The sequence below is a fragment of the Canis lupus genome, chromosome 11, assembly GCF_048164855.1.
Source record: "Canis lupus baileyi chromosome 11, mCanLup2.hap1, whole genome shotgun sequence".
Lineage (NCBI taxonomy): Eukaryota > Metazoa > Chordata > Mammalia > Carnivora > Canidae > Canis > Canis lupus.
This window is the reverse complement of record NC_132848.1, coordinates 44,322,971-44,792,653: the sequence shown is the minus strand read 5'-3', so window position 1 is coordinate 44,792,653 and position 469,683 is coordinate 44,322,971. Positions and strand designations below refer to the sequence as shown.

Here is a 469,683-nt window from a genome sequence, read left to right as displayed (position 1 = left end):
AAGAGTTGCACACCCAACTGACTGAGCTACCTGGGCGCCCCTGCAGTGATTTTTAAATGATGCAAAGGAAGACCCTGTAGCAGCAACAGCTAGCTGCTTTCTGAAAATCTTCCTCTCCTTCTTGTAATGGAACCCAGATTTTCACTAGGGCACATTACCACCTATCTGAAAGGCTATATTTTCCTCAGACTCCCTTGAAGCTACATTTAGCCATGTGATTAAATTTTGACAAATGAAATGTAAACAAAATTTTTATGCCAATTTCAAGATCTCTTTTTTCCTATTTATGTTAATTATATTTTAAGTCATTTTAATTCCAGTTAGTTAACATACAGTATAATATTAGTTTCAGCTGTACAACATAGTAATTCAACACTTCCATACATCACCTTGTGCTCATCACAAGTGCCCTCCTTAGTCCTCATCACCTATTTCACCCATCGTCCCACCCACCTCCTCTTTGGTAACCATCAGTTTGTTCTTTTTAGTCCAGAGTCTCATTCTTGATTTCTCTCTCTCTCTCTCTTATTTTTTTCTTTGTTGTATGTTTTGTTTCTTAAATTCTACATGTGAGTGAAATCATATATTTGTCTTTCTCTGACATTTCATTTAGCATAACACTCTCTAGCTCCATCCATGTCATTGTAAATGGCAAAGTTTCATTCTTTTTTCTGTCTGAATAATATTCCAGTGTGTGTGTGTGTGTGTGTGTGTGTGTGTGTGTGTGTATTCCTTATCCATTCATCAATTAATGGACACCTGGGTAGAAAATTTATTTTAGGAAATAATAGCTGAAAAATTACCTAATCTGGGGAAGAAAACAGATCCAGGAGGCACAAAGAACTCCCATCAAAATCAACGAAAGCAGACCCATACCAAGACATATTATTATTAAACTTGCAAAATATAGTGATAAAGGAAAAATTTCAAGATCTTCTTAAAGGAGAAATTTCAAAAAATTTCAAGAAATCATGAAATTTCAAGATTTCCTTAAAGGGAATGAGCATTCCCTTCTCCACTCTTGCCTAGCTGCTACCTGGAATAAAGATGTGATCATTGAAGTTTTAGCAGCCTTTCTAGACCATGAAGATAGACATCAAACTTTGAAAATAATTGACTGATGATCTGGAGGTAGCCTGGTTTCTGAGGACTTAGTGAAACTCTCATGCCAACCTTGGACATGCCATGTCCAGCCTTTTTTTCATATTAGATGACAATAAACTTCTGTAATTGTTGTAGCCATTATTATTTGATATTTCTAAAAGGACAGCACCCAGCCAGGAATGATGCCTATATTACACCTTTAGACCTTTTCTCTTTGACTTAAGAATCATGTTTTTAATAAATGCACTACAGAGGCTTGTGATCAAGTCTGGAAGGTTCCCTGCAACCTGAAGTATGTGTAAATGAGGGAAAAAAATTCTCAGATGGCAGAAGAAAGAGACATACATTATGACAGGCTGACATCTATTCTTTTTCTAACAACATGGTATTTCATTTATTTTCTTTTTTTACTTTCTTTTTTATTTTTATTTTAAATTCAATTAACCAACATATAGTTATATATTTAATATATTATAATATATATTGTATGTATATAACATTAGTTTCAGATATAGAGTTCAGTAATTCATCAGTTGCATATAACACTCAGTGCTTATCACATCATGTGCCCTCTTTAATGCCTGTCACCCAGTTACCCCCTCCCCCCCAATCCACCTCCCCTCCAGCAACCCTCAGTTTCTTTCCAAATAGTTAAGAGTCTTTCATGGTTTATCTCCCTCTCTGACTTCTTCTCATTCAGTTTTCCCTTCCCTTCCCCTATGATCCTCTGCACTGTTTCTTATTATCTTATATGAGTGAAATCATGTAATTGTCTTTCTCTGATTGACTTATTTCACTCAGCATAATATCCTCAGTTCCATCTGCATCGATATAAATGGTAAGATCTCATCCTTTCTGATGGCTGAATAATAGTCCATTAATATATATATATATATATATATATATATATGGTATATATATGTGTGTGTGTATTTATATTTATACACACCACATCTTCTTTATCCATTCATACATCATTGGACATCTCAGCTCCTTCCACAGTTTGGCTATTGTGGACATTGCTGCTATGAACATTGGGGTGCAGGTACCCCTTCAGAGCACTACATTTATATCTTTGGAGTAAATACCCAGTAGTGCAATAGCTGGGTCATAGGGTAGTTCTATTATCTAGCTTCTTGAGGAACCTCCACACTATTTTCCAGAGTACCTATACCAGCTTGCATTCCCACCACCAGTGTAAGAAGGTTCCCCTTTCTGCACATCTTCACCTACATTAGTTGTTTCCAGACTTGTTAATTTTAGCCATTCTGACCAGTGTGAGGTGGTATCTCATTGTGGTTTTGGTTTGTATTTCCCTGATGCTGAGTGATGTTGAACATTTTTTTATGTATCTATTGGCCACCTGTGACATCTAACTATTGCTGTAAATGTCATCCTGTTATGCTTAGGGCACAATCCTCCTTCACCAGAACCACAAAGCTCTACATGATCAGCTCCCTGCCTTTCTCCAGTATCCTCTTATTGTTCACATGACTCCTGCCACATTAGTTCCCTTGCACATGTTCCCTCTCTCTCTCTCTCTCTCTCTCTCTCTCACACACACACACACACACACACACACACACGCATAATGCTTCAAACCCAATCCCACCTCAGGACCTTTGCACTGGGTATCCCAAAGCCTGGAGTGCTCTTAGAGCCATCAGATCTTCACATGACTGGCTCCTCCTTGTCATTCAGACTTCAGCTTTACATGTCACCTTCTTAGAAAGGGCTTCCTTGATGTGTAAAATAGCCCTACATGATATTTTCTAATTTATGTACTTATTTATTGTTTACCCATCACACTAACTGAACAGAATTTTGACAAGTCACTTTATTTACAGTATTCACCATTGTATCCAAGAACCTCGAACAATGCACATGCCTATTTGTTGACCACTTGTTGACTGAGCAATACTGAACATGAAGGGCCTTCTCCCTGGAGCAGCTGCTGCTCTGCTTTTGCTCATCCCTACTTGGCTTTCTGTTTTAACACATCCTTTTCTACATCTCAAAAAAAGTACTTTGTGCCAAATGGAGCAATTTCTTTTAGGCCTAATTTGCATAAACCAATCATTCTGTAAAACCTGTATCTAGACACTAGCTTATATAGTACTTTGAACTGTCATAAATTATTTAAACGGCAATAATAATCCATTTATAAGATTCTTTCTTGAGACTAGTTTTTAAAGAGTGGGGGATAGATAGAATATGAGAGCCTTGGTTATCTAAGGGGAAGTAGCACCACCAAGGGGAGAAAATACACAGAAAGAGGAGACTGAGGTACGTAAAGTTTCACTTAGAACCTACGGCTTCACATAGTCTATTAGCTGAGGTAAAGTTTCAGGAGTATAGGACAGAGATCCCAAATATAGTGGCCTAAATAAATCTGATTTGATTGATAATTCTGCTTTGCCAAGGCATGGGCGACCCAGCCTCCTTCTACATTGTTGTTCTGCTATCCCTAGCACATTGCCCTCACTGCTAGGGTCCATGATGACTCATCACCAATTCAGCCCCTGGGAAGATGAAGAGGGTAGGCCAGAGGGCACTCCCTGCAAAATGCTCACACTACCTCCACTGACATCCCATTGGCCAGAACCTGGTCACGTGGCCATCCCCTGTTGCAAAGGAGGCTGGGAAGCTAATCTCTTTTTTTGAACAGCTGTAAGCCAGACACAAATCAGGGGTTCTACTAAAATAGAGGGAGGAAAGGAATACTGAGGGATTACTGGCAGCTCAGCCCCACACAGTATGTCTTGGTTGGAAGGATTTTTATGAACAGCCCACATAAGCAGGCTTATAAAAATGGCACATAAAATAAACCCATTCACATTTTTCTACCAGTCCATGCTTTCCTGGGAAATCCAAGTGTGGCAAAATAAAGAAAAGCTAACTGCTTTTCCACTCCCCCAGCTCCTTACTGTTCACATTGGCCAAGTAATGGAGCAGCACATTGTCAGGCTTTCCCCAGGTATTTCTGGATATAGATGACCAGGTATGGCAATTTGAATGTCCATTCATCCACAAATCCTAAAGTTATAGGTGAATGGAGAAGCATGAATTAATGATCTAATGTTTTATTTTCAATACAGTATGAAAGTTTAAAATTAATATAAATATTAATCACATGTGTGTTTTAAATGGTTAAATAAGATAGACATCTTCCCCGTTTTCATCTGATCCCGGAGCAGCAGCACCACATGGCTGGTTGGCCCCTTCCTCGTTCTAGGCTGGAATGTTAAGTTTCTTTCAGATACATCCATATATTTTCTTCTTCTCTGTTTTTAGAGCACAGTAAGGATAAAAGCTGCTTCAGGGGTGCCTCAGGTCTGTGTGGCTCCAGCCTGGGAGCAAAAAGGCAGCTAAGTGAGGATGTGAAGGTCGAGGGGGAGCCCAGGAACAAACACTGCCATCATGTTAAATGATCCTTCTTCCTTCCTTGGGTTGTCAGCTGGAACAGCCTTGGTGCCTGTAAGCAACCACACTGGATCCAGTCATGCCTCACACATTTTTAATAAATGCTGAAAATCTCTCCCAGAGCTTAATTCAGGTCAAAATGTGTTTGCTTCCATCTACCATAAGGGGACCAGACTGGGGCTCAGTTTCCTGGCCAAAAATGTATTTTTCTTTGAGTTGTTACTTGACTCCCTTAATCTGCAAGACACATTCCACCTTTGTAGAACTCAGGATAAAGAAGGGGATCACTTGAGGCTCCTGAAAACTGAAAACTGAAAAGCCTTTGCTGGGACTCACTAGACCCAACAAGCAGATGGTTAAGCAGCTGTCAAAATCAGCGTCAACTGGAACGCAATGATCTCTTTTTTCTTTTCATCCTCACATTCGTTAGGCAGCTATTCTGTGCCAGGCACTATGCCAAGCACTGCTGAGACCACAGAGCACTGACAGACCCAATCTTGCCCTCAAGAAGCTTAATAATAGGTTTTCAAAGTCAAACACTACCCACCTCCACTCCCATTCAATTCAAATTTGACTGAATTGAGACTAACCCCTTTGTTCTTGGTTATAACCCAGCCCCACAGGTCTGTGAAACTGGCTGCTCTGTTCCTTGACCCCCAAAATGGTTGTCCTCCAAATAGCCCAGAACTGAGAAGTTTCCCAAGATGCAAGGCTTTTAGCCCTCAAAGCAGAACGACCAGGCAAACCAGCTGTGTTGGTCACCCTAGTTCAAAATGAAACTTCACTTATAAGGAAGGAAAGTAGAACTATAGAAACTCAAAGCAGCTTCTTACCTGGCCTACCATACAATTCACACAAATATGACTTTCCTCCCACCATAGCTGTGTTCACACACAGACATAATAGAATGCAATTTTGTAAGCTGTAGTCCAGATAAAGTAGGCTTCTGGTGATGGCTCTAGACTGACCACTTTCCCACTACTGGTCTAGCACGCAGTATGTCCTGGTGGCCTGACCCACATGCCCCTACCCCCAGTTCCCCTCAATGTTACTTCTGTCCACCCTCCACACCCACATTTTAGTCCCAGGGCTGTGAGATCATTCCAGACCTCCAGAGAGTTGTTTAAATGGTGTCCTCTGCCTGTCCTGCCAGCTTTTTTTCAGACATTTCATTTCTGTTCCTGCCTTTCCCACCTCATCTGCTTCCATCACTATATCCACTGCCCCTGGGAGACACTAGGGGGCAGTGGTTAAGAGCACAGGGTGTAGGAGTTAGATTCTTGGAGTTTTCTATATTGCTTCTTTCCAGTGGGCAGTTGGGCAAATTAGGTTCTTCAGGCCTCAATTTCCTCATCTGGAAAATGAGAATAATGACATCTATCTAACAGGTGAGAACGATCCATCTACATAGAGAGTGACACAGGTAATCAATCCCTTAACTGGTGTCAACACTCTAGTATATCCATCCATTCGTTTACAAGCCTTTATCCTTTTGTTCTTATATCCTTAGTGCCTGGCACTGAGATGTTTGTTGAATGAATGAAGTGTGCTAAAAAGATGAGGGTTTGAGTTCTTCTAGAATTGGCTATTGAGAACATTCTCTTGGTAACTTAGGGAATCTGTAGAAGTGAACAGGTTGTGCCCTTTTCAGCTCAGAGGGGTGAGTGACAAGGACATTCTCATGCTCTCTACATCTAAAAATGAAAAGCAGTTTGGAGCATGCATAACAAAGCTCTTCAAAATAGTCACTTCAGCAGTTGTACTTCTAGGAATTTACCCCAAGGAAATTATCAGAGATTTATACAAACATTTACACAAGTTTTAATCACAGGTTGTTAATAACAGTGTTGCTAATCAGAGTGAGAATTACAAATAGCCTAACTACCCATAGTGGTTGGTAGTTAAGTAAATACGCCCATGAAGAGGAGCTATATAGTAGAGTGATTGAGAACCCAGGTCCTGAAGCCAGACTGCTTGGGCTCCCTTCTGGTCCTGCTACTTACCAGCTTTGCTATCCTGAGTATGTAATTAACATTTCTGTGCCATACATCCTCATCTGTAAAGTGGGGCTAAAATGCGGAATATAGGTCTGGTATGTATTAGGTCTTTTTTTATTAAGATTTTATTTATTTATTCATGACACAGCTCTCTGTGTGAGAGAGGGAGAGGGAGAGACACAGGCAGAGGGAGAAGCAGGCTCCATGCAGGGAGCCCGACATGGGCCTCCATCCCGGGTCTCCAGGATCATGCCCTGGGCTGAAGGCAGCTCTAAACCACTGAGCCACCCAGGCTGTCCTGTATTAGGTCTTTGATTCAGGTTAACTCCATGATTATTTTTCTACTATGGAAATTCATATTTTAGAAGCTTCATGACGTAAGAAAATTTTCACAAATACACAATTTTTCTAAAACAGAATACAAAAGAAAATATTAAGCATAACCCAAATTTAAATTCTAGACTGTAGCTTTTAGAACCAGGATAATATATATGGTAACCAACAACAGTTATCTCTGGGCTACAGAGTTATAAGTAACTTTTTCTTTTCTTTTACTGCTTTTCTGTGTTTTCTGCTTTCTGCAATAAATAGTTTCTGGCCACATTCATACTAAAATTATGAGGTGGGTAGCATAGTGACCCTCAGGAAACCTTGAGCTAGGGAAGAGTACCTAAGTCCTAGTTCATGCTCCATCAGCCAAACCAAGCACCAGAGTATTACTGCAAATGCTCAGAAAATGTAACTCACTAGGAACACACCCTTTACAAGTAGGCCAATATCCATGCTAAATCTAAAGAGATGACTGCCTAGTAAAATGTAAGATGTAAATAGGAACCAGAGTCACCTAACATAAAAGACAAAATGTCCAGAATATGATAGAATTATCACCCATCATATCAAGAACCAGTAAAATCTCAACTTGAGAAAGAAAAGACAATGATCTGGTGCCAACCTCAAGATGAATCAGATGTTGGAATTATCTGACAAAAATGTTAAAGCAGCCTTCATAAAAATGCTTCAACAACCAATTACAAACTTTCTGGAAACAAATGGAAAAAACTTAAAAGCTCCAGGGAGAAAAAGCTGTTAAAAAATAACCAATGGAGATTATGCTACAGGAAAATACAGTAACAGATATAAAAAACTTTCTAGGTGGCCTCAAGAAGAGAGTGGAGGGGATGGCAGATTAAATCAGTGAACTTGAGGACCAATCAATAGAATTCATTAAGCTGAACAACAGAGACAACACTGAAGAAAACATACATGAAAGAGCCTAAGGGAGATGTAGAGTAGTAACAAAATATCCAACATTTGTATCACTGGACCCCCAGAAGGAAAAAAGAAATTGAATGGGAGAAAGAATGTTCAAAGGAGTAATAGCTAAAAACTTCCCAAATTTGTTGAAAGACATTAACTGACAGATTCAAGAAGCTGAGACATCTCAAAGTAGGATAAATCTAAAGAAATCCATGCCAAGACACATGACAATTTAATTGCTGAAAAGTAAAGAGAAATTAAAACATCTTGAAAGCAGCTAGAGAGAAATGACAGATTACTTACTGGAGAGCACCAGTTTGAATTTTGTATCGAACTGTGGAGGCCAGAAGGGAATGTCACAACATTTTCCAAGTGCTGAAAGGGAAAAGCTATCAATCATGAATTTCATATCTGGTAAAACTATCCTTCAGTAAGTTTAGTAAGAAAGAGGAAATAAAGACGTTCTCAAAGGAAAACGAAGAGTATCTGTCATTAGCACTCCTACACTTTAAGATTGAATAAAGGAAGTTCTGCAAACAAAATGATAAAAGGAATCCTAGCACATTAAGATGGGGGAAAGAATGATGGAAATCACATAAATATGGGTATATGCTGGGGATCCCTGGCTGGCGCAGTGGTTTATCGCCTGCCTTTGGCCCAGGGCACGATCCTGGAGACCCGGGATCGAATCCCACGTCAGGCTCCCGGTGCATGGAGCCTGCTTCCCCCTCTGTCTGTCTCTGCCTCTCTCTCTCTCTCTCTCTCTCTCTCTCTCTCTGTGTGACTATCATAAAAAAAATATGGGTATATGCTATATGCAATAAGCTATCCTCCTTATGAGTTTATAAATCATATCTGATGATTGAAACAAAAATAACATTTGATGCTCAAGACAATGATATTTAAAAGTGCAGAAGGTAAAAAAAAAAAAAAAAAGTGCAGAAGGTGGGGCAGCCCTGGTGGTTCAGTGGTTTAGCTCCACCTTTGGCCCAGGGCATGATCCTGGAGACCCGGGATCGAGTCCCACTTCGGGTTCCCTGCGTGGAGCCTGCTTCTCCCTCTGCCTGTGTCTCTGTCTCTCTCTCTCTCTCTTTCTGTGTGTGTGTGTGTCTCTCAGAATAAATAATAAAATCTTAAAAAAAACTGCAAAAGGTAAAAGGAGTCTAAAAGGGAGTAAGATTTCCTCATTTCACCTGAAGTGGGTAAATGTTAGTACAATAACCACAGAGACCACTATGAAAACAATACAAAGAGATACACTAAAAAATGCAATAAACCCAAATCAACATAGAATCTGTAAAAAAACATTCAAGTGATCAAACATAGAATCCATTAAAAATCCTAGTGATGACAGGAAAGAAAGAAAAAACAGAGGAACAAGAACCAGAGAAAATAAATAGAAAACAAATAATAAAATGGCAGAGTTAAGTGCTAACATGTCAATGATTAGCTAAAATGTAAATAATCTAAATGTACTGATCAAGACAGATTGGCAAAGTGGACAAAAAGTCATGACTCAATTATGTACAGCTGATAAGAAATTCACTTTAAATTCAGCATAGGAGGAAACAAAGTTGAGAGTATGGAAGGAACTTGCTTTGAGTCACACAGCCAGTTGGTGGCAGAGTAGGGAGTAGGATCTGGGTCTCTTTGCCTCAACCCCCTACCCCAGCTCAAAGCCCCTGATCAGTTCACCCTTTTGTCTGTTTTGTTTTGTTTTGTTTTGTTTTGTTTTGTTTTTGAGAGAGAGAGAGAGTGCATAAGCAGGAGCAGGGAACAGGCAGAAGGTGAGGGAGAGAGAGAATCTTAAGCAGACTCCACAACCATGTGGAGCTTGACTCAGGTCTCTTTCTCATGACCCTGAGATCATGACTGAGACAAAATCAAGAATCTGACACTTAACTGACTGAGCACTCAGGTGCCTCCACCTTGTCAATTCTTGAGGCACACTTCCCTGGAATATATAGCATGGGTGGGGCATGGGAGGTGGTCCTTTACCTTTAATGAGAATTGAAGTAGAGGAATGTCATGCATGAGTAACCTGACTGTAGCTCTCTGGGATCATCCTGGAGGTATCATATTGGTGTTGGATTCATACCCTCCTTTAGCCCCTAAGTCTGCCTCTATAATCCCTAGATCACTTTAAGGGTGATGCTCCTAAGGTGATAGTCTCCAAATCGAAGCAGATGGCCATCTTTCTGACTGCTAAAATTGCACCTCATTGTGTGATGTTGACAAGGTGTCACCACCACCTCTCATACAGGTTGCAGGGAAGATGTGGAATTCCAATTTCCTGGTCTTGCCCTCCCTGTATGGTTACAGGGAGAGTCTTGCCAAGGAGAAGAACTGGAGATGAAAGAGCTATTTTTAGGAGAAAGTTGTAGGCAGCCAGCAAGTATGAGGTTTACAGAAGCTTCCAGGTGAATAATCACATGCCTAAAAGTGTAGGCAGTGGACCTAGTAGGTGGCAGCTTCTTAAGATACTGCAGGCTAAGAAAGTGGAAAAGAACTTTCTGGAGTTTCTTGGAAACTTAGCAGCTTCCAGGTGATCTCCTAAGAAGCTCTGGCTCCAAAGCTGCAGTCTGAGACCTTTGAGAGTAGTTTTTCTGTCCTCTTCTAACTCTTCCACTGATTGTAAAAGCCCCAATTCTGTGCTAAAACTCTTCATTTTTGCATCTGTGACTTCTGCTTTTCTGAACTATGGACTACTGGTTCCATTCACTAAGTGTTTCTTTATTTCTTCCTTTTTGACTCAAGGAAGTATTCCATAGCCATGCAATATGTGTTGTTCATTCAAATGTAAGGAAAAGTGATATGGACCCTCTAAGAAGAAGCTTTAAGAAGCACTGCACCATTCACCATGTTCCTTTCCCTGTGCATGCCCTGATGGAGTCTGTGTCATCCACACCTCCACCACTGACAATCATTGGATATGCAGCACAAGTCAGAAGTAAATGTGATATATCACTGAGGTGTGACCACAACATAACCTTACCTCTCCTTATTGATATAGAAACAATAAAAATAGAGATAAGCTTAGACCATAGTGCAGACATTTCACTTCACTGTATGGCTATTTGAATATGGCATATCATTTCAAACTACAGCTTGAATGAAAAAATTAAAAGGGAGTCTACATCTGGTAAAAACAACAGCAACCGAAACAAAAACACAGTTTCTCAACTGTCTACATTTGAAAGATTGGAAGTTTCAGATTTGTGAACCTTTTTCCTCCATTCATTCAAAAAGTATTTCTTATGTGACACTTGTAAGTCAAGTAGAAGGGTAGATGCAAGGAATAGAAAGATGAATAAGATATAGCTCCTATTCTTAAAGGCCTTGTTATCCAGCTCTGCAGATGATGTACAATCAAGTCAAAGACAATTTGATTAACATGGAAGGAAAAATACTCATTCATTTCTCTGACATCTGTTATACACTAGCTCTATGTGAGCCATTTTATGTACTTTATCTCATTTAATCCTCACCATAGCCCCATTAGTTGGGGTTATGATCTCAGTATTAGACTTGAGGAAATCAAGGCTGAGAGAGGGTAAGCAACTCATCTAAAATTACCCAGTTAGTAAGTGTTAAATTCAAGCACAGATGCCTAAGCTCTTTTCAACACTCATGGCATGGTAAGTGTTAGAACAGAGACATGGCCGTGGTACCAAAGAAGCCAAGAATGGATATATTGCTATTCTCCTGTATTTTGGGGAATGTCAGATCAGAACGCTCTTCCCTCAAACTAGCTACAAATAGTCTTGGTACAAGAGAAAACCTTTTCTCCTTAGGATTCCCAGAGGTTCCCAACCCTTCAAGGATGAGTACCTGGGATACTAGTTCCTCCCCCAGGGCCATGTGTGTCTAGCAGGAAGGAAGGATGTAGAGAGTGGTCCATACTCCTGAGCAAGTACAAAGAACATCTTGTCTGCATTATGCTTACTAATGCTCCAAGGCAGTCAGGGCAGGGTTATCCTCATTTGCAGCCAAGGAGAGTTTGCATAAGTTCAGTTAAATGACTTGCCCCTGCACCTCTGCCCCCAGGCTTAAACCAGAAACTGCTAAATATAAAGTTTCCATCGTGGTATATACAAAGTACAGAGGGTCCTTTGCTGGGCTTCTGTGTTTTCTTGGATCCTTCAGGCATTATCTGTTGGTATTTAGCTAAAGAATCAGAAATGGGCATCATTTTCACCAGAGAGAGGGCCACAAGACTCATGGCTTCCCATTTTCAAGTCCTTGGGATAAATTAGTGAGTTGTAATGCCCACGTGTTGCATGGTCCAGATGAACGATGGCAGCCTCCAAAACTCTTTTAAGGCCAAAAGGAGGGGGAAGCTTGTGCTGTGGAAAAACCTACTTATGCCTATATTGTAAGCAACTTTCAGGGTCCTTTGCAATGAAAATAGTCTTTCAGATATTTGGGATATGATTGTTGCAGCATGATTCCAATGTCAGTAGATTTGCTTAGCAATGCTATCATATTTGCTTTTCTTTTCTGTTTGTCAAGAAGCTGAAGAGGAGGAGAGTTCTCCTCTACTGACCTAGGGATTTCTCCAGAGATAGTTTGGCAGCCCCTTTTATTAAAGGTTGTTAACTGATTTTAAAACAAAACGAAACAAATAAAAAATAAAACCTAGGTTGTTAACATTTGGTAATCCCAAGTCTCCAATCCCAAGAGTAGCCTCCATTTATTTTTCTTGTTCTGGTCTTATGATTTTTCTATTTTTACTATGCCCTGTGAAAATAAAACACACTGGAGCTTTAACAAGACATCAGTTTCCAGTATATAGTAATGGTGTGAAGTTTTACTTCATGGTTCTTTGTATTTTCTCTTGGTTTTCCTAATATCTCTTACAGCACCATATGGGCTGCATTTATCACCTTTTCTATCTGTTGTCTCTGATATTTTAATTCATAATCAGCAAGCTCTGCAAAAAGAAAAAAAATGTCAATTTATAAAAGTTGTTTTATCCAAGTCTATTTTAATTTAGTTAAGTATCATCCTTTCCAGTTTTCTCAGATATTCTCATCTAGGAATTATAAGAAAGGGCTAAATGGAGTATAATTTTATATTTGTGAGTACATACCATGTGCTAGGCACTATAGCAATAAAGATGCTTTCAATTGCAATAATAGAAAACTCAACTCTAAATGGCATAAACAATAAAGAATGCTTACTATCTCCAATCATAGAAGTCCTAAAGTAGGATACTTGAAGTTAGCCAATTTAAGGATTCAATGACATCAAAGCTATCCTCCCTCTTTCCCATCCTCCCCACCCCCCTTGCAGTCATAATATAATGGGCTTGTTCTCAAGAGGGCAACACCCAATAGAAAAAGAGATTGACTCTTCCTTTGAAGCTGTTCTTATGAACAAGGAAGCCTCTCCAACAATATCCCAAGCAGATATTCCCTAATATCACATCAGCCACAATTCACTTCCAAGCCTACACCCATCACCAGCAAGAGTGGGACTAGCCACTTAGCCTGGGGTGGTCCTGGCCTCCTAAAGTCAAAAGATTAGCAGCTGAATCAGGAGAAAGAGAAATATATGTGAAGGAACAATCTGGAAGGACTGCTATACAACCTATTTCACTTTGTCCCCACAATAATCCTATGAGCTAGCTATCATCATCCCCAGTATACAGATGGGAAACTGAAGCCTAGGAATTTCAAATTCTTTGCCTGATTATCCATACATAGAATATAATGGACCCAGTGAGCAAGAATTTTCCTCCCAGTGAATTCAAACTCAGTTGGAACCATTTCACATTCCAATTTAGGGTGACAATGATTCTCTGTTTTGGATAAGACAAATTTAGGTTCTACAGGTAGAAAGCTTACAGTGCAAAACCCAAAACCTACAGAACTTTTGGGTTGAGAGGATTTTTCATATCCCATCTACAGGGTTCAAATAAGTGGTTTTGACCATCCACCCTGTGTGAACCACCACCTTGAAAGCTGCTAGATACGCCAAGATGAATAAGATGTTGCCTCCACCAGCAGGACTCACGGCCTAATAGGAAGGAGAAAAGTATACAAATAACAATGCCATATGATAGAATTATGGTGAGTGCCAAGAGAGAAGTACCCAAAGCATTAAGGGAGTGTTCAAAAAAATTGAAAAAGGAAAGAAGGAAGAAATATCAACCATAAAAGATTGTCATGAAAAAGGTTGGGTTCTAGCAAGGTGCCTTATAGAAAGTGTTCCAACAAGGGTAGGTGGAAGAGAAGTGGATCACAGGATGGCGCCCTGTGCTGGATCAGTAAACTGCAGGCCATGTGGACAAAACATCAGGAAGTTATATTTGATTGGAAGATAGGAAACAAGTTACTTTTTAAAGCAAGCTTGATCTTGAATCAAAGAGGTTTTTTGTTTGTTTACAGTGTTTTAAAAAATGATAGTTTTTGATCAGGTGTGGCATGATCAAAATTGCATTTTATAAAGACTAATTTGGCAATAGTGTACATAGGATGTTTTGTGTATCTGTAGGGATGCTTGGTGTGCAAGCAATAGAAAACCAAACTCAATATGACCTTTCAACAAGGAAATTTGTTATCTCATTTAAAAGATGCCTAGAAAGTTTGGCTGTTCCAGGATTGGTTATTTTAGCAGCTTTCCAGCCAGCTGCTCTCCCATTCTCAGGATACCAACACTGTACCCAGGCAGGGTAGCTCTCCTTGAGAAAGGGGCTGCACCCATTCACAATCATATATAATAACATCCAGAGGAAGAAGAGACAATCCCTTCTTGCTGTTCCTCTCAGGAAAGAAGGAACCACTCTCTGAAGTCTTTCTCTTTCATCTCCTGATATGGAAAATGGGACCACCATGACTGGTTTTACCCAATTATTAAATACTGCTGGGACATAAGGAAAGATATCTCCCCAACACAATTAGGAATTTGTAAATACGGATGAAGGGAGGAATGGATGCTAGGGAGACAATAAATAGGGCCTAAAACATGTTCCATAGGGAGGAATCTGAAGCAAAAGACCAGCTGGAAGGCTATGGCCCCATTCTAACTAGAAATAATAACTGCTTAAACTGAAAGTCCTTTTGTTCTTGTATGACATATGATCCCTGGATTTATCATATTCTCTGCTAGATCATCTTCAGAGATAGAGACCTCTCAACCTCCCAAGGCTATCACATTCCATTATTTAACAACCATTGGTGTTGAGCCAAAACTCCTGGCTCTTTTTCACAGGAATGGTTTCCAAGTCAAGAATTCCCCTTATTGTATTTATGCAACTGAGGTTTTTTTTTTTTTTTATCTTAAATGATCTTTACTTCTGTCTTCATAAAATGTAGTATCATTGGTTTCAGTACAACATTCCAGCCTGATCTTTCAACAACTACTCCATTGTGTATAGGAATTGCAGTAGGCACTAGGGATAGACAGATAACTAAGGAGCTCACAGCCTAGTGGGGAAGTGGGTATAGGACAAGTAATTACACACCTACTATGACAACGCAATGATATGAAGCAGGGTTACACAAACTGGAGACTCTAGGCCTCCTACCTCAGAATCCTATGGGCATTTGTTAAAATCACATATTCTTGCCTTTCCCAGTGTACTAGGCGTGGAATCTAGACAGGCAGTATTTAAAACAGCATTCTGATTGATTCTTATGCATGTTATGCTGGATACCTACTAAGAGATTGCTTGAACAAAGAGACACAAAGGGAGGATGTGAATGTCTGGGACTCTTTGAATAGTGAGTCTGTCCTCCAATCATGACTCATCTTTCCTGGCTTATGAAATTTGCAAAAAGAGTAAACAAACTTTCACACCATGTCTCAAGTCCCCAAGGAGAGCGTTGACTAGGACAGACCTGCAGTGAGCCCCTCAGGATGTCACAGAGCCATAAATCAACGCTCTAGTAGAGTGGTCCAAGCGGCAGCAAATGCACCTAACTGTATGATTATTCAGACTGCAGTTTACCATGTTATTGTGAAAGGAGCCACAGGAAAGAGTGTTAGCTATCTGAAGCCAAGACTGATGTCCCATCACTTTTTGTGCCTCAGACACTCTGCTTTTGATTCTATGAAAAAGAACCTTCTTTTGGATTTTCCCTGACCCTCCTTGACACTTCTTGGTTAAGTAGAGACTCTGACTAATACCAGAAAACTAATTTCTTTGGCCTTCACATTGGATATTGGGCTGGGGAGATGAAAATCCAGTATTTGGGCTAATAAAAAATCTACTGTTTGAACTAAAGAGAAACAATATTGCTACTATCCTGGTCCATCTGGCATCTGTCACCCGTACAGCCACGTCACCTCCTAACATCTGTCCACCCTCACCCCTATCATCAATTATCTGTCAGTGGTCAGAAATGGCTCAGTGTGAAGGCCCCCAATAACTTTCCATTGCAAGCATAAAAAAAGTCAGACCTATGAGATACCTTCAGGGTTCATCTGGCCTCTATTCATTCTCTCACCTCATTTCCAACCACTCTCCCCCTCAGTCACTAAGCTCTAGCCACACTGACCTCTCTACACTTTCATCTCAGGGCCTTTGCACTCTCTACTGCCCTACTCAGAACACACTCCCCCAGATCTTGGCATGGCTGGCTGCCTCCTTCTCATTGCTCATGGCTCAGTTCTCACCTCCTTGGCATTCCCAGATCCCCTAGCTCTGACAGCACCTGGCATATAGGAAGCCTGCAGTATGCATGCTGAATAAATGAGTGTAAGAATTACTATATAAGCACAGGTATGTTTGGAGACATATGGTAATCCTTTCTAGAGTTTTTTAAAAAGATGACTTGCTGTTGATATATGAGTAGAGGAGCCATATACTTTCCTCTTCATACCTAGTTATTCAAGAGTGAAAGGAAGATATCTTTATGCCAGGCCACAGCAATAAACCAGGACTGTCCCAAGCAAATGGAGATATATGGCCACCCTAAATTATAGATAATTATGAGTACAAACAGTACCTTTCTTCCCTACTAGATGATAAACCACATGAGGGCCAGGGGTAAGCACAGTGTGTGGCACATGAAAAGTACACAAGAAATATGTTGAATGAATTGAATGAACAAATTAATGTATGAATGAATAGAGTATTATGCAATCTTAAAAGGAAGGAAATTCTGACACATGCTACAACTTGGATGAACATTGCAGATATTACATTAAGTGAAATACCTCGAATACAAAAGGACAAATACTGTATGATTCCACTTACATGAGGAACCTAGAGTAGTCAAAACCATAGAGACAGAGAGTAGAAGAGCGGGGTTGGGGTAGGGTGGGGGGTAATTATTGTTTAATAGTTACAGAGCTTCATGTTAGAAGACAGAACAAGTTGTGGAAATGAATAGCCCTGATGGTTGTACAACAACGTGTGTGCATTTGCCACCACTGAATTGTATGCTCAAAAACAGGTTAAAGTGGTAAATTTCACATTAGGTACATTTTACTACAATTAAAAAAAAAAGAGGGAAAATGTACTTCGTGTTGGCTGCCTTCCCTAGTTCACTCCCTCCCCACAGAAAGTTTACACTTAAACCCTAGTCTCAGTGCCTGCTTTCCAGGGAAGCCAACCTATGACAAGGCTCATAAACTACAGAGCTTGGATGTGAATCCTAAACTTTAAACCCAAGTCTTCAGTCACCAAACTCCATGCTCTCCCCTGTACAGCATCAATAAAATAAGCTTTATCAACTACAAGTCAGCATTTGAAGATTTTTTTCCCTTGGCAGCCCTTATTCTTTGCAGCCCCCTTGACAAATTGTAAAATGTATCTCTTTGTGTAGTAGAAAATAAAGAAAAACATACACGTTTTATTACTAGAACCTAGTTTGCAACCACAGAGTTCCATGTGACCCTTTGTCTGTAGCTGGCTACTCTTCCTGAAATATGCTAGGAAGAAAAGGATGTTTATTTATTTATTTTATTGGAGTTCAATTCACCAACATATAGCATAACACCCAGTGCTCATCCCGTCAGGTGCCCCCCTCAGTGCCCGTCACCCAGTCACCCCCATCCCTTGCCCACCTCCCCTTCTACTACCCCTTGTTCGTTTCCCAGAGTTAGGAGTCTCTCATGTTCTGTCTCCCTTTCTGATATTTCCCACTCATTTTTTCTCCTTTCCCCTTTATTCCCTTTCACTTTTTTTTATATTCCCCAAATGAATGAGACCATATAATGTTTGTCCTTCTCCGATTGACTTATTTCACTCAGCATAATACCCTCCAGTTGCATCCACGTCAAAGCAAATGGTGGGTATTTGTCGTTTCTAATGGCTGAGTAATATTCCATTGTATACATAAACCACATCTTCTTTATCCATTCATCAAGAAAAGGATGTTTAAAAAGGTTCAGAGAGAAGAATTTTATCCAAGCTATATGTGGATTTTGAACTTTGTTTCTTAAATTTATTTCAGAAGCATTTAAATTCTAAGCATTGCAAAACTATCTCCAGGCTTCCTTGAGAGAAACATAATATCTGTTACTTTCTCCCCAGAGATGAGGCAGTCCCTTGGCCATTTCTACCTTTATACCTTCTGATATAAACCAAAAAAAGCCTGGAGAAAAAATATCACTCATTCAGTCTCATGGGTTCTGACTGAGAACAGCAATGTGCAAGCACACCTTCTTTATTATCCTTGGAATCCTCTACAGATCACCTATTTTGAGATTTTAAATCTGTGGTCTTCAAATCACGAGTACCAACTCATGAGTAAATCATCATATCATTTTTTTTAGTGAAATGGAAGAAAATAGAATGGGAAGCATCAGGGTATACAGTGCTGTAACATATGATGAAACTTGCCTCATTTACGTATGCATTGTAATTGGACCGTTATAAAATCTATTTCTTATTGTAGGTTTTGAGAGGGAAAGGAATTGAAAGTCACTGTTAAAAAGTAAAAAAGTAAAAGTAAAAGTAAAAAAATCTTTCTACATCATTTACTCTGAGTATCAAGTATTTTCACGTATCTCTGGATCCCCTCACTTTCTCCTCAGCTTGTTGGCCCTACATTGCCATCATTTCTTTCCAAAAAGAGTGTAACTGTGCTCCAGCTGCCCTTCCCAGCCTTCCTAGATTGTGTCCACTTCCAAAACAATGAGTCATTGACTCAAAAAGCAGCCTATTATTTCAGCCATGCATATAAACAAACACCACTACCAACACCCAGCTCACTGGTTCAGTGTTTTCATCTTTCAGGCATTTGTTTGGCAAGATGTTGATATAGCCACCAATCCCTGCCACCAAATAAATGAACTGAGAGGTCAAATTACATATGCCATCAACCATAATATATTAAATGAACCATCATATAGAGATGAGTCTCCTCACCTCTCAGAAAAAGTTCATTTCCATATAAGTGTGGAATAAAACACAAGCACTTAGGGAGCCATAACCCAGAGAATTGGGACAAATTTTGAGGTCAGCCTCTTGCAATGCCATTTCTTTGAAAGATGAGCTTTTGAGAATCATTCTTTCTACAAGGGGTCACGTGGCACTTAGCAACCCCCTTGGCCATCCTCTCCCATCTAACCCCTCAGCCCCTGCAAACCCCACTTCTTCTCTAGGTTAAAATAACCACTCGTACTGAGTGGTGTCTGCTCCCTACAAAGTAAAGTGAACATGAAGTTGCTCAGTGTCATTTCAGCAATTTGGGCCTGACTTCAGCCTAGCCTGTGTGTCAACACTGACTGAATCAACCAGCTAACAGGTGCATCTGTTTTAACTCCAGGCATTGTGGTCACAGTCATCAGTGCAGTACAATTCCAAAGAGAATTAGGGTGGGGATTGAGGGATGGGATGCTGTTCCATCATTCTTAAGACTACTATAGCACTCTTTGTAATGTTATCATTATTGGACATGTCACATTCCCTCTACTATCTTTGAACTCCTTGAAGTTTACTTTACTCCTTTTACTTTAGCAACTGGTACATTTAGCAGGTGAGCATTCTGCTTGGCAGTGAATATCCTATCATTCCCTTGATCCTGAGAAGATTGAGGCCCTCTACTATAGATTCTTGCAGCTTCCTTCCTTTCTACCTCAAAAGACATCCATATCTCTACCACTGTCACCTTGTCACCTTGACAACCACCTGCATTTCATGGCTTTAAGTGCCCATCTTTCCTTCCCTTGACTGCATTCTCAAAAATCAGACATATCCTACAAACTATTTCCAGTAGTCTCTGCGCAATGCTCTTCTGACTGAACCTCCTGATGTTATTTTAACATCACTGTACACTCCTCCCACTTAAAACTCCAGCTTCTTGTCTCTGAAGCACTTGGCTTTCTGGATTCTCTTCCTCCCTCTAGAAATGCTTCTTTTCCCTTCCCTGGCTCTTTCTCTGCCTTTGCCTAGGATATTGCCATTTCTCACATTCTCTTCTAGACACTGTTTACCCCCCATACTCATTTCATAATTTCATTCATTCCCATAGTCTAGAACAAAGGTCAAGAGACTATATCCCGAGGCACCTGGGAGGCTTAGTGATTGAGCATCTGCCTTTGGCTCAGGGCATGATCCCAGGATCCTGGAATCGAGTCCAACATCAGGCTCCCCACAGGGAGGCTGCTTTTCCCTCTGCCTATGTCTCTGCCTCTCTCTGTGTGTCTCTCATGAATAAATAAATAAAATCTTTTAAAAAAAGAGAGAGAGAGAGAGAGAGAGAAAGACTACATCACTCTGGCCAAATTTTACCCTCTCTTAAATTCCCTCAACTCCTACTCCAACTCCAGTTTTTAAAATAAAGTCTTATTGGAACATAGCCACATCTTACCCATTTACATGTTGTCTAAGCTATTTCTGCATTACAATGGCAGAGCTGCTACAGTGACCCTATGGTCTACAAGCCTAAAATATTTACTCTCTGGCCCTTTAAAGTAAAACCTTGCCAGCCCTAGACGCTGAACCATGTCCAAATCCACTTTGTTCACTGGTCTTTACTCATGCTCTCCAGACTCCTATTTCAATTGCCTGCTGAACCCTTCCATGGTATTCCCACTAACATCTCTAATCCAAGTCCCACACTCTTCCTCATCAAACCCATTTCTGCACTAATTTGTTCCAATTGGTGGCCTCATCCAGGACTTACCTGTGGTGAAACTGAACCTTTGTAGCCGATTTATGGCCTTGGGGCTACGGAGCTATGAAGACCTCCCAAGTTAAGTTTCAATAGTATCGATCATGGGCATTGAATTGGTTTTACATTTAAAAATCAGTATGACACTCAGCATAATACACTCCAGTTCTATCCAAGTTGAAGCAAATGCTGGGTATTCGTCATTTCTAATGGCTGAGTAATATTCCATTGTATACATAGACCATGTCTTCTTTATCCATTCATCTTTCAATGGAGATAAGTCAATCAGAGAAGAACAATCATTATATGGACTCATTCATTCGGGGAATATAAAAAGTAGTGAAAGGGATTAAAGGGGAAAGGAGAAAAAATGAGTGGGAAATATCAGAGAGGGTGACGGAACTTGAGAGACTCCTAACTCTGGGAAACGAACAAGGGGTAGTGGAAGGGGGAGGTGGGCGGGGGGATGGAGTGACTGGGTGACGGGCACTGAGGGGGGGCACTTGATGGGATGAGCACTAGGTGTTATACTGTATGTTGGCAAATCGAACTCCAATAAAAAAATATACAAAAAAAAAAGAAAAAAAAGAAAAATCAGTATGACATTAGCAAAACAACCCCCCCAAGCAACAACAACAACAAAAACAACAAAAAACACTTGAATTCAGTTCCCTTTTCCTTTCAAATCTGGCTCTCAATTATAGTGCTGGCATACTCACTTTAATGTGGTGTCTCATCTCCATGACAATAGAGGAGGCAAAATTCCATAAACATGACACTCTGTTCTCTCCATTGACCCAAACGCAATCAGTCATTCTGCCAACATTTAAGTGCTACTTTCCTAACTTCTGTTTAAGTAGCTGTAAGACTGAATTAGATATTAGTGAAGAAAATATAAAGACCAATATGTAAACAGTATCACAGTCAATTTTGTTGTATATTTCACTTTTTCCATCCCCCAGCCCCCCACAAGAATACCCTTCTCAATTTATAACTGCTGAAGTTATTGGAACAGAATAGAAATGTTTGGCCTATTAAATTCTGCAAACATACCAAGTGAACCTACCAAGATCTCCTTGGCAGTGTTCGGAGTCCTCTGTAAAAACTCTTTGAACTTTGCTGGCTCTTTAGCAAAAAGGATGTAGAAGACTTTGTAAGCATTAGCAAAGACAAAGAGAAACAGTTGCTTGCTGTTTGATTTGTCCTTTCATCTGTCAGATTCCTGGGCATCTGCTATTTGTCAGACATGTGTGCTGGGTGCTGGGGATGCCAAACGAATGACACCATGGAGCCTCCCCACACCTTTAAAAGTGTGTTAGAGGGCTCAATGAGTCTGCTCACTTTGTCAAATGTATGGGGCCACAGAGCAAGTGATTCATAATATTTAAGGAATGTGTCAAGGTAGGAATGACATTCCCTGGATACAATCTCCCATCAGTTACAGAAGGAAGGAGGTGACTTTTTAAATGCGCGAGGTAGGACATATGCTACATTATTTCTCAGTCTATAGAGTATAGGCTGGATAAAATCCCAAGTCTTGTCAAAGAATGATAATATTCAAGAAAGGGGTTTAATAATCAGATTTCCACACACAGGGACTATATCATCTATATTATACTATGGCAACAGTCTTTAGCTCCAACAAGCTCTAGTTTATATTTGAATGGTTGTAGTTTCAAAAATGGTCATAGTTTCAAAGCACTATAAAATATGTCATATCTTTTTTTGAGAGAGAGAGAGAGAGAGCATGTGAGCTGAGTGGGGACAGGCAGAGAGAAAAGGAAAAAGAGAATCTTTTTTTTTTTTTTTTAAGATTTTATTTGTTCATGAGAGACACAGAGAAGAGAGGCAGAGACAGGCAAAGAGAGAAAAGCAGACTCCCTGTAGGGAGCCTGACCTGGAAAGAGTCGTCCCAGGACCCCAGGATCATGACCTGAGCCAAAGGCAGACACTCAGCCACTGAGCCACCCAGGCATCCCAGAAAGAAAGAATCTTAAGGAGGCTCCACACCCAGCACAGAGCCTGACATGGGGCTCCATCTTACCACCCTGAGATCATGAGCTGAGCTGAAATCAAGAGCTGGATGCTTAACTGACTCAGCCACCCAGATGCCCCTGTCATATCTTTCTTCCATTCAGTAAAGCTGTGGACCATGTATTTTCATCTCCATTGTGTAGCTAACTAAACTAGCCACTGGGAATTTTAAATGAATAGGAGTATACCTCTGCCCCTGTGTCCATAAACCTTGTAACCTGAATTCTCCAAGGCGCCACAGAGTTTATGAGTGAGCAGGGAGCTGCAGTCCTCATTTCTGGCCCAAGGTGCTGCTGGATTATTCTAGAGTCAGCACTTTCTCTCTGACTTTTAAACTTTGAGAGAAGTACACTAAAAAGTAAACAAAAGAGACCTCTTGATCCTATAGGAAACTCATTCTCTGTTGCTGGTCAGCGGGTGCTAGAAGGCAGAAGAGAATGGAAAGGAAATAATAGAAGAGTTAAGCAGCCACCAAAGCTCCAGCATTGGGCTCCTTCAGGGAAGAGAGCTTCAGAAGAGGCTGATGTTTGCACCTCAGCACATCTTGGCCAGAGAACAATGGGCAGGAAGCCCTTCAGCTCATAACTCAGGCACAGGCTGGGGACTATGCAGGCAGCTCCCAACAGCCTTACTCTTGGCTTCCTAGTCCCTCTCTCCCCAAAGGCAGTCCATTCTTTGGCCTTTTTAACCTTACCCCAATTTAACATGCTGTCCCAGAATCCAACCCCCTACTTCCCTACATAGAACAATCGGAGGACCCTCCAACCACAAAGCTCAGTGAGGACCCAGCAGCCCTGCCTATCTGACTGCGGCCAATGTCCACCCAAGGTTGAACACACCAGGGTCAGTTGCCCAGCCATCTTTCTTGGCTAAATTGGCTGACCCACACACTAAACTGGGAACTTTCCTGAAAGTGGAAAACCACTTCATCAAAGATAAATGACAAAGAACCTTGTCTTTGTGGTGCAGACCTCTGCCAGAAGAGAAAGAGCAAGCAGTGATGAACGTCTCCCATGGGCAGCCTATTGGCCAGCACTGTGGATGGGTCTCTTGGATTTTCCATGCATACAAATAAGAAGCCTGCTCAATGAACTGGTCACTTAAGTAGGTTTTTCTGTCTGTGGGGTTCAGTTTAAAACACCAACAAAGCCATCTTCAGAAAAGGTTCTCTTGTATTTATCTTTTCCAATTCACTTAAATTAATTAATCTGCAATTGTCCTCACAGCTGTGTGATGGGGGAGAGTTTCTAAGAATTGAGTTTCTTCTAAGAACATGAGCTTGCTTGCTTATTTGACTTGCCAAATGCAGCAAGGGAGTATTTTCTCTACACTTTCCCAAGATATATTACAGGGCTAGTAATTTATTCTCTGTTAAATTAGGCATCTCTAACTTGAGAAAGTTGTTACAAAATGAATAGAAGAGAGAAGCTTGTGATCATACTCTGTGACCAGAGTTCATTTGAATTGTTTGAAACTTTTAACAAGATCCACCAGAATTTTAAAAATAGGAATAAGCGAATGATAGAGATGGAACAGGAGATGATTCTGCTCCCAAAAGAGTGTTTTGTTTTTTTTTTCCCATTTTCAGGGACAATCAGTAAATGGATTCCACCTTACAACACTCCACCAGGCAGAGTCAAGTTCACTAATTCACATGGAAGGAGAAAATAAGAAGGTAAGGTCCTGGCTGAACCAATGCCAAGCCACATTATCAATGGTTCTGTAAGACTGGAGCTGTTGTGTCAAGTCCCCTCCACAGAGGAAAGTAGTTAAGAGCAGGGGCCCCAGAGCCAGGCTGACAGGATTCAAGTCCCAGTTCCACTATTTAACTCACCTCTTTGTAATTCAGTTTCCTCCTTGGAAAATTAAGATAGTAATGGTATCCCTCCCAAGATTATTGTAAAGACCTCTTGAGTTAATATATGTGAAGCTGTTAGAAAATGGCCAGTAAACCATGTATGTATTTGCTAGTAGTCTATGTACATAGTAACAGAATAAGATAATCAAGTATCTGCTAAGAAGGGGTATTCTGAGCCTCTTGTGCATGTCCATGCAGACATGACACTGCTATTTTAGAGTTTTAGTTATTTTCTTTTTAGTATTTAGAAACAATTTTATTTTTTAAAGAAGAATAGTCATTGAATTGGTTTGGGTATAAATTTACTTTATTAATTCTGTCCCTTCATAAAAAGTATGAGGAATTTTCAAAAGGTTTAAATCATCTGGGTCTAAATAATAGAAGATTTTTAGGTTCCTATTTTACCTAATTTTTCTATTTTATTTGGTTTACATGTGAGAAAATATTTTGAAGCATATACTCCACAAATTAGTATCAAATCTGGGATCTTTTTACACGGCATAGCTTATTGATTTTATTTTCATTAGAACAGCATATCGGTCCACTAAAGAAAATGTAGAAAACTCAGATAAGTAGGTAATAGAAAAGAAAAAAAATAAGCTTTAGTACCAGCTCCCAAAACAATTACCATAAATATTATATCTCCTGCCAATATTTTTCCATATATAGAATTGATAACTTTTATTGTTTTTACACAAGAATTATAGTAAATGTAAGATTTATCATCTTCCTGTTTTTCTTTAACCTTAGAGCATAGCATTTTTGCATACCAGTACCTTGCTTCAAATCCTGTCTCATAACTCAGGATTTAGTGGTGTCTGTTCTATTTCTGCACAGAGACCTCATCTTTCCTTTAGTCATGAACAGGCAGCCCAGCTCCATCCTCTAGGTGTGTATAGGGGGAAACATGCAGCCTTAGGTATAATAAAACTAGCTTAATAAAATGTTATCTTTAGAGTTCTCAGCACCATAATGCATTTATTAACATCTCAATATATGAGTTCAATTATAAACACTCATGCTGTTTTTAACCAACTGTGATAGTACTAATGTCCCAAGTGGGTCAATCCCAATGGAGGATTATATTGATTAGCTCTGACTGCCATAGCAAAGTACCACAAACTAAATGACTTAAAACAATAGAAATTTATTTCCTCACAGTTCTGGAGGCTAGAAGTCCAAGACCAACATGTCAGCAGGTTTGATTTCTCCTGAGGCCTCTCTCTTTGGGCTTGTAGATGGCTATCTTCTCCCTGAGTCTTCACATGGTCTTTCTTCTGGGTGTGACTGTATCCTGATCTCCTTTCTTTATTAAAAACAAACAAAAACCAGTCATATTGAATTAGGGCCCATCTTATGATATTATTTTAACCTAATTACCTTTTTAAAGACCCTATCTCCAAATAGTCACATTCTAAAGTACTGGGGGTTAGAAGTTCACCATATGAATTTGCAGGAGGAACACAATTCCACCTATAACAAGGATCTATTAGATCACACTATTGCAACTATGTGTTTGTTTTAACAGAGGCATACATTGCTTTTTAGTGATATCAAGTGAGATCTAGAACAACTGAGAGCTGAGACTGTGTCTTAAGTAACTTTTGGCTGCTAAGATCTCACCACAGTGTTTGGCACTTAATAGGTAACAAAAGGGAGAAGTAAAGTGGGGAAGAAATTAAGTGCACAGACTAAACACTTTATCAGTCTGCTCAGGCCTTCAAAGAGGAGGGAAGCTAAAATTCCATTTATTTATTTTCTAATTCAGCACCTAACTTTATCCCCAGCTAGAAAATGAACAGTGACTTATTCATCCAGAGTTAGGGTGAACTAAAACATATTAGATCTTTTTTCAGTTTGAGAGACTATTTACTCTCTTTATATGTACATTCAAAGACATTTTCTTACATGAGCTTAGTTTTTACAAAAAGCAGGGAAGGAAGGAGGGAAGGAAGGAAGGAAGGAAGGAAGGAAGGAAGGAAGGAAGGAAGGAAAAAGGAAAAAACCCAAAAGAGTCATTTTCTTTTATAGGATTCCCCCCACACACTCTTGTGACTGTTAAGAGTGTAAGTATAAGGTTCACACATATTATTCCATTTAATTCCACCAATAGCCTAGTTGGATAAATGTTATTCTCAACATTTTGCCCTAGAGGAGCCAAGGTTCAAAGAGGTGAAGGTATTTGAACAAATCTCACAATTATTAGTGGCAGAATCAGATCTGAACTTTCATCTTCCAAACCCAAGTCCAATACTAATTCACCTCTATTCTTGGTACTCTACCCCAAGTAGAGATTCACATGTTGGGTTCCCTTACATCATACCTTGAAGAACAGTAGGAAGTTGGGGAAGAATACTAAAATACAGGATATGAGAATTGGGCCCTACATCAAATTAACTATGTTACTCTGAACACATTAATTTCCTGTTATCCTGAGTTCTCATCTGAAAGAGGATGTGTTGCACAATGCTATTTTTAAAGTCGCATTAGTTATGTAAAATCATATGATGGGCAAAAAGGGATTTTGCATAGTGCTGGTGGAGTAGTACCCTGAAATATGCTTGATAATTCTTTCAATTAACTTCCAACAGATGTGTGGGCCTTTTGCTATCTTTGATGTGGCTATCACCACATCAAAGATAAGCTTTGCCTATTTCATATTTTTGCCTCCATTCTTATGGATCTTTGTGAAGGAACTTGATATAGACTTTGAATGGACCTGCCTGTAGTTTTAAAGAATTCTCTCCACTATTAATTTAACAAACACTTATTGCACACCTGCTATAGGCCCATACTGGACCAAATAGGGAATATAAAATCATAGTTGAAAAATTATTCTAGCCTTTAAACCTTGCCATTTAGTAGAGAAATAGAAACAGCTATGTAAAGAAATAACAGATAATCTTGACTTCTGGAATGTCAAACTGAGGAACTCAGTAAATGTGCATATCCATCAAAACAACTCAAATACTCTTCAAAGTGGTTAAAATAAACTATTTTAGAACTATAAACATAAACCAAAGGCTCAGGATGCCTGGGTGGCTCAGAGGTTAAGTGTCTGCCTTTGATCCTGGAGTCCCAGGACTGAGTCCCACATCAGGCTCCCTGCATAAAGCCTGCTTCTCCATCTGCCTCTGCCTCTGCCTCTCTCTGTGTTTTTCATGAATAAATGAATAAAATATTTAAAAAAATATTTTTAAAAACCCAAAGGCTTAGAACAACCTGGGAAGCATTCGTTCAGGAAAAAAAACCCTGATGAACTTCAGTAAGAACAGCACAGTGTGTTGTTGACCTATTCCCATTCTTTCCTTGACCTGCTCCCATCCTTCCTGCCCCAGCTCTGTGATGACCCTAAAAACTAGCAGCCTCACAACTTCAGGGGCTGTGAAAACCAGCAGCCTTGTAGCTACCAGAAGGAGCAGACTATGTTTGGAGCATGTCAAAAGTTTCATTCTTAGAGCATTGTCACTATTTGATCTCTTTCAGTGTTCTTGGAAGAAACTCATTTATAGTGGTTGTTTTTTCATTATCTGACATATTATACACTTTGGTCTGTGGTAAAAGCATTTGTTGAAAATAATCAGCAGCAATTGTTTAACATTGCAGCTGCCTGAGGCTTCTAAACCATTTGTAGCAAATAAGAGCTGGGTAAAAATTTAAAAGGAAGATCTGGAGCAGGATGTCTTAGAGGGGGTTGAAAAGTTGTGAGAGGTATGAGGCATTCTATCCTTGGAGATCTAGAAGCCTGCACACATACCTGGGTCTGTGTACATGACAAGGGAAGACCTGCATTGGTCCCATTCTCTCAGCACTGGGTGACCTATAGGTCTTACACAGAAGGAAGTAAAGAGTAAGGCAGTGTATTAAACAATATGAATATTAAAGGCATGCCCCATCGCACACACAGCCTCTTAGTAAAGTGTAGAAAACATAATAGTTCAAAGCACTTAAGGGAATTTCCCATCAATCTTTGGCTGACCATGAAGGTAAGCAAGCAGAGACTTCAGTGACCAGACACTAGAGAGAATACAGACTTTAAATAATTATTCTAAGAAAGTCACTACAAATATAAACAGTAACAACAACTGCAAACAATATCAACAACGATAATAAAACCTAGGAAGGGGAGTAACCTGATTTCCAGAGTCATCATGTTGTATTATCTAAAATGTCCAGTTTTTCAATGAAAGATTATAAAACATAAAAGGAGATAGAATATGGACTGTGCATGGGGTGGAGGGTAGGGGTGAAGAAGTCAATAGAAGTGGACCCTGAAGAGACCCAGATGTTGCATTTGCTAGTCAAAGACTTTAAATTAGCTATTATAAATATGTTCAAGAACTAAATGAAACATGTCTAAAGAATTAAGGGAAAGCAAGACAATTATGTTTTACCAAATAAAGAACAGCAATAAAGGGATAGAAATTATTCTAATTCTGGAGTTCAAAAGTACAATAATTGGAAATGTCAAATTCACTAGAGGGGTTCAACAACACATTTGAGTTGACAGAAGAAAGAATCAGTGAACTTGAATAAAGGTCAACTGAAATTATCCAGTCAGAAAGAAAAAATAATGAAGAAAAATTAGCACAGCCTCAAAAACATATGACGCCCCATTAAGTACTTTCATATATGTATAATGAGAGACCTAAAAGAGAGAGAGAGAAAAAAGAAACAGAATACTTGAAGAAATAATGGCCTAAAACTTCCTAAATATGATGAAGACACGAATCTGTTCAAGCAAGAAGCTCAATGAACTCCAACAAAACAAAGTCAAAAAGATCCACATCTAGACACATTATAATCATACCACTGAAAGACAGAGAATCTTGAAAATAGCAAGGAAAAAGTGATTAATCATGAGGACAAGAGATCCTCAATAAGATTAATAGCTAACTTCTCATTGGAGACCATGGAAGCCTAAAGCAGTTAGATGACATATTCAAAATGCTGAGGATGGGGAGGAAGGAGGAGAACTGTGAGTCAAGAATTCTGTATTTGGCAAAACTATCCTTTAAAAATAAAAAAGAAGCTAAGAAACTCCAAAATGAACAAAAGCAGAGAAATTCATTGCTAGCAGACCTGCCCTGTAAGAAATAGTAAAGAGAGTCCTTCAGGCTGAAATAAAGCATAGTAGCTGGTTATTTGAATCCACACAAAGATATAAGGAACTGCAAGGTAAATATAAAAGAGAGAATGAAGTATTTTGTATCTCTTTTCTCCTCTTATCTGATTTTAAAAACAGCTCCATAAAATAATAATTACAAAACTGTGTTGGTGGGGCACTTGGGTGGCTCAGTCAGTTAAGTGTCTGCTTTCAGCTCAGGTTATAATCCTGGACTCTGGGGATCAAGCCCCACATCGGGCTCCCTACTCGGTAGGGAGTCTGCTTCTCCCTCTCCCTGTGCTCCTTCTTTCTCTCTCTCTCTGTCTCTGCCTCTCTCTCTCTCTCTCTCTCTGTCTCCCACTCACTCTGTCTCTCAAATACATAAATGAAAGGTTTTAAAAATCTTTTATAAAATAAAAAAGCCAAAACTGTGTTGATGAGCTTAAAATACATAAACATGTAATGTGTATGGCAATAATACCACAGAAGATGAGGAATAGAATGGAGCAAAACTTCTGGATACTATTAAGATTAAGTTAATAGTAATATGAACTAGATTATTTTTTAAGTTAAGATGCTAATTCTAATGCTCTGGGCAACAATTAAGAAAATAACCTAACAAAGATTATCAGAAACAGTAAGTGAACTAAAATGGTATACTAGAAAATATATAACTATTTAACACAAAAGAAGGCAGAAATAGAATAATAGAGGAAACAAGGCATTAGAAATAAAACACATATCAAATGATAGCTGCAAATCCCTCTTATCAGTAATTACAGTACATTTAAATATCTTTTTAAAAAGGCAGATTGGGAGAATGGATAAAATAACAGGGTACAACTATGCCCTGTTTATAAGAGACACACTTTAGATTCAAAGACACAATTAGATTAAAGTAAATGGATAGAACACATGCAAATAGTAACCAAAAAGATATGAAAAAGGTGGGTTGGAAGCACTAATACTAGGTAAAATAGACCTTAAGACAAAAATTGTTATTAAAGACAAAGAGGGACATTATAAAATGATAAATTGTCAATTCATTAGGAAGATTATAAGTAATTATAAACGTATATACACCTAAGAACAGAAAGGAAGAGACTGCAACAAATGATAATTGAGAGAGACTCCACTTTCAGTCATGAATACAGCAATTAGCCAGAGGTACACAACAAAATAGAAGACATGAAGAACACAATAAACCTACTAGACCGAACAGATATCTATAGAGCAATTTAAAGTATACATGGGACATTCTCCAAAATGTACCATATTCTAGGCTGTAAAACAATCCCCAAAAACTTATAAAGACTGAAATGTATATTCTCCCATGGTGAATTTTATGCATCAACTTGACAGAGCTAGGTGATGCTCACCAATAGCCTATAAAACATTATTTCTGAATATGTCTGTAAAGGTGTTTCCAGAAGAGATCAGCATCAGCAGACTGAGTAAAGAAGATCACTTTCATCAATGTGGGTGGTATAATCTGACCCTAATCCATTGAGGGTCAGAATTAGAACAAAAAGGTGAAGGAAAGGCACATTCTCTCTTTTTTTCCTTCTTCAACAGGGGTTTGTCCATTTTCTCTTGCTTGCAGACATTGGAGCTCCTGGTTCTCAGGCCTTTAGACTTGAACTGAATCATATCACCAGCTTTCCTGGTTCTCCAGCTTGCAGATCACATATTGTGGCATATCTCAGCCTCCATAATTGCATGACCCAGCTCCCATAACAAATCTCTTATTTATCTATTATATCTATGTATTGATCTACCTATTTAGATATATCCTTCTCAGGAGAACCCTGACTAATGTGCACTGTAATGGAATTAAATTATAAATAAGTAACAAAAGGAAATTTGGGAAATTCACAAATAATGTGGAAATCAAGCATACTCCTATATATATTCCCAAGAGGAATGTAAACGTAAAGCCACACAAAAATTATATATGAATGTTCACAGCTATATTATTTATAATAGCTAAAAAGGTGAATCATCTTTAGCCAACAACAATAGCCTGATGTTCATCAACTAATAAATGGATAAGTAAAATACGTATATCCATACAATGGAATGTGATTCAACAATAGAAAAGAATGAAGTACTAATCCATGCTACAGCACATATGATCCTTGAAAACATCATGCTAGGTGAAAGAAACCAGACACAAAAGACCACATTAAAAGACTCCATACATATGAAATATCTAGAATAAGCAGACCTATAGGGAAAGAAAGCAAATCAGTGGCTGTCTAGGACTGGGGATGGGGAAACGGGGAATGACTGCTAATGGGTGTGAAGTTTTTTTGTTTGGGGGTGGATATAATAAATATATTCTATAATTGTGGTGATGGTTTCCCAGCTTTGTGACTATACTGAAAGCCATGGACTTATATTATACCTTAAATGGGTGAATTTATGACATAAAATTACATTTCAATAAAGCTGCTAATAAGAGAAGGAAACAAGACCAGCAGGCTCTGTGATAAGAATGAAAAGGTGAGGAGAAGCTAGAGACAATATTTGACTTTCTTCACAATTTTGCCTTGGGCCAGCCTGGCTTGGAATTCTATGTCAACTGTCTCTCTGCCCTCATATCTACATCATGTCATCCCCATCCTGGGTGGGGGTGGGGGGGAGACTTCTTTCCTTTTCCAGAGGAAAAAAAGGAACTTCTCTCCTTTTCCAGAGGAAAAGAGAAGTAGTTGAGGTTAGAGCTGGTTGGAAACCAGCAGGAAAGGCATTCCAGGCAAAGAAAGGAGCCATATTGATCAGTGGATGGAGCCAGGAGTAGAGTGTGTCTGAGAGAAGGAAGAAAGATGGAGGTATGGCCAGGAGCAGGAAGAGGAGAACTTGCAGAGAAAAGGAGCCCTGGAGGCCCCCTGAGATGTGCTGAGGAGACACCGTTGTATCCTGGTTTCCAGGCAGTCAGCACTGGGTCTTAACAAGAGCATCAGATCTGGTTTTTGAAAGCTCATCTGGGCTTCAGCATAGCTGACAGAGCAGAAGGGTGGAGGGGTGGAGAGACAGGAATAAGGGAGTCTTGCTAGAAGCCAGATGCAATGGCCCAGGAGGAGAGAAAGTGGCTGGTCTATCCTAACGAAAAGGCAGCATGAGAAAAATTCATTCTTTTAATACAGGCATCCATGTATAATCTAAAAGACTGGGGCTCTGGCTGTCAAAAGGTGGTGTTCAATCCTGTTACCCAAAGAGTGCATTATTCCTCTGATAAAAAGATTCGAGAGTGGAAGCTGTAATAGGAACATAACGAGCTGAGAGAGAATGCACTTCTCCAAATCCCCTGAGTCATATTTCACTGGATACATTTAAAAGTTCTATCATTAAAAGAAGTTTAAATTCTGTGATGGAAAGAAATGTCATTTTCATCACTGCTTTAATGGAAAGGCTCATCTTAGAGGTGGGGAGATGCTCAGACAAATGGAGGAAGGAGCCTTGGCATCTATAATTAGGGGGGTGGGGATGAATTCCTACAGGCCTGACAGCTCTAGAAGGCTATGGTGTGTGTTCCTGTGGAACTGCTTCATTTCTTTTGCATTTGCTACATGTTAAGTAGATCATGGACACTTGGCAGTGAATTAAGTAGCATTGTGAGAATTAATGAACTTCCGTTGGTCAAACAGATAGTATTGGGGTCAAAAAATAAAGACATTATCATCCTTTATGAAAGAGTTCCAGAGAAATTGTAAATTCACTCTCAAGGGCCTCAGTGGGAATTAACAGAAGCACTCCACCTGAAGTTAAACACAAAGATGGAGTTCTGATGACTTTGAAAAAAGGCAATCAGCTGTCAGGAAACAAATACTGCTAAATGGACTGTATGCTTTCTTTCCAGGTGAGGTCGCAGGACACTGGAAGTTGAAGCATTGGGAACTATGATTTCCCTATAAGAATCCTTCCAAAGAGGATCATCCATCGTAACCACATTTTTATTTGTTATGGCCAGAAACAGAGAGCCATTAGAATGACTTGAAGAAATAGAGGAGTTATGAAAATATCATAATACCATCTAAACTATTTTAAGATGCTTGCCATGTGCCAGAAACTGTGTGAAGCCCTGTAGGACACCATTAAGGCCTTACAATGATGCCAAGAAGTTGACAGCATTACTCTATCCCACAGCTGGGGAGATTAAAGTTCAGAGAGGTTAAGGGGCTTGCCTCATCACTTTGACTCATCCCTGCCTGCCCTCACCCAGAATCACTACAGCCCCACTGCTAGCCCGCCCTGTCTCTTAGGGCCCAATTCCAAATTGCTATGAAGAGAATCTTCTAGGTCCAGCTCATCTCATCCTTTCAAGCCAGGATCACAGGTCAGAACCCCCTGGCCAGTCAGTGCTAATCTGCCCTTGTGGCAACTGCTCTAGTCCAGTCAGTGAGGCCAAAGTGGGGCCCCATGGAGCAGAACGTTGCCACCTAAGCAGCCACAGCAAGGCAGGGAGCCACAGTGGGGTAGGACAGACACCCCGTAAAGCAGAGAGTGGGCAGGGCAAGCAGAGATTAGCTTCTGGGGAGCACACCTGAAGGGCGGAGCATTCCTCATCAGGACCTACTTGGCAGATCCAGGCTCCTCCTCAAGAAGGCACAAGGACTGAGAAACCGCATGATCTGTTGATGAGCCAGTGGCCCAATGACCCAGGAACAGGGCTATTGAGGAGAATCATCACCAGTCCTTTAACCCAAACTCAGCAACTCCATTCTGTTACATCTTTTCCTCCATTTACTCAGACCTACAACTGCAAGTCTCCGTCCTGGGCCTCCAAGGCTAATCATGTCTATTTTTCAATTCTTCCCAATAAGTATCTCTGGATTCCATACTTAATCACGAATCCAGGTCTGTATCTCAAGCTGCATCCCTTGAACGTAGAGTGTAGAATAGTACCACAGCCATCGCAACAAATACAGAGCTATGAGGAAGGACTATTAGAACCCCCTTATTGCAGATAAGGAAACTGAGGCCATGAGAGGTGAGGGAGCTTGTCCAAGTCACAGTTCAGTAGCAGTAGACCAGCCCTCCCAGCAGATGCTCCTGTGCTCTCAAACACCCACCTGAGAGCTTACTGTGCACAAGTGCTTGGTAGAGTGAGGGACATGGTAGATGAGGCCCTGTCCCCATAGTAAGAGACACAGAGATAAAGTTCTAATTACAAATTGTATGGAACAGGGGTTCACCAAGCAGGCCTGAGGTTGCTCTGCATGGAAAGCCCACTTGCAAGCTTGGGCCTTGGCTGACCTTTGAGGTCTCGGCTCCAGGAGTATCCCTAGTCAACAGTTAGCTGCTAAGGGTGGCTCCCTATACATCCTCTGTTTGTGCAAACAATGCAGTTTATGCACCTGCTTTCCTCCTGGGGGTCTGGAATTTTAGTAGGTGCTAGGCAGAGGATGGACATGTGATCAGGCCTCAGAAAAAATCTTGGGTGCCGAGCCTGTAATGGATTTCCCTGGGCAGAAGCATTACACACATATTGCTGCATTTTTGCTGCTAGGGGAGGTTGTGCTCCGTGTGGCCCTCATCGGAGGGAGAGAGTGTGAGGAAGCCTACATAGAGGCTCCTCCAGATTGTGCTTGTGCCTTCTCCCCTATGAACCAGGTGTGTATCCTTACTCTGTCACTGTTATAAGTCTTAGCCATGGGCACAACTACGTGGTAGGTCCTGTGGGTTCTTTTAGCAAATCTCCAAATGTAGGGAGAGCCAACACACAATCTATGACACCTGCTATGAAGACAGAACACAGGTGACCTGGGAGACAGCACAGCCCAGTTGATATGGGGGCTCTGGAAAGACACCCCCACCCCCACCCCATGGGTGTTCTCTTTCAGCAGGCAAAGAGCAGGAGGAACGAGCTCCAGACAGAGGAGGAGGGGCTGAACAAGGTCCACCACGGTGCAGCCCCGTGAACCAGGAGGGCTGGTGAGATCAGAGCCACAGAGACTGCTGGAGTGGCCCTTGGGTCCAGGTGCTAGACTCCATGCCAGGCCTGCTGGCAAGTGACTGACTGCCAGATGTTAGCAGGTGAGACACACAATCAAGTCCTTTTTTTCAAAGATCATTCTGGCTGCCACGTGGACAATAGATCATTAAATTTAAGTGGTGGAAGCAGGGAGAGCAGCCAGGAGGCCACTCACCATCCTGGTGACACAGGATGACTCGTAGCCAGGGACTGAAGATGGGCTCAAGGAGCATTTTACAACAGTTGTGGCCCGCTCCCTGTCTCCCCAATACCCTGCACTTAGCCCAGGCCAGGTCCCTGCCTGCCTGAGACCTCGTGTTGAGTCCCCACCCCCCAACAATCCCCTCGGCTTTCGTAACCTGCCAGCACGTGATACAAGGTTACTGGCTGTTGCTTTTCAAAAGTATTGTCCTTTATTCTGACATTTTGTTCTTTCTATAGTTTTTTGAAGGGTGTTACAATATCTTTTCATTATAAAAGCACAAGAGTAATTGATGGGAATAGTGTGTGAGAGTGTGCGCACATGCACAGATACACATGCACATCCTTCCATGGCAAAATAAAGTTGGTAGCCTGCTTTCATTCCTTCCCATCTTAGCCATACTGTAAGAAAAGAAATGGTCTGTGAAATCCAGAGGTCTCTGGTGACCACTTCATTGGGGGCCAAGTCCAAACAGCCCTGCAGGGGGCTCTCCACAACCTATCCCAAACCCACATTTACCTTCCAGCTCCTGTCTTCCTGCTCCCTGCCCTCCATTCCAGCTCCCCAAGGCTGTCCCACCAACCCCTCCTTGCCAGGCTGCCTGAGCCCTCAGCAATCTCCCTCTCCTACCTCCTTCCTCTGACGGATGCCCTACTCCTCCCATTGGACCTTTTTTTTTTTTATTGGAGTTCAGTTTGCCAACATTTAGCATAACACCCAGTGCTCATCCCACCAAGTGCCCCCCTCAGTGCCCATCACCCAGTCACCTCCACCCTCCCCCCCACCCCACCCCACCCCACCCCCCCCCACCCCACCCCCCCCCGTCCACCTCCCTTTCCATTGGGCCGGTTTAACCTGTCCTGCATTTCTACCTGCTGGGAAACCTCGAACCCTCCCCTCCTCAAGGCTGGGACCCCGACTCTCTGCCCGGCCCTCAGCGTGAGCTGAGACATGCCTGGGCCTGGCCGGGCGGATCGCAGGGGGTGGGCGGCCTCGGACCCCTCTCTGCTGGCTCTGCCTCATGCTGTCTGGGTTGTAGTTGTCTTGCGCTCGGTTAAAGCCAGGAGAAGCAACGAATTCAAGGCTTTAAAAGCAGTATTCCCAGGCTTTGAACGGTAAGGCAAGCAGTAATCACTCCCCTTTGTTATCTGAGTGCATGATCCTAGAACCAAGAGGCCCCTCGCAGAATTACAGGGAAGTCGGTGCACAGCAATGAGGAGAGGATACCACGGACCGACTCTACCTCTCACCGAGCTCTCAGAACACAGCTGCAATGATTCTAGGCCAGTAGAAATAGTTCTTTGACATAACTGTAGTTATGCAAGCTATAATAATGATACATTTCCTTAAAAACTCAGATTTCAGGGTATAAATAGATTGCTTTCAGGGGATTAGAAAAAAGCTTCCCACATAGGGAGTACCTGCTCCCCAAAGTATATCTTGGGAGCTCCAATCTTCTCAAGTGCTACGTCATTGTCCTAAGCAAAAAGTTGTAAAAGGTTGGGGGGATGGGCAAAATAGGGGTAGGAGATTAAGAGGTACAAGCTTCCCGTCGTAAAATAAAGTCACAGGGATGATAAGTAGAGCATAGGGAATATAGTCGATAACGTAATAACACTGTCTGGGGACAGATGGTGACTGCACTTACCGCGATGAGCATTGTGTAATGTTGTGTATGCTGTACACCTGAAACTAACGTAACCTTGTACGCCGACTGTACTTCAGTAAAAATAAATAAATAAGCGAATAATCGAGCCATCAACAAGCCAGCGCCAGGTTGTATGCTGCAGAAATATGGATTGACTTGTAGTTGAGGAGAGAATAAAATAATAGTAAACCATGTAAAACTAAATATTCTTAAATTGTTCTACAGAACTGATGAGGGAGGAAGATATTGCCTTGTAAAAAGAATTTCCATCTAAATAGGAACCACAGGATAGAAAATGAAGAAGTTCATGGGGCATTTGGGTGGGTCAGTCATGTAGGCCTCCAACTCTTGATTTCAGCTCAGGTCATGATCTCAGGGTCATGGGATGGAGCCCCTCATTGGGCTCCCTGTTCAGCAGGAAGCCTCCTTCTCCCCCTCCCTCTGCCCTTCTGCCTGCTGGTGCTCTCTCTCTCTCTCTCACTCACTCTACACTCTGTCTCAAATAAATAAAATATTTTCTAAAAAGTTATGCCAAAATCCACACAAAACAAATGTGCAATTAAATGGATTAACAGAGGATGAACACCTGGAAACAACCTTCACCCTACTCCCTTCCCATCTCCCCACCCTGGGGAGGGGGTAACTCTCTCTAGAAACACAGGCCTCTTTCCTCATTCTGCTCTCTGCCTCAGACCCTGCAGCCAGCCTTGAGCCTGTTGTTTCCACCTCCCACGACCACCCTCTAGTGAATGCTCAGCCCCTCAGGCCTTCAAGCTCTCCTCATTATTGAGCCCTGCAGGCTGCTCAGGGGGGCTCCAGGGCCATGTCTCCCACCTGGATTCAGCCAGTGGGAGACGGGGAGAGGAGAGCAGGGACATGTCTTGGGCATAGTTAGGGGTCAGTGGCAGTAGCCATTTCTTCCATGCTCTTGCTCCCTGAGAACGGGCCTGCTGGGCCCCCAGACTCAGTGATACCACCTTCTCCTTTCCCTCTTCATATGGCTTCCCACCTCCCAACCCGGTTTGCCTCCTCAGCTCCTCTTTGGCTCCTGTAATCGATCTCAGCACCCACCCCACTCTCTGTTGCTGATGGATACGATGGACCCGCACCTCTGCCCGCTCTTGGCCTCAAGGGTTGCTTCACTCCCGCCTCTCAAGCAGAGGTAGGTAAACATCCATCTGGTTTGACTGGGACAATGATACTTTGTACACTGGCCCTGAATACTTATTCACAGAAGCCTCATCATCCTCAAAATTATCCTGGTAATTGATGTGCACTTCATTTTCCATATAGCAGCCAGAGGGATCCTTTAAAAATACAAACCAGGTCATGCCACGGCCCCCTGCTCAGAAGCCTCCAAAACACACCCATTAGGATAGCTGCTATTAAACACAGACACAGACACAGACACACACACACACACATACACACAAAAGGAAAGTAACAAGTGTTGGTGAGTATGTGGTAGAGAGTAGAATGGTGGTTGCCAAGGGCTGGGAGAGAGGGGAGTCAGGGTGCAATGGGTACAGTTCCAGTTTTGCAAGATGAAAGAGTTCTGGAAATGGATGGCGGTGATGGTTGCATAACAATGTGAATGCACCTAATGCCACTGTCTTAAATTTGACTAAAATGGTACATTTTATTATGTGTATATTTCATCACAATAATAATAGAAAAAAACTTTCAAAAGGCTTTCATCAAAAATTAAAGAAAATCCAAGAGCAAAACTGAGGCCTGGAGGGCTTGCCTAGCCAAGCATAGTCCTACCCACCCCTCCTGCTGTAGGCCATCCTCATGTCGGTCTCCTCTTCCTGGATCTCACACCTATCACATCTTTCCTCACATCTCTCAGTCTCTGCAGAGACATAGCCTCCTCAGAGAGGCCTTCCTGAATCATCCTCCCCTCTTTCTTGCTTCATTTTTTTCTGAGTTGTATAAGATAAATGATAGGTGTTAAAGGAGTTTAGGGATAGGTGTTGTGGTCAAGGGCAGCTGAGCCTGTCATGGGGATCTCCCCACACATCTCCAGGGTGATCTGGTGGAAAGAAAGAATGAGAGTCAGAGGGAGCAGCTGGGAGGCTGTGGGGCATGTGGTCACTGACCTGCCTCAGTTGAGACTAAAAAAATCACTTAGAACATAACAGACACCACTCTATGGTTTGTCCATCTGGCTTCATGATCTGGTTTCTCCATATAGCCTGCCACAACCTGCTAAATAAACAGCTTTAAGTCCTATAGCCAAAAATGTCCCCCCCTCCTCCCAGTGAGCATGTGTACCCTTATAGGCTCGATTCTTGGAGGAAGGAAAGGGAGAGGGAGAGAAACCGATATCCTAATAAGAAGAGGTCTGGGACATAGACCCAGGAAAGGTTGGAAGGATCTGGATCACAAGGAGCCCATGGCAGCTCTTCAGGAAGCCATGATTTCTGGCAGAAGTGAACATCTGTTCACTACCATTCTCTCTCACACTGGAGTATTGCCATGAGACCACGTACCCTCATTGTCAAGGTCAGGCCAGCCATACCCTCTGAGCTACTCAACTCCGAGGACAATAGGTTTTGATCATCCCCCAACTGACATCTATCAATGTGGTCCTCTGGAGTCAGCCTCCCTTCAGATCTAATGACTAATTTGAACCACAAAGAAAATAAGAGGGGAACCTCGTATTGAGCCAGGTGATGTTTGCTTAACATCCAGAGGTACAAACAGCTCGACTACCAAACACTGAAAAGCAGGCTGAAAAAGAACAATCACAACCACTGCTGCTAAGCCTTCCATTGTGTGCCAGCCACTTTATATCCAGGTTCTCTAAATTGTGTGAAACCTTGGGATGTGAGGATCATCGATGCTTCTTTACAGATGAAGATACCGAGGCTCCCAGGGGCTCATGATCCCGCTTGATTTCTTTCTCCAGGGCCTTTTTTCCTTGCTCTTGCTCATCTACTGGTCTCATGATAAAGGCCACTCTATTAAATCACGTGCCCAACCTGTGGGTTAATCATATCCACTAAAGCCCCAGCGTTGAATATAAAGAGTGACACCCTCCACCCTGCTGCTTTAGAAATACAGATGTTGAGTGTGCTTGGCTGGCATAATCTTGTCAGGTTATTCAGAAACTATTCTGCGTGTCCTCTTGATGTCTGTTTTTGCTTACAAACTGCATACAGTCATTAGGACAAATTATTTTACGGCCCTTGTAAGTAAATGACATATTCCCAGTAATGAGAAGTAATCTGCTGTCATCACTACAATGCAGCGCTCCTCCCTGTGATCTTGGTCCCTTCTTCCTGTCTTAAACTGTTCAGCTATAGAAAGATTCTTCTTCAGCTTCAAAAACAAAAAAATCAAGTTGATATTTTGCCGAATTTGAATAGCAACCAGAAAAGAAGGTCAAGTTTTAAAAGAAGCAACACGGGAGGGGATTGTAATTAAATCTGCTCTGGGCTGGGTACAGATGATTCATTTCAAGTACATAGCATTCTGGAAAGCACGTGACCAAAGGTATTTTTCTAAATAACCTCAAGTGCTAGTCGAGTTATTCTTTAAATTGCATGCCAGCGACATCTCCTAACTGGTATTTCACTTGGCAGGCGTTGAGCCACCGCCACAGCCTGGATTTTCCTGCAGGCAGAGCCCGACCTTGTTTTGACAGTCATTTCTGCTGCTTTCTGCTTCTGCCTGGAAGGATCACATAGTTGCAGAGGTCTGGGGAGGGATGCGCTTCATGGGTTCCAAACTGTCAAAGGTACTGCTTGGGTACAGGGTTCTCTGTGGCCCAAGAAGCTGGCCCAGGGCCCTTGCGGTGAACATTGCAAAGCTTTAGGTTTTCTCCAAACAGTGGCATCAGTGAAATTACATCTCTTCCAGGAAGCTTCCATCAAAACAATTAGGAGGCCCCCAGGCCGCTGTCTTCTGGAAACCTCACTCCAATAACAACAGTTTGCCACCCACCCCACCACTTCCAACATCTAAATAGTTCCCAAAGCTGCAGTCAGTTAAGCACACTGTGACTCTGCTCTTGGGAGAGGCTAGGTCCTGGCATGATGATGTGACCCAAGCTCAGCCCATTAGAGCCCTTTCAAAGCCAGGCTCTCTATCTTGTGATCCACATAAATTGGGAAGCTCACCTCAAGAAGACAGAGAGAATTGATAAAATTTGTAAAGAGGAGGAAGACTCAGGTCAACTCAAGAGAGAGTTCTGATGGTGTTCTGGTCCCCGGTCTCAATTTTCCTTGAAACCCAGCTACCCTTAAATCCTGCAAGACATCAGAATAGCCTTAAAATTAATTTCTAGGAGCCTGGGTGATTCAGTTGATTAAGCATCTGCCTTCAGCCCAACTCCTGATCTCGGGGTCCTGGGATCAAGCCCTAGTCAGGCTACCTGCTCTGGGAGGAGTCTGCTTCTCCCTCTCCCTCTGCCCCTCATCCCTGCTCATGCTTGCGCTCTCTCTCTCTCTCTCTCTCACTGTCTCCCCCTCCTTGATCAAATAAATAAATACATAATCTGAAAAAAATTTAATTTCCTTTGCCTTCAGACTAGTTCAAGTGGGGCTTCTGTCACATACAACCAATGTCACCTGACTCCCTTCACTCACTGTGAGGTATGGAATCTCTGTAACTGCATTTGGTCTACCTGGATCAGCATCTTGTTTACAGGTGGGCTCACTTTAAGAATGCTTGATTTATTAGAATGCAAGTAATGAAGTCTGAAAAATTAGTAAGTATTAATACCCCTAAAAGAATTACAAAATTTATAAAAACTTACTTGAAGGGATTCTTTCTTTAAAAAAAAAAAAGTTTTTATTTATTTATTTGAGAGCAAGCACGAGAGAGCATGAGCAGAGGAGAGAGAGAGAGGGAGAAGCAGACTCCCTGCTGAGCAGGGAGCCCAATCCCAAGACCTTGCGACCATGACCTGAGCCAAAGGCAGACACTTAACCAACTGAGCTACCCAGGCACCTTGGAAAGGATTCTTTTGATTGCAGTTTGCCTACTGCATTAAAAACATCCTTCTGGAAACAAAGTGTCCATCAAAAGGACTAGCAAAATAAGTGTTGATGCACCATATGTGTTAGTTTGTAGGGCCACCATAATAAAATACCATAGTCGAGGTATTCTTAAATAATAGAAATTTATTGTATCATGGTTCTGGAGGCTAGAAGTTCAAGATGAAAGTATTGGCAGGGTTGTTTCTTTCTGAGAGCCACAGGGGAAGGAATTCTTTTAGGCCTGTTCTTGGTTTATAAATGGTCATCTTCTCCCTATACCTCTGAATAACATCCTTCCTCCATGTGTGTCTGTCTCTATGTTCAGTCCTTTTACCAGGACAACAGTTATTTTTGTCCCTAATGATCTCATTTTTACTCCATTATCTCTATAAAGCCCCCATCTCCAAATAAGGTTACATTCTGAAGAAGAACTAGAGGTTAGGACTCCAACCTATTTTTTTGTGTGTTATGGGAGGAGAGGACATAATTCAACCCATAAGCCCACACAATGGAATACTACATAGGCAGGACAAAGAAGGAGGTGTGCCTGCATGTTCCAAGAGTAGAAATCTCCACATGTTATATGAAAAAGCCAGTCTTTACATCTGTATATTCTGATGCCCCTGTGAACTATGCATGTGTGTGAGTGTGTACGCATTGATGTGAACAGTTACATACATAGAGGTGTTATCTTTAATTTATGGAAGACATCAAGAAAAGTTCATGAAGGTTACTGTTTTGAAGAGAGATGTGAAAAAAGGAGAAAGACTCTCACTTTCCATTTGTGCTTTAGGGACTATTTCTGTATTGTCTGAATCTCATGTATGTATAAATACATAAATATGTTTGTGTAAACATATATGTATCTGTATATATGTATACATATATACACACTGTATATATACACCATATATATATACACACTTCCTTTCTTTCTTATACTTTTCTGTATTCTGTTAACCATGTAAGCTATTTCTTGTCTTAAAGATATAAGTTGATTTATACCCAAGTTCTTAGGAATAGGTTTTATATGACAAACACGACCTACATTCTGTGTATCTGTGTGTACTTTTAAGCTCTTAAAAGGTTATGTTTGTTCTTACCCACATTTGTGGTGCTTTGCACAATTGGCTGGGAAATCAAATGTTTTGGAGGCAGAGGTGGAGAGAGTGATGGTGATGATGATGGAGAAGAAAACAAGGTTGGTCATGGCTTGGAGGTTGGCTAGAACCTCTTCCCTGGATAATGAAAGGCTTTTGCTTATATACCAGAGAGTCATCAGGCAAGACCTTGGACACACCGTGGACTTTTACTGCATTCTGTTACCTGTGGTGGTTTTGTAGGTCCAAGAAAAAATGTCCTTGGAAGGAATGAGAAAGTTGGGATCCACTGCCCTACTTTTGCTTTTAGAGCCCTCTCTTTTGACCAGTTTTTAAAAACCCCACTTCCAGAAGAAAAGTAAGCCCTAAGGTTAAATATAAATAATGCCCTTCTCCCTTGTGCACCTAGAATGGTCCTAGATAGGTACTGCTCTTGAGAACACTGAAGAAATAGGCACTCCCCTTGTGTTCTGTAGGGCTTAATTCTCTTGTAGAACTTGGTTGAAATTCTCTTGCAGAACTCTGCTGCCTCCTCTCAGTGACCCCACCCCACATAATTACATATCTTCTACTTCTAAGAAGGAGCCAGGACTCACTGTGGCCAATATAACAAATAACAGCCAGGCCAGACCATCTGGAGACTTCCAGCCTCATCCAGAAGGTAGGTAGGTACCGCCTGGCACATCAGTTCTGGGACCTAGAATCTAGCCTCTGCTGCCCCAAATGGTAGCCATATGGCTATTTGCACTTAAATTTAAATAAAATTTAAAATCAGTTTCTGAGTCACCCTAGCACGTTTCAAGTTTTGGGTAGTCACCATACTGAACAGCACAGACTGGAAAACATTTCTATCATCAAAGGAAAGCACAGTGGTTGTCATATGGGCCCAGAAATATACCTGGAGGAGGTCCTTGCTCCAAACTCCTCCAGTCCATACAGGGAATACCTGAGAACATGTAAGTGCACACCATGAGATGAGAGCTACACACAACCTATTCAGAAATAAAGCAAACAAGTAGTTCAACAAGTTTTGAAGCTCTAACAAGACCTTTTTTGGTGAAACATAAAATACTTTGGAAGACACGAGTAGAAGGCAAAGATATTCATTCACTCACTGATTCACTCATTCATTCATTTGTTCATTTTTGGAGTTCGGTTGCAAAGGGTTGAGTTAATTATATTCCTCAGTTCATGGAGCATTGCCACCACTGCCTAGATGAGGTGCCACTCTTGTTTATCTTATTAATTCTCTTTCATCACTTTTCCACTAACCTTACATGACCATTCTATTTAAAATGTGTGCATTCTGTGGAGTGCCTGGTAGGTGCAGTCAGTTGAGCATGTGACTCTTGATCTCAGAGTTGTAAGTTCAAGCCCCATGTTGGGTGTAAGATTATGTAAAAATAAAATATTTTTTAAAAAATGTGCATACTTTGTTTGCAGGGGCACCTGAAGGCCAGGCATATTTTGTGTGTTTTGTGTGCATGTGTTCTATGATGGTGTTGTTTCTCTCATTCCGTTTGTTTTTTCACTCATCACTCTATGGTAGAAGATATGTATGGACAGGCCAGTGAAGAACAGAACTTCCCTGAGGATGCAAGGGTGAGTCTGAGAGCAGAAGCAGGTGCCTGAGCTCCACTTCTTTCCATGGTTCTCTTCCACCTGGGACCTAGCCTCCCAGGCACACAACACAAGTGCTCACCTGTCTATGAACATGCGTGGGTTGTTGGGCCAGTGATGATTTAGGTCAGGTTATCGTGTAGCTTTTATCAACCCCCCTTCCCATTTTGGTATTGCTGGTTTCCTCATCTTGGTTTTTTTCCTTCCTGAAGAGAATTGTCCAGGAGTCCCCCAAGCCTGTCCCATGCTATGCCTGTCCCATCCCAGGTTCAGGAACAATCCTCCTAATCCTGCTCTGATTCTGTGACCCAGGCTTTGGAATGGAGTTACTGATTTATATAAGTGGTCAAGCTCCCTGCTTCTGCCACTGACTGGCTCCACTGCAGTCAACTGAATTACTGTTTACCAACATTAGGTGTCCCTACCTGAGAGAAGGTGATATTTCCCTGCTCTGTTGGGCTCAGGCCCTGCTGTGTAACAGTGGCCGGTGAAATGTGAGCAAAAGTGGCATATGTTACTTTGGAGCACAAGCTGTAAAAGCCACCATGCTCTTTGCCAGGTAGTCCTTTTTCCTCTGCTTTGATCTCAGAGTAAAGATGACACAGTAGAGCCACTGCCAACACATGATGGACATGCCACTTGGGTGGAAAATAGACGTTTGTTATTGTAAGGTACTGAGGTTCAGGGCTGTTTGTTACTGCAGCATATCCTTGTCTAGCCTGACTGGTACAACTTCCAAGTCTGAGTTCTTACCTTCACAGCCATGCAAGTGCTATTGCTGCTGCTATTGCTAATAGGTAATGTTCACCGAGCACCTGTTATGCCCCTTATATCAGACTAGGCTCGGCTCTTTGCACACATTGTCATGTTCAGTGCCAGCTCATATTTTATGACCACTTCACAAGTGAGCAAATGAAATATCAGTTTGCTTAAGTAAATTGCCCAAGGTCACAAACATAGCAGAACTGGTTTTGAACATAGATCTGACTCTAGAGCCCATGTTCTTAAAACTATAAGTTATGCTACTCAAATTTCTTTCAAGACTGACAACATATCTTTCTTTCACCAGTTTTCACCATCATCCCAAGGCATCTGATTCACACCTCCTAGCAGCAGCCATGCCTGGGGACCAACCCCTCTTCCAACCCTGCTTTCAGACAACTGTGGGATAGGATACTAGGACTCTTCGGCTCTGCCACCCTGTCCTCCCTGTCATTTCTGCATCTAGGTCTCTCCTCAAGCCCTGTCTTTTCCTGCACTTGCACAACTTCAGCTGGGTTGTCCGGCCGCTGACCAACACCAGCCTTCACACTGCCCCAACTTGTTTCTCTCCCCCAGCTCTCCTTCCTCAACCATCTCCTACATGCGAATAGTTTCCATATTCTGTTCTGTGCTAAGCCCACCTCTTTTCTCTGTGTAGAGTGTCACAGAAATTCCACGAGATTCCATTATTTCAACTATTGTTTCCATGTGAATGCCTCCTAAACTGGCATTCCACCCTGACCTCACTCCTAAGCCCCAGTTTTGCTTTGCTGCCTCCTGGAGTCATTTTTCTGGAGGCATAAGATCAGTATGTCCAAAAGGAAGCTCACACCATACACCCACTCCCTCTCCACTCCTGTCGTCTTCGGTTCTAGTAAGGTTTCTGCATTGTCTCCATTATTGTTCATTCATTTGCCAAGCATCTACTGAGCACGCACATTCTCTGAGCCCAGGGAGAGGCTCTCCTTGGTCCCTCTCCCGTCCCTCACAGCCTGCCTGCCACCAGGTCCTGCTGCATCCAGCCACTGCCTTCAGACCACACCTCCTAATCTTTGATCATTCTGTTCTTTTAAAAGGAATGCTGTCCACATGTGCAAACAAAATAATTTCGGCTCCCCCTTTCAAAAAGTAAAATCTGAAGTCAGAAGCACAAGTCTCTGCTGAAGAAAGAAATTAACTTTAAATTAAAGGGAAATCAGGGATCCCTGGGTGGCGCAGCGGTTTAGCGCCTGCCTTTGGCCCAGGGCGCGATCCTGGAGACCCGGGATCGAATCCCACATCGGGCTCCCGGTGCATGGAGCCTGCTTCTCCCACTGCCTATGTCTCTGCCTCTCTCTCTCTGTGACTATCATAAGTAAATAAAAATTAAAAAAAAAAAAGAAACTCAAATAGGAAAAAAAAAGGGAAATCATGAGATAAGTCACTTAAACTGAAAGGCGTCTTATTTGTTTGGATGCGGTGCTCTAAAGTTTCTTTAGCTTACTTTTGAGGAAGTCGTATGTACAACCTAGTGATTCACAGAGCTTTGTTTAGCCAAGTAAGCAATTTGAAACAGAGGACTTCAGATCAGATTAAATGCTCTATTCACCATCATGAGTGACAGATTTTCTTCTGTTGTATATTTTTCCCCACTCAACATCAAGTGATAAGGACTATCTCACTAGCAAACTGTTCTTTATGACCCCATGTTTACCTGCCTGAATCAGAAATCCTATTGCTATAGGTGTAAAAATTCATGAGACATGTTTTAGTTAACCATGAAAAGTCATAAAAGGCAATTTACTAATTTTTTTCTCTTCCCCTATACCTGAACTTAAAACAAACCTACTGCATATTTTTTTTCTTTTTCTTGCCTAGGGCTAATACCGTTATCCTTTTGTTTGCTAAAATCTTCAATTTGATTTCCAACATTTGAAACTGCCCCTTTGCTCTCTTCACTGTGCTTGGGCACAACTAAAAGCCCCCTTGCTGTTGTCATGGGCAGAATGGTGTCCCCTAAAAAGATATGTGGAAGCACTAACTCCCAGTACCTGTGAATGTGACCTCATTTGGGAGGGTCATTGCAGTTGTAATCAAGTTAAAATGAAGTCATGCTGGATTAGGATGGGCCTAATCCAGAGACTGGTGTCTTTATGCAAGAAGAGAGTGATTTGGACACAGAGACACTGGAGAAAATGCCAGAAGACAGCAGAGGCAGAGATTGAGCCGATGCTTCTACAAACAAAAGAGCTCCAAGGATTGCTGGCAGCCACCAGAAGCTGGAAGGAGCAAGGAAGGATCCTCTGCAAGTGTATCAGAGGGAACATGGCCCTGTTGACACCTCAGTTGTGGACCTTGGGCCCCCAGAACTGTGAGAGAACCAGTCTGCTGTTTTCAGCTCCCTTCCCCCACCTCCCTTGTGCTAATTTACTATAACAGCTCTGGGAAACTCACACCGGTAGTTGATTAACTAATACACTAACCTAATGTGCCACACAAAGGGTTCTTAGACACTTCCACCCACCCTGCCCCAGCTCTCCAAATCCCACCTGACTTTCCAGACTCCGCATAAGACCTGCCTGTCTCCTGGCAGTCGCCCAAGTTTGCTTTGCGTTCTGGGCAATCAGGGATTTGTCAACTTGAGTCATTTCCCCAGATGCCTCAAACAGATGAGAACGGTGATCCTCTGTTTCTGCCACCTTTCCTGGGCAGTGGGAAAAGATACACCCTCCTCCTGACCGCCACCCGGGGGTGGGGACCACGCCCCAGGGCCAGCAAGCAGCATTTTGCACCGGGCCGAGCTGTCCGGTGGCCTTCCTTTTGACCGGCTTCCCCGGGGGGCCTCGGAGCCTGCGGTTCTAGTGTCCATCGCTCCCGTGGAACAATGCCATGGCCTCCTCAGGAGCAGAGAGGAGCGGGGTGGAGTGGAGGGTCAGGGGAGAATCCTTGCAGAAGGGTAGGGGAATGTGGCATGGGGGAGCCAGCCACTGCTGGGCACACCTCCCTCGGGGCACAGCACGGTGGGCCAGGATGTCAGGGTGATGACTGAGGGACAGGGAACCCTTGGTAATGGTCGGGGGGAAACATTCTGCATCTCACACTGTGTTCACTGTTTTTCTCTCACTTGCATTAATACAATCCACTCCTGGCCTGCAACCATCATTATTGAAATACAGAGTGCTGGGATGCAGAGCAGAGGAGAGAGAAGGAGTCCGAGTCTAAGTACTCTGAGCTTTAGAGATTGTCGCTTGAAAATGATCATCGACCTGCTTTCTGCCTCCCGAAACTGTGCGGGCGAAACCAGACACCACAGGTGAAAAACGCTTCGTAGGTGTAGGATGCTCTACGCAGGTTCGCGGTTATTTATGATCAGTGTTGCCATCCATCTGTTAATTAGCTGAAGCTCCTCAAAAGCAGGAATAGTTTGCTAGGGGCGCAGTGCAGGGCCTGGCATTCATACGGAGGATGCTGCACAAATGAGTGAATTTGGCTCAAGGATCAACTTCTCCAACTCCCATCACACAGCCTCTCACCATGCCCCCCAGCTGAACCTTCTCTTTCTGCACTTGGCCCCTCTCCTAGGAGCTTGGCCCTTCTCGGGAGCCTTTGTCCTAGCTAACGTCCGGCCCTCTGAGGACAGCAATACAGGATGTAGATCCACCCAGGGCCACCCACCCGCTAGCAGACCTTGGGCAAACCTCACTGTCCTCTTCTTCATTTTATTCACCCATTTCATGAGGGGACAGGCAGGAATCCCAGCCCAGGTTGAGGGCTGGCGTAGGCAATGTCAGGGAATATTCATTCTCCCAGACAGATGCTTCATAGCGTCTGACCTCGTCGTGGGCCAATCAGTGTTTGCAAGTTCCCTGGAGCGTCGACTCTCTATAGGCATCTTGCCAATTGGCCCCATGTGGCAAATAAAAAGCATGTGTGCAATCCTGGCCTGATTCTTCCAGCTACCCTGGCTTTGTTAAGGTAGAACAATGGAATAACAATGCCAAGTTGTAAGATCTCAATTGAAAAATGCAACATCTTACCAGCCACGCACTGTAGTTGAATTAACGCATATGAATTTATGTAAAAATGTATAAAATCTGCATGATCCCTTCCCACAGGTGCGCACACACATGTACATATATCCCTCACCTCACCTCCATTCACTCTTGTTCATATCTTTGTGCCAGGAGAATTGGATACGTGGGAAGAGAACCTCCAACTCAAGAGTCACAAGACCAGAGTTGGGCTCTGTGCTGCTCTGCTCCTTTAAACATGTCACTCTACCTCTCTGGGCTTCAGTTTCCACCTATAAAGTCCATCTATAAACCTATGAATTTCCATCTATATGTTGACAGTAATCAGATCTAACTCACAGGATGGTTATATATGTATTACAGATGCAAAAGCGTAGTAAAAATATATCACCACTATCATTTGTCTCTTTTAAACATATTCATAATTCTTTAAAACCTGGTGATTTTTTTAAACCCTGTTGATTTTTATGAAAATAAAGATAAGTAAAGAAACCATGGAAAATAAGTAAAGAAACCATGAAAGGAAGAGCTATACCATCACAATATGGCTCTCTCAAGCTCTACATGGAAACAAACAAGACGATCTCGTATGTTCTACTTGAGACCCTGAGGCGGCACAAACAAGGCTCCAGCTTGGAGGAGCAGCAGCTGCTACCTCCCCAGAGCCAAGACCACACAGAGGAAGACCTGGGCACAGGGAAGGAGGAGAAAATGAAGAGAAGGGCACTCCAGAAGCCTCCAGATTCCTTGGGAAGGGGAGAAAGGCCCTCTCCAGACAGAAGACTCTACGGCCGAGCTGTCCTCTACCTCCCTGCAGCACTGCTTGTGAGGTCGGCCTGCAAGGACACTGGGTGGCTAGGGAGGCGCTGGGCTGGTTAGACTCCTTCAGGCTGCCGTGACCACTGACCGATCTCGGCTTCTCCACCAACCAGTTTATACTGAGCTCTCCAAACGAGGGTCTATGTGCTGCCAAACGGAGCTGAAAGTTGTTTCATTTGGCTCATCCCCCCCTTCCCGCCCACCCGCCCCACTGTATTCTGGTCTGTTTCACAAGTGGTAGCTACTCAACCTCCATCCCTACCCTATTCTAACGCGTCTCCCTGCAGGGAAGGAGCTGGAAAGCAACAGTTTACATATCCCACGCTCGTTGGCAGCCGGGCTTCGGGGTGAGACTTGGTACCTCCACATCAGATGGGGGCGCAGGCACTCGGATTCTGAATGGAGGTACGCGGAGAGAAGGTACACCCACTTGCAAGTACCAGGCGAGGCAAAGGTGGCCTGGCTCTGGCTGAGGCAGCATCTCCCTGGCCAGGAGAAAGGCATCCGCCTCCTCGGCAGCCCGACACTGCGGTGTGATTTTGGACATTCTTCCTGGGAGATTATTGTGTAGCCTTTCTGCGTCTGTCCCCAAATTCTGAAGGCAAGTTTTATCCCTATGTAAATATTGTTCTGCTTCAACGGAGTAGGTTCTGTTATCTAGAGAGAGCCTGGACCAAGGCAGTCAGTCACATTTTGCTGTTCCCTGAGATAAAACACACCCTTCGGCGTGCCAGGGAAGTTCTTGCTTAGAGAACCATCCTAGGAATGTTTCCGTGAAAGCGATTTTCTTATAACCTGGCATCAGCAGGTTGATACATTGACATGTCTAGTGCCCAATGTAAATAAATATAACCAAACCCTAAAAAAAAAAAAATTTAAAAAGCATCATTTTGCCTCAGCCCTCAAGCCCTCCAGAGTTTAACTGGTGGAGACAAATAGGGAAGCAAAGATCACCAAAGGGAAGGGTTGCACAAAAGTGACATCTGAAAAGGCAGGTTTTCATTTACCTTTTACCTTAGGTAGTCATCCAGGCTCTGACACATGTATCGTCACTGCCTTTTACAAATGAAAACTCACAATCCTAATGGGGAGGAGGTTGCAAATCATTTCAGGCATTCATGTCAAACATCATCCGCATTTGGGTTGTTTCCAGAGCTAATACCGTTCTTAGGATCATCTGTATTATTTCTATTAGGTCCATAAATATAACTCCTCCTATGAATACCACCCACGGGAGGGGAAAAAAAACAAGTGATACTAAATAATTTTGGTAAGATTCTTCTTTGATATTTTTAGGAAAAGACATTTTGAATTTTTAAGTTGTGTGAGACAGCCTGTTGTCGGGCAGGGAAGAGAGCCTGTTTGCATGAGAGTCATCTCTGCATGGAAAACAGGGTTTCTATCCCGGGCCTGGCTGCATCTACCCTGGCAACGCTGACGCACAGAATGTTATTGGAATTGGAAAAGGTAACTTGGGGAAACTCAGTGCTGGCGTCTCTGAACCACGAGAATGACAGGCCCATTGGGTGCCCTTGCATCCATGTCCTCGGCTCCCCAGGAACCCAAAGCCGCATTCGAAGAGACGAGGTAACCATGGGGTTGGGCACAGAGACATGTCTTTTCAATATGAATAAAGAGGAAAGAAATAATGGCTTCCTCTCTGAAAACTTAACTGGTCTTATGGATTGAAAACTGGACCAAATTCTGCTGACCGTTAGGAATTTCGTCTTAAAAATTGCCAAGCCACTAACAATCATAACAGAAAATTACCATATGGAAAAGTTATCAACATGTCCTTTTTGGAAGCAGAAAATCACTGCAATGTTTTTAAGTATCAAAAAAAAAAAAACCCATTCAACATGTTTCTGGGCATTTTTCCTCCCATTGGGGTGAGAACAGCATTCCCATTAACAGCAGAGTGAACTATTCATGTTCTCAGAAGTGGCAATGGGCTAATTGCAGATGAAGGACATAAATTCTGCTCAAGAGCCCAGGCACGGCTCCCACGCCCACGCAGCGGCCCGCTCCTTTGGTTCAGGCACTCGGATGGAAGCATTACTTTTTTATTCCGGAAGCCCTGGTGGGTAGTCCAGGCCCCACACACGAAGGGTCTGGATAACTATTATTTTCCAGCACTTACTGCAACCTTCTCCTCGATCCAACTGTGAGGGAGTGGGAGGTGCAGGCAGTTGTAGGGTGTGTGTCAGGATTTGAGTCGAACTTTATTTATTTGTTTTAATTGGCCTTTTTCTCCTCTTTCTATGGCTACAGCACCCTGCAGGTTGCTTTGATCTATCTTTGCAGCTATCATAGATTGAGAGTCAAAGTGTGCTACTGAGGGATGTCAGTCAGAAGAGCGATGCTGGCTGTGATGACAGGCCAGCTGATGAAGGCACAGCCCCCGGGCCCCACCCTCTACGCAGAATCCCAGCGAACAGGTGGGTGTTCCAGCATCTCTGTGGGGATGTGGCCGTGACAGCCAGGGGCCGCAGCTCTGCACCTCTTGTTCCTGCATGAGTCCCCATTTCAGTTGTGTGGAAATGAACGTGTGCAAGATCCCCCTGTTCTTCCCCCCTCGGGGCTACAAATATATCTGGGAGAGAGGGGTGTGGGGCAGATCTGGAGGCCAAAGCCACAGTGGGGGTCCAAGCGGAAAAGCTCTTCCACTGGTAGCTCAGAGCAGACAGCAGATAACTGATGTCTGCTGGCAAAGTCCTGCCCCAAAAGTGAGTGTCTCAACCCCAGGTACCAGCTGGGGGCTGCTGTGCTGGGAGCCAAGAACAAAGCCTGAACAAGAACACCACTTCCCGGGGCCAGGAAATCCTGTCTTCCCTGCAGCCCACACAAACTTCTGCCGTTCTAGGTCAGTGATTCCTTAACCGTAGTGCTCAAGGATTCTCTGAGCTTGAAACGGGCAGCTCTTGCCCTTTATTTCTTTCTGGTGAGAATTCAGCATCTATTTTATGGGGGGACAAAAGGAGAAAGGGGGAGAGGAGGGGTAGGAAGAAGAAAGAAAAAGAGAAAAAAAAAGGAAGAAGAAAGAAATGAAATGAAATGCAAACATTTGCTGCTGTTATAGGAATATTAAACATACGTCCCCAGGATGAAACCACTGTCTTCTGGGATAAGAGCCAGAAGTCATTCCCTTCTCAGAGCTCTTCTTGACACCTCATTCCAGAGAAACATCCAACCCTACTCCCTGCTTCCCCTAGCCACTAGCACCTGTCCCCTGCTTCATCACAGGTTGAGTCCCCTGCGCACTTTAGCTGTGGACCAGCAGTGACTCCTCTAGTCCCGTCACTTCCGAGCAGATGGAAGAATTCACATCTCTCTGCCCACAGCAATCCAAGGAGACTGCCACAAAGAAATCAAGGAAACTAAAAGACAGTGTTCAGCATTGATTTTAAAAATATGTGTGCAACACCCACTAGGATGGCTATTATTAAAAACAACAACAACAAGTGTTGATGAGGATGTGGAGAAATGAGAGCCCTTGCACATGGCTGGTGGGAATGTAAAATGGTACAGCCTCTGTGGAAAACAGGATGGCAGCTCCTCAAAAAACTAACCTTAGCATTGCCAGATGATCCAGCGATCCCACTTTGGGGTTTGTACTCAAAAGAAGGGAAAACAAGGTCACAAAGAGATACTTGTACATCTGGGTTCATAGCAGCATTCTTCACAACAGCCAAAAGGTGAAAGCAACCCAAGTGTCCATTGATGGATGAATGGATAAGTAAAATATAGTCTATCCATACAATGGAATATTATTCAGCTCTAAAAAGGAAAGAATTTTGGACACATGCTACAACTTGGATGAACCATGAAGACATTATGATAAGTGAAATAAGCCAGCCACAAGAGGATGAATACTGTGTGATTTCACTTATACAAGACAGCTAAGATTGTCAGATAGACCGGTGGATACCAGGAGCCAGGGGGAGGGAGGGAGAAGGAGTTGTTCAATGACGACAGAGTTTCAGTTCGGGAAGATGGAAAGCGTTCTGGAGCTAGATGGTGGTGATGGTTGCACATTAATGCCACTGAACTGTACACTTAAAAATGGTTAAATTGGTATGCTCTGTGTTATGCATGTTTTACCATAATAAGAAAATATGTATAAATGGATATATGCAACTGCTTGAAGCCCTTTGCATTTGGATTTGGGTGGTGAGAAATCTTTAGCTGGGTCACTGAGCAGGAGGAATGGAAGAAAGCAGGAAACCAGAGGCCTGACAACCAGCCCAGGGGGCCACCCCCCACAGACAGAGCATAAAGGAAGAATTTCCCCACCCTCTCTTTATAGACTCAGGGAAGTTAAGTCACTACCCAGATGAGCCAGGTACTAAGTGATGATATGGTGACAATAGGACCTGAAGCCAGGCTGGCTTGCTTCTAAAGCTCTTGATCCTGCCATAGGCTATACTTGTCCCCTCCTGCAAAATAGATCACCTCTTCTGAATCTTCTTGCAAAAAGTACCCCGTCTTCGACATTTGCATCATCTCCCTAAGGGCTTCCTGAGTTCAACTGCATTTTTACTGAATCAGTAGTCTGTGTGACTACAGGCCCCAAGCTGTGCAGTGCACAACCTGCACAGCTGAATGCCAGACCTTTTGTTAACATTGTACGATACTTAAGAAAAGTAATAGAATAGTTCAGCAACATGTTAACAGGATTCCTTTACTGCAGAAACTTCTCTGGTAGAAAACAGGACCTGTTTTAAATGGCTTAGACTTAGGACAGGCAAGCTTGGATGACAAGGGTCAGGAGGAAGGTTTGAGGAGATGCCCGAACAAGCAATGCCACTGTGCATGTCTACACAGATGTGCTGCACAGTAATGGAATGCTCCTTGGCATCCATGCATACATTTAGATTTGGCATGAAATGCTTCAAGTGGCCTCTTGTGCCCCTTTGTCCTACTCACACCCTCCATTTGCTTTTCTTTTACTCAATAATAAAAGCAGAATTTAAGTGCTGCTTCAGGGATGTGTGACTGCATTCATTGGATCTCAACACAATCTCCAAAAATTCACAATCTGCCTCTATCCAAATCCTAGCATTAGCAAATCTGCACCTGGATGGCCTCCACGATGCCAAATGACCCTAGCAGTGACCTCTGTGGAATCAGACATGAAAGGGACATTGGACCACAGCTCCTCTTAAAAGGATAATGAACCTCCCTGGAGACAAATAAAGGAATAGATGTCATGCAGAGGTTCATGGGCTGGAAGGATCAGGTGGGCTGATGCTCTCAACGCCGCCCCCCCCCCCCAACTACAGGGGCCTGAGAGGAGAAAGGAGTGAGCAGTCTGGGGTAGGGAAGTTGTCCCTGGGGGAATCAGGGAGCAGAACTTAAAAGGGGTGGGAGGGGGCAGTGGAGACTAAGCCAGGCAGACCTCATGATCCCTCCCGGTCTACTGAGTACGTAGTGGATGACACTGAGAGTATCACTTAGCCTCCCTGAGCCAGTTTCCTCATTAAAAAAAAATGGAGCAATATGTGCCTTTGGAGGTTGTTCAGTGAGCATTCAGTGAAAATGTACGTAATCCCAGCACATCATAAGAACTCAGTAGTTCCTAAAACGAGCTCCAGGTCTCCTTCACTCAGACAATAATCATGTGTGCAGTACTCAGGTCTGTGTACTGAGTACTGTGCTACAGAGGGAGTATAGCCCGCTATGCGTCTGCCCCCGAGAATGCTGGAAGAGCGTGTTTAAACTGAACAAACCCTAGAATCCTAGCTCAGTGTCTGGGATATAAAATGTAAGCTCTGGTCCACTCAGAAGGCCCTGGAGAACACTGACTATTTCCCTCATCTTCCAACAGGGCATTGACTTATACACAAAGTGTCCTTTCTAACTGGTTCAGGAAAGCTAAAATGGTCAATACTTTTTTTTTTTTTAAAGGAAGTTGTTAAATAAAATGTTTCACTTCGAGACATAGTATAGCTTACAACCCAAAGCACATGAGGTTTAATTTAAGACCAGACATTTAAGTAGAAGGTACAGCAGGGAAAGGCTGTGAATTTTGCATGTGTTGGATGCCACTCTCCCACTGCTTAAGTTAGGACTCAGGAAGTTCCCTTTGCCAAGTAGGCAAATGGGGTATATGAGGCTGGAGTCACCCACCAGGGGGCCAGTGGCTGATGGGGTGGACTGGACTCAGAGTCATGAGGCTGTGTGGTAGTCACAGGGGGAGATGTGAGGTCCAAGCCCTGCAAGCAGAGTTGGTTTCTGTTCCTACATCCAAAATAACCTTACATTGATACACCAGCTTTAAGGTATGTATGATGCCATATAAATTGAAGAAAGAATACATTCAATTATACAATTATATGTAGAAAATGATGCATCCATAAAATATACATATGCATATACAGATATGTATGTGTATAGAGAGAGACAGAGGCATAACAGTGAGGAAGGAAAGATCACTTCTGGCAGAAGGATGCTGGGGCAACTTCTTGAGAGTGGTAACATATGAGCAAGGCTCTGCGGGGGTTGGGGGAGAGGATTTCAGCAGACAGAGCTGGAAGGGAAAAGCAAAAGCAAAAATTTGATGTTGGGATAGTGTAAGTCCCATACAAGGAATGCACGGTAGGAGTCAAGGAAAATAGACCAGAAAGCTAGGTTATGGTCAGATTAAGATGGATCCTGAGAATGCCAAGGAGTGTGAATTTGGTTTGGTGACCACTGGAAAAGCTCCTAAGTTGAGACCAGGGTAGTTATAGAGTCAGAGCCAAGGGATAGCATAGCTACCGGCAGGGTTTCTAATCACTCTCAGGGAGTCATGGGGGAGCAGCAGGGCTGTGAAGGGGCAGTCAGGAGGCTCAGGATGGTGGCCATTTACCAGTCAGCACAGAAACATTTTAGTATGTCAACCACTGGTGTGGCTATACCAGTAGTGTACACTGGCTTAGTATCAGGCCTGTCAAGGGGCTCTCTAAACCCACTGCCTTGGGCATATGTTTCAATTTCCCCAAGATGACCTGTTTCATTAATGCATGGAAGCCTTTCTTTCCAGGCCCTTGGGTTTCATCTTCCTTTGTTCAACTCCCTTGTGAAATCCACTTAATGAAGTTCATAGCAGGGAGTTGTGAAGTCCTTCCTTACATTGCAACTCTGCGTTCTTTTGCTTCCACAGTTCATATCCTGTGGTTAGGTATGGCCAGTTAGAATGCTAGTGACCATCTCTAGTTACGGCTGAACTGCAGAAGAGAGAGACCATGGAATGGGAAGGAAGGGATGAGTGCAAGCAACATTAGGAAGCAAGGATCCAATAGGATTCAGTCACTGAATGACAAGGGAAGATGAGATAGAGAGAGTTCAGAGTTCAGCTATTAAGCTCAGGTAACTGGAAGAAAAGTAGCAGCATTAATAGGATTAGGAAAGATGGGAGAATGAGCTGGGGTGAGGGAAAAGGGAGGAGGGATTATATTTGATTTAATTTAAATCAAATTAGTTTTAAACAAGTTAAGTTGGAGGCATCCAAATGGAAATACCAGCAGGCAGTTGGGAATGTGGAAGAGAGGTGGGAGAAGCTGTCAGAACCAGAGATAAAGATTTGAAAGACGTTGGAATGAAAACCAAAGGACTAGATTTGTGCAGGAAAGAAGGAGCCAAGCAAGAGGCTGAAGATAGTATCTGGGGGACCTGCTCACTTAGGACATAGCAGGAAGGAGTGAAGGAAGAAGGAAAGGGGAAGGGTATGGTAAGGAGAGGAGGTAGGTCAGGGCCTTGGCATGATGGAAGCATGATGCTGAATGAATGAATGAGGCTCCAAAAGGGAAGAACTGGGCAGATATAATACTGTTAGTGGGGGTTTTTTTTCTCATTTTTTTGTTGATGTCACCCGGGCATAACCGACATATAATTAACCCATCCGTAGTACACTATTCAATGGTTTCTAGTGTGTTCCCAGAGTTATACAGTCATCACTACAACCAATTTTAGAGCATTTTCATCACTCCAAAAAACCCTGTACTCTATCCATCACATCCAAACCACCATGCTCCCCATTGTAGGCAACTATAATCTACTTTCTGGGCTTCATATCTTCAGTTACTGGTCTTTTTTGACTGCCTTCTTTCATTCACATGATGCTTTCAAAGTTCAACCATGTGGTAGCATGTAGCAGCACTTCATTCCTTGTTATGGCCAAATAATATTCCATAGTGTGAATATGCCCATTTTGTGTAGTCCATTCATCAGTTGATGGACATTGGTGTTGTTCCCGATTTTGGCTCTCATGAATCATGCCACTATAAACATTCACATACAAGCTTTTGTGTGCACATTTGCTTTCATTTCTCTTGGATATATACTTAGCAGTGGAATTGCTGGATCGAATGCTAACTCTATTTTTTACTTTTATAAGGAACTGCTGGTCTGTTTTCCAAAGTGACTGCATCATTTTACATTCCCACCCACCAGCAGTATATGAGGGTTCCAATTTCTCCACATCCTCACCAACACTTGTTATTTTCATTTTTTTGTCTTGCTTTTTTTTTTTTTTTTTTTAACTCTAGCCAGCCTAGTGAACGTGGTAAGACATCTCGTGGTGGCTTTAATTTGCATTTTCTTAATGACTCCTTATGTTAAGTATCTTTTTGTGTGCTTTTTGGTCATGCATATATCTTCTTTGGGGAAGAATCTATTCAGATCCTTTGCCTATTTTAAAAAGATTTTATTTATTTATCTATTTATTTATTTATTTGAGATTGAGAGAGCACAAACAGGGGGAGTGACAAAGGAAGATGGGAAGCAGGCTCTCAGCTGAGCAGGGAGCCTGAGGCAGGGCTCCATCCCAGGACTCTGGCATCATGACCTGAGCCAAAGGCAGATGCTTAACTGAGTAAGCCACCCGGGGTGCCCCTCCTTTGCCTTTTTAAAAAAATTGGTTTACTTGTCTTCTATTATTGAGTTGTAAGAATTCTTTATATACTCCAGATAGAAGTCCCTTACCAAATATAGGACTTGCAAATATTTTCCCCCATTCTGTGGGGTGTGTTTTCACTTTTTTGAAAGTGTCATCACAAATTTTTACTTTTGATGAAGTCCAGTTGATCTATTTCCCCCCTTTGGTTGCTTGTGCTTTTGGTGTCATATTTAAGAACCATTTGCCAAATCCAAGGTCATGATGATTTACCCCTGTTTTCTTCTAAGAATTTTATAGTTTTAACTTTTACCTTTATGCATTTGATCCATTTTAAGTTAATATTTTATATAGTGTGAGGTAGGGGTCCAACTTCATCTTTTGGTGTGTCTCAGTACCATCTGCTGAAAAGGCTGTTCTTTCCTTCACTGAATTGTCTTGGCATCCTCCTTAAAATCAGTTGACCATAGATGTGAGAGTTTATTTATAAGCTCTCATTTCTATTTTCTTAATGTTTTATGCTTGTCATCCATGTACTATTCTAATATTTGTATTTTTATGTTAGAGTACAAATGACCTGTTGACCAAGGTCAGTGTCATTTTCCTTAGACTACTAGCTACCCGGCAAACAATGCTGACCAAACCCACCTTGTGGCCTTTTAACTTAATGTCCATCTCTGCCAGCTTCCTCTTATGTGAAGGCCACAGTTAGGCCAACTGGCTCCCCACACAGCTGAAATCACCAGATTTTGGCTCAGTGCTATCATTTGCCCTTGGCCAACGTAGACTCTGATGAAGAGAGAAATGAGAACAAGTTAAAAGATAGGATGATAATATTTTATAGCGGTTCATTTCCATGGAGCAGGGCAAGTGGGGAGTAGGGGAGAGAGATGGAGAGCAAGAGAGAGGAAAAAGGACTAGAAGGCACTGAGAAGATGAGAAGGAATAAAAGGACAATGGGGAGAAGAATTGAGGAAGGTAGCTTATCAAAGTTCTTATCAATCACTTGTCTGAGTGTGCCCACATGTCAGCATCAGTGTGAGGTAGTCAAGGTGCAGACTTGGGCAGCAGAAAGATTAACGTCTCAAGAAAAAAAAGAAAAAGAAAGACTCATGTCTCCATCCTTACTCTGCTCCCTGCTAGCAGTGAGAGCTGTACAAGTACTTTAACACCATTAGGCCCCCATTCCAAGATCTGTCTGTCGAAGGGGATAGTAGGAAACTGCCTTTGGAGGGAGCCTGCAAAGATAAAACAAATTCCTGCATGCTTGCTCTTAGCCTAGGACCTGGCACAGGAGGAGCAATAGCATTAGCTCAAATCATATGAAAGTTGAAGTACCTCCAACCTACCTCATCACCAACTGTCTAAATCAGTGGTTTTCAAACATAAGTATATTAGAATCTCCTGAAAGGCCTGTTAACAGGTTGCTAGTGCTCATCTCTAGAGTTTCTGATTCAGCAGGTCTGGGTGGGGCTTGACAATTTCCAGTTCTAAGAGGTATCCAGGTGATGCCAATGCTGAGGCCTGAGGAACACACACTGAAAACCACTGGTCTGAATTTTTGAGGGTCAAGAAAACAAAATGCCACCCATTGGCATCTATAATTCTCAAGTGAAAAGGCTTTAAAAAAAAGGCCCTGGTAATCAGTCCCAGACATAGACCCTGTGAACCATTTGAACCTCACTAATATCATCAAAAGGAAAAGTGACTTTAATTACAAATTTCTGGAATGTAAGAATACAGTCAAGCCCAGTTGCTATTATGAAAGAATCTCTTTCACTTGAAGGATAACCCCTCATTTGCTTCGAAAGGAAGAATGCTGCAGTGATAAGTAGCAGCACATGTGTGCTAAAAACATCAAGACAAGTTGTCTGGATTATAGAATCACGTTCACTGTCAATGAAAGTGATACCCTGGAGCCATTGAGAAAAGCTTCTTTATCACCCAAACCTCACAACAAAGCATGCTAATAAAATAATGCTTGCCGATATGGGAAATGCGTAGTCTGTTGCCTTCTTGGGAGGAGCTATAAATAGCTCCTTGGAAAATGTTTTTCCATAATTAGCTTTTCACTTCAAGTGAACTATGTGTGATGAATTTCATATCACTAAATGTTCTTCCTGGGCAAAGTACACAGTAGGTTATGCATTTGCTAGTCTAGAAACAACTAATCAAATAGCATTTGAGCAGAAGTCCGAGAGCTCAAAAAAAAAAAAAAAAAAAGAGAGAGAGAATTGGAAACCACTTTGGGGATGCCTATTTGGGGTCCATGTGCTCTTACTAACAGACACATGTAGACACAGTAAATTGCCTCTTCTTAGCTGTTACAGGGGACATGAGCTGAGAACAGCCAAAGACAATGGCCACTTGTGTGTCACCCCAGCTGTCTTTCTGCCCTGTGCTAGAAGCATGCTTCTCGCATTCACTGGAGAGGCGCATGTCTCAACAGCTTGCCTCCTGTGCCTTCGTGAATGCAGCTAGGAGCAAACACCTTACAGAGCTGACGTGATTTCTTCTACACTGTATGTGTTTTCACAATGACTCGAAAATTGCTTTCAAATCCTCTCAACTAATTGCAGGAGCTGAAAAAACCCCTCCCATCTTTCTGGCAAATTTACAGCTCACCCACATTTGCATCCCTGGAACCTTCCCCTCCACCCCCAGCTCCCAGAGCCCCGTACACAAAAGACTTCCATTCCAGTTTTCTAGTGCAGGGAGTGCACAACACCAGTGTTTCTTCCACATTCCACAGGCTCACCCAAGATGGCTGTTAGTTTAAGGTGGAGTGGTTTGAATACTTCCTTGGAGCACTCACAATCTGAGCTGAGTATTGCCCCCCCCCAAAAAAATAATCTGGTTCCAATGAGAAAGACTAACACCCCCAGCTACTACATTAACCAGAAGCGTGACCAGAGATATGAGCTTCCTCCCTGGGTGGAAGGTGGGGGGGTGCTGCACTGGTCCCACTCTCATGGGCCAAGAAGGGGGGCATGACCAGCGCCCAGACTTTCCTTTTCTCTGCAGGAGCTGGTTCCCTTTCCCAACCCTGTAGCCTAGAGCTGGTTTGAACATAACATATATTTACAAAAGGACACTCCCATCCCACTATCACTAAAGTCCAAACAGTGCCCTTGGCGGGATGCCAATAAGCCAATAACACGCATATTGACCCACTGACTTTATTTCCTTCTATGAATTGTCAGGACCAAGCATTGCTCTTTTGCCAACTCCAATTCTTCATCCTGGAGTGCTATTTCGAGCACTTGGAAGATAGCCACCTCAGAACGGAATAAAGATATTAGTAACTGGGGTACTGAGAGGGCCAGAGAAAATGGAGACAAGAAGTATGAGGACATGGCAGGCCATATGCTTTAGCATCAGTTCTTATCCAGCAAGAGCACAGGAAAGTGAAGGATGCCTCCCATGCCTCTGCTGCCTCCAATAGCTTTGTGTCAGCATCAGGCACAGCTGAGGGCTGGAGTGGGCGGGAGGGAGCATGGACTTGGCAGTCTTTGAGGATCAGACCCTGCTCTGCCATGTATTTGCCAAGTGACTGAGGGCACCTTGAGCCTCCCTCAATCAGATTCCCTGTTACCTGGAAATCATAAATCTTTTTTTTTTTTTTTTTTTTTTTTTTACAGGGCGGTACAAAGATGAGATGAGGTAATGCAAATAGCTGGCACGTAAATATTAGATGAATGTTACCTTCTAGTACTGCAAACATGATTTACTAAAATACCATTTTTTAAAAAAAAAAAAAACCTCTTATGCAGACAATGGAATGTTATTCAGTGCTAAAAAGAGATGAGCTATGGAGCCATAAAAAGACATGGAGGAAACTCAACTGCTTCTTACTAAGTGAAAGAAGCCAATCTGAAAGGCTGCCTACTATGTGACTATATGACATTCTGGAAAAGGCAAAACTATGGAGACAGTAAGGAGATCAGTAACTGGCAGGGGTCAGTGGGGAGGATGAATAGGTGGAGTATAGAGGATTTTTAGGGCAGTGGAAAATACTCTGTATGATACCTAATGGTAGATGCAGGTCCTTATGCACTGTCCAAACCCACTGACTGCACAACACCAAGAGTGAACCCTAATGTAAATTACGGGCTTTGGGTGATAATGTCTGTAATGTGTCAGTGGAGGTTCATTGATTGTAACAAATGTCCTACTCTGTTGGGGAATGTTGATGGTCTGGGAGGCTGGGGAGAGGGAATCAGGGAATATATGCCAACTTGGTACTTCCTGACCTATTTTCTTGTGAACATAAAACTGCTCTAAAAAATAAAGATTTTTTTTTTTTAAGATTCTCTTTAGAAGACAAAGAAATAGGACCTAAAATCAAAATTCAATATTAGAGGAGATGTACATAAAGGGCCTTCCTCAGGGAGCTTAAAGGAAAGATTATTCTCAAGTGCCCATATCGCCAATAGTCTTATCACATCTGTTTCAGATGTGTGTGTGTGTGTGTGTGTGTGTGTGTTGCGTGTGTTTTGATGCATGCACATTCACATGTATTATTTTCTCCTGTGGTTCCAGAAGCAATGCTACTAACTGGTGGGAACTGGCTGAGGCTTTGGGGCTTTGTCACCTCCAGACTGCTCCAGCCCACACTTCCTCCCCAGGTCCTCCACACCAATTTTGTAAGGAAATCTTACTTCATTCTTTGGTTTTCCAACCACATGATCTAATAGGCACAGGTGCCAAGTCTTCACCCTACCAGGCGGGCTACACAAGGCGTTGATTGTCTCCTGGTAACATCCTCAGGCCTGCAAGGGAGCCTGCCACAGTGAACAAATCACTGCAAATCACCACCCTGCACTTTCACCCTGTGGAACTTCTGCAGAAACAAAGTGTTCAAATTCCAACCTGATATTTCAATCACAAGGTGGATATTCTGGAATCTTCCTTCTATAGGCGGCCATTAGTCCTGGACTCTGAGTCATTTGGTCTCTGGTTACCAGGCTCTGAGGCCTCTTCTTCATCTTTATACTGACCCCTCTTGCCCTTCTGTCTCAGTTGCAACGGTTCTCTTCCCTAATATTTTCACCCTACTTAATGGTGCCTGCCTGGTCTTGTGTTTTCTTTCTTTCTTTCTTTTCTTTTCTTTTTTTTTTTTTTTTGAAGATTTTCTTTACTTATTTATGAGAGACACACAGAGAGAGGTAGAGAGATAGGCAGAGGGAGAAGCAGGCTCCCCATGGGGAGCCTGATGTGGGACTCGATCCCAGGACCTGGGGATCATGACCTGAGCCAAAGGCAGATGCTCAACCACTGAGCCACCCAGGTGCCCCTCTTTTTCTTTTCATTGGAAAGTGAAAACTGCTACTTAGAGTTAAAAATCCATAAAGGAGCTTCTGGACACCCCTTTAAAAAAGAAAGCAGGCCCTCTATCCTATGATTATTCAGAAAAACTGTGATGATGTCATCTGGCATAGAATTGTTCTTGTTGTCTATCCTAAAGTTTCTATTTCATTTACTGACTATACATACCTAATATGGGCCCCACGCCTTGAGCTAGTGCTGTAATAATTGGAATAGCCCACACATTCTTGCCTGTATGTAGCACCACATATGGACACCTATAGTGTATGTATTTTGAGACTTTAATTGGCTAAATGTTTTAAATTAGGGTAGGCCACAGATTCAACTTTTGTGATGGAAAAGAACTCCCAGTTAGGTTGCAAAACTGAATTGTTTCGTTGCTCTTCGAAGATCGGTATAATTGCAATTTAAAATTTTGATCTTCCTCTCCATAAATTTTGATTCTTTAAAAAATATCTGAGGTTCCTGGATACACCATTGCAGCATTCAATGAGTAAAGCCAAGTTCTTTTAAAGTACTGACTACACGAAACTTGAGAATTTCCCCAAATTGGCAATGTAATTTTGAAATGGTTCTTTGCCCATGCTGCCCATTTCAAATATTGTGGAGATTATGATCTAGTTTGACTTTGTTATCTAGTTGATGAAAAACTCTAGCATCAATGTCATCTCCTTCAAGAAGCCCATCCTGATTCCTTCCTTTGAACCCGCATGGCATTTTTGTCTTTTGCCACTAGCCCTATTTGGCCACATTTTATCCTTGCCTCTACCCTGTAAATCCTTCTTGTACTGAAACTACCATAAACTTTCCCTTGATCCCTCACAGGCCAAGCCCAGCCTGACTCATGAAAGCCGTCAACAAATGCCAATAAAAGGAGCTGAACTGTCAAATGCATGGAAGGAACAGAAGGTAAATTTTCCACTTTGACTCTCTACATTTTGGAGGGCACATTCTTCTGAGGACCCCACCTCCCCGAGTCCTGATTGGATTCCATGCTGCAGACTCCACTTCCCATTCTGGTCAGACAGATGTCCTACCCAGTAGGATTAACACTAGGAGATGAGATGGAGTCTGGAATGAGTGCAACAACCATATATATATACAACCATATATACATATATCTACATCATCTCCATTATCAAAAGACAGAGACCACACATTTGGTAGGATATCCTCTGAGCAACAGGTAAAAACAGTAGCAAAAACATTTGTTGCTCTGCAGAACTACTTAATGCATTATTACCGTAGGTCACTACAAAAAGATCACTTAAGAATTGTTCAACTAGTTCCCAAAAGGGAGGAGGAGGGAGTTGGGATCTCTTTTAAAGCAAGAAAGGAAGGGAGGTGGCTTTAAAGTCCACACTGAATCAGGTTAAAAGCACGTAACTTTATTCTTTAGTAGATATTGGGACCATGCTTTAAGAGCAGGGCAAAGCCTTCTTGCCTGAAGAAAAACAAAGCCAATAAATAAATAAATAATTAAAGTAACTCTTTTTTTTTTCCCTCTTGGAAAGGGAGGGACTTCAGAACCATCACGTGCCAAATGCCTCCTCCTCCTTGAAAAGCCCTCCAAGTCAGAAAAGCAAGCCTAAGAATAACGGCTTCTCTTAGGATGCTCAAAGTTCCTTGCAGCTGATTATTTTTCAGGAGGAGAATTAGACAAAAATAATACAAGTGGGAAATAAAGAGAATGACCTACTTTAGTGGGGGGGGGGGGAAGGAGCTCCGTGTGAGCGTTTTGATCTAATTGACGGTGTGGGGTTGCATGCCCAAATAAGGCGCTGTTGGTCGGGTCTGCGCGGGAAGAAGGCCTATCTTGAACTCGAGCGGGGAGAGGATAAAGCGAGGGCCCTGGAACTGAGTGGGCAGCGAACCCCAGCACACTGGCCCGGCTGGTGTTCGGGGGAAGTGCCCTAAGAGATTCCTTCTGGCCACAAAACCAAGTACGATGGCCAAGGACTGGCGGGGGCGCCTTCCTTTCCAGGGCTACTTGCTGGAATGTGCGAGGGACCGAGGGTCGTCTGAAACGGCTGCCGGGTGCTCAGCCCTGCGCCAGGCGCTGTACTAGGGGGATGTCAGGGAAAGGGTGACCTCCCGGGGGCGGGGCAGGGGCCCGCTCCCCTCCTCTGGGCCTCCCTCCGGGCGCCTCCACGCGGTGGCGGGAGGCCTGCGAGCCCAGGGCGTCCCGGTCACCGCGTCGGGCCTCGGCGGGCCCCGGGCCCTTCCCCCCGCGCTGTCTCGGGGCCCCGCCGACTGCCAGGCCGCGGCCCGCGGCCCCCGGGGACGGTTTCGGTGCTTGTGTCTCCGTTCGGCGTCGGTTGCGGGAGCCTCACTGAAAGCCTCCCTGTTTGCTCGCGCGCGCGCCGCTCCAGCTTCTCCTTTTCTTGGATTCTCGCCTGTCTCCTCCCACAGAGGGAAAAAAAAAAAAAAAGGTCACGTATGTTTGGAAAAATATGTAGGTCAGTGGAACATTTCCTGCACTGGTGCAAAAGGAGAGGAGGGCAGCGGGGGAGGGGAGGGAGAGGCCGCGCGGAGCTCCGAGGGCGCGCTCCCGGCCGCAGCCCCCACCCGCGCGCTGCTGCCCGGGGGGCGGGGGGCGGGGGGCGCTCAGCCGCAGCCTCTCCATCCTTGACCCATTTTCCCGGCCGGCTACGTTCTCCTCGGAAGCAGCGCGGATTATTCCTCCCCAGCAGCGCTCTCCCGCTTCTCCCCAACCCCAGGGGCCCGGCCGCCCCCGCTCCTCGGGCATCTCGGGGGTCGCAGCGCGGAGACGCGCCTGTGCCGGGGCTCGGAGTCCGCGCGCAGACCTGCCCTGCCGGGACGGCGTGGAGGGGACCGCCGTCGTGTGCTCCCCCCCTCCCCGCACGGGGCCGCGGGGTGGCAGCGGGCCCGGCGAGGGTCTGTCCCGGCCGCCCCCGGCGACAACTTGAACGGGACTTCGGCCGGCGGCCCCGCGCCCGCCCGCGGCCGCTCCCGGCCAGTTCACCTCCAAGCACGCACACCCGCCGCCCGCGCCCGCCGCCCGCCGCCCGCCGCCCGCGCCAGCCCGACCCCGCGCCCCCGGCCGGGCCCCGACCCCGCGCCCCCCGCGGCCCGGCAGAGGCGCCGGCCGCCGCGCCGCCCAGGGGAGCCGGGGGTCCGGGGGCCGCAGCGTGCGAGTCCCAGGCCGGGGCGGGCCGAGGCCCCGCGTGCGCCCGGGAGAGACCCGGCAGCAGGAGCGGAGGGAAGGAGGAGGAGGCGAGGGAGGAGGAGGCGGCGGCGGGAGGCGGGAGGCGGGAGGAGGGCGGGGGAGGAGGAAGAGGCGGCGGCGGCTCTCCCCACCGGCTCTGCGTGCGGAAGAGTTTGCCGCGCGAGCAGCCGGCCTCCCGCAGGAGCCGAGGGACCCGCGCGCCGGCGGCCGGGCAGCAGCGGCCGCGCAGCTCCGAGACCCGCGGCCGCGGTGGCGGCGGCGGCGGCGGCGGCGGCAGCGAGAGCAGCGCCTCCCGCCGCCGCCCGGGAGGAGCTCGCCGCGCCCGCTCGCCGCCTCGGCTCCCAGCGGCGGCGGCGGCGGCGGCGGCGGCGGGAGGCGCGTCTCCCCGGCCCAGTCCGCGCCCGGCCCCGCGGGGTCGCCCCGGCCAGCTCCGAGGTAAGGGGCCGCGCCCGGGGACGCGGGGGGCCCGCGGCGGGAGTCCGCGCGCGCGGGTTCGCGGGACCCGGTCACCTGCCAGCCGGCGCGGCGGACGCGCGGGGCCGCGGGGGGGGGGGGGGCGCTCAGGCGCGGGGCTGCGCGGCGCGGGGGTCGGGGGCGCGGGATGGGGTCCCCCCGCCCCCCGGGGCCCGCCGCCCGGCACGCCGCGGCGGGCAGGACTGCAGGGGCGGCCGGGCTGGTGTGCTCCGTGTGCGTCGCGCCGTAGGCAGCGGAGGACGAGGCACCCCGAACCTCAGCCTTTGGGGGAGCTCAGAGGGTGCCGTCGGGGTGGATAGAGGCCAAGCCGAGGTAGCAGCCTGGAGGGCCGCCCGTGCCCCCCGCCCCCCCCGAGCCCCACCGCTCGCCCTCTCGAAGAGGGGGAGCGGGGAAGCCCCGGAGAGTGCGGCGTGCGCGCCCCGGGCCCGCGATCCCCCGGGTCCCTGGGTCGGATTCGGCTCCGGGCCCGACCGGGAACCCAGCCTGCCCCCTGCACGTTTGGAGAACGCGTAGCCCGGCTCCTCGCTTCGCCTCGCCGCCGCTCCCCAGCTTGGATGCCAGCGCGCTGTTTTGATAGGAGGCGTGCCCCCTCCCCGGGGCCGCCGAGGAGCCCTACCTTTGACCTCTCCGTGGAGCTGCGCGGGGTCCTTCAGCAGGGGGAGCGGGGACAGGTGCCAGGGAGCTAAATTAAAAACCCCGCTCCTCTGCCTGCCGCTCCTTGACTGCTCAAGGTAAGAAAGTTTGTTTTCAGCCCTGTGATTCATAAATAATTAGTAACCAGCTTTGGAGATTAAGCAAGATGGAAACCTTAAAAATACACACACACTTCCAGAAAGTCTAAAAACTACCATGATTGTATCCGGGAGGCTTTAGTTCAAAAAGTTTAGAGCCCTGGGATTCAACAGGTGTTCAGAAGGGGTCCAAGAGGGGAGAGCTCTACGTGTTTGTCTTCAGTACCTGCTGCTTTGGTATAGTGCCCCAAATTCATTAAATTGGTTGGCCTGTTTCTTTACAGGTAAAATATTGAGTAGCTGTTAACATAATCAGCAGAGAGGAACTGGTCATTTGTGATCATTTAGAAACCAAACCTTCTTTTCCTTAATAGGAGGGTTTTCCCTGTTTGGACTTTCCAGATGATTGGCTCAAAAGCAGTTCCTGGCAAGATGTAGCCCTGTCCACGCCTCTGTCCTAAGACTAACTTAGTACCTGACCAGTGAATTGAACAACTGATTATGGCTTGCATGAAAGCAGAGATGCCCTTCTTGGGTGGGAAGTGCCAGTTCAAAATTCAAGGGCAAGTACTAGGTCTTTCTGTCACAAAGATTTCCTTAAAGAGAAAGCTTAGCAAAAATAATCCCAAAATGTATTTTAAAATAGCCCCCAAATAAATATAGCGTTTAAAGGTGTTGTTCTGACTAGGGCCACTATTTTTTGCAAAAGCAGAAAATAAATTTTTAAAATCTGTGTTACATTACACAGCTAAGCCAGGACCCATAGAAGTATTGGCATTTCTCAGCAGTCTTCTTAAACACTTAGTTAGAAATAAAGTGTGCAACATAAAGACATTCAATAGTTGTCTTCCATCTCCCAGAGCGATGCGGGAGTGTGGCTTAGAAGAATTGTAAATGTGCTGCTTTTAGCCATTTTCGTCTTGGAAATCGATGCTTCTATTTATTTGCTGATCTGTCCCACTGTGTGCAACAGCAGAATTGGTTATATCCTTACTACTCCCCAGAGTGACTCCTGCGGAGGTGAGAGAAGGGACTTCATTCTGGAGGAAATACGTTATTAATAAAACGTTGCCCCCCAAAGAGTTTAACGTGCCAAGAAAAGAACCAAGTGTGGCTTTATTAATTAGTGTGATGAAAAAAATTCCCTGATATGATGAGAGTGTTCAGATGGTGACAAAGAATTCATCTCTGGGTAGAAAATAATGATTGTTTTTAAGCACATTTGGTTCTTTTAGGAGTTTGGGTCCTTTGTCAACTATTTCTGGCTGCCTAATAATGAAAATGATAAAAGTAATGAAAATGTTAAAAAAAAAAACAATGACCCACATCATGTGATGCATGCCATTATTAAGTTGAATTTATCGTATTTTTTAAACTATCTTAACTCTTGGTAGTCTTTATAGCTGGCTCTTCACCCTGCCACTTGTTTCAAGTTACAAATTAGTGATTTGTTCAGATTAAAATAACACTATATGCATATCTTTTTGATATGATCACCTGTATATGTTCATTTTTTTGAAGTCTTGCTTTTGAACCTTAAGAACCTGAAGAGCTAAAGTCCTTTTTCTTAACTGTTATTACTGCTATGTATCTTGTCCTTCACTTGAAAAGTCAGTTTCTCCATTGTGATCGGGACACTGATTGTCCCATGCGGATCCCATGTAAGCGGTGACATCTCTTTCCCAAGAGAGGTCAAATTACAAGGTGTTGAAAATAGCCCAGTGACTCAGTATTCTTGGCTGCTTTACGCCGATGGATTAATTGGCTGCATCATAGAAGCATCTAATTGAGTTTCACATTTAAATAGTGGAAATGATATTTGATGCATTATTTGCTTACACAAATGTTTCATTAGCATGTTCCTGATCATCATTCTATTTGTAGCAAAGATGGGAGGTCAGGGACTGCCACGTTCATATTCCCCACCGCATCTCAGCCCTGTGAGGCCTTGTTCATAATAGATGCTCAACAAAGAGTGTAGGAAGTGAGCGGAGTTGTCGATGAGAGTTATCCAGAGGTTAGAAATTCGTGAATGCTAATGGAGTACTTAACTATGAGTAACTCAAGTTTAAATCTGATGATGGTGAATAATACCTTACAGCACTAAGTAAGGACTTACTGAATGTGAACACTTATTAAAAAGAATTTCTAAATGCAGGCATTAGCTAAGGCACTACTGAATTTGCTCGCTGAATTCTTGGACATTGGCGACCACTTGGCATTGTAAGCGAAGTCATCTTCTCGGCAAATTGCCTCCAAGATCACTTGAACTTCTATGGATCATAAAACAATGTGTGGTTTCCATCTGATGATGCAGAATAGAAAGGAGAGAGCTTAGCTTCTCCTTTCTGGTGGTGTGAAAAAAAGTGTATTAAAGAAGGTGAAGGTGCCAAAGATTGTGTCTCAAACTTCACAGTGCGTGTGATTTCCTGGGGACCTTCCTAAATGCACAGGCTTACTCAGCACATCTGGGTTGGGAGCCAATATTCTGCATTTCTCACAAGCTCCTGATGCTGTGAAACGCCAGCAAAGTTCTGGAATACACTTCATTCCGTTTAGCCTTTGTTTACTGAGCACCTACTACATGATAGGGCCAGGTAATAGGAAAATAAAGAACATGGATCCTCTCTGCCCTTAAGGAGCGGACAAGATACGGACGAGAGAGAGAGAGAGAGAGAGAGAGAGAGAGAGAGACTTTCTAGTATGAAAATGAGTTCCTGGACCAGAGAAGGGCCCAGGAAAGGAGATTTTCTGGTAGGGCTTCCACATTGCTGACCTTGACCTCTAGCTAGTCTCCTTTGAATGGAAAGCTTTGTGATTTTGCAGAATGTAAAACGTGGATATTGAAATCAGACAGACCCGACGTAGCAACTGGCACCCTGCTCGGCTACTGTGTGACTTGGAGCAACTTTTTTCATCTCTTTGAGCCTCAGTGCCCTGGTCAGAAAAATAGTGGGAATGCTGCTTACCTGGTCAAGGTGGGAGGATTCCCAGTAAAGGACACATGTTAAGCTTAACAAAAGTGATTGTTTTTATTACTGTCGATGGGAAAGAGGGGGCTGGTAGGCAAGAGAAAGAAGAGGTTCCTAAAATATTTTTCCATGTAGCTCACCAATTAGACACTCGATTTGGCTCACCAACAAAACCAAGGTGCGCAGTAGAGAACCAGGCTGGGGCTGGAGGGTGAGCAGCTGCATAAGTTAATCAGATGCAAGACGGAATTATCCAGAGCATGCACATCTCCACCCTTCTCCTGCAGTGCCCTGGCTTCTGTTCAGCCATGGTGATAACCCTTCAAGCGGCATATTTACCTGAGGCTGTTCCTGGTGCTTAGCCTGTAGTTTCCACAGTTCAAAACCAACTGGTGTTCGTGCAGTCAGTCACTCCTTAAAAATATGGTTCAGAGGGAAGGGCAAGTACTTTCCTCTCTGAGGGGCCTTGGTGCATTCCGTGGCAAGGCACTTTTAAGGAAGGATTGAACCATCAGTGAGTCTTTTCTAGGAGTTACCTGAAATTAGTGCTGGATGTCAGAAATCATCAGGCAGGCGTTTTATACTTGATGCTCTGAGAAGATCTCTATCGCTCTGATCTTCAGAGGGGTCATCTGGGTGACACAAAATACTCCAACATTGCTCTACTTTCATATATATATATGAAATATATATGAAATTCCATTTATTATTTGCAGAGGAGACTTTACTGCCACCATTCCCGCTCCGTGCCTCCCTGCCTAAAATAAACCTTGAAAACCAAGTTGTCAGAGAATGCCAATGGGCGTTTTATGTGTGGGGGAAAGAAAAGTAGAGGAAAGATTGGAGCCAAGGAAGCCCTTGGGGGGGGGGTGGAGGGGTAACAAGGGAGAGAAAAGAGGGCAGCAAGCATCCAGAATAGAGGTCAGAGCAGCGGCAGGGCCAGAGGGTGGGAGGTGGGAGCCAGGGACCCAACTTTGTGGACTGCTGCCTTGTGGAAGGCCATAGAGGATTTTGTTCCTGGGTCTTTGAGGGTTAGCCAGACTTCCAGTAGGCACAAGCCTAAAGGAAGGCAAGTGACAGAGCTGAGAAGCCTCATTCTTCCCTCTTCTGAACCAAAAATGGCACTGCACAATTTCACAAAGGGTATTTGGGCCCCTTGAAAGTCAAACTATGGGAGAACAGGAGAATATATTTTAAACTATTATTTTTCTGTTACAAAAGTATATTTAATTATTGGAAAACATAGAACAAAATGAAGAACATAAAGATTACCTGCAATCTCGAGGTGTATTTCCTTTTAGTCTTTTTTCTATGCATTACATATCTGTTTAATGTTAGATCTAAAAAATCTCAAGTGCCTGGCTGGCTGTCAGTTAGGTGTCTGACTTCTGCTCAGGTCATGATTTCAGGGGATCTAGCCCCCAAGTCTGCCTCCTGCTCAGTGGGGAGTCTGCTCATCCCTCTCCCCCTTCCCAGTACCTCTCCTTCCCCACCCCCAAAGCGAATGCTCACTGTCTCTCAAATATTTTAAAAATATGATCTTGTAAAAAAAAATATACATGATCTTGTAAATAATCAAATATCTAGGCTATCTCTAGTAAAAAGATGCCCCTTGCAGCCTGTGCCCTGGTTGTGCCTGGCAGAAACCTGGTTTTGCTCCAGAGTCTACCGGGTTCCCACCTGTCTCAGGGCTAAATCCTGATTGGCCAAAGCTACCATGGCGGGCCAACTGTCCTCACCAGTGATGGCTCAGAGTGAGCATATGGACTTCGTCCTGACCAATAAAGCATGATGGTGGGCCACTGGGAAGCTTCTCGGGCCCTTCAAATGAGGCAAGGTGGGGGAGGCAGCCTTCTTCTCCTGGCAGTGCAGTACCTGCACGTGGGCAGCAGTCAGCCCCCAGAGCAGGCGAGGCCGGGTCCCAGCTGACCTGCCAAAGAATGTAAAGGTGAAGAATTGGCCCCCACAGTGCTCTTGACCTTCTGAATTAGGCAACAAGGAGTCTCTGCTTTGGGGTGTTTGGAAGATCCTGAAACTTTCCTGACCACTTAAAGCAGGTCAAGTTAGGTTTCTGTTAGTTGTAGCCAAAGGCATCCTAAGTGACATACCCCATAGCTCTCCACGCTTCTCAGGAGATGAACCATCAGGGAGTAGTCTGCTAGTCATTTTCCCGTGCACTCATATATATACCCATATATGTAGAGTTTTTTTATAAACAGAACTTACTCCATGCATTTTACATGGGACTTTTTTGGGGTGTCATTTCTTACAGCCACTTTATTCTTTTTAAAGGCTACATAGTCGTACTCAGAAGTACAATTTATTTAACCCATTGTTAAACATTTATTGTGCTGTTTCCACTTCCTTCCTATTCTAGTCCATGTCTTAACTTCCTTGTCTATATATTTTCAGGTACAGGCCAAGTTTTTCTAAGTCAAGCATGAGTAGGAGGAAATTCCTGAGTAAAGGGGCACACCTGTTGGTTGGCTAGATGTCACCAAATGGATGACTCTGATCGCAGTGTCCATGCCCCTTCCCACCTGCCCACCCATGTCTGAACCAGCACCATGAATTACCAGTCTCTTGAATCTCTTCTGTGTTTTCACATGCCTGACGTCATACCATTTGTACTCTTCCATTCTGGTTGTGTTTGCCTTACTCTAAACATAGGCATTGCCCTGTGTCATTAAACATTCCATGTAAACATAATTTTAATGGCTACATGATAGTTCATAATCATTTCTGGAGTGTGCCAGTGGTTTGTGAGGACACAAGAGAGAATAATTGAAATTGAGGCTCTCTGTGAAAACTGGGTAGACATCATCAACCTTGGAGTCATCTTGAAAGAGTCCTGAAAATGGTATTAGGAGACATACCCCTTCAGTGATCTGTTTTCAAGAAAACTCTGAGGACATGGCCTTCCAAACCCTCTCACCCAGTCAGATGGCAGGCTGCCCCAAGCATTTCTAAGAAGCTTTACTCTTTCTGGGATCTGTAGGGTTTATACCTTGACAGACATTCAGTCTCTGAATATACAGGAATCACTTAAATATTTTGTGAGAGGTACCAGGATAGCTCAGTCAGTTAAGCGTCCAACTCTTAGTTTCAGCTCAGGTTGTGATCTCAGGGTCATGAGATCGAGCCCTGCTCAGGCTCCACACTTAGCACAGGATCTGCTTGAGATTCTCTCTCCCTCTTCCTCTGTCTATGCCCCTCTTGCTCATGCTCTCTCTCTCTAAAATAAACAAATCTTTAAAAAAAAACAAATATTTTTTCATTGCCTGACACATAGCTGAAATGTAAGTTTGTTGTAGTCTTTCTAATTTTCCAGGCCTGCCAGAGAAGACAGGAAAGGAAATGGGATACGTGAAACTCATAAAAGATCTTCATCACATTTTTTTTTTCTCTCCTTAATTCAGAGAAGAAAATCTAACATCTCTAAGAAGTTCCCTGGGAATGGGATAATTCCATTTCCAGTCTGGGGCCTGATCATTAGTCCTCTCTGTGGGCCTGCAGTCCTTTTCGGGTAGTTTCACTAATAGCCCATCGCAGTGAGATTCAGATTTGTTGTCAGTGGGTAGAAAAGTCCAGTATTTTTTCGATTTCAGAGTGATATAGCTTCACTTTTCCCCTGTTCTGTTGTGCAAAGTTAAGAGCTCTTTAGAAATAGCACGATAGGTATACATATGGCAGAGTGATGCTCAGCCTGCCTGTTGACAGCCGTGGGGGGTGGCTGGAGAAGTGTTTCTGAGGAGGTGGGTGGAGGACAGGGAGGAGCCCATCCAAATTGCGCCTTTGCCACATCAACACTTTCCTTTGTGCCGTCTATGAAAGACGCGGCCTGCGGTGCAGTCGTTGCCGAAGATGCCTGTTTTCTGAAGATCATGACCTAATGAAACTGAGGAGAATTGTAAAACCCCGGTTTTGCTGTGTGCTGGGGGTTGGAGTGGGGGCAGGCGTGTCATGTGGAACGTTACCGAGAACGGGACCACCTCAAGATCCAGAACAGAGATCACTGCTGAGCTCACCAAGGCTTTCGTGGTCAGGGAGGATTTGATTTTTCTGGCTTCTCCTCCCTTCCCCTTCACAGCGATTGTCGGAGGGAGAGATGCCTGCACAGCAGATTTGCATGGCAGTTTTGAAGAGGTTTTATGATCTCTCAAGTTAGAGAACTTGTTTCTATTTCTAATCCTGTGTAGCCCTTGGCTGATGATCATCTCTTGGATTTATGGCTCAGGACAAACGGGTTTCATTTGAGGTAAGAAAGCTGCTTGTTTGGGAGCTGCTTCTGGGACTTTCCCATGCGCTTACACTCTCGGCCTCTGACTCTCAGCTCCCTATCCTGAGTGGTCAGGTGGCTGCAGTCCACCTGGTCCTGGGATGACAGGAGCACTTGTCACACTTGTCGCAGAAGTGCTTCTGGAATTGACAGCCTACTCCCACACATGAGGTTTACCAACCAGAGGAGCTGGAACTCGGTGTCTGCGGGTGGCAGGGAGAGACACAGCTCATAAAAAACCCTCCACCTTAGACTTTTCTTCTTTACTTTCATCACCGCCACTTTTGGAAAGGTGTCTGGGGAAGCACAGAACCCCTTGATTTAGAGTTCTACGGGGCCTTGATGAACACAGCCCTCTCCCTTACTTTATACATCCCGTTCTTCCACCTTCTTTGCTGTCATTAACCACCACCCCCGCCAAGTGAGCCAACTCTTAGCTCCTGGCACCCTGCGTCCCCCACTTGATCTCGAATGAGCCATGGGGTATGCCTTGACAGGGCCCCAGCTGCCACTCTGTGTCGGTCCGGTCTTGGACATGGACACCAGAATCTCTGCCCTTGTTCACATGTATGTGTCACTCTCACAGCCAAGCCCAGGCTCAGGCTGTGTCCGTGAGCACCCCTGTATCCCTGGCACCCCATGGGGGCAGGCGCATAAGTGCAAAACCTGCTGTGGAAGGGATGATGCAGGAACCTGTACCTGCTCCCTGCTGCCACACAACAGATGTGACCCCCTCAACAGTGTCTAAGGAAACATGATGGCACCCGGCTCCCTCCTCAGGGCCTCAGAGCAACGTGTGTCTGCCTCCCCACCTGAGGACTGCTCCTCAGTGATCTTGGCCTCCGAGTTCTTTAAAAACCTGTTCCAGACACTCACCTGGGAGGTTTCCTGGCACTTGCTCCTCCTCAGCCAGGGCCTGCTGCGGTGGCCACACAACTCTAGGGGTGCCATCCATCCCCCCCCCCCCCAAATCCATGTGCTGTGAAAGCAGCCAAGCTCAGCAGCCAGGTGCCTGGCTCTACTTTGTGCCACATGCGTTTGGATTCAGGCTGTTTGGTGTATGTGGAGTTATGCAGCAGGGAGAGTCACAGACTCTTCCAACTGTCCGGTGGGTTTCTTCTCTCTTTTATCTCCCGGGGACCGGGCGAGTGGCATTCTCTAAGCACACAATGGGACTGTTGTAGCTAACCCGCTCCGGAGACCTGCGGTGGCCCCTTACTGGCAAAGACCCGGGAAATAGTGGGGGTGCCTAACGAAAGAGACATCATGCTTAAATTTTTAAAAGAAGAACGGTTCCTTTTGTGTTCCCAGTTTCTGTGAAGTTGTGCTGTGTTTGCAGGAGTTAGCTGCTCCGCACGGGCAGCCGTTTAACCCCCTGCACAAGATCTCCTGTTTCTGCCTTGCCGTGTGTCTAAGTATGTTGCTCTGTTAGGCCGCGGAGTCGCATTTCTCGGTTTGTGCTGCTGGGGCTGGTATCATTAGGATGAACTTACTTGGGGCTATGTTTGTGTTTTCTAGCAGCTCGGGTTTGGCGGCTCTTGTGTATACTGGAGCCTGTTTATATGAGATAGCTGTAAAAACACTCCGCCGCTTCCTCCGGTAGGGCAGCGTCGCCCTATGACCTGACTTTAAATCATAGTATGTGATGTGCCAGCAAGCATTTTAAATGGTTTGATGAAGACAGCTTGTGGCCTGTAGTAGGAAGCCCTGGCACCCTGACATGGTCGCCATGGCCAAGTGACCTTGGCAAGTCACAGACACCCCAAAACTGAGTCTCTTCAACTATAAAAGAGAGGTATTAATACTAAGCAATGAAAATTGAGAGGAGAGACTGTCCCTTACAATGAAAAGTACTGCCACTATTTTTATCACTCACTGCTGGGACTAGCTCATCCTCAGACTCCCCACACAGCCACCATTTCCACCAGTAAATGCCAGCCTCAAGGTGATTTCTTTTTGAATGAAGTACCTGCTTTTTTCTGACAAAGTGCATGCTAGCAATTAAAGACACAATATATCCCAGCATTCTCTTGAAAGCTAACGTCATGGGAAAAAGTGAAATACTCAAACTATAGAAGCCAAACCCTTACAATGTCTTGGCCGATGCTTGGGGTTGCACACTTTGCTTTCAAAAGCTTTTGCCATTTACGGGAACAAAGTAGCCTGATAACCTTTTGTGTCTGAAAATTCAATCTAAATCTAATAGACTCCAGTTATTCCCATGGATTCTGAAATTTTATGGGATGTATGGGGCGTCTCACTGTGATAAGTGTGACATGTGCTATTTCTTTTTTTTTTTTTTTACATGTGCTATTTCTTACGACTTCTTGTTTTTTCTAAAGAGGGTTGGCCTACGGAATTAGGGCTCAGCTCTGACCACCCTGGAAGGATCCTGTCACTTTGCTCCTACATCACAGTCCCCTAAGGAGCAAGAAACACCCGACTTTCAGTGGAAATAGGAGTTTATTCTTTGAATTGCACATACACACACACACACACACACACACACACACACCCTGATTCTGGTTAATAAGTTGCTTTTGCGATAGAAGGAAAGGACATGCAATGGACTGTATATTTGTGTCCTCTTAAAAATCATATGTTGAAACCCTAATCCCAATGTGATGGTATTAGGAGATTGGGCCTTTGGGAGGTGATTAGGTCATGAGGGTGGAGTCCTCATGAATGGGAGTCGTGTCCTTACAGGAAGAGGTTGGAGAGCTAGCTAGCCCTGTCTCTGCCATGTGAGGACACAAGAGGAGGCCCCCATCTGCAACCAGGAGGAAGATCCTCACGAGAACTGACAGTGCTGGCACCCTGTTCTTGGACTTCCAGCCTCCAGAACTGGGGGAAATAAATGTCTGTTGTTGAAGCCACTCAGTCTGTGGTAATTTGTTACAGTAGCCAGAACAGAGGAAGATGGGACCTCAGTGATCACCCGGGACGGCATGGCTCATGTTTTCCAGATGAAAATGAGAGGTTCTGAGAGCCAAGGGGCCTCTCCCCACTCCCAGAACCCGCAGGTCCTGCAGCCAGGCAGGACTGGGGCCCATTCCCGAAGGTTCAGGGCTTTTCTTTCTCTGCTGAGACCTGAGCATGTTGCCTCTCAGGCTGCAATCCAGCCACTCTGCAAGAATGAGGCTCCCCCTGGCCTCAGCCAGCGCACTCACCACCCAGAAATCCTGGGAGGGAACACTGTGGTCCAAACGGCCAGCTACCCCCTCGCATACACCATTGTCTTATCTCGCTGCGTGTGCTGCTCAGCTGCTCTTGGACATGAGCACAATAAGATAAGGAAGCCAGCGCCCTGGGGCAGCCAGGAACAGGGAGAAACAAGCACAAGGCTGGACACAGACTGTCCACTTTCACTTCTGGAACCCACTCACTCTTGTAGGCACTGACATCCGACTTCCAGATAAACAGAATGAAAGCACAGAACTCACTCATGTCTGTGATGAAGAATGAAATGCCTGCGTATTTGAACAGCTTCTGGTGGGGCTTCTCATGCGTGGGGGCAGGGGCCACGGTGGGACTTCCCCACATGTCTGTTGTCCTCTAGCTTTGTCACTGCCATCACTCCTTGGCCATCCCGTTGTCATTTTTCCATAATAAATTAGGGCACAGGAAACATCTTTAGGTCTAGGGGTCAAGGAGGGGCTGCACTCACCTGGCACTGTCAGGCACCTTAGCTCATTTGATTCGACAGCAACCTCCTGAGGGAGCATTTTGGTTCCCATTTTACGTACAAGATTCCAAGGCTCAGAGACATTAAGGGACATGCATGGGGACACTCCGAGCAAGAACTTGATGAATGTAGCCCTTTAAAGAAGGACCAAAAATAGAACAGCTAGTTTTTGTTTACTTTTTCTGAAACGCCGCTTCCAAGAAGATAGGATGTGTATAAAGCAGAGTGAGCATCTGAACATGACTTCTGTAGCTTCTGCGCCGTCTCGAGCTGAGGTTACTGTGCGGGGCCTGGGTTCGTGCTGGGGTGAGAAAGCGGCCCCGATTTGGTGTCTGTTTTTAACCCAGCCCTCAGGAGGAGGAGGCTGCATGTCAAAGGCCGCAAGAGAGGCAAGCTGGCAGGAAAATCATTTTTAGGGCAAAATCATGATTCTGTTCCTTGCCGTCTTTTAGTAGCTAACCTGCTTTTCAAAATTATTTCTTTAGCTGTAATAAGGACTGTTAAATCAGGACACTCCTTACGTCTCTCCTCATTTTCTCTATAGTCAGATATATCTTTCTTCAGCTGAGAGCACCAGAGAAGTCAGCGGGGGGGGGGGGGGGGGGGGTGCCACGTAGCACCACACTTGTGAAATACTGGTTCACCTGAGTGTCGTCAGCCCCTGAGACCTACAAAACCAGCAGCTGACTAGTTTCTGGAGAAGCCTCCCAGAAGTCAGCCAGGGTTCATTCACCTCAAGTGTGTTGTCCCACCTCCTTCCCCTCCACACACAAGTGCAAACGTCAGCACTCAGTATACATCAAGGAAAACACGTGCAGGCAAGGTCTTGAAGAGTTTTGAATCACGGGGTTTGACCCTGGGGAGGTGTGTGCCAAGTGGCCCCCCTCCCTCCACCAGCTTGGGGCCTCTGTGGGCCGAGCTGCTGGGCTGTCTTGGGGGTGAAGCCTCGAGGGGCCCTGTTAGATCACTTGTGTCTTTGTCCCACTGCTCCCACCTCTGATGGAAACAGAAGCAGAACCCCAAATGAACATCAGCAAGACGATGTGATCTGCCCGGTGGCTGGCAGACACAGGCACACACACACACACACACACACACACACGAAATCAGATTTGTTCTAGCACATGGCTCAGGTTGGTACCACACCCACACCAAAGAGGTAGGATTAGCCATCCAGCACCTTCTCAGAATGAGTGTTACACTGACCCAATACATCTTTTTTTTTTTTTTTTCTGTAGAATCCTTGAATAATGCCTCTCTTAATTATTCTGGGCTGCATATTGTTTCAAAGAGTTCTAAACATGAACTGATTTCAGGACAGTTTTCCAGCTATGGCGACTTATATTTGTGCCTTGGACAACGATGATGGGGGATGATGGGGTTGGGATTGCTCGTTTTTTTGTGGCCGACCATGAATTTCTATGGGCAGGAATTAACTATGATTCAAGGGGCACTTGAATTCTGATTATGCAGATAGGCTGTCCCAGGTTAATTCCTTTCTTGTTCCGGTCCGCACACCGCAGAATTAGCATGTTTTCCTGGTTCTTCAGGCTTGCATTTTGCTCCTAGCATGAAAGCGTGCCCCCAGGCCACAGGAGTAGTGCCAGGGTTTGGGAGGAATGGTACTGCCCAACTTTCTCAGATGGGGAGAAGTGTGGTTGGAAATATGGAAGAACTTTGGAAAGAATATGAGAGGAGGTCTATAAATCGTGAAATGTGGTGCTCCTCTTAGTTCTGGGGCAGATTTTTCAGGAGCCAGAATTAAAACCAACAGTTCCTTTGAGGACCTTAGTGCAGTTTTATTGGTGGTGCCACTTGTATTGCTAATTTTAATAAATTATGATGCTCGCAGACACCAGAGTCATTCAGCTAGTCCCTATCCTTCCAGAACTTATTACTGTTCAGGGCAAACCTCATATCCCAAGATTTTTTCTAATCAACATAGAAGCCTGAATTAACTTGAATTCAGGCAGAGTAGATCATTGATTCTGATAGCTTGGGCCCATAGTGGATCTATTTTATATTCTGTCTAAAAGGCTGTCAAATGCCATATTTTACCAAAGTCCTGTTCTTTTTATTATACCTAACTACGGATTGCCATTCTTAAGATAAAAAATTTACATTTTCCTTTTGCAGTTTCCTCTTTTGATAACTATCAAGAAACTTCTGGGGAATATTTGGGGTTAGCTTCCAATCTGATTAAAGACAGATCTTCAGCTTTGATTCTTAGGCCGAGTCTCCCCAGGATGTGTCCCCCGTAGGAGAGTCAATGCTGTGGAGCTGGAAGAGAGCTCAGAGGTCAGGCCACCAGAGCCATCATTTCACAGAAGGGGAAACTGAGGCTTGCTGGAGGCAGAGCTGGGCAGAGAAACATGTCTTCAGCCTCCCAGCACGAGGTTATCATACACCTTTCCCCATGCCTCCCCTTACCTGTCTTTTGATGTAGGTGCTGATCATTTTACAAACAGGAGCAGGACTGTAGTTGTGAATTAAAGGACAAATACTGTGTATTTCAAGTCCCCAGATGGCCACCATTGGCTTAGCTTATTTTTATGATTCCCATAAGGTGGAACAATAAACATTGAAAATTTGCTTTTCCTGATCATATGCACTGATTTCACTTCTTTTCCTTGAAGATGAATTTGCATAGTCAGTGGGTTGAGATGGAGAGACCAGTGGCACCAGGACCGAGGGACCCCTGGTCTAGCCCCTTTCAGCCACGACAAAGTGCCTCATCTCTCTGCGTCCCCTAGGAAATTGAGAATATGAGACCCGCCTTCCAAAAGGCATTTGTGTTAAGATCAAATGAGATAATTGAGGGTGAACATATTCTGAAAATTATTAGTGCCTATAAGAAGTGCAAGGGGACAAGTGACAAATGACAGTCTGATTCCATTGTAGTTTTAAAAATGGATAAATGAAAGGACTGATCTGTCAAATCGGGGCCTGGAGTTCAGCTCCTGCTCTACTCCTTCCCAACTGTGGAGCTTAGGAAAGTTGCTGAAACCTGGGACCTCCCCGTCCTCCGCTGTCAGCCAGGGGTCCCTGCTGCTTCGTGCTGCTGCCCTGAGAATTCACCGACAGTGCACGCAAAGCCCCTAAGATTGTGCCTGATACTCAGTAAGCAAGCAGGGTCTGTTCCTTATCACGGTTAGGTTTTCTACCATGAACGTTTATATTCCTGCCAATTATACCCAAGAAAATTGTGGAGAAAGTGTTAAAAGTTAAGAGAAGGAAAGCAAATACATCCCTGGGTGGCTGGGATGGTGCTGTGGGGCTGCGTAGGGGGATGGCCAGCACTAGTGACCAGCTGCTACGTCCATTGATTGAGGGTTAGAACGTTCCATAGCCAGGCTGATCCTGCAGAAACACAGACACACACACATACACACAGTTAAGCCCCAGATGCCAGGGAGACTGGAGTGCCCTCTGCTTAGGTCTACTGTCCAAAGAGAGAAAGCCTAGGCCTTGGACACCTGTCTAGGTTGTAAAAACCCAGACACATGGGACTCTCTGACTCTTGGAGCAATTTTACGTTCAAAAAGATCAAGGTTAGAAGCCAGGGTCCTTTCCGTCCCATTTCCAAGGAGCAAAAGTCGCTCTTCCTCCTTTCTGGATGAAGAGAGAGAGATACAGCTACTCCTGTCCTGTGCATAAGCAGAGAAAATCCTTTGTTTTCCATCCCTCATCTTCGAGGTGTAGGGAGCGCTCATGTAGAAAGTCCCCATAGGCTTTCATCACCTTGCCCCAGGTCTGGGTGTGGGGGCCGATGGGGCAGCGTCACTGGCTGTTGGTCTGGTGTGAGTGCCAGTAACAGAGCTGCCTCGTGTTTTTGCAGCATTCACATGCGTAAAGTACATAACCGTGCAAGCAGGCAACATCCGGACCCTGCATGGTTTGACAAACCGGCCATGTAGCTGAGCACATCACAGTGCCCAGAGAAACCCATGTCCCATCTCTGTGACAAGGAACAAGGGAGCAAGGTTGACGACACAGCCCATGAGGGACATTGGCAGGACCAGGAAGCTCCAGGCAGCCTCATCCAGTGCTCCTTCTTTTAGCAAAGACCCCCCAAACATGAATAAACAGCTAATTTTTTACAAATTGTAGCTGGATCCTTTTATAGAAGAGTACACTCCTAATGAAAGGACTCTGTCCCAAGCTGTTCCTGAAAGAAATGGAGAATGTTGGCGTCTCCTGGCATTTCCGCTTCTGATCAGCCTCATCTGAGAATTTAATCCATTTTCTGATCAAAGTCCAAAGTCTCTGTTTTGCTCGAGCTTTAATCATTGGCTGTAAAGACTCCCTGCTATTGCACACACATATTAAAATCAGGTTACAGCCAAACAGTGATTTGGTTCTGAGGGCTGGGGGGTTGGGTAAGGAATACACATCTAAATAGGCAATGGGTACTCCCAGGTCTCAGGTAAAAGTTAACAATGTTTTCAGCATATTGGGAATATTTTATCCTATATGCTGAATTTTCTGTAGGCTGAATGCTATATGTGAATTGTTGAAATGGCCCTGACCTGTGTTTTCTGTTATTTTTTTAACACTTAAGCAAAAGAAGAAAAATAACTTAAATTCAAATGCTTTCCAAACTCCAGTATGAACTTTCACTTCTTTTTGATTAAAAAAAAAAAAGTTTCCATTTCCTTTAAGGAAGTAGATGATATTTGTGAGGCTGACTGAAGGATCTCTTTATAAGGGAAGTAAGTGAGGTTTTGAAAAGGACTTATGTATGAAGGAAGCCTGCTCAGGACTTCACCTGTAAGTGAATCGTTCAGAGGGATTAAAAGATGAGAAGATGCTGGGTGACATCCCATACTAGAACTAAGGAATTCCAGGCCTTGTGTGCCCCCTGTGCCCCGCACACCCCCATGTGCCGGATGCCACTGAGGGCCGGATGCCAGGGGAGGGAGCTGGTGCTTAGAGGGGCCGCAGGGCCTTTTGCCTGGGATGTTTGGGACTCAGGAGCTCAGAGCAGCCACCATTTGGATGATTCTCCTTAACCATGTATTTCATACTCAGAGCACCAATTTTCAGAAAATGAGAAGGATACATAAACATAAGGATACATACATAGGGATACATAAACTCTACCGAAAAGTTCACGTTTCTTTTCTCCCAGCCATGCAGAGGATCCTGTGATTATGAAGTGATTTCCACATAATTCCCCTTTGGCTCTACAGGCGTAGAAGGTGTAGAGTATAAGACTGACATGCATGGGCTGAGGGTGCCTTTTGAAACAATCCTTAATAATATATTGCCTCTCCATTGAGCTGTTAGATTGATGAGTATAGGGGAACTTTCGGCTGTTCCAGATCCAGATCAGTGAGTATTCACTATTGATGCTGTCCAGGCAAGTCATGTATGCTAATTGAAAGTAAGAAGAATGCTTTGTAATTGTAAATGCACAATGTAATTGTGCACATTGGTCTTGTGTAGGTCTACCTTTTCCCAGAGCAGTGGTTGATTCTTTCAACAAAGATAATTTTCTAAAGATTTTATTTATTTATGAGAGAGAGACAGAGAGAGAGAGAGAGAGAGTGCAGAGACACAGGCAGAGGGAGAAGCAGGCTCCATGCAGGGAGCCTGATGTGGGACTCGATCCCGGGACCCCAGAATCATGCCCTGGGCCAAAGGCAGATGCTCAACCACTGGGCCACACAGGCGTCCCCAAAGGTAATTTTCTTCAGACCTCTCTAGCTCAGGAAGGAGATAGAGGCAAGGATGAGGAAGGCATGAGCAACACAGGACTGTGGAAATAAATGAAGGCCAGCCAGAAGAGAACCAGTAAAGGCTATTTATGCAGAGCTGACTGTAGCGAGGGAGTCGGCCATCATCTCTTGCGTTTTGGCGGAGGCTCAGAGGCAAGCAGAGGAGAGGTGAAGCTGTACAGTGGAAGGGGAGAGGCCCCCAGTGTGCCCTGACTGGAGACTGTCGGCATGGGGAAGTTGGAGGTGGGCTCAAGAACGAGGAGCATCTGTGATCGGTTAAGGGCATATGCTCGGCTTTCTCTAGTAGTTCCTAAGTTAGTAGTGGGGGGGTGTTGGAAATTAGGGACGTTATCCATTTTTACTCAAGTCCTGGCCATTTGGGGCTGATTGTTACCAAGGTTGTTGGTTGGCATTTTGGATTCTTGCCAGTGGTGGTGGCCTGACTTCCTGCAGGCATGAGATAGCAGGCTGGCTTCCTGGGCTGGTTACTGTAGATAGCACTTGGCTTCCCGGCCAGGTTGCACTCAGAGTTCTGTATCTGCATATTCTCTGGCCACTGCTTGTTTGTACATTTAGTGTCTCAGTACCAACATAGCGCTGGCCGAGAATAAACAACAGACTCAGCACCTGTCAGCCTGGGAGCTACTCAGGCTGTGTTGCTCCCCATCAGGTGGCGGGCATTGAGAGTGCTCCGGTGGTCGCTGGCAGGGCCCACCCTACCACCGTCTGTTTTCAGCTGCACACTTGGTCATGAGGCGCACAGGCACTGTGCACACTGTGCACTGTGCAGCATTTGCGTGCAGAGAGCTCCTGATGCCTTCCTCCAACTTGGCCTTCACATTAGTGAACTACTGGTCTGAGGGGCGTACTGTTTTATTGGGCAGGGAAGCCCATCCTGGGTTTTAGTCCCATTTTTGGTAGTGACTGGCTGTCTTCATCGCCCAAGGTCTTCCTGACAGTGGAAGGTTCTCATCCGTCTCATGTCGCCCCTGCTCCCTGCCTTGACGTGGCAGAGGGTTTCCTGGCCAGGAATGGAAGATTTCCCAATTGCTCTGAAATTTCTGTGGTAATGTCCTTCTTCAGTCATTTTCTTGACACCCACCGGAAGTTTGATGTCACAGCCTCCCTGCCCTGGGCACTGTGTCTGGTGTGAGGCGGTGTTTGTGGCAGCCTGGTGCCCATCACTGTGGTCCTGGCAGCTCCCTAGGGGTTCTTCTGAAGGTGGTCCCCACCCCCGCTGCGCCCTAGTTTATTATTTATGTGTCTATTGTGCGTTTAACATCATTGATAGAGGAGACACTGGAATCTTTTATTTTTCTAGAATTCAAGAAAAAAGTTTTCAGAGTTTAAACATTAAGTTTTACACAAAACGTGTCTAAAGTATCTAAGTTTATAAATAAACTCTAAAAATATTATGTAGGGTTTTGAAAGACATCTGCAAGTTTTGAAGAGGGGATGGTTTTAAACAGGCATTTCTTCTCTTGCCTTTGTGTGTGTTTGCACTTTTAAATTAAATGACATCCTCTGAGTGTAGGAGTTAAGTCAAAGCTGTCAAGATTTTTTTTTTCCATCCTAATAACAACCCTTGTGCCATTGACTACCAAGAATAACAATGAGCCTTTTTTTAAGCTAAAAAAGAGTATTTATTTTCGTCACTGAAAGAACAATTATTCGTGTCCTTACGGTTTTTAAGGTATTTTTATGAATTCTAAGAATAAGCCAGTTTGAAGTTCAACTACACAAAATAAAAATGCCTCATTACTGAGCTTTCCACCTGAAGTATTTGGGTTGGTGGGTCTTGGCCTTTCAATGATAACAGATAATATTTAGTGATGACTTTTGTGTGTCTTATGCTGTTGGAAATGCAGTAACTATATTAACCCATTTACTTGTCACATTATCCTCACTTTATAGCTTGCACACTGAGGCCTAAAAAGTTTTAACCCCTTGCTCAAGGCCGCACAGCCATGATTTGGACCTGGATCATCAGATAGCCACCTTTGGCCTATATTGACTCTAGAAGGTTCCACTTGCATACTGGTTGAGGCATTCAGTTTCTCTCTTATTTCCTCCTAAAACACATGCTTGGAAAGAATGAGAAACATTTACTATATGTTTTTATCTCAGAACCCTTCAGGCTTCTGGAGTATAACATACAATGATGATCATAAGGCTCTTCCCCAGACCGTGGCCTAAGCTGTTGCGGATAAGGCCAGCCACTGCTGCTGATCTGCTCTGCATAGTGCTAACTCGAGAAAAGACAAGAGGAAAAATAGGAGGAGGACGGTGGTAAAAGTAATTTATGATTATCTTCTGATCTTGTTTTTTTTTTTTTTAATCTTTTGGTTAAATCTGTTTTTAGCGGACTTACTTTTTTTTTTATTGCAGTAAAATATTTAACACCGCTGAGCTGTCCACTTAAAGATGGTTAAAATGGTCAGGTTTATGTTATGTGAATTTTACCGATCAATCGATAGGAAGAAAAAAATTTTTATTTTTATTTATTTATTTATTTTTAAGATTTTATTTATTTATTCATAGAGACACAGAGAGAAAGAGAGAGAGGTAGAGACAGAGACAGAGGGAGAAGCAGGCTCCATGCAGGGAGCCCAACATGGGACTCCATCCCGGGTCTCCAGGATCATACCCCGGGCTGCAGGCGGCATTAAACTGCTGTACCACCAAGGCTGCCCGAAAAAAATTTTTAAATCCAAGGAGCTGATGGGCAACTCCACAGCAAGGCATGAGGCCCATAGGATGCGCGGGTCTCATTGGCAGGAACAGAGTGAGACTTTCCCTAACGTGTTCACATTCTGCATTGATCTCACAAGGAATCAGAAGGCCTCAGCAGGATATGAATGAAGACCTTCAGAAAGAAGCCAAGAATAGTGTGGAAGTGCCTCCTTTTGGTGCAAGTAGTGGCTGATTTCGTGACTTCAAGGACCACTTTGGTTCCTGCTGTGTTTGGGGAGTGACAACTGTAGATGAAAACTCTGTGAGGATAGGCCCTCCTGTGCTGGAGAGGAGAAAACACAGGATTGATGAAGAAGGGGGTCCCTGACGCATATTTTTAAGTTTGACGGCTCTAGTCTCTTTTAGAAGTGAGTGTCCTCAAGGACTTCCCTCTGCAAGGAGGAAGCACAAACCCAGGGAAAAAGTTGCACAGCACTGATAGCTGAGATGCATGACTAGGCCCAGGAAGATTTAGCCGGGTTCATGTTTTTAGGAGGATTATCATGGATCTTGCAAGAATCCTGGTGACAAAGTCCTGTGGGTTCTTGGATCCCAATTTTTCCCCCCACAAGCCCTGTCTTTTTAGGGCTGTAGTTTTTAAGGATCTTCAAATGTTCTAGAAGAAATACCTGCATCAAGGGGCGCCTGAGTGGCTCATTTGATTAAGCATCTGCCTTCAGCTCAGGTCATGATTCCAAGGTCCTGGGATGGAGTCCTGCATCGGGCTCCCTGCTGAGCGGGAAGTCTGCTTCTCGCTCTCCTTTTGCCTGCAGCCCCTCCTGCTGCTGTGCATGCTCTAGCTTTCTCTCTCCCTCCCTCCCTCCCTGTCTGTCTCTCTCTCACATAAATAAATAAAATATTTAAAAAGAAGAAGAAGAAGAAAGAAATGCCTGCATCATGCTTAGGAGGTAATGCCCTGAGGAGTTCTTATAGCAACCGGGACAGGTCAATATCTGGATCAGAACATGAGTTTTTGCCACTCTGGGCTCCAAGGGAACTCAAAACGGATTTAAAGAAGGAAGAGACAGTCAAAAGGGAATTCGCAGAACCTCAAAAGCCCTGCACAATTTGGCATAGAGCTCAGCCCAACCACCATAACGTGGTCACCTCTATGTCTAAAGCCTAGACTCTTTCTCAGAAGCATCCTATTGAATGACAGGAAGAGAGACACATGTCATCACAGGTGGAAAAGTGATGCTTCTGCTTCCATGTGTGGGTGTTTAAGAGGTTACCTGCATGATCAGAAACTACGGAGCTGGAGATACCTAAAGAGGACATTTCTCTCTAGTCAGAATACACAGATCTAGAGCTGGAAATTATTTTAGATTTGACATTTACGTTGTCAAGAAACTTTCCCATATGTCCAACAAGACTTTCCGTTTAACTTCAGACTGGTAAAAATAGTTCTATTTGAGGGAAAAGCTCCTGTTGTTACTGTCTGTCCCGAACTGCCCTGACACTTGTTCTCTGCCTTGAGCTGCTTTGCCATGAGTCCCCAACCCCCTGGCATGGGGTCCAGCCCGTGTATGGCCAAGACACTTAAGTACACAGGGCCCACTGTGGCGTGTCACCTGACAGCGTTGTCTGTACTGCAGTCTCAGGAGCACGGGATTCTTGTATGAATCTAAGTGTAACCTGAGTTGAGAGACTCAGTGGAGAGAGGAAGGTAGTCTGTTTCCTTCTCCAAGTACTGTTCCTTGAGCAAGATGCACTTTTTCCAAACAATTCTAGAAGCATTTATTTTAGCCAATGTGGCAGCTCAGCTTAAGGCCAGCTCTCCTTCCTCTGGTTTAGATGGTAGTTGGGTATGGGAATGAAAGTGGTTAGGAGACCCTAAAAAAACTATCACTTCCTTGCTTAATTATGACCACTTATCAATCCTGGAAAGGAAAGGATGGTGGACACTGGCAAAGGAGAAGGAACACAGTTGCCAGTGGAGACCAGGTATGAATCCCAGCTCTGTTGCCCATTAGCTACAGGAATTTGGGCACCTGGTTTCATGACTCTTAGTTTCAGTTTGTTTCCTCACAGGAGATTGAACTATGGATGTTCCCTAAGATCCCTTCAACTTAGAATTTCTGCCTTGATTGTACTCAAATCACAACATTGTTATAAAATTGCTAGAAACGTGACTTTATCGTATTTACAAAAAGGAATAATGCATTTCCTAATCATCAGTAGGAAGAAATTAAAATTGTTGAATTCTTTTTTTAAAAGACTTTATTTATTTGAGAGACAGCGTGAGCAGGGGGGCAGAGGCAGAGGGAGAAGTAGACTTCCCACTGATCAGGGAGCCCAATGCAGGGCTTGATCCCAGGACCCTGAGATCATGACTTGGGCCAAAGGCAGACATTTAACCAACAGAGCCACCCAAATGCCCCTAAAATTTTTGAATTTTTAACTTTGCTGTAAAGCTACATTGTGGACGTTTTCAGGTAGCAGAAGTTTTCTCAAAGCTAAAGTTGGTGACAGAGATTTTGAAAAGCTGGAGAGAGGTAGGAGGGAAGGAGAAGAAAGAACATGGCATAGATCTGTCCCCAAGGCCCCACTATCTGTAAGAATTTGATGTAAGCTAAAAGAGGCCCCAAAAGTTGCTGACAGAGGGAGACATTATACTGTAGTGTTGGGGAAGAGTTGTAGTGTAGTTAGCCATTTTGAAAAATAAAATCTAAAATTTTACATCTTCACTCGATCCTAGAAAGCCAACTCAAATTCCAGATAGATTTAACAGTGATTTCTTTTAAAGTAGAAAATAGAGAAAGAAACATTTGTGAAACTTTACTCTTAAGAATTTTCTGTAGAAGAACAAAAGTTGCAAAAGAAAACACTGACAGATTTGACGTAAACTTCTGTGCTTCATAAAAAGGCAATCAAAATGTAAAGACTCTCCACCTGGAGAGGATATTTGCTGAAAAGAATCAAATCTTCAATGTAAGGAGAACTCTAGAAATGGTCTTTATAACTAAGGCTCTAATCCAGAATTTCTCCAATTCTGGCCCAAGAATCACTTGCATCAGAATTAGTTAAAAAGGTAGATCCCCATCCTTCACATTTCTACCAATTCTTCAGCACACTGATGGCTGGGATCCATTGACCCACTCTGGCAGAGAGCATTCCTTCCTGTAAAGGCGCAAAAGAGAAATGACATACAGTTAACAGGAAAAATGATTGGTCTCCTGAGAAGTTGAGGAGATGCAAATACACATGATGAAATCATTTTTCATTAATCAAGTTATCAAAAAAAATCTTAAATGGTAACTCCTAGGGATGTGAAACGTGCTTTCCATGGCATTTATGGTGGTATGTATGAGGAAAGCCTTTTGTAGTAGATGTCAAGAGCCCTTGACATCTTCATTCTCAGAGCCCCATAATTCTACTTTCAGGAACTCTCCTATAGGAATAAGCCCAACTGCTAACCACAGTGTTTGTATTAGCAAAAAGTTGGAAACAGCAGTGTCTGAAATGCTTGATGTGGTCAAATAAACCCTGAGCAGCCACTGGCTGGAATAATCTATAGCTCTTAAAAGTGTTATTTCTAGAGACTACAGAGTAACACAGGAAAATGCATATAACATTGATTGAAAGAAGGGCCATGCAGAGTTGTATCCACAGCATGACTTCAACTACATATAACGCACCGTACTTAGGAAAGGGAACACAAAGTGTAAGGGATGGTTGTCTTGGGTCATGAATCCATGGAAGATTTTAAAGGTTTTTATTTAAAAATTTTTTTAACTTATCTGGGTCCTTCAGGTTTTTGAATGACTAAGTATTCTAATTTATATCGGGGAGGTGGGAACATACTCAAAAATGATCTTCAGTGAGGGAAAAGAAAAGAAAATGATGTCCTGCTGCAGGTAGGCTCTGGGGGAGGAGACTCAGGGAGTCCTGCATTATGTCCGGTGGTGCTGGCTAGGTGGGTCTGGTTGTGCTTCCAATTTTGAAGAATTGGGCAGGGTGGATAATTTGCCTTGGGTTCCTCAGCAGGGAAGAATTTTTGGAAACCCTGGGAATGAGTACCCTGGCCATTTTGAGGCAAGAATTTTCCCCATGGGACTCTACCCAGCTGTCTTAGAGCAGGGCCTAATTTGACCAATGTTTGCAACTTCAGCTGACCTAGGGTGACCCATTTAGACCCACAAACCTGTCCTCTTGCTGGAATAGGGAAGAAGGGACAGTGTGATGGGACAGTTTGAAGAGGGTACCCAAACTGGCATGGCTGCAGAGAGATGGGAAAGGCTGCTCCCTACCTGAGGGCTCCGCACTCTTCTTGGCAGTGGAAGGAGGATAATGAGCAAAAGACAGGAACAAATCTCTGTGGTCTGCACTCTCCAGAAGCGTCAGACCTGGTGGGTTTGCATTAGTTTCCTGGCAAGGGAGTTAGTTAGTTAGTGGGTAAAAAAAAAAAAAGAAACCACTACTGTCTCAATATGAATTTCACTCATTATTTTTCCATATCACTTAAAACATTAAGCACACTGAAGCATTAATTAGCACGCTGAACTTCCTAAGAGGAGCAAGAATCATTTGAGCTGTGAATTTTAATTACCTATCTTGTAAACTCCTTCGAGGTAAAGAAGCCCTGTCTACTTCCCCACAGACTTTCAAGGGGACTCCTTCAGATTTCATAAGACTATCCATTAGGACTACAGTGGGCATTCTCTCTCTCTCTCTCTCTCTCTCAAATAAATAATTTTTTTTAAAAAAAAGTGAGGAGGGGGATAGCATCTGGGTGACTCAGTCGGTTAAGCATCTGCTTTCCGCTCAGCTCATGATCCCAGTGTCCTGGGATTGAGCCCCACATCAGGCTCCCTGTCCAGCCAGGAGCCTGGTTCTCCCTCTCCCCACTTGTGCTTTCTCTCACTAGCTCTCACTCTCTCTCAAATAAATAAATAAAATCTTAAAAAAAAAATATGACAGTGAGTACATTGTTGTGGGAATATACCAATCTACAGGCACCTGAAGGGACCGCTTTCAGTGTCTGTCTAGAACTTGCTCAGGCGAAACCAAGACCGAAGCTTGGGGCAGAATTGATTAAGTACTTCACTTAATGATGAATCTTCAGTTTTTGTTTTTTTACAAAATTACATAGGATGTTAATTTAAGTTTACATTTATCAGCATTCTCTCAGTCCATCATTCTCTCTGATGGGGTCTGGGATGGGTTCAGCTTTATTTACAGTCTTCCAAGGGGGTGCTCACCAGGGCCCTAGGTAGCCCTGTCCTAGGTAAACATGTGCACTGTCATGCTGGGAAGATCCGTGCAGATTCCACACATATACAGAGGCCATGATTGTCATCTTGGCGTTTATGACCTCAGGCCTGGAACAGTGTCCTTTTGTGCTTGGTTGCTTCTAAAAGGTCAGTGCTTCAGAATAGGTCTTTCATACATTTCAGAAGGAGGCCAGGGAGACCCTGTAGTGCCAAGACAAACTTGTAGCACCATTCTGCTTCTCCAGGCAAGATGCATGAAAGGGGAAATGGAGTAAGACAGTAGACACATGAGGAGAACAAAAGGGGAACCACAGGCTCCAGCAGCAAGGTGGGGCAGCTCACCTTTCTGGCACACATCCGTCCCCCAGATGGTGGGGTGAGGGCAAAGATCTGAAAAGCAAGTGGTGACCTGAGGAGGGAGCAAGAGCTAACACAGCACTGAAGAAATTTAAAAGCTGCAAGCCCTGCCTTTTGAGGATGGCCAGGGGGCCCTCTGCGGCCTGGTAGGCCTTCTCGGAGACAGCCCTGAGGCATGTCATGGGAGAGCGTGGCAGCGGGCTAGGCTTGTGGCTTGGACGAAATCATGACTCTGTCTAACACAACTCGGATTAGCCTAAGCAAATCAGAGAACATACTGGGAGAATATTGAATAGATGCGGCATCCACGGAGGAGGGATCCACACCAGGGCCTCAGGGCTTGGGGCTAGGGTTTTCCTTGGCTGCTGCATGGCCCCATCCTGAGATAAGCTCTCCCTGTGATGGGAAGAGCCCCCAGATCATACCCTGACACCCCGAGGGGAAAGAGAAAGCCTTTTTCCCTGGCCTCTCTAAAGCAGTCCTACGGCAGGATTCTGACTGGCCTTAGTTGATCACTGCTGTCCTCTTGGGCTACTGCAGTGGCATGAATAATGTTTGGGAGGCCAGAGTCACATGCTCACGCTGGGAGTCAGGTGACAGGCACTACGAGTGACAGCCCTGTTAATGTGACAGGAACCCAAAGGAAAGAAGAATAGGCTAGAATAACTGAAGCCCACAAAGAGGTGCATTGCAGACCTACTGCTGCCTTGATGAAGCTCATTGTGAGGACGTTCACTGTCAGTGCTTCCAGACCTGTGCCAACGGGGTATGGCCAAGAGCCGTGGCGGCCAAGAGCCTGAAACGTGTGGAGTCCAAAAGAGGTGTGCTGTAACTGGACTTCAAGATGTAATAGAAAAAAAAAAAGAATGTAAATTATCCTACGAATAATTTTTAAAACTGTATTACATGTTGAAATGATCATATTTTGTATACATCCATTTCGACCACATATATTGTCAAAATTACCTTTATCATTTTACCTTCTTTTTAAAGATTTTATTTATTCATGAGAGACACACACAGAGGGGGGGAGGGGGCAGAGACACAGGCAGAGGGAGAAGCAGGATCCATGCAGGGAACCTGACGTGGGACTTGATCCCGGGTCTCCAGGATCATGCCTTGGGCTGAAGGCGGCGGTAAACCGCTGAGCCACCCAGGCGTCCCCATTTTACCTTTTTTAAAGTGACTTCTAGACATTTAAAATTACATATGCAGCTCACATTTTATTTCTCTTGATGGTACAGTTGTAAACTGGGTTCATATTTCTATCTTGGGGGTATTCACATAGCAAAATACCAGTTGATCCTTAAGTTTACTAAGCCAATGGATCATGTAGTTTTATTTTCCTTGAAACTGTCTCCTGAAACTTCATTGTGTGTTCCTTGTTTGAATGTAGGGGGACTTTAGGGAGTAAGTCATTATTTTCCCTTTGTGATTTTGAGACAGAAATCTAGTTCGTGGTGACTGGGTGATGGGCACAAAGGAGGGCACTCAATGTGCTGAGCACTGGGTCTTATATGTTGGCAAATTGAATTTAAATTAAAAAAAAAAACTAGCTCATCTAAAAAGGCCTAGTCTTGGGGAGCCTGCGTGATTCAGTCAGTTAAGCATCTGACTCTTGGTTTCGGATCAGGTTATGATCTCATGGGTCATGATCTTAATGGTCAGGACATCCAGCAGCATGAGCCCCATGTGGGGTTCTGTGGGGTTCCATGCTCTGCAGGGAGTCTACCTGAGATGCTCTCCCTCTGCCCCTCCCTCTACTCGCACATGTATGCACGCTCTCTCTTTCTTAAAATAATCTTAAAAAGAAAATCACTAGCATTCTGAGTTACTTTGTTTTAGCTTACAAATTATTTCTGTACCTCCTTTGTTGACTCATCAAGCATTTAGTCTGCAATCCAGATGTGAGAAAATGTTTCAGAGCTTAATCAAAGTGGGAGCTCTTTGCCCACCTATGGGTCCCATGCTTGCCTCCCTCCATCCTTCCATTCTTCCATCCCTCCATTCAACAAGTGGTTACAGCCTCTCGTATGTGCTATGCACTGGGCTGGGGGGTCCTGGGAATGAAGCAGTGAGCCAGCCAGGCTGTTCCCCAAACTGGTGGACCTGGCAGTCAGTAGCACCAGCTTCCGCTTGCCTGCACATCTGGTGAATCCGTGGGTCTAAACCAATTTCCCCCAAAACTCTTGCAGGAAAAGCACAAGGCCTAGTATGGAGAGTCTCGGGATAATTCAGCTTGAATGGAGAAGGTGAGGACACCAGCAGGGTCCCCTCTCAAAGGGCTCTCTGAAAACCCCTGTTAAATCACCCTCCTCTCTCCAAACATGCTTTAGTTATTATGTCTTCCAGTAATACATTTTGATTAGCTGGATTACAGCTAAGATCCCTACTTAATCAAGCAAAATTAAGGAGCTTTTCCTGAAATTGACATATTGAGAGAAATACATCCAAAACCAAACCAAAAGAAAACAACAACAACAACAACAACAAAAAAGTGGGTCCAGCTCTATCTGGCTCCTCAGGAATGCTTTCTCTAGGTCAGGCATTAGGCTTCAGGTAAATCTCCCCATGACATGCAAATACCCAGTAAAAATGAGGCAAGACTGGAAATTAGTTCATTTGGTTGGGTGATGAGAATGGTTTCATTAAGCTGTTGCCCACTTACGTGAGCAAAAGCTCCCAACGCTGTCTGCCCTTAATGGAACTAAATTAGTGAAGACTTGAGGTGTAGGAGAAAACAAAGAAAGAAAACATTTCCCCTCTCTTCTCCTTCAAGACCATGTGAAATTGACCTTTTAAAACTCCATGTTTTTGAGAGGAAAAAATTAAAAATAATAACGCTCAGCAGAATTGAAACCACTTAGCATGCTCTGAGTACAGCTCAGTGTGGTTCCTACTTGCTCAACAGCTAGGAAATCAGAAGCTACAAAGAGAAAATGTATATGTGTGATGTTCAGAATCATAAATAATATGAATCAAAAGGAAGCCTCCATGTGGTCAGGGGAGGACCGAGCCCTAAGGAGAGGGAGACATTCTGTCCGGCGGTTGGACGATTGAACCCTCCCCTTTTTGGTTTAGTTATAAATCATTAAAAATTTCAAAGTGGGCAGTAAGAAGATGCCTGGTTGCAGATCAGAGCCAGTGCTAGAGAGTTATGGGGTGCATTGTTGCTGGACTTACGGTGACCTGGGTGAAAAGGACGGGGTCATTCCTGGAAGTCCCCTTGAGCTTCTGCTCATTGGAGACATTCGCTAAGCCTGACCGTATACTAAGTGGCAGAGACCTAGAGATGAAAAGCTCGGCCTGTCTTCCCAACAAACTGGCTGATGAGAGAGGCAGCCAGAGGGCCATCACTTGGTGTGACAGCTGCCCTGGGATGCGGCCAGTGGGCTTCCTGGCCCCATGCTTGCCAAGGTAAGACAGGCCAGAGCAGGCCACGGGGGTAAGTTGGTAAACTGCAGGCAGAGGTTCCTGGGCTTTAGTTTCAGGGCGGGTTCTAGTATTGGGAGCCCGCTGCCTCCCCGGTGGAAGCTGGCCAAGTCAGATATGATCATGTGCTCTTGAGTGCCCGGGTTGGAGGCCACTCAAATGTTCCTGGCACCTGATGTCTGCTACAGGTGGGACATGCTTCACTCTGCAATGTGTTTTTCCTTCAGTATTTTCCAGGTTTCTTTACTTTGTGCCACTGAAACAACCACTCGTGCATATTTTATTATCTATAACATGTGGTCTCCCTTACACCTTTTATTTATTTATTTTTTTTTGAGAACCCAAGCTGCCTTCCCTCTCTGTGTTAAAGTATAAGCATGTTGCCCTAGTGCAGTCTATTTAGCTGTTGGCGGTTACAGGTGAACTGGAAAGCTGGTTCTGAAATGTCCTTCCCTTTAGGAATCTGGAAGGAAAAGTTGGTACTCAAAGGAGGAAATGATGCCATTTTTAAGGACATGTGACTTGTTCAGTGTTAATATGTTGGCACAGTGGGCCTAGAAAGAGGTGGGTGTTAGGTTACCTCCAGCTTGCCTCCAATCGAGGTTTTTTTTGCAACCGACAGTACTTGTCACCATAAAAGCCACAGATCCCCTGACTCAGCCTCTGGGTCAGTGCTGTCCACATTTAAAGACTGTGACCTAGGGACACCTAGGTGGCTCAGTGGTTGAGTGTCTGCCTTTGGCCCAGGTCGTGATCCCGGCGGCCCTGAGATCTAGTCTCACATTGGGCTCCCCACAGGGAGGCTTCTTCTCCCTCTGCCTGTGTCTCTGCCTCTCTCTGTGTGTCTCTTATAAATAATTTTTTTTTAAAAAAGACTGCAGCCTAGGGAAAGCGAGACCTAGAGAACACAATTTGCCAGGTATTAAGCAGTAGCATAGCAGTGGTTAGACTTGAACGTGGATCTTGTGTTCACTGAATATGGTCTTTCTCCCTTTTGTCCTCTGCTTTGTACCTTTAAAGACTGCAGAGAAAAACACACAACTTCCACGATGCTCTCCTGCTTGTATTGATTACTTTAATTTCCTCTCTGAGCTAAGCAGGCTCTGTCAAACCAAAGTGTAGTTATGTGGGTATCTATTCCCGGTTCTTTGCATCTTCCCTTTCTTTACAGAAAAGGCTGGATGGAGGCTGTAGGGGGGATGGAAGAGTCAGGTGTGCTGGTCAAGGAGCAGTTGGGGAGAAGGTGGTGGGGAGCCCCCAAGATTGCACATAAAAATTAATTACAGAAAAAGACATAATTCACAGCAGAGCTCACAGAAGGTCCCAGGGTGACTATTATGTGAAATTAATTAGTACTTATTTAACTTTTTTTAATCACCTTGGAGCTATGAAAATCATCCTAATTACCTCCGTCACTTGTTTTAAGTCATTACAGGTCATTATTTTACATGTCAGCGCGCTCATTCGGTCCTGTGCGTGTGGATATGAATATCGCAGCCCCTTCACCTCTGTGGTAGTTTCTTGGCATGGTGACATGTTCAGAAGAAGGAAATAAGGTTGGCAAAATCAAGGTCTCCTGGAAAGGAAGATGTTGGAGTGAAATAGTTGTCAGTTAGGCTGAGACCAGCTCACCAGGGATGGTTGCTTTTTTTTTTTTTAAGATTTTATTTATTTATTCATGAGAGACACAGAGAGAGGCAGAGACATAGGCAGAGGGAGAAGCAGGCTCCCTGAGGGGAGGACTCCAGGATCAACGCCCTGAGCTGAAGGCAGATGCTCAACCACTGAGCCACCTAAGTGTCCCCGATGTTGCTTTTTAGTAGCATTTGTCCTCAGGATAACAGGAAGACAATGAAGGTGTGTCTATTTAACCTTTTTATTCTAAGCATTTCAAACTTGGAGAAAAGTTGCGAGAACAGTACAGCAGTACAGTACAGCTTTTGTATACCCTTCGCTAAGAATTCCCGTTCATATTTTATCACCCTTGCCTCATCACACTCTATTTATATCCGTATTACTATTTATTTTATTTTTATTACTATTTACTATTTTTATTACTATTTACTATTTTATTTTATTTTATTAATGCATTTGAAGATAAGTTGCTGATCTGGTGCTGAAGGACCCTTTCCTGTATATCCAGGCTGGACAGTCATCAAAATCAGGCAGTTAACCTTGGTGCAGGCTTTCCTTCTAATCCTCAGGGCCCTTTAAAATGTTGCAGATTTTCCCTCTAATGTCCCTGATGAGTCTAGAGTCTAGTTGTCTCTCCCATCCGGGACAGTTCCTCCTTTTTCATGACCTAGACATTGTGGAAGATCACATGCCTTTTACTTTATAGAATGACCCTTCATTGGGGTTTGCTGATATCTGCTAATGATTAGATTCAGATTGTGTAGCTTTGGCAGGAATACACCGTGATGTAACATATCAAGACCATGCTGTTGATGAGTCCTATTACTAATGATGTTAACTTTGACCACTTGGTTAAAGCAGTGTTGCCAGCTTTCTCCACTGAACTGTTCTTTTCCTCTTAATAAGTATTAAAAGATATTTTGAGGCAAGATAAGTATATTGTTTCTCATCAAGCATTCACTCACTAGTAGATGCTCACTCACTAGATGCTTCTCGCTTAAAATAGTCATTACTCTGGTGGTAGCCAAATGCTAAGGTTGGAGTTCCTTCATCCCTTACACATGTATTAGTTGGCCATCTACTTGAAGGAGGAGCTTTCCTTCTCCTTCCTTCCTTCCTTCCTTCCTTCCTTCCTTCCTTCCTTCCTTCCTTCGGATCAGTTTGAGTCACAGATTCCTCATTTATTCCATAGGTTATAATTATATTTTTGGCACTCAGACTGACCCAAGAGCCCCTTTGAGCTGGTTTTTGACATGTTCCCATTACTCTTTGACCACATGTTACTTCTGTCACAATACTTTCTGTCCAGGCTCGTCCTGTCCTTTCCCTGCTCCAGCCCTGGAATCAGAGCAGTAGATAAAAGAGCCCTGAGCTGGAGAGTAGCCTGATCTGATTGACATTTTAAAAATATTTCTGTGGCTGCCCTTGAGAGCATTGAAGGGAGAGGCAAGAGCTGAGTCAGGGAGGCCGTTTCCCATCCCATGCAGATGAGAGGTGAGGGTGCATTGAAGGTGGATTTTGAAGCTGGAGCTGAGTGTAATGTTGGGATGTAGGGGGGCTGAGAGGGAGAATGGAGGTGTCCTTTCCTTATTTTAATAAGGAAGGCAGGGGAGGGGATGAGCAGCCCTTGGCAGGATAATCACAAGGTCCAGTTTGGGTCTGTGAATTCGGGAGTTCTGGGTCAGCCCAGCAGCAAAGACAGGTAGACACAGGAGTCTGGAACTCGGAGCGAAGTCTGGCTGGAGATCCCTGAGAATTATGAGGTTGCACCACACATTGGAGGGCCTCTTCTACAGGTTTTGAATCCAGCCCTATGGCTAAAATAGCTTGTTCTGCTTACTTGCATCCTGCCTTGTTTTCATTTTGCAGCTCTTGGCAAGCACTTGGCATTTTCACACATATTTCAAAGCTTCGGGGCAAGTTTTCTGAACTGGCCCTTGGTCCATTATCAAGAAGGAGGCATGTAAACAGATTTCCTCTCTGTAGTGCCCCACAACCACCCAGCCCCAGTAGACCGGGGAAGGTGTCAGCAGTAATTGCCACACATTTTTTGGGTTAAGGGATTTGTCCTACACTACGCATATGTTAAGAAAAGAAGAAAGAATATGTGTGTCTTTACATGTACATATACATGTGTGTAGATATATGTATATAGTACTTAAAATGTCTGCTGTTAAAAAATACATTATCACAACGTTAAGATTGACAAGGGATTTTTGAAAACAGAATGTAGATAAAAAATACATGATAAGGAGAACGTAGTCCTGGCATTGCCACAGCCCATCAGATGGGTAAAAGGAACAGATTAGAAGAACACATACCAACCAAGGACGGCCAGTCAGAACTGCTGCCAAGTAGATGCTTGCACACAAACGCACAGTGCTTTTGTCACCCAAGACTTGCTCCTCAGACAGACCATAAACAAGGGATCTGGCTTTTGTGCGTTAAGTTCAAACATCTTAGTAGATATGGATGTCGTTTGTTTTGACATTTTTGCTAATGCTTTTGGAGTTATTTTTGCCTCTAAATCAAAAACAGCTGCTTTTACTGATGTTAATGGGGCTGCTTTTAACTTTTGCTTTTGTCTGAAAAGCCAAGTTGGGAGCTTTCAGTGCCTCTGCCTTTCATTTTGATTTTAAATCTAGGACTGGCACTAACCATGACCTGGCATTGGGGGGTGGAGGGGGGAAGAAAGCCAAAGCCATGCCTGGTGGTGCTGTCCGAGGGGCGTATGCAACACATGGCGGTGGAGGGGCCATGGTGATGTAGTGTTCACCTCACCAACTACTGTCCTGATGCTTCCCTTATTATAACCTTCTTGGATCCTTGGTAGACTAGAGGAGGAGGCTTTAGGGTTCGCTTTCCTCCAATTTTTTACAGTTCCCATAGGCATATTTTTCCATTTTGGTTTTTGATTTTTTTTTAAAAGGTGTTTTTATGTAGTCAGTTTGGCTGGGAGATCTATGGAGAAAGGTACAGACAGTGCTCAACTCATTTTTTTTTCTTTATTGAAGTAGAGTTGACATACAATGTTATATTGGTTTTGGGTATGTAATACAGCGATTGGACACTTCTATACATTACTCAGTGTTCACCAGGATAAGTGTGGTTACCATCTGCCACCAGACAATGTTATTACAATATTATCAACTATATTATCTGTGTTACTTTTCATCTCCATGACTTACCTATCTTAGCACTGGAAATTTGTACCTCTTAAACCCCTTCATCTATTTGGTCCATTCTCCTACACACTCCCTTCTGGCAACCACTAGTTTGTTCCTTGTATTAATGATTTCTGTTTGCTTTTTCTTTGTTAGTTTTGTTTTTTTAGATTTTACATATAAGTGAAATATGGCAGTCATTTTTGTCTAACATTTCATTTAGCATAATATCCTCTAGTTCCATCCATGTTGTCAAAGATGGCCAGGTCTCATTCTTTTTATGGCAAAGTAATATTCCATTGCACATGTGTGTGTGTGTGTGTGTGTGTGTGTGTGTGTGTGTGTATACCACATCTTCTTTATCCATTCATCTATCAAAGGACACTTGGGTTCCTGTCATATCTTGGCTATTGTAAATAGTGCTGCAGTAAACATAGGGGTGCATATATCCTTTTGAATTAGTATTTTTGTTTGCTTTGGGCAGATACCCAGTAGTAGAAGTACTAGTCATATAGTATTTCTATTTTAAAATTTTTTTTTTTATGTTAGGCACACAGTGAGAGAGAGAGAGAGAGGCAGAGACACAGGCAGAGGGAGAAGCAGGCTCCATGCACCGGGAGCCCGACGTGGGAATCGATCCCGGGTCTCCAGGATCGCGCCCTGGGCCAAAGGCAGGCGCCAAACCGCTGCACCACCCAGGGATCCCTATTTTAAATTTTTTGAGGAAACTCCATACTGTTTTCCATAGTGGCCATACCAATTTACATTCTCACCAATAGTGCGTGAAGGAAAAAAATAGTGCATGAGGGTTCCTCTTTCTCCACATCTTTGCTAACTGTTGTTATTTCTTACCTTTTTGGAACTATTCTTTACAGGGCATACCCATGCACAGATCCCATTTTGTGTCCTCACCATCCTAAAAATGGCAGCTGTATGGGACTCATGAGACTCTCTCCTTACACTACCTTTCATTAGCATTAGTAACAGCTGCTTGTGGAGTTGTTAGTAAAGTGGCGTCATGGGGTCACAAAGGAGTAAGCCCAGCCTTGTTTTGGGGTGGCATCCTCTCCAATAAAGAAGAATGTGTGTTCACATCTCTGTCGGGGACCGTAGCTCATGCAGAGCAGTGTAAAAATAGCAGCCAGAGGTCTGTCTAATAATGCCTCCGAAAGCCTACCTTGAAAAAATGTCGCCCAAAACAAGAGAGAGAGCAGAAAGGCTAGTTTGGAGCTAGTAAACACTCACCACAGTGAACGTTTATCCCACGTGTTTGAGTGCCACACATAGGCAATGCAATTTTGCTGGTCAGTCACACTAGTTTTATGCAAGCAGAACTGACCACAGCTGCCAGACTGGGCTCTCTTTTCCACATTTGGTTGGTCGATTGGTTGATTGGTTGGTGGTTGGATGAGAGGCCCATGTGGTTACCCACCAACCCCTTCCTGCATTACTGATTGTGTCTTAGGGAGAGACTCTGGTAGGTAGACAGAAGCTCTTATCAATGTTGTGCTGCCTGAGGGCCCACACACCTATATTCCCTGTTCAGCGGGTTGTTCACCTTTTTCAATGTCCTCAAGGGGTGTGAGCCCAGCAGTAAGCTTCGAATGGGGGAAATATATCTGATGGGTCAGAATTGCATGTGAAGGACTTTAAATAGCTTTTCTTTCCCCTCCTAGTCTAAACACAGGAACGGGAAATTGTGGACACCAGAGAGTTGCATATTTAAATACAGCTGGACTATTTTTGCACAATGGTGAAGAAATGGTTTTTCGTGCAAATGTTTTATATCTTTGCCATTTTGACCATTCTTATTTTATCTCTTCCATCTGTGAGCTCTAATAGCTCCTATTATGTATATAATTCATATAGAGCTCCCTAGACTTCACTTTGGAGTGTGATTATTGCTGTACATTTCTCCCTTATACACTATATGCTCCCTGAAGGCAAGCTTTGGACCTAAAGCACATCTTAATTTTTCCACACTGCCTAACCTGAGCTGACCACGATTTACCACTGAAGAATTCCATGAAATGAATGAACGAAAACATTTCTACATCAACTTTGGTCTGTTGTGAAAATGGTATAGTGAGATGTCAAGATGGGATATGTATTGCATCTTGAAATATCAGAAGCTAGATGCTTAGTGGGAATTCAGTTGACATAGAGTATTACGATTTAGCGTTATATTTCTTTGGAAGTTATGAATAATTCAGAGCACATAGGGGATACCTTTTATCTTTTCTGGCTTGGTGATTTTTGTGTAGTTATTGTGCTTAATAAAATATGAAAAAGAGGACAGAGGGCTCATCTGAATGTCAGCTCAACATTCTGTGGTTATTGTTTTAGTAACTAGTAAGTTACCTTAAATCCTAGGCCCATTAGGCCATTGTGGTAAAATATTAGGAGTATATCTAAACTGCTTATAAAATTCTTTGATGTTTTCTAAAATATTGTGGTATAATAATAAGATAACAGAATAAGATTTTCTGTTTCCTAAGAAGATATAAATAAAACCTCTACAGCACATAATGATGATGAGTTGGAAGTTAAGCTCCCCTCTGATCAACCAATGATTCCCTGGAACAAATAACTCCAGGAGAACCCAGCTTTAGAACACACGTGGGAAATGTCTGGCTTTAAAATTATGGAGCCATTTGTGAGGCATAAGGCAAATGACATTGAAATATGGTTGCTGGGGCACCTGGGTGGCTCAGTGGTTGAGCATCTGCCTTTGGCTTAGGTCATGATCCCTGGGTCCTGGGATCGAGCCCCATGTCGGGCTCGCTGTTCAGTGGAGAGCCTGCTTCTCCCTCTTCCTCTGCCTGCCACTCCTCTTGCTTGTGCTCTCTCTCTCTCTCTCTGTGTCAAATAAATACATACATACATACATATATAAACAAACAAATAAAATCTTAAAAAAATTTTTTTAGTTTTCAAAAAAAAAAAAAAGAAAAATGGTTGCCAAGTCATTTATACTTGTTTGCACATCTATTCAGCAAAAAAAAAAAATGGGGCACAGCACTCCCTTATTTTTTAAAGTGACCATGAAGTGTTTCAGGGCTTGTCCCCAAGGATTTATGGTAAAAATATGGAACGGTAGTTCGCAAACTTTATGATCTCAGGATCCCTTTACATTCTTAAAAACTAGTGAGAATTGCAGAATTTTTGTTTACATGGCTTGTATTTATGGATATTTACCACTGTAGAAATTAAAACCGAGGAAAATTTAAAATAGTTATTAGTTCACTTGAAAATAACAGCAATAAACACATTGCATTATACCCTAAAAACAGTTACCTGTGTTTCCCCAAACAATACAACTTAGTGAGAAGAGTGGCATTGTTTGAACTTTTGCAATTCTCTTTAATGTCTGGCTGAATAGAAGGCAGATAAAACATTTTAGCATTGCCTAGGAAACTCCACTGTATATTCTTGAGAAAATGAGATTTTAGAAAAGACAAATAACATCTTAGTATTACTGTGAAAATAATTTTGGCTCTGTGGACTGGCTGACAAGGTTATGAGCACCCCTGGGGTCATCAGGCCACATTTTGAAAACCGCTAATACAGACTAATTAGTTGAATCAGGATATTCTTGGACATAAGAACCCTGAACCCAACTAAGAATCTATTCTCTGTGCCAGGACATTGGCAGTCCCTGGTGAAGAAGTGTGTTTTCTGTCTGTCCAAGCTGACAGGATCCTTTGGACAGACTTTCAACCTTCCCTCTGTATTAGGGACAAAACCTGGCCTCCTGTCTGCCTGGAGTATCTTAAGAAGGCTCCACTTACCTGCTGTTGTGTTCACACATACTTTCTTCTATACTTTCCTCCCCTTGCCGTGCTTTGGGAAGCTCACCTGATTCACCTGGTTCCGTGACCACTGCCTACTGACATGTTCTGCTTTGAATGACACCTTGGCTCAACCTGGGTAACCTGGTACACTGATCAGTACCATGACACTAAAATAAGAAGGCAAGCTCTAGGACAAACAGGACCCTAGTAAAACCCAATCTGTTGACACCGTGTCAGAGAAGAATTTAGGAAAGGGGGATTTCCTAGTACTTTGTGCTATTGACTGAATCCTCAACCCAAAAGCAGGAGGTCATGCTTCCAGTAAACTTAGAAACAGAAGCTGCTCTGTCTGGGAAGGACAACTGCTGACTCTGGAGACTCCTGCTTAGACCAAGACTAGGTAAGTTCTAGAAACCAGACCTGGAGCAGTGCTACAGAAGGAGACCTTGAGCTGTCTCTAGTTAACACTCAACATTCTAAGTGCTTGCCTAGATGTGACCCTAATTTCAGCTTATTCCTGCCTCTTCACTGACTGCCTCCAGCCTGTGACACAACCCCCAACCTGACTCCCTGGTGTAGTCCTCCACCTCCTCATTGGTGTTCATATTCAGCTCTTCCCCTTATGAATGGACAGTTTCCTTCCTCTTTGCCTGGCACTGATCTCTGCTGTGTAACCACAAATTCACCTGGAGACTAGCTGTGCCATTAGGGCTGAAACATTGGAACTAGAGTGAACAGTGTGACAAAGAGGTTGGGACCAGAAGGAAGAGAGAACAGTTGATCAGTACAAAGGACTCCTGGCCATCTTCTGCCTTTCTTCTTGGACACTCCTGACATAGTTTGTCAAGAGCAGGCCACTCATGAGTCACTTGTTTACTGTGGAATATCATTCCCCTCCCTATAAGAAAACTACCAGGGAAGTAGAACTGAGTTGATTTTCCTTTTATCCGGCCCCCTTCTGCTTTTCCCAGCAGGCTTTATCCCTATCAGCAGGCCCAGATATTTCCATCAAGGCATCTCTTTGTCAGCAGTTTCAGATAGAGTTAACCTGGCATGTCAAGGTTAACACAGATGCTGTGTGCTTTCTTTCTGAAATATCATGTCCCAGCCTGAATGAGGATGGTTAGGGGACTCTACCAAACAGAATATACACTACAAAATATTCAGAATTATTACAATGCCACAAATAAAGGCAAGAGAACATCTTATAGCAGTGTATCATCTTTGTTTATTTATGTATCCCATCATTTACAAATATTTATTGAGCGTTGTTATGTGCCAGACATTGATTGCTACAGCTGTAAACAAAACGAAACAAAAGATTCTTACTCTTGTTATACTTACATTCTACCCAGTAACAGTCATCATTTGTCCAAAATTTTGGAAGAAATAAATCTTTTCTCTAGATTCTCAGTGGTCATACAGGTTGATGGAGTTTCTTGTTTTCTGTTGGGGAGATGTCCAGGAAGTTGAAGTGAATGAGGAAATAGTGCTTGTTCTCCTTGGTGACATAAGGCACACCAGTCTAAAGGCAAATCATTTACAGATTATTTTGTAATCAATGTAATACCTGGTCAGTTAACAGTTGGATTTGAAATGGTTGTTCCAATCTTTTGTTAGGAGCACTGAAAAATAGCGTACTCTGACCTAAAATAACAACTTCTTAGTAAATATTTGCTTGCTGTGTGCTTGAAAAGATTGTTTATTCTTCCGTTATTGGTTGCAATATTCCGTATATGTTCATTATACTGTGCTGTTCAATTTTATATTCCATAACTAATTGTTGTGTTGCCTAATATTTCATTTATGAAGTAAGATTTTTCAGAAATTTCTGATTGTGAAAGACGAGCTGTTGGTTTCCCTTCATTGTTCAGGACATTTCTTGCTCTATATATTTTGAGGCTGTATTGTTAAGCGCATACAAGTTTAAGATTATGTTCTCTTGCAGGTGAACTGAAACTTTTATCCACATTTTGTGACCCTCTCTTATTTCTAGTTATGCTTATTGCCTTAAAATCTACCTGTGTGACATTAATAGAGGTACACCTGATTTCTTTTTTTTTTTTAAGATTTTATTTATTTATTCATGAGAGACAGAGACAGAGAGAGAGAGGCAGAGACACAGGCAGAGAGAGAAGCAGGCTCCGTGCAGGGAGCCTGATGCAGGACTTGATCCCAGGACTCCAGGATCATGCCCTGGGCTGAAGGCAGGCGCTGAACCACTGAGCCACCCAGGGATTCCCCACCAGATTGTTAGTATTCAGCTGGTATTTGCTTTTCCTCCTTTGACTTTTAAGTTTTCTGTTCTTACATTTTAGATATGTCTCTTATAAACATAATTTGCTAGATTTTTAAATATTACATCTGATCATTTTTTTAAAACTGGAGAGATTAGTCCATACATTTATTATGGTTACTGTAATACTCTAATTTATTTTTAATCATTTTATATTATACTTGGTATTTGTCCTACTTTTTTGTTCCTTTTTTTCTGCCTTTCTGCCTTTCTTTGGATTCTTCTTTTTCTCTTGCTTATATTTTCCCCAAATCTGAATTTACATTTTTTTTCAAAGATTGTTTTATGTACTTCTACACCCAGTGTGGGGCTCAAAATCACAACCCCAAGATCAAGAGTTGCCTGCTCTATAGACTGAACCAGCCAGGCGCCTCTGAATTTATTATAATCATTATGCCTCTTGATTACCCTAGTATTTTAACATGAATATGTAACAGAGTTCTATAGTAATATTTTTCTTCTTCTCCCAAAACTCAGGGAACTTAAAATGATTTATTACTTACATACTATCATTAACTAGTCTTTTAGTTCTATCTTTTTTGCACCCTCAATTAGTCATTAGTATTGTTTTGTAAAGTGCAGTATCTATTTTACCATATCTTCTCAGAACTCCCATCTGGAATAATTTCCCTTTGTCTGAATGATATCATTTAGAATTTAGTTTAGTGGGAGTTTGTTAATAGGAATTCCTTTTCTTCCTTCATCTGAAATATCTCTATCTTAATTCTTAAAAGATATTCTTATGGGGTATATCATTCTAGGATGATGGTTAAATTCCCTCAGGACATTGAAGTTATTATTTTCCTGTCATCTGGCTTCCATTGTTATGTTTGCAAAGTCTGGAGCTAATCCAGTTGCTGTTCTTTTTTTTAGGTGATCAATATTTTCTCTGTCTGGGTGTATTTAAGATTATCTCTTTGTTGGGGTACCTGGCTGGCTCAGTTAGTGGAGCATGCAACTCTTGGGTTGTGAGTTTGAACTCCATGTTGGATGTAGAGATTACTTTTTAAAAATCATCTCTTTTTCTTTGATAATCCCCAATTTTATAGCAATTGTCTGTAGGAGTGGATACATTTTTATTTATTCTGCTTGCGGTTGTTGGGCTTCCTGAATTTAAAGATTCATATTTCTCATAAACTTTGGAAATTTTTCTTTTGAATATTTCCTATTCCCCATTCTCTTCAGTATCTCTTACTGGGACTCCAGTTTGATATGTATTAGATCTCTGTTAGACTATACTCTGTCCTCTGTGTCTCTCACAGTCCCTTACTTATATTTTCTATCTTCTTGTCTATTTTGCAATCTGGGTAATTCTTCAAGTCTTCTTAAACTTTACTGATTCTTGCTTTACTTGTGTCTCACCTTAATTTTAACAAATCTATTCAGTTTTAAAATTTAACTGATTATATGCTTGTTTCCTTTGTCAAAATGTCAAAATTGGTCTTTAAAAAAACAATTCCTTGTTAATTTGAAGCACCTTATTTATATCTTTAAACATATTAAACATACTTATTTTATGATTTATGTGTGATATTTCCAGTATCTGAAATCACTGTGAATCTGATTTCTCTCTATATTGCTTCTGCTAGATCTTGTTCATAGTGTCCTTTTTTGCACATTTTGTGAATTCTGACTGGGCTTCTATTCCTTGGAACTTGATCTGTAAAGATTTTTGAAGCCTGGATTAAGGTTACTTTCCTCTAAGTAGGATTGGTATTTTCTGCTGTGTACCTTAGTACTCTCAACCTGAAATCATTTTAAATTCTCTCTCATTCTCTCTCAAACCACACAGGTAGAATTTGGGCCTGAAATCTGTGTGAAGACCATCTTGTGGTTTTGACTATATGGGGGAGACAGTTTTTCTCCTTGGGTCGAAAAAGTCACATTCCTTCCTGTTGCTTCTGTGTGAGCAGGTTTGCCTCTTAGTCCCATTTCCACTGAACATAGCCCTCCTTTGAGATCTCAGCTTTATGAAAGGGTCCCCAATGGGACTCCCCATGAGGGACAAGGTTTATCTCTTCTTTCCACCTCTTCCCACACAGCATCCTATCAAAGTTTAGAGTCACCAGAGTTCGCCTCCTAGGAAAATCCAGCCTCATCTTGCTTACTCTTAGGACCTCTACTTCCACTCTGTGTTTGGCCTTTGCAAACTAACCAGCTCAGGAGCAATTCAAGTGTTTTCTATTCTTTTATCTTTCACTTTTAGTTGACTTCCTTAGGAGGTTGTCTAGGGTATCTGGAAGTAGAACCAGATGCAGTTAATTAAATGGTCTGTAGGCTAGAACATTTGACGGCCAATGGACCTCATTTTATTTCTAGCAGATGCCACCATCTCTGTTCAGCTCCTCAACCAAGGATAGTATGGATAGGCCTCATCTTCTTCCTTGTCCTTTGTGGTCCACAAACACCCCCAACTAGCACTATCATGTGAAGGGCTATACAGATTCCAACAAGTGTCGTTGTGGCAAAAGCTGATGTTTCAGATGTCTCCAGGTGACAATTCTCATGAGGAATTGGCCCTTCCCCTTTTTGCCTTTGAATTGAGCTGTGTGGCCTTTAGTGGCACCTTGGACTTTCTAAGAGTCACATCCTGTATCATTCAGGCCTGAGGTCAATGACTCTTGAACTCTCTTCCAGCAACCATCTCCCTGCTATGTCTGGGTATCCTACCACATTGCCTCAAGCATCCTGTTGCCTCCTCTCAGCACCGTGCTCTAAGGCAGGGACCAGCAAACTACAGCCTGTGGGTTACATCTCACCCATGGCCTGTTTCTGTAAATAAAGTTTTATTAGAACACAGCCATGCCCATTTGTATTTCTTTGGCTTTTTTTATGTCATGATAACCTACCCACAAAACTGAAAATATTTACCATCTGGCCCTTTCAACGGTTTTTCAGCTCTGTTCTGTGGCCCTACACTAGGCTGCTCACCCCTACTTTGACTCTTCCATACAATATTCTATATCCATATGTTCCCCCCTCATTAACCGCACTCATAACCTTACCAGCTCTGGCCTTGCTTCACTGACAGTTCCTTTCTTTCCTCAGCCTGGTTAGCATTTGCTCTTTGAAACATAAAAATGTATCTATGGATATTTTTTTTAATTTTTTATTTATTTATGATAGTCACAGAGAGAGAGAGAAAGAGAGAGAGGCAGAGACATAGGCAGAGGGAGAAGCAGGCTCCATGCACTGGGAGCCCGACGTGGGATTCGATCCCAGGTCTCCAGGATCACGCCCTGGGTCAAAGGCAGGTAACAAACCGCTGCGCCACCCAGGGATCCCTATCTATGGATATTTAAAGAGAATTAATAACTTGTCCTAAGAAACCCTCACTTGGGATCCCTGGGTGGCGCAGTGGTTTAGCGCCTGCCTTTGGCCCAGGGCGCGATCCTGGAGACCCGGGATCGAATCCCACGTCAGGCTCCCGGTGCATGGAGTCTGCTTCTCCCTCTGCCTGTGTCTCTGCCTCTCTCTCTCTCTCTGTGACTATCATAAATAAATAAAAATTAAAAAAAAAAAAAAAAAAGAAACCCTCACTTAATTAAGTTAGACACTTAGTCCCTGCTTTATTAGGAACCTTCCTCCACTCTGGAGTAGGTCTTCAATGCCAGACTTTTGGGGGGAAGACAGGTATCTTGCCTCATCCATTTACATGTTCACTGCAAATACACATTTCAAGAAGCAGACATAGTTTTGGAAATAAAACAACAAACATTTAAAACCACATTTTAGTGAAGTTAAATAGCATTTAATGGCATCAGAGTTCTCCTTCTAAAGCAATATCTTGAACAGTGAAGAATTAATTTCTACTCAACATGGTCACCACCAAGCATGTCTGTCTTGCAAAAGAGGTTCATCAATATGCTTTCTCTAGCTGAAGGACCATGGCCTCATGGTCAGGAGTGTGGACTGTGGAGCTAGACTGCTTAGGTGGCATTCCACACTCTCCCACTAACTAACTGGTGATCCTGGGAAAGTCACTTGGTTTTCCCACACCTTGGTTTCCCCATCTGGATAAATAGGCCATTGGGTTACTAACATAATACCATGAGATAAAATATTTTAAAGTACTTAGAACAATGCCTGGAGCCTAAGAAGCCTTCACATTATTTAATCTTTTGACCTTATTTCCTCATCTGTAAAATGGAAACCAAAATAACAAACTTTTATTTTGTGTGAGGAGTAACCACAATAGATTTAAAGCACCAAAACAGGACACACCATAGAAGCTTAAAAAAATGGTAGATAGATGCCATTTTCTGGGGGTTCATTAACATTTAGTACATATTTCCCTTTCCCTGATGAGGCTATCTATAAATTCCTTTTTTAAATGAAATGGTTTCTGGAAATCTCTAGAACCTAGTGGCCATCCAGGATGGTGGGCCTTCAATGACTGTTTTAGGCTTGTTCTGCTGCTAAACACTTGATGAGAACCCAGAGAGGCTTGTGAGTATTCTCTTGTCTAGCAACTCTACTTAACCTAATACTCAACCACCACTTCCAGGAAGCCTTCCCTAATCCCTAATCTCTACCACCTTGGTACTTCTATGGCTCCCTATAAGAACTATCTGTCTACTGAGACAGGGAAGGAGTTATTCATCTGCATATCTGTTTTGACTGACAGGTTATATTCCATTAGGTTCTAAAGACCTACTGGATCAGTGCATAAAAAAATTAATAAACAGATGCATTTACAATCTCTTTGAACACACACAATAAAGATATCTATCTTAAGAATTTTGCAGTATGGTTCATTTTCTCAACACAATATTAAATCCCATAAGAGTACTGCATAAATATATCCCCCCTTTTTTTAAACATGTCTCCAAATTGCAGAGTTAATGGAAACATGCGCACAAAATAACACCCGCGATATATGCCAGCTCAGCTATGTTGTCCTTTAAGAACTCTATCTTCTCCTATTCTTTATATTTTGTTCAAACACCATTTTGCTTTTGAATGCCATCTCTAAAAATATTTTAGAATTATGATACAATAAGATGTTTAATATAATAATTCAGTGGATATTTGTTTGATGAGTGGATTTGGTCTACATAATAAGCAAGGCTGCCGGACCTATGCAATAGAGTGCAAATTAGCTCAGAAACCTCCCCCAGGGCAGCCCAGGTGGCTCAGCGGTTTAGCTCTGCCTTCAGTCCAGGGAGTGATCCTGGGGACCTGGGATCGAGTCCCACGTCAAGCTCCCTGCACGGAGCCTGCTTCTCCCTCTGCCTGTCTATCTGTCTTTCTCTCTCCCATGAATAATAATAATAATAATAATAATAATAATAATATCTTAAAGAAGGCCTTAAAGGCAGGTAATGGCTATTTGCAATGAATCTGAAAAATGGAAGAGGCTTCTGGTGGCTTTTTTTCAGAGGGCAGTTTTAAATACATAATCGACTCTCAATTGTCAAGCAAGAAGAGACGAATCATGGAATAAGACCCACCAGTGGAATTAACGAAGATTAATTATATTTGAATTTGCAATGTACTCAGCAACCTGCATTGCCTTGCACAGGCCAGAGGTATGGTCTCTGCTTCAGCAGAGAAACTCAGAATTCTTCGACAGTAATTATGATCTTAAAAGAAAAAAAAAAAGAAGGAAGACATGGGTTTTCCGCAAGCTTTCTTGCAGCCCTGAGCTATGATCAGGGCAGGACATGATGGGAACTCAAGTGCTCTTCACCACAGGGTTTCTCCTGTCTTCTGATGTGGGGTGCTGGGATGCCGGGTTTCAAGCCATAACTCGGAGAAGGGAAGGTGGGCCCTTGCGACCATGTTGTGGACCTCCCAATAGATCATTTGTCTATTAGATTTGCACGTATTGAAAATGAGTGTGGGATCCTAGCCTTTTCAGCAAGTTGAAGGGATTTTTTTCGGCGTTTTTGGAATCAAAAGCTTAAGGACATGTGCTGTATACATAACTAGAATATTACTCAGCCATCAAAAGGAAGAAATTTCTGACACACGCTACAACACGGATGAAACTTGAAGATAGTATGCTAAGTAAAGGAAGCCAGACTCAAAAGGACAAATATTACACGATGTCCACTGATATAAGGTCCTGAAGTTGGTCATTCATAGAGACAGAAGGTAGAATTGTGGTTGCCAGGGGCCAGGTGGAGGGGAGATAATATTTAATAGGCAGAGGGTTTCAGTTTGAGAAGATGGAAAAGTTCTGGAGATAGATAGTGGTAATGGTTGCACAACATTGAAAATGTCCTTAAGGCCAGTGAACTGTTCATTAAAGATGATTAAGATGGTAAAATATTTTGGTGGTAATGTATATTTTACCACAACTTAAAAAAAAAAAAAAAAGCTTAAGCACATGCATGACAGTAGGGGATCATGCAGATGTAATTGTGAAACCTTATTATGTGGGTTCTCGGGGGTGGGGGAACAGGACAGCCCCTTCCCTGAGGTCAGACAGGCTCAGACCCTGGTGGATCCTGGAAGCAGACAGCTGGTTGAGACTTGAAGCAGGCAGGGCTGCTTTCTGCTGGTTTTGCAGACTGGAGGTCATTTAACTCTGGCATTTTTAAAAATTCCTTTTTAATTTTTATTTATTTTGAGAGAGAGAGAGAGAGAGCACATGAGCAGGGTTGGTTGTGGGGGAGAAGAGGAGCAAAGAGGAGAGAGAATCTCAAGCAGACTCCCCACTGAGCACGGACCCCCCCCCCCAACATGGGGCTCCATCTCGCAACCCTGGGATCATGACCTGAGCTGAAATCAGGAGTCAGACGCTTAATTGCCTGAGCCACCCAGGCGCCCCTACTTTGGCACTTTTAACACAGATTTAAAGCTTATGAAATCTGCCAGTGGGCCTGGTCTCAAGGCCCAGATTAAGCAGCATGTACTTTTTTACTTAAATGCAGAACAATAGCAGACAGCATAAAAGCTTTCCCAGGGCTGTTTCTCCCCTGAAGTAACAAAAAGGAAGATGGATGGGGGAAAGCTCCCACATGGAATCAGATACCACAGAAAGCACATTTCAAACCGCGTGATGTGAGCGCACAGGGAAATGGAGTCAGGTGAAAACCGTGTAAAGGGCAGAGAGTTCTGAAGTAAGGGTTCTTATGCTATTTTTAGTATCAAAAATGCTGTGAGTCCTGTTACTCCATTACACTCCAGCGAATCAAATTATTTGCCTTTCTCTACATTTACCACTACTAATTGTTGTGTCTGATTAAATCAGAGCAGGCCTGCCTGTGAGGCAGTGGGCATCAGTGGACGACCCTACTGTGGGGTTAAATAGGCACCCCCCCCCCCTCGTTCTTTTATACCTCCCGCAGCCCTGGCATTCAGAGCGACACACTGGAGTGACAAATGCATTTCAGCATTTCTCCAGGGTAGACAGGACAGTTGCACATGTCGAACCGGAGCACTTGGCGGTGCTGTTTTGAGGGACCAGATGCATTGCACGGAGCAGTGCAACCATGGCTTGGCCCCCAGGCCTGCGGTGAGGGGCACCTTCCATTCCTCTCCAGATGCATTCAGTGTGGTCTCAGTGCTGCCCTCACGTCTACTAGGCCCCCCAAGAGAACATGAAATCGGGTGTCAGTCTCTTGCTTCTGGACCTGGCCTTCCCAACGAGGCTGTGTGTCACAATCTCTGAGGGGCCCAGGGGTCTGTATTTTAGTGGCCCTCCAACTAATTCTGCGGCCCAGCCAGATTTGAGAAGCACAGCCTTAACCAGTTATTTTCCATCAGTGGTAGCGAAAAAAGAGCTCAAATGTGAGCCTGATGCATGGTGAGTGGAGAGGGAGGAAGCTCGAAGCTGGACTGCTGTCACTGTTAGCAGTCGTTGTGTGCGTGCTGGCACCAGTAGCCCTGGTCTTTTAGGAAAGCTGCACCTCACTAAAATCCATTTCTCTGGCTATTTCATCTCTGGCTATTTTTTGCCTGGAAAAACAGAGCAAAAAAGGGTCACAGAGCATTGCATGCTGAGCTCTTAAGAAGGCAGAGAGTCCAGTGGGCCCCTCACCTGCCCTGACTCTTACCCGAGACGTGCAGGTGGAGGTAGTCCCTTCCTCTCAGGTCCTCAGGGGAGAAGTGCTGTGAAGAGTGGGAACTGTAGCAGCCTGAGAGGCAGGTGACCCCGGTGACCAGAGAAAGGACAGACAAAGGAGAGAAAGCTGATGGAAGAACCAAAGAGGTCTGGTGTTCCAGGGGCACTTGACTGTACACTGTCCACTCATCAGAAGTCCTGTCCCTGGACCTCACTGATCATGCTCATCAGGGTGAGTCTGAGCCATCAGGAAGAGGTCATGTTCACTCTGTTTAGGCCGTCAGGGAGGTGCTAGATCCAAATAAGAGTAGCTTGATCCAAAATGGGTAAAATAAAATAAGAAAACTCTCTGGAACAGTTTGTTTCTGGGAAGAATTTGCTTTCCTACAGGGCTGAGTACTTAAGGACTGGCCCAACAACATGTCTGGTGTTCACCAGCCTCCCCTTCCCTTAGTTGGGCTCTGCAGCAACCCCCACCAGGCTTCCTTGGGGACTCTTTCATTTGAGAATGCCTGTGAGTATTGTCACACCCGTTTTATGCAGCCCTACACACTCATTTTCTGATACTTTTGCATCCTGCAATTATCATCCCAACCTTCAGTGGCAAATTAAATATGACACAAGTCTTGGTTTAAGCAGCTCTTCCTGACATACTTTCTTAGGGAGCCCCATCAGTTTGCTATGCAGCTTTATCTTCAACTAATGAACTCTTTTGATTTCATTCCATGAAGCACCTTGTAAGAACCATACAAGACCAGGGATGAAGAAAACTAAAATTCTTATATGCATGGCTGACACAAAGTGGAATATATTAAAAACTCTTAGCAGACTAATGATTTCAGTATTTATAAATTCCTTGTACTATAGCCAAACCAAGAATACTGTGTGCTTGTAGGCCCTCTGGACTCTTCCATTAATTGCAAGAAGTGATGAGAAATCAGAGTTACCCAATGTCCATGAAAGGTTCTTTGGCAGCAGCTGAGCTGGGCTGCCTATGGCAGAAGACTGCCTCCAGGAACTGGGTCAGTGCATGTGGTCAGGCAAGGGTCAGTGGCCACCTGGCTCCAGCCCCCAGGGTAGGCTGGACAGGAGGAAGAGGAATCTAGAAGAGTGTTCCAGGAGCTCAGTAAAGAGATCTGAGCAAAGGAGATGGGATTCCCTGATCTCCATGTCTCATCAAGAAGGCTACAGGCCAAGAGGAGACAGGATCACCCCTAACAGAATGGGCATACTTTGGAATAGCTGAGAACCTGGAAAGCCAGCAGGTCATCTTTCCAATGTTGGATAAAAGCATGAGAACATTCCGCAGCAACAAGCTAGAGAAAAACAGCTACCTGTAAAACTGAAGGAAGAAGAAAGGCATAGAGTATTTTGGCTGCCTTGTTTGTTCTTTAAAACAAAAGATGAGGGGATCTTCAGTGGCTCAGTCAGTTAAGTGCCTTCAGCTCAGGTCAGGATCTCATGGTCCTGGGATCGAGCCCCGCGTCTGGCTGCCTACTCCACAGGGAGTCTGCTGCTGCCTCACCCTTCTCCTTCTCCCCACTTGTGTGCATGCTCTATCTCTCAGATAAATAAATAAAATATTTTTATCTTTCGATGGACACCGAGGCTCCTCCACAGTTTGGCTATTGTGGACATTGCTGCTAGAAACATCGGGGTGCAGGTGGCCCAGAGTTTCATTGCATCTGAATCTTTGGGGTAAATCCCCAGCAGTGCAATTGCTGGGTGGTAGGGCAGGTCTATTTTTAACTCTTTGAGGGAATAGAGGGGAAGGGAGAAGAAATGGGTAGGAAATATCAGAAAGGGAGACAGAACATGAAGACTCCTAACTCTAGGAAAAAAATTAGGGGTGGGGGTGACTGGGTGGCGGGCACTAAGGGGGGCACTTGACGGGATGAGCGCTGGGTGTTATTCTGTATGTGGGCAAATTGAACACCCATAAAAAATAAATTTATTATTAAAAAAAAGAACAAATATACTGAAAAAAATAAAAATAAAAACTGTTAATGAAAATGAGGAAAATTTTTTAAAAAATAAAATATTTTTAAAATAAATAAACAAATCAAAAGATAGCTTTAGCCTCATCTGCAATGGCCTTGTGTGGTCATTAGGCCCAATAAGAATATTCACTCTCAGTTATCTGCCAACAAAATCAAGGTCAATTCCCTGTTTTCTTTGCAAGAAAAGTTGGCTAATTTTGTTGATGTTGATTTTGTAGATTCTCGTTGATACCCAGCTGCAAGGGAGTGATGTTTACTTGTTTGAAATTTATCTAAGTTCAAATAATATAACCTAGGCTTTAAATGTTACCACTGATTTTTTTAAGCTATCTGTAAATTATTTAGGGCAAAATGCCTTCTAAATCTTTTCATGAAAGTGAAGTGGAAACTATCTCTGGGGCACATATTGGTAGATATGAATAATTTGCTTCACATAATATTTAAATATTCAAGACTCAGTGGATCACATTTTCCCTTTTCTTCCAAATGTCTTAGATTTAAAGGTGACCCACTGGAAGGATTCGACCTCAAATCCGAGGCTGTAATTATGTTCTTGGAATCAGCTTTCTCTGACTCTCTTCTCTCCCAAATTCAGTATGGCCTGGCTACAGTGAGCACCTACCTCTAGAAATGCAGGACCCACACGAAAAAGAACAAGACTGTCATGCTTCATGTGACGTTGAACGCTTTGCAAAAAGCATTTATATTTTTTAGGTTAAAAATAATCATAAATACAGAGCAAGGTGTGTGCTACTACAGCAGCTTAGGAAGAGAGGCCACAGACCATATGCCTGAGTGAACCACTGGCCACCTGTGCTCACCAGGTCTAGTCTGGCCACAGCAGGCACACCCCGCTCACTTCCAAAGACGACGTTTCAAGGAGGCTCCTTAATGATCAAGTGGAGGGAGCAACTGAGGATATTTGGCCTTAAAAAGACATGTCTTTGGGGGGGACAAGATCACCTTTCTCTGATACTTGAGAGCTGATTTCATCCCTACATTGGCTTTAATAAAAAGAAAAAAAATTTTTTTAATTTTTATTTATGATAGTCACAGAGAGAGAGAGAGAGAGGCAGAGACACAGGCAGAGGGAGAAGCAGGCTCCATGCACCGGGAGCCTGACGTGGGATTCGATCCCGGGTCTCCAGGATCGCGCCCTGGGCTAAAGGCAGGCACTAAACCACTGCGCCACCCAGGGATCCCCGAAAAAATTTTTAACGGAAAGTAACAAGACTATGGAGAGATTGGAACTCTCGTATATTGTAAACTGATACAGCTGCTGTGGAAAAGTCTGGTGGTTCCTCAAACAGTTAGATGTGGAGTTAGCATATGACCCAGCAACTCCTCACCCAGGAGAAATGAAAACATGTGTCCAGCATTGTTCACAACAGCCAAAAGGTGGAAGCAGCTGAAGTGTCCATGAATGGAAGAATGAATCAACAAAATGCGGTGGAGCATAAAATGGAATAGTATGAACCCTTAAAAGGGAAGGGAACTCTGAAACATGCCCGCATGAACGAGCCTTGAAAACATTTCATCTATGGGAGAAGCCTGAGACCAAAGGTCACGTGTTGCAGGATTCCATTTATATCATTTATCCAGAACAGGCAATCCATCGAGATGGAAAGGGGATTGAGCGGAATGGAGAGCGATGAGTTAGTGGGTACCAGGGATTTCTCCAAGGTGATGGAAAAGTTTTGAATCTAGAGACAGGTGGTGGTTGCACAACCTTGCGAATGCAGTTAGCACCACTGAATTGTACACTTTAAAATGGTTAATTACATGTCCAGTGAATTGCACTTCAATTTTTAGAACTATCAATAATCTAATAGGTTTTTAAAATATTTTATTTATTTGAGAGCACTAGCGGGAGCAGCGGGAAGGGGCGGCGCTGAGCAGGGAGCCTGATGCAGGGCTCGATCCCAGGACCCCGAGATCATGACCTGAGCCAAAGGCAGGTGTTTAACTGACTGAGCCACCCAGGTGCCCCTAAAAATTGCAATAATCTAATCTGAGCGCTGTCATTTTGGACAGCCCCTGGACACAGCAAGAAGAAATGAATAGAAGCCTCAGGTGGGGATGGGGGGGAAAGTGGTATTTTGGCTCAGTAGGAATAATTTTCTAATGAGTTCAACTAACAGGAAGTAGAAGAGACTGCTGGAGACAGTGGCATGTCCCCTTCCCCCTCTGCATGGAGGAGACTTGGCCAGCACTGGATGGGGTGTCGTGGGTGGCATACAAGCCTATGGCAGTGCTTCTCCACCCTGGGTACCTCCAGAAAAAGGCTCCTGGGGGTCCATCTGCCTCAGATGGAAGTGGTGCCTCTGGTATCCCCCCCGCCAGCCCTGCTCCCCAACAGGCACTTCTGCCTATGACAGTGGTGCCCTGCATGCCCCACCATCCTCACTGCCCGGTGTGAACAGTGCACCCACAGCTTCCGAGTCTCCTGGGTGCTGGTTAGCAATGCAGGATCTCAGCCCCTCCCCAGACCTACCAGATCAGAATCCACCCTTTAGCAAGATCTCAGGGTGACTCATACATTTGAGGGTGCCAAACATGGCTGTAGACCTTGATTTACAAAACACTTTGAACTGCTTCTTTCATTCTATCTCCTGAACAATTGGGAGTCACTACCAGGGCAGGTGACACATTGTCGCTGTTTGCCAGGAAAGGAAGTTGAGGCCCAGAAGGCTTCACTCCAGATACGGCTGGCAGTGCCAGTCTCGGGGTGCCTAATCCAGGGCCCCCTCCACCGGGCCCTGGAGGCTGTTTCCTTCATGTCTGACTGCCTCCCCACCTCCCTCCTGCCTTGCATACAGCCCAGGTGGAGTCAGTATTCGATATGCTGAGGCGGGAGAGACGAAGGATGGTGGAAATGCAGGGGCCCCTTTGCTGTAGCAAATTCTCAGTTGCCAGACGCACCTGAGCTTCCCCGGGCACGCTTTTGTTTCCTGATCTCACTTCAGATTCTACACGGTGTTCTATGTTGTGATTGTGGAAACCCCACGGAAGAAGGTACTGGGGAGTGTGGGAAGGAGGTTGAATATACATGGTGGCTCCCCCGAGGTCAGGAAGGGTGGAGGCAGCACAGGGATGCACAAGGGAAGGAGGCCTTGGATGGGGGGCTGGAAGAGCCTGTTGTTTCTGGGGAGCAAAGGGACAGGTCCAGCAGGCCGCCGTCTAAGTACCAATACTCCTGGTTTGGGAAGTATTGTTACTAGCATGACCAGCCAACACCAATGAAACATTTTTTAGGCTGTGTGACCTTCTTAACCTTTCTCTGCTCTGGATTCTTCATTAGTAAAGTGGGGAGCTGTCCTGTGGAGCCCAAAATGGAAGAGAAGAACTCTCCCACAGCCTGGGTGATGGGCCAGCAGAGTGCCCCGGGTCTCTTTCCTGCAGGACCTCACTGAAAATCTCTATGGCCCTACAGGGCCATACCTTTCACATAGTGAAATGTGAGAGGAAAGTATGGCTGGTAGAGGGAAGGTCTGGGAGAGAGCCGTGCTGGCCACTGAGGGCACCATGCTTCTCCTATATGTGCCTTACACTTAAAGTGCTTTGCCCCAAACATGTGAATTTGCAGCAGGGCTTATTTGCCAGGTTACCCTTTGGAAGTCTACAGGCCCTGGGTGTTGCAATGCTTGGTAAAACCAGGAGCTGGAAGATCAATCAATAGAATAAGCAGTAAAGAACAGGCAGGGTCTGAAATCTCGGAATCCTGGCTTTCTCCTCCCCATCTTGGTGGCATCCAGGATCAACAAGCAGGGACAGAATGGGGTCTCATTTGTCCACTGCTGGGAGGTGTGGGTATAGGGTACTTCTCCAGGCTGAATCTACTGGTGGGGGGGACCGGAGATAGCGGAAGACCCATCCCCGGCCTTGGGGTTTATGCTGGGTGGTTCCTCACTGCTCAATGCCCTTACTGCCATTTGCTGGCCCCTTTAGAAAGAAATTTTATTTTGCAATAATTATAGATTCAAAGGAAGTTGCAAAGCAGACTGTATTCCATGAACCCAGTTCCCCCAGTGCTTACATCTTAGCACCAGGAAGTTGATACTGGTACAATAAGTGTGTATAGTGCTGTCATTTTACCACACGTATAGCATTTTGTGACCAGCATCACCTGTTCCCTTGAATTTTTTTTTAAATAGCTCTGAGATCCTCACCAGTTCCATCAGGGCTGATTCCCTGGTGCTTCCCTGATGTCAGCAAGGAGCTACCGTGCATCTCAAATGGTTGACATGTATGCTAGAGCTGTGTGACAAAGTGACCCTCTATCTCGCCTGTACGAAGTCTCACACACGCACACAGACTCTCAGACTTTCTCTCTGGAAACTTTGAAGTGTTGAGCACACAGTTCCTATGGCCCATTCCCTCCTGGCTGGGAAACGGGAGGAGCCTGTTCTGTTACCTGAATTCCTTTTTAAAGGAGGAATCAGCGTGAAGTCAGACCATCTTGGAGTAGAAGTTGCTTTCATCTGTAACAAAAAGAAACCGAGCTAAGCAATGGGCCATGGCTCGGAGTCATGAGTGCCCTATACTTGCAAGCATAGATATGCATCCTGCAGGACACCACAGTCAACAGTGGACTGGAATCAAAACAATTAGAAGAAGAATTTGCATCCAGAATCCACAGCACAGACAATCCACAAGTATTGTCATTTTACTTCTTTATTATTAACTTTTGGAATAGAAGGGTTAATTTTTTTTTTTTTTATAACTGACCCCAGTCCAAAAAAAACAAAGGACTGCTGGGGTCCATCAGGACTGGATGTTGTCATCACTGACTGTGTTTATGCCAGGCCATCAGCAAACTTGGTCATGGGCAGTGCCAAGCAAGGTCCTACAGGGTCAAGAAGGGTTCATATTCTAGTCATCCCCAGCTGAGAACATCAGCACCTGACAGAGTCTGGAAGTCATGTCTCTGCAGAGAGGCAGGTCAGAGCCACACACAGTAGCAGCATCAACCTGAACTTCAGGTAGCCACAAGTTCTAGGACATTAAGGAATTAGGTACCCATGGTTAAGATAGCACAAATGGCCCTGATTCGTCACCATGGCACAGTCACAGATGGACAATGCTGTGTTGTAACCAGGGTTTCTCCTCCAATGGGTTCTTGTCACCTTTCTTCACCCTGCCTCCCTATACATGTATGGACACCTGTGCAGGTGGTTCTCACCTAGAAAAGAAGATGGGCTAAGGTGACCATATCTGAATAGTTGTAAGATCTCATTTTTATATGACATTTCATCATTCACAATGTTATTTCTTATTTTAACCAAAGGAAGAAGCCACAGTCCCAAAACAATAGGTGATTCTCAAAGTCACCCAGCTGGCCAGTGACAGAGTGAACGCTGCAGTTCACATCTTCGGATTGCACCTTCCCACTGATCAGGCCCCATCACACAGAGCAGTCTTCCTGTCTCACCCCTGGAGGGTGATGTGCAGCCCTGAGGCATTTTGTGAATTTGTGGAAAGAAGAGCATCTCCTAGCACGGGGAGCCCAACTCTGGCCTCCTAACTCATCATCCTGACCCTTACAAGTCCCCCAAGGGCAGGGCAGGTGCTTGAGAGAACTTGATCCTGGTTCTGAATTCTGGTTTCCAAACCTAGATCTGTGGCTACAGCTCCATGGGTCATTATTCAAGCTGCTTGCTTGTACCTGAAACCACTCTATTTTTCAGTGTTTTAAAGTTTCTATGAAGCTGTTCTTCCTGAATTAAATTCTTTTCCTTTGTCTAAACCCAAGTCACACTCGCAGTCTTTTTGTGGCTATACAAGGGCACGTAGGAATTTAGCAGAAAGTAAACCAAGATAAGAGACAACACAAGAGGACACCTCTAATGTGGAGGAGTTCTCCTTGCCCTTGGGATTCTTGGTCCCATAGAGGTGTAAATCTTACACCTGTGTTGACATCTTACCATGTTGCCATGCAACAACATATGGGAATGTCGTGTGCGTGAACATGCACACATGTGTGCACGCACACACACATACACACATGCATTGTTAAAACCTCACTTGTGATCATGGCTAAGAAAGGCTGTAGTGTTGTTAATTTAATTTTTTATAACCTCCAAATATTTGCAAACTTAGGGCCAGAGACAAACCTCTCTCTCCCCAGAGGGAGCCGACCCAGTGTCATTCTTTTATTTTATTTTTATTTTTATTTTTTAGTGTCATTCTTACATAGTTGTGAACTTGGCTTCTACTCTGGAGCAAGGCATAATAAACACTTTCAACCATGTGAAGAAGAAAAAATCTCAAGTGAATAATGAGAGCATAGGTAAAGAAGAGAGAAAATATTTCTAGGAGAAAGATGGAGGACTTAATACTTCTTATTGCCATTTTATTTTTAAATCATATATATTTAATTTTATGTATATACATATACATATCATACATGTGACAAAGGGCTTGACTTTACTTAATGAAAAGTGGTCTAAGATCCTTTTATCTTTTTATTCTTAATGAAGGAAGGAATGAATTGCAATGAATATACATTGCTTCTCCCTCAAAAAACAATGATAAAATTTGTAAATGTTTTCATTCAAACTAGACATCTCTCTTTGTTTTATTTATTTGTCTGTTGGCTTCCTTTTGCTTCAAACAAGTTTGCAGAAATGAAATTTATGTGTTTACGTTCACAACATCCAAAAATGTTAGTGTGACCTTGGAATGATTATTTAGTTTTGTTCTAAAGAATCTGGTAACTTTTTCTTAGACTCAAAAATTTAGCATAGTCTGGGGATTGAAAACTGCACGATTTAATTTAGGTAAAGATAAGAATGTAACACCACTAAATATATAAAATTACTTAGTTATCTAAGCAAGTAAATCAGACATGCTTTGAGATGCTGTGGCTGCCTTGAATTAATAATGCATTGAAGAGTAGATTTGACTAATGTGCACTCAACATATTTTAACATTTCACTTTCAACCTTGTTAAATGTGGCTAAAAATGTAAAATTAATTATTTAAAACCGTAGAAGGAATCCAACCTTTCCCCAATTTTACCCCAAATTACAAAGTTTAAAAAAAAAATTGCAGTTAGTTGTGGCCTAATGGAAAGCAGGTGTATGATACTCTGTTAAGCAGACTAATTGGTGGTGATGAGCTTTGCATTGCAGAAGGATCATTAGTGAGGGTGGGATGCTGCACTCCTCCAGCGCGTGGGCCCTGAGCCACTCACACATTTAAAGTATGATTCAGTTCACAGAAATGTTGTTTATCACCAGCTCTTCAGGAAAATACTGTTATGCAAGCTGAAGTCCCTTAGTACAGGAACCTTTTGGATTGCAAGGGACGTTTAAAAGGACTTGCTTTGTGGGTTTCCTGGTAGCTGGTAAATACCTTTGCAATTTAAAAATAAAGCTAATTGATGTCCATAATTAGTATCTGTTATTTAAATGCAGAATAGCACCTTTTGAATGGCTTCTAGGATTGACAGAAATAACAACCACCCGAGCTAACATTCCCTGAGCCCACATTTGAAGTGTTTTACAGGTACTGTGTCCTTAGGTCTCAGCGGCTCTGGGAAGGTGAGAGACCCGGGCAGAGAGAGGTCTAGTAACTCGCCTGAGGTCACTCAGCTGGTGAAATAGCAAAGCTGCATTTTGAATGCAGGATCTTCCTGCACTGTTGTTGCCTCTTTGCCAGTGGATCCTCATCTCTGGTTTTGGCTCCCAGGGCACAGCTCCGTGCTAAGTGAATGTGTGAATGAAGCCTTGAGGGCCAGGAGGAGGAATAAAGGAAGGAAGGTCTGACTTGCAAAGGCTGAGGGATGCTCTTGCTGCTTTTTTGTTCTTGAAAATGCTAAAAAGAACATTTTTCAGATAAGGTTGTTTCTGAAAGAGGATGGGTGAACATTCCCAAAGCCGTGCGTTTTTAGATCTGAATGTTTCTAAAAGGTTTATTGACAACAGCCTGCGATACCTTTGTCACAGAACTTAAATAAAGGGGCACCTGGGTGGCTCAGTGGTTGAGCGACTGCCTTTGGCTCAAAGTCGTGATCCGGGGGGCCTGGGATTGAGTCCCGCATCGGGCTTTCCGCAGGGCGCCTGCTTCTCTCTCTGCCTGTGTGTCTCTCTCTGTCTCTCATGAACAAATAAATAAAATTATTTTTAAAAGAACTGAAATAAAGAGGAAACAATGTTGAGCATTTTAGAAAAAAAGCCCTTTAAAAATCATACATATCTGCATTACAGATTGTCCCCCTGCGGCCTCGCCTGGGACATAACGCCTCTGCTCTGTTGAGAAACTTCTCTGGGATCACGCCCTGTCCCCCATCACCCCCTGCTCCGGGGGCACCAGTGAGCTATTTGAGGTTTGAGCTAGGGGTCCTGTCCCTCCTGGGAGTCCCAGGTAGCAGGACCTGGCCCCCTGGGGACCCTGCATCATCCTCTAGGTTGGTGCTAGGCCCTCCTAAGAAAACCAGATTTCAGACATCAGCTCCTGGAAGTAGGTTAGATCACTTGGGCCTCGGGGGAATTTCCCTCCTAGTCGTACCTGGTGCTTTGTCCAGCTTCTGAGCCCAAGAGGCCCAGGGGGTAGTTTTTCTGTCTGGACAGCTGGAGGCTGGACCAAACATGGGGAAAATAGGAACAGTACAGCGCCTCCCCTCCAGGATGAGGTCCTGGGCCTACCGGTCCTGGCCTCACTCACCCACATCTGCTTGTGCCCCCAGCAAGCATCCTGTGATCACGGGGAGCCATGGACGTGTTGGGGGAAGAGACGTCAGGTGGAGAAAGCCCCTGGGCCAGGTGGCAGCGCCACCATTGTCCACAATGTTCTCGAGAATTGTCAGGGCAGGGCACCTGTGCAGGTGAAACAGCTTATTTCCCCGCAATAAAGACATGAATTGATTTGTCTTTGAAGGCAGGTAAGTGCCAGTGGGTGTCAGTCCACACTGTTCTTTTTTATGCAGCTTTTTTTTTTTTTTTTAAGAACCAATTCTCCAGCTTTCTTTGAATTTTCCTCATTACCTGGGTCCCCTGGCTGCCCCCTGGAGGCTGGCCTGAGCCACCCAGCCTGGGCTGTGGGCCGGCACGCCCCTCTCTCCTAGGACAGCACATCAGTAGCTCATCACTGTGCTCAGTGCTGCTGAGCTGACCTACTTTTCCTGTTTGCCCACAGCAGGCTAAGCCTGTTTAGTGTTGTCCAGAGGGGCTGGGCCGAGCAAGGAGCTTTCTGAGTCGTACAGATGGCAGTCTTCTGGGTGAACGTGGTTTAATCTGTTTGCCCTGTTTTCCATTAGTCTAAAGGGTTAGGGCCCAGCACCTAAGGTGACACGGGGACAGGGTCCAAGTGCAGGGCATCCTGTGTCCCAATTCAGCCTGTCTCCTGGAGATCCTGCGGCATGGTGAATTATTGCTGGGAACCAAGGCTTCTCTCCAAACTTTAAAAACAGATTTCTAAATGGAAGCTCTTTGGCCATGTACTTCCTTACTGGGAACGTGTACTGAGCCCCAGGAACCTCTGCTTCTGAGATGTAGAGGGGATGGGAACTATGCTTGCCCTCCTCAAGGGGGAGGAATCTTCTAGTGTGTTGGGGAGGTGTGGGAGGCAGGGGTGACCAGCTAAGGCCAAGGCACCACAGAAATAAACAGAGCTTATGATGAGGTGAGGATGGCAGAGGTGGGGATGGGAGTGGGACCTTGGATGGGACCAGAGCTCCAGAGCTGGAGGGATGAAGAAGATGGTGTTGCCAATGTAGATGTCAGGGGATGGGGATGGAGGAGGGGGCAATGTGACTGGGGTAGCAGCTCGTCAATCCAGGGCTGAGCATGGCTGACATGCTCAGGAATGTGGAGTGTGCCCTGTGAGCCCCTCTGAGCTACTGGTGCACAATCTCCCCAAAACGCACACATACATTTACTGCTTTTATTCTTTGCTGAGATATTGCTGCATTGCTATTTGTGGGCGTAGGATAGTGTCTGTTAGAGTTGTTCAGGGAAAAAAATCGTGGGATCAGATAGGCATGATTAAATAAGCTGACATATGAGAAAGCCAGAAGCTAGCGCTTTATCTTTTTCTCTAACTCCTGTATTTGTGCATAGCAAAATGCCTCACGGAAGGTGTCCTGGGCCTGCCCTTCCTAACAGCAAAGCCCTGATGGAACCGTCCTCACCGTGGGGCTTGTGTCTGAAACTCTCCTGGACACTCCGAAGCCACCATCTCCCAGGGGAGAGTCGGGCCAGTGGGCAAATTGTGCATTTCCTGGGGTCACTTCATTAGATATGCATAAGAGGCAAGAACTCAGTCTTTGTTTTAAAAAAGAAAAAATAGACTTCTCCTGCTTTCTCTTGCAGTTTCTTCAGTGTTATCAGGCCAGATGGGAGGAGAGAGATATTCCAAAATACCTTTAATTTACAACATGAATATCTGAATGTACAAAATGGGGAAACCAGAGATTTCTAGTCCTGCCAGGGCAAAACCCAATTGGCCTTTGAATGGCATGAAAGTCAGGCCTTTTTGGACCAGCTGACAGCTTTCCGCTTGCTTGGTGAACAAGACTGTCGCAGGCAGTGATTGTCCCACCGCCGGCCAAGGTCTTCCTGGGGGAAGTGCTTTGAGTCCCCTCTCTCAGGTGGGTTGGGGGCTTCCTGGTCTGTGCTTGTGCCTCCTCTTCCTGTGTAGGGAAGACCTCCCAAAGGAGGCAGGCCTTTCTTCAGACTCTGCACATTCCAGGTGCTGTGTGGTTCTGGAAGAGAAGATGGAAGGTGGGCATCTAGTTAGAGGGGGAAGGATCTAGTCTATGTTGGAAATCGCCCTCCAACCAAAGCTGGTGGGGCATCCAGAAATGGGACTGTTTCTACAGAACATTCCTGTAGCGGCTGCCTTGTCTCATGGATGGTAGCTTGTGCACTGGAGCCCCCCCCCCCATCCGTCTGCCCTCCCTAGTCAGGACTGCTTTCCACTGGGGGGCGGGGGCTGGACCTCCCCTTGGGATGCCCCCTTGCCAGGCCCCTGATGACATCAGAGACTGTGGCTCATCTGTGCGCTGCCTGCCCGCAGAGGCACACGCAGGGCACGGCACCCATGAGAGGAGCAGGGACCTCGAGCGGGCAGAGAGACCCCGCCCGAGACACAAGGCCACCCTCTGCTCAGACAGCTCTGGGTGTCAGTGGTCAAGGCCTGTTTCTCGACCCTGGGCATCAGATACCACCAGACTCATGTCAGGGGGCGGGGGGCAGGCCTGTCCAGGCGACTTGGATGGACCTGGCAATGCTCCTCACGCCAGAGGAAGGCCCCCCAGGCCAGCACCCGCCTCCCCTGGGTTGGGGGGATTACCTCAGCCCAGCTGGACCACAGAGAGCCAACGGCAGGAACTGCAGCGCTCTGGCTTCACGGATACCTGTGAAGAGTGAACACGGTCAGCACAGTCAGCAGAGGGTCTCACAGCACAGAGGGTGCCCCCAGGGCCTCTGGCAGCCCTCGAGCTGGCCCGGGCCCCGCGGCCCCAGCACGGGGGGTGCCATCAGCCCCTGGCTCTCCGCAGCCAGCAGACTGAAGCAGTCTATGTTCTTATTCACCATTATTTGAAGCCCTGATATGAAACCCCAAATCTCCCAGCCCGGATGTCCAAAACAAGCCTGACTCTTCCTATTTCGAGGACTTCTATTTCTTTGGCTCTCCTTGCAAGCTGGAGCACAATGAGGATGAGTATCCCCAGGCCAGAAGGAGCGTTAGGACTGGTTACGTGCTGGGGAGCTGCTGGCTGGAGCAGAGTTTCATGGATTCATTTTGGTTTGTCTGTGGCAGCTGATGAGCGGTTCTCAACAAAGGCTTTCACTGACTCAGCTCTGGGCATGACTCATAAATCTCCTCTTCCCCTCTTGCTGATTTTTATAGGGATCTATTGTCCACACCCTGACCACACACTGTCCCCCCTCCATCACATTTTCTAATTGACTCAGGTTTTCACTGTGAAGCCTAAACTCTATAAAGGGGCCCTCCGAAGGGAATCTTGAGAGCTTGGAACATAACAAAGGTTGCCAAGAATAATATGCCATGTGAGGCTGACCCTAACCTCCAGGTATCGAGACGATTTTTATTTTGGAAGCTCTTTGCTGACCAAACGATGTCATTGTCTATTTAATAACGAAGTTTCTAACTTTCTCTAGCCCCTCCTTCATTGCTATGGCCCTGTTCCCCTGAATAATGAATCATCAGACCCTTGCAAGGGGGACTCATGATTGTAACCGGCAGATAGAGCCTCAGTGCTGACCATTGGAGGAGCTTCTGGTATGATTTTCGTGCATTCATGGCAGGTCGCTGAGGTGGGGGGCTCATCTTGGTGATTTCTGGGAACTGGGCCCAGTGAAGCCCCCAGCAAGGCTCAGGAGGCCTTGCTGCCAGGGTGCCAGGGGGTGGGGACTTGCCAGAGTGGCCAGGGTGAAGGAAGGACCTGTCCACCTTGCATTTCCCAAGTCGAAGGATGTGCCAGGATGTGGCGAGCATTTCTCAGTTGGAGGGGAATTGGGACTGCAGGAGCGGGCGGCGCTCGCATTTTCACTGCCCGTTTCCTTTAGAAAAGCTATTTTTTTCCCCCAGCAAATGATTCATTGCAACCAAAACAACATTCCCGGGAGAGGAAGAATTAAAATGTGGAAGTCATTTCCTAGCCTCCCCCAAAGGACAAAGGGACAGCAGTAAGCATGGCAGTTCATCAGTGGCTATTTTACAAAGCCTTTCTGTTTCTTAAGTATAATGAGGAAAAATCGTTATCAAGTTCTCACGTACAAGATAAAGATGCTAATCCCAAACGACATGAGGTCCCCTCACCAGGGGCTGACTGGGAAGACAGGAAAGAACCCCCATCGAGGGGAAATGCATGTGCTTGCTGTTGCCCCTTTTGATTTCAACAAATTCTTGGTTTTAATGCTTTCTCTTTGTGATGAGCTAAATTCACCAGCTTTGGTCAGTATGGTGGAGAGAAATACTAGGATTCTCCAGCTAACGTGGGTCCAAGATTCAAGCCATTTCTCAGCCGGTTTGTAAGTGTCATGATTTCATTTTGTAAAAACAATGGCCTGGCCACCCAACAGGCTTATAATAGTCACTTGGAAGAAAATTCAAGATGATATGGAATTGGCTGTACAAAAAGTTAAAAAGTGGGGATCCCTGGGTGGCTCAGCGGTTTAGCTCCTGCCTTCAGCCCAGGGCCTGATCCTGGGGTCCCAGGATCAAGTCCCACATCGGGCTCCCGGCATGGAGCCTGGTTATCCCTCTGCCTGTGTCCCTGCCTCTCTCTCTCTCTATGCCTATCATGAATAAATAAATAAAAATCTTTTTAAAAAAAAAAAAAAGGTTAAAAAGTAAAAGACCCTGAAAAGGAAGGCTGAGTAGTGATTCTTTCTGGCTCCCAGCCTGTTTCTGCAAATAAAGTTTTATTGGAACACAACCACACCCATTCATTTACATATCGTCTATAACAGCAGAGTTGAGTAGCTGCAGCAGAGACGGGTTGGTCTGCCTCTAAAATATTTACTAGGCAGCTCTTTACAGAAAGAGCACTGCCAACCCTTGTGTTAGTAGAATAACATACTTCCCATGTATATTGCATGAAGCCTTCTCTGGAGACCCAGTCCTTGGGGGTGTCTCTGTCACCCTCTAAGGGTGACATCATATACCCTCTAAGGGTATATGATTCCTTTGTCTCCTGTCTCACTGCTGACACACGGTGGGACCCGGGGCAGACGTGCCATGAGAAAACAGGCTGCCGTTTGCTGATCCCTGTTCACCAAGGGCCAGAGTTGCAGTCCGTTGTATAGCAGTAAGTGGCTGTGAGAAAGAATGTTCCAGAACCCTTAGGGTAGAAATTTCACCAAGGTAATGAAAATGTCACTTGCACACTTCACTTCTGTTCTCTGGTTCGATTAAGGTCAATAGCTATTTCTTGAGGACATCCTCGGGCATTCTGTTTGTTCCATTCCCTTCTCTCCCTCCCACCCAGCCTGACAACAACCTAAGTCTCTGCCGAGTTACACTGGACGGCTGGGACAGGCTCACCACTCCAGGCAGTGTGTGTGCACGTCTGTCTTTCTGCCGTGCCTACACACACACAATGACTGGTAGACACAAGAACAATAATCCCACTCTGCTCAGACATTTTATTTTATTTTTTTTTAAGATTCTTATTTATTTATGAGAGAGAGACAGAGAGAGAGAGAGGCAGAGACACAGGCAGAGAGAGAAGCAGGCTCCATGCCGGGAGCCCGACGCAGGACTCGATCCCAGGATGTCCATGATCGTGCCCTGGGCCAAAGGCAGGTGCTAAACCGCTGAGCCACCCAGGGATCCCCTGCTCGAAGACATGTTATAGGCTTAAGTACCAGTTTCTACGGCTAGCTGCTGAGCTGGTTATCATTACTGATAGTGTGATTAACAGTAGCCAGACATTTCTGAGGACTTATGTGTGCCCAGGGCCTGTGCTGGGGGTTTCTACAAAGGGCAGAAGCAGGGTTTCAGCCTGGGCCTGACAAGTGCAGGCCTCTGCTGCCTTTGCCCCTTCCCGGAGCTCCGAGACCCGGTGTGTCCCACTAGCCTGCCTGCTGTGGCAGCGGGTGTGGCTCTCGGCTCCGTCCCTGGAGGCTTCCCGAGCCCAGCCAGGGCTCACTGGCCTCGCGTGCTTACATCCTCCAGCTGGGCTGCTTCCTGGGTCCAGCCCAAGCTGCTTTACCCACCCCATCCTGCATGTTGGTCTCCACAGTCCTGCTTACCGGCAGCCACAGGTGGTCTCCGGAGGTGCGACAGGGGCACCCATCCATGGGTGCCTCTTGGTTGGCAAAATAGTCTCCCCATCAATACAGCCCTTCCTTTCTCTGGTCAGGAGCACCTCTCAGAAATGTTAGGCCTGTGTGGCCCCATTCACCCTGCAGTGACCTTCGTGCTGTGCAGAGAGCATGTTCACGGAACAGTAAGGCAGAGAAGAAGAAAGGATAGTCCTGGAGTCAGCTGCCTTAGCAGGGGCTCAGGCCCCCAGTGGGAACGTAAAGGCTAGGACAGTTAGGGGAGGCCAGCGTGTGATGGAGAGAACCCCCCTGGAGGCCTGAGCTGCTGGCAGCACGCTGGGCCCTGCCTGCACACATGCCTGCTGACATCCTTCTCCTTTATGGCCCACGTCATCTCTGCCTGGTGGATGCCAGCCCCACTTTAGCAATGAGGGAAACAGAAACTCATGGAGTTTAGGGACTTGATCAAGGTCATAGAGTAAGTGGGTTGGAATTGAAATTTAAATCAGCCTGACTCTGATGTGGGAACCTCACACGTGCGCAGCAGGCTGTGGGTGAAGTGCCTGAGTCTGCTCCAAGAAGACAGCCCGGGGTTGGCTCTCCCGCAGGCCCTGTGTCCACGGGCAGGCTGCTCAGTCCTCCTGGGAGATGCTTCCGGGTACGACAGGGACGTAACCAGAGCCAGCCCATTCTACACATAGAACCGGATGGGGGTAAAATAAGATGATGGTGTTTCAGAATTTTGCCATGGCTGAGGGTTGGTGAGGGAGCCACCTGCCCCTCCTGAAGAGTCAGAGGGGCTTTTCCTTTACACAGAATAGTTTTGTTTTAATTCTTAGTCCTGAGGACATAGGTGCACCTTTAAAGGTACTTCGTGAGTACTGTTATTCTGGGTTAACCAAGATCATTGAGAGATTTGTGGGAGTCAGTGTTCTGCGGTCCCACCAGAGCTCAGGTAGGGCTTTGGCTCTGGCCCTGACCTTCCTTTCAACCCTGTCTGCCTGTCTGTCCCTCCCTTCCTTCTCTCCTTCATTCCTCCGATACTTACTGAGCACTCACTATGGGTAAGTCGCAGGGCTGGGCATCCTGGCAAGGTGTAAAGGTGCATTTTATCTCGTCCTTGCCATCAGTGAAGATAACCTGATTTTGAGTGTCTGCTGCGGGCCAGGCTAGGTACTCTCCCCTGTGCCAATGCAATTCTTTCGAGAATTGCCGCTGTCCTCTGAGGAACTCTCTGTCGCCTCTCTGATCAGAACCTCCAGTGCCTTCCCATTCACTCAGAGCAAAAGCCAAACTTTGTCCAGTCTCCCTGGTATGTATTCCCGTGGCTCCTTCCCTCAGGTCATATCTCAAACATGGTCTTACTAGGGAGACCTTCTGTGACCCCCTAAAATAGCAAAAGAGTAAGACTCCAGCCAGCCCAGTACAGCACTCCCTACCCCTGCCCCCACCCTGCATCAACTCTCCTTTATTTTTCTCCACAGAAGTTATAAGCAGTTGACAATGTTTGCTTATTTATTTGCTTGTGACTTGCCCCCACTCCCCTACCCAACACCCACCCTCTAAGCACCATGAGAGCAGGGGCTTTGCAGGTTGCCCTAGCACTCAGGGAATACCCATTGAATCACTGAACATCATGTTAGTGCTTCAAGGAAGCCACTCCGTTACCTCTTCACAGAGAGAAGCCGAGTACATGGATCAGAGACCTCAACATGGTTACGACTCAGTTTTTCCCAAATTAGATTCTACACAATCTAGATTCAACACAATCCCAATCAAGGTTGCAGCAGGCATTTTTATAGAAATTGACAATGTAAATTCCAAAATTTGCAAGGAAATGCAAAGACCTAGAATAGCCAAGAATCTTAAATAAGAAGCACAAAATTGGAAAGCTCACACTACATTGCTACCAAGAATCTCTATAAAGCCAGAGGAGTTGAGATAGTGTGGAACTGACATAAAGATAGACAAATCCAAGGTGCCACAGAGTTAGGAAACAGAATAAGTTTCCCTAAACAGCAGGTTAGCTGTCTTCAGATAATATGCTCAATATGTTTCCAGGTGAAGTGCCTCTAAGTTTGAAGCAATGGCTCTGATTGTCAATCTGATAAAAGCTCAATAATTATGTATCCAACTCTAAAAACAGAGAAGATAGCATATTCATTGTACTTTTTTGAGATTGATAATTGGATCTACCACTTTAAATTTAGCAATTCTTCATTTGGAAAAGGACTATCTGAAAATTGAAGAAAAATATTGCACATGCCATGTGTAAATGTAACTAACATGCAGTTTAAAGACAAGTTTAAGGTACCTGGGTGGCTCATTCGGTTGAGCATCTGCCTTCACCTCAGGTCATGATCTCAGGATCCTGGGATCGAGCCCCACATCAGGCTCCCTGATCAGTGACGAGTCTGTTTCTCCTTCTGCCCCTCCCCCCACTCATGTTTTCAATCTCTCTCTCTCTTTCTCAAATAAATATTAAAAAAAATAATAAAGCTAAGTTTGGCACTACCTTAGCCAGGTAGTTAAGGCCAATGTCATAGGGATAGATGCTGTTAACACCCTTGACATGATGTGATAAGAATGGCACTTTACCCCTTGTAGGCTTCCTCTAAAAACCCATATGCTCAATCTGACCATGAGAAAAAACATCAGACAAACCCAAATTGAGGGACATTCTACAAATCCTAAACAAGGAGAGTCTGAGAAACTCTCACATCTATGAGATGCCTAAGGAGACACGATGACTAAGTGTAATGTGGTACCCTAGATGAGATCTTGGGACAGAAAAAGGACATTAGGTAGAAACTAATAAATATTAATAAAGTGTGGACTTTATTTAATGATGTGTCAATGATGTTCATTAATTGTGACAAATGTACCATACTAATGTGAGGTGTTCATAATAAGGGATACTGGGTGCAGGATATGTAGGAACTCTCTGTAGTGCCTTTGCATTTTCTGTAAATGCAAAATAATTCTAAAAAGTAAAGTTTATTTCAAAAAAATATTTATCCTGTATATCTGCATGCTGCCGAGACCCTGTAGATAGATGGACCTGAATAAAGATTCTGTAAATATATATATAGGATCACAGGAGACATCTGACAAAAATGCCAATGCAATTCAACAGGGAAAGAAATGTCTTTTCAATAAATGACCCTGAAGTAACTGAATGTCCAGATTGGAACAAGGAAAAAAAAAAAAAGATCCTTGACCATTGTTTTACACCAGACATAAAATTTAATTTGCGATGGACTATAGATCTAAATGTAAAAGCTAAAATAATAAAGCTTTTAGAAGGAAACAGGAGAATTCTTCATGACACTGAGGTGGCAGAGATTTCTGAGGACACAAAATCACTAACCATGAAATTAAAAATTTATAAACTGGACTTTATCTGTTCACCAAGAGATACCATCAAGAAAGTGCAAAGGCCAGCCACAGACTGGGAGAAAATGTTCACAAATTGATCTCTAGATCTGGCAAAGTTCCGTGGGCAGAAGAGAGAAACCTCTACAAACCAGTACAAGGAAGACAAATGGCCCAATTTTTAAAGAAAAAAGAAAGAAAAATAATGGGCAAAAAACTTGGACATCTCACTGAAGAAGCTATCTTGGTGGTCAATAAGCACATGAAAAGATACTCAGTGTCATCAATCATGAGGGAAATGCAAATTAAAATCCCAGTGAGATCCCACAACACACCCGCTAGAATGACTAAAAGTAAGAAACCAATACCAAGTGTTGGCAAGAATGTGGAACCGCGGGAACTCTCACATGCTCCTGGTGCAAATGTAAAATTGTGCGGTCACTTTGGAAAACAGTTGGCAGTTTTTGATAAACTAAGCATATGGCCACCCTATAATATAGCAATTATACTCCTACCTGGGTATAAACACCCAAGAGAATGAGCACTTATTTCCACCAAAAGACTTGGGTCTAACTTACACTGGTGATGTTAATTTTGACCCCTAGGGAAGGTAGTGTCTGCCAACCGCCCCCAGTTATAAAGTTACCATTCTTCTTTGTAGTTAATAAATATATTGAAGGAGATACTTTATGCAGATATCCTGAGTCTTCTCAAACTTTTGCATATTAATTTCAACATCCATCAATGGATCTTGCCTGCAAAAATTATTACTATGGGGTACTGATGTGATTTTCTATTTCCTATATTCCTTTTACCTTTATGAATTGGAGTTGTTCTGTAAGGGAGATCTGTCCCCCTCCCCAACTGCCCATTGATTTATCCGGTTAATGATTTGTATCCTTATGGACTCAAGAAGTTTCTTCTGTAGGTTACAGTCTATCATTACCGACTTTGTGACTTAAATAGTTCCAAGGATCTTCTCTGCTAGTCTCTCTTTCCTCAGCCTCTCATCACGATTGTGTTATTATTTCTTGAGTGTTTAGTTCCTAGATGCAGATGCTTATACTTCAAATTTGGGGAAATGTAAAAGGTTTTGAAAGGTTCCAAATAGTTTGTGTTCCAGAAAATCCAAGAAACCCAGAACTGGAGGAGTTCTCATAAATGAACATTACTGAGTATCCTTCCTGTTCCACTTCACACCTTTCCACCCTCCTCTGTACCCGGGGCTCCCCCATACGGATGACATCATGGGCCCCCTGCCTCACCCTTCTGGGTGGTGTATCCAATAGGCGACACCAGCGGGACAGGATGGGCAGAGAGTGAGGTGAGGTATTTATTCCCTTGACTCCCCTCTTAAAAGGTTTCTTCAGGCTGGCTGCATCCTTCCACCAAATGCCCCCTACCCTATAGGACACACTCCTTCCAGATTTGGGAAACTATTTCCTTCTGATCCCTTCACTCTCAGGGGGGTTAACAGCTCGTCTGATACTAACCCTAGGTAACCACACCATCCCTCCTGGTTCCCCTAAACCCCACCCACACCTTTCTGTCGAAGTCCTGTCTCCTGTTGGGACTTTGACTAATAGATCTCATAAATGTCTAATGCACTTAGAATATGTGGTTGTCCAGAGTGAAGATTCTATAGTATCCCTCCATTATTCACTCTGGGGGTTAATCACATCAGCAGTTATCTTCTCACCTCCATACAGAATCTTCTCTGCCTTCACTTAAGCTCCATGTTCTCTTCCCTGGTTCTGTGTGATCATGAAAAAAAATTTTTTTTGCTCAAAATCCTACGCAATTGAGAGGAATAGGTGCCGCCTCTTAAACTTGTCTACTGTTCCTTTAACCAGACCTCACAGGAAAGATTTTCTCCCCTTTCTTTTGTGCTTTTGGGCCCTAATTTCTCCACATCATGAAATAAAAGGATGGCTCAAAAATGAGGGTAGGGGGTTACAGCCATGTTCCTCGCAGCACTACTGGTGGTAGTCAAAAGGTGGAAGCCACTCAGTGCATGGACAGATGACGGGATAAATAAAAAGTGGTATAAACACACAATGGAAGGTTATTCAGTCTTTTTTTTTAAAGATTTATTTATTTTATTTATTTATGATAGACAGAGAGAGAGAGAGGCAGAGACACAGGAGGAGGGAGAAGCAGGCTCCACTCCGGGAGCCCGACACGGGACTCGATCCCGGGACTCCAGAGTCACGCCCTGGGCCAAAGGCAGGCACTAAACCGCTGAGCCACCCAGGGATCCCCAAGATTATTCAGTCTTAAAAAGGAAGAAAATCCCCATACATGCTATGATGTGATAAATCTTAAGGACGTTATGCTAAAAGTGAAATCAGCTTGCCACAAAAGGACAACAGTAGTTGTCCTGTATGATTCCACCTGTGTGACAAATGTAGAATAGTCAAATCCATAGAGACAGAGAGAGTGGTGATGGCAAAGTCTAGGGGAGAGGGAATGGGGAGTCAGTGAAGGATGGACACAGAGTTGCAGTTTTGCAAGAAGAAAAGAGTCCCTCAGATGGTGGTGATGGTTGCACAAGAGCAATGCACTTAACGCTGTTGAACTGTCCACTTAAAAGTGATACATTTTATGTAATGTGTATTTCACCACAGTTGTTTTAGTATTAAAAAAAAAAAAAGAGGGAGGAGCCTGTGGGTGGCTCTGAGGTCATCATCTCAGGGTCCTGGGATTGAGCCCTACTTTGGGCTCCCTGCTCAGCAGAGAGTGTGCTTCTCCCTCTCCCTCTGCCTCTTTCCCCCTCCTTATGCTTGCTCGCTCACTCTCTCTCTCTCTCTCAAATAAATAAAATCTTAAAAAAAAAAAGGCCCATGAGGAGGGCATGGGAGACAATAGGCTCAGTGACAAGACAGTAAGGATCTGAGTGTGGAGCCCCTGTGGCAGGTACTCCTGGGGAACTTGGCTTAGGTGTCTTCTCATCACACACCTGCCATTGAGCAGAATGGTGTAGACAGGGGTCAGGTGACAGGAATCAGGCACGGGAACGGGAGGGATAGGGAAGAAGAGGAAGTGGGTATAGGTCATCAAGGTTTCATGGATTCAGGAAATGTTTAAGGACAAATATAAGACAGAGAAGACGTGGCTGATAAAGAACAGCTATTAGTCACTTGTAAGTTTTCATTTATGACTAAGCAATCCCAGTAATCCCAGTAATTGCAGGATTCCAGAACCTCAGGAAAGCAGAGTGAAGCCTGCATCCCTCCCTCAAACATGCTCTTCCCGGGGGCACCTGGCGAAGGCCTTGGCTCGGCTGGGTGCTCGCTCACGTCCTGCCCACATGGGCAGCCAGCACGTCCCTGGGAGCACAGATCTGGGGTCGTGCATCACTAAAGAAGGTGACACCACTTTTTTCGCATCTTAAAACTGAACAGATTCCACCTGGAAAGCATTAAGCACAGGCCTGTGTACAGATGAATTAAAACCCCATTTTAATTACGCTGCAAACCTCAACTCGGGACGGCCATGCCTCCCGAACCTATCACTAAAGCGAGGCTGTGGGTGACTGAATGGAGCAGGGTGTGCGCACGCTGAGTGTGCGCGTGTGGAGCTGCAGAATTCTCCCTCCCTGTCGGGCTCCCACCCATCCCTGTGCACCTGTCGGACCCACATCACAAAACCAGTTGATCTTAGACAGATCCGTGTGCCCCATTAAAAAGTATCTGCTACTTGAAGTTTCGAGGGTGTTGGTGCGGTCGCAGAGTGTCGGTTTGGGCCTCCTGACTTCAGACCCTCTGGGAAGAGGAGTGTGTGGGCACTGGTGACTCAGCTCTTCTGGGGTCCCCACCCTGATCCCACTCACTCTGCCCCCTCGGCCACCACGGCCTTCACCTCCAGTTCCCCCCGCAGGCTCTGGCCTCGTGGGCCACCCTCAGAGTGTTTCTGCTCCCAGGGCTGCCTGGAGGGGGCGCACCCCAGACACGCGGGACTGTGGGACACGTGTGAATGAAATAAGGAGTCAGAGCCATGGCTCTGAGGCGTGAAGACACAGGCCTACGTGTGGCAGAGGAACCCACATCTGTGGGCCTTAAGACATCCAGCCAGCCGCCCCGGAGAGTACAGGCTCTGGGCAGTGAGGGAGTCTCTGATGCCTTTGGGCTGCGAGAACATTCCTGGATTGTTACTTAATTTTTCGCATTTGTGTGCCTTGACTGTCTAGGGAAGTGTAAATGCCTTGAAGGACTATGGGTTGTCATATTTTGGGGCCCCGTTTCTTCCTGGCTGCATGTAAGCGGGGTTTGTGTATTTGAGTGAACAGATGTATAAATGCGGTCCTTCGTAATGTCATAGGCACCTTGCAGGTTAAGGTCTGAGATAAACAGACACTTCACTGAGCTGGATCTAGACAACAGTTGTCCAAGTGTGATCTGGGGATCCCTGGGGGGGGGGGTCCAGGAGGTCAAAACAACTTTCCTAATATTAACACATTCTTTGCCTTTTTTATTCTCGTGAATATAGTGAACTTTTCTAGAAGCTCCTTGATATCTGATGATTATATGGCCCTGATACCTAATGGAATGAAGGCTCGCATATTTAAGATTTCTCACTTTAACCCACATACACAAGAACTCTTTGGTGTCCTCAGTAATTTTTGAGAGTGTAAAGGGTTTTACTGGAACCAGAAAGTTTGAGAACCTCTAGGCTAAGGCTGGGGCGGGGGAGGGGGGGCGTTAGATAGGACCAAAATGATGACACCTTGGTAGACCTAAGAAAGGTCTAGAAGCAGACAGTAATCCTCTGTTCTCTTTTGCAGGAAAAACTGCATAGAAAATCTAATGGATGAAGATGAGAAAGACAGGGCAAAGAGGTAAGAAGGAGCGGCTTTCCTGCCTCAGTGTGTTCCATGTGGTCTGCCAGGGTCAAATGTGCTTGTCCTCAGCGTGGATGAGAACACCAGCAAGACAGGCCATTGGGGGACATGCTTTTGGTATCCACCATCCTTGAAATATAGCAGTGCTCTACTAAAAAAAAAAAAATAATGTAGACCAGCTCCCTCAATTTTCTTCCTTATCCTGAAATTCCTCATTGTTCGGGACTTGCCAAGTGGCTTATATTTTTCACATGTTTGTATATTAACCTTGGTAACCTGGGTCTCCTTTCAGAGGCCACTGAAGTTTACTGCTTTTCCAGCACAGGGACTGCTTGGTAAGGCAGCCTGACTGGAGCCAGGCATGACTGGTTTCAAATCCCAGCCCCACTGTGGCAGCTGCCTGGCTTTGGACAATAATAGGAATCCTCTTTCCCATACGTCGAACACATAGTAATCATCCCTGTGCGATAAGCACTTCCATGTATCCTGCCTCAGTTTCTTCATCTGTACTTGGAGATCCCACCCCTTACGCCATTGTGGTGTTGGCCAGAAATACTAGCTCGGTAGCTGGCGTGTCAGAGCTGTTTAACCCAATCCTTGCTTATTCCTTCACTGGGCACCTACTGAATACCTACTGTTTTTAAAGTGGAGTCATGAAGTTGATAGTTTGAAGGTAAAGAGCCGTGGAATATTATCAACATCACACAATTCGCCCCTGTGGGCAGTTCCTGTGCTAGGCTTCAGGGAAATAAAGGTGACATGAGGAGGACACAGGTGAAGGGAGGTGGTTGGTAAGTGACTACAGACCATCAGGCTGCAGGTGACAGGCCCAGCAACAGAGTGTGCTCTCTGGGGAAAGCCTTCACTCACAGGCCCAAGGATGAGCCTTCTTCCTCCATATGATCTCTGTCTGCTTCTGCCACTGTGTGTGTGTGTGTGTGTGTGTGTGTGTGTGTGTGTGTGTGGCAGGACCCTCAGTCCTCTGCAACGGGCCCTCAGACAGCTGCAGAACTGAAGGGTTTGCTCACTTCCCTTCACAGCACCTACTGCCTGGTTCACTTACAGAATCATCCACTTGCAAATGGAGGAGCCCTCAGAGGTCCCCCAGTTCGGTGTCTGCCTTTCATGTCACCTGTTGAGGGGAAAGGGTGGCAGGCATGAGAACAAATCCCCAGCCACTCCAGGCCTGCTGGATGTAAATCTGTGGGGCACAGCAGGAGTCTGAACTGCTTGTTAACTCCCCAAGTATTTCCTTAAAGAAAAGTCAGGGAGCAGGGTAGACGGCCAGAGGTGTGGGTGAAACAGGTCAGCCAGGAGTGAGGGTTGTTAACACTGGAGGGTCAGCACTGGGGGTTCATCAGACGCTTATCTCTACCTGTCCATGTTTAAAAATTTTCTCAGGGCCTGGGTGATGCCATCGGTTGAGCATCTGACTCTTCGTTTTGGCTCAGGTCATGATCTCAGGGCCATGAGATCGAGCCCCGCGTGGGGCTCTGGGCTCAGTATGGAGTCTGCTTGAGATTCTCTCTCCCTCTCCCTCTCCCTTTCCCTCTGCACTTCCCCACAAAAAGAAAAGAATTTTCTCTGATAAAAATCTAAATAGACAACAATTCAAATAACACCCCCAATTTATTTGGAAGTAACATGCCCTTCTCTTGGCAGTGGGAAACTGCCACCGCCCACAGTGGTGCTCTCAGACCTTAAACCACAACCTCTAAGGGTTGCAAAATCCACCTGGTCCCAAGTAACAAGTGGATGAACAAGACTAGCCCAGACCAGACGAGGTTGGAATCTTCCTGCCCTCTCTCATGGGCAGGCGGACTTCCAGTTCTTTCCTCTGGGTGTTTGGCCTCTTGGTCTCCTCACAGGTAGCTGTGGAGTGGGTGCAGGGGCAACACCAGCCCAGTTGCAGCTCGTGAATTCCAACAGACCCTCCCCACTGTCAGCTTCCACTTCCTCACCTGTAACACCACACAGTCATTTCTGTCCTGTCCTCCTCCATGGTTATTTTGGGAATCAGCCACAAAATACACAAAGAAGCTCCTGTGTGTGTGTGTGTGTGTGTGTGTGTATGTGTTAATTGTTACATGTATGTAAAAATGTAGGACACAGGGCCCTGGATGGTTCAGTTGGTTAAGTGTCTGCCTTCAGCTCAGGTCGTGATCCCAGGGTCTAGGGATTGAGCCCTGCGTTGGGCTCCCCGCTCAGCAGGGAGTCTGCTTCTCCCTCCCCCCCCCCCCCCCCGCTCATGATCTCCTTCTCTCACACACACTCTCTCTCTCTCAAATAAATAAAATCTTAAAAAAAAAAAAAAAAGGAAAATGCAAGACACTAATACATTGACAGGGTATTCTCATTCTCAGCAACATGAAAAGGTCAGCGGCGGTGGCCGGCAGCCACGGAGTGCTTCCTCTGAGCCCTAATCCTTTGATGCTATGTTCTTTTCTCTGCATTATCACATATCATCCCAACATCCCTCTGAAGTGTGTTTCACTATTATTCCCATTCTACAGATGAGGAGAGGAAGGCTTAGTAACTCATCAAACATCATAAAGCTCTAACAAGTGGCAGGAGTGGAAGTTAAATAAAGGCTTCCTGACCTCAGACTCTGTGCTTACTCCCAGATCACGGCACACCCCTTCACGTAGGGACTGACCAGTCACTCTGGCAAGCCCAGGTGGACAGCTGTATTGTGCTGTGATTTTGGAGTCAGTGGGAGTCTGCTGCTACCATCCTCATCTTCAGGTCACCTCTCAGCCCCCCAGTCCTAGCCCTGCCTCTACTGCACTGCTTACCTCGAAATCCAGAGGAGATGAAATGCTACAACACTCAGGGGTCACCAGATAGAGACATCCCAACAAAACCTCTTCTAAAAGTTCTTAGAAATAAATCAGATCGTACCCAGTTTCTTTCCATTCATTCCCACCCCTGTTTGCTCTGAGCTGTGGGTACCCACAGCCCCACATTGCCTGTTCGGGATGTGTGCCCACATCTGGGATAGTGAGGCTGCTGGCCAGCCTTCACCCCCTCTTGACCTCAGATGGGGAAATAGGTCTAGAATGTTTGGTAATACCCAGATCTGTTGCCAGAATACCAGCAATAATGCAGTAGCCTTCATAACACTTGGGGAGAAACCAGGACAAAATGACCCACTATCCTAAGATTATATCCTTTTTGAAGCCTCTAACTCTAGCAGGTTTGGTAGCAGCATGGGAGGCCCTTCCCCTAATCCCACCTAGAGGCCTGATAGGAATAGTTTTCACTCACATGATGGTCTTTTTTTTTTTTTTTTTTGATGAGATTAGAAATGCTCGGCTTCAGCTCAAAAACCCTCATTGTCTCCAGAAAACACGCGCTGTGTTGGGCAAGGTTTCCAAAGCTTTAGGGAATTCATGGTTTGTTTGGATTGTTTGATCGAGTATTCTGAACCAGGACACAGTTCCACTTCTGTGAATTTCCGTGTAAATCCAGTGAGTATTGAGTGCCCATTGTGTGTCAGGACTATTTGCTGTTTTCTTTGGGGAAGATGCAAAAAACATGGTCCTTGAACTCAAAAAAGGAAACAGTTTGAAGGAGAGACATTTGGAATCCCTAGATAATGAGGTTCACAGCTGACCATTTTGGGGTCCAGTCATACATACACATGTATTTCTAATTCTGGCGTGACATAGTTTTGGTGTGTGTGTGTGTGGGGGGGTCATCCAGGAAGCGGTGCAGTGGGCAGGAAGTACATAGCTTAGAATGAGACAGGCCTGGCTTAGACTCCTGACACTTACACTTTCTGTCCTCAGATGAGCTACTGCACTTCTCTTAGCTGCAGTTTCTTCCTCTGCCAAATGGGGGTGAAAATAGTAGCAACTTCTTTGTAGGGTTATGGCTGGAACTAAATGCAGCTGTTTGTAAGCCCCCAGCACACTGCAGAGAACACAGCAACACCAAGGTGCCTGGAGCACTCGCTGTGAGCCTGCAGCATTTTACATGCATGAACTCTGTGATCCTCACAGCAGCTCTGCAACCTAGGGAAGCAGAGAGAGTTTTTTTGTTTGTTTTTTTTTTTAAGATTTTATTTACTAAAAGAAAAAAAAAGATAAAGAATAAAAAAAGATTTTATTTACTTATCCATGAGAGACAGAGAGAGAGGCAGAGACATAGGCAGAGGGAGAAGCAGGCTCCATGCAGGGAGCCCGATGTGGGACTTGATCCCAGGACCCCTGGATCAGACCTGAGCCAAAGGCAGACGCTCAACCACTGAGCCACCCAGGTGCCCCTAAAGTTGGACTTCAGCGGGAATTCCAGCACTACAACCGAGAAGCCTATACGTGTATGAACCTTTGAGAAAGCAAGCGTTGCAAAAGGAAAAGCTTTAGCCATTGGGAGGCTGTTCCTTTCTCCTGGTTCCCCCAGGGGTAGTTTATCAATGTGGACCAATGACTGAGACCATTCACTCGCCCTCCCATCAATATTTGTTAACTAAGTCAGTATTAAGCAAGTGGAAGAGAAAGAGGAGGGTACATAGCATTACTGTGCCCTCAGAGGGCTTTGGGCAAGTTAGAGAGGCATTCTGGAAAACCAGCATAAAGGAGGAAGCACATCCTGCAGGGTCTGTGTTGAGCAGAGCTGGGATGCTGATCAGGATTCATAAGCTCTATTTTTCAGCCACATGCTCTTTGGTGGAGAGAAATATGGTGAAGAGGAGGAGACTGACCTCATCTTATTATTTCATTTCTCTGGTTGTAAATTCTGTAGGTCTGAAAGGAAAAGCTGGTCCGATCCATTGAGGAGGACTCCAGCTCCGTGCACACTCCCTGATGCCCCTGGGTGCGGGCTCGGTGCCGAACGAGAAGGCTGGCCTTGGTCTTGATATGTCGATGTTTCCAGCTAGAGCCGATAGTGCTAATTCTGCTGGGATTTTCTTTCATAGGCTCTTGACTGGGAGTTATGCACATCATTGTAAGCCCCGACGCAGGGAAAATATGGCAGTAAAAAAACGTTGAGACTTCCTTTCTGCTTGTTTTATTTGGTGATTAAGGCAGCAGCAGGCATTAGGAGAGCATAGAGGTATCAGGACACACGATTCATTTATATTACCCCGTAATTTCCAGATGAGTGAATCTGTATTCCAAACAAAGGGAAAAAGTAGAACCGTACTCGCAAGCAGAATGCTAATTCTTACTGTGGCCCAGTAAACAGCAGAATGGAAAAGAGGCCTCCCTCCCTTCGAGGCTCTTGGCTTCTACCCTGGTGGGGTACTTTGGTCGGCTAAGAATTGTCAGAAGGAGAATTGTGTGCCTGGTAGGCTTAGAAACTTGGGAAAGTCTTAGCTCAGGGACACCCAGAGAAGTCTGGAACCTCTCTGGGAGCATCTGAGGCGAAGAGGAATTCACCAAAAGCCCTTTCAGTAATTTCACTAAATTTTGAAAAAGGAAGGTCAGAAGTCCACCATTTTGAAAAAGCTTCTTTTCTGCAGGAAAAGCTAAATATCCCTTTGAGAATTTCAGTGACAAGTTGCTAAGGCTTGCGCTCCCGTGAAATTCTCCCTGTGTGACTGTTAAGTAAGGCTCACTAGAAAATGAGGCCAGCTTCCCATTTGGCCTGGACATTTTCTGATAACTCTGGTTAAGAGTAAAGATGTCCCGGTTACATCTCAGAAGAAAAGAATACCACTGGCCGAGCTCAGCCATCCCACAAACGCTTCGCCAAGTCTCTGCATCAGAAAACATACTCCAAAATTCTCTGTGAGATGAGGGCAGCACCAGCCTGACCCATCTGGCTCCACGGGGGGTGGCTTTTCTCTCCACACACCCAGGTGGCATTCTCTCCTTGAATCGAGCTCCTGAGCTCAGAGGTGTCTCTAGCCCCCACCATCTGGGTATGCAGGAGGCTGCCCGGCTTATGGACATGAGGAGGTGTACACCTGCCTGGGCACAGCAGGGGACAGCTGATCTTAAATGGACCTTGCTTTATGCCTTAAAGGGAAAAATCTGAGGAAATGCCCCCCCAAAACAAGTTTGGGCCATGCTCTTTACTTTTTCTCCCTTTCAGAGAGTTTCAGGGCTCCTTAGCACATTAAAAGTGCTAAGATGGCGATTAGCAAATAACCCAAAATCTGTTCCATTTTATGGAACTGTGAATTTAGAAAATTATCTGGGGAAAAAAAAACAAAATCAGTAACAACGAAAAATAACCTTCTCTGGCCATAGTCCTTCTTTTTTCTCTAAGTAACTCTTCACAACTTTCCATGAAGACCTTTTGCCCAATACTATCTTATATCAACTTTATTTGCATCATTTTTGTGCATTTTCTTACATATGAAAAAGCACCAAAATGACGTTTGAAAAATACAGAAAGGTATAAAGAAATCAACAAAGCTCATTTATAATCATCACTACCTAGATGTAGGCACTGTTCATATTTTGACATATTTCCCATCTCATTTTTCTACCACACCCATCAAACTTTAACAGGAATACTCCCACAGGGTCCCTGTTAATGTGGCTGACCAGACTCCAATTTATTCCTCATGGAAGTTCACCTTTCACGGATGGGACTGTCTTAATGTGGAAGATATTTAAAATTTATGTCATGCCCGTGAGCGTTGCCTTGTTAGAGTTGCCTCTCTGGATGTCGACAGTGAGCACCTACTTGATCTCTTTCAATTCTACAGGAAACTCTGAGTTCCTTTGTCAACCACTCCATCTGTTGCAGGTACCCTGAAGACTTTTGTGAAAATTTCACAAGAAGTGTAAGACCTAATCCTGATAAGCACTCTCAGACAGGTTCATTTTGCCCGGTTTATAAGACTCAGGTTTGAGAGGCCTGGTCTGCATGCTGATCGGTTTCTGTCCCATCCTATAATGTGGAACTAGTTAGCCGGGTTTAGACACACCAGAATTTCTGCTCTAGAAGAAATCTTGGGCATCACTGAGTCTTTGCCGTAGGCACTAACTCTCCTGGGTTGTCTGTTGCTGTGTAACGAGCCTCTCCAAAATGTACAGGATAAAAATGACATCATTCATTTGCCCGTGGATCTTCAACTTGGGTGGGGCCTGACAGGGAATGCCTGTCCCTGTTCCCTGTGGTCTCAGCGAGAGCAGCTCAAAGATGGTGGCCTGGGTGGGGGCACCTGGGTGACTCAGTCAGCTGAGCATCCACTCTTTCTGCTGGGGCTCTGATCACATGGGTCATCAGATCAAGCGTGCCTTGGGCTCTGCGCTCAGCAAGGAGTCTGCTTGAGATTCTGTCCCCCTACCCCTTCCCCCACACGCATGAACACACGTGCTCTCTTTCTCTAAGATAAATAAATCTTTAAAAAAAATGGTGGGCTGGAACCACCTGAAGACATGCTTTCTCCCATTAGTGGCTAGTGGTTGATGGAGGCTGTCAGGGAGACTGTGGCTTTCCACATGGAGGTGTGGTGGCGACCTCACAACACGTGACTGGGTTCCAGGGCAAACATTCATGGGCGAGAGAGCCAGAGGGGAGCTGCATTGTCCTCTTACTACCTGGCATTGGAAGTCAAGCAGTTCCTTGTGCTGCATTCTATCCCCCAGATGCAAGTCACCAAGGCCAGCCAACCCATACTCAAGGAGGCCGGGGGGTGGGAGGTGGGGGTGGGGAACTCATCTTTCAATGGGGGGAGTTTCGGAAAAATTTTAATTCTCTGGTTTGAAATCACCATGTCAATGTCCTCACTGTTTTATTAGAGGAAACAGGCCTGTGGAGGTTGGTGTACTTGCCTATTCTCTCCTGGCATAGGTAGCAGAACCAATATGAGAACTTCTGGAAATTTGTCTAATGCCCCTTAAGCTAAGCTGTATCATCCTGATTCTCTGCTACCCCAACCACTCTTCTTCCAGTGGTGACTGTAAGTGTGAAAGTAACATGCCTCATGAAATGCCTTTAGCTCCTCACCGTGGAGACTCTCTGTAGGAAGAAGTTACTCTACATAGAACTGAATACTTACAGACCTATTGTTATACCTATTACTCAAAAATTTGGCTGCTCTAGGTAGCAAGGGCAGCCCACTAGTGCTTCTATCACCAGTTCTAGCCACTGGTTTTCAATTCTGTTGGTTAGCTTTTGATTTTTTCAGCTTTTACTCCATTTGGCCAACTAAAGGCGATTCAGAGAACATCTTCTGTTTTCCCTCATCAGCATGTTCCATCTACTCAGTTAACAAAACTAGACTTCTTGGGGCCAGTTTAAAAGATGGCAACCTCAGAATTCAACATCAGGTAGAGATCCTGGTGTGGAAGTGTGTCAGATGTTATGGGTAGCATCTCACTGGATGCTTGAGGGGCTTACACAGAAGGCACCACCAGCCCAACCTGTCTGCACATAAAGTAGATTTTTTTAAAAGATTTTATTTGTTTATTCATGAGAAGGAGGCAAAGACATAAGCAGGGGGAGAAGCAAATACTCCTCAGGGAGCCTGATATGGGACTTGAACCCAGAACCCCGGGATCATGATCTGAGCCAAAGGCAGGTGCTCAACCACTGAGCCACCCAGGTGCCCCTGCACATGAAGTAGATTAAAAGTAGATTAAAAGAGTCCACTCATGATGATAGTAATTTTTTCCTCTTTTCACTGACTTTATTTTTATTCCTGATCTAGTTCACAGATCAGGAGTTCTGATACAGTGATTTTTCATTTCTTCCATTTGGGAAACAGGATTTTTGGTGACATAAAATTCACCTGCATCACTGTTGTGTGCCTTTGTGAATTTACAGAGGACTGAGGACACAAACCTACAGGAACACATCTACATTCACTTGCATGCTCAAATTCCCCATTCTGGCCATGAGGCCTCTCCTAGGAGGATGCAAGATCAATGTCTTCTTTCCTGGTCTGTGCCATAAGCTTCTCAGAAAGACCTGCTCCCCATCCAGCTACAGCTCTCCCTCATCAGTAGCTAAGTGTAAAGCCCAGTCTTGCACACTCAGTATGCCTACCTGTGATCATCTCCTCACCAAGAAGGACGGGAGAGAAGCATTGAGCATAGTTTATATAATATGCCTCATGAAATCCCCCAACAGAAGGGCCTTCAAAATTCCACCTATAGGAGAAATGAAAGAGGGGTGTGTTTGTGTGTACCTGTGTACATATGTGTGTTCCTCTTCTGCAAGACTTGACTTTGAAACCATGGTCCTCTCCCACACCCTTTCTGCAGTGTCTCCTTCCTTGAGTTCTCTTGATAAGCAGGGTCACCTCATAAGAATGCCAGCTGCGGAACTAAATCTCACTTAGATTCTAAACTACAAGTACAATATTCCTGTGGAATTCCAGGGCTCTGGGAGCCTACACCTCTGCCCCTCACCGCATGTGCCTCAGCTAGGCAATATGGGTCCCCAAGTTACCCTCAATGGGCAGGAAGAGTAGTTTTATTGGTTTAGTAAATTCTATGTTGAGATGCGCTATAGTTTCCTTTTGATACTTCTTTAATGCTAGCTCATTAAAGTGATACAGTCATGCCAAAGGAAGGAGGACCTGCCTAATTCATCTGTAATCCTCCTTGTTTCCCAAGAGCCACCCAGAAAAATGCTTCCCTAAGAATCTATCATTAACTATTGTCTAGCTCTCCCCTATATACTTCCCTGTATAAGGGATCCTGCCATCAGGGCTTCAGAATTTATGTTCCTACTTTTTGATTCCTATGGGTCTTTTACATACTCACTAAACAAGGTATGAAAAGATATACTGATGTTCTGGAATTGGGTAAGATGGAGTCAGCCTACTCCATCCTGTCCACCACACTGAATAGAGTTATAAAACCTGGGCAAATTATATGTAATAGCTATTTGAGAACCCTGGAGAGTATATAGTAGGAGGCAGACTAGAAAAGCATCAGAATTTGAAGTACCACTGAACTGGTATTTTCTTCCTTCCAGTAATCCCTAACCTAGACTCAATGCAGCTGAAACCACAAGTAGAAATCTGTGCTGAATGAGAGAGGACCCAGAGAAGCCCTCTAGTCCTGCATGGGGAGTAAGAGCAGGGTCTCTAATGCTCAGATTGAACAAGGGGAAATCTGCCCTCTTTTGTTCTTTTCTTCATGTCCTTGTATACTGTAAGCAATCATGTGATAGCAGGAGCAACAGCAACAGGGATCCATACGAAACTTGAAATGTTGAGGGAAAGGAACTTATCTCTCTGAATGGAGGAACTATTGTTCTAAGAGGGTGGGATGAAATTCATGCTTCTTTCTTCCTCTCTATCTTTCTACTACATGGCCCCAAATGAAGGTGCAGATGTAAAAAGTGTGAGGCAAAGCAGAATAAAACCAAGAACCAGCTTTCTGGCCAGAGGAACAAAAATGGGGCATGGAAACCAGAAAGTACTAGGCAGAGATCTGAGAGGAAGGAGCTCAGGAAAGAGACCAAATAAAGAAGGTTATGAGATCCTGAGCCCACCACCAAACTGAATATGCATGAATCTGACCTTAAATTGCATCCCATAGACTTTCAGATCTGAACTGTGGGGTAAACCACCACCCAAGATCCAAGACCAGCCACATGGGACAAATCTAAGTAGCACCATGGATTTCTTATCAGAAACCATGGAAGCTGGGATGCCTGGGTGGCTCAGCGGTTCAGCATCTGCCTTTGGCATGATCCCGGGATGCCAGGATCAAGTCCCACATCGAGCTTCCTGCATGGAGCCAGTTTCTCCCTCTGCCTCTCTCTCTGTGTGCCTCTTACGAATAAATAAATAAATCTTAAAAAAAAAAATCTTGGAAGCCATCTGGTGATGACACAGCATCTTTTTAAAGTTGAAAGAAAAGAACCATTAGCCCAGAATTCTAGATTCAGTAAAAATACCCATCAGAAATGAAGGTAAGTGAAGACATTCTCAAATGAAAAAAACAACAACAAAACAAACAAAAAACCTAAGAAAGTTTTTTTATCAGTAGACCTGCTCTGAAAGAATTGCTAAAGGAAGTTTTTCTAACAGAAAGGAAATGATACCAGATGGAAACTTGAGATAAGAGATATAATGGAAGAGTAACAGAAATGGTAAATATCTGGCTACATAGAATAGATAGTCTGACATTTGGGAAAAAATAACATAAGCTTATCTGATTCAGTGTGTGTAGATGTAGTGCGTAAGATAACTGCAACATAAAGGGAGAGAGAATATAGGGAATTAAATGGAATAAAGTTTCTACATCCCACTTGAAATGATAAAATATTCTAAGTTTTTATATTATAACCCATTGAGTAATTACTAAGCACTATACAAGGTACTGTAGTAAATAAAAACACAATTGATAAATTAAAATGGAATGCCAAAAAATGTTTTGACAACCCAAAAGAAGGCAAGATAGAAGAAATAGGAACAACAAAAAGAATAAAAAAAAAAACCCAGATGGTACAATGATACACCTAAACCTAAACATATAATTACATTAAATGTAAGCATTCTAAATATGCCAACTAAAAGCAATTGTTGGAATGAATTTTTTTAAAGATTTATTTATTTAATTTATTTATGATAGACATAGAGAGAGAGAGAGAGGCAGAAGGAGGAGGGAGAAGCAGGCTCCATGCCGGGAGCCCGACATGGGACTCGATTTCCAGACTCCAGGATCGCGCCCTGGGCCAAAGGCAGGCACTAAACCACTGAGCCACCCAGGGATCCCCTGAATGAATTTTTTTAATGACTTAACCATATGCTGTTCACAAAGTATTCACTTAAAATATGATAAGTAGGCTCAAAGTAAAATTGAGGGTGATGACATACCACACAAACAGTAATGAAAAGAAAGCCAGAGTAACTATATTAATACAAAATAAGGTAGATTTCAGAGCAAAGAAGATTACCAGAAATAAAGAATGACATTATATAATAATAATGAGTCAATTTACCAAGAACACATAACAATTCTAAATGTGTATACACCTAACAACAGAACTTCAGAATGCATGAAGCACAACCTAAAGAACTGCAATGAGTCTTTAATATGCTTATCACAGTAATAGAACTAGTCAGATAGAAATTTAGCAAGGATATAGAAGAACTGAAAAAACCATCAACCAACAGGATCTGCTGGACATTTATAGAACACTCCGCCCAACAATGGCAGAATGCACACTGTTTTCAAGGACCCATTGAACATTCACTAACCAAATCCTGCTTCATAAAATAAATATAAAGAAATATAACTGAACTGAAATTAAATTGCAAACAGAAAAATGGCAGGAACAATGTCTCTAAAACTGGAAATTAACAGTATGGCTTCTAAGTAATTCAAAGGCTTTTTGTTTTGTTTTGCTTTGTTTTGTTTTTAAGTCTTTTTTTAATATTTTATTTTTTTTAATTTTTATTTATTTATGATAGTCACACAGAGAGAGAGAGAGAGAGAGAGAGAGAGGCAGAGACACAGGCAGAGGGAGAAGCAAGCTCCATGTACCGGGAGCCCGACGTGGGATTCGATCCTGGGTCTCCAGGATCGCGCCCTGGGCCAAAGGCAGGTGCCAAACCGCTGTGCCACCCAGGGATCCCTAATTCAAAGGTTAAAGAGGAAGTCTCATGGAATTTTAGAAAATATTTTGAACTGAACAAAAATTAAAATACAACATATCAAAATTTGTGGGTTGTAGCTAAAGCAGTGCTTAGTGGGAAATCTACAACATTAAATGGGTACACTGGGGAAAAAAAGGTCTCAAATCAATATCTAAGCCTTCACCTGAAGAAACTATAAACTGTAGAGCAAAATAAATTCAAAGCAAATAGAAGAATGAAAATATTAAGAGCATAAATCTATAAGAGTGAAAACAGAAAAATTATAATGAAAAACCAAAACATGATTTTTTTTAAAATCAATAAAATTGGTAAGCCTTTTGCAAGAATGACCCAAAAAAATACATAAATTACCAATAGCAGGAATAAAAAGGGAAGTATTATTACACACCCTTCACACATTAAAGGACCATAAAGGAATACTCTAAACAATTGTATCCACATAAATTTGACAACCTAGATGAGAGGTACCAATTACTCAAAAAACGTAAGGTACCAAAACTCCTGCAAGATGAACTAGAAAGCCTGAAGTGTCCTATAACTAATAAGGAAATTGAATTTATAGTTTAAAATCTTCTGAAAAAAAAATCTCAGACCCAAATGGTTCCACTGATGAATTCTGCCAAACATTAAAAGAAAAAATATCACCAATTCTATACAGTCCTTCCCAGAAAATTAAGAGGAGGAAACACTTCCCAACTTATTTTCTGAGGCCAGCATTACCCAGAAAATACACAGTACAAGAAATGAAAATATATACATATGTCATATATACCTATGTGGAAAATACATCAAAACCCCTGAAGTTTTTATCCAGGGGTTGTAAGGGTGTTCAGCATTCAAAAACCAGTCATTGTAATCCATCAAGGTAGCAGGATAAAGAAGAAAAACCAAAATCACATGGTCATATTCAAGGAAGCAGAAAAGGTGTTTGACAGAGTTCAACTTATATGTTTGATATAAACTCTCAGCAAACTAGGAATTGGAGAGAATTTCCTTAAATTGGTAAAGGGTATCTATAGAGGAATCCCTGGGTGGCTCAGCAGTTTAGTGCCGCCTGCAGCCCAGGGCATGATCCTGGAGACCAGGGATCGAGTCCCATCAGGCTCCTTGCCTGGAGCCTGCTTCTCCCTTTGCCTGTGTCTCTGCCTCTCTCTCTCTCTCTCTCTCTCTCTCTCTCTCATGAATAAACAAATAAAATATTTTTTAAAAAGGGGTATCTATATAAAACCTATAGCTGATATACTTACTGACAAAAGACTGTTTTCCCTTCTAAGATGGGAAATAAGACAAAGGTATCTGCTGTCATCACTCTGTTCAATGTCATACTGCATGTCTTAGCCAGAGCAATAGGAGTAAAAGAAACCAAATGCATGTTGATTGGAAAAAAGGAAATAATGATTCCCTTATTAACAGATGACATGTTTGTATATATAGGCCCTCCCAAGACACTTAGCAAAACAAACAACTAAAAACTCCTGTAACTAACAAGTGAATTTAACAAGGTCACAGGATACACGGTCAACACACAAATCAATCATCTTTCTGTAGGCTAATGTGAACTATTAGAAACTGATATTAAAAGTGCAATGCCACTTTTATAATCAATCCAAAAGAATGAAATACTTAGGTATAAATCTAATAAGACATGTGAGACACCTACTAGAAAATTGCAAAATAGTAGAAATCAGTGATAACCTAAATAAATGGAAAGATTGTGTTTATGATTGGAAGACTCAACAGAATAAAGATATCAAATTTCCCCCAAATTGGCCCATAGATTTAAAGCAATTCCAATCAAAATCCCAGCAGAACTCTGTAGGAATAGACAAGTTGGTGGTAAATGTAATGGAAAGGCAGAGAAACTAGAATAGTCAAAAATAATTTTGAAAAAGAAGAATAAAGTTGGAGGGATCACATTATCCAATTTTAAGACTTATTATAAAGCTACATGGTACTGGTGGAGGAATAGATCCGCTGGTCAATGAGACAAAATAGAAAATAGAGAACCAGAAACTGACCCACCTAAATATGACCAACTCATTCTTTACAAAGGTAATCCCATGTAGAGATGCCTTTTCCTTAGTGATATTGCAAAAATTGGACAACCCTATACAAACAAACTTCAACCTAAACCTTACTTATTATAAAAATAACTAACTCAAAGTGGATCATGAAATGTAAAATGTGTAGAACTCCTGGAAGAAAACACAGGAGAAAATTGTGGCCTGTGATTGGGCAGAGGATTCCCAGACCTGACACCAAAAGCACAATCCACAAAAGAAAAAAATTGCTAACTTGGACTTCATCACAATGAGAAACTTTGACCCTGTGAAAGACACTATTAAGAGAATAGAAAGGCGAGCTGTGAGAAAATACTGACAAATCATATGTCAGACAAAGGATTTGTGTCAGAATATGTAAAGGATGCTCAACACTCAACAGTAAGGGAACAAAACCACAACTTCAAAATGGGCAAAAGACATGAACAGATGCTTCACCAAAGAAGATCTACAGATGGCAAAAAAAGAACATCATTAGCCATTAGATAAATGCAAATTTAAGCCCCAGTGAGATAATACTGCACATCTCTTAGATTAGCTAAAATGAAAAGTACTGACAATATTAACTCCCCTTGAGGAGAAAGAACATCTGGATCGCTCCTACATGGCTGGTGAGGGGGTAGGATGGTAAAGCCACTCTGGAAAACAGTTTGGCAGTTTCTTATGAAGCTAAACATACATTTTCCATATGACCCAGGTTACTCATTTCAGAGAGCTGAAAACTTGTGCTTACACACAAAAAAACTTGTACACAAATGTCTACAACAGGTCTCTTCATGACTGCAAAAAAAAAAAAAAAAAGGAAAACTTGAAATTTCTTCACAGATAATTGGATAAACCAGCTGTGGGACATCCATACGATAGAAAACCAGTGCTCAGCACTAAGACAGGGAGGGTACTGATAGGCACAGCGACCTGAATGAGTCTCAAAGGCCTTCTGTGGGTAGAAGAAATCAGGCTTGGGGGTTATGTGCTGTGCGATTGTGTTTATATGACATTCTCCAAAAGGGAGGGCACAGTGATGGAGAACAGGTGGGGGTTGCCAGGGGCTACAGGTGTGGAGAGAATGAAGAAGATTTTTAGAGGGAATTCTTCTGTCTCTTAGTTGTGATCATGGTTACATGAATTTCCTCATGTGTGAAAATTTCTAGAACTGTGCCCCGAAGAAAAAGTCAAGTTTACTGTGTGTTCATTTTGAGAGTAAAAATTTTAAAGGTCTATATTGTCAGCATTACTTGTCCTTTGACCAATGAAATTCAAGTGAGGCTCCTTTGCCTCTGATTCCCAACTTTCTCTCCTGTGCTCCTCACAATGAGTTTGGTTAGTACTGAGCTGAGGAGCACAGCCCGTAGCCATGCAGGGCACTGTGGTCCTGTGCCCGACCACCCTCCCCCCTCCTTCCAGTCTCTGCTCACTTCCCCCTGCGTTGGGTCCCTCTCTTCTTTTTCCTGAAGTCCTTACCCTTTCCCTCCCTGAGACTGCCCATCAGCAGTCTGGATTCATCCGAAAGCCATGACCAGACCACCTGTACTGGCATTTGAGACTCTCTTCTTCTTGTCCTCTCTCTCTCACCTTACTTTCCCGCATGTCCCCAGCTGTCCTGTCACACCTGACCACTCGGCTCTTCCTTGGCTGATTCCCCCCGCCACTTGCCCACCCACCCCTCCAGGCCACCTTGCCTCAGCCCCTTCCCTGAAGGCTTCCTGGACTACCTCGCATGGTTGATCTCCTCCCCTTGTGAACTCTCCAGCAATTTGTCTCAACTTGTCGCCTAACCCTTATCACATTGCACCTGATGTAGAAATTGCATTTCTTCCTCTAAACCCTAAGCTTCTTTTTTTTTTTTTTTTAAGATTTTATTTATTTATTCATGAGAGAGGGGCAGAGACACAGGCTTCCCTGCGGGGAGCCTGATGCGGAACTCGATCCCAGGACCCCAGGATCACACCCTGAGCCGAAGGCAGACGCTCAACTACTGAGTCACCCAGGTGTCCCTAACTCTAAGCTTCTTTTTAGTTGGCCTTTTTTAGTTGATTTTCTGCAGTATTTTTCCCTGAGCACAAATACCATCATCCTGTTAGCATGCAATGCCATTTTTTTTCTGCAGAATGTGTTCAGTTTCTATGCTGTCACCTCAAGCAGCCCGATTTGTCATTCTTAGTCCTGTGTTCCCAGAGCGCTGGTGCACAGCTCCATAACAGATACCTCATGATGGTTCTGAGGGAGCTGCAGGAGACAGGAGAGCACACTGCTTCCCAGTACAGGTGCCCACGCCAGCCTGCTCTACCACTTCCCAGTCATTTGACTTCAGGGAGTCATACATCTCAGTGCCTCAGCTGCTTCATCTGTGAAATGGGAATAGTAGTATCTTAAAGGGTCATTGTGAAGATTAAAGTAATTAATATATATATATAACATTTACAATAGTGCCTGTTACATAGTAAGTACCAGGCAAATGTTATCTCCGTGACCAATGTCCCTTGAGGAACACTCGAAAAGATCCCCTGGGGCTTTTCAGCCCTGCATTCAAAACCAAAGGGTCAAGCTTGTATCAATCTGTATTTAAAACATACACACAAACACAGACACACAGACATAGACACCCCTTCCCTCCCAGCCCTCCTCTCGTTCTCTCTGCCTCCCCCGTCTCTTCAATTCAATAAGAAGACAAACAACGCAGTTGAAAAATGGGCAGAAGATTGGAGTAGACATTTTACAAAAGAAAATATATGAAATAGTAGTAAACATGTGAAGGGGTGTCCAACATCATTAATCATCAGAAAGAGGCAAATTGAAACCACAATGAGGAAACATCGCAGTGCCTAAAGTGAGAAGAGACTGATGGTACCACATGTTGACAAGCATGTGGAGCAACACAAACCCTCATAGGTGGCCGGTGGACATGCAGACAAGGGACAGCCACCTGGCATAACAGCATGGCAGTATCTAACCGCGGTGAACATATACTTAGAGTATGAGTCAGCAATTTCACGCCTGTGTATTTGCCCAAGAGAAATGTGTTCCTGTGTCTACCCAAAGACACGGATGTGAATACTCAGAGCAGCATTATTCTCAATACCCCTGCACTGGAAACAACCCAGGGAACACTAGTCAGCCGTCAAAAGGGATCTTAATACATGCAACAATGTGGATGCATCTCCAAAACTTAATCCAATGTACGTTAAAGACTATATGCTGTCCGATTTTATTTATATGAAATTCTAAAAATGTCAAAACTACAGTGACAGCGGATCATTGGCTTCCTGTGGCTGTCATTGACGGTTGATCAACAGCAAAGATGCAGGAGACTACCTTTCAGGATGAGGGAACTGTTTCATCTCTGGGTGTGGTGGTGGTGACACAATTACCAAAATCCATCAAACTGCACACTTAAAATGGATGAACTTGCCCAAATGTAAATAGTGATGTAACAGAAAAATCAAAACCAGAGGCTGATTAAGTATCTTTCAGCTGGTTGTCCCAGTGCCTTCCGTGTGGTGTCTCTCGGCCTGCCAAGATGACCTCCTCATTGGAAATAAGGTCATTCGAGGCTCATTTTCTTTCTCTTGCCTCAGAGCTGCAGATCCAGCTGACATTGACCGATTTCCAGTGGGCACCATAGTGTGTCCCAGGCGGAGGCTGATGGAAACAAGCTTGTGTTTCTGTCACTAATGATATGAGCCTTCATCGTATCCTCTGCCAGGCCATGTTGGTTGTCATTACACCCATTGAAGAAGAGAACAGAGTAATAATGAGCTGGGTGTTATCGGCTCACAAATAATTTATAATGGGCAAACTAGGACAGGAACAGAGCTTTTTTTGGCTAAGGAGGCTGCATGTCACTCTTTAAAATCTAGGCCAAAAAATTATTTATAATGCATAGACAGTCACTCAGAAAGTTAAAAGGTTCCTTTCTTCTCTCCTGTGTGTTTGAACATGATGCTTTTTACCCTCGACTCACAAAAGGCACCTTAGCATCTTCCTTGGACACCTGCATTTCAGTCCATGACTCTGAGAGCACGTATATGAGGGTGATTACTTGGCTAGGAATGAGGCCCTTGTAGAAACCCCTTAAGGGTGTCAGGTCCTCGGGGGTGCCTGGATGGCTCAATGGTTGAGCGTCTGCCTTCGGCTCAGGTTGTGATTCTGGGGTCCTGGGATCAAGTCCCACATCAGGCTCCCCACAGGGAGCCTGCTTCTCCCTCTGCCTGTGTCTCTGCCTCACTCTCCGTGTCTCTTATGAATAAATAAATAAAATCTTTTTTTAAAAGGGTGTCAGGTCCTCCCCCAAATCCAAGAAGGTTAGAAATGAGCAGAAAGTCAGGGAAAGGAAGAGATCTTGACTGTGGGGAGTGACCACACACTTGAGGTAAGCTTTGAAGAATTGCCTTGGGTATTATCAGGAAGGAGCCCAAACCGAGATATAATCAGCAAAGGATGGCTCTTCAACAAGTGTGTTGAAATAAAGGCAGGTCATGTGTCCTTAGGCAAGGCAAGCAAAGTGGTTATGGCCACTGTGGCATCTAAGAAGAGAGTATTTGCATTGTGACCCTTGTTTGCAGGGGCTGTTTGGGGAAGCAGAATCCTTATTGACACCAATACCTGTAGATATGGATACCTACCCCAAGGGAGGTGAAGCCCTCTGAGTTATCTTAAGCCACCAGCACCCTGTCCTGACTACACGTTGGCCAATAGCCTCCTGATAAGTGATTGGCTGCCCCAGCCACCTTGATGCTAGGCCCCAGGGTACCTAGAGCAGCAGGTAGACCACATTCAATGGGCCCCACAGCTGTGGCTCCTGCTCTCTCAATGAGCTGATGTGGAAAAAGTCCATCCTGCGTGAAATGAGAAAGGTGAGTCAGCTCATGATCACTTTTGACTAAGATGACTGTTGATAAGGATGCCTGGGTGGCTCAGTGGTTGAGCATCTGCCTTGGGCTCAGGTTGTGATCCCGGGGTCCCAGGATCGAGTCCCGCATTGGGCTCCCCACAGGGAGCCTGCTTCTCTGCCTCTCTCTGTGTGTCTCTCATGAATAAATAAATAAAATCTTTAAAAATAAAAGATGACTGTTGATAAGGGGCTGGTCCCTCGGAGCTCAGAGCCAGCCCCCAGGGTCTGTGGTGTGTCATTAAAGATCAAGACCTCTAGAGTGGTGCTGCTTCCCAGAGCTCCTCAGGCTGAGGGCAGGCTTCCTGCTATGCCTGCCCCTTGTTGGGCTATCTAGTAGAGCGGCCTGTGTAGCCGTGTGCTCCTGTTCTGGTTCCCAAGGATCCCAGGCTTCCTCAGAGGTCTCCTCCCCGCAAGCCAAGCAGCTCTACTTCGAGCTCTGTATAGATGTGCGGTGTAGTGTGTCATATTTTAAATAGACTTTACTTTTTTTAGAGTACTTGTAGGTTTACAGAAAAACAGCAGAAGGTACAGATATTTCCCCATCTATCCCCTGTCCCTATGTATGGATGGCCTCCCTATTATTAACAATGAACCTACATCAACACATCATCATCACCCAGAGTCCAGTTTATGTTAGCACTCACTCTTGGTGTAAATCTATAGGTTTGGACAAATGTAAAATGATGTGAACCCACCAATATAATATAAAGAGGAGTATCACTGCCCTAAAAATCCTCTGTACCCCACCTATTCATCCATCCCCACTTCAGTCCCTGGCAGCCACTGATCTTTTCACTGTCTCCATAGTTTCGCCTTTTCCAGAATGTCATATAGTTGGAATCATGCAGTATGTAGCCTTTTCAGATTGGCTTCTTCCACTTAGTAATATGCATTTAAGGCTCCTCTATGTCATCTTTAAAATGGTTCATCTGCTCTTAGCAGCTTGACAACCATACGCCTCCCCTGTCATACGTTGGCCCTGGGTCGAGCACGGCTTGCAGACGGTTTTTTATCGGGTGTGCCTTGTCTTCCCAGAGGATGATGAGCTCTGGGGCGGGGGCCAGGACATATGCCCTGTGTGGCACTGGCTCTCTGCCAGACACTCCAGGTACCTGGTTTCCCCTTGTAACTTGATACCAAGGGCTGGGCGCTCTGGGTTGGAGGGGACGTGGTTAGAGCCTAAGGAAGGGCTATCAGAGCAAAGCCCTCTGGGCTGCAGCCATGTACACAGCATGTCATTTGCTCTCTGAAGGTTAAAGCTCCATAAAGTCAGAGTGAGCAGCATCTGGCAATGGAGCTAATCTGTGTAAGATTTTGCATCTGAGTCAGAACTTACTTATTAACACTGTCTGTCTTTGTGGCCAAGAGTCTAGCAAAACATTTTTCTGTCCCCATTATTCAACTCTGAAATGTGGTGAATGTTACTTTCCCTGAAAGAGTTCTGATAAGATGATCACGACAGAGCACAGTCTGATAGCAAATACTTCCATTTCACAAAAAGCCTTTATGAAGTGGAATATTCTAGTAACCTGTGTGTTCCGTGTTTACAGAGCTTCTCGAAACAAGTCTGAGAAGAAGCGTCGGGACCAGTTCAATGTTCTCATCAAAGAGCTTAGCTCCATGCTCCCTGGCAACACTCGGAAAATGGACAAAACCACCGTGCTGGAAAAGGTCATTGGATTTTTGCAGAAACACAATGGTAAAGGTTATGCTTCTCTCCATTTTTATTCCATTCCTGTCCTTTCATTTGGTGATGACATCATCAAGCTGGTCCTATGCTTGGTTCTCTCTTTCCAGCAAAGCCTGATTTCCTCAGTCACAGGCATTTTCTTGCAAAGACACTCCACCCTCTTTAATAGCCCACCTCCAGCAGGTTTGGGAGAGGACATTCACTTCCCAAATTGCTTTATTAGCCAGAGGAGAGAATCCAGAGAATCCTCACAGGTAGCACCCAGCATAAGTGGAGTGGCATTAACAGTGGGAGTGTCTTGATTAAAAGTGTCTACAGCAAGCATTTTTCATGCAGCTTTGAAGAGATGCAAGGCCCAAGAATTCATTTTCCACTGGACTGAAGTGGGCTGGTTTCTCCAACCACCTCCACAATGGCCTCTGAACTCCTTGGCTTTCTGAGCTCCACCATAGAAAAATTAAATTGAAAATCAATCATCTACTTACTGTCAAATCCATTTTTTTATTGAGATATCAGTCGTGTGCCATAAAATTCACCATTTTAAAGTTTAAACTCAGTGGTTTTAGTATATCCAAAAGGCTGTGCCACGGTTAACACTAATTTTATCATCCCATAAATCAGTCACTCTCCATTTCCCCTCCGTCCAAATCCTGACAACTACTCAACTGCTCTCTGTCCCTCTCTATTTCCTATTCTAGGCATTTCATACAACTGGAACCATCCAATATATGACCTTTTGTTTCTGGCTTCTTTCACTTAACATTCGTATTTTAGCAAGTACCTGTATTTCACTCCACTTTATGGCCAAATAATACCTATTGTATAGATATATTTTGCTTATCCATGTATCAGTTGATTCTCTTGGGTTGTTTCCACTCTTCAGCTGTTATGAATAATGCTACTAGGGACCTTCATGTACAGTTTTTTGCATGGATATATATTTTCAGATCTCTTGGATATATATCTAGGATAAGAATTGCTTGGTCCACAATGGTAACTCACGTTCAACATCTTGAGGAACTGCCAAACTGGTTTCCACAGTGGTTGGACAATTTTAGACTCCCAGCAGCAGTGTATGAGGGTTTCAATTTCTCTACATCCCCACCAACACTTGTTATTGTCTGGTTGTGGGTGTGTGAGTGAGTGAGTGAGTGTGTGTGTGTGTGTGTGTGTGTGGTGTTTATTATAGCCTTCCTAGAGAGTAGGAAGCAATATCTCATTATAGTTTTGATTTGCATTTCCCTAAAGATTAATGATGTTCAGCTTTTCATGAACTTATTGGCCATTTGTATATCTTCCTTAGAGAAATGTCTATTCAAATCTTTTGTCCATTGTTTAATTGGATTATTTATGTTTTGTTGTTGAGTTCCTTACATATTCTGGATATTAGACCCTCATCAGATATATCATTTGCAAATATTTCCCAGACTGTGGATCGCCTTTCACTTTTTTACTGATGTCCTTTGACACAAGTTTCTAAGTCTGAAGACCAGTTCTCTTTTTTTGTTATCGTTGGTTGTTTGTGTCTTAGGTTCTTATCTAAGAAACCATTGTCTAATCTAAGGATATGGACATTTACATCACCTGTTTTTCTTTTAGAGTTTTATAGTTTTTAAAAAGAGTTTTATAGTTTTAAGCCATATATTAAGCATCAAGCATACAAGCTACAGGGTGAGCATTTAGGTATTTAATCCATTTTGTTTTTTTGTACATGGAGTAAGATAGAGTTGAAATTCATCATTTTGCATGTGGATATCCAGTTACCCCAGCATTCCTTTCCTTTTTATTTTTTAAAAATTTTTTTATTTATTTATGATAGTCACAGAGAGAGAGAGAGAGAGAGAGGCGGAGACATAGGCAGAGGGAGAAGCAGGCTCCATGCACTGGGAGCCCGATGTGGGATTCGATCCCGGGTCTCCAGGATCGCACCCTGGGCCAAAGGCAGGCGCCAAACCACTGCGCCACCCAGGGATCCCCATTCCTTTCCTTTTTAAAAAAAACTTTTGAATACTTAGAGAAAATATATAAATAATAACTGTACAATTAAATTACTTGTCATACTATATATTAGTAAACACAGTTCAGAAACCAATGCCGGGTCAATAAATATAAGCTTTCCCAATAGATGCTCCTTCCTTCTATCTACTTCTGCTTTCCCCAGAAGTAATCTCTATTTTGACTTCTAATACTAGAGGTTGGTTGTTGGGACCTTATTCAGATGGAATGATATGTTATGAACATGATGCTTATGAGGTTAATCTGTGTTCTTCCAGTGTTGTGGCTGGTTTGTTTTTGTTGGTATATAGTATTTCATTATATGAAGTTACCACTTGAGTCTATCCTTGAGCTTATGTCTTTCTCAAATAACCCTCTCTCCCTTTTACCTTTTTCCCTCAAACCCTTTTACCTCTTAGCATTGACCACCCTGCCCCACTGCTCACTTATGGATGGTACAAAAAAATTGAAGCAGAGTTAAGAGCGTTCAGGAGATATTAACAAGCAAGAAGAGCAGAATTCTTTTTTTCCTTAACTATGACACCAAACATAATAAAGTCAGAAGTGTCAGGTTATTGAGGAGATAATTACGATTCTTCTGTGCTTACAGTGATGCTTCTCTTTCACGGAACGTTTTCCTAGACAAGATGATTTCATGGAAGAGGGCACAGCTAGGACATTAGAAAGTTTCATTATTCTTGTTATTCTTTTATTATTTCTTTAATAATTGTATATACCTATTAAAAAGATGACAGTAATGATATATCCTCCTTTTTTCCCCAAAGCTGTCCAGAGGAGTGTAAAGAATATGTTAATTGCTTTTGTTAAAAGTCAGGGAAGAACAATCAAGCAAGATTGGAGTAAAGTGTTGCAGCAGTATTCAATTGCCACAATAATTTAATCAGAATGATTATATTTCCTAAATAATGATTTAGCTAAGTGAAATAGCAGGTTGGTTCGATTACCAAGATATTTTGTACAAATTACTCAAACTAGGTCAGTGCCACTGAGAAGCAGGACAGCTGTTAAATAGGACAGCTGGGATCAAGTTCATCAGTGTGACATTTATGCTGGGCTCTGTCCACTGCAGAATTACAGAATTGTCAAATTGGGACCTGGAAAGGATCACTCAGCAGAAATGCAGCCTCCCAACACCAGGAGCGCCTGTCTCCATCTCACCTTTTTTTTTTTTTTTTTTTTTTATAAGACTAAGGCCTACTTTGCACAGCTCCCTTAAACCCAAGCCTGATCACCTCTGGATATCACTCACCCTCTGTGATTTTATATCCCAAAGAAAGCAGAAAATTCGTGGCAGATTTTATGGAGAAATACCAAAATTTGGATTACATTTTTTTTAAATATGTAACTTTAGTTATAATCCAAATGGACATGAACTCCATAGGCATCCACAGTAGGGCAGAGAACAGCATTATTATTCAGGGCTCACCATGAGCCAGAGAGGCATTGTTCTAAGGACTCTTGTATAATAACACATGTGAGCTGCATAGCAGCTCCCCTTCGTTTCATTTCACAAATGAGACAACCAAGGCACAGAGATATTAGGCCACTCACCCGAGTCACACAGCCAGGGTGGTGAATCTATATGAGGCAGTTTGCCTCCAGATCCCAAGTTTTAATACTATACCATACTGGTTTTCCACAAGGCACAATTCATGGGGCTCTTATGGATGTTTGTGCTCTAGCTGCCCGTTAGTGTAGCCATTTAGACTACTGGTTCTCAACCTTGGCTGCCCATTAGAATCACCTGAGGAGCTTTTAAATACATATAACTGGGTCACACCTCAGAGACCAATAAATCAGAATACCTAGGGGTGGAACCCCAGTGGTGAGCTGGAGCTGGCTCATCTTGGCTTGCAAAAGATGATTGTTAAATTTTCAGGAGTTTTGCAAGCCAGATGACAGCTTACAATCAGCCACTGTGGGAGTATTTCCCACCATAGAAATGGGAAAGCACTATAAATCAAGGTGCTTTTGTTTTGTTTTGTTTTTGGTAGGGATGGAGAGCCTTTTACTGGCACACTACTGGGAGAGGTACAAGCGTCTGTATTTTTAAAGCTCTCCAGATGATTCCAGTGTGCAGCCAGGGTTAAGAACTGTGAATTTAGACATATTTTCTGCCTTCATGATACAGGAAGACCACATGATAAGAAAAGATGATTAGTTCCGGATAGGCATTGTAATTATTTATAATAACTCTTTCCTCTAATCTCTCAAGCATCCCAATTTTCCCAGCTTGGGAGATAAACCTTGACCTTGGAATGCATACCTATTCTTTTTGAAGTAATCCAAATCAAAATGAGAACCTGACCATGGTCTTTTATAGAAAAATTCTATGTCATCAGTATCTGTTATAAGAGAGAAATCCCTAAATTATGTAAATAACAAGGTGTATTGTACATTCTTATCCACACCCATTTAAATGTTACTTCTACAGGGCCAGGCTGATCTGCAAACTTTCTTCTTCTTGTGTGAATCTCAAGTGGATTTAATGTGATTTTTTGCCAGCAGCATTCATGCCCCTTCAGTCTGTCTGCCTTAGTGGATAGGGGATGGGGTCATGTGGAGAAGCTCCAATACAAAGCGAAGTATCTGTTGGACAGGGTGACCCAGCTTGGTAGAGAGTTTCTGCCCCATTTTCCAGACTTTCCTTTGACCACATATAGCCCAAAGACATACTCCTCCTTGTTCACAAACACCAGGAATGATTGGGAGGTGAGCACTCTAGGGCACAACTGCAACTTACACTACAGTAGAATTTTGGAATTCAGCTATTAATTGTAATGTTTTCCTTCAAAAAAAAAATGCTTCTAGGTGGTTTCACTTCCCTTACTAGTTAGAAACTACTTCACCACATCTCTTTGCTGACCCGGCCCTATCACCTGTCGCTTGTGATATTAGTCACATCAAATGCCAGTGGAGAGATCCCTGGGTGGCGCAGCGGTTTGGCGCCTGCCTTTGGCCCAGGGCGCGATCCTGGAGACCCGGGATCGAATCCCACGTCGGGCTCCCGGTGCATGGAGCCTGTTTCTCCCTCTGCCTATGTCTCTGCCTCTCTCTCTCTCTGTGACTATCATAAATAAAAAAATTTAAGAAAATGCCAGTGGAGATATGATTATAACACTAAACTTTATTTCCCAGTTGAACATTTTTTTACTTAAGACATTTTATCTAATATATATATATATATAATATTAATGTGCTGTGAAGTGAGCCTTCACTTCCAAGGACTACTATCAAATCGTTGAAATACAAAACGAATGAAATGGCTGCTCTCAATATCATTATGCTGGTGTTTATAAAGAATCTAAGTCATACTAAATGATCTAAAAGTTACTTACAGAAAAGAAATGGGCCTTTTATTTTCCTTTACCATTAAGTTGAATGGACCACTATCTAAATCAACTTTGGACTGTGAGGAGACTCTTCTCCTGGACAACTCATCTACAGCTTGATCCTAATGATCAAAAGAACAGTACACATGAGTTTGTGTGTTGGGGGAAGGGGGAGAAGATTTATGGCATTAATTTATTAACATGGTCTTGCTAGATCTCTTTTCTAAGTGATCAGACTGCAGCAACCATTTGAGGAAATGAGAGTTTCACCCTCTCTTGCCTCAGCTGGCACCTCAGAATCAACGCTGGCCCAGAATTGTGTATAGCACCCTGCCTCTGCTTCCCAGGATGCATTTCACCTTGTACAGCCTCTGGCCACAGTGGCAGGAACATCTTGTTCTTTCAGAATCTGGGAGGAAGAAACCATCCCAGTAGCACCAAGAAGATAATCCCTAAAGAAACCTCTCACTAGATCCAGTGGAGCAAAATGCTGGTTAAGATGGAGGATAAGCTGAAGGAAAAAAATATATCCAACACAGCATTTGAGCTATCTGTAAGAATCTTATCAGAGACATTTTAGTAATAATGCAAAATACACTTTCAAAAATGTGAAAGAACTAGCGTATTTAAGGAGTCCTGTGTATTCCAACAACTATTGAATTTACGAACATGAATAACATCTTCCGTACAAGATAGTTACAGAAACAAGCAAACTATAGACCAATCCAGAAAAGTCTTGGGAAGAATAAATTCTGACTTTAAAAGCAACTAAGTAACATGTTATTTGTCTAACACATTGTACATCAGTACCTGGAAATACTGAAAAATACTTTATATTCTGCATAGACACAGTCGGTTATTTACTACAAGCCGAAGATGTGTCTGGAATTTTGAAAATCCCGGATCTCTTAAGTGTTTTGCTTTGCCTTGACCAAGAAGAGGCAGCTTAGGACTGTGTCCTACCATCCGGGTCTTTGTTCCCATTGCCTTGCTAGATGGCAACTGCCGATGGTGGGCTTGGAGGCATAGAAATTCAACGGCATTGTGCCACCTGCTACTGGCAGGCACTATGGCCACACAGAGGGTGGAGCACTCTTCTCCTGAAGCCTCATTAAAAGGGTGTGGAAACATCCAGAGACGCCTTTAAGCCCATTACATCCAAAGTTCCTAGTCCTTAGAAATCAGGGTAACATATTTCCTTATACTGGCTTCTTTAAACAACACAGGAGTTTACACAAAATTACATAGAAATACATGTGCTTCATTTGTGTTCTTTTTCGTTTGTGAATTCTAAGTCCAAGGTGCCTTTGAGTATAAAAGTTTATTTATGTTTTTTTTTTTTTTTTTGTAGAAGTCTCAGCGCAAACGGAAATCTGTGATATTCAACAGGACTGGAAGCCTTCATTCCTCAGTAATGAAGAATTCACCCAGCTGATGTTGGAGGTGAAATGCACTTTCAGATTAGCTTAATTGGTTGCAAATCAAAATGTGGCTGCTTGTTCCAGATACGATAAGACCCTGTGCCCCGAGTAAACAAATTTTCTGGACCCTGGAAAGAGGTCTTGAAACAGACACCCCTTGAAGCTCTGCATGCTGTTGCTTATTTTTTGGCTACTGAATTTGGCAGTATAAGCAAGAATCCCCAAACCGAATGGGAGTGTGTGCTGTGGCTGTCGTGACGCCAGGGTGAGCCCATTCTTGGTCTCCCAACTAGAGGACACCCAGTGGGGCACCCGGGAGGGACAGGTGCAGGTAGGTAGAAGGAGGGGAAGGAGGGAGGAAAAATTATGTCTCTGCACTGCCTTTTTGGCTCAGAGTCTCCTCTTTGGAATGCAATGATTCTATGACTCTGTGTTTCCCCTTAGTAGAACACATTTTGAAAACAAAAGCCTTCTTTTAAAGTTAGGCTTTTAACTCGAGCTCCTATTATATCAACATAGCATGTGGGTGTCTACCGTAAGTGACCCTGTGCCTCCCCGCCCAGCACACGCCCTTTCTGGGCTGGGAAAGATGCTCACGTTTCTTCCTCTAGAAAGTTAGGTGCCCACACCCATCTGTGGGGCTCTATTTGTGGAAATCTGGCCGAGTTGGGCCAGTGGCCTTCTTCGGTATCCTGTGTTTACATTTGGGCGAAACCCATCTGTACGGATGAGGGTGAGTCTCTGCAAAAACATGTGGCGGCGTGCTCTGACTTCACAACTAGGATTAGGCTGGGAGTGTATGGACATGAGAGTGGAGGGAGAGAAGTTTCCAGATGTGGCACGTCTGGGCCCTTGACTTAGAAGAGGAAACCGGGACAAATGAGTTCAGTGAAAGGAAGTTAGACGCTGGCTGCTTGTCAGTGGTTCCTGGCAGGGTTTTTGGAGAGTGGCTTCTTTCTATACTCATCTTAGGTGCCTGTATAAGACTGATGTAAACTTTAATTTACATACATTAACTATGCAGAAAACAGAAAGTACTGGAGTAAGAAAATGCCAGAATGAAGATGTCCAAATATTATGAAATATAAGCGCATTAATGAACATTTGCATAAAATGAAAGATACTTAAATCTACATGTGAACTATATTTAAAGAAAATACAGAACTTTCTCCAGAAGCAATGCATTTTAAGTATGTTAAATTTAGACCAGCTTGTGAAATATAATGTTGAATTAATGCATCATTATGCTACTTTACATAAACCATTTTATCTTTTAATTCTTAGGGACAGTAGTTAAAACGCATAACCCTATAGCATCCAGCCTCTTTTTAAAAGCCTGTAGCATATCCTTCTTTTTTATTCCCCCTACTGAGTTTCAAGATATCAAAAATGTTTGAGGAAACAAGACTTTTATAAAGTTAAAAATGGATACATGTTTGGGCTGAAAGGCAGGCCTGAGATTCAGGAGACTGGAATTTCTAGAAAAAGAAGAGTTTAGATTTCTCTGTGTATTCTTTATGCACTTTCCCCTGCTCCCAGTATAGACTCCTTGAAGTGAATCTGAAGGAATCATGCCCAATGAGTGAATTAAGCCTGAAATTAAGCCTGTACAACAGCAGGCCTTCTGGGCAAATTGCAGCTTTGAGGAGCCTGGAAAACCCCACAACGAGTACTTCTGATTTATCTGTTTCAAGCTTCTGTTCCAACCTGTTGCTCTTCAGTAGACACAGCCCTGGTGATAAGTAACTAACTGCACCTCCAGTGTCTTCTCCCAGATGGCCCGGGCCCTTCAAGGCCCCCACAGGATGATGTTGTCATCATTTGCCACAAGGCAACTTCTTACTCGTGTGTTTCATCTTCCAGCTCTGCAGCCTCTCTCTCCCTTTCCAGAGCCATTTCAGGGACTGTGAGGAATTCAGAGGCCATGTCTTGGCAACCATGAGGTTCTCTTTTTAAACCAGGACAAGAACCCATCAGGCCCCTGGGTGCTGAACCACTGGTGCCCTCTGCATGTGAATCCCTTCTCCTTCCCTCTTCTCTCAGAAAGTCCCCAGCCCAGAGTTCAGGAGGACACACACGGTCTTGGGGTTTGAAAGAACAGAAATGACTTGGCTGCAGACCAGCCAGGCAGGTACAGGGCCAGTGGCAGAGATGATGGCTACAAACCTCTGAACAAGTTTGCTCAGACAAAGGGGAAGCTCTTGTTGACTGGCCGTTAGGAAGCTTGTAGCATTTCTTCTGAAGTATATTCCAAAAAGCTACAGCCATCCTTTCTCTTAGCCCAAAGGTTGTTCCTCAGGAGCACAAGAAGCATCAGCATCAGGAATTGGCAGAAAGGCCTGTTTTCATTTCTTTCTGGTGTGTGGTGGGTATAAAATTGGAGCTGTTATGGCATTTTTGGTGTCCCCAAAGCTGCCGTCACTTAGAGACTTTACATTGAGTCCCTCAGATGGTGCCGATGGGACCCTCTAAAACCCCAGCGAGTGTGCTTGGAGCAGTGACTCAGCGCCGCTCTCCTGCATTTAATGGGAAACGCCGATAAGCTGTTGAAAGTTATCTTCCATCTATAAATACCTTCAGCTCTTTGACACCCACATGCTTTACAAATCCAAGAGGGGCTCACTGAGCAAAAAGATCATTTATACTCCCTTTTCCCAGTGTTCTGTCCTGGTTTTTCCAGAAGTCCAGCTGACATCCCTAAACACACACACACACACACACACACACACACACACAGCTCTTAAAATTTACCTCCAGGAGTGCCGCAAATGTGACGGAAAAAAACAATTAGGGAAAGAAACAAAAGGTACCAAGGTGTACCTCTGTGTTCATCATAATCCATAAATCTCATTCAAGAGTTCTCAACCTCAGCCCTATTGACACCTCGGACCTCATCATTCTTTATAGGGGGGGTTCCTGTGCATTGTAGGATGCTTCAAAGCATTCTACACCCACTACATGCCAACAGCACCCACCCCAGTAGCGACCACCAAAAAGTCTGCTGGCATCATTAGGTGTCCCCTGATGAGGTAGGAGGGCGCAAAACTACCCCCAGTTGAAAACCACTGATGTAACCCAAAAGGGTGAGGTACACTTAAGAAATATGCTTTAATATGCTTTAAATGCTGCAATAGGTAAGCATAAAATAATAAATGACCCTAGTGTTCGTTTTCCTGGTAAAGAGAGCTCCTCCCATTCTGGCTCTGTGCTCTTCCTGCGCAATCAGTGGACTGTTTCCGGTTCCTGTTGCAGTGCACTTAGCTGCACCCTCCTAACTAAAAGAATTAGTGCCCCTTTGGCCATGCAGACCTCCAGTGACAACCTGGGAGGATCTAGCTGAGTGCATACAAAACGTTTCTAAGCACTTATTTCAGTGCGGCTTTTTTTTTCTTTAAAGCAGAAATATTCTCACATTCGAAGATGATATTTCAAAGATACATACAGTGAGAGTAATAGGTTTACAGTAACTGTCCACCTGAGCATATTACTCCCTCGGAGATTCCTGTTCCAGTGGGTTGGGCTTGTTTTCATCTTTGCCATCTATTGCAAGGACCCGCATAGCCTGTTGCCAGGATGACCCCATTCAGGGCTGAATTGCATCATCTGAATTTTAGAAATCGACTTTCAAATGTGTCTTATGGAAGCATCGTGAGCAACCAATAAGGAATCTAAAAACAAACCAGTGAAAGTGTGAGAAAACAGGGACAGCCTACATCCTTTCTTTCTGTCAGAAGCACCTAGAAATATTACTCAGCCATTAGAAACGACAAATACCCAGCATTTGCTTCGACGTGGATGGAACTGGAGGGCATTATGCTGAGTGAAGTAAGTCAGTCGGAGAAGGACAAACATTATATGTTCTCATTCATTTGGGGAATAAGGAAAATAGTGAAAGGGAATAAAGGAGAAAGGAGAAAAAATGAGTGGGAAATACCAGAAAGGAAGACAGAACATGAGAGACTCCTAACTCTGGGAAATGAACAAGGGGTGGTGGAAGGGAGGTGGCAGGGGGTGAGGGTGACTGGGTGATGGGCACTGAGGGGGGCACTTGATGGGATGAGCACTGGGTGTTATGCTATATGTTGGCAAATTGAACTCCAAAAATAAATAAATAAATAAAATTTTAAAAAAGAGGCACCTAGAGCAACGTGCCTCACAGTAGACCTTCAGTAAGTAACGTGAATGTTTTTACAAAACAGCTCCTTCAGGAGGTCTTCCTCCTGTGGCGATGAGGGTAGGCAGAGGCTGACCCTGACTGACTGTTGTTAATGTACCTGTTAGGTTCTGTATCTTCTGATAAATGTTTACTGCTGAACTCAAAGTGATATTGGGAGCCAGGGGATGGGAACCATAAAATATCACTGACATCTTTTTGATGGGAATTGTGATATTTCTGATTCAGCCTAATGGGATGCTTATCATTAAAACTACTTAGGTCATTTCCGTGGCTAAATGGAGTTTCAGGATACCAAGAGGTCAGATTTTCCAGGGAGCCCTTTAGTGCTTCGGCAAGCACTCTGCCTGGGCGACACAAATTCTGTGTACGAAACCGTCCTGTGTGCAGTCGAAAAGTGCAGTGAGGTTCTCTGTGGAAATATTCTAAGAGTTACAAAATAAAGTCAGTTTCATAAGAGGGGATCTTTTGCTTCAGTGACACTCTCCTCCATAAAGGCACCACTAAGGAGCCTTCCACTGTTGGATTCTCTGCAGGCCCTGGACGGCTTCATCATCGCAGTGACGACCGACGGCAGCATCCTCTATGTTTCTGACAGTATCACGCCTCTCCTTGGGCATTTACCGGTAAGTCTCTGCTTCTGCTGGCCCTTGCCAGTGTGCATCACCATCTCACCTTGAGAACCACTCAGATCCTAGATCAGGGAGGGTGTAGGTCTGAGGGGGTCGGTGTGTAAGAAGGGTGCAGGAGTGTCCTCCACAAGGCCGAGGCCAGGGTCCCCAAGCCTTCTAGAGGAAGGGCAGGTGCAGGAATACGCTGTTCTGGAACAAGCAAGGCACCAAGATCTCGACATGCCTAGATCCGGCAGGGGGACGTGGGTGCAGGTCCTTACCCTCTGTGCCCTAGAAGCTGACGAGAGAGTCCTGGCACAGTTAGTAGATCGTAGAGCCTGTACAGAGGTGGATGGATATCCTGCAAAGGGAAAAGCCAGCCTCCTGGGTCAGCCGAGAGCCGGTGGAGGAATGTGCAGCAGGTGGCTGAAGTTGGGATGTGGTTTGGGGATCCCTGGGGACATGTCTGAGATTGCAAGTAGGTGGTGACACTTAATTGTAATAAAGGATCTGTGCCAGGGGTGATAGGAGTGTGGGGGTGCAGAGGAGAGTTGAAATGCTCTGGGGAAATATGGATAGACCAGGGAGACCTTGAGGAATGAAGAAGTTGTGGGCAGGAGGACAAGCTCTGCCATCCCAGGGGAGACAGGTAGAGGCTCAGAGGCGGGGTGGGTGCTACTTGACAAAGGGCCTCCTAGATGCTCCTCCCTCCCCTTCTTCCTCGTTCTTTCCCTATCTTCCTCCTCTCTGCCTCTCCTCCTCCCTCCCACACTTCCTCCTCTCTGCATAAGCCTTGTTGGCACCCTGGTCACCCCCAGTCAGGAGGAACTGGCTCACTGAGCAGTACCTGGCTGCTGAAGGAAGGTGGGGAGTCCACCTCTGGAGATCCCTCAAAGGGGTTTGGCCAGCCTTCCATTTCATGGCACACTATTATTTATTCCTACAGAGCGTGACCTTGAATGTCAGCTCTACCAGGAGCATCCAGATGGGGATTAAACCTCCTCTCTCTCTCTCTCTCTCTCTCTCTCTCTCCTCTGTCCTCCCCAGAAGCTCCACCAAACCACTTAGCCCCTCCGCTCCCCACTCCCAGCACATCGGTGGATAGGTAGCCGGCGGATGTAATAGGAAGGGCAACCTTATTCCTGGTTCCTGTATGAAGGAAATCCTGGGCCTGGAAGATGCAGGAGGACCATGGCCTCCTCTCTGTAGCCACCCTGCTGGGGAGCAGCATGGCCTTGCTCCATGAGCAGCTGGCCTTCCTTGGGGTGATGAGCCCAGTTTGCTATTGGCCCAGGATTCCACATTGTCCTGGGGTATGCTTTTCCCCAGAAGCTACTCCCCATTGCATCGTTTCTGCAGATCATGCTGTGTAGAGATCAGAGCCACTGTCCACAATTTTCCTTTGCTGGTCACTGTGTGGTGTAGCCCAGAAAAGCAGTCTTTACCTTGCTAGGCAGATGCCTTAGCGTTACCCCCGTTATCTATCCAACCTTTGTTTTCAGCTCACTCCCTGCACTGTCTCCAAGGTGCATTAGATTTGGGACATTCTCTCTCTTCCTGAAGCTGTCAGAGAGGCTTGTTCTCAGCCCCAAGGAGGCAGGGAGCCCCGGTTTTGCCTCGGTTTTTTTGAGGCCAGAATAGTGATGAGGCTGATACAAGGAACACAGAAGTGACCCCATCGAATCAGCCTGGCTTTCTCGGGCTAACTTGAGGTGGGTAAGGAAGGAAAAAGTGATGGGGTACTTCTTTGGAGGAGTTTGTGTTTTGTCTTGAATGGACAGGACTGGGCCACGACAGGCGCTGATTGAAAGCAATGACACGGAGCCTCATTAATGACCTGGGAATGAGATGCAAGAGCCCAGAGCTGTTTGAGTAAACAGGATTTACACTGTTCTGCTTTATGCTCTTGTAATTATCTGGTGACCCAGTTGCTATACATGGCAGAGGGGACTTAAAAAGTGAGTCGGGAATTCTGATTTGAAATTACAGAGCAATTTAGGACCACCTTTATGAATTATTTTCTAACTCTGGAAGGATCAGAAATTATCCTGCCTCTAGCTTATCAATGCTAGACCCATGTGAGTCCTGAGTGCCTTTATGTAGACCCACACCTAGACACACGTAGAGTCAGCCTTTAAGCTCCCCAGTGGAGGTGAGCCCAGGATGGACAATCCCCAAATTCAACTTCTGCTTACTTCTACCTCATATTATCTGGTTTTTACCAAGAGCGCCACCTTCTCTTCCTTTCTTGCTTAGCATTCACTGGCATCTTTGCTCTCATATATGGGCAAGGGCAATTAAGGATGGAAACTTCCCTGGTATCCATCAGTAACCAGCTGGTTGAGCAGAGGAGCCCATCTGGGAGTTAATACCTCTATCACCTCTACTTTACAAAGGAGGAGACCCAAGGTGGCCTAGCCAGTGAGGGGCAGAGCTTAAACCAGGTGCAACTGCTTGCAGAGCCCAAGCTTCTTACCACTCTGCTTTGGTGTCTTCCTGATGCCAAGGATTTAGGTTGCTATTCAGGAATTCTCCTCTTGGTTTAATTCACTTGTATTTGAACTTCTTTATTACTCAGCATGAGCCCAGGACTTGTCCATGGATGATGTAGCCATTTAAAAGTCCCATGTGAGATTATTCTTCCTTAAGGGTTTGCAATTTTGTTCAGAGATTTCACCTGTCAAACCATTAGAGACTAATAGGAAAATAGCTCAACATTTATTGAGCACTTACAATGTACCAAGCACCATGAAGGGTCCCTTACATGAGTTCATGTGTGTAAAGTACTTAGAATAGTACCTGGCACAGAACTAGAAGAATATCACATTTGCTGTCCTTATGCTGGAGAATTATAATTCTTAGGAAGAGAAGATGGAGAACTGAAAGGTGGTGATCAGTCTTCTTGGGACAGATGGCCATTGAAGGAAGGCACGTCCAATGGAGATGCAGTATGGGCAGAGGGCAGGAGGCTATGGGCCCCAGCAGCGGTTCCCCCTGTTGGTATCATAGGCTGGCCTGCCAGGGGTTGGGTCCCACTGCCCCTTGAGTGGCCTGGTACTGGAGTCCCATCGTTGATTAGGAAGGTTGGGAGATAAAAAGCGGCAAGAATTCCTTTCTTTTTTTGAGATTGTCAGTCTTACTGTCTCTCTGTTTCCTTCCACCTACTAGAAACTCAGACATGGCAAAAGCTCACATGATACATTTTTGTACAGCAACTTTCTGATGAAATATTCTAGAAGTTTCTTTACCAATTTGATAGAAAAAAGAAAATAGCTCAAAGCAGGAAATGATTCTAAAACAAAGTCAAAGCTTTCCTGTGGTGGTGACACCAGCACATTTCGGTGTCTGGAATTAACACAGGCAGCCAAAGAAGAAATGTGGGTGTAGCGGATGAGCATGCAGATGGAAAACCAAGGGCTAAAGGGAGCTTCTGGGATGAAAACCTTCCAGAAAAGATCTAAGGGACTAAGTCACATGCTTCCAAGGGACTTGGGAAAAAATATGGCTGAGGCAGAACCAAATGAGAGACCCAAAGTAGGCATAAACTGTATTTCCTTTTTGGACTTTTGTTTGAGTTTCTAAAGAATCTAACTTCCCAGATCACTGTTTTAATTTGTTAATGGTTGCGGGGTTTGCTTAATATACTGTGCCATTCTAAGCCCGTACCCAAAGTAGAAGTCCTAGCTCAGGCCATGAGCACAGACTCAATGTGCCCAAGTGTTTACTGAATGAGTGGCTGAGTTCATAAATGGAGCTGCTACCTCGAGAGCAATTGCAAACAGCTTGGCAGGAGTGGAAAGTGCCTCAAAAGTGAGGAATATGGGCATGGACAGGACCATTTCCCCAAAGGAAAATAATCTAAGGCACAAGTGATTATAAAGATAGAGAAATCTACAGACCAAAAAAATAATTCCAGGGAATGCTGGTTCTCCCAGCGAAAGCTCCAGCAAGCAGTGCAAGATGAAAGTGGAATAAAGGGCCAAGTCCCCATGGCAAGGGTCACAGCAGGGAGAGGAGGTCACCAGAAAGGAAAGATAGAGCCCACACAACACAGCAGCAAGTCCACGAAACACCTTCCAGAGAACGCCGCTCTGCCCTTCCTTCCCCACTCTGCCCTCACCTGCCAGAAGAGCCCACCTGACCTGGGGCATCTGGTCAGAGGTGGCTCTGGGTGGGGGCCGAGCTGAGGGTCGCACGGTCTAGGAGGGGTGTGGCTGCATGCAGCTTGGAGTTGGCCACAGGTTAAAGGGGTCCGGGTCACCAGTTAGATTTCCTTTTTATTTCAATGTGCCTTTTGATTTTTATAAAGCATGCATATAAAAGTGTATAAAAAGCATACATACAGTGTTTAAATTAATAATAAACTGAGCACAAACGTACAGCTGGCTCTCACGGAGGTGAAGAAACAGAACAGGGCCAGGACTGTAGACGCTCCTGTCTGTTCTTTTCCCATCACACCCCACCTTCCAGCCAGAGAGGACCATTTTCCTGGCTTTTGAGATCATTGCGTCCTTGTTTTCCTTTGTAGTTCTACCAACATTTGATTCGTTGCTCAGCCCTATAATTTAGTATTCCCTTCTGGTAAACTAACGAAAATAGAGTCATTTAGGAAATGGACTCCTTTTGCTCGACATTGGAAGATCCATCCATCTCACACTGTTAGCAGTGACTAGCACAGGTTGATTTCACTGCTGCCTCATATTCCACTGGGGGGATGTGCTAAAATTTCTGCATCCGTTCTAGATTGGAACTCTTGGAACGGGCTTTTGTGGATGTGCTGCATGTGTTTCCTGATGAACATTTCGCAAGCATCCGGAAGAGAACTCTGTAGAACGGCCAGATTGTAGAGTAGGTCCCGCCTCACGGGCACCAGGTGACACCAGGTTGTTCACAGTGGTTGCACCAGTTAACCCTCCACCAACCGAGCTGAGAGTTCCAGGCGCTTCATGTCACAGAGTGAGGATTGCCAGGCCTCTTAGTGTTGGTCAGTTTAGTGCGTGAAGGCACCGCGCAGTGTTAACTTGCTTTTCTCCCAATTGCTAATGCGATTGAGCGTCTTTGCCTAAGCTTGTTAGCCATTTGGATTTCCTCTTTTGTGAACACAGGGCTTGTTCGGGTATTTTGCCATTTACTACTGGACTGTCTGGCTTGTTTCTTGTAACTTGTAGGCATTCTTCCCACGTTCTTGACCCTAGTCCTCTGTCGGGTACTATTTGAATTGCCTCCTGCTCACTCACTCTGCCTTAGGGATACAGGTTCGGCTAAAGGCACAGCACCCAACACCAGACACATGAGCTCGACAGCCTGGCAGACGAGGATGCAGGGCCACCCGAGGCTGCACCCTGGAACAGAGTGAACCAGCAGGGGCTGTGAGAAGCAGGCTTCATAGTAACAAGAGGGTGGGGATCCCCCTGCTCCCCACGGGGGTGAGATTGGCTTATTTGGATAATTCTGCAGGCTGGCAGGGAGCTAAACCCACTACTCAGGGATGAGCAGGAACTGTGCCCGTCGCCCTCCATAAGGGATTGTTCAGCTAAGGGACCTCATCCACGGGGGCAGAGTGTGAAGGAGAACTTTCAGTTGGGCCCGTTGAGGCCTTCCCGATTTTGCTGGGTGACAAGGCAGCATTTAATACTGAGCCTTAATTTTGGAACCTACACCATGATTTATGCGTTACAAATATATTCTCTCGTTTTATGGCTCACCTCTCCCTCTCTAGGTTCTTTTCATGAACAGAGACTCTTTAGAGTTGGCACTTTTGATATTCCTAACCAATTCTTCACTACTCCAAGGTCAAAGCCACTCCCTGTACTGTCTTCTGAAAGCATTAGTGTCGGACCATCAGTTTGATTCTGAATCTAAACTGCATTAAAGCATATCAGGTACGCCTCCGACTTCCTGTCCCTGTAGGGACACCGAGGCCCTGACTGCTCCCCCGAGCCCACTCCTGCCTCTTCTCGGTCTGACGCTTCTCCAGGACTTCTCACTGTGGCCAACGCAGCTCCGGCCAGAACTGCCAGGGCCCGTTCGGGGTGTTACAGACAGAGTGTCCCCCCCAGCCTACTTCCAGCTCAGCCGGGCGGCTTCTGTGTGCTCTTGTGGAGGCTCACTTAACTCCGCTGGGTACCACTGAACGGGTGCTGCTGGCTCCTCGGGAGACAGGACAATGCCTTGCTGTGTCCCAAGGCACTCCAGATCATCCCCGGGGTCCCCAGGGGCGCAAGAAGAAACAGGGGAGATGTGTGGTTTGGAACTAGGACAGGCCTTCACAGTGGAAGTATCCTTGGTAAAGAGTCTTGAGAAAGCAAGCAAGGACACATCAGTAAGTTGGGGCGGAGGAGCGTCTGTCTCCAACAGGTAGATGATGTTCCCGACCCTGAGGTTCAGCCGGGGAGACGGCTGTGGATGGCACGCCCGCCCCCCTGTCTCTCTAATTGCTGTCATTTTAATAAACAGAGCGCAGCTCATTCAAGGGACCGTTCGGTTGCAGATGTAATTTACTCCTCTGGAAGCACAGGGTTTACATTTCCAAACTATCATTGTTTGTGTTGGTTGTCGACACATGGAAATGGCATAATAGTAATATAATAGGGAACACATAGGGAGTGCTTGCGGGTGCCAAGCACGGCTCTGAGCCCTTGCCGGGCGGTAACTCATAATCCTCACCCGCCCCCCACCCCCACCCCAACCAGCCTCCATCCGGGCTCCTTTATGCGGTGCAGAACCCAGAGCCCGGGCCGCCCCATCACCCTGCTCTCTGCTCTACTCACGTCAGGGGACGGGGGCTTCCAACTCACTCCCCGGGAAGAGGCCATGGAGTGCCTTAGTCATCCTTCTCTTGTATCTGCAGTGTCTTTAAGAAGAAGGGCGACTGTCATCTGTGAGCATTAGTCATCAGCTAAACAACTAAAGGGAATGAGCTTAAAATAAAACCAAGAACATCAGAAGGAGCTTGGAGAGAGCCCGAAGGAGAAAATGCTAGCACAGGCCAGTGAGGGCTTGGCACAGTCTTCGCCAGCGGAGGTCAAGCCCGGGTGCACTGGAGCTGGGAGGCCCTCCTTTCCGTCCTCCTGTCCTTCCTGTGGCGGCCCCTTCTGCAAGGGGGAGGGGGCTCGTCTGGTTCCGTGGGCCTCTTCCCAGGGTGAAGGCGGCGGCCCTCAGTGGATGTCGGGGGGGACCGTGTTGTCGGTGACCTGTTTGGAGCCTCCGTGCGCATCCCATCTCCCTTCCCCCCTGCACGGTGCCTGCACAGACTGGCCATCTGGAGCCTGGTGGTGGCCTGGGCTCCGGCCCTCGTCAGGCCGGGAAGCACAAGCACAGTCCTGCCCTCCCGACCCCTCCGGCCCCAGCGGGCCCGGCCCCCGACCCCACCCCAGGCACACAGGACAAGGCACTTGCTCCTCTGTGGCCTTCTGAGTTCTCGCCTCATTGCCCTTTGCAGCACCTGCCTCCATCGCTCCCTTCCTCCCCTGTGATGCTTCTGTGCGCCTGTCTAGAGTAGCCCGCCAGACTACCCTGCCTAGAGTACCCCACCTAGACTACCCTGCCTACAGTACCCTCCCTAGAGAACCTGCCTCTAGTACCCTCCCTAGAGAACCCTGCCTACAATACCCCGCCTAGACTACCCTGCCTACAGTACCCCGCCTAGACTACCCTGCCTACAGTACCCTGCCGAGACTATCCTGCCTACAGTACCCTGCCTAGAGTACCCTGGCTGCCCTGTAGCCACCATCTTGCCCCTCAGAGCCTGCTCAAGGACCCTCCCTGTAGGACTCATTCCCTGGAGCCTCTCTGTCCTCGTGTTTGGATTCGGTACAGCATGCTGTGTTCTAGGGGTGCCTTGTTCTTAGTCCTGTTGCAGTGTTTCCCATCCCCTTCTTTCAGCTAGTTGATGCATTTTTCTCAAAGGCCAAAGCACCACGCGATGATGGCAGGCACACGGGTGAAGAAGGCTGTGCGTAAATGAACAAGAACTTTTGTTTGAGAACTTTTGTAAATGGTTCCTAAACACCTGATCACACTGAGTGTTCATTGAGTGATTGCTGTGTGCCCTTTAGCCAGAAGCTCATGCCACCCTCACAGCTTCCTCTTCTTTTGGTTGAGGTAAAGCACAGTCCTGAGGGGACAGAGCTTTTGGTCCTGACCTCCGGGGCTGTCTCCCCTTGCTGTGACACAGGCAGTCCCGTCTGGGCAGACCTGCCTTCCACCAGCAGTTACAGGATGGCAGGACCAGTGCAGCAGGGGGCTTCAGAGCCACACTCGTGGGTGCTTTCTCAGAGGCAGTGCCTTCAAAGCAGGGACCTGAAGGATATATAGGGGTCAGCAGAACACGAAGAGAGGTGTGCATTGTCCTGCAGCCAGGGGAAGGCCCAGAAGGAAAAGCAAACCTGGCAAACTGGAGAAGAGGAAGTTTGGAGGGTGGGTAGTGTGGAGCCTCAGAAGTGAATTGGGAGGTTCAGGCTTTGTCCTGGGAGCATTTGGCAGCCAACAGACAGTTTTGTTTTTTTGAAGTAAGATCTACACCCAACATGGAGCTCGAGCTCACGACCCTGGAGATGGGGAGTCACATACACGATGGACTGAGCCAGCCAGGCACTTCCACCAATAGACAGTTTTAAGCAAGGTGGTGACCTGACCTGCTACAAGGCTCCTTCTGGCTGCTGGTGGAGAATAGGTTGGACAGGGACAAAAGTTGACATGGGAAGACCCATTTGGTCAAGTCATTTCCCAGACAAGAGATAATGGTGCTCCAGACTGGAGGTTGAGGCCACGGAAATAAAGAGAAGCGAGAGGATCTGAGAGACTTTGAGGGAGCGGTGTGTCACAGCACTTGGACATTGTTTGGATGTGAAGATGAGGGCAGGAGGGGGAGAAGCTGAGGATGCCACCAGGGTGTCTGGTATGGACAAGTGACCAGTTGGCAATATAGTAGGTAGGATCATGGAGCATAGGGAAGGAGGAAGTATGAGTGCAAAAGAATGATGTTGGGAATGCATATCAATCTCTGGTCCCCAAGGGGCACACAACAGAGAGTTGTCTGGATATATGAATTTTAAGAGTGTATAAGATCACATAAGAGTGTTTAAAAATATAGGAAAAGATGAGGTTATCGAGGGAGACTGAGGAAGCAAGACATATCCCCATCTTTCTCTGTCTCCTCTGTCAACTCCCAACTGCACTGGTGAATATGGGAGCCACTAGCCACAAGTGGCTTTTTAAATTCCAATTAAAATACAATTTAAATGAAATACAATTTCAAAATTCAGTCTTCAGGGGCACCTGGGTGGCTCAGTCAGTTGAGTGTCTGACTCTTGGTTTCAGCTCAGGTCATAATCTCAGGGTCATGAGATCAAGCCCCACATTGGGCTCCCAGCTAGGTTTGGAGCCTGCTTGGGATTCTCTCTCCCTCTCCCTCTGCCCTTCTTCCTGCCATACATGTGCGCTCTCTCTCTCTCTCTCTCTCAGAAATAAAAATATAAAAAATAAATTTAATTTTAAAAAGTCAGTCTTCAGTCATACCAACCACATTTCAATGCTCATAGCCATGTGGCTGCTGGCTTTTATAAGGGACAGAGCACATTATAGATCATTTCCATCATCACAGACAGTTCTGTTGGACAGTGCTGTGTCTAGATTCAGTGTTGTATTTTGCATCCACAGTGCCCAGGCACTCAGAAAAAAAAGTACAGCTCCTTTGGGGAGAATTCTAAGAAATAAACAGGTGTGTGTTTGCTGGCCTAACAGCCAGAAAAGGAACCCTTTGCGTTCCTCAGGGCCCTTCACATGAACAAGTGGGCCTGACTAGGGCCCCTCACTGTCCCGGCCCAAACGCAGGGGTGTTGGCAGGTGGGGGTCCTCTGGGAGGCATTAGGACTCTCACCATGGTTGTCTGACTTAACTCTTAAACTTCTTTTTGGGGCCCATGGGCAATACTGTAGCACATTTGCACTGAAGCAAGTAAAACATTTTAGATTATAATTCAGGATTACAGAGTGATAGATTTGAGTGTCTTCACAGGAAAATGGATCTTCAACTTTTCATATCAGACACCAGTTCTAAATTGTCTTCAATGTTCAGTTTGGGCTTTTGCTTTTGTTTTTCATCCTCGTTGAGTATGTACCTTTGTTCTTTATTTTCTTTTTCAGTCAGATGTCATGGATCAGAATTTGTTAAATTTCCTTCCAGAACAAGAACATTCAGAAGTGTATAAAATGCTTTCTTCCCATATGCTTGTGACAGATTCCCCCTCCCCAGAATACTTAAAATGTAAGTTTAACTTTACTGGTTTTACAAGATATAAGAATTTTACTTTTGAAAGGAGGTTAGAATGAATTAAGAAGGGAGGACTAATTTTAAGAACAATTTTCCTTGCGACTCAGAATATTTCCAAGATCCTTAGAGGTATATTTTAAATTTAAAGCTAAAACTGGAGTTTGGAATATGTATGACATTTAACTTCTCTGTGGAAAATTTGAAAGCACAGCGCTTAAGAATAAGAATTTGTTTTTGCATGTAACACAAGAAGTTCTTTTTTTTTTTTAGACATGAGACAGTCTTTTGGTAACAAACAATGCAAAAATCAGTGCCCAGTCTGCTTATTTTAGAGGACACTGTAATGCCAGATTTGTATGATAACCAAGTAACCAACTGAAAACTGAATAATTAGGTCAAAACTCCAAATTCTCTTCTCCTGAGGCTGTCATCTGGTTATTTATATACGTTTGCAGTTTTTATGGCATTGTAAAGTTTTCCTCAAAATTGGCACCCTGGATGGAAGGCCAGCCTTGGTGGCTGCTGAACCGTGTGTCCCTTAATGAAGCACATATGTTGACGGAGGTAGTATGAGTGCCTTGCACTTACTTGTCCAGGCTTTGGTTCATCTTCCATGAATAATTTGTCCTGTTGTACATCTGATTTTACTTCAAAGCAACGTGAAAAGATTAAATTAAAGAGAGCAGCTCTATATGAGCAGCTTTATTTTAATACACCATATGAAAACAACCGGAACTAATCAATGCCGACATAACCAACCACAGACATCTGTGAGCAAATTAAGACTAATTGGGCCCAAGTACAGAATGCACAATATCTACATAAACTATGGGGGGAAACCCCCTGTTCTGCAGAGGTTATAAAATCACGTCCAAAAGTCAGTCGTAATGAGAGAAATATCCTGGCCATGTGTAGACGAAAGCCCAGGAGTTACACAAAGACACAACTTGTTTAGTCTAGAATCTATGTTATATTCACGTTCCTTTTCTCTTTTTCCTTTAACGGCCCAGCTGACAACGATTTAGAGTTTTATTGCCATCTTCTCAGAGGCAGCTTGAACCCAAAGGAATTTCCAACTTATGAATACATAAAATTTGTAGGAAATTTTCGCTCTTACAACAATGGTAAGCTTTAATTGTCATATAATTGCGACAGTGTCTTTTATCATGCAAACGTGCACATGGGGGCATAAGAATCACTGAGGGAGGAGGAGTGAGAATCTGTGCTTTTCATATTTGCATTTAGATTTTCATGTTCCCAAGATGTGTTTTGTGCTCATAAATGTTATCTCCCGTTCAAGAAGAACACACTCCCACACTTGTTTACGCCGGGGCACTAAGTCCCACTGAAATGCACTTTATTCATTTATTTATTTTCAGGCTGATGGAATAGTTCTGTACTGTAAGGAACAACTTACAGTTAATAAAGAACAGGCTCAGCCTACACACAGCCGAACAGGGCTTCATTGTGACATGAAGATGCATATAACCTTGGTTTCTGCATCTTTATTCTCCTTTTTACACTACTGCTGTGAGCATGCTTTCATGAGTCTGGTATGCAGGTCTTTTGCTGCCTCTGACCCTAATGCACAGGAAAGGGCCATTTTATGATGAGCCAGCAATCCACATTGGTGAATTATCAAGCAGATTAGCCAGGCAGTAAAATCTTACTCTCGGAAATTACCCAGATAACTAATAGTCCAAACCCTGGCTGCACCTCTAAACTAGACCTACACCCTCAGTTTCACTTTTGACCTGGGGGAAATGGGAATGCAAGCCTGATGCCCGACATTCAGCAGTCTGAGCCCCCGCACCCAGCCCCACCGGGAAGCCCAGCACAGGCCTGTGTTTGGTTTGCTCCACACTTCAAACCTCAACACAAAACAAATCACTTTGGATGATCTAACATTTCATAAAACCACAAAGATGCGGAAAGAAAATGGAAGGAAGTGTTGACAGGGATGGCAGAAAGAGAGGAAGAAAGGAGAACTATACCAAAGGAAAACCAACAGGGGAAGATAAGGTACCAGGGAGTTGATGGCAGCCCGGGCTTGGGCAGCCCCAAATGGAGTCCATTACCCCACCAAATTAGTCCCAGAGTCTCCATTAGAACTGGCCAACATAATGGCCCCAAGTCCTAATGCTGAGGCTACCCGGGATCTTCCCTTCACCCTAAGACGATCCTCTGTTGTATGTTAGCAAGCAACATACATAAAAGCATGTAAATATACATGCTTTTATTCAGAAGGCTCCAAGTAGATGCTAAGCATGTTGGTCCTGCCAATGTGATTTTCAAGCCTTGTTCAGGGTTTATGCCTGGATGATGGACTCCATGGCCAAGTTGGGGCCCTCTGGGAACCTACCCAAACAGGGTTCAGTGTTCCTGAGTGGTTGGAAGTGAAGAGAAGTCAGCTTTCACCAGTGGGGCCCTAAATCTGGACTACAAGGGAAAAGCCAAAGCCAGACCATGCCTAACCTGACTCATCTGAAAGATTTTCCTAAACCTCATGAGATAAGCGTTTCATGAACCACATACCTAAGCAAATGGTAGCTGGTCCGTCTACCTAGTTAAAGAAACTAACGTAAGAGGCACCTCGTAGAGCACCCAACATGATGCCAGCCCTGGAGCAGAGTACACTGGGTGAGGTAGTTTGTTAAAATGCAGATTCCAGTTCAGGAGATCTGAGGGTGGGGCTGGGATTGTGCAATTAGAAAAGCACCTTGGGGTTTTGATGAAAAGGGGTCATGGACTTTGAGAAACACTGCCCTATTGTAATACTAAATGCCATTCCATAGGAATTCTAATGGTACTCCTCCCACTGATGGCACTCCTTCCAACAGCTTCATCCTTGAATCAGTAGAAGCAGTGGTTTGGAATTTGCTTAAAATGTGCGCTGTGGCCGTCGTGCCAGCTGTCAGAATAGCAGAACATCCCTTGTGGCTGTGAGCGAGGAAGGGAAAGGCACCCTGGCCCCCAGAGTGCCAAGACTGTGGGAATTATGGAACACTGCTCCCACGTGTCCCCATGACAACAGCACTCCACTTAATTAAGGAACCGACATGTGATTGGCTGGTGAGCAGCAGTCGCATCCTTTGTTAATTTACATTTCCACAACTCTCCCTTAAGCTGCTGCTGAATATCACTTTGAAGCTTCCTGTCACTTCTCACATTTTAGAGGGTTTCAAGGAAAGAGGCAGGCTTCATTGTGAATACCTGGGTTTTTGGTTTTTGTTGTTGTTGTTGTTGTTTTTTTTAACTAGCAGAGCTTTATCTTCACTCCAAGTTGAGACCTTGTTTGTTTGCCTGAAAGAATGTGTGGAAATTATGTGTGATTTTTTTTTTTTGAAACTGTTACTGCTATAAACACACAGCACTGAAAGTGGAAAATTTAAAACCAAGAGTGCCAGAGTGTCTTTCCAGAGCCTGTTGAACAAACCAAAGTTAGGGGGCTTTCTTGAGACAAGAGTCCCCAAATATAATTTTGGAAAACTGAAATATAAGTCTCACTTGAATGAAAATAGACAACAAATGTCAGAAACGAATGAATTTCTAAGATGGAGCCCTGTGAAATCACCCAGGTTCAATCATTTTTGACCTCTAAAATATGGTTTCACATACTTTAGGAAATACTTCAAATTTGATTTTGTAGGTTTAGTTCTCAATAAACATTAAGCAATGGGTTAATAAAAATAGCGCACCTTAGGAGGACTTCCTAAATCCCAGGGCCTGGGCTCTGTCTTTGCGTTGATAATCTCATTGAATCCTCCCACCAACCTTATAAGTGGTACTGTTGGCATTGTCCCATCTAAACAAAGGAGGAAGCTGATGCTTGTGAGAATCTGAGCTGCACACATGGGAAATGGGGAACTTACACTCATGCCTGTTATAACCCTGAGCTCCGACCCTTAACCCCAGTGCTTTGCTGCCTCCCACAAATCTATGTTGAAATTAAACATGTAGATGCAGCACACGGGCCTGCCCTGCCACCTGGCATGCTGTTGGTCAGGATATCCTTACCTATGCACATCAGATGTCCTGCAGCCATGTACCAAGCTGTTTTAAAGGTACCCAAGCTTTATTTTAAATCAAATATGGTGAGACAGACAGACATGGAAATGACTGTCAGGAAAGAAGAGGCTTATACTCATAGATCTCTCAAAACAGGCACAGCACACCATGGAGGCCACATGGGAAAGCACTGGGGAGAGATCAGGAGGCAGGGTGAATGGGAGAAGACATGGGCAAGAGCCTCTTGTGTGATTTCTGTGGAAAAGAATGAGCAAGGCATTGGAAATAAACAGGCTTCAGTCTGACTGGTTTGAATAATTTTAGTGGGCCCTTGGGTAGAGGGGCTGTCTCTAGTTGTCAGATACATGGGTGATTGGGGCAAGTAGCTGGTAGCCCAGAGTGTGAGAGACCCATGAGGAGATGATAGGAGTGTGGGTTCTAGAGGGGTTGATTTGCCTATGAAAGGTGCTCTGGAAGGTGAGTCATTGACTGTTTCTAGGGATTGGCCAACTCTGAAAGGAGCAGTTCCTCTAGAGTCAGCAAGGCCCCAAATGTCAAAGTATCAAATACAGAAACAAGATAATGTGGTTTGTACACAAGCCACTCCATGCAACTTCCCTGAGTTCCCAGGCATGGCATACATTTGAAAGCAATATGTAAAAAAAAAAAAAAAAAAAGAAAAGAAAAAAAAGAAAGCAATATGTAAAGTATAGAAGAAAACGGACTATGAACATTGGTTTGATTTTAATAGAATACCTGCTCACTTGAAAGAACTATAGAACTATGTATGAAACCCTACTCTAGCCCACTATCAGGAAAAGTTCTATCATTTCTGTAGAGCTCTTTAGGGAGTGTGGCCTGGTTCATTCTTAGTTGATGTCAGGAAGATACAAGGCTCTCATCTTTGTAAATAATGGAGTGGAAAGGACAGTGACCCTTACTCATCTGTGAGCTTATTGCACCCCTTCCTGGGCCTATGCAGTCCTTACCTGGTACATAAATAAGGCTCAACACAAGTATGTTGACCTAGACTGAGGCTTAGTCATCCTGGCCCTACATGTACAGGTGCTAGGGGACAGAAGCAGGATTCAGACCCAAATTTTGACTCACAAGGAAATCAGGGTTCTTCCTGAGAACTGATAATAGAGCTCTCCTTGACTGACCTCAAAGCCCACCTGGAAATAGAGTAGTGGCTTCTAGAAGGGCCCCCACTACTTCTTGAGCCTTTAATCCAAAATGAAGATGAAATCCACTTTGGTACATGCCAGGTAAAGTGGCACGCGTGTAACTTCCAGTGGTTTGTGAATTGTCTGCACTGGAAGGCCCAAGCAACCCTGTGTGGTCAGTGTGTGGTCATCTTTGGCCTCCACTTGCCCCCCCCCCAATTCTTTGTCCCCTACCCCCATTGAGTTCCTTAATTGCCTGGGCTCCCTGGGTACTCCCTCCCCAGTGACTCAGGCGCCCCCACTAGGACTGTTCCTGACGCACTCTCTTCCCTGCCTCTTGTTCCTTTGATCAACCAGCTTGCCTTAAGGCTGCTGGAAGCACGAGCTGCCACTCAAAAACCACATCTATAGGAACCTTTGGGCCTAAAACCAAAGGGCAAAAAGGAAAACGTGTAGGTTCCAGGGCAGGAAGACAGGTGACACTGATCCAGAGAGAGATTTTGGTGACCCTTAAATCACATAGACAAAGACGCCATCTGCTTGCCTGCTAACCCAAATAACTGCTTAGAATATGTCTGGCTCTGTCACCGGGATGAGTAGACCCAGTTTGGAATTCGAAGTGTGGAGAGGAATAAAAGCACTTTGCCCCTTTTCCCTTGTTAACGAGATTAAACTCTAATTGGACATTTCTAGACTCCCCAGCCAATTGTGTCACCTTACCCCTTTACCTCCAAACCTCTCCATTCATCGTGGCTGTGCAGACATGGCCACTGTTGCCCCAAGTACGTCAACAAAATGGAACTTCCCCTGCTTCAATATTTGCACATCTTGGTCACTCCTTAGGGCTTCATCATTTGCTACAGATGTTCAAGGGAGAGGAGACAGAAGACAGGATTTCACATCTTTCACCTAGATTTTTTAATAAACGTGAAGAAGTATGTGTCAGGAAATGGGACAAGAAAACAGCTTTCCTAGAACTGTTTCACTTTAGGACAGTTTCTAACCAAGTCCATGGAAAGCTTCCTGAAGGAATCTGAGCTGAAATACAGAACTACATGTCTCCTCCTCTTCCCATAAAAAAAGCCTACTCTCTGATCTTGGTCATGTGCCCTGGAGATTCAGAGAGGATTCCTGGTGGGAGCAGCCCCTGGTCTACCTCTACTCGGCACGTCATTTCCAGAATAGGGGTGAAATGACCTGACTTTATTCAGAGCTATATGTGTCTCAGAACCGATTTTTTTAAAACCCCTTGGACAAACACACAGTTCCAAATTTTTCCTTCTCCAGTTATATAGAGGAGCCCCTGGGTTCCTCTCTCAACCTCCACCCATGGTCCCATCCCACCCCACCCCACCCCCACTTTTCTGGGAAAGGAACTGGCCAGATGAGTTTCAAAGGCATAATGAACAGGCTTTGCTTTCAGGGGTCCTAACAAACAGGTTGCAGGTCCTGAAGCATAAGTTCATGCCAGGAAGAAGGCAATCCTCTATTTAAGCCCTTGTTCCTCCCCCAGACTTGGATTTAAATGTGCATCTGACTGAAATCCAGAAAGCAGTATTTCAAAAGTTGCTGGTGTGGTTCCAAATAGGTCACCCTCAGCAAACATTCCACTCTGGGCTTTCCAGAAACCACACACCAGAGTATAAAAGTCTCCCTGCCCTCATTTTACCTATCTGCCTCTAACCACACAACCAGATTTGAAATACTGGCAGAAAGGGAGGCTTTTCAGCTTACGACACTGGATTCCGTATGTTCCGTGGGATTTCTGTAGGTTGCCTCGTTTTATGGCTTTGGGGGTTTTGTTTTTTGTTCTCCAGAGCTGAATTGAGATTTCTCAGTTAGGGGAGCAAATCCACGCCCGCCAGACCTCACTGAGAATGGAGACGTTGAGTTTAGCACAGGAAGGACAGCTTCGGGGAAGGAATGTCCCCTTCCGCCCGTGCACAGGCCCCCAGGAGCAAGAAGCAGAGTGTCCCCTCCACCCCGACGAGGAAGTGCCACATCCCTCTCTGGCAGCGGGCATTGCTGCCAAATTAGATTGCAGAGGAATTAAGATCGCAATAAAGAACAAATTGCTACCCAAGGGCATCGTCCTGCCTGAGCATCTAGAGTCCACACCGAAATGGAGCAGTGAGGAATGGTCACACATTTATCAGACACGTCCTCCTGCCCGTTTCAGCCTGCGAGCAGGGCCCTTCTGTAGAGGTTGTGCAGTAATTGTGATAAAACTGTGCACAAGACGTCCACTTGGAGGACAGGGGGTGGCAGCCTGTAGGAAGTTCACTTCCCTGAGCCTACGAATCATCTGGCCCTGTCCACACCAACCATCTGGCGGATATCTTGTCAACACCATTACAACCTCCTGGCCCCCCAAAATACTCATTTTAATTAACGCCAAGGGGAAGAAGAAATATTTAAGCGAGACATAGATTTTCCGGGCTGAGTCATTTTTTCAATCCAGCAAACTGCAAACCCTTAGCTTTTCCGTGTGGCTCTCAGCTTCTCTCCAAGCTCGTTCTTTCTTTCCGATGCCAAACAGGACCGGCAGAAAGAAACCCAAAAACCCGGCGGGATTATTTCTCGGCGGGCTGTTCTAAGAACCCGGTAACCCGGCGGTTCAGAACCCATCAGGTGGCGCGGATCGTGCTGTGCAGAGACAAGAGAAGCTCCTGAACAGAGGGCTTAATGAGCGGGAGGTGACTTCTCGTGAATGTGCAGGAAATGATTTTTTTCCTTCACAGCCCAATGCTCTAGCCCAGACGTTTTGGATATTTATCATAAATGGGATTTAAGAATGTTTTTCTTCCCTTAGCAAGCCTCCTCCCTGATGGTTGCACGTCTTCCTGGACACCTTTCGGCTTTGAATTTGCATTTGTTCCAGGAAGTGCTGAGAAAGCTATTTGTCACTCCCCGTGTGCACGATTCGTGTGTTTTCCTACAGCTGTTGCAACTAATTTATCATAAGCAGGCCATCTCTGATCAGAATGCTTAATTGTTTAGGCCTGATGACTGCACCAGTACTGAGGCACAGTCGGTACCTCTCTTTCCTTTTGTTTCTGCGCCTTTGCTGTGAGCCACGTTCACTACCCCACCTCGCTGCTTCTCTGTCCTTTCCTACCTCTTTGCAAACACATCTCACACCACCCGAGGCCTCCCGGCCCCCTCGGTCAGCCTATGTTCTTATGACTGACTCGGGAGGTCACTTTTGTCATCAGACAGACTTGGAAGCCGACCCCAGGGGCCAAGCGAGACAGACTTTAATCACTCCTGTTCTCTCGAGAACCTCGGGGCCCTCTCATGTTCCTGTTCGGAATCCCTAGAGTGCCAGCCCGAGGCAAAATTCTTCCAGGGTCTCTAAAATTAGAGGCTGTGATGAAAGGTTCAGGAGCAAAAAGGGGCTCCCTCACCCCGATCCTTTTAGTAGGAAGACCAAAAGCAGACCATCGTCTCGCAGCTTTCCAAGCTTGAGGCTCACCTGTGCTGTTCTCACAGAGTGGTGACTGCTGCTGATGATTTGCAGCAGACCCTGCCCAGGTCCTTCTGACCTGGGTAAATGCACTGATAGGGCGGTGAGCAAGCCCAAGTGCCAGTGGGACCCCGGGCCATGCTCCCTGGGCACCTTCCCACAGTGAGCCAGTCGCCAGCAGCACCAGGCTGGGCCGCAGAAGGGGAGCCACCTGGGGTCCCATGGCCTGTGTGTTAGGCGGGATCAGAAGGTGACTTCCCCAGCCGGGTCTTAAGCTGTGGTTTGGATGTGCAGTGGAAGGTCATCTCGCCAGAGGCACATTCAGCAAACACACATTGAGCACCTGCTGTGTGCAAGACGCCTGCTCAGAGCGGGAGACAAAGAACTAGACCTAGTTCCTGCCATGGGGAAACCTATCTCTTTAGCTTGGGGCAGGCGGAAGATCAATTTCAAGTAAGATGACCCTAGGAGCAAAAAAATGTAGCAAGAAATCATTGCTTTTATCTGTGGCATGCGTGCTGTGCGTGTGTGAGTGTCTTGGAGTGGTGGAAGAAAGGAGAAGTCTGAAAGACTGAAGTCTGAAAGGCAGAGACCTGATAAATAGGGCTGTGCCGGCATCGACCGATTAATCCTTCCAAGAGGCTCGGGAAGCCAGCTGTAATTAGATATGTTTTTTCTATTACTTAAATTGAAACAACTAATTAAATCCTTAATTAATGTTTTTTAACTACCTTGGGATAAGAAGTGCCAGAGAAGTTATTCTAAGTGCTAAATATTACCATGAAGTCCCAGGGAGCAGGTTGCTCCTGTGTTGACTCTGGAATCTGCTAGGAGGTTCCTGCTGTGAATAAAAGTCATTTGAAACAGAGTCGGCAAAATGTTTCAAGTATCTTCTTCCCCTTGACTTCCCCCAAGGTTTTCCCCTTGGCCTGTGTTAAAACTTTCATCCTTGATTTACCATCACCTTTGATCAAGCCCTCCGCTGCTTCTGGTCTGGGGGGAGAGGGCTCATTTAGAAGAGGAGCTTGCCTGGTTCTGGAGCCCTCTGTAAAGTATGTAGCTTCTCTAGTGCAGGCTGTAAGCAATAATGAAATTTCCCCCGTGGGGAGCATTTTCATCTTTAAAACCTTAGCAGCTCTAAAAGGACTGATAAAACTGCATTGGGAGGCAGCCAGGCCAGCAGTAAGCTCTGCAGAACATTCACTTAATTTCCATGGTCTCTGCCCCTTGAAGAAATTGTTAGGGGCTGGGGTTTCCCTGCCCTGTGCTCCTTCTGTCCCTCTGCCTTCCTCATGGTAAATCACTGATGAAGGCACTTATTGACAGAGACCATGGGTCATTCCAGCAAGGCGCACGGTTTAGAGACAAATGAGAGAGACTGTCTTAAAATTCCCCAGAAATCCTCGGAAGTTTGCTTAGAAGGCCTAGAAAAGAGTAGGGAGGATTTTATTAGGTCTTTATCCGGCAGGTGATGTCTCTTGGATTCAAGCTGAGAGGATATTTCACATCTGGGAAATTTGTTAATATCTTTTTTTTATTATGCAGATGTTCACATCTGCAGACCCCTCCCCACCGTGGGATTGCTTTCGTTTCCCCTGGTGAGTGCCTTGGCTCACCCCACTCATTAATCTGCAGTTGTCTAAGCCAGCTAATGACAGATGTAAAGTCTCTAGGGACCACTATTTCCTACTTTGCCCCCTTTATATTCATGTTTGGAAACATTTATATTAATATTTATGTGAATGCATTCGGAGAATATGCTTGGTAAAATGAATTTATTCATGTAAGTGGATAGAAGACCACATTATAGAATCACTTAGAAACCTACGAACATATAAAACAAAAATTATTGGAAAGCTAAAATCCAAAGAAAGTCTTGCAGATTTCATTTTAGAATGCATTTCATTTTCTGTTGCTTTATATGTGCTCAAATTGGAAAAGACAACTATGTTTAAATCTACAAGTTCAGAAATGTATTTAGAATTCAGGATCTAGTTCAGGATATAATCAACTACATTTGAAAAAGGAAGAGGTAGTATAGATTATCTAGCATAATGATCCTCCACGCCGGCTGCACGGTAGTAAATGTGGGGAGCTTTTAAAAGTGCCAGTGCCTGCGCTTCACACCCAGAGTTCCTGAGTTAGCTGATCTGGGAACGGGGTCTGGGCAGCCGGGAGGCCACGTAACAGTCCCAGGGAATCTGGTGTGTAGCCAAGTTCGAGAATTCCACATACAGGGTCCATTGACTTTTCTCATACTTAACAGGGTTCTTTTTCCCACTGAGCACGCTCCATCTAAAATAGCAGAATTGGTCTTTGGCCCAAAAGGTAAAGCAGGTCACCACAGTTCACCGTGAAGCCAAGTCTGTAGCTCCCGGGGAAGAGGGCGGCTGAGACCAGCTGGCACCTCCCTAGAGGGAGCACGAGCCTTGAACAATCCTCTGTCTGCCCCATGAGAACTCCAAGCTTGGAGTCGGAAGACCTGGGCAGAGTCCTTGCTCCGTTGTTACTTCTCCGAGTGACCGTGGTTAATGCACGTGGCCCTTCTGGGCCTCAGCTGCCTCACCTGTAGCATGAGGAAAGTCATGGCTTCCCAGACTTCCCAGGGAGAATAATAAGGCACTTGTGAACAGGCCTGTCCCCTGGGCGGAGCTACAGAACGAGCAAGTTTGTGGTGGACACTCTGTGCCTCTGGGGATCACCCCGGGATCCCAGGGGCCACCCTGGATCACATTGGCCAAGCCCAACATCAGCCTGGCTCCTGATGTGGAGTTTCAGGGTGGAAGCCCTTGAATCCCAGGTGTGCTGTGCCAGGACCAGGGGCGGGCAGGGGGGTCAGCAAACACCAGGGGCCCATCAAATCAGAAACTACGCCTGACTGTGGAACCCACCCTGGGGTGAGAATGCAGGCCCTTCCTGCAGAGCCAGGTGCCTTCTATTCCCAGCACAACAGTCTAAGTGGCCGTAGGGCTGCTGGAAACGAGAGGCGGGGTGGTCTGTCGGCTACTCAGATTCCAGCTCTGTTCAGCTATGTTACCCCAGCAGCCCTGGCCCCCCACTTCCTGCAGGTACTAGCACCACCCTGACCCAGGTGTCCCGTGGCACGAATCAAGTGAGTGAATGTTCTTGAAGCCCTGAGCACGGTGCTGGCTGAGAGATGCCAGGTAGGGGTCAGCTGCTGTGCCACACAGGGCTAACCTGTCCGTCTGTCCCCTCCCGCCCCAGTGCCTAGCCCCTCTTGTAATGGCTTTGACAGCACCCTTTCAAGACCCTGCCGGGTGCCGCTAGGAAAGGAGGTCTGCTTCATCGCCACCGTTCGTCTGGCAACGCCACAATTCTTAAAGGCAAGTATCTGGGGGAGAATTTATCATGTGGCACTAGTACAACTGAGTCACGCTTAGTTACAGTGAATTAAGCATCTTCGTGGAAAAGAATAAGATTGCAATGACGTCGTCACTGACTTTGAAAAGTTGAAATGTCTGGTTCCATACCTGTGACAGCCATACATGCCCCTGGCCCCACCTCTGGTTTCCTTCCAGCTATTTTGCTGGAAGGCAATGTCAGCTGCCACTCAGCCTGCAGAAATGCTCATCTGCAGCTCTGTAGACCCTCCTACCTTTCACACCAACCCTAATACCACTCAGGGCAGGCCGAGGTGAGGACCAAGCGTCAAAACCAAGGGTTTGTCCGCATTCTCTCATCCGTGATTGCTTTAACATCCGTGGCATGAATGTTGAGTTAAATTAGTCATTCAAGTTCAGATGAAAAGCCTTTTTCCACATGTTTACCACACTTGTAGATAATGGGAAGGGAGTGGTGTGACATTTTGGCTCTTAGGTATTTTTCCCCAGCTCGTGAAATAAATTTAGTATCAGCTAATACTGAAATTAGCTACAGATGATGAGTTTCAGTCCAACACAACTTGGAGACTGGCTGTAAATGATTTTAACTTCTGTTATCCCTCTACCATGAGTTCTTGAACAAACCTAGGGTGAGCATCTGGCACCCCGAGCAACATTTTTTTTCCCCTTCTAATACAGGAAATGTGCATAGTTGACGAACCCTTAGAGGAATTCACTTCAAGGCATAGCTTGGAATGGAAATTTTTATTTCTGGATCACAGGTTTGTGAAAAGAAAAACATATTTGGGTTGGGTCCTTTTCAAGTGTTTGTTTGCATGAGCCAGGCTCTCCTTGGGAGAGAAAAGTCGGGCCTGGTCCCTTCGAGGAGAGGGCTTTCTGGCAGCAGGAAAAATCGTTCCTAGCCAAGAGTGAGGTGGCTTCCCTTCAACTGCAAGTTGTCCATGGATATGTTCTTTGTTTGGGTCAGAGCATCTCAGGAGAGCCAGGTGCCACAGCCCGGGGACGTCTTTGGGAGATCCACACCCCCACCACTTCGGGACCCTCTCCAGTTCCCAGGAAGGCAGGAGCAGATGGGAGAGAAACTTTTCATCTTAATTTCTCTCAACACCCTTTTGTCCCTTTCATTCGATCTTCTTTCTTCTATAACATTTTTCACAGTTGTAGGATGAGAAATCTCCCCTCACCACCCTCTAATTTTTTTATTACGCTTTGGCGTTGGACTGACCCAGTCTATAGCTACTTTTAATTGTTCAGTCATGATAAAGTTTATTATTATTTAACCCAGGTGATGTCAGTAAAACCGAGTATCTAAATGCCAAAAAGCTTGAGCACTTTGGAAGACACAGCCTCTCTGGTTTGAACCATTGCGAAACCATCTTCCTGTCCTCCTTCTTGAGAAATGAGGCCTCTGTGTTGATTGTTAAGTGTGCCAACTGTACCCCCTCTGTATTGAGGTGCTGCCGCGGTGAGTCCGGGTGGGTACTCGCTCTCTGATGAACTATCCCCATTGTTTGGCAGAGCCCCTCCGATCATAGGATACCTGCCTTTTGAAGTTTTGGGGACCTCGGGCTATGACTACTACCACATCGATGATCTGGAGCTCCTGGCCAGGTGCCACCAGCACTGTGAGTATCGCACACCCAGCCCCAGGCCTAAAGGCCTCCAGTAGCCTCCACAGGAGCCCCGACAGCAGCGCCCTGGGGCCCTGGAAGTCTGCTTATTATCTGGTTTCTTTTGGAGGAGGAAGACTGTTTTCTCTGAAATGATGTAGGAGCGTGGTGGAGGTGCTTATGTGGTTTGCCCCTGGGTTGTGCTTTCACCAGGAATTGACTTTGCTCTGCCTCCTCCCACCCCCCAGCACCTTCCAGCACCTTCCAGCACCCCTCAGATATGCAAGCTATTTTAATCCTACTTAAGAAAATAAGATGATGATGGTCGTTTTTTTTAAGTTAATGCTATACATTTCAAATACTGAATTTACATCACTGCTTTTTGTCAACCGACCTATATTGGTCACCAAGCTAGAGGGCAGAGAGCTAGGCCCAGGACATAACGATGATCAGAATCTCCTTGCTGTTCTGCAGGAGCAAGGTCTAATGGAAAAGCAGAAATAGGTGACACTATAGGATGCTGTCCCTACATTGGAAGGGATGTGCTCAGGTTACTGGGGGGCTTGCCTTGCTGGGGGAGGGGATCAGGGGAGGCTCTCTGCTGCGGAAGATAAGGGGAAGGGCACCTAGGTGGCTCAGTGGTTGAGCGTCTGCCTTGGGCTCAGGTTGTGATCCCGGGCTCAGGTCCCAGGATTGAGTCCCCAGGGAGCCTGCCTCTTCCTCTGCCTGTGTCTCTGCCTCTCTCTGTGTCTCTTGTGAATAAATAAAATATTAAAAGAGAGAGAAAGAGAGAGATAAGGGGAGCTAGACTCATGATGTGGGAGGGAGGGATAATTAGCATATCTGGGTTCTCACTTAGCAAGAGGAGTCAAGAATTAACCACTTACAGCTGTATTTTCAGTGCCAAGTCCTAGCTTTAAACAGGAACTTTTGTAGTCATACTGACTTATGGATCCTGACACATGAATTGACCACTAACACTGTATTTTGAGAGACGTGCCATCTGTCGTGCCCTTGAGAACTTTCTCTTCTCTGCTCTTCTCCTCAACGGAAGACAAGGCTCGAGTTCCATCAGGATCCCCTGTTAGAATCTGAGGCAAATCTTTAAAACTTGAACCCCTTGCTCCACAAAGGGTGGTCCTCGAGCAGCAGCAGAGTCATCACAAGGGATGGGTTAGCCTTGTAGGCTCTCGGGCCTCTCCACCAGGCCTGCAGGATCAGAATAGCCATTTTGACAAGCTCCTCAAGTGACTGGTGGGCACCAGGAAAGTTTGAGAAGCAGGGTTACCTCAAGCCTCGGCTGCGTCTGACCCTTCTGAGGGAGCAAGTCCATCCTGGTTGTAGAATTACCTTCATCTTCTGAAGGACTTGCCCCAGGGCTCAGGCTTGATCTTCTCACTCTGGAGCTCGGCTTCCCACCTCTTCAGAGATCGCCTTCTCTGAGGCAGTGGCTCCCTTTGTAGCTGTAGTTTTCTAGCTGTGATATCTGTTAACTGTTTGCAGAAAGAGGTGCTAACCTCCAGCCACCAGGGCAATGAAACCCAAATTGTCCTCCCCTAAACCCACAGTCCCTCCCAGCCTCCCGCCCTCCAACAGCCCTGGGGTGGTGAGGCCTGAGGTGGAAGGCAGCTGGAGCTGACTCCCGCATTCAGGGCTGTGTACACTCAGCATGAATTGCTGACAGCCGCACAATCCCTCCAGAGGTTGCAGGCTGTCAGGTCTATTTGGGGCCTAGCTCTCCCAGTATCTGGATTGTTTCTTCCATCCTTGGCTCCTGCAGCAACAAAGACAGGTCCACCTGCGGTGGACAAACCTGTCCCCCTTTGTCACTAAACTCCAGTTAAGGAATCTGCCCTTGTCTGGGGCTCTTTTGAGCCTTTGAGCATCTGGGGAAGCATGCAGGTGGTTCTCCCATGATTTAAGAATTCAGTATTATTTACCAGGATCCTGAGAGTCACTTAAAATACAGCATACCTGGGGAAATCAACAATGTTGGGCACTGGGTGTGTGTGTGTGTGTGTGTGTGTGTGTGTTTAAGATTTTATTTATTTATTCATGAGAGACACACAGAGAGAGAGGCAGAGACATGGGCAGAGGGAGAAGCAGGCTCCCTGCGCAGAGCCCAACGCAGAACTCGATTCTAGGACCCCGGGATCACGACCTGAGCCAAAGCAGGCGCTCAACCACTGAGCCACCCAGGCGTCCTGGGCACTGTGTTTTCAAAGGCTTATATTTTTCACAGTAATTTCTGGGGGGAAGATCATTTTCATATCAATGTTTGCTATATGCAGACTCCGTTTTCTGCTAACAGTGATGCAGTTTGGTAAAGGGAAGTCCTGTTGCTACCGGTTTCTGACCAAGGGCCAGCAGTGGATCTGGCTGCAGACGCACTACTACATCACTTACCACCAGTGGAACTCCAAGCCCGAGTTCATCGTGTGCACACACTCGGTTGTCAGGTGAGGGCTGGGGCAGGGAGGGTGGGCAAGGAGCCACTCAGATGGAGCCCCCACTACCTTGGTACTCTCAGCTGCTGAAGAGCAAGCAAGCCCTGGGCTCGAATTTTTCAGCGGGCCCGAGCTGTACCCTGCAGGTCACAGAGTAGTCTCCAGAGCTCAGCTTCCTTCCAGGTACACAATCATATCTGCTCCCCCTGCCCGGTGGTGGACTGAGGACTCAGGCCCCTCCACAAACTTCATGCCCACTTTCAGGCTGCCAACATGTGACTTAGTGATTTACTGCTTCCCTAACCTCCTTCCACATTTCCCCCTCATCTCCATTCATCCCCCAGCCTTCCCTTGTCACTGTTTTGAGAAGAAAATTGAGGGGCTCCTGGGTGGTTCAGTGGATTAAGTGTCTGCGTTCAGCTCAGGTCATGATCCCAGGATCCTCAGATGAGCCCTGTATTGGGCTCCCTGCTCAGCAGAGAGTCTGCTTCTCCCTCTCCCTCTGCTTCTCCCCCATGCTTGTGCTCTCACTCACTCTCTCTCTCTCCCTCTCCTCCACCCTCCCTTTCTCCCTCCCTCCCTAAGACTTTATTTTCTTCTCTCTCTCAAATAAATGAAATCTTAAAAAGAGAGAGAAGAAAATTAAAATTTTACCTCTAAATAACTCACAGACCTAGTCCCCTTTATTTTTAATACATTAAAAACCCCTGCTGGCAACTGAGGCAGTGTTGGGAATAGAGCCTGGCTGTGAGTGGGAGAGGGTTCCAAGCAGTTCCCAGTGGCCTTAGGGAGCCCCCAGCTCAGAGGGGATAAGCAGAGCTTCCCGGGGAAGCTGCATACCCAGCATTTCCTAGATGCGGGCTGTGTAAGGTCACAGTTCCAAAGGTAGAGAAGAAATGTCATTCATGGGGTTTTTAACCCGACTGCAGAGATTTTAAGGACATCAATCAGTTTGAAACTGGTCTGGAGAAGTAGAACTTGTGAGCAGAGCAAAGAAAGAAAGGTTATATATAGTGTAGGCATGTATGTATATATGACAGCTAATAGGTGGGTAGATATATATGTACACATAGATGCTATACATACTGCATTTTATATGTATATACATAAAAGATAGATGATAGATAATAAGTAGGTAGGTGGGTAGATAAATGGAGAGATACCATGCATACGTACATGCACACACACATGCATTTATGCAGTCCACAAGCAAATCTCTCTTGTTTCAGTAAGTGGGGAGAAATGCTGGTCTTTCTTGCCAGTGACCCTGACCATCACACTGCATGCCACTCTCAGGGACTTGATCTTGGCTGCTCACCACCCCCTGGCACTTCAGCAGCCAGTGGTTTCCGATGACAGGCCTGTCCACCTACTGCCACCCAGCCTGGGCCTTTGCCACCAGGGAAGGCTGGACGTCATCAACATTTTGGTCTTCAGACTCTGCCCTTGACCCTGCTCTTTCTCTCAATCCTCTACCTCCCAAATCTTGGGAATCTACTCTCAGAGAAAGTAGGAAGTAAACTAGTGAGTAAATAAGGTAACAAGCATTCCAGGGGCCCAAGAGCCACTGTCAATTCCCAAAGGCCCTCGCCCAGCCTCTACCTCCACTCATGAAACAGAGGCCACAGCTGGGGCCCTGCAGCCATCACCACACTGAATGGATTTACCCACGCTGTTTTCAAAGTGGGTCCACAGACTAATCAGTACTCTGGGTCTGGATCTAGATTTGTTTGAGAGATAATGTTCAAAGGTTATAATTACTAGAAAAGTCATGTGTCACTTCCCTATGCACAGTCCAGACTGAGTAGGTTTTAAGAAAAGCTTCTGATCATTCAAAGGCCGAGGCTTATCCTGTAGATGAAAATATGTTTCTAAAGACAATTATGTTTGGAAGTCTCAGGGCATGGGGAGAAGCTAAGTAAAGGAGAAAGGGAATAAAAACATCCTGGAAAGGAAAATATTTTGAATATCACATTAGAAGTCACTCTGGTGGAATTTGGGCAGAGAATGAAACTCCTTCCTCAAACCAGTGATCAGACGAGCCTCCTTCGGGGTGACGCTTCTGGGGTGGGTGTCACGTGGGGTACCTCGATGTATCACACAAGCCCTCTTTGCTGTTGCCATCTGGAATGCCCCACCTCCAGCTGTGGTCTCTTGATTTCCTGATCAGTTATGCAGATGTCCGGGTAGAAAGGAGGCAGGAGCTGGCTTTGGAAGACCCGCCCCCTGAGGCTGTCCACGCTTCGGCACTAAAGGTATGCTGATCCCCACCAGCTGGCCAAAGGCAAAGTTTGCCTAAGTAAGCTCTTCCATGAGTTGTTATAATAAAAGTAGTAATATTTGTATTTGCTACACTCCCAGTACCATTCAGTACGTTTCCTGGGTGCTCACTTGTTTACCATCGTGACATTCCTGTGAGGCAGGCACTGTTATTTTCCTCACCCTTCAGAGGAGGCAGCACAGAAGCACACAGAGGATTTAACTTGCATACCCGAGGGTCCTGAGGGTTAGAACTCACAGAGCTGTATAGGAAACGGACTCCAGGGACGCCTGGGTGGCTCGTGGTTGAGCGTCTGCCTTCGTCTCAGGGCATGATCCCCAGGTCCTGGGATCAAGTCCTGCATCGGGCTCCCCACAGGGAGTCTGCTTCTGCCTCTGCCTATGTCTCTGCCTCTCTGTGTCTCTCACGAGTAAATTAATAAATAATCTTGAAAGAAGGAAAGAAAGAGAAAGAAAGAAAGAAAGAAAGAAAGAAAGAAAGAAAGAAAGAAAAGAAAGAAAAGAAAGAAAAAGAAAAGAAAGAAAGAAAGAAAGAGAAAGAAACGAACAAGTGAGCCTCTGGACTCAAAGCATGATTTAGCAACTTCCTATCCTTATGAAAGTGGCTATAATGAGTCCACTTGGTATCTCTCCCAAAGATGAAAAGCTAGGGGCTTATTCCTTCATCCCATCGAGGTGTGGAATAATTTGGGTGCCCCTGTCCTTCTCTTGGCCTAAGTGCTGACGTACTGCCTCCAGGACCCAGGCCTCCCATGAGGAGACTGCCCATCATACACCCCCCATATTGTCAGTCACAAGCTGCACGTTCTACGTCTGTGTCTGAAGGTCACAGCCATGGTGGAACCAGCTTTGTGTCAGGGAGCTCTGCTAGTGAGGGATGTTTCCCTTCACAAAGCCTTACCTCCGACCCTCCTCTGCACTCAGCTCTCAGATCCCCTCTAGCCAGGCTTTCCCCATCTCTGTCCTGGTGTGTCAGACAACTGGAGGGAAACGTGCAAGCAGACCAGAGCCCTGTTCCTCAAAGGTCACTCTTCCAGCAGACAGATATGTTGGGAGAAAAAGAAAGAAAGTAAGGAAGGGAGGGAGCATTGTATTTCTTCAAAGCCAAGAAGCTATCCATTGTAAGATCCATCATTATTTATCTCCCACTAAGAAAGAGAAGATGCTGTCGCCAATCTGTGAAATAAGGGTTTCCTTTCATCAGTTGGAAGACACATCCCAATTTCTGATATGTCAGAAAACATAGGGGAAAGCGTCTCTTATATTGGCGAAATGCGGTTCAAGTTCCAGGCTGCCCAGGGACCTAGAATCCAGACACTTTGGCCAGAAGCTGCCGCAGCAGCAGTAATACAATGACAGCATCTCTGGTCCATGAGAGTTGAGTTGGAAGGAAGGAGTAATCCCCCATAAGGCCCAGAGAGCAGCCAGTGTCTTTGGCGAGCCTCCCCTGCTGGCATGCTACGTGGCCGTGTGTTCCATGGTGATCCATCACCAGCGCACTGGTACGACACACCTGTCATTGTTTATGGGAGTGTTTATTGCTCAGCTCTGTCATATAATGCATCGTGTATCATGTCCGAGAACAGAACTAAGCTGTCCATAGGCAGGTGTTAGACACACCATACACCACGGCTCGCGAACAGGCATAGTGTGCATCATCCAGTCAGAAATCTGTTCTGGAGGTTTCTGATCCTAGAACCCAGTGGAACTTCTCATAAACATGCACATGTGTGTAAACACACAAATACAATCTCAGCCTGCCCCCTTTTAAAGGAAAAGCTCTGGAACAATGCCTTTCAAACTATTAGTGCTAATGGACAATTTGTTTAATTTCAAATCTGTCACTGACCGATGGTTTTGTGAAATGCAAGTTCCCATGCTTGAGTGTGATGTGCAGCTATGTCAGATGGCTATAGAAGTTTCTCAGAGCTTACTCTCATTGCCTGCACATATTTCTCTGCTGACCAGGTGTGAGCGATTTGCAAACAGCCATGGGCCAAGGACCCCACTCTGAAAGGTGTATCTAGGGGAGACTCTGACCAAGCAGCAGAGCCTCACAGTTGACATTTAGCACACCAAATCCAGGCACATCCTGTGATTCTGTTTTGCACAAAGGACCATAGGTCACATATCAGTCATTTCAGCCCTTCTCAGGCACATACACAGCATCCACCCTCCGGGGGAGTCATGACTCAAAAGACAGAATAGCTATATAGACTCACACCCAGAGATTTAAGACCAATACCATGGGACATAGAACCTAGTGGATGCCAGAAACATCACCATCCTCCTATGACTGGATAGGAGCGTGGCTTGGGAAAGCAAACATTATGTTTCTTCTTTAGCTTAAAAATTATCCTAACCCCTGTTTTCTTACACTTATGACACTAAGGAGTGCAGGATGGAAGGACCTCAGTGTTGGGAGGTCACAGTTGTTTTCTCATCACACAATACTTGAAGCAGGGGCATCCTGGGATCCGGGATCAGTTAGGATCCAGGAACCAGTGGACAAGAGATCATTGACCCTTTGCCTATTCTCCACTCCAGGGCCCTGAGGCTGCAGAGGAGAAGCAGTGGGGAGACCGTGGTGGGAGGTGCTCTGAAGGGTCCAAAGGCATCTGTTTCATTGGAGTGTTAACAATCCAGCACACTAGCACCCCCATTTCTAGAACTTGCCTCTTCTCTCCTTCTGGGAAAGCCAGGATTCTGGGCAATAAGGTGACAGTTTTAAGGAAAAAATAAATTGCAGCATCAGTTACGAAAATCTACAAAATCCAAGTCCAAGGTGAGGAAGCATAACAGATACTGCTTGTATAAGGCCACAAACCTCTCAAAGATGCCTGGATTACATATATATACATATATCCTACCCAGATATGTCAGGATTTATTTCCAAATAGTTCTGATCTTTCTCCCTACACCCTCCAAATTTTCCCTCCTAGCTAGAGAAGAGCTAAAGTCACATAATTCATTCCCATCCTCTCGATGCTGAAATATGGATTGCATGTGTGTGTGTGCACGCGTGCGTGCATGCATGTCTGTTTCAGGACAAGGGCTCCAGCCTGGACCCTACGCAGCACTTTAATGCACTTGACGCTGGCACCTTGGGCCTTAACACCAATCACTCACCATCGGTGTCCTCTAGAAGCTCCCACAAATCCTCGCACACGGCCATGTCAGAGCCCGCCTGTGAGTATGCCGCCACGGATGGCAAGGGGGTGGGCGCCCCATGGGGGGCCAGGGCCCAGGGGCCCAGGCCTGAGCAGAGGGGGGCGGTCCCTGCCCACGGGGTGAAGCTGCCTTGCCGTCGGTACTCTTTCTTGCTTCCTTTCCTGCTGGCTTCCTGCCTTCCACCTCTCCGTGTGCTGGAGCCGCAGAAAGCAGGTGACACGCAGACCAGCTAGTCTGGCCGGGTTTGGGTGACTCCGGTAAGGTGTGAGGTCAGGCAGTTGGTTGAACCGGGCGGTCATGCAGCTTGGGGATGGTTTGCTGGCGTCTCCCCGCTCCCAGGTGAGGTTGGAGGCTGACAGAACTTCTGTGCCTCTCACTCGGCTTCCGTTCATGCTGGCCTTCTTTTGTCAACCAGGCCCTTGTTACGTGGACACCATAGTCATTGTTCCCTTCTTTGGATAGGAAAGCCGTTTAGTATGTGTGAATCAGGAAGGTGATCGGTTGCTTTCTTCCAGCCACCCCGAGCAAGCTGATGGCAGAGGCCAGCACCACGGCTTTGCCGAGATCGGCTGCGCTGCCCCAAGAGCTCCCCGTGCCAGGGCTCAGCCAGGCAGCCACCATGCCGGTACGTGTGTGACTTTAAACTTCTCGGCCGGGGGTGCCACAGCGTGGTGGGGCTGGCCAGGCCACAGGACAGCGTGCTGCGTCTTCCCAGAGAACCAGTTGTACGTAGAGATTGAGAGTGTAGGGTGGCAGGCAGGGGTGGGAAGCTAGGTAATTTAAGTGGCCACCAATCTGAAACATTTTTGCTCCAAAATTAACATGAATGCTATACTCAAAGAATGCAAAATCCAAAAGAGTTTTAAAGATTCAGCTGGAAACCTCAAACCAGGGATCACCCCCACCTCACCTCGGAGTCTCTGAGGATACACAGGATCCTTCCATTTGGGCTCCTGTTTCACTCCAGTGAAAATGTTTGAGATGTCTGTGTCAACAAAACAATACGTCTGCATATATCAGGCATTCCCCTGATACACACCAGACCTCTCCAGAAGGTCAGGGAAGGAGTGGCCTTCTAGAAAGCTTGTTGGCTATATGAAAAATCACTGATGTACAGTTCTCCAGGTATCTCTTGCCTCATAAGGGGTCACCCCAAACTTAGTGGTGTAAAGCAACAGTCCTTTCTCACGTTCATGGGATCCAAACAGAGTGCAGTGGGGCTGACTCCTCTCTGCTGCCTGGTGTCGGAGGCCTTGCCAGCCCGGCCTGGGGAATCCACATCCCAGGTGGATCCGCACTCACCTCTGCCACCTGGGCTGGGCTGGGCCTGCTGAAGGCCACTAGGCCACCCACCCTCGACTCACACGGGCCTCTCCACACCTGGGAGCTGAGCTTCTCCCAGCACGGCGACTGGGTTCCAAGAAGAAATGTCTGGAGAGGGGGCTTTCCAGGAAGGCCAAGCAGAAGCTGCATGGCTTTCTATGACCTAGCCTCGGATGTCCCACCGTGTCACCTCTGCCATTCGTCTTGGGCAGAGCGGCCACAGCTCACTCACAGAGATGGGCCTAGACCTCCACCTCGGGATGGGAGAAGTGTGAAGAATTTCAGGGCCTGCATCCAGGTAGTCGCCAAATACTTTACATCCATCCCTCGCTGGCATTTCGGAGATGGGGGTGGACGTGCCACCTTCCTGCTTGCTGTCTCCCTGAAAGTTATGCACTTGAAAAGCTTGGGTGACATGTTTTATTTTCAAAACAAGCACGACAAAGGCCACTTTCTTTCTCCCCTACCACCTTTCAACAGGCTCATGAACCATGAACCCCATTCTTCTGGCAGTTAGCTGTCCAATAAAACTACCTTCTGCCACTGATGGAAGCCCGGTCCTGGTCCCTGCCCGCTGTGGGGACGCAATCGGGAGAATCTGAAGCAGGCTCTGGGTGTCCCTGTGCCTGGGGTTGCTCACTCAAAATTAGGCCTCCTGCTGTCACTTCCTCCCAATGTTGTCCAGGGTAACACTTCCCATTTGGGCTGCTTTCTGGGGTCCCTAGCGCCCGAGGACAGTTTGGAAACAACTTCAGAAGAATCCTTTGATTCTGCTTTTAAAACTCTCACTAGTCCATGAAGCTAAGTGTTTTACCTCTCGGGTCTACACTTTGTCTCGCCACCATCCCCCTGCCCTGTCCCGAGTGATCAAGAAACAAGGTCTGTGACTTAGCTGACCTCCCAGGAGTGTCTTGACTGGATTCCAGGCAGGGTCTGGTGAAGTTGCACCAGTGTTCACCGCCTGGAGGAATTCATGGACATATATATATGCATGGCACTAATGCATGTCCGTCTGCATTAGTGTTGAGCAGAAAGCGTCGGGACCACACGCAAAGCCAACACCGGTTATTAGCGCAACCCCATTCATACTGCTCAATGACACTGCTAAGAATGTATCAGTTTGGGAGAAGAGCTGCCAAATCCACCAAGAATGGCATCTAGGACAGAAGGCAAAGGAGGGGGAGTGGAGCAGAGCTGCCAAGCATGATGAGGAGGCATCACGGACCCCGAGGGACCCTAGAATCTTACTCAAGAGCACGCTGCACCCTTCACCAGCCATGTGTCAGCTCTGACTCGGTGTCCTGCAAGGGCAGCAGCATAGCCCACCTTCTAGAAGTGAGCTCTTCACTCTAGCACAGGAGGGCCTCCTTTAAGCCAGAGAACCCAGCTGACCAAGGACGCCCGCATACCTCTGGAATGGCCCAGAAGTTTATGTGTTAATAGAGGCCCCCTCTCTTCCCCAGGCACCCCTGCCGGCCCCATCATCCTGTAACCTTACACAGCAGCTCCTGCCTCAGACCATCCTGCAGAGCTCCCCTGCCCCCATGACACAGGTGAGTCTGGGACCCAGGAAAAGAGAAACCTGGTGGCAGCACTTCCCCACGATGTAATGCCTGCCTGGTACCCTCTGAATGTGGGGATGCATTGGTGCCTAAGTAAAGGTACTAAACCAAGATCCCAAAACAGGGAACGTTTCTCCCAAGGTGCCAGTAGGACACGTCAAGCTATGAATTCTCTCCTATACGTATGCATCTGGCCACTGTCCTTTTCTTAATCTTCATTCATCTCTGTCACTCTTCCATGTTCCTCTTACTTTCTATGACTCCAGATTGGTTGTGTTATTTTAGGAAAATTTAAATTAGGCCAAATGTCATAGGGAGACTGCAAAATTGTAAGAGCTGTTGAGTCCAGAACTATAAATACCACATTTGGGTGTTTTTTTGTTTTTTGTTTTTTTTTTAAGGATCATGGCTTTGCTGACTAATTGCTTCTTATTTCAGCAACATTTAGTGAGTTGCTACTCGTATCAGGCAGTGAGCGAGTGTGGGGGGCACCGAGTGATTGGAGCACAGTCCTTGCTTTTAGTAGGGCAGGATTCAAGGGAGGGGCAGGCATAGAAAGGGACCGACCTCCATGGCGGGGCATGTGTGTTTCTTTCAGAACCTGTAAGAAAATACCCCCCCACACACACCCCTGGAGGTAATGCCTAAGCTGGGCCTGGAAAAATGGGTAGGAGGTTGCCAAGTGGAGGGTCCACAGGGAAGAGGGCGCAGGTATGGGCTTCAGCAGGGAGCTTTGACAGTATGTGCCATGCTTGAGGCCTGGCAAGTGGCTGAATGAAACAGTGGTCATTCCTTCTGTGGCTGAGTAGGGCAGTGGAGCTGATTGGCATTATACTCCACTGAGGCCAGCCTCTGCTTTTAATCCCTTCATGGGCTTTTTAGCTTGGTTCTCCTCTCTGGCCCCAAGGGGGTCACAGGTAGCCTTTCACCAACACATGCCCCTGGCTGAGCTCTTGCCGAAGCGTGGACTCGGTGCAAACCTGTCACCACTGATGAAAACTCTTCCACAACATACGTCCCATTAACAGTGGTCTCGAATGCCTTCCTAGAATAAGGACACCTGCTAGCACATGCTCCTCGCTACAGTTAGGCTAGAAGGATATAAAAATTACTCATCCAGAGTCAACTAATTAAAATCGTCTATATTCATCCTCATTAGGAAAAAAAAATTCTCCTCGAATTTCCAAGGCACATTTGGTATGAAATTAGTAACTTTTTCAATCCAAAGGCACATAAAAGGAGAGTCCCTCTAACTTCTAGGTCTTGCATAGTAGCAGAATTTCTTTGTTTTATAATGCATAACGATGTGATTAAGGACTTCTTCAAGTTCTGATTTTGCATGTGTCAAACACCATTTTGATTAACAATGAGAGTTCTTAGTCTGTTAGGCATATTACAATTAATAATGACCACATTCCTGAAGATGTTCTTGCATAATGCTGACCTTTCAAGTCAGTCAGTTTTTTTCATACCTGCTCCGTGCAAAACAAGGGACACTCATTTTCTCTCTTCCTGTTCACCCATGTTATCACCCTAGCCCCCTATCACAAAAAGGGGGAAGAAATAAAATCCAAAATCTGAGAAATGGTTCCCTGGGTAGCTGGTGGTTTTGCTTCACACGGTTTTTCTAAAATGTCTGTAAATTAGAATAAATGTCTTTATCAAAAAGCCCATGATCAGGAATCGAACAAGAGACTCATGCCTGGGTGTCCTGTAATGCCTTGAGAAAATCAGAATAATGCTGGAAGTGACTAACACTTATGAAACACAGTGCCGGCCCCTCCCTGACTGCCCGGCCTCTCCCGTTTCCCTTTGGAGCCACCTGGGCAGCCCAGAGCCCCCTCTCTACCGGGTGAGCCAGACGTAGCTCCTGACTTTGTAGAACCCACTGCGGAAACTTCTGTGTTGTGTGTGTACGTGCGTGTGTTCAATCTCCTACCTGCTAGAACTCATTTTCGTTCTCAATCGAATTCTCTTTCAAACTCCCAGCTCAGTGTTTTGATTACTTACATTCTGCTGAGGGATTTTTGTGATACAGTCTGGCATAGCACAGGTATTTTTAAACTCGTGTTTAACAGCAGAACTTTTTCTTCTAAATGAAGGCTGAAGCCAGAGCTGCTCTGATTGAGGTGGATTTGGGAGGCAGGGGAGGTGCTGCTGGCAAAACCTCTTGGCCTCGCCTCACTCCTGAGACTCTGGATTCACATTTTGGCCCCTAGCACCTTCTAACTCTGTGATCTCAAGTGAGTCACATGCGTGACATGGCGTGTGATGTGAAGAATTAATGTCCTGCCACTGCTGGCCTGGGGCAGTGACTGGCAGGTGTGGGTCTCCGTAAATGGCAGCACCCACCTTTATTATCTGTACTGGCTCTTTTTATTATTATTTCGCCGCTGTGGTGAGTTACTCCATCCTTCGGTGTATCCCAGCTGTATCTGAAATTCTCCCAGCCGCCTTGCTCTTCCGTGTATGGGAGGGCAGAGGGCAGGGGAAGAGTCTCTGGAAGGGTTTGCAAAAGATGATGGGCAAGAAATGGAAAAGGGAGATTGTTGGGATAGAGATTGAGGGGAATAAAGGGTTTTTTTTTTTTAAAGGAAGAGGAGAAGAGGGCGGGGGGAGAGGGAGGAAGGGAGGGAAGGCCCAGGCCAGCAAACACAAGAAACAGGAATTATTGAGTGCCCCCAGAGAGCCCAGAACAGAGTGCTGACCTCACCTGCCATGACCTGCCATTCACGTTTCCTGCAAGGAAACACCTTATGTCAAGGTGGACAGGTAACATGGGGCAGAGATCACCTGTAGAATCTTCCTAAAGCCATCGTCCATCCCAGGAGAGTGGTGAGAGACAGAAAAGGAAACTTGGCACTCTCCCGCAAAGCAGTCATCCTGTCCCTCCCCTAAGGTCACCCTCTGCCAGTGTTACCCTCAGGACAAATGTCAGGTGATAGTACTTAGTTCTTTTGTGCACAGACTTCTAAGAAGGTCACAGCAGCAGCCGAGCCTGGGGGCAGTGAGGGTGGGTGGTAAGGCCTCCATGGCTCCCCGCCAGTTAGGAGAGCAGGGCCCCAGTGAAATGTCAGAATCAAGTTCATTCGTGAATTGTTACAGAAGAGCCCTGCCTGCCAGGATCAGATTCAGGATAATGATATCCTGTGATATCCCAGATTGCCTGTGAACTGTCACCTGCTCTCCGATGTACTGCTTTTGACATTTGTCTCCAAAACCATTTGTCTGGCTAAGCAAATTTGGAATGGCATTTGGTGAGCCCTGCTTACAAAATCACATCCCGATTCTGTGGCCCTCCCGGACTGCCGTGCATGCAGTACGTTAGACCTGCAGTTCCAGTGGGCCTCAGGAAAGCCCCCACGGGGACCCCTGGAATGCCTGGCATCCACCCAAAGCCCTCATGCACTGCTGAGCTCCCCAGCGGTGAGTCACTCAGTAGGGACACCAGAAAGGGTGGATAAGGGAGCGGAAATGAAAGTGGGCAGGGCTGCTCAGAACAGCAGCAACATCTGTCTGCGAGGCTGAAATCACTCTTTCATCTGGTTGTATGTTTTGACTCCACCTTCAAGTTCTCAGCACAGTTCAGCATGTTCCAGACCATCAAAGACCAGCTGGAGCAGCGGACACGGATCCTGCAAGCCAACATCCGGTGGCAGCAGGAAGAGCTCCACAAGATCCAGGAGCAGCTCTGCTTGGTCCAGGATTCCAACATGCAGGTGATGCCCCTTCCTGGGCCAGGGGCATGCCATGGTCTCTGTCCTCCCCGCCACCCTGTGTCACATTTGTCCATCCTTCCTGGAGGGAGCAGGACTCCCGCCAGAGTCCCCCTGTACTGCCTTAATGAGTCCTGCTTACTAAGCATATTGAAATCTCCAACACTAAGTACAAGGACTGAATCCCACCTCCTGCATCCCCAACTCCTGGCCAAACATGCACATCACATGACACCCTCCCCATTTACCCCTCTCTCTGTTGGGCACATAATGTCTACACATCCCCTGCGTTTTCATTCATGAGTGGTGGTTGATTGTCTTGCACTACTGCTGGCCTCCCTCCTGCGGGCTTATAAACTCCTAGCGCCTGTATAACTGCCCCACTGCTGGTGGGGGACGTGGACGCAACCGTGCTGTTGCCTCTCATCCAAAGCATTCATGCAGGCAGATATGGGAAATGATGAGATCTGCACCCTGCACCGAGGGGGACAGCAGAGGGAGCCTGGGGGCTGGCAGTCAGCACCCTGACATCTCCGGGCCACCCCATTTGTGGCAGGCTGGTTGTGGCACTCTGCATGGTCTGACAACCGCAGCTTTTAACCATGACACCCTGCCCTGAGTGTCGCTTCTCTGAATCCTTTTGGAAGATTGCCTTTGGAAGGAAAGCTGTGTGTGTGTGTGTATATATATATATATATTAGTTCTCTTTCAAGGATAAATGATTTTTAACAAATTTCACTTGTATCAGTCCAAGACTGTTCTTCCCAAGCGCACTCTTTTGACCCAGGCTCTAATGGTGAGTGTAATTCCAGCTCTCCTTGGAGTCCACCTCAGAGCTCTAGGCATTTGCACCCTCCTTAGGGGAGCAGAAGGAAGCAGGAGAGCCCCTTGGGCCATAGGGCTGGAGCCCCGGGGGCCACGGGCAGCCCCCGAGCGGGCGCAGCAGCCGGCAGGTGCGCGCTGAGCTAACGAGTGATGGGGCTGCATTGCTGGGCAGCGGGAGGCACCTGCTGCCTGCCCTCCCGCCTCCAGGGCACCCCCCCCAGGTGCTGCCCCTGCTCACCCCCCACCCCCCTTCAGAGGGCCCGCCCACAGCTGGCCGCACCCACAGGGGACCCGGGAGAGGACCACAGTGTTTACAGGAAAAGAAATGGAGTCATCGTGGTGTCAAAGTCCCCTTTTACTTATTCCTTCCCAGCTGTAATATTTTCTCACTGATCCAGGGCCCGATTGGCAGAACTTGCCTGACTCCAATTACTTGAATGGAATTTTTACACTAACAGGAAGGGGGAAATTGAGCCAGAAACTGCTAAAAGCAAGGTAGGCGTATGAACATCCTCCTCAGAGCCCGGGCTTTTCTATTTCCTGCCTTTTCCACATTCAAGCTGAATTCTAAAATAACAGGCAGCACAAGGTTATCTCTTTCACTCCTTTTTATGAAGAAGTCTTATTTTTTTTCCCTCGTGACCAATGCATTCTGTTTCCCCCCGAAGTATATATTCCAACAGGGCACCTGAGTTTTGTAAGGGTTGATGTGGAAATCAAAACCTCCAGTGTGTTCCTTCCCTGTTTTCGTTCTTGTGACCTTATCTTTGCAGTGGGATTTTCCAAAGAACATGGAAATCCACAGATAGTCCAACCAGAGAATGGTTCCTCCAGCAGTCTGCCTTCTTATAGTTTTACAAGTTTACAGATTTAAAGAAATACATTCCAAAATGTTTAACTAAAATGCAATACTCGTTTTTTTTTTTTTTAAAAAAAAAAACTGCATGGTTTAAGCGTAAAGAACAAGCAAAAATTACTCCACCCCTTCCCCCAGAAAGGTAGGAGTGGGGAGGAGAGATTAAATAAGAATGGCAAAACGTTGATAATTGTTGAAACCTAATGATAATATGTGGGGTTTAATTATGCCTCTATTTTGTGTATTTCTAAGATGTCCCGTGATAAGTAAGTATTGGTAAAAGTAGATTAGAATAATGAAAAACCACATGTGAGGATAAGATTGGTTTATTCATAAAAATTAGAAGCTTTTTTTTTTTCCTCTAATAACTTTTTCTCTTTAAATGTGGAAACTGTTTTTCTCAAACTTTGTATGATGTTGACCCCGGTGACTTTTAAGAAGTCATGTTCCTAAGCCATAAAATCCTACATTATTGTGGATAAATCAGAGGCATGGATACGCACAGCAGCAAACCAGGATTGCCCCCCACAAAATCCTTTACCCAAATGTTGGTGGACTTTCCTACTTGACTTCAGTGCCCTGGAACTTTCATTGAGCCTATGTGTGCATGTGATGCTTGCTGAGTACGACTGGAGGAGAAATATAAAGAAGGGGTTATGAGGGAGAAGTCCTCTAGGCTGTTGGTGTTTGCTCCTTGGTGGAGTCATGAAGGGAGCCACTTGGGAGAGCTGTTCTGGGGAAAGGCTGTTGTCACCCCCTGCAGTCCAGAGAAGGATGCCACTTGCTCTCTTTTTGAGAGTATGTGCGCCCTCTACTGGCTACTCAAAGAAATGCCCGGAAGGGCACCTGTAGCAACAGCATTTGAGTTCCTTTATTAGTTTCCTTTTTTTTTTTTAAAGATTTTATTAATTTATTCATGAGAGACGCAGAGGGAGAGGCAGAGACACAGGCAGAGCGAGGAGAAGCAGGCTCCCTTCAGGGTAGCCTGATGCAGGCTTGATCCCAGGACCCTGGGATCACGACCTGAGCCAAAGGCTCAACCGCTGAGCCCCCCAGGTGCCCCTTGATTACTTCTTTCAATCATCCATCTTTCTCTCCTTTCTTCCATCAATCCATCCATCCATCTATTCACCCATCATTCCTTCTTTCCACCTATCCACCTATGCATCCATCCGTCCTTCCATCCATCTGTCCTTCCATCCATCCTTCCGTCCATGCACCCACCCACCCTTCCTTCTGTCCCTTCATCCATCCCTCCACTGGCAGACACCCATTATGTATCCAGCTCTTGGCTAGGCACTGTGGGAATACAGAGATAGGCAGCAAAGGTAGAGGATGCCTTCTACCCTCAGAAGGCACACATCAGTGAGACAAAGTAGCAAACCCAGCAGTCTCTGACATAACATGAGCAGAAATAATTTGCCCTTCTCTGAGCAAAAGTGTCATTTATTTATTCATTCATTCATTCATTCATTCATTTAATTCATTTATCTCTTAGACATTTTTTCTATGCCCTAAGAGGCAAGGGAACGAAGAGCTCCTTTTTTCATTTTAAATATCGTCATTAACATTGATTGAGCCCTATGTCTCAGAATAAATCTCATTTAATCCTTTAAGAGATATGTGTTGTTGATGTCAGTGTTTTATTAATGAGGAAACTAAAGCTTTGAAAAGCCATGAAAATTGCCCAAGGTCACACCAGTAGCACATGGTGGGGTTGGCATCTGAACTAAGCTGTGTTTGAAGCTACGTTATACTGCCTGTCATAAATAAAGGTTGCATTTACTTGAAATCTAATCAGAAGGTAAATTGTACCCTACCAGAAAAATGTATGTTATGTAATTTGAGTGTTGAGTTTTTGCTGAAGTGGTGAAATGTAGGTCACCATGTGTGTTATAAATAAGCCATATTATAATAGGTAGCTGGGAACCCATAAAGTGTCAATCCCCCAACAGAATCTGTGATGATGGATACCCAGAAAATTCTCCTTAACTTCTAAAGTGACAAAGAGCTCTCACGCAAAACTTCTCTGATGGAGGTGGGGGGGGGTGTGACTGGACAGGAGGGAGATCTGGGGGTGGGGGAGGTGGTGGGAAGGGCACCAGGTGGGAACCTGGTCCAAGTCAGCCCCCACCCACCTCGGGCCTCTGGGAGGCAGCTCAACCTCACCCATGAGGCACACGCTTGAAGTGACTGATCCTGAAGAGCTCCTGCAAGTGTCTGCTTGGTGTGGTTCTACCCCTGCCTTTCCATGATCACTCTGTCACTCGGAGGTGTCAGCATGTCCGTTCTGTGCTGGTTTGGAAGTGGTACTGAGCTGAGTACGGGAAGGGGGGTTAAAACCCCAGATGCTGGAAGGAAGAGGGCCTCCCTCCTGAAGAGCTCAAAGCACCAGGCCTAGAAGGCCTAGATTCTTGCTGCTTGGCAAGAATCCAATATATTAGATAATGTTAGTTTTCAATGCCCACAGGACCTTTGGTTGAAAGAGCTGATCTTAGGTTTAAATTATGATAAAAAGTATTAAAGTTGTTCTTCTTAAGCCTTTAGAGTCAATTTACAGATTACATTTTATTTACAAATCTACTAATTTGGCCTAAAAGTAACAGTGCTTTTACTTTTTTATTTATGTTCCGTTAATTTATAAATTTAACAGATTGTAAATAATCAGCATTATCTACAAAAGCCATTAATCTGCAAGTTCATTATATCTAAATCCTTCAAACATTTCATGTGCCTAACATGGCAGACATGTAAACTTAAGAAGTGAAATCTTTGTAAGCACTTAACCAATTTCTTTAAACCAAATACACCGGGGATGCCTGGGTGGCTCAGTGGGTGAGCATCTGCCTTTGGCTCAGGGCGTGATCCTGGGGTCCTGGGATCAAATCCTGCATCAGGCTCCCCTCGGGGAGTCTGCTTCTCCCTCTGCCTGTGTCTCTGCTTCAGTGTGTGTGTGTTTCTCATGAATAAATAAATAAAAATCTTAAAAAATCAAATACACCAAACTTACAAATGAAGTAGATCAAGATTCTCATAAACCCTCATTCTATAAACTTGATCAAATTCTCTTAAGCCTTTCAAATGAAGATTGCCAGGCTGATGTATCACATCTGCCTTCCTGGGGATGCAGAGTCACCCAATTAATGGGAGTCACCTAATTAACCGGGTTGAAGATACCAACCACAATGTGGGTTCACACCTGGGTCAGTGGCCTGGTCCTGCTGCCAGGATGGTGCAGCCTGTGGCACAGGTTAGCCCACCCTCTGCCACCATGCATTCCATTCACGGGATATTTCTCTCTCCTTGTAAGGAACTGATAAGCCAGCCCAGACTCTATGCAAGTATGTCAAGTTTTTTATAAGTCATCCGGGTCTAAGCATCTCTCATACTATTAAACCTCCATCACTGGCCTGTAACATTCTTGATGCCAGGGTCAGTGTCCTGCCAACCCACTGCTCCATCTCCAGGGCCCTTGCCCTGTGCTTGTAGCATCACAGCACCTCATGTCCCCATGTTGAGTGAATGACTTCTTCCCAGGCAGGTCAGAGAGCAAGAAAGCTGACCTCTTGCCGTGGATAGAGAATATGAAGAAGGTGCAGACACTTTGAGGTGCAAAGGCAAACCCCTGAAAGTGAGGGGAGGTGATCCCCACCTTAAAGGCACTCCTGTTCTGCTTCCAGATGTTTCTGCAGCAGCCAGCTGGCTCCCTGAGCTTCAGCAGCGCCCCGCGGCCCGAGGCTCCACAGCAACTCCAGCAGAGGTCGGCCCCCAGCTCCCAGTCCCAGCTCGTGGCCAGCCCTCAACTTCCAGGGCAGATGGCCTCTGCCCAGGTGGCCAACCAGCACCTGCTCAGAGAATCCAGTGTGATATCAACCCAGGTGAGTGTGCTCGCCTTCACACACAGACCCCGGGCACTGGAGTCCTGCAGTCTCCCTGAACCGGACACCTACCGAGCCATCCCTCTGGGACCAGGGCTGGATTATGGTGGGGAAGGGTTTTCCTTCCCTTATTCTAAGTCACTTCAAAGCCCCACGTTGTACTAGTTTCCTCCTGTGTCTTGTTAATATGTTAAAATACCTCAAAGGTATCCTGCCCCTGAAACATTCAGCTTTGATCCTGACCAGGCTTGGAGGGAGATGTGGACACCCAGACACTCACACTGACAGCCATATATCCCCATGTGTGTCCTCAGGCCTCATCTGCTCCTGGTTTTAACCAGTGTGAGAACACAGGCTATCCACTTCTGCTCACTGCCCCTTCCCTGGGGCCAGCATGCCCCTCCCAGTCCCCCAGATTCCCCCCAAGCCATATTCCCTCATAGCCATTACCACGTCCTACGAGCCACCAGTTACCTGGCAATCTGACAGTCACTGGTCAATAAATGGCACTTGAATGGAATTCAGAAGTCCTAAGCTCCTGCTTCTGGAAGATCAAAGGTTGGAAGGCAAGATATGGCCTCTCCTGAAGCCTCCTACTGGCATATGTAACCATGGGTTCACCATCCCCCAGGGGAACAGAGATGAAGAAGGCCGGTCTTGACTCCAAGGAGCGTCTAGTCCCACAGGGCCACTGGGCGTGTAAATAGATAATGTACAACGAAATGCAGAAAAAGTACACATTTCAGAGTTTGGCCCATCTTCACCCAGACTTAAGGGTTTTTTTCTTTAAAACGCAGCCTTTTGCTTCTAAAGGTCAAGAGAAAAATTAATGAGGATAGCCAAAAAGAATCTGGGAAAGAAAAAGCTGAGGCAGGACCTACACTAACATTGAAAGATTCCATAGACGCTCAGAGAGTTAACACACCATGGCACCGTCGTATGAATGGACAGTCAGCGAAACAGTGGAAAACCCAAGAAGCAAAAGTCCAAGCCCGTGCCCTCATTCGTTTATGATTTCACTCAACAAGTATTTGTTGAATGCTCACCGCATGCTAGTAGCACTAAGTTCTAAGCACTGAGGGACAGCAGTGAACAAAAGAGAAAAGGAGAAAAAAGAAAAAAGGCATCTCTGATCCAAGTCAGGAGAGAGAGAGAGGCAAACGAGTGAAGATGACCACCTGCCAAATGGTGATGCAGGGACACTGGTCAAGGTGGGGGATGGGCTGGAGTTTTAAATAGGTGGCCTTCAAAGAAAGAAAGAAAGAAAGAAAGAAAGAAAGAAAGAAAGAAAGAAAGAAAGAAAGAAAGAAAGAATAAAGTGGCCTTCTCTTTGAGAAGGTAATATTTGAGCAAGGACCTGAGGGGATGAGAGAATGAACCATACTGGTATTAGGGGGAAGAGCATTCCATGTGGAGGGATCAGCCAGTGCAAAGGCCCCGAGGCAAGTGTAGTCCTGGTGACTTGGAGAGAAACAGCAAGGAGGTCCACGTGTCTGGAGTGGAACTGGTGAAGCAGAAGGTAGTTGAGCTCAATGCACATTGCCCTTGCCTGCTGAGAGCCTGACACTGTTCTGGGCCCACGGGATTTAAAGAATCCTTGAGGTGCTTATGATCCAATGGAAAACAGTCACAAGGGGATCCCTGGGTGGCTCAGCGGTTTAGCGCCTGCCTTCAGCCCAGGGCGTGATCCTGGAGTCCCGGGATCGAGTCCCACAACGGGCTCCCCGCATGGGGCCTGCTTCTCCCTCTGCCTATGTCTCTGCCTCTCTCTGTGCATCTGTCATGAATAAATAAATAAAATCTTAAAAAAAAAGAAAAAGAAAGAAAGAAGAAAGAAAAAAAGAAAACAGTCACAAGATCAGAAGAGTTTTTAAAAAGGTGTGTTTTAAGTTAGAGGAAGGGCTAAGGTGGGTAGAAGAATGGGCTTCTGGGGAGGGTTCCTGGAGAGGTGAGTCCAGAGCGGAGTCGAAATTTTACCTTTCTCATTAACCCCATTGCTCCAGGGCCCGCGGCCAATGAGAAGCTCACAGATGATGCAGGGCAGCGGCCACTCGGTGAGCACCCTGGCGCCCCAGTTCAGCAGCGCCGCGGCCGCGCTCCCGCCGGCTCTGAGCCTGACCACGCTTGCTTCTGCCTCCCAGGACGGCAGCCAGTGCCAGCCCAGCCCAGACTTCAGCCACGATCGGCAGCTCAGGTACAGAGAGGCCCTTGTCTAAAAGGCGGCCGGGGGGCGGCTTCGCGGTGACCACTGGGCCTCCCCGCTGCTGAGGGTGGAGGCAGAGCTCAGGGATCCCAGCCAACAAAGTGGCGAGAGGTGGGGGCTCGGAGGGCCGCCCCCCCGCCCTCTGGGAGCAGAGCGGGTGCGGCGGGGACGGGCAGCCAGGCGCCCCCAGGGGCCGGCAGGTGCTGCCCTGGGCGGGCTACGGTTGGCGCTGATTCAAGTTTCCCGTTTATCTCCCCGCTGCTGCAAGGCTGCTGCTGAGCCAGCCCATCCAGCCCATGATGCCTGGGTCCTGTGACGCGAGGCAGCCCTCAGAGGTCAGCAGGACTGGACGGCAAGTCAAGTAGGTGGCCCCGGGTGGAGGGAGGAGGCAGAGAGCCGCACTGAGCGCGCTCGGGCTGGCGGGGCGCCCATCGCCCGGACCCGCGGCGCTTCTGGTGCGCGGCGCGCTAAAGGCAAGGTCAAAGTGTGCCCACGCCCTTTGCAAGGACACCCCCGGAGCTCTTCTTCCCCCTCCCACTGGAGAAGACCGCACTGTGTGTCAGCCGTCCATGCTTAGAACAGGAGCTGGAGGGAGCAGTTCAGTACATCCCCCGCCGTCCTCTGCAGACGTCTTAGGGGTCCTTCCTCCTTGGTGATACCCCAGGTAAACGGAGCCTGGTCCCCTTCCCCAGGGCCCTCCCGTGGCTCCATCTGAGAGCTGGCTGGCTCTGTGGTTCTGGCGCCGAGCCACCGAGTGTGACCCCCTGCACATGTGGGTCCTCCTCTCCTCCCCGACATGTGACCTTCTCCTTTCCCCGGACTCTTGGCCGCTTGCAGCCCCCACGTCCAGAAGCAGCTTTGCTCCCCTATTACTTTCATTACTCGGCACAACCAGTGCTGGAAGATACAGGAGCGAATACTAGAGAAGCTACTGGAAGATAGTTCCTGGCTCTTTGACGTGAGGCCGAAGTAGAGCTGTCTCACCGACGTCTTTCTTGTATAAACACCGGTTGAGCGCGTGTCAGAAGTTCGCTGGGACAGTGGCACCTAATGAGGCCCGGCACGCCCCTGTGCAGAGGCCTTGCAGCCACCCCCGGGACAGGCCCCTAGACGCACTTCCTCCTGGGTCCGCCTTCAACCAGCAAAAATAGAAGCAGCAGATGGTCACTGAGGGGCCGGGGCCTGTACCTGTAGCATTTAATTTAACCCCGATGAAAACCCCGTGGGGGCGACAGGGAATGTGCGCTTTGGGAGGCCGCCTAGCAATCTCTGATGGTGCTCTCCGTTACACAAAGAACCTGGTTACGTCTTTGCCAGAGATGCTTCAAATGCAGTGAACTAGGCAAAAAAAAAAAAAAAAAAAAAAGGAATTCTTTGCTCTGGAACTCTAACTGCCATTGTTGGTCAACCCAACAATTTCTACCCTCCCTATCTCCTCTGCCGTCTCTTGGAGAGATGACCTAGTGCCCCATCTTGTTACAAATGGCACAGAGAGAAATGACATTTCCAAAGGTATAACGCAAAATGGACTTCTCTATAGTGTCTTGAAACATCTGTTCCTAGTCTGCACTCCTCCAGAGCTTTCCTGAATGGCCTTCCTCTGCCTCTCGTTCATGGCCCATGATCATCAACACCTCTGTTCTTTTTTAATTTGCTTAATTGTGGTAAAATATGTACGTAACAGAGATTTTACCATTTTAACCATCTTCATGTGTACAGGTCGGTGGCATTCGCCATCACCGCTGTCTTCATCTTCTGAAGCTGAAACCCTGAACCGCACGCATTACACGCTAACGCCCCGTTCCCTCTACCCTCCAGCCCCACGGTCTGCTTTCTCTTATGAATCCGACTCCTCTAAGAATCTCATCTAAGAGGAGTCTCGCAGTATTTGTCCTTTGGGATTGGCTTACTCCACTCGGTGTAATGTCCTCAAGGTTCATCCATGCTCTAGCGTGTGTCAGAATTGACTTCCTTTTTAAGACTGAATAATATTCCATCAGAGGTATATACCATATTTTGCTTATCCATTCACCCACCGTTGGATACTTGGGTTGCTTCTACTTTTTGGCTATTGTGAAGGATGTTGCTAGGAACAAGGGGTGTACAAATACCTGCTTGAGTCCCTGCTTTCATCTTCTCTGGGGTATATACCCAGAAGTGGAATTGCTGGATCGTATGGTAATTCTATGCTTCATTTTTTGAGGGACTGCCATCCTGTTTTCCATAGTGGCTGCACCATTTTACATTTCTTTTTTTTTTCTTTACGTATTTTTTAGAGAGAGAGCACGAGGTGGGGAGGGGCCAAGAGACAGGGACAGAGAGAGAATTCCAAGCAGGCTCCATGCTCAGCACAGAGCCCGACTTGGGGCTCCATCTCACAACCCTGAGATCATGACCTGAGCTGAGATCAACAATCAGATGCTCAACCAACTGAGCCACTCAGGTGCCCCCCATTTTACATTTTTATCAGTTTACAAAGGTTGCAATTTCTCCACATCCTCATCGATACTTATTATTTTGTTTTTGTTTTCTCATGATAGCCATTGTAATGGCTATGAAGTAATAGTTCATTTTGATTTTGATTTGCAGTTCCCTAATGTCTAAAGATGTTAAGCATCTTTTTCTTTTTGGCTCCTTGGCCATTGATATCTTTTTTTTTTTTTTTTTGAAAGAAATGTTCAAACCTTTTGCCCATCTTTTTTTTTTTTTTTAATTTTATTTATTCATGAGAGGCAGAGACATAGGCAGTGAGAGAAGTAGGCTCCCGGCGAGAAGCCTGATGCAGGACTCGATCCCAGGATCACAACCTAAGCCAAAGGCAGACACTCCACTGCTGAGCCAACCAGGCACCCCTGCCCATTTTTTAAATCAGGCTACTTTATTGTTGTTTTTTAGTTGTAGGATTTTTTTTTTGAAAATTCTGCATAGCAATCCCTTGTTAGATACATGATTCACAAATATTTTTCATAGGTGGCCTTCTCAATCCCTGGATCGTGTCCTTTGATGCACCAAGGATTTTGATTTTGATAAAGTCCAGTCTATCTGTGTGTCCTTTTGTTGCCTGTGCTGTTGGTGTCACATCAACACCTCTTTCTTAAAAGTGTTTTCTCTTTCCCCCATGTGACCAAACAGGTATCCACAGAGCCAAGCCGTGTTTCAAAACACAGACATGCGCACCACCAGCAGCAGCACCTCACCCCCCGTCCTGCTGATGGGACAGGCAGTGCCCCAGCCCAGCTTCCCCACCTCCCGGCAGTCACCCCTGCAGCCCGCACAGGCCCAGCAGCAGCCACAGCACTTCCTGCAGGTGGGTGCCACCACACACACACACACACACACACACACACACACACACACACACGCTCGGGCACAGGGCCCACGCCACAGCTCAGGCCTGACCGGCCTTTCTTTCCCCCTGGCTTTCAGAGTGGTTCTAATCCTTGGTTCTGAAAGAAGCTCCAGACAGAGTTGCATTTGAATCTTTCTAATTTATGAAGTTTATAATACTTACAGTTTCCAAAGCCTAGGTATATTTGGTATGAGAAATTTAGACCCAGCTATTATGCCTCATATGGTTATGTGCTCAAAAGATCCAGCTTTAAAAAGTAATTTTTTTTATGGTGTCCATATTTTTGAGAGCAAATATCAGACACCAATCACGGTCTTTGTCAGATTCTGTGTAGGTGTGTTTATACACAAAGTCTTATACAAATGCAAATTAAATCATGTTTAGTTAAAGATTCATTGAACTTGCTTGATAAATACAATAACGTGGCACAAAGGCGGGACTTCCCAGGAAAATGTGGCGCACGTTTACAAGTGGTGACTATTTCCTTTAAGGAAGTGCCAAATAAGTTAGAAGGAGACAGGGTGAGAGTCAGGGGCTCGCGTTCAGATACAACAGAAGTGTCTGCTCAGGCTCTGGCCTTCCCTCCAACATATACCAGGAGCACCCCTTCCTGCTCCAGCCCTGACCCTGTCTTTTGCACATCCCCCCTGGTCTCCTGTCCCTACCACAGGGCTGAGCAGGCTTTTCCTTCACTCTGCCTACCCTGCTAGGGCACCATCAAAGCCACAGGAGAGTGTTGCGACTGAGACATTTTAAGGACAGTGGGATAAAGATGAAAAGAGTCATCTTTGAAGGTCTTGAATGCAATTTAATTCCAAAGATGCTAACCCATCTGTGATACACTTTTCAAAATTCCATGGCCTCGGGCATAGTGGCAGTCAACTCAAGACATCAGCTTTGCATATCTTGTCATTTTGCAGGACTCAAGTGATTTCATATGGGCGCAGGTGAAGTGAGAAGGCAGGGATGGCCTGGGCAGACTTAGAGGTCTCCTGAGCCTTTCTTCAGCCCTGGCAACAAACGTGTACAGGGACCTGTTCCTCCAAGACATGGGGCTCAGAATACACAGAGCATTTGGGCCTTCTCGCTGGCCTCAGGGGGCAGTGTGGGGAAATAGCGGCTGGGCTCTGGGTTAGTGCCAAGTGAAAGCACTGAGGCTGGCAGCCTTTGTAGGGGAAAGTCCCGGGGTCACCTGCTGCAGAGCCAAAGCCCTGTGGATGAAGTAAATGGAGAGGAAGGGACAGTGCTCCAGCAAGAGTGGAGGGGCAGGTGTGCCTGGGGTGCACTGGGTGGTTTGGATGGGGGAGAGTCCATGGATGGGAATACTGGGAGATGGGACTGAAGCTCCAAAGTTAGGGTGTGACCAAGTGAAGTTTCTGAACTTCAAATTAGTATGTCCCCCCTGTAGATGCTGGCCAATGGTCATATTTGAGAGTAGTTACAGAATCAGGGACAGTGGTGAAAAGTATGCAGACTGCATGTGTGTTGGGTGTCTGGCCTGTCAATTATCTGCATGTGGTCTCAGGGTCCCACATCCCAAAATATACAGGCATGCATAGATTATGGGACCCCTTTAGGAAGCCACGCCCCAAAGCCTGGTCCCTGGCCCACTGGCCCAAAGGAACCCCCAGCACTGGCAGAGAGCTTGGCTTCCGAATTCACAGCCATCTGGCAGGGCTTCGGGCTCCTTTGTTCCCCACGCACCCACCCCCAAGGTCCTGCCACCAGGAGACACTCCCCTCCCCAAGCCATGGAGGGGAGGCCCACAGCCTTTATCTTTTCTTTCCAGGTACAGGCACCAAGCTCTCTGCACAGTGAGCAGCAGGACTCGCTCCTTCTCTCCACCTACTCGCAGCAGCCAGGGACCCTGGGCTACCCCCCACCCCCGCAGCCCCCACGCCCTCCCCGAAGGGTCAGCGGCCTCTCCGAGTCCTCGGGCCTCCAGCAGCCACCCCGGTAGTGCCCTGGCGCCTCAGCCCAGGCACAATCAGCTTTAACCAATGGACGGACCATGGGGGTGGCCAGAGGAATCGGGGAGAGGAGTTCAAACCCTCGGCTTTTGTGCACACTGCATACATTTCAGAACTCCTGGAAGCTAACCGTCTCCAGAGAGCAGTGGCTGGCATGTGGAAAGTGATCAGGATACTGGCAGTGTTTCCCTTGCCTCTGTTTCTCGGGCACACTCTACAGCCAGACTCGGACAGGAACCGAGGGCCCCACGTAAGTGTCGTTACTCAGTTTACTCAGCAGATGGCACGTCTCGCTGCGTCCCTCCCGAGAGCGCACGGGTCCCTCTAGCCGGCTGTGGTCTGTCCACACCTGCTAGCTGCTGGCCTTCACTCTCTTGATCCTCTTTCCTTGGCATTCGAGAAGCACTGGGTCAGAGATCTGTTGAAGAGAGAGAATAAAAAGATTATTTTTCATTATTTTTAAATGGCTGTTTTTGTTTTAATTTGCACAGCTGCACAGAGGAAATAACTTAGGCACTTTCAGGTTTTAAAAATAATAAGGTCTCGTGACTTCACTTGGAGACAGCGGGGAACAAAAAGAGCCCACCAATCTGATGGCAGAGCCGGTCAGCAAGAACCAGGCCGCAGACCCCCGCCCTCTGGCCTGAAACCTAATGGAAGGCGGCCCTTCCTGGTGATTAGTGTTTCCCCCAAACATAACACTGGACTGTTCCTGTTTACTTCGTTGATTGCGACTGCAGAGGCGGCCTCAAAGCAAAGCACAATCACAGCAGCTGATATTCTGGAATTCTGTTGAGACAGAACGGGAGGAACAGGTGTCGCGAGCCAGGCAGGCCCGTTGGAACTCCAGGTCCCCAAGGAAACCCCAGCAGGCGCCGGCCCCTGAGTCAGAATGCTGCATCTTTCTACAGATCTTTCATGAGGAGACCGAGGATTGGATTGTCCTTTTCAAAATGCACTTTGCTTTTTTTGTATGTTTTGTTATGTTGAGATGTTTCTAAAGAAGAGATTTTATGTAATTAAAAGACGAAGTGTAGTGAATTGTACAGCTGTTGTAATAATGACCTATTTCTATATAAAATAAAATTGTATGGATTATGTGTAAATTATTTTGTATCTGAGACACCAATTCCTTTCCCAGATATAAAAGTATAAAAGTTTTCTCGTGTTTTTCTGTGAGTGGACATTTTGTAATAAATTAACAAATTTGTACGATTTCCTCTGGAGGCAGTTTCTGTCCCTTGTTATATATGCATGCATATATCTTTTCTTCATTTTTTTTTTTTAATTTCAAGACGTTTCTAAGGATAGTTGAAGGTACAGAAAAGGTGGAAACCAGCAATGAACAAACCAGGTAATGGCCTTAGGTTTTTTGAGCTGCAACATGTACACCAGCCCTGACCTGCATGATTAAAAGTTGCGCCAGAGAAAAGCAGTAGTTCACTGTGAAGATGACAGCACAACAAACAGAAACAGAAGCAGCTCCTGGAAACATCCCAGCCTGGTAGACATAGGGAGTCTGTGGAGATGACGGAGACCTTCTGCATCAAAGCAGTCCCAGCCCATAATTAAAGTCACCCGGGCTGGAGTTCATGGGCTCCAGCTGCCAAGCAAGCACGTAGAGATCAGTGATGCATGTGGGGCGTGTATGTGTATGGGGGGGGGGGTATACACACATGCTGATGGGGGCAGATATAACAGCAGCATCTAGGAGGTTTCTGCCAACTATAGACATGCCCCCTACTTTCCCACGAGTCTTCATCACCATGATGTGAGGATGCCCTGGCAGTGATGGAGAATCACTGAGATGGTGGTGCTCAGCACAGCCTTGCCACAAATGTTGGTCCAAGAGAACAAAGTTCTTTTCCTCGTTCCATCGCGGTAGCTCTGTGCTTCTACCTGCTTCCCTGTGAAGTTCTATGACAAGGATCACTCTTGGATGGCATGAGAGGCTATACATACAATATCATCAAAAAGGAGTTTGTTTCACACACTTGTATTCCAGAAAAAAGGTAAGTCTAAATGTTTTGCATGCATTTGGACCATTTATTCTTTAAAGGAACCAGAAATGAACCCTCTGTTTATTTATTCATGTATTTATTTATTTAAGAGAGGGAGAGGAAAGGGGTGCAGAGAGGGTGAAAGAGAATCCCAAGCAGGCTCCACACCCAGCACAGAGCCCAAGTCCGACTCAATCCCACAACCCTGAGATCATACCTGAGCCAAATTCAAGAGCTGGATGCTTAACCAACTGAGCCACCCAGGCAGCCCATTGACCCCTCTTATAAAACAAAAGGTCTGGAGGTGCCTGGCAAACTCAGTCAGTGGAGCATGTGACTCTTGCTCTTTAGGTCATAAGTTCACACCCCGTGTTAGGCATGGAACTTACTTAAAAGGAAATTGAAATAAAAATGTAGAGGCTGCTTTTAGGCAAACAGTCTTGAGCAGTGGAATGTAGAAAGGGCGCATAGTGACCTCCTGGCTGAATACAGGCCCATCAGGTGACCCACCTCAAAATATCCAAAGGCCCTAATTAACCAATGGGCTACTTACCAAAAAAGGAAAATTTTCATACATCACCATACCTCCTCCCCTTCTCTCTAGAAACAGCCTCCACGCAATACCTCATTGCAGACAGCCTCGCCTTTGCTGTCCTCCCCGTTGCTCCCTTGCCATTTATTCAATAAACTTCTCTTTTGTTCTTAGGCGAATCCATGCCTCTGGCTTCCACAGATCATCGCCCCACATTTGGGGGCTCTGATCCAATCAGGAGACACCACCACATTTAGACACCACAAAAGAATCTGTGTGAAACTCGATTAAAATAGTAACTGTTTTGTAAATTCAAAGGTTTAGAAATTTGATCTTTCTGTAATTGTATTTTAATTGGCTGTTAGAATCCTCCTAAGTGAAACAAGATTTTTGATGGAAACAGCATATTCATTGTCCTAGAATTTTCTAGCTGGAAGCCATCGAAAGAGGGTGGAGTATAGCATGCTACTAAATTTAATTCAGCATTGCTTAAATCTTAGACATGTTCAGAATCTGGATAAACTCAGAAAACTCTTTATTGTGCAACATTTCTTTAAACCCACATAACAGCAGGGGAAGTTTAATTCCTAAGCTTTTGATTCATTTAATTCGCTCACTAAAAGGTTGTTTTGCAATCCTTTTTTGTTTCCAGAAAAACCATGACCTTTTTCTTTGGAAAACTGTAAAGTCTTGGCTCATGAGAAGCAGCTGAAATGCACCTTGGAATATACGAGTTTTGGAATGCTGCTACTGGACACATCTTCCTTTAGCACCTGCCTTCTGCACCACCACACCCCCTTCATCTTAAAATCTTCCAGTGGCTTTTCTTAGGACCAGCTTAGTCCAGCACAAATCTGACCCAAGGGACCCTCCAGCACTTTAGGGTTTGTGCCCCCTCGAGACTGGGGTCTTCTTCCTTGCTGCCCCCAGAGGAAGCATTCAGATCCTGTCTCTTTTTAAGGTAAAAAGACATGGGACAGAAGTGCAGCTAACAAATACTGGTGACTTAAAAAGAACACAAAGTTCATCTTAAAGGTGGTCTCTGGGAGGCCAGCAGTGACTGGCCTGACCCGGGAGGCTTGGCTGGGAAGAAGCTGGAAGAGCTTGCAAGGCTAGACTAAAACAGGAGAGCCCTAGCCAGGCTGATGATAACCGGTCCTTCAAACCAAATGGTTTTTATTATTTGTCTGTTCCACTTTTACTTAAAGCAGCACAGCCGAGAGGGACGTTTTGTCGATTCCCACTGGAGGGGTCATTTGCTTGAAATTTCACAACTTTTGAGATACAAGAAGATCCTAAATGTTTCGGAGAAAATAAGATCACAAAGGATGACACATAACACTCAGTAACCACACTGAAAGAAGATAATGGAGAAAGCCTTCAAAACGCTTCGGAGAAATTATTTTCAACCTGAAATTCCACACAGGTCAAAGTATTAATAAAATTTGAGGGTTGACAACTCTCAACTTCCCTGTCTTATGCCACTAAATGGTGTGCTCCTGGGAAGTAAGGGAGTTCATCAAGAATAAAGAAGACACGGGTCCATGAGAAGACAAGTGACCGTCTTACAATCCCTGGGTTGGTGACAACCAGTTATTAGGTCTCTCGGAAGCTCTATAATGATCCCTCTGGGCACGTCCTCAGGGGTCCATGTCACCTCTCACATGGGATCTAAGCTACTTGTCCAACCCAACTGCCAAGTGCTTCCTGAGATCCCTTGCCTTTTGTTCCCTCCCTACGTCTTCTCCCAGCCTTCATGCCCCAAGCAACAGCATGGGGGAAAGCCGCCATCCCATACTCCCTTACTCTGCCCTCATCTGCTTGCTTCCCGCTCCCCATCGCTCCAGTAGTCAAAGTTGCTAAAATCACTGATCCTCTCCTGTTTGGAGAACCTAGTGGGTACATCTCAGTTTTTGCTTTACTTGAATTCTGCAGCATTTAAAAAAAAAAAAGATTTCATTTATTCACGAGAGACAGAGAGAGAGGCAGAGGGAGAAGCTGGAAGGCCCGATGTGAGTCTGCAGAGGCAGACGCTCCGCCGCTGAGCCACCCAGCCCTCCCCCAACTCTGCAGCATTTAGAACTTGTTGACCACTCTGGCTTCCTTCTTTCTTAGAATATTTTCAAATAAAGTCCTTTGCTGCTGCTCTAATGACAGGTTGCTAGTGTCTTCCACCCCTGCCCCCACACCTCTCAATTGTAGTGAGTCCACGCTGGTCTTCTCTCGCCAAATCCTCGTGATTTTTACCTCCTTGCATCTATAAAACCCTTTTGCTTCTTTCTAATCCCGCTGCAACTGCCTTAGTTCGGGCCCTCCCGATCTTTCTACTAGTTTCCACCGCTACTATCTTGGCCCCCTGCTCTTCCTCTATTCTCCACAGTGTAGCTGAATTCTAAAACAAATCGGATCACGGCAGTGCCCTCCGGCTAATTTCAAGGATTCATCACTCTCACACTGCAGCTCTCGGCCTGGGAGGCCCTAGGACGCCGTCCCGCTTCAGGCCGTCCGCCGGCCTGGCCGCACCAGCCCTCCGCCCACCCTTCGGCGCAGCGCAAGCCCCCCGGCTCCCGCCCCCGCCCCCGCCCCCGCCGTGCCCGGGCCGGACGCGACCCTCGGGAGGCTCCACGGTCCAGGGCGGCGAGCGCTCGGGCAGCGGCGCATCCCCGCTCGGCGCGGGCACCACGAGGCCGCAGGTGTCTCCGACTTCCGTGGGGCCGCCGGGCAGCCGCGGCTGGGCGCGCCGCTTCAGCGGACGGTGGCCAATCGCTGAGAGAACAGGACAAACAAACAAGCGCCTTCTCCCCGGGCCCCGTTCCATCCGGCAGGGGGCCTGGCTCTTAATTCCTCCGAAGGTCTAGGGCAGGAGGCGAGAGACGCGGCCGCGCCCTCGCAGCTCGGAGGCGGGAACTAGGCGGCTAGAAGCCGGGGCCGAGAGCGCGGCGGAAGTGCGCAGCCGCGGCCCCGCCCCGGCCCCGCCCCCGAAGGGCGCTCGCTTTCCCCCGGGCGCGCGCCGCTGACGTCACAGCCCGGCCTCTCTCCGCTTTCCAGCGCCTCCAGGCGACCCGGAAGTTGTACTTGCGACGCCGCTTCCCCTCTCCCACAGTACCCCGCGCCCTTCCTTTCCAACTAGGGCCCTGCAGAGTGAGTATGGGCGCTGGGTCCCGGCCTCGGGAATCTGGTTCCATCCTCGCTCCGCGTTGTGCTGATCGGGGCAGCGAGCCTTCTCGTGGGCCGGCCCGGGACTCCGCGTTCCGGGGGCACGGGAATGCGCGCCGTTTAGGGCCTCCCGGAGCCTGGGAGGGAGACTGGCCGGGTTTAGGGGAGCCGAGCTGCCGGGGTTTCCGGGGCGGGAGCACTGAGGGGCGCGGAGGCTTTGGCCGCGGGGTAGCCTGCTTGGCTTTGCCCAGCCCTGGGGCTTCAGGTGCCGGGCCGAGCCCTCCGCCCCCGGAAGCGGCCCGAGGGTGGCCGCGTGAGGCCAGGCTCGGGAGGAGGGAGGACTTGGCCCGTGTCGGGCTCCCTCCGCTTGAGCTTCTTGTCGCTCGGTTTAGATGGCTCCCGCAAAGAAGGGTGGCGAGAAGAAGAAGGGCCGTTCTGCCATCAACGAGGTAGTGACCAGAGAATACACCATCAACATTCACAAACGTATCCATGGAGTGTGAGTATCCCCGCGGGCGGCCGGGTGCCGAACTCCGGGCTGTCGAGTGGTTCAAGGGCTAGGTGGTCTGGAAATTAGTCATTTCGTCTTCAGAAGCCCGGATCTGTATTCCATGGCCCCTGTGTAAGGCTTATAAGGTTTAAAGTATAACCCTCGGAGGTGAGTGGCTGGAAAAATGAGATTGATGAATGGCTTTGGGGAGAGCCAAGTGAGCCAAGGGAACTCGGTGGGGATAAAAACCATTTCACTCTGCTTTGCAATTGAGTCAGCCCGGGCGGGCTGAAGGGTAAAAGGTGTGTGTAGGAAGGAAAGCAAGCTTTTAAAAATGTCTCTTGGCTCCAGTAAAGCTAATCAGTTAGCTGAAAACTGTCTCCAGCTCAAGGTGTGAACACTTGGAAGAGATTACGTACCAATAGTGGTTGAGGGATGACACCAGAAGTGAGACTTAAAAAAAAAAAAAAAGGAGAATGTACCCGTGGAGTCACGGGCGTGTTTGTGTGAAGGACACGTGGCTGTTGTGGATGTGTGATGTACAAGAACATTGGGAATGGTTTTGAATGTTGTAGTTCTTGGGGTTATTTGTCTAGGGTTTGGTTTTTAGTTCTTAATCTGAATGTATTTTTCCCTCTTACTGCTGAGAATGGAGACCAAATCTTTTTCTTGAATACTGTTAATAAGAGTATTTTTTAAAAGAGATAATGTTTGTTAACTTTACAGTCTACATCTAGAAGCCAGCCTGTTTCCTCCCCCGACCCCCAACTGGTACATACGTAATTTTCCTCTTTGGCTTCATCACATCCTTGTAAGGAGAGAGAACGTAATGGTAAAGCTAAAAGAATGATTATTTCGGTTCAGTATCCATGGATTCAATTTGGAAAAACTTTTTCAAGTAGTTCTGCCAAGGTTCTAAACCAGATAATGATCCTCAAGTCTCAACTTGGACCTTCAGTAAATTTTCTTCGATTCTAAAGTTGACAAGATGTTTCAGTGGGCAGAAGACAGCAGAAGCAAATATAGAACTGAAATAAGTTGACTGTTTCTAGAGTTTCAGGCATTGAGATGACATTTTCACACTGATCTTTAAATAGAAAACAAAATGAAAAAAGCTGGAAGGTTGCTTGGCTTCTAAGTATTGTCTGCTTTCCGTGCTGTAGAGTCTGTCACCAATATTTCTCAAAGTAAAAATAAGACAGTGTTCTTCCATGGAGCCTGTTAATGCCTAAACACTAGCAGTCTAGCGCATCAGCTGGTCAGGCTAAAAATAGAACTTTAAAATCAAGACCAAATTTTAATTGAACCTCCTATAGACTTTGCATGGAGCCCCTTGTTTTGCTGCCTCCTGAATGTCCTGCTCTTGAGGACCAAGTGTCTAAAGTCAGAATTTTCGATATTAAGCTCCTCCAATTTAATAGAGGAAAGTGGTAGCTAAATTCTTGGACTGAGTCCAGTCCATGCCTTTTGGAAAAAACACCACCTTGTTAACTGGTTAAAGTAAAGACCCACACGAATTCTGGTCCCCTTAACCACCATTCTCTAAAATAGAGTATGACCGGCAACCTAGAAACCAGTAACCTGGAACCAGACTGGTTTAACTTTGCACCCTGGAAGTCCTGGACCAGGGCTGAGGGTGGCTGTGAGTAGATCTGTATGCTGGTGAAGAACTTTCGGGAAGGCCTAAGTGTATGGAAACAACTCTGGATTCTGGCTAATAGCACCTTCAAACTGTCAGTGGATAGAAGTGAAGTCCCCAGCATTGGACATTCTGTCCAAAGCCTCCTCAGCTAGAGAATCCAATAGAAATTGGCCCAGAGAAAAGTAATGAGACCTAGTCAGTTGGTAACCCTGCTTTCCATTTCCCAATTTTGTACGTATATACATCAAAGTTCATGTTTCTGTCTCCCTTTTTTAACTTTAAATTTGGGTAACTGAATGCACAACCTACTAATAGTAAATGCACATTCAGGTAAGGAATACCCTGTTGCTGTTCTTACATTGGATAGATTTTGAAATAGCAGTGGACTTAAAAGATGATGTGACAGGTGGGGAGGAGCGCTTGTAAACACTTGGAAATTTCTTTTTTCTTCTGGGAGGTCTGTATCAGAAAATGCTGGCAGTTCAGAAGTAAATGACCAAAACCACAAATCTCTCCTTATAGGATACCGGCACTCGTGTTCTAAGAGGATGTCCTCTCAGTTCTTGAGCAGCATCCAGTTCAGAATCAAAGTGACTTCTCTTGCTGGCATTCCATTTGAGGCCAGTCAGACCTCCTCTGCGTGGGGAGACCCTGATACCTGATGTAATGCAATACCGGGGGCCTGCAAGTCAGTAGAGACCCAGAAAGGAATTGGAAGAGTTGAAGAGATTTTTATTCTTTATTAGAGATTTTTTTGTTCTTTATTACCCTGGAATTCCAAGCCATGCCTTCTAAGCTTTTTAGTTGAGAGGAGATGATTACAGTTGAAGCAGACTGACATCTGTCTTTGAATATTCCTTTATTACTTGCCTGAAGTACACTTTTTTCACTGGTGATTGATGTGGTTACATTAATAATATGAATTCTTAAGGAAGAATGTTTATTTGGTTTGACAAATGGAATACAGTACTTCTTGGTTTTTTCATCTACTCTTTAAATCTGGACTCTTGGGATAGTCACTGTTCCAGAATTAATAGTGGGAGCCACTACAGAAAGATTGTGCATAAGTGGGGTTATTGCCATGCCATGGATTTCTCGTGTGATCTGTGATGCCATTGCAGTAATCTCTGAGTCTCTTTGAAGGCACTGTTTTGTTTTTTAAGATGTTATTTATTTGAGAGAGAGAAGGGAGGTGGGGAACAGACTTCCTGCTAAGCAGGGAGCCCAATGTGGGGATCATGATCTGAGCTGAAAGGCAGAGGCGACACTTAACCAACTAAGCCACCAGGCACCCGAAGGTAATGTTACCTCAGGAAAACTAATTTTATGAGGGATTTAAATGTGTAGTGGTACCCACATTGGGCCTGGTACTTCAGCACTGCATTCTCGCCAAGTGTGGGCCATGTTTGATGTCTCACCTGAGGTCTCTGAGATGACCTCTGGGTCAAAAATCCAGCCTTTGTGCATTAATGCTGTTTGGGAGTAACCACGTTTCCTTTCCTGATTTTGGGAGCATATCAAGCACTTAACTGTATTTGGCACATTCCTGGGCTCTTCAGATTGATCAGGAAATCGGGAGACCTATCTTCCTAGTTTACTTAGTAAAGGAATTTAGATACAAAGTGGTAAAAAGTGTCAAGTGTAAAGTCAGTCACTGGGTGGAAGGGCATGCTGTTTTAAAGACCACAGGTGGGACGCCTGGGTGGCTCAGGGGTTGAGTCGCCTGCCTTTGGCTCCGGGTGTGATTGCCAGGTCCTGGGATCAAGTACCACATCGGGCTTCCTGCATGGAGCCTACTTCTCTCTCTGCCTATGACTGCCTCTCTGTGTGTGTCTCATGAATAAATTAAAAATCTTAAAAAAAAGAAAAAGAAAGACCACACAGGTGATGGGACATTGAAAAGTGTAGGTGTGAAACAAGTTTTTCAGGCAATTTGTGCTTTGTTATAAAACCCCCAAATGAAGACCTGAATCTTGGCCAGTTCTCAGTCCTTCTTTGATATGTAACAATTGACAGTTAATTGTTCATTTTTCTTTGGAAATGTTTTCTATCATTCATTTAACGTTGAAGACCTGCAGGACTGTCTGTCTTCCGTCTATGCCTGGTAATAGCAATAGATCTTAAGGCCTCAAGCATCCAGCTACTATTATTTGTTTAGGCATCTCAGACTAAACATGGACACCAACCATACTTCTAGCTTTCGCTTCACCCCTAACTTTCCCATTTCTCATGTGGCTTTCCCTGTTTAAGTCATTGTCAAGTGAGCATGTTCTGTTGACTCTGCCTTCCACAGTCTGACCAATTGCACTGGTCCCAGCACCACTCTCTCACTTGATGGTTACAGGTAGCAGCAATCCCTGCTCCTTCCTTTACCCCCATGCACCTGGTCTGTTCTCAAACCCTCCGTCAGCATCCCATCTTTTTCAGATTAGAAGCCCAACTTCTTGGGCTGTGCCTTGGTGGCTCAGTGGTTTGAGAGTCTGTTTTTAGCTCAGGTCATAATCCCAGGGTCTTGGGATCGAGTCCTGCATCAGGCTCTGCACAGGGGGCAGAGCCTTCTCTGACCTCTGCCTATGTCTCTGCCTCTCCTGTGTGTCTCTCATGAATAAATAAATAAATAAAAATCTTCTTTAAAAAAAAAAAAAAGCGGGGGCAGGGCAGCCCAGGTGGCTCAGCGGTTTAGCGCTGCCTTCGGCCCAGGGCCTGATCCTGGAGACCTGGGATCAAGTCCCACATCAGGTTCCTTGCATGGAGCCTGCTTCTCCCTCTGCCTGTGTCTCTGCCTCTCATGAATAAATAAATAAAATCTTAAAATCTTAAAAAAAAAAAAAAAAAAAAAAAAAAACAGCAGCAGCCACTGCCCACCCTCTTGCTCTGATTCCACATGAGCTGGCCACTTTCTTAATCATACCAGGCATGTACCTTATTCAGGGTAGCTGGTTTTACTTTTTTTCCTTCTGCCTGAGTGCTTTTTTTCAGATAACGAAATGGCTGCTTTCGTGATCTACAAACATGATTCCCAGTATCTTCTTAGCCATCTTTCTTTCTTTCTTTTTTTTTTTTTTTTTTTTTTTACAGTTTTTATTTATTCATGAGACACACAGGCAGACACCTCACCAGAGGGAGAAGCAGGCTCCACGCGGGGAGCCCGATGCAAGACTTGGTCCCTGGACCCCAGGATCATGACCTGAGCCAAAGACAGACACTCAACCACTGAACCACCCAGGCATCCTTATTCTTGGCCATCTTATTTAAATCTACATTTCCTTTCCCAGTGTTCCTTCTCTCTTCCCAGCTTTATTTTTCTCTATAGTATCGGATACTCTCTCCCGTACTCCCATGTATCACCTACGTAACCTGCCTGAATAACAGGATTTTGTCTGTTGTACCTACTGCTATTTCAGGCACCTTTTATTTCTAGGTTGTGAAGTGAATTGAACTGAGCTTGCTTGATAGGTTCTAGAAATAGCAAGGGGGCTGGTGAGGGTAGAGCAAAGGGAACGGGATACAGTAAAAAGAGGCAGAGTGGGGTGGGAAGGCAGTCATTTGTAAGTATGTGAAGTCACTAAAGGTTTTAGAGCAGAATTAAGTCACTCTAGCATGCTGTGTGTTAACTTTTATTGGATTTCATAAAATTCACTCCATCTTAACAAAAGTGGAGCACCTATTATGTGCCAGTCCCTGCACTGGATTACAGAGGTGAATAGTTGACCTGGCCCGTTCTTAGTCTTGGGTGGTGGGCAACTTTTTACACCTGGGTCTCCACCCCTGCCGTGCCCCGCCCCAGAAATGGCCTTCACTTATCCAAATGCTTAACCATTTCATTTCAGCCTGTACTAAAGTTTTGCTTTTTCATGTTTTTAACTAAAAAAAAAAAGAAATTCAAATGAATTTATATACCTTCATGTAAGCAACAGGTTAATAGTATTTAACTCAGAGTTGGAACAGATATGAGTTAATGACCATGCCTGATACATGCCAGGAACTCCGCAGAATTAATCGTTGTCAATAGAAAATGTGTACAATTTTAGGTCTACCCTTTTTCTTTAAGCCAAGACCAAATTAATAGCGAACGTTTGAATTAGTACTGATCTCCAAAAACCTGCTGTGCTTAAGATAGGCCAATCTAGGGATCCCTGGGTGGCGCAGCGGTTTGGCGCCTGCCCTTGGCCCAGGGCGTGATCCTGGAGACCCGGGATCGAATCCCACATCAGGCTCCCGGTGCATGGAGCCTGCTTCTCCCTCTGCCTGTGTCTCTGCCTCTCTCTCTCTCTCTGTGACTGTCATAAATAAATAAATAAATAAAGGCCAATCTATATTTGATCTGAAGACATATTTATAGTGTGTATATTTTCTAGTCAAGCATATCCTATCATTAGGATCATATACAGAGCTCTTATCCCACATTACTGAAAGTGGAGTGTATTTTCTGTGTCCCCAATATTCATACTAGTTGCTGGGCATTACACAATGGGGGAAAGAGGAATAGAATATTCCTTCCTTAGGGTTTGGTTTAGATTTTGTTCTGTGAAAATAGGATAGCGTGTTATACATTTCACTTAACTCTGTGCTTATTTAATTCATTTATTTACTTTGACTCTCAGGGGTTTCAAGAAGCGTGCCCCTCGGGCACTCAAAGAGATCCGGAAATTTGCCATGAAGGAGATGGGAACTCCAGATGTGCGCATTGACACCAGGCTCAACAAAGCTGTCTGGGCCAAAGGAATAAGGTGCTAAAGTTACTTATGCTATAAACTTTTTTTTATAAAACTTTTATAATTACACTAGCTTAACCAACTCTGCACCGTCTGTGTGAGTTCGGTAATTAGCTAACGCGTATGGAAGGAATTCCTTAAAATGTGGTAATTACTCAAAGGGTGGGATGGCATTTGCAGGGAAGTCCTTTGTGGATTTGAATGGAGACCTAGATGATGGATCCAGCACTGTGAGGGTTGGGTAAGAGCATTGCATGAAGAGAGAACAAATCTGGGTATGAGGGGATCCCTGGGTGGCGCAGCGGTTTGGCGCCTGCCTTTGGCCCAGGGCGCGATCCTGGAGACCTGGGATCGAATCCCATGTCAGGCTCCCGGTGCATGGAGCCTGCTTCTCCCTCTGCCTGTGTCTCTGCCTCTGTGTGTGTGTGTGTGTGTGTGTGTGTGACTATCATAAATAAATAAAAATTTAAAAAAAAATCTGGGTATGAGCTGGGAACAGGTTGGTGAAGGTGGAGTAGAATAAGTACCTTGAACAGTGAATGAGAACAGAGGGTTAGGAAGGGGATAGACCGTATGGTATCTTGTAGATCATGGCGAAGAGGCTGAATTTATCTCCAGACGTAATGGGAAATCATTGGCACAGTGGTTTTCAAGAGTAGGCAGTTTTACCCAACCTCCCCAGGGTGGGGGTGGGGGGAGCGTTTTTGATGTCACTGCTGGGGGTTGCCACAGGTCAAAGGCTCTGCTGCACATCCCACAGCGCACAAGGCAGCACCCCTACAACACTTATCCAGCCCAGTTGTCAATAGTGTCAAGGTTGAAAAGCCCTGCTTATAAGCAGGAGGATAAGTTTTGCTGTGGAGGATGGTGTATGATTCCTGGAATAGACCTAGGTAATGAGGATGCTGGAGCAGGGGGAGGAGGCTGTCTGCATCTGGTATTTCAGCCCTGCAGTGCTGGCATTGAGCATTCTGATAGAGGAGATATATCTGATAAAGGAGTGGCCAACAAGATTCCTTAAGAGGGTAAGCGGGGGCAGGGAGTGTTGTCACAAAAGCCAAGAGGAGTGCTGAATTTTGGAATGCTTTGTGTCCTCAGACCAATAAAAGGAGATAGGCAACTGTAATGTTGCTGTGCTTGGGTGAGAGGAGAGGCTTATGTGCATGAAGTAGAGAAACTGAAGAGGCACTAGTCTTCTGTGTTCAACATAGCCTGCAGAGTGATGTTTCTGCAAATTTACATTGAACAGACAAATCCTATAACCGAGATGTAGGTGTTGGTAATAGGAGGCAAAAGACCTAGCTAGCATATTTGGGGCCGTGTTTCTGTGTTGGTTGAGTATCCGTGGTTGCGGCCTGCTGAGACATACACAGCCTGAGATTGTAGCATTTAATGCCCACCTCTGGGTATGTATATGTTCCAGGAAACTGATAAGTACCTGTCGTGCCTGATCAGAATCAAATAAAGGACAAAGCATATTACAGATATGGGGATAGGAGGTGTCCATACTGTTGGTGGCTATTTTCTTGATAGGAGGCTTTGGCTTTAGCAGCACGTTTATATTTTTCTTAGGAATGTTCCATACCGTATCCGTGTGCGGTTGTCCAGAAAACGTAACGAGGATGAAGATTCACCAAACAAGCTCTACACGCTGGTTACCTACGTACCTGTCACCACTTTCAAAAGTAAGTTTTACTCCATCCTACAAAGCTATTGGGAGTAGAAAAGCATCCTTAGCCTCTTTTAGAACTTGAATTCCTCTATCCCAGCAAATACTTAGATGCCCAGCATCCTTATAATTGGAAAAGGTAACGGACATAGTAAACCTTTGTGTCATGGTGTGGGAAAATGGAGGAAGATACAAAACAGGTCCCTATCTCATTGTAAAAAGGTCATGGGATACTAGCCTAAACCCTTCCAGTAAAGGTATTTGGAATGCTAAGTATGAGGTGTATGGAGGTTGACTGGCTGTCCCTTCTTTTGCAGATCTACAGACTGTTAATGTGGATGAGAACTAATCGCTGATTGTCAAATAAAGGTATAAAACTGCTCCATGTTTTGGGTTTCCTTTTCTAGTAATTTACAGTTGACTCCCAATAGCATGAAGGTTAGAAGTCCTGATTCCTACAGCCTCAACTATCCAAAACTTAATAGCCTGACCCATAAAGTAAGCTAGAGAAGAAATGTTATTGAATCACCTTGCTCTTATAAAAAAAAAAAAAAAAAATCCACATGTAAGTGGACCTATGCAGTACAAGAGTCAATTATAATCTTTATGCAGTTCCCAATTATATAGGATCTTTTGGAGAGCTTCTCCTAAATGGCATGCCTGTGCCCCTTCTCCCCAGCCCTTAGGGTTTCTGAGTATTTGGGTAGAATCTAAGCAGGTTCTTCTAAAGGTGATTTGGAAGTACAGCCTGGCCTGGGAAAAAACCTTTTAGGTATCTGGGATGTTGGAAGTATACTGTTAATTCTAAGGAACATTTTTCTGGAGACTAGCATATAGAACTCAATTGCCATCAGCCACTTTTCACATTGAACAAAATATAAATGATGCGATTGATAGATTTAATGAAATAAATACAGTAGTACGTCTTAAGCTTCTGTTTATATCTGTAATGTTTGTCAAAAGGTATAGAATAGCCTAATGACTGGTTTTGGTAATCAGATTATCAGTTTACATGGAACTGAAGCTCAGATTTAAAAAACTAAATTCAGGCTGAAAGCAAGGTGTCACAGCAACTAGATTTATCAATGTTTATGCCCCTGACATACTGAATGTTGCTATAAAGAAGTCCCTCTTTTTGAAGCCCTAGGGGTGATGGTAGTAGTACACAGCACAGTGGGGGTTGAGGACCACCTACTATATATTGCACTATTCGCTGAGAACATACGGGGGAAGGGGGTAGTGGTAAGAGATACCTTTAGACACAAGTAAGTATAAGCTATAAACAAGGACCAAGTCAATACAAAAATTTCTTATTAAAAAACTTGGAGGCCAACATTGAAAGCATGGTTTGTACACAACATTTTTGGAAGAACAAAGTGAATACAACCAAATATATTAAAATGGTTTCAATTACCAGCATTGAAACAAAATTAGTGCAAAAAAAGCCAAATACAATTGCACAGATAGTGGCTCTTGGATCTTGAAAGTGAACTTGACTTGTGACCTCTCCCATTATCCAAGTGAAAAAGGAGAGCTTCGGCTTTTGTCTGTGGTTGAATATGATACATTGGCTCTTCTGTTCCATCTGAGACAAAATCATACTAGCATCATAGCAGAAGTGCCCTGAAATTTCAGCAAATCTGATAAAAGTGAGATTGCAAGTCACAGCATCAAGGAAACTAATGTATGGATACCCTAGAGCACTGGTGATATCCAACTATTCTCTTCAAGAATAAATAGAAATGCTTGAGGGTTGCATCAATTCCCCTGGCCACAGCTGTGGCTATCAGGTTGCTTACCCAGATACTCAGCTTATAAAATAGACTCAAAATGAATTAGACTAAAATCTGGATTTTAGGGTTGACGACCCACAAAACTGGTCCGTGCTTTGGTATGGCAGACTGCTCCACAAACTGCTCTCTTGCTACAGGTTACTCAACTGGAGTTCAGGCTGTGATGGGCGGCTCATTTCAAAAGTTTTGAGACTGTACTGATTGATCTTGGCATTTTCAAGTTTGGATTTAATGTCCAGTGGCTTTTCAAAAAAGTTTACTAATGACTGTTCAGTCAGAAGTGAAGCTAAAATATGTTCAAGGGAGACAGTCCAGTCCCCTTCTGCCTCTTGAGGAAATGTCTGGGGATCTTGGGTAATTTTCCCAGGGTTGTTGTCTGCAAAAACAGAGTCCTGCTCTGGAGAAAGAGCTGAAGCCCGCAGCTCCTCTCCACATTCCTGGGAGCAGCTTCCAGAGCTGCTACTTCGCTGCCCCACTTCCCCAATCTGCAGCAGCAGAGTGGTTACTGTGGCGATGGCTTGATACAAATCATTTTCTTCTGGATCTTCATGGAACATACTATACAAAGTTTTACAGAACTGGATAAATTCTCTCTGGAATTAAAAGAAGTATACATAAAGCATAACCAGGATGGAAGTATACTGCATTTTTTTTAAACTTAATACTAAGTTCTTAGAGAAGACCACATAGTACTCGGAAGCAAATTATAAAAAAAGGTAATTTGCCCTTCTACTCTGAGAACGTAGTACTAGCTAGTTACTCCAGAGAATGTCACCACACACTTAGAAGTGTGCAGTTTGTCAACACAGCTATTCGGAAAGGTGCACCCTAGAGCACATACACACCCTTTTAATCTAGCAGATCAACTTGTAGAAATGGATCCAAAAGCTATTGAGATTTGTTTATAATGTTTCATCTAGAATTTACAATAGAAAAAAAGAAACAGCTTATGATTAAACAAAATTATGGTTTGTTCATCTGATGAAATACAACAAGTAACTTAAACGCTGTAAAATAAAATGGATACCTGATTTTTCAAATTATATCCACACTGCTGCTCAAATGGAGAATCCATATGTAATCTGATGAAAGACACTTCCAGTGAGGTTTATCTACATGATCACTCTAGGAACAGGGACGTGGTTGAGAAGTAATGTGGGAGAGCTGTCCCTGATTTTGAAGTATATGAAAGCAAGGTGTAAAGACAGCCTCCTTTGTTTTATAGTTAAAATTGATGTCACATATATCAGAATGTCAGTACTGGCAGCTCTGGGTGATGAGATTTGACTTTTTTTAATTGAGGTATAATTGACCAACAGCATTGATATGTAACTATATTCAAGAGATAGAATGAAAATTTGAAAGCCAACTCCTCAACAAAGTAGAGCAACACTTTTGAAGTATTTCAGAAAGTGTGAATCCCACATATTCCGTAATCAAAAAAAGACCAAGAAACACCATGCTAAATTCCTCTCTTGAAGGCTCACAGTACACATCAGAACCAAAAATAAAATGCCTTAATAATAAAGGAACTCAAAGCCTACATTTCCCAAACTTTGGGAGGAATCTTTTTTCAAATAAAAAACTAACCCCATCGTGGCACTTCAGTGTATTCTAGATACTGCCCAAAAGTTTTGAAGAGCCCTATCAGTACTGTATATTATATAGCCAGTGTAATCTTTAAGAAACCAAAAAGAAAACAGTAATCCCTTCTAAGTGCCCCCTACCTCACCCCAAGTGCTGTAACTCTAGGAAACAAATCTTATTGGCAACCTAGGTGAATGAGCAGGACATAAAAACTTGAAAAATATGTGGCACAGCCTCCTGTTGTGAAGAGTTTAGAATATCTAGTGTATCTGGATGGATCACAATTTAAATATTTCCCTTTTAATCACAATGTTCAGCTCCTGGAAGTTACCAGATCCTTTGATTTAGCTTTGGAGATTGAGAAGCCCCAGCTTAACTCTACACATCATTTGGCAAAACAGTTAACTGCACAGAATAAGATCCATACCTGGCTCATTTTGGGCAACTCTTTCTCAGTTTTATCTTTGTCTTTGGTTAAATCCTTAATCATCTGCTTTAGCTGTTTCTGATAATCAATTGCATCACCTGGAGACAGGAAATAATACATATTTGAGGCTAAAATTCAGTGAAAGCAAAAAGGAACATCTGTAGAACTGGGTGGTGAGGAAGGAATTCCACCAAGCAAATTCCACACACAAACTGAAAACAGATTACCCTGGAGAGTTTGTTCTGTAACTGACCACAAATGGAGCGTGGTGGCTGGGTGCTTCTTGCTACAAGAGAATCCCTGAAACCTTAGCCAAGAGGAGTAAACATGGTGGTAGGGTCAAGGGGCAGTCACCCTGTACCTGCAACTTGAAAGGTTTTTAGCATCTGAAAGCAGCGAGCCGTTGATTCACCAGAGGGAGGGACTAGGTTAACTTCACTTCCAAGAGCTATGAAATCCTGCTAGAAGATAATGAAAAGAGGTACCTACCATTTGACTTCCCAAAAACCAGGGGTCTTGACGTTGACAACAGTGGATTCTTTAATGGTGACTGGCTATCTCGATCATTTTCAGTGAGTGCTTAAAAAAAAAAAAAAGAACAAATTATTCCATCTTAACCCAAGCTGACAGTAATTTAGCTTTTTATGTAAGAAAGGACTAAAGGCTAAGCCAGCAGCCTGTGAACGGCAGAGTGCAGGGACTGTGAACCCAGGTGAACACCAAGCACTACCTGGATACAAAGAGTAAAAGAAAATATCTTACCAGGTAATGCCTTTTTCCTGATTTATGTAGGCAGTGTTTTAATTAATGGATACAAATTCATAGGATGTTGCTGATACTGATCTGGAAAAATGTATGTAGTAAAATCCTTTTCTAAAACTTAAAATACATGTATGTATATACATATAAATTCTAGAAATGTATAAGTTTCTGGATTGGGGATTATTTTCAACCTCAATGGCAATTTTTTTCCTATGGTGAGCACATACTGCTATACTTTCTAAATTTCTAACAAAAATTGAAGAAAACTACTGAGCCCAAAGCATTTTATCATTACAAGTTTTCTGGAGTATACAAAAATACAGTCATACCAGAACCTTTATTTTATTGCTGAAAATATAAAATGGCAGAGCCCCTTTGAAAAACAGTCTGGCAATTCGTCAAAAAGTTAAACACAGGGATCCCTGGGTGGCGCAGCGGTTTGGCGTCTGCCTTTGGCCCAGGGCGCGATCCTGGAGACCCGGGATCGAATCCCACATCGGGCTCCCGGTGCATGGAGCCTGCTTCTCCCTCTGCCTGTGTCTCTGTGCCTCTCTCTCTCTCTGTGACTATCATAAATAAATTAAAAAAAAAAAAAAAAAAAAGTTAAACACAGTTACAATCCACTCTTACGAAAGGAAAGGAAAACATACCCACTCAAACTTGTACACAAGCATTGTTCATGAGAGCCAAGAAGAAGTGGTAACCCAAGTGTTCAACTGATGAATGGATTAGGCCATACCCATCAAATGGACTGTCAAATTCAGTTATAAAAGGAATACAAATACGCCTAAGACATGCCACACATGGATGACCCCTGAGCATGAGGAAAGCAGCAAGACACAAAATGTACATTTCATCATTCCATTTATATGAAATATCCAAAGTAGGCCATTCTATAAAGACAGAAAACAGGGCAAAATGAATGGATTGGGAGCAAAAGCCAAAGGGTATGGACCTTTTTAGGGTGATGAAAATTTCTAAAATTGTAATGGCTGTGTAATTGGAGATTTTAAAAATCATGGGATTGTTTTACATACATTTTAAATGAATGTACTAGGATACGTGAAGTGTATATCAAAAAGCTCTTACAAATAACAATTACAAAGGATTATGGACACAAGATCTTAAATATTTGCTAGTAAACCACTCAGAGGATAAATTAAAGGCAAAGGCAAAACTCAGTTGTAATCCAACAAACATCCCCAAGGTGGCACCAAAGCTTTGATAAGCTATCCTCCTTCCTACTTAGGAGAATGGTTTCCCGTGTTTAGGGGGTAGGAATTGTTTGGGGTTTTTCTGTAACTGATACTGTCATTTTTCCCACATTGTACAAAAATTCTACAGTGGCACATGTGAGCATCCACTCATTGAATAGGAGGAAATTTATAAACCCTGGATGGTCCTTGGGGCAGTCATAATGGAACAGATTTTTTAGGTAATAGCTGCTACATGTTAAGAAAATACTGGGTCCCTATGCCTCAGAGAGATGAAATGTATACACGGGTCACTAACAAAATGCTCTAACAGAAGAACCAGTACAACCAAATGTCATGGGAGCATAGAGAAGAATGGTTAATTCAAAGGAAAGGCACGTGTCCAGAAAGGAGACAGGTCAAAAATCAACAGTGACAAGGAGCTAGAAAGGCCAACCAACCACACAGCAGCATACTTTCCAACTTTTTTGCAATCTGGCATGCAAAAACCACCACCCAGACTGGATACTAGGGGACAGTGAAAGAGGCTTGGAGCTCATTGAAAAAACTCATTCAGAATGTTACCAGATATTTATGGTCAGAAATATAAGATACAATGCATTAAGAGAAAGAAAATGTTATTTATAGGCAACCTTTTAATGTACTTTTCGACCTTTCTAAATGAGGTATCTGAACTTTCATAAATGTAACTTTTTACATTCTGATAGATGTATAATTTGTAATTCGACTACAAATGAATTAAGAGACATTTCTATTAAGTTTTCATTGTGTCTCACTTTGAGTACTGCACAAGTTAACATCTCTTGAAGGACTTATATTTGCTATCTCAAACTTGTTTTAATGTGGTATCACTTCATCGCTTCAATAAATGCCACCAACAGGAAAGTCTCTTCTCTATTCAAGGGCTTTGATTAGTTGGTGTGCATAGGTTTCATTCTCTATCATCACCACCACCACTGCTATCTTTGTCACTCTCTAAATGGGATTCTCGTGGAGAGGAAAAGCCAGTTCTGGGTCTTATCTCTGGTAGAAGAGTATACACACTGCTTTCAACACAATTTGGCCTTCAGATACAGATGAGACACTATAGTCATCAAAATAATACCATTCATTCTATTTTTTCTTGCAAAAGCAGAATAGTGCCTTCCTACCCTTCCACAGTGGTTGAAACCAATCAAATTACAGTATTTAGGTTAATAGGAATTCAATATATCCAAATTTTTTATAGGAAAACCAACTAAAAGTATCCAACTTGAGTCTCTGATATCTACTCTAAGAAAATCACTTGAGATGTAACAAGTACTGGATGCGGGGGCGGGGATCAAATCCATTTTCCTGGTGGCTTCTTAGCAATTTGGGTAATACCAGGGATCTTCAACACTCAGCTCTTCTAAAATGTTCAGTGCAATATTACAATTTCACAGAAGTCTTTGGGAGGTGTGTAGTATTCTACACTTCTCATATTTTTCAAAATCCTCTTTTGCATCTTCAACTCCAATCTGAAGAACAGATCTGTCTAGCTTAAGTTGTCCATCACCGAAGTGAATGTGCCTGGTATAATTTCTGATGTAGCTGATATCAGCACTTTCTAAGTGTTAAACTAGAATGTAATCTTATCATTTTCATGTGTCCTGTGAAAAGCTGACCTTTGTAAGCTTCCTTGGCATGTCATCCATTATCAGAATCATTATCTCCTCCAACTGACTTTCCATTCTCTGAGAGAAGTACTTGATCTTGGCTAGATTCATCATATTCATCATTTGGTTCATTTGTTCCCAGTGCACTTGGTGAACCTTATTCATATATGCCATTTGAACCATTTCCATTAATCTGGTCCTTAAAGCAACATAGGCATCCTTTAGTTTCTTGGATTCTAGTAGATATTTTGACATGTTGGCACATTCTCAAAAGCAGGAGATGATAGAGTGTATCTTCAGTATTGTTTCTTAGTATAATTATAAGAAACAGCTAACCAAAAAGTGAAGAACCAATATCGTGAGTATAACCTGAGTGCCACACGGTGGTCGTCACATGTTGAGTATCTTTGTTCCTCTTGGTGTTAATTTCAAACACATAACATCCCATTTCATAATACTGATAAGGTTTTCATCCAGGGTGATTATTCTGTGAAATCTATGCTTGCATAAAACCACTCCTGTCATCTGATCTGCCAGTACTCTTGACAAAGGAGACAGTGTCATGCAAAGATTCTTGTGTATTTCCAATTGGACTGCATACGTTTAGAAAGTGGACCCGTTCTAAGTAAACAAATTTCAAAAGTACATTCTTTTATCATAAGTGATGAAATATTTTGTCAAGTAACAAAACGGATCAAATGATACCGAAATCTTATAATACTCAGGACTTAATACTAGTTTTCATACTATTATTTATATTGAAATGTCTCTGTAATTCCTGATTAGGACTTTTAAATAACGACCTCTTCAAAACAAGCTGTCACTATTAGTGAGAACTGTTTGGGACAAAAGGTTGAAGCAAGTGTCATTACCAAGAATTTGAATGGCTCAAATTTTTCTTTAATTTTACTTAAAGCATGCGTAATCAAACAGCTTCTCCCTTACTGACAAATGTAAAGTTGAATTTTTTTGGCTACATTGATTGGATTTTTTTTTTTTTTTTAAGATTTTATTTATTTATTCATGAGAGACACAGGCACAGAGAGAGAGGCAGAGACACAGGCAGAGAGAGAACAGGCTTCATGCAGGGAGCCCAATGTGTGACTCGATCCCAGGTCTCCAGGATCATGCCCTGGGCTGAAGGCAGGCACCAAACCGTGAGCCACCCAGGCATCCTGGATTTTTATTCTAAGTAATTTTTTTTACATCAAGTATTTCAAAATAACCAAGCTTTTCCTCTTTTGTACACAGATACTCCTATATTTGTCCATAGTTACACTTCAGGATTCAAATTCTAATACTGGCTAAATATCACTGATAATGTATTTATAACCTCATTCTTGGTTGAATTTTTTGTTTGAATCCATACTTTGTTAGCACATGTTTATGTATTTTCATGTGTCCTTTCAATTTTCAGTTAAGTCCATTCAGGTTTTCAACATGAAATCCTTTTGAAAATAACTATTTTTAAGCAAATGGCAAAACTGGAATTATCTGTAAGATTTTTCCTTTTAATTCCACTTCTTGACAAAACTCCAACTTTAAACAGCAATGCACTTTGGTGTGTATAAGGCTTCAAAAAGAAACCTATTTCTTCACATAAAGAACAGAAGACTGGAATAGCTCAAATTTTCTGAGATTCAACACTTTAAGATCATTCATTGTGGATCCAGACCAGCAGGACCCCCTGTGGAGAGCTGCTCTGAGTATTCCTACATCTGAGCATTTCTGGGAGGAGCTGGTGACATAAAGCTCCAGTCTCGGTATGCTCTTTTACAGAAAGCCTCCAGTGCCCAATCTGCTCATTTACCATTTCTAATACAGAGCTCTCGGTAGCTTGCTCTGGTGCTTCTTTCTAATGAATCTAATGTTCTTCCAGGAAATTGTCTTCTGGAAGTCCAATTAATATAATTAACTGAGCAAAATGGCCAATATCTGTAGATTTATCCATCTGCAGTGAAAACTCCTGATTTAATAATCTTCTGGAATACTACTCATCCCTACGTCACCTGATATGGCATCAAGTCATCTGGACTATTTTTCTATTTCCTCTGCTAAACAAACACTCTTGCAATCACTATGGAGCCAATAAAGAGAGCTCTTTCGGAACTGTGAGGCCCTGGGCTTAGCAGTTCCTTGCTTCCTGAGCTGCATCAGATACCTTTGTAAGCAAGCTACAAAAGCCCTTTGCCTCCCATAATACCCTTGCAGAGTTCCAAGCGCTCTGCACAAGGTGGATGTTTGAGGTCAGGTGCTGTTGTGCTTTGTTTGGTACCGTGTCTCCCTCATCTGGCAAATGAGACATTACTCTTTGCACATACAGATCCAAACTTGTAATCTTCAGTATACTTCCTAATTAGCCAGTTCGATTTTTTTCCCCTCACTAGTGTGTTTGACCCACCTTTGCTCAAAAAGTTATTATGATGAGCAGTAAATACTTATTAGAGAGCTATAGGTATTGTGAGTCTTCATGACCTTAGCAAACTAATGTCTAAATTAATGTCTAATGTCTAATGCAGGTTTCACATCTGCATTAAGACTTTTTCTTCCTTTAACTGCATCAGAAATTCATATGTTAAATATAGGTAAGCAAAATGATAGATCAAATCTTAATTTCCACTTAACTTAAAATTTTAAATTTGGAGCCATAAAACAGAAGTATCATAATTCCATAAGCTCAAACAAGTTTTCTTTTTTAAAGATTTTATTGATTTATTTATGAGAGACACAGGGAACCAGAGACATAGACAGAGGGAGAAGCAGGCTGCTTGCGGGGAGCCCAATGTGGGACTTGATCCCAGGACCCCCAGATCAGGACCTGAGCCAAAGGCAGATGCTCAACCACTAAGCCACCCAGGCACCCTCAAAAAGTTTTTTAAAAATTAATTTTCTGGGGGCTCCCTGGGTGGCTCAGTGGTTCAGCACCTGCCATTGACCCAGGGCAGGATCCTGGAGTCCCGGGATCGAGTCCGGCGTCAGGCTCCTGGCATGGAACCTGCTTCTCCCTCTGCCTGTGTCTCTGCCTCTCTCTCTCTCTCTCTCTCTCTCTCATGAATAAATAAATAAAATCTTTAAAAAAAATCAAAAATTAATTTTCTGAAGCAATGAAGGTCTACAGATGTCTTTTAATGAACTAGTTAAAACATCTTTTAGAAATAAACTTGTAATTTGGAAACAATGCAATATTAAGTTAGATCAAGAATCAAATATCAATCTCAAGTGGTAATATCAAAAGCCAGTAAGTTTCAAGAAATATTACACTACAATCAAGTGGGATTTATTCCCAGGATTCAAGGCTGGTTTAATATTCCCAAATCTATTGATATGTCACATCAGTAAGGATAAAAACCACATGATCATTTCAACAGACGGAGAGAAGGCATTTGACAAAGTACAACATCCATTCACATTATAAACTCCCAACAAAGTAGGTCTAGAGGGAACATACTTAAACATAATAAAAGCCTTATATGAAAACCCATAGCTAACATCATACCCAATAGGGAAAAACTGAGAGCTTTTCCCCTAAAGTGAAGAACAAGACAAGGATGACTACTCACCACTTTTATTCAACATACTACTGATTGCTTCACAGCAATAAGAAAACAAAAAGAAATAAAAGGCATCCATATCAATAAAGAATAATTGAAACTTTCATTATTTGCAGGTGACATCCTACTATATAGACACCAAAGACTACTAGAACTGATAAATGAATTGTGCAGTTGTAAAATACAAAATCAGTGCACAAAAATCTTTAGCATCCCTATACACTAATGATGAAGCAGCAGAGAGTGAAATTAAGAAAACAGTCGCATTTACAATTGCACCAAAAATAAGATACCTAGGAAGAAATTTAACCAAGGAGGCAGAAGGCCTCTATTCTGATAACTATAAAACATTGAAATTCAAGACGACACCAAGAGAAATGGAAAAACACTTCATGCTCATTGGTTAGAAGAGTAAGCATTGGTAAAATGCCCAGACATCCACAGATCTAATGCAATCCCTATCAAAATACCAACATTTTTCACAGAACTGGAACAAACAATCCTAAAATTTATATGAAACTACAAAAGACCCTGAATAGCCAAAGGAGTCTTGAAAAAGAAAAAACTGGAGGTATCACAATTCTAGATTTCAAGTTATACTACAAAGCTGTAGTAATCAAAATATGGTACTAGCACAAAAGTAGACACATAGATCAGTGGAATAAAATAGAAAACCCAGAAATAAACCCAGAATTATATGGTCAATCTTCAACAAGAGAGAAAAGGATATCCAATAGGAAAAAGACCTCTTCAATAAATTGTGTTCGGAAAACTGGACCACTTTTCTTTCACCATACGCACACAAAAAAACTCAAAAATGGATTAATGACCTAAATGTGAGGCCTGAAGCCACAAATATCATTGAAAGGAGCACAGGCAATAATTTCTCTGAGATTAATCATAGCAACATTTTTCTAGATATGTCTCCTCAGACAAGGGAAACAAAAGCAGAAACAAACAATTGGGACTACATCAAAATAAAAAACTTCTATATAGAGAAGAAAAAATCAGCAAAACTAAAAAGCAGTCTGAAATGGGAGAAGATAATTGCAAATGACATCTGATAAAGGGTTAGAATCCAAAATATATAAAGAACTTAAACTCAACATCCAAAAAAAAAATAATAATCCAATTAAAAATGGGCAGAAGACATGAACAGACATTTCTCCAAAGATTTCCAGATGGCCCACAGATATATCAAAAGATGGTCAACATCCCTCATCATCAGGGAAATGTATATCATCAACACCAGAGTGAGTTATCACCTCAAACCTGTCAGAATAGCTAAAATCAACAACACAAGAAACAACAAATGTTCACAAGGATATGGAGAAAAAGGAAACCTGGTACACTGTTGGTGGTAATGCAAACTGATGCAGCCACTGTACAAAACAGTATGGAGGTTCCTCAAAAAATTAAAAATAGAACTACCCTATGATCCAGTAATCGCACTGCTGGGTATTTACCCCCAAAATACAAAAACACTAATTCAAGGGGATACATGCACCCTATGTTTACTACAACATTATTCATAATGGCCAAACTATAGAAGCAGCCCAAGTGTGCATCAACTAATGAATGGATAAAGAAGATGTAGTATACACACACATACAATGGGATATTAGTCATAAGAATGAGATCTTGCCATTAGTAACAACATGGCTGGAGCTAGAGAGTATAATGCTGAGTGGAGTAAGTCAGAGAAAGAAAAATACCATATGCTTTCACTCATACGTGAAATTTAAGAAACAAAAGAAATGAGCAAAGGAAAAAAACAAACCAAGAAACAGACTCTCAACTATAGAGAACAAACTGGTGGTTACCAGAGGGAAGGGGGGATGAGTGAAATAGGTGATGGGGATTAAGAGTACACTTAATGAGAAACACTGAGTAATGTATGGAATTGTTGAATCACTGTTGCACATGTGAAACTAATGTAACACTGTATGAAAATATGTAAAAAATAAGAACTCCATCTTTTCCATCTTTGCAATTTTTCTATAAATCTAAAATTAACCCAAAATCAAATGTTTATTTAAAAATCAAGAGGAGAGGGTGCCTGGGTGGCTCAGTTGGTTAAGCATCTGCTTTCAGCTCAGGTCATGATCTTAGGGTCCTGGGATACAGCTCCATGTCTGGCTCCCTGCTCAGTGGGGAATCTGCTTCTCCCTCTCCCTCTGCCCTTCCCCACCGCTCATGTGCACACGCTCTCTCTCTCTCTCTCAATAAGTCTCTCAAATAAATAATAAAATCGATATGAAATAATTGAATGAAATAAAATCAATCATGTTCCGTTCAGTAATACTAGATATAGATGATGATTGTGAAGGGAGACAACAATGACAGCAAAGGAATAATTATGCATATCTTCTGTTAGTAGGAAAACATTTGTGAAAAATAAAGGCAAACTAAAGACTAAAACTCACTAATTTAAATTGGCACAAAAGGCAAAGAACTTCACTGATGCTAAGTCATTTGCAGGAAAGTAATAGCCTGTGGGAAGGTGGGGCAAGGTGGCTGCTACAGAATGCTCCCTGGGGACACTGCAGAATAAATGCCAGCTCAATTCAGAAGGTGTACCCAGAAAGCCACAAATGATGTCCAACTTTTTTAAAGATTTTATTTATTTATTCATGAGAGACAGAGAGAGAGAGAGAGAGGCAGAGACACAGACAGAGGGAGAAGCAGGCTCCATTCAGAGAGCCCAATGTGGGACTCGATCCCGGGACTCCAGGATCATGCCCTGGGTGTGAAAGCAGACACTCAACCGCTGAGCCACCCAGGTGTCCCAATGTCCAACTTTTATAGAGCTGTTGGTTATAACAACCACCAGGATCTCAGGGCCCTAAAAACTTCTTTCCAGGGCACCTGGGTGGCTCAGTGGTTGAGCATCTGCCTCAGGCTCAGGTTGTGATCCCAGGGTCCTGGGATCAAGTCCTGCATCAGCCTCCCCATGGGGAGCCTGCTTCTCCCTCTGCCCATGTCTCTGCCTCTCTCTGTGCATCTCTCATGAATAAATAAATAAAATCTAAACAAGAAAAAAATTCAAAAACAACTTCCTTCCTAGTCTCCCTCATTTGGAAGTTTTGTCAGCAGTTCCATCCAACACCAGAACCATGGCACTGGGGATCAGAGACCATTTTGGATTACTAACCCACCTTTATGACTTTCAAAGATCCAAGGACTACCTTAAGATTAATGCCAAGTATAACCTCCTAGGTTTCAAAATAGATTTCTTCGTTCCTGGGTACCACTGCTTAAACTTCAGGGAAGCATCATCTTACATGCTGGATAAATGAAATGGCCCTTCAAAAGAGTAGGTTTAAATAACCATCTATTAAGGCAACCAGAGTCTGCTTCCCCACACATCCCACAGGCCGGTGGTTCTCAAACTGTGGTCCTTAGAACCAGTGATCCAGAAACTCTGGAACGGCACACCCAGGAGCCTGGTTTTAACAAGCCTTCCAGACAATTCTGATGCATGCTCAAGTTTGGCAATCATTGCCACAGGCCATACGGTACAGTACTGAAAATTTGTTACCAGCACCCCCAAACCAGAAATATCCGTTGACGTTAAGTCTAAATGAAATTTAAAAACAGAAGAACTTCAGAGTAGTGCACAAGGCTTACTGGGTCAAAGCAGAACAGAATTGCCATTTTCTTCATAGATTTTCTTACCTGGAGGGATATGAAGTCTGTATAACAGTTTGATTTTCTCATTCATTTCTCCATTATACATCACATCTACAAAAATAAAAAGAATGAGAATATACCAAATGGTCAAAGTATATTTGCAGTGACACAAACTCACTGTGGGGAGAGAAGTTAGTGCAGGCAATACTTTTACCCAGTAATTTACCTGCCCCTACCCCCAGACACATTGTGTTTGAAATGAAAATGTAAAGGGTCACTCTTGAGCTGCAAGATAACCTCGTGAATCATTACTAGCCTCGTGCCTTCTGAAAGACTTTAATTGCACGTGCAAGAGTTAGGAACACGTCTCCTGACAGGCCACAGCATACCCTGAGCGCCCAAGGAAAACCAGAGCAACAACCCTGTGTAGGCTGAGAGCTTTGGCCCATCTCACCCTCCTTCAAAAGGCATAAAAGTAGTCCTGAGAGGAGCCCGCAGAGGGGTTTTTAAAATCTCAAAATTGGGGCAGCCCCGGTGTCGCAGTGGTTTAGCACCACCTGCAGCCTGAGGCGCGATCCTGGAGACCCGGGATCGAGTCCCACGTCAGGCTTCCTGTATGGAGCCTGCTTCTCTCTCTGCCTGTGTTTCTGCCTCTCTCTCTCTCTGTGTGTCTCTATGAATAAACAATCTTTAAAAAAAATTAAATCTCAAAATTGGGTCAGGCCAGTCCCAAATATGTTTCCATTGTGTGGCTCTGCCTTCCACCGCCCACCTGTCTCATGTTCACAGACTCCCCGTCCCAAATAAAGTCACTGCAGAGGAGACCCACAGAGTCATACCGAGACAGCTCACAAATGATTTGAATTCAATCAGGTGGTCCATGTTGTCATCCAGGAGCCTGAAAGTCCTTTCAGCCAGGATCTCTGTGTGGGCCCCACATGTCCACGGTGAGACAAGCTGAAATAAGTGTGCAAACTGCCGGGCGTCTATGCGGTACTGCTCCGCGTAGGGCCTGCTGGGGTCATGGCGTGGGACCATGGGCCTGGGCTGCTCCCAGTAACAGCTCATCATGTGTTCTCTCTTAAAAGGAGAGGGAGGGAGGGATCTGTGAAAGATGCTGGCACCTGTGGGGGGCTGCACGCTTACAAGCAAGGTTATGTTGGCCTCCTTTTAGGACGACTCACTTGACCTCGTACAATATGTATTTGAATAAGCAATTTATAACATGAACAAATGAAAAAAATTAAAGTACTTACAATCTCATTACTCTAACCAGACACGTAAAAGACTTCCCATGTTATCTTGTGCTTCTTGCCCAATAAATACTTTTGACCTCTTTTTCTACACTTTTTTATTGTAGCAAACTGTACCTAACAAAGCCTACCATTTTAAGCATTTTTCAATGTGCAGTTCAGCTATCATAGTTTTAATTCTAGGAGACTTAACTTTTATTCTATTTTCTCATCAAATCCCATCTGAAAATGGGAAAGTGCTAGACAGATCTACAGAATACAGAAGAAACCAGTAGCACCGGTTGCCTGTGGGGAGGGAAAGTAGAGGTGGGAACTCACAGGTAGGACCAAGTCTTTTTACTGCAATACTTTCTTAGAGGTTTTGAATTCTGAACCACATGAATATATTAACAATTTAAAAAAAAAAACTGGAAGTAAAAAAAGAGAAAGGCAGAGATTTCAAGTCTCGTGAATACCCTGACAACTTGAGCAATCAAAACTGGCCCTGTCACTAAGGTTCGCCTCTGTAGGACACATCTCTTACACGTGCCCTAAATCATCTCTTGGGACATCTCAACTCACTGAAATAGTTTCCCAATGACTGCAGGCTTCTACACAATTCCAGTGTCCTCCACTCATATGGGTGGCACGGAAACAAGTCCGGATGCTGAAATATGTAAGCACAGATCCTTGGAGGAAAACCAAAATGCCATTTATAATTTTACTGTCCTATTTGTTGGCAGGCAGGTTCTTCAAAGAGCCTTCGCAGAATTGTGAAAAATAGCACAAGAACTTTTCAGTGTGAAATAAAGGTCTAACGAATTTCCATTTCTAAAAAGCCAAGATGCACTATGAAATTCCATTGTATCTTTGCACATCCTGTGATGCTAAAGACCCACAGAATCCGAAGAAAACTTATAATAAATAAGCCAAAGACTGATACAACCAGTTTACACAAAATTCTACGGAAAAACAAAAAAAAAAAAAAAAAAAAGACCATGGATATAAGCAAGTGATACAAAGAAGTACACAATTAGCTGTACAGTCTTCCACCCTGCTAATGGATAAACAAATTTGGATTAAAATAAAATGCACATTTCTACAAGACTAGCAAAATTGTAAAAGACGCATAGGTACTGGGTGGGTGTGGAGTGTAGGAAATTAGCACTCTTAGACTCATCAGTGGAACTGAAATTTGAAACTCAAACACATTTTAGCAATATAGGCTACAGTGTAGTCTGTGCATACCTAAGGAACCCATCCTACAGAAACTGCAGCACGGGTGTCCAGGTAAAGGCACCTCGGCACAGCACAGTTTATAAAGCAGCAGCAAACTGGAAACACAAATCTGTCTCAATAGGTAAATGGTTAAGTAAATTACAGTTCAGCCCTACAATGAAACTATACAGCTGTTTGGTTTTTTTTTAAAGATTTATTTATTTATTTATTCATTCATTCATTCATTCATTCATTCATGATAGACAGAGAGAGAGAGAGAGAGAGAGAGAGAGGCAGAGACACAGGCAAAGGGCAGGCTCCACACCAGGAGCCCGACGTGGGACTCGACCCTGGGACTCTAGGACCGCATCCTGGGCCAAAGGCAGGCGCTAAACTGCTAAGCCACACAGGGATCCCCTGTACAGCTGTTTTTTCCTCTGTTATGGGAGGGGGTGGGGAGTGTGTGTCTAAGAGAGACAGTATAAAAGGAAAAAATCAGGAAAGATAGTCACCAATTTGTTAATACAAATTACCAGTACAAGGGTAAGACTGTGGGTGCAGAGAGGATGAGAGCCTTTCATTGTTTGCTTAAGTTTCTTCTTTTGGGGCACCCAGGTGGCCCAGTGGATGAGTGTCTGCCTTTGGCTCAGGTCCTGGGACTGAGTCCTGCATCGGGCTCCCTGCAGGAAGCCTGCTTCTCCCTCTGCCTATGTCTCTGCCTCTCTCTGTGTCTTTCATGAATAAATGAAATCTTAAGTTTTTTTTAAATGGTAAGAATAGGTATATTTTGTGATTCTTAATTAAAATTTGAAAAAACCTTAATGAGAACATAGAAGCAAGTAAAATATCATTAAAGAGACTAAATGCTCTCTAGGGCCTGATAATTTGCCAAAAGTGAATGAATTTAACTGATCATTAATAATAGCACATTTATGGAAGACATAAGTAACTTGTAGATCTTCAGCATTTTCAGAAGTATTCTATGATGCCGAGTATGTATTATTACTGTTCACACCTTACTAAGATGAATGATGCTGTTTTCTATTTGAGAGAACAGGAGACAGACGTCACAAATCCAAATTTATGTAATTTGAAAGATTGCTTGACAACACGGATGGACCAGGAGGGCACTATTGCTCCATGAAAAGTCACACAAGAAAAAAGACAAATGCTGGGGCACCTGGGTGGCTCAGTCAATTAAGCGTCTGCCTTTGGCTCAGGTCATGATCCCAAGGTCCTGGGATCAAGTCCTGTATCAGACTCCCCGCTCTCTGGGGAGTCCCTTCTCCCTCTGCCCCTCCTCCTGCTTGTACTCTCTCTGTGTCTCTCTCCCCCCCTCTCAGATAAATAAATCTTAAAAAAAAAAAAAAAAGGACAAAAACTGTATGATCTCATTTATATGTGGAATCTAAAAACAAAACAAAACCCCAAAAGAGATCAGCCTTGTGGCTCCCAAAGGCTGGGGCAAGGACGGGGAAACTGGATGAGGTGGCCAGAAGGTACAAACTTCCAGTTATAATCAGCCCTGGGGCAGTAATGTACAACATGACGAGTATAGTTAGTTAACCATTATGTGATGTATTTTTTTTTTAGATTTTATTTATTTACTCATGAGAGACACACAGAGAGAGAGGCAGAGACACAGGCAGAGGCATGAAGCAGGCTCCATGCAGGGAGCCCAATGTGGGACTCGATCCAGGACTCCAGGATCATGCCCTGGGCCGAAGGTCGATGCTCAACCGCTGAGCCACCCCAGCATCCCCGCTATGTGATGTATTTGAGAGCTGCTAAGAGAGTGGATTGAAATTCTCATCGCGAGGAAAAAAAAATTTTTCTTTGTAGCTATAGGAGATGGATGCTAATTAAACTTACTGTACTAATCATGACAATAAATGTAAGTCACGTTGTAGGCTTTAAACCTTCACAGTGCTGTACGTCAGTTATACCAGAAAAGCCGAAAGGAAAAAATTGCATTCAAGCATTAAAAAATTACTATAAATTACCAAAAAAAAAATAGATTTTATTAAAGACCAACCACATTGTTCATCCTGAATAGGAAAGACTATGTAACGAAGACAGAGCTAGTTCTTGTTAACACAGAGTGATCATACCTGTTCATTGCAGTGAAGTTAAGGAACAGAATCCTTACTAATATTTATAAAACAATGGCAGGGTATCTCTGTGACCCTTTCCCTGGAAAAAAAAAAAGAGGGGGGTGGGCAGCCCAGGTGGTTCAGCGGTTTAGCGCCGCCTTCAGCCCAGGGTGTGATCCTGGAGTCCCGGGATCAAGTCCCGTATCAGGCTCTTCTGCATGTGTCTCTCTGCCTCTCTCTCTCTCTCTCTCTCTCTCTCTCTCTTTCTCTCCCTCATGAATAAATAAATAAAATCTTAAAAAAAAATGAAATCCTGATTGAAAAAAACAGAAGTGAGGGTGTGTAGGTGGTTCAGTGGTTCAAACATCCAACTCCTGGTTTTGGCTCAGGTCATGATCTCAGGGTCGTGAGATCAAGCCCCACACTCAGCATGGAACCTGCTTGAGATTCTTTCCCTCTCCCTCTCCCGTTCTGTTCTGTTCCTCCCCCCTACTCACACTTGTTCCATCTCTCTCAAATAAATAAAATATTAAAAAAAAAAAAAGACGAGGAGTGTGTGTAAACCCAACTAGAGAGCGTTCATTATACCCCACAATCCTGAGGCAAGTATTACAATGCATGGAGTCAGACTATGAAAGCAAAGGAAATTCAGAGCAGACCAAGAGGATGGAGAGAAGGGAGAGTCTGACAGGCCTCTCACATAGGGCAGGTGTGGACTCTGGGCCTGGAAGGAAAGTACCAGAGTGAGTACATACAGCGGGCTCTTCGGGTTGTATAATGGAATCAGACACCATGATTGTGATGCTGTTTTACTGGAATTTCCTTTGGAAGTGTATCTTTAAAATGATAATTGTATTTATAGTTTTTAAGCTTCTATTTATAGTTAGTCCTACATAAATAAGAGAGTTGTAAAGCTAACTACAAATAAAATTTTATTAAGTATGATGATACGGTTCCTAGGAACCGTATCATTCCTAGGAAAGACGGAAATAGGAAAATAGTTAGCTCTGACTATCTTCCTTAAATACTCTTTGTATTAAAGATGAACATGGTTAGTACTTAATGAATTTTATTTTTATTAGTTTAAAGCAATCTTTTAAATTCTATAAATTCAGATTTGTGACTTATTCTCTCAAACTGAGAACAGTAAGCCCTAAATAAATGAAATACTTTTCATGCTGAACACATCTGTCTACTTGTCTTTATGTTTGTAATACTCCCCATTTTTCCTCCTTGAAAGTCAAAGAGTGGTGGGGGTTTGCGACACCAGTAACCTTTGACTTCTTATTTTCTCTTCGTGCAACAGAGGGAAACTACCAAAGCCAAGAGGTGTTTCAGAAGACACAGGACTAATCAGTCCTCAACATACATCCTGCTTATTGGGCACGAGGGGTGCCAGGACTCTACTAAAGCCAATGGCCATTTCAGTGACTTCAGGGGGAAATGTGCCACGACAGATGCACGCCAGGGTCAGACAACCTCTGGTGCTCTGCTTAGAAGTCCTGGAAGTGCTGTTTATTACTAGTTCCCACAGTTTGGCAGTCTGAGTTCAGAAGGGACAGCAGCTCAGAGTCCTCACCAGGAAGAGCTCTAGAAGCCAGACTCTGGACTTGCTTTCTGCAACTGTTCCTTCCACTCTTCACTGCCAGGGTATCAGGAGTGGGTCAGTGTGCCTGCCTCCCTTCCCCATTTTCATGTTTCAAGCAAGGATAGTCCTAGCAGGGCACTTGAGAATTTTCTTTGCTGGGTAATGTAAGTAGCAAGACCTGGGAATCCACCTAAATATCCAAATATGAGAAATATGGGTTAGTATATTTAGTATTACCAATATGATAGCTTATAAGGTTATTTTAAAATGAGTCAGACCACGTGGCAGCATGGAAAAGTATTGATAAGAACGTTGAGGGAAAACAGAAGATAAAATAGCACATGTACCAGCCAAATATAAAAACACGTCTAAAAAAAAAAAAAAAAAACACGTCTACATGTATTATGAGTGGGATGACGAGTCATCCATCACCAAGTAGAGGAGGTGGGAACATCGGTAATGGTTGGTGTTGCACCTGCGAGGGCCTGAAGATCGGGTTGGCAGCACCGAGGGCCCTCAGCAGAGCACAGCTCTGGTGTGTGAGCTCCCACCGCCGCCGCCACCCAACAGGTGCAAGGCTGACCCATCCAGCCTTCTCCCGCCCCGGCAGGCTGACCACACGGGCTCAGGCCTGTCACTCCCTCCTCTTCCCAGAGTTTCCTACCTTGAACAGGTCATAGAGTTCCTCCAGGTCTTCAGGAAGGATGGAGACTTCCGGAATAACAACGCGGAGCTTGAGGAAAAAACGAACAGCAGTGGAGTGAATTCTCCGCCTGCACCAGGGAGGATCAGAGGGCACGGGGGAGCTGTTCCTGCTCGTCGGGGACACCAAGCGCGGAGTCCTGTCTACCAGAGCAGTCTGTTCCTTTCTGACGCCACCACCACATTAGGGATACTTTCTCAAGACCCTCAGCCATTCCAATCCACAGATCACCTCAGGACAGACGTGTAAGCCCTGATGGAAGTCAAACTCTAGCCAAGACGCAGCTTGGCAGGAAGTTCCTCCTGAACAACCACTATTACTGCAGGCCTTCTGTGCTATGCATTTTCTGTATCATACCCTCATGTAATCCCACATGCTGGGTATTAGCATCCTCATTTTACAACTGGGGAAACTGAGGCTCACAGTGGCTACATTGTTCACAATCTGTCTGACTCTAAAACCCCTGTTTCTACACCAGGTCTCCCTAATTCAATGCAGGACGGGGGTAGGCATTCTTTATTTTTTAAAAAATTTATTTATTTTTAGTAATCTTTATACCCAATGTGGGGCTCAAACTTAGGACCCGAAGGATCAGGATCAGGAGTCACATGCTCTTCTCACGGAACTAACCAGACACCCTAAAAGTTGACATTCTTACAAGACCAACAGGAACAGAGCCCAGGTTAGTACCGGACTGCCATTCTGACAAGCCACGACTCACCACGTTCTGCTTTGTGGTGTCTTCATGGCCCTGGAGAACCCTGATCCTGTGCTTACAGCGCAGGTGCTCAATCTGTTCCACAGACTGGTCTCCAAACTTCTGCAGAGAAACAAGGAGTCACTCGGGCACAGAATCCCTTTTTGCATACAGAGGAAAGAAGTAGCAGGAGGGAACCTCCCTCAAAATCCATCTGTGAACAAGTTTCCAAGAGGTTGAGGGTGGGATGGGGCCGGGCCCAGTTACCTCATAGGAGTCCCGGATCAGGTCGGCAATGTCAGTCACAGGGTAGGGCTCCTGGTCATCAGAGAAGAAGGCATGATGGCTGCCGACTGGGGGTCCGGGGCTGTCTTCATTCTTAATGTGATCTAGAAACCTGAGCGTACAACCCACCACTGAAGTGCTGGTTTCCCCTCACCTGAGCACCCACCACACCCACTACCTTCACAGGGGCCATGGGACACATCAGAGCACTTTCGACACAGCTCATTTGTCTCCAAACACTGGGAGGAGGTCAAGATGGCAACCACTGTGGTCCTTTAGAGAAAAGGAGACATCCCTAAAGCCAGACTTGTTGATCTGGGGTCCATGGGTAGCTCTGCAGGGATCTGGGACTCTCTGCTGAAGTAAAGTTCTGTGCATATGTGCCATGGTAAGCTTCCACCATATTCCAGAAGGGAAACTTCCATCTGTCTTTCAACTTGCCCTCAACTCCAAGAGCTGAGGCCTCATGGGGCTTTTCTGTGACGGCAACACACCAGTCCCTACACAGTAAGTATCTGAAACCTCCAGCTGGCCACCTGAGACCACCATTTCCCAGTGCCTGCCCGCCCCACTCAAGGCCACCATGAGTGTGTATCTCCTCACAGAAAAGCACAGACAAACTGCTCTCCCCCTGTATCCTCTCTCACTTGCTGGGGAGGAGCCGGGAACACGGCGCTCTTCACCACACACGCAGGCAACACCGCCACCTGCCTGGCTGGCTCTGGGGGGACCACGACATGACAAGTGGCCCAGTGAAAGGGAAAACTGCACAGTGACAGGCCTGCTGGGCACCTGCTGCTGCGTCTACCTGTTGTCTATTTTGCAAAGCCCACGATGGCCCTCCTCACCTCCCCCTTTCATGAGCCCACCTGCTGAGGACCATGAGGGCCTGGCCATCGTCCTTGCTGCTGCACAGGCCCTGGGCGTTGGCTTCCAGCACGGCCAGCCCTAGCTGGAAAATGGCTTTGATTCCATCGTAGAAGAAGCAATCCACAACGCTCACCGCGCTCTCCAGAGGCATAATGCTGAGGAACAGAGTCAGGAACCAGGAGAGAGAGATGGACGCGAGGGCTGAGAGGTCGTTCATGTGCTCTGCCAGCTCGGGGAGGTGCTCCTTGATGAGCTCCTCAAAGACCGACTGGTCCACCTGGGCCCCTGGAAAATACAGGCCACGGAGACTTGGTTGGGGAGGGATTCAAGCTTTCTAAAGTTAGCCTGAAACTGAAACTGAGGTGAATAGAACAATGAACAAGGAGTTCAGAAGAGGACTCGCACTAAACTTATGTTTGACACTGACTAGAGTAATTCAGGGGGGAAAGGATACTATTTTCAAAAATTAATTCTTAGTCGGGGCACCTGGGTAGTTCAGTGGTTGAACATCTGCCTTCAGCTTGGGGCGTGCGGGATGGAGTTCCACATCGGGCTCCCCCACAGCTTCTCCCTCCACCTATGTCTCTGCCTCTCTCTGTGTCTCTCTCATGAATAAATAAATAAAATCTTTAAAAAAAAATGCTCAAATGAACACCTGAGTGGGGGCAGGGGAAACCTCAAGTCCTACTTCACATCATATAAGGAAATGCATTTGAAGTGTGTCATAGGCCTAAATATAAAAGCTAATACTACAAAGCTTCTACAGAAAAATACAGAAGACAAAATTTCTTAGGACACAAAAAGCACTAGCCACAGCAAAAATTATAAATTGGACTTCATGAAAATCAAAGACTGGTATTCACCAAAAAACATTAATAAAATAATAATGCAAACTTCACACTCAGAAAATACAAAGGTCTTGTATTCAAAATAACAGCCCATGCAACTTAGTGGTCAGTAACCAATTTTTTCTTCAAATAGGCAAAAGATGTGAACAGCCACATCAAAAGAGACAATAAACAAAGGGGCCAAGAAGCACAGAAACATATAATCAATATCACTAATCAAATAAATGCCAGTTAAAATCACCATGATAGATCCCTCCCTACCCACCAGAATGGCAAAAATTAAAAAGACCATTCTGAAGGCAAACAGAGACGTGCAGCAGCTAGATCTCCTACATCGCTGGCATGAGATCTGTGCCTGCACTATGCCTGCTTTGAAAAACTGATAGTTTCTTATAAAGTCAAATCCATCTCTCCTATGACCTAGTGATTCTACTCCTGGGTACTCAAGAAAACAGATAATCTTTATTCAGAGAGACTTACACAGGAATGTGTTCTGCAACTTCACTTATAATAAGACACTGGCAACAACGCAACCTCTACCAACAATAGGTGGTCGGATAAACACATCGTAGTATGAGGGTTCGGTGAAGAAGGAGCCAAGAACTGACACACCAGCAACCTCATGTGGGGCGCAGGAAGCCAGACACAAGAGTATGATCTCGATGATTACATGGATACCAAGCTCAAGAACGGGCCACGCTACCCTGTGCTGATAGAAATCAGTACAGGGGGTTGCCTGTGGCAGGGAAAGGGGCAGAAGGGATCTCTGGGGGTCATGGCAGTGCTCCACCCCGTGTTGGGGTGGTGGTCACACAGGTGGACATGGTACCATGGACATTCTGCCGGTCACAGGGGACTGTGAGGTGTCCCAATTGATGGTGGCCTTGGCAACCTGCATCATGAGCCTGAGGCTCCGATGATTCCGTGCTACTACGGTGGGCAAGGTTAAACTGCCTCCCACAGCATAAAGCTGAAAGGGAAGCAGGCTCATCACTCAGGCACATGGAGGGAACCAGGGAAGACAGTCTCAAGCATACCAAAAGGCCACCGAAAGGCCACCAAAGGCACCAAGTGACCGCATCCTTCCCAGCCACCCCCCCTTACTCCCAGTGGTCATCACACTCCCTCAGCTCTTTGGAACCCAGTCTTCAGAAGGGTGTTCTTCCTACCTTGCCCTACCTCCAGTCCTTTGTCAAATTCCGTCTCAAATTGGTTCTTTTGTTTCTGTTCCCACTGCTAATTTTAGGCCATCTCCAGGAAGGAGTCTTTCTGTCTTCCTGGAAGGAGTCTTTCTGCCAAGCAATCTTTCTGTCATTTTGTCCACTAGGAGGTGCTCAGCCCCAGGGATAAGGCAAATTCAAATCAGCCACAAACAGAACAGGGCACCAGATGGTACCTGAGTGCTGTGGGGTCACAGGTGCGCCCAGAGCCCGAGAGCCACACATGCGCCTTCTCACTTATCAACATGTGCAAGGGGAAGTGGGGGTTCCCAGGTCTGCCCTTCAGGTCCAGCCTTAAGGGTCGCCGGCACTGCTCTCGAGGGAAAGGGGACATCTGTCTGCATGAGCCCCTTGGGTACTGAGGGCAAGACCATCCTCCCTTTCTAGGCCACAGTATCAGTGAAAAACTGCTCTGGTTTTCACCGTCCAACCTGTTTCTTGAAACTAAAATTTTTCTTTTCAGGTGACCTTGCTCCACCATTTTGGCAGAACAGTGCAGAGAGAATCATACCAGTTAGTTTTGCAAATTCAAGAGCCACACAGGGTTTATAGAGACCAGCAGAGTGCACGGGGGTTGATTTCTTAACAAGGACTAATGACAAAGGTCTTTGCCCGGGTTCTGTTCCTGTTCCCCAAGCACAGAAGCGGGAGAAGAGGAGGAAGAAAGCAGTTTACCAATGACTCGGTGGTTGAAATAGTCTGGGAGCATCCGCTCACACACAGCGACGAGCAACCAGAAGGCCTCCTCCTCCTTGGCGTACAGCAGCAAAACAGACGTCAGGATGTTCATGGACTGCACAGGGATCACAGAGGAGGGGCTGGTTAGTGATCAGACCATGTAGACCACACAGACGTTAAAAACCACATGAGCCAAGTGGTCCACGAAGTCAAGACTGTAGATGAGAGACCCAGTCGAGCCCAGCCACACATGTTTATCAACATGGTCCCCACGAGACACCCAGGCTGAGCGACCAGCCACCGTTCCGTCACTGTCCCCATCTAGTAATGCTGGGCTTAGCTGTGGTGCATGTCTCAGGCTCGGGTAAATCCAACTACTCTGTGTGGATGTTCACACACACACACACACACACACACACACACACAAACACAGAACATTCACACATTGATTTTGCTTATTCACAGGAAAACAAAGTTCAAGATCTTCTATTTTCGAGCATCAGAAACTTCTCTACCCCAGTCTTGTGCTGGGGTGGGGGCAGGGGTGTTTAATTTACCGGGTTTTATTTTGCGTGTGTTTATCACATCCCTGAGTAAACTTCCCGAGTAAACTCAACAACTGCTCAGACAACGTCTTCCCTCCACTTGTGCTTCCTGAAGGAAAGGGATTGGCCCCAAACATCTTTTTTTCCTCCCCAAATAGCACTGATATTTTTTAAATAATCCCTGTAACGTCTGCAGAGATCTAGAAAGATAAAGCTCCACAGAAGCATTACCAGTGCTGTCGTACAGTGGAGGCGTGGTGGGACAGTGAAGACAATCCATCCTGCCGTGGACAGCGACTCATCACGTGCACTGCTCTTTTTGGGCACTGAGCAAAGTTTCTAATCTCAAGTAATCGGCCTGTTTGACTACAGGAAGAGGACTCCTTTGGCCTTATTCAATACATTCTTTAAGGGAAGAGACAAAGCGCAGAGCCTTCACACAACAGTTCTCGGTACCAGACGGCCAAGCACAACAGACAGAACCCGAAGCCTGCATGATCAACACGACACATGGACTCAAAGATTTCTGCTCCTCACTGCAAGCCTCACCTGGCAGTACCCAATCTTGGGGTTCCGGTGGGCATAGGCCGTCAGGACTCTCCTCAAAGCAGCAATTCCTGTTTCATTTTGGAAAGCGGGGTGCTCCGGTAAGGAACGGTGCAGATCCCGTTCTATCTCCTCGGTCACCAGGCAACATTTTCCCATGGACTCCTCCACCAGATTACCATAGTAACCGGGATGCGAGGCGAGATCGGTGACGGCATCTAAGATAATTTAAAAGTAATTTTTTAAGGGGGCGGATCAGCAGGAGAGAGTCAACATGGGAAAGGCACTTTTCCTGCCGGAAGCCCTCAATGGGGTCTTGTTACTTGAGGGACATAAAATATTTTGGGACCACACACAACCAAAAGGACTTCATTTCCACCAAAAAGAAAAAGAAAAAAGAAAAAACATGGCTTTTCTAAGAATAACCTTATAGAGTGAGAGAAACAGCTCATACCACAAATTGTTGTATTAATATGCTTTCAGTAAGCTGCATTCGCTAGTAACAGGAAGAGTGGCGATGTGTGTATACATGTACACATAATTTTCATATATCACTTCAACAGGAAATTAATGAACGTATATATGCAAAACAGAGCAGAAGGTACACCTATGTATAGTAACTAAGTATCGAGAAGCCAACAAGCACCAAGAAGCCAACAAGCTGCCAACAGGAAACTCTGAGGCCGGATCCGGATATGCAGGTGGACCAAGCACAGCCTACCCAGGCCCCTGACAGGCAGGGGACATCAGGAGTGAGGTGTCAATAGCACGAGAGGATCCCCTTCCCTCATCAGCCAGCACCAGGGCCCCTGTGGTTCTAGCCGGTGTCCCTGCGGGGGCGCTGGTGGCAGGCGGGGCTCCAGGATTGAGGCCAGCCCCACGCAGGGATGTCCCAGGCAAACAGGGCAAGCAGAAAGGGCCAGCTCTGCCTTTAATCGCTAGTGAAGGCTTTTAAATTGCAGATTGGGTTTAGGGTACTGCCCTCAACTCAACCATCAGCTGCTGTGACTCCCTGTCATGTCCCATCAACAATCACCCTGGCATCCCCACTCCCACCCCCGTATGCACCGCTTAATAGTAACAGCTGTCACTCACCACGCACAGCAATCTTTTCTGTCAACACTATCACTTGAAAGATAGCCCTTTATGAACTACCTTTTTTTTTTCTTAATACAGTGTGTGTGTGTGTGTGTGTGTGTGTGTTCATTAGAGAGGCCGACTACAAACCAGTGCCATTACCAAGTGTCACTTGTTAGGTGTGTAAGGCAGGTCATGTTACTTTCTTCTCTTGTTCCTATTTTCAATTGTGAGAAGAAATTGTTCTCATTAAAAACAAAAAATCCAGAAGACGTTTTAATTTTAAAAAGGCCCATCTTGCTGAAGAAACAAGCCAAGAGGCAGGGGGACACAGCATATGAAACAGGTGAGCGGTGGTAGGCCCACCAGTGAATCCCAACCAAGTACACACCAGCAAGGAGGTGGGAAAGCAGGAAACATTCATCTGGGCTCCCTGGGCCAGGGAGGAGATGGGCTGGCTGGAAGAGGGAAGAGATGACTGGGGTGAAGTTCCAGCATAAGCAGACGTGAAGGAGGAACATAAGAAGTGTGCAGGGAGAAGACAGGCACCCAGGCTAGGCCTCCAGGGCACTCGTGTTGACCTGAGCAAAGCAGGGACACCGGGGGAAAGCAGACCTCCTTGCCATGCCTCCAGCGGCACCCTGACGGGATCAGCAAGGTCACACCACTGGACGACAGGGCCCTTCCCCTCCTGCCCTCGAGGCTCCACCTCTTCAACTAGCCAGATGAAACGTCCACCCTCACTGCGGAGCCGTTGCTCGGCACGGCTCTAGAGATGTCGGTCCCTGTCTCTGCCCACCCTCCAGTGCCCTGATGAGGGACTCCCAGACATCACCAAAGAGCAGCAGCACAGCAGAGGGACAGTCCCAGGGCCTGAGGCCAGACAAAGTCATCACTGACTGGATCAGGTGGCAGAGGAGGAGAAAGGACAGAAATCTCTGCAATTGTGCCTCCCGGGACGCTGAGCATCTTCCAGAGAGGACTGATGGATAGAAAGTATACTGAGGGATTTATTTCAACGCCACTGTGAGTGAACAACATGCAGAGGTGTTTGTTTAGTCTAGTTCAGAGTGTATATCCTAGGAAGACACTTCACTCCTAGGAGGTTCTTTACAGGGTTCTCAAGACTACGTACAGACTCCAAGTGGTTTCTAAAGGAGAAGCGATCACATTGGCCAGGGCACACTGACTGAGGACACCGCAGCCCAGAGGCCTCAGGCACCTGGACCCTGGTCCCCTGGCTAACATGGTGAGGGTTCAGCTCAAGTTCTCGGCTGGGAACATTGCAAGAAGAACCCAAAGACAGAGGACTTGTCTGCACGTACACGTTGTTCAGATCTGGGCCCCTGTTCCTATGTCTGCTCCAGAAATGACAGGTGGCCTAAAAATACCAGAAATGCTTACCTGAGAAAAGCAGCCAGAGTTTGCCACGTAAAGATTCAGGAATGCCCATTGCTACAAGCTTCCGGATCTTCTCTGTGCGGAACATACACACAGTCCTGCCATATTCCACAAAGTGGTCGTTCCACAGGCTTATTTTTATCTGTTCCCTGGACTGGAAATGGAAATCTCATTAATGTACCGGCGCCTCCACTATAGCCCGTCCACAATCCACAGCAGAGGGACGCTGCCTCTGCGGGCAGAGGAACCAACAGTGACAGGCACCCAGTTCAGCAAATATTTTGAAAATACTTCCAGGCACAGAGGATGTAAAGATGAATAACAGAGCGCCAGCCCTTCTAGAGTTCAGAGCCCAGCAGGACCGTCTACACAAATATAAAGCCATTTCCTTGGTAGGGTGATAGTAAGAGTGTATTTGTCCGAATACTCAAGCCCAGAGCAGAGAGGAGGATGGGGTGGGAGTGGGGGAGGTTAGGAAAAGCTCCTCAGGATATGGACGCGAAGGCACCTGTTGCAACACAGGTGAGCTCAGAGGGCAAACAAGGGCAAGGGCAAGGGTGGGGGATCATGATTTGCCCTGAGCTCCAGGATAGCCAGAGGGAAAACTGAAACCTGGGGAAAAAAAAAAAAATCGCAGTTCTTGTTATCAGAAATGACAGATACCATTTCTCTAGGTAATTAAAAATCCTTTAAAAGTATCCCTAGATGATAGGAGTTCATAGTACCTTTTGAGCAAGATGTTTAATACACTTTTCATTATCTGCATTCTCCAGTAATGCGAGAAGCTTACACATATATTCATATTCTCACAGGTTTAGTCAAGAGTTCATTGAGCTTCTCTGTGTAAATCCTATCAGAAGGTTCTGTCTTGAATGAATAAAGCTAACAATCAATTAATTATACAGCAGCCATTAGGCCACAAGACACAGCTTGGGATAGTTATGCCCAAGGACACCCCTGGCACGCATGACCCCAATTCAGCCTCCCTCCAGCCTGTCTTTTCAGAGTACGATTTCTAGCCTACTATACATGACCGTTCCCTCAGAGTCTCCCTACAAAGAGGACGAGGGTAAGCAGATGTAACAGAAATATCTTTAGTCCAGTAAAACTACAGCACAGGAGACCTTTTGTTCCAGGAGAGAAACAGGCAATACTGTAAAAGAAGCCTCTACAGACACCCCTGGGTAAGAAGAGAAACACCACAAGAACCCACAAAGGACAGCACTGATGGCTCTCCAGGTCACATGGCCAAGAGCTGTGTCACAGAGCCACTTGGGGCAGGTAGGAAAGCCATGTCCTTGGTCATGCAACCACATCTTCCACATACCCATATGTGCCCAGACAATTGGCGTCCGCTGATTCCTTCCACTGCTGCCAATGAGGAGGAGGGAGGGGGCACCAGGCACTGGGGCTGCCCAGCATCCGGCACCACACCTGCTCTTCCGAGGTCTGCCGGGTTGGCACTAGCCAGTGTGCAGCCCGCAGCAGGTTGCACACCTGGGAACCTCCACCTGGGCCAGCCCTGCCAGGGGGCCCATGAAAACAGAGCCATGCCACCTACCATTCTCGAGTCAGGACTCTGGCTGCCCGACTGCTGGAGGACAGGTATCAGGGCCTCCGGGTGGAGCTGCGGGTTCTTCTCTTTTTCACTTTCCTCACTATTTTCAGAGGACACCATTTCGAGATCCCCAAACTTGTGGTCACTGCACAGGCTTGTTGAATGAAACACAGGTGAAGCCTGCAGAAGGATTAAAAGAAAAAAAGGGAGGGAGCTAGAAGAAAGTCATTACTTGTGGAAGAGTCTTTGTTTTGCCTTTGGAGGCATGAAGATAACATACTTCCCCTTCTGACATGGAGCTCGACAAGGGGCTCAATCCCAAAACCCTGAAATCATGACCTAAGCTGAAATCAAGAGTCCAGCATTTAACTGACTGAGCCACCCAGGCACCCCTCAGGTCACATACTTAAACATGCCTATCTATGACTCAAGGGAAACAGACTAACATTAGCCCCAACAGATATGATCCTCAGCAAAGACTATGACCCACACTGCTTTCACAGCACACAGAGCATGAGTCTAAGAGGGGGCCAGGCAAGCACCGTTTCTTGTATGCTTCCAGAACTAGGGATAACCATTCAGAAAACAGCTCTCAGGTACTGAGAGACTATCCCCTTTCCTCCCTGTCACTGCATGGGTAAAAAGAGGTGAAGAGAGAGAGGGATGGGTGTGAGACAGCAGGAGAGGAGGCCCCAGCAGATCCAGGTCTGTTTTCCAGCTGTCCAACCTTAAGGACAATGTAACTTCTCTTTTAACAAGTTCCATCTGCCCCCAAATAACACCCCCTCCAACATCGGGGGGGGGGGGGCAGTGACCCCAGCAGATTGATACCCCCATCAAACCCTCTAGCCTGGGAGGGGTGCCCTGTCAATCCTTCTGACATGTGTGTGTACCCCACCAACCTCTCTAACATATAGAGGGGTGCTCTAACCATCAGTTCCCCTAACCTCTGGTAAGGGGTGCCCCATGAACCCCTCTAACCTGTGAGCAGGATGCCCTGTTAGCACCTCCAACTGCTCTTCTGCATGGGACACCCTCTAACCTGTGTAGCACCCACCCAATCCCCTCTACCATACTTTTCTCCTACCCAAGTGGATCATGGTCATGTGTACTTCCTTTAGAGACCACTGCCCCGGAGGAAGAGAAAAAAGAGATCTTCAATTTACAGGATCCCGCTGTTTTTAAGGACCGTACCATGTCTTCGTCTCGTGAGGTGTCATAATGCACGGGGTGGTTGGCATGCACCTGCTTCAGCCTCATGAGCAGGCTCTCCACCAAGTTATCTCTGTCCTTCAGCTCAATGAACTGGAAAGCCATCTTGCTCCTGATGCTGACAATGATGGGATTAGGGAGCAGGCTTGTGTCCTCCATCTTCTCAATGCTCACTACCTGTTGCACAAAGTTATACACAAGAGGTCCAGCCAGAGAAAAAGCGCAGCCATTTCAATTACATATTTAGAAAAAGGCAAAACCAAACAACTGCACTAAAAATGCAAATACAGAGCTTAAAAATGTTCAAGGCAGGGGCGCCTGGGTGGCTCAATGGTTGAGTCAATGGGCTCAGGTCATGACCCCAGGGTCCTGGGATTGAGTCTCGAATCAGGCTCCCTGCTCAGCGGAGAGTCTGCTTCTCCCTCTGGCTAGGTCTCTGCCTCTCTCTGTGTCTCTCATGAATAAACAAATAAAACTTTAAAGCAAACAAACAAAAAACGGCCAAGGCAGCGTATTCACAGACGTTGAAAGGTAAAAGTAACTCAAGTATCCATCAACAGGTGAATGGAGAAACCAAATGTGATCTATCCACATAACTGAATATTATTCCACCTTAAAAAGGAAAGAAATTTTGACACATGATACAACACGGATTAACCCGGAGGACACATGCTAATAAGTTAAATAAGCCAGTAACAAATGGGAAATATTATATGATTCCATTTTTACGAGGGACCTCGAGTTGTCCAATTCAGAGAGAGGAGGTAGAGTGGTGGTTGCCTGAGGCTGGAAGAGGAAGGATGGGGAACTAGTGCTTAATGGGAACAGAGTTTCAGTTTGGGAAGATGAGGAAGTTCTGGTGATGCTGGCACAATACCGTGAATGTATTTAATGCCACTGAACAGTAGCACTCAAAAATGGGGAAAGTGGTAAATGTCATATAAAGGTTACAACAATAAGACAAGTCAGGGTATAAGACAACTCTTGGATTTCTTGCTCCATGCCTAAGTAAGAATATTTGTAAAATGAAAACATCTAGGAAATGACATGGAGGGAGAGCACGTGAATGAAAGATGTTGAGTTTTCCCAAAGAACAGTGCTCAGAATTTGGAGGTCCTGACGGGAAACAGAGCTTTGTGTATGGTCACAACAGACATGCCCTGAAACCAAAGGACTGAGCTCGTCAGATCTGGAAGCAGCCTCCGGTTGCCCTGCATGTCTAGGAACAGACTGCAGAACTGTACAGTAGGTACAGATCTGATCCATAGTAAAGGAAACATTTTTTTTTAATGTTTAACTCAAGTCCCAGGAGAGTAGAAAAGCCAAGCAATCTGACATTTTCAAAAGGTGATGCTTTTTTGTCAGCTGCCTTTTTTCTTTCCCCTTTTTTGTGAGTTGCAAGGGGTGGAATCACTCCTAAGAGCTGTTGGAAAAGCTTTAATAACCAGGCATGGACTTTCCTTAACAGCTTTATCAATAATGAGGGGATGAGAGTGCTTTATTCTCACCAATCACTTCTAGGCAAATTTCAGGTCATTGTAACAATGACAGAAAAAGCAACAACCAAACGGGTACTGGCCAATTTGAGGCCGTGCTTCCCTCCGGAGCCCATCCTGAGCCAGCAAAACCCTGCTGGGTGAGCAGCCCTGCCGGGACCGGTCTCATGGTGACCGATGACCATGGGCTCAAGGACAAAAGGCGAGCTCAGGAAGCTCTTGCCGGGGCTGTGGCTACCTCTCTGAGTGGGAGGATGACATTACAGCAGCCATCCTCCTTGCTGGCAAAGCAGATATAACGGTCAGAAGTGAACATCCGCCCCACGGTGTGACAGCGACTGAAGGGCGTCCAGAGCGAGCAGTCCAGCACAGCGTGCAGCTTCTCTCGCCTCGGCAGCCTGAAGAACGCCCGGAAGAACTCATTCTGTGCTCTGGCTTCCAGGTCCCTGGCGAAGGAGGTAGGGAGAGAAGAAAAAGAGGCAGAACAGTGAACAAACACACCAGTTTACAAAGAAAAATCTTGTGAAACCAGCCGGAACAACCAGGTATCCAAGAGCATGAGCCCCTCCAGGTCCTGCGTGGGGCATCAGCACACACCCCACTTCACAGCTGACCTTGGGGACGTGTACTCAAAGCAGAAAGGGTTGCCTCTGTGCAAGAGTAAGATGCCAAACTCACAGAACAAAACAGATGCTCCTTCCTGATTTGAGTAACATTGTGAATTACCATCAAACAAGTAAGTGATGAATCACTGAGCTCTACCTTGAAACTACTAATACACTATATGTGAATTAACTGAATTGAAATTTAAAAAAAAATTTTAATTGTCTAAGAGCCAGTATTAAAAAGGCAGATAATAACAAGTGTCAGCAAGGATGTGGAGAAAGTGCAATCTTCATGCACTGCTGGTGGGAATGTAAAATGGGGCAGCCAGGTTGGAAAACAGTCTGGCTGTTTCTCGAAAGGTTCAACATGGAGTTACCATACGACCCTGCAATTCCTCTCCTCGGTATAGACCCCAAAGAAGTAAAAACACACGTCTGCTCGAAAACTTGTACCTGCATGCTCATAGCAACGTTATTCACCATAGCCAAGAACTGGCAACGAATAACTCAAATGTCCATTAACTGCTAAATGGATAAACAAAATGTGACAGAGCCACACAATGGAATATTACTCAGTCATACAAAGCAACAGAATACTGACACAAGCTACCACATGGATGGACCTTGGACACATGATAAATACAAAAGACTGCATTCCACCTGATTCCATTTATATGGAATTTCCAGAATTGGCAAAACTCATAAAGACAGAAAAATGGATTCATGATTACACAGAGCAGGAGATAAGGGGAGAAGTGGGGAGTGACTGCTCATGAGTATGGGGTTTCTTCTTGGAGTAAAGAAAATGTTCAAAACCGATGGTGGTGAGGGTTGCACCATCTCTGTGACTAAATGAAAAAAAAAAAAAAAAACCACTGATTGAGACACTTGAACAGGGTGAACTGCAAGGTATATGAATTACAACTCAAAACAGCAGTTTAAAAATTGAGATCTGTGCTGGGCATATAGTAAGTGCTAAATAAACATTAGCAATTATTACCTTTAAAAAACAAATCCAAGTGGCACCTGCGTAGCTTAGTCAGTTAAGCATCCGATTCTTGATTTTAGCTCAGGTCATGATCTCAGGGCCGTGGGATGGAGCCTCATGTTGGGCTCCGCACTGGGCATGGAGCCTGCTTAAGATTCTCTCTCCCTCTCCCTCTGCCCCTCCCCCAGCTCTCTCATAAATAAATAAATAGATTTGCTTGTATTTATTTATTTATTTAAGTAATGTGTCACTGGAGAGAAGCCCATCAATGTCACATCAGGATGGACAGTGGAGAATGGAGGAGAAATCCTACCCCAGGGAACCCCCTCCCCCCGTACCCTGAGTCTTGGCTCTAACAACTCGTAAAGCATGAAGGCAGCCAAATCATGTTCGCAGATACTGATGAATTTATGTCATACCCCAAAATTCTGGTAGAAAAGAAATTCTACTGTATGGAGATAAAAATTTTTCTTTGCCACATTATATAAGAGTTCTTTAAATTTGTCTGATAGAATTAGCATTCTGCTCAAAGTAAAGAATATGAAGTCTTGGCTTTCTTATTAGCTGTGTGACCTTAGATAACACTTCACCATATTGCATCTTGACACCTGTAAAATGGAAATAACATGTAACCTTTCCGCTTCAAGGGATTCCCCGCGAACAAAAAATGATGTCCACAATATTGAAAAAGCAGATTAGAAATTGCATCTACATTATGATCCCACTTATATAAATTCTATAAAATCTGCAGAAAGTGATATGTAAAAAAGACCTTGCATAAAATGTTAATAGTAGCTGACTCTATGTAGTAGGATTTCCATTTTTCATTTTTATTCTGTTTAAATTTTCTACCTGACCACATATTGTTAGCTTTTTAAAAAAAATTAAGGTAGTTTCTTTTAGGAACACAGTAACTCTTAAAACGTTGTATTTATATGCAAGGTATTAAACGCTGCAACCTGAGTGATCTTGCAGACGCGTTCCCTGCCCCCACTCCATCACCAGGGACAGGCTCACACTGATGCCCCTTCTGCCCCAGTCCATGTTCCCAACCTGGTCCTCATTTTCACACCATCACACAGTCATCTTCCCAGGACACCCCACACAGGGATGAGGGAGTACTTGGAATTTATTAGCAAACCCTCCCAAAGATATATGCATGTCCAGAAAGTCCTCTGGGCACAGAGAGAAATTAAACAAATTCTACGGATCAAGATGGGTCCAGTATTGCAGGCCAAAGCTACACTTCCTTACCCTGCAGTACTTGATATTTCACAGATGGCTGCTTCCAAAGGAGCCTGCATGTCCTCCACAGAGGAGCTGGGAAAACACAGGAAAGCACTGTGAATGCTCTCAAAATTCACGTACTATGGGATGGAAGGCAAGGCCCTTCAAGATCACCCCAGTTCCCCAAAAGCGGACCTATATGCTGTGCATTTACACTGGAAGACATCCTTGTCCTCAAAGTATGCTGGCCGTGCTGGCTTTGGTGAAAGTACAGCCAATGCAGCCTACCTGCACGTATCTCACAGATGTGGGGTCCAGCCACCACTGAATTCACCTGTTGTCTATTCTTCCTAGAAGCACAGGGTGAGTGGAAGAGCTTTTTTTTTTAAAGATTCCACTTATTTATTCATGAGACACACACAGAGAGGCAGAGACATAGGCAGAGAGAAGCAGGCTCCACACAGGGAGCCTGAGGTGGGACTCGATCCTCGCACTCCGGGATCACGCCCTGGGCTGAAGGCAGACGCTTAACTGCTGAGCCACCCAGGTGTCCCGACTTTTTGTATTTACTTTGCAGCCAGCTCTTCAATTTAAGAATAAGGCGCTCAGTTATCTGATTTTTCTATTCTGTGCACCTGCTGCACCAGCCAAGCGCTCAGTTCAACCCCCTTCTCCATGGCTTCTGAGCAGCCTGGGTATAGTATACACCATCTCCATTCACCTTTCTGGGCTGTTCTCTGTCACTGTAGGGGGTCTGTCTCTCACACATTCAGCAGCCAGAGACCAGTGACCTCAAGTTATAAAGAGGGGGGCACCTGGCTGCTTCAGCTGGTTAGGCTGCCAACTCTTGATTTCAGGATCCTGTGATGGAGCCCATATTGGGGTCCACACTCAGTGGGGAGTCTGCCTCAGGATTCTCTCTCTCCCTCTGCCCCTCCCTCCACTGGCTTGCATGTGCTCTCTCCCTAATTTAAATAAATAAATCCTTAAAAAAGAAAGCCAGCAGGAAGGACTTTCCTAAATCATCTTCCTTCCTTAAAAAGTCCTCTTCCAGTTCCACCTCTAAACATGCATTATACATATAGATGTGGTATTTACCTTTCTAACATAACTGAGATGAAGATCCAGTAACTTGAGACAGGAGTAGCACAAGATCTGTTTCAAAGCAGGTGGTAGTTTTGATGCTAAAAATACCAACTCCTAGCTTTGCGCAGTGGAAAAAAAAAAAAACAAAAAAACCCAGCTCCTCTTTCAGAAGAACACCATAAACAAAGCCCACTGGTCATATTTTGCCTTTCGGACCTTTCAATACTTACTAAATGTTTCCACTTTTGCTCCATAGAGATGCCCAACAGACATGAGTCATAATCGACCATTCAGAAAGCAGGCCTGGAAGCCACAGCAGAAGCACCCCTATACAGCCCCAACATTTACCAACCACTGTTCACCTTGCTGGTATGCACAGGCCAAAGCAATTGCTCCAAGAGAAAGCTACAGCTGAGAACAAAAGGGGACGGTGCCACAAATCGTGCTGTCTTAACACATGCCATCATGTGAACCTGTCGCCATGTAGAAAATAAACGTGGGTTCACCAGAATATGGAGCAGTCACACCAAGTTTGTTGGTAAAGCTGCAATTAACATGTGCAATCCTGTGTCACAACCATGTGGAAAATTCTGAACTACATGCACACATTTAAAAATTCACACTTAAGGGGCACCTAGGTTGAGTGCTCAGGTCAGGATTTCAGGATCCTGGGATCGAGCCCTGTATTGGGCTCTCTGCTCCGTAGGGAGTCTGCTTCTCCTTCTCCCCGTCCCTTGTATTCTCTCATGCTGTGAGATAAATAAAATCTTAAAAAAAAAATCCACACTTAATTCCTTAGACCCAAGAAATGAAGGGATGGGGTAGTTCTTCTGTTTCTCTGTGAACCTAGAATTAAGATTTTCCCCTCCTAGTTTAGGTACAGATGTATCAAAAACAGGTTTCCCTCTCTTTTCCCCTACAACCTTTAAAACGCTTTTGGGAAGACCCATGTCAGGCCTTACATGCCACAGTAACCCTCCCTCCTTCATGTGATGCATCCCACACACACAAACCTACTGTGTGTCAGCAGCTCAAAACTGCTCAAGGCCAAATGCTGCCCCAAATTCAGACTATGTGGCAGACTGGGGCAAGTGGGCTCCCCCTCCATTAGCTCCGGGGGTGAAGATGTCCCCCTGTGCCCTGGACAGGAGGCCTCAAGCATCATTCCTGCCCTTCTGGAATAACTCAGTCCCTCTTCAGGCAGTATGCCCCTTAAAGACACATACAAAGATTCCCAGGCATTCTTAGTTATACGCCCACAGACCCACCCCCAACTCAAGTGAAACTGTGAGAAATACCAAGAGCCACCAATGTAGAAACAAGGCAGAAAGATCAGATAAGCATACTTTTCTTCACACTGCAATCCCTCAAATGTGTGTGTGCTCGAAACGCCTTTCTTCTGCCTTCCCCCAAGAGCACTAAGGGGACAGAAAGACAACCTGGCCATGAAGCATCCTACATAGAGCGAACACCTGGGTCCCCTGGGTGCCACAGGGGCACTAGGGAAACCCAGCCCTCAGACGGCAGGCAATGGTGTGCAGGTAGACTCGGCTGGTGCCCACAGTGTCCCCGTCTCTGAAAATCCATCCATGGAGCCCCAACAGACCAAATCCTCAACAACACTGGCAGGAGAAGGCTTTCTCACTTTCTCACACTCACTTCTCCTGCCTTGTCCTCTGCCCTCCATCCGCCCCTGCCCCCAGAACAACCTGGGCAAGCGCAGACAGCTGGGGCGCTGCCGGGTGGGGAGAAGCAGGCCTTCCCTGGGAGGCGGGCGCTGTCCCAGGCTGCACAGGGAGCCCCCAAGAGAGGCCGACTCCGAACTAGCTCACAGGGACAGAAAGTCGAATAAACTACAGAGCTAGCCTGGGCATTCTTCGTGGGGGCACAAGGAGAAGAGCCGGAAAGGGAGTGAATCTGGGCAGAAAAGGCTGAAGTCAGTCTCAAAAGTCAGACTGGGGAGCTAAGAATCAGCCAGGCAACAGGTGGGAGGGCTTCTTACTGAAGATACCTGTGCTCCCGGCAGCTACTGTTCATCTCTGGATCCCACAGAAAGAGCTTCTGCCACAGGAAAGAGTCTCCATTTACTGCACCGCCTGAACTAAGTTGTCCTCCAGCGCTTTTCAGCCAGTCAATACAGATTTCAGTGAAGAAATTAATTTTGATTTAGTGAGGGACGCCTGGGGGCTCACTGGTTGAGTGTCTGCCTTCAGCCCAGGGCCTGATCTCGGGGTCCTGGGATCGAGTCCTGCATCGGGCTCCCCGCACAAGGCCTGCTTCTCCCCCTGCCTGTGTCTCTCCTGAATAAATAAAATCTTTAAAAAAAATTTTTTTTTATCTTGTGAAACCCATCACCTCTCCAATCTCCCACCCCCAAAATAGCTGGCTATGCTGTTCTCAATCCATCCCTCACAACTTCACAACTGTTATTTGTAAATTTCAGGACCAATCAATGTATGTGCTCCCCCCCACCCCCCAGAAGTCCCTTCAGCAGTCTGTTTCCCTGCCCTCCTGGATTCTGTCACTGTACCCCAGAATCCCTCGTCCAGGCCTTCCTCTGCAAAGTGTGAGCTGGGCCAGAGGACTTCCCCGTCCAGCCAGCTCTACCTCATCTGACTTGGTCCTGCTGCCCAATGCACCATCCCATCCTCCTGGCTACCACTGGAGTTCCAGCCTCACTGGTTCTGTCCCTAAGTCCCATGGGAGTAAGCATAAGCAGCCATCATGACTAACCATAATCAGATGGCTCACCATGCTAAGTGACCCCAAGAGCACCTTTCTAAAGCTGTTATCTGGGAAGGGAAGTGAAAATACATCAACAAAAAGGAGCCTGAGGAGCATTCCAGCACTTCTGATTGTACCCTTTGCATCAAGGGACTGTTTTCCTCAACTTTAAAACCTGGGCTCTCTTGGCAGGATGTCAAGTTGACTGAGTCATTACCTGTTTATGTCCACAAGCCTATGTCTCTATGACAGAAAGCTACACAGGAGACCCAGCGAGGAACTGGTAGGCAAAGACATGCCTTTCACTTTTGGAAGAAGTCACTCAAAATGCAGTGACCAGCAAAACACACCACAGATCACAATCTTCCTGTCCATCTCGAGGCCAGCCCTCAGAACCTGGGGGGCCCCCTGCAGCTCCACCGCTGGCCACTGCCAGGGCCCCATTTTATCCTTTTCTCTCTCCCTTCTCCTTCCTAACCATCTCCAGGAGAGAAAGTGGAGGAGGGAGAGCTCTGTATAATTCATCTGAATTCTGGAACATGCATGAAGATTGCCTATACTGATGGATTTTCTTCCAAAATGAGTGATTTTACTGAAGGGTCCTAAGTGCTACAAACCTGCCACCTGCTTCTTCTTTCCTTGTTTCTACTCCAAACCACAATGTCCCATCTAGATGTGGAGCCATGAAGGAGCATCAGGAGATCTGTGAGAAATTACCTCAAATCCCAATGTCATGGAGCTGACCAGAACACACAAGGCTATCAGCCAGCCTCCTGGTCCTAAGACCCTGGCTGCAACTCACACAGGTATACATTGGTGCAAAACCCACAGAGGAGGTAAAAGCTTTGCTGGGTGATTTATAGGAGCCCGTTAACAACTCCTACAACTGAGACCCGTTTTTTCATTTTAAACCAATCTGTCAGCTGGACTAAAAGGACTCAGATACCAAGACTACAGAGATATCTGAAGATATATAGGAGAGCGGGGCTGCCATTGGGCTGGGTTGTCTTCTCTGGACCTAAGATAGAGCCAGAGATGGTAACGGGAAACCTGGCTCAGGCGGAGCAGGGAGGACCTCAGGGTAGGGAGTCAGAAGACCCAAGGGCAGCACCCCAGGGCTCCCCTTTTGTAAGGAAGTGACAAGCAGCACCACCCCCTCTCACAAAGGAACTGTCAGATTACAAGGACACAAAACCAAGTGAACTTCATTGGAGTCTCACCAAAAAGTTCATTTTTTGATTTTCACCTTACTTGTGACTCCACATGATCAATTTATAACGTATGCACACAACAGGGGCTCTAAATTCCTGCTGGATACATGCAAACTACAAACACACTGCCATTTAGAGACCACTAATTAGACACATGTTCTCCCAGATGTTAGAGAAAACAGCAAACGTGTGTAAGGAATGACAGGAATGTTACAGTAGATTAAAAGAATTTTTTTAATGACAGGACACAAAATGACACGGAACTACTACATAATGTTGCAATTCTACTCCGAGGTATATGTCCAAAAGACGTCAAAGTAGGGACTCAAAAAGATATTTGCACACATACATTCATAGCAGCATCATATACAAGAGCCACGAGGTGGAAACAACTTTGCATCCTTTGATGCACAAATGGACACACAAAATATAGTGTATCCATGCAACGGAATGTTACCTAGCCTTAAGAAGGAAATTCTGGAACCTGCCACAACATGGACTAATCTTAATGACATTACACTAAGTGAAATAAGCCAGTCACAAAAAGACAAATACTGTATAAGTCCACTTACATGAGGGACCTCAAGTAGTCAAACTCAGAGACACATTATAGAGTGGCAGCTGCCAGGGGCTAGGGGAGGAGGTAATGGGAGTTATTGCTTAATGAGGAAAGAGTTTCAGTTTTGCAAGATGGAGAGTCCCAGGGCTAGATGAAGGGGACAGTTGCACAACAATGTAAATAAATGTACTTAACCTTTTACAACCGTATGGTTCAGTGGGATTAAGGTGGCAAATTTTATGTTATGGTATTTTACCACATTAAAAAATTTTTCTTAAATGTCTAGTAGTGTTCAAATAGGAGTGGTGATTCTATAATGATGTCAAACATATCTAGCCAAGACAGCACTTGATAGATGACTTTGTTTCTCAAAGGATATCTTTGTATTAATTCTGCAGTTACCTGGTCTGAACCACCAAGTCAGAAATCATAGTCAAGCTCAACCACCACCATTTAAATTTTATATAATAAAGCTGAACTTTTTTAAAGTGATTAATAATTCAAGCAACTGCCTCAGATATCCCCACGACTAGCATCAGTTTGGAGCAAACCGATAATTAAGAAAGTTAACTTACCATATTACTAAGGCACATTTTTTTTTTAAGATTTTATTTATTTATTCATGAGAGACACAGAAAGAGAGGCAGAGACATAGGCAGAGGGAGAAGCAGGCTCCCCACAGGGAGGACTTGATCCCAGGACTCTGGGATCATGACCTGAGCCAAAGGCTCAACCACTGAGCCACCCAGGTGTCCCCTGAGGCACATTTCTAATAACAAACTGGTACCAAAAATAAATCTATGGTCCTAATAACTTTTTTCTACAAAGCAATTTCATATGGAAATAGAAAATGCTTTAATGTTCACTGGTAAAGCACAGTGTTGAATGGAATTATATCAGGAAGCTATCCATATTACATTTCCTAGAAGTATTATAAAAATCAGTTTTATTATAAAAATCAGTTTCAAAATATCTGAAAGAAAAGCAGAATTGGATCCAGAAATCAAAGTCAACTGTATTAGAAAAAAAGAAAATTAACACTCATGGGAGCATGGGGCCCAGCTGGTTGAATGTCCAACTCTTGGTTTTGGCTCAGGTCATATAAGGGTCATGGGATGGAGCTCCACGCTGGGCACCTCACTCAGCACAGAGTCTGCTTACCTCACTCAGCACAGAGTCTGCTTGAGAACCTTTCCCTCTCTACCTCCCTCTGCCCCTCCCCCAGCTTGCTCGCTCTCACTGTCTAAAAGAAATGAAATCCAAAAAAAAAAAAAAAAAAAAGCAAACCCTCACTATTAAAAAAAAAAGTAACAATTACTGCCAATTATTATGTCACAATCAAGACTAACAACCCAGGAAAATGTGCATTATGCCACAAGGGAAATTTAAATCTAGAACAACCAAGACTAAGAAAGCACATGTAAATGAAGGTGGTGGCGTATGAGCCACAGTTCCGTGGGTGAGGAACAACTGGAACTGGAAACTCTTACCTCTTGGTGATCTGGCTCGGCTCTTGCAGGCCTGGGTCCAGGTCGAAGACCTCATTATCCAGCAGCCTTCGAAGCGTCACATCGGCCAACTGCTCCATGATCTTGAACACCTCATCGAGGTTCAGGAACATGGAGAAGTCACGCTCCTTATTCTGCGTGGTGATTCGGATGGTATCCGTCAGAAAGACGTTGGATGTTCTTTCTAACTTCTGGATATCAACCCAAGGGACTACGAGTTTCACTAGAAGAGGAAAAAAAAAAAAAAAGGCAAATACATACATTACCCTAACATTTGAGCCAAACTTAAGTGTATCAGCAAACAAGAGTCCAAGGATTTCCTCAAGCTGAAATGCAAAACCAAAGCAGGAAAGAGGAAGCACAAAGCTCCTTGACAGCTGTGTATCAGAACCTAACTCATGTTCGACAATTTTCTTAAAAGAGTTAAGTAAAATCTTTCAAGTTGATGGCTACCGCACACAGGCAGGGGACGTCATTCTGAAATATCAGGTTAATAACATGAAAACTTCTTCAAGAGTATTTAAACTTAAATATTTGCAAAATATGCAAAAATTTCTCAATCTACATAATTTCTGGTTTCAAAAGCAGCATTCATGGTGTAAGCTATGAAAAAAGTGCAAAAGAGGATTATTCATGATCTCATTTAGAGAAACAAGCTTAACATTTAGACTGTGTCAAATGACAGTCTTAGAAGACACAGTACAATTTCTATGGAATTCTTTTTAAAGTAATACAGTACAAGCAGTACATTTTATAAACAAATGTTCTATTCTGGGAAATGTTTCCAATACAGTGGTAGCAAGACTAGCTAGCTTGCTAATGCAAATGGAGAAGAGACACTATAACAACTTGAAATGATAAATGTTATCAAATACCAGAAATTATTTCTTTTTTTTTAAACTTAGCATCCCGACAAAATTTGGTTTAATAACTGTGACTGATCAATGTCAGAAAATAACTCATTGTCTTTTTCAAATAAAGGAGGGGATCATTAAGTGTTTCCTTCTTTCTTTTTGTTTTTAAGATTTTATTTATTCATGAGAGACAGAGAGAGAGGCAGAGATATAGGCAGAGGAAGAAGACGGCTCCCTGCAGAGAGCTCGATGCAGGACTCGATCCCAGGACCCTGGGATCATGCCCAGAGTCACCCAGGCGTCCTTATTAAGTGTTTCTGCTTCTACCATTTCTTTCCATTTTTTGAAATAATGTTTTTAGTGCTTCAGTAACTTAGAAGACCACATATCTACATCAGGCTTGAGAAGAAGCTTCTTCAGCTACTTTTAGTTGCTTTCACTGAAGTCTTTCATACAAACACATTATAGAATCTGTAACATCAGCTTTCATTTCATTAAGTGTCTACTTTAGGAAAAGCCCTGCACTTAAGGAGCTCATTCAAATAGGGAAAACAGACATGTAAAATAAGCAACCACTAACTTGACAAAATCTAAAACAGAAACACAAACATGGTGCAAATTGTAAGGGGACCAGGGAAAGTCCCCAGAGGTCATAAAAATGTGAACTGATTTTGAGGGGTGAACAGGAGTTTCCAAATAGACACAAGAATGGGGAAGGGAAGGAGAAACCAACATTAAATTGGAGAAGCACTGCAGAAAGTACAAGAATAAAGATGGTCAAGATTAGGTCAGAGCACAGTCCAAGGGTGGGGAAAGGCTATGTACACACGGTGTTTATACTGGAGCATCAGAACTAAAGCTGGAAGCATGAGAAAGAGAAGTGAGGACCCTGTGCAGGAAGCTGTTTCAACACAATTTAAGAGGAGCCCCTCCCACTGACTCAACTTGAAATAAAACTTACATGCAGGAAGAAAAAAATTATGTATACAAAGGCATACATACACTTAGTTTATACACGCACACAGCTTCCATTCTGCATGGGTGCTTGAAACAATATCTGATTCCAAAAGAAGATTCAGTGGGAAGGACTTTTTAAAAATTCAGCATACAATTGACATTTACGGCTTTTCTTTTTTATCTTGGAATTCCATCACCTAGCACTGCGATGGGCAGTGGATAAATGTGTGAAAAGTTAATCACTGCCTGGATCTCAAGAGGACCCAGGTGAAGAATTCCCTCCCATTCCAAGGAACAACTATATATCCTGCTCCTCTTTTGGGAACAGTCATGACCTTCAGAGTGGGAACGTTTTAAATGCCTCCCCCCATCTTAAGAAGCAACAAATTCCACTCTTATAGAAGCCCTGGGCCATCGGTGTTGATGATGTGTTTTCAGAGCAATGCGAAGTAAAAAACCTTCAGTAGCTCTGTGAAGGGAGTGGCACAGAAATGTTGAAGGCAATAGAAAACAACGAATTCTCACAAAATCAAAGCCCCTTAGTGGTGGTAGGATAGAGAAACACAATTGTCTGCACACATCATTTGAAATTAAGCAAGTATCACTCATTATCACTCAACTACTTATTTGAAAGTCCTTTCATCTCGTCTGAGGACAGCACCGAGCATCCCGAGGGTCAGCATCATCTGCGAGCATCAGCACGAGCCTCACTTACGTTCCTTGCCCAGGAAGAAGGAGTAGAAGCAGAGGTGGTTGATGCTGAGGTACAGCCAGCCTTGGCGGGGAACCCGGCCCTTCCAGCAGCAGCAGGAGTAATAGGTGACCAGCTTCTCCGCCTCCGGGAAGTTGAACCTGGCCTCGAATTTCACCAAAGCATCTCGGAACTTCTCGGGCTCTTCTTCCTGCTCGGCAAGCCTGCTGCTTGTCTCCTCCGCGATCAGAGCCTGGCACGCAGAAAGATAACGTCCCCTCGTCAGTGAGAGGGACAAGGGGAGGGGCAGACAGAGGCGGGAAGGGACCGCCAAGCGCAGGCACCTGAGGCAGCTACACTGCCCACCAACACACACCAGGGGTCGAGGAGGGTGGCCGTCTACCACCCAGAAGCACGGCCATGGCGGGGCGGGGGGGCAGGGGGGAAAAACATAGGATCAAAACTCTCACTTGGCCATTAACTAACCAGCCCTGAGGCTTTGGTCAAATTGCTGACCTCGAAGCCTGAGTCTTCTAACCAAGTACCTCTCACGGCTCTCCCTACAGGGACAGGATGGTCAAACTACTGGCTCAAGCGTGAATCTGATGCACCAAACTTGAAGAACTACCCAAGTTGGAGTTACACGTTAGCCTCTTTAAAAAAGCTAATGAAGGTCTTCCTCATTTGGCTCAAATCTTTTTTAAGATTTTATTTATTTATTCGTAAGAGACACAGAGAAAGAGAGAGAGGCAGAGACACAGGCAGAGGGAGAAGCAGGCTCCACGTGGGGATCCTGATGCAGGACTTGATCCCAGGACCCCGGGAACATGACCTGAGCCAAAGGCAGACGCTCAACCACTGAGCCACCCAGGCATCCCAAGGTCCAAAACTTGTAATCCAAAGCCAACAGGTGCCTGATTGTGTGACATCTGACACCTTTCACTACCACTAAACATTCTACGGTCTTCTAAGGTAGAAAAGAAGTATGTTGGTCATACTTATAATACATTATAAATATAATGGTTATATAATAATGGTTATTATAAAATTGGTTATAAATACATCCAAAGCACTCAGGTGCACAGGGAGGGAAGATAAAAAAGAAAACATCTGAACATACAGCTGCATTACCAACAAAAAGTAACAGTAAGGATCCTTTCCAAATCTAGCGTAAGGCTGCAAAAGCGCCTAGAACATGAGCTTGTGGCCTGTTCCTGAGGGGTCACAACTCACTGACGAGATCAGAATTGATTCCCCACATCCCTGTATTTTACGAAAGGCTAAGTCCCTGAAGACAAGGCCACTTTGGGGGAACATGGGTGGGTGGCTTAGCCAGCTAAACATCTGCTATAGCTCAGGTCATGATTTCAGGGTCCTGGGATGGAGCCCCGTGTCAGGCTCCCTCCTCAGCAGGGTGTCTGCTTCTCCCTCTCCCTCTGCCCTTTCTCCTCTGTCCCTCCCCCTTGCTCACTCACTCACCCTACCCTCTCAAATAAATAAAAATCTTACCAAAAAAAAAAAAAAAAAACAAGAAACAAAAAACAAAAGACAAGCCCACTTTTTTGGGCCTCTGGCTGGCTGTCAGTAGAGAACCCTTGATCTCAGGGTTGTAGGTTCAAGCCCCATGTGGGGTGTAGAGATTACTTAAAAGTTACTTTAAAAAATAAAATCTTTCCAAAAAAAAAAAAAAAGATGAGGCCACTTTTGGGGCACAGTTACTAGTTTTATAAACTAGTTTATAAAATTATCTGGGAGTTACTATTTAAATAAGATTTATTAAACGAATCTGGTAAAATTTCAAGTGCTTTTAATTTCCTCCATTATGTTTTTCTTCTTTTCCAAATTTTACTTAACCAGACATTATGAAATAGAGTTATAAGAAAGATGAATAATTTTCAAAGCATATGTAACATACAAAGCTCTGGACCAGGAGGCGTGAAGGGGATTTTAGGAAGGCTCTACAGCAAAGAGTCGTGGAAGCAGAACACAATGCACCAGCTCCAGATGCAGTCATGACAGTGGCTGTATAGACTCCTGACTTCTGTGGATCACAGGGTCTGGTGATGAGCACAACTCCAAGGACAGAGGTTTCTTTAAAGCTTTATAGAGGGATCCCTGGGTGGCGCAGCGGTTTGGCGCCTGCCTTTGGCCCAGGGCGTGATCCTGGAGACCCAGGATCGAATCCCACGTCAGGCTCCCGGTGCATGGAGCCTGCTTCTCCCTCTGCCTGTGTCTCTGCCTCTCTCTCTCTCTCTCTCACTGTGTGCCTATCATAAAAAAATAAATAAATAAATAAATAAATAAAGCTTTATAGAGTGGCCAACTGCTAAGAATATGACTAGGAAAGCCCCAATTCCAAATTCCTTTGTATCTTCCCAGAGGAAAGGGAGAACCTACACTTCATGGTGGCCCCAAAGGTATAACCGCATCTCAGACCCCAAGAACTCTGATCCTAGTCCCTGCTCCAGGTCAACAGCCTCCCTGTGACTATTCTTTGTATGTTTAAGATTTTTATTTATTGGACAGAGAAAGGGAGCACAAGCATGAGGAGCAGCAGAGGGAGAGGGAGAAGCAGACTCCCCACTGAGCAGGGAGCCTGATCCCAGGACCCTAGAATCATGACCTGAGCCAAAAGCAGACACTTAACCCATTGAGCCACCCAAGCACTCATGGTATGTTTTTTTAAAGGCATTTCAGTTCTGATGTGCAGGGATCAGAATACACCATTCCAAACTACACTACTTTGGCATGAGGATTATTATGAGCTGTAGACAACTGAAAAACAGCAGGCATCAAAAGACTCTCCACCCTCCCCCACTACTTGCCTAAGGACATTAATACCCATTGGTGCAGGTGCCTCCCTCTCCTGTGCCAGGAAGAGGAGGGTAACTCTAGATTCTGACCAGCACGTAGAAGAATCTACACAACAAACCTCACAAAAACAGCCCTTCCTCTCTTCCTTTCATTCCCCCCACATTTACCTTCCCACAGTTGGCCACCCCTGAAAGCCTTTGTCTTGTCCCTTCTCTACAAATGCATTGTTCTTTGTTGAGATGCTGTATAAGCCCCACAATCTAACCACCCCTCTGAGATACTCATCACTGAGTTTCTCCCATGTGTATGCACACTGTGCATGTTGATCAACTGTTTTTCTCATCAATTTGACTTCTGTCGGTTTTAATCTCAAGGCCATAGGAGGAGAATCTAGGAGGGTAGAGGAAAAGCTGCTTCCTCCTCTGCAGCTTTCCTAAGGCCACTACAGCAGAAATGAATTTCCTTCCTCCATATTAAAAAAGAGAAACCCTAAATTAAAGAGCCACCACAACATAGGTGAGGCTAAGGAGAAGAGAGGTTAAAAGTGTGAAAAATAACTGTGAAATAGGCATTTCTGTAGCTAAGCCCCAATGCAATCTGTCCCAGGGAACCAATCTGTCTGAATCCATCAGACCAGGCAGAGATGGTAACCCACGGGATGGATAAGTCTCCACCACAGTCTACGTCCACCTGCCAACCCCACAGGCCAGAGGTGACCCCCAAGAGCCATCAGCCAACACTGCTATGCTGCCTGGGCTCAGGTTGCTACCTGGTGACATTAGAGTCCTGATGCCCAAAGGAAAAGAACAGGCCTGTTTTATCCCTCTGAAACCAAGAATTCACTTTGACAGCTTTACTAAAAGCTGAAGTACTCGCCGTGTTAAAAAAGGCAAACTTTTCTTTTAATTAAAAAAATTTTAAAAGATTTATTTATTTGAGTGAATGAGGGTGGGGAGGAAGGGAGGGAGGGAAGGAGAGAGACAGAGAGAAAGTACATGAGAGAGAGCATAAGCATGGTGGAAGAACAGAGATGGGGGGAGAAGCAGGCTCCCTGCTGAGCAGGGAACTCCATGCAAGACAACCCCAGGACCCTGGGATCATGGCCTGAGCTGAAGGCAGATGCTTAACTGACTCAGCCACCCAGGTGACCCACAAAAGGCAAACTTTCAAAGAAAAAATAAATAAATAAACAAAATCAATGGTTTGGGGTATTTTACCCTCAGGGAGGAAAACTGGATTACAGGCTAAGGTGTTGAAGTGTTTAATAAGGGTTATTTTTTTTTTAAGATTTTATTTATTTATTCATGAGAGACACAGAGAGCGAGAGAAACAGAGACACAGGCAGAGGGAGAAACCGGCTCCATGCAGGGAGCCCGATGTGGGACTCCATATCGGGTCTCCAGGATCACGCCCTGGGCCGAAGGTGGCGCTAAACCACTGAGCCACCCGGGCTGCCCTAATAAGGGTTAAATTCAAAATGGGAAACAGTCTCTCCCTGCCTGGTGGGGCTTTTAAAGCACTGAGTACCAATCATGTTGTTGCAATGACAGTTATAGAAGATGGAACTCACAGGAGATATTAACAGTTACCCCCCAAAATATTCCTGTCTTGCCTTCTCAAGATGTAATTGGTTTTAATTCCATTTAATCAACATATTTTAAGAATAAACAGCCACTTTTAGGAAGAGGAAAGTGCCAGGTCCAACGAAATAGAATGACAAGCTATCACAACTGCAAAAAGGTGGAAATAACAAATTTAAGGAATCAAGTAACATTTCTGCTCTGCAAAAACAAATGTTAACATTTTTTTTTTCCTGAGACAAGAGAGGACCTTCACTTCTGTGAAGGAGAACAAAAACTTGAGCCTGAGAACGAGGTACAGATTTTCCAATTTCAGGTGTACTTTGCCAGATTGTAAAGGTTGACAGGTGACAAGTCCAACTCCATGGACTGTGAATTAAGCCAAAATGTTCAGTTATGGTAGAGAAAACTGTGCAAGTCTGATCAAAAATGCTGCAGGCTCAAAATGTCATATGGAAGTTGTAAGCAATATGGAGAATCGGGGAGAAGCATTTCAATCAAGGACCTACCTTTACCTTCCCTTTGACAAAGCTGGCAATGTCATCTTTATTATCAAAGACAGACAAAGTATGAAGGAGATTTTGCTCCAGCCAGTCCCAATGCTGGTTTATTTCCTCTAATGTTGCACCTGGGTTTGAAGAGAAAAAGATACTGAGATTAAAAGGAACTCCCAGAACATGAATTCATTTTCCAAGTATCATGAAACCTGTGTTTGTTATTAAACATCCCAGTTTCTCACATCCTGGGCCACAGCAGACAAGGCAAGCACCTTCCTTTGGAGCTATAGTGTCCCTCACACTGCCTGTCCACTGCCACATCGATGAGCCAGGGAACCAAACAGGTTACCCTTGGGACTGCTGTGTGGACATCCTGCCTGCCTTGCTGATGCATGGACTTCCTACCACATCCACTCAAGTGACGGAAACATTTGTAATTATGCAGCTGGTCCAGGGGAAACAAGCCCCCCACAGCAGGCCAATTCTCAACAGTCTCACATAGTTTTTACCCTGTGAGAACAGGAATCTCTCAAGAGGGACCTCAGCCCTCTGAGGGTCCCAGAAGAGCTTTCTGAGACAGCTCTACTGGTTGCCCAAGGGTGTTGCCACTCACAACAGGCATCATTAAATACAACAGCAACCACCTTGGGAATTTCCAGGTTTACCAGTCTACACTTTCTATCATTCGCAACAATATTCCTTAAGAACGCACATAAAAGAACTTGTATAGTCAATGTTAAAAATGCACATTAAATCATGTATAGTAGGTTAATTTCTTTCAAAGGCAGTTAAAAAGAGATCGTCCCATTATTGAAGCATTAAGCAACACATTACCAAAAAGCTTAGGTATTTTAGTATTTTGAGGAGTCTCCTAGTACTTTCCACAGGCAATGGGCACCTTGGCACATGGACCATGCCAGCTCCCAGTGAAGGACCCAGCATAGAGCAGGTGCTCGATAAAGTCCCCCAACTTGAAGCAAGCATGGTCCTGGATAAGACCATGGATAAGAAAAGGGACCTGGGCATCAGGTATGTGTACTACAGAAATAGATAAATGCACAGCTAGGACCAGATTTCCCAAATGGGAAGCAGGAGATGTTCTAACCTCAAGGGCTACCAAACATCAGTTCAGAATAAGCTCGCCAATGTGAGAGGCATAATGCTCAACAGAACCATGTACCACATACACAAAAGCCAGATATGCATTTTGTTAACACCAAACTTTCTGTATGCTGTTTGCAGCTCTCTTCCCTGTAGAGTATAGATGCATGTAGCCCAGGCATAAAAATGCCAGAGAACTCACTCCAGACTTGTGCATTTGAGGGGAGTATAAAGAACATCCGTGTTAGGACTGTTGTTCTGAACGGACAGTTTGGGGAGGAGTCATTAGAGCAACTGAAGAGAATTCTTCATAAGGAAAAGTGTGTGTGTGTGTGTGTGTGTGTGTGTGTGTGTGTGTGTGTGTGAGAGAGAGAGAGAGAGAGAGAGAGAGAGAGAGATCTAGTCTCTCTTCCTCTTTTTCTAAGGAATCCCATCATGGGGGCCTCACTCTTAGGACTTTCTCTAGACTTAATTACCTCCCCAGGTTCCACCTATAAATACTACCACATTCGGGTTTAAGCCTTCAGTATATGAATATGGGAAAGGAAGACACCATACAGTCCACACCAACCAGTGCTGGTGCCCAGCTGTTCATCAGCCCTATCTCCCACTCTTGCTCTTTAAGGATCAACAGACCAAAGATGCGCCATGTGTGGTTTAGGAGAGCTAGCTCTGGAGAAGCATGGTCAGGATCCTCTCACTGTCCATCCCCCTCCCATCCAGGAGGCCCTTGTGGTGGTGGGAAAAACCCTGGCCCTCAGGCTCTGCATTCTTCTTGTAAGAGGGAAAGATCCTTTTAAAACAAAATCAAATCGAGTTATTCCAGGCTCCACAGCATGACTCTTGTGAAGCTTCTGAATGTTGTCTACCTGAACTCTGGCCCCTCAAGGTCTGCTTGGTTCCTCACATTCAGGGCTGAGGTTTGCCCACCTCTGGCTTAAATCTCTGCCCTCTGGTGTTTTCCAATGGCAACCATGTAGATGTCAGGCACAAAACCACCTCCTATATCTGGGGAGTCAGCCATGGTGTCTTCCTAGGGGCAGACGGCACATCACACCATCTCAAGAGAGTCTTCGTATCTTCACTAAAGCCAATACACTTGCACAGGGGCCCTGGGGACCCCTGGACCTCTGCCCTTCTCTTTAAGGTTTACACTTTCTAGATCTTTGTACTTTATTATCATAATAAAACCAACTGGTGAGATTTTTTTTTATGGCAAGGAATAAATGGGAAAAATTACCCTCACTAGACATCAATCTTTGAGGGTATTTTTAAGACTCATTTATTTATTTTAAAGGGAGAAACCATGTGAGCAGGTGAGGAGACAGAAGGAGAGAGCATCTCAAGCAGAGGCCCCACTGAGTGTAGAACCTCGGGGGGGGGGGGGGGCTCAATCCCAGACTGAGACCATGACCTGAGCCAAAATCAAGAGTCAGATGTTCAACTGACTGAGCCACCCAGGTGCCCCTTGAGTATGTTTTCAGGACTTCTTAATTTATTAAAAAAAGAAAAAAAAAAAAAACACCTTGGCAGAATGAGAAAGAACAAGAGAAGGGAGAAGACTCACCTTTGTGTCCTTTCTATTCCAGGGACTAGCTCACTTCTGTGTAATAAAGACTTCTAAATGAGGAAATGGAGGTTCAAACACTTCTCCAAAGTCATATGTACCGAAGGAAAGGCAAAAGCAGAGTATGAACTCATTCTCTATAACCTTGAGGTACCCTGGAGTCTTCTTGAAATAAACTGCATTTCAATTTCAAAGTAACATTTACATAATCCTTAGGTCCCTTACTTCCTATGGCTTGACACTAACAACAAAAACAAAATCTCATTTTGTGTTTGCACTTAGAAAAATTCCAATTTCCTGCGTGTATCATTCTGGATGACACAAAACAGGTTTCCATTTACCCTATTAAGCTCATAGGGCCAGCACAGTTCATTCTTAAGGATGACGTGCCTGTTTAGCTGTTAACTGATAACCAAAGACACCATGAACAAAACTATAAACAAGCTCCCAACACAGTGTACCCCACGGAAAGAAGACCTGAAATGAAGTCATCAAAAATTTAGGCTTTAATTCTTTTTAAGAGTCTTCTATCTATGAGGAGGAGCTTATGACAGGGAAAGATAATACTAAAACGAAACCAAGCCTACACCTTGAGAGAGAAAACAGGCACACACATAAAACTGTGTCACTGAGTTACAGTAAGATCTCATTACAATCTCCCCGTTCCTGAATATAAGACATAGCTGTATGCCTCTCCCAGCCAAGACAATCGATATGATGAAACTTTTCCACCCTACTGTGTTCCATTTCCTACAAAAGTTGCCAAATGACAGGGAAATTTTCCAAACTATAATTTCCTCTGCAGGGAAGTCTTATGATAGACTTCCAAAATACCGTAAATCAGTGCAAACCACTACATGTCCTCAGCCCCAAAGGATTAAAGAGGAAAGTCACTCAACAAATCTCATACACCAAAGTTCTAAGCCTACACCATAGCCAGGTTTCCCAAATTACACAAAGTAGTTCATCAGAAAATAGCTTTTCAAAAAATGAAACAGGGGCATCTGGGTGGCTCAGTTGATTAAGCATCTGCCTTTGGCTCAGGTCATGATCCCAGGGTCCTGGGATCGAGCCCCACATCAGGCTCCTCATTCAGTGAAGAATTTGCTTATCCCTCTCCCTCTGAACCTTCCTCTGCTTGTGTGCTTTCATGCACTCTCACAAATAAAATCTTCCCAAAAAATTAAAATTAAAAAAATAAAAAATGAAATAGAAAAGAGACTACATGGTACTTTATTTTTTTTTAATTTTTATTTATTTATGATAGTCAGAGAGAGAGAGAGAGGCAGAGACAGAGGCAGAGGGAGAAGCAGGCTCCATGCACCGGGAGCCCGACGTGGGATTCGATCCCGGGTCTCCAGGATCGCGCCCTGGGCCAAAGGCAGGCGCCAAACCGCCGCGCCACCCAGGGATCCCATACATGGTACTTTATAAGGGCAACCACTGGCTTGTAAAATATTTGTTAGAGGTAAGCACACACATATCAATATTTTTCTGTCTACGGGTCATGCTCAAAAAACTCTGGAAAGCCACGACATTATGGACATACCAGTGGTGGGAAACGTAAAGAGAAAATAAGAACAGAAGAGAGTAAAACATCCTCATGATTAGACTGGCTTAACGTAATATGATTTAATGATAAAATGATAAAAATAAAAAACCTACAAATTAACAGCATAGCAATATTCTCAGGCCTTCCAAAAACCAAAACAGAGGAGAGCTTTCATTATGGACTTAAATGTGTACCCCCTACAAATGTATATGCTAAAGCCCTAACCCCCACTATGACCACATTTGGAAACAGGCCTTAAAGGAGTAATTAAGGTTAAATGAGATCATAAAGGTGGCACTGGGATCTGAGAAAACTAGTGCTCTCTTAAAACGAAGAGGGGTGCCTTGGTGGTGCCAGTGGTTCAACATCTGGCTCTTGATTTCAGCTCCGGTCATGTTCCCCAGAGCAATGAGATTGAGTCCCAAATTGGGGTCCACACTCAGCATGGAGTCTGCTTGAGATTCTCTCCCTCCTTCCCCTTCTCCCTCTGCCCCTACCCCTGACACACTCGCTCACTCATTCTTGCTCTCTTTTTCTCTCTAAAAAATAAATAAATCTTTTTTTTTTAATTGAAGAAGAGGAAGAGACACCAGGAATGTGCCACGTGAGGACACAGGGAGAAGATGGCTGTCTGTAAGCCAAGGAGAGGGCTTCAGGAGAAACCAACCCTGCCAGCACCTGGACCAAGGACTCTCAAGCCTCCAGAACTGTGAGCAAATAAACATTGGGTTAAGCCACCCAGTCTGTGGGTTTTTTTGTTATGGCAGCTCTAGAAGGCCAATATAGCTATTTAAAACCAAAATTTATAGGAACACTGTGGATTTTAACAGAAGTCCAATTGGCAAAATTATACCTTGTCTTATTAAGGCAAAATAAGATTTCTACCGTTACGGAGTAAGACTTCTATTTCCTACGAAAATTAAAGGTCAAAGGATCTTAAACATTACCCTCACAAGAAGTCAAATCGGACTTATAAATGCCCATACCAAACTAAAATACAGTACTAGAAACCCCAATTAACCACAGAACAACCAACAGTGCTGATTTATAAATTACCAACTATAAGGACAGCCAGAGGTGGTAGGTACAGGACATTTTCTGGATTCTTAGCATGTCCCCAGGCATCTTGTTAGATATGTCATGCACTTGATATTGTTTATCTTAATAAAAAATAGCACAAGGTAAGTGGTACTATTTTCTGGGTAAGAAAACTCAGAGCAGAGAAGAGCCAAGTTCAAGGCTGGTTCTTCTGGCTTCTAAGGCCTCACTCTATCCTAACACACAGTAGAGATGGCAGCCTCGGGAGCTGGGCAGGCAGCTCCCAAGAGCTGAGTCACTTTCAAATTCACACACAGTATTTATTCGCTTAGGTTTTCCCCAGAGGTATTTTCAGGAAATAAAACAAGCATCTCATTGTCTATACCTACAGCCTCTGCACCAACACAGCCATAAATAACTTGATCCAAGCTTCAGTTTCCAAAAGCAACTGTTTGCTCTGCTTAACAACTGTCCGACCAAATTAAGGGTCTTTCCCAGCCACCTAAATCCTAATTTACAATGAATGGACATTCCATGTGTGCAGTTCAGATCTGTTTCTTTGAAATAGTACATTTCTCCTCCGTCCAAACACTAAATGTCTACCACCAAATGCTTGGGCTAAAAAGCCATACAGACCACAAAGGGGCTAATTAAAAGCAACACTGCCAAGACGGTGTCATTTCTAAATTTCACTCAACACTCACCCTACACAGAGTAACTCAGAGACAAAGAATTTGAGGGAAAAAAAAAAAAAATCACAAATGAGCAGGGGAGAGGGCTGAGCCAAAGCCTTTCATTTTCAGAAGCCACACACTCTTCACATGAATATTCTAACATCTGATCCATGCCTGAAGCAGTATCCTCACAGGAACCTGTGAAAGTTCAATATCACTATCACATCATGACTGACCGTGTTTTTACCCACGTACATCTCACTGTATTGCTTAAGAAATTAAGTTTTAAACATTTTTATGTAATTTATTTGACCTTTTCTGCCTTCAAATTAAGACACTGAGTCCCTAAAAGTACTTGCAATAAGTGAAAAACTCAATCTTCCTGACACTGGAAGTAAAATAGATTTTTAATTTATAATTAAAATAATCATTTAAAATGTCCTTCTTTTAGTGCTATTAGAAACACTTCTCAGAATTAGAAGCAAAGGTGTAAGAAAATCTGACCATTAACCAAAAGGGGGAAAAAAATCAATAGAAACAACCAGAAAGGACACAGATAAAATAATCAGACAAGGACATAAAATAGCTATTATAAAGACACTTCAAGTGTTCAAAAAAAGTAGAGGAAAGCAGGAGGATGGTGAGACACCAAATTAAAGATATGAAAAAAAATCTAAGCAAAACTTTCAGGGATGGATAAACAGTGTCTGAAATCACAAATAAACTGGATAGGATTAAAAGTAAATTACACACTGCAGGGGGGAAAAAAAGTAGGGAACTTGGACACGGTGATTAAAAACTAAAACGAAAAGCAGAAGAAAAAGGATTAACAAGAGAAGTAACATCATCAGTGAGCTATAGAATAGCAGCAAGCAGCTTTCTAATTGGAGTCCCAGGGGAAGAGGGTGTGGGGCCAGGAGGACAGAGAACAGAAAAATATGTATATATTTGAAGAAACAGCTCAATTTTTTCTCAAGTTTGATGAATACTATAAATATCCAAGAATATCAACAAACTCCAAGCAGAAAAAGTATCAAGAAAAATCACATGAATGCACATCTAATCAAACTGCTGGAAGCCAGTAAGGAAGAAAAAAAGATAATTATAAGAGCAATAAAGAATGATAGATTTGTCAGAAACAATGCAAGCCAGAACACATAGGAGAACGGCTTTAAAAGTATTAATAGAAAAAAGCTAACTCACAGGTACATGAATAAAAGGAGTGAATTCTTGTATAACTTGGGAATAATAAAACCTTCCTAACCATGCCTCAAAATCATAAAGTGTAAAAGAATGACATTCTAAATCCTGCTACGTTACATGATGAGATGAGCACTGGGTATTATACTATATGCTGGCAAATTGAATTAAAAAAATTTTTTTAAAACCTTTGCAAGGTAAAAACACACCAAAAGCAAAGCCCCACTAAAAGATAGGACAAACTGGAAAAAGATTTTTGTAATATCATTTCTCAGATAAAGGACTAATATTCCTAATATTTAGACAGTGTCTAAAAATTGAGGGGAAGAAAAGAATCACCTAAGAAAAAATGAAGCAAAGGGGAAGAACAAGGAGATTCTGAAAACAGCCCTCAAACATAAAAGATGCTAGACTTCCTCATAATACAAGGACAGCAAATGAGAACCACACAGAAACACCTATGAGGTTGGCGGAAATCCACAAGTTTGACAACAGATCCAATGATGAATCAGGGAAAATAGGTACTTTCATCCATCACTGATGGCAATTTTTTTCATTGGTACAAATCCAATGGAGGGAGGGAAATTTAGTAACATCTAACAAAGCTTCATATTCATTTACTAGAGTTGGGATTGTGGGACTTTAAGGGTAATCTATCCCAACGATTCAGCAGTAAAGGTACAAAATCACTCATCAGGTGAATTTATTTATTCACTGAAGCATGGCCAAGGATGAAAACACCACAAATGTCCATCAGTAAAGAACAGCTTGAATAAACTATGGTACTTCTACATAATGAAAAATAAAACAAAAACAAAAGAGAAGATAATCTGGACTCTGTGATATGGGATGATTTCCAAGATTTGTCCCTAAGTGAATAAAAGCAAGGCATAGGACAGAATATACATGATCTTTGTAAAAGATCCTCCTAGTAAAAGGAGGATGCAAGAATATAGAGTATATTTGTAAAACAAAACAGTAGAAAGCTAAGCTAGAAAAAGTGAGGTGTCCCTATGGCAGAGGGAAGGAGGCAAAAAGGGGATAGCAGTGAAAGCCTCGCTTCTCTACACACACCTTGTTTGTAGATTTTAAGGTTTGATTAAGGAATTATAAAAGAGTTTTCCTTTTTTTAAAAATTAATAAAGGAAAAAAAATACTGAATTTAAGTAAATTGATTTATCAGGTTATTAAAATGATTATACAGAGAAAACAGCTCTTTTAAACAATGTTGACTATACATCCATAGTTAAATATATTCTAAGGCCAAAGAGAGCTACCAAAACTTAAATTTCATTCAGTATTCTTATTAATGCTGCTGTTTTTTTAGAAATAGTATCTATGTGGATGTGTGAGATAGATAATAACTATGTGAATATTGTTAGAAACCAAGATTTTCAGTATATGAGAAAAGAAAAACACAAAATCCAAGCTAAGTTATAACTGTGGTTTTACAGTTGAATTAGAAAGATTAAAGTGAATTACATTCACATTAATATGTGAATCACTAGAGGTGCCTCAGTGGCTTAGTCAGTTAATCATCTGCTTTCAGCTCAGATCAGGATCCTAGGGTCCTGGGATTGAGGCCCACATGGGGCTCCCTGCTTAGTGGGGACCCTGCTTCTCTGTCTCTCTCTGCCGTTCCCCCCAACTCATGCCTTCCCCTCTCTCTCTAGCTTGCTCGCTCTCTCAAATAAATTAAAAAATATATATATGTGAAACCCTAAATCCTACTTCTAAACTAATCTTTATTTTTTTATTTTTTATTTTTCTAAACTAATCTTATACTATATGCTAACTTAGAATTTACATTAAAAACCTGAAACATAAAAAAGTTTATATGAACTCATGATTTTTCTTTTTCATAACACACACTTCTTAGCTCATACTTACTGAAAAGCCTTAGAAGCAGTGACAACCTAGTAACAATGAGCAACCCTATACCCTAGATGGTGCCCCCTACATACCATCCTCCACTAAAAGGAACCAGGGCCACTGAAGAAATGCCGGACCCAGACAGAAGGAAGAAAAGGCACAATGTGAACACTCAACCCTTACTGGCCAGAAAGCAGGGAAGCACTCAAATGTGATTGGGAGCAGGACCAAGTGCCAGAAGCCACAGGAAAGTGCTCTGAGGGGCAGATGAGGGCACAATCTGAGTACCACAAAGGACCACAATTAACGGACACATGCTGGGTTTATAAAAACTGGCTCCCAGTGTTCACTGTATAATCCTTTCAACTTCCTGTACTTTGAAATTTTTCATGATAAAATATTGGGAGTGAAAAGCACTTTAAACTTTAAAACGATGCTAAAAAGGAAGAGGGAAGAAGAAGGGGGGTAAAAAACTAAAACAATTCACTTGTCACCAGTGCAGATCTCCAGGGCCCCAATGCCTCACACTAATGACAGGTCATTAAAGGGCCAACATCAGCATTCCCCTCCTCCCTTTTCTAAAGGTACCATGTTGACCACGCAGCCTCAGTGAAGGAGTTCAAGTTCTGTACAGTCAAGCTCAAGCTGACAGGTGTCGAACAACAGATGAAATGGGGGGAGGGGGAGAAATCACTACATTGTGATATGATGAAAGATGGATGGAGAAGGCGGCAATGAAAGCAGCCACGTGAACTCATTAACTAAGCATTATTAGGAATAAGACATCCAGGGGAACCATGACTGCTGAGAGGACACAGAATAAAAGATGTGGAACAACCTATCAAGTTGTTTGGGTTTTGTTTTTTTTTTTTTAATGCTGAATCTAAATTTAACTGAACGTTTTGAGGTATTTTTTTTTTAAGATTTTATTTATTTATTCATGAGAGGCACAGACAGAGAGGCAGAGACATAGGCAGAAGGAGAAGCAGGCTCCCTATGGGGAGCCCGATACGGGATTTGATCCTAGGACCCCAGGATCACAACCAGAGTGGGAGGCAGATGTTCAACCACTGAACTACCAATTGGTGGCTGAACATTTCTAAGTACCTTGTAGTTTGGGGGACATACATAGGACTAAGAAAGGAGCTGAGCTCTACCTTGAGGAAAGAAACAGAAGCGTAGAGTACAGGACATTCTACATAAAAACTGGCCGAATTTCTTCACCAAACAAATGACTTGGGGAAAATAAGCGGGGTCGGGGAGGGGGAATGAAGGATTTCCTGACTAAAGGAGACAAGAGACACAACCCTCAAATGAAGTGTGGTGGATTAGAACCACCCAGATCTACAAAGGACTCTTAAAGCAAACGAGCGAGCGGCCCTGGTTGGAATGCACCAGTGACACCAGAGTCCCAGTTAACTCCACTAGTTTAACAATGCCTTTGCAGGGGCAGAAGAATGGCCACAGATTCAGAGATTATTACTAAAATATGTAGAGGTGAAATACCGGTTTCTAGGATTTGCTTTAAAATACATTGGGGCTGGGGGGAGCACCTGGGTGGCTCAGTTGGTTAAATGTCTGCCTTTGGCTCAAGTCGTGATCTGGAATCAAGCTCTGCATTGGGCTCCCTGCTCTGCAGGGAACTTGCTTCTCTCTCTGCCAGTCTCTCTCTGGCTCTCATGAATAAAAAAAATACAATCTTTAAAAAAAAATAAAATAAAAAAAAAATAAAAAAAAAAATAAATAAAATAAAATACATCGGGGGGTGAGGAGGAGGAGAGAATAAGAGATAAAGCAAAGTAGGCAAAACCATGATCCCAAGGCATTTATTTTCTGATCCCAATGCATGGGCTTGTAAGAGGTCATTACGCTGTCCTCGCTACTTTGGGGTATGTCTGAAAATCTTCATAACGAAAAACACTTTAAAATCCCCTTGTTAACAAAAAAGTCATTGATTTCGATAAACTGACCTCCACACTTAGGAGGAACACTTTGTAAAAATTACACATGAAAGCAGAGCAAGAAACAAGGGTGAAGGATTTCACACTCCCTGAATTTCCTTATTATTTTTTCAATCAGGATCACTCCCAGCCCCAGGCAACTCAGATCATTGGGTTCAGCATAGGTCTGAGAAGCCAGCGCAACAGCAAGCCCTGAAGCAAGCCCTCTGGGAGGCAGACAGCTTCAAGGCATAAAACCAGCATGAAGGGATTAGGACAAAACATAGGCCAGAAAAACCTGTGAAAGAAGGAGCGCTCCCCATGCCACAGAGAGTCCAGAGGCTTCCACTCTCACGCTCTGCCTTCATTTTCAATCATTAAGGAATCATCTAATAAAAACTCACTCACCAAAGTCATTTTATTTTGAAACCCATATGTCTTGGCCAGTCTCCTCACATCTACTAAAACAGAAGGGATGAAACCAGATGTCTGCCAAGATCCCCTCCAGATGGTTTCCTTTTTTCCAACAGGTCATGCTTTGTGCAAATGTTAGGCAACAAGGAAGATGACAGAGAAACCCAGCTTCACACCTTTAGATCTTATAGAGGTCATATTTATTCTTAAGTATGTCAAGTAACAAATCAGGATTTAGGGAGGAAGAGACTTCATGCGGAAGAATTATCTCAAGAGGGAGAAAGGGAGTGTGTTTCCACTGAGGGTGGGGACTGTGGCTACCTGGAGAATGCAAGACCATGGGGCCTGCCAATATCTACCTGGGTTAAAAAGCATTTTTTTAAAAAGATTTTATTTATTTATTTATGAGACACACACACACACACACACACACACACACACACACACACACACACACGGGGAGGGGCGGGTGCAGAGACAGGCAGAGGGAGAAGCAGGCTCCATGCAGGAAGCCTGATGTGGGACTTCAACCCGGGACCCAAGGATGACACCCTGGGCAAAGGCAGGCGCCAAACCGCTGAGTGAGCCAGGGATCCCCTAAAAAGCATTTTTTAAATAGGACTTTTGACCTTCAAATTTACGAAGTCTAAAAGTTACATGCAGGATTTGTCTGCTTTTTAAAATCATAAGCAACATCCCTAATGGACAAACATCTTCAGTGAGTTTAATTATTTGAGCCTAAGCAAAATTGTTTTAAAAAGTAGGAGCCTGGTGACAGAGACTCACGAATGAAAAGAAGCATTAGCCAAGGCACGCCTCAGCCATTTCCAAGTGGAAATCCCACATGGAAAATGCCAGCTAGTGTTGTCCAAGGAAATCCAAGCAACTAAGAGCAAATATGACAAGTCACAGTAAGTCGCCTCCGAGTATGCACCCAGAAGAAAGTTCTAACTTTCCTCCTGCAGGGCTGCCTCCCAGATTTTCCTTGAAGTGCACAGTGAGTTCTGTTCTTGAAAAAAGATCTGGCTGGCACTTCCTTTGCTGCCCTGGCACAAAGTTCACCAGGACACTAATCTGATCCACCCTGGAACATTTCCTCCCATAATAAAATTCTCTCTCCAAAGACAAAGCAAACAGTGATGCAGAATACAAGAAACTAAAATGCCAGCCATGGTCAAGGGCAGAGATAAGAAAGAAATCAGAAAAAATACTGAGAATGTTCTAGCAGGACCTGTGCCTGAGCTACCCAGTGAGGCACTCCTGACACAAGATGCGGCCCTGGCAACTTACTAGGCAATTTATGCCTTGCTTCCTCCCTCTCCAAAGTCAGTAATTATGCCTACCTATACACTGTTGAGAGGAACAAATGAGGAAAGTTTGTGCAAAAGGAAAGAATTTTTTAAGCTGGAAAGCCTAACTCCCTGTGATTCACAATTCTTAAAAAAACATATGCCTCACATTTTCATTAGCAAAAGCATATAGCTTCCTTTAACGACCTTGGAAATTTCAAAGTCATGTATTTTTTTCATTTTCTAAAGTGAAAGTATTAAAAAAAAAAAAGGAAAAAAACTTAGTTAAGATTTTATTTACTTGACAGACAGAGAGAAAGAGAGTGCAAAAGCATGGGGAGCAGCAGGCAGAGGGAGAAGAGGCAGGTTCCCTCCAGAGAAGGGAGCCCACAAAGGGCTCCATCCCAGGACTCTGGGATCATGACCTGAACCAAAAGCAGATGCTTAACCGACTGAGCCACCAAGGTACCCCTTAAGTTTTTTCAAACTACACATTTAACCCCTCCCCAGATACAGGTATGCCTCTGCCCATACAGGTGGGTATCTACCTTTGGTCTGCTTGAAATTCTCTACACTCTACCGGTGTAAGGTGGTATCATGATGCTTGCCCATTTTCCTGCTCTCCCTCATTTCACTCAAAACCATGGCCTGAAACCTCGTTAAGAAGGTGAAAATTTTGTACTAATACTGTCACAAACAGTCACAAAAGTATTCGGGCACTCTGGGGTCCAAACTCAGATCTGTGAAGACATGAGCATTATTAAAAGATGGTCTATACAAAAGTTTGACGACTTCCTCAGAAAGCTCCTGCTATCTTGGCCATGTTTCGCCCTGGCTGTCTTGAAGCAAGGCAATCAAGTCCTCTTTCAGTAACCAGAAAAGACAATCCACCCCATAGCTCAATTAATCAATGTTAAAAAGAGTCCAATTATTACATAATCAGTTTAACTCCTGGAACGATCAATGCAGATAATCCAGAGCCTTTTCTGGTTTTTTTTTTCCTTGGTCCCCAAAACAAGGCAAAGACAATTCAGTCTTCCAGGCCATGGTAAAGAATAACATATGTGTCTATAACACACCAACAGCACCGAAAGTCACCTACCAACAGGAATATGAAGCAACATATGGGTAATTCACAGCTCAGACTTTTTTATGTTTAAAGATTTTATTTATTTGAGGAGAGAATGCACAAGCACAAGTGGTGGAGGGCAGGGGCAGAGGGAGAAGCAGACTGCTCACTAAGCAAAGAGCCTGACATGAGGCTCAATCCCAGGACCCTGAGATCATGACCTGGGCCTAAGGCAGACACTTAATCGACTGAGCCACCCAGGCGCCCCTAGCCTGGACTTTTCAACTGCCAAGAAAGTACAGGCTGAGACATCAGAAGAGACACCCCAACAATTTCTCCTTGCTCCTCCAGGGCCCCCAAAAGCCCTTCATGCTTAGATGTCAATGTGGTCCAAAGCTGACCCACCCAAGGCTGGAGCCCTGGACTACTCATCTCTTCCATCAACTCTTCCCTCCCCTCCCAACCCAGACCAGAAATTGACTCTTGAGATGTGACTCTCCTGGTTCCACTCACCATGTCCTTGATTTATTATTTTTTCTTTTTTTTCTTTTTTTTTTTCCCTTGATTTATTTCTATTCAGGTGCTGATCACATGAAGCCCTCTTGGTTATGCAGTCCTAAAATGAACAAAATTCTGACACCTGCTACAACACAGACAAACCCTGAGGACATCACACCAGCCACAAAAGGACAAATATGTACAATTCCACTTCAAAGACACTCCTAAAGAAGCCAAATCCACAGAGACAGGAAGCAGAATGGTGGCCGCCAGAGGCTAGGGACGAAGGAATGGGACTTGGTGTTTGAAGGGCACAGAATTTCAGTTTGTGCAAGTGAGAAATTTCTGGAGATGGATGTGGTGATGGCCACACAATAATGTGAATGTACTTAATGCCACTGAACTATACACTTAAGAATGGTGAAGATGGTGAATTTTATGTTACATATATTTTACCACAATTTTAAAAAATGGTTTTTTGGGGGGTTGTTTTGTTTTGAAAGATTTTATTTATTCATGAGATAGAGAGAGAGAGGCAGAGACATAGGCAGAGGGAGCAGCAGGCTCCCAGCAGGCAGCTTGATGCAGGACTCAATCCCAGGACCCTGGGATCATGCCCTGAGCCGAAAGCAGATGCTCAACCACTAAGTCAGCCAGGGATCCTTTGTTTTGTTTTAAAGCAAGATCCCTGTTTTGCAAGTTTTTCTACTGCTCAATGGGTCCTGGACGCTTGTTTTACAGTTTCTGACCCAGGGCCTCGCCCGGCCATGGAATATCCCTGCCCTGATTGCAGAAAGGACCAAGAAGTGTTATATAAGATTGCATGCCCCACCTTCCACTCCTTAGGTACTGGATGCTTAAGTGCTGAGCCCATTACCTTCTTTGACTAACAGACTACTTACTCATATCTAAAGCAGGAGTCCATACTGGACCACTGTGGCTTATTTGCTTGCCTACTATTTGCTGCACACCACGCTCTATCCTGGACACTGGATAACTTTTATCTTCATTAGAGGGCAGATTAAAAAAAAAAAAAAAAGTTAAGTAACAGCACTGGTAAGTGCTGGAGGGCTCCACCAGCAGAGTGGGGAAAGTAGTCAGGGTGGGGGAGGGGGGCCGGGAGAAGTTTCTCAGAGGGGGCATTTGGGTGTCAACCTGAAAGACAGGGCAGTCCTCCATACCTCTCTCCTACACAAGCCCTCACCACCCTCTCATCATGCATCTTTTATGCACTGAGGCCAGTGAGGTTTATAAAGCTTTGAGATTCGTTGGTCCATGTAAGTCAAAAAATAAAAGCAACTTATTGCTTAGCCCCTTCAAACCACAATCATCCACAAATCCGCTGCCAAATAATATTGTTCACCCGGGGGATTATCTACCTTGCTCTTCCACCTCTGCTTAAAAACAAACAGAAGGAAGGAAAGAAAGAAGAAGAAAATTCTTCTCAAAAGCTCTCCTGTAGTCTCCCCACGCTGCCGTGCAAACAGTCAAAAATCAAATCAAAAGTGGTTCTTGCAGGCCACTCTTCCTGTTCCTGCCCACGTCCTGGTGCCGCCCAGGCCTTTCCTACAGTTCTTCTTTGTGCTTTATCGGAGATTTAAAACCCGGGGCAGGGATCCTTTCTCAATGCTCAAGACACAATAAAATATTAAATATGTTGAGTCAATATCACAGCACAGGATGCCCAAGTGACTCCCAGAAGAGGCCTAAGGATCTCAATCAATACCACAAGCCAAGACACAAATACCCTCCCCGTTCTTTCTCCCCTAACCCAAGAAAAGCAGCGCTGGAAAGAACTACTGCATACACAGGGGACTTCTTGTGGGCAATACAGCTGAAGAACGTGCAGCATCTGCAGACCTGCCATGGGTCAGGTCCAAGGCAAATACTCAGCCAAGTGGAAACTAAACAAAGCAGATCCTGGCTCAAGAGAAAGAATATTCTAGGAATTCAACCTTCTCAGGATTGCACTGTTTGGGCAGGGGAGTGGGAGAAGCAGGTAGAAGCTGCCACAAACTTTACAGCATGCAGTTCAGCATCAGAAAGTACATCGCCCTGCTGCAGAACTTCCTTACTATGTGCTCAGCAAGGATCTTGCCGCCTCTCACTTCCCTACTCTTCATTCCAGCTCTACCTGCCACCTCTGGATTGCTCAGTGTATTCCCCAGGGCCCCGTGAACACGAGTGGAGGGAGGCTCCTCACCCAGGAACCCCCTCACCACCCGAAACACTAAGCACGTGTCTGGTATGGGTCAGGCACTCAACATTTCACATGAATGGACTTTGGGGATTGAGAAGTATCCTGAAATATTTAAGTGTCTGGATGTTCATTTAGGTTTTTAAATACTAAAAAATTAGAACCAGTTAAGTATCTAATAAAGGACTAAATGAGTAACTTAGTCTACAGCCAGAAGGTTGAGGGCTGTGCAGCCATAAACTTGCTGTGGTCCAAAAGTACTCCAGGAGTCCCAAATGGCTACTGTAGACCTCCTGGACTACACAGATCCAGGAACTGAGCAGGGTCCCCACTCTGCAGACTCCCCAGAAACCAATCTAGTGAGACAAAACTCCAGACATTCCCATCAAAAGCCCCAAACCCATAGCAAGACCAACTATCTGGCCTGGGGAGAAATTGGAGAGAAAGAGAAAGGGACAGGGTCTTGCTGCATCCCACATCCAGCCCAGCAGCACACCTGTCCTCTCTGCTCTGTCACCAAAATACTACTCAGAAAGTTCTCCTACACTGGTGCATATACTACAGTGTCAGCCTTAGATGACCATGTCCAAGCATGAGTGGGATGCAGAGCAACAGCATAGCAACCAAGCCAACACCTGACAGCAGAAGAGGATAAACAGAGGAGTACAAGGTGTTCAAAAGACAAACTGTGTCCTAGAAGAAACCCTCAAGGAAGAAAGGGAAATCCTCACAAACACTTCATGCTCCAAGACATCAAGAACATGAATTCAGGAAAATAAGAATGTAAAGAGGAAAAGATGAAACAGAAAAAAGGGGAGAGGAGATATCCAAGAAATGATGACCAAAACACAGTCAAATGAGGGGTGCCTAGGTGGTTCAGTCGGCTGAGCCTCTGACTTGATTTCAGTTCAGGTCACAATCTTGGGGTTATGGGATGGAACTCCGTGTCAGGCTCCACACTCAGCATGGAGTCTGCTTGTGATTCTCTCCCCCTCTCTCCCCCAGACCCCACTCATGTGTTCTCTCCCTCTCTAAATAAATTAAATGTTTAAAAAACACAGCCAAATTAGTAGGTTAAAGCAGCAAAGTGTGGGATACACAGCAGAAAACTGAATTATTATCTTAGAGGAAAGGATACTAGTTGAAGAGACAGATAAAAGCATAAAGGATACTAGTTGAAGAGACAGGTAAAAACAAGAACAAAAAGAAGACAACAGCTATCCAACAGAAAGGTCTCTGAGGTGGGGATTCCAATAAATGGAACATTAGGTGCATTTTTTTAAAGATTTATTTATTTATTTGTGATAGACAGAGAGAGAAAGAGGCAGAGACACAAGAGGAGGGAGAAGCAGGCTCCATGCAGGAGCCCGATGTGGGACTCGATCCTGGGACTCCAGGATCACGCCCTAGGCCAAAAGCAGGCGCTAAACCGCTGAGCCACCCAGGGATCCCGATTAGGTGCATTTTTAAAAATACACATAATGAACAAGAAAATTTCCTGATGTGATTAAAGAAATCAAAAGCATACTGAAAGAGCACACTGAATTCCAGAAAAATCTAACACAATGTGTTCAAGGTAGTAACAGATCACAACCAAGTTACTAAACTACTTAACCTCAAGGATACAGACAGTTACAAGTGCAAAAAGCACATCACCCACAAGGGAGTAAAAAGGAGGGGGAAAAAAAAAAGGCCAGCCTCAGATTTCTCCCATTGCCTTGTTAATTACAGGAAGACCCTGGAGCAAGCTCTGGATGGCCAGAGACTATTATACCCAGCCAAGGTGTCATTAAAGTCCAAAGCAAGGGACAGACCCTTGTAAATGTGAGACAATGGGAGAAGAAAACAGGAATCTAGGCAATCAAGAGATGAGCCAAAATTAGGGCCCCTAGGTGGCTCAGTCATTTGGGCACCTGAGAGAGAGAGAGATGAGCCAAAATTAAAGATTCTGTATTAGGAAAGCCATACCTGAATAAAAGCATTAGATCAATTTAAGTAGAGGACAGAGCCAAAGAATGATGGACAGCATGACAATGGACAGAATGAAAAGTACAACATGAAGTTAATAATAACATGCTTTTAAGTGAGAAACCAGAGAGGAAGGAAAAAGAGTAAAAATGCTGGCACCTTGGCACCCTTCTAGGCTGGGGAGTAAACCCATATGGTCAGAATCACAACACTGCTTTAAAAAGCCACAATCCTAACCTTGTGATGCTTTCACAAATCTCTTCCCTTAACCTTTAATGAACCCTTTAGAAAATAAGCTCTTGTGTTAAGGAAACATTTATTTTTGAAGCTTAACATTTCTCTGGTTTTACTTCAACTTCTCGCTTAGTTGAGATCAAGTAAAAACAATACTTTTGTTACAAAATAGCACTGTCAATTATTAGCATTGTAATTATTTTATTACAAAATAGCAGGTTCCATTTTCACAAAGTACAAAGGTACTTTTGTCTCCAAAACTATCACTGTACCTGCCCTAAATGCAGTATACAGTGGTCTCAATGAAGTGAACCCAGGGTGACCAGAGGTTACATTGAGCATCTAGAATATGGGGTAAGAGACATTTTCTTCCTTGTACTTGTCAAGTATTGATGGATTATACTGAATATGTGCCATTTTTATGATTTTATACTAATACAGAAGGATCTGTCTTAACTAGAACAAACTGGGGGAAAAAATTACCAAGATGTTATGTTAGCAGTGTTTAGAATTGTAGGGTGGATATGGTAAAAATTTTCTTCTTCATACTTTTCTGTATTCTCCAGGAAAAAAATATCCAGCATTGTTAAAGAGGGTGTGGTGATGCTGGAAATTTATGGTAGCTAGTCAAGTGTTGAGAGAAAAAAAACAAACTAGAAACCTCGACGTGTATTAGCACAGGTACACAGAAGAGTGGATCAGCACTGATAAGAGGGTACAGAAGATTTCCTGTCCTTTTCTCTTACCAACTTAATTTCTGGAAAGTGAACATTTACAACTTGTATAGTTAAAAAGACACATATTGCTTTTGTTTCTTAATAGAAGAGGCTTCTCAGATGGAATGATTCCCAGTCCCTGAGATGCTGGCATGGCAGGTAGAGCATCAGAGAATGTAGGTGGATTAAAACCCCAGATGAAGAGGATGAAGGGATTTCAAAATTCCCATGGGGTGGAGCAGTCCAGTGATGCTGCATAAATGTAGAACAAGGGGGTGAAAACTGCCCTGAGTCAGACGCAGCCCTCAGACACTACCCAGGACGATGTTTTTTAGGTCAGAAACAAAATTAAGGAGGAAAGGGCTCCGTTCATACTCAACAATATATAGGACCTTGGAACAACACACCACACAAAGCCTGGCATGCCCAAGCTAAGGTGCCCATATTGTAGCCTTTATATGCTTTTGATGGCTGGAAAGAAAAAGAAAAGAGCTCATAAAAGCAGATGAGTTTCTAAATGGAGTTACCTTCAAGCTTCACCAACATGCAGTGCTCAGCATGCTTAGACCTTAAGGTTTGGAATATTCCAACTGGAACAAAACTCACCAGTGGCTATGGCCCAGTAAACGTCTGATCCACTCAGTAACTCACCACATGCTATGGGAGAATAAACCTGGGACCCAGGCACTTGAAGGAGAATTCGAAATGGAGCGACCCGTGCATTGGAATCCAGCACTGCATCCAGAGCACCTACCAGGCGACCTTCAAAAGAAAAAAGAAAGTGCATCTCTGAGCACAGGGACTGACCAGCTGCCCACTCCCCGCACACAGTTCAGTTGGTGCTAAACATGACACGAGAAGGCAACAGGCTTGGGTCCAGTTCTTCAACTCACCTCTCAAGAGCCTGAGCTCCATGAGGCCCAGAGCTCTGGCTACCCGATGCCAGATACCCAACATCTGGAACAGGGCCTGACATTAACAGGCACTCAGTACACATTTGCAGAATCCAGTGACCAAGTGAGCAAGGGACCCCAGAAGAGTCACTTAACTTGCTTGCTTTCCTCAACATCTTCAAAACAGAGGCAACATGACTTTTTTTTTTTAATTTTTTTTTTATTTATTTATGATAGTCACAGAGAGAGAGAGAGAGAGAGAGAGAGAGGCAGAGACACAGGCAGAGGGAGAAGCAGGCTCCATGCACCGGGAGCCTGATGTGGGATTCGATCCCGGGTCTCCAGGATCGTGCCCTGGGCCAAAGGCAGGCACCAAACCGCTGCGCCACCCAGGGATCCCAACATGACTCTTTAAATAAGAGCTGGGGATCTGTACTCAGAATGCCTGACTCGAGTCCCAGCTCCCCAATTTTCAAGCTGTGTGATCTTAGGCAAGTTACTTAACTTTTCCATGCCTTGTAAAATAGAATAATCGCTGTATACCTACCTCATAGGGTAATTGTAAGAATTAATGTATGCAACATTCAAAAAGTCTTAGACTCTTAGACTATCACCTGGATGTAAGAAGTACCATTATTATTTTATCATCATCCCCATGGTAAATGAATAACCCCTGCCTACTCCAGAAGGGGACTGTGAGCAGCAAGTAATATACTGGAGTCCTTCACAGGCCATAAAAGCATACAAAGTAAAGGTTTATCATTCTGTTGTCATGAATATCAGCATGAATCCACAGCAAACACAGAAGCACACCCACCCACACAGCAGGTGGCAGACGATTTCATATTGTCCCATTACTGGTAAAAGTGTTTGCCAAGCTTCCACACTGTAAAGTTACTCCTTTTTCCCTTCATAATTAACAAGTATGCTGTGAAGTACTTTGAAACTACATTCCTCATTAAATTTTCAACTTTTTTATTTCTATCAGTATGGTTTCATGTTCTCCTGCTTTATCCACTCTGGCATTACAGGTATTTTGATGTTCACATTGTCTCTGACAATGAGTAGCCAGTGAGAGCCCCTTCAAGCTGGCTTCTGTGTCCTTTGGACATGTCCTCATTATTCTTTCTACTTTCTGGCATGATCAAATAATCCCAGTTCATCCTGTATTTTTCCTGCTTTAGCCCTGGAATCAGCAATTTCTCCAAGAAGCCCTGGTTCATTTAGTGAAGAATGATATGAAAAGCCAAGATCTAGGATGCTTGGGTGAGTCAGTGGTTGAGTGTCTGCCTTTGGCTCAGGGCGTGATCCTGGAGTCCTGGGATCAAGTTCCGCATCAGGCTCCTGGCAGGAAGCCTGATTCTCCCTCTGCCTGTGTCTCTGCCTCTCTCTCTGTGTCTCTCATGAATAAATGGATAAAATCTTAAAAAATAATAATAATAAAAGCCAAAATCTGGGAGCCAGGTATACTTACTGCTATGAGGGTGCTTGCTCCCAGAACCTTTCAGTGGTCAGAATTTGGTACTATACGTACATGTGCGTATATGCATAGGTGCATGGGTATATATATGTATGTATGTATGTATGTAAATACATAAGTACACATTAACATTATTTTTATATTGATTTTATACATAAAAACTGAGCTCACATCAGTACCTCCAATTGCAATCCACTACCACATTGTTCATTCCCATTTCTTTCCACATTTCCAACTCTCTTCAACACCAAGGAACCTGGTTTCCATTATTCTTAATGTATTTACATATCTAATCAGTCCTCCTGTTGCTACCACTGTCCCCTTTCTGACAGATGCCCTCTTCACCCTATTCAGGCTCCAACTGCCCATCCACCCCACCCGTATAATCACCTTGATCTGTCCCAATTAATGGCTTGAGGGGAAGAAGGAGAGTGTGTGACTTTTTATAGCAATTATTCCTTAGGCTGCTCAGAATTTTTACCCCCTTACTGGTTTGCACCTGACTTACAGATAATTGAGGGGGGCTGAAAGCTGTCAGATTAAGGGGCTGCTACTTTAACACAGAACCTACACAGCTGCTTAGGGGAGCTCTGTGATTAAAAGCACGGGTCGGGGGGATCCTTGGGTGGTGCAGCGGTTTAGCGCCTGCCTTTGGCCCAGGGCGCGATCCTGGAGACCCGGGATCGAATCCCACGTCGGGCTTCCGGTGCATGGAGCCTGTTTCTCCCTCTGCCTGTGTCTCTGCCTCTCTCTCTCTCACTGTGTGCCTATCATAAATAAATAAAAATTAAAAAAAAAAAAAAAAAGCACGGGTCGGTGTGGGGGGGTAGGGTAAAGTTAAAGATGCATTTGTATAAGATTGATAAACATGCCTGACTGTCAAAGCTTGGAGGGAGGGAGTGATAGGGAAGTGGATGGACCCTAGAAAGGTGCTAAAAACCCCACCTGTTCTTCATGTAGACTTAGCACTTCCCAATTTAAGTGATCTGTTGTAGAATCCGTATCTAGTTTGCTAATAAGAAAAACCTGAGCAACAAAAAGAAGGAAGTGAGAAGGGTAGGAAATAACAGCATCACCACAACACAGAAAGCAGTCGTTTTTATCAGAAAGAGTGATTTTTTTTTTTTCCCTCTTCAACTCAGGAGGCTTTTGCAATGGTCCGGGTGTCTTATACCAACACAACCAACCTGGTACCAAACTTCAGCTGCTGGGAAGGTGGGGAGGGAGCAATGAAGGGAATGGGGGGCAGACAACGACTTCTAGTTTCAGCTCTACCATGTAAAGAATTTGGAGTTCTCACTCCCATCCTGACAACAAGAAGCTGAACAAACTGAAAACCAGGGGCTTTTCTGGGACCCATCAAAGAACTAAGGTCACAGGTCAAATCACAACCCAAAAATCTGGAGAGAAGAGACAATTCAAAGTCACAGCCAAGATCTGCTTGCTTGACACAGAAGGCACCGGGGCCATTACACCAGTAGGAACACTTAAATGGTGGTTTTGACAAGTTGCTGGAGGCTGAGTGCAAACTAACAGGAGAGTAAGAAACTCCTGGTGGCCATAGTCTTAGGGGGCCCCAAACCCGTATGGTTTTTACCACCAGGTTCTTGCTATGAAAAGCCAGGAAAAATCCCCACATGCTTGCCTAGGGGAAGGGAAGTCATCACAGTGCAGGGTGCTCAGAGCATCCTCCATAACACACGCCCGCTCTCCAGGGGAAAGACTTTTCCAGAATTTTATCCTAGCTAGGGGAAGGCCATTTCTGACTTCAACCCACTCCAGTCTTCCAGTCTCACCTAAGGAGGGGGTGAGAGGAAGAGAGAGGCATCCAAGAAACACTACTAAAGAGTACAACCCAGGGACACAGACTGAGATTTCTCTGATAAGATTTACAGGGTGCTTCTCCCCATTCTTTATCACCACATCGACAGCTGAAGAGCTGGAAGACTTCGATTCCACGTGAAGAGTTCAGGGTTTGGGCGTTTCTCAGTGTTTAAGAAATCTCTACACCCAACATAAGGCTTGAACTCACAACTCTGAGACTAAGAGTCCTATGCTCTGGAGCACCTGGGTGGCTCAGTTGGTTAAGCGTCCAACCCTTGGTTTCAGCTCAGGTCATAATCTCTGGGTCATGAGATGGTATACACCCTCAAGCTCCTCCTGCCTGTGCTCTCTCTCTCTCTCTCTCACTCTCTCTCTCTCTCTCTCAAATAAATAAATAAAATCTTAAAAAAAAAAAAAAAGAATTAAAAAAAAAAAAAAAGGCCATGCTCTATAGACTGAGCTAGCCAGGTATCCTGGAATTCGTTGTTAAAGCAGCCCAAAGACAGACCAAAGCAAGGACACCTGAGGAATCTGAGAACCTCAGGCACCTGTAGCTACAGCACACAAATACAGCCCAAGTCCTGGTCAGAGTCACATAGAACTAAGAACTATTTCTTCAGTTCTTAGTACTCCATACATCACGTCGGGCTTTCAGAAACAATTACAAAGAATGCTGAGAAGCAAGAAAACACAGTCTGGAGAGACAAAGCAAATATGAGAGAATGAGCCTCATGTGTGACACAGACAAGATGCCCGACCAGTCCTATCAGAATCACCAAATTCATTAAAAACAAGGGAAGTCTGAGAAACTGTCACAGCCAAGATGACCACATAAGAAGTAATGTCCTGAGAGGTGACCCCCGGAGCAGAAAAAGGCCAGCAAAACCTGTATAAAACATGGCCTTTACCGAACTATCATATCAAACTATTCGTTTTCTACTGCTGCTCCAACAAATAACCACAAACAGTAGCTTAAAACAAAACAAATTATTATCTCATAGTTCTGTAGGTCGGAGGTCTGATACAGACCCCACTAAGCTAAAATCAAGGTGTCAACAGGCACATTCCTTTCTGGAGGCCCAAGATGAGAATCCCTTTGCTTGCCTTTCCCAGCCCTGAGTGGCCACTCACTTTATTTGGGTCCCAGCCTCTTCCCCCATCTTCAAAGCCAGCAACACCAGGGTGAGTTCCTCTTCCACTTTTGAAACCCCTTATGATCACATTGAGCACTCCTGCTTAATTCAAGCTCATCTCCCTACATTCAGATCTGCTGGTTAGCAACCCAATTAATTCCACCTGCACACTTAGTTCCCTTTTGCCACAGAACGTAACATATTTACAGGCTTAAGTCATAGTCTGCCCATCACCATAATCCATCAATATCTGTTCATTCACTGTAATAAATACACCATACCAATATGTCAATAGTCAGAGAAATTGGGTATAGTGTCTAAGACAACTCCCTATACTGGCCTTCACCATGTTTCTGTAAATCTAAAACTGTTTTAAAAAAATAAAGTTGAGTTTCTTTTTTAAAAAAGTGACAAGGGGGGCAGCCCCAGTGGCGCAGCGGTTTAGCGCCGCCTGCAGCCCGGGTCATGATCCTGGAGACCTGGGATGGAGTCCCACGTCTGGCTCCCTGCATGGAGCCTGCTTCTCCCTCTGCCTGTGTCTCTGCCTCTCTCTGTGTCACTCATAAATAAATAAAATCTTTAAAAAAAATAAATAAAAAGTGACAAGGGAAGTCAGGTCATTCAGCATCCACTACAGACAAGGGCCCTCCACTTCTGCACAAATACAGACTGCCCCTTTTCAGGAACTCCAGGAACGGAGGAGCTCTGAATCCAGGATAAACCAGAGCACTCAGGGCAGAGCTAACCAAAGCACAAACACAAAAGAAATGGCAGACAAAGAGCCAAGATGGTAGAGAAGATGCCAAGGTGAGACGCAGGTCGGTGAGAGTTCGCAGCAGGAAAAGCAAAATGAGAAATGAAAAAATCAGGAAGGAAAAAGCATCCTTAAATCTCTGCTGAGTGGTGAAGGAAAAAAAGATTTGCATGGCAAAAAAATTGTTCAAAGTCATGAGAAAATGGGGTATGATGTCCACAAATGTCAAGTCGGTCTAAGAGAAAAATATATACATATATATGCAGCAATAAAGTAAATATATGGCAAAACGTGTACACAAAGCTCCTAACAACAGGGTATGTAGCCCTACTTATCTGTCTTTTTATTTTATTTTTTTGTAAAGATTTTATTTATTTGGGATCCCTGGGTGGCGCAGCGGTTTGGCGCCTGCCTTTGGCCCAGGGCGCGATCCTGGAGACCCGGGATCGAATCCCATGTCGGGCTCCCGGTGCATGGAGCCTGCTTCTCTCTCTGCCTGTGTCTCTGCCTCATTCTCTCTCTCTCTCTGTGACTATCACAAATAAATAAAAATTTAAAAAAAATTTTAAAAAAAAATATTTTATTTATTTATTCATGAGAAACAGAGGAGGGGGGTAGAGACACAGGCAGAGGGAGAAGCAGGCTCCATCCAGGGAGCCCGATGTGGGACTCGATCCCAGGTCTCCAGGATCATGCCCTGGGCCGAAGGTGGCGCTAAACCACTAAGCAGGCTGCCCTTACCTGTCTTTTTATAAGGAAGCTGAAGATAACTCACATGGATGTCTCTGAGGCAATATTTATTTGCCAGGCTCAGGTTCATTAACAAGACAAAATACTGGGGCACCGGGTGGCTCAGTGGTTGAGTGGCTGCCTTCAACTCAGGTCGTGATCCCAGAGTCCTGGGATCGAGTCCCACATTGGGTTCCCTGCAGGGAGCCTGCTTCTCCCTCTGCCTGTGTCTCTGCCTCTCTCTCTGTGTCTCTCATGAATAAATTTAAAAAAATTTTTTAAAGACAAAATACTGAAGCCTTACATCTAGAGTCTGTTTTCTCACTAATCCTTTGGCCACTCTGGATGGAGGGATGAAGTAGGCAAGGCTCTGAGCAGTAGGGACCACTGGCCTCACCAGCTGTAGCTCCAAAGCAGGCCTCCTCTTCCCCTGCTCTTGGGTCTATTTAAAGACAGGGTAAGGATTATTTTCAGAAATGCTCCATCATCCACAAACCTACACTTCTACCTACATTCAGATTGACTCGGCTCTCCCAAGCCCCACTTGGCGAAGTCCTCGCTCTGTCTCCATGAACGAATCCCCCCAAGTGCAGGGCAGCTCCCATGGAGCACGCTGGCCTGCCTAGAATCTGCGGCAGCTCCATATGGCTCGTCTGGCTCTACAGGAAAACCCTCCTGGCGGCTCACGGAGTGCAACTCTCCTATTTTTAGGCTATTAGAATAACAACTCTGGCTGAGATAGATGTCGAGTGACAAGTTTTATAATTAGGGCCCAAAAGGGGCCTATGAATAATTTGCTTCTAAGTGATAATGCTGTTCTTTCTTTCTGGCTGGGTTTCATGCACATGGATGGTACCAAGTTCAAGACAAAACGGCAGCTACTGACATGGGACAAACAGGGACACTTGGAGAAGCCTGCCCACTGCCTCCTCGTTTATATAACCTCTGTGTTGAGCCTGGGACTTAACCACAGGCAGCAGTGACAAAGTGCTCTGCTCTTACCAGTAAGAGCACCCTAGCGTAGTAAAACCCATTTTTTTTTTACTTTTATTTATTTATTCATGAGAGACAAAGAGAGGCAGAGACATATAGGCAGGGAGAGAAGCAGGCTCCCTAGGGGGAGCTTGACGCAGGACTCGGTCCCAGGACCCTCGGATCACTGCCTGAGCTAAAGGCAGACACTCAACCACTGAGCACCCAGGTACCCCAAGTAAAACCCACTTAAAACACAGCAACACCCAGCCCCCATGGAAAGCATTTTCAGGAAAGTTAAAAAACAGAAAACAGTCTATTTTTTCCCCTGCACTGAAGAAAACAGGTCTTCCTAATGGTGTTGGGCTTAGAATAGACTTCAGCAGCCCCAGGAAAAAAAAAAAAAAAAAGCTTTTACCCCAATAAAGAGCTTCTCATGGGATCCCTGGGTGGCTCAGCGGTTTAGCGCCTGCCTTTGGCCCAGGGAGTGATCCTGAGGACCCAGGATCAAGTCCCGCGTCAGGCTCCCCGCATGGAGCCTGCTTCTCCCTCTGTGTCTCTACCTCTCTCTCTCTGTCTCTCTCTCTGTGCCTATCATGAATAAATAAATAAAATCTAAAAGAAAGAGCTTCTCATCATTATCCACAAGCCATCGACATGACAGCATGCCCACAGTGCACCGCGCTCAGCACGATAATCCAGTTGGGAAACTAATTTGGTCCAGAGCTCTGTCTTCGTGTTAGGGCTGTTTGGTTTGGCTGCTATCACTGTCTTGGAGACATGGAGGGGGAGCAAAGAACCAGAAAAAAGGAAAAAACTTTTATTTGTGAAAAGTAGTAAGTAACCTAAAAGGTCACATGAAGTCCTTTCTGCTATCTTTGAAAAGAGAAGGCAAATGTTGGGAATATGTGCATTCTCAACAAAAGAGCTCTAACTATTCAAAGTCAAATTCACAATCCAAATAATTAGATTCCAGAGTTGTTGGTTTTTTTTACAAAGCATTTTACATAATTCAATATACCTCTTACTGTGTATTCCTTATGATTCCCACAAATCTCCACTAACCTAAGAGATGCTGGTGCTATTTTGAGAGTGCAGTCAATCGGTGGGCAAAGCCACAGGGTAACTGAATCATGCAGGAAGCTCTAGCGCCAGCCCCCTGACGAGCTCTGTCTTTATAACTCAGTGGATAAGACAGCAGCCACGTGCCCATCATGGTGACAGGAGCCTGCCAAATCTACATGAGTCTGAGCAAGTGAAAGTCCAGGGAGGAGAGCTTCAAGGGCACTGCAAGGTAGGGATCCTGGCCCTGGTTCTTGAGAACAGGATGGGCAGCCCCCAGGCCCCCACCTCCCAGATACATGGGAACAAGGACAGCCACACAATGACCCTTTGCCTTCTCAAGAACCAAGAGATGACAGCCAGTAAGGGGGCTACCTCTAATCAGCCAGGAGGAGTTACAATGTAGACTGTCCTGTTCACCCTGGACTTAAGGGAGACAGAACTCTTTTTGCCTTCACTCAAAAGTTGTGAAAATGCTTCATTGGGAATAGAGTTTCCGTTTTCCAAGATGAAAAGAGCTCTGGAGACAGTGGTGGTTGTGCAACAATGTGAACTATACACTTAATACCACTGAACTGTAAGCTTAGAAACAGTTGAGGGGCACCCGGTGGCTCAGTCAGTTAAGCATCCAACTGCTGATTGCGGCTCAGGTCATGATCTCGAGTGGTGAGATCAAGCCCCATGTGGAGCTCTGCTTATGATTCTCTCTTCTCTCTGCCCCTCCCCACGTTCTCTCTCCCTGTCAAATAAATAAATAAATAAATAAATAAATAAATAAATAAATAAATAAATAAAATCTTTTTTAAAAAGCAGTTCAGATAGCTAATGTTCTATGTATTTTACCACAATTTTAAAAAGTATGGATTGATGGTAAAAGAAAAAAAAAAAACTACGATAATGGTCAAATGTCCACAATTGGGCTCCTAAATTAAATATAAAAACTTTTCCTAACTCCATTCCCCCAAGTGATGAATCATAAATCCATTTGAACATAAATGTGCTCTAGGTCCACACTGGTGAACCCTGACACGTTATTCTAGTGGCTCCATAAATAATCCTTGGATGGGGACCAAGCCGTCTGCTTTGGCTCAGACCAAACATAAGGATCCTGTCATAGTGAACCTCCGAGCAGGGTGACGTAATGCTCAAAGTGCATGACAATAAGAATCCTACACAAAACACCATCATGACAGCCAATTCCAAACACAGTGATAGCCCTGCTTTAACAGACACATGTTGCTGTGGATATAATGAACACTATCTCGAAAATTTTCCAGTATTTCTAGGCACTTGACTATCCAGTTATCTGGTCTTCTGGTATGATGATTACATAAAACAACTAAGATTAAATTCTTTCAGTGCAGGAATGACTCAAGGCTATAAAATGAAAGGTAAGAGGCACAGTGAGAGAAAAAACCAAGAATCAACAAAGAGGTTGACTTTAAGACATGATACCATCTCCAAATGAAATGCTGGCCGCCAGGGGCATCTGGGAAGAATGGGGATGGCTATCTGCTCCACCTCCACGCTTCCAAGCCCAGCACAATCCGGGGTTGCCCGGAGCTCTTCCCTGAACACTGATGTGTCCTTGTTGGCCTCTCCCAAAGGCTATCAGACCCAAGTGCTCCAGGACTATCTGCTCATCATCCTGATGGTTCTAGCCCCATGCTAACCTGTCCTTCTCATTCTGTTCAGCTCTTTCCAGATATCTGTCACCCTTTCTTTTGGACATACAAAAAGGTATACATAATTAATATGAGTTTGCAGATAAGTATACACCCATGAAACCATCAACACTATCAATGCCATAAACATGTCCATCAATTCCAAAAGTTTCCTCCCACTCTCTTATTAATATATAACACTATGATAAGAACATTTAACATAAGATCTACCCTGTAGTAAATATTTAAGTATACAAAATTGTTAACTATAGGCATTACACTGTACAGTGGATCTCTAGGACATGTTCACCTTGCATAACTGAAACTTGGTACCCTCTAATTCCTCCCCATTCTCCACTTCCCCAGCCCCTGGCAACCACCATTCCATTCTCTGCTTCTATGGGTCTATTTTATTTTTAGATTCATCATCTCACATAAGTGGTATCATGTAGCATCTGTCTTTTGGTGACTGGGTTCTTTCATTTAGCATAATGTCCTTGAGGTTTATCCACTTTGTTGAAAATGGCAGGATTTCCTTGTCTCTAAAGGTACTGCCACTCATTTTTAATCCTGAACCTTCCTCATTCAGATTCCAGTAGCCCCTATCCAATGAAGACTAGAATCATCCCGCTTGTTTTGACTTAGAAAAAAAAGGCAAAAAATTATGTTAGACTGACCCTGGTGCAATCAAATGTAACAGCATCAGCTATACTCCCTTGCCAGTTTCTGCTACTTCAAAAGAACCAAAGTCCTTTGGCAAAACATCTCTGAACTATCAATTGTGTTGAGAAACTATCTGCTTCGGTCAAGTCTTTAAACAGCCTGGTGCACTTTGGTCCCTGTTAACAGGAGACGTCCTGTTTGAGACATGATAATTTATCACTTTTGACATCCCATGTTGAACAAGACCAACAGGTGTTACTTATACTCCCAAAATCACATTAAGAGAATCAGTTATAAAGAATACCTTTCCCAAGGATGCCTGGGTGGCTCAGTCGGTTAAGCGTCTGCCTTCTGCTCAGGTCACAATCCCAGGACCCTAGGATCAAGCCCCACATCGGGCTCTCTGCTCAGCAAGGACCCTGCTTCTCCCTCTCCCTCTCCCCCTGCTCGTTCTCTCTTCTCTCTCTCTCTCTAATACATAAATAGTATCTTTTTAAAAAAAAAGAATATCTTTTCAAAAAATCTTCCCTAAAATAATACAGTTTAGCCTCAATTTGCCCTTCTAAAGCAATCTGGTTTTTTCCTTGATCACAAAACAAATACACATTTTGAAATCTATAAAACCCCAAAGAATGTTTATCTCATATCTTGCCACCTGACAATAACCCTTGGTATATGCCCTTATGGCCTCATTTCTAACTAGTCACAGATAAAGACTATTCCGTGCCCACATCAGGGATATTGAAGATTGGAAGGGAAAAACAAGGCTGAGCATGAAGTCCAAAGAACTGTCCCTTCATGCTCAGAAACAGTTACAGAAGGGTTGTTAAACTTGTTCAACAAGACTCCTATGTGGTGCACAAACCGGTTTACCAGTCAAATTTCATCAAAAGCAACCTGCTCCCCGATAGCACCCGATGCTGTTACAGTTACAATTTTACCTCCACCTCACCAACCACACTGTTGTTTAATGGCCCTGTACATACTTAAAGGCAGGAAATGGAGCTTAGAGGCATTGGAGGATTACAGAAAAATAAATAAGGTAAGGCAATAGGACTTCCTTTGCAAAATGGAAATCAATATGAAAGTCAAAAGGGTCAGTGAAGCAAGACATTTCCACAGACTCAAGTTCAAAATGAAAGACAGTACTTTGCTGGTTCCAGCTCCTTGCATGGAAAGAGCCCCCTGGGAGCTTATAAAACTGCAAACAAGTCTTAAAAAGGATGAGTCTGCCTGTTTCATCAGCTTACCAAGCTACATGCATTTCAATACAGCAACTCATGTGCAATTTTTAAGACATTTTCAGTGAACACCTACACTGTGCCAGGCCACTGTGGTTTGGATTAATCCTTCCCCAGAAGTAAAACACTGTCCTCATTTCTAAACTGCAGCCAGTGAGGCCACAGTGGGTTCCATTCCTCTTGCGAGTATACAGGTATACCAAAAGAGGTTAAGCTTAGCACACTATGGTTTGACACAATTATTTACAATACCCTTTACCACCTGGCAACAAAGCCTGTATTTCGGGCTTTGGTTTCAACATTTCTGTCCTTGATAACAAGTCTTTTAAGCTATCAAATTACAACTAACTTGCTACTACTAAATGTTAAATGTTGATAATCCACCGAAGTTTCTTACTTTAAATGCATGTACAAGGGGTTGCCAGGGGAAAGGCAGGGATCCTTTATCAGTTCCCAGCACCTGGAGTACCTGGCTCCTGGTGTGCCTTTAATAAATATTTGGTTAATAAATCCTCTCAGTAAAATGAAATCAAAGAAGATGGTCCTTTGAGTTTACTTGGAAGAAATTATTTTTCATATGCTACAAGCAGCTGGATTCTGTTCACTGAGGATTCTGATCTTGAAATCCGATTACTCAGTCTGCCATCTGCCACTCTCTTTCAGAGACCTGCAACATATCAACAACTGCATGGTTCTGTTTCAGAACTCCACTAATCTTATCTTAGACGAGGCAGGAGGTAAGTGTTTCAGTAACTAAATTTATCTTAGAGATTAAGTAGATTTTATTTTTTGTTTTGTTTTGCTGTTAGAAGAAAGCACACAGAAGTCCCAGCCTGTACTAAGTACGTACTCTGAAATGCTGAGCCCTCCCTTCTAGAAGATCAGACAGACGGTAATTTAACCATTAATTCAGGAATGGCAGAAAAAGGACAACAGGGCAAGCTAGAGAGGAAGGAGAACATTCTACCTCCCCAAGAACAGGTGCTCCAACCCATGGAAATAAGGAAGTAGATTTACTCCTATGGCTTATAGTCAGCCTTCCCCATTGGGTGACACTACTATAGACCCAGTCTGTAACAAGCCACCATCTCATAGAACCTGTTGTCATCTTCAGGTCCTAAGAAAGCCTTAGCCATGTGCACGGGTCATGGTAGGGTCCAAGGCAGAATCAGGGAAGAAAGGGACAGAGAATTAAATGACAGCTTGCCCCTGTCTCTACGGCCGTCACACATTGTGGGAAGGGTGGTCATCTAACCCTTTAGAAAATGTTTCTTTCTGAACCCAAGATGCATATCTACAAGGTCCATGGGCTGAGAACCAGTAGGGAAATGCAAATTTGGAGTAAGTATTTAGGGGAAAAAAATCTAATAAAAGTAAATTTTAATAAGATCAAATGGAGAAGCTTTAGCAGCTGCAATTTACTTTCTTGGACTCATGGACGGTTCTTTATTACAGGAGTTTTCTACTGGGAATTCTGATCTTGAAATCTGACAGTTCAAAGCCTTCCTCACTTGGGAAAAGCTGCTATAGCCTTCAAGACTCTGGATTCCTGCAACAAGCCAGTGCAGAGCACTTGTTGGCAAAACACTCTGACATTTATTCTGCAGACATCCACCCCACAGTAATGATGGAACTGGAACATCTCATGACTTGGCTCTTCTGTTCAGTGCACTTTTTGTGCTGAAGAGGCTGGCCACCAGCAGAAACCAAGTTAGGTCCTTATCACATAAGGCTGAGAACACAGGAGGATCCCAAGAGACAAACAACTTTTAGCAGGGTGTTGGTTAGCCAAGATCTAAAAGGCTTCTCTTTATATCATTTAAGAGGATTTTAAGTTGTGAGAGCAGTAACAGTGGAAATAAAAATAAATGTAAGAAAAATCCCCATTCAGTCCCACCAGATCAACAAATCAAACTGACTTTATGTTTCTGTGTTTCCTCCTGGCAAATGGATGATATTTATTTCACTGAGAAAGGTGAAATGGGTAGCAAAGTAATATTTTAGTTCTCAACTGGTCTAGAGCTGAATAATGTCCCCAATGCCCTGAGAACGCCCAGAAGGCTCATAGACTCCATGCAGGAGTCCCAACAGGAAGCCCCAAACAATCCTCAGTTGATCTAAACTAGGGAAGTCATATATTCAGGAGTCACAAAGTCCTGAGTTCAAATCCTGACTTTGTCCCTTAGTAGCTGTGTGGCTTAGATAAGCATCCTCACTTCCATCACCCTTTTTCCTCCTATGTCCAGTGAGGTCTGCATGGATGTTGAAATATGTGCAGAGTACCCGGACCAAATACCTGTTATAGCCTGAGTTGTGTCCTCCCAAAAAAAGATGCTGAAATCCTAACCCTTAGTTCCTCACAATATGACCTGACCTGGAAACAGGGTCTTTGCAGATGTAATTAATTATAATGAGGTCATACTGGGATAATCTGAGTAGTATCCACATGAGAAGACAGCCATGTGAAGACAGACACACAGGGAGAATTCCATTGGACGCTGAAGGCAGAGATTGGAGCTGCACAGCCACGAGGAATCTCATAGATTTCCAGCCATCACCAGAAGCAAGGAAGAGGCAAGAAGGGATTCCCCTACAGTCATCAAGGAGCTTGGCCCACTAACTTCCTGATTTGGAACTTCTAGACTCCAGAACTATTGTTCTGTTGTTTTAAGCAACCCAGTTTGTGGTTCTTTCTTACGACAGCCCTAGGAAACTAATGCACTGCCCAACTCAGGGAGACTTCCTATGGTCCACGTACATGCACTTGAAGAGTGAGAGAGCTTCCAATGTACAACATACAACAGTCTTTCTGTACCCAACGTGGATTTCATAACCAAGCTCTATGTACTAACTGTTAACATTATTTATTTTACCTATTGCCCTAGCTTGTCAATAATCTAAGTACAGGAAAAGACAAATTCAGGGAAGAGGCACCCATTCAAAGTCTACATCACTTGCTTAGATGGAAAAATATTAAGACTTTAGAAGAGTAAACACCTTAAAATTCCCCTGAAAGGACTCGTATCAAATATGGATCAGTAAGAAAAAGATAATACAATGAAATTAGTATATACAAAATACACAAATAGGCAGTTTGCAAAGGATTACCCAATAAACACATATTAGTGATTTAGGAACTGCAAATAAAAACTACAGTGGAATACCACTAACTATACACCAGATAGTTAAAATTTAAATAGAATACCTCACAATTAAAATTTAAATACAGTTTAATGACTCAGAACACCAAGTGTTACAGAGAATATGAAGTAAGTAGAATTTTCAAACACTGCTAGAGGGAGTGGAAAAGTGGCACACTCAAGCTGTATTTCTACAGCTGAACATACAAATAAATGTCTCATGAACTAGCAATTTCATTCCTAGATACATCCCCAAAAGAAATGCATATGTATGTATTACCGAAAAAGTCACAGGATGTTCACAACAGCAGTATGGATAACAGTCCAAATCTGGAACATCCCAGAGGTCAAAAATAAACATATTACATGGCAGCCCGGGTGGCTCAGCAGTTTAGCGCCGCCTTCAGCCCAGGGCCTGATCCTGGAGACCAGGGATCAAGTTCCATGTCAGGCTCCCTACATGGAGCCTGCTTCTCCCTCTGCCTATGTCTCTGCCTCTCTCTCTCTCTCTCTCTCTGTGTCTCTCATGAATAAATAAAGTCTTCATAAATAAATAAATAAACAAATTACAAAAACAAAAGTGTGGAACGTATAGAATTGCTCTTGCCATGAAAACGAATGAAGTAATGCCACATGAAAAACATGGATGAATTTTGCAAACATTGTATTAATATTTCATTCCAATTTTAGTATATGTGCTGCCAAGGCGAGTACAACACTATTAGTATAAAGAAGCCAGCCACAAAAGTCATTGATTACATTTACATAAAATTTAAATACTGGCAAAACTGATATAGGATAAGTCACAAGTAGGAGCAGTGATTGAAAGAAGGACTTCTATGCTACCTCTTGATCTGGGCAGTGGTTACTCAAATGTGCTTGCTTTGTGGTTATTCATCTGGTTTGACCCTTATAATTTTTGCACTTTTCTGTCTATAGCTTATACTGAAACAATAAAAGTTTATTTTTAAAAATGAAAAAGAAAAAAAAAAAAGATTTTCCCTCTAAGGGGAGGTGGGGGAGAAAGTCTCCTGCATGGAAGCTGGTGGAGCGTGAGCTCTTGATAACTTCCTTGTGATCAACATGAACACAACGTTTATTCGAAGAAGTTCCTACAATAGCCAAAGTTACAGCTACCATGGTTCACATTGGTCACAGAGTCACGCTCTGTGAGGAACAGGCCCACTTCAATGTGGGGGGGTAGAGGGCTTTCACTGCTGCTGGCACATGGCCAGGCCCCCAGGCCCCGCACAGACACTGGAGTCCTATGAGCCTTCTTGGGGCCTGGCCTGGGCATTTCTAAGAGCCCTCAAGGGGTCTCACATGCAGACAGGTGGAGGGCTGCTGGCAACGCATTTTCCAGTTGCTCGTTCAAATCCTTTCTACTCCACAGAAACCTGCAGGACCCCTCACATGAAGACCCCACCAGCCAATGGGCCTGAAGGGACAGGGAAGCAAGGAAAGTAGGACACAAACAACTCTACTCAGATTCCTTCATATCAGTCACCTGGTGCTTACCTCCCTACGGACTGAGAAGCCCACATGTCCTCTCCACCCCATGTGCCCCGTCTCCATCTGTCATGTTGCTCCCTTCCAGTCAGCCTCTGAAGAGACCCAAGCCCTCCATTCATGTTCCTGACTCCTTTCTTCCTGGATCTGCTTGCATCAATGACCCCTTTTAAATCTCTGAAACTGCTACCTGAGTGGCTCAGTTGGTTAAGCATCCAACTTTAGTTTTGACTCAGGTCATGATCTCAGAGTCATAAGATCAAGCCCTGCGTCAGGCTCTACACTCAGCATGGAGTCTGCTTGAGATTCTCTTCTCCCCCTCTACCCTCTCCCTCGGCCCCTTCCCCCACCTGTATGCTCTCTCAGATTGATAGGTAGATAGATAGATAGATGATAGATAAGATAGATAGATAGATGATGATGATAGATAGATAGATAGATAGATAGATAGATAGATAGATAGATAGATAGATAAAAACAGGTGTTCCCTCCAATCTTTGGCTTCAATGCAGAGTAGTCTGGGGAGCTTCCAAAATATCGATGTCTGGGCCCACCCCCAGAGTCTGGTGTAATTGGTCTGGGATGCTGCCTGGGCACCAGCACTCTCACAGGCTCCCCTGTGATTCAGCTGGGCAGGCCAACAGAGAACCACCTTCCTAGGATCTTATCTTTCTCCCGATTCCTGAAGGCTCTTGACCTGCTATTTTGCCCTTGAGCTGCTGGTTTGTTTCAATACTTTCACCTTGAAAATTGCAGAAAAGTGAAACACACTTGCCACCCCCCTTTCTTCTTTACCCATTCCATCAGGCCTCCATCCAGACAATTCTTCTGTCGGGGGTCCTTGAAAGGATAACCACCATGTCTTTGACACATCACTCATTCTACTCAAGCCTTAGTTTTCTTATCTGTACAATGAGGATAATAATTCCCCCACACTGGTCATGTTAAGGACCAGATAAAACAAGGTGACATACATGAAGATGTCTCTCTCCACAAAATGACCCAAGTAGGCAAAGGACTTCTGGCTGCCCCTGGCCTCCCTGGTGCCTTTGTCAAGCAGGGGCTTGTCCTCATGTTCAGGGAACATCCCTGACTCCTGCCATAGCCAGCACGAAGGGGACAGAGGGGCAGGAGGCTCTATCATCTGAAAGCCAGATGGGACTAGCACAAAAACCCACACCTGCTGAGGGCCACCCTGACCCTTCTTAGCCACTGCTCCCAACACAAAGCATCTCTCACACACCCTCAAGAACAGGCCTTCCTAGGCTCTGATCTGCATCTGTCTACCTGTCCCACACATCTCAGGATTAGCCATGCGTTATTCTATAGGTTCTCAACCCTACCTGAGCACTGGAATCACCTGGAGAGATTTCAAATCCTAATCCAGAGATGCAAGAGGTGTGTGGTGTGGCCTGGGGTAGGGGTTACTGAGAGTTCTCTAGGATCCTGAATCACGACTTCTGACCTATTATTTGCACAATAAGCAGGGGCCTTCATTATCTGATGAAGCTGCTAAAGAGAACAGCAAGTGAAGGTAAGAATAAACCAATCCACAATAGCCAAGACATGGAAACAACCTCAATGTCCATCAACAGATGAATGGATAAAAGACAGGGAATTATTATTGTATTCACACACACACACACACACACACACACACACAGAGGAATATTATTAAGCCAAGAGAAATAAGGAAATCCTACCATTTGCAACATGGATGGGCCTTGAGGGCATTATCCTAACAAAGAAAGACAAACACTGTATGATATCACTTACATACAGAATCTAAAAGAAGCTGAACCCATTAAAACAGAGTAAATTGGTGGTTACCACAGGCTGGAGGGTGGAGAAACTGTGGAGACGTTTAAGGGTACACACGTGCAACTAACAAACAATTTCTGGAAAGCTTATGCACAGATAGTGATTATAGTCAACAATACTGCATTATAAACTTCAAAGTTGCTAAGAGACTAGATCTGGGGTGTTCCCACCAGAAAAAGAAATAATAATTATGTGCCAGGATAGAGAAGTTAGCCAATACTACAGTGGTAATCATGTTGCAACTTATAAACATATTAAATCAGCACATTGTACACCTTCTACCATATTATATATCAATTACATCTCAATTTTTAAAAAATAAACCAATACACATTTAGGGGAAAACCACCTGTCAGTCTCCTTAGTAAAATAACTAAATGCAAAAGCACAGAAGGCCCTTGCAAGAAATGCCAATCTCAGCAAAAACACTGGATAAGCAATAAAGTCCCAGGAAAGCTCTAGACAGACCCAAGGACACAGTGGACAGCTGAGCCTTACCCACCATGGTAAATACGTGGCTTGCTGTCTGCTGTACCATGGCTACGTGGTTCCCAAAGATGTCAATGCTGCCATTGCCACCATCAAGACCAAGCGCAGCATCCAGTTTGTGGACTGGTGCCCCACTGGCTTCAAAGTGGGCATTAATTACCAACCTCCCACTGTAGTACCCAGTGGAGACCTGGCCAAAGTAGAGCGAGTTGTGTGCATGCTGAGGAACATCACAGCCATTGCTGATGCCTGGGCTCGCCTGGACCACAAGTTTGGCCTGATGTATGCCAAGCATGCCTTTGTTCACTGGTATGTGGCTGAGGGCATGGAGGAAGGAGAGTTTTCTGAGGCCGTAAGGACATGGCTGCCCTGGAGAAGGATTATGAGGAGGTCGGTGTGGATTCTGTTGAAGGAGAGGGTGAAGAAGAAGGAGAGGAATACTGAATACCATTCCTTCCAGCCCTGCAGCATGTCACACTCAGACCTTTAGCTTCAACGTTAGCTGACAGGCATTAAAGCTTTCTGATTAGATTGTCTTCAATTTTAACTGTGATCATGTCTTCTCCATGTGTACCTGTCACTTTTTCCATTGTGTCTCAAAGTAAAGGCTTTAAGAAAGAAAAAAAAAAAGGTTGTGTTACGAACCTAACACAAGCTTGCCCTCTACCAGGGTATGGGCTAAGGGCATATGGTCTTTGGAAAGAAGGCATTCAGAGGGGCATGTGCGCACGCGCGCGCACAAACACACACACACACACACACTTACATGTGTGGAAAACTTCTGAGTGAGGCCATTATGCCTTACAGCTCAGAAGCTGATACCTATTATTTTTTTTAAGATTTTATTTATTTTAGGGGCACCTGGGTGGCTTAGTAGTTGAACACTTGCCTTTGGCTCAGGGCATGATCCCAGGGTCCTGAGATCAAGTCCTGCATCTGGTTTCCTGCAGGGAGCCTGCTTCTCCCTCTACCCATGTCCCTGCCTCTCTCTATGTGTCTTTCATGAATAAATAGAATCTTTTAAAAACAAAGATTTTATTTATTTTAGGGAAAGAGAGTGCACACAAGCAGAGCAGGGTGGGGGATGGGCTCAGAGAGAGAGGGAAAGAGAATCTCAAGCAGACTCCGCACTGAATGCAGAGCCCCAACACAGGGCTCCATCTCAGGATCCTGAGATCATAACCTGAGCCAAAATCAAGAGTCAGACACTCAACTGACTTTAGCACCCAGACACTCTGCTGATCCCTTTTATTATAGGGAAATGCTAGCAATTCATTGAAGAGTTTTAATTTTTTTTTAACTTCTTAGCCTTTTTGAAATTCAGCAATCCAGAAATACTGCACTTACAAGTCACATGACACTGACCAGCCTCACCTAACAGAGTCTATGGCAGAGCAAACCTCCATCTGTCCTGATGGATACAGTAAAGCATCTTAAGTCACCAAGGGGCTCTTTTGAGAGCCTCTCTCAAGTCAGAGAAAAACAATTCCAAAGAGCATTACTGACAAAATACAAAGCAATACCCCTGTCTATCCTTTATAACATTATTATCAGCTGCGCCTATGGGAAAACAAGTCATTTCAGTCCCCCCACCTTCATATCCACCCCCCGCCTTGCTGTGGATATTGTTACTCCTGTCATCAGCTAACATGCATCACACATACAGCATGTGCCAGGGACTCCAACAAGCTCTTCCCACTCACCACCTCTGTTCAAGACTCTCTATGCTGGAAAAAAAAAAAAAAAAAAGACTCCCTATGCTGGGGTACCTAAGTGGCTTAGTCAGTTAAGAACCAACTCTTGATTTCAGCTCAAATCATGATCTCAGGATTGTGAGATCAAGCCCCACATGGAGCCCTGCCATGGGCAGATACAAAACTGCATATATATAGGAGCTCAATTATATAAACAAAATTCATGGATAAAGCTAGAAAATCAATCCAGAAAAGTTACCTGTAGGATTTGTGTTTTTTCTTTTTTCCCCTATATTTTTTCTAATTTTCTATAATAAGATTGTGGGAGAAAGCCTCACCACAAAATGTTTTTAATGTTCTGTTCTCTAATTTAAAGAATGAAATTACAACCAGAAATAATCTTTTTTTTATACTATATTGACTGTTAAGTCTACATGCCAAGGACAGCCAGCTCTTGTTGAGTATTATGTAAAATTGTACACAGAACCAAGATGCACTTTCAGACTAGTCAGGAGCCAGCCCAACTGTTAAAGGCTTTAAAATAACTTTTTTAAACAAAACAGAAACCCCGGATTTGGAAGATTGGTCCACCTGTGTTCTTCTCAGTGCACAGCTCACGTCAGCATGCTACAAGCCTTTCGTGGTAGTGCCAAGTGGTGGCTGAAGTGTAAAATGTGTTTTGCCACAGCCAGGAATAGAGACTTGCACTGCAGTGTGTGTCGGATGAAACATCAGACCCAGCAGCAGTGTTAACATGGGTATGTGAGTTGCAGCAAATGAAAGGTGAGAGGCACAGCAGAAGGTCAAGGCAGCACCCATGTTCACAAGAACACAGGTCAAGGCCTTGCGAACACATGAAACAGAGCAAGAGTCAGAGATTGACAGAAGTGCAAAAGGCACGCCAGCAAATGGTGTGAGAGCCAAAGTACAGCATGACGCCATAGCACTGATCGGCGGTAACTGTTGCTAAGGTGCTGAGCGACATCCTGGAAGGATTCAGAGTAGGCAGGACTCTGAACCACACTGGGATCCACCGCACTAAGTGTAGGAAGCATCTCAAGCATGCTCCAAAATCAGGGCAGAAGGCCAAGTAAAGTATACACCTCATTCTCAACTTGTCCCTTCACAATCTCTGAAAGATTTGTGCTTTTGAGTTTTGTTGTTTTAATGCTGTCATCCTAACCACTTCACCCTCCCTGTGTGGGTGTTACACTGTCAGTCCTGCAGGTCTACCTTATAAAAGAGAGAAGGATTCATTGCCCCAATAGACAACTAATTGTTTAGATTTAAGTGAGGTGCTCAGAGAGTTCTCCACAAGCCAAGAGAACACATTTCTCCCCCCACGGCCATGGGCCCTATATCTACCCAGCACTCACAAATATATGGTCAGAGGCTGCCAAAACCAGCAAGAAAGAGGAAGGAGAGGATTCACTATAATCTCCAACAATAGAAGAATAACTCAACCCTTTTTTCCTTTCTCTACTTACACTTAAGAAAATACTTTCATCATTATATTAATGCAGCATATAAGTGCTAGTGTGTCCAAGAAAAGTTCATTCAATATTCCAAGGCTCTATGAGAAATGCTTTCAAATTCCCTAAAAATAATTGCTATAGAATCCCAAGAGGGTTGGTTGCAGGCTAACCAAGATTTAAAAACTACCACATTTCTATTCCCCAAATCCATAAGATTCACACTAAAAAAACAACTCTTCAAATTTAAGGAAAAACTTCACGTTAGTTCAATATATATTCTGAAGGGGAAAGAACAGATCTGGCAAGGGTTCTAAGTAAACTCTCAGCTGACAGAAGGTGAGCAAGGGTTATTCCCCAAGAGAATTCACTAAAAGCAAGACTGAATTTGAGGATGTGGTCCTTTTTTTTTTTTGGTACACAGCCCAGGACTACCAGCTGCCAGTAATACTTGCAGATTATTACTTAGGAAGCTGGAAAAAAAAAATCCTATAATCAGAGAGTCACGAAAGGCCAAGTGGGCAAAATTCTTCTTCATTTGGAAACATGGCAGGACTTCCCTACACACCAGGACGGGACGAGTACTCCCCTACATGGGCTTGTGAGCAGAGATTCAGAGCCCTCACCTTGTCAAGGAAACCAAGCTCTTTAATACACAAACTATCTCAGAGATAAACAATACTGATCACCAAGGAATACATTCATGACATTTGTGCGTGAATTAATTTCCTCTGAGCAAATGATATTTTTATGCCTGTTTAAAAAACAAGTGGTCTCCCATGACAGATGCATTCATTATCCAAACAATCGAGCAGCCTTCCGGCCACTCCTCTGTCCAAAAGCCAAGAAGCGCAGTCGGCAACACAGCACCTCTGGAGCCCACGGGGCGCCCAGGGCCAGGGTTCAGATTCTGAAAACAGACTCCCACATTCCTGAACCTGCTATTCACAGCCACTCCCTCTCCAGGGTGGACAAAATGAGCAGTTAAAAAAATTGTAGAAAATGTCCCATTGTCCATGTCTTCTGTATCCAGACCTGAATAACAGCATTTTTACAGATTTATGAAGCTCCTGCAAAGTCAGAAACTTGAGAAAACAGACACAGAGATTTAAAAAAAAAAAAAAAAAAAGCTTCCTTGCAGAAGCCTTATTTCCACAAAGCAAGGCAGATTCTATTAGAATTTCGTTTATTTTAAAAATCCTTATTTGTTTCAAAAAAGTCCTGCCTTTACTTCCAGTAATCCTCTGAAAAAAGCAACCAAAACCACAAGCCCTCAAGATCAGAAATAAATCATGTCAGGCAATGTTTCCTGTCTTTTTACACCTAATAATAGTGTGAACTAGCTTGCAGATATGAAGTACAGCAGCTTTTATGGTGCAGCACTATGACATAGAGCCCAGAGTTTTAGGGATATCTAAATGCATTGTTTAAAAATGATCACCTAAAAAAACTTTTATTTTAATAAAATAAAAACCATCACCTTTCCCTAATACCAGAGTCAAGCAGAGTAACCAGAACATGTATGTTAAATTCAGAAACATCTCAAAACCTCATTTGAGTTTTGTTTTTTAAAGATTTCATTCATTTATTTGACAGAGCCAGCAAGCACAAGCAGGAGGAATGGAGGAGGGAGAAGGAGAAGCAGGCTCCTCACTGAGCAGGGAACCCGATGTGGGGGCTCGATCCAGGACCCCAAGATCATGACCTGAGCCAAAGCAAATACCTAACCAATTGAGCCACCCAGGTGCCCCCTCATTTGAGTTTATAATTCTTCCTTCATCCATCAGACATTTTAATTGCTGGCATTAATTACAATAGTTAATTAATTACAGGTAACAAACTTGAAATCCATCCTCTTCCCCTTTAGACACTATTAGGTTATAATGTCTTGAAGGTAAGAATTGTCTACCACAGCAACTCTGCTGTGCACATATGGACTTTCCATAAATACTTGTTGAGTGCTGCTGCTGACTTATCAGTTTTATAGAAAGAAAAAGTGCCCGCACTCTGGTATCAATACTTGACAAATCAGATGGCCATATCAACCTCAGTTTGCCAAATGAGGATACCAAGTGGCCTACATAAATCTTCATGTACAGATTGAGATAAAGCAGATGAAAACACTATGAAAAGTACAATATGCAAAAGTGCTGGATTATTATTATAGAGTAATAAGCAATAATTTTTTAAAAAATAGAAGTTTGGAAGAAAAAGGCATTATAAGCCAGCTGTTCTTTCTTGGGGAAAATGAACACTGACAACTGTAAATAATAAAGACAGACAAGGTCAATTGCAGACAATGACCAAGTCTTGAGGTGGGCACAGCAAGAGCCTTCTTGTTTAATTCTCTGAAGACAGTTCACTATGTCTGAGCAAGCAAAAATGATATCCATCGCCCCTTCTACTTTTTCATCCTCCTGTTTGCTTCCTCTCCTCTCTCAGATCAGAAAGACTCTCCCTATTCACCTGCTAGATGTGGCTAGTCCCAAAGACACGGGAACTGGAGGGTTTATTCCTCAGAGGTATTTGGAATTCTGGGTAAGAGCCAGAGACTTGGCACCCAAACTGGTAATAGTAAATCTTGGACCCAACCTGCCCCTAAAGAAGCAGACCTTGAAATGCCAGAAATTCTCAACTCACTTCACACACCACAGAGGGGATATGTCCACCATCTATGGAGAATAGGCTTGACCATGTAGAAAAGAAAGAGCTCTGTAGTCAGAATGACTCGGCAGGGGGTAGGGAGTGGGGGGTGGCAAATGGGTAAAGGAGGTCAAAGGTACAAACTTCCAGTTATAAAATACATAAATCCTAGGGATGTAATATATAGTATGGTGCCTATAGTTAATAATACTGTATTGTAGGGGCACCTGGGTGGCTTAGTCGGTTAAGCATCCAACTCTTGATTTTTGGCTCAGGTCATAATCTTAGGGTTGTGAGGTCCATCCCTTCAACAGGCTCTGCACTGGAAGTAGAGCCTGCTTAAGATTCTGTCCCTTTCCCTCTGCCCTTCCCTGTTCACGCTCACGGTCGCTCTCTCTCTCTCTCTCTCTCTCTCTCTCTCAAAAAACCAAACAAAAAATAATACTGTGCTGTATATTTGAAAGTTGCAAAGAGTAAATCTTAAAAGTCCTATCACAAGAAAAATTAATGTGTAACTAAGTGTAGTGAGGGATGTTTCCTAGACGTATTGTGGTGACCATTTCATGATATACACATATATCAAGCCATTATGTTGTGCTTGAAACTAATATCATGTTATATGCCAATTCTAAATTTAAAAAAAGATGACTAGACACAACAGAATTCTTTGAAATTGTTGACCTTTTAAGGCCACAAGGAACCAAAGAGATGAGAGCGACCAGCCTGCTCATTTGACAGGTAAGGAATCTGAGGCTCAAGGAGGTTAGGCAAATGACACAGGGGTCACACAGCACCAGGAATTAACTGCATATATGAAACTGGAGCCCAGCTCCTGAGTCCTACCTTAGGCTCTTCCCACTGCTGCTGTTTCACCCTTCACAAGTGGGGACCACCACGTACCCTCACCTACAACTTCCGATGATTCCAGGATAACAGGGGCAGATAGACAACTATTAACTAAGCACTCTGGCTATCAAGCACTATCCTAGTACTTTAGATCCTTTTTTATTTGCTATCATAATTACAAAATTTGTGTTAGTAATAGCTCCATTTTACAGAAGAGGAAACTAAGGCCCAAGGTCATACAAGCAAGAGGAACAAGATTTCTCTCCTTTTATACCTCCTAGTAGTCCTATCCTTTTCTCCAACAATATCTAAAGTAAACTAGATATAGATGTAATTGAGAACATGGTAGAAAAATCCACTGAAACCAAATTCACCATAAGCATTCCACTCTGTACCTTAGCTCTGAAAAACAAATACACATGAAATCCAAAACACAACTTAACAGTAAATCTGAAAATGTTTAACACAAATTCTAGTTCTAGTTTTCTCTAATGAATTGCAATGCACCTCTAAACCAGCTTCAGTTCTTCTCTTCAGTTCTCCACTCGACCCTAATGGGAAGAGAAACAAAGGTCTCCAGAGCTAGGCTGAGGATACTCAGGAAGCTGGGGACCCAGGACCAGGGTCACAGCCCCAGCAAACTGAGTACAGTCCTAGCCATTCAGTCAAGTCCAGAGAGTCCAGAGGAAACTGGGAACCCATGCAAAAATCAAGAGTCTCCTCAAAAATTAAATATAGAATTACCGTACGATCCCACAATCCCACTTCCAGGTATATATCCAAAAGAACTGAAGGCAGAGACGTGAATAGATATTTGCACACCTATGTTCATGGCTGGATTATTCACAATAGCCAAAAAGTAGAAGCAGTTCTATGCCTATCAATAGATGACTGGCCAAGCAAAATGCGGTCTACACATGCAATGGAATTCAGCTTTAACAAAAGAAGGAAATTCTGACACAGGCTACAATATGGATGAACCCCGAAGAAGACACACCAAGATAAGCCAATCACAGAAAGACAAATACTGTATGATTCCATTTACATGAGGGACCTAGAGCAGTCAAACTCATAGAGACACAAAGTAGACTGGGGGTTGCCAGGAGCTGGGAGGAGGGGGAATGGGGAGGCTGTGAGGCAGAGTTTTGGTTTGGGAAGATGAAAAAGTTCTGGAGATGGATGGTGGTGATGGTTATATAACAATGTGAATGTACTTACTGCCATTTAACTATACACTTAAAAATGATTAAAATGGAGGCATCTGGGTGGCTGTCGGTTGAGCATCCAACTCTTGATTTCCTTCAGTTCAGGTCAAGATCTCAGGGTCCTGTAATGATCCCTGCACTGTAGTCTGCTTGTCCCTCTCCCTTTGCCCCTTCCCCCAAGCTCATGCACATGTGTGCACTCTCTCACTTACTCTCTCTCAAATAAATGAATAAAATCTTTTTTAAAAAATGGTTAAAATGGGGGGCACCTGGGTGGCTCATTTGGTTGGGCTTCTGACTCTTCATTTCTGCTGCGTCCTGAGATCGAACCCCATGTTAGCCTTTGCCCTCAAGAGGGAGTCTGCTTGAGGGTCTCTCTTCCTCCCCCCCGCCCCTCCTCCAACCTCCTCACACAGGTGCAGGTGTGTTCTCGCTTTCAAAAATAAATGGGTAAATCTTTTTTAAAATGGTTAAAATGGGAAGTTTTCTGTTTGATATTTTTAAAAATCTATTACTTAAGCCTTTTAAAAACAAAATAAAACAAGGTCTCAGCACATGTCAGCCAGCACAAGACAAGGGGGAGCAGATCTGGAGGAGCTAAGCCAGGCTAGGGGAGTCAGCCATGGGAACTCCTGTTTTAAGGAATCCCTGCACCTTTCTGGAAAAGGCTAAACTCAACCAAGTGAAAACAGCAAGAGCATCATTGCCTCAGATCAGTCAGGCTCCTCATGTGCAAAAGAAGGAATATTGCTAGCAGTCTCCAAAATCCCAGCTTCAACATTCACTCTGCTGTCACCCTCAGAGGCATGACAACTGGGAGTCCCAGCAGTGGCACAGAGGCCATCCACGTGACTGGGAGACTTGAACCCACAGCTGCTGAGGTTATTTTTAAATAGGAAAATGAGTCCACTTCATTCCAGTCACCTACAGAGGGCTGCTGAGTGGCTTCATGGAAAGGAAGAGAGAGCAGGGGCACCCAGAACACCGCAGGAGCCGACTGTGCCAACACTTCCAGAGCACAAGAGAGCTGAGCCCAAGGACAATGTCCATACCCCAAGGCAGAGCCTGGAAGGGCCCCGAGCCAAGCTGTGCTTGCAGGGACCCCACGTGCCTCGGTCCCTGATCAGGAAAAGGGGTCAGAAAGACTTCAAGGGGCCAGAAGCTATCAATTCTTCTGGCCCTGCCACGGGGCTCATAGACAATGTCCTTAAAGGCTGGCAAGAACCTAAAATATAGAGCTCCAGGGCTCTAACCTACTGGACTAAGTATTTCAGTTTTTAAGGGCAAGGACTCCAAAAGCCAATCTCTTACGGTGTCATAAAAACACAAAATGTTTTAATGAAGGAAGTTTAAAATGAAGCTGACATATTTAAGAGGACTTGCGGTGCACACTTGAGAATTCTGGTCCTAGGTTAATTACTACAGTAAGTAATTACTAGAATCGAGTCACTCCAGATTAATTATCATAGTAGAGTAAGTTCCCTGAGGGGCGGACTTTGTTTTGTTCACTGCCTGGAAAAGAGCTAGGCACACAGTAAATACTGGCTGAGTCAATCTGTTTTCCTAGCTTTTCACTCTTTTAAAATTCAGCTGTTTACTGACCACAACCAAGGCCTAACCCAATACTGTAACATATTCACATGATATTAAAAGTTTGTTGTTGTTTTTTAATTCATAAGAGACACAGAGGGAGAGAGGCAGATAGGTAGGCAGAGGGAAAAGCAGGCTCCCCGGGGGAGCCTGATGCAGGACTCGATCCCAGAACCCCAGAATCACGCCCTGAGTCCAAGGCAGATGCTTAACCTCTGAGCCACCCAGGAGGTGCTCCAATATTAAAAAGTCTCATGTGAAAGTCACTTACAGTTTGGGGCAGGTGGAGAATATGCAGATGCACATCTGCCCTGCTGCACATGACACCTGGAACCATGAGAAACCCCAACTCTTTAAAAAGCAGATTACATGGGGCACCTGGGTGGCTCACTCAGTTGGGCGTCTGACTTTTGATTTTGGCTCAGGTCATGATCTCAGTATCATGGGATCAAACTCTACCTTGGTCTCTGTGCTGAGCATGGGGCCTGCTTGAGGTTCTCTCCCTGATTCTCTTTGTCCCTCCCCACCCCCCACCTCCCCAGCCCCACAACACCCACCCCTCATACTCTCTAAAGAAAAAAAAGGGGGGGTTACAAAAATGGTCGTTTCAATGAGAAAAACAGAGGGTGTTTAGTTCAGACCCACAATAAGTTATTTTTTTCTTGCAGAAATTTCCTGAAGGTTTCTTTAACTTCTAGGTATAGTTTACATTTTGTTATTACCAGCTAAATATACCTCTATCAAAGTGGAGAGTGCTTCCAGGTTCACATTTACAGCTATTTATCTTTTTATTTGGAATTAACTTCAAGCTCATAGAAAAGTTTCAGGAATTAAAATAGGACAAAGAACATTCATATACCTTTTGCCATGCAACAGATTTGCCTATTGTTAACAGCGTACCCCGTTTGCTTTATTTTTCGCTCTCTCGATATGATAGTATATAATTATACACACACTTTTTTTTTTCCTGAATCATTTGAAGGGAGACCTATTCCCATGAACAGGGGTATTCTCTTACACAACAACAGCATCGTTATCAACCTCACACGTGGTACTTTCATGTCCCATTCGTATTCTAGTTTTGTCACTGACCTGACCTTAGCATGTTGGTAGCAAGTTTCCCCTTATGGTTCAGGACTCATTCTAGGGTTGGGCATCACTCTTGATCACGTCTCTAACTTCCTTTAATCCTCAGCCTTTTTTGTCTTTTACTGCCGACACTCTGAAGACAAAGGTCCTCATCCCCTTTTTTGGTTTTTGACAGTTTTGATCAACTGAGTTATTCTTAGTTTATAATAAAAAAAAAAAAACATGCTTACACTGAAATATCTTTATTTAAATTCATAAATTTTTCCACACATTTTTAATCATTTGCTCTGTACTTAAAATGTACATCTCTTTGGAGCTGTGATGGGGAAATTGTCCAATTTATACAATTCTGATTCTAAATACAACTTTTCAGGAATGTATATGGCAATATAACACAAATAGCATATTAGAGCATATGTTCCCAAAGCTTCGGCAATTATGATCTCTTGTGGTGTGGGTATATCTGTCATTCAACTCTCTCTGAGATTCTCCCTCCTTCCCTCTCCCCATTTCTATCTTACTCTCCTTTACCCCCACGCCCTCCCTCCCACACACAGACTTCCTAATGATCCTTCTGGTATAAATGGATGCTCACCTATGGAAACTCTGGTCTTGAATCTTACCAAGATTTCAGGCACCATCAACATGTTTCTGGCTTTGCCTATAGTTAGGGTTTCTGCAAGTTTCAATTCAAAGAAAGCAAATAAGTGTACTATTCTATGGTTCTAACTTAACTTTTGAAAAGAAATATAGAATACTCAAATCCAGCTTTCCAGGTCATACAGGAAGTTAAAAATCACACAAGAAAAGCAGCTTTTACAGTGGGATACAAATCCTATTGAAGAGAATTTTCCAGTTCCAAAAGAGGCTCTCCAACTCTTGTTCTTCAAACCTAAAGGTTTTTATTTGGATAAATGAAGACAAGCAAAAGGCAAGGCAAAACAACACCAATTTAGCGCAAATCTTTTCACTGCAAGCATCAGAGCAGTAGACATCAGAACTCTATCTCCAGTGAATGAGACCATCAAACCCACCGAACAGCAATTCCCAAATTAATATGCCACAGTATAGTGTGATCACTCTTAGCTTCACTTGGCCACATAGCTGGCTCAGGTACTTTACTTCAACTAGCAAGTGGCGGTACAGTAGACACGCATCTCATGTTTAACTTATCAAATTCAAAAAAAAATTAAAAATAAAATAAAATAACTTATCAAATTCAACAACATGCACTGGCCAGAACACAGAGGCAAAACAACTGCTCCTGTGGACCACCCATCAATCAAGGAGCACGGGGCGGGCGCCAGAGGCCCCTACTTCCCAGGAACTCCTAGTAACGTGAGCAGATTACCAAGAAGAGGACCCTGCTGATTTTAAGGATTTTTTTAAATTTTTCAAGCAATTTTTGTCCTTCGTGTTGATTTTGGAACCTAATACCCACATTAGGAGGCAGCTCCATTTTATCAAGATTAAACAATATCCCCTTTGAAACCTGAGAGTCTAAACTCTCCTTTATTTCAAAAACATAAGGGAAACTAAAGGTTAAAACAAACACACACAGGAAGGTGCATGCGCACACACACACGTATTTTACTAAAACCTAATCTCTCTAGCCAAATCCTTGGCTATGATTGAATCCTTGATAGATGGAAGATGATGAGCTATACATTCCTAAAGCAATCTTAATGCCTTGCTTACATTTTACATTTATTTTTCATTATACAGCAATATAACATAAACTCAAAATCCAACTTTAGCTCACTCTGCTTCTGGGGTAGGTGCAATATCCAAATCTCTACCTGAGATTGAACAATGCTGTTTCTTCCTTTTAAAATTGTGTCTGTCAGGCAAATACTGCTTCTCAAGTGAAAAAATCCAGAGGTTTCTTCCAAATCTTCATCACTAGGCCAATCCCATTTTTTAATAAAGATTTCATTTATTTATTTGAGAGAGAGAAAGAGCACACACACATGAAAGGAAGGAAGGGGTAGAGGAAGAGAATTAGACTTCCCGCTGAGCAGACAGCCTGACACAGGGCTCGATCCCAGGATCCTGAGATAATGATCTGAGCCAAAGGCAGACACTTAACAGACTGTGTCACCCAGATGCCCCTAAGCCAATCCCATTTTAAGAATGCTAATACATTTCCTTATTAAAACATCCCTGTAAGGGGCACCTGGGTGGCTCAGCAGTTGAGCGTCTACCTTTGGCTCAGGTCCTGATCCCAGAGTCCTGGGATCGAGACCTCTCCCTCTGCCTATGTCTCTGCCTCTGTGTGTCTCTCATGAATAAATAAGATCTTAAAAAATAAATAAATAAATAAATAAAACATCCCTATATCTCAAACATTGGGCTACAATTTTTTTAAAACTCTATTGAATGGACTCAATAATTCACAATAGTCAAACTTCCCAATCTTTGTAATTTGCTGAAATTATATTTAAATTGTTCTAGAAATAAATTCTTTGTTTGAATCCTGGTAACATCATTAATAACAAAAGACTATTTATATAGTCAATACCCCAGACAATATGGTTCAAGGGGTATCCCACACACAGGCATCTCAACGTGGCACCAAATGCCAAGCAAGTAACAACCAATTTTTAAATCACCATCATTTCCTCAAAGAATTTCTTTTGGCTGGTGACACCACCACTGTCCAGTGCTGAGCCAACATCCCTGGGATCCATTTAAGTTAGGTCATCCTTTTGGTGGTCACTTACAGATGAGGCATTTTCTTAACCTTATTTCCAAACCAAAATTCCTTGGAAATTGTATCCTGACAATTCCAGTCCTTGCTCACCTGCATGCCTTACAGACTTTGCTGACCTATTTGAATCCTAGCCATTGCCCACAACAAAGCCCAGCAGCCCCTCCCCAAGTCCATACCACAGAAGCAGCTTTCAACAGACCCTCTACCATTTGCTGACAAATAATGTTTGTAATAACCACCAAAAAACAGCCAAATCCCACCCTGATAAAGCTGCCTTCACATGCACGCCTACTTCTCCCCCACCCTTCCACTCCTATACCATGCCTACCTGCACCCAAACTGCTCTCACTGAGGTTGCCAATGTCCCACCAGTCTTTCCCATACAACACTGCAGAGTCCATCCAGTTTCCCTCCCTGCTTCTTGAATACACTTTTCTCTTGACCTCTGGGAAATAACACCCTGCTCATTTCCTCCTATTCTCCTGACCACTCCCCCATCCCCTCTGTATTTTCCTCCCCTACAAGCCTTTCTAGACAGCTCACAAGCACATCAAACTGAACTTGCCCAGACAGCTCCAAGAGGCCACAGAGCTCTTGCACATGCTGTTTCCGCTGCTCAGTCTCTTTCCTCCGTGTTTTACCCAGCTAACACCATCCTACACACCCTGCGGGTCTTAGCTGAGATCAGAGGTCCTCAGAGAACTGCTTCCTGACCCTTAGGGGTATTCCAACCTCTGTTATTCCCTCTCACCACTCATGCGCCCCCTCCCCTGCACTTATCACCATTTATAATTCTGTATTTCATGGTCTAATAATCACCACCACTAGCTTTTTCCGTCCCTCTGGATGATAAGCTTCATGAGAAACCTGGCATTGTTGAACAAAATGTGCTTTTGGCTTTTTCTTATATATTTTTTAAGATCTCATTATTAATTTGAGAGAAATTGAGAGAGAGCATGGGTGAGAGGAGAGGCAGAGAGGGAAAGGCTGACTCTGCTGAGCAGGGAACTTGATGTGGGGCTCGATCCAAGGATCCTGGAATCATGACCTGAGCTGAAGGCAGTTGCTTAACCAATTGGGCCACCCAGGCACCCCATTTCTCTTCTTTAAATACTAATAACTAAATGGATTTTGCAAACATATCTAGAAAATATAACAGTTTGAAGTATAAAATCTTCCACTACTATAAAACTGTAATAATTGTTTTGCAGGTTAAGAAACTGAGACCCCCAGAAGGAATGGGTTAGTCACAGAACCATGTCTTTGAGGCTAGGTCAGAGATAAAAAACTTGTAACTCCAAACTGATTTCCTCTCTAGAGAAAAAAAAAAAATACAGAATAGCTATCTTTTAATTTCAAATAAAAGTACCTGACAAGATTAGATGCATTTCTGAAAATAGTTCCCAAGTCTCTGTGAAATTGACACACCCCACACATGCTAGACATTTTGAAGGCTAAATATAGTGTATGGAGAGGACAGATATCTGAGGCATGGGCAATCCAAGAGTAATCGTGGTCCATGAGGCAAGAATGTAACATCACTTCAATGCTTCTCCTTATCCCCATTACTCATACAGAGCTGGTAACCAGAAAAAATGCCAAGCTCTCCCAAATTTTAGATTCAGTCTACATTTTATCCAATTTCCATGTGCATGTAAAGAAACAGGTAATTCCACAAGGCTCGGTGAGAAACACAACAGCCCCTTTACCCCTCCCAACTCTCACTTCCCAGCTCCCCAAAGGCAACCACTTCCAATTCTTAACTGATTCTTTTGCATTTACCTCCACATCTCTGAAGAACACGTTTGCACTACTATTTCTTAAATTTTTAGTTGAGGCATTCACTGGCAGCTTTCAGAAGCAGAGTGTTTAGTTCCTTTTCATTGACCACCACCACCACCTTCTAGCACTCATACTTCACTTAGGCTTGGTTAGATCATGAGTCAATATTTACATTATTATAACTATGTGAACATTACTGAGAGCTGAGCTTTGTAGTAAAACTATGACATCTGCCCAACCTACATAACTTTTGGTTTTCCCTGGAGTTCACAACTGCCCCAGAATTCTTGGCTGATTTAGCTTTTTATGTATTATTAAGTTACCCATGGGACACCTGGGTAGCTCAGTTGGTTAAGCATCCTACTCTTGATTTTGGCTCAGGTCATGATCTCAGGGGCATGAGATAGAGCCCTGTTTCGGGCTCTGCACTGAGCATGGAACCTGCTTAAGATTCTCTCTCCCTCTCCCTTTGCCCCTTCCCCACCTTGCACGTGAATGCATTCTCTCTAAAGAAATAAACAAAAATAATAATCTACCCTAATGTGCAGACCTTCCTTCAACATGTGCAAAGATGTTAGGTGCTTTATCAATCTCTCTTCTCCTAGGAGCTGTCCTTGCGGTCTCTCACCCCGCTCCAATCTGGAACAAGAGATCTCTCAGCTATCATCTCAGGATTTCCCTTCAATCACCATCCTGGAGATTCCCTTTTAAGGACTTCTTTTTAGGGGCACCTGGATGGCTCAGTCAGTTAAGTGGCTGTCTTTGGCTCCAGTCATGATCCCAGGATCAAGCCCCACTTTGGGCTCCCTGCTCAGAGGGGAGTCTGCTTCTCCCTCTCCTTCTCTCAATCTGCTCCAAACCCCCAGCTTGGGCTCTCTCTCTCTCAAATAAATGAATAAAATCTTTTTTTTTTTAAAGACTTCTTTTTAAAAACTGCCAACTCTTGGGGGGAAAGACTGTACACTTCACTGCATGAAAACTAAGAATGTTGGTTCTTCAAAAGACCCAAAATGAAAATAAAATGTCCAGTCACAGAGAAATATTTTAATACTTCAAAAAGGATACAGAACACATAGATATATGTGCATGTACACACACAAACACAGAGCTCCTAAATTAAGAAAAAGACATTTCCCCCATGCCTTTGAGGTTACAGAGCCATGTGATTTGCTTCAGCCAATATAAAGTGAATAGGGGTGCCTGGCTGGCTCAGTCAGTAGAGCATGTGACTCTTGATCTCAGGATGGTGAGTTCAAGCCCAACACTGGATGTAGAGCTCACTTATAAAAAATAAAAATAAATAAATAGAAGGGATAGGTGTCACTTCCAGGCATGAGCTCTAAAAACCAGCATGAGATTCACCAAATTGCTTTTCCCTTTACCATGTAATCATGGAAGCATTAGGAAGGAGCCTTCCTCCTAATGGACCTCTCTGATTGCCTACATGAGGAGAGAACCCTGGGGACCCACACTGGATATATACCATGAGGGAGAAACAAACTAATGTGGGTCCACGGAGATGTTGGCGTGTTTGTTACAGCATAACCTACCCCATTTTGGCTGATACACGCAATAAGGTCACTGACAGGTATATTCTCTGAAGAAAGTTTCACACATATGAACATTATACAAGAATGTTCATAGAAGCAGTATTTGTCATACAACAACTAGAAACCCAAATTCAACTGACAAGAGAATGCGTAAATAATGGATTACTCCCCATCAGCAAAAATGAATAAATGTGGCTACATGCATCAATATGGTTCAATGTTAGAGTAAATATATATATAGAGAGAGAGACAGACAGAGACAGAGAGACAGAGAGAGAGACAGCGAACTGGGATGTGGAAAAACAAGCTTCAGAAAAAAACAGTATTATTCCTTTTATATAAAGTTATAAAAGCACACAAAACTCAACAATGTATTAATTAGGGAGGGGAATGGAATCAGGAAAACACACAAGAGATCTCTTAAACACTGCAAATATTATTTTTTTAATAACAGGCAGTGGGTATTGTATTACTTATATATTACATACTCCTATGCACATAGAAGATTTCGTATTTTAAAACTTCAGGCAGGGACGCCTGGGTGGCTCAGCGGTTGAGCATCTGCCTTTGGCTCAGGGAGTGATCCTGGAGTCCCAGGATCGAGTCCCTCATCGGGCTCCCTGCATGGAGCCTGCTTCTCCCTCTGCCTGTGTCTCTGCGTCTCTCTGTGTTTCTCATGAATAAATAAATAAAATCTTTTAATAAATAAATAAATAAAATAAAACTTCAGGCAAACTACAATCCTATTTATTTTTGAATGTCCATTCTATATCAGTAACTACTTGTTCAGAATAAAACCAACCACAGAATACAGTAGTACCCTTTCCTAAGGAGAGCTTCTTTGGGGCTATTTGGCTGTTGATTTTTCCTTCCTTTTTTTAAAGTAAAAAGCAGGAAGCAGAAAAATAAAATCTGGTGGAACAACAGACCCACCAAATGTTCAAGAATATTAATGACTCAACTTTGCAGAGCTGTGTTAGTTGGCTGGTGATGTACTAGGGAAATCATTCTGGGTCTGTATAGGATCATTTACATAAAGGTTACCAACGGGCAGTGCTAACAGCTGGGCTGGCGCAGCTGACAAACTACTGCTAGTCCTTACAGGCATGCAGGGTAGGCGTGAGAAATAGCAATGACAACACTCTATATTATTTATTCCTGTTTTTTGCATAATTCCTGTTTCCAGGATGATACAAAACATCTCTCAGCCTCCAAGGCTCACACCTATCAATTTTACTTGGACATCCATGTATTTGCTAAGTATTTATTGAGTGCTCCAGCGACAGAAACTGTTCCAGGGCTAAGGACACAGTGGGGAGGGATACAGACCTGGGATCTCCATCCCGGAGCTCATGGTCTGGTTCCCTAGGAAGTGATAAAGCCATAAAGGGCCACATCATGGCAAACGGTGGTGAGTGCTACAAAGGAAAAGCAGGGGTGGGAGGGTGTAGAAGAGGTTCAGTCCAGTGCAACATCACCAGGCAGTGAAGCTCAGGCTATGATCCGAGGGGTGGGAGAGATCCACCTGACAAGCTGGAGAGTCTGTGCTTACAAGGAGAAAGAGCCCGAGAGGTGGTGCAGAATAGCTCATACAACACCCAAGCAACTGTTTAAATATGCTCAGGGCTGATTTCAATACAAATGATTAAAGTTTTTAAAATTAGGGAGGAAATCTGTTCTGAAAATATGATCAGATTTACTACTTACATTTAAAATAAATTCCTCTCTAACCAATGCTGCCAGAATATAAAATCAAGATCATAAAATCCTACCCCTTCACGGCTAATAAATGAATTCTTTAAAAGCTCCAAGCCTCTCAATCATTTTCAGCTCTTCCTAAAGAGTTCCAATTAGGCTGAAATGGCTAGCCTCCGCTACTGCACCACCCACACATTTGTACCTCACATTATTCCTCGAGGGACACAGTCTCTGCCTTGTTTGATTACCTAATTACAGTGCCCTTATTATGCTTTCATTAAATGCAACTGTTGGAAACCCCAAAGCTTTTATTAATGGCTTATCAGCCCTTAAAAATATATCTGTTATTTTACCTGTATATCTGTATTGGAAGATACCTTCCAATTTATGCTCCTAAAATCAAAGTACTTCCTTTAGTTGTGTTTCTTCCTTACTGTGTTTTTAGAAAACAAGACCAAAGCATGTAAGACTCTAAGGCCAATATTTGGGACGTTTACACAAAGCAAAGACTGCCTGGTTAAACCAAAGAGTTTTGCTTTTGGTGAAAATAAATCCAACAAATTCAGGGGCATCCAGCTGGCTCAGTCAGTAAGGTATGTGGCTCTTAATCTCAGGGTCATGAGTTCAAGCCCTACAGTGGATGTGGAGCCACTTAAAATAAATCTTAAAAAAAAAATTTAAAATTTTAAAAAGCAGGCAAAAACCACTGACAAATTCAGGTACCTGAGCAAGACTACAGCCAATGTCTGATGGACTAGTCAAGAAAGGCAGCATCCAAGCTGGACTTCACCAGTTTCCAACCTTTCAACAGAATCATTCTGAGCAAGGCTAGTGACCCCACATGAATCCCTGGTGTCAGTTCCATATCCCCCAGACATTGGGACACTGTTCCAAAGATAGTAGACAATTCACTCCGGGCACAGTCACTCACATTCAATGCCTGGAACACTAAGGCGAAGTTCCCTTTATTTACTAGGATTTAACAAAGGATTTCAAAGAAGCTCTGTAAGCAAATCCTGCTAGCACAAACTGCTATTTAAATATTTAACTTTCCAATTACACTCCTTAAATACTGCAGTTAATAGGGGCGCCTGTGTGGCTCAGTTGGTTAAGCATCTGACTTGGGCTCAGGTCATAATCTCAGGGTCTTGGGATTGAGTCCCGCATCTGGCTCCCCACTCAGCAGAGCGTCTGCTTCTCCCTCTCCCTCTGCCCCTCCTCCCACCCACTCACTTGTATGCACCCTCAAATAAGCTCCTTAAACAAATAAATACATGTATACATACATAAGTGTGGAAAGAGGTGTTTCCTATATCCTTCGCTACAATGCAAACCTCTTTACAAACACTTTTATTCCAAGAAGCCCTTTGGTTAGTCAATTTTTTTAAGTGTTAAATTTCCTTTTTTTATGGACCTACCTATGAGGGGTAAGTCCAGCTGCTAAGCCCCTCATCAAGTTTTAATTCTAAACCTTGTTTGACCTGGAACTCTTGTGCATTACTGGTAGGAACGTAAAATGGAACCGCCACAGTGGAAAACAGTTTGTCACCCTCTAAAGTAAGCTTCCTTCTTGTCCCTGTCTTGAAGCTGTTACACCTAAGGCTTAAAGAAACTAAATAAACTAGCACAAGGCCTCCCTGCCCAGATTTGTAACCAACAGACTTATCTGGACTCAAAGTCCCTATTTCTCACTACACTGTACTTCCTCCCGTGACCCTGTTAAGCTACTGAGGAATTTGTTAGCCCCTTACTATTATAAATCCAATGACAGGAACAGGGGCTGAAAAGGAGAAAACATCGAGATTTTCTTCAAATTACAATTTCTTAACTGCCAGCCTCTTTGGAAAAAAAATACAAGATTATACAGGAACGCACGTGATAGAACACTGCAAAATAAGATCCTTCAGCGGGGCACATCTGAGTGGTGACATTCAGTCTTTAAAGCTACATTTGTGCTGCTCATTTTAGAGGACAGAAGTGGTGTGTTCAGTCTGCACCTCCCAAATGCTGACTTCTCCCGCTCAGTTCTCCCAGAACGGACTCGACTTTCATAATATTCCTATATCCCTGAAACTAATGTAACATGTGTGTCAACTACATTTCAATAAAAAAGTGAATAATAATAATAAAAAAATATTCCCCAGGGCTGGAGACTGTATCCAAGTGAATACTTGTATACCTTGACTTCCTCCCTTCCAGAGCAGCAAAATCACTCCTGTCCCAGGAGCCCTGGAAACATGTGAAAAGACTGTATTCAGCTACACCATGTTCTAACCGGAGGAAAAGATCCCTCCCTCCCACCACTGCCCCCAAGCCCTGGATTTCCTTCCCCAGACAGGTATGAGGGGGTGGTAACAGGCCACCTGAAAAGCTGGTGCCCTGATCCTTCCCCCTGAAAGAAGGGAGCTACAAAAAAAATGGCAGAAAGAGGTCTGTTTCCCATCCCTCCCTCCAGCCTTCCACAGTGGTCCGACTGCCAGGGAAACAGGAAGCCCAGAAGAGAGAGGCGATGTTCCTGTCCTGTGTGATCAGCTCAGCCTCAGTCAGAAAAGCTGGACCTCCGCTCTCACCCAACTTTTAAGAGAAAAGTAGAATCCACCATCTATGCATGTTATTTGTCCACACATTCATCTTACAAACATTTAATGAGCACATACGATGTGTCAGGCACCACTGCAGGTAAAATATCCACCCTAATAGAACAGACAATTCAGCATGAAGAAACAATGAACAAAATGAATAACTATTTTGTGTATTAGAGAAAGACCTATGGAGAAAATAAAGCTGGAGATGGATATAAAAAAACGTACGTGTGTGTGTGTATGAATTAATAGGAAGATTAATTATAATCCTCAATGAAACAAAACTTATTTCTGTGGGCAATTTTTAAACATGTCAGATTAAATGCCAATGGAGAATTCCTATGTTTAAGCTCCTATAATAACAAATTCAGCATCACAATAAAAAAGACACTTCATTACCATTCCCCTACATTTTATTTCCAACCCCTCTTTTATTTCCAACCCCTCTTAACCATTTCTACTTGCTTCTCTCCAAAGAAGTCTAGAACCAGTCAGAATATGCATATTAGCCCTTATAAGTTTTAAATCTTTAAAATAAATTGCTAAAAATCTGCCAAATTATGATTCTACATATTCTGAAAACCACCACCACCATGAAGCTGCCCTGTGTCAGGCTTGACTTTACAACACTCATAATTGGTTGGGTGAGGATCAGCCCACTGGTGGATGTGGTAACTCTGGGTTGCTCAATCAGCACAGCTACGGTTAGTTGCTTCCCAGCTAAATGCCTGAAGGTAAAGTGTCCAGCAGCCAAGGAGATGTCACACTTTCACAATCAACAGGAGGTTCTGGGTCCCCCGGAAATAAAGCAAAGTGTCATGTGTCTTTTTGTGGGGTATTGGGGGGTTGATCAGACCGCCTTTAATAAGAGCACTGTGGGGATGCCTGTGTGGCTCAGCAGTTAAGCGTCTGCCTTCAACTCAGGGCATGATCCCAGGGATAGAGTCCTGGGATAGAGTCCTGCATCGCGCTCCCTGCAGGGAGCCTGCTTCTCCCTCTGCCTCTGCCTCTCTCTCTGTGTCTCTCATGAATAAATAAATAAAATCTTTTTAAAAAGAAAATTGTGAATACTCACTGTAAGCCCAAACCAAAGTATATGCCAAGTAAGTACAAAGCCAAAGGTATAACATGAGACCTGCTTGATTTTGGAATGCAACAAGGAGGGGGAGTGTATCATTTTGAGTTCATTGCAAATAGACTCTAGAAAAAGAAGTGAAGTCCGGAAGGGACGCTGACTTCAATCTCTATCAGGCACCATATCTGAGGCTTTGCCTAGCTTGTCTGGAGCCGTTTCCCTTGCTAAAAGGTGAATACCCTAAGTCTTTCCAAGGCAGCCACAAAAACACCCCACACTGTCAACTGTGCACTGAATTAAGTGATAAAAACACCTGCTGGGGGGATCCATGGGTGGCGCAGCGGTTTGGCGCCTGCCTTTGGCCCAGGGCGCGATCCTGGAGACCCGGGATCGAATCCCACATCGGGCCCCCGGTGCACGGAGCCTGCTTCTCCCTCTGCCTGTGTCTCTGTCTCTCTCTCTCTCTCTGTGACTATCATTCATACATAAATAAATAAATAAATAAATAAATAAATAAATAAACAAACAAACAAACACCTGCTGGGTAGATGTTTCATATGTTCCCTGTTTCACAAACCTTCAAACCCTGTCCTCATCCTCTACTAAAGGAGACAGGCCAGGTACTATGCTTAACATACCAAAAATTAAGATACACCGCCCTCAAAAGACTGGGAGGACAAACCCCTCCTCTGGCCTCTTAGCCTCTGACGGGCCTCACAGGGCACCACCAAACTTGATTTCCCAAGAGCTCTGGCATTAAGTGCCACCAAGCTGCTCAGGGACACACACACCAAGGCCTCAATGGCCTCCTGCCTCCTACACTAACTCCCTCTCTCACAGCTTACAAGCAGCTCCCAGGGCAGGCCTACCTGCTGCCCAACCAGTCCCCACTACTCACCATCATCACTGGTCACCTCACCACCCCCTTTCATCCAGATTCCTCGACTACCCCATCACTCTTCCATCCAGAACGCCACCAGGTCATGCCCACTCCTTGAGACTGAGTAAAATCCATCCTCTCACCGAATCCAACTGTCAGCTTTCTCACCTTCCAAGTCTAAAATACAGGAAGGGTAATTCCCCTTGCAGTGAGTTGTTTCAGGACCTACTGATCACATCTCTCCACTAGACTTTACTCCAGGAGGACCCGCCCCGCCCCCGCCCCCAAGAATAAGCCAACACTGGAGTCACCAACAGTGAGCCTAGGCACCCAAGTTCAGTGTCTTGACCTCTCTCTCCAGCCTTGGTCTCATACTTCACTCTCAATAGAAGGAGGGATGTGATGGGGAGAAAAAAAAAGATCTAAGGTCTCTTTTAACTCAGATTCTAAAATTTGGAAATTCCATATAGATTCCCTAGACACAAATGAAAAAGGCTAATTAACTGTTCCTCCATTGACCCATTTAAACAGGTGGCCCAGCTATGGAAGCTGGCCTCGATTTTTCCAAATGCTTGATCTTCGCAGATAGTAACTTTTAGAAAAAAAAAAAAAAAAAAAAAAAGCTTTGTTTTTCATAAATTTTACAAGCCTGAGTCTTGTTCCTTCTATCATCGCTTGGAAGAAACACGTGGGGCGGGGGGGTGGGTAATTGACCTGCTCGATTTTGCTACTAAGATCCTAAGCTCGGCATTGGCACTGCCTCGGTTTCTCGTCCGGGTGGGCAGACGGTGCCCGGCCCGCCCTGCCCTCTCACCCGGCGGGCCCTGCAGTCCCCGTCCCCGGCCAGGACGCCGCCTGGAGCCTCGGGCGCGTCCAGATGGCCGAGTCGGGGCGGCCGGGGCGCACCCCGCTGTCACCTGGCCCCGCACCACGGCCTGCGCTCCTCCCGGGCGGCCCCTGCCCCCTCGGCTCGCGCTCCGGTCGGCGCTTCTCCCTGGACTCCGGAGCCACGCCGGCCTCCACGCGGTCGCTGGGCCAGGCGGCGAAGGCACCTGCCTCGCCCGCAAAAACGCACGAGCCCGCAAGTCCCTTTTGCCGCCACCTCGACGGGGGCTTGCAAGAGAAACCCCGGGGACAGCAAAACAAGCCCGAGGCAGGGCCGTCCCGGCCGGGCGTCTCCCACGACCTCGCCACCTGCGAGGCGCCCCGGGCCGGGGGCCGCGGCCCCGGGGCCCGGCCCGCTGCGCCCGCCCGCGCCGGCGCGCCCCTTACCCGTGAGGCGGCCGCCCCCCTCGCCGTGCCCGCGGCGCCGCTGCAGGATGAAGTAGCAGCTGCTCTTCTGAGTCACCCAGAGCTTCAGGGCGTTCTTCAGCAGCACCTCCTCGGGCTTGAGCCACATCGCAGCGGCCCGACCGCGCCCGCGGGCCCCGGCTCACATCGCCCCCGCCGCCCGCCGCGCCGGGCCGAGCCCGCTCGGGAGGAAGCGGCGGCGGCGCGGACCGCAGCCAGCCGGCGTCCTGCGCTCGGGGAGTCCGGGGAGCGCGGCCGGCGCAGCTCGCCGCTCGCAGCCCGCGCAGCCGCGCAGGCCCCGCCCCCGCGCAGGCCCCGCCCCCGGCCCGCCCCGGCCCCGCCCCCGGCCCCGCCCCCGCCGCTCCCGCTCGGCTCCCGCTCCCGCGGCGCCGCCTGGGCTTCCGAGTCCCGGCCGCTCGGGCGCACAGTTCCGGAGCGGAGGGAGGAAGTCCCGTCCCCGCCGCCAGGGTCCCCTCCTCCCTCCGCCGCGCTCGCGGGGAGCGCCCTGACTCTCTCTTCCCTCCGCCCGTCCTGGGAGGCAGCTCGGGACCGCGGGGCTCGCCTCCCCGCCCCTCGCTCCGAGAGGAGGAGGAGCGAGGGAAAAGGACATCTTGTTCTCACAGCTGCAGGTTGCCCAACCCAGGGCATTTATTTGTCTTTTGGGGGGAGCAGAACGCACGCCAGAAAACCCAGGTGTGTTTGGAATAACGTATCATTTGGCCTAACAAGGAACATTTTTACAGATAGCCAAAAGATAGCATTGAACATTAAGATCGATTATTTTCCGATTTTTAAGAATGCTTGGCCCACGGCTTTGATGCTCTCACGAGGGATCCGGCAGAGCTGCTGGAGAGGACCCTGAAGTGAAGCACCGGCGCAAACTCAGACTGGACGCCCTCCCGGGTGCACTAAGGGCCCCTGCGGGTCCCACCGCAATGAAACCAGTCGCGTTTGTTCTAAGAGAATTAAAAGACTGGGAGATACAGAATAGGCGATACCAAAGAGGAGCCATAGGGAATGTGGAGACAGGATCTTAAAAACGAGTATTTCCTCAAAGCTGTTGTAGGAACAGACACATGGCAGCTGACCTTAAGCAGGCTGGTGGCCCTCCTAGTAGTGTCCTCAGAGAGGCAGTTAACTCCAACACCCCTAGCAAAACTCCCATCAAAATGGCCCTCAGGTTTTGACAAAGGGGTCCCTGAGAAAATGGGACTTAATTAGGACAGAATTGAAAAGTACAAGTAAATCCCCCGCAGAACACGTGGGGACTGAGTGATACTTCTCACTGGAAGCCAAGGAATCCATTTGCAGAGGATCAGAAGGGGCCAGGTCAGAAGCCTGCGACCTGACCAGGTGGGCTAAGAGCCATGGCAAGAACCCTGAGCCCACCCGGAGGGCAAGGGCATCTGTGGTCAAGAACTGGAAGACCACTGACAAATATCCTCTGAGTAAAACTGAGGAAGGAAGTCAGCTATAATCAGGGAAACTTGGGTGCACTGGAGCATATAGAGCGGCCAGGGATGGCAAGAAAATATTCCTTCAAGAAACAGCCACTGGGACCTCTCTCTCTGGGACAGGCTGCCAGGCCCTGGAATTGCAGAGAAGAATGGAAGATGGGCCCTGCCCCGATGAACTCACAGGTAGGCAAATAGGCACAAAGCATAGTGGGAATGGTGGTGGAGACAGTGGGGATGCACAGAATGAAGTGTCAGTTCCTCAGCAAAGGGGACTGCGAAAGCTTCACAGAACAGTTACCTGCCTGGGGCTTGGGAAATAAATATGTGTTTGCCACCACACAGAGATGACAAGTCTTGTAAATGGATCAGTACTATGACATTGTGGTTTAGGGCACGGGGGATGCAGCCTGCAGAAGTCAGCCTCCTGGGCACAGAGCAAGGCGAAGAAGGTTGGAGAGGAGATCTGGAGGGGTGGAGAGGGGATCTGGAGGGGCCAATGGAGAGTATCTCACATGGTGGTAACAACATTCTACTCTTGCTCATCTCTAGATGTTCATCACTTTTTTTTTTTTTTTTTTTTTTTTGTATTATGGTTTAAATTGCGTCCACCGAAATTCTTAGGTCAAAATCCTAATTCCCAGTACCTCGGAATGTGACTTTATTTGGAAACAGAATAATCGCTGATGTAATTAGGAAGTCATAGTAAGGTTATAAGGGAGGGACCCAATGCAATATGACTGGTATCCTTATAAAAGGGAAATTTGGACACAGACATGCACACAGAACACCATGTGAATTTTGGAGTTGTGCTTGCTGCCACAAGCCAAGGAACTACCAGACGTGGAGCAGATCCTTCCCTAATACCCTCAGGAGGAACTAACCCTACCAATACCTGGATCTCAGGTTTCTAGCCTCTAGAACTGTGAGACAAGTTCTGTTGTGTGGATTTTTTTTTTTTAAGATTTTATTTATTTGAGAGAAAGAGAGAGAAATCACCAGACGGGGGGAGGACAGAGGGAGAAGCGGAGAAACAGGCTCCCCGCTGAGCAGGGACCCCGATGCTGAACTCCATCCTGAGACCCTGGGATCATGACCTAGGCCAAAGTCAGATGCTTAACCAACTGAGAACCACCCAGGTGCCCCCAATTTCTGTTGTTTTAAACCACATGGTTTGTGGTACTTTGTTATGGCAGTTCCGGCAAACAAATACAGCTGGCTCCCTACACCTGTCTACACCTGTTCAGTAGCAAGTCTCTTGAACCAATCTGAGTTAGATTCTGTTTCCTGCCAGGACCCTGAACTGGTGCCTGGAGTGGCCCCAGGAAAAGTTCCTCAGTATGGAATCCTGCCTGGATTACTCACCCATTTGTGCATGCTTGGGGAGCAAAAGAAATGTAGTAATCTGTGGCACGCAGAGGCAGCAAGATACTCAAATCAGTAGTGCCTGTAGTACGAGGGGCAGATGGAGGACAAGGCTTTGGGAGCTTTGCTGCTGTTGCACTTGATTGCTATAGCAACAGCGATAACTAAAGAGATTGCAAGCGAGATGACTGTTTCTGACTGCCTTAGAGAGTTTGTTTGTTTATTTGTTTAAAGATAAGCATGAAGCATTAAATTCTCATCTCAAGGTATAGATGTGGTGAAATCAAAAGGATCCGCTATCCAGTGTAGCCATAGGGCAGACACGGGTCAAGTTCAGATCTTAAATACAGTAGTTTGGGTTACAGAATTATTGGAAAGGGTAAATGCTCTACCTCGGCAAGTTCTCTTGCTGCAATTAGTGATAAGGAAGTAGGGCCATAGACTTGTGATGGGAATATTTGGATGGATGCAGATGAAATGATAGTTTTATGGTGCAGTGGAGGTGTTAGCTAATGCTACAGTGGCAATCATATTACAATATAAATGTATCAGATCAATTCAGTAGTCCTCTCTTTCCCTCTGTTTCAGTTACCTGCTGTCAACTGCTGTCCGAAAACAGATGATCTTCCTCTGATCTATCAACGGAAGGTCAATGTCATTCACCTTACTTCATCTCATCCATGAGCATTTTTTTTAAAGATTTTATTTACTTATTTGAGAGAAAGAGAGAGAATGCACACACACATGAGGGGAGGAGGGACAGAGGGAGAAGGAAAAGCAGGCTGAGTGGGGAGCCTATCAAGAGTCTTGTTCTCAGGACCCTGAGACCATGACCTGAACTGAAGTTGGATGCTTAATTGACTGAGCCACCGGGTACCCCTCATCACATGAGCATTTTATCATCTCATATCATCACCAGAGGAAAAAGGATAAATACAGTATAAAAAGATTTTGAGAGACCACATTATTTATATAACTTTTATTGCAGTATATCGTTATAATTGTTCTATTCATTTTTGGTTATTGTACTTAATCTCTTACTATGCTAAATCTATAAATTGAACTTTGTAATAGGTACATATGTATAGGAAAAACATTATGTACTATCACAGATTCACTGCTATCCATGGTCCATGGTTTCAGGCATCCACTTGGGGACTTGGAACATATCCCCTACAGATAAAGGGAGACTACCATATGTTGTACACCTTAAATTTACACAAAGTTATATGTCAATTGTATCTCAATTTTTTTTAAAGATTTTATTTATTTATTCATGAGAAACACAGAGAGGAGAGAGAGAGAGAGAGAGGCAGAGACAGGCAGAGGGAGAAGCAGGCTCCATGCAGGGAGCCTGACGTGGGACTCAATCCTGGGTCTCCAGGATCACGCCCTGGGCCAAAGGCGTTGCTAAACTACTGAGCCACCCGGGCTGCCCCTATATCTCAATTTTTAAAAAAGAAAGTTAGAGGCAGAAACTTGAAAAAAATAGAATAACAGAATTAGAATAGAAATTGATAAAATTATCCCCAAACTTATCAAAAAAGTTATTATAACAAATGTGTAACAGAGAAAGCAGATAAATCTAAAAGTTAGATACTGAAAAATTAATACAGTCTCAGGACGCCTGGGTGGCTCAACAGTTGACTGTCTGTCTTTGGCTCGGAATGATCTGAGGGTCCAGGATCGAGTACCACATTGGGCTCCCCACTGCCTATGTCTCTGTGTCTCTCATGAATAAATAAATAAAATCTTTTAAAAAATTAATACAGTCTATAGAAAAATTGATCAATAGAAAGGAAAACAGGGAAGATTCAAAATAGAGCTTTATAAGTGCAAAAAAATAGACATCACTGCAGATTCTAGAGTTACTGAACAAAAAATACTAATATATCATTAATGATAATTTAGGAGTGCCTGGGTGGCTCAGTCAGTTAAGCATCTGCCTTCAGCTTAGGTTATGATCCTGGGGTCCTAAGATGGAGCCCTACATCAGGCTCCCTGCTCAGCAGAGTCTGCTTCTCCCTCTCCCTCTGTCTCTTTCCCTGCTTGTGCTCTCTCTCTCTCTCTCTCTCTCTCTTAAATAAATAAATAAAATAGTTAATAATAATTTTAAAAGCTGAGTTTCCAAATCCCAAGCCTCCCTTGCCAACAGAAGCAACATTTCCCTATGTGAGAAAATTAGCATTCACTAACATGAAGAGCTTTCAAGACTTCACCTGAGGCATTTGTCTCCTATGTAAATGCCTATTCTCCTCAAAACCTGCCCACATGGCACCTCACTGGCTCCTGGCCCATAACAAGAGTAAACTCCCAGCGTTGCCCAGAATGATGATTACTAGGTCTGCTGGAGTGGGAGTAGAAATAGATTTCTACAGCAAGGCAGTTGGAATATCTTGCCAATATGTATTGAGAGAAAGCTGACAGTCATATATGGACATGGATTCTAAAGAGTTAAACCAAGGATAAGATATAAGGTTGGATTCAGCAAAATTTATGAATAAATATGCACTCACTCAAGACTCCTGATGTAATGTGTCATAAACAGCATCTGTGGGTGGCTCTAAGGTTTGATTCCTTAGTTTATTGAAGCCTGGATTCAACAATGGCCTATAATAAATGAGGTTCAGATGCCAAAATTTCCCTAGCATATTATAGGCTGAGAAAAGAGTCTGTAGATTCAGGAGATAGGAATGTTTGAGTAGATATATTATGTGCAACCTACTCAGCTACCACCCAATAAACACACACTGTGCATCTTCATCAAGACATTAAGAGATGTTGGGAATTTTTCTTCTATTAATGGCAGTTAAAAACCACTATCCTGCTGAAAACAATCATAGAAGCTGGACAAAGTATAAAAACAAATCTGTTTCTTTCCTTTTTTTTTAAGATTTTTATTTATTTATTCATGAGAGAGACAGAGAGAGAGGCAGAGACACAGGCAGAGAGAGAAGCAGGCTCCTTGCAGGGAGCCCAATGTGGGACTGGATTCCAGGACTCCAGGATCATGCCCTGGGCCTAAGGCAGGCGCTCAACCACTGAGCCACCCAGGTGTCCCAACAAATCTGTTTCAATTCATGAAAGCACTACTATGGAATCAAGGTCATGTATCTGGGGAGGTAAAACTGACGTATAATCAAGTCCTTTCCTTCAAAGTATGTGCCGATCCCCAAATTACAGCTAGGAGATTAAGAAACCAAGCACATCTTCTGAAAGTTTCCAGGTCCAAGGAGACAATATTGAAGTCGGGATCCCCAAAGTGTTATATCCCCAGAATAGAGAGGAGCCAGAAGAAGACAAGACTCCACAAAGACTAGACCTGCTCAGCCCACAAGCATCTCAATGCCTAATTAAGATTAATTTATTTATGTCAGAGAGAGAGAAAATGTGAGTGGAGGGAAGGGCAGAGGGAGATAGAGAAAGTCAGCCCAAGCTGACTCCCTAATGAGTGTAGAGCCCAACACAGGGCTTGATCCCAGGACTCCAAGATCATGACCTGAGCTGATCAAGAGTCAGTTGCTCAACCTACTGAACCACCCAGGCTCCTAGTGCCTAATTAAAATTAAGATCTCCCCCAACCATAATTACCTTTCAGGAGCAAAAGTATATCCTCCCAACAGATGGTAATACCATCCACAGCCTCAACTTTTTCTATGATCTTTCATACACCATATTCAGCACCAATATATTACCAGACATAATAGGAAACAAGACCACAAGACTAAAAATCAAAAGGTAAAAGGAATAAAATCTATTATAACAAAGTAGTCAGACATTGGAGTTGCCAGATACAGAGTAGGATTATAGGGATCCCTGGGTGGCGTAGTGGTTTAGCGCCTGTCTTTGGCCCAGGGTGCAATCCTGGAGACCTGGGATCAAATCCCATGTCGGGCTCCCGGTGCATGGAGCCTGCTTCTCCCTCTGCCTATGTCTCTGCCTCTCTCTCTCTCTCTCACTGTCTGCCTATAATAAATAATAAAATAAAAAAATTCTTAAAAGGGATTATATATAAATTATAAGTTCAAGAATTGAGATAAAAATAGAATTTCAGCAGAAAGCTAGAAAATATATATTTTAAGATATCAAATGGAGGGCAGCCTGGGTGGCTCAGCGGTTTAGCGCCACCTTCAGCCCAAGGCGCGATCCTGGAGACCCAGGATTGAGTCCCACATCAGGCTCCCTGCATGGAACCTGCTTCTCCCTCTGCCTGTGTCTCTGTCTGTCTCTGTGTGTGTGTGTCTCTCATGAATAAATAAAATCTTTTTTAAAAAAAGATATAAAATGGAAATCTTAGCATTGAAAAAGCACAATACTTGAAATTAAGCATTCCATAGGTGAGTATAAAAGTAGACTACACAAAGTTAGAGCATTAGTGAACTGAAAGATTAATCGAAAGAAAATAGCCAGATATTTCCCCCAAGAAGATAGGCAAATGGCCAATAAGCACATGAAAAAACACTCAACATCATTAGCCATCAGGGAAATGCACTTCAAAACTACAATGAAGGGACCCCTGGGTGGCTCAGTGGTTGGGCATCTGCCTTCAGCTCAGGGCGTAATCCCTGTCTGGGGATCAAGTCCCACATTGGGCTCCCTGTGAGGACCCTGCTTCTCCCTCTGTCTATGTCTCTGCCTCTCTCTCTCTGTGTCTCCTGAATAAATAAAAAAAAATCTTAAAAGAAAAAAGACTACAATGAAATACCACATTGAATTCACTAGGATGGCTGTAATTAAAAGACAAAAACAGAATAATAAGCATTGGTGAAATCTGAACTGTCAGACATTGCTGGTAAGAATTTAAATGGTGTAGTTGCTTTGGAAAACAGTTCTCAAAAAGTTAAACATAAAATTACCATATGACCCAGCAATTCTGTTCTTAGGTATGTACCCAAGAGAATTGAAAATCTACATTCAAATAAAAAAAAACTTAACATGAATGTTTTGAGCAGTAATTATTTATAATAGTTAAAAAGTGGAAACAACCTAAATGTCCATCATCTGATGAATGGATAAACAAACTGTATATCCATACAATGGAATATTATTCAGCCATAAAAAAGAATAAAGTAATGGCACATGCTACAGTACAACATGGTTGAATCTTGAAAGCCACTATGCTAAATGAAGGAACCTACTCACAAAGAGCCATATATTGTATGATCCATTTATATGAAATGTCCAGAATAAGCAAATCTATAGAGATGGAAAGTAGACTAGTGGTTGCCATGGGTTGAGGGGAGAGGGGAGTAGGAGAAATGAAGAGTAACTGCTTAATGGATATGAGGTTTCCTTTGCAGTGACAAAAATGTTTTGGAAAATAGGATGTTTGCACAACATCGTGAATATAGTGAAATCCACAAGATTGTGCACTTTGAAAGGTACAATGGATAGCAATGGAAATGATTCTTGTCCAAAGCAACGCAAGTAAACTTTGGTCAATAGGGATGCCCCCCATCAAATATTAATCCATTTTGTATCTATTAGCAAATTCACTTCAACATTCCTGACAAGCATCTATTTCTGAACCTATTTATCTGTTCTTCACATTCTCCTTTGAACTAGTCTTAACATCTTACTGGTACCATCATTAATTATGGAGCTGAATAAAATTGTTACTCCATGTTCATTTTGTGTCTACAATGAGAGTCATGCTTTTAACTTTTTGAAAATTATACTTTAGTGGTAAGAAGAGGGACATGACTGGCAGGATGCTGAAATTATTTCATCGTAGCAGAAAGATGGAGAATGGAAAAAGAAGTTAACCTTCAAAGATAGGTTTTGCTCCCCTACAGAGAATCCAAATATCCTGCTAATTATACCCTCCTGGCCCCCAAAAAAGATGCTACTTCGTCTAAAACTCTTGGCAAAGTCCACCTGGAGAAATAGTCCTGATCTCCAGGACATGTCTCTCCTCTGAGAACATCCAAACCCCAGTGACCACTTCCTCCTCACCCTGACTATCTGAGAGAAAACATAAGGACACAGGCACAGAAGCATGCCCTGCCTTGGAATGATAACCGTTCAGAGATGAAAGTACATCTTCATTTAAAACTTGAGTAACAGTATTTGCCTATGGGTTAGGGTTAGGTTAGAGTTTGGGTTAGGTTAGGCTCAGGGTTAGATTTATGGTTAGGGGGCAGCCTCGGTGGCTCAGTGGTTTAGTGCTGCCTTCAACCTGGAGACCCAGGATCAAGTTCCAGGTCAGGCTCCCTGCGTGGAGCCTGCTTCTCCCTCTGCCTGTGTCTCTGCCTCTCAGTCTCTCTCTCTCTCTCTCTCTCTCTCTCTTTCTCTCAAATAAATAAAATCTTTAAAAAAAAAAAAAAAAGATTTAGGGTTAGGGACTTAGCTGTTAGGTGATTGGCCAGAGTGGACATGGGTTTAATAAGAAACACCAAGAGTCTTTTTTTTAGTAGAAGTATGAAACTGCTTTTATGAGTCTGTCCTTGTCAGCAGTTCCCCTCTTTGGGTAGTACTGATCCAGGACCCTGCCTCTGTAGTCACAGGCCTGACTCTTATGTCCCATCCACATCTGTACAGTTTGTCAATGTTAGCCTTTTCTGGCATCATATCTTACCCCTTGAGCTTTTTCTCACACATACAAAGGTGGAATAATTAAAAAGGAGAAGAAAATGGGAAAGAAAACTGAATATTCTCAGACTTACACTTGAAGCCAGAAAGAAATCCTAATGTAACCCATTTGATTTCTGTTCACCATTAATGCTCTCCAATTCATAGTAGAATCAGCATTTGTGTTTTCTATGTCTATTCATTTCCAGTTTCTAAATGTAATAATTTTCATTTTTGCATTGACTTAATTTCTTTAATCCTTGAAACAATATGTCTTTTTGAAATTATTGATTTCCTTTTGAGCCCTACTTTCATATTCTGCTAGTCAGCTTGACTTTTGGCTCACATTTCCAGCTTTGTAACTTCTCCTAGTCATGACTTTGTGTTTCCTCTTATAATATATGAGGAATAATATGACTGCTGTGAGGGCAAACCTGTGACCTAGGGCATAGATTCTTGATCTATTAATGATAGTGATATTATTCCTCATATATTATAAGAGCAGAGGCCACTGGACCAATTTTTCACTTCTAAATCCAGAAATGGGGACAGCAAGTCACAAATAGATGACTTATCCATATTGAACCACTACTGAAAGCAGACCTTAGTCAATTTGGTTATACATAACTAATAAGTTCTTTTTGGTAAATGTCACTGGTTTGAGATAAGGGAGAATGTTAGATCTCCCCCCAATCCTCATCTTAAGAAAGGTAATTTGTTAAAATGGAAGCAAATCACAGACCAAGTTTCAGGGTACATTCAAGCATGTATTAAAGATTCATTAGAAGGGCACCTGGGTGTCCCAGTGGCTGAGCATCTGCCTTCCATTCAGGTTGTGATCCCCGGGGTCCTGGGATTGAGTCCTGCATCAGGCTCCCAGCAGGGAACCTGCTTCTCCCTCTGCCTGTGTCTCTGCCTCTCTCTGTGTGTCTCTCATGAATAAATAAATAAAATCTTTTTTAAAAAATAAAATAAACATTTATTAGAAAGAGAGCCCAGGGCTCCTGGGTGGCTCAATCAGTTAAGCGTCTGAGTCTTGATTTTGGCTCAGGTCATGATCTCAGGGTCATGAGATTGAGCCCCGCATTGGGTTCTACACTTGGTGTGGAACCTGCTTAACATTCTCTCTCCCTCTCCCTCTGCCACCCCCTACACATACTCCCTCTCTCTAAAAAGATAAAAGAGGGATGCCTGGGTGGCTCAGCAGTTGAGCATCTTCCTTTGGCCCATGATGTGATCCCAGAGACCTGCATTGAGCTCCCCGCCCAGTGGCCTGCTTCTCTCTCTGCCTGTCTCTGCCTCTGTCTCTGTGTCTCTTATGAGTAAATAAATAAAAATCTTTAGAAAAAGAGAAAGTGAGAATGAGAGAGAGAGCCCAATATAGTCCTATACCCTGTTTTATAAGCTCTTGAAATCATAGATCTCTAACTACACCTGGCATTAAATGTTAACTCAAGACAAAATCACAGTCATACCCCAGAAGTAATTTCCTCATTGGCATCAGGTAACCAGAATTCTCTGAGTCAAAAGTTGGACATAGGAATGTTTAGTTCAAGCCTTACATACCTTTCTAGGGGGTGAGAGGTGAAGGGCTCACTACATTTTAGCCAACTCACCTTCTCAAACAAAATAAATTGCACCAATAAAATCATTTTTCTAACAACCATTGGGCTGATTAGCAATTTTTCTACTTGCTGATTGGAGAGAAAGATAGCTGGAGTGTGGGCATTTGATTATATGCTCCCTAACTGCCCCTAGAGTATGTATTCACATTTAGAATTAGAGTGCCTGGGGCAGCCTGAGTGGCTCAGGGTGTTTAGCGCCTCCTTCGGCCCAGAGCGTGATCCTGGAGACCGGAGATCGCGTCCCACGTTAGGCTCCCTGCATGGAGCCTGCTTCTCCGTCTGCCTTTGTCTCTGCCTCTCTCTCTGTTTCTCATGAATAAATAAATAAAATCTTAAAAAAGAATTAGAGTGCCTGATGCTGTCTCCAAAGTTTTTAGATTAAAACTGACTAGTACCCACATATATGTCACTTTATAACCCATATTAAAGTGTATTAAAGTAAATTCCTGCCAGTACACAACTGCCATCTGTCTTCCAGGACTCATAGGAATCTATGGCTCAGTGGCTTAGTTAGAATACAGTCTATATAAGCTCCCTCTTCAGGGATTTGTACAGCAGGAGGGTCTGTGGTACTCCCTTTTGTAAAGACAGTGCACAGATCCTTCTGTAATCTAGGGCAGTTCATCTAACCTCTGCTTGCAATTTTTCCCATGTCTGTACTTATATAAAGAACATTAACATGTTTGGCAAAAGCCCAACAAAATACAGTTAGTGTTCAGCTCTTTAGAAATCCCCTTCCCAGGGACTGTGCAGGCTCAAACAGATCAGGCTCTTCTCCCTGGAGAAACAATGCACAAGAATGAGGCCTAAAGAGACAGGAGAACTAGGGAGGAAAAATAAATCTTGAAGGGTTTTTTTTCTTAGTTCTTTTTTCATCTCAAAAAAAAGCTATAATCTGAGAAATTGTATCAAATGACAGTGCTTATGAGTCTGTACATGTGCCAAGGAAAATTACACAATTAGGAAATGTACAAATGAGCCATGCCCTGTTCCAAATTCTTTCTCTATTTTACAACCAGTTTGTTTCATTTCTTTATAAGATAGAGTACCTATACTAATGACCTCCACAAAATAGATGGTCCTTTATTTTACATCATGATAATACTAAATCAAGGGACAGGGATCCCTGGGTGGTGCAGCGGTTTGGCGCCTGCCTTTGGCCCAGGGCGCGATCCTGGAGACCCGGGATCGAATCCCATGTCGGGCTCCCGGTGCATGGAGCCTGCTTCTCCCTCTGCCTATGTCTCTGCCTCTCTCTCTCTCTCTCTCTCTCTCTCTCTGTGACTATCATAAATAAATTTAAAAAAATAAAATCAAGGGACAAAACTTTGAAACACTCTCTAATTAGTACTGAAAGATTGCCGATCTGTAGCTGATCTAGAATATGAATTCTATTTCAATAATAAGCTTTTTTTAAAAGACTTTATTTATTCATGAGACACACACAGAGAGAGGCAGAGACACAGGCAGGGGGAGAAGTAGGCCCCCTGCAGGGAGCCCAATGTGGGACTCAATCCTGGGACCTTGGGATCATGACCTGAGCCAAAGGCAGATGTTCAACCACAGAACCACCCAGTCATCCCTCAATAATAACCTTTTTTTTCTTAAAGATTTTATTTATTTATTCCTGAGAGACACAGGCAGAGGGAGAAGCAGGTTCCATGCAGGGAGCCTGATGTGGGACTCGATCCTGGGTCTCCAGGATCATGCCCTGGGCCGAAGGCAGCGCTAAACCACTGAGCTACCTGGGCTGCCCAATAATAACCTTCTTAAGTAGAAAGAAGATTTTGATAAATTAAAAGGATCTTTTTAAACTAGAATCTTCCCAAGGTGGAAGCTACACTATTCTTTCTGAGGACCCAGGATTTAACTTAAAAATGGTGTGCGGTTGTTATTGTTGGCATATTCAGCCACCACCAATAAGATTTCTGATTGATGATGATTACTTTATGAGGAAAACCCAAAAGACTCCACCCCCAAATTGCTAGAACTCATATAGGAATTCAGCAGAGTGGTACAATATAAAATCAATGCACAGAAATCAGTTGCATTTCTATACACTGACAATGAGACAGAAGAAATAAATTAAGGAGTTGATTCAATTTACAATTGCACTAAAAACCATAAGATACCTAGGAATAAACCAAACCAAAGAGACAAAGGATCTGTATTCAGAAAACTATAGCACATTCATGAAAGAAATTGAGGAAGACACAAAGAAATGGAAAAATGTTCCATGCTCATGAGTTGGATGAACAAATATTGTTGAAATGTCTATGCTACCCAGAGGAATCTACACATTTAATGCAATCCCTATCAAAATACCATCAACTTTTTTCACAGAGCTGGAAGAAATAATCCTAAAATTTGTTTGGAACTGAAAAAGACCCCAAATAGCCAAAGGAATATTGAAAAACAAAACCAAAGCTGGTGACATCAAATTCCAGACTTCAAGCTCTATTACAAAGCTGTAATCATCAAGACAGTATGGTACTGGCACAAAAACAGACACATAGATCAATGGAATAGAATAGAGAACCCAGAAATGAATAGAGAATAGAACCCCAAATAGAATAGAGAACCTCAACTCTATGGTCAACTAATCTTCAACAAAACAGGAAAGACTATGCAATGGTAAAAAAAAAAAAACAAAAAAACAAAAAAAAAAAAAAAAAACCAGTCTCTTCAACAAATGGTGTTGGGAAAACTGGACAGCCACCTGCAGAAGAATGATACTGGACCATTTCCTTACATCATACACATAAATAGGCTCAAAATGGATGAAAGACCTAAATGTGAAACAGGAATCCATCAAAATCCTAGAGAAGAACCTAGGCAGCAACCTCTGTAACCTCAGCCATAGCAACTTCTTGCTAGACACGTCTCCAAAGAAAGGCAAAAGGAACTATTGGGACTTTATCAAGATAGAAAACTTTTACAGCAAAGGAAACAGTTGATAAAACCAAAAGACAACCAACAGAAAGGGAGAAGATATTTGCAAGTGACACATTAAAGGGCTAGTATCCAAAAATCTATAAAGAACTTATCAAACTCAATACCCAAAGAACAAATAATCCAATCAAGAAATGGGCAGAAGACATGAACAGACATTTCTCCAAAGAAGAGATACAAATGGCCAACAGACACATGAAAAAATACTCCACATCACTTGGCACCAGAGAAATACAAATCAAAACCACAATGAGATACCACCTCACACCAGTCAGAATGGCTAAAATTAGCAAGTTAGGGAACAACAGATGTTGGCAAGGATGCAAAGAAAGGGAACCCTCTTACACTGTTGGTGGAAATGCAAACTGAGCAGCCACTCATGAAACAGCTTGGAGGTTCCTCAAAAAATTGAAAATGGAGTGACCCTATGACCCAGCAATTGCACTACTGGGTATTTACCCCAAAGATACAAATGTAGTGATCTGAAGGGTTACCTGCATCCCAATGTTCATAGCAGCAATGTCCACAATAGCCAAACTATGGAAAGAGCCCAGATGTCCATCGACAGATAAATGGATAAAGATGTGATTAAAGATGTTATACACACACACACACACACATACACACACACACACTGGAATACTACTTAGCCGTCAAAAAAATGAAATCTTGCCATTTGCAATGACACAGATGGAACTAGAGGGTATTATGCTAAATGAAATAAGTCAATCAGAGAAAGAATTATCATATGATCTCACTCTTATGTGGAATTTAAGAAACTAACAGGATCACAGGGAAAGGTAGGAAAAATAAAGGACAAAATCAGAGAGGGAGACTCTTAATCATAGGAAACAAACTGAGGGTCGCTGGAGGGGAGGATGGGGTAACAGGGTGATAGTAAGGAAGTCACGTGATGTAATGAGCACTGGGTGTTATATAAGACTGATAAATCATTGACCCCTGCCTCTGAAATGATTAATATAGTATATGTTAATTAATTGAAATTTTAAAAATAAAATAATACAATAAAAACTCCTATTCTTAGATCTAGCCTTTTCAACATACACTTACAGAAATTAAGACATTTCTTTTTTAACCGAAGCAAGCAAGCAGAAGAAATTAATTGGGTTTTATCCTTTCCTATTCTGGTCAGAGGTGCCTATTAGACTCAGTCAACCAAGCAAAATGCTTTCAGGAGAGCTTTCCAGTCTCACAGAAGACCCCAGTCTTCACAGACATTACGAAATAAATGGGAATAAGACCAAACCTTAAAAATGAAGCTTGAAGGCAGAGATTTCCCTTAGAATCTATGGGAAGACAAAATCCTTCCTTAGGTGAATGGGAAAGGCTTCCCACTCCGGTGTTAGCTGGAGCTGGGACCTGGAAGGTGGGACAAGGGAAACAGACAAGAAAGCTGGCCTGGGGAAGGCCTTGCAAAGCTGGACAGCTTGAGAGCAGAGATAAGGAGACTACTACTCTCTCCATCCCATTCATTTGACAATTAATAATGTATTACCTCACTGCATTTATGTATTATCTCTTCGTGTATGTTAGTCCATTCAGGCTATCACAAAAATACCATAGGCTAAAAAAAAAAAAAAAAAAAAAAAAAAAAAAAAATACCATAGGCTAGCCAGCTTATAAACAGCAGAGATTTCTCTCCTGTAGTCCTGAAGGCTGTGAAGTCCACAATCAAGGTGCTGGGAAGACAGCAATCTTTCACTGGGTCATCCTGTGGCAGAAGCAGCAAGGCTGTTTTCTGGGGTGTCTCATTTATATCGGCACTCATCCTATTCACAAAGCTCATGACCTAATCACTTCCCAAAGGACCAACTACCTAATACATCACACCAGGGACTAGGTTTTAACATATAAATTTGTGGGGGAAAGTAGATAAATGATTCAGTCTATAGCATTGTGCTTTCAAATGAGATTGTCAGTTCTTTTGGGTTGCCACAGTTATGGGAAAAACAAACAAAAACAAAAACAAAAAATGTATTCCAAAATGCTGATCCTTTGCTAGTGCTGCCAAAACAGGATATCACAGACAAGCAGCTTAAACGACAAAAAAGATTTTTTTCTCATAGTTGAGGAAGCTAGAAGTCCAAGATTAAGGTGCTGGGAAGGTTGGTTTCTTATAAAATTTCTCTCTTTGATTTGCAGATGGCCACCTTTCCACCGTGTCCTCCCTCACACGGCCTTTCTTCTGTGCACCTATATCCCTGGTGTCTTTTCCTATTCTGATAAGGATGCCAATCATATTTGGTTTGGGCCCAGCTGTATGACATCATTTAACCTTAACTACCTCTTGAAAAGTTCTATCTCCAAATATAATCACATTCTGACATGTGTGGGAAGTTAGGACTTCAACATATGAATTTGGGGTGGGGGAATGCAATTCTGTCCTTAACACGTGGTAAAAACTCTAACAGGACAAAACAATACATGTTGAAAACCATCTCCCATCCACCCCACCTTCAGTCCCATGTCCTCAAACACACCTTATCATCCATGTTTTATATGCCTCTGGTGTAAGTTCTTTGAAGGTTGCAACCATATGATGCCATTTTGACAAAAAGGAAAGATGGGCCACTTGCTCAGGCCTGCAGGGCGGGGGGAGGCGGTGAGCCCTAGAACTTACAGGCCAGCACTGCACCGACCTCTGCCCTCCTCAGAATGCATAGGGGTGCATAAGAGGAGTGCCTGCTGTTTGCTGAGAATGCACCTTCTGAGTGTGGCTCTAGACAGAGAAGATGGAAAGGAACCACTATCATCAGATCTAATTTATCATAGAGGGAAGGGAGAGAAAGACCAGAGAAGCAAAAAGACAAATGAACAACGATCAAATTCTGTGATCTGGAGATTACCTAAAGTATTTCAATCTAGTAGACAAAACATGATAGTTACTATATTTACATTTTGAAAATCCCTTTCATTTGTATATATGCATAAACTTTTTTTAGTTTTTTTAAATGACTGCCTTATAAGATATAATTCACACATCATAAAATTTACCTGTTTAAAGGACAAAAGCCACCGGTCATAGTGTATTTACAAAGTTGTACAGCCATCCCTACTATCTAATTCCAAAACATTTTCATCAAATTATTCTGAAAGAAACACTGTACCCATTAGATCATTCCCATTCCCCATTTCTCCCAGCGCCTGACAAACACCAACATAGGGAGGATGGGGAGGGGCAGAGGGAGAGGGAGAGAGAATCTTAAGGGGGCTCCACACTGGGCCCTCCATGGGGCTCAATCTTACAACCCTGAGATCATGACCTGAGCTGAAATCAAAAGTCAGACACAACCGACTGAGCCATCCAGCTGATCCACACCAATCTTCTATAGAATTGCCTATTCTGGGCATATTATATACATGGAATGATACAATATAATGCCTTTTCTGTCTGGCTTCTTTCAATTAGAATAGTGTTTTCAAGACTCATCCACATTGCAGCACATTAGTATTTCATTTATTATGGTAAGTATTATTCTGTTATGTGTACATACCCCATTTTGTTCATCTATTGACCAGTTGATGGACATTCGGGTTGTTTCCATCTTTTAGCCCTTATACATAATGCTGCTATGGATCTTTATATACAAGTTTTTTCGTGGGCACAGGTTTTTAGTCCTCTTGGATACATACTTAGGACCACAATTGCTGTGTCAAATGGAAACTCTGTTTACCTTTTTGAGGAACTGCCTAACTGTCTTCCACAGCAGCTGCAGTGCTTTATATCTCTTTGAGCAATGCATGAGGGTTCCAATTTTCTATACCTTACTAGCACTTGTCTCTGTCTTTTTGATTATAGCCAATGTGGATATGGTAGTAATATCACAATGTGATTGATAGTCATCGTGAAGTGGCATCTCATTATGGTTCTGATTTACATTTTCCTTTTTTATATGTATATATATATTTTTTATTGTGATTTACATTTTCCTAACGGCTTATGATGTTGAGCATCTTTTCAAGTGCTTATTGGTCATTGGCATATTTTCTTTAGGAAACTAGTCAGATCCATTGCCCATTTTTAAATTGGACTGTCTTCCTATCTTTGACTTATAATGATTCTTTGTATTTTCAAGCTAAAAATGTCTGTATTGGTCTACTTGGGCTATCAAGACAAAATGCCATGGAACAGGTGGCTTAAACAACAGAAATTTATTTTCTTATTGTTCTGAAGCCTGGAAGTCCAAGATCAAGGTGTCAGCAGGGTTGATTTCTGGTAAGACTTCTCTCCTTGGCTTTCAAACAGTGTCCTCACATAAACGTTTTCCTCTGTGTGCCCACATCCCTGGTATCTCTTCCTTTTCTCATTAGGACATCACATATTGAATTAGGGCCCACACTTAGGATCTCATTTAACCTTAATGACCTCTTTAAAGGCCCCTTTTTACATACAGTCATATGGGGGCTAGAGTTTCAAATTTGAATATGGGAAGAACACAGTTCAGTCCACAACAACATCCATTATCTGATGTATGATTTATAAAAGTTGTCTCCGATTGTGAATGTCTTTTCACTTTTTTGATAATGTCTTTTGAAACACAAAAGTTTTTCTTTTTTTTTTAAGATTTTATTTATTTATTCATGAGAGACAGACAGAGAGAGAGAGAGGCAGAGACACAGGCAGAAGGAAAAGCAGGCTCCATGCAGGGAGCCTGATGTGGGACTCGATCCTGGGATTCCAGGATCATGCCCTGGGCCAAAGGCAGGCGCCAAACCGCTGAGCCACCCAGGGATCCCAAGTTTTTCATTTTTATGGTGTCCAGTTTATCTTGTTTTGTTTTTTTTCTTTTCTGTTGTTTATACTGCTGGTGTCATATATAAGAAACCACTGCCTAATTGAAGGTCACAAAGATTTATAACCATCTGTGCTTCTAAGAGCTTTATAGTTTTAACTTTTAGATTTATGTTTTTGATATATTTAGAGTTCAATTTTGTATATGGTGTGAGGTAAGGATCTGACTTCATTCTTTTGCATGTTAAGTATCTAATTATCCCAGAACCATTGGTTGATAAGATTATTCTCTCCCCATTAAACTGTCTCAGCACACCAGTTGAAAATCAATTGACCACAAGGTAAGAGTTTATTTCTGGACTTTCAATTCTATTTCATTGATTTATATGTTTATGCCTATCCCAGTAAGTACTACACAGTCTTGATTTTTGTAGCTATGTAGTAAGTCTTGAAATCAGAAAGTAGGAGTTCAGTTTTGCTTTTCTTTCTTCAAGATTGTTTTTGCTACTTTGAGCAAAATTTTTTTGCCTTTCCATAGGAATTTGAGATCAGCTTGTCAATTTCTGCAAAAAAAAGTCATCTGGGCTTTTGATAGGAATCACAGTCACATTGAATCAATAGATCATTTTTGGTACTCTTGCCATCTTAACAGTATTAAGTCTTCCAGTGCATGAACATGAGATATCTTTCCACTCACTTCAGTCCTCTTTAATTTCTTTCAACAATATTTGTAACTTTCATTAAACAAATCACACACTTCTTTCATTAAACTTATTCTTAGGCATTTTATTGCTTTAGATGCTCTCCCAAATGGAACTTGTATGAACATTTTGAAATGGAGTTATATTGCTGAATGTTTATGGGAAGTAGACTTACAGTTTTAAAGGGACAAAAATGGTTTCCTTATAGCAGCGATCATTAAAATGTCCCTACAAAGTTTCCCCATTAGCTCTTCATCACTTTGCTCTCACTTTCCTTTCCTTTCTGCCCACTCCTTTGCCTGAATGCACTCACTTAAGACATGCCTGAACAAGCTCTAACCAGCCTCCCTAAGGTGAACAAAAGAAAAGGGAAGTGGAATAAAGAAGCAAGGAGACCAACTGTTTCTGTTTGCTCAACAGCTGCCAAGGGAGGCTTTTTTCCCCCTAGCATTGTGCACACAAACTGCACTATCTATGACGTTATATCCCAAGCTTTTTCCTTGAAAAAAAAAAACTATGGGACAAAATTGCCTACATAGAGAAACATGCTTACAGAAGCCAAGGACTTTCTGGGATTTGCCTCGATGCTAAATTATCCTGGTGATTATTAATTATGGCTAAGGCTACCTTCAAGCATAAGAGCAAGGCTGTGATCCATGGAGCCCTTTTCATAGACCATGGAACCCACTGCCCTGTAACTTACACCTTTTCTCTGTTAGAGCTTGCTATGTACAGACCCAACTTCTGGAATTAGAGGTTGATTGTTTTGGCTTGAGACATTTAGATTAAAAATTGGTTCTCTCTAGGTTGGGTTATTTAGTAAACCTTTAGACGTGGGGGCTTGGGGGTGATTGTTTTTTTTTTGTTTTTTTTTAAGATTTTATTTATTTATTTGAGACTGAGAGAGAGCATGAGTGAGATGGGACGGGAAGAAGGAGAGCGAGAAGCAGGCTCCTTGCTGAACAGGGAGTCCAATGCAGGGCTCACTCAATCTCAGGACCCTGGGATCATGACCTGAGCTGAAGGCAAATGCTTAACGAATTAAGCCATCAGGAGCTTCTAGAAGTGTTTTATGGCTGGGTCTATTTACCTCTCAGATCAAGTCTCTAGAGCATTATCTGAAGAGAAGAGGGCAGGACATATCCAACCATGAACAGTCCAAGGTGTCATTCTTCTATGTTCACCAAAATTCCAACACTCAAAATTTATCTCTCACCACTCATACAACTTCAGGGAAAGGCCAGGCAAGCTTGGGGGTAAGGGAAAAACAAAACCCCCTTTTAAAAGAATCCTATAGGCACAAATTGTCAAGATTTTTTTCTCAGTGTTATCTCAGGTGAGTTATATTTGGGGTTTTGTCCACTAGAGTTGTCTGAGGCAACATCCTGTCCAGGATGTTCCCAAGAGCTCTCTTTTAGTGGGCATATTTTGTAGTTTTTGTCACTGGAAGGCTAGGCTTTATCTTCTTTGAAAATCATAAACATAACATTTTCATGTCACTAATGGGCAAGCTATTTCTTGAGAGTACTTTCTTTAACTGGACACCCAGCGCAATGGATCCCAATACCCTCACAAGAAGTGCATGGCTTTAAAAACAGAGCCGTGGGAGGTTCTTGCTTGATCCAAAGACACAAACTTCAAACTTGGCCCCAGGGCTTCTGATTCACTGCTCTCTCCTCCCTGGGAGATGAGGAAGAAAGAGACAGTCTGTGGAGTGAAAAGCTGGCTCCCTGGGGAGGCCTGGGAAATTCTGAAGGGTCTTGGACATGTGGGAGGTTAGGTGAACTCAAGGACCTAGTTTTCTTTTCAGATGTCCCCATTCTGATTAAAGCCGTCATTATCTACAGGGCAGAGACTGCTGGCTGTCCACCAAAAAATGCAGTCCTCCCTTCTCCCTGGTCTCAAGGCTAAGCACATTTCTCAGATTCCCTTACAGCATGGAGTGGCCGTGAGAACAAATGCAGAAGTAAGCAGCAATCATGGAGGCCAATTCCAGAACTGGTCTGTAAAGCCATTCCCCTTGCCCCCTTCCTTCAAGCTGAATGGCACCAACCAGGGCCTCTTTGGAAATCAGGTGTGGGAAATGGTGAAGCGACCATCAGCCTAGGCCTCCTAGTGACTGTGTGGAGCAGACCTCCTGCTAACCCCTGTGTGGACTATCAGTGAGAAAGAAATATGTTTCTGCTTTGAGCCATTGCAAGTTAGGGCCTCTTGGTCACAGCAGTTTATCCTTTTAATCAAGTCAGCAACATGCTACTTGTGACTTTTTAAAAAAGATTTTATTTGTTTATTCATGAGAGACACAGAGACACAGGCAGAGAGGGAAGCAGGCTCCCTACAGGGAGCCTGATGTGGGACTTGATCCCAGGACCCCAGGATCACGACCTGAGCTGAAGGCAGACCCTCCACCGCTGAGCCACCCAGGCGCCCCTACCCGTGACTAACTTTTGTTGCTTACTCTCCTTAGTATCTCTTAACCTTCTCCCCTCTCTACGTCCATTGCCATTCCACTTGAAGGCCCTAGTCTGTCACCTCTTATGTGGGGCATCGCGACAGCCCCTAACTGGAAGACCAGGGCTGTGTGCACGCCTCACCGAGAGCCAGAGCCCCGTACACCGGCCCTCCCCGGCTCATCGCCTTCACACTGCCACTCCCTCAGCCAGAAATGCCTACCCACCTCTTCCTCTGTCTCCCTCTGCAAACTCCTCCTCACCCCCAGCTTCACGGGATAGCTACCCCAAGGCCTGCGACTCCCTTGCATGGCTGTTGCTGTTCCAGCAGCTCCCAGAGACAGGTCTGGGTTCTCGTCACTTCTCTCCCCAGGCACAGCCCAGGGACTACCCCCTGCAAGCATTTAATAAATGATCTGGGGATCTCTGGGTGGCTCAGGGGTTTGGCACCTGCCTTAGGCCCAGGGCTTAATCCTGGAGACCCGAGATCAAGTCCCACGTCGGGATCTCTGCATGGAGCCTGCTTCTCCCTCTGCCTGTGTCTCTGCCTCTCTCTCTCTTTCTGTGTCTCTCATGAAAACATGAATAAAAACCTTAAAAATAAAAGTAAGAATAAAGGACCCGTGGGTGGGGGGACAGTCTCTAAATACTCCAGCGTCCCTCTCTCCCCCATGTGACGCCACCGTCTGGAATCAGGGCTGTCTCATCTAAGGCTGTCCCTCAGGCTTTGGCCCCTGAGCCTGCTTTCCTTCTAATGCCACAGGCTTTTTCTGCCACTTCGAGGGGCGCAAATATTCACGCCACAAGCAATCAACAGATTTGGAGAGCTTTCCGTGCACAGCTGCTGAGCTGTGGACATTCCCCCAGTAAGGGTCACCCTCACTCCCGCTCTGATCTCAGTTCCTCAGCTCCTCATTCACTCGGAGAAAGTGGATTGGAGTAAAAGGCAAGCGTGACTCCAAGGAAGGCCTGAAACGTGGGGTTTTCCCCTCGGGGATGGTTTCCTGTCGGGGGTGGTGGTCCCCATGGACAGGAAGCCGTCCAGCCTTCAGGAGGGCCTCCCATGTCCGAGCCCTCTGAACACCCGGCTGGCCAGGGGCCTGTGAAATAGGAGGTTCCTCATCTCTGCCCACAGCTCACAAAAAGCGGGGAAAGGTCTGCAGTGAGCACAGTGCAACCCAAGCCTGCTGTCCCCCCCGCCCAGAGTCCTTGGCACACATGGCGCTTTCACCCCACAAGGGAGGAGGCCATGGTGACAGGCCACTCTGGGCTTGAGGAAGGACCAGGACGACCTTATTCTGATCGCATCCCCGGTGTTGAGCTGGGAACCTCCTGGGAGGATGATTAGCAATGCCTCCTCCGAGAGAAGAGGTGCCCCTGGTCTGAGCTGCTCCACAAACCAATGAAGAGAACCAAGGGCAAACATTTCCTATGGCTGACCTACACCTGAGAATGCGCCCCCTCTGATTCATCAAGAGGCCCCTCCTTTTTTTTTTATTTTTTTATTCGATGTTAGCAAGAAGTTGTTCCCAGATGGAACTGCCCATAATCTGTTTTCCCCAGATCCAGAGTTAGCTTGATCACTTGTGGTCTGTGACAAATAACCAGAAAGAAGTAATTCAACAAACCAAACTCACCGAACATAAGCTCTGCATTTATAGAAACGATATACTGTGAAATTTTACTCACTTTCTAAAGGATTAGTGTTAGCAGAACATCTCCAAGTAGTATTCAGAATGTAGAAATGACCTGTAGTCTTTGCAAATCAGTCAACTGATGTCTGCATGGTGGGTGGTAAGAGCAAAGGTCAGGAGGGACGCCTGGGTAGCTCAGTAGTTGAGCATCTGCCTTCAGCTCAGGTCATGATCCTGGGGTTCTGGAATCGAGCTCCATGTCAGGCTCCCTGCAGGGAGCCCACTTCTCCCTCTGCTATGTCTCTGCCTCTCTGTGTCTCTCATGAATAAATAAATAAAATCTTAAATCAAAAGATGGGGGCAAACCTCAGGAATGGGAATCAGGAAACATGTGCTCCAGCTCAGCTCAGGTCTGCCACTCATCCTGATTACAAGGGATTCGTAGCCTTTCTGTCAGGTCATTTGCTTTTCTGTTTATCCAGGACCTTGTGAGTTCTGCAGGCTGTGTTCTACCCTTAAGGACTGGTCTATAAATAAATAAAATCTTTAAAAAGCTGGGGCGGAGGGGGGACAGCCCAGGTGGCTCAGCAGTTTAATGCTGCCTTCAGCCCAGGGCCTGATCCTGGAGACCCGGAATCGAGTCCCTGCATGGAGCTTGCTTCTCCCTCTGCCTGTGTCTCTGCCTCTCTCTCTGTCTCTATCTCTGTCTCTCTCTCTGTCTCTCATGAATAAAATAAAATCATTTTTAAAAGGGGGGGGGTGCAGTCTAGTTGGAGACTAGATGCAGAAGGATGCCCTGACACTCAGTGATGTTGTCCAGGGTCTTCACCTACCTGGCAAAGCCCACACAGTGAGACAGTTCAAATCTTTGGAGGGAAAACAACAGTAAGCTTTGGGCTTTGCTCTCTGATTTATTGTGAAAGCATTCCTTGACCTCCTTTCTCTGCCTCCTGACCTTCAAGTATTTCAGTGCTTCCCTGGGCATTTCTTTCCTCCTGAATCTCTCATAAAAGCCTTAAATGTTGAATTTCATGGTCATTCTAAGGTTATATGCAGGATTATCTTCCTGCCTTCCTTTGGCTGGTGCTTAATTCTGTTTTGGAGGAATACTAGCTTTCCCTACTTCCCCCACCGCACACAACACACAGACAAAAAGACATTTGCAGAATCATCAACATTTAATGATTCTGCTGAAATTGGTCTCCTCGGATGCAGCTAATGGAGAATGTGTGTCTGCTTTGAGATTCCTGACCGTCCCCAAGGCGGCTCCGGTTCTTACCTGCCCCCTTTATCAAATCTGGCCATCAGATACCATCAGATTGATTTCACTTGGGGCCCTTAGGCGAAGGAAGCAATCAGAACAGGTTGGCTGAGGGTTTAAGGTGAGCTGAGATGGGGCAGACGCACTGGGTCAGAACCTGCATGGGTTTCAAGGCCCCTCAAAAATATTTCAGTCCTGGAAAGAAGCGTTTTGGCCTCCAAAATATGAAGAGAAAATAGCAAAAGCAAATTAATATTTATTTCTAACACCAACTTGTTTTTGTTTGTTTTGTTTTTTCTTTCCAACTTGTTTTTAAAAATCTTTATTTATTTATTCATGAGAGACAGAGAGAGAGGCAGAGACACAGGCAGAGGGAGAAGCAGGCGCCTGTGGGGAGCCTGATATGGGACTCGATCCCAGGACCCTGGGATCATGACCTGAGTTGAAGACAGGTGCTCAACTGTCTGCCTGCTGAGCCACCCAGGCATCCCTCTAACACCAACTTGTAAGATCTTTAACATTTTTTATAGCAACGTGCATTTGTTATGGAAGATGAGTTACCTGAATGTGTTGGGTGTGGTGTGGCAGGAGGAGCCTGGGCCTGGACAGTGTGAAGACACTCAGGCTGCAGGAGGTGACCAGGGCTGCTTGCAGCCAAAGAACCCAGGATGCACACACCTGACTAAGGTCCTTCTCTGGGGTATGACCCTACCCTTGCACAAACCTTGAGTACCTCCTGCAAGTGTGCACTTCAGGCACCCCTCGTCTCTGCCCTGGCTCTAGCTTTGGGTCTATGAGACACCTCGAATCCTTAGCATAAATTCTCCCTTTTTGCTTAATCTTGCTTGAATTGGTCTTGGAACTTGTAAATAAAACTCTCAGGGCAAGAACCTGGGCCCCATCCCCTTTCCACAACAGGGCAATCTACAGATCTTCCTCAACCTACAGTGTGGTTGCATCCAAATAAATCTATCCTAAGTTGACAATATACTACGTTGAAAAGGTATTTAATGCCCCTGACCTACTGAACATCATAGGGTATCAGCTGTTTACCCTCATCATCCTGTGGCTACCTGGGAGCTGCCACTGGCTGCCCTGCCCAGCATCATCAGAATACTATACCAGACAAGGCTAGTCTGGAAAAGATCAAAATTAAAAATTTGAAGTATGGTTTCTAGTGGGTGCCTATCTTTTTCATACCATCATAAAGAAAAACAAAACAAAATGAAATCCTAAATTGAACCATTGGAAGTTAGGAACCATCTATAGTTACTTGGTTAAAGAAAGCAATAAATATTAAAGCTTTCAGGGCAGCCCAGGTGGCTCAGTGGTTTAGCACCGCCTTCGGCCCAGGGCGTGATCCCGGAGACCGGGGATCGAGTCCCATGTCACACTCCCTGCACGAAGCCTGCTTCTCCCTGTGTCTGTGCCTCTCATGAATAAATAAATAAAATCTTTAAAAAAATAAAATAAAGCTTTCAAGCCAGCCTCCACAATAGGCTGGTTTGGGATATCTACTTGAATAGTGCTTTTGCTGGAATCATCCACTTAAGTAATTTGTTGTTGTTATACTATAATAACTTTGTGTTTATCATGTTTACTATTTAGGATCTGTCTCTTTCTGCTAAGGCGTAGGTTTCAAGCAAGGTGTGAATCTATGTTTTCATCATTGTTTTAGCAAATGCCCAATGGATGCTCAGTAAATATGTCTTAGAATAATAATAAGCACAGTCCTGCTAGAAATACCCAGGTCTATTAGCACTCCTGCTATTAAAATACCTGCATTGGTGGGGCAGCCTGGGTGGCTCAGTGGTTTGGTGCCTGCCTTTGGCCCAGGGCGTGATCCTGGAGAGCCAGGATCGAGTTCCACGTCGGGCTCCCTGCATGGAGCCTGCTTCTCCCTCTGCCTGTGTCTCTGCCTCTCTCTCTCTGTGTGTATCTCATGAATAAATAAATTAAATCTTTAAAATAAAAAAAAAATAATAACTTCACTGGGGCACCCAGCTGGCTCAGTTGGTGAGGCATGCGACTCTTGATCTCGGGGTGGTGAGTCTGAACCCTCCTGTTGCATGTAATTTTATAATTTCTATCCCATAGGACAGAAATGACTGCCCAAAGTCTCACAGCCCAAAAGTGACAGCACAGAACCAAGAGCTTGGATCTCCCAGCTCAGTATCTTTCTGCAACAGCACACAACCTCTTGTTTTTAATACCTGTGATGAGGCACTGGGCCAGAACTGCTTTTCCCTCTGCTACCTGACAACACAAACACATTGCAGCAGGCACACAGTAACTAGATGATAGAGGGTTTGGCATTCCTGTCCCCACACACCAGCAACGCAGAAGCTAAACAGACCCAAGGACTGTGGCAATCAGTTTTCTTTCTACTCTTGTCATTAGAACAGATGTTACTGGACTATCCTAAAGTTGTATCCTGTACCTGAGAAGAGGGGGTACCCCAGGCAGTTTCTAAGATGAATCACATTATTTTCCCCCCCAAGTTCTGATTTTCCAGATTTAACGCCTTCTTTGATTAATGAGCCTCCAAAAATGTTTTGCCCCAGCTAGCAAGATTTTGCCCTGGACAAAATCGGATCCCCTTTTGACAGGTAACAGAAGAAATTATCATGAATATTCAATAGTGTAGCATTTTTGTTACCTGAAACCCCTATGGTTTAGCATGGGGAAAGTCAAGACAAATCTAGGACAGGCTGATGGTGTGTGTCCAACTCTGAGACTGCCCAGCAGATAGATCTTTGGGTAGAATCGGGGAGAATTGGGAATGGAGGCGCTTGGTGAAAGCATCAGGACAATTCAGGGATGAGCTGAATTGACTAACAGACCAGAGTGACCCTGTTCACCAACGCCCCTGTGAGAAAGTTCAAAGTACTACTGAGTTGTGATTATCTCAGAATATTTCCATTTTTTTTGTCATCCAAAATTTATAGAGGCTCTCAGCATACCAACATATATATGGTGGTCAAGGTATGAAAAGAAGTTAGAAATAAGATGTATCAGTAAGATGAAAACTGATAATCCAGCCTAAAATTCATTCTATACATGCATTTTCCCCCTTGTTATCCAAAAAAGCTGGGAAAATCTAAATACTTGACTTTTGAAAAGCTCTGGGATTACACAAAAACTAGCTCTATAGGTACTAAAATATAGGTGGTTACCCTAGGAATGTAAAATTGGTACACTTGGAGAGGTTTGCTTCAAAAAACAAAAACTCCCTGATTTGTCACCACAAGGGGATGATTTTTTTTTTTTTTTTTCAAGGAAGCATGCTCCGCAGTCTTCATTATCTGAGCCGGCTGGTCAAGACAAACTCTAGCTGTGGGCACCCTCGACTGACGAATAATTTGGCATCCCTTCAAGCTGACATTCTTTAAATGTTTTTTCAACATTTTCTTAGTGGGGGCAGAAAGAACAGATTGTCTACTAATAAAAACTGTATACCTTTCTTTATGTTCATTATAAAGGATTCATTATATGCCTGCAAAAGACAAAAATGCAGCGGATAACTAAGGAGATGATTTTATTTAGGCTATTGCAACAGGAAGAGCATTCACTGGTGAGAGATGCCTCCGAGTATAGGAAAGAAGCCTTGGTTTTATGGAGGCGAGGAGACCAGGGACTCACCCACCAGGCCTATGCTTCAAGAGAAAAAGTGCACATTAAGTCTTATCTAAGTCAAATGTAGAAAGGCAGTTCTTTGTGATAATTGTGATAACAGTGTAGGGGCCCAGGGCAGGCCACCCCATGTTGGACCACTTTGGCATGAAAACTATTTTGAGTTTTAAAATGATCCAGGGGATCCCTGGGTGGCTCAGCGGTTTACACCTGCCTTCGGCCCAGGGCGTGATCCTGGAGTCCTGGGATCGAGTCCTGGATTGGGCTCCCTGCATGGAGCCTGCTTGTGCCTCTGCCTCTCTCTCTCTCTCTCTCTCTCTCTCGAATAAATAAATAAAAAATTAAAAAAAAAATGATCGAAACCCAGCAAATTCAGGAAAAGCTCTTTACCGCCCCCTTAATTGCCTGAAAAGAATTCATATAGAGGACCTGCTCCAGGAAGGGAGCTATCACCATAGATAACTCCATCATACTATGAACTAGGTGTGGTAGACAGGGAGGGAGGAGAAACCTAGCAAGGCCACTTTGATCAAAGTCCTCTGGGCACGCCTGGGTGGCTCGGTCCATTCAACGTCTGACTCTTGATCTCTGGGTCATGAGTTTGATTTCAGCTCAGGTCTTGATCTTAGGGTTGTAAGTTCAAGCCGCACATTAAATTAAAAAGAAAAAAAAAAGTCCTCTGTGTCCTGTTGTTTCTGAGAAGCCCAGCAGACATGTGTTTACCAAACAGTTACTCTGTTTCATCTTACTGTGAATTATACTCCTCTTTGAAGTCCCAGACCCCTACCTGCTTCTCCTTAGTTCAGGATGACATCTAGACTTCATTTTGCCCGATTGTACTTGGAATTTCCATGTCTTTGTGGATTCCCTGCACATACGAAATTGGTTAAATCTTCTGTTAATCCGTCTCATGTCAATTTGATTCTTAATCCTCCTAAAAGGACCTTGGGGTGGGGGGGGCAGGAATTCATGCTTTCCAGAAAAGGTTAGCTATTTCCCAGAACACAAGGGTGGGGAAACTTTTTAGCCAGAGCTGCTTTCCAGGAGGATAGGGCTCAGGTCAAGTTCTACACTGGCAGCATTGGAATTTTTAAAGAATTGTCTTTCACATCACCATTTTTCTGTTATTCATTACTACAGAGCATAAATCATTCACACACAGTTCTGCTCAGACGATGTTTACGGGCTCTGTCTTCTGGCTTGTGTGTGGCAAACACTTCCCTACTTTGCCATAGTTCTTGTTTTCCAGTTGTTTTTGTTGTTATAGTTTCTGGCAAAAATATCAAAGAGTTTATAATTTAGGTAATAAATCACTCATCTCCAGTTATCATCACTAATCCAGGCATTATTTTGTGTGGCATTATCTTGTCAGATGGTTAGTCTCAAGTTCAGGGCTGAGTCTCTTGTACACAGAACAGTTATCCAGATGTACCATGCAAAAGTGCTCCAAAGTGATATGTTGGTGCTGCTGAGGAGTGGTATGCTGATTGATATTGGGTTTGGAGTTTTTTTCTCCTCTTCAGGGCATTTGGTAGTTATGTGAAGAGTCCCGTGTGGAATTAATGAGCACCCTACTTCCCACTTATTCTAATGATTTTTAAATTATTATGACTATATAATTTATGAACCGTAAAACACACCCTTTTAAAGTGTATAATTCAGTGGTTTTTAGTATATTCACAAAGTTGTATAACCACTACTACCATCTAATTCCACAATTTTTATCACTTTTAAAAGACACTCGTACCCATTAGCAACTACTCTCCATTCTCCTGTTAAGAACAAAAATTGAACGGAGTGAGTTTGAAGACCTAATTGGTTTTATTAAATGACTCAGGAATTGGGAGGCATCCCATCTAGCAAATAGGAAGAAGCTCTGAGGAGTCGCACAAAATGGATTGTTTTTGTAGGAAGGAGGGTGGGGCAAGGAGTTATTAGAAAAAAAAAATTATTTCAGGTGAGAGCACTTTCCTTACAGGGAAGACCGTGGGGTCTTATCATGCAGTTTACCACATGTTCCTTGGTTGGGGAATGGATCAGGCCCACATGACAGATTACCTCATTGGTACTGACCCGAAAATTCCTGACTGACCGGTTAAGACTACATTTATGGGGAAGGTTGAAACTATAATTAAATCCTGGTTTGCTGTGATGGGGGCAAATGATTCAGTTTTGGACTGCTTTTTAGCATACTACTCCCCTCTATCTCAGGCTCCTGGCAACCGTTAACCTATTTTCTTTTTCTATAGATTCCTCTATCCTGACATTTTGTAAAAATGGAATCATATAACATATAGTTTCTTTTTGTGTATATTTGGCTTCTTTCACTTAGCATGTTTCAAGTTTCATCCCTGTTGTAACATGTATCAGTACTTCATTTCTTTTTATTGCCAAAGAGTCTTCCATTGTATGAATATACATATTTTGTTTATCCATTCATTAGTTGATGGACATTTGTGTTATTTCCACTTTTTAGCTATTATGAATAATGCTGTTATGAACATTCTCATACAAGTTTTTGCACAGGCAAGTTTTCATTTCTCTGAAGTATATACATAGGAGTAGAAATGCTGAGTCATATGGTAATTCTATGTCTAGCTTTTTCAGTAACTGGTAAACTGTTTTCCAAAGCAGCTACACCACTCATTCTCAATGGCACTGTATGAAGATTCAAATTTTTCTACATCCTTGCTGACACTTGTTATTGGCCATCTTTTTTGGTATAGCCATCCATCACATCCTAGTATGTGTGAAGTGAATCTCATTGTGATTTCAATTTTCCTTTTCGTGTATGTGTGTGTGTATGTATGTGTGTGTGTGTGTGTGTAGTTTCAATTTTCCTAATGACTAAAGATGTGAACATCTTTTCCTGTGCTTTTTGGCCTTTATATATCTTCTTTGTAGAAAGACCATTCTCATTTCTTAATTAGATCATTTGTCTTTTTATTGCTGAGCTGTAAGTGTTCTTTATGTACATTGGATACTAGTCCCTTAACATATGTAATTTGCAAATATGCTCACTTTTCACTTTTTTGATAGCATTCTGTGAAGCACAAAGGTTTTTCACTTTGATGAGGTTCAGTTTGTCTATTTTTTCGTTCATTGTTTGTGCTTCTAATGGTGATTTAGTGCCACACAGACATTCTTGCCCTGGGCAACCAGCTAATTGGCATTCTCTTGATCTGCTCCAGGCTAGGGCCCTGAAAACTTTGAAAAATATTTTATGAAATATGTATCACTATAATTATAGTCTTTGTCTTTCTCCTCAAAGATGGTAATGATGGCATCATCCAAACCCCTGAGGACTGTCTTAGAAACCTCCAAAGACACATCATGGGACAAAGAGGTGTTACCTTTACCTGCTTGAAGTTTTTTTGTTTGTTTGTTTGTTTGTTTGTTTGTTTTTTACCTGCTTGAAGTTTTAAAAAAACTTTTACCATTTTCAATTCTGTAATGCAGTATGTCCCCCAACTGGATTTTGTTTTTAAAGATTTATTTATTTATTTTAGAGAGAGAGAGAGAAAGAGAAAGCAGGGAGGGGTAGAGAGAGAGAGAGAGAAACTTCATCAGAATCTGCTCTGAGCATGGGGTCCAATGCAGTGCTCCATCTTAAGACCGTGAGATCATGACTTAAGGTGAAACCCAGAGCCAGACACTCAACTGACTGTGCCACCCAGAGGCCCTTCCCCCAAGTGTATTTTTTAGAATATTCTTCCGATGAGACATCTGCAGAAAAAAGACCCTATGCTCAGGATGCCTGGGTGGCTCAGTGGTTGAGTGTCTGCCTTTGGCTCAGGGCATGATTCTGAGTCTAGAGATTGAGTCCCACATCAGGTTCCTGCAGGGAGACTGCTTCTCCCTCTGCCTATGTCTCTGCCTCTCTGTCTCTCATGAATAAATTAATTTAAAAATTCTTTTAAAAAAAGACCCTCTGGTCAAATAAGGATATGTCAAAGCTCTGTAGGAGATTCACACTCATGTTAGAATAATAAAATCACTGAGAAGTTCTGTAATAAATAAGTCTAAACTAAAGTTTTTCAAATTATTTGAGCAAGAAATGATTAGAAGCAAGAAACTTAATAAGTTTTTGAACAAGCACACATTTGGATAGTCAGGAAAGGACTGGCTATCCTATTTCATGAGAAATAGGGACATAATGCAATCAAAGTGTTAACATTCATATCAGGGTGAGCCCCAGGGCCATCCTCCCTCCAGTAGCCACACTATCTGGAACACATGGCCTCCAAAATAGCCAGGGAAGGGAGAGAATGGAAGAGTTTCATTGCTAATTTTCTGTGGGATGGATATTCCCCACAATGCCTTGGCCATGATAGTCTCATCTCTCAAGATACAATGTGATCTCTCTGTATGCTTATGAGGAAATGGTTTGATGACATATAGTACTATATGTACCAAATACTTTTTGGAAACACTGCTCAACTGGCTTATATGGCTTCAGAATAGGCATCCATGTTGATTGACTGATATGAAGAAACCCTTGAGAGCAAGCACTGTGATCTCTGCTCCTGGACCACCTCCCGAAGGCGAGGCGCCATCTGGCCTCAGGGCCCAGCCCTCAGTGGAGAGTCAGAATGGGTATTCTGACCCTGCACTTACATTGCCATCAATCATGTGTATTTCTACCAAACCAAACCAAACCAAACAAAACAAAACATAGGGAACATTTAAACAATAACATGACAAAAGCTTTTTACATTTTTATTTCATCAGAGACAAAATTTGACAGGAACAATTGAGTCGATGAATTTAAATTGCCCAACTGAAAATCAGGTCAGTGGGATTACTAAAGGAAGAATATGGCTCTGTATATGAACAGACAAGCGGAATGCTGAAAAAACAGCCAATGCATTAGTACAGCCAACCCATAGCCATTATTATTTAGTGTCTGGTCATATAACAAAAATAGAGGAGTGGGGAATAAGGTAATGCTAGTGGTAAATACTTGATGTTTTCCCAGAAATAAAACTAGATCTTAGTGTGGTTGGTACATCAAGAGACATTGTGGGCTCCGTAGTCTAAGGACATAAATAGCCTGAAAGACACGTTAATATTTTACACACAAAAATCAATAACTCCTCACTGAGCGCCTATGATGTTTTTATGCTTCATTAAAGTATATTTAAAGCCTTTTCAACATCAAGTGGTGTTGCAAAGGAGAATAAGAGCTACTGAGCATGTGGCAGTGATAAAGAAAGCGAGGAATAGATAAATAAAAAGGATTAGGAAAGGTGCTGCGTGTGCCTGGAATGTGAGGTTCTTGGGAGGGTCCCCTAGGGGAAGAGCAGGCCGGGCACAGCCCGCCCAAGGCGGGGTCAGCCTCCTGGTGCTCTGAGCTACTGCCGAAACCAGCCTAGGGCCCACCTGACAGGGGTGGCTATGGGAGGGTACAGGGGCCCAAGGCAGGGCTGCCTGTCAGCACCCAGATGAGAGGCGAAGCTTATTTTGGATGCAAGGTGGTAACAGGAGCCAAAACCTGGCCCTGCCACTCGGTGACCCCGTAGAGGTCACTTACTCCCCAGCAGGGCCTGCTTGCTCCTCAGTGACCGGGATTACAGGCAGGCCTGGAGGTAGTACCGTCAGTTCCTGACGCACAGTGGGCCCTCCAGGATGGCACCACCCTGTCTATCCGTCGGCCCGCATTTCCTTTGCTCTCTTAGCACCCCCATTCCTCTCTGCCATTCCTTGCTCCCAGCGCTCCAGCCTGAAGTCAGACTGCTGGTTCTCTCCTGGCTCCCCCATGAGCAACCAGAGCAGTCTCTTGGAGAGCTTTCCATGGCTCAGCCTACTCAGCCGAAAGCGAGAAACATTTCCTTTTTCACCTGCTTGAGCAGTTGTGAGGATTAAACACGGTGATGCATGTAAAGCCTGAACACGCTGCTGGGCACAAGCAGACCCTCATGGAGGACTCGTGCTCGGTATTTCATTGCCTATGGAACCGGTGGTCCCAAAGCTAACAGAAGAGGGAGTTTCAACGGGGTGGTGGCGGGTGCCCAGTGTGCCCAGGAGAGAAAAAGGAGCATTGAGAACAAACATGTACCACATGGTCAGTGTGGGTGGCGTCCTTCCTCTTTGGCAGAGGACAGCTATGGGGAGAGAAGATGGGCCTTCCAGATGCTTCACTGTCTTTTCCCTGGCACTGCACACTGTAGCACGTGTTTGGGGGTTAAAAGTCATATTGTAGCTGAAATCTGATTGGGCTCCCCAGACCTCAGGCCATGTTATACAGCCATACCTTTTAAAAAAACTCCAAACCCACTGAAAAGCATCCCCCAAATAATATGGATAAAGTTTCAGGGAGAGGAGAAGGAAAATGTTCCACTGGCATCACACCAGCAGACATTCTAAAAATCTGCCATAGCCTCTCTCGCCTGCCTTCCTAACATGCTCACATCTCTCTCTCTTTTTTAAGATTTTATTTTATTCATGAGAGACAGAGAGAGAGAGAGAGAGAGAGAGAGAGGCAGAGACACAGGCAGAGGGAGAAGCAGGCTCCCTGCAGGGAGCCCGATGTGAGACTCGATCTTAGGACCCTGGGATCATGCCCTGAGCAAAGGCAGACTCTCAACCGCTGAGCCACCCAGCTGCCCCTCACATATCTCTTCTTGTCCAGCCCTGCCTCCAGCACCTCTCCCACTCTTCTCTTCAGTCTTCCTCTCCCCTTCTGCAAACTGTTTGCACACACACACCCACGCCCCACCTCCCCTCTCTATACCTCTGCTCATTTGTGTCCCCATCCACAGCCCTGCTCAGAAAAACAAAGCTCCCACCTCAGGCTACACCTGTAGGAAGGCAGAAAAGGAGAAATTAACCCAGGGGTAATATTTACTAATCACAAAGTAAATACAGGGGATCCCTGGTTGGCGCAGCAGTTTGGTGCCTGCCTTTGGCCCAGGGCGCGATCCTGGAGACCCGAGATCGAATCCCACGTCGGGCTCCCTGCATGGAGCCTGCATCTCCCTCTGCCTGTGTCTCTGCCTCTCTCTCTCTCTCTCTCTCTGTGTGTGTGTGACTATCATAAATTAAAAAACAACAACAACAACAAAAAACCAAAGTAAATATAAATTCATCTTTAATAGTTTTTATATTATGCACATTTCCTAAGATTTCTTTTTCTCCATCCTAGTAGCAAAGTAGCAAGAAATGAAAATCCCCTGTCTGGTTAGGGAAATGTAATTTCCTTACTACTTCTCTCTGACATGCTCTCAGCCTGGAGAAAATACTCTAGGAATGTCTAACATGAAATTGAGTTTTCACTTTGTTTTGAGACTCAATAGCCTAGTAAGGAAATACAGAGTTGAATTTTATGTAAGATACATTTTCCTAAGGACTCCATTCATTTTAAAATGCATGTAATTCAGAACTAATAATGGTGGGCATTTTTGTTTAGCAACTAAAGTACGTGGAGACACAATTCTCCCTGGATCTTGCACAGCGAGGTACTGATTGCCTTTTTTTTCAGATCACCTTTCCAAGGATCTGAGTATAATGAACAGCCTGGGCAAAGGGTAGGTGTGTCTGAAGGTGTCTTTCTCTGTAACAAAGGTCAAATATGCCTGTTGTCTGTTATAAAAGATGTAGGTTCCACGACCTCTGGCTCTTTCTGCAGTGTAACCCATTGTGGTGCAGCTGCCACCTGGCCGGCTCCGTGTTGCCCTGGGAGTGGGGGTCTGGGAACTGGCACAAATGCAGCTGGTCTGGTTGAAGCCTTTGATGTGAGTGTTGGGGAAGGTTGTCAAAAGGGCATGACCCGGGCAGCCCAGGTGGCTCGGCGGTTTAGCACCACCTTTGGCCCAGGGCCTGATCCTGGAGACCCAGGATTGAGTCCCATGTCGGGCTCCCTGCGTGGAGCCTGCTTTTCTCCCTTTGCCTGTATCTCTGTGCCTGTGTGTGTGTGTGTGTCATGAATAAATAAATTTTTAAAAATCTTTGAAAAAAAAAAAAGGGCATGACTCATACTTGACCTGTGAGCAGGATCCCAGCACTTGGAGGCTCCTTACCCCCTCCACTGTCCTTGGAATGTGGGTTCAGCTTGCATTTCCTGCTCGGAGAACACAGCCTTGAGATAGTGATGCAGTGCTAAGAACACCTGCACGGTGTACGTGGCTGAACCCAGTTAAAGTCTCTATAAACTTTTAAGATTTGGTGGGTGGGTGTGGGGATCCACCATCGTCTTATACCAAGTCTCATTTGTAGGTTCCCTTTTTCATTAAAACTGTCAACTACCAACTTGGAGCGGCCTGCCTCCTTCTTCCCTCTCTCCCTGCCCTCCCTATACGGGATCTCAGATGACACCTAGGAAGCTCCAAGAGGGTTGTGAATCCACCTATGAACAATAAGCCATCCTCTATCTCTGATCCAGGAGTCTCCTTCTCTAGCCTGGGTGATGTGCTCCCAGGAAAACACCAGTAAGCACAGTTTGCGGTTCACCAGGCTCTCCAGCTCCAGCTCTCACACATCGTGTGTCCAAGGTCTCCCTTCTTCTGACCCCAGGAGTATAGTCTGTGCTGGACACAAGGTCACTGATGACCTGAGCCAACACCATGGGGCCGTGCTGCTCTCTGAGTGGGAACTTCAGTGGAGTTAACACTTGTTCTGGTTTAGTTTTACTATATTTCAAAGGCCAGTGGACTGGTCTCTATTACATTTGGTACATTTTGCTGTTAAAAGGAATTCTGTGACTTAAAATGTTCTCTACCTGAAGGCCATGCCCTGTCAATGCAAATGAGTTAGTGTGGGGAGGTCATTTATCCTCAGCGAGATAGAAAGGAGAGCAGGAGATGGAGCTTGTGCCCTGGAGCTTGTACCAGGGAGATGGTCTGTATTCCTCTGCTTCCTCCCAGCATTTTCCATTTAGAGAGAACTAGACAAAGGCTGCGAAGAAATACGACTTAAAAGGAATTTTTAAAAATATTTTATTTATTTATTCATGAGAGAGGCAGAGACACAGGCAGAGGGAGAAGCAGGCTCCTCTCAGGGAGCCTGATGTGGGACTCGATCCCGGGACTGGGATCACGCCCTGAGCCAAAGGCAGACGCTCAACCGTTGAGCCACCCAGGTGTCCCTAAAAGGAATTTTTTAAAAATTAGAGGGACACCTGGGTGGCTCAGTGGTTGAGCATCTTTCTGCCTTTGGCTCAGGGCGTGATCCCGGGGTCCCGGGATTGAGTCCCACATTGGGGTCCTGTATGGAACCTGCACAGCCTCTCTCTGCCTGTGTCTCTGCCTCTCTCTCTCTCTCTCTCTCTCTGTGTATCTCTCATGAATAAATAAATGAAATCTTAAAAAAATATCTTCAAAAAAAGTAAAAGTAAAGATAAAAGGTAGTAAAATATTGGTTTCATGGTTAGCTAAGGGCATCAGCTTTCAGGCTTTGGTTGGCGACATCTGATTAGATTCTAATGCCACCTAGTGGTAATGATGTACACAATCTTTGAGACCAGCCTCCTGGACTCAGCCTTGTAAACACTCAGGAGCTTTAAAACAAAACAAAACAAAACAAAACCCTGTATTCTCAGCCCAAATACCCAGAGATTCTGACTTAATTGGTCTTGGGTGTAGCCTGGGATGTCAGGACTTTTTAAAAAGCTACTTAAGTGATTCTAAATGCAAAACTAAGGTTGAGAATCACTATCCTAAAATGAATGAGATCTTTTACTCTCTCATTCATTCATTCCTTCATTTGCTAAGCAAATATTTATTGAGCACATATTTTGTGCCAGGCACTCTTCTAGGTCCTTGGAGAGTAAGTAACATACTTAAGATCCCTGTTCAAATGGAACATATATTCTATTGAGAGAAGAAAGACACAAATCAATAAATAACATCAATAAACATCAAGAACACCATCAGGCAATGATGAGTATGGTGCAGAGGCTGAAGGAGGGTGATGGCATGGAGACTGGTGGGTGGCTACATCCCTCAGGATCAGAGAAATCTCTGGGAGAAGCTAAGCATGAAAAAATAGGAAGGACCTGGCTCTTCAGATGGATAAAAGAGCAAGTGCAAAGGCCCTGAGGTCACAATGAGTTGGTCTGTCTTCAGGACAGAAGAACAGCCAAGGTGAACAGAGCACAGAAAGACGGGGACAAGCACCACCACATAAAGTCAAAGAGTTGATCTTTGTAAACTAGAGAAAGGAGTTAGGGTTTTATTCCAACTGCACCAAGAAGTCACTGGGCTATTCAGCAAGGTCATAAATGAGCTATAAGCCTAAAATACTAAGAACGTTCTTTCACGTGTTTTAAAATTGAGGCTTTTCATCAGATTTCTCTAAAGGGTATCATATTCGAGACTTTTCTATAAGTAGTGGGTGGATATATGTTATTAAAGTTGAGTATTCTATATTTATTACATTTTAACTTAAAAGCAGTGTTGCAGGAGTGCTTGAATGGCTCAGATGGTTAAGTGTCTGCCTTTGGTGTGGGTCATGATCATTGGGTCCTGGGATCAAGCCCCATGTCAGGCTCCTGGTTCAGTGGGGAGCCTGCTTCTCCCTCTGCCTCTGCTTCTCCCCCTGCTCATGCTCACTTTCTTGCTCGCTCACTCTCAAATAAATAAATTAAAAATAAAAAAAAAGCAGTGTTGGGCAGCCTGGGTGGCTCAGCAGTTTAGTGCCGCCTTCAGCCCAGGGTGTGATCCTGGAGACCGGGGATCGAGTCCCACGTCGGGCTTCCCTGGATGGAGCCTGCTTCTCCCTCTGCCTGTGTCTGTACCTCTATCTCTCTCTGTGTATCTTATGAATAAATAAATAAAATCTTTAAAAATAAATAAATAAATAAATAAATAAATAAATAAATAAAGCAGTGTTGCAATGCAGAGGTCTCCAACACTCTCGGGTCCAATCATTTGCTAGGACTCCTAGAACCCAAAAAAGTGGTTATACTCACAGTTACAGTTTATTACAGAGAAAGGATACAGGTTGAAGTCAGCGGAGGAAAGAGGCACGTGTGTCCAGGGGACAACAGGGACAAGGCTCCACGTGTCTCTTCCGTCACAGGTGTGCAGACCACCTGCTCCTCCCAGCAACAGTGTGTGGCAGCACGCACCATCTTACCAACTAGGTGCCTCTTATTACAAAAAGTAATGAATCAAAAAAAGGCAGTATAGTTATCTAAGTGTTATCTAAGTAAGACACAAGGTTCCTAAAGACCAAAAGAACCAGCAGAGTCCAAAGTGGTTGTCTCCTTGAGGAAAAACGTTCAGGGAGGAATAAGCCCAGGAACAGATGTTTCTCCATGATGAGCCTGTTAGAACTATTCCATTTCGCAACTCTCGATTTGGTAAAATAAAAATCAACTAATGGCTTAACAAATTAGAAAGAAGGTGGTGAAAACTTAGTCATGTTTTTAAAAATTGTAAAAGGGTTTTTAAAAATAAACCATTTTTAATGTTTTAGAAAAATGTAAGAAATGTTGGAAGATAGATGATATCCAGAAAATGGTTCTGGGAAGGAAACATTGACAAATGGAAACAAGTAGTATCTATGTGACAGAAACGTTCTGGCATCATTTTGATTTGAGTGCTATTTTTAAATGCTATGTTTATGGACTTGAAGAAACTTGATGGCTTTCTTGGCTTCCTTTGCAACATCAGCCCCTTGTTTTTTTTGCAAAGGATAGTCGGTTTCAAGTTGTTTTCCTAGAGCCTGTGGGATGATGGAGGCAGGTCCAGACCACCTAGAGGGTTTGTCCAGGGGAGGCAAAGTGAGTGGGGCCCTAGGACCAACCCCCCCCCACACCTCCACACACCCCCACCCCCCGCTTTGATCAGAATAGCTCTCTAGGCAGTTTACATGACAGGTGTTCTCAATAGGATTTCCTAGGAGAGGGGCGACCTCTGCAGGTAAAAATCTAAAAGCGGGGCCAGAGTCAAGTCCTGCAGGAATCCTGTGTTTGAGGAAGGATTCTGTACTGAAATTCAGAAATATCTCAGATCACCACATCCCTAGGCACTGAGTTCTTTGTTTGAACAGCTTGTACTAGATTTGGGGATGGGGATCTGGTCCACTTCAGCTGTGGCTCAGCAGCAGCAGCAGGTCCGGTGCTGGACATTTGGGTGCTGGTGGTCTCCCGGGTTGGCAGGTTCAAATGGTCAAATTACAGATGAGTGAAGGAGTGAGGGGTTATGGCTCTATAGGGCCTCCTGGTCACAGGATTGGGACTCTCAGGCATTCTTTGTCAGCAAACCTTCGTTGGACTACAGTGGGCCAGGTGTGCCCTGAGAGCTGTGCATCCAGTGGTGAAGCAGGGCATGCCTCTGACTTCCCATTGGGCGGTCTACATGATGATACAGACAAGTATAGAACATTGTCCTGCCACCTGTCTTCATCTGTGTCCCCTAGGGCCACTGTCCACATTTCTATACCCTGCCCTCTACTGCAGGAGGCTGGTATAGCCTCTTGTAGGCCATATCAACAGCTTCCCTGAGCCTCTGGCTTCCATTTGGGTTTCCTCCGGCAGGAGATCTGAGTGGGCAAAAGAGTATTTAGGGCATTTATTTCCCAGCACATATCAAGAGCAGCAATCCTGTATGACTCTTTCCTTCTGGGTTCTGGCAATCTTTCCTTCTATTTGTTTCTTTGGGCCTGGAGATGGTAACTACTCCACTGCCACCAGCCCTGGGTGTTGCACTGTTGCTTGTGACTCCCCACACCCCGCGGAACTCTTCTACAGTTATGTAATTTGAAATGACATCTGTTTCCTGTTGGGACCTTAACTGAAGCAATTCTGATGAGTGCAATGTTAGGCACAGAGCCTAGCACTGAGTAGAGTATATCTTGTTATGAGGATGTGTAGAAGAGGTTGTGTAAGACAGGAACGGTGGGGTGAATTTTGTTGTGTTCTGACTTGATTGGCTGATGTGACATTAATAGGTAGCCATCCTGTGGTTTGAAAGCCCATCAACTATTTGGATTGTCTAAAGCAGGGGTTGGTGAATTACCATCTGGGGCAAATCTGCCTGTTTTTATAAATAAAGTTTTATTGGCAGGATGCCTGGGTGGCTCAGTGGTTGAGCATCTGCCTTTGGCTCAGGTGGTGATTGTGGGGTCCTAGGATTGAGTCCCGCATCAGGTCTCTGCCTCGCTCTCTCTGTGTGTCTCTCATGAATAAATAAATAGAATCTAAAAAAAATAATAAAGTTTTATTTGGCCACAGCCACACTTCTTTATTTACATACTATCCATGGCTGCTTCTGCACCATAAGAGCAGAGTTGATAGGTGTGACAGGGATTATATAACTCACTGAGCCCAAAATATTTACTATCTGTCTCTTTACAGAAAAAGGTTGTTGATTGATCCCTGGTCTAAGGCAGTTCTCAAAGTGTGGTCCATGGAAGCTTGGGGAGTACCTGAGAGCTTTTCAGGAGGTTAAGAAGATCACAATTATTTTCATAATAAAAGCAAGACATTATTTGCCTTTTTTTTTTTTTTTTACTGCATTGACATTTGCATGGACAGTGCTGTAGCAATGCCGGGGATAATTGCCAGTACTTCTGCGCCAATCAAGCCTACAGCACTAAGCTCTTCTAACAACTGTGGTCTTCACTGCTACACACATACTCATAGTAAACAAAGGGACTGGGACAAATAAAAGCCAGTTTCAATTAAGAATGTCCTTGATAAAGCAGGAAACATTATTAATTGTATGAAATCTCATCATGTAAGCACATTTCTTCTTAATATTCTGACAAAATAGGATGTACACAGAAGGCACTTCTGTTAAATCCATAGTTATTTCAAAGAAATTTGAATTTGCAATTTGCTTGAATTTGCACTGAATTAACCTTTTTTTTCATAGAACACCATTTTTGTGTACAAGTGTGATTAGCAGACAAATTATGGCTATTTGGAGTCAGGTCCTTGGCAAATGCTTTCTTGAAAATAAGTGAAGTAAATCTGATACTTCAGATAGGAAAGGAAAACTACTGGTACTATTTGTTGCCAATGGCAAAATTTGAGCATTCATGTGAAAATTAGAATTTTGTAAAACTTGCATCTGCCACTGTGAGCTTCATGGCTTCCCAATACTTAAAATACTTTTCTTATGAAATCAGTGATGATATTAACAAATGTGATTTTTTTATATTGTGTAATGAAATGTGTCAACATTTGGAAGATCTTTATTATCACAACGAACAGCATTTTCCAAATAACAAATGTATAATCATCCAAAAATCATCCATGGCAAAAGGTCTCCACAGTGTGCAAGCCAGACTGGCGGATTTTAAAGTAAACAACTATGAAAATTCATTGGTATGGTTTCAGATATCAATGTGTTTTATAAAAAGCCTTTAAGAAACTGTAACTTGCTGAGTTTTGGTGTTGTATTGAAGAATGGCCAGAATTATGTAAAAAGGCTGTAAACTACTCCCTTTTCAACTAAATATCTGAAGCTGTACTGTCTTCATATACATCACCAAAACATATTCCAACAGGTTAAATACAGAAGCAGATATGAAAATTAAGCTGTCTTCCATTAAGCCAGACACTAAAGATACATAAGGCTACTCTCTTCTCTCGACATGTGTTTTGTTATTTTCACTGTTATTTTTAAGTGAATATCTTAACATTTTATCAGTCTCAATTTTTAATATGGTAAATTTTGAGAGATATAACCCATATAAACAGAAGCTTCTTGGGGTCCTCAATCATTTTTATTTATTTAATTTTTTAAAGATTTTATTTATTTATTCATGAGGGGCATGCACAGAGAGAGAGAGAGAGAGAGAGAGAGAGAGAGAGAGGCAGAGGCAGAGGGAGAAGCAGGCTCCATGCAGGGAGCCCGACGCGCGAGCTGATCCGGGGTCTGCAGGATCACACCCCAGGCTGTAGGCGGCGCTAAACCGCTGCGCCACTGGGGATGTCCTATTTAATGTATTTATATTTTTAATTTTATTTATTTTTAATTTTATTTAATTTTAAAGATTTTATTTATTTATTCATGAGAGACACACAGAGAGAGGCAGAGACACAGGCAGACGGAGCAGCAGGCTCCCTGTGGGGAGCCCGATGCAGGCCTCCATCCCCGGACTCTGGGATCATGCTCTGAGCCGAAGGCAGACACTCAACCGCTGAGCCACCCAGGTGTCCCTCCTCAATCATTTTAAAAAGAATAAAAGATTTCTGAGTCCAGTGAATCTGAGAACAGCTTGTCTGTGATAGGGAGAACTGGACGCTCCTGGACAGCGAGGTAGCATTTGGAAGATGGAGAATGCTGGGCGATCTAGGAATCCCAAGACCTGGATAGGCATGATTTTTAAAAAATTTTTATTTAAATTCAATTTATTCGTTAACATACAGTGTGTTATTCGTTTCAGGGGTAGAAATCTAGTGAACCATCAGCTGCATGTAACACCCAGTGCTCATTCCATCAAGTGCCTTCCTTAATGCCCATCACCTGTTACCCCATCCCCTCCCCACCCCCTTCCAGCAACCCTCAGTTTATTTCCGAGAGTTAAGAGTCTCTCCTGGTTTGCCTCTGGATGAACATGATTTTAAATGTTACGGGGGCCAGGGTTTTGTGTGCTAGGCACTGTGCCAAGGCTTTATGGTCACTAACTTATTTGCGAGAACCCCCTGAAAGTTGGTACTATTAGCCCTGTCCCTCATAAATGCGAGAACACATTCAGAGCTCCCCTCACGAAGCTGGTGACTGGAGTGGGTCTCGAGCCCCGCCAGCTGGCCTCGGGTCTCGTGTTCTTAACCGAGACTCCGTGCTACCCCGGACGCAAGGCTGTTTCCTTTATGCTCCTTTCCCAATAGACTGAGATCATGACAATCCTGTCTCGCTGTCCCCCTCCAAATGCCAAAGGACCTGCCCTGTAGCTCATACTTAATTATCCTTGGGCATGAGTTCCTGTTCCTGTACAATTATACGCAAACAAAGGCAAAGGTCTTGGAATTATCTACAACAGGGAAATGAGAGCAATGACCACTTAGTTCTTCATTCGTTTCCCCTTTTGAGCTTTTAACTTACAATTTACAATTTGTTGCTGCTTTCACTCCCGTTGTTGCCATGAATGAATGGCACTGCCAGCTCTCTTCAACAGGATCGTTTATTGCTGAATGAACAAAAGGGGTGTTCATAGGCTTGATACCCGATTTCATGTCCCATGTGTTGTGTTGAGGTCATCGAAAGATTAAAGTGAAAGTTTAATTGGAGAAGGTAAACAGTGAAGCCAGTTTCTTTTTTTATTTTTTAAAATATTTATTTTTTTATTTTATTTTATTATTTTATTTTATTTTATTTATTTTATTATTTATTTTATTTTATTTTATTTTATTTTATTTTATTTTATTTTATTTTATTTTATTTTATTTTTTTATGAGAAGCACAGAGAGAAAGAGGCAGAGGGATCCACGCGGGAAGCCCAACATGGGACTCGATCCTGGGTCTCCAGGATCACATCCTGGGCTGAAAGGGGCCCTAAGCCGCTAAGCCACCGGCGTTGCCCCTGAAGCCAGTTTCATGCTGAAAAATTCACAAAGATTTTTTTTAAGATTTTATTTATTTATTCATGAGAGACACAGAGAGGCAGAGACACAGAGGTAGGGCTGTGGGAAGCCCGATGTGGGACTCGATCCCAGGACCCTGGGATCATGACCTGAGCCAAAGGCAGACACTCAATCACTGAGCCACTCAGGAGTCTCAGAAAGATTAATTCTTTAAAAATAAACCCAACTTAGGGCATCTGGGTGAGTCAGTTGGTTAAGTGTCCAACTCGATTTTGGCTGGGGTCATGAGGGTCTCCGGGTAGTGAGATCAAGCCCCACATTGGGCTCTGTGCTCAGCATGGAGTCTGCTTGAGATTCTCTCTCCCTCTACCCCTCCTCCCGCCTGCACATGCTGGCTCACTCTCTCTCTGTCTCTCAACAAATGAATACAATCTTTTTGTTAAAAAACAAATGAACTGAACTTTTTTCTCTTCTTTCTCAGGATAGGTAAGAGGACTCAGGGGGAGACCCAGAGAACAGCTTCCTTCCCTGTGGATTTTTCTTGTTACCCAGAAGGGGAAACTGAGGCTCAAAGCAGTCAACAACTTGCCCAAAGGTACAAAGCAGAGGAAAGACTAAGCTTCGCCTCATCTAGCCTAAAAGCTCCTCAAGGGCAGGGACCTGGTCTCACTCACAGTGTAGCCCCAGCTGGGCAGCAGGCACACAAATGGGCTTGGCAGGTGTCTGTGAGCTGCTCCACAGCAGCAGGGCTTGAACTTGACTCTGAAGCTAGCACTTACCTACCTGGCTTCCTGCTTTTCTGACATTGTTGGTCAAGTGGTTTGAATGCCCTGAATTGAGAAGAAACCTCAAAAAATGTCTGACCACAGGCAGAATATGAAAGGGCTTTGAGGGAGAATCAAAAAATGGAAAGAGCTTTCTGATGCTACTGTATTCACAGGAGGTGACTATTCAGCTCATGGGCAGAAAACTGAAAGTTCCCACTGAAGCTGCCTCTTTCTGTTTTGCCTCTCTCTGTCTTTTTCTGAAAGAACCACACAAAAGGGCTAAGAAAAACTAACCACAAGAGCTATGAGGCCGCACCACGGGGAGACTTAGACTGTTTTGCCTCGTGTTTCCTGGAGTTCCATGTGGAAAGTGGATTGAAGCAGCTGTCCACAACCTGGAAGGGAGCTAGCCACGTCTCCCGAGGCAGAACAAAGTGGAAGGGACATGTGGCATTCCTTTCAGTTTGGGAAAGGCGAGACACTCCTGGAAGAAACACATCGGCAGGTGTTTGAGTAAAAGAGAACAAATCCCAGTCATACACTTACAAGTGATGTTTTCTGTCTTTCAATAAGATTATTTCCACCTTAAAAATAATGCATGTTGGGATCCCTGGGTGGTGCAGCGGTTTAGCACCTGCCTTTGGCCCAGGGCGTGATCCTGGAGACCCGGGATCGAATCCCACGTCGGGCTCCCAGTGCATGGAGCCTGCTTCTCCCTCTGCCTGTGTCTCTGCCTCTCTTTCTCTGTGTGACTATCATAAATAAATAAAAATTAAAAAAAAAATAATGCATGTTTATTTGGAAGTCACATGAATGTAAAAAGAAAAACAGGTATCCATCTAAAGAAAACCACTGTTTACCACTTTAAGTGTGTGTGTGTATACATACATACCACCTTTATTTGCTTTTGGCATTGAGCATTACACCATAGGAATGTTGCTATATATTTTTAAATATTTTTTAACCTTATTTTTAAATAATTGGAAGCCTACTTAAAAGAAAAAGAAAAAAGAGGTGCCTATCTGGCTCAGTTGGTACAGCATGCAACTCTTGACCTCAGGGTCATGAGTTCAAGCCCCACACTGGGCGTGGAGCCTACTTAAAAGAGAAAAAAGGAAATAATTGCAGATTCACAGGAAATTACAAAATAATACGTGGGGAGAGTTCCCATGTACTCTTCACCCAGTTTCCCATAGTGGTAACATCTTGTGTGACTGTAAAACATAATCACAACTAGGAAATTAGCACTTTTAGCACTTACAATGTATGTGTATAGTTCTGTGCAATTTTATCACCCATGTACACTTGTATAGCCTTCACAGTTACCATACAGAACTGTTCCATTAGCATCACATCCATCTCTCTGCCTCTCCATCCCAACCACCACCCCTAATCTGACAATCATTCATCTATTTTTTAAAATATATTTATATTTATATTATTTATTTGTTTGCTTGTTTGTTTATGAGAGAGCACGAGGTGGTGAGAGGGGCAGAGGGAGAGGGAGAAGCAAACTCCCCACAGAGCAATGAGCCTAATGTGGGGCTCAATCCATGGACCCTGAGATCAAGACCTAAGCCAAAGTCAGACACTTAATCAACTGAGCCAGCCAGGTGCCCCCAAAGCAAGATAATTTCTACAAAAGGATGAAAACAGATGCAAACATCTGGCAAGAGTTTAGCTCAGACAGGAAAGCCAAATGTCCATTGACCTCAGCTACCTGCGGCTCAGCAAGGAAGCAGCAAGTGTCCTGAGAAGTCTCTAAGCCAGCGTCATAGAATCCAATTTCCAGCAGCCAGATGCCCTCTTGCTGCACCACTTTTGTCTGACCAACTGCAAGGCTCACTCTCCTGAGAGAATAACGACAACACAACAGGGATGAAAGAAATAGAAAAACTATAAAAGACAGACCCAAGAATTCAAAAAAGTATAGCAACCGGAGGACACTTTGTATAGAGCAAATAGTTCTTTATGCCTAACTGGCCCTTGTCATCACTGTAGCAGAGCATCATGAGGGCAGGGTTATATTGTGTCTGTGCACTCCATCCAAAGAGAGGGAAAGGTGATCCATTTTAGAAAGAATTTAAATCCGTTTTGGTGGGATGTTTTGACTATATGGTATGTTTTGACTATATGGTATGTTTTGACTATATGGATGTTTTGACTATATGGTAAAGTTGGTTATTGTAAAGGATGAAGTGATTCTCCAGTAGGGGGAGGGTGATTCTAGACCGCACAGACAGTTATGGGGCTGGGGGGGGAGGTGGCTGACCACGAGGTCATCAAACTCCCTTAAGCATTAGAGAGCAGGGCTTTATGTATGTATGTATTTATTCATGAGAGACACAGAGGGGGCGGAGACACAGGCAGAGGGAGAAGCAGGCTCCCTGCGGGGAACCCCAGGCGGGACTTGATGCCAGGACAGTGGGATCATAACCTGAGCCAAACGCAGATGCTCGCCCACTGAGCCACCCAGGTGCACCTAAAATAAAATTTAAGAGGCAACCTGTAAAAGAAGGACACTCAGACCCTCCTCTGTCCCCCTGAAACCTTCCTGTGACCAGTACCCTCCCTGTACTGGGAGGTAAAGAGACACCCTTATCATCTGAGATGTGACATTTAGAGCCGAGAAGGCTGTACAAACGCCGCTTGTTACTTTTTACTAATTTACTACCCCACCTCGACCTCTGTGTCCAATTCCTTACTCACTGAAGCTCCCAAAGTCATTTTCTTTGCCTTGTCAGTTCCTCATGCATTTATTGTCTGTCTGAAAGTATGAAAACTGCCTGCCTTGGTCATTTCTTTAGGTTTCAATTTATTATTGGGCCTCCGGGCCCAAGTAATAAAAATTTGAGGGTTTTTTTTCTTCCTGTTGATCTGTCTCATGTAAATTCAATTATTAGTCTAGTTGGAAGAACCATGGGCCAAGGAAAATTTTTTCCTCCCCTCAGGCTTACTGAGTTGAATAGAATCCCCCAAATTCGTGTCCACGTGGAACCTCAGATTATGACATTATTTGGAAATAGAGTCTTTGTAGGTGCAATTGAAACTGCTTAGGGAATCCCTGGGTTGCTCAGTAATTAAGCGCCTGCCTTTGGCCCTGGGTGAGATTCTGGGGTCCCAGGATCGAGTCCCAAAGCGCCTGCCTTTGGCCCAGGGTGAGATTCTGGGGTCCCAGGATCGAGTCCCACGTCAGGCTCACTGCATGGAGCCTGCTTCTCCCTCTGCCTGTGTCTCTGCCTCTCTCTCTCTCTCTGTGTGTGTCTCTCATGAATTAATGAATAAAATCTTTAAAACAAGAAAATGGTCCTACAGAACGAAAAGTATTTAGCTCTTTTGGTGGTGGTGGGTTATATGTTCAAATATTTTGAAATATCTTAAAAAATAGTAAAAAATATATATAGTTTTATATATATATATATATATATATATATATATATATAGAAGGCTAGCTAATGACAAAGCACAAGCTGATACGCAGCAAACAACCCCCACCCCCGCCTCACTGCGGGGAGGGGTATGTGTGACATTCCTTCTGGAAGCTCCCAACTGTCTTATTGTTAATGCGGTGCTAGAGGGAAAAGTAACCTTAACTTGACAATGGCAAGGCCTCCAGTATCCGTGAGTCTTCTTCAGGGTACGAAAGCCCCTTTGAAACTTCCCTTTCCTTTACCTCCCCCAAGTCCCAAGTATATAATTAAACACCCCTCAGAACCCTGGTGCAGCAGCTCTTTCTGCCCACAGGTCCTGTTCCTACGCTTTAATAAAACCACCATTTTGCACCAAAGATGTCTCAAGAATTCTTTCTTGGTTCTCTGCTCTGGACCTCACCCCACCAAACCTCACCTACATTCCAAAACTACATATTTGTGTATACGTATGTATATGTACACACACACACACACACACACACACACACAGAGCTATTACAAATAGACCCCACAATGAAAAACGGCTCAAATACAATAAGGTTTATTTACCATAGTAAAAAAAAAAAAAAAAAAAAAGAATATTTTCAAGCTAATTCAAATCAGTTTCCCAACAGTCCAGGTGTAGCATACGTACGCTGCTGTTAGAAAGGTTTTGGGGCCACCTGGGTGGCTCAGTCAGTTGGGCACCCAACTCTCGATGCCTGCTCAAGTCTTGATCTCGAGTTCCTGAGTTCAAGTCCATTGTTGGGCTCTGCTTAAGACAAAAATAAATGGTCTTGGCAGGACCTTTCTAGTGGGTAATCTAGCAGTAAACTGAAGAAGCCCTCATGATTGGCACACTGGTGATCCAGCCGTTTCTCCTCCTTCAGTTTTGGTTTGGAATTTACTGAACTAGGGACGTCGGGGTGGCTCTGCGGTTGAGCCTCTGCCTCCGGCTTTGGGGCGTGATCCCAGGAATCGGGATCGAGTCCCACATCAGGCTCCTAGCAGGAAGTCGGCTTCTTCCTTTGCCTGTGTCTCTGCCTCTCTTTCTCTGTGTGTCTTTCATGAATAAGTAAAATCTTAAAAAAAAAAATTTTTTTTTTTACTTAACTAAATGACTCTTGAGCTGCTAGCATTGTTCAGCGCAGCCCGGCTTTCCCAAACGTGCCCGCCCGGTGGAAATCGCTGGAGAAATCCCCTCGGTTCCTGTAGGTCCAGGGAGGGGCTGGGCAAGTCTGGGGAAAGCCACTGGGTTTCAGCCCGGAGTCACCGGGGCGGTATTTTTGCTTTTTTCAAACCCGGACCGCCGTCTTCTGGGGCTGGAACCAGCGCCTCAGGGCAGGCAGGATAAAAAAGTTGCACAATTTTGTTGAGTATTTATTGGAAACATTTTCTCAAAATCCCATTAACATAACCATGTACAAAAACTCAAGTGTAATAGGATTGCATTTGTGCAAAAAAGGATGGTAAGACTGGACATTAACTTTGGCTACGAGAAAGGTCCTCGTTCCAGTTAGTCGCATTTTTTATTTTTATTTTTTTTAAGATTTTATTTGCCCACGCATGAGAGCGTACACACACACACACACACACACACACACACACACACACACAGAGGCAGAGCCACAGGCCGAGGGCGAAGCAGGCTCCGCGCAGGGAGCCCGACGCGGGACTCGATCCCGGGTCCCCAGGGTCACGCCCTGGGCCGGAGGCCGCTCTGCACCGCTGAGCCCCCGGGGCTGCCCCAGTTACTCGCATTTAAACACTTTAAAATCATGAGGCGTCACGTACGTTACGTTAAGAAACCTCTGTAGAACCGCAGGCGCATTTCTGCAGACGACGCCGCGGCCCCGCTCCACCGGCACCGGCACCGGCCCGGCCGGGCTCCGCCGCGGGGGCTCCGCGCAGGTCCGCCTGGGGTCGAGGCGCGGACCCCGCCCCCCGCGCCCGCGGCAGGACCCCCGCAGCCCGAGGCCGCCCCCCCACTTCCGGCCGCTTCACCCCGCCCCCCAGCGTCTCCGGATCCCCCCGCGGCCTCGCTCCCCGCCGCGCTCGGGCTCCGCGCTGCCCCTCCGCTTCCCAGACGTGTTTTGTTTGCGACGCTGTCGTGTCACAGCGTGCTTTACGGCCGTGGGGACGGGGCGAGCCGGCGCCAGGGCCACTGCGGCCGGGAAGCGGGGCGGGCGGGCGAGGTTGATGCCCGGTGGCGGGGTGAGCGCGGCGTCTGGCCGGCTTCTCACCGCCGCGGAGCAGAGGGGTGCCCGGGAAGCGGCGGGATCGGCGTCCAGGAGCGGCCCGGGAGGCTCCGGCTCCGGCGGCGGCGGCGGCGGCGGCAGAGGCGGAGCAGGCGGCCCCGGGCCGGGCAGTGGAGGCCCGGGGGGCCCCGCGGGCAGGATGAGCCTGACCCCGAAGGAGCTCTCGAGCCTGCTGAGCATCATTTCGGAGGAGGCGGGCGGCGGCAGCACCTTCGAGGGCCTGTCCACCGCCTTCCACCACTACTTCAGCAAGGCCGACCACTTCCGCCTGGGCTCGGTGCTCGTCATGCTGCTGCAGCAGCCGGACCTGCTGCCCAGCGCGGCGCAGCGCCTCACCGCGCTCTACCTGCTCTGGGAGATGTACCGCACCGAGCCGCTCGCCGCCAACCCCTTCGCCGCCAGCTTCGCGCACCTGCTCAACCCCGCGCCGCCCGCCCGCGGCGGCCAGGAGCCCGACAGGCCGCCGCTCTCAGGTACGCCCGCGGCGCGCCGCTCCCCGGAGCCCAGGCGTGCGCTGGGCAGGCTTTGGGCGCTTTCCGCCTGCGCCCGGGCGAGCTCGGCCGAAGAGCGGAGACGCGGGAGCTGCCCACGGACCCGGGGCCGCGGCCCGGAGCGTTAGCCCCCCGGGCGCACCCCGTTCTCGGGAAGCCCGCCTGGCGTGTGACTCGGTCGTAGCTAAGACCCTCTGCTCCCGCGCTGAGGTGTCCGTCGACCAGATGAAGCCCAGAGCCCGAAGAGTTGTCGGGCCGAGATAGATACTAAGCGGCGCTTAACGGTTTGGCAGCCGCCGTCGTCGGTCTCTTGCGTGTCCCGCCCTGGATAATGGGATGGGCAGAGGGTAGAAGGTCGTCGCAGATTCGCGGCCTACCTTAGAACACGCAGGACTGCCGGGCATTATGGAAAATGTAGATTTGTGCAGTGCCGGTGAGATCGGATCAGTGGGTTTCATTCGAGGCCGCCTCCTTAGTTAGTTAGTTATATTCATTCACTCATTCACTCATTCATTCATCCAAAGAGATGCTTTATGAGACTTGACTTTGGGAGAAGGCTCAGCCAGGAAAGGAGAAAGGCACAGAGGGGGTGGTGATTAGTGAGACAAAGCCCCATGTAGTGGGGGAAGCAGACAGAGGTGGGAAAGTGTGATCTTCCGGTACTAGACCGTCGGAAAAAGAGCACTGTCTAGGTAGGGGTCACTATACAGAGTTAAAAGGTGAAGGCAGTGGGTTTTGAGATGATACCAAGAAGTTTTTCGTGGCACTGGAGGGCTTCTACCCCGTAAGCTAGTTGGCATTCATGCTTGGCATCTCCTCTCCATCTAAAGCATCTCGTGGTTGGTTTATTGCGCTGCTCTTATGTAAGAGGAGCAAACTTTGTGTAGGATGAGATGTCCTTAGGGTACTCGTACCCAAGGCGGCTTTCATTACGTTTGAGAATGCCCGGAAGGTAATGCAACATATCTTGGGAGGCCTAAGCCCACCAGCCTAGGAGGCCCCTAGCAGACAATGGGGACAGCGTGGGATTTACTCAGAGAGCCCTTTGAATTCTGAAGGCCAGCTCAGGCAGGGGAAGGATGACTTAGGTCCCTTTCAAATGCCGTGAGCCTAAACCTAGATTCAGACCATAGACTGCATTGTAAACACAAATCTGTCCGGGGAGGACTCCATGGATAAGTTATTTTACCTCTCTGTGCCTCAGTTTCTTTGTTTGTAAAATGCAGATAGTAATAATTCCTAGCTGGTAGGGTTATTATGAGAAATAAAAGTATTTACAATAACTGTTAATCACTATTATCATTACTTTCATTGAAGTAAGGATGGTGCTTAAATGGAAAACAGGGAATATCAATACTGGGGCTTGTATTGTATGTCTAGAGTGAGCATCTAATGGATATATTTTTAAAGTTTTTCAGGTGATTCTGACGCAGAGGTAGGATTGAGAATATATCTAGATGTAAATAAGACAGCTTCTCTTCACTCAAGAAGCTTGAGGTCTGGTTGAGGAGACATAAATGTAGCCATAACCCAGTGGAGTAAGGGTTGTACTAGAGGTCACATACGAAATGCCCAGTGGCACAGACGACCAACCACCTGTGTGGCTGGAGAGGTTCTTAGAGGGAGTGAGGTTTTTGCTGGATCTTGGTTAGGGGTGGGATATGGGGTGTATGAGGGAAGGGTGTGGCCCTGTCAGGTGTTTTTAAAGAACTGGGTATATTGGATGTTCTGAAATCAGCAGTCTGAGAACCTGGGAGATTTTGTGTAACTGGAGTGTAGGATGTGTGGGTTGGAGGGGAGTTCGAGAGATGAGATTAGGAAAGTGGGTCAGAACTAGATTATGATCTCATGGTGCAGAATTTGGGGTTTAATTCTGTGTAAACAGGTTAAGTAATGTGAGATTCGTACCTAGAAATATAACTTAAGTGGTAAGTGGGAGTGTGGACTGTGGGTGATAGGTGGGCAGGAGTCCAAACTCGGAGCTGGGAAAGTGAGGAAGGCTGTCCTGGAGTCTAGACAAGAAAGGAGGGGAGATGAAGATGAGGGGAACAGAGTCTGGCAACAGTGCTGCTGTGGGACAGATGAGGCTTGTTGAGCAACGGAACGTGACAGACAGGAACAGCAGTCAGCACTGGGGGATTTTTGTGGCTGTACTGTGCACTGAAGCAGGTGTGACATGTGTACCTGTGCTGCTGATGCTCCTGGTCTCTTCAACTTGTACAGTTGCTCACAGAAGCAAGGGAGAAAAAGCATTTCTGAGCATTAGCTTTTTTTATTTGTTTTTGCTTGCATGTTTAAGCTTTAGCCTTTGCATGTTGGATACAGAGCTTTTAATAGTTAAAAATTTAAGTTTCATTTTTGATATTGCCACAAATCACAGAATTTCAAGTGGTATATTTAATTGCATTTTCATAAATGTATATATTTGGTTAACTGAAACTTAAATAATTTTGTCTTTAAAAATATGTGAGTGGAAATGGCAAGCAGCAAATGCTAATTTTACCAGAGTCAAGTTAATTTTTAAAAATAACCATTGGAGAAATTGTTATACATTTTTGTTTACAGGATTTTTACCTCCTATAACTCCACCAGAAAAGTTTTTTCTTTCCCAGCTAATGCTGGCACCCCCAAGAGAACTCTTCAAGAAGACACCTCGACAGATTGCATTGATGGACGTTGGAAACATGGGCCAGTCTGTGGATATTAGTGGGCTTCAGCTAGCCTTGGCTGGTAAGGAGCAATCAGTGGTTTGGGTATTCTTGTGTAGTAGCATTAGGCCCTTTTTTTTTTTTTTTTTTTTTTTTAAGGGTCCCCACTTAAAATGAAGGTCTTTGTAATTGTGCTAAAAGCTTCATAACTTCCATGAGAAATGTACCCTCAGTACTGGATCCTTGCTAATGTGGTATATAAATTCACTCTGAGTTTTCACTTGAATTGATTGCTTTTTCAATTTAAGAAGAATGCTGGATAAAATTTAGTAGGTTTAAAAAAAAAAGTGATCTGCAGATTCAATGCAATTTCTATTAAAATCTGAACAATATGTTTTGCAGACATGGAAAAACCCATTGTAAAATTCATACGGAATCCTAGGGGACCCTGAATAGCCCACATGGTTTCTCTTGGCACCCTTGTTGAAAATCATTCTACCTTATATGGAAGGGTTTATTTCAGGGTTCTCTATTCAGTGATCACTGCTTTGTCTGTCTGTATTTCACTTCACACATTTGCTTACAGTAGCTTTGTAGTAAGTTTTGAAGTCAGGATGTGTGAAAGTTCCCCTGTCCTGCTGTTTCAAGATTGCTTTGGCGCCTTCTGTGGGACGCATATAAATGAATGGGATCTCTTGAAGCAGAAGCCTGTTGTGATAGAAAATAGGAGCTTTCTTGACCTGGATGGTCAGAGCCTCTCTGAGTAGGGAAGATAGAAGAGGCACCTTTTGCTAGACTGCACTGAGAGTGATTGATTAGGGAAATTCTAATATATGGGCAAATTTGTGAACCCTTCACCTTGTGACTGAGTGAGCTGCAGTATTAATTTTGACAGTCCCCCATCCTTCTTACTAGACTTAATGCGTCTGTGACATTTGGTTTCTTATACAAGGTGACATCGTTCAATAAACTGCTTTTTCCTTGGAACATTCCGACCCTCACTTTTTAACTCCTGAGTATCACATTAGAACAATGTTTATTTTCTGAAATCGAGAAATCTTTTTAAGACTTTTAAGGTTGAAGGTATGCAGAAATGCTAATTCACTAGTGCTAGATATAATCTACTTACGGAAATAAAATATGATTATTTCTTGAAAGATTGTATGAGAGCTGGGTACAGAGGTGTGACAGGCAGTTTCAGTCATTTTACCTTCAGAAGGGATATATATATTCTGAGGGCTTTTGCTTTGTATTCAATAACGTGAGAATCAGGTCTGATCTCCCTTGCAACTTCGGATGACTTGAGTTCGACTGTGAGAAAGTTTTAAAGTATATCAAGCCCAGAAAGGAATATATGCTAGAGTTAGTCTCGAGAAAGCTTGGCAAAATGGCTAAACTTGCTGTCTCCTACCCAGATTGAAGATGTCCTAATCCATGCATTTTTACAAATATCAGGGGGAAAAAAAGTGCTACACTTATCTTCTCTGGAGCTGGCTACACACAAATTCACCTTTGCAGAGGCCTGCAATTCATGTCTTGCAGTAGGATCTATGGACCAGAGGTGTATTTATGGAGGATGCAGTTGCATTTTTTTTAACTTTAAATAAACAAGCAGACAAGTTATACAAAAGTAACTACAAGGGGCATTTTTTTTTTACCCTATTAACAATGTCAATATTTCAGAGGCTTTATTAAAAATTCCAGATAACCTGTACTTGTTATTTTACTACACATTGTGCCAATTTAAACATTTTTCCTATATTTTTGTCAAGAGTATGTTCATTTTCTGTACTTTAGCTAGCAATAGGAGAAAACAGCATCTTGGGATGATTTTAGTTAGAATTTTTCCTATTAAATGAATGAAGTTGAACATGTTATAGATACAAGGCATCTTTCATGTCTGACAGTTTTCCCACTGAATCCATGTTTGTTTGTTTTTTTTTTTATTAACACTGATAGCTCTTTAAGGAATCAGGAATTTAGCCCTGTCTTTTCAAAATTACAAAATCTGTCTCCCTCTGCCTATGTCTCTGTGTCTCTCTCTGTGTCTCTCACAAATAAATAAATAAGATCTTTTTTAAAAATTACAAAATCTGGGGATCCCTGCGTGGCTCAGCAGTTTAGCACCTGCCTTTGGCCCAGGGCGCGATCCTGGAGTCCCGGGATCGAGTCTCACGTCGGGCTCCCGGCATGGAGCCTGCTTCTCCCTCCTCCTGTGTCTCTGCCTCTCTCTCTCTATCATAAATCAATCAATCTTAAAAAAATTACAAAATCTGAAATACGTAGTTTCATAAAATCTGCATGTATTAAGGAATTATAAAGTGACCCTGGAGCAGCATCATCTAGGTTAAGAAATATGTTTCAGGACCTAGAGTCTCCTTGTGTGTTTCTCTTCCTAGCTGCTCCCCTTCTCCCCCATCACTAACCTCATTTTTGTGATAATCAGGATTTACTTTATCGCCCTCACCTTTATATATGCCTGTAGTTTAACTTTGGATGTTCTTCAACTTGAGATATATGTGGAAACATGTTGTGTTCTTTTGGGTGTTAATTGTAAAGTGAATCCATACTGATGAATTGTAGTGGTTGATTTTCATTGCTGTTGTGACATTCATACAATGGAATATCAAGTTCTCCATCCATTTTACTTTTTTTTTTCTTTTTTAAGACTTCACTCACTTACTCATGAGAGACACAGAGAGAGAGGCAAAGATACAGGCAGAGGGAGAAGCAGGCTCCATGCAGAGAGCCCGATGCGGGACTCGATCCTGGGCCTCCAGGATCATGATCTGAGCCGAAAGCGGGCGCCAAACCGCTGAGCCACCCAGGGATCCCCCCCATTTTACTATTAATGGACATAATGTTGCTATGTTCATTCTGGTAGTACATGTGAAAATATTTTTTCTAGGGAGATAAGCAAATGTAAAACTTCACTAGCTAGTGGCAGATTGTTTTCCAGAGTTGCTGTGCCATGTTTCATTCCCATTAGCAGTGTGCAAATTACCTGACATTCTCTGCATCTGATGATTTCAGGCTTAATTTTTGTCAGTCTGAAGGGTATGTAATAGTGTCTTGTGTTTTGACTGATCCCCACACCCCCACCAGTGAGGTTGAACTTTTTTTTTAAAGATTTTATTTATTCATGACAGAGAGGGGAGGGGGCAGAGACACAGGCAGCGGGGGGAAGCAGGCTCCGTGCAGGGAGCCTGATGTGGGACTCGATCCCAGGGTCTCCAGGGTCACATCCCAGGCTGAAGGCGGCGCTAAACCGCTGGACCACCGGGGCTGCCCTGAACATCTTTTCAAAGGTTTATTGGCCATTCAACCTTTTTTTTTTTTTTTTTTTTAAATTAAATGGTTGTTGAAGTCAGTCCATTTTTTTTTTAAGGCTTTTTTTTCCCCCCAAGATTTTGTTTATGAGAGAAAGAGAGAGAGGCAGAGACACCGGCAGAGGGAGAAGCAGGCTCCATGCAGGAAGCCTGATGTGGGACTTGATCCCAGGACCCCCAGGATCACAACCTGAGCCGAAGGCAGACGCTCAACCGTTGAGCCACCCAGGCGTCCCTGTTTTCATGTGTCTGTTGGTCATCTGTATATCTTTAGAGAACTGTCTGTTCTGATTTTCTGCCCATTTTTAAATCCTTTTTTTTTTTGGTGTTGTAGGAGTTATTTTGGATATTAACCTTTTACCATATACAGAATTTGTAATAGTTTCTCCCGTTCAGTATGTTTTCATTTTGTTAATGGTTTCCTTTGCTGTATGAAAGCAAGAGGGGAGAAGCAGATTCCCAGCTGAGTGCAGAGCCTGCCATGGGGCTCTATCCCAGGACCCTGGGATCATGACCTGAGCTGAAGTCCGACACTTAACCAACTGAGCCACCCATGTGCCCCTATGTATATATATATATGTATGTACTTAGTAGGTTCCAAGCCCAATCAGTGTGGGGCTTGAACTCACGACCCTGAGATTAAGAGTCCCATCTACCAATACCAACTGAGCCAGCTAGGCTCGGTCTTGGTTTTAGGCTCTAGGTCTAGTTTGTCTTGCCACCCAACTTTTTCCCCCCGTCCATTTGCATGGGATACCTTCACTTTCAGTCTGTCTTTGGGTTTGATGTTTGTGTCTCTTGTAGGAAGCATATAAATAGGTGTTGTCTTTTTACCCAGTTACCCTATACCTTTTGAATTAAAAGTAAATGGGCACTTAATTTATTTTTAAAGTAAATATTCACTGATACATACTTTTTGCCATTTTGTTGTTTCCAGGTGTTTTTGCAGTTCTCTGTTCTTCCCTTGCTCTCTACCCTTATGTTTGATGACTTTATTTAGTGTTAGGCTTGGATTCTTTTCCTTTTTTCTGAATCTATTCTAGGTTTTTGACTGGTGGTTACTGATATTCGTATATAATATTCTTTGTATATACCAGTCTAAGGTAATGGTTAAGTTTGAACACATTCTGAAAGCACTGTATTTTTACTTCCCCACCCGACACCCTGTGTTCCACATTTTATTTTTTTTAAGATTTTATTTATTTATTCATGAGACACACAGAGAGAGGCAGAGACACAGGCAGAGGGAGAAGCAGGCTCCATGCAGGGCCCGACGTGGGACTCGATCCCAGGTCCCCAGCATCACACCCTGAGCTGAAGGCAGGCGCTAAACTGCCGAGCCACCCAGGCTGCCCCTCGTAAGGCTAGTTTAGTGGTGGTAAACTCCTTTAACTTTTGTTTGTCTGATAAACTCTGTCCTTCAGTTCTGAGTGATAACCTTGCTGGGGCAAGCACTCTCATGTTTTTTTCCTAGCACTTTGAATAGATCATGCCACTTTCTTCTGACCTGCTGTTCCTGCTGAAAGAACATCAGATAGCCTTATGGGGTTTCCTGTGTAACTATGTGCCTTTTCTCACTGCTTTTAAGATTCTCTTTTATCTTTAATTTTTAACATTGTATTTATTTTAAAAGATTTTATTTATTTATTCATGAGAGACACAGGAGAGAGGTAGAGACATAGGCAGAGGTAGAAGCAGGCCCCTGTGGGGAGCCCAGTGTGAGGCTCGATCCCAGGACCCGGGATTACACCCTGAGCCAAAGGCAGACAGTCAACCACTGAGCCACCCAGGTGCCCCAATTTTTGACATTTTAATTATGTGTCTTGATGTGGACCTTCTTGGGGCTATCTGCTTCCTGTACCTGGCTGTTTCCCTGGTTAGGGAAGTTTTCAGTGATTATTTCTTCAAATGTTTTCTGCCTCTTCTTTTGAGTTTCCCTATAATGCAAACATTATACTTGAACAGAAGAAATTCTTTAACCTAGCCTCATTTAAAAATTTTTTAATATTTTTGCTGCTCAGCTAGGGTGCTTTCCTTTACCCTGTCTTCCAGATCACTGATACTGTCTTTATCTGCTTATCTGCAGTTGATTCTCTAGTGTAGTTTTCATTTCAGTTGTATTCTCCAGCTCTGTTCTGACTTCATTCACTTTTCTCTCTAGTGAGGATCTTTATGACCATTACCCAAACTCTTCATCAGGTAGATTGCTTATCTCATTTCCCTTAGTTCTTTTTTTGAGGTTTTGTGTTGTTTTTTTATTCAGAACATATTCCTCTGTCTCATTTTGTCTGAGTCTGTTTGTTTTTATGTAGTAGGTATGTCAGTTAAGTCTCCTCATCTTGTAAATAGTGGCCTTATATAGAAAACGCCCTGAGGGGCAGCCCGGGTGGCTCAGCAGTTTAGCACCGCCTTCAATCCAGGGCCTGATCCTGGAGACCTGGGATCAAGTCCCTGCATGGAGCCTGCTTCTCCCTCTGCATGTGTCTTTGCCTCTCTCTCTGTGTCTGTCATGAATAAATAAATTTTAAAAATCTTTAAAAAAAGAAAAAAATAAAATGCCCTGAGGAGCCCAGTACCTCAATCCTCCTTGGTCACAAGTACCAGGCACTGTAGGGGTATCTGTTGTGTGGGCTGTATGTATCTTCTTGTTGTGAATGGTCTGCAATGGCTCAGGGTGCTCTAAGGGGTAGGAGTGGCCCCCAGCACAGCTGGCTGAGAGGCCGGACTATAGCTGCTGCTGGCTGCTTGATTTGTAGTTTTTGGAAAAAAAAAAACAAGACAATACAAAAACATAGATTGAATCTTGCCTTTTGTTTATATTCCCAATTAGTAGCTTGTCTATTCTCTTGCCCTGTGGTACCCTCAATTTAAAAATATCTCTTATTTTATCCTTTTTCAGAACGTCAGTCTGAATTGCCAACCCAAAGTAAGGCTAGCTTCCCTAGTATTCTCAGTGACCCGGACCCAGATTCTTCAAATTCTGGATTTGACAGCTCGGTTGCCTCTCAAATCACAGAAGCTTTAGTCAGTGGACCAAAGCCGCCTATTGAAAGTAGGTACATACAATTTTATGTACTTGGGTTTTATTTTACCAATACCCTGAGACTTGGTTTTCTAAAGCAGTTATTTTTTGTTGCTCCCTAGACTTGAATTCAGTGAAAAACCTCCTAGCGTCTAGTAGAACAGAGTAGAGGTGGTCAGTTTAGTTTCTTCTGTAATAAAATTACATACCAAATTTTTTATTATCAGCATTCTGGAAGATAGATTTTACAAAAAGGAGTCTTGTAATGTATTACCTTTTCTTTTTTAGTGCTTTATTAATCTTATCATTACCTTCTCCCTTGTAAAGTTTTACTAATATTATAGTTCCTAATTTACTTTAATTCAAAGAAAACACCTACTGAACATGAAATCCGATAGCTGCATCTTTTGGTTTCATGGTATTCTATGTGGTTTTAATGATGAAGGCATGCTTTATGCTTAAGAATAAGGAAAATGTTCTCCAAATTACAGTGTTACCATGAATTTTAAACTTACATGACTTTAATGCCATTAACACATCTTTGGCATAAATGGGCTTAATAACTGAGGTCTCATCCAGTCACAGGTATGCCTGAAAGCCCATGGTACATGCTGATTTTTATTTAACATTTGTTTAAGCACAACTTTTGTTGCATGAGCCACCAGAAAGGTATGTGAAAACCCCAATCAATTAGATACTGAATCTAGCTAACATGAGGCATCTGTACTTCACGGAAATGTTTCCTTTATCACAGTAGTAGTACTTCTCATAAAATGTCAAAATTTTTATCTTTTTATAAATACTCTGAAAAGAGATTGAGATGCTAGTCCTGGTGATAAAAATGAGAGAGAGGATATTTCAAGATAAACTGATGATTCTTAGCTAGAAAACCTCAATAAACTAGTCTCAAATTTGGCATGGGCTAGGATCCATGATTGGAATAGGCCACCTTAGGGCCCTGTGTGGAAACCAAAATGAGGTATAAAAATCCCAGCCAGTATTTATTTTAGTGGGTTTTTAAACTTAGGAATCAATGCTGTTTCAGAAAATAGTTGAAGTATTGAGTCACTGCATTTTCTTGTATAGTTTTATGAACAGGAGTACAGGATTTTTGAATTAGGGGATTTATGAAAGTCTCTGGATTCATTTGAAAATGTCAAAAGGCAGCTATACTTTTCTGTTTCCTGCCATTTCATGAAATGCAAAGAAAAAAGTTACAAATAATAGTGGTCTCTGAATAAAAATAATGGTAACCAAGAGTAGGATGAACAGAATCAAATAGCATTTCATTTTTCCCATAAGAACTTTTACCAGTATGTGAAGTTGTATCCTTTGCTTCTGAGTGGTGATCATGCTTTAATTAAAAATTGCCAGATCATGGTAGTGCCTTTCTCTCTTGAAAAATAGATTTGCTGTCTAGCATAATGATGTTCTATTGATATTTCGTTTTGTTGGTATTCTGAATAAAACCCTGAATTTCTAAATCATCTCTGCCTTGGATTTTGAAGTCTTGAGCGTTTTATCATGTTACCTTTATAAAGATGTGTATAGATGTTAGCTTACTAAATGAAACAAATATTCCTGTTCTCATTAAAGGCCATTTCCGCCCAGAGTTTATTCGTCCACCACCTCCACTCCACATTTGTGAGGATGAGCTGGCTTGGCTGAATCCAACAGAGCCTGACCATACGATTCAATGGGACAAATCAATGTGTGTCAAGAATAGCACTGGTGTGGAGATCAAGCGAATAATGGCCAAAGCCTTCAAAAGCCCCTTATCGTCTCCTCAACAAACACAGGTATTTATTTATAAGCATTTCTTATCTTTAGTCCTCCACATTAAGTGGCCAATTAAATGACCCTGTCAACAGAAGTCAGCAGTAGGAAGGGTTTTACATCCAAGGAGTCTTGGATCTCTGAATCTTTGTTCTGCTTCTCCAGTTCTAGTCATTTTACTCTGGTGGGGAAAGACTGATAATTCAACATGTATCAACTCTTATTTGAACGATTTTGACTCTAGGAGAGGAGGGGTAGGATAGATCTCACTTTTGATCCTGTGATTACAGTGTTTGTAGTTCACTTTGTTTGCTAGGCCATTCCTGAAACAGTTCACTGTGGTATTTGCCAGTAGGGAGGAAGTGTGGAGAATTTTGAAGAAAAAGCACTTATGTTTTTGAAGAGAACTATTTGAATTACATAGTTGAGTAGGACCTGAACTGCATCATCCTGCAAAGTGAGGGACTGCAACAGGGCAGCTCTCCCTCTTCCCTTCCTGCTTCTCTCCTCAAGCATTTGTTCTCCACCTGGGGCTGTACTCTTGTTTCTCCTATTCCTCAGTTCTCTGTGGTGTGTGCTTTTCTGGAGAGCTGGTTGGCAACTAAATTATTTTTTGGTTCTAGCCGAGGACAGAAAAGGTCTACAAAGGAGTTAAGGATGATATTGTTATATAATCCAGACATTATATCCAACCAGACAATACCAAGTTTGGCTTAATGCCCAGGAGGAGAGATCATTAGCATATTTGTAAATAGTCTTTGCAGTTCAAGACATGATTATAATAATGGGTTTGAAGGAAGAAATTTATGAAGTTGGTTCAATGCAGACAATTTTTTTTGACTCAAAAACCTCTTTTTTTAAAAATTTGATTGTATTTAGCTCCTGGGTGAGTTGGAAAAAGACCCCAAACTCGTTTATCATATTGGCCTGACTCCAGCCAAACTTCCTGACCTAGTGGAAAACAACCCCCTAGTTGCTATAGAAATGCTACTGAAGTTAATGCAGTCAAGCCAGATCACGGAGTATTTTTCAGTCCTGGTCAACATGGACATGTCCTTGCATTCAATGGAAGTTGTAAATCGGTAAGTGTTTATACTCAATCAGATGTGTGTGTGTGTGTGTGTGTGTGTGTGTGTGTGTGTGTGTGTGTGTATGTGGGGTATAATATAGACGCTAACTGGCCAGAAGGGAAAAACTTGCAACAGACTTTAAGGCAGGGATTTTTTTTTTTAAACCTTCTTGAAATTTTGCTAAAGACCATGTCCATTTAAGCTTACCAGCCAGTGAGAAAAAGCCTGGCTTCGCCTGGCTGGAAGCTGGGTGATCACAAGTATGTGTACAGGAGAGTGGTCTTTTCAACCTTACTTTCTGTCACTGGCAAAACTGGTTACCTGCTTTTTGAAAGTATACTTCACTTATGCATTCTCTGCTCAAGCCTTTCCCCTTCGGTGAAGACTCCCACCCACTTCCTTCAGGGTCTTCATTCCGGTTCAGTCCTTGGATTGAGCTACCTCTGAGTGCTTGCTTCTTCCCCCTTCACTACATTCTTAACAGCATTATTGTCTTCACCAGATTTAGTCCAAGAATAACCACATCTTTTTTATCAATATTATTGTTTCTAGAGAATAATTTAAAGGACAAAGTCTGCTTATGCTCCCCACCCCCCATCTCAAGTGACCACACCACTATTCCTTGGAGCACTAGTTCCTCAGTGCCTTATGGAAAAAGGTTCTACAGTCACATTTCTTTTGGAAATTCATACTATATAGGTAGCATAGTATCCCTTTATCTGAACATGGAATTCCTATCCCACAGAATCCTTTGGAGAATACCAGCTTTCCTTTACAAGATTCTAATATGCCACCATGCCTTCTGTCTGGGTCTCTATCACCAGGTTCCTAAATGTACCATACTAATCCCAGATTCCAAGATTTTTCCTCCTAGCATCCACTAGGTTATAAGGAACACTTCTAGGTTCCAGTTCAAGGCTTTTCCCATATTTTCATTTATACTGCTTCTTGTAAACCCCTCATTTTACCATTTAGCTATATATAGTGTACTATTTACTTACTAAACTATACCTCCTTCTCAGATATACCATCTTGCGTATAGCACTTAGGCATAATCGGGGTTTAGTAAATGTTACTTATGAGAGCTTGAAGACCATTAACTGAATTATGATTCAACCGAGGACACACAGAAATGTTTTTAAAAAAATGAGTAATTACCATGTGTAATGCTAAGTATAGACTTAAAAATGGAAATCCCCTTTATTAACAAGCAGAATGGCTCAGGCTCATTTACATAAATATGTTTACAACTAGGTAACTGATCCTAAGTTAGAAATAAGTAACCATAAAATATAATTAACAGTGTTTAACAGCCCTAACTTTTTAACTTTATGAAACAGACTAACTACTGCTGTTGATCTACCTCCTGAATTTATTCACCTTTATATATCAAATTGCATCTCTACTTGTGAACAAATTAAGGACAAATACATGCAGGTAAGTAACAGAAATTTTTGTAATTGTAAATTTTATAAATACCTGCCAAGAAAATGGATACACTAAAACTGGCTTTCTTTTTTTCAGAATCGTTTGGTTCGTCTTGTGTGTGTCTTTCTCCAGTCCTTGATCCGAAACAAAATTATTAATGTGCAGGACTTGTTTATAGAAGTGCAGGCATTCTGTATTGAATTCAGTAGGATACGAGAAGCTGCTGGCCTTTTCCGGTTGTTGAAGACATTGGATACTGGAGAAACACCTTCTGAGACCAAAATGTCAAAATAATACCTCATCAGAACCACCACGTTCCTTGTTCAGCTGTATTGTGACTTAATTTTTAAAAACTGTTAGAACCTTGAGTGGATTGCTTGGCCTAATGCATATAAACACCACTTTATCTACTTAAAGCAAAATTTTCCTTTCCTGGATGACTCACTCCTGGAGATGGATTTTTGGTAAGAACTTGGAAGTGTCTTACTGATGATTAGGAGTAAAGGTTATCCAAAAAATTCCTGCAAGACAGTAGATAAGGTCTTTAGCACTGTAGAGCAATGTTAAAACACAAGTTATAGGCTACCAATAAATCAAGAATCCAGTTTTCTTAAGGTTCTTATATTAAAGTATTTAATGAAAGTAAATGAAGACATTCTTAAGAATTTGTCATACTGCCCTTGAGGTGAAATCAGCTGAATGTTTTGGAATCAAGTGGCAAATAGAAGTTTGGTCCTTCAACCCATTTATGCATATAGTCCCCTATTTCTCATTAAGCACAGTCTGAACCAAGGACATGCTTCTAACTCAATCCTTTCTTGTCATGGGGACTTATTAGACAACAAAAGACATGCATTTCTTGGACCTCTTACAAACATGGGAACTCTTAGAAACCTTCTTTTAAGACTACAATAGTTGATATGGTTTTCTGGGGTTTTTTCCCCTTAAGATGTTTGTTCTTCAGTTATCAGTCTAAGATAGTTACTTTTTTGTTTTAAGGAAAACTATTAGTCCATGCTTTGGGAGATAGTATCACCACTGAGGAACTGTCATGTCAAATCTCTTCCTGAGTGGGAACTGTACCTGCTGCCTGTGATGGGGCAGATGGCATCGTGTGGGCTGTTATCCCTCATTTAACTTTGGACAACAGTGCCTTACATTAAAGTTTTTTATGAACTATATTATCTGATGTGTATTTTTTTACTTGAAGAAAATGAAAAATTAGTTTACTGAGGTTACTTTCAAAGCATATTCTTTCTAGGGAAATAATCAATTCAACAGGAGTTACCTTCCAGTTTAGCCCTCAGCAAAAGTTAAAGGGAAACCAAGCCTAGTGATTTTAAGAGGAACATAAATAAGTTCTAATCTTACAATATTGGCAAAACAGCAGTACTCTTAGTTCTTATGAAAGTAAGAGATTTGTAAATAACTTGCTTAAAGGAAATAACCCAAGCCAGTGTAACAGAGGAATGCCTTTAAACATACAAAATGCTAGCAACAACCTTGATTTCTCTCCATACCTAAAAGTAGACATCACTGTTTTACATACTTGGTTTGGGAAAAGAAACCGTTCATTATGCAGATACTTTTTTGGAATGGCGGAGTTGGGACCACTGTTGGAAGCAACCCAAACTCAGCTCCGGGACCTACTGATTCTCTGACAACCTCAAATTCATGGCCAACAGCACTGTAGCTTGTGCCTGGACAAAACTTATCTAACATGTATTTTCTCTATAAGGCTGATAACAGCCTTCCTGTGCTGAGAACAACAGATAACACTATGCTTGGGGGCCATTTTAAACTGTGAAATCACTAAGGTATAAAATTTTAGAAAATGTACACTGTGGAAAAGGACACAGTGTTGACAATTTGGGAGCTGAAACAAGAAGGCAAAGTGTCCTTGTCCTCTCGTTCAACCTCAACTGGAAGTGTGTCAGATGCCTCAGAATTTTCACCACACTGTATGTGTCCACAAACACAAAAGCACTGCACATCCTGATTTTGGGGTTACAGATAAATTTCAGTAGGCAAATTTACGAACATGGACTTTGCAAATAAATAGACTGAGTACGGAGTACTGCTAATCATTTCAAGATCACACTATTGGTGTTTACTTGAAAGAGGGAAGATTTAGAAGTCTAAATTGCTTACAAAGAGTAGTAATATTTAGGGAACATTTTATAAAAAAGTCAGGTTTACATTTACAACACCAACAAAAAGTTCTTCATTAAATATTTTTAAAAGTAGAAGAAAGTTTACCTGAAATAAATTATAATCCTGGGATTCAGTTAACTGTAATCAACTTTTAAGTGTAGTTCAATATACTGCCATATTAAAAACAACACATCTTGAATTCTCTGGATTTTCTGAGTTTCTAGCTGTAATATCTTCAAAATCACCTGTTAAAATGACAGTATTAAGTTACATCTTAGGATAGAAATAAAAGATCGTTCACAAAGAAATGAATTGGGACTCTAAGCTAAAACTGTTTCAAACAGCTTAACTGTTTATACATTTAAACAACTTTAAAGAAATGGTTGTCATGCACCTTTCTTACAGAGTACACACTTATACAAACTTTTTTTTTTTTTTAAAGACTTAGAGTGAGAGAGCAGGGGGAGGGACAAAGTCTTAAGCAGACTGCCGCAGTACAGGAAGCCCAACTCAGGGCTCAATCTCATGACCCTGATTATGACCTGAGCCAAAAGAGTTAGATGCTCAACTGACCAATCCACACAGGCGCCCCTACTGCCACAAACTTAAGCGGCATGTACCACTACTTAATACATTCTGTAATGGTTTACATTCCCAAGAATAATAGATCCCATCCCTATTTTTTTTTTTTTTTAATTTTTAAGTAGGCTCCACGCTTGGTGTGGAGCACAACAGAGGGCTTGAATACAGAACTCTGGGATTAAGATCTGAGCGGAGATGAAGATTTGGATGCTTAATGGACTGAGCCACCCAGGTGCCCCTCATGTACCTATTTTAAATACTCTGAGTAATAGCACCTTCATATAATATATTTTTTAAAAGATGTTCTTTATTCATTTGACAGCACAAGCGGTGGGGAGCAGCAGGTAGAGGGAGGAGAGGCAGGTTTCCCCACTGAGCAGGGAGCCCGATGTGGGGCTCGATCCCAGAACTCTGGGATCATGACCTGAGCCAAATGCAGACACTTAAGCAACTGAGCCACCCAGGCACCCCATTAAGATAACATGTTAATGATATCTGGAAAATTAATGCATGGCCAGAACTTTAATTCTTTAAAATTCTTGCACCCTCTACCTACTAAGACATTTTGTTGGTTTCACTTTAATCTGTCTGTTCTTACGCAATCACTACTGTTCTAATTAGGAAATCTCTAAGATGCTTTCAAAAGCACTTATAATCCTGGGATCCAATACCTATGCAGTCAAAAGCCCGCAGAAATACTGGTGTTCCCAGGCTTCTCAGCCTATACTTCATGAAAAAGAAGGGACTTTTTTATTCTTTTTTTTTTTTTTTTTAAGATACTTATTTATTCGAGACACAGAGAGGGAGAGGCAGAGACATAGGCAGGGGGAGAAGCAGGCTCCATGCTGGAGCCCGACGTGGGACTCGACCCCGGGTCTCCAGGATCAGGCCCTGGACTGAAGGCAGCGCTAAACCGCTGAGCCACTGGGGCTGCCCGGACTTTTTTATTCTTAATGTGATCCACATACCTTCTTCAATTTACAACTTATTTTATACTTACTCTTAGAATAAAGGTCAATCTCTAGATGCATGGCTAGTGATGATATTGTAGAAATTTCACTTTTATAACTAGAATTACACCTTAGCATTTTTTATTTTTTAAATTTTTATTTATTTATGATAGTCACACAGAGAGAGAGAGAGGCAGAGACATAGGCAGAGGGAGAAGCAGGCTCCATGCACGGGGAGCCCGACGTGGGACTTGATCCCGGGTCTCCAGGATCGTGCCCTGGGCCAAAGGCAGGTGCCAAACCGCTGCGCCACCCAGGAATCCCACACCTTAGCATTTTTTAAAGTGAAATGCTTGTCTTTTTAAAACTTCAAAAACGAAATTAACTGGGAAAGGTGTAGGTGGCTTTTCTAATTAGTTGTTGCATCACAGAAACAGCACAGGTTATACAGAAGATTCACTGGCTCAGGCCAGCATCCTGTGCTTTGTAAATCACAAAGTGCGCTGAGCTCAAAGAAACTGCTTTTAACCAAACATATAATTACTTCAAATTCTAGTTAGTAGCATACACATACTGATTTAATCTCAGCCTTCACTGAGCAAATAAATTTTAATGTTCTCAAAAGAAGAGATTTGCCAATTAAGCTATCCTCTTGGGGAATTTGGTTACCCTAGGTATTTCATCCAAGTGGGAACACACCTGTTCTTCAAAGTCTATTATTTTATGGTTCTGGCAGTCCTGGACTCAGCAAGTATACCGTAAAGTATGTAGAAAGGTATTTACTACTCAGTTAAGGCCAGATGTCTCAGGTTCGCCAGTTTTTTTTTTTTTTTTTTTTTTTTTCGTTAAAAAATATTTGAGCCCTTTTTGGGAGGACTCCTCTTGGAAAGACTGCCCAAGTGCAAACTTCAATTCTGATGTTACTGAGGTCAGACCAGTGGTTCGCTTCCGGAGATTTTGTCATCGTGCACCCCACAGAGAGCAAACTGCTAATGGGCACACTGCAATTCGGCCTTTTATTGTCATCACTCCTCAGTGACTGCAGTGAACAATCTCTCAGGAAAGGCTTTATATATTGAAGATCCCCAAAACATCAGCAAGCAAGGAGGTTTACCTGCCCAAGGTGCCGTGTTTTTGTGCCTCCTCCCAGCCTTTGTGGTTTTCCGGTGGGAAACCCAGAAGCAGCTCCAATGGCAGCAGATGACAGAGTGCTTCACATTCAAGGCCAAACTGCGTCTTTTACACGCTGACTGTGACTTTGAAAGGTAAAAAAATGTATATTGTTTCTACACTATTTGTAAACAAATGGACACTTGTGGAAGGAAAATTATTACTGCCATAAATAGTATGACTAACCTTAATCAAACCACTCTGGTTTACTCCTCCTTCATTACATTGCCCATATTCCAAGTAGCATTTCATCAATTTTATGTCTCAGCAAAAATTCTGCTAATATTTGACCCTTCTCTATCATATTTATTTCTATCTAAAAAAAGCCTAACAAAGGAAACTTTTAAAGTGCTGCAGTTTTCTATTTTCTCTTGATAATTCCTTTCTCTGCTATTGAAGGAGAGAGATGGGACTATTTCTAGATTGGGACCAGACCACTACAATCCTTCCAATCTCTTATATGTATAGTTTAGTGTTAAAATTTTTGAATGAAGGAAAGCTAGGTCTGATAGCTAATTAAGACATTATACTTCTTGAGTATAAAAAACAGTGTGTTTGATCTGTTACAGTATTCTTTTTGAAAGTCTACTTCATTGGATACCAGAAAGAACTGCTAATTTTTAAAGCATTTCTCCCAAGTATGTATCTTAAAATACAAAGAGCAAAAACTTACATGGTACAGAATCAAAGACATACTTTTCCATTCTCAATAAACCACAGAGGGCAGAATTCAATGATAATGGCTATTATGGAAACCTACTTTGAGGCTGTTAAATGAGAGCTCAAAGAAAGTTTCAGTAGCTCCTCAAATTGAATCTGGCCAGAGTTTACTTCAGGTAAATGAAAAAAAAAAAAAAAAAGAGGTAAAGTAAAACTCACCAAGTATTCCACTGTGACTGGCTAGAATCCAGATGCAACAGTTTGGGGGAAAAAAAAAAACAAACTATACACAACTTAGATGCAGCTATAAAATAAATTCTTTAAATTTAAGTAATTCTATTTTTCTTCTCAATAGGCATTTATTTTTACTCACAAAATAAACATATACACAGCAACTAGCTTAGAAACAACAAAGGACAACAGTTTCAAGTTAAAAAAAACCTCTCCCTCACCCTCCTCAACTTCCACCTCCAAGAAGGGAAAGGAGAAGAGAGTGTGTGTGTGTGTGTGTGTGTGTGTGTGTGTGCTTAATCACTTTGGAAAACTTAAGAGCGCAGTCTTCAAAAGCGTTACATTAACCTGACCTTTTCACTTACAAGAACAGCTAAGATTAAAAAGGATAGATGATTACACAAGGTCATGATTATTAAGTCTGCTTTAAATCAATCAAAACTGACTGCTTGCTTATTTTGTAACAATGATCAAAATTCTCCATCTATCCCCCTTTTAATTGTAAAGATAAAATCGTAGTTGGAACCAATATATTCATCATTTCCAAAAGTCTCAGTCTGCCTACTCTATCTCCTTAAGGCAATGAATTTATTGCTCATGTGTGATGCAGAATCTTAGTTCTATTTGTAGAATAAATGGACAAATTTCCCTCTCCTTTAGGTTGTCACAAGAAAGTAAGAATTAAAAAGGAAAAATGCAAATCCTAAAGTCATCTAGTGCTTTTCCTATAATTCCAAAGAGGAAACCAGAAGTATTCTTAGGTTTCAAAGTCTTTATCTGGTAACATGGAGGTTCAAGAAAGGTATAGATTTCTTTCATCTCATTCACAGGTTTAATGTTCTAGAAAAGTCTTTCCTCCAGGGAAAACTCATGATCAATTACTGAACTGAATTATATAATTCCAATTCCATTAGTCTAAATTCAGTTGCTTAGCCTAAACTATCCTTGAGAAAGAAAATAATCCTGTTTTCACAGTACCGAAGCAACTAGTCTACTATTCAGAAACTCTCCCCCACCCCATCCCTTTTAGAGTGCCTTCCTAGTGGTCTCTGTAATAGTCCAAAGCAACATACTGTTTATCATAAATGATACATTTTAGTAGATAAATATATTAAGACTAATCAAAACGTCTCTTTAAGAATAAAATATCTTAGCCCTTTGTATATCAAATCAGAACCTGAAAGGTAAAAGGATGTACATTATTTTCAAATATACAAACTATGTGCTAAAGTTAAAAAAAAAAAAAAAAAAAAGTCCTTTAATTCAAGCCAAAGCTCTGTCCATGATGCGGTCACCAGGATGTGCACTAGGAGATGGGTCCTCCACGTTGAAGGTCACTCCTGCCTGTTTCTACAGCGAAGCAACAAAATCCAGTGTTAGTCCCTCAGCATATTCAAACTTTAATTACACTAACACTGTGACTACATGGATGCCCTAAGTTAAGAAACAAATTACAGAAAAATTTAAATAAAATTTACATATAAAAATAGCAACCCATTCCAGAAAGTCATGAATAATATACAAGTATGTTTCTCATATATAGTATGAGAGGTTTTCTAGTATTAGCCTAAACTCTGATCAGCATAGTGCTATAAAGAAAAGACACAGTCTTAGTTGGTGGCATTAGTGTAGGTTTTCAAAAGTAAACCAGGCAACTATGATGACGATGATGGTGTCACTGCTCATGAAAACAATGAGCATTTACTGGGTTATAGCTGTGACCCAAGAGGTCTAGGATGTTATTATGGTCATTTTACATATGATTAAACACAGGCACAGAGAGGTTAAACTATCTTTGAAGAGGAATTCAACAGACTGGTATTACTAGGAAGAGTAGCACGAAATAATTTCAGCACTAAATTTCTTACAGTAATAGAATACTTCCTTAAATACAGAACCAAATATTTGAACTCACCTAAAGTCAGAGCCAAGGTCAACTAGATAACAGAAGGAGCACTCACCAGAGAAACACTCTCCAGCGAGCAGTGTACCACTAATAATTTGCATGTTTTATTTCTAGTTGCTCCTAAGAGCCCAGTAAATGTTTTCTCAACTTCAAGGCATACTATACACTGGAAGTACTAATGTCTGCCTAAAAGAACTGATTTCTCCAATTTAGTATTTCTCAAATTATATTGGTACAATGATAAAGTAGAAAAGAACATTATTATTTAAATTACCTGTCAACCTACTGGTGAACAAATAGTTGGAAATTAAAAAAAAAAAAAAAAAAAAAGAAAATAGCAAGTAAGCAAGGGTGCATGCAATGGCACATGCAAACACGCATAGAGGGCCCAGCTTCAGAAGGAATCTAACATTCTATTGTTCTATAATCTAGCTTACTTTTTCCACCTTTACTTCTATGCATTATTTCACATGATATCATCTTAGTTCTGAGAGAGGAGGAGAGACCCTGAGAAACCAATGTACGACAGGTAAAAAGAATGCACGAAAAAGTAGGGGACTGCTTTTGAAGGACATTTAGTCAGGACAAGACTACCTATCAATCTTTAATTATCTCAAGGGTGGTCAGGTACTAGAGAAAGGAAATTCAGTTTCTTTTCTGGAGACTGACGGCAATGGCAAAAATTACAGTGGTATGTACTTGGGCTCAATTTGATGGAATCCCTCAGGTGGTTCAGTCCCAAGAGGAGGCTGGATGCTCCCCTTCTCTTCCACAATGTGGTCTTTTTCCTTTGGTACCAGTTTAAACTAAGTTCTAATATTTCTAGCTATCTTTACATCACAGATCCTAAACATGTCAAACACAAAACTGATTCAGTTTGAGTAGCACTGACTTGGAAAATATGCATCCTCTTCTCATAAGGCCAAATTCAAAATTAGAAACATCAATCCTTCCCAATCAGAATAACCTGTAAATTAATTCAATTGTAATAAAAATTCTGGGGCAGCCCAGGTGGCTCAGCGGTTTAGCGCCGCCTCCAGCCCAGGGTGTGATCCTGGAGACCCAGGACCGAGTCCCGCGTCGGGCTCCCTGTGTGGAGTCTGCTTCTCCCTCTGCCTGTGTCTCTGCCTCTTTCTCTCTCTATGTCTCTCATGAATAAATAAATTCCTTTAAAAAAATTGTAATAAAAATTCTAATGGTGTTTTCTTTCACTTGGCAAATAATTTGATAGAATCGGGATCCCTGGGTGGCGCAGCGGTTTGGCGCCTGCCTTTGGCCCAAGGCGCGATCCTGGAGATCCGGGATCGAATCCCATGTCAGGCTCCCAGTGCATGGAGCCTGCTTCTCTCTCTGCCTGTGTCTCCGCGCCTCTCTCTCTCTGTGTGTGACTATCATTAAAAAAAAAAAAAAAAAATTAAAAAAAAAAATTTGATAGAATCATGTACCTACCACATAAAAAGAGCTTCACACATCAAGAGAAACAACAGGTTACCTAACATCGCATAAGTGATATTCTCCCCATCCTTCAACACAGAAAAACATCCAAAAAGGTATTTATCAAAATGTTAAATGGTATTTGCAGGTGTGGGATGATGGTTTTCACTCTTCCTTTATGTTTTTCTGTATTTTTCCCCCCAACTGCTAACATCATTTTGTTTTATGACCTGCAAGGTGCTTACCTAGTAAGGCTGTGTTTTCACTTGCATCTTCTTTAAAACTGGCATCACACTGCGGTGCAGAATCACTAGTGGAAGACGATGGCAAACTGCTCCCCTCACTTCTGTCATCTTGTAAAGTAATACTCAAATTTGCAGCCAAAATGCTCCCAGGGGTAGATTCTGGAGCAGGCGTCTCCTGCACATCCTCAAGCTCTCCCTGAGGAAACAAAAGAAAATACTTTGTCTGAGTAACACCACCAAAGCTTACCTGTCATTTCATAACCATTACTCATGATTCCTACAAAGTATTTACTTTTATACACAGAATATGGCGAGAATATTAATATCTTGAATGAATTACTTCTCAGCAGCTTTCCAAGACCTAAACACTGTTCATTTGAAAAACCGTGTTTCCCCTGATGTAAGCAATGCCACCTTTTAAACTTTTTATGGACCGAAAGTGAAGCTTTGTCCTTGCTTCCTGGACAGATGTGGTCAATCAGCCTGGCTGTGGTGGTGTTTGGATGACTGCTCCTAACTGCCCTGTCTTTACTGCAGGTACTGGGGTTTTGGGGAAGAACACTGTGTCTGACAACAGGGGGCTACAGACAGCATGTGGTTCACCTAAAAAGAATCAGCTGTGGCTCCCTAACGATGGTGTCTATCAGCTACTAGTCTACCTCTAATGCCCCCATCTGCTGCGTTCAAGAAAAAAATAGAATAAGGAAAATGACTGCCCAGTTTCCAACGGAGGCTCATCCAGTACCTTTCTGATTAATGCCAGAGTCAGAGCCACATGTGAGAGGAAACCACTGGTGAGGTAAACTAGCAAAGGAGGGGTGACGGTGGGTTCACAGAGAGCATGGGCTTCACGTGAGAACACAGTGCTGGTTCCACCTCCCTCCCCAGGCTCTCGGGGCCCCCTACTCTCACTGCTGCTCCATGCAGTTCCAGAACTGCCCCGCTCCTGAACCACATGATACACAGCTTCCTTCTCACTGGTAAGTAGCTGAACATCCTTAAAACCTAATACCAACGCACCAAGCCACAAATTGAACTGAGTTGCTGTAATGTCCAAACTTCCAACCAGCGTACCTTCATCTGTTTTCCCAGACAGTTACCAAAATACCCACCAAATTTAACACCTGCCGAGTCTCAAAGCGCACATGGTCACACCCTCATCTGCAATATACTGATCTGTCACACAAATCCTTTAACACCCAGCTCAGACTCCTCTCATTAAAAAACCACCCTCTTATCGTCCCACTCCATGTGGCAGAGTAAATTCTTTTTCCGAGCGCCACAAGCTTCAAACATACCTCCTTTGCAGCTCTGTGCGTGGGTGTATGCCCTGGCCCCCACGGTCCAGAAAGTGAAAGCCCACAAGCAGAAGGGCTCTGTTTTACTCATCTTTGTCTCCCCAAGTCAAGTTCCGATCTAGCACCTGAGAGAGCACTCCTCGGGTACATGCGTGCTGAATGAATGAAAACAACAGTGACAAATGGCGCATGGAGGAGGTTGTAGCTGCCAATGCAAGGACCACCTCTCAAGTCCACATGAAGGACCGATGGCAGCCCTCTCACCACAGCTGTTTTCCTGGGAGTGAGAACTAGTTACCAAACAGTGTGTCATAACTGTCTACAACCCAATGCAAGAGGGGCAAAGGGACTCAAGAAAATGGCACACTTGTTAATAATTGTAAAAAGCAACTAAGGGCAAGACAAGCTAATTTCTTAAGAGTTTGATTTAAAGTCCCTATAGGTATCTGTTCTTCAAAAAAAGAAATCACACTTCCTGGGGACATACTAGTCAAGCTTTCTGAAATTAACAATTCTAATAAAGTAACCCAACCTGATACAAAATGAAGAATCTTCATTGTTCATGTATGAAATATATGCCTGAAGATTCTCTCCCTCTGCCTGCCCCCGCCGCCCCCACTAGTGTATGCATGCACACACACACTCTCCCTACATAAATCTTAAAAAAAAAAAGAAAGAAAAATCTAATTCACAGAAAATTACAGTGGCAATCAAGGCAGCAGTCTCTGAACTATCGTTTTAAGACTCTCCAAACTAGAAGGTGAGAGGACACCTTGAGGGCTTCTGGGGCTATAAAGTGCATGAAATGCTTATCACAGAAGACCTCCTCGTGGTTTCTAACTGTATCATAAACACTATTTAAAAAACCCTAAAAAAAAAAGTTTAGCAATAAGAAAACTCCATGATATTTAAATTACTTCTTCCAAAGATCTTTATTTTTTTAAAAGATTTTACTTATTTTTAGAGATTGAGACAGACAGCACAAGCAGAGGGTATGGGCAGAGGGAAGGAAAAGCAGAATCCCTGCTAAGCAGAGAGCCTGATGCGGGACTCAATCCCAAGACCCTGAGATCATGACCTGAGCTGACAGCAGATACTTAACCAACTGAGCCACCCAGATGCCCTTCAAAAATCATTATTTCAAAACTATTTACTAGTTAATCAAGAATATTTTAAGACATTAATATACAAAAACTGTAAAAACAAAAATTTTAACAATCTAGAAAAATCCATTTTTTTTTTCTTCTATATCTCCCCCTTTGAACGGGATTATTAGTTAAAAGCTTGTACCCTGGAATTAAGCAAACTGTGTCTGAAAGAACATTCCCAAATAACTAGCTGTGTGACCTTCAGTGAGCTGCTTGGCTTTTCTTTTAGTTCAAGTTCCTAATTAGTAAAATAGGGAGAGAAACAGTACTTACCTCCTGAAGTGACTATGAGGGTATGATGTAATAATGTACATCAGGCCCTCAGCACATGGCAGGCTACTATTAAGCACCCACTTTCACTCTGCCCTCATGTCTCTGTTTTGGGAGGAAGGTCCTACAACCACCTAAGTACCACAAGCCAATGGAGCAAATTCCACACAGGACCAATTTCCCCAGCAGGACTTTTTTTTCCCCCAGCAGGATTTGATTTTCAAACCCAGGAATCTGAGACCTGGGGTCAAGAAGTGTTGGCTTCAGTTTCCTCATATGTAAAATATGCATCTTGAGCCAGAAAATGTATGAGGCTCCTTTCATTTCAAACATTTGTAATTCTCATTTATATGAAACTGATGAGCATATATACATTCTACAGGGCAGGGTAACAAAATACATTGCTCTAAGCAATTACAAACTCTCTGGGGGGAACATCTAGCATATCATCTACAATCACAACGGCAGTAGAGTTCATTAATTTTTTGGAATGTCTTAAACATTCATTTTTAATCAGGAGGAAAATTTCTTCAGGGAACCACAAAGATGTTTGAAGGAGCACTTAGTCCATTCCTCTTGCCTCTGGTCAGTGATGAAATTGAATCGCTCAGGAAGAACCGGGGCAGAGATTGAATATAAACAAAAATGTAACAAACCCAATATCCCAGGGCTTTGATGACATCAAGTTTACACATTGGACACGTGCGGTGATCCAAAAGCCATGGGTCAATGCATATTCTATGAAAAATATGCCTAAAAAAATTAAGTATGTGTTAATGTTTTAAAATAAATGTTTATATCTTATAAAGGAAACAACACATTCTACTAACTCATCTTCTCAATACAAGTAAAATGACTTCAAATCAACATTTTATTTTCACTTACTCTATGTAATTATCTATTCTACTTTCCATGTTAAACAGAATCTGGAACTTAAAGGGAAATTTTCCCTTCACTCCGCAAAAATAGCATGGTTTATTTTCACTTCATGCTAGGTTGTATTTTTCTGTGCCTCTGTAACTTACTTTCGAGCCTTTTGGGAATAAATATAGCATAAGAAAACCAGAAGTAAACTAATAATAATAAACTGAGAGTATCTTATATAAGTTCATGAAATTAATCAAAAAGAAATACAGCAAAATATAAACAGATCATCTTTGGGTTTTCGGTTTTTAAAAAAACACTTATTTTCTGTCTTAACATATTTTTGTATACTCTACATTTTTCTATAATGATCACTTTCAGAATTAGAAAAAGAAAAACTGTTTATGTATTTTCTTTCTACTCACTTATGGCTAACTTTGCCTTCTATGTGGTGAATCTGTTTTCCGCAAGAATGAAGATGAGTCAGGAAGAGTGAGTATAGGACCCATGGCTCTATACTAGCTGTGTGACGTGATACTGGGACTCTGAACTAGTTGCTTAACCTCTGCACCTACACGGCAGGCTATTCTCAGCAGCAAATAAGTAACATGTTTACAACAGTGCTGAGCACAGTAAATACCGAGTTCCTCATTCATGCTGTTCTATGAAGACCTTTTCTTCATATGGAAGTCTGTTAGTGCAGTTAAAAACGACAGTACATAATTATATAACATAGTCTAGCCCAGCTGGTCTTCTGATCTTTCCATCCTCAAACTGAAATGAAACTGACCCAGTGGAATAATTTTCACAAAAACACAAAGGAAATAGGTTGGCTTTATTGGGAAATATTGTTAAAGCGTGGGAGAAAATGAGGGGAAATAAGTAAAAAACCCCAGATCAGGAGATCAGGAAATGAGCATAAGCAACACTTTTGTTGAGGGTAAAGGACAAGACCCAGCAGGGCAGATCTAGTGTTGCAAAGGAAGTGAGCCTCAGGCTGTTCATTTGTGCTGCATCCCAAAGCATCATTCTTAAATCAGAAAGACTAGCCCTAAACCATCCTAGATAAAAATTGTTTTCTATTTTAAAAACTTTCCACAGGACACACTGAGTCTAATTTATTAATAGTACCCACCACACCAACCTCAGATAAAAGCCTGTAGACTGAAGTTAGCTATCTTTATTCTGGAAACTTTTGTTATTCTGATGTTCATTTGTTCATTTGTTTTTTCTACAGAATTACTGAGAACTTAATCTACTATAGAGTATTTATATACATACTACTTATGTAGTACTTATGTAGTATCATAACTGTAATTACATATCAATTTCTGACCTGCTTCTAATAGGTTGGAAACATAATTAAAATTGATCAGGCTGAAAGCATATTATAATTTCTATACACCCTTCTGATAAAAGCCATTCTTCTAAACGGTTATCAGTTAATCAAAGTATCCCATCATTAAAAAAAATGGAAATCTCAACTTCCCACTGCTAATGCAAAACCCCTCTCACCTAAAGTGAGAAAAACTTATTTTGCAGAACTCCCAAAAGAACTAAAACTAAGGGTGTAAATAATAGCAAACCACTGCCCTCCCTGACCCACTCTCTCTGCTAGCCACTTCTCGCCCTTTCCCTAGGGTCCTCACGAGTCATGCTTCAGTTTCCTTGCTCCCACACTGTACATTTTGCACAGCCAAATATATGATGGAATTCCCAGGAACGAAGCCTTGTTTCAGACTAAAGGCCAATCCATGGCAAAGATCTATAACAGGTCTGCCTTAGGGCCTGCGATCGCCTAAGCAATTTTAAAGTAATATAATCCAGGAGCCTAGAAGGCCTGAAGCTTTCTTCCTAAAGGATGAGATGATCACAAGATCATTACGCGATAGCAAGATCCTCACGTCATAAAAGGACGCGTTAACACTTTTGTCAGAAACCTGAAACTGATCCAGTAATTTGTAGCATCTCGGGAAGGATAAAAAACATACTTGCACGGCAGAATTCTGATAATGTCCTTTACTTTAAAATTTTCAATACACACTGCACAGTTTTCAGCATCGACATCAATTCCCTGTAAAAACGAAAGGAAAAAGTTCACTACATCCTTGCTACATGGTCTATGCTTGATAAAACTCACAACGTCCTGGATAAAACAATGACAAATTCTGTACTACAAGGGTACAACCAGGAGCTAAACACAATCTCTACTTAGTATTTACTGTTACCACTGTCCAGAGATTATTTAAGGAATCTAGCTGAAAAGGAAAAAAAGTCACTGTCTACCTAATCAGACACAGTTTTTAGATAATAGGTAGTATTCACATTTTAAGGGTTGTAGAAATACAAATGCCTACTTTACTATGATAAAAATTATTTTTCATATATAAAACTTATAGAGAATATCCAGTAAGATTGGATTTCTAGAATCATTTCTAGAATCATTAAAAACAAAAAGAGTACTTTCACTATAAAGAACATAGTTACAACTTGCAAATGAGAAAACACAAATGGTTAAATATCTGAAAATACTCCCCTCACTAGTAATAAAAGAATTATAGATTAATATAAATTACCATTTTTCATCCATCAAATTTAACAAAGGTAAAAATAAATAAAACTTGCCAAGGAAGAAGTCTTGTGACAAAACTTCCACTTCTAAGAATCCATGGGTCATCAACCTTTTTGGTGGTATGCACCCTTCCTCCATTTCCCTGGGTACCCCCCACAGGAACCACCTGGCCTTATCCCATCAAACAAAGCAGGCACGGCCAGAATGGTCATCTGACCCAAGACAGGCCAATGAGATGCTCTTTGATTCTGGGATGGACTGAAGAACTACCAACCAGTGTCTGCAAGTAGTTCCAACTTTAGCAAGTGTATTTTATGGGAACACAGCTACCCTGTCCTTATATAATTATTTTAAAGATATACTGAGACATGTACATCACTTGTTAGCAAGCAAGCAAAAACTGATTATTGTTATCAAAGACTGTATTAAAATTCCATTAACAATACTTAAAATTGTATCTTGCTGCTAAAGTAAATATCATTTATCATATGCCATACAAAAATGATGAGATAATTTTTAAAGTCCCTACTGGCTGGTAAGCTTATCCATTACTGTGAATGAGTCCATAAGAAAAGAAAAACTAGAAAACAAATACCTGGACAAGTTCTCTAGAATTGGACAAGATGTAGATTTAAGAAAACACAACATTTTTCTGTATAAATTTAATCGGAATCAGAAAATCCATGTCTGTGGTGGCTGGCTGGCTTGATCAAAGCATGCGACTCTTGGTATGGGGGTTATGATTTCGAGCCCCACATGGGGTATAGAGATTATTTAAGAAATAAAACTTAAAAAAAAAATCCATGTATGTATCTCACGGACCATTTAGGGATCTTTTCTTAACCATTATTTTGACAACTTTCAAATATAGTCGAATCACGTTTTCAAAAATGTTCCGTACCAAGAAATGCTCTGGCAGCATGGCAGCTCAGTAGGTTAAGTGTCTGCCTTCAGCCCATGTAATGATCCCAGAGTCCTGGGATTAAGCTCCACATCGGGCTCCCTGCTCGGCAAGGAGTCTGCTTATCTCTCTCCCTTTAACCCTCCCCTGTGCTCGTCGTGCTCTCACACTCTCAAATGAATAAAAACAAACAAACAAACAAACAAAAAAACCTCTGTATAGGAAGAAAATACTATCAATTTACTTATGTTCTCAAAGACTCAATTCAGTATATTATTCATATAAGTCTGTCTGCTCATATTTAGAGACAGAGATTTTCTGCTACGGAGAAGACATAGTCTAAGGGGAACATAAAACCGCATGCTCATCCAGCAACCAACTATGTGCAATGTATATAGAGTTTGTCACAGGCATTCACTGGAGACTCCCTCTTCAAGGACCCTCAATGATCTGCACATCAGGTGCTAATCTCAAGCCATGACATGAGAAACTTGTTTTTTATTTATTTATTTTTTTTTACTTTTTCTGTTCAGTACATCTTCATGGGAAGAAACCAGTACCCTGCACAAACTATTAAAATTCAACTCTTACTTCTGCATAATGCATTAGGGAAAGAATGGAAGTCAACAATATAATTCCAAGAGTATCTTCATATTAAATACACTAAATAAACCATTAATATCAGAATCTAAAGCTTAGAAGAAAATCAAAAGTTTATAATTTAATGAGTATTATTTCTGCTTTAAACCTTTAAGTTGATCAAAAGAAGGGATACATAAAATAAGTACAGTTATTCTTTCTCTTTTTCGAAGGGGAAGTGGAGGGTGGAATAGATGAAATCTCAACAATTTGGTGAGATGAAATGAATTTCAAAACAACAGAACCAACAAGTCAACACACTTATCAACATTTCAAAACACAGAAGACAGACCGTTAAAAAACTTACTACTACTGCATTAGCAACTGTTTTCCTCTTAAAGAATTGATCCTCTGGGGCAGCCCCGGTGGCTCAGCGGTTTAGCGCCGCCTTCAGCCCAGGGCCTGATCCTGGAGACCCGGGACTGAGTCCCATGTCGGGCTCCCTGCATGGAGCCTGCTTATCCCTCTGCCTCTCTCTCTCTCTCTCTCTCTCTCTCTGTGTCTCTCATGAATAAATAAATAAAATCCTTTAAAATAAAAAAAATTTTAAAAATAAAAAATAAAAAAAGAATTGATCCTCTAAGAATCTGAGGTTCTGGACTTAGGATCTGTCCCATTCCCAAAATGCTTTAAAACTCTGGTATGATTTTGACCTTTTATGTCTCAAGCTGGCCATGTCAAAAATGTTTATTTTTTTAAGATTTTTTTTTTTTTTTTTTTTTGACAGTGAGTATATATAAGCAGGGAGAAAGGCAGAGGAAGCAGGAGAAGCAGGGAGCCTGAGGCAGGGCTGGATCCCAGGACCCTGGGATCATGACCTGAGCCAAAGGCAGACGCTTGACCGACTAAGCCACTCAGGTGCTCCTAAAAATTTTTCTTTCTTTCATCCATTCCTTCTAAAGATTTTTTATTCATAAGAGACACACAGAGACAAAGACACAGACAAAGGGAGAGGCAAGCTCCCTTCGGGGAGCCCTATCTGAGACTTGATGCCAGGACCCCAGGATCATGACCTAAGCCAAAGGCAGATAGATGCTCAATTGCCGAGCCACCCAGGTGCCCCCATTTCTTTTCTTTTCTTTTTTTTAAGTAATTTTAAGTATATCTTTTCTACCCTTCTCTACAAATTACCATTTTTTTCTTCCTGTAATTAAGGGAATCAGAGAGAATGGATACATAGCCTCAGATTTAACAGAAATGAATTTAAAGTACCAAAGGTCTATGGTCTAAGGGAATTTGAAGTTCTTTACCTTCCTTAGAGTCATCTGGGTTTTACCAACAAGTAGAACTTTTCTTAGGTGATGGACATGTCAGGCCTGTCCAGTATGGTAGCAACCAGGCAAGAGGGTCATTTGAGTATTTAGCATGTAGTTAGTGTGACTCAGGAATTGAATTTTAAGTTCAATTTCAACCATTTAAATTAAAAAAACTGTACACAACCAATGGCTACCTTATCTGGTGGCACGGGTTTAGAAGGCTCTTCATATGTGCAACTGAATTTCTACTAACCCTTCTCTAAAATGAACACATGTATGCAAGTTAGTACTAACTCAAACTAGCCAAAACTCCACATGTTCAATAGGAGTTTAACAGGCTGGAAAGTTTTGTTTTGTCTTTTAAAGATTTTATTTATTTACTCGTGAGACACACAGAGAGAGAAGCAGACATACAGGCAGAGAGAGAAGCAGGCTCCATGCAAGGAGCCCTATGTGGGACTTGATTCTGGCACTCTGGGATCACGCCCTGAGCCAAAGGCAGACACTTAACCACTGAGCCATCCAGGTATCCCAGGAAAGTTTTACTTAGACATATGAACAGATGCATACTGTAGTCTAAAGGAAACAAACAAAAACCGTGAAAATGTTACCTTTTCTCCATGCTTTACAGTATGAAGTGGAAGCTGGCCAATGATTTTCTTAGCTTCTTTCCTATGGCTCTTAGGTAGGAAAAATATTATTATCACTAAAAATTTTGTCATTATTTTAAAAAATTCATATACACCACAAAAAAATTTCATTTAAAAAACAAAGTTAAATGACTACAATGAAAATAACAAACATTACCACTTACATCTTAATGTATAAAATAGCCACATTTAACTTAAGAGCTGTTTGATCAAGAATGTTGGTATAGCGGTGAGCATAGCTGCCTTCCAATTCTTATGTTTAAATATTGGCAAGAGAGTAAGAAGCTGAAGATGGGGGGAGGGATCCCACTGATTCATCTACTAATGCCTGTCTCTAAAACAAAAGAGGCTTTCATCTAGTCAGCAAGTTCAAGATATCCCAGAAATGACAGAGCCAGAAAGAGTGGCTTTTCAAGACAACAGGATAAGTGTGAAATTCAAAGGTTTGTGGATGCCTCTGGCTCTTCCACTGCCTTTCTCTTTGCTGTGACAGAGACACTGTCTCTCTGCAGAGAAATGGCATTGAAAGTTGTCCCACAATGGAAGCCAGGAAGCCCCTCCTACTCTGCTCCCTGCCTTGGGGCCCAAGGTTCTCCTTGTTTTATTTATTTATTCATGAGAGACAGACAGAGAGAGAGGCGGAGACCTAGGCAGAGGGAGAAGCAGAGTCCATGCAGGGAGCCAAGACTGATGTGGGACTTGATCTGAGGACTCGATCCTGGGAATCCAGGATCACGCCCTGGGCCAAGGGCAGGTGCTAAACTGCTGAGCCACCCAGGGATCCTCATCTCTTTGTTTTAAACACAGAACCAGGTCCACTCTACCAAAGGCCTATTTATTATTCGTTCATGTCTGAAAAAAGGGAAGGAGGATATTTGCGGGAGCAAAACATGCAAAAAGTGACCCCATTTAAAGGTATTCAATTTCCCACAGAACAGAAAATTCAATGTATTCTAATTAAAAAAATTACTTAAAAAATTATATTAATTAAATAGTGTGAGCAAAAATGAAATTAAGAATATGGTCCAAAAAACCCCACAAAACTCTAATATAACTTCAGGGAATACATATGAGAAATACTTATGAACTATCTTTTAAAAAGCAAAGTTAACCAAAATTACACACAATTACCTGACTTCCAAACTGTGAGCCAGTGTATAGGAAACGCTGTATATAGTAAAATATCAGCCAGGCTAATGAGATAATCATCATGGTGATGAAGGCGATGGCCACAAATACCACAGACTGACCACTGATAAACTCTTGTACATGACGGGTGCCAACCTCTATGGTCATTTTGACTGCAATGCCTTTCTGCACCAGATCCAAGATTTCTCTTCCTTTTGGATAGCTAACCATAATGACCACTATATTTCCTGTTCCTGTAGGGAAGAACAGAGAAAGTCAATATGAAGAACGCAAAATGAGATACAGAGACAGGTAAGAGAGAAATATAAGAGTACTACAGCTTGTTCATTATATAACATTCAAAAACTTACAAAAAAAATGTTTAATTTTCAAGGGAGACATAAGTTAGCAAAACTGGTACCAAAAGAGAAAACAGACTGATTACATTAGAATTGGAGTTAAGTCTCTAAAAACTACCCCCCAAAAAGTAAAAGCTCCACTCAATTTTACAAGTAAATTATACCATCAAAACTTTAACACTGATGGTACTAAAATTGTTCAACAGCAGAGTAAAAAAACTTTAACGTTCAAAAAATTATTTCTAGATAATAAAGCCAAACATGAGAATAAATCAAGAGAACGATACAAACTAATTTTACCTATGAATATAATATATAATAATTAAGCATGCCTATTAATCATATGGAAGAATCTGAGAATTTCTACTTTGATCACTATTAACACTGGTCTAAAGACATGAGCAGATATAATACAAAAAAATATATATAGGAAAGAAGAGGTAAACAATCAGTTTACATAAATCTATGTATAAATTAATGTAATAACCATAACATATCAATAGGACTCTTAAAGCCTTAAAAATGCTGTTTCTGACATTCATCAGGAGAAAAATAATCATGAATGATCAGGAAGCCTTTTTAAAAGTAGAACCTAGACTAAGCTTTATAATTAAAGTAATTAACAGTGTGGTAGTAGCAAAGGAAGATAATCAAAATAATGGAATAGAATCAAAAGTCCAGAAATTAGACCCAAATATAAAAAAGAACTTAGTATATGATAAAACTGTAATCTTAAATCACTGGGGTAAAATGGATTATTTATAAAAACATGGTATGGAGATAACTGGGTATTACCTGAAGGAAAATTTTAAAAAGCTGCATCCCTTCCTCACAGTCTATGGTAAAGTAAGTTCCAACTAAATCAAAGATTTAAATATATATGAGAGGAAATAGAAAAATGAAAATTTTCCACATCTAAAAAACAGCAAAATCAAGGAATCAAGATCAAAAAAGCAATGGGGGGGGGATACATGTAACATACAAAGAAAACAATTTCCTGTAAGAGAAAGAGTAACAGAAAAAGGAAATGACGACAGTTTGCAGAAAAGACAGAAACTTTTCTTTAAATATCAGCTTTAGTGAGACAGAATTCACATGCCATAAAATTCACCCTTTTGAAGTATACAATTCACTGGTTTTTAGTATATTCACAAATGCTGGGTGACCATCACCACAATCTTTTTTTTTTTTTTTTTAAGATTTTATTTATTTATTTATGAGAGAAAGAGAGAGAGTGGCAGAGACATAGGCAGATGGAGAAGCAGGCTCTGTGCAGGAAACCTGATGTGGGACTTGATCCCAGGACCCCGGATCATGCCCTAAGCTGAGGGCAGACACTCAACCACTGAACCACCCAGGCGTCCCACCATCACCACAATCTAATTCAATAACATTTTCATTGCCCCCAAAAGAAAACCTGTATGCCTCTGCAGTCACTCCCCAACAAATAGATTCTAAACACATGAAAAGTCATCGTACAAATGAAAACATTAAAAAGATCTTCAAGGGGTGCCTCGGTGGCTCAGTTGGTTAAGTGTCTGCCTCTGCCTCAGGTCATGGTCCCAGGGTCCTGGGATGAAGCCCCACATTGCGGGTTCCCTGCTCAACGGGGAGCCTGCTTCTCCCTCTCCCTCTGCAGCTCCCCCTGCTTGTGCTCTTTCAAATAATAAAATCTTTTTAAAAACCTAAACAAAACAAACAAACAAAAAAAACCTAAACAAAACAAAAAATTTAAAAATCCTTTTTAAGACTTGTGATGGGATGCATTTTGAAAACCGAAGTTGACAATATCCTAAATAGAAAATGCATTTAATACTCCTTACTGAACATCACAGCTTAACCTACCTTACCTTAAACAAGCTCAGAACACTTATAATAGCTTACACTTGGGCAAAATCCTCTAACACCAAGCCTATAGGAAAATGCTATCTCATGTAATTTACTGAATATAACACTGAAAGCAAAAAATGGAATGGTGGTCTGGGTATAGAATGGTTGTAAATGTATTGGCTGTCGGCCTTTATGATCACATGGCAGACTGGGAGCTGGGGCTGCTGCCACAACCCAGAATCATGAGAGAGTATTGTAGGGCGTATCGCTAGCCCCAGAAAAGATCCAAATTCAAAATTTGAAGTGTGGTTGCCACTGAATGTGTATTACTTTTGTGCTACCATAAAGTCAAAAAACTGCCAAACAAACCATAGTTAAGTTGGGGACCATCTGTACCTATATGACTGGCAAAGATCAAACAGTTTTGATCCTCTATATTGGCAAGAATGAGCACAAATCTGCACTGTTGCACAATGCAGGGGGAGTTTATTATTACAATCCTGCAGGGAGGGCAATGGCTATCAAAACATGTTTATTTATTTATTTTCCTCAAGAAATTTAATGCACAGCTCTTTGATTCAGCAATTCCATGTCCAAGAACTTAATTGCACAGATAGACTTGCATATGTGAACAAGAGGTATCTGTAAAGATATTTGTTGTCAAATTTGTTTTCTCTAAGTTTTTGCTATCACAATCTAAACATCAATAGGAAGAGGGTTCCCTAAACTACAATATGTGTACACAGATTGAGGTGATGACTCTATTAGTATGGACAATACTCAAGAGGACAGAAGAGGAAAAAAGCAACATGTCAAACTATGTGGATGATAGATCCATATGTCACATCAATTTGGACTGCTTCTGGAAGGCGGCCCAGAGACAAGGGATCCTGATTGCGTCTGAGGAGAAGAGCTGCACACAGTAAAAAGTCTGTACCATGTGTGCATATTACCTCTTCGAAAACTAATTTTAAAAATATACATAAAGAATGTTCTCTGGCATCACTTTGAAACTGCATTATAACAATTTTATTGCAGAGAGAAACTTGATCTGTAGCAAATCCACTGTGACCCCCTGCCATCAGGATTTAGTTACTGAAACATTAGAAGGGCACCCTTCTAAGGTGGCTCTTGCCTGGAGGCCGATCCTTTGACCCAGGCCAAGTGTCACTTAGCAAGAACTGTATTGGTTTCCTCACTCACACAGTCTGCCATGTCATCACTGGGGAGATACAATAAGGAGGAAGGCATTTCCTGCCTTCAGGAAAACAAACATCTAGAAGCTGAAAAACACAAGCACAGAAATAATTATTATGGCAGTTATACCACTTCTAATTACATGGCACTTTATAAGCTGAAAGCCTTTTTCATAAACCTCTTGTGGAAAATTTCAAGCACACACTAAAGTAGAAAGAACAGTTTAATGAACCCCATGTGCCTATCTCAGTTAAAAAGTTTTATACAGAAAACAAATCTGTATCTATGCCACATCCACAGCTACATAAACCCTCCAGTACAGACATAATGCTCTTTGTGTTAATTGGGGAAAACCAACTTTGAAGCACTTTCATATTTACATCTCACTTGAATTATACAGGCCAAATTATCATTTCACAGATGAGGGCTCAGAAATCTGAAAAGAGTTGCTGAATGTCATATACCACCTGGAAAAGCCAGTTCTAGGGCCTGAAGACCCAACTCCCACACAGTATCTCTGCCCTGCCTTCCCCTTATGGGGGACCAAGGCTTCAGAGCCACACAGGATGGGTTCAAATCTCACTGTTACCCACTGTCTAAGTCTGGAGAAAACTACCCTCTGTGAGAATATTTCTTCAGCTATAAAATGAGAATGAGAATTTTTCTATTTTGGACTATGGCTTATTTACTAAGAGAAGAATACAAAGAGCTACAGAAAATGAAGTGATAATTTTGTAAGAGGTGGGAGAGAACTTTTTCCCTATGAAGTGCACTTGAGCTACACCTTGAAGGACAGGAAAAGTTGGCTGTGAAATCATCATAAAAATGTATTTAGGATGGTTAGTGATCCAATTTGGTTAGTGACTAAAATATAGTTGTCCCCCTTTTCATGAGGGATACATCCCAAGATCCCCCCCAGTGGATGCCTAAAACCGCAGATAGCACTGAATGCTGCTATGTATACTATTTTCTTTCCTTTATATACCTATAACAAAGTTTAATGTATACATTAGGTACAGTAAGAGATTAACAACTAATAATAAAGTAGAATTATTATTGTTCTGTACAAAAAGTTATATAAATGTGGTCTCTCTTAAAATATTTTGTACTGTGCTCACACTTCTTGTGATGATGTGAGATGATAAAATGCCCACATGATGAGATGATGTAAGGTTAATGACACAATTATTATGACTTAATGTTAGACTACTTCTAACCTTCTGACCTATGGTCAGAAGGAGGATCATCTGCTTTGAGATCCAGGTTGACTGGGAGTAACTGAAACCCATGGATAAGGGGGAGAACTACTGGATATGGAAAGGCATCTTGTATATCTCTTTATCCCCAGTGCCTTACATAGAACCTGGCACGCAGAAAGTGTTTAATAAAAATTTGTTGAATAAATGAATGAATAAATGAGAGGTAGAAGACGAATCAAGATTAGAGAGGTTCCTGAACACCAAAATTTCCAAAGGGAGAGGCTACTAACAACACTGATTATCAGAGGAATACTCTGAACTGAAAACACTTGCATTGGGCAGCCCGGGTGGCTCAGCGGTTTAGCGCCGCCTTCGACCCAGGGCATGATCCTGGAGACCGGAATCAAGTCCCAGAGTCCCACGTCAGGCTCCCTCCATGGAGCCTGCTTCTCCCTTGGCCTGTGTCTCTGTCTCTGTCTCTCATGAATACATTAAAAAAAAAAAAAAAAAAGAAAGAAAGAAAGAGAGAGAAAACACTTGCATTATAAACTTGAAATTATTCACCTAGTAAACTAGAACAGTTCACTGAATTAAAAGAAATCATGAAAAAAAAAAAAAAACAACCTGTGTCTACGATGATGGCTAAACGATTTGCTATACTAATTATAGCAACAAGATTGCTTCTGGAAACTATTTTAAATTAATAAAACTCAGAATGAAGACTCATTCTATACCATGATTTGCTTTTCTGGAACATTTTTTGGGTTCAACTGAAGGCAGAGTAGCTGAGTAAAAATGCACTAGCTTGGAGTAGAGTCACTGTGCGTACAACCTGGAAGGGGTATCAGGCACAAGCACCTCATTTGGCCCCACCCTTATCTCCTGACACGCTGCCACCTCCTCAGGCCAATCCTAGAGGGTCTATCACAGCTTATTTTCCATCTAAATAACAGTTTGTTCACAGTACACAAAAATTCAAAGACTCAGGAGAGAGAAGAGAAAGCTTAGGATTTTTCTTCCCTAGGCCTTAACACTCCTACCAGTCATGCTTATGTAAAAAAGGTCATCTAAAAAAAAAAAAAAAAAAAAAAAAGGTCATCTAGTACAATCCCTCTCCCTCCCCCAAAGTATCTATACCTCTCACCATTAGACAGCAAAATATAAAGGCAGTTTATTTTTGTTCTACTTAGCAAAACGACTGTATACAGAGTACACGATGATAAACCTACTTGTCAAATAATAAATACCAAGTATAGTACTCTTTTAGCAAGCCAAATTATCCATAATATAAGACTTTTCTGTGCCAAAAATAAAGTTGCATATATTTCCGTTTCCTTTCAAATATCTGTGCTCCTCTCACCTGTTGCTCAAAAACAAAAAAGTAAGAAATCCTGTCTTGGTCAATAGGTTCAAAATTCTAGAGATTACATATGAGTCTAGTGTACCATTTCTCTCCTTTCAAAGGAAACTATATAGATTTCAGCAATCTTTTGAAGGGGGTGGGAACTACTGAAATATTTAAAGTGGTAGATTAGATTTCTGCTCTAGAAAACTAAGTCAGGCAGCAACAAATACATCTTAGAGTCCCACCAAAAGAATCCCATTAAATTTCAGGTTTTCTTTCCTTCTCGTAACTTCCATACTCTATCTTCTGCCCCCTAACCTGAAAAATTCCTGGTCAAATCTTTAAGATTCAGCACAAGCTCAACTCAAGGCTTTTCAAACCACCCACTCCTTTGTGCCTGCAATGCATCAGTGCCTCTTAGATACAGCTCTAGCAGGTGTGTAAAACACCTACTAGAATTTCTTTATGAGTCTCTCTCCATCACTAGACGAGTACTACCTGTTCTTATTTATTAGTTCTTGTAGCCCAACATCATGCAGTGATGACCCACAGAAGAGTTTCTGCATGAATAAATCTACCTGAAAAAAACTGGCTAAGATATCTTCTAGTATTATAGTTGAAATACTGCAGTAAGGAAAATATTAATACAAATAGTACACCCAATAAGTATGCAAATGTCTCTGAAATTTGAAGGTATTATGCGAAACAAATGTTTTTATGGTTGGCTAGGGAGTGTCAGGAGGAAACAAAAGCAAATGCAATTCTTTTCTTGGAATTTTAAACTATGTTTTGGATAATTCAACTTGCTCAAAAATATTTTGTATCTGTTGAATATGCAACTCTTTGCAGGGCTCCTAAAAGCATTATTTTATCTCAGGGCTTCAGCCTTTTGCAATGTTATTCCTGTCCAACCCCCACCTTCCACACACCACACACACTCAGAGGCACCTTCTCTATCAACGTGTCCTTCAACACTCAATCTTTCTGGGAATCATCTTAGTTAATCCCTCCTTCTAAGGGTGCCTGTGAGATGCCATTTGTCTTCCTATAGCAGCAAAATACATACTTCAAATCCGTATTTTTGGATCAATTGAGTATAGCATTAAACATCATCAAAAATTTATTATTCATAAAAAACTACTTACCATTGCTCTGCAAATGCAAAGCTCTACGTCTTTGTCATCTCCCTCTACCCCAACTCTAGCCCCTTCTTCAAACATAGCTTTAAGCCTTGCCAGCACCTGGCACTCAGTAAACAGCTGTTAACAAAATGAACGAACTAAAAAAAAAAAAAAAAAAAAAAAAAAAAAACAAAATGAACGAACTAAACTGTATAAAGAATGAATGAATCTATTCTTAAGAGGCCATGCCAAGATTTCGGCTAAAGGATCATCCTACTTATTAATCAACAATAATTACACTAAGGCCAATACTCTATAAAAGCTTTCGTTTGCATGATTTGACTTGTATCAATTTTTACTCATCTTGGTCAAACTAACTTCTAGTTACCCTTGCAGTGTCTACTTTAGAAGTCCTTCCTTTATGCTTCTTAAGCATTGTGCATATAATTCCATCAAGGTCCAAACCATATTGTCTGGAAAGTTGTTTACTGCTCCCACCAGGTCAGAAACTCCTCAAAGGCAGGCAGGCGTCTTATGCATTTCTATATTCGAGCAAGCACAATACTTGGCCCAAAGGGGCTACCCATTATTCTGTGTGCTAACATAAAAAAAATTAACTATAATTAATAAACAGAGAATTAGTTTAACAGTCTGTATAGTTGTTCTGATAGATTATCTTAAAGTCATGGTTTTATTTTTAGAACCACAATAAAACACTGATTTATACCCAAAGTATCTTATACTGGATTTAATAGAGTCAAGCAACAGGCTTAAGAAAAACTGGAGAATTCATGGGAAAAGATCATCATGATTCAATTTACAAGCAGCCACCTCTACCTACTTACAGAACAGTTCTACATAGGAACACTGAAAGCAAAGAAATCTGTGGTTTTTACTGCCTCCAGCCACATTCTGAAAAAATGCAAGAAACCTAACTTTAACTGCATTCAAGGTTCCGTGTAACATTTTAAATTCAAGTATGTTAAAGCCAGTTTGTCTTCTGACTTAATTCCATTCATTCCATTCTTAATGCTATTCCATTCTCAAAAAGTCATGATACATTTATATCTATACCCTTGTCCCCAGGTGGGCCAAGTTCTGTGAAGGTCATTCCTTTCCATTCCTATAGTCACCATTACAGCATTGGGCCTTATACAGGTAGTTGAACCTTGAACACCACAGGTTTGAGGTGTGTGGGTCAACTTATGTATGCACGGATCTTTTTTTCCCAATACAGTTACAGTAAATGTATTTTCTCTAATGATTTTAATAACATTTTCTTCCTCTAGCTTTATTCTAAGAATCCAGTATACAATACATAGAACATACAGAGGATATATTAATTGACAGTTTATATTATTGGTAAAATTCTAGTCAACAGGAGTTGACCATTAGCAGTTAAGTTTGGGGGGAGGGAGGAGTCCAAAGTTATACACAGATTTTCCACTGCTTGGGGGGGTGGTTCCTCTAAGCTTTGTTTTGTTCAAGGTCAACTTTATTTCTACTTGGATCAGCCCAACACACTGACTAGAACCTCTGCAGGTTTTCCTCTAGTTAATCTACTAGTCACAATGTTACAAATTAATCTCCCTTTAAATCAGTGGTTCAAAATATTGGATTATTTGTCATCACTTCTCCCCCTAGACATTTGGTATTCTCCAGAGACATTTTTGGTTGTCACAACTGGAGGAGTGCTATTGCAAGCTACTAGGTGGAGGCGGGGGATGCTTAACATCCCATAGTGGATAGGACAGCCCTTCCCACAACAAAGAATGATATGGCTATATATACACATCCCAACCCCCCCCTCCCTTTCCCCCCCCCACCCCCCCCACCCCCCCCACCCCCCGTTACACTGGACCTGTTTCTTTCTCCATTAAAATGGGGTTAAAATACCTACATTAAGATTGTCGGGAGGATGAACTTAGCTGCTGTATGGAGAGCACTAAGGCACAGTGCCTACCTACTGGGTACTTTCACACATTAAAAAAAATTGCTAAAGCTGTTACTTTTGTCTTTTTTCTCAAACAGAATGATTCTCACAGTAAAAAGGCAAGAATGGACATCTAAAATTTATTTTAAATATATATTTTTAAAGATTTATTTGTTTATTTATTTATGATAGACATAGAGAGAGAGAGGCAGAGACACAGGCAGAGCAAGAAGCAGGCTCCATGCAGGGAGCCCGACGCAGGACTCCATCCCGGGACTCCAGGATCGCACCCTGAGCCAAAGGCAGGCACCAAACCACTGAGCCACCCAGGGATCCCCTAAAATTTATTTTAAATATTAAAAGGATTTGGGGATCCCTGGGTGGCTCAGAGGTTTGCACCTGCCTTCGGCCCAGGGTGTGATCCTGGAGTCCCAGGATCAGGTCCCTTGCATGGAGCCTGCTTCTACCTCTGGCCTGTGTCTCTGCCTCTCTCTCTGTGTCTCTTATGAACAAATAAATAAAATCTTTATAAATAAATAAACAAACAAATAAATAAGTGATTTAAAATAAACATCACTGAGGTGTTTTTCAGGGCCTGGATAAATTATGTCAATTACGAAAGCAAGCAAGGTGGCTGAATCCTAGTTAGAGCAAGTGCTATTAGCCTGGAAAAATGTTAACGTCATCAAAAACGCACTAAACAGATTTAGAAAACTGGAGCTGATGTGCCTGCCACTGAAAAGAAAGAGTCCAAATGAAGATGTTGTAGACTCAGAAGAGACTGCAAGGACCCAGAATCAGAGAATCCTGACACACTAACCTCTTTTCCTCAACAGAACTACTAAAACTGGGAAAACACCATCAACAGAATGTATTAGGAATGCTCTCTGAAATCTGACAAGGCTTTTCATTGTAGTTTTATGGAAACATGGCTTGGGTACAATGACAATTTGGTAGACTTGTAATCACTGGAATAACAGCACCAAACATGATGCCTTACCCAATGTCATCACGTGAGAATCTGCTCCTATTTCCTTTCCAAAACCACTTCCCTCTCTGGCAACTCAGAAATTCCCCCTCTACTACCTGAGGCTAACCCCTCCAAAGTACCTAACACATGGCCTTCTTAAAGACCTAACTCTTGCAGACCTAACTCTCTCTGGATCTCTTCATCACTCCCATCCCATCAACCTTTCTCTCCTAGATCTCTACATCACTCCCATCCAATTTCAATATGCCCTACCATGGTCCACCCTAACCCTCCCTTGCCCTGTAATTTCTGCCCACTTCTCAGCACCTCTTGAGCCCTCAAAGTCAACCTTCTTGAAAGAGTTGTTCTAACAGTTTTCTCACCTCTCAATTGATTTCCACTCCCATCACTGCTAAAGTAGTCCAAAACTAAAGTCTTTCTTTTCTGTCCTCATTATAGTTAAGTTCTAACTTGCCTTTGCGAAATCGAAGCAGAATGAAAAAAGTAAAGGAAAAAGGATGTCTGACTTGCAGCAGCAGCAACTTAAAAAAAAAAAAAAAAAAGACTTTAATCACAATAAATTCAAAATGAGTCATGTTCTTAGAAATTACAACAGAAATATGCTCACTCTGCTGGGTACTGGTCCTATAGCACTCGGATTTCAGTTCTGAGGACGCCTTGCAAAATAAAACTCTTAAACTGTCATCAGTGCTTGAAGATGCAACCTGTTGCCCTGGGGAATAGGTGCGTGGGAAGCGTTGCCTGGCACGGAGCAAGATCTCCTCCTGAATGAACACAACCTGAAAAATTTCACCTGAACCCAAGACTCGAGGAATCGGATTGCCAGTAGGGCCAGTATTACACCCTCCCCTCTCTTGCAACTGAGAAACTCCCCCATCTCTTTAGATGAGAAAATCAGAAGGCATATCTGCACTTAAACCAGGTTTTCTGACTCAGAAGTTCGGAATACTCAAGACACATTTTATGTAAGGGGGGGGGGGGCACCAAAGTTCGCCCAAGCCACCACTTCAGCGCACTTGGAAGGAGCTTCAATTCCTACCCCACCTGACTTTATGAAAATGATGAATGGAAAGGGACCCATGATTAGTAATCATGAGACTTTCCACCACAATCCTCCCCGGGTGGGTTTTAACGTCTTCCGTCCTCCCCACGGCCCCCTGCAGAGGGCCCCTCCCTTCACCCGAAGGGCCCAAGGCGAAGATCTAATCTCTCCTGGAGGCCCGCCTACCTGCCAACGCAGCCGGGGGGGCGGGGGGGGGGGCGCCGGCGAGGCCCGAGCTCCCCCCCCCCGCCCCCGACGGCCAGGACCAAGCCGCGGAGAAGCCCCGCCGCCTCCCCGCGTCCCCCGGCCTGGGCTCACCCGCGTGGGACATGGGCGTGGTGAGGTTCCCGTGGCCCTCGTCGTTGTAGAGAACCACGGCAGACGCGTTCCTCCGCGCCGCCACCAGCACCTTGTCCTTGAAGGTGCAGCCCCCGCGCGCCACCAGGGCGACCCAGGGCGCGCCCCCCCGGCCGCCGGGCGCGGGCACGAGGAAGCGCGTGTCGGGCGCGCAGCCGTCGGGGTCGCGGTCCGCCGCGCGCGGGACGCCCACCACGCCCTGGGCGGCCTCCTTGGGCGAGCTGTCGCCGAAGCGGCCGCTCTCCGAGACGCTCCACACCGTGCGGTTCGTGCGCGGGTCCACGTACTCGGTGCTCACCACGGCCGAGTACCACTCCAGCGCCCGGCCCCGGGCCCCGGGCGCGTACAGGGCCAGCGCCAAGAGCGCCAGCGCGCCGCGGGCCCCCACGCCCGCCTCGGGCCGCCGCCGCCACGCCATGGCCCCGCCGCCGGGCTGCCGAGGAGGACGGCCTCCCGCGGAGCCGGGGGACGCGCGCGCGCGAGGCCCGGAGCAGGCTGGAGAAGCGGGCGCTCGCCGCCGGGCGGGGAAGAGCTAGGCCGGGCGGCGGGAGGGGCCGCGGCGCACGCGCACCTGGCGGGGCGGAGACGGGGCGGAGACGGGGCGGGGCGAGGGGGCGTGGCCTTCCCTGGCCCCGCCCCGCCGGGCCCCCGCCCTGAGCGCTCGTCCTCGGCCCGGCGGCCCCGCGACCCCGGGGGACCCCGCGGACGCAGCGGCCCGGTGCGGCGGCTCGCGCGCGGCGTCTTGCTCCACGCAGGGCGCGGTGGCGGGGGACCGTGCTCAGGGCCCCCCGAAGGCGGGGGAAGTGACCGTCGGGGAAGCGGCCGAGGGGCGTGGGCACGCGGTTGTGTTTATGAAGCGTGGACGGTGCAGTGCAAGGGGCGTGACAGAGGCCTTGCCTGTCTAGAACCAGGCTACGTAGATTTTCCATGCACGTTTTGTGACCCATTTTTGTAACACCGACCGATCTCTTGTCGCTTCTCTCAAGCCTTGTGCTCAACCTTTTCTACTGTATTTTATGTATAATCTGTAGTTTTGAAATAAGTGCATGAAACTACCTGTTTAGATGAGCACTTACATTGAACAGCAGTAAATAAAGCAAACGCTGGATGGTAGTCCGTTTGGAATTGCAGTGGCTAAAAAGCCTTACTGCAGCAGGAAAAGTTGAGACTGAATTTCCGACTGATTCATCTTCCTCCTTCTACGAGGATCTATAATTGAAGGAAGTAGAATGTTGACACTCACAGCAGTGGTTTTTGTTCGGCCTTAAACCTCACTTTTTGGGGCGTCTGGGTGGCTCAAGGCAGAGGCTCAGCCTTCAGTTCGGGTCATGATCTCAGGATACTGCTCTGATTGAGCCTCAGTGGGGAGTCGGCTTCTCTCTCCCTCGAATAGATAAATAAATAAAATCTTTAAATTAAAAAAAAGAAAGAAAGAAACCCTCACTTTTCCTTTTTGTTATCAGCCTCTCTTGGACTGCATTTTAAAACTGCTCGAAGGTGCAGCCTGGCCCACAACCCATAGCTCCCCTTCAAGTGGGATCCCCTTTCCCTTTCCCATCAAGAAACTAGTTTTAAGAGGCTGAAAGGGAGGCAGAGGGCCTTCCCCTTTTCCCAGGTCTAGAGCAAAGGAGGTAAGTTACAGTGTTCATGGCAGGCTAGAGAACAGGTCTCAGGACCCCTACATTATGCTCCAGCAAACAAGATACTTGTAGTTCTCAGAATATGCCTTTGTAGTGTCATGTTATGCCTTTGCAAATTCATTTCCTTCTTTCTAAAATCCTCTTGCTCCTGGCTCTTGACCTGGCAAACACCAATTTAATCTTCAAATTTTATCTCTAAAGCGATTTCTTCTATGAAACCTCTGGTTCCTAAAGACAAACTTGGGTGGTCCTCCTGTTTTCTGTGTTGCTTGTGTAAACCACATTCCAGACTTTTTTCTTTGTCCCTATATATTTTTTTCCTATAAATTTTAAGTGACAAAATACAGGATATATTGTTTACTTGCCTTATACATTAATGTTGAACCAGCAATACTGCTTTCCAAATACAGGTTTTTAGCCTTCTTGCAATACTGCGAGTTTCAAGACAGCAAGGATTGTGTCTTTGGTGTTTTTATGAACCTAACCTCAGCAAGCACAGTGTCCTGTGTAACCCGTGTTGGTTAAAGGAGCAAAATAGCTCTTTTTTTTTTTCTTTCAGAATTAAGGACTTATGATTATTTACAGGTTTGTGGCTTAAAGACATTCAACAGGTTAAGACCTCGCAGCTCTTAAGCCTCGAGGCTCATCCCAGCTTCTTGGTTTTCCTTTCTTGATGACCAGCTTGAAGCCTGTTCCCAAGCTGCTGCCACTGGCTCAAACCCTTAGGGTCTTCATCCCCTACTTCATTGCCACCTGTCAGTTAGTCTCCCAATTCCCCTATTTTCCTGTCCCAAGAAGAAAAGCTGACAGGCCTTACCCCTACCACACTCTTTACGGGGGCAGGAGATGCAGGTTTCATGATTTTTTTTCTTTTAATTGTTTTATTAAAGAACATTTCAAATATCTCCAAAAGTAGAGGGACTAGTGTAATGAAGCTCTATGCACTTATAACTTAAATTCAACAATGATCAACTCATGGCTAAATTTCAAGTATACCCTCAGCCACTTCCCCTTGCCCCTATTGGATTATTTCGAAGAAAATCCTGGTCATCATTTTTTTTAAAGGATCTATCTATCTATCATCTATCTATCTATCTATCACCTATCATCTATCTATCTATCTATCTATCTATCTATCTATCTATCTATTTATTTATTTATCAGGCTCCTGTGGGGAGCCTGATGTGGGACTCCATCCCAGGACCCCAGGATCACGCCCTGAGCCAAAGGCAGATGCTCAACCACTGAGCCACCCAGGTGTCCCATATTTTATTTGTAAACATTTTCATTTGTACCTTTTGAAAAACATAATCACAGTATTATCACGATATTTAAATAGTCTACAATTCTTGAATATCACATATCTAGTCAGTGCACAATTTCCTGAATGGTATCTTACATTTAGTTTGGATCAAGGCTCAAATGTTCACACATTGCATTTGGTGGAAAGGTTTCTCAAGTTTTTTTTCTTTCCTATTTCTTTTTTATTTATTCATGAAAGACACAGACAGAGAGGCAGAGACACAGGCAGAGGGAGAAGCAGGCTCCATGCAGGGAACCCGATGCGGGACTTGATCCAAGGTCTTCAGGATCATGCCCTGGGCTGAAGGCAGGCACCAAACTGCTGAGCCACCCAGGGATCCCCTTTCCTATTTCTTTTTGAAGGATTAGATGATTTGAATTTTTTTTTCGCAGGGTTAGTTACCATAAATGATTACTCGAATCTACTGTTTCATTAAAAAGATTGATTGATTGATTGATTGATTGATTGATTTGCTAGAGAGTGTGGCGGGAGGTGGGGGAAGAGGAGCACAGGGAGACTGGGAGAGGGCGGGGGGAGGAGAAGAGAAACAAACTTACTTCCTGCGCCCTGGAGCCTGGAGCCTGACTGGGCTCTCTGTCTCATGACCCTGACTTCATGACCTGAGCCGAAACCCAACTGATGGCTGAACCAACTGAGCCACAAAGGCTCCCCATTCCTTCTTCATTTTATTAATTGGAACATTTCTATAAAAAGACACTACCCCTCACCAAATATGCATTACCCTGAGGTACAATTTATGTAGAAGAGCCAGATTAAATGTTTATTTATCAGTTTTCAGAATAATGAATCCCTAACTCCCCCTAAAAAGAATCCTTTTTAGGGATCCCCGGGTGGCGCAGCGGTTTGGCGCCTGCCTTTGGCCCAGGGCGCGATCCTGGAGACCCGGGATAGAGTCCCACGTCGGGCTCCCGGTGCATGGAGCCTGCTTCTCCCTCTGCCTGTGTCTCTGTCTCTCTCTGTGTGACTATCATGAATAAATAAATAAAATCTTTAAAAAAAAAAAAAAGAATCCTTTTTAGAAATCCACTGTGCTGGGCACCTGCGTAGCTCAGTGGTTGAGCGTCTGCTTTTGGTTCAGAGTGGATTCCGGGATCCTGGGATCAAGTCTCGAATTGGGCTCCCCACAGGGAGCCTCCTTCTCCCTCTGCCTATGTCTCTGCCTCTCTCTCTCTCTCTCATTACTGAATAAATAGTCTTTATAAACAAATAAAAGAAGTCCAATGTGCTATTCACTGCACTATAGACCCAGGCAAGAGAATTCTTTTTAAATTGTTATTAATAATACATATTTGATGAATTTCAATCCTTTGCTGTTGTTATTCTTATTGAAGCCCATATTCATTCTCCCATCTCTGACCCTAGGGAACCTCTTTAGACTGGATTCTAAATCCATTTGATTCCTTTGATATCTATCCTGCTTTCTGTAGTCAACAGACCATCAGCCATTTCTCTGAGGGCACTTGTTTCCTTTTAGTAGCAAATGCTCTTTAGAGACCACAGTCTATGCCTTGACTTTTAAAAATATTTTTCATTAGTCATATAATAATACATGTTCATTGTTTAAAAGAAATCAGAAAGTATAGATACCTTGAAAGAAGATTAGAAATACCACCACGATACCAGAGAAATACTGCCAAATTTTGGTAAACCACATTCCAGACTTTTTTCTCTGTCCCTATTTTTTTTCCTATAAATTTTCTTTAAGTGACAAAATACAGGACATACTGTTTATTTGCCTTTCAAAAATTCAGCAAGGTCTCATGAACATTTTTCTACATCATGAATACATTTTCCCAAAATCATTTAAATGACTACATGGTATGTTTTTATAATCAATCTTGTTTTGGGACATATAAGTTGCTTTCTGTTTTTCCATGTTATAAATGAAAACATAACATGAACAGTCTTACAAATTTTTCCATATTAATGTTACAAATATTATATTTAAAATATATAATATTTATCATTGAAAATTTACCCAGTCATTTAATGTTTCCCCCATAGGACTAGTTCCTAAAAGTGAAATTGCTGGACCTAAGGGTAGATATGTTTTTTTTTTTTTTTTTTAATTCATGAGACACACACACACACACACAGAGACAGAGACAGAGACAGAGACAGAGACAGAGAGAGAGGCAGGCTCCATGCAAGAGCCTGATGTGGGACTCAATCCCGGGTCTCTAGGATCACATCCTGGCGGCACTAAACAGCTGCACCAGTGGGGCTGCCTTAAGGGTAGATATGTTACAAAAATTATTTTGAATGTGATATGTTCTCACGATTCAAAATTCAAAACAGTTGCCTGGGGGGCTCAGTGGTTGAGTGTCTGCCCTTGGCTCAGGGTGTGATCTGGGGTCCTGAGATCGAATCCCACATCGGGCTCTGTGTGTGGAGCTTTCTTCTCTTCCTTCTGCCTTTGTCTCTGTCTCTCTCTCTGTGTCTCTTGTGAATAAATAAAATCTTAAAAAAAAAACCCAAAATGTAGAAGAGTATGCTCATTGCAACCCTTGTCCCAGCTACCCCAAACCAAGGCAACCAGTATTACTAATTTTTTATGGGTTGTTCCAATATAATTCCATACTTATGCAACAAATTAATTAATTTATTTATTTTCCATCCCTCTTTTTTTTCCACAAAGAGTGGGGTATTATACACTGCTTTGCACCTTGCATTTTTCAGTTATTTTTTGAAGGTCTTTTTTTTAATTTTTATTTATTTATGATAGTCACAGAGAGAGAGAGAGAGAGAGAGAGGCAGAGACACAGGCAGAGGGAGAAGCAGGCTCCATGCACCGGGAGCCCGATGTGGGATTCAATCCTGGGTCTCCAGGATCATGCCCCGGGCCAAAGGCAGGCGCCAAACCGCTGCGCTACCCAAGGATCCCTGAAGGTCTTTGCATAATAGATCATAAAGAGCATCTTCCTTTTTTCTTAGGCTATGTAGGATCTCATTGTATGTTCAATTTTTCCATCATCTATTTAACCAGCCTCCAAGTAATGGACATTTAGGTTATTATCAATCTTTTGCCATTACAAATAATTTTGCCATAAACAACCTTGCACATATATTCCTTTACACATTATCTATAGGCTACATTTCTAGAAGTGGAATTGGTACAGGGATGCCTGGGTGGCTCAGCAGTTTGGCGCCTGCCTTCGGCCCAGGGCGTGATCCTGAAGACCCGGGATCGAGTCCCACGTCGGGCTCCCTGCATGGAGCCTGCTTCTCTCTTTCTGCCTGTGTCTCTGCCTCTCTCTATCTCTCATTAATAAATAAATAAAATCTTTATTTTTTTAAATAAAATCTTTAAAAAAAAAAAGGTGAGTGCATCTGTAATTTCCATAGATATTCCCAAAATGCTCCCCCCACAGAGGTTTTACCAAATTCCATTCCACCAGCAGTATCTGAGAATACTCTCCAACGTAATGTGTGTGCAAACTTTTTATCTGACTGGTTACTAGTATCAGAGTGATTTTATCTGGGTATATATCTTTTTGCTGCTTTTTACTTCAAATTGACCCCCTGGTCCTTCTTATATTTGCTGTTGATCATTACTTGGAACCAAATGAGGAATTTAAAAAAATAACAAACCTGGGAAATTACCCAGTTATTTTGTTCCTTGTCCTTGGTAATTGTTAAATCAGTGGTTCTCAACTTGGCTGTACCGGTGAACCTCCTGGGGTGTTTTTTCAAAAATGCCAAGGCTGAAGCTATCACGTAAGATACCACAATGGTGGATTCCTGACCTTCTGCATTTGATGAAATCCTAGAACTAACTGTACAACATCAAGAATTAACCCTGATGTAAACTGTAGACTTTAGTTAATAATCACGTACCAATATTCATCAATTCATCAGTATTTATCAGTTGTGATTAATACACCACAGGGATGCAAGATATTAATAGTAGGGGAAATCGTGGGGATGAGGGAGGGAGTATATGGGAACTCTTTGTACTTTTGTAGAAAGTGCTCAATTGTACAATTTTGTACAAATAGTGCTCAATTTTTCTGGAAACGTAAAACTGCTCCAAGAAATATAAAGTCTTGGGCAGCCCGGGTGGCTCAGCAGTTTAGCATCACCTCCTGCCCAGGGCCTGATCCTGGAGACCCGGAATCGGGCCCCATGTTGGGCTCCTTGCATGGAGCGGGCTTCTCCCTCTGCCTGTCTCTCTTAAAAAAAAAAAAAAGAAAAGCAGATGGATAATGGTTCAAAGGGTGGTCCTTGAACTGGTATTATTGGCATTACCTGGGATTTTGTTAGAAATGCAAATTCTTGAGCTGCATTCTGGACCTATTGATCTTAAACTGGGAGGGCTAGGACACAGGAGGAGAGCCCAGCTGTCCCTGTTTTGGCAAGCTCTCCAGGTGAGTATGATGCACACCCATATTTGAAAACCACTAGTCTAATCTCATAAAATGATTCTTCTTGGTACCTTGAGTACCTTGATTTGGGACTTGCCCCTTGAGAAATGACAAATTGTAGCATTGTGCTTATAGATGATTTATTTTGCCAGAGCCCCCATGTTAGCTGTGATATATTATTATTCCTAATGGAGTTCAAAGTTGTAATTCAAAAACAAAGTTATTTAAATGTGTAATATACCAAATTTTATTTTATTCACACCAGAGGCTTTTAATTGTGCTACCAAGATAGACTTCTTTCTTTCTTCCTTCCTTCATTCCTTCCTTCCTCCCTTCCTTCATTCCTTCCTTCCTTCCTTCCCTCCCTCCTTTCTTTTCCTTCCTTCCTTCCTTCCTTCCTTCCTTCCTTCCTTCCTTCCTTCCTTCCTCTCTCTCTCTCTCTTTCTTTCTCCCATCCCTTCTTCCCTCCCTTACTTCCTTTCTTTTTTGCCTGTGACTGGATAAGTTTTTTTCACCTCCACAGATATTTTTTCAAAATGGTATTTATTAGAAAAGTTGTAGTTCTGCATAGGCCTACTCAACTAATACTGTACAAACAAATAGTACTGCCTATCAGCGTGCTAGAAGATCATCATAGTGTCCAAAAGAATCCCCAGGAAAGCAATATCTTAGAGGGTGAGGCTGCTGTAAGACACTGTCATTCATAACCCTCAATGCAAGAATTTTGAATGGTTCTTTGCCTCACTTATTGGTTTTATAATACATGCATTGGCAAAGAATCTCTTTTACAATTTTACAACCTTAGGTATGTGAGAATTCTCCAGTTCTTTCTTCTTTTGAATAGTGGCTTTCTTTTTTTTTTAATAAATCATGTCATCTGCAAAGAGTGATAGTTTTCTTTCTTCTTTTCCAATTTGGATGCTTTTTTTTTCTTCTCTTACCTAATTGCACTGGCTGGGACTTTCAATACTCTGTTGAATAAAAGTGGCGATAGTGGACGTCCTTGTCTCAAGAAAAACTTTCAGCTTTTCTTTTTTTTTTAATTTTTATTTATTTATGATAGTCACACAGGGAGAGAGAGAGAGACAGAGACACAGGCAGAGGGAGAAGCAGGCTCCATGCACTGGGAGCCCAACGTGGGATTTGATCCCAGGTCTCCAGGATCGCACCCTGGGCCAAAGGCAGGCGCCAAACCGCTGCGCCACCCAGGGATCCCACTTTCAGCTTTTCATCATCAAATATGATGTTAGCTATGGGCTTGGCATATATGACTTTAATATTGAGAAACATTCCCTCTATACCCACTTTGTTGAGAGTTTTTATCATAAATAGGTGTTGAATTTTATCAAATGCTTTTTCTATATCCATTAAGATGATTATATGATTTTAATACCTCATTTTGTTAATGTGGTGCATCACATTGACTAGCAGATGTTGAGCCAGCCAGGAATAAAGATGTTGAGACATCCCTGGAATAAATCCCACTTAATCATAGTGCATGACTTTTTTTAAGATTTAATTATTTTTTAAATTTTTATTTATTTATGATAGTCACACACACAGAGAGAGAGGCAGAGACATAGGCAGAGGGAGAAGCAGGCTCCATGCACCGGGAGCCCGACGTGGGATTCGATCCCGGGTCTCCAGGATCGTGCCCTGGGCCAAAGGCAGGCGCTAAACCGCTGCGCCACCCAGGGATCCCAAGATTTAATTATTTATTTGAAGTGAGGAGGAGTAGAGGGGGAGAATCTTCAAGTAGACTCTCTGCTGAGTGTGGAGCTGGATGTGGTACTTGATCTCAGAACCCATGAGATCACAACCTAAGCCAAAACTAAGAGCCGGATGCTCAACGAAATGAGGCACCCAGTGTATGATTCTTTTAATGTATTGTTGAATTCAATTTGTTAATATTTTGTTGAGGATTTAAAAATCTATGTTCATCAGGGATATTGGCTTGTAATATTCTTTACCTGTGACATTGTTGTCTGGTTTTGGTATTAGGGTAATGCAGGCTTAATAAAATGAGTTTGGAAGAGTTCCCTCCTCTTCTATTTTTTAGAAGAGTTTGAGAAGGATTGGCATTGATTCTTCTTTGAATGTTTGGTAGAATTCTTCAATGGAGTCATCTGGTCTGGGACTTTTGTTTTTGGGAGGTTTTGGTTTACTGATTCAATTTCCTTACTAGTAATCCATCTATTCAGATTTTCTATTTATTCATGATTCAGGCTTGGTAGGCTGTATGTTTCTAGGAATTTATCCATTTCTTCTAGGTTGTCCAATTGTTGGAGTATAATTGTTCATAGTTACCTCTTATGATCCTTTGTAATGCTGTGGTATCAGTTGTAATAGCTCCTCTTTCATAGAAAACCCTAAAGACTCCATCAAAAAACCGTTTGAACTAATAAACAAATTCAGTAATGTTGCAGGATACAAAATCAATATGCAAAAACCTGTTCCATTTTTATGCACTAAAAATGAACTATCAGAAAGAAATTAAGAAAACAACCCCATTTACAATTACAGCAAAAATAATAAAAGACCTATGAATAAAAATAACCAAGGAGGTAAAAAACCTGTATACTGAAAACTACAAGACATTAAGGAAAGAAACTGAAAATGACAAAAATTAGTGGAAAGATATTCTGTGCTCATGGACTGGAAGAATTTACTACCTAAAGCAATCTACAGATTTACTAACATCTCTATCAAAATTCTAATGGCATTTTTCATAAAATATAGAACAAGCAATCCTAAAGTTTCTGTGAATAGCCAAAACAATCTTGAGAAGGAACAAAAAAACTGGATGCCTCAAATTCCCTGGTTTCAAACTCTATTACAGAACTATAGTAATTAAAACAGTGTGGTTTTGGCATAAAAACAGACACATGGATCAATGGTCAGAATAGTCTAGAAATAAACCCATCCATCTATGGTCAATTAATTTATGATAAAGAAGGCAAGAATATACAATGGGAAATAGGTAAATGGGAAAACTGGACAGCTACATAAAAAAAAAAGGGAATCTAGACCACAATCTTATACTATACACAAAAATTAACTCAAAATGTACTAAAAACTTGAATGTAAGACCTAAAACCATAAAACTTATGAGCTCCTTGACATCCCCAAGGGGATGTTTTTTTTAAATCTGAGACCATTGGATGCCTGGGTGGCTCAGCAGTTGGGCGGCTGCCTTTGGCTCAGGGCATGATCCTGGAATCCAGGAATCCAGTCCCACATCGGACTCCTGGAATGGAGCCTGCTTCTCTGCCTCTCTCTCTATCTCTGTGTCTCTCATGAATAAATAAATAAAATCTTAAAAAAATAAATCTGAGACCAAAAGTAAAAGCAACAAAAGCAAAAATTAACAAGTGGGACTCCATCAAACTAAAAAGCTCCTGCATAGCAAAGGAACTCATCAACAAAATAAAAAGGCAACCTATTGAATGGGAGAAAATATTTACAAGTCACATATCTGATAATGGGTTAATATCCAAAATATATAATCATACTCAACAGGAAAAAAAAATCTGACCTAAAAACGGGCAAATCTGAATAGTCACTTTTCTGAAAAGATAGATAGATGGCCAATAGGTACAGGAAAAGATGCTCAACGTCAATAATGATCAGGAAAATGCTAATCAAACCACAATAAGTTACCAGCTCACCCCTGTTAGAATGGCTATTATCAAAAAAGTAAGAAATAACAAGCATTGGTGAGGATGTAGAGAAAAGGACGCTCTCATTCACTGTTGGTGGAAATGTAAATTGGTACAGCCACTGTGGAAAACAGTATGGAAGTTCCTTAAAAATTAAAAATAGAACTACCTCATGATCCAGCAATTCCACCTCTGGATATTTATGGAAGAAAACAAAACTACTAATTTGAAAAGATACAGGCACCTCCATGTTCATTCAGTTTCTTACAATAGCCAAGATATGGAAATAACCTACGTGTCCATCCATGGATGAATGGATAAAGAAATTGTGGTACATACACACACACTCACACACACACAGAGAAGAATATTATTCAGCCATAAAAAATGAAATTTTTTTGTCATTTGTGACAACATGGATGGACCTCAATGCCATTATATTAAGTGAACATTATACATTATATTAACATTATATAACATTATATTAAGTCAGACAGAAAAAGGTACACTGTATGCTTTCTCCTCTACGCAGAATCTAAAATAAAACCCCAGGGGCACCTGGGTGCTCAGTTGGTTGGGCATCTGCCTTTGGCTTGGGTCATGATCCTGGGGTCCTGGGATCAAGCCCCACATCGGTCTCTCTGCTCAGTGGGGAATCTGCTTCTCTCTCTGCCCCTCCCCCTGCTTGTACTCTCTCTCTCAAATAAATAAATAAAATCTTAAAATAATAATAATAATTAAAAAAAACCCCAAACCAAGCTCACAGATTGTGGTTGCCAGAGGTGGGGGTTAGGAGGTGGGAGAAATGAGTGAAGGTGATCGAAAGATCTAAAAAATTTAAAAACTAAAAAAATATATAAATTTCCCTATTCAGCATTCCTACTTTTAGGTAATTATTCTGCAGATAAACCTCCAAAGGGATGAAGTGGCAAAAACAAAACAAAATAACAACAAAATACCAAAAAACAACGTGTCTCAAGGTTTGCTTCCGGGTTAGCAACCCAAGGCATATATTTTCTCAGCACCCCCAAGTATGATATGACTTAACACTTTCAACCTTGCCACATCTGTTACTTGGCTGATCCTCAAAGTATCTAAGTCTGTGGCTCCTTTTCTAGGCATGCTGCAGGCTTACGGGAAGCCCTGTGCCAGGTCTGTGGGAGGAGCACCTTGGGGAGGGAAATTCTGAGCTAGATCACACAGGGTGACCCCTACCTCCTTCCTGACTTCATTATAGCCACACCCACTCGAAACTGCAACTCTGCTTCTCTGTCTTGGATTCCAGGCAGGTGTAATGGCTACAGGAGTCCCAAGTCTAGTTTTCCAGAGTGAGTCATAGCAGGGCCTGACCTTAGAAAAATAAAGATAAAAATAAAATAAAATGAAAGAAATACATAAAAAGAGATCTCAGCTCTATACCACAGTGACTGTGTCAGTCAGCATAGGGCCCCTTCAAAGTGCAGTAGGTTCCAATGGGGTCCAGAATCCAGGGCTGGGGGCCTAGGGGGAGGGGATCTGATTAACAGCCTAACATATGATGTAAAGATCTCTAGTAGTGCCATGAATTCTGTTTACATACTGTTTCCATGCCTATCGTGAGGGCCAGGAACCCTAGTGCCAGCTTGTCTGAGTTCTAAACACCTTCTTGGTATCGCCTTGGAGGCTTGCATGTTCCAAGGGACTGGATCCCTCTCTTCCTCTTTACTCTCAAAGGTGTGTGACTCACTTCTGTGCCTCTGGAATCCTTCCCCTAACCCCTAACCCAGCTTCTCTCACCTAATGTGTATACTCATTGCCTAAAGAACCTATTGAAAGAGTGTTCCAGGCCTCAAGAGATTCTGATTCCAGGAGCGGGTTGGGGCCCATGAATTCACATTTCAACTCCCTAAGAGGCTCCTCAGAGGATTACCCTTTCTGTAACACTGACTAGGATGCCATCAAAAGGTGGGATCACCTGAGAACAGCTTCTTTTGTCCACGAGGCAAAACTTCCCGAGGCAAAGAAATAGCAAGCTCTGCCTGAAACACCTACACTGGGTGTTGGGTGATGTAGCATAGAGAGTAGAACAAAGAAATTAGTATTTCAAAATAAATATTACCAACTAGAAATCATGAAATTAGGTTCTGCTACTAAAACATCACTTCTTTCATTTACATGTGACTACATACATACTGAGATTCTGTTGAGATTTAAAAATAATTTTCAAAAGAAGCTTAAATCCTTTTTCTAGAAAAAGGATCTTCATGATGGCAGGGACTATGGCTGTGTATACTCACTCAGATAAGTGTATATTGTGATGAATGAATGAATGAATGAATGAATGAGTGAGTGAATAAATGGTAACTTAGTAAAATTAAGAAACACACATATTCACCTCTGTTGTACCCAGGTTTATCTAAAGAAGGACCGGAATGGATATCTTGTAATTGTTAATAACAGGGTTGTTTTTGGTGTTGGTACTACTCTGGGTGAATAAGTATGTTCTGAATTTAGTTTTATTTCTCTATGAATTAAAGAAAATATTTTTCCCATTTTATTTATTATTATTATATATTTTTTTAAAGACTGAGAGTGCATGTGTGAGATGGGGGCGGGGCAGAGGGAGAGAGAGCGTCCCAAGGGGACTCGAACTCATGACTTTGAGATCACGACATGAGCCAAAAATCAAGAGTCGGATGCTTAACCAAATGAGCCACCCAGGCACTCCTCTTTTCTTTATTTTAAACATTTTCTTTAACGCACTTGAATGATTTTATTTGTAATATAATAAATATTATAAGCTTTTTTTTTTTAATATTATAAGCTTAAATAAAACCAGTGTTGCTAGGTCTACAAAATCTTCCTAGTTCTGCTTGGGGTATATAAGTGCATGTTGGGGGAATATAGGGCAGAGGACACATGGAGGTACAAAGAACAGTCTTTTGCTGGGTTCCCTGGTGAGTGTGTCAAAGGCACCACCCTTTTGACAGCCCAGATGGATCACAGAGTCCCCGGAAGTGCCTGCCTGAGGGTGAACTTCTATTGGACTCCACTCAAACCAGAAAACCCAGGGTGGCTCCTGAGAAGAAATCTCTCTAGGCTCATTTTAGACCAAATCTAGGCCACGGTGGCTCCAGAATATGAGTCTAATATGGGTCAGGGGTGCTAGAGGCCTCTCTTAACTTTTCAATCCCTAAAAGAACTCATAAATATAGCACCAAAGCACAGAAGGGGGTAATTTGGTAATGTTGGTCATTAGGTCATAAACTTGAACATTATCAAACATCCTTTCCAGCTGAATCAGACTATAATTAGACCCAGGCCTGGGCAGTCCTTTGCACAATAGCCTGTTACTTTGTTTGGTTTTTGTTTTTTAACCTACTAGCTACCTCTTTGGTCTTCTGAGCATTGCCAGCATTAAGAAATAATGGATAAATCTGACTCCATTCTCCAAAAGTTCTCCATAATGAATTTTCAGGAAGAAAATTTCTGCTGGCCTTCTTGGGGTTCCTGCTTATTTGTGGTGCCAATTCCAGAATCCTCCCTTTGGACAGGCCAAGGTATCTATAATTCACTAGATCACCACTGTCTAAGAGAAGTACAAAATGAGCTACATATATGTAAACTTAAATAGTAGCCACATTAAAAATTTTTTTTAAAACTGGGTGAAATTAATTTTAATTAATGTTTTACTCAGTTGAATATACTCCAAATATTTCAACATATACTCAGTATAAACACGATTGAGATTGTTTACTTTTTTGGTACTAAGTCTTTGGAATAAAGTATGTTTTACACTCCCAATATGTCTTAATTAGGACTAGCCACATTTCAAGTGCTCAATAGCCAAATGTGGCTGGTGCCATTTTATTGAACAATGTAGGACCAGGTGAATACAGGTAGATTCCCTGAGACATTGCTGTGTGTCTAGCAAGAACATATTACTTATTAATGGACACAAAATACAGCTGTGTCTTGATGTCACATACAAGGTATTAAAATAGCTTTCAAACAATCTGCTCAATAAAGCTTCTTTCTCAATACCAAAGATCTTAGTTTCCAGTATTTTTATGTGCCTGTATCTCCTGGTTTTTCCCCCCAGTATCTCCTGTTTTCAAAAATATGATTCTCTAACAAATATTCCTAAATAGAACAATGGAAACATTTTCTTACCACCACTTGCAAATTTAACTCCAGTATATGAAATAACTAATTCACCAGATGATGCAAATTATGAGGTTGGATATTTACCAAAACACTTGTATAAAACCTTTCTTTATCATTGTGAAATATGCAGGTTATGACATCCTACAAACTCTATAAATACATATGTGTGTAAATGGTTACTAAAAGCCCATAAACAGGGGGTATGTAAGGCTGCAAGGTGCTAGCTGTGATTTGCAAGTCCTTAAGTGCCTTCCTGGGACTGGGTCCCCCCAATGATTACAGAGCCTTGTTAGACAATGTAATAGTTCACCCTGGCAAGAAAGTCTTCCATTTCCCCAAGCTTGAGGATTTCACTGCTCTTTTTGGAAATAAGTGATACATTTATTCATTTATACTCATAAAATGAGCTACTCTTCTGAGTATGTTTATGAGAAAAGGCAAGGTTTTTCCTTGGGCCACCGGCGGGGGGCTCAGCAGTTTAGCGCTGTGTTCAGCCCAGGGCATGATCCTGGAGACCTGGGATGGAGTCCCATGTCCGGCTCCCCGCGGGGAGGCTGCTTCTCCCTCTGCCTGTGTCTCTCATGAATAAATAAAATCTAAAAAAAAAAGAACGTTTTTCCTTAATGCTATTTCGATAATCAGAGAGGGACCTAACAACAAAATAAATAAAAAAGGCATGTGACAGTCTCATCTGCCAATAGGCAAAATTTCCCTCCTGCATTTTCAGTTAGTCTTCAGAAATATTTGTTTATAGTAAGGCAAATAAATAGAACTCTATTTTGTAGATAACTGTTATATTTCTCTTTATGGGAATTTTCCTGTTTCATCTAGGTCCTTTTTATTGCTATCAGGTCAGCAGTAATGTCCCTGCTTTTATTCCTGACTTAGTAATTTGAGCTCTTTTTTCTTGGTTAGTCTAACTAGATTCATTAATTTTGTATTTTGTTTGTATTTTCAAAGACCCAGCTTTTGGATGTTTTTTCTCCATTTTTTTTCCTGTTCTCAATTTTATGTATTTCTGCTGAAAGCTTTATTAAATTCTTCCTTCTTGCTTGCTTTGGGTTTCATTTGCTTATCTTTTTCTAGTTTCTTTTTTTTTTTTTTTAAGTTTTATTTATTTATTTGACAGAGAGAGAGAGAGGCAGAGCACAAGCAGGGGGAGCAGCAGAAGGAGAGGGAGAAGCAGGCTCCCCAGTGAGCAGGGAACCTGATGTGGGGCTCTATTTCAGGGCCTTGGAATCATGACCTGAGCCAAAGGAAGGCACTTAATTAACTGAGCTACCCAGGCACCCCGTCTTTTTCTAGTTTTTTTTTTTTTTTAAGATTTTATTTATTTATTCATGAGAGACACAGAGAGAGAGAGAGAGAGAGAGAGAGAGAGGCAGAGACACAGGCAGAGGGAGAAGCAGGTCCATGCAGGGAGCCTGACACAGGACTTGATCCTGGGTCTCCAGGATCAGGCCCTGGGCTGAAGGCAGGTGCTAAACCGCTGAGCCACCCGGGCCGCCCTTTAGTTTCTTAAGGTGAAAGTTTAGGTTATTGATTTAAGACTTTTCTTCTTTTTCACTAAGAACATTTATAGCTATACATTTCCCTTTAAGCTCTGCTTGAGCTGCATCCCATAAAATTGGTATGTTTTGTGTATCATTTTCATTCATCTCAAAATATTTTTTAACTTTTCCTTGTTTCTTATTCTTCAACCCACAGGTTATTTAGGAGCGAGTTGTCTAATTTCTATGTATCTGCGTATTTCCCACACTTCTTTTGCAATTGTTAATTTAATGCCATTGTGGCTGAAGGACATACTTTATATTATTTGAATTATTTTACATTTACTGGGAATTATTTTGTGGGCCAAGATATGGTCTGTTTTGGGGACTGTGAATATATATTTTGCTGTTGTTGAGTGTAGTCTTCTATAGATGTCTCTCAGTTAGTTTTTAGTGTTATTTAAGTCTTCATTTCCTTGTTAATCTTTTGTCTAGTTTTTCAATTCATTATTTGAAATAGGGTAATGAAGTCTATAACTATTATGGTTGAACTGTTTGTTTCTCCCATTAGCTCTGACAGATTTTGCTAAGTGTATTTTAGGGCTCTATTGTGAGGTACATATATGTTTATAATTGTTATACCTTCCTGATTGATCTTTTTGTCATTATAAAATGTCTTTTGTTTCTTGTAACAATTTTTGTCTCAAAGTCTATTATGTCTGATATTACCATAGCCACTCCAGCTTTCTTTAGTTACTGTTTGCATGGTATATCTTCTTCCATTCTTTCCATTTCAACGTATTCGTGTCTTTGACTCAAAAGTACGTCTCTTGTAGAAGTACAATTAGATCATGATTGCTTGTTTAAGAAATGCCTTCTGCCAATCTCTGCCACCTTTTTTTTTTTTTTAAGATTTTATTTATTCATGAAAGACACACAGAGAGAGAGAGAGAGAGAGAGAGGTAGAGACACAGGCAGAGGGAGAAGCAGGCTCCATGCAGGGAGCCTGACATGGGACTCCACCCCAGGTCTCCAGGATCACACCCTGGGCTGAAGGCAGCACTAAACCGCTGAGCCACCCAGGCTGCCCCAATCTCTGCCTTCTTAATTCTAGTTATATTTCATGTAATTATTGATACAATAACAGCATTAAAGTAATGAAGTAGGATTTACATCTGCCAATTTACTATTTGTTTTCTATATATCTACTTTTTCATTTCTCTTTTCTCTTTTTCGTTTCCTCTTATGACCAGCTTTTGTGTTAGACATTTTTCTAGTTTATCATTATAATTCACCTGTCCCTTATTTTAGAACATTTTATAAGTTATTTTCTTACTGGCTGCCCTAAGGATAACAATTAACATCTTGTAACAATCTAATCATGACTAATACCAACTAAATTTCAAAAGAATATAAAAACTTTGTTCCAATATAGCTTTGTTCCCTTTTCCCTCCTTTTTGCAGTTATTCTCATACAAATTATTACCTTCATAATTATAAGCCATCAATAGAGTTTTATAATTATTGCTTTATGCATTTGTGCTTTGAATCATGTAGGAAAGGAAAAGTGTTATTTATTTATTTTTGGTGGGTGGCAAAGTGATAGTACAGAGCTCCCAAGGAGGGAGGGGATCCGAGAGGGTTGCCCAGAAGAAAAGAGTTATAAACAAAGAACACAATTAAGCGGTCTTTTTATATTTATCTCTAAAATTGCCTTTACCAGGGTTTCTTATTTCTTTGTGTTCAAGTTACTGTCTAGTCGTCTTTCATTTCAGTCTGATGAATCTCCTTTAATATTTCTTGTAGAGCAGGTTTGCTAGCAGTGTGTTATCCTAATTTTTTGTTTGTTAATGTCTTGATTTCTTCTACATTTTTGGAAGTATATTTTTTGTGGGTATAGAATCCATGGTTGACAATCTTTTAATTTCAGCATTTTAAATGTCATCACACTGTCTTCAGGCCTCCATGGTTTCTGATTAGAAATAAGCTGTTAATCTTACTGTGAACCACTTTGTCATAATGAGTCACCTCTCTTGCTGCTTTTAAGATTCATTCTGTCTTTAGACAGCCTGATTATGAAATGTCTAAATGTAAATCTCTTTGAGTTTGTCTTATTTGGAATTTTCTGAGCTTCTTGGAAATGTAGAAAAATGTTTTTCACCAAATGTGAATAGTTTTCAGCCATTTTCCCCCCCAGGCATTTTTTCCTTCTCCTTTCTCATGTCCTCTGGGACTCCCATTATGTGTACATTGGAATGCTGGTGGTGTCCCACAGCTTTTTTGTTTATTTTCCACTTTTTATTAGTTTCGGAGGTAGAATTTAGTGATTCATCAGTTGCATATAACACCCAGTGCTCATTACATCAAGT

The 469,683-nt window shown here is 43.8% G+C and overlaps 5 protein-coding genes, 5 long non-coding RNA genes and 1 other non-coding gene across 20 annotated transcripts; 5 read left to right on the top strand and 6 right to left on the bottom strand.

Moving 5' to 3' along the window:
* Nucleotides 1-4,249: 4,249 nt before the first annotated feature.
* Nucleotides 4,250-21,593, bottom strand: LOC140643089 (uncharacterized). 2 transcript variants are annotated; one of them, XR_012039494.1, is made up of 3 exons: nucleotides 21,571-21,593; nucleotides 11,613-12,714; nucleotides 4,250-6,932 (listed from the first exon to the last, which is right to left on the bottom strand). It is a non-coding gene; the product is annotated as an uncharacterized lncRNA (long non-coding RNA). The 2 variants fall into 2 exon arrangements; XR_012039495.1 differs by lacking the exon at nucleotides 21,571-21,593 and adding an exon at nucleotides 20,864-21,105.
* A 47,126-nt stretch (nucleotides 21,594-68,719) lies between these two features.
* NPAS2 (neuronal PAS domain protein 2) lies at nucleotides 68,720-227,217 on the top strand. 2 transcript variants are annotated; one of them, XM_072844497.1, is made up of 21 exons: nucleotides 68,720-68,801; nucleotides 141,762-141,815; nucleotides 162,843-162,991; nucleotides 169,682-169,773; nucleotides 174,462-174,551; nucleotides 184,682-184,802; nucleotides 185,819-185,932; nucleotides 196,674-196,792; nucleotides 197,489-197,571; nucleotides 198,329-198,435; nucleotides 200,732-200,879; nucleotides 203,038-203,122; nucleotides 206,195-206,336; nucleotides 206,834-206,943; nucleotides 209,105-209,194; nucleotides 212,776-212,922; nucleotides 218,281-218,478; nucleotides 220,482-220,672; nucleotides 220,950-221,016; nucleotides 223,814-223,988; nucleotides 225,820-227,217. In XM_072844497.1, exons 2-21 carry the CDS (start codon nucleotides 141,784-141,786, stop codon nucleotides 225,846-225,848), a joined length of 2,289 nt encoding a protein of 762 aa, XP_072700598.1. In that variant the 5' UTR covers nucleotides 68,720-68,801; nucleotides 141,762-141,783; the 3' UTR covers nucleotides 225,849-227,217. The 2 variants fall into 2 exon arrangements, with proteins under 2 accessions (XP_072700598.1, XP_072700597.1); XM_072844496.1 differs by having other exon boundaries at nucleotides 220,950-221,042.
* On the bottom strand, nucleotides 129,434-151,027 carry LOC140643087 (uncharacterized). The gene is made up of 3 exons (XR_012039492.1): nucleotides 150,913-151,027; nucleotides 130,161-130,224; nucleotides 129,434-129,570 (listed from the first exon to the last, which is right to left on the bottom strand). It is a non-coding gene; the product is annotated as an uncharacterized lncRNA (long non-coding RNA).
* Nucleotides 227,218-231,513: 4,296 nt separating the features above from the next.
* Nucleotides 231,514-261,327, top strand: RPL31 (ribosomal protein L31). 3 transcript variants are annotated; one of them, XM_072844500.1, is made up of 6 exons: nucleotides 231,514-231,673; nucleotides 232,081-232,187; nucleotides 238,425-238,550; nucleotides 240,108-240,220; nucleotides 240,522-240,573; nucleotides 242,135-242,367. In XM_072844500.1, the coding sequence occupies exons 2-5, from the start codon at nucleotides 232,081-232,083 to the stop codon at nucleotides 240,551-240,553; spliced, it is 378 nt and encodes a 125-aa protein (XP_072700601.1). In that variant the 5' UTR covers nucleotides 231,514-231,673; the 3' UTR covers nucleotides 240,554-240,573; nucleotides 242,135-242,367. The 3 variants fall into 3 exon arrangements, with proteins under 3 accessions (XP_072700601.1, XP_072700600.1, XP_072700599.1); XM_072844499.1 differs by lacking the exon at nucleotides 242,135-242,367 and adding an exon at nucleotides 260,658-261,327 and having other exon boundaries at nucleotides 231,539-231,673; XM_072844498.1 differs by lacking the exon at nucleotides 242,135-242,367 and adding an exon at nucleotides 251,292-251,849 and having other exon boundaries at nucleotides 231,539-231,673.
* TBC1D8 (TBC1 domain family member 8) lies at nucleotides 241,499-354,349 on the bottom strand. 2 transcript variants are annotated; one of them, XM_072844493.1, is made up of 20 exons: nucleotides 354,171-354,349; nucleotides 311,312-311,467; nucleotides 291,389-291,507; nucleotides 286,510-286,738; nucleotides 283,966-284,206; nucleotides 274,314-274,521; nucleotides 272,562-272,756; nucleotides 271,371-271,547; nucleotides 269,813-269,963; nucleotides 267,335-267,549; nucleotides 266,238-266,355; nucleotides 263,494-263,779; nucleotides 262,607-262,736; nucleotides 262,364-262,462; nucleotides 261,604-261,672; nucleotides 255,648-255,888; nucleotides 254,854-254,919; nucleotides 244,501-244,590; nucleotides 244,012-244,109; nucleotides 241,499-242,590 (listed from the first exon to the last, which is right to left on the bottom strand). In XM_072844493.1, the coding sequence occupies exons 1-20, from the start codon at nucleotides 354,295-354,297 to the stop codon at nucleotides 242,129-242,131; spliced, it is 3,477 nt and encodes a 1,158-aa protein (XP_072700594.1). In that variant the 5' UTR covers nucleotides 354,298-354,349; the 3' UTR covers nucleotides 241,499-242,128. The 2 variants fall into 2 exon arrangements, with proteins under 2 accessions (XP_072700594.1, XP_072700595.1); XM_072844494.1 differs by having other exon boundaries at nucleotides 311,357-311,467; nucleotides 354,171-354,348.
* Nucleotides 296,194-324,710, top strand: LOC140643088 (uncharacterized). Its single transcript, XR_012039493.1, has 3 exons — nucleotides 296,194-296,305; nucleotides 323,784-323,857; nucleotides 324,576-324,710. It is a non-coding gene; the product is annotated as an uncharacterized lncRNA (long non-coding RNA).
* A 220-nt stretch (nucleotides 354,350-354,569) lies between the features above and the next one.
* On the top strand, nucleotides 354,570-362,636 carry LOC140643082 (uncharacterized). The gene is made up of 2 exons (XR_012039486.1): nucleotides 354,570-355,828; nucleotides 357,596-362,636. It is a non-coding gene; the product is annotated as an uncharacterized lncRNA (long non-coding RNA).
* A 36,292-nt stretch (nucleotides 362,637-398,928) lies between these two features.
* LOC140643083 (uncharacterized) lies at nucleotides 398,929-405,166 on the bottom strand. 4 transcript variants are annotated; one of them, XR_012039490.1, is made up of 4 exons: nucleotides 403,893-405,025; nucleotides 401,548-401,677; nucleotides 400,122-400,311; nucleotides 398,929-399,076 (listed from the first exon to the last, which is right to left on the bottom strand). It is a non-coding gene; the product is annotated as an uncharacterized lncRNA (long non-coding RNA). The 4 variants fall into 4 exon arrangements; XR_012039491.1 differs by lacking the exon at nucleotides 398,929-399,076 and adding an exon at nucleotides 405,032-405,159 and having other exon boundaries at nucleotides 399,083-400,311; nucleotides 403,893-404,009; XR_012039489.1 differs by lacking the exons at nucleotides 398,929-399,076; nucleotides 403,893-405,025 and adding an exon at nucleotides 405,032-405,166 and having other exon boundaries at nucleotides 399,083-400,311.
* A 246-nt stretch (nucleotides 405,167-405,412) lies between these two features.
* On the top strand, nucleotides 405,413-420,440 carry CNOT11 (CCR4-NOT transcription complex subunit 11). The gene is made up of 7 exons (XM_072844491.1): nucleotides 405,413-405,968; nucleotides 408,552-408,716; nucleotides 414,863-415,015; nucleotides 416,582-416,784; nucleotides 417,641-417,843; nucleotides 419,172-419,268; nucleotides 419,356-420,440. Exons 1-7 carry the CDS (start codon nucleotides 405,437-405,439, stop codon nucleotides 419,551-419,553), a joined length of 1,551 nt encoding a protein of 516 aa, XP_072700592.1. The 5' UTR covers nucleotides 405,413-405,436; the 3' UTR covers nucleotides 419,554-420,440.
* Nucleotides 419,008-451,124, bottom strand: RNF149 (ring finger protein 149). Of its 2 annotated transcripts, XR_012039485.1 has the most exons (8): nucleotides 450,653-451,124; nucleotides 439,321-439,571; nucleotides 438,151-438,219; nucleotides 434,163-434,245; nucleotides 431,964-432,060; nucleotides 428,592-428,787; nucleotides 421,519-421,658; nucleotides 419,008-419,780 (listed from the first exon to the last, which is right to left on the bottom strand). XR_012039485.1 is itself a non-coding variant. In XM_072844492.1 (7 exons), the coding sequence occupies exons 1-7, from the start codon at nucleotides 451,107-451,109 to the stop codon at nucleotides 426,313-426,315; spliced, it is 1,197 nt and encodes a 398-aa protein (XP_072700593.1). In that variant the 5' UTR covers nucleotides 451,110-451,124; the 3' UTR covers nucleotides 425,110-426,312. The 2 variants fall into 2 exon arrangements, 1 of the variants encoding a protein (XP_072700593.1); XM_072844492.1 differs by lacking the exons at nucleotides 419,008-419,780; nucleotides 421,519-421,658 and adding an exon at nucleotides 425,110-426,356.
* On the bottom strand, nucleotides 423,868-423,982 carry LOC140600543 (small nucleolar RNA SNORD89). The gene has a single exon (XR_012003751.1). It is a non-coding gene; the product is annotated as a small nucleolar RNA SNORD89 (small nucleolar RNA).
* Nucleotides 451,125-469,683: the final 18,559 nt, after the last annotated feature.

Coding starts and splice junctions, on each gene's coding strand:
- CNOT11 (XM_072844491.1), top strand. CDS start 405,437: ATGCCCGGTGGCGGGGTGAGCGCGGCGTCTGGCCGGCTTCTCACCGCC. Junction 405,969..408,551: donor CGACAGGCCGCCGCTCTCAG/GTACGCCCGCGG, acceptor TTTTGTTTACAG/GATTTTTACCTCCTATAACT. Junction 408,717..414,862: donor GCTTCAGCTAGCCTTGGCTG/GTAAGGAGCAAT, acceptor ATCCTTTTTCAG/AACGTCAGTCTGAATTGCCA.
- NPAS2 (XM_072844496.1), top strand. CDS start 141,784: ATGGATGAAGATGAGAAAGACAGGGCAAAGAG. Junction 196,793..197,488: donor CAACGCCACAATTCTTAAAG/GCAAGTATCTGG, acceptor CTTCTAATACAG/GAAATGTGCATAGTTGACGA. Junction 198,436..200,731: donor GGCCAGGTGCCACCAGCACT/GTGAGTATCGCA, acceptor TTCTGCTAACAG/TGATGCAGTTTGGTAAAGGG.
- TBC1D8 (XM_072844493.1), bottom strand. CDS start 354,297: ATGTGGCTCAAGCCCGAGGAGGTGCTGCTGAAGAACGCCCTGAAGCTC. Junction 262,737..263,493: donor GCCCTCATGGTCCTCAGCAG/GTGGGCTCATGA, acceptor TTGTACGCTCAG/GTTTCTAGATCACATTAAGA. Junction 242,591..244,011: donor AGTTGCCCAAAATGAGCCAG/GTATGGATCTTA, acceptor TTTTAATTCCAG/AGAGAATTTATCCAGTTCTG.
- RNF149 (XM_072844492.1), bottom strand. CDS start 451,109: ATGGCGTGGCGGCGGCGGCCCGAGGCGGGCGTGGGGGCCCGCGGCGCG. Junction 438,220..439,320: donor GCTCACAGTTTGGAAGTCAG/GTAATTGTGTGT, acceptor TTCCTACCTAAG/AGCCATAGGAAAGAAGCTAA. Junction 432,061..434,162: donor ATCAGAATTCTGCCGTGCAA/GTATGTTTTTTA, acceptor TAATTTTTTTAG/GCATATTTTTCATAGAATAT.
- RPL31 (XM_072844499.1), top strand. CDS start 232,081: ATGGCTCCCGCAAAGAAGGGTGGCGAGAAGAAGAAGGGCCGTTCTGCC. Junction 232,188..238,424: donor CACAAACGTATCCATGGAGT/GTGAGTATCCCC, acceptor TTTGACTCTCAG/GGGTTTCAAGAAGCGTGCCC. Junction 240,221..240,521: donor ACCTGTCACCACTTTCAAAA/GTAAGTTTTACT, acceptor CTTCTTTTGCAG/ATCTACAGACTGTTAATGTG.